At 41.0% G+C, this 533815-nt stretch overlaps 4 protein-coding genes and 1 long non-coding RNA gene across 6 annotated transcripts; 3 read left to right on the forward strand and 2 right to left on the reverse strand.

The window, feature by feature from the left end:
• Positions 1-7631: 7631 nt before the first annotated feature.
• On the reverse strand, positions 7632-221753 carry LOC127571113 (guanine nucleotide-binding protein G(i) subunit alpha-2). Its single transcript, XM_052017178.1, has 9 exons — positions 221253-221753; positions 110472-110514; positions 108460-108601; positions 101528-101688; positions 55376-55504; positions 28774-28903; positions 27407-27560; positions 14957-15167; positions 7632-10868 (listed from the first exon to the last, which is right to left on the reverse strand). Exons 1-8 carry the CDS (start codon positions 221368-221370, stop codon positions 14977-14979), a joined length of 1068 nt encoding a protein of 355 aa, XP_051873138.1. The 5' UTR covers positions 221371-221753; the 3' UTR covers positions 7632-10868; positions 14957-14976.
• On the forward strand, positions 221729-306178 carry spdl1 (spindle apparatus coiled-coil protein 1). The gene is given in 16 exon segments (XM_052017579.1): positions 221729-221929; positions 287553-287735; positions 288265-288441; positions 291392-291442; positions 291444-291470; positions 291472-291504; positions 291506-291538; positions 291540-291620; positions 293973-294110; positions 296168-296239; positions 296241-296267; positions 296702-296817; positions 299946-300026; positions 305827-305894; positions 305897-305976; positions 305978-306178. Coding segments are annotated over 16 exon segments (1569 nt in total).
• A 2251-nt stretch (positions 306179-308429) lies between these two features.
• On the forward strand, positions 308430-317875 carry LOC127572106 (uncharacterized). The gene is made up of 2 exons (XR_007956573.1): positions 308430-308546; positions 316250-317875. It is a non-coding gene; the product is annotated as an uncharacterized LOC127572106 (long non-coding RNA).
• Positions 317876-369302: 51427 nt separating this feature from the next.
• On the forward strand, positions 369303-477352 carry slc38a3b (solute carrier family 38 member 3b). Of its 2 annotated transcripts, none has more exons than XM_052018948.1 (16): positions 369303-369549; positions 392482-392628; positions 398330-398417; positions 398603-398718; positions 420186-420259; positions 422933-423025; positions 425284-425365; positions 439451-439533; positions 442566-442624; positions 444215-444382; positions 445049-445128; positions 454869-454969; positions 459351-459475; positions 462320-462464; positions 469568-469671; positions 472390-477352. In XM_052018948.1, exons 2-16 carry the CDS (start codon positions 392519-392521, stop codon positions 472492-472494), a joined length of 1533 nt encoding a protein of 510 aa, XP_051874908.1. In that variant the 5' UTR covers positions 369303-369549; positions 392482-392518; the 3' UTR covers positions 472495-477352. The 2 variants fall into 2 exon arrangements, with proteins under 2 accessions (XP_051874908.1, XP_051874909.1); XM_052018949.1 differs by having other exon boundaries at positions 392502-392628.
• Positions 477353-487795: 10443 nt separating this feature from the next.
• Positions 487796-533583, reverse strand: LOC127571309 (monocarboxylate transporter 5-like). The gene is made up of 8 exons (XM_052017581.1): positions 533453-533583; positions 503574-503706; positions 499126-499269; positions 497718-497879; positions 496140-496823; positions 491650-491861; positions 490088-490181; positions 487796-488025 (listed from the first exon to the last, which is right to left on the reverse strand). The coding sequence occupies exons 1-8, from the start codon at positions 533540-533542 to the stop codon at positions 487796-487798; spliced, it is 1749 nt and encodes a 582-aa protein (XP_051873541.1). The 5' UTR covers positions 533543-533583.
• Positions 533584-533815: the final 232 nt, after the last annotated feature.

Here is a 533815-nt window from a genome sequence, read left to right on the forward strand (position 1 = left end):
CTAACCTTAAAAAAAATGTAATTCTCTCAATTATTCCAAAATTTCACGACATTTAAAGTAAGTTTTTTTGAAACATTTCTACATCCAATATAACCTCATGTAGGTCTTAACTTTTATACTGCTTTCTGTAAACTGTTAGTTAAAAATAGTTACTTCCTAGCATGCTGTTCGAGAGAATTCTTCAATGTAATTGGCTGCTCAGCTTCCTGGATGACATCACCATCAATGGATGCCAGGGATTTCCTGTCTCTGATACTAGAACAGTATTAACAAGAGGAAAAAAGTGAAATCCCCGAAGATCTTCATATGTGCAACAAACTCTAATGTTTTGTCACTGACCACAAAACCTAGGCCAATATTTTGGCCAAAATGTCTTAGCTTTCCAATAAACAGATAAATAATGAATTACAATCAGCATTCTCACTGCATCACAGCATCCCCAACGTTTCGATGCCAATGAAGTCTTCTTGAAGTGGAGTCACCATTGTAGACGAAAGCACACAGTAAGCTCCAACAATGAAATAAAGGATTAGTTCATCATTTGAGGGATTAATATTGGCCAGAATTCCAGAGGAATTCCTTGGTTTTGTTCATATATTCTGGTAACAGGGCAGTGCTTGTTCAGGGCTGCACTGTAGACTGCAAAGTGTGGCCGATGGATGCTGTTCCTTCATTATGAAACAATGACATTGCAGGTTGATAAGAAATGCAAATAAATGAGAGCAGGGGCAGGATAATGTCCAAACTACTTGCACAAAGGGTGGGGAAAGGCTGGAGCACAGCAACCCCAAATAATAATGCATAATGTGAGATTATGGTCAGCATACACATTTGTCCCATGATATTAAAGTTCGACATGTAGACCAAGGTCCTGCACACTCCCCTGGTTGGGGCAACCCAAACCATTCTAAGACAACGCAAGTGCACATCATGAAATTGCTCACATTTCCATTCGATAAGTCATCAATCTCTGGTGGTCCTTTGAGTTGGGAGTACAGCAAGTTGGGATTCTTTTCCCTGTAATAATGAGTTTAATACTAATCTGGATCTTAATCTTGTGGAATGGAACATAAATTCATTGAAAGCAGTCTCCAATTTATGAACTCTGATCTGGTTTATCATGGTAATATCCCAATCAATTGGTTCCAACAAATAGTCTGGTTAATTTTTTTTGGATTAAAAAATTATGCAGAAACTCATTTCTATACCCATTTCATGATCTCAGATTGTTTCAAGTAAGGACTTCTAATCACTGATGCAATTAGAATACTGCAGGATTCCACCAATAGGAACAGATAAATTATTTTATTGGTTTATCTGCCTGGTATGGAAGTTCCAATGCGCAGAATCAAAAGGGGCTGCAGAGGGTTGTAGACTCAGCCAACTCCTTCACGGGCACAACCCTCCCCACCATTGAGGACATCTTCGAGAGGCAGTGTCTCAAGTAGACGGCATCCATCATTAAGGACCCTCACCATCCGGGATATGCCCTTTTCGCGTTACTACCATCAGAGAGGAGGTACAGAAGCCTGAAGATCCACACTAAAAGTTTCAGGAACAGCTTCTTGCCCTCCGCCATCAGATTTCTGAATGGTCCATGAACATTAACTCATTATTCCTCTTTTGCACTATTTATTTTTGTAACTTATAGTAATTTTTATGTCTTGCACTGTACTACTGCCTCAAAACAATGAATTTCAGGACATATGTCAGTTATAATAAATCTGATTCTGATTTTAGAGATATTGACCGAGAGATAAACATTGGGCAGAAAGTAGGGAGAGCTATCCCCAAGTATCATCATGGATGCTTTCCATCCATCTGCAGAGGAAGATGTCTCAATCGATAAGTCAGTGATGGGATGGGAGCTAGAACCCATGACCTAAGGGATGTAGGGTACACTTAAGAAGGAATTCAGGATGGCAAAAAGGGGACATGAGATATCCTTGGCAGATGAGGTAAAGAAGAATCCCAAGAGGTTCCATGAGTACATTAAAAGCAAAAGCATAAGGGCCCCTTAAGGATCAGTGTTGTTGTCTATGTGTGGAGCCACAGGAGATGGGAGAGGTGTTGAATGAATAGTTCTTGTCTGTATTTATCATGGATAAGTCATTAACATTAGAGAATTCAAGGAAGAGAGCAGTTATGTCCAGAAACATATCAATATTATGAGGTGGTGCTGGCAGTGCTGAGGCACATGGAGGTGGATAAATCCCCAGGCCCTGACCAAGTATATCCTAGGAGATTATGGGAATCAAGGGAAGACATTGCAGGGTCCCTGGCAGAGATATTTGTATTTTGGTTGCCACAGGTGAGGTACCAGAAGACAGGAGGGTAGCTAATGTTGTGCCTTTATTTAAGGAAAGATGCAAGAACAGGCCAAGGAACTACAGGTTAGTGAGCCTAACATTAGTGGGGGACAAGTTACTGGAGGGGATTCTGAGAGAGAGGATCTATCTGCATTTGGAAAGGCAGGGTCTGATTAGAGATTGTCAGCATGGTTTTGTGCACCGGACATTGCCTCTCACAAATTTGAATGAATTTTTTTTTTTGACCAAAAGGATTAATGAGGGCAGGTCCACAAATGTTGTCTGCATGGATTTTAGGAAGGCCTTTGACAAGTCCTACATGGTAGGCTGGTTCAGAAGGTTAGATCACATGCGACCCAGACTGAGCTGGCCAATCGGATACAGAGTTGGCTTGGTAGAAGGAGACAAAGGAGGTAGTTAAGGGTTGTTTTTCCAGATTGGAGACCCGGGACCAGTGGTGCGCCACAAGGATTGGTGCTGGCTCCTTTATTGTCTGTCATCCATATTAATGATTTGGATAAAAATACAGATGACACCAAAATTAGTGGTGTGGAGGACAGTGAAGATGGCTGTCTAAGGTTACAACAGCATCAAGATCAACTGGGAAAGTAGGCCAAGGAATGGCAGATAGAATTTAATGCTGAGGTGCAAAGTGATCTATTTTGGGAAGTTAAACCAGGGTAAGATATACAGAGTGAATGACAGTACCCAGGGGAGCATTGTACCTCCAGGTCTCCCTGTTCTACAAGTACGTAGTTCGCTGGAAGTGGCAACACCAGTGTACAAGATGTTGGTGAGACCACACCTGGAATATTATGTGCAGTTCTGGTCGCCATACCATCGGGAGGATGTGATTAAGCTGGAGAGGGTGCAGAAGAGATTCACAAGGATGTTGCTGGGACTGGAGGGCTTGAGTTATGAGAGACTGGATAGGCTGGGGCCTTTTCCTCTGTAGCAAAGGAGGCTGAGGGGGGACCTCATAGAGGTTTTTAAAATCCTGAAGGGCATAGATAAGGTGGATGCTCACATATTTTCTCCCAGGGTAGGAGAGTCTAAAACTAGAGGGCATAAGCTTAAGGTAAGAGGGAAATGAGAGGCAGGTTTTCCCCCACAGAGGGTGGTGGGCATATGGAACAAGCTGCCCAAGGAAGTGGTAGAGGCGGGTACAATTACAATGTTTAAAGGACATTTGGACAGGTACATGGATAGGACAGGTTTGGAGGGGTATGGGGCAGGTGCAGGCAAATGGGACTAGGTCAGGAAGACCCCTTGGTTGGCATGGACAAGTTGGACTGAATTGCAGTACAACTGTGACTAAAAAAAAGTTTTTATGTGGAGGACCTTTTGCAGCAGGTTAGCTATAAGAGTTTGGATGTATCATTACAGCTGTAGAAGATGTTGGCGAGACAACACATGGAATATTGTGTGCAGTTCTGGTTGCCATACCATGAGGAGGATGTGATTAAAGACAATCTGTGGTCCTCTCTCCTTGATATTATTTTTTCATATTTACTCATTACATTGCTCCAGATATGAAATTCAGTCAGGCACAACACACATTTGATTACCTGCTAACACCCTTTATGTCAGGCACGGTAGTGTAGTGGTTAGCGTAACGCTATTACAGCACCAGTGACCTGGGTTCAATTCTGGCCACTATCTGTAGGAATTTGTACTGGTGTCTGCGTGGGTTTCCTCTGGGTGCTCCGGTTTCCTCCCACATTTCAAAGATGTATGGGTTAGGAAGTTGTGGGCATGCTATGTTGGCGCTGGAAGCGTGGTGACACTTGAGGGCTGCCCTCAGAACACTCTACGCAAAAGATGCATTTCACTGTGTGTTTCCATGTACATGTGACTAATGAAGATATCTTACTTCTTTTGCATTGTGTGAAATCTGCTGACAGGATTTTGACTGATTGATGTCATGTGCTCCTCTGTAACATTTTCACCTTTTACCTTTCAATCTCAGAATCAAATCTTTAAAACACAAGCTAGAATGAAGAGCACTAATAAATGAGTTCCTTTTTTCTAAAAAGTTACATCCCGACACACACTGCTTGACGATGTAGAGGACGTGCAATATTACCATCTACACATTTTTAGTTGCCAAAAATCTAGAAATCTTGGGGGGAAAGCCTGCATTATACCACTGCAGTATTTTTAAAATGTGACTACTGTTGCAAAATAAAATTCAGTAGCAAGAATAAGATTGATGAGATTTTTAGGACTGTAGAAAGGCAGGATGATCAAGGGAGTTCAAAAATTGCACAGGAACAAGGGGTCATGGGAAAAATGAGCTCGGAGTAGGAAACAACGGGAGGAGCCCTGATTTCAACAGTACGGATGCAGCAATTATGGAGTTATGTGGTCACAAATCTCGGGGGAAACTGTTCATTGAATTACTTTCAGCAAATTAAGCAACTATTCTAAAAAAATAAATCCAAAGTGAAGTAGGTTTGACTTTTTGTGCAAATAAATCAATTTTTTTTAAAGTGAAGCCAGTATTACTTTTAAGCAAAATGAACACCAATTGATTTTAAGGCTCCGAATCTAAAGTAACAGAAACACCAAGAATTCAACTGGCTTCTCCACACCAGTGGGATGACAATCTGGTATTCAAACAAACGACCAAAAAAAATTTCAAAATACTGCAGATGCTGGAAATCTAAATAACAGAAAATGGTGGAAATATTCAGGTCAGGCCACATTTGTTGGAAGAGAAACTAGGTCAGTTGCGTTAACTTGGTTAACTTTGACCTGAAAGGTTAACTCCATTTCTCCTCCTACAGAGGCTGCCTGACCTGCTGAGTATTTCCAGTATTTTGTGTTATTACTTTGGTATTCAAGTATAGTGATATTAATCTGCCACACACACACACACACACACACACACACACACACACACAGCTAATGGTTCTGTAAAACAGGGCTTCAGAACTCAGTGGAAGTCAATGGAAAGGATTATTAGAGGTTTAAAATGGGCTGCAATTCAGTGACACTCACTACTAAACAAAATCTGTTTCACTGTGTGCTTTCAGTATAGACTGGATGCAAACAGGCCAGATGCGGGGCGGGGGGGGGGGGGGGGGGGGGGGGGCGGGGGTTGGTGGTGGTGTTGTTGGGGGTTAGGATTTAGCCACCATAGGTATACTCCAAAGAGGATGGTCATTTTTTTTTTGTTTAAGAACTTTGTTAAACTAAACCATTGGCGAAAATCCCATTTGAGTGTTTCTTAGTGGTTACCATCTTGGAGGGATAAAAGAATGTTCTCTTAAACACTTCCCAGTCCATGAACTTGCTTGCTTTGGGCATTTGCCGCAGCTCCCTTTCACACATTCCCCACTGATGCACTGTGAAGCTACCAGTTAATCTGTTTCAATGACTTTGGACAAGAGACAGATGTTAACATTTGAAACCATTTCATTGGGCATTCTTAAAAGATCCACTGGCACTCTTTGATGCCCACCTCGACAGACAGAATTAGTTTAAGTAATAGTTTGTTGCACTGACAAAAACATGAAGCTTTGTCTCACTTCATGCTCAGAATATTTTCTTAATGGAGAGCTGTCGAGAGAGTCACAGGAAACAACCAATTTAGATGGTCACATACACAGACCACCAAAGGTTGGTGGACCAAGGGCTGACAGAAGGCTTTTATCTCAAGGGAGTTTGAATAAAAAGAGTAATTCCTTGCTCAGCTACCATCTGTGATCACTTGAATGCAGCAAAGCTTAAAGATAAATGGTTCTTGGAGAGATGACAAGATAGATTCAATGAAGATTCAACTAAATGTTTAATGAACTTGGCTTTCATTCCACTGAATTAAGAACACGGAGATAGACCTTACCAAGTTCTTCAAAATGATAAATCTTTTCCTTCAGCGAGGGTGGAGAGGTGGTGTTGACAGATTCAGGTGGGTGGAGAAAGGACTAAGGATTGGGTATCGGGAAATGCTAAGGCTGCTGGGTCAGTTGAAAGTTTCCAGACTGAGATATTTCTGTTGGTCAAGCAATACGTAACAAAGAAAAATAAAGAATCTCTCAGTCACGCATTGCAGAGCCCTGCAAGAGGCAAACACACTGCTGAACCACTTAGGCTGTGGAATTTAGCTGAAGAGCAGATTATAATGGCTTATACAGTAACACATTTTTGCATATTAGAACTATTTATGCAGTTTCAAATCCTGACTTCTAGAGGGAATCTCACACTAAACTAGTAGGACAAGGCTGCAGAGAGTAGTGAACACAGCCCGGTTCATTACAGGCACAGCCCTCCCCCCCCATTGAAAGCATCTACAGGAGGCACTGCTTCAAGGTGGCAGCATATATCATCAAGGATCCCTGCCATCCGGGTCATGCCTTCTTCTTGCTGCTACTGTTACACACCACCAGGTCAAGAACATCTGCTTATCTACAACCATCAGGTTCTTGAATCAACCTGCACAATCCTAACGCTACCTCAACAATAGAACACTAAGGACTACCCCTTGTACTACCATGGATTTGTCTCCGATTGTGTCTTTCTATTGCACATCATTTTTTCTTCAGTCTTCTATAATGTACAACTTATGTATAATTCATGTCCTGTGTTGTCTGAACCCATGTACCTGTGATACTGCTGCAAGCAAGTTTGTCATTGTACCTGTACCTCTCCATACTTGTGTACATGACAATAAACTCCACTACATTTGATCTCAACCTAAAGAAGATCTAAGAGGGTGTGCAAAGCTTCCTGCGCATGGGTTTTAATGAAGTGCATTTATCAGCATCGGTGAAGCAGAGGACAAGTTTGAGAGGACCGAATTAATAGAAAATACTTACAACCCAGTGAAGCATTTTAAGTGCTGTCACTCTTGTAATGATCGTAGCCAATTTGTGGGAGCAAAGCAAGCTCCAATAACCAGGTAATATTTTTTACAAAGATAAATATTGCTGAGGACATCTGGGATAACTCCTCTATAAAATCTTTTAGACATACCCAAGGACAGAAAGGACCTTGGTTTAACATCTTATAGGCAAGCCAGCACCTCACACAGTACGGCTTTCCCTCAGCACTGCTCTGAAGTGCTAGCCTGGGTACGTGCTCAAGTCTCGAACGTGGGACTTTAACCGGCAATATTCTAACTCCAAAGGAAGTGTATTACCAGTGTGTCAAAGCTATACAGTCAGAATGATACCAGTGGATTTGTGGAATATATGCTGCCAGATTAGGAAAGGGTACATTGCATGGGGTGGCAATCCAAAGATCATTTTTACAGAAGGAAATAGTTCAGTGGAACCACAACAGTAAACAAGACACAGTCACTGAAATCCTACTAAAAAGTACTTTATTAATTTGGTCTTTATTTGTTTTTACACCAGATAACATACTGTAAGAAACGTACATGGTTGCAATACACTTGGCCTCTTTACAAACTAAAATGTGGGTGTGTATGTGTGTAAGTAACATTAAATGATGACAAGTAATAGTCAAATATTGTCAAATTGCAACCATTGGCCCACCCTGCCTGACCCCAACCTGCCCTGTACCCAAACTTAACCTTACCATTAGGAAACTTGGTTGCATGCCATCCGAGTTAACACAACTTGAGATCACAAAAAGCTTGGCCAAAAAAAAACAAAACATGAAATGTGTTTAAACCTTCCTTCATAAACTTGAGCTTAAGTCTCAGAATACAAAGTCTCTATTATTATTTTTATTCTATTATTGAACAATTTCTACTGGATCTACTTTATAACGCAAGCTAAGAATTACTTCATTTTAAAAAAAATGCAAAAATGAAATGAAGGCCACAGATAGCTTTAAAAGATTTTTTTGCACAGTCAAGAATTACATGTTGGAATAAAAATCAATTCATTCAATTCATTTTTAAAACTGCATCACTTATTAAAATTATATTATTCAAAACCACCTAACATCCCAGACACAAATGCAGCAATTCCTCCATCCAATCAAGATACTGATACCAAGATTCAATCAAACAGACTCCTTGTATTAGCTGCTCAAACTGCACCATCTAACCGCACGTTTAATAACAAAAGGTAGGAAACAATTTTGCCGATTAGACTGAAACGGTGGTATACAGAGTTAAACTGAAATTTTCAGTTTTTAACAGAAAGGAAAGATTTAGTTAGTATCTGGAATGTTAAAAGTGCTGCCATGTTAGGCCTATCATCTGGGCTTCTGAGAATCTATCAACCAGTCCCAACTTTGTGCTTAAATGGGTGAATGTACATAAAACTTAATTTTATTAGTTACACAAGACACAGAATAAAATGGAATCTTAAAATCTAGAAACCCTAATTACATCCAAGTGAAACCAAGACAAACCCCTCTTCTAAATTTACAAAAGTCAAACACTTAACGCTTATTTGTAATGAATAAGGAATAAATAGTCAGAACTCTTTGCAGAGGAGGACTTGCCTGAGAAACCATGCTGAAACTTTACAAAGCCCAGTATTAGTACTTACAACTTGAAAGACACATTTGCATTGTGTACGAAATGGAATGGAAGTTAACTGCTATGAAGAAAGCTTTAAAAAAGTTTACAGAAGACTGTTAAAGCATTTATCTATCTGCAGAATCCATGTCACAAGAATTTTTTTGTAATTAAGTAAAGAGAACACAACAAGCTGCAAAATGAGCAGGCAACTGTCAAGTAAAAGGCTATTGTGAGCTTCAATGTTTCAGGCACTGGGCATCACCACAGTAGATGCAGTATATCCCTAATTGACTATTATTTCAGAGTACTGGCAATTACGTGAACTGACAATGGTTCTGACGAACTCGGCTGCTGCAAGCAATAAAAAAGTGCTCAACTGAACAAGAGAGGTTAATGAATAGAGGTTGAAATATCTGCAAGGACTGTTGGACATCTGGTTAAAGGGCGCACTTCATACACACAGAGGCGCCCTTTGTGTCACAAACATAAGTTGCAGCAAATAACAAAAATTGATCTATCACCATCATCAATATGGAGGCAAAAATCAGCAATGGGGTTGAAAGCAGTTATTAGTTTAAGGATAGTCTACATGTGATAAGGAATTTCTTCTACAGGAAACATGTAGACCTTGCATATCACATGTATGTGTGTATCCTGACCTTCCTGAGAGAGGTAGTGGGATAAAGGAAAAGGAGACTATTACCAAGCATTCTGCTTTAGTAATTTGATCTCAAAAGGTTCAGATGTTGGTTGAGTGTTGGTCAGAAGGCAGGAACGCAGGGCTCTTAATTGACATCCATAGTGTTATGTGCCCTCAAACCCTATCCATTTTCAGTTGCTTACTCTATTAATTCAGATAGGCTGCAAGATGAAACTTAAAACTGAATCTACCCATCCCAACAACAGAAGGTGGAGAGAAGACAGACGAGAACGGTTAAGATTGATCGAGAGAACAGAGCCTTTTATTTGAAAAGTCCATTCAAACATGTCTGAATTGGGGATGAAGATCTGGTAGTTCTTAAAGACAATGGAAAACTAACCAGATCAATGGATATGAATGGAAGTAGGATAGCACAGATGGTGGCTTAGCAATGACTGACTATCCATTTGGGAGATGATGGAAAGTGGAGGGAGATTTTCTTTTGAGGAAAAGGGATTTGGAGAAGAGAGTTCACCATTAAAAAGTACAGAAGAAATTTTACTGCATTTAAAATCTAGACCAAGGACAAATCCTGGTTAGTACTTGGTATTAATGGTGCAAACAGTAACTTAATTTGGGACTGAATTTCTCCATGTGTAAAGTGAAGAGACAACCATCTAACTGGTTCTCTCCTCATGATATCTTTCATTTGGACAAGCCAAAATAAAAAATCATTCCCATCATAATTTTCATGGGGCAGGGGATGAAATAAAAAATATTAAAATTAAGCAGAACTCAGTTACAACTGTAAACAAAGTTATATTCAAGGCACAAAACTTACTGCAGCAAAATTCATATCAGTACATTGTAGGTTACTTACATTTTAAATATATGTTAAATGAATTTGCAGCTTTGTAGCTAATAAAGCCTTTTTCAAGCCACTTCTTAAACACATAATGAATGCTGGTTGTGCAAATGTGAAGAACTAGGAAACATCTATGATTTACATGCAACTTAGTTGACAAACTAACTCTCACACACAAAGGAATTTTTTTTGCTGACAGGGACACAAGTGGTTTGATGTAATGGCCATCTCTTTTTGTTAAGCCACTGTGTTTTATGCTTGGAAGGGAATCATACTTAATTTCTCACATGCTCTAAACAATTAAAAATGCACACCTAAAAATATGGCATTCATGCTCAACATAACTGAATTATGGAGAGTTTCGCTGGCACTTGCAAAACGTTGCTAATTCTACTCAAGGACATTGGTGATAACTCCAAAACAAGGCATTTTTGAAAAAATAAAATTAATTAAATAGTACAAATTTTGCATTATCAGGGGATAGAAAGACTGGAGAAGTTTGTGATGCATTTATGGTCTTAAGTCTCTGGTAAAAAGCTGTTAAAAGCAGAAAGCTGATTTTATTGATGCAGTCCTTCCTCTGGGATCCTCCACACTGAGCAGTTCAAGTAACTGTGAAAGAAAACAAAAACATTAATTGCAAAGAGATGCAAAGAGGTCTAGTTTCATGCAGAATACGCCATGTTTGCCTGCTACTTTTGCGCAACTATTTTCACACAATAAATCAATGGAAATTCCCAGATTCATACTCTATGGCCCCACAGGGTGCAAAGTGCGTGCGTACATGTAGTCCTGAACAATCTGACAACTAGGAAGAGGCCACAGATGTTTTATAGTGCAGGCAAGTTAAAATGGGAAACATAATATCGTAGTAACAGCACAAACGTCTTCCAGCGTTGTATATCAAGTTGTTATTCCCATTCAGTAAATGCAAAACTAATAGGACTGCCAAGTTATCTGCTTGTGCATCACTGCTCCTGAAGTCACAGGATTTCTTTTGCAGGGCCAAGTATATAATTAGATAACAGTAGGCAACATGAACTTTTCACTGCAGGGGATGCTTTATTTTCAAGCCACTAATGCTGGTCATATAAGACCACTGGCAAGATTACTCACCAGTGAATTGAAAGATTTTCTAGGGATTCTGGCTTCAAGCCCCTTGTTGTAGGATTAAAATTTAATTTTGGTCTCTGATATTTATAATTTCCAGCACCCATTAACAAATAACATGATAAATATCAAAGTAGTTTCAATTAAATCTACTGGGCTATAAATATTACAATTCTGGATGGTTATTCATAGTGGGGCTGTTGATTAACCTCCACCATTTTGCTAATTAGTTGCTGCTCTACTGGTGTCAGAGAAATCATCAGACCACAAGTTTAAACCTGGGAACCTTCCTGCCATTGGAAAGCAAATGAACACTGGATTGTCCCAAAAATTATTTTGATTGGCACCACCAGCTCACTAAACCAATGAAGGGATTTCTCCTTTCACAAAATTTATCAGGATGAATGATGGATACTCGATGGTAGGCATGGACATGGTGGGTCGAAGGGCCTGTTTATGTGCTGTATGACTGGATATTTTCTCCAAGGAAAAAAAATACTGTTCAGTATGATTTTCCAGTCCTTATGGTTGCAATTTATTTGGACGATATTAGCTTGTACTTCAGCATATATAAACCTACATTGCAGGTTAAAAATATTAGAGCCTAATTTTCTAAATGCCAAGAATCAGAGATTGGAATTAAAATGTTACAGCTCAGAAACAGGTCACTTAGTTCGGACTCTTGCGTGCATTCATCATCTAATGACACAGCATCCTGCTCATTTTTCTTTCCTTCCTCCCATTCTTTGATATTTTATTTAAAGCAACTATTAAAGTTTATAAAATTTATAGTTAAAGTTGGGCAGGCACAGTAGTGCGGCGGTTAGCGTAACGCTATTACAGCGCCACTGACTCAGGTTCAATTCTGGACACTGTCTGTAAGGAGTTTGTACATTCTCCCCGTGTCTGTGTGGATTTCCTCTGGGTGCTCCGGTTTCCACCCACATTCCAAAGTGTTAGAAGTTGTGGGAATGCTATGCTGGCGCCAGAAGCGTGGCAACACTTGTGGGCTGCCCCCAGAACTCTCTATGCAAAAGATGTATTTCACTGTGTGTTTCGATGTACATGTGACTAATAAAGATATTTTATCTGGTCTTAAACTCCACCTCAATAACTGTGATACAGAATTGCAAATTACACCTACCTTCTGTCGAATGTAAATTTCATTACAAGATTATATTGTTCCCATCCTGCCAACCATTACTAACAACCTGTTAAGTACTTTGCTGTATTTTTTCATTATCTTAAAGACATCATGTTATGTTTTCTCTTTTAAATCTTTTTCACCACTGGTACCACTGCACAGCTTCTATGCTGAGCATCTCCAATACATTTTTATACTCCTGATAAAAACTATCCAGAACTATCCAATATTTCCACTGATACCTACCTAATAATTATAACATTAGTTTCTTGCTTCTCAGAATCTGCTTTAAGTTCTCATTGAAATTCTCCTTCACCACCACCCACCCTTCTCAGCACCACAACCTTGGTCAAAACATAACACCCACCACAGAGCATTACAAGAATGAATCATTACAAACCATGATTAGACAGGCACACCCCAAAATAACATACAATTTTCCAATTACTTAAGTTTTAAGTACACTAAAGCAATTATGCCTTCCTGTTCACCAGCTTCAAGTACCTCAATTTATATTTATTCTCTAACTGCACATTATGTCTTTTTTTTATTCATTCAAGGGATGTGGTCTTTGCAGCCTGAACCAACATCAAATTGTCTGTCCCTAGTTGCCCTTGAGAAGGTGGTGGTGAGCTGCCTTCTTGAACCACTGCAGTCCTTGAGGTGTGGGTATACCTACAATCCAGTTAGTGAGTGCTCCAGGATTTTGACCCAGTGACGGTGAAGGAACGGTGATGTATTTCCAAGTCAGGATGGTGTGTGGCTTGGAGGGCAACTTCCAGGTATTGTACCCATGGTTTTGCTGCCTTTGTCCTTCTACCTGGTGGAAGTCATTGGTTTGCTGTTTAAGGAGTCTTGGTGCGTTGCTGCAATGCATCCTGTAGATGGTACAAACTGCTGCTATTGTGCATTGGTGGTGGAATAAGTGAATGGTTGCCTATCTAAGGGGCTGCTACGTTCTGTATTGTGTCGAGCTTCGTAAGTGTGGATCGAAGTGCACTCATCCAGGCAAATGGAGAGTATTCCATCACACTCATTACTTGAGCCTTGTAGACGGTGGACAGGCTTTGGGGAGTTAGGAGGCGAGTTACTCACCTCAGGATTCCCAGCCTTTGACCTGCCCTTGTAGGCACACTGTGTATATGGCTACTCCAGTTCAGTTTCTGATCTATGGTAACTACCAAGATATGGATAGTGGGGGGGGTTCAGTTGTTGGGATGAGGGGTGGACATAGCTGGATTTTATCTCGTTGGGTATCGTCATTGCCTGGCACTTGTGTGGTGCGAATGTTACTTGCCGCCTATCAGCCCAGGCCTGGATACCGTCAGGGTCTTGCTGCATTTGGAAGTGGACTGCTTCACTATCTGAAGAGTTGTGAATGGTACTGAACATTGTGCAGTCATCAGTGAACATCTCTACATCTGACCTTACAGTGAAGGTCGGTCATTGATGAAGCAGCTGAAGATGGTTGGGCCTCGAACCCTAGTCTAACGAACTCCTGCAGAGATGTCCTGTGCTGAGGTGATTGACCTCCAACCACCAGAACCATCTAACTTTGTGCTAGGTACAACTCCAACCAGCAGAGAGCCCTCCCCCCCAATTCCATTGACCCCAGTTTAGGCAGGGCTCCTTGATGCCATAATCAGATGCTGCCTTGATATCAATCCACTTCACCTCTGGAGTTCAGCTCTTTTATCCATGTTTGGAAAAAGGCCCAAGGATCTAAGGTCAGGAGCTGAGTGACTCTGGTGGAACCCAAACTGATCTTCTGTGAGCAGGCTGTTGCTAAGCAAGTGCTGCTTGATAACACCGTCGATTATCCCTTTCATAACTTTGCTGATGTTAGAGAGTAGACTCATGGGGCAGTAATTTTCTGATTGCTCAGGCGTTTTACAAGCAGTTTAAAGGTTATTTTTCCCATGAAAGCGGGAGATTATTTTGCTCAAGGTTCCTCTCATCCACCTCACTCTCCCTCCCCGCCACCTCCTCCCCACAGTACTACAGTATGTCAGAGCTGTTGAAAGGTCACTGTGAAACTTTCTCCATGGATGATACCTGATCGGCTGAGCATTTTTTTTTATTTTGCATTTCCATCATTTTCAGTATTTTGCTTTCAATTTCTTTTTGTCATTTAACATGAGAATTAACTACACCAGAGAATCTATCTGGAACTGGTTGTCGAGGCCAATATTGGAGGGAAGCTGAGTTGTCAGTTTCAATTAATAACACATCCATCTTCACAGACTGATTTCAACATGCTCATTAATTCAGTACCATAACAGCGATGGACATAAATCAGATCAGTGAGCTCCCTGATTGTCACGAGCAGATATTCAAGTGGCTGAAGAGGATGTTGAAACTAACTAGAAACTATGGTATTTCTTTTTTGAAACCTTACGTGAAGGTAGCCAAGCTGAGCAGACAGGCACAAGATCAAGCAGCTCACCTTCATCCTCACGTAACTTCTTAGAAGAGGCCACAATCCTTCAGGTTATTCTTGATGATGACATCAGTGACTGCATCAAATACAAACTGCACGTTCTTCGTGTCGGTGGCACATGTGAAGTGTGTGTAGATTTCCTTGGTGTCCTTCCGCTTATTTAGGTCTTCAAATTTGGTCTGGATGTAGCCAGCAGCTGCATCGTACTCATTTGCCCCTGCATTCAAAGGAAGGAATTAGTGAGTCACATGAAAATCTGTGAGGGTCAAGGCAGACTCTTAGCATTTACTCCTGATCCTTGGGTACCACTCAAACACAATCTGGACAACCATTACTTGCTCTTCATTCAATGCCTGATTTACCAGCTAATGGGGCACATGTCTGAAACTATTTCAGAACAGAGCAAATAATTCATAAAGCTGCTTAATATGGAATGGCCCCTAACCTGGTCTCAAGGAGGAAATATTTCCATCTATATATTTCAATAGTTTAAAAACATCTCTTTCCACATTCTTCTTTCATGTGGTCTGGACCCTGTAGGGGAACACTGGAACATTCTCTCAAAATGCTCTCACCCCAAGACCTGGCAAGCGATGTGAGCAAGTCCATGACTTGGGTACTGTAACTGGTATGATCCATAAGATGCAAAAGAAAAATACAGTATTGACAACATAGAAAGCTGATTCCTATAATCAGAGTGATGTGGAAAGCTGGAGAAAATTAAACTGGATCTTGTTGGTTACAACAGCTATTAATCAAATATATATATATATATATATATATATATATATATATAAAAATATATATACACACACATGTAATACTTCAACAAAGTTCAACAATGAAGGCTGGACAGGAAGCTGACAAAACTGATCAAGCATCACCACCGCACTGATGTCAGGAGCAATGCTTTGTGCAATAATCATTTGAAATGGTTTTCCAGGTGGGAACACATAACCAAAGACCTTTGCTTCGTCAACAATCCAGTGGGGCAAGGAGAGTTCGAAGGGGAATAGCAGCTTTAATTCCTTGGACAGAGTGCCTCCACAAACTGGAGTCAGTATCACAGTACTCAACATGGGCTGTAATTATTTAGAGTCATAGAGTTATAAAGTATGGAAACAGGCCCTTTGTCCATGCCGATCAAGGTGCCTTCCTGAGCTTAGTCCCATTTACCTGCGTTTGGCCCATATCCCTCTATACCTTTCCTATCCATATACCTGTCCAAATTTCTTGTAAACACTCCCTACCATGTCCCCTGGCAGCTCATTCCATATACCCACCACCCTGTGTGTGGAAAAACTTGCCCCTCACATCCTATTTAAATCTTTCCCCTCTCACCTTAAAGGTCAGCACGGACATGTTGGGTCGAAGGGCCCGTTTCTTTGTTGTACAACAGTATCATAAAAGCTCCTTCAAGTGTGATAAATAACCTCCTTTAGCTACTTCTATCCTGTGGTCCAATTTTCAGGAGAATGAAGACACAAAAAGGCAAGTCCATTAAGCAAAAATGAGACTTCAGATTGAACATACTGTAGCACCTCAGCAGAATTTCAAGCAATTACAGTAAATTAGCCAACACAGAACTACATCTCAACACACTGACATTGGCCCCATTAGAAGAAAGCAGTGAGATGGTACCAGACCTGGCAACTGACAGCTTTTTTGCTCTCTCTCATGTTTTAGCTTGTGCCAGTATTATGTAAAGCAACACAAAGCAAGTGGTGAAGCAGTATCAAGCAGTCTGCACTCAACAGGATACACTGCAGCTATTCTTCAGGTTGAGAGAAAGTCACTCCTCATCTTCACAATAATGTGAGCTCAGCACTTAATAATGAATAAGCATCCCTGTCTGTCATCCTTCCAGCTGAATTTTCTTGTAACGTGCTTGCACAGTTTGACCCTCTAATGCCTGAAGCCAAGTACACACATGGGATTAATCACAGACTGAACTTTCAAACTACTTCAGAGCAATGTCACAAGCCATTTCTCAACTTCAGTTAATTCTTGTCACCAAAGGAAAGCTTCAGGTCACCAGTTAAACCACTTACTGGATATTTACCCAAAGGCTGGGTTTATTTCTATTTTGACAGATGTTTTAATTTAAAAATCAAGCATTGCACCAGGATTATATAGAACCTACAAGATAGAAACAGGAATAGTGCTTGCAACCTCCAGTGCCTGCTCTGCCATTCAATAAGACCGTGGCTGATTCTCTACCTCAGCACCACCTTTCTGCACTAACTTCAATTCCTTTAACAACAAAAAGTCTATCGATCTCTATCTAGTGTATTCAGCAACTAAGAACTAAGCCTCCACAGCCCTCTTGGGGAGAGAATTCCAAAGACTCACCAACCTCTAGGTGAAGACATTTCTGTTCACATCTGTCCTGAATGGCCCAATCCTTATTTAGAAAAAGTGACCCCTGATTCTAGACACCACAAGCACAGGGGTAATGTCAGTTCCACATTAGCCCCATCAAGCCTGGGACAATTCCGTACATTTCAGTGAGGTTCCTTCTCATTTTCTAAACTCTGGAAACTAAAGGCTGACAAATCTCTCACGATACAAACCTCCCATCCCAGGAATCAACTTGGTAAACCTTTTATTCCACACTCTATCACAAATATATCCTTCCTTAAAGTGGAGATACCAGACCTGTACATCATTTTCCAGGTGTGGCTTTACCAGAGCCCTATACAATTACAGATATCCTTTCTCTTGCACCCAAACTCTACCAATAAAGGCAAACATATTACTTCTCTTCCTCAACGCTTGATGAACCTGCATGATTATTTTTGACTTGGGTACAAGGACACCTAGGCCCCTCTAAACAACATTTTACAATCCCTCACTATGTGAAGTATTTCAACTAAAATGGATGATTTCACATTTTTCCATGTTATATTCCAAATTCTCAGACTGTTCATATCCCCCTGAAGCCGCACTGCAGCCTCGTCAATGCTCTCAACCACCCAGGTTTGTATTATCAAACTCGCATTTGTATATTTGTCCCATTATCACAAGTTAAACCAGGAGAATGAAATTTGCTTCAGTGTGGCACAGTGATGAACAAGAGCCAACATTCCAATTCACAAACAGCACACTGTTCTGGATAGAATCCCTCAGAGGAGGTGGCAAGAGAAAGGGAAAGGTGCTTCAAGCAACCAATGAAAGTGATAATGGAAGAAAATATGATTCTGATCCTGAAGGATTGTGCACCTTTGTTTCTTCCATAATATTAATGTTCTACATCTGTCTTTTTCCTTATGATTTTATGAATTTAAAACATACTCAAGAAAGATAAGATCATAACAAAACACAAGAAAATGCACTGCTTACCTAATGAGTAAGTAACTCTATAACACCAGCGCACAACATTTTTTAAAATGGGGACGGCCAAATTAACAATGCAGATCATTTGGGGGGGGTGGGTGGGAGGGGGCTGAACTTGCTGAGAAGATCTTGATGTTATCATTGAGACTGTGTTCAGACACAGGGCTCCTTGAGCTGAAAAGCCAAACTCTCCCAGTTATGATGACTCCAAGTAGAGAAGCACAGAGTACAAATTGAGTGGCTTTATTCATTTCAATGCAGAAACAGCTCCGAGGGAAATGAAATGAATTAATTTAAATGTATTTAATTAACTAAATAAATTTCAGTTAGTTTTAATTGGGTACCATCCACAAAATGCACTGCAGATTCTCACCAAAGCTTCCTAAACATCACTTCCTCAGCCAAGGACAAGGAGGGCAGCCACTCTGGAACACCAACACTATGAGGTCCACTTGTGATGGAAATCTGTCATTGGTCCTTTGCTGATGCCTCCAAATCCTGGAACTGCTCCTCAAAGTATCAAAGCTCATATATGGATTGGCTACTTATGCAAGATGCCCGTTCAATAAAAGCTCAACACAGGACTACCTCAAGGTTAACCAAAAAGAAATCTGGGAGAAATAAGTATTTCTTCTAAAGAACAGAAATTGAAGAACATAAATCAAGTTTCAAAGACTGGATGGATGAAAATGAGACAGTTGTTCAGGCAGCCACTGTCCTATTAAGCTTTCTCTACTTGGAGTCACAAGAGACTGCAGCTGCTGGAATGTGCAGCAACACACAAAACACTGGAGGAACTCAGCAGGTCAGGCAGCATCTGTGCAGGGAAATAGACAGTCAACGTTTCTGGTCGAGACCCTTCATCAGGACTGGAAGATAGCCAGTATAAAAAGGTGAAGGGAAGGGGTGGAGCAAGAGGGGGCAGGGGGAGAAAACTTCTTCAAAATCAGCATACCTAGAAGAGACTTTGCAGTGGAATGGCAAACTGGAGACACAAGAGACTGCAGCTGCTGGAATCTGAAGCAACAGTTGTCTGTACAATTGCTGGAGCAACCTGCCAGCTCCTGCTCCACCCTTTCTATAGTGACCATCTCCCCTCTATCTTTCAGTCCAAATGAAGGGTCTTGACCCAAAATGTCAACTGTCCATTTCTCTTCATAGATGCTGCCTGACCTGCTGAGTTCCTCCAGCTTTTTGCATGTTTCTCTACTTGGATTTCAGCCAGCATTTTACAGGTCACACAGATTACTGCCAATTTATTGCCCTAAATGGTGAATTTGACTATTTATTTCATACAGGATTTGATGATATAAATAGTAAGGGGCTATTTCGCCCATGAGGCCTGCACTGGCTCTTTGAAAGTTATCCATTTGGTCCCTCAATGCTCCCTCCCCATAGACCTGATTATGTTTCCATTTTGTATTCATTCAATTTAATTCTGCAAGTTATAATTGAATTGACTCTCACCAACCTTTCAAGCAATGAATTCCACAGCAAAGGGCTGTTCCTAAGCATACAAAAAAATACAAACACCGCCAGTTTGCAAGGGACCTCAGATAGTGCCTTCCAGTGCTGCTTTTCATTCTGAATGTCTTGAGTGAGCACCAATATTACAGGCAACTGTTGCTTAGCAAAAAGAGCATGGTGTCTATGCAGGAACTGTCAAAAGTCATCCTATGCAGTTGAGCAAAGGGTTGGTTTCTGGATCTGACCAACTAATTCAAGTCACAGTGTCAGATAGAAGAAAGCAGGCAATTAGGAAGGCAAATTCTATGTTAGCCTTTACTGCAAGAGGATTTGAGTACAAGAGAAAGCATTCTTGCTACAATTATATAGGGCCGTGGTGAGACCACACTTGAAGTATTATGTATAATTTGTCCTCTCTCCCAAGGACATCCTTGTCATTGAGATAGTGCAATAAAAAAAAATCACTAGACAGGCTCCTGGGAAGGCAGGTTTGCCACTTAAGGGGTGGTTGAGTAGGCCAGGCCTCCATTCTTTACAGCTTAGAAGAATGAATGTTGACATCATTGAAACATTCAAAAATCTGAGGAGTCTAGAGATTGGGGATCACAGTCTCAAAGCAAGGAGTAGATCACTTAGGAAAGAAATGAGAAATTTCTTTAGAGGGTGATAAATTTCTAGGGTGATAAATACCCTAGAAGCCCATTGAGGCCATATGAAAAACACGATGATGCTGGAGGAACTCAGCAGGCCAGGCAGCATCCGTGGAGAAAAGCAGGTGGGTCAGCGTTTCTGGTCAGGATCCTTCTTCAGGACTGAAGATAGGAAAAGGGGAAGCCCAATATATAGGAGGGAAAAGCAGAGCAGTGATAGGTGGACAAAAGAGGGGAGGCGGGGTGGGCACAAGGTGGTGATAGGTAGATGCAGGTAAAGGATAGTGATAGGCAGGTGGGGGGTAGGAGAGGAGAGCAGATCCACCAGGGGATGGGTCAGAGACAAGGAGAAAAAAAAAGAGGGGTAGAAGAAAGAGGGAGAGGCTAGGAAAGGTAAAAGGAAAGGCATGGTTGGTGGGGGGTGTGGGGATTACATAAAGTGGGAGAATTCAATGTTCATGCCATTAGTCTGCAAGGTTCCAAAGATAGAAAATGAGGTGCTGTTCCTCTAGTTTGTGCTTAGAATTCTCCTGGCAGTGGAGTAGGCAGAGGACTGACATATTTGTGAGAGTGTGGGAGGGGGAGTTGAAGTGACTGGCAACAGGGAGATGCAGATCACTTTCCTAGCCTCCCTCTTTTTTTTCTATCCCCCTTTTTCCCTTTCCTTACCTTTAACCCATTCCCCAGCGGATCTGCTCTCCTCTCCTCCCCCCACACCTGCCTATCTCTTACCTGCGTCTACCTATCACCACCTTGTGCCCACCCCACCTCCCCTCTTTTGTCCACCTATCACTGCTCTGCTTTTCCCTCCTATATATTGGGCTTCCCCTTTTCCTATCTTCAGTCCTGAAGAAGGGTCTTGACCCGAAATGTTGACTGCCTGTTTTTCTCCACGGATGCTGCCTGGCCTGCTGAGTTCCTCCAGCATCATAGTGTTTTTCATCTAGACTCCAGTATCTGCAGTCCTTTGTTTCTCATGGAGGCCATATCATTGATTGTATTTTAAATAGAGATCAATACATTTCTGTTTAATAAAGGAAACGAGAGCTACAGGGATAGGGCAGGAAAATGGAATTAAGGTAGAAAATAAACCACAGTCTTGCAGAATGGCGGACTGGCTTGAGTTGAATGGTCTACTCCTGTACTAAAGCCACTTCCTTTTCACCACACAGCAGTAAACATGACAGCAAGTCACATAACCAGAGAGCAGCAGACAACACGAAAGCATTAACCTTTATCCATTGTGCATCCCTGCACAGAAGCTTACAGCCATCCACAGATCAACTGCACAATGTGAACATTAAACAACTATTATCACTGTGCATTGTATATTGTATTAATACTAGAGGCTATATGCCAGGTGACTATGATACTGCTTGCAACAACTTGCGTTTTTTACATAATGCAAACTATTTATATTATACACAACAACAACTATTAAGCAATTCTATTGTGCATGAGGGAAACAAACCACCCTATTGATCCCGGTAATTTTTTAATAATGTGCATCTTATAGTGGCTGAGTAATGTTGCCTATTATTTATGATTGCAGAGAAACAATTTGATAACCGCAGCTGCTGAAACATACAGTGTCTTAAATGTGATTCATTCAGATTAAGAACATTTTTATGGTACAATTCATACAACTGCATTTATTTAGCAGCTTTTATAACAATTATGCAAATAAAAGTAATCAAAAGAGCAGTGTTCAAGAGAAAGATCGAGAAATTAGAGTCATAGAGTTATACAGCATGGAAACAGGCCCTTTGGCCCAACTCATCTATGCTGACCAAGATGTTTATCTCATCTGGTCACACTTGCTTGCATTTGGCCCATAAACCTCTTCTATCCAAGTAAGATGCCAAGTAACAAAAAGAGAAAAAAAATGCAGATTTGGAAATCTGAAATAATACCAGAAAGTGATGCAAATACTTAGCAGGTCAGGCAGAATCTAGGGAGGGAGAAACAAAGTTAATGTTCCAGGCTGATGATCTTTATCAACAGTGGAAGCCTCTGCAACCACTGGGTTGCGGCAGGAGGGAATCAGAATCAGGTTTATTATCACTGACATGTGTCCTGATGAAGGGTCTTGGCCCAAAACGTTGACTGTTTATTTCCCTCCATGGATGCTACCTGACCTGCTGAGTTCCTCCAGCACTTTATGTGTATTGCTCCAGATTCCAGCATCTGGAGAATTTTTTGTGTCTGACGTGAAATTTGTCATTCTGCGGCAGTAGTACAGTGCAAAGACATAAAATCTATAAACCACAAAAATAAATAGTGCAAGAAAAAGGAATAATGTGTGTTCATGGATTCACAGACTGTTCAGAAATTTGATGGTGGAGGGGAAGGAGCTGTTCTTGAATCGTTGAGTGTGGGTCTTCAGGCTCCTGTACCTCCTCCCCGATGGTAGTAACAAGAAGAGGACATGTCCCAGATGGTGAGGGTACTTAATGACAGATGCCGCCTTCTTGAGGATGTCCTCAGTGATGGGGAGGGTTGTATCCATGATGGAGATGAGAGCAATAGACTGTAGCATGTAAAGCATAGATCGAGTTCTGGAACTTGTTAGGTGAGAAAGATTCTAGAGGTGGGTTGCAGGGAGACCAGGGAAAAATCCGGAAACAAAGAGTTGAAGTCAATTGCTGAACAGAGAGAAACCTCTGAAGTCAGTAAGGAAAAGGAACCAAGAGATAAAGCAAGCAGAGTGGTTTTTGCCCCAGGAATAGATTGTGTGTCACAGAACTCTGGATGGAGGAACTTGGGAAGGATGGAGCTTTGCAGTTCAGGAAGAAGTGTTAAAGAAGAACCTCAAGTGTTCAAAGTAGGGATGAGATCTGTGGGGATGGGGATCAGTTGAGATATTCTGACCTCAAATTGTGTTTGTGCACTGAACTAATTTGGGTCATCAGTCTGAGCAAGACATCATGTGGTGACTTAAAATTGGCCTGAGATTTGAACAACAATGCTGATCACAACTCACAAGTCACAAGTTTCCTGGCCATTAGCAGACTGATGAACTTGAGAGCTTGCTGCATTTCCTGCACTACAACATCAAGTACTTAACTGCTTATAAAACACTCTGGATGCTAAGCGGTTGTGAAAAGTGCTTTATAAATATAGCATGTTTTAAAACAAAACACAACGTTATTGAGCATACAGTGCATGTACAAGGGGGAAAGTGATCCCGTCATTATTAGCAACACCACTGAGTGCACACACAGACGGGAAAGCAGGAACAAATCTATCTCCACATAACACTTGCATGTGGATTATGCCATTCATATCTCCAGGACTGACAACACATTGATGTTTACACCCAGTTGCAACTGTGGAAACTGATTAAAGCATAGGGCACATGGTAACTTTATGCCCAAGTAGTAGTTTCAGGACATGTTGGAGTTCCATTTGCTTTCTTACAGGTCAATGGTCTTGTTAGAAGACTTGGAATTTGTATTGCGATACTAGTTTCTGCTCCTAAAAATGACAAGAAATCGGACACCCACACCCAATACAGATTAGGTAACAGATCAACATGGGGTGCTTCAAATCCACATTGCTTAGGGCAACATAGGGTGGTACATTTACCCACAAAGAAGCTCCTATTTATTGAAAATTCAATAAAAGACCTATTAACTGCTGGAATTTTAAGGTTGGCTATGAGTAAGTCAGGTCAGGGATTCACTTCAATAGAAGCTTGGTTTCAATAGCTCTTGGCATTAGGCGCATGATCTGGGTAATAAAACAGCTCACTGCAATTTAACCAACTCTACAAATTCTGAAATTAGAAACTGCACAATCATGAATTTAATTAAATTGCCAGCACTGAAAACAATCTCAAGTTAAAAGTGGTATTGATTGCAAATTGCAGGCAATGATTATCCAGAACTAAAAGTACAGTGCAAGATCTGTGGGAAAGTGACACAGCCAATGTGAGCATCACACAGCAGCTATGCGCTGTGTAATAGGGGGTGCTCTCTGTTTGATGGACCTTTGTGACCTCTATGTTTCCATGAAAGAGGACTGATGACTGGACAAAGCACAGACCATTGGTGCAAGTATCTTTAACCAAGTTCAACACTACATCCACAATCAAAACAATCAGAAGCATTATGAATTCTTCCACCTCCATGAAAACTGAAATTACCAGATTTTTGTTAAGCAAGGGTAGTGAAGATTACTAAACCAAAGTGCACTATGTAACTACAATGCAAATTAGCCAGGACCTAACTGAATGATGGAACAGATTGAACAAACTAATAGTTACTCCTGCTCCAGAGTTTCAAGCTATGATTCTGGAGCATGGTAAACTCTTTCGGCCTGGATTAAACAGTAGTGTGTTAACCATATCTTTGACAACTGGGTGATATATACTGCTCCTACCATGTCAAGTGCTATGCTATTGCCTGACCTATAGTGTCAATCAGTGTCTGGAATACCCAGCAGTAGTCTGGTTCTTGTCTTTCTGAAGACACTGCCTTCAGTGATTTATTCCACACACACCACGAGATTTGCTGCAGTCTACCAGTGACAACCACAAGACATACTACAGCAGCAGCTGGGTTGCTTCTCCCATTTACAACTCAGCTTCTGCACTGCACTTCCCCTTAACTCAAGACCCACATGAAACCAAAGTTATGGAAGTCAGTCTTCCAGTACAGATGATTTGCATACTTGAACCAAAGCCACCATATAGAAAACTGAATGTGGATGACTGATTTTAAAATGTTAACGGAGCTGTATGTTTTAGATAGAGCAAACATAGCTAGGAATGTTACCACATGTAAACCAAATCAAATGGTTCATTTATGCTTCTGTAGTTTATAAGCATCTGAAGCATGCTGGCAAGGTCAGAATTTATTATTCACTCTCCCAACTGACCCTTATTCTACTGTACTCAAGCCAATGCCATTTATATCAGGGCAGTTAAGAGTTAAACACTGACTAATTATGGAGTTACACATAGGGCACACAGAATAAGGACAGCAGTGTCTTGTAGGACTTCTGTGAAGCAGATGGATCTTTATGACAACCTGGCAGTTTCAATGTCACCATTTATCCTGGCTTTTAATTCACCAAATTTGAAATCCCGCATTCCCACAGTGGCATCTGAACTCACGTCACTGATTCGGACTGACCTCTGGATTATAAGCCCAATAAAATAACTACAGGGCCACCATACTCTCTCACCAAGATAATATATGGAGCTATTTCAAACCACAACCTGAAACATCAATTATAATTGAAAAAAGGGGGAGAAGAACATCATGGGAATACAGGCATAGGAGTTGGCTAATACTGTTGATTAACATCATCTATCCCCTTGGTTCACTATCTCTGAAGAAATCAAGGATATTATCAACCTCAGTTCTGAAATTTTCAGAAAACAGAATAACAACAGTGAAGTAGTGTGCTCCACATTTCCACAATCCTTCCTGCAAAGTGTTCACTGACATCATCCATGAACAGCATAGCTGTAAACTTAATATTTAGCTCACTGTTTGGAACTCTCTCAGCAGGCAAAGTAGTAGCTCCACCTAACTGTTCAAACCCTTTATGGACTTGTACACTTCAATAAGATCACTCCTTATTTAATTATATTGAAGTGAACACAAGCCAATGCTCATTGTACAGCTTAATCCAGTAACCTTCTGGGAAACAAAAATCAGAATGCTGGAAGCACTGTGGGTCATGAAGCATCAGTGGGGAGAAAAACTGAATATCAATGCTGTTTGCTTGGTCCAAACCGTCAACTGCATCTCTCCCCATTGAGGCCATTGACCTGCTGAGTGCTTCTAGCATTCTCGTTTTTTTTGCTTCAGATTTCCAGTATCTGGAGTTTCCTGGTGCAGCCTTCTGGGGAACCCGTGCAACACTCACTCTAAGGGCGTAGACCTTTCTGGAGGTATGGGGTGCAGAACAGAATGCAGCATTCCAGAATTCCAAAGACTAAATTCATTATGTATGAAGTATGATCTGAACATTTAAAATTAACTTATGACATGTCTTATGAGGATAGGTTGAGTGAGCTAGGGCTTTTCTCTTTGGAGAGGAGGAGAATGAGAGATGACGTGATAGAGGTCTGCAAGATGATAAGAGGCAATAGATCGAGTAGACATTCAGAGACTTTTTTGCAGGGTGACAATGGCTAACACGAGGGGGCATAATTTTAAGGTGATTGGATGAAGGTATAAGGGGGATGTCAGAGGAATTTTTTTTTTTACACAGAGTGATGGGTGCATGGAACGCACTGCCGGCCAAGGTTTTGGGGGCCGATACATTAGGGACATTTAAGAGACTCTTAGATATGCACATGAATGATAGAAAAATAGAGGGTATGTGGGAGGGAAGGGTTAGATATTAGAGCAGGATAAAATGTCGGCACAACATCATGGGACGAAGGGCCTGTACTGTGCTGTAATGTTCTATGTTCTATCCCCAAAATCAAGAGGATAATTTGTAAGGGGCTCTATTGTGATTGTGGAGTGCTTTTATTTCTATTTGATACTTTGTTTGGAGTTCAAGTTACATGCTTGAAAATTGTGTGGCCATGTAAAAAGCCAACCAAAATGTATTCAGATCATCATTTGGTAGTGGGAGGTGCAGGTAAGTGTGCACCAAGTGGAACAAAACCCAACGTGTGTGAAAGACCATTTGCAACTTCACTGCACCTGCTACAATGAAGCACAATATACATACTTTTGGAAGGAAGGCAAAATCAAGATCCCTTCCACTGTGTCTCAACAGCTTGCAACTTGAAACATTCCAGCTCAGGACAAAGGCACACTTGGATTTGAAAACATTAGTAACATGAAGCAAGAGCTGGAAATGCTACCATCAATCAGTATCTGAAATACAACAAGAGTAAAATGTCATGCCTCCTGTCTGCGAGGAGATAATTAATTTGATGGGTAGTGACAAATGTGACTGTTCTTTCTAAAGCTGATCAACTCTGCATTACAGAGCCAATATTCTCTTTCACTAAATACACACGACTACACACCTGAATATTCAGGGAAGCAGATATTCAAAGGACTCTTGGTGATCTTCTCTTCAAAGAGGTCCTTCTTGTTGAGGAAGAGAATAATTGAAGTTTCCGTGAACCATTTGTTGTTACAGATACTGTCAAACAGTTTCATGCTCTCATGCATGCGGTTCTGGAAGAGGAAATGGGTATTGTTTCATTCTGACAACCATCTTTATGCAGAGCATGACACCCAATAAGCAATGACAAGCTGAGAATGCAATCGCATAGTTTGAGCCTCTACTCAACCAGATTATGCTTAATGTTTGCATATGTGACTCCTTGAGGTAATCTCAGATCCAGTGCAAAAGATATTTAACGTCACAAAATGGTTCATTCTCCATCTCTGTTTCTTGAGGGTCAACATCAAGCACTTGGACAAAGTTATCTCTACTCCATTCCACTCAAGATGCACCAGCCTCCAACTCACTCTCAAATGCAATGAGACAGTTTTCATTTGCCACAATACTTAAGAGTGGCAAAGTCAAAACAAGTGCTATAGGCTTATATCCACTAGAAATTAGACCAAAACTTCCCAAATTTACTGCAACTGATAACCTTCCAGAGAAGACTTGGATCTCATCACTCTGGAATGGATTGGAATAGAGATACATCTTCCAAAGCACTATAGCATCTGGGACATTGAAAATGTGATAATTATAACATTTATTTTAGAAATTACGTCCCAGAAATGCAATAAATTGAATCCCCTTGTTGCAATACGTTTGGTATAGCCATACATGGAGGTGGAGTGGGAATGACTGAGAGCTTATGAACTTGGAGCAGCAGTAGAGCATTTGGCCACTGAAGCCTGCTCTGCCATTTTATAAAATCATTGTTGCAACCTCTTGAGAACACTTACACTCTCTACTCTATTTCCCGTGATTCACCATCTCAGAAATTTACAAGAACACTTCTAACTTCCAATTTTGGAAGAACATTGAATGCAAGGCTCAAGAGAACAACCATGTCCTGGCTGGTGCTTGGGATTGGCGTTGAACCAGCACCAAGTTGCTTTTGGGCAAATTTGCTAAAATCCATTGGCCACAAACTACTCCACAATGAATGCTAATTTTGATGATATTGCAAGTAAAATTACAGCATCATCCTTGGAAGCTGGCTTGCCTTTCTTCCCCTCACAAAGCTATTTACCTACAAATGCTAATTTTATACAAACTACATTAGATTGAAATCAGGCCAGTTAAAATGCTCAGATTTTACTGGAGATTTGTCTATACCATCCAATTAAATATTGGCATTGGATAGTCTTCCGAAGTTATCAATTTTAATATTTATTGGAAAGAGGCTGATGTGAGCTTTTAAAACTGCCCATGCATATTACTTACCATCTCTTCATCTTCAGCAAGGACCAAGTCATAAGCACTGAGAGCGACACAGAAAATAATAGCAGTGACACCTTCGAAGCAATGGATCCACTTCTTTCTCTCAGATCTTTGTCCACCAACATCAAACATCCTGAAAAGCAAAATTTAAAAAATGACACCAGCCCTGCATTTACCTCTGCAACAACTCTTAGCTAGTAGTAATTTAGGTTTTTTTTTGCAATCTGTTTGTGTGATAGGGACTCACTTCTACAGACTATATATCTTTGATTTATTGTCTGATTCAGGCACTACTCCTGACTAAAGTTTTGGACATCCATCAGGACCAGCACTATACAAATTCAAAACTTTTTCACGATTTATTTCCAGGTACTTGTCATACAGCGATCAAAACCTGAGGCTCAGGGAAGTAATTATCATCTCCATTTCCTTGGGCATCCAAAACAACTTTTCTTGATCTAATAAAAAGGCCAGTGGACTCCAGGTAGGCAAGAACAATCCCTGTGTAATGCTCTTGGCAAGCATCAATACTCAATAGCAAAGAATACAAGCATCAACCTTCAGAATCTTTAATCTAGCTTGTTTGATACCTCTCCACACAAGGGCCTGTCAAGCTAGGATAAATACTTCAGTCTTTCATCGCATCATCAGTTCATTTGTCTCAATTTAGTTTTGCAACACAGCTGCAAGTCAGAATCCCACAAAGCAGAAGTACCTAGGTTGCATTTGTTAAACAACAATATGCATTAATATAGCATCTTTAACACTGAAAAGGAGCCCAATGATACTAAAAAAAAACACACTGAAAATGACTACAGCTGTGAGTTTAGAAGGAGTTGAGTAATGCACTGCTTTGTATTTCAAGTTCATTTGTGTGCAAACTTGCAGGCTGCCCCCAGAACACTCTGCGCAAAAGATGTATTTCACTGTGTTTCAATGTACAACTTAGTCTACGTTGTGGACCTAGCCCAAACTATATACTGCTCGTTTAGTCTTCAATCTGTCAGCTTGATGAATAGAATATGGAAAGCATTACACTTATCTTTCTGGTGACTCTGGGTAATTAATTCTGTGATACACTAAAGCATGCACTTGATTTATTTGCTTAAAGATGTAGATCTTTCTGTGAAATCTACCCTAATGAATAAAATTAAGTTGGAAATCCAATGATTATAGCAGTCTGCATACAAGAGAGGTAGAGGCTATATTGTGGTAACACATGATACAATATCTCCAAAAGCAAGGGTGACTGTAAAATCTATGAGTCATTAAGTCACAAGTAGATTAAGGCCGAACTTGCTGAGAGAAGCACTGAGCAGAACCCAAGCATAGCTTTGATTTCTTATTACTCTCAGTTCAACAGCATATGATTTCAATGCTCTCCCTTTCAGAGTTCACACAGTCAGAAATCTCCAAAAGGTCACTAATTTCAACTTTCTGCTGCGCCACCAAATGCCCATTCCTTACGCAGGAAGCACGGCAGAATGTGTCAATTACTCATGCGATTTCAGCTTCCGTCACTGCAAGCTAGACTTGGTCCTCCTGCAGGTTTTCACTTTGCAGCCAGCAGCACTGCTAAGTGATCAAAAGCTTGAAACCAAAAGTATTTCTCTCTCCCTCTCAGCAGAGGGAGTGGTATAAAATGACACCCAAATGTCAGCTTGGCGCTGCATATCATAAAATCTTTACTTCTCATAAGGTTTACATTTGGTCCATCATGTCTGTGTCCCAGCTAGGAGTACAATGCATCCACACCTTCAATACTGCAGAAGAGCAACCTGCATAGCACCATTATTTCTCCCATTATGAGACTGTGAATGCAAAAATGCTAAGGTCCCAGGACCATTGTAACTTAAGGTATGGGAGGCCACCACTTTGTTTCAAGGGTATCGAATCAAAATTAGCAGTATTTCCTTGTAAACCGAATCCTCTACGCCTGGCAACATCTTCATAAACTTCTGTTGCACCCTCCGATGGTTATAACTGTATGGAACACTCTAGCAGCAGCTTAACGTTTTATACCATGGACACTCAGCAGCAAACAAGACTCAAGAGTCAAAATGGATTTCTTCAACTGCTGTCATCTGAATCTGATACAGCAGTGGTAGTGAATTAAATTGACATCTGATAGTAGTTGAAAGTGAAAGAAAAGTTCCACCATACCCTCCTTTCAGTGCAGCTTACACAAATCTCTGCTGAAGAGCCAAGTGCATTCAGGAACAGATCAGCTAATACTGCTCAGCATCATTTAATAGAAAAGTCTGCTACAAACTGATAACCTCCAAGGTACACAAGCCCATATTTAATGCTAGTAACTTATTTTTTTGAATGGAGTGTTGAAACTTGTCAAATAAATTGTCCCTTTTCATTTGCGTTAGCTGACAAAAAAAGGAACAAGACCTTGCAACTTGTAAAAAAAAACTGACCTTTCAATTGCATGAAAATGCTGGAATCCATCATTAAGGAGGTAAAAGCAGGATATTTAGAAAGTTATCGGACAATCAAGTAGAGTCAACATGGTTGTATGCAGAGGAAACAGTGTTTGACAAATTTGCTGGAGCTTTGAGAATGTAACAAACAGGGCAGTCACGGGGATCAATGTCAGAGTGCCCATTATTTAGCATCTATATAAAAATAGGTGAGGTGACCAAACGTACTGCAGCTAAATTTGATGATTACAAAGATCGGTGGGTTAGCGTGCTGTCAGGACACAATGCACTTGCAAAAGGGATGCAGACAGGTTCAGGGAGTGGCAAGAAATTGGTAAGTGGAATACAAAGTGGGAAACTGTTGTCCACTTTGTAAGGAAACATAAAAAGAGCAAAATTATTATGGAGTGAGACCTCGATGTTTGCAATGTGAACAAATCTAGGGTCCAAGTTCATGAAACACAAAGGGTTAGCATGCAGTTACAGCAAGTAATTAGGAAGGCTAATAGAATGTTGGGTTTTATCAAAGGTTTTGGAGATGTTTTGAAACAGATCACATTAAACTAAAATGCATGGGAAGAGAAGGGAACAGAGGGTGTTAGTGGTGATTAAGAGTGCACTGTGTGTAATTTTGGCCTCCATATTTAAGGAAGGATTTATTTTCATTGAAGGCAGTGGAGAGGTGTGTGATGTTGATTCCTGGAATTAAGGGGTTATGTATAAAGGGTGGTTGAGCCTATACTTACTGGCATTTGAAAAATGAGAGGTGATCTTATTGAAACACAAGATTCTCAGGGGTATTGACAGGACAGATGCAGAGAGGATGGGGATAACTAGAACTAGGAGGCACAGTTTCAGAATTGATTGGTCTCCCATTTATGACAAACAAGAGAAATTTCTTCTGAGGATTGTGACTCCTTGGAACTAGCCATCCCAGAGAACTGGAAGCAGAGTCATTGAACATATTCGCAGTGGAAACTGACAGACGTTTGTACTACAAGGGAGTTAAAGGGCATGGGGAGCACACAGGAAAATGCTACCGAGGCCAAGATTGGATTAGGCTTGACCTTATTGAATTGGAAGAGCAGGCTCAGGGGCTGGTTGGCTCCTGTTTCTCATGTTCTTGCGATGGAAACTCCCAGGGTAAATCTTCCATGATTGCAATGGTGATCAATAGAGGCAGCAACTAATGAGCTCAAAATCGAGCTTCAAATGGTTTTAGAAAAAGGAAACATGCATCTTAGAAAAACAAGATTCAGATGATCAGCTAGTCATACATTAAGCAAGACTGGCAACCAATCTAGTTGAGCCCATGCAGTTTAAAACCATCACTTCTATTGTTGCCATTGGTTTAATAACCATGCTTTCTGCACAATAATGCCTTTTCTACATTTAATTCACTTTGCGCTGAAACTGTGTATTGAACTGATGCTATTTTATGCAAACATAAGCCATTCTGTGTTCATTACAAATGAGCAACATCTGGCAGTGAAAGTCATCAGCAATTCAACATGTGGAACCTGCTGACATTCACAAACCTTTGAAGTTTCTGCTTCCAAGTCTGCAATAGCATCAGTTGAATTAAATTACAGGCGCTGTGTACTGTCAGCTATCTATTGATCGAATAAGGCCGTCTTTGAAAGCTGTACGGAAATGACAGCCTGAGCTGTCAATTACTTCCACAAGTACCCATCTAAAGCAGCAACTGCAGGAACAGCCAGTAATTCAGGTTGCCCCCCAATTTACGCCTGGGTGTTTTGCATTAGTGATGTTTTGCATCATCAGAATACATGTCAATCAAAAGCTTTTGTACCAAATACTTGCAAAGCTTCCCACACTGTGCATTTGTTCCAGACTATGCTGCACCTATGGAACATTAACCCAGATAATATCATAACCTGCTACCGCCTCCCTTCGATCACTGACTGAATCAGCTGCTTGAAACATTCTTTAAGATACAAGCCTTTCTTTGTTCACTTGCATTCTACTCCAAACATAACTTGATTTTCATTTTAAAATACTTGTAAATGATTGAAAGTTTAATACAATTACATGCAAATTATCAACAGAACTTTGACTACCAAGGAAAACCATCAGGGTTCTTATGTATTCATGTCACAATGTGCATTTAAAGTGGCATTTGGTGAGCATCATTACTTTTGTTGTGCTCTGAAATTTGATTGAGTTGGTGGAGGAATAAGAGGCACCTTCTTATTTATCTGGTCAAATACGCTGGCCTTACCTGGCCTCAAGCAGATCACCACCACCAGAATCAACTTGGGGGCATAATTGTGCATAATGCACTTTCAAAAGATAAGCTGGACTACCTACAGCACACCATGAGCTGTCATTGCATTTTAGGATCATCAATTTCAGGCATCAATTCTATTAACAAAGGGCAATTAAATATTAAACTGTCAATATAGTGCCAAAGCACAAGGAGAAAAACAAAATGTCCAACAGCATTCCCTTTATAGCTGAGTATGATAGCACGGTGGTTAAGTTATTGTTCTGGTAACCAAAGGTGCACACCATTGAACCCTACCATGGCCACAAAGACATTAATTAAATAAATCCAGAATAAAAAGTTAGTTATCAGTAATGGTAACCATAAAACGACACAATTGTATAAAAACATATCTGGTTCTCATTTCTTTAAAGGGAAGAAATATGACAGATTGGCTAAAGACAATCTATGAGAATCCAGATCTAGCAAAGTCATCAACTTATAACTGTACAGCAAAATGGCTTGGATATCCACCATCTTAGGCTGTCATTAGGCATGGATAAACAAACACAATAACTACATTGAAGTATTGATAGATTTTAGCCGAGGTACTGGCAAATTGCCTACACCCAGAAGTCATGTTGCTTCTAAGAACAACCATTTGGTAAGGAAAATGGAGAATATGATGGGCAAAGGCAAGGGGTGGATGCAGAGAATGCCGCTTGTTCTTATCTACATGGGATACCAGTGATTATAAGTAATACAGTGTTTAGCAGTGCAGTTTGTAACAGGCTAGGGGAAGCCATGGTCCTATTTTTGGAATAAGTGCATTAGCTGTAGTCACATGGTAAACTTGCACCATTGTAATAACAATCATTCAAGACGGAAGCGTTAATGTCTCTAAATCACAGCATACACTTGCAGAGGCACTTCCATTTTTAATGTGGGTGGAGAAATTTGAAATGAAGCAACAATGATGTACATGAACCTCCAGAAACGACTTTTACCACACTCTTACAAAATGACGGTGCCTCTTCCTACACAAGGACTCCTCCATTTAAAATGGAGGTTGTTCAGAAGTCATAGGAGTATGACAGTAAGGAGAATGGCCACTTAACTTGTCCATCATACCCAAAAGTGGACTTCAGATTAATACGATGTTTAAAAGGCATCAGGACAGTTTCATGGATAGGAAAGTTTGAGAGGGATATGGATCAAACATGGGCAAATAGGACTAGCTCAATTAGGCGACTTGACTGGTACAGATGAGTTGGCCGAAGGAACCGTTTCTGTGCTGTACAGCTTAATACCCCTCTAATATCACTTCCCAGATCTTGGTCCACAACTTTGCAGGTTATGGCTCTCCTAAGTGATCAGCGGATTATTTTCTAAATGAAGGGAGGGTTTCTGCTTTCATAGTTCTTTCAAGTTGCAAGTTCCAGTTCCCCAACTCTTCACATTTGTTCTGAATTCCACACAATCCTCTACGATCATACACTGAATGCAGGCCGAGAAAATTTTTGATTTTCAAATGATCATACGCAGTGCAGGCTGAGAAAACTTTTTTAAAAACTTAGGGCTGTCAACAGCACATCAACTTGTTTGAGGATGTATGGAGAGGGAGGAAGATAAACAATTCTTGAGTAAGATCGTGGGAATTTATCACAGTTGAAGAACACAAAAGGCAGCTGCAATAAGATCCTACAATATAGTCGTGAGCAGCAACAAAAGGAAGGCAGCAATGACAGAAGATTAAATGTCACGAGTTTAGTTCCCCAGTCATCAGCAGCAGATTGGTGGTTCATAGAAATTATGTGCGATTGTATCATTTGACAGAAAACTTTTAAAACAAGAGTTGCGCTTTTCAGGACCTACACAATGACCCTTCCCACTGACTGTTAGTTATGTGTTAAAATAATGGCAACCTGCATTTCTTCTCTGCTTCTTTAAGAGATGATGCCTCAGAAAACTTTGCAGACCCATGGGAGAATACTGAACAGTGAGCAAGCTGAAGCCAAGAGATTGAAACTAAATTTATGGGCAAAAAGGTGGAGCTGGGGGCCTGAATTACAAGGAGAGGTTGCGTAGACGAGGACTTTATACCCTGGAATGTAGGAGATTGAGGGGTGACCTGATAAGACTTATACAAGATCATAAGGGGCAAAGACAGGGTGAAAGCACAGTATTTTTCCCCAGGAAGGGGGTGCTAAAAACAAGATAAAAGGTAAGAGATTAGGGGCAGCTCCTTCACGCAAAGGTTGGTGCATATTTGGAATGAGCTGCCAGAAATAGTGGTTGAGGCCGGCACATTATCAACATTTAAAAGCCATCTAGATAAGTACATGGACAGAAGACGTTTAGAGGGCTATGGGCCAAATGTGGGTAGATGGTACTAGCTCACTGGGCAACATGATCGGCATGGACAAGTTGGACTCTATGACGGTGCATTTTTAAAGGCAGTGAGGATATAAAGAGCCATGGTATCAATAGCCTTTCACAAATGTTTCAATTCCTCAAGTTTCAATTACATTTGTGCAGAAAGCATGTGAGAAAGTGATCGGCTATGATAAAGACTTCCAGTAGCTTTGAAGGACTGGGAGGAAAGGGAGCGCAGTTATAACAATGAGTAAAAAGATGCAAAAACCAGTAGAGAGAGAAAAGGCAAGAAACAAAAAGAGAAATATAAAAAGCTTTCAAAATTCTTTACAAAGGACATTCAAGAATTCATAAGATAAATTCAAATTAAACAAGGTGTTACATGCAATGACAGAAAGTGGAACTTCTCTGCAGCTGGACTTCTCAACAGGTCAGGCCTATAGAAGCATGAGTCAGGAGTAGGAGTATGTTACTCAGCCCCTCGAGCCGGCTCCATCAACTACCAAGATGCAACCTCAACTCTACATTGTCTGTGCCTATCAAGTGTCCACCTACCTCTGCCTTAACATTAAAACACTTTTCCTTCAAAGCCCTTTGAGGAAGAAGGCTCCAGAGATTGATAACCTTCAGGAAAAAATGTGCCTCGTATCTTAAATGGGTGATACAAACATTCTTCTTTAAATAAGATCAATACTGTGTACAGTACTCAAATTGTGGTCTTGTCAATGCCCTGCAGAATTGTGTTGTGTTCAGTTTCCCTGGCAATAACAACATCCTAATTTCCGCACGCCAGCCTTTTGTGAATCAGGCAATGGAACACCCAGATCCCTCTGTATCTCAGAGCTCTGCAGCCTCTCACCATTTCTTTTGTTTCTGCCAAATGGACAATTTCACATTTTACTACATTATGCCACATTTGCCTGACCTTCATCCATTCATTTATCCTTAGCCCTCTAAAATCTCCTTATGGCCTCTTCACAACTTACTTTCCTGTTATGTTTGGCCAATCTTTTGGAGTTCTCTGTATTTATTTGCCCCATTGATAAAAGGAAACCAGTGGATGTGTACACATGGATTTACATAAGCATTTGATGAAGAGCAGCAAAGGTTATTGCAGGAAAACAAGTTCAAGGTGTCAGGGATAAAAGATTGGTTGGCAACTTGCAACAAGTAGCGTGACATTGATGGGGCCACATTTTAAATCTATATAAAACAATGAAGGCACCAAGATATTGGTTGCAAGATTCACTGAATAAAAGGAGTTATATTTGTTATTTCCCAATCTAATGGAACCTTCCACAAATTCAGAGAATTTTGGAAAATTGAAACCAATGCATTGACCATCTCACTCACCACTTCATCTTTTAAGAGCTGATGAAGTCCATCAGGACCAGGAGGCTTATCCACACACAGCTTAAACAATTTGCTCAGTACCACTGCCCTGATGACTGTAAACACCACCCCCCCCCCCCCCACCACAAGTTCCTCCTCCTCTTTAAATCCTTGATTTATACCTATCCTTGGGATGCTACTTGCATACTTTCTGGTGAAGGTTATGCAAAGTACCTATTTAATTCATTTAATTATACTGAGCACAGATGAATGTACACAAAGTAAAGACAATGAAGTGTCCTAGTTTAGTAACAAGTGGCTACTAAATTCACATCTCTCAGACCTACCGGTAACTTTGCCTTGAATTCCTTTCTCTGACACAAACCTGGTAGAGGAGCAATTTCTCATGACAAGGCCACCTGAACACTCCAAAGTTAACACCATATATTCTGGAAATCTGAAAAGCGAATGCTGCTAATACTTGGGAAGTTGGGCAGCATGTGTGGAGGGAGAAGGGTTACTTGTAAGCAGATCAGAACACAGAGAATGTGGGAAGTACTGTGATAATGTACGAGGGGTGATTAAATGATAATGCACAATACTACAAGGCAAATATGAGCAGCAAGAGAAGAAAATGTGGGCCCAGTAAAATTGCAAATAAAAATTTCAGAATTATTCAAAACTATTAATCTCAGAGTCCAGAAGGCTGCAATGTGCCTCATTGTAAGATGTGACATACGTGTTAATTAGAACAGTTAAGAGCCTGAGGACAGAGAAATTTGAGAGCGTTTCACAGTTAATTAAACTGACTGGCTGTCATAATCTTAATGTAAGGTTTATATTCTGAATGATGTGCTCTACAATGTAATCACTCAATCTATGCTTAGTCTATCCAGCTAAGAGGGGATCGAAGTGGGTGTTAGTGACTATCAAGAGGGAGGGAATTAGGGTGCTACAGAGGAAATGGCCCTTTCAGAACACTCACTGGAGAGGACAGGGTAAGAGGCATTTTTGAGGCCTCACAGAAATATGGAAGATGATGATTCACTGATGTGGAAATAAAAGAGCAACCCAGTGGAAAAACATAAAACTGCAGATGCTGGAATCTGAAACAAAATGCTTGAAGTACCCTGCTGGTCAAGCAGCATCTGAGAAAGAGAAAGCATTTAATGTTTCAGGTTGAAGACCCTTTAGCAGAACTGATGAAAAGAGGAACCCATCCTGTTTGTGGGAGGGAGCAGAAATATTGGAAATAGATTGGGCACAGTTGAGGAAACTGTGGTGGAGGTGAATTCATGATTGAAGACAAAAGGAACATTGGAGACATTGGTGTGAAACCGGTAGAGTCATAGAGCTATACAACACAGGAACAGGCCCTTCAGCCCAACTCATCTGTGCTGACCAAGTTCCTTAACTGAGCTAGAGAAACAAAGGACTGCAGATGCTGGAATCTAGATGAAAAACACTATGATGCTGGAGGAACTCAGCAGGCCAGGCAGCATCTGCAGAGAAAAACAGGCAGTCAACATTTCGGGTCAGGACCCTTCTTCCTCTGGCAGCTCATCCATATAATCACCACCCATTGTGTGGAAAAAGTTGCCTGGTGTCCCTTTTAAATCTTTCCCCTCTCACTTTAAACTTATGCCCTCTAGTTGGACTTTGATTATTCACCTTATCTATGCTCCTCATGACTTTATAAACCTCTGTAAAGTCACCCCTCATCCTCCTATGCTCCTGGAAGAAAAGTCCTAGCCTATTCAATCTCTCCCTGTAATCCAAGCCCTCCAATCCCTGTAACACCCTCATATCTTTTTTGCACCCTCTCTAGTTTAATGACATCCTTCCTACAGCAGGGCAACCAGAACTGCATGCAATACTTCAAATGTGGCCTTACTAATGTCTTGTACATTGCAGGTCCTGTTTGACAAACTTACTGGAGTTCTTTGAGCGCAGTGGATAGAGGGGAACAGGTGGATGATAAGGTGCCGCTTAAAAGACTTATCCATAAGATAAGGATGCAAGGAGTTGGGGACAATGTATTAGCATGGATAGAGGATTGGTTAACCAATAGAAGGCATAGAGTTGGGATAAATGGGTGTTTCTCTGGTTGGCAATCAGTGGTGAGTGGGATGCCACAGCGGTCGGTGCTGGGCCCGCAACTGTTCATGATATACATTAACAATTTGGAAGAGAGGACAGAGTGTAGCGTATCTAAGTTTGCCAATGACACTAAATTGAGTGGAAAAGCAAATTGTGCAGAGGATGCGGAGAGTCTGCAGAGAGATGTAGATAGGTTAGTGAGTGGCCAATGGTCTGACAGATAGAGTACAATGTTGGTAAATGCGAGGTCATCCACTTTGGAAGGAAAAATAGAAGATCAGATTATCATTTAATGTGAAAGATAGCAGCATGCTGTTGTGCACAGGGACTTGGGAGTGCTTGTGCATGAATTGCAAAAGGCGGCAAATGGAATGTTGGTTTTCATTGCTTGAGGGACTGAATTTAAGAACAGGGACGTTATGCTGCAACTGTACAGGGTACTGGTGAGGCTGCACCTGGAGTACTGCGCGCAGTTCTGGTATCCTTACTTGAGGAAGGATCTACTGTTTGGAGGCAGTGCAGAGGTGGTTCACCAGGTTGATTCCAGAGATGAGAGAGTTAGCCTACGTAGTCTCCTACAAGGAGAGATTGAGTTGCCTGGGGCTGTACTTGCTGGAATTCAGAAGATTGAGAGGGGATCTTATAGAAACATATAAGATTATGAAAGGGATAGATAAGATAGAGGCAGGAAGGTTGTTTCCACTGGTAGGTGAGACTAGAACTAGGGGACATAGCCTCAATATTTGGGGGAATAGATTTAGGACAGAGATGAGGAGAAACTGCTTATCCCAGAAAGTAGTGAATCCGTGGAATTCTCTGCCCAGGGAAGCAGTAGAAGCTACCTCATTAAATCTATTTAAGACACAGTGAGATAGATTTTTGCAAAGTAGGGGAATTAAGGGTTTTGGGGAAAAGGCAGATAGGTGGATCTGAGTCCACAGTCTGATCAGCCATGATCTTATTGAATGGCAGAGAAGGCTCGACGGGCCAGATGGCCTACTCTTGCTCCTATGTACAGCTGTAACATGACATCACAATTCCTGGTCTCAATATTCTGACCAGGCAAGAGTGCCAAATGCCTTCTTCACCACCTTGTCTACCTGTATCGCCACTTTCAAGGAACTACGTATCTGCACCCCGAAGTCTCACTGTTCTACTGTGCTGTGCAAATCCTGCCCCGGTTTGTCTTACCAAAATGCAACACCTCTCATTTATCCAAATTAAACTCCACTTGCCATTTCTTGGTTCACTGGACCAGTTGATCTAGAACCCATTATAACTAGTGTTATCCGCAAACTTACTAACCATGCCACCTACCCTGTCAAGCAAATGATTAATATAACAATGTGACAGGGACAGAGAAACTGGGAGAATGGAATGGAGTCCTTACAAGAAGTAGGTGCAAGGTGCAGGAGGTGCCCTGTAACAATTAGTGGGCTTATAGTCATTGATGGTTCTAAGCCTTGCCCTCAGAAATGGAATTAAGTTCAAAGGGAGGGGAAGGGTCAAAATCAGATTATGAGGTGAAAGTCCACAAGCAAGGGAATTTTCCAGTTCAAGACAACAGTAGAAAAAGGTATCAATCTATTCTCCTCCTTACCCAACATCCTTGGTCCCAAACTTCCTGCTGAAAACAGAAATTTTCAAGTAATTCTTTCAATTTGGTACACTGTATTTGGTGCTCAAAATCACAGAACCTCTCCATAGTTCTTTGCTTGCTGCCCAATTTCCCTGGATCAGATTTAAAAAAAAATATTTTTCCTGGTGTTTCTCTCCATGGTTACTGCCTGACTGCAGTATTTTGCTCCTGTGTTTGAAGAAAGCTGTTTAACGAAGAGAATTCAAGCTTATCTCCTCCATTCTGGCATATTGACACAGTGTACTAGTGATCCATGGTAAAGACTGTACAGTTTCATCAAGTCAGCCCTAGAGCCCAATGAACATTAACTGTTCAAATAAACCCCTACATAATGTACACACCGCAGTTGCAAATGTCTGATTTTCCCTTCCACCCCATGCCTAAAATACTGAATCACCCAGGCAAATGAACTCAGCACACGCCAGAAACAAAATAGGCTTCATATCAATATTGTTTCGCAAACAGGACAGGATGGAACCAAAGCTTTGTGTTAGATGGAGAAATCAAAGGACGTTTGTAATTGAACACATATAGTTCCAAATAATTGGTACATTCCCACACAAAAATCATTAAGAATTTTACGTCAAACAGAGTGTGCGTATTTTAACATTCATACATATTCACGGAACTAGAGGTTCTCTATTTCTTCAGGCACAACAGTATTTTTAAGAAAGATATACTGGAAAAGCAAAGAGGGAACATTATGCTCCATATAACCTCTGTTACAACAGAGCTATGCTCATTCAACATACACCGTGATAATTAAATGGCTCACTCCCTGTTTTGCACACTTCACCTCAGCAAGGAACATATGCAGATTAAACTGGAATTATATTAACAAGGACCTTTTTAGTATTCTATGTTTTTTTTTCTATTAGACTTCCCCTCATTACATAAGAAAATGCATCTTCCTTTTCCTTCCTCTTCCCCTTGCACCCCACCCCAAACACATACACACACACAAACACACACACACTCCACATAAAACAGCATTGATTTAGAAGAATATTTTATTGATTGCAGCAGCAGCAAAGATCAAATCGAAGCCGTTCTGTTGGCACTGGCTGCTCCTTTCTTCCAGAGTTCCTGCACATCTAATACCTCATGGTGGGGAGAATGATGGAGTCCAACCAACTGACACATGCAATAACAATCAAGTTACTGAAATTGATCCTGCATAACAGGATACTGCGGCAGGGGACCACTGATGTCAGGACTCCACAGGCAGAGAACTAGCTTGCATTCACTTTGCCTGGCAGATTTTTAAAAAAAGAGATGCATCCATCTAAATGGTTCTTTAATCCCAAATTGTACAAAAGCGGTGTACACCTTTCTATCTGTTTACTAGTGTGTATCAGAGACTGCTTTTCATCATTTAAAACTGCTGATAGATACAGCCTGAGAATAATTTAGTGAAACCTCCCATCCCTTCCCCCTACTCAGCCACCTCCCACTGATATCACAAATCTGGTTAACAGATTGGGGTTCAATTTCCACGCTCTGAAACAACCTTTAATCAGCAACAGTCGTTAAAAACAATGTGACAAGGAGCAATTAAGACCTTGATAATTCAACAGATGCTTTTGTTTACAACACTTACCATGGAATAATTTAATATCCTCTGAAAACCCTTAGAGGTGTAAATTAGATCTATGCATTACTTTTTCTCCCAAAAGTAAATTCGTCCAAAGTCTGCTAAGTCTTTGAATTAACAAAACTATAGATTGTAAGTAACCAAAGCTAACTTCCACATGATATGATTTAAACTAGCCAAGAAGTGAATCCTGCTGTTTCTCTTGTGTTCCTTTTTTAAAAATTCTTTGCCCCCATGCAAACCCCAGCGTCATTTACTTGCCATTCTGGCTTTGACTGAAATTTAATCCGACGTGTGCCGCAGAAGCAGAGGCTTTTAGTCATGCTAGGAGGACCCAACTTTAATGATGTGACCTTTTACAGAGTTGAGAAGTCTCCTGCGATTAACACACACAACTCACAAACCAGTAATAACACAAACATTTTCTCTGGTCCAAGTTTAAGAGTATGGGGCACTGTGCTATAGCAACATTAATTTTTACAGTTGTTGGCTGCAGTTCAAATTTCCTTTGCTCAGTCATACTCTGGTTTATTTTTTTAAAATCCCTTCAAGTTACCAAAATTCACAGAAAGATCAGTATTTGGAAATTCATTTCTCTTTTTTTTAAACAAAACGGGAGGCTATTTGGACCATCAAGTCTGTACTCGGTCTCACAGCATTTCTATCAGTCCCATTCCTCCACTTATTTCTATGCAATCTGTTCCTTCTTATATGCTCATCATTGGATGTAGGAGGAAATTCACAGTCAACAGGAAGACCATACAAACTCCACACATACCACACCCAAGGTCAGGATCAACCAGGCTACTGGAGATGTGCAGCAGTGTGCCTTATGTGCCACCCCTTATCCAAAATGAAAATCCTGAAGCTCAAAGAATTCCTGGAAGTGAACTAAATAGAGGCTAGTACCTTGCAGTTCAGATGCACAAGTACCTGCATTGTAAATAAATAATGTAGAGTACCAATTTACCCAATGATTGTATAACCACCTAATATCAGGACTGAATCCAGAATGTAGATTTTAAATTCAGAGACAATTTTAAACAAAATGGCTCAAAGAACCTCAACAATTCATTGGACATTTTAACTAGCTTGTCCTCATTCTGCATTCTTCAACCTGGATAAGGAATTTTCTTGGACTGCTGAGAATCTGGAACTCACCACTGCACAGAATGGTTGAATCAGATCACATTTATGCAGTTAAGGGGCGGCATCTTGTATACATGACATCAATGTGGTGAAGTGAAGTTGCAGGATGAGCATATATGGAAAGTGGGAAGAGGCAATTAGAATAGGAGATGGCTCCTAGGTAGTCTCAACACTGCCAGAGAGCCACAGCCTCAATACCTTATTTCTAGACTATGAGTTCTATACAATCAGCTCAAGGCAAAACTTCAATGCTTGCAAAATTGTTGTCCTTTGCTTCACAAGAGCACCAAAAAGAATTTTAACACCAAACTACATAAACAATGTTAAGTTAGGATACGGATGGTGAAATTTAGGATGACTGGAGCTTGGGAAAGGCAAGGTGAGACACAGGTACATGCTTTGGAACTGTCAGGCGATATTCTTGTCCTTAAGGTGCAACAATCACTGCTGTAAAATGGAGGCCTACTCCATGGGGTAGTGGTTGCCCACAGCATGTTTATCTTGGGGCAATACACTCAAGATGTTGCAATCGTATTCTCATTTTACAGAGTATGGTTTATCCATTCTCCAAACCTATGGAGTGAACTCATTCAGCATGAAGCAGCTTATTGGAAATGAAGTAAATTAACTGTTTAAAATTCAACACCATTATAAAATTCAATATCAGTTGTTAATTGCAGCTGCCATCACAAACCTAATTTTTCATAAAAAGATAACAACAGCAGGATTAAAGTGTTTAAGGCTGGCTGTGTAATTATTAACGTTCATGATAAGAAAGGCAATTACTGCTGTTTATCTGCAACAGCAGTCATCACACTGTCAGTGAGAGTCACCGTAACAGTCACACATGGCTAAAAAAGTGTAATTTCTTGAGGAAAAGTGGCTGCATGCCTAAATATTGGGAGGGCAGATTCAGATGTACTCAGTTCAACACAACCACTGCCACAAGAGCAACGTCATGAGTGCAGCGTTTAGGGTTCACCGACAATATGATGGGGGAAAGGAAATCTTTAAACAGAATCAGTGAAAAGCAAGTAAGCTCAGTTTTATTACAGTATCAGCACTTTTGCTTCCTCTCAGGATAGTGGTGAAGTTCCATTGACATTAGCTATTCTTCCTTGAGATGTCATTCTACATAATGAGAATCAGCAGTGTACTTTGCACTGGGAGGCATCACAGTTTATGTAGCCATGTCTTTAGCAGCTGCAAGCACATTTTCTAGTAGGACTCAGTGAATAGGAATGGAAACTCCACCCAAGTTCTCCTTTCCTTCCTAAATCAAAGAGTTTAGGTCAACAACACACAAAGAGGCTGGAGGAACTCAGCGGGTCAGGCAGCATCTGTGGAAGGAAATGGACACTGGACGTTTCGGGTCGAGACCCTTCATTAGGACTGGAAAGAAAATGGGTAGATAGCCAATATAAAAAGGTGGGGGGGGGGGGGGAAGAAGGGGTGGAGCAAGATCTGGCAGGTGATAGGTGGATCCAGGTTTTTTGAGGGGGGGGGGAAGCAGGCGAAGGAGGGGGGAGAGTGGAAATGATGCAAGAAGCAGGGAGGTGATGGGTGGAAGTAACAAAGGGCTGAAGAAGATGGAATCTGATAGGAGAGGACAGTGGAACATGAAATAGAAGAAACGAGGGGACCCAGTGGGAGGAATGTGAGGATGATGGGCAGATCAAGAGGACAGGGGGAAACAAGTGGGGAGATGGGTCACCTGCCAGCTCTTGCTCCACCCCTTCCCTCAACCTTTTTATACTGGTTATCTTCCATCTTTCTTTCCAGTCCTGATAAAGGGTCCCGACCCGAAACGTCGACTGTCTATTTCCCTCCACAGATGCTGCCTGACCTGCTGAGTTTCTTCAGCTCTTGCGTTGCACCAGATTTCCAGCATCTGCGGTCTCGCGTGTCTCAATTTAGGCCAGTTAGTTGGTTTTAAATGTATGCAGCAATCTGAAGTTTTATCCAGAGTCTTAAGGAACTATTTCACTATTTCTGGATTGGTTTGTGGATTCTAGCAATTCCTTGTGCACAGGAGTGGACAGGGTAATTTTCCACAATGTGAGGGACTATTTAAATTTCTGCATTAGTCTTCATTTTGTGCACAGAGCATTCAGATTCACTGTGGTTTTTAAAGATTAACAACAGTACCTCTCTGGTGTTTTGTTAACGTTAGGGCTGTCTTCTGCATTTCCGTTAGGTTGTGATTATTATTCAGCAGCTCTTTAGCCATGTCCCATATGAACCAGGGAAGATTGAGGCTGGCTCTTGGTGGGCACACTATATCAGCATCAGGAACGTTGGCACCACAGTGTGATCTTTGATTCAATTCTTAAGCTCTAGGAACCAAGTCCTTCCAGACCTAAGCTGCTATCACTTCAAGCCAGGCCAATAAATTTATCAACCAATCCAGGTTTGTCACTTGCTTTTAATTCCTCTAGTGTTCTAACAGTTCTATCCTCCCCAAATCCTTCCCTAATTTTCAACTTTGAAGTCCATCACAACTCAGTACACTTCAACGCACACTTATCAACTGTTCTGTTGTCATGATGCATCTCTGTGATTATGTCAAAATATCTAGCGAGCATAAATAGCAGGAACTGGCCAGATCCCAGGCAAGGTTACTGCAGTGAATTGCTGCTTAGGGTGAGGTTCAAATTCAAGGTTTTACTGAATATCTGAAAGGTAACTGAATGCCAACAGACTGGGGATGAACATTCTACATAATCTACATCTGCTACAGGGAATAAACCTGCCAAGACACAGCACATTTAGTTGGAAAGCTCATATACAACAATAAATATTGGCAGCAAGTTAAAACAATGAAAAGCTTGTTGCTATATGTACAAATAGATCAGGATTCTAATTCAGCTTTTCAAAGTAAAATTCTGCAACTTGTTGAAATCTTAAAGTAAAAACAGAAAATGCTGAAAATAGTCAGCAGGCGTGGCAGCATCTCCTGAGAGAGAAGCAGAATTAATATTCCACGGTGATGATTCCTTTCTCAAAACTCTAACCACAAAACATCAACTTAAAATGTTAACTCTGGTTTTCCTCTCCACAGATGCTGTCTAGCTTGCTGAATATTTCCAGCATTTTGTGTTTTATTCCAAATCCATCTTTATACACACCATGTAATGGCTGAACGTCGTCTACCATGTAATCACTCATTTCATATTGCTCATTTTAGTTACTCCACTGCCTAAAACATAGAACAGCACAGGAACAGGGTCTTTGGCCCACGATGTTGTGCCTTGCATAATGCCAAATTAAGTTAAACCCTTCTGCCTGCACATGATCCATATCCCTCTATTTCACACATATTTGTGTGCTTATCAAAAAGCATCTTGAACGCCACTATCGCATTCCAGCATCTACCGCTCTCTGTATAAAAAAAATTTGCCCTACATATCTCTTAAATTTCCCCCCTCTCACCTTAAAGCTATGCCCTCTAGTAAATGATATTTCTACCTTGGGAAAAAGATTCTGGCCATCTACCTTAAATGCTATAAACTTCCATCAGGTCACTCCTCAGCCTCCGACACTCCAAAGAAAATAATCCAGGTTTGTCCAAACTCTCCTTATTGCTAATATCCTCCAATCCAGGCAGCATTCTAGTGAACCTCTTCTGAAGCCTCTCCAAATCTTCTACATCCTTCCTGTAATAGGCAACTAGGAATGCACGCAGTACTCCAAGGGCAGCCTAACCAAAGTTTTATACAGCTGCAACATGACTTCCTGACTCTTGTACTCTATGCCCCTAGCAATGAAGGCAGGCATGCCAAATACTGCAAAATGTTATCGTGCAATTTCCATGCACAAATTGAGAATTGTGTTTCAGAAGCTTATTGCATTTCAGAAAGGAAACAGTTATGGACCAAGGAGACTTTTGCAGAGTACTCACTAATTACACAGGCTGCTACCTGTCATTGAACATTGGCCCCAATTTGCAGGTGGGCTCAATTCTGGTCAAGAATTAGTTCAGATAGTGGACTGGCTGCACATTAAGTTGAAACAACTCCACCTCCTAGCACTGCTACCCTAAATCTGCCCCTCATAAGAGCATAAGAAAATGAAACAGAGTTCTATTATGGACATGTGTCAAGGAGGCTTGAGGGAAAACATTATCCAAACAGGATGAGGAAAACAACCCATGGACAATGCATTGTCATGTTTGGACCATTTTGGCACTCCCTCTAGCTGCTTGGGGAGGTCCACCAACCAACAATATCAGTACCATATTAAAGAACTCAGCTGAAGCAGTAAAGTACATGAGCAGAGGAATCATACAACATTCAGTCAATCACATCATCAGTGCCAGACTTTGAAAGAGCTATCCAAATTATTCCAAGGTCTCCCCCATTCTCTCTCCCCAAACTGAAATTTTCAACTTTCAACATGCAACTCCAATTACTGTTTGCAAGCTCTTGTATTACAATTAAGATAGCACTTGGAAATTGGCTCTAAAGTTATGTTGCAACTTTACAAAATGCTGGCTAGGTTGCACTTGGGAGTATTGTGTGCAGTTCTGGTTGCCACACTATAGGAAGGACGTGATTGCACTGGAGAGAGTGCAGAGGAGATTCACCAGGACATTGTATGGATTGGAAGACTTTAGTTATGGGGAGAGACTGGATTTGTTTTCCCTGGTGCACAGGAGGCAGAGGGTAGATAGTCAAAATCATTGTCCCATCGTAGGGGTAGGCAAATGGGATTAGTGTGGATGGGCAAAATGGTCTATAATACAGCCCCACTCTAATGGGGCTGTATTATAGACCCTCCCAGTAGTCAGCAGGAACTTGAGGAACAGGTGTGTAGAGAAATTGCTCATAGTTGTAAGAAGTTGGAGATTTTAAATACCCTGGTATTGACTGAGCCACCCAGATTGTTAAGGGCATGGATAGGATGGAATTTGTGAAATGTGTCCAGGAAAGTTTCCTGAGACAATATACAGAGGGACCTACTTGGGAGCGTGCAACACTGGACCTCCTCTTAGGAAACAAGGAAGGGCAAGTAACTGAAGTGGAAGTCAGGGAGCACTTTGGCTCCACTGACCATAATTCTATTAATTTTAAGATAGTCATGGAAAAGGATAGGACAGGTCCACGGGTTAGGGTCCTAAACTGAAGCAGGCTAATTTTGGGGGAATTAGGCAGGATCTAGCAGAGGTTGATTATGTGAGCCTGTTTGATGGGAAAGGAACGAATAGCAAGTGGGAGGCTTTTAAGAGCAAAATATCAATAGTCCAGGAGCAGCATGTTCCTGTTAGGGTGAAGGGTAAACCTGGCAGGTTTAGGGAACCTTGGGTGACGAGGGATATTGAGACTCTAGTCAAGAAAAAGAAAGAAGCACACATCAGGTTTAGGAGGTCGGGGATGAGTGAATCCCTTGATGACTATGAAAAGATTAAGAATACTCGAGGGAAATCCGGAAGGCAAAGAGAGGGTATGAGATGGATCTGGCAGGTAAGGTTAAAGGAAAATACCAAGAGGTTCTATAGCTGTATAAAGAGTAAAAGGGTGGCAAGGGAGAGAGTAGGTCCCCTTAGAGATCAGCAGGGCCGCCTATGTCTCGAGCCGCAGGAGATGGGTGGTATTTTTAACTAGTATTTCTCCTCTGTGTTTACTGAGGAGAAAATCATGGTTGCTCAGGAGATAAGGGAAACTAATGGAGATGTTTTGGAGGAAATTCATATTACCAGAGAGGATATATTTGCAGCCTTACAGCGCATTAAGATGGATAAATCCCCAGGGCCTGACCGAGTGCATCCTCAGACTTTGTGGGAGGCTAGAGAAGAAATTGTGTAGGCCCTTGCAGAGATATTTGCTTCATCATTAGCCACTAGTGAAGTTCCTGAAGACTGGAAGGTGGCTAATGTTGTTCTGTTGTTTAAGAAGAGTAGCAAGGATAAGCCAGGGGACTACAAGCCAGTCAGCCTGACATCAGTAGTGGCGAAGTTACTGGAGGGAATTCTCTGAGGGACAGGGTCTACCAGCATTTGGATGGATAATATTAGGAGAAGTCAGCATGGCTTTGTGCACGGAAAGTCCTGCTTGACGAACCTTTTGGAGTTTTTTTTTGAAGAGGTAATCAAAAAGGTTGGACTTTAAGCAAGGCCTTCGACAAGGTCCCAGATGATAGTCTGGTCTGGAAGGTTAGGTCTAACATATCCTGGCTGTTATTAAATTCAGTGCACTTCCACCTTGCTGTCTTGAACTTTCAATCTAAGCAATGCTACGTTCAACTTCCAGACAGCAATTTCAGCAACATGTTAATGCTGTTTATCAAGGTTGTGGATCCTCTCAATGGCCTTGGGTATCAAGGACAAAAATTGTGCCATCGCAAAGAATATGTGCACTGAGCCATAGTCTAATAACATCACTACAACTGCAGCATCTTCACATCTGCCAATTCTGAAACAAATGGCTCCATCTTCACAGACTTGTTTTCCAATGGTTCAAGGTGGAACAGGTTTCCCACATCGTGTACGGCAGCTGATCAAAAGTTGCATCATTAAATGTTGTGTCCGAAGAGTATTGCTCTAACAAGATCAGTGAAAGTTAACGTGTTTGAGGGGGATGTCTAAGGTCTTCTTGGTATTGGTTTCTTATTGTCACTTGTACCAAGGTACAGTAAAAAGACTTGTCTTGCATACTGTTCATACAGATCAATTCATTACACAGTGCATTAAGGTAGTCCAGGGTAAAAACAATAACAGAATACAGAGTAAAGTGTCACAGCTACAGGGAAATGCATTGCAGGTAGACAATAAGGTGCAAGGTCATAACGGGGTAGATCCTGAGGTCAAGAGTCCATCTCATCGTATAAGGGGACTGTTCAATAGTCTTATCACAGTGGGATAGAAGCTGTCCTAGAGCCTGGCAGTACGTGCCCTCAGGCTCCTGTCTCTTCTGCCTGATGGGAGAGGGGAGAAGGGAGAATGGCCCGGGTGGGTGGGTAGGTGCTCCACCAAGGCAGTGAGAGGTATAGACAAAGTCCATGGAGGGGAGGCTGGTTTCTGTGATGTGCTGAGCTGTGTCTTCAACTCTCTGCATTTTCTTGCAGTCCCGGGCAGAGCAGTTGCTGTATCAAGCAGGATAGGATAGCATCCAGATAGGATGCTTTCTATGGTGCATGTTATGAGGAGTGCCTCATTTGCTGCTAGGAATGTAGCTTCACAAATACAATGATTGTACTTGAAGCATCTGGGGAGAGTTCCCATTTCTCCCAAACAAATAAACTTCACCTTTGTGATCTTCCCTCTAAGCTATTATCTCACACTAGTGCCTTAGAGAGAAGCAGAGTCACAATGAACTGTTTGCTTCCTCCTTTAGGGGAAATAAGCTATGGTGTCACAAAGGGGGTTTAGGCTACCCTGGTGTACATTAACAAGAATGTGGATGTACAGGGCAAATTTTCATTCTCTGCAAACAATAGAACTTGGAAGTAGAAGAAACGAGGACAGTGATTGATTTCAAAACAGATGGAAAGATGACAGATGAAAGCTCATGCAGAGTGCTAAATGATATACAGTGCAACCTTGCATTTCAGCAATTCAGGTAATGGAAGTTCGCTCTAGAATTCATCAATCACGACCAAAAAATTTGAGATATGGAATAAAAATTCAGTCTTACAGAATTTATGTGAGAAAATACTAACAAAATGCAGAAGGAACAACAAATTTTGTCAATTTTTGTCGAGGGTTCATGTTACAGAAAATCACAATTCAGGTGGTTTTCTGGAAACACAGCCCATTCATAAGGCACAGCGAGGAAAAGAGGCAAAAAAAAGGTAAAATCTGAAGAGGGGATAGAAACAGGCTGTGTGTGTGCGCATAAATCTTTGAAGATGAAAGGGCAGACAGAGAACAGATTTTTTTTTAAAGAATGCAGTTAAAGAAAGCATAAAAGCACTATGGCTTCATAAGAGACAGTAGAAAACCAAAATTATCATGCACCTTTATAAACTCTGAAATAAAAACCAGATAACAATAGAAAACCTAGTAGGTCAGGCAGCATCTAGGAAAATAAACAGTTAATATTTCAGGTCGAAGACCCTTGATTAGAATTGGGAAGCTAATCTTAAATTGTGGAGAAAGTTGAGGTGAGCTGGACAGGACAAAGGGGAATACCTGTGGTAGGGCGAGGCCAGAGTTGCCCAGTTTATGGAGCCATCTGGTTAACAGATTATTTGAGGGCAGTTAGAGAAAGAGAGAAAGTTAAAGCTGTGAAATGCAAGTCAGACACCTGAAACCAATAGGAGAATGCTGGAAATGCCCAGTAGATGAGGCAGTGTCTGTGGCAAGAGAAACACTGAGTTAATGTTACAGAACTGGCCAGATCTGATCCAATAGGAAAAGTGAGTTTTCTGAAATTGGTGAATTCATTATTGAGTCCTGAAGGCTGCAAAGTGTCTAGACAGAGGACATGGTGCCAACCAAGCTTGAGGAACAGCACCTCATCTTCTGTCTAGGCTCATTTTAGCCCCCAGAACCCAGTATCAAATTTGGCATTTTCAGAGACACTCGTACCTCACTTAGTGCTCAGCATGCATTCCCAGGTACACACACTAATCAAATTAAACAAGGCATTGTAAACAGAGAGATACATTACCAATAGATCTGCTGATCCAGGAACCTGGTGTGAATCCCTGCCCTCTCCACTACTTGCCAGAGGAAGTGGTTGAGGCAGGTACAATAACGTTGAAAAGATATTTGGACAGGAACATGGACAGGAAAGGTTTAGAGGGATATGGGCTAAATGCAGGCAAGTGGGTCAAGCTTAAATGGGCATCTTAGTCGGTATGGACGAGTTGGGCCAAAGGGCCTGTTTCCCTGCTGCATGTTAACAAACACCTGCTCCCAACTGATACTTTCACAGCACTAAATCTGTCCCAAGTCTTTGTGCAAAATGGCTACCTGTGAGGGCTGGAATGAACATTGCAGCGTCAATGGTGAAGAGAGGTAATGGATTCAAGCACTATTACTGCCTCAGTCCCAACTCTAACCTTGGATCTTTAAACAAAAGGCCCCCAAATTTGTATCAATCCACGGGAAATAATTGGAACCTGCAACCATAGTGGCCTGTTTCCTGTGCTATTCTAAATTCTGCTCGAGGATTTTTTTGAAAATTAGAAAATATATTCTGCAAAAATGTACAATAATCTGAAAAACAAGGAAGAAAGACATTGGCAAGTGGTGCAAAGATTTAGTACTGGATTTAGTCAAATATATAACTCTACAGCTGAAATTAGCCAAAAGACATTGCTTTGGACTACAATGGTCCTCGCATGTTTTCCTAACTCTCGATATTAAAACTTTATTTTAAAAATTGTCGTTACTATACGCAAAGGCATGCAAGTTTTCTGATGACTTTTAACAAGATAATAACTTTTAACAGGCACTTAGAATGATTTAAGGGGGATTTAGGCAGGCACAAGAACAGACCACATGCAGACAGATGGGATTAGTTTAAGTTGGCTTCCTGGTTGGCACGGACGTCTTACGTCTTGGGCTGAAGGCCCGTTTCTGTGCTCTACTGGTCTATGTTCTACGGTGTGGCCCTGTGCTTGGATTAGCTAGGACATTCCTCCAAGCCACACAAGGTCCACAAGATCAGGGGCTGTTGGCCTTTGTGAAACATCTGTTTATTGACACAATCAGCACAGCGGTAGTTAAACGCACTGTTCACTAATTCAAACCTCCTCTCAGCAATAAATGCCACTCTCTTGCATTGATTTGATTTGAAAGACAAAACAATTGATAAATGATGATTGGGGGCAATCAAGTTTAGGAGCTACACTGGTGACTTCAAGAATGCCCCAGTAACAGTTCCCAAGTTGCCCTGTCTTCCTCTCCAGAGTCCATTAATTATTCTGCAGATCCACATGCTAATGGATGCTCAGATAACTCCCACAAATAAAGCCTATTTGCAGGATTATACTAGCTGCACAGTATCGGGAAGGACACTGGATATTTTACCTCAATTACTGGGCAAGGACAATACTTCAATAAAATGTTCCTCTTCTAAACATTTAGTCTCTTTCCTGCAGTGGTATTTGAATATACAGCCTTCGAGCTACCAGCAGCTCTATCAAACCTTGTGTTCTAGGCCTGCCATTTGTAGCTGTCGCTTCTTCTGCACGTTCCCGGAATATGATATTGTTTTTCCCTGCTTCTTCACTAATACCATGGGACATTTTTGAGAAGCCATTCCCATAATCCACAAGCAAGCACTACTGAAACAGCATTTGACACTCCAAACCATTACTACAAAAGTGTGCTTTGAAAGAGGTCTTTTGATAATTGGTTAGTAGCACTCAAATGGAATGATTCATTGAGAGTAACCATTCTCCTGATATTTAACCAAGCTGCCAACCATCATCAGCCTCATGAGATCCAGATTAACAAGACCAAACTCAAAGTATGTTACTCTGGAAAAGGATAAAGTCAATTGTTCAACAGTTTAATATTTAGATATTTAAACAAATGATGGGTGTACCCTCAGCCAATGAAGTTACATGCAAATTTCTCCTGTGAATGATCCAGTGCTCTGTTTTTATAGGAATATATAATGTAAATGAGGAGACAAACATGTCTCACGGGCAGAGGTGGGTCTTAAAACCAAGACACAACAGGGAAGACAAATATACGCAAATGTAGCGATTAGCATAACACTATTACAGCACCAGCGACCTGGGTTCAATTCCGGCCGCTGTAAATTTGTACATTCTCCCCACGACTGCGTGGGTTTCCTCAGGGTGCTCTGGTTTCCTCCCACATTCCAAAGACGTACAGGTTAGGAAGTTGTGGGCATGCTATGTTGGGGCTGGAAGCGTGCAAACATTTGCAGGCTGCCCCAGAACACACTATGCAAAGAAGATACATTTCACTGTGTTTTGATGTACATGTGACTAATAAAGATATCTTATAATCCTGGTTTAAATTAATCCTGCCAACTTTCCTCAGGTTTTTAATCTATTTCTATAAAAAGGACCAATCCAGTGCAACTAAATATTGCCCAATCAGTCTACTCTCAAATATCAAAATATTTGTGAAATATCTTGCAAAGAAGAAAGACTTTTTTAAAAATAACTTCTGGCAAATACAACCTTTATTGCCTATTTTATTTGTCCCTAGGTGGTGGGCCATCTTCTATAACCAGTATAGCAGCACTGGTTAGTGGCTCTCAACTGATTGGTCAGAGGCAGTTGATTATTAACCACATTAACAAGGGACCTGCATCAGATATTGGCCAGACCAGAATAGGATGGCAAGTTTTTTTGCCTGAAGTACATTGGGTCTTTATGTAACCTGATTGCAACTATCTACTTTTTCCAGTCCTTTGCTCAATGAGATCAAATGCTTATCCTTCTATTCTTGAAGGATCAATGCTCAACTCAAAAGCAGCATTGGCAAAGACCTACTTGTGTTTTCGCTTTCACACCCTTTGGCAGAATATTGTGCCTGACCAAGGCAGATTTAGGAAGGCATAAACAGTAAAATGTAAAATTTTCAACATAAACAGCTATACAAAATGTAGAGTCAGTAACTTAACAAGTTAGGCAATGATAAATGAACTATGACATTTTCCTAGCAACCAATGACATATTCCTTAATAACCATTCAGATCTTGCTTCAGGCTTGCAAGGGACCATGTTTTCATCTAAAAATATATTATTTTATTGATTGTGCAGTGTTCGCTTGTTTTTAATCTAATCAGAAGCAAGAGCATTGACAGTAAATTTAATTACGTAATGCTTACTTGAAATGTAAGTCCTTAAAAGTAAAGTGGGTCTCTACGATGCCTGTGGTCTTGACTCTGGTTCGCAGTACATCCTGCTGGGTGGGAATGTAATCAGATCTTGCTATCCTTTCGAGATCATTCAGATAACTGTAAAAAAGCCACAGAAGTTCTAAATTAATTATCCAGTGATCACAAGGCAGCACAAAATAAAAGGGCACTACTTATTTTTCAGAATGGACTATTGCAAATACAAGAAATTCAACAAAATGATGGGTCATATAATGAGCTCCAAATGTTGGATGTAACACTAATGAGAAATGGGTAAGTGAAGGAAACAGCAATTCTTCACAAACATCAGAAAGTCCTCTTGGCACCAAATGACCCACTCACCACCTTCCTCAACAACCCCAGTGGCTGGTTACTGTAACATTGGAGGAGAGCTGAAAAGGACCATTTGAATTCCACCCATTACTCAAGGAGGTAACAGTCAAATGAATGGAGGACCAGGCAGAGTCTGCAGACTGATTTTTTTTCTATTTGCAGCAAGTGTTCCTTTTCAAATATGGACCAAGCTTAGCTGCCTACAGCTAAGGAGGAAAGTGTACAATGTAGCAATGTCACAAAGTGGAAATGAGTCCACACTCTTAACTGTAACATCCAGCAGTGCAAGAACATTTCTGAGCAAAGGTAGGGGTGCGTGTGCGTGTGTGTGCGCACGCGCGTTATGAGTGTAATTGAGAGTGTGCACAGGAACTTTTGAGATACAAATGGTGTTAATCCAGCCAAATTTCTCTGGCTAAGTCCTCCTCTGAAAATGGACAATATATCCAGCTAATTACCAACCAATCAATCCAATCTCAGTCAGCAGTGAAGTGATGAGGGAATGTGTTGTCAACAGTGCTTACCACTGTTCACTTACCAGTAACTGCTCACCAATGACCAGTCGCAGTGTGGTTTTTGCCAGAACATAATCACATCCTTGGTCCAAACATGGTCCAAGGGACTGAGAACATAAGAAATAGGAGCAAGAGTTGGCCATTAGGCCCTTTGAGCCAACCTGGATATTCATGAAGACCAAAGTCTTAATGACACCACACCTGAATTATTGTGTACAATGTTGGTCTCCCTTCCCAAGGAAGGATGTACTTGCTGTAGATTCACCGGGCTGGTTCCTAGAATGGCAGACCTGTCATAACACGAAAGAACGACAAGAGTAGGCCTCTATTCTAGAGTTTAGAAGAAACAGAGGCAACCTCATTGAAACATATAAAATTCATGAAGGGCTCAACAAGGTTGATGCAGGGAAGATGTTTCCCCTGTCTGAGTCATCTGGAACTCTGGGCCACCATCTCAAAATAAGAGGCAAGCCATTTAGGATTGAGACAAGGAGAAATTTCTTCACAGGTAGTGAATCTTTAGAGGTCTAGAGATTCAGGCATTGAGTTGATTCAAAAGAGATTGATAGATTTCTGTATATTAAAGGAATCAAGGGATATGGGAATAAGGCAGGAGAATAGTGTTGAGATAGAAGAACAGCCACCATCTCACTAAATGACAGAGAAGGCTTAAGTGAGCTGAATGGATTACTCTTGCTTCTATTTCATTTGTTCTCTTCCAAGGTGCACCCCACACTGATTTGGAAGTGCAATGCCAGTTGTTCATCAGTGGGCCCAAATCCTGGAACTTCCTATCCATTAGCTCTATGGAAGCAACCTCCAGAAGGACTGCAGTGGTTCAAGGTAGCAGCTCATTACCAGTTTTTCAAGGGCAATTAGGGATGGGTAACAAACACTGGCCTGGCCAGCAGGGCCAAGATCCCCCCAAAATCTTAAAAAGTAATCAATTTTATCATTTGAAGAAATATTCAGAATAATTAACCAGCATCCGTTGTCTTACAAGGAAAGGTTTGAGAGCATAGGTTTGTATCCATGGGATGTTAGAACAGTGAGAGGTGACTTCTTTATTGAAAGATGCAAGAATCTGAAGGTCTTGACAGGGTGGAAGTGGAGACGATAAGGGAGCTCCAAGGACAAGGGGTCGCTGCTTAAAAGTAACCCACTTAAGGTTGGGATGAGGCAAAAATCTCTCAGAGGATCATGACTTGTAACTTTCTTCATTAAAGGGCAGTGAAAATGAACATTTAAGGCAGAGACAGATATATCCTTGATAAGCAAGGGAATGAAAAATTACTGCAGCTAGACAGGAATGCAGAGTTGAGGTTACATTCAGATCAGCCGTGATCTTACTGAATGATGGAGCAGACTCAAGGGACAGAATTAGACCTACTCCTAATTCATGCGCTCATGTGAACCTGAGCTCGCAACCTTAATTTAGTATCTTGCTTGAAACCAGCAGCTGGTGTGGCAGAATCGTTTCACAGTGCACAGCAATGTCGGGCTGGATTATAAACTGGTCTCGAGGGAGTCTCAAGCCTGCAATCTGCTGACTCAGGCAAACTTTTCCCAGTATGTAACAAATGCTTCACCATGCCTTGGGTTGCCAATCTCACTGCAGCCAATTGAAGCAGCGAAGGAGATTGAGCGAAGGCGAGGCACTTTCACTAACAGAAACGGGGAGAGTTTCTCCTGGGATTAGGCAGTGACGCTCTTGCTCTTTGTTTGTGGCTGATATGCAGTGGTCAGCGCTCTAATTACTAGGCCATCCATTGAATGGAGCATCATGAAGATAACCAAATAAGGACCATACATGCAACCACTCCCACCAGCAGAAAGAACACCTTTGCAGTTATCTTACTTCTCTGCAATCCTATCAGAAGTACATAGATTTGCAAGCACTTTAATCAAATTTGAGACAGGTTGGATACACCATAGCTTTTCTGCCAGCCTCTCATTATTTATACATTTGTAGGCGATGTGCGTTTCCACCAACGATCAACTTGAAATCTTGGATTTGACCCAGTTACAGAATGTGCACTCAGGAAACAAAAGAACTGAATGTAACTCTTAATTTTACTGGTTGGTATCTAAAAACAAGTTATTCTAAAACAAATGAGCTTTCTGGCACGCACTATGAAAGTCGGGATATACATAATGAATGGTACTGAAGAATTACCAAGGAACAGAGGGACCTTGGTGTACACGTGCCTAGATCCCTGAAGGCTACCATATAGGTTGATAAGGTTGTTTATAAGGCACATGGGATACTTTTTATTAGCTGGGGCAGAGAATAAAAGAGCAGGGAGGTTATTATTTCAGTCACAGCTGAAGTATTGTGTGTAGATCTGGTCGTCATATTATAGGAAGAATGCACAGCCTGAGAGTAAAGGGACATCCCTTTAAGACTGAGATGAGGAGGAATTTCTTCCGCCATAGGGTGGTGAATCTGTGGAATTTGTTGCCACAGAGGGTGGTGTGGGCCAAGTCATTGGGTGTACTTAAGGCAGAGATTGATAGGTTCTTGATTGGTAAAAGGAGTTAAGGGTAATGGAGAGAAGGCAGGAGAATGGGGTTGGGAAAAAAAACAGCTATGATTGAATGGCAGAGCAGATTCGAAGGGCCGAATGGCCTAATCCTGCTCCTATATCGTAAAGCCTTATGTGAAGACATTGCAAGGTGTGCAAAGGAGATTCACCAGGATGTCGCCAGAGATGGAATGGAGAGAATAGATATGCTGGGTGTGTTTTCTTTTCCCCAAACAGAAAAGTCTAGGGAGGAGGGGGTGATCTGATTGAGGTATACAAAATTATGAGGGACATAGATAGGGTAGACAATAAGAAGCTTCCCCCCTAGCAGAGGCATCTATCACCAAAGGCCGTGACTGAATTGACTGTGAAGCACTTTGGGATATGTCAGGGTCTACAAAAGGTGCAATATGAATGTAAAAATCCACCTTCATTACAGAGTATAGTTAAGCAGAAACACAGACGCTTCTATCAAGCAGTGTTTAATTGTATCACTTGTTTTACATTCTGCAGCACCACTTCTCCATACAAATTCCAATGGTACACAACTTCACTATCGTTTCCTCTTGTCATTACTCTTAATATATATTTCCCAGCACTAGTTCCAAGACCGTGAACAATTGTTCCCAGTTCACTTGCTGCCAGGAGCAAGCTCAGCACCCTGCATTAAATTGCCAACTGAATTGGCCCCACTCATTCGCCTCAGGGGAATTGCAAGCACGTACTCGTATCCAATCACAGTTTTGTACGGCCGTTTGATACACTAATGCAGTAAGCTGCAGTGACACTTCTTGAATCTGTGTGTTGCGAAGCTGAGAGGGTTTTGAAATTTCTCATTATCTAGGTAATGCAGTGTAGATTCCTTCTAAACAGCAGCAGAATTCAAGTCCTTTCGCTGTGAGTAATCAGACATTGAAGTCAGACTGCAGTTGGGTTGTTGAATATCTCCTCCCACCCCTCTTCAAAGTGTACACTGGGATGGAGTGGACTCTGGCCTCCAAGCCACAGGCTCCCTAACGAGTCAACAAACTCTTAAACAAATAATCACACTCACTTTTGCACAGGACACCCAGTCAGCTCCAAAACACCTCCTCCCAGTCTCGCTCCTCCCTCCCCCGCAAACAAGGGAAAAGATCTCAGCACAGTGCTGACTGCTGCTGGGGCCACATCGTGGTTCACTAACTGAACAGGGAATCTCACGGGACAGATGCCACTGATTGGGGAGTTTCCGGACAGCTTACATTTACTGCAAACTGTTGAGGCACTGCGCCAATAAAACAGGCTGCCCGGTTCCTGGTGCTTCGATCCTGTTTCCACACCCAACTCCAAGGATATGTGCTCAAGAAATTACTTTTGCAAAGTTGGAAGATACCGACTAAATAGAGGACAAGGTCGTGGGTGACAGCAATCTCACTATTTTCACGTCATAAGAGTCACATTTGAGATTGCCTAATAAGGCACGAGGTGTGCCTGTGCCTCTCAGAAGGAAAGCAAGAGCACTAACCGGGACTCTGGGTTCATTAAGATTAACAGACATCTCTCTCAGTGCATGCCTGACCTCATCCTGCAGCCCAGCCTACGTGCAGTTCCCCTTGCTTCAGAGAGAGCCTGTAACTTCATCACCATAGAAACATCCAGAATGGGAAGAGAGAAATAAAACAATCTACAGCAACCATCTATTAACCATACCACTGACCTTGTTGCCTTTTCCTAGTCGTTTCTTTTAGACTAAATATGTTTCCTCCATCAAAATTTTCCAGAAACTGTCTGGAGTATTTTAACAAGTTTTGGAAATGCATATTATGTCTGTAAGTAAAATTCAGACCAACAATCTTTACATATTGTTTATATTCATAAAGAAATGGGCAACTTATTTGAAAATGCAAACCATTCAAATTATGTTAAAATGGTCAAGACTGTCCAAAATCTGGTATTTTGATTTGTGTTATACTGACTTTAAAATTCATTTTTTGTCACAGTAAAAACCCATTTGTAAGTGCCCCAGAGGTGAACTGCTGCAGCCTTTCTGGTGAGGGGACTCCTAACAGTTCCCGTGAAGCATGGAGTTCTAGGATTTAGACCAGTGATATATTTACAAGTCAGAATGGGGTGCATTGGAGTAGCCTAGCTGGGTAAATGCAGTTCATTTTGCAGATGGTATACACTACAGTCACTGTGCACCAATTGGAGGGAACAAATGCTTAGGGCGATTGATGGGATGCCAGTTAAGTGGGTCACTTTGTCCAGGATGGAAGTTCGAGAGTTGGAGCTGCACTCATCTTGGCAAGCAGAGTGTATTCCATCATGCTCCTGACTTGTGCCTTATGGTGAAAAGGCCTTGGGAGTCTCAGAAGCAAAGAGTAGACACTGCACGATACACAGCCTCCAGCCTTCTCTCATAGCCATTTACTTAAATGGTTAGTATACTTGAATTTCTGGTCAATGATGAACGCCAGGATATTGAGGGTACTGGAATTGTGAAGGTAATGCTATTTAATATCAAGGGTAGGTGGTGGCAGCTTACATTGCTTCATTCTTCCCACCTGATTGCTGCATTATAGGAAGGATGTGGAGGCTATGGAGAGGGTTCAGGAAAGGTTCACCAGGATGCTGCCTGGATTAGAGGGCATGTGCTAGAAGGAAAGGCTACACAAACTAGGGTTGTTTTCTCTGGAGCAGCAAAGGCTGAGGAGAGACCTAATAGACGTTTATAAGATTGAGGGGCATAGAGTAGACAGCCGGTATCTTTTTCCCAGGGTCGAAATGTCTAATACTAGAGGGCATGTATTTAAGGTGGGGGAGGAAGAAGAGAATTCAAAAGAGAGATGACTCTATGAACTCTAAGTGCGGGGCAAGTTTTTATTTACACACAGAGAGTAACAGGTGCCTAGAATGTTCTACCAGGGGTGGTAGTGGAGGCAGATACAATAGAGGCATTTAAGTGACTCTTAGGCATATGACCAGGCAGAGAATGGACGGATATGGACCACGTGCAGACAGAAGGGATTAGGTGTCATTGGCTTAATTAGTTCGGCACAACATCATGGGCCAAAGGGCCTGTTCCTGTGCTGTACAGTTTTATGTTGAAAATAGACCACACTTCTACACATTAAATTTTAGTTGTAATTTGCCCACTTCACCAATCTGCATTCTACAGGTATTATGCTGTCATTATGTACATCCCTTAATTGTAAATTAAGCACATGTAGATTATTATACACAAAAAAGAGCAGTGGTCCAAAGCTAATCCTTGGGAACAGTATCATGCACCTTATCCAAGAGAAACAACCATTCACAACTCTCTACTTTGTTCCAAAGTTTGCATCCAGATGCCACTGTTCATTCCATTTGCATCCATTTCTCAAGCAAGTTTTTTGTTTTACAAAGTTCTTAAACTGCATTTGAAGATCCTTAAATACACGAACCACATTTTTTTTTAATGGTAAACCATCCCCATTACTTCAACTAACAATCAAGTTCATCAGACATAATATGCCTTCAACAATTCTGTGCTGCTTATATCCTCTTTTTTGGACAATTCCTCTTTCTTTGATGAATCCTCACATCCACCATTTCCATATCTGTTGTGGAGTTTGTGGCTAGAATTCCCAACTTTGTGTTCTTGACAAAATAGGATGCATTCCATCTCAACTTTTCTTCAAGTCCTGATGTGCTCTTACGCATTTTTTTTTGTGCACTGCATTTGCTAATGCATCCCAGAACTGGCATAAAAGTGTATCTCTTGGGCTTGTGTATAGAGTGAAGCCACATAAATCTCTTCATTGCACCCACACAACATAACTGTCCTGTGATGCTAACAGATAAGATTTCACTCTCCAGACTGAACCATCTTAATTGAAGAATGTCATGGCATCACTGGAAGTTGCCTCCCGTTTACTGGAGGGAATCATATGGTGAAAAATGGATCTTCCTGGCTTAAAGTCTTACCTGATCAATCATGCAGCTGCCTATCAGCTACACTGAGATCCAGCCAAGCAAGCCGGTGGCCAAAGGCTACAAAACCAACCCAATAAATAATGATTACAAACTGTTTCTCCAGAGTTAAATGCACAAACGTGTCAGAGTCTCCATTTTTTACATGGATTTTCTGATGATTGAAGTCCCTTTCGTACACACTGCGATTCCTGTCCGACATACTACTTTGATTAAAATGTTAATACTGAGGCTCAGTATAACTCTTTTGTACTGCATTTACTGCTGCTAGTGCTGGGAGGCATCAACGTGCATTCTAAGACAGACTCAGTAAGGTGCTTAAACAAAAAGAGCTGCTAGGGGAACTCAGCGAGTCAGGCAGCATCTGTGGAGGGAAATGAACGGTGGACATTTCTGCTCGAGACCCTTCATCTTGACTAAGAGTAGAAGGGAGATAGGCAGTACAAGGAGGTGAGGTGCAGGAGTGGGACAAGAGCTAGCAAGTGATAGGTGGATCCAGGTGAGGAGGGGTTCATTGGCAGATGGAGTCAGATAGGGGAAGGAAGGCAGCAGAAAGCGATAGAAACTGGGAGGTGATAGGTGGAGGCATCAAAGGGCTATAGATTATGGAATCTAATAATAAAGGAAGGTAGAGAGAGGAACCAAATAAGGGAGGTATGGTAGGCAAATGGGAACAGTAGGGGGAGGGGAGATGGGCAGATTGAGTCAGTGGGGGAAGGGAAACAAACTAGGAGGTAGGGGGCTGGCGGGGCAGGGTTTGGAAAGAAAGATGTGTGTGAAAGGACCTGGGTTGATCAGGAAGTAGAAATGGACAGAGGGGAAGCAGGTTATCTGAAATCGAAGAACTCAAATGTTCATGCTATCAAGCTGTAGACTACCCAGGTGGAATATGAAGTGCTGTTCTCCTCCTTTGTATTTGGCTTCACCCTGGCAGCGGAGGAAGCAGAGACCAGACAGGTTGGCGTGGGATGGGAAGGAGAATTAAAATGGCTGGCAACCAGAAGCTCCAGATGGGTTTTGCAGACGGAATGCAGGTGCTCGGCAAAGTAGTCGCCAAGTCTCGTCAATGTAGAGGAGGCCACATCGAGAGCACCAAATGCAATAGACATGGTTGGAGGAGGTGCATGTAAATCTGTGCCTCTCCTGGAAGGGCTGTTCAGATACCTGGATGATGGCGAGGGATGAGATGTAGGGACTCGTGTTACCTCTACAGTTGCAGGGGAAAGTACCGGGTGAGGGTATGGAAGAGCAAACCAGGGAGTCAAACAGAGAGTGGTCCCTGCATGAAGCTCTCTCTTTGCTCCACATTCCAGCATTTGCAGTCTCTTGTGTCTCCAGTCAATATGAAGCTACCTACTTTGAAGAAATAAATTTGACAAACTAGTTCTGATGGAAGATTCTTATGAAATCTTCCTTTTTTATAGGTGCTGCCTGATCTGACAAGTATTCCCAACCCAGTATCGTCCTATTTTACAAAACAACCTTCAACACAGGCAGAATATAGCTCAATACAAGTGTATAAAATGATAAAACCAAAAAAAACAAGAGAGGGAGGGATAGACCCTTGTAGTATTTGACTTGCATAGGTTGAGAGAGCATAGACACAATTTTCAGTGGAATACGATAAGCTTCTTTACATAAGGTTACAGAATTCAGGTAAATGGGATATGTACCATTTCCTTTCAAAAACCAGCACGGCAGTGAGACCAGATAACCTGGTTGCAATTTCAATGCACATTTCTGACACTAGAAGACAAGATAGTTTGGAAGGAAGTTTGATTCTATTGATGGGGAAAATACACTGCCGAAGGTCCACTTTTTGAAGAAATGATTAACTTTTGGAGGACACAGTTAATGCCAGTAATTACAGGCTAGTGAGATGAATTTCTTCCTACTATAGATGTTAAAGTTCTAAGGATGAAATCATTACATATCTTAATAAAAATAGAGTCAGTGTTGATAATATGGTGCTTGGGCATAAACTGGAAGAATCACCTCCTGAGTGAAGAAATTTCCATTACTGGAAGAGAAGCTAAGCCGCAGCTGCAGATGATCAAAAAAAAATTTAGCTGTCAGCAGAAAATGTCCAACAGAATATTTTATTGAAACTTATAACAGCAGTAATAAAATGGATATTCATTCAGATTAATTGGGGAACTGGCTTCATTATTATGCTGAGAATAAAATCACTGAAACAGATATGTCAGTGAAGGATTAAAAAATGTCAAATACTAGAGGGCATAGCTTTAAGGTGAGAGAAGGAAAGTTTAAAGATGTGTGGCGCAAGTTTTTCTTTACAACGCAGAGTGGTAGATATCTGGAATGGGCTGGTGAGGGCGGTGATGGAAGCAGACACGACAGTGGTGATCAAGAGGCATTTAGATAGGCACGTGAACAGGCAGAGAATGGAGGGATACGGATCACGTGCAGGCAGAAGGGATTAGCTTAATTTGGCATCATGGTTGCCACAGACATGGTGGGCCAAAGGGCCTCTTCCTGTGCTGTACTGTTCTGTGTTCTATGCAAGTAGAACAGCCAATTTGTAAAGGATGCAAGTGGGCCATCATACAATAAATGTGATTGAGAATTGTCTTTAGTTCACAGAAGAGTCAAGGATGATGATGAGATGGAGAAAATATCCTGCAAGGAATTTAGAATAGGCAATCCTTCTTAGTCAAACTCAATTCTTTGAAAGGATAACAGACAAAAGATTTGGGATGTATACTGGATAATTTGTGCACAGGCATTAAGAAAACCATTGATAAGGTGCCATGTTGACAATTACTATATTAAATTACTGGGTATGGAACCGGAAGACAATCGCAAATTGGACTATTAGTCAGGAGAAATCAGGTTAAGAGCTAATGGCAGAGTGGTTGGAGGCTGGTAGTGCTGTCTCACAGAGTTCAATTCAAAGCACATCACTTTTCTGGATATAGGCCCAGAGAGAGCAGTGGCCAAACTCACAGATAAATAGAAAGTAATTTCCCTAGAAGAGAAAAATTACAAAGTGATATTAATAATCACAGAATGGTTGCAGGACGGAAGGCAGCAATATGGCCTGTCAAGTTCTTACTGGCCACAAAAGCAATCCAGCTAGTTCCACTTCCCTGTCCTCTCCCCACTGCCCTGCAAATTCTTTCCATTCAGATGTTTATCCAGTTCCCCTTTGAAAGATTCAGCTGAATCTACCTTGACACCAGCCCGACAATTAATTGCACACTGAGCCACCCCCCACCTTCCCCTCACCCTGCGTAAATAAAATTATTTTACTCATGTTACTTATGGTTCTTCTGCCAGTCACCTTTTCTGTTCTGACAGAAGGTCACTGCCCCAAAACATAACTGTTTCCCTCTCAAAATATGCTGACTGATTTGCTGAGTATTTCCAGTACTCCATTTTTATTTCAGGTTTCCAGCATCTGTAGAGTTCTGCTTTGATTACTCAAAGTTACACCTCAATACTGAACAACAAGAGGCACAACCAACACACATGAATATGTCCATTTTGGGCATGAAGGAATTAGCCAGATGTACAAGGAAGATAGTTGCAGTGCTCCTTAAATACATTGGACTGATATTTGTTAATTTTGATTGCTTTCTTCTTTACTCTAAGAACTGGCAGCTGTTAAAGTGGGAGACAATATTTCCTGCTTATTTGTTTTACTGGAAAGAGGGATTGCAGCGATCTGTGAGACAGGTTCCTGAGATGGCAGGTCTGTCATAACATGGAAAGTTGAGTATGCTGAGCCTCTATTCTTTCAGAGAATGAGGAGCAAGCTCAGTGAGACATGAAATGCTTAAGAGGGCTCAACAGGTTAGAAACAGGGAGGATAATGAGTTGAGAGCTAGAGGTCACAGTTTCAAAATAAGCAGGCCATTTAGGCACAAGCAATTTCTTCACTCAGAAGGTGGTGGATCTGTGGAATTCTCTGCAAGAGAGGGCTGCAGTGGCTGTCCGTCACTGGTTACATTCAAAGTAGAGATCATCATATTTCTGGATATTAAAGAAATCAAGGAATATGGGGAATAGGGCAGCAAAATGGTATTTCAGATGGAAGATCAGCCATGATCTCAATGAGTGGCAGAGCAAACTCAAGGGAGTGAATGGCTGACTACTGCTCCCATTTCTGTTATTATGATTTGCATATTTTTCCTCTGCATAATAATTGTGTGGAATAATGAAGCTCAATTAACACTGATCTTATTAGTTAAGAAAAATGAATGCTGGTTCACTTCCTGCAAATCGAGTGGGTTTACTAACTCCCAAAGGCAGGAATAAACTAATCAGCACCTGCTGATAGAACAATTATTTAAGTTCAACATGAACAGGAACCCTACCGTCACTCATATAGGGAGAAGACAGCTCAATTTAATGTCAGGGAGAAATTATATATCTGGAAACAAGATTCACTTGATAGCACTGAACCATAAGGATTAATTATTTCCACTTATAAAGAACAATAGCATATGGATCCACACACTAGGGGCAATTTACAATGGCCAATTAACCTACCAACCCACATGTATTTAGAATGTGGGAGGAATCCAGAACATGCAAGAAACTCGTGCAATCACAGGCAGCACATGCCAACTCCACACAAACAGCACCCCAGGTCTCTAGCACTACAAGGCAGCAACTCTACGCTGCACCACTGTGTCAGCTGGCTGCCACTGTTTATTGCTTTGCAGCAGCCACTGCACTTCAAAAGCATTTTGGGTTCATTCAAAAAGGGAAGCAAGAAGGTGCTATATAAAAGCAATCTTTCCTCTCGCAGCTCTTTCAGTAAAGTGCTATAGAGTGACCATGCTGCTGCTTTCAGAGGGGTCTGGAGACACACCTTTCAGAATACTCAGATACATTTTGCCACTCGCTATTATTACTGCAAACTGGCCTTGCCATTACTCTTGCCGAGTATGGGTGGGCGGATTGACCCTTTCACACAGGCCAGCCTTGTGGCTTTCCATCAATTCCTTACACAAACCGTTCCCAGCCTTGCAGGAAGAAGTGACCTTGAAAGAAAAGCACACTGTAAATAGCAAATTAATTCCCTTGGGAGTACTTTGCCTTGAGTGCTGTGAAATTGGTCTTCAATATAACTAGGTCGGATTCCACAGCATCTTCAACCAGAACAAATGGAGAACTGCTTTTACCTGAAGCAACAAACAATCTGCTGGAAGAACTCAGTGGGTGAAGAGCATGTGCTGGAGGAAAGGACTTGTCAATGTTTCGGGTCGAAACCCTGCATCAGGACTGAGAGTGGAGAGGCAAGAGGGCCAGTATGAACAGGAGAAGGGGAGAGGCGAGAAAGGATTCCGCTGCTTTTACCTGAAGCTCTGCAGTAACAGAGGCCACATTTCTTGCAGTACACAAAAGAGGTGCTGGAGGAACTCAGCAGGTCGGGCAGCATCTATGGAGGGAAACAGAGTGTCAACGTTTTGGGTTGAGACTCTTCATGTGGGCTGGACTGGTCCAGATGAAGGGTCTCGACCTGAAATGTCGATTGTCCATTTCCCTTCATAGATGCTGTCTGACCAGAATTCCTCCAGCACATCTTTTGTGCTGCTCCAGATTCCAGCATCTGCAATCTTGTGTCTCGTCTCTTGCAGTACAGTTTGTCAGAGGTTTTTATACTCCCTGACCAGGTAAGGTGACATGCATGGATCACCTCATCAATACAGGCTACTCGTTGATTGCCGACGTTTGCGAACCTGCCGAGATGTAGCACAGGAACCCAAGGGTGGAACAGTGTAGTTTCCTTCAACAGCAACAGCTACTTGATCTCAGATGGAGAGAAACAATTTTGTGGGTTTAAAAGGAGATGACAGAGGTGAGGAAGACAACAAAAGGAAAAGGTGTTTGGTGATGTCAGCTGAAGAACTCCAGTGAGAACAAAGCTTAAAATATTAAGCCGAGAAAGAAGTGAACACAAAAATATGGGTGAAAAATATGACGGAATAGTAGATAACAAAAGATAACCCAAAGGTTTTCTATAAGCATGTAAACAGTAAACTGGTAGCAGATACATGCTTGAAGGCAGAAATGGAATAAAAAATGAGCACTTTGTATCAGTCTTTACCAAGGAAAAGGATGATGCCAAGTTAGAAGGGAAGTAGCAGAGGTCATGGGTGGGCTAAAGGAGGATGTGCCAGAAAGGCTGTTTATGCTTAAACAAGTCCTCAGGTATGGATGAGAGACATCTGAGGTGGCTGAGGGAAATGGGGAATAGAGGTTACCACGATATTCCAATCCTCCCTCAATATAGGGAAAGTACCACAGGATTGGAAAATGGCAAATATAATACCCTTGTTCAAATAGGTGCACGGATGCGCCAGGCAATTACTTGCCTGTCAATTTAACTTCAGCTACAGGGCAGCTCTAAGAAACGCCCAGGGAGAATATTAACAGAGACCGAGAGAAGTTTGAATTAATGAAGGAGAGCCAGCAAAGATTTTTTCAAAGTAATTGGAAAAAAAAAGAACTATAAATCTGAAAAAGAAAAAAAGCTGGAAATACTCAGGTCAGGCAGCACCCATGGAAAGAAAAAGTTAAGATTATTCGTCAATAATTGTTGACCTGCAAAGTTAACTCTGCTTTCCTCTCTTGATGGATCCCTAATCTGCTGAGTATCCCCAGCATTTTGTTTTTGTTAAAGGAAAATCTTGTTTGACCTACCTAAATTGATTTTTCTTGATGATGCAAGAGAAGTTTGATAAGGTAAAAGCAGATTACATTTTTGAAGGTGTTTAATAAAAGGCCCACAGAAAAGGATTCCTGACAAAATTAGGATCATGGAATTAAAGGCTTACAAGCAGCATGGATATGAAGGTGGCTTAAAGAGTTAAAGGGCATAGCTTGTCAGCTGACAGTGGTATTTTATAGGGTACAGTACTGTTACCACACTCTTGTGATATACAATTACTTGGACATGGAAAGGGGGCGGTGTATATGCACCTGTCTACATCGATGGTGCTGAGGTCGAGAGGGTTGAGAGCTTCAAGTTCCTGGGAGTGAACATCACCAACAACCTGTCCTGGACAAACCACGTGGATGCCATGGCCAAGAAAGCTCACCAGCGCCTCTACTTCCTCAGGAGGCTAAAGAAATTTGGTTTGTCCCCTTTGACTCTCACCAACTTTTACCGATGCACCATAGAAAGCATCCTATGTATCACAGCTTGGTATGGCAACTGCTCTGCCCAAGACCGCAAGAAGCTAGAGAGTTGTGGACACAGCCCAGCGCATTATGGACACCAGTCTCCCCTCCTTGGACTCTGTCTTTACCTCTCATTGTCTTGGTGTAGCAGCCAGCATAATCAAAGACCCCACCCACCCGGGACATTCTCTCTTCTCTCCTCTTCCATCGGGTAGAAGATACAGGAGCCTGAGCGCACGTACCACCAGACTTAAGGACAGCTTCTACCCCATAGTGATAAAGACTATTGAACAGTTCCCTTATACAATGAGGTGGACTATGACTTATGACCTCATGACCACACGATCTACCTTGTTGTGACCTTGCACCTTATTGCACTGCACTTTCTCTGTAGCTGTGACACTTTACTCTGTACTGTTATTGTTTTTTACCTGTACTACATCAATGCACTCTGTACTAACTTAATGTAACTGCACTGTGTAATGAATTGACCTGTAAGATCGGCTTGTTAGACAAGTTTTTCACTGTACCCCAGTACAAGTGACAATAATAAACCAATACCAATCATGGAAGTGTGGTGAACAGTGAAAAAGAATAATAATACACTTCAACATTAAACCAGCCTGTTTGAATAAGCAGAGAAGAGGCAGATGAAATTTAATAAAGAAAATTGTAAAGTGTCATGCTTTGGTAAAAATAAGGATAGAGACTTTACACTACATGGTACAATTCTTAAAGGTGTGAAGCAACACAGTGTATATGTTTTGTGTATATGTGTGCACAAAACTTTGAAAGTGGCACGGTGTAGTGAAAGAGAAATTAGCAAAGTATGTGTAATGCTGAGATTCATAACTGGAGATGGAGTACAAAAGCAGAGAAGTTATGTTGAGCCTGTATAAAGTATTAGTAAGATCACAACCAGAGTATCCCTGCAAATTTTGGTCACCGTATTTCCAGAAGGATGCAAAGGCCTTTGACAGTGCAGAAAAGATTTGCTAGATTTGGTTCCAGGGATGTGAGATTACAGGTTATAGGTTAGACTAGAGAAGCTGGCGTTACTTTCTTTAGAATGAAGGAGCTTGAGAGGAGATGGAAATGGCTTAGAGAATGCTGTTGGCCTTCATTCGTCAGGGTATTGAGTTCAAGAGCCACGAGGTAATGGTGTAGCTCTATAAAACTCTGGTTAGACCACACTTGGAGTATTGTGTTCAGTTCTGGTCACCTCATTATAGGAAGGATGTGGAAGCTTTAGAGAGGGTGCAGAGGAGATTCATCAGGATGCCACCTAAATGGGAGAGCAGGATAGGTTGAGCGAGCTGGGGCTTTTCTCTTTGGAGTGAAGAAGGATGAGAGGTGACTCGATAGAAATGTACAAGATGATAAGAGGCATAGATCAAGTGGACAGTCAGAGACTTTTTCCCAGGGTGAAAATGGATAACACAAGAGGGCATAATTTTAAGGTGATTGGAGGAAGATATAGAGAGGATGTCAGAGATAAGTGTTTTTCTTTACACAGAGAGTGGTGGATGCGTGGAACACACTGCCGGCACAGGTAGTGGAGGCAGATACATTAGGGACATTTAAGAGACTCTTAGATAGCCACATGAATGATAGAAAAACGTAAGGCTATGGGGGAGGGAAGGGTTAGATAGATCCTAGAGCAAGATAAAATGTTGGCACAATATTGTGGGCTGAAGGGCCTGTACTGTGCTGTAATATTCTATGCTCTATAAGGTAAATAGAGAAAAGCTGTTCCCATCAACACACAATTCAGGAACAAAAACGGAACAGGTTTAAGGTTTGGGACAACGGATGCAGAGGATGCAAGGAAAAACTTTTACTTAGAGTAGTCATCAGCTGGAATTCATTGCCAGTTAGGATGGTGGAAAGAGAATTAATCAGTGCGATCAAAGGGGAATAACGTGATTGCTCTATCAGCAGCCAGAATGGATTTGAAAAGCCAAATGGCCTCCTGTGGTGTGACAACTATTAAGGTTCCTTGAAGATAACATCATTCACATTTAGAAATGAGGCAAAAGTTAAACTAGGGTTAAATTCACCATCAGATGCACTCTTGCCAAAACAGATACTCCCTTGATACATCAATGAATATTGTGTAAAGGTTGCAAACGTACAGTAAAAAAAATGTCTATACTCATCGCAATACTTCTCTCTCACACAAACTCCCATTCAGAGCTGAGAAACTTCTCAGCCTGACTCATCCAAATCTGTACCCTTTAAAATTTCTAGGTTACTAAAAGTTTCCCCAGTCACATACCTTCAAGGTATTGACTTTCAAATATACTTCCTCTGATGGCCAAAGACCTGTGCTTTCACACTAAAAGTGATAGTGAATTTCATCATCAATATCTATTCTCAATAAGTGGTGGCTCATAGGACATGGAAAGTGGTCCAAATTTTCCAGAGTCTTGTCACAGGAGGTTGCACAGCAGGGACTGGTTGGTAAAGAAGCTCTGCTAAGCACAAGTGTAAGGCCTATTCTCTTGTATATTTCAGTGACTGAGTCAATAACTTGGAGGTCAATCTCTATACGTGCACATCTGATGCATCATTTCGGTCCAGTATCTTGATAACTGAGGTTGGAGAGACCTTGGTTCTGGAGTGGAGGTGATGTAGTTAGAGTAGTCTCCCATTTGTCCTGCAGATTAGCTCCACTCTAAAGTGAAGGTTGTGGGAGGGGAAGCGAAGCACTGCAGCTAAAAAGATTGAGAAAAATAAATGTCACAGCTTCCGCACTGAAGTTGGGTCCATTCTAGATGTGTTGGTTACATCAATGCTTGCATGCATTAAATGTAATATGGATTCCAATAGACCTCGGCCCGATGAAATACTTTGAGCATGGCCTTATCACAACGAACATTATTGTGCCACAGCAACAAGCACAAGATCTCATAACCACATTCTATCCCAGGGACTGGCAGATGTTACATGATATTATTGCCCAGGCAAATGATTGTAAAAATGTCTGCATTACCAATGCCATGTGATACCAATGAACCAATCACAGCCTAATCAGCTCTGTCGGCATGGAGCTGAAACAAAGACGGCAACAGGATTGGTGGCCAAAAATAAAAGCTGATGGTCTTGAGGACCACACAAAGATAGCTCATCTCGGACAGTGCCTCATAACAACCTGACAAGTCAATGGGTGGATGCTGCCATCCAGACACACAATGGACATGATGTTCACCACCCTAAGTGAGAACTCCGAGAGAAATACTGAGAGCAGCAACCACAATACATGGCACTTTTTGACCTGTCAAAAGCCTTCGACTTGTCAGTTGAGAGGGATTGTGGAGCAATCTTCCCAAATTTGAGAGCCTATTCCAAAACACTGAAACAGAAATAATTTAATAGTTTACAACTTGGAGATGGTAGATTATAATTTCAGAACAATCAAATTTCAAGAAACATGCCAGTATGAACTACGACATAGGCGGTGTATAAATATTCTATGCACCCTAAGTTCCTACCCCATACAAAAAAAAATTAGTTTTACGAACACTTCCACGTCCTCCACTCCCTCATTCAAAATACTTTTTGTATATTGAAAACATTGCAGATTTGATTTCGCTCATTGATGACACCAAGTAGCTTAACGGTGTATTGTTTGTATTTACGACGATACACAAAACACAATTTCTCAGGATCTAACAGAGTAATGGGAACATAATCAACACTGCTTTTCTCAAGTTATGTGCAGTCCATTTATTACATAACACTCAAGGCTTATTAATTAGCTCAACCACATAATTCACGTAAACTGTCAAATCTACCAAGAAAGAATCAGCATAGCATCAAAAAGCCACAGATATGATGTGGATTCTCTAGCTACATGTTTGGCTGCAATTTACATTTCAATGTCTTTAATTTATCTGAAAGCCATTAAGATAGGTTTTCAAATGAACAGCCTTTTGTGCACGTCACTCTTGGTTCAAGTAGTCCTCCCATCAGATGTGCAAATCGTCCTTAAAAGCATCATCTCACTATTATGAGCTAGTGCCTGTGTAATCAGTTAGGGTGTATTATGAAGAACCTTTCATTAAGTAAATTAGCTACAGTCATAATGAGGCAATTTCTGGTACTGTAATCTTGTAATTATAGCAGCAAGCTTCAAAATGACAAATCCCTTCAGACACTGAAATCAACAGGAGTAAAAGCACGCTTAGAGCTGCCTGCTCACACTAGATAAACTCACTAGTCAAGTTATATTACATTCATTTGCTAATTATTCTTGAACATTGTTTCTGTGGGATGTTCCTTTCCCTTTCCAAAAGGCATCATGACTGCTCACTGTCACTAAAGGTAACAACATTTACCACTTAAATACAAGAAGAAACGAAGTAAATGTGTTCCCTTTCTCCAAAATGATTTCAGGTGTCCCAGCCTATGCATTCATAATGATTTCTTCCCAATTAGTTCAATGACCACTGTAATAAGAGAACTTTCATTACGTTGTTTGACTGGAGTGTAATCTTCAGCTACCCTACATCTGAACATGTTACAGAAAGAGCAGGGCAAATGTACTTATAATCAAGAATGTGTCGAGCTTCTCTGGTAAAGTGCAAATCGAATCAGCTTAACCAAACTATTCCGAGGACACATTAGGAATTATCACAAGGAGTCCTATGCAGTACAGGCAGAGCACAAGTGGTAGATTTCCTTGAAGGCTACCAGTGAAAGTTTTCCCAGTGTCACAGTTCTTTACAGTGGGATTTTAAACCCTCATCCTCTGGGGCATTAGTGCAGTCAACTGCTCCACAATACTTGTCCCTTCCTCAAATCCTCAATGTGAGAGACACTCAGTGTGCGACTTCAATTTGTCACAACTTCTTACCCCCAATGAATCAGTGGACTGATGGACCTCACTCGCATTTCAGAATCTAAAGCACAGAAGGAAAATTAAAATATTTAAGTAGTAATCTTGAATTTAAGAAGCTGTGACAGGAAGGTTGAAGGTTTTTGGGCATTTTTTTTTAAAAAAAGGAGTTGTACAGCATGGATGGTGATGATGGAGGCAGGTATGATAGAGGCGTTTAAGAAGCTCTTAGATAGGCACATGCAGAGAATGGGGGGGATATGGACCACATGCAGAGGGAAGTGTCATTAGCTTCATTAGTTTGGCACAGCATCGTGGGCCAAAGGGCCTGTTCCTGTGCCATACTATGTTCTAAACAGGCCCTGTGGTTCATCACATCATCAAGTAACTCTGTACTAATCCCATTTACCACCACTGGGTGCATAGCCTTCAATGCCTTAGAGTGATTCAAGTACTCCTCGAGATGTTTCTTCAATGTTGCGCAAGTACCTGCCCCTACCACCTCCACAAGCAGTGCAATCCAGATCCCAACCATCGAGTGAAAAAATACCTCCTCATCCCCTCTAAACCTCTTCCCTTTCACTTTATATGTGTTCCCTCATGTTTCAGACACTCACAACATGGGGAAAAGATTCTTACATTCGACCTCATCTATCCCCTTCATTCATATATACATTTTTACAACATTCATTGCACTGTGCACATGTGATTTTGGTTTTACACCTTCTCACTGACTTTACTGAAGGATGTGGTACCTGAGCTTTGCAAGTGCACGGAAAGTTTGCATTGAGGAAAGATCTTAACCTGCAAGAACAAACATTTGGAGGTCAATACATTTCCACTGAGAGATCAGAAATAATCATTTTAAATAAAACGATGAGATAATTTCTTCCTCCACGAATGAAACAAGGAAAAACAGGCCAGTGAGAGAGTGGATCATTATAAAACCATTCTCCCCCAAAATCTGTGCTGACCTCATTCAGGTATCAATTTGATTGTCAAAAATTGGTTCACAATACTGCTTTTTCTATCCATCATCTTATCAGAGCTCTTTGATGATTCCATATAAAGGGGAGAGGCAAATAAACTTAGCATTAAAATCTGAAAGTGCAAGAAATACTCAGCAGGTCAGGCAACATCTATGGAGAGAGAAAAAAAGACAATATTTCAGGTTGATGAACTTTCATCAGAACTGGGCAAAGTCATAAATAAGTTTTACATTTCAGAAAAAGGGAGTTGTGGGTGGGTGAGAAGAAAAATCAAAAGGGAATATCCGCAAGAGGTATTTTTATTCAAGGGATGTGGGCTTCGCAGGCTGAGTCAGCATTTAATTGCCATCCCTAGCTGCAGTTGAGAAGATGGTGGTGAGCTGCCTTCTTGAACTGCTGCAGTCCTTGAGGTGTGGGTGTACCCACAATGCTGTTCGGAAGGGAGTTCCAGGATTTTGACCCAGTGACAGTGAAGGAATGGCAATACATTTCCAAGTCAGGATGGCATGCGACTTGGAGGGCAACTTGCTGGTGGAGGTATTTCCATGCTTTTGCTGCCATTGTTCTTCTAGCTGGTAGAGGTAATGGGTTTGGAAGGTGTTGTCCAAGGAGTCTTGGTGAGTTGCTGCAGTGCATCCTGTGGATGGTACAAACTGCTACTACTGTGTGTTGATGGTGGAGCAAATAAATGGTTGTGGATTGGGTGCCTATCAAGCAGGCTTCTATGTCCTGTACGATGTGGAGTGTCGTCAGTGCTGTTGAAGCTGCACTCATCCAGGCAAGTGAAGAGCACTCCTTCACACTCCTGACTTGAGCCTTGTAGATGGTGGACAGGCTTTGGAGAGTTAGGAGGCGAGTTATTTCGGCTCAGGAGTCCTACCCTCTGACCTGCTTGTAGCTGCAGTGTATATGGCTACCCCAGTTCAGGCAAGTTTCATCTTCCAAACACAATAGCAAATTCAACAATTTCAGGTAATCAGACATTCCACATCTCATATTTCCAGCAATGTGTTCCACCCCCTTCTGCTACCCAATATTTCACCTTTTACACCTCCTCCCAAACATACATTTGCTTCCACAACCCTCTTTCACCCAGCACTACTTTGTCAACCTCTCTGCTCTATCACAGAGATCTTCTTTAGTTCTCTCTGCTTCGCCCCCACTTTCACTGCAATTTAAAAACATTCAACCTACAGTTCTGATGAAAGGTCATCAACCGAAAATGTTCACTCTCCACAGAGCATTTCCAGCATTTTTGTTTTTATTTCACGTTTCCAGCACCTCAGTAGATTGCTCAATATTTTATTCCAGGAAAATGTTCCCTTGCCCTTGACCTTCCTCACTTTAGTCCACTGCACCTTTTTGTAAACCAATCAGCAACTGCATTCATGGTCCTGAAAATCAACCACTGTTGATAAAAGCTATGCTCATAGTACAGGGACTAAAGGGAATTTTTCTTTTATAGAGAAAAACAAACACTTAATTTGGATAGGGATGAGCAAAAACTATGCACTAATAATCAACTTTCAATGACATTCCTGATAAAGTCAATTTTTTTCTCCCCATTTTTCCATTTCTCAGTGACGCCGACAAGGATAACATTTATTATTCATCCCTTACTGGCCTCAAGGTGGTGGTGAACCACTTACTTGAACCTGTGCAGATAATGTGGTGAAGGTACTCCCTGATAGTGCTGTTGGGCAGGAGATTCCAGCAATCAGACCCAATGACCATAACAGAATGGAAACATATTTGCAAGTCAGGATGGTATTCAACTTGGAGAGGAGTCAGTAGTTGTTGTTCCCACACGCCTGCTGCATCTATTGCTGGTAGAGGTTGCACACCTAGGAGTTGTCATTGTAGGTTAGGTGAATAACAGCAGTGCACTTTGTCCATAACATACACTGCAACCTCGGTGCACTGGCAATGGTTGGGTGCCAACCATGTGTGCTGCTTTGTCCTTGAACTTCACGATTGTTGTCTGAGCTCCATTTACTCTGCCAAGTAGAGAATAGCCCATCCCCCAACTGACAGTAGGTGTGTGATGACTTGTTGTAGATGGTGGAAAGGATTTGTGGACTGAGGAGTGGTTCACTACAGTATAGAGCCTCTAATCTGCTCTGTAGTCACAGTTGTGTGTGGCTGGCCCTGTTGTATTTCAGATCAATGATGAAATTCACAAAGTTAAGGACCAATCAACCCAGGTCCAGGCTGATCAAGTTTCAGCAGTAAATCTCACCCCATGAAATGGGCATGATTACTGATGATTGCACAAGGTTAAATTCCATTTGCAGCTCCTCTGATAATCAAGCCGCTTTTGCCTGTATGTGCCGAGACACACAGGCATGGACTAATAGATGACAAGTAACAAACAATTCATTACTGCATGTCATATAAGTAACTAACACGGGTGTTAAACAATCAATGGCATTGAGATCCCGCTGATATTGCAACTTTAGGTGTTTGGTGTCAGCTGAAATCATTTTCTTTCTCCTGTTCTCAATGCTCTTGAAATTATGTTGTGAGATATGAACATCATTTTCTCTTAGTTATTGCCTCCACTAAAATAGAAGAGAGGAATTTCAGAGAAACATTATGTAGCTATTATCCCATCATATAATTTCTTCATGCATAATTTTGTGGGCCATGTAATTCTGTGCAGCCTTTAGACACATGCACTGCACCCAGAATTTCCAGTAATGACCAGATTATTTACTGATTAAACTTGTGGCAATTAGATCATAATCACCAGTTTTCTTGTCCAATTATTATCACCCAGCAAGGTCATACAGTGCATTGTGTGCTTGCACTACAACACACTGCATTGCATCAACTTCTCCCCCTTACCATTAAACAATCAATATCTCACTTGCTCTTCTGATTTGCCAATTGTTAAACAACATTAAAATTAAAAAGCATGTTGAAATGGAAACCATAAGCCAAAAGCTATGTGAACCAAAACAGAGCTCAACCTGATGCATACTGCATTACCCTTCATCAGCTAGGATGACAAGGTGTTACAATTGGACTCCACTTCAAGTACCTAATGTTTCAATTATCCTCAGTTGCAGGATGAGGACAGGTTAAATTCAGGTTGTGCTCCTCATCAAGCTGACTGACCAAAACTTTCTATCAAAGCTCAGGCATAGAAGGTCAGCAGCCATGGAACCAGACCCAACACTAATCAATGGCTGAAGGGCCAGGAATACGGGAACAAAGAAAAAGTGGCACGAAGGAACTAGCCACCATGCCAGCTACTAGCTTTGAACAGTAAAATGCTGGACTTTGTACCTTGCATTCAGTGGTAACTCCAGTGAGCTCAGTACTATACAGAAGAGACAAGAGACTGCAGATGCTGGAATCTGGAGTAACAAGTAAGGTGCTGGAGGATCTCAGTGGCTCAGGCAGCATCTGTGGAGGGAAAAGGACAGTCGACGTTTCGGATAGAGACCGTTCGTCTGGACTGGTCCAGATGAAGGGTCTTGATCCGAAGCGTTGATTGTCCATTTCCCTCCACAGATGCTCCTGACCTACTGAGTTCCTCCTGTACCTTGTTCAGTACAATACAGGTTGTGTGACTGGATTGTAAACTCGCATTATCGCCCCATTTGATCATTCAGTCCCTGCAGCACAAAACAAGATGGACTGCAACAACTTGCCAAGGCATCTTCAATGGCGTCTCCCAAGCTGTCAAGGACAAGAGAAGCAGATGCATGGAAACAACACCATCTCCAAAACATTTACTGTCCTAACTTGATAATATTTCACTGTTACTGCTCAAAATCCTGGAACTCCATAGGCAACAGCACTATGAGAGTATCCTCGAAGGACTGCAACATATCCAGGTGGCAGTTCTCCACCACTCCAAGGTCAACTAAGGATGCTTGCCAGCAACACCCAAATACTGTGAATAATTTAACCTTTTTTTAAGTAATGCCATGTGTATATCTGACTTCAGTGATTAATTTTTTTCTCTAAGAAGATTTAGAGACATATGATTTCTTAGGACCCATATTCTGGAATCCAGAAGAGTTCTCATATTCATGTTGTTCACTACATTGCAGCAAAAAAAGAAAAAGAATGAACTGGACTTCAAGGTGCATGCAAAAGTTGTTTCAATTAACTACATGAAACAGGAATGTAGAATTAGACTGAAATGTTTTCTTTACATTGAAAAACAATGTTTCCATTATTCATTCCTCATTTGTACCAGGGCCTAGAAACAAAGAGGATAAAGAAGAAAATAAATTTCTATTCCTAACAATATTGTATATGTTCATCACAGGCAATGTTAACACCCACTCATGCACCACTGGTAAATCACAGGTCACACCAATGTGTATTTACACTGAATATTAAAATGTGGTTTGCATTTAATCAGTGGATGTCAGTAACTCTAGTACCTTTGTTCTCCTTTATGTGGTCTGATGGACAACAGTTGTCTGCCGTCAGTCATTAGGTGATTAACAGCTACTTGCACTTCAACCTCCAGCATCATCGTGTTTTTCATCTAGATTCCAGCATCTGCATCCTTTGTTTCTCCACTTATATTTCCACAGGAATTGTCCAGTGGGGTCATTTTCCTTCCACGATGAGGTGGGAAAAGGTTGGCAATACGATCAACAAATTCTCAGCTATGTGTGGACATTGTTCAAGTTAAATTCAAAACAGAATGCAAGACTTCACCTTTGATGCACATCGAGAATAACAAAAATAGCAGCACTGCCAGAGCATGATACGTTGTTAAATCTGTCTGAATTTGTTGCCGGACTAGCAGCCAGAAAGCTGGGCCACTAATGAGACAAGCTAGAAGTCCATGACAATTAGGTTATTTATCTTCAAGTAATTTACATGGCACTAACTAAATTACATAATATTACAGGAAAATGCAGATTCTGCAATATCAGTTACCTACCATACTGTGCCAGATTGTCTGAACTATACCTTGGGTCCCCAGGTCTCTAGCCTCTCTCTCAGATGCTACCTAGGTTTGTCACCTACACACCCAATAAAGCCAATCACCTCTCTGGATGGGAACAATAAACTCCAGTTTACCAAGGGATGAGCACTGGGGGAAAAATATGATAGTCACTAAAGTAAAACCTTTGAGACATCCTGTATTTTCACCTTAGTAAATAATTACATCAGAGCTGAGCTCAAAACATTAGCAACATGAAGGGCTCAACCCGAAACCTCAACTGTCCATTTCCCTCTATAGATGCTGCCTGACTCAGAGTTCCTCCAGCGTTTTGTGTGTTGCTCCAGATTCCGACATCTGCAGTCCCATGTGTCAACATTAGCAACTTGCTTACCAAAGCATGAGTGGATGGATTCTGCACTCAACATTCACAAGATCAGGGTTATTTATATTTTATTTCAAAAATAAACTTTAATCATAAAATACAGATTCAGTAGCGTTAACACTTATTTTCTTTACATAGCACCATTGCCACTCAATGTGGCCCCCTGGGACGATGGACTCTTTTGTTGTTAGAGGGGCTTCCCCACCGGGATCAGCCTCTCAATGTCCAGTAGTGGAAGGACCCTAGACTGTGGTCGATAAAGACCAAGGTTTCTTTTTATTCACCTGTCACCCTACTCCCTGACAATAAAGGTTCACAAGATGCTAGAAAACATAGATAACTGCCCATATCTCAGGAGCCACCTCTCAAAGGCGAAATTCATCAGTACCTTCAATGCACCAGCAGAGCTGCAGACTGATCAAGGAAAAGGGTATTTTTAGAGCTAGACTTCACACCTGGCCCAAGATTCATGATCGCCCAAGCAACAGTGATCCCTATCCTCCTGTATGCTTCTGAGGCCTACAGCAGGTAGTTCAAGGCACTGGCTAGAAACCATCAATGCTGTCTGCACAATATTCTACAAATTCACTCAAAGGATAAGCAAACCAACATCAGTGATCTCTCCCAGGGCAATATCCCCAGCACTGAGACTCTGGTTACTCAGTTGGCTACACTGCACCAGTGATGTTGGCCACCTGCCCAACACTGCACCCCTGAAAGAGATGCTCTAATTCAGAAATCATTCATACCAGGCAGACTTAGAAATGGCTCCTTGAAGAAATGCAACCTCCCCATTGAGGACGCACGCCCATGCATCAGCAGCACACAGAACACTAGCATATGCATTGGAAGAAGCACATCATCTCACAAACTACCACCCACCTGCCACCTCTTACCCCATCTGTGGAGGTGTGCATTGATCCCAAATTGGCCTCCAACAACCATCTTTAAACCCACCAAACTAGAGTGCAAGCAAGTCATCCTCAATCTTGAGAGGCAGACCAAGAACTCAATCAGGAATTTAAGAGAAACAAGCAAAAGCAACTATAAATTTACCACAATGGCCTTCAAGGAAGGATAATTTACCCAATCGGACCAACATGGGGCTTCAGACCTACTGATGTGGCTGGCTGATTCTCAACAGATTCCTTGGTTCAGGGGCATTAAGGGATGGACAACAAATACTGGCATCACCAGCAACATTCACATCCCATGAATGAACAAAAAATAGTACTAGAGTATTTCCTAATAAGGGCGAGATGGAATTATTGGGCGATGGCTTGCCAACTGTCCGCATGGAAAACCATCTCCACGTTGAAGAACTTTCAATTCAAGCTGCTAGCATATCTACTATCAGGTGTTGGATACCTTGCTCCAACAAAGTGCTGGAACTGCCACCTTCCCCCTGCTGGAGACACAAGACTCCTGTGGAATCTGGAGCAACACACAATCTGAAGAATTTAGTGGGTCAAGATACAGGGTTTTGACCCGAAACATTGACAATTCCTTTCCTCCCACAGTTGCTGCTTGACCCACTGAGTTCCTCCAGCAGATTGTTTGTTACCCTAAGCCCACAATAGTGTGTCTTCTAGCCACAGTTGGGCACACAATGTACAGAAAGCAAAGTACAGAAAAGGTTAATTTTTTTTCCAAAAGTAAAAGTGATATGAATAATCTAAGTACAATCTGGCAGCTGCGTTAGTTGGCTGATCACTATTCTAGCACACAGCTTGATTGAGGCAAACACCACAGGAGCCTGACAGTTTTTTTTAAAAAAAAGCTGTAAACCTCATGTTCAGTTCCCAGTGCCCAGTTACAGAGCAGTGCTAATTACTCGCAAGGACAGATCCTAATGCCTCACGTAGGGAATACAATTAATTATTTCAAGGGCAGTGGGGAGAGGAAAGGCAAATGGTAGGAGCAAGCTGACAAAGACTGAACAGAGGACGCAAGAATGGAGATGCAAAATTTAAAAAGCATTGTTTAAAAAATTGCAATCAGAAGTTACTTGATGCATGCATCATTAAATGGAATCTATATCAAGAGGGGCGGAGAATTTTGCTAAGGTTACTGAAAGTGCACAGGAATTTGAAATGTTATTTTTCATGGACGAACAGGAAGAGTACATTTAAAGAACTTGATTTTCTGAGCTCCCTCTTGTAATGTGAGCAATAGATTTTCCATCCCTGAATCAGAAGTAACATTAACATTATCAGGTGAACTGGTCAAGCACAGACAGAAAACAATGTGAACTAGGCAAGATTTAAATCTGACGGGAAAAATCACAAGCACTTTCAAAACTAGCCAGCTCAATGAATCAGGTCTAGAGGGTGGAATTAGTCATTTGGAAATCTTGTCCTAAATCCAGAAAGCCTCTGCTTATTTCTCCAGGGTAAAAGTTCTGAAAATGGGCCTTGACATCCACAAAGTCTCCATGCATTTCATAGAAACTGGCAGAAGAAAAAGAGACTGATGAAAGGCTGCTAGTATGGGAAAAGTACATTATTGTGGTAGCCATGCTTTTCTGAAATTGGAGGATGGCTGAGCTACGTTTTGATAAAGGCAAGAATTTTATTTAGAACACAGAACAGTATAGCACAGGAACAGACCCTTTGGCTCATAATGTCCGCGCTGACCATGATGCCAATTTAAACTAATCCCAGCAGCTTGCACAGGGTCTATATCCCTCCATTCCCTGCCTGTTCTTGCAAATGTCCAAATGCCTCTTAAACATTGCTATAGTATCTGCTTCCACCACTTCCCTTGGCAGTGCGTTCCAGGCACCTACCACTCTGCGTAGGGAAAAAAAACTTGCCTTGTAAATCTCCTTTAAACTCCCCCCCCCCCCCCCATCTAAGCATATACCCTCCAGTAATTTGACAATTACACACTGGGAGAAAGACTCTGACCATTCACCCCATCTATGCCCCTTGTAATTTTATATATTTGTATTTTAATTCTTTATCTGATCTGGAAGTGTGCTACTTTAGCACTAAGAGGTTGAACAGCAGAAAAAAAATCTCATTACTCAGCAATTATTGCACAGTAATTTCAAACCACAACATATAAAATACTATCTTCAACATTTTTACATGAGGCAGACAAGCTATCCTTTTACTGTCCATGCATGATCAGTGCTCATTCAGATTCTTGCCCACACCTCTGATTTCAGCAGTACGGAGGTGTTAATCTTAACAACATTACTTCTTTTCGGCTGTTAAATCTCCAACATAGAGCTGCAGCTGCTTTCATTCACAGTACATAATCTCAGCAAGTCTGTCTCTATGGTCACATTGCTGGAAGATGAGAAGGAAAAGAAGAGCCCAAGGGAGATGGTCCTCAAGTATAAGCAATATTCAGCTTCTCACTCAAATACAGATACCAAACATGACAAGTCCTGGCACCTTTGCAGATGCTAAGATCACCAGCAATTTTTTGTAGATTCACCATTAGTCAAAGATCAATCAGATTCTTGATTGGATAAGGTCTTCCCAGTTTAACATCTTCCCTTTTCAAGCCACGTTGATGTCTTTGGTGCTGCATCTCTGTATTTGTGCCAATATCAAGTGTTTCATTTTTAACATCAGAACAGTAGTGAGGGACTTTCTGTCCTTGTACTCAGATGGGAACTATCTGCCCTCTGACACTGATCAGAGAATGCCCAACTAAATGAAGCCACATTGGTGCTCAAATTATTCATGACATTCATCTTATTTAATGGGTCAGACTATTTTAGCAGATTTTAATAGTTGGAAACCACTGATGCAAACAACTGTGAATTGATTTTAATTAGTTTTCATGTCTCACTGCATTGAAGACATCTCTATACAGCTACAAGCTGTATTTTTAAACGTACTAAGTACACATCTTTTTGTTCATTCGTGGAACATAGCCATTGCTGACAAGGACAGCATTTACTGTCCATTGTTAAATGCTCCATTATAGTACCAGAGCTATCGCCCTGAACATCCACTTCCTCCAACAATGACGCATGGCCACTGCATGCACCATCTAAGCTACCCTGATACTACCTCCCAAATCCAAGGCCACTACCAGCAAAGCCAAAGACATCAGACACTTGACGACATCAGCACCTGCTGGCACCCTCCAAGTCAACACACCCTCCTGACTGAGAAAGACAATGCCAGTCCTTCCTCATCAAGGGATCTAAACCCAACAACCTTGTTGGAGCACAGAAGAATGCAGAAGTTCAAGGTCACAGCTGACCACCACCTCCTTATGAGCAATAAATGTCGGCCTTGCAAATGGATTAAAAAACATAACCAGGTAGCTTGCTGCACCATTTCACAGGGCAGTTATTAGTCATATAACCAGACCACTTTAACAATAGCAAACTTCCTTGTCACAAATTTCTAAGCACATCATTGAACTAGATAGGTCTTTATGCAATCTGGCAGTTTCACGGTCACCATTACTAATACAAGCTTTTTATTATTTCAGATTTTATTCAATTACTTAAATCTAAATCCCTCAGTTGTCGTTCTAGACGGAAACATCTCAAGGCATTCACAAAGGCACAGACAAAATCTGACACTGAGCTTTAAAGAAGTAATATGACAGATGATTAGGAACTTTGTCAGAGGTATGTAGTAAGGAATGGTAAGAGAGAGCGGTAGGGTTGGAGCAAAAAAAAACTGCAGATGCTGGAAATCTAGAAGAACAGAACAGAAGGCTGGAAGTGCTCAACAGGCCAAGCAGTGTCAGTAGGGAGAGAAGCTGTGGGCATTTTAGGTCAAGGGCTGGGTGAAAGAGAGACACACTTCTGCTGAGTTGCAGAGGGAGAGATAAAGAGAACACAAGGAATATCTGTGATATGGTGCAGACCAAAGCTGTCAAGTAACAATTACTTTGAAAACCAACAGCTGGAACACATTGGTATGGAAATAATTTGAAACACAAATTGAAACAGGAAGTACAGCCACATTGCCAGAAGAAAAAAAAATGGGGTGGGGTAAGGGTAATAGAGGTGGGGCTATTACTCGAAATTCTTAAACTCACATTAAGTCCTGAAAGTTGTATCATGCCTAATCTGAAAATGAGATGGTGTTCCTCAAGATTACATTTAGGAACAATTGGGGCCCGTAAACAGAGAGAATAGAGTGGTAGTGGGATGGAGCATTTAAGGTGACCCATGACTGAATGCTCTAAGTCATCCTTGTAGGCTGAACGGAGGCATTGTGCAAAATGTGCATTTGATTTCTCCTGTGCATGTTGAGAGCATCAAATTGGAAGTGCAACTGAACCACTACACCTGGAAAGACTGTATCTTTGGATTGAGACAGAAGAGATAAAAAGACAAGTGGTCCATTGCCTGTGGTTGCGTGGAGTGGCTGGTGAAGATGGAAGAGTGGACCATGGAGTCAAGAGGGAAAGAGCCCCTTCAAAATGCTGAAAGAGGAAGGGAGGGGATAATGTATAATGGTGGTGGAATCTTGTTGGTGGCTGAAATTCTGGAGGAAGATCCATTGAATGTGGAGGCTGGTGAGCTGGAAGGCAAGGACAAGGGATGGATAGGAGGTTGCTGGTGGAGAAGAGGCATGGATAATGATTCCACACAGCTAATGGCACACCTAATGCTAGAACAATACAGTATAATAAATGCCAAGTATGGAGGGCTCATTGGGAAATCCAGTCAATTGGGATGAAGGTTTGATTAAGCAGAATTTCACTGTAAATGCACAATGAAGCTTGGAGAACCAGACCAGGAACTCCTTATTCACTTCCCCACAAACAGTTAATTTATTTGTTTGGGATCCAATAAAATCTGAATAAACACATTTCATACTTGACTAGCATTTCCCTCTTTAGAATTTTGAAGAACACGGAAGAGTTTGGCAAACAAGCAAAAGATAAAAGTTGTTGCCAGGTATGTGTGTTTGCCCGAGTGAGCTCCATAAGCTCAAGTAGTACTCAAAGTCCTTACCCGAGACAAAATTACAAACCACCACAGTGGCCTCTTTCCTTGCCCAATTTCTAATGTTATTCTAAAGGATGATAAGCAGAAAGGCAAGATAGATGAATGGCTGAAAGTCTTGGTTTAATGCCGTGTTACATTATTGCCTTGTAACACATCCGAGCCTCCAGGCTATCTGATAAACAAGTTTTCAAGTTGTTTTGGATATTGGTGGAAAACTAAACTATAGTGTACATACTTAATTCCCCAGTCTCCTCCCTCAGTGTTTTCTCTTCCCGTCCTTCAGAAGGAGTGCAGAGAATGGGAGGGAGAATCTGGCTCCAGCCCATTGACATGTATCTGTGAACTTCAACTTCCTGAGAGGATATCTGAAATGTGTTCTGATTTCTCGTGTCTTCCTCACTACCTGCTTCTTTGCAAAGAGGAGGAAATTTCAAATGAAACCTGGAACATTTGAAGTGCTGGGACACTGTCCAGGGTCACACTGTTCCTTTACTTTCTCTATTCTGTAAGGGGAAGGACGCAGGCAAAATGGTACTTCCATAAGTGTGTCAGGAGCCAGAAGATCTTGTGAAACCTCTAATGCCAGATGCACACTGCTCCTCAGGATATTACACATTCATATCTAACAACTTAATTACCTGCAGCCTGGTTCACAAATACAATCTCAATTTTTGGCTCAGCTTCCATCATTGACTAGCTTGCATATTTTCAGGAAGAAATGTTCACTTTTTTTAAATAGCTGTGAAATCTTGACATTTACTTTGAAAGTTAGCTGGTTTCAGCAGTTTAACTCTTGCATTTTTGCTCTGGTCCTCGACTTAAACATCTCAACCACCATACAGATGTACACAGCAAACACCAGAGTGTCAAACTGGGTGACAGCTGTTGTTGAAGAAAAATGCCGCACATGGCAAGTCATAGAAATAAGACAGTGGAAACAATGACATTTTTAAAAATAGTGCTTATTTCACAGGTAGATTTTGGTTGGTACTTATGACTATTTCTTTCTTTCAGATGCAATGTTAAATCAAAGTCCAGTAGGACCTCACAGATGGATGATATAGAACTGACAGTATTGTTTCCAAGAGCAAGGGAGTTCTTCCTGATGTCTTGGCCAATTTTTGTTTGTTGTATCACATTCAAAAACAGATTACCTGGTCATTATTATACAGTTGCTTCTGAGAGCTCAAGAGGGAGAGTTTCAAAATGAGCATTTGCCCATTTAGGGAGGCAGTACAATTTCTTCCACAAGGGGGTTAATCTTTAAAATTCTCTACATCAGAAAACTGCATAGTTGAATCAATTAATACAGAGATTAATTAGGGCAGAGATGGACAGATAATTGGTCTGTAAGGGGCTCAAAAGTTGAGGGAATGGGGGAATAGATCATATAACAGTACAGCATAGATCATATAACAGTACAGCATAGATCATAGAACAGGCCCTTCAGCCCACAACGTGCCAAACTGATTAAGATCAACTATGATCTTATTAAATGATGGAACAGCTTCAGGGCATTCGGCCTACTCCTATTTCTCGTTACTAATTTTTGTTAATTGCTCAGCTTACCACATTAAAAAAGCAACCACAATTATATTTCATCAGTTTAATCCTAACCCTGTTTTGCATTCTTCAAACAGTGGCACTAGATATTGTTCATCCTAGCTTTAACGACTTATACAGGAATTAATGAGGCAGCACATTCTGTTCGGGTCTCATCTTTGCAGTTGTGTACCATTTACTTAAAGGGATGTAGGGAAAAGTTGATTATATGGAACCTGCTCACAGAAAACCATGATCGCACAGATGGTGGAAACTGGCTAACAGTCTAAAGAATGGTTTTATCTCTGTCACCTTTTGACTCGGGCACTTGTGGCCAAACAGACACTCTGATCAAAGGGCTGGGGAGTAGAACCAAGCCTAAGCATTCTGGGTCTCGACTTCAGACAGCAACCGTCACTGTCAATGGCTAAACACACAGGAACAACCCCCATCCTGTTGTCAGCAGTATCCAAGATCAGGTCAAGAGTGACAGGGTACAAACAATAGTGTATGTGAAGAATTTGGCTTACATCTACGAGCAGTGGGTAAAAGAACATTCTCATTTAGCTAGTTAGCATTTATGTAGTCACATAAAATGAAACTCGCCTTTTTTTAAAATTTAAATTACAGTTCCTTTCCATAAGTGTATTGTGTTCCCACACATGGGTAGCCATGCAACAACTGCTACACAGTTTAATGTAAATTTATCTTCATTAATTCAGACCTCAAGTTACTTTGAGAATTGGCTTTTTGTAACTGAGTTTGAGTAATTTATAACCTTATTAAATAGTTCCAGTAACACATCCATTCAATACAAAGTAATTCTGCCCTATCAAATATTCTAGATTTAAAAACAAAACCAAAAATCAGGAATTAGTCAAAGGCTAGGAAGGGCTGCTTAAATGAAGTACATCTTATTAGGGTCACTGCTAATTGGCACTGATGTCCATATATCACAAACCAAGTTCCAAATTGCCTTCCAAAAGCGAAGGGGCAATTTCGGTGCAATAGAAAAGTTGTTAAAAAAATATCACAGAGAAAATGACATTCAGCTCATGAAATGCAATCTTTCCCAAGCCAACACATCATGGACTTGACCCAGAATATTCAATGTCCTGGAAAAGCTTTCAATAGTTACTACCCATGTCCTGAAAGGAACTTGGCAGTATTCCACTTCAGCAACCTAATTCCAGATCAGGTCAAGAGCCACAGGATCAGTTAAATCTCTTGGGCTAACATTGTCAGGATTGTTGAAGGTTAAGAACATAAAGGTTCTCTCTAATGTTTGATATTCATCTTTGGCACCAGCCTTCACAGCTCAGATGCAAATGGCCAATGAATTTTCCCTAATGGCAGAACTCATTTTAGGAAGGCAAGCACTATTACACTGCAACATCAATCAAGGTCAGAGTTGGAAAAAGGAGAAACTACAGGCAAAACACAATGAGGAAGACTATAAGGGGAAATGGAATACCACAGCAGCAATGGCATTGGGTAGCAAAGATTAATCCAACTTTGAATCAGTCAGTTCTTACAATCAGTTAATTTCGGCAGTGGAGCTAATTTCGGCAGTGGAGCTAATTTCGGCAGCAGACAGTGACACAATTCTCATTTCACTGAAGTAAGAAGTCTTTTATTTTACTTGGCTGGCATTTTATTTATTACAATCCAAGAAATGAATTATTTTGCCAGAATAATTATATTCCCCCAACCCCAACACAATTTATTGCCAAAACTTTTAAACACAGTATTATTTAACCAAGTAAATGTGCATACTGTTTAGTGCAGTCTGATTGTAAGATCTTTAAGGAGATGTATTATATTTCTGTTATTTAAAGCAATGATAATTTTCCTGAAAAGAAAACATTTAAGTTAATAATTAGAGACTGGGTGAATTAAAAGTCACAATATGTTCTCATATGCAAAATTGATTAAATATTTACCCACCACACATCTGATACAACTTATTAAAATATTAAAGTACATCCAGATTAAACAATTCTCTGAAAAAAAAGATTTCTTAGAAGACAAACAGCATAGGCACATTTAGAACCTTATGGCAAAATGTAGACCTTGAAAAAGTGTCCACAGCCAAGAGTTAACTTAAATCTAAGGTTTAATGTTACAAAATAAATCAGCAGACTATTACTGTGGGTTGAACATCACAACCACGCCGGGAGTGCTTTCCTGAGACAGGCCGAGAGAATCAAGATTTTAAGATGAAATCACCAAGTTTTACTGCAGTTAACCAAGTACAGTATTTTGGTGAAAATAACAATGGTATTTGATACAAGATAAATTACAGTTTGGATCAGTGGCACCCCAGCTGTTTGCATGTAAATACTTAGAACCTGAGCTTACAAAATTTTAAGAGTGTATTCAGAAGCGTCAATAGAATATCATTGCACAGAGATTAGAAAAGAGAAGTGATATGAATGAAGGGGTGTTAGCTGTACAGAATTAAGGACACCGGACTACTGAGAGTAATAAACCTCAAGAAAGATGCACTGGTTTAAAGAGTATGGTACTGGAGCAAAGGCCAGATTTGAGTCAGAGATATACAGCATGAAAACAGGCCCTTTGGCCCAACTCATCCATGCTGACCAAGATGTCTATCCAAGCTAGTCCCATTTGTCTGCATTTGGCCCATATCCCTCTCAACCTTTTCTATCTATGTACCTATCCAAATGAGTTTTAAACATTGTATTTGTACCCACCTCTACCACCTCTTCTAGCAGCTTGCTCCATATACCCACCCAACTTGCCCATCAGGTCCCTTTTAAACCTTTCCCCTTGCACCTGAAATTCATGTCCGTACTCTGCCAAAAGTCTGGAACCATCCACCTTATTTAGATCACTCATGATTTCATATAGCTCTGTAAGGTCACCCCTTAGTCTCCTACGCTTTAGGGAGAAAGCCCCAGCCTCTCCTTATAATCCAAGCCATCCAGTTTTGGTAAAATCCTCATGAATCTTTTCTGCACCCTTTCCAGCTTAATGACACCCTTGTAGAAACACAGATTGTAAAACTTTGTAAGACTGAAGATGGCCATCTTTATTGCTCAAAATGGTTTACGGATGCAACGTAAATGGTTTTAGGGAAACAATTTATTATGTGGGAATCTGGAAAAGGGGGCATAATCTTTGAATAAAAGTGAAATCAGGAAGCAACCGTCAGTCAGTGCGGATCGGTATCTCCTCCTCGCTTACAATCAACACAGGCGCACCTCAAGGATGTGTGCTTAGCCCACTGCTCTATTCTCTCTATACTCATGACTGTGGGGCTAGGCACAGCTCAAACTATAAATTCACCGATGGCACCACTGTCATTGGCAGAATCTCAGATGGCAATGAGGTGGCGTACAGGCTTGAGATAGATCAATTGGTTGAGTGATGTTGCAACAACAACCTTGCACTCAACATCAGCAAAACCAAGGAATTGACTGTGGACTCCAGGAAGGGGAAGACAGGAGAACACACACCAGTCCTCATTGAGAGGTCAGCGGTGGAAAGGGTGAGCAGCTTCAAGTTCCTGGGGATCTATCCCGGGCCCAACACATTGATGCAATCACAAAGAAGGCGAGGGGTTGGGGCGAGAATATCAGTTCAAACACCTGATGGCAGTGGGGAAGAAGCTGTTATTGGACTTTGAGGTGTGGGTCTTATACCTCCTGTCTCGATCCCAAACATCAAGTATCCCTTCGTCTCACAGATACTGCTTGACCTCCTGAGTTCCTCCAGCAGTTTGTTTTTTTGCTCATCTTGACCAAGATGGAATTTTTTTTCCCCGAGAGCTGTGAATGCTAAAATATTAAGTATTACCATGGCTGATATAGAAAGACTGCAGGAGAATTGAGGGTTACAGAGATTAAGTAGTAGAACAAGACCAGGATCAGAGCAGTCAAGACTTTGCTGGATAGTGCTGCAGGCTCAAGGGCCATAGGATTTACTGCCATGTACAGATTTAATGTTCTAACGGGGCACTAAGATACTGAGGCAGTCACAACAATTTACAATATATGACCAATTATGTTTGGATATTCAAGTTGAAGTGGTCAGAGGGTTAAAACAGCATTCACAATAGAAAAATGGACAGCATGTTCAACATCTGCAGGTGACTACACATGGGGCGATTAATGGTCTGTGAAGTTCTCCAAGAGTATTAATAATAAGCAAAGAGATTACAATCGAAAGGAGTGAATCACCAGGATTGATTGATCACAGGATTCTGAATCAGGAATTGTTTTGAGAAGCCAGTGACAATTAATATTCTGAATTAAACATGACTACAGTCTGGACCCAGTCTGGCACGAAATGAGGGACAAGACCCCCACCACAACATTGTCTCAGCTTCACTATGCAGCAGAAATAAATTGAGAAGTTAGCTCAACTTACTAAGACTGAAGGTCTCAGAGTCCAATAAATTGGAAAGCAACCAACTTGTTATAACAAGAAACAATGGGCCCATGTTAGATCTCAATAGCATCTAGAGCCCCAGTGGCAGACAGAAGAGCAGGCTATTGCTTATGGTAATAATATATAACTAAAGGCCAAGACAAAGACAGAACTACCAAAATGGAAGGCCTGGTCATTGGACCCACGTGATGATGAAGTCCTTGTATTCTACTTCTCAATTCTACTTTCCTCTGTACCAGACTTACTCAGTTCCAATAACTAAGCTGCCACATATTGCTAAGGTGGTAAATGGAAGGCAATGCTTTGTGCACTAATAATCCAGTTGCAACAGGGGGAAGATGGCTTGAATAGGTCAGACCTGGTCTGGACTATCCACGTGGTACTGTCTCACTGGAGAACAATAGAAATAGGGACACAATTCTTGGAAACCAGATTTAACTCCTTACCTGGAACAGCACAAGAACCTGGGATGGCAGAGAAATGCAAGGACCAACACTCAAAAAAAAACTTCCACAGTCTGCGACGCAGAACAAAAGGAAACAAGTTGAGACTCATCACTCTGGGAGTATGCTGTGTAAGGCGTGAGTGCTTGTGCAATGCCTCTGCAATTACAAGTTTAAATAAAGTAAACATAAGAACACAAGAAATAGGAGCAGGAGGAGGCCATCTGGCCCATTGAGCCTGCTCCGCCATTCATACAGATCATGGCTGATCTGGCCGTGGACTCAGATCCACTTACTTGCCTTTTCCCCAAAACCCTTAATTCTCCTACTCTGCAAAAATCTATCTGTGTCTTAAATATATTTAATGAGGTAGCCTCTACTGCTTCCCTGGGCAGAGAATTCCACAGATTCACTACTCTCTGGGAAAAGCAGTTCCTCCTCATCTCCATCTTAAATCTATTCCCCCAAATCTTGAGGCTATGTCCCCTAGTTCTAGTCTCACCTACCAATGGAAACAACCTTCCTGCCTCTATCTTATCTATCTCTTTCATAATTTTCTATGTTTCTATAAGTTCCCCTCTCATTCTTCTGAATTCCAGCGAGTATAGCCCCAGGTGACTCACTCTCCTCATAGGCTAACCCCCTCATCCGGAATCAACCTGGTGAACCTCCTCTGCACCGCCTCCAAAGCCAGTATATCTTTCCTCAAGTAAGGAGACCAAAACTGCATGCAGTACTCTAGGTGCACCCTCACCAGTACCCTGTACAGTTGCAACATAATCTCTCTGCTTTTAAATTCAATTCCTCGAGCAATGAAGGCCTACATTCCATTTGCCTTCTTGATAACCTGTTGCACCTGCAAACCAACCTTTGGCGATTCATGCACAAGCACTCCCAAGTCCCTCTGCACAACAGCATGCTGCAATCTTTCACCATTTAAATAATCTGATCTTCTATTTTTCCTTCCAAGGTGGATGACCTCGCATTTACCAACATTGTACTCCATCTGCCAGACCATTGACCACTCACTTAACCTAACTATATCTCTCTGCAGACTCTCCGCATCCTCTGCACAATTTGTTTTTCCCCACTCAATTTAGTGTCATTAGCAAACTTAGACACACTACACTCTGTCCCCACTTCCAAATTGTTAATGTATGTCGTGAACAGTTGCAGACCCAGCACCGACCCTTGCGGCACCCCGCTCACGTCTGATTGCTAACCAGAGAAACACCCATTTATCCCAACTCTCTGCCTTCTATTGGTTCACTAATCCTCCATCCATGCTAATGCATCCCCAACTCCATGCATCCTTATCTTATCGATAAGTCTTTTATGTGGCACCTTATCGAATGCCTTCTGGAAATCCAAGTTACAAAAAAATCCACCTGTTCCCCTCTATCCACTGTGCTCATTATATCCTCAAAGAACTCCAGTAAGTTTGTCAAACAGAACTTGCCCTTCCTGAATCCATGCCGTGTCTGCCTGATGGAACCATTTCTATCCAGATGTCTCGTTATTTCTTCCTTAAAGAATGCTTCAAGCATTTTCCCAACTACAGATATTAAGCTAACTGGCCTATAGTTACCTGCCTTTTGCCTACATTCTTTTTTAAACAGCGGCGTGACATTCGCTGTCTTCCAATCCGCCGGGACCTGCCCAGAGTCCAGAGAATTTTGGTAAATTATCACAAACACCTCTACTATAACTTCCACCATCTCTTTCAGTACCCTGGGATGCATTTCTTTCAGTATCCCTGGGATACCCTGATATGTACCTTTCATCAGTTGTCAGTGGTGTGTCCCAAACAGGGACGTGAATCTGGCGCGATAAAATGGCTTCAATTCTAGAAGGTAAAGGGTTGATCATTGACACAAACCACCTCATGTAGAACAGTGCAATTTGACAGTACTGTTCAATCTGCACACAGCCAACTTCTCTTTAATGCCACAGCTCAAAACTGAACTAGTGAACCACATCATCGTCACACCTCATTAACCAGTTAATCATGGGAGCAATTACACACTACAAATTGCCCACAAAATTATGACTTCCAACAATTATTACCTAAGTGGTCACCGCCCCCAAAATAGTGCAGAAACAAAGAATCAAAAATATGGAAGTGCAGAACTTTGGTGTTTCACTTTAGCATGCCACTGCGGTAGGACATCTTCCTTTTGGAATGGATCACATCACCTCTCATCAGAAATAATGGAGGAGAGCAATCACCCAGGAAGATCACACAATTACAGCAAAATACATGAAACAGGAGGCATCCATTTGGCACTTTTAGATAGGCACATGAAGGATAGAAAAATGGAGGACTATGTGGGAGGGAAGGGTTAGATAGATCTTAGAGTAGGATAAATTGTCGGCTCAACATCGTGGGCTGAAAGGCCTGTACTGTTCTATGTTCTACGTTCTACGTACATCATGTCTTTGGCAGTCCCAAAAGAACTACAAAATCTAATCCAACCTCCCAGCACTGGGTCAATAGCTCTGAAGGTCATGGCTCTCCAAGTATATATATCCAATCACTGTTTAAATGCAATGAGGATTTCTGCCCCTACCATCCTTTCAGGCAGTGAGTTGTCCGATTATATACTTTACATTAAATAGCAACACTGGAACAGCAGGTCATTAAGCCCAGCAAGCAAATGCCACCATTCAATGACACTGGCTGATCTATATCTTGATTCCATATTCCTTAATACTCCTGATGAGAAAACTAACAATCTCCAATTTAAGACCAAATGCATGTCTACTCACTTTTTGAGAGAATATTCCACACTTTTTATCCCCCCCTACAACTGATGGTGTTTACCGAGTCAAAAAAAAAATCATTGGAGTACAGAAGTCTATTAAATCAGTGCCAGTTCTTTGTAGGGCAATTCAGTCAATCCCTTCCCTGCTTTTCGCACAACCCTGCAAATTTATCTTCAAATATTCATCCAGTTCTTTTTTGACAGTAATAATTGAAACTGTATCCAACAAACTTCACATAATTCATTTTAGATCGAAAGTTATTTGCTGAGGCAAGTCTGTCGTGTGTGTTAACCATGTATCTTTCGCTACAAGCACCTTGTGTTTGGTAATTGGAATTGATGATTTACCTTGTCTAAATCCATCAAGATATTGTACACCTCTACCATACATCCTTTCAACTTTCTCTGTGCTACTCTGTCCCAGATGTCTTGCCCTCTTACCTGAGACAAGCTAATCAGCTGCAAATCTCTCTACTTGGGCAATCAATTTATTTCAAAATCAAAAGATTCCATAACCTTCTTTGCACTAGGGAATACAAATCAATTCTTGTAATCTCCTAACCACTGGCAACATTCCAGTGAATCCACGCTGTACTCCTTCATGAGCTGCGGTGCCAGAACTAAGGCAAATTTGGTGATGTTCCTAAACCTCCAATACTGCACTGTAGCTGTCCTGTCCACTGCAGAAACTCTACTGCCTGGTAGTAGACCAGGTATGTAGGATCAGCAATCATACCTACACTTGTCTAGTATACCATCATACCTTATCACTAACAGCACTCACCATCCGGGACATGCCCTCTTCGCATTACTACCATTGGAGAGGTGGTCCAGGAGCCTAGAGACCCACACTCAACGTTTTAGGAACAGCTTCCTCCCCTCCGCCATCAGATTTCTGAACAGTCCATGAACACTACCTCGTTATTCCTCTTTTGCACTATTTATTTATTTTTGTAACTTACAGTAATTTTTAAGTCTTGCACTGTATTGCTGCCACAAAACAACAAATTTCACAACACGTCAGTGATAATAAACTGGATTCTGATTCCTTGGAGGTAAAGCAATTTCTTATTTCTCAAATCAGTCAATATTTTGGAACTTACTAACCAAGAGTGCCAGTGGTATCTCACTCATCATGGACTGCAACAGTTGAAGCAAATCCACCACCATCTTCTTGGTGCAACAAGGCATGGCAGAGGCAATTACTGGACTTGCTGTAAAGATCTCTAAAAGCAGACTTGAACATCTGTCCCCAACAGCCTATTTAAATAATCATTCCCAGCAAAACTCCTGAGAAGCATATAGCAGAAGGTTTTTAAAGAAATTTACCTGCAAGTATTTCAAGACCTAAAATACAAAGACAAAACATGGTTGGTGCTGGAAATCTGAAATGAGAACAAAATGCTGGACATTCTGAAGTGAAAACAAAAGCTGACATGGTCAGCTTTTGGTGGAAAGAAAGCACAAGGACAAGTACAGGAGCTATTGTGTTTCCTTGAATATAGAAGACCAAGGGATGATGTTTGGGTGTTTAAGATAATTTGAGAAATTTGTCTTCTCGTGAAGAGCCCAGTACTTCAAACTAGTCTCTGGCTACCCATCCCAAAACTAACGGGGCACAACTACTGACTTGGATTGGGCCAGGTGTAAACGTTGATAAACGTTTAGATTTATGGCAGGTTAGAGAAGACCGTTTTAAATTGGCACACTCATCCTTTACATAATGCTACAGGCTGTATGTATCTGCAAACAAGACAGAAATGTAGAGATACAGTGTGCACCCAGTATACCACTAAATACAAGGGTGCTGAGGTATGTACAGATGCTCAGGGGATGCAGTCTCATGTGACTATTTCACTGTGCAGTAGAAGACTCAATCACATTGCCATTACAGCACATTATGTTCATTAAAATCAGGTCAACTCTATACTCTCTCACAGACTGAAGTAGCAACCAATTGGTTCATATGCAAGCATCATTCATTATATTACAGTAACATATGTCTGTAATCATGGTTGCCTCTCAATGGAAAATTGCTGCTTGTTAAGTGGAATTAGAAACCTATTCTAGCACAAACAGGATAATTTACCAAATTACTGTGTTCTACTTTAGACTCGTATAGAGCTGCTGTTACCTGGATACTCAGCGACAAGCAAAGCTATTGTTTCATTTAAACCATCAGCACTTTGTGTTCACTACACTGCCAGCATTAATCTCATTCAGAGCACCAAAAGATCGAACACAAACTGCTCGTAAAATCTATCCTCAAGAAGGTGGACAACTTAATTGAAAGAAATGGTCCCTTGACCCTGAAGGAGTTTGAGATGAAAATAGGGGGAAGCTTCAATTTAAGAGACCCCACCAAAACCCTGCCAAGTGAGGTTTCCCTCAAAAGTAACAAACCTACTTATTCGTACCACTGCAGCCAGAAAAAGGCCATTTTCAGTAGCGGGGGGGGCGGGGGGGGGGGGGTGGTGGAGGATCCAAAAAGCATATTTAAACAGCAAAGCAGGACACATGGATACACTGCTGCCTCATTAATCCTACACTCAAAACTACCAGTGGTGGTGACTGTGCATCTCCCACAGTACAGATAAAAAGACTCATCTGTACACTTCAACTCAAAACCAGAACCCATCACCAACCTGCCAATTCTAGGACTTTAAAGCAATGATCCAAGTGGTTTAATGAAGCTGGATTTCATGTTCAGACCCACACCTGTACATTCTAATACACGTTGCCAAGTCATAAGAGTATTGGATACTCTTGCCCACAATTACACACAAAGCAGGTTTACAACATTGAACAGTCTATTATGTAGAAATAGTTCAGATTATGCACATCCTGGCAATGAGGGATAGGGGAGAGAGGCAGAAAGGGAGAGTTATGCTTGTGCAAAACCCCTCTTTAAATGGCTTTAGTACAAAGCAGACAAATTATCCCTATGACAGTGAAGAGAGGGGATGAAGTCATGTCACATATTCGCCATATTATTAACCAGATCTTACTTTAAAGTCTCATAGCTGAAAGGAAATCAGAAGTATAAACTTTCTGCATGGTATATTTGTGCAACACAACATTGGAATGGCAGTCAGGTTGTCTGTATAATGTAAAGGCTCAGGGAAATGTTACTACTGAGGCTGAGCCATTAACCTCAGTACACATCCTTTTATCGGCAGCCCCCACTTTATGGCCATTTGGGTTTCGAAAATTCGCCCTTACAGAATTCACAAATCACTATTCAAAAATCTCACAATAAAATTCACTCACGGAAATAAATCAACACAATTTTTTTTGTCAACGAGCATTTCTTGATGCACACATCAATGGTTTTGGTTCTGAGTTGGTGTACAGATGAGTTCTTTTACCCAATTGTGGAAGATGCATAGTCACCACCTATGGTAGTTTTCCATGCAGGATTAACGATAGGGAAAAATCACAATACGGCCCGTATTCTAGGAATGCAACCCCCATCCTGCCATAATACGGGGTTCGCCGTATTATGGAACACTGCCACTAGTTAATAATGCAAATCATTCTTCTTGGTGCCAGAGTCAAGTAGTTCTTGGTTAAATAACCATGCTGCCATATGTTATTTATTGCACTTGATCTGAGCTTTATTTCATTTTTCAGAATTTGTTTGAATATGGATTGCTCATCTGTCACCCTATGCTCCATGCTCAACCAAGCTACTTATCTCCTCCCTTCCAGGGCATGCTGGAAAACAATATGACAACTTACTCAAATGCCTCTTTGTGCAAGCCCAGGCCGTGACAGTAAAGAGATATTCAGTTGAGAGAACTGCTACAGCCAAGCTAAATTTCTTCATTGCAATTTTCAACTGGATCGAATGGAGAGCAACCCAGGACAAGAATACCAGCTAGGTACATGCCAGCCAGAAATACACTTGCCTTCCCTAATCGATGATATTGTACTTTTTTAAATTGGTTTAGTATTGTCACATGTACTGAGGCACAGTGAAAAACTTTGTTTTGCATGCCATCCATAGAGATCATTTCATTACAACAGTGCATTGAGGTAGTGCAAGGGAAAAGCAATAACAGAATGCAGAACGAAGTGTTACAATTATAGAGAAAGTGCAGTACAGGCACAGACAGTAAGGTGCAAGGTCATAATGAGGTAGATTATGAGGTCAAGAGTCTGTCTTATCATACGAAGGAACTGTTCAATAGTCTTATAACAGCAGGCATCTGAAGGGATGACACACAGCTTAAATAAAATATTCTAGTTAGCGATCTGTTTGCCAGCTTTTGCCCATCCATTGGTCCTCCTACAAACTTAGCTAAAGCCTCCTATGTCCCAGATGCAAAGAAAGCATTGATATCTTTGCTTACGTAGATTTATGGAAATTCTAACAAGCATTAAGTACACCAGTATCAGATTCATGGAAATGTGTTGCTGGAAACCGTACACCATATGAAGAATTTAATTAATTCTGTTTTTATCAACTGCATTTAATTAATCAAATTCAGGGGACTCAGAGCTTGAACTGTATAAAGGACATGTACTCTCATCAGTAACACCAAAACTCAAAAGCATCCTCTGGACAAAAATCTTAATATGAAATAACTTCAAACATTAAACATCCACGTACTGAAAATGTAGAGTTTATAGTTATCCATTATGCTCAGTAGGTCTTTGGAAGTTTACTCTCATTTATCATAAGAGATAGAAAAGACGAGACAAAAAAAGGGCAAGGGGGAGAGAAAGAGGAGAGAGCGAGAATTCAAGATTAAAACATCTGAATTGAAAAGCAACTAAAATGTTATCCCACTCCAGTATTTAGGATCATAATGCAAAGTGATTCTTTTAGTAAATGCTGCAATGGATCGATGTGATAAAGCGTTACTTATCATTTCTTTGTTATTTGGGAACAGATATCTGCAATGAATCAGAATCAGGTTTATTATCACTGACACATGTTGTGAAATTTGTTGTTTTGCAGCAGCAGTACAGTGCAAGACGTAAAAATTACTACCAGTTACCAAAACTAAATAGCGCAAAAGAGAAATAACGAGGCAAGTTATTATTGTAATCATAGTTATTATTATTATAATAGCAATGCTATTATTAGTTACTATTTCCAGCAAAGACAAGTGCAAACATGTCCTTGTTGTTCAAATTTTTTGGGAATTTTCCTACAAGCTACACAGTTTAACCATTTTGTCTCCAATAGAAATTCATAGATACCAGAAAATTAAATAAACGGAGACAGACAAACCCTAAAATCCTTGAAGAATTTCACTGATACAACAACCTGATGAATTGAAAGGGGTCATGTCTTATCCATCATTCTGTGCAACTGACTATAAGCCTCTCTAAGAGCTGCCGAGAATGGTTACATGTGGGAACCAACAAGGAAGAACAAGATTTTAAGACTTACTACGCAGCAGAGTCATTAAGTTGGTATTCTCTGGATCGGCCAAAACAAGCCTGAACTCCAGCGTCACCCCAAAGCCTCCGGATCACATTTGCCAGGTCTTCAGGCAAGATGCCCTGTTCCTCAGCAGTCCCAGACAGTGCAAACAATTGGCGGGCATCATCCTACAGAACGAACAAGCAACAAACGTTACAAACGTTCCTATTACAGTCAACCTTATACAGGCAATCCCCACATTTTACAGCAGTTTGGGGAATGCAAATTCACCCTCGCAGAATTCACAAATCACTGCCAAAAAATCTACAATATGGAATTTTAAAAAGAATCACCTATGAAATTTGGGGGGAAAAAACCAATTCTTTTTTTGACACATTTCTTCATGCATGCAGAGATGATGCAGCTTTGCATTACAGAAAATTGCAATATGGACAATTTTCTAGGAATGCAACCACCCAGAAATGCCGGAGTTGCCTGTATGTATTTGTTTTTCCCTCTCCTCCACGAGCCCCAAGTCAAATTACGCTTAGTTTCCCCAAAAGGATCACCCTGACATGCTACAATACTAAGAAAAGCCATAACCCAGCATTCTAAATCAAGAACATTAATATTGATGCTGTAATCTCAAATAACAGTGCATCCTAACAATGCCATGATCTCAGTGTGACTGCCAATTTAACTCCATGTTGAGCCAAATTATAAACCCTGTTGCTGTACCAAGAGACAATGCTTTCCAGAAACTAAATTCAGATTGTTCAAACTGATTGCCACTGGGACTATAACAGCCAAAACAGAAACACATGCAATGTCTCACTCAAGTTTTGAACCCAATTCTGGACAAGATATTGAAGCTTCCAGCTTAAGAGGCGAGTGCAAATTTGAAGAAAGACACTCCACAACAATTAAAAGGTAAGGATTGTTATTTATTCTGGCATGATTAAACTATTATGACTACCTTCTCCCTTTCATTAAAAATTCTTTATAAAACGATTGTGAAATTAAGAGACTTTTTGTGAATTCTGGTTACTGCAGATGTTAGTAGACACCCAACAGAATTAGTGACCTAAAACCACATAAGGAAGTCAAAAATTGTTAAATTCTGATCAAGGGGACACACCCAGAACATGACCCGTTTTGCCCTTTCACAGGCTGACTGTACACATTGTGCATTTTATGACACGTTTCCAGCAGGTTACTCTTATTTCGTATGTACCATTTTAATTAAGGGTACTCAGACTTTTCAATGACTGAACTCTTTTATAAATTTGTCAAGTTTACTTTACATAATAGTTATGCAAAATGTCACCTCTGAAACTCTAAAACCCCAAGAGATTTCTCAAAATATTTGTAAAGTTCCGAAACTTGGCACCACATTTTAATTCGGGTCACCCGCCCTGCGTTCCAGAAAGGTTTGTTGTGCAAGGGATGCAGCAGATACTATTTTGCATACACGCCCAGATATGACCAGTTTTTTTTTAACTACACACTGGGAAAGAGAATTTCCAACTTCACTATATTCAGAATAGGAAAAGGGAGCCTTAATAATAGAATGAGAGAGAAATAGAACGGTATTATTCTTTCTTCAGTCTTGTTCTGCTCTCAGGGGATCTGGCTAATCAAGGGAGCATTGCTAATTTCCAACTGGACTCAGTTTCCTAGGAACTTTACCAAGAATTTTGTCCAATTGGAATGAAGGGCCAAGAACCTTTGCTGTCCAGAAGTAAAAGACAAATTAACTTTAATCTACCGCAGCACTGCATTTCTGCATGGGAAACACACAAGCAGGGTGTGGGGGGGGGGGGAGTGGGGGAGGGAAGAAAACCCCAAAAGGCCACTGAATTGCTTAAGTGGCCAGCATTGAGCATGGGTCATTACAGAGCAATTAATATGTTATCCCTCATGAACTGTATCTATCTGCAGCTTCTGAACAAGATCTAGCCAACTGCACTCTAATTTTTATTAAATCACTGTGTGATTTACATAAAGTGCTGCACATTATTGTGTTGATGCACAGGGATTTGATAGAGTTATTTAAATTCATTGAGGATTTAGACAAAGTAGATAGCGCAAAATAAACAGGAATACATGAGCCAGGTATCCAAAATGGCACACTTCATAGGGTATACGGGAACCGAGGAACCCCTGGGTAAAAAGGGCCGGATACATTTGGAGTGGTTGGAAAAGTACGAGAGATCCGGGAATTCATAAATTGAGCCATGGAGTCCAAAGCAAGGATATTAGCTAAACTTCTATATAAAAAGGTTTAAGCCGCAGATCAAATATCATGTTTAATTCTAGTTGTAACACTTAAGCATTTGAGGATCCAAGAGATGGTGCAGTAATTATTTCTCACATGGTCTTACAATATAGGAGGCCATTCAGCCCACTGTCTATATACTGGCTCTCAGAACAATCCCATTCCCCCAATTGGTTCCCTTAATCTACCTTCTCTCACGTGCACATCAACTCCTTAATTCTCCTATCACCCACCTACATTAGGAATAATTTACCTTCCTAGATATGGGAATAATGGAATTTTACACATAGACAGAACCAGAGGTCAGGACCGAACCAGGGTCGCCCAATGTAGCAACAGCACTAACTGAAGCACTGCTGTGCCGTGCTGGTGTACTAGAATGGTTCCAAGGATGAAGGTGCTCAGCAACTCAATCAGACTGGAGAAGCTGAAGTTGCAAGGGGATTTGATGGAGGTATTTAAATTCATGGAGGATGTAGACAAAGTAGATAGGGTAAGACCCTTGCCATTGGCAGGAAGGCCAAATCTATTAGACAGAGAATGAAGTTGATCACCAAAAGAACCAAAACAGACACAAAGAAAAGATTTTATACAGTGAATGGTTGAAGTCTGGAATGCACTGCCAGTAACAGTGGCAGAGGCAGATTCAGTTGCAGAACTCAGAAGGGAGCTGGATAATTATCTTAAAGAATTTACAGGACTATGGGAGGGGAACCAGTTGATTGATCTTGTATAGAGCTGGCATAGATTCAACAAACTGGCATGCACTACTTCTGTGCTGTAACCAAAGTATACCTCAATTTGAAAAAGCTAATTAATTCCTATCATTTGGCCACCGGAGAACCAATACAACTTTACTACCAAATCCTCATAGCTTCATAGCTTCCAGCACACAATCACAAGTTGTCAAGAAGTCAGGGAGCATCTGCAGAAAAAGAAACAATTAACCTTTCGGGTTGAAGACTTGATCAGAACTTGTAATCCTGAAATCTTAAATCTGTAAAGATGCTGCTCAACTTAATATTTCCTACATTTTCTGCTTTGGTATATTTCCAGCATCAGCAGAATTTTTATTTTATTGGTGAAGAGATTTCTCAGTGTCGCAAAAAATCAATTACAATCTGAATGTTTACTCATTTACATAACTGACATGGATCCTAACTCATCACAATTGATCATATCTGCTGATATCAAACTGGAACAGGCTGTGGAATTAAATAGTTACAGAAAAAGTTGGACGAAACATGTGGGTAGGGAAAAGCTCCACACTAGGTATAGGAAGAAAAGGTAATGGGGTGGGGGGGAGGAAAATAAGTCAAACAATCCATGGGTGGTGTTGAGATGGCTTAGAATAAAGTTGTCTCACTGATTGGATGCATTTTGTTTTCGATCCATAACAGAGCAAATAGTCGACAAAGTCCATACAAAAACAAAGAACTGCAGAAGCTGAAAATCCAAAAATAAAACAGAAAATTCCAGAAATACTCAGATCAGGCAGTATCTATGGAAAGAGAAACATTTAATATTTCAGTTGAAAAGTCAAACTGAACAGTTTTTCTCTCCACAACGATTCCTTGACTTATTCAGTAATTCCAGCATTTCTCTGCTTTTATTTCACAAACCAAACTGTAGATTGCAAGTGAGGTTCTGGCTTCGTATGTACTTTTGGGCTCCTTTCTAATGCACAGTATTCTGAACCTGTAGACAGTGCAGCAAGAGATTCACTAGCTTTATTCCTGGGATGGGAGGGCTGCCAGTTAAGGAGAAATTAACCAAGCAGCTGCAGTTTCTTCTAGCTGGAGAGTCTAGAACGAAGACAACATGTTCTAGACTAGGAATTAGACATTTAAGATTGATGGAGTGAAATACCGACACTGAGGTTCTGAATCCTTGGAAATTGCCACTCTAAAGGATGATAGGTTTTGAATTAACTAGCATATTCAAAACAAAGATTGACAGATTTTGGATTTCAGGGGAGTTTCGACCAGAAACCTTGTCAATTCCTTTCCTCCCACAGATGCTACTCACTCCGCTGAGTTCCTCCAGCAGATTGTTTGTTGCTTTGGATTTTAGGGGTTAGGTGCTGAATGGGAAAACAAGATTGCCGTGATCTTGACAAATGGCATTCAGGAATGAGGGGCCTCGAGGCCTATTCTTGTAGTGTTTGCACCAATAGCTGGTCTCAAAGTCAATAAGCATTTAGTAGATGCAAAAGGAAAACCTGAAAAATAATTTTAAACTAAATCCCAGTATGGGGCAAGAGGAAGGATGTTCAAAGTAACAAAAGTAACAATATTAATGATGCTTCCTTTATACAAAAGGACCTCTAGGAGTGGATTTCCGAATAAAACAATAGATGTGAAATTAGTGAATGCTGGACAGATAAGATCGAGATGAGCTGAATGACTTTTATGCCATAATTATCTTGCAAAAATGACAATGCAGGTTGGAGGGATTTTGGCACAAGAGTAAAGGTGCAATTCACTACTTTTGGAACTCAGCAGTCCAAACAACAGCTGTGCAAAAGCAGCAAATGTCTTCCACCCTTTTCATTAACAGCTTGTCACCGGAGCGAAATTGAGTAACTTCTGCATCATCAGGAACTTCAGGGCCATCTGCGGACTGTGCAAGATTCAGCCATTAGGCGCTTAATAAAGCGCAGTAAAATTGAAATGTAAAAATGCTTGCTCTATTTCCTACCAACCCCTGCTACACTCTGGTAAACTATGTCAGACAGTTAACAGTTTTGAGTATACCCAGAAGAGTAACAAAATTTGTGCAACAGTAATGGTACTTTAAAAACCTATTCCATCAAATTAATTGGTAACTTGCCTTGCCGTGAAGAAACACTTTAGATTTAAGTGACTCACAGCACAAAAGTCATTCTATAATCCCCAAGATGCTATATCAAAATATTGGCGGTCTTAAAACAGCAGCTATCCACTTAACCCTACAAATTCCATCTTGGAGAAACTGGGAACATGTTCCATTTCAATCAATGTGATTCAACAGCGTCAAGAGATGATGGTTCAAGCCATCTGACTTTGTTCCAGGGTGCTGGTACTTAAACAGAATTCCAAAATCCTTTTCTCTTTCCCTTCCCTCCACCACCCCATCATTCACCCATCCCAAATCCACCTCCCCCTTACCCTGTTGGCCACATCCCAAAGTTATTTCTCCACTACTGCCCCAAAAAGGACCAATTTCAAGCTGGCTACAAAACAGACATTGGTCATACTTTGATCATATGGCAACTATACCTCTAAATTCCTTCATCTCACTCAAAGATCGCATCTTTGAAGAAATTGTCAGAAAACAAATGTAGGTTTTAACTGCCCAATTAATGGCAACATGATTTCACCCTATCAACAGACATTGCCTTTGCCCTCTCCCCACCTTCTCTGCTGCCAAAACTTGCATTCTCTCTTTCCCACTTCTGAAGAAGTGTCTGACCTGAAATATTAGCTGTTTCTTTCTGCAGAGATGCTGCCTGACCTGTTATTTTCTCCCCCAGCATTTACCGTTTTTATTGCATGTTTTAATACTGGATCGCTCAGTAGTTAAACTGTAGTTTAAGCTGTGAAGTACAAAGATAAGATTACTTTATTAGTTACACGTACATCGAAACACACAGTGAAATACATATTTTTGCGTAGAGTGTTCTGGGGGGCAGCCCGCAAGTGTCGCCACACTTCCGGTGCAAACATAGCATGCCCACAACTTCCTAACCTGTAGGTCTTTGGAATGTGGAAGGAAACCTGAGCACCCGGACGAAACCCACGCAGTCACGGGGAGAACGTACAAACTCCTTACAGACAGTGGCCGGAATCGAACCTGGGTCGCTGGTGCTGTAATAGTGTTACGCTAACTGCTACACTACCATGTCTGGGATCACTTATAATTTCAAGGAGTTTTGTTCACTAAAAGCAGAGTAATTATCAATGCAGCACCCATGAATCAGCTCTACAAAAATAAAGTTGGCATCTCCTTTAACTCCCTCCAACTCAGTGATTGCTAAGCCAGAGACATCATCAAGCATCAGATGATGCTGGTGTGAATGGATTATGCTTATTGTTGAAAGCTTTTTATCTTAGCCTCCACTCAAAACCTTTGCAATAGCTCTGAGAAGTGTTTTTTTTTAATATAAATCCTGCATACTCAAGGGGCCAGAAAACGAAAAATGGTGAGGTGGGGTAGGGGAAAAGGAACAAACCCCAAGAGAGGTTTTTAAAAAGCTAGGAAAGGGAGATGACAGAAACAGAAAAGGAGGAAGAATAGGTGTTAGGAAATTTAATCATGCTAACATTTTATATTTTATTAGCAATTCTGTGTTCCAAGTTCATACCCATTAAGAAAAAAGCAAGAATTGTCCCATTATTGTTCTACATTTATAAAAATTTAGTTGGTATACAGGCAACAGCTGTGTTACAGCCATTCAGGTAAAAGAAATTCGCCTTTGCAGAGTTCACAAATTACTACCCAAAAATTTGAGATATGCAGTAAAATTCGCTCTCACAGCATCTGAGTGTTAAAAAAGCAAATAAACGATTATTTTTTTCCAACTCATTTCTCAACGGATGCACAGATGATGTGGCTTCACATTACAGAAAACTGTGATACGTAACACAAGGGTCACCTGCACAAGAAACTTCCACTAAGTTAGCCTTCTGATTTTACTTACAGCTCTGCTGGACTCTCCAAAGTCGATCTTCAGGTTTCCCATAGCTTTGATGATGGCCATTATAGACTGGATGGTGTTGCTGTACACCACAGCTTTGTACTGCCTGCATTCTTCTTCTGAGTATCCATCTTCATGAATAATCCTATGGAATTTATAAGAATAAGCCTTTGAATCTACGCTCTTAGTTACCTGTCTAATATCCAAGATCTGGAAAGCAATGTCACAAAATATGCACAAATTTCTCACTGCTCAACATCTAAGCACCTGTTACAACTGAGAGCTAATTGTAAAAGACTCCTGTTAGTCAGTCAATTCAAAAAAAAAGTACATATAGGTTGAATGACGAACCTGGAACAATCCAAATTACAGCTGCTCTGTACTGAAATGGTTTCATAGGTATTCCAGAATAAGAGCATGAAGCAATTATTTAGGACGTACATGATTTTGCACGTTAAATTAACAAACAGGAACTGTCACTTCAATGAGTGCTTCATTCTTCAGGAACACACTCAGCTATCATCCTAAACAATGTCAAAAATTCACTAGGATTGGAACTAGCAACATTTTTACGGCTGAGCTGAGAAATATTGATGGGCTGGATTATCTGATTTGTGGAGTAGCAGTTTTGAGAACTATGGCAGAGTCCATCAGCGATCACCAGACACCAACCTTCTGCCCACTTGTGAACTAGGTCCCTCGCAGAGTCACTGGGGCTAATCTCCTGGTTTGTGCATTGTGGGTGGTCTCCCCCTTCAGCAATCCATGCTGTGTCAATAGTTCTGGTGCACCTGGATCAGTAACTAGCAACACTCTAGCTGATCAAGACCTTGGGAAGGAACAACTAGGACTTGGAGCTTGTGGCTTTTTTTGGGGGGGTGGGGAGGAATAGGGGTAGTGGATATCAGGGAAGGAGTACTGTAATGAGCTTTGGCCTTAGTTGGGATTCAGTAGGCCAGCTGGTAAACAATTGGTGCTCACTGTGGCTGCAAGCCATCTGTAAATTGTTATTTTTTTTGTCACACGTACCGAGGTTTTGTTTTGAATGCCATCCATACAGATCATTTCATCACACTGGTACATCCAGGTAGTACAAGGGAAAAGCAATGCCCCAGAGAAGGACTGTCCCAGTGTCATCACAAATCATTTGCAGAACAAAAAAAATCAAACTCTGCAACTGTGATTGTGAATTCACATCCGAAAATAAAACTCATTACTTTGAGCCATTGCTTCGATACGTTTAACAAACATAATACAGCATCCACCTTTATATGGTGGAGTTGACGAGTCTGGAAGGCCTGAATACATGAACGCAGTGGGCGATCACTGCCTTCAGGTGCGTTGTCATCTCATGGGGACATCATAAATTATGAGACCAAATGCTAACAATTTTAGAAATTAGTTCAGTGATAGCTGGTTAAAGAGAATGATGAAATTATACCAGTACTATGGGAGATGACCTTCCAGTTGGCCTGAAGGTAATATGGAAACTCTTAACCTCCTGTCTTAAATCCTTGGACAAGACTGCACTTCTTGAACACTGGACTCGCTCCAAATGCTTGCTTCATCACTGGCAGCTATTTCTGCCACCATAGCTTTAATAACTGCACCTTGATGTCGCTTGGAAAAGTAATTTACCTTGCATGGAGCCCATTTAAAATACATGCTGCTCTCAACGAAGTGAGGTGTCTCAGTACTAGTATTCATTGTCAAAATTAAATTCTCTTATGGCAGTCACTGTTGCCTCTCAAAATTTTCCTCTTTCCAACTCAAATTCCAAGGTTACTCTGCTTATCAGTAAGTGTATTGAATTAATTTATCTACCACACCAAGGCATGCCTGTGTCTTGAAGCAATACTTAGAGCATCGAGGTTCAAGTCCATCACATGTTACTGAGGGTCACAAAGATCATGATATTGTCAATGACATAAATAAAGGCAGATCTTTGTTGACGAGTCACAAACAGTTCAAAGGTAGCAAGAGCTCATTGTCTGAAACAGCAAAAAAATACTTACTTCATCTGTTTCACAATTGTGCTTTTTCCTGATTCGCCAGCACCTGTGAAGATAAAACAATAAATTGATTTCCAAGATCTACAATTTAATCATGAAATATTACAATATAACCTGTTGGAGACTATACAGCAGTTAACATTTAGCGGTGGGCTCCGCTTTATTGATTGGAGTATACTTGGGAAATGATGAATTGCACTGAAATAATTCAACTGTCTTCCCATTCCACATACAAATGTTGAAGATGTGATTCTATTATACTGTAGATCAGATTCCAATGTTAGAGGGGATAGGAAAAAGATGCCTTTCCATAATCACAAAGGGCATCGTATTTTCTTAAATTTGATTTTAAAATGTGCAGTTTGGTGAATGGCATGTCACTGAAATCTGTTCATTGTATGGGTGAGGAAAACTTGAACCGATTCATTGGAAATTCACAAAAATCTAATTATTTGAAAGTAGAATAATGAAAATATCTTGATAAATGAAACAGTACAGCTAACATTTCCCTTCCTAAAAGTGTAATAAATCTTTGTGTTAGCTGCTGAACATTAGCCTCTAGCAGATTAATTACATTTCTTTTAAATAAAAACAAAAATGTTCATTACTCTATACTTTAACTGAATATCAATCAGAGACACCAAGAGGTCTCAGCACAATACATGCTGTAAACATTGCTTTACATACTGGAAAGAAAGTCAATGGTTAGATGTTTTCTGCTTAGACCATCCCTCGAGGTCAAGGCTGACTTGTTTCCACTCAAGTTCTGAGGAGCTAATGATGCCTGCGAATGCCATTGATGTGGAGCGATCATTGCAAACCAGCTAGCACAGACTTGACAGAGTGACGTCTTGCTCCAATGGCAAGGAGGTTCATAATGATTGGTGTCCAAGCTCTGCGCCAGCAATGTTGCACACACGCTTGGACTTGGACACACATACGATCTTGCCATCTTTTACCTTGAACCCCTTTGACTCTGATCACCTCCCTCCTTCAGACCTCCTTCTGTCAGTCACCTTCCCCAAACTGTCTCCATTCCTGCTTCCTCCCTCTTCACTCTTAATCCTTTTTCATTTCCTTTCCCCCTTGATTCCTCTGCTCCCTCCACGTGCCTCTATCCCAGAGCGAGGCCACCACTGACAGGTAGCATTCTGTTACTGCTCTGTGGGTGGGTTGGTCCCAGTATCCAACTTCCTGCCTGACAGAGGTAGATTCATCCAGTGGAACCCAGAGCATCTCCCTCTGTAGCCATAAGTACTTAGTACAAGAACATAAAAAGCAGCAGAAGTAGGCCATTACACCTTTCAAAACTGCTCTGCAATTCATCAAGATCATGGCTGATCTTCCACCTCAGCACCATCCCCATATCCCTCGATTCCCTTAGTGCCCAAAATTCCATCGCTCCGTGCTTTCTTCTTTAATGACTGAGCTTCTACATCCGTCTGGGGTAGAGAATTTCAAAGGTCACCACCCTCTGAGTTAAGAAATGTCAAATTTCAGCCTTAAATGGCCTACCCATTATTCAGAAACTCTGCTCCTTAACCCTGGACACCTCAGTCAAGGAAAACATCCTCCCTGCTTCAAGTCTGTCAAGCCCTTTAAGAATATTACATGTTTCAAATGAGATCTCCTCTCATCATTCCACACTCTAAAGAATACAATCACACTCTACTCAGAGAAACAAAGGACTGCAGATGCTGGAATCTAGATGAAAAACACGATGATGCTGCAGGAACTCAGAAGGCCAGGCAGCATCCGTGAAGAAAAACAGGCAGTCAATGTTTCAGAGGAAGAAAACTTCTTCAAAGTGGGCATCCTTGAAGAGACTTCACAGTGGAGCAGTAATACCAGAGAAGGATTCTAGAGTAGGCCTGAAGGGTCCTGACCCGAAACACTGACCGCCTGCTTTTCTCCACGGATGCTGCCTGGCCTGCTGAGTTCCTCCAGCATCAGTGTTTTTCACACTCTACTCAATCTGTCCTTGTGTGACTATCCCAGGAAGCAGTCTAGTGAATCTTTATTGCACTCCTTTTAAATACATCCTTTCTTAGTCAAGGAGAACAAAACTGTACACAATACTCCAGGAGCTATATGATAATCCCAAATTGTAACCAGCATATTAATAACAAGAAGTTGGATATCTATTACTCCTGAGTCACCCGTGTTCAATGATTCACTCAAAGTGTGGCCTAAACAGAAAACAAAATTGCAATGAGATTTTAAGCTCTATCTGAAGCAATCATGGTTCAGATTTTAAGCTCTATTTGAAGCAAACATGAAAATACAGACAAGTACAGTATAACTCAAATATCCAGCACACTCAGGACTTGTGGGATTTGCAAATTTTCTTATCTATTGGATGTTATTTTATTTTATTTTTTATTTTATTTTTTAAAAAAGATATTACACAGTATTATGATACATTTTTCAGTGAAGAAATTTAAAGGGAGCACAGCAAACATTACCCAGTGAGTCATATGCAAAACCATCAGGATTTCCAAATGGTTGGTTAATGAATTATAGGAATTTTATTGCAGTGTTTTGAAGAATTTACAGTGAATTCTACTCAAACACAATGGAGAAGTTATAGCGTGCAACTTGTTACCCGCACTCAACATCCCAGAAAATAGAGCTTTTTAAACACTATGTTAAGTGGAATGCAGCAACCCAGTCAACTGTGCCTTTTGTTTCAAATGGGGCTGGATGAAAGGAACAGTGGGCAAGGAATATTTGAGGAAGTTATTAAGTGAATTTAAAAAAGTTTGTACCAGTTTAATTCAATGCAGCTGTCAAGCCAAAGGTTACACAGTTTTTGGTACTCAAGTCAAATTGCAAGCTGATTAATTGCTCCTCTAGATCTCTTCCCACAAAAAAAAACTGCAAATCTTAACCCTCTAATTAATGGAGCTTACAATTCCTGAACAGAGTGCAACTGCCAATAAACAACATTGGAAGATCTAGCCAAAAGATTCAGGAACTTTGTCCACTGAGTTTGTAATTCTGCGCTCATTTTTTTTCTTGGTCACAAAAGTAAACGTTTGATGCAAATAGTTCTCTTTGCGGCACTGGTCTCTCATCACCAGTAACAAAAAAAAACAGCAACACCAAGAAAAAAAACAAGGAACTAAATGCCCCATCTCCTCCAATAATTGTGGTGTTAATGTTGGAATAACAATTCTCAACTTTTAAGACCATTTAGATAACAAATAGTCACTGACAAGCAGCTCAGCACAAGCTATAAATTATAGATTTTACTTTTACAAATGGCAACAGATTTTGTTCACAATCTTCTACACAAAATACCAATATTTGGAATCATGCTTGACTGCTTTTGCTAAATTATTTCCACTGCTATTACCTTTCTGGTGACTTCAACTAATAAGTTCCATGCACAACCCATTCAATAATTATCAGTATTGCCTAGATGGTTGTCTCTTGTTTATACTTATCATTACAATGCAATTGCATGTTACCACATGGGCACCCTGCAATTGCTGATGAAGATTAGATCCATGTGCCTCTGATGGCCAGAATCCACAGCAATTCAGGGAGCAGCTCTTCAGCAGGATGGAAGGTGGTTGACAACATAGATGACAACATTGCAGATCTCCTTGAATATGCCAGTACTGCTTTGGGTAGGATGAGCAAAAGGTGTTTGAAGATCAAAACTTCAAACCAGCTACAAAACTCATGGTTTACGGGACAGTGTTCTCTGCCCTATGTTTGAGACTTAAGTTACCCACTGTAAACACTTAAAGGCAGTGGAGAAATTCCAACAATGCCCTCCAATTTAACAGAGGGATAAACCAACGTGTGTGCCCTCGTCTAGGCCAACAGCCCCAGCATTGAGACACGAGGTACACTCAGTCAGCTCTGTTGAAAAAGACATATCATTTGCGTGTCCAACACTACACTCTCAAAACAGGACTCCATTCTGAATTCATCAGAAGAGATTACCCAGTGAACAGAGGACAATACTCAAAGAGTGAAACACAAAATGCAACATCCCCACTGACATGTAGGATTGCCTGGTCACGTCCACCTGAAGTGAAGAGCATTTGAGATGGCATTATGAACCTCAAATATATGCACCAAGAGCGCACGAGCTCTACCAAACTAATGGCTACCCACCCAGCCACCATCTTGACCATCTGTGAGGTAGTTTGTGGTTCACGCAGTGGCTCATGAGTCACCTCAGAACCCACAAAAAGAGATGAAGCAAGTCATTCTTGATCCCAAGGGTCTGCCTCAAGGTACTAATAATAAGACAAATGAGGCTTCAGTTATTAGTGCCCCTTTCCACTTTGTTATCTAGGAAAACCTTACTCCAATTACATGCTATTTTTAAAGAGCATAGGCAATATTGCCTCCATGCCTCATTGTCCTCCCAGCCATTTTCCTGCCGTTTCTAATAGAAACAGGTTTTAAGATATTACCCTCCCCAGTTATAATGGGAGTACTAGCAGGAGTCCAAATTGAATCTGGTTGATAATTGCACCAGAAATTTCCCACACTCCAAAAACTGGAGATTCTGGATGTCAAACCTTTTTTCAGTAATGAAATTACCTACTAATTACCCTCAAAAGTGGCCACTTCACAACAAAGGACTATTCAGTGGAAGAAAAAAAGTTTCTAAGTGTCCTTATTTTACATTTGGTCGATTTACAGCAGCATCTTATCTGCACATTATGGGTTGGAGTTTTACTTTTACTCCAAACATTTTTTTTCATGTTAATTCATGCTGACATCTTTGAAAAGGGCACACCACATTGTTGGAAAATACTGTAATATACAGTTACAGTGTCATAGCAGACAAAAAAAAGATACTAGTTCCAAGGTCAAAGCATTGAAATACAAATCTCCTCCAGCACAAAACCTCCAGTGACTGCAGAGCACTCAAAGCTCCAGGTATAAAAAAAAATCCACTCCAGGCCTGTCAGCTTCATGCATTTGAATATGAAACAGAAGTATTTTTCTTTCTCTGCTTGCACTACAAGTAGCCGAACCTTTTCTTTGTGCACGTTAAAGTAAGTTTAAAATTACCAGACTAGAGCCTTGAGCATAAAAGGTGACCATTCCGTGCTATTTCAGGGAAGCAAACCTGCCGTTTACTGATTTGCCGGTATGTGACTCCAGATGTAAAACAGTGTATTTTGTCTCTTAACTACCCTTTGAAATCGACCAAAAAGCCATTCAAAGCAAAAGGCAATTAGAGATGGGGAAGAAAAGCTAGATTTTTCAGTGACAGTAAGATCCCATGAATTAATTACTTCTATTTGAGAAAATTGTGTTTTAACTTGCACCTTATTCTTTTTAATAAAATCCCTTTCTACATCCGTACCTTAAGATTGGATACAATTACTGCCATCATTGGTGCACTGGTAAACAGGTAGACTGTCAATGGTTGATTGCAATGCATATTAAACATATGTAAAGTACATTATAATGGACCAGGGAGAAGAGCAAGAATAGCACGTAATAAAGAAAGTCATTCCTCACAAGGAGGGCAGAATAAAACGATGACGTGTCTTCAAAAGGGGAACACGTTGCTGGCCAAAATGAGATCCTTTTTGATTCCAAGGATGAGCTTCTCAATACAATAAATGCTCATTAACTATTCTGTTCACCAGTGTTTGACCAAACATTTACACATATCATTCTGAATGGAAGGAACTGCAATATTCTTTTAACTTTTCTGGATCTGGGTATTGCTGTCAATGTTCATTCCAAACTGCTCGAGAAAGTGAGCCAATTTCCTCAACTCTTGCACACAGTTCCACTGATTCCATAGGTTTTGCTGCATCCAGTGGCCTCATTTCTTGATGATGTCACATGGAGTGAATCAAACTGGCTGAAGACTAGCTTCTGAAATGGTGGGGATCTCACAAAGCAGCCAAGGAAGATCATCTGTTTGGCACTTCTGGCTAAACAGGGTTGCAAACGCTTCAGTCTCAACTTCAGCACTCACATGTTGGGTCCCACCACTGCTGAGAGCAGGGATGTTTTTGGAGCAATGTCCTCCCTTTTGTTGCTTAATTATCCACTACTGGATGTAATTGGACTGCAGAGTTTCAATTTGATCCATTGGTTATGGGACTGTTTGGCTGTCTATTGCATACTGATTTGTCGTTTAATACGGATTTCATCCCATGTTACAGCTTCACTAGTTTGGCACTTCACTTTTAGTTTTGCCTGCTGCTGCTCCTGGCATGCATTCTACACTCCTCATGGAAGCAGGGCAGACGCCTTGGGTTGATAATAATGGTATGTAAGTATATTCCAGGCCATGAGGTTAAAGATTGTAGTGGTGCACATTTCTACTGCCACATGGGGAACTTATAGTAAGATTGTTCTGATTGAGGAGTATAGTGAATCCTCTTTATAAGCGCAGCAATTGAATTATTCCACACCATTGCTACGCATGCTTCGTGGATCAGATTTTAAGTCAGTTGTGCAATCACCTGTGTGCATTTGCCTCATGGATCCATGCAGGTCAATAAACTGACCTTCAATATGGAGAACTTCAATAAGTTTAATACGCAGTGAACATTTTTCTCCCAAGCCAAATGGAAGAATATTAAAATCTTAACAAGTCATCCAAGCGGTTATATAACTTCTGTCATCACAGTTTCACATTAAATACAGCTAATCAAGGATTGATGACTAACAGTTTGATCAAATTGAAGGAAACCTAACCAGCAGATCTTGACAAATGAAAGCAATTATAAAGTCACTTTCCTGCTCAGTTTATTAACAGCTGAAATTTAACTTCAAATGAACTGAAATTTAGCACTTCAAAAAAAGGAATGCAATTACTGTAAATCTGATTTTCATGCTTAGGCACCCAATTTAGCTGCCAAATCAGCAGTGGACATGCTGAGTAAATGGAGAATATCAGCTCTTCTAAATTTTTATTAAAATTGTTTGCAAGGCAGCCATTACTCACTTTCAAGTTTAGAAGCAGGTCTGCTTTTAAATCATTAGGGTATAAATTCATCTTTTGTTTTTTGTGCAAAGTAGTATCTTTGGAGTCAACAGAATCTAATTTCTGAAGCAGAGATCAATGTGCAAACGTTAGCAGATTCAAGCAGACAAAAAGGACGGCAGATGCTGGGAAGCTGGAACAACACACAAAGGAGCTGTAAGAACTCAACCAGTCAGGCAGCATCTATGGAGGGAAATGGACCAATGTTTCGGGTCGAGGCCCTTCATCTGGACTGATGTCAGTCCAAAGGAATGAAACAACACCATTGTCCAAAGGAGCGAAACAGCTCAAGAAGCTGGTCACTACCACCCTCTCAAAGGCAACTGCAATAAGCAATAAATGCTGGCCTTGCCAACAACACCCATAAAGGAATCCATAAGAGAAAAGATTTTCTATTATGGTAAAAACATTAGTTACACAGAGACTTGGAAACTAGATCAGGTGTCCTTGGAACGAAGGTGATTATGGAACAACTTAATACCTGTGTTTAAAGTTATGAAGAGTTTTGATGAAGGGCACCAGTTTCTAGCTACAGATAGACTGATAACCAGAGAATGCAGAGAAGTTAAAGACCAGAGAGAAAAATGTCAATTTTTGTTTTTAAAACAAAAAAAAGATAGCGAGTTATGATGAGCCCAGTCGAGTACCTGAAAGGATGGTGGTTACAAAATCAAAAGTAACATTCATGAAGGATATTGCATAAATACTTGGAAGGGAAGTGATTTACATTGTTGAGACAAAGGGCTGAGGAAGGTGACTCATAGCCAGCACGGGCTGAATGGCCTGTCTGTGTTGCATCATTATTATTCAGGTTTAATTAAATGAGAGGAGTCACATTATCCTGATCAAATTCTGGATGCAGAATGATGACTGTACTTGTGGATCAGGGACTGACATTTCAACATACTGTAACAGCAGGCTGGCACATCCCTGCTTTAACGTAGGTTCAGTGCCATTTGGTCATGCAAAGTTCAATCAGCAAATTATAAATGTCCGATGACAATTCAGTCAATAAACTGAACTGTGAGATGGGACGGAATCTCAGAAACATCAAATAACTACAATCAATGAATGTTCCAACTCAAATTAGGAAAAGAGATCAAGAAAACCGTAGAGGTTCTGTACTGGTATATTGAGACAATAAAAGTAAACAGCTTCTTACCAGAGTGAAGAGGTAGGCATCAAATAGTACAAATAATACATATAATGAGATTTTCTGTTTTAACTGAAAAGGTGTACCAGAGTAATTGATGTTTCTAAAATGATCTTAAGTAACAGATCTTATGGCTGCCAGCATTTATCAAGGTTGTAGCATACACAAAAGGAATTTAGAAGTCAACAGATAAAGTGGTTTAATGCATCTCCCATTAACTCCAAGAGTAATTTACATCAAAGCACTTTTCCATTCAAGATTCCTTCTCCACTCGTGATCAATGTCACATCAGACTCAGTTTTCCCATTTTATGAGCAGCTAAAGGTAGCCATCAGTAAAAATCTAATAAATTCAGGAAATATTCCTTTTCCCTGTGTTAAGAAAGTGGAAATTGTAACCAGGGGTGTTAGTTGAGATAAGTCATACGAAGGCATTCAAGGGGAAGCTCTGGAAAAGCATGAGAGAGAAGTAGACATGACGATACGTTAAATATGATGGGTTGAAAAGAGACTTGAGTGGCAACTGATAGACCAGTTGGGGCAAATGGCCCATCTCTACCCTATTGAGGAAGTAATTTTATGCTATTCAATTCTTAATGGAGTCTGCCAGACAATGGCTAATTAAATTAAAATGTGATCTCCCAGTGTTCTACAAATCCACGACTGTTAAAGTGGCTGGAGAAGTTCTCTCCTGTTGTTTTCTCTTTCTCCAGTAACACCACCCAGCCCTACTTGCTTTTGCTTCTGAGTTGCTCCTATTAAAAATCAACCAGAGATAATTCTTGGCATTCCAAGTCTACAGTGACCATTCAATAGAAAAGAACTTCAAAACTGCTGACCAATCAGAATTACAGGATCTTTAAGATGATAGCCTTAAATAATAGTTTACAGATCACCAGGAAGTGGCCACAGAGTAAACTACCAACTAGGCATTGGATGGAAGTTGGGAATCAAAGCAGAGTGGAAAGAAAATATTACTTTATGTAACCCTTACACAGCTGCTCCTTATAAATTCTACAAGTGAGATTATGGTAGAAACCTCCAGGATATTTTACTGCATTAGCTGCATTATACAATGCAAGCACTAAGAAAAAAAATCACGGTCCTCATTTGTTAGAAAAATGTCAATTGGAGATTTTTTAACAATCCAATGTTTTCCTCCAATTTAGGCTACTTCCCTCAGCTGTAGTATTTTCTGCCAATTATCCTTTGCCACTATGCCCTCCAATTCACTTCTCGATTTCCTTAATATTCCTGCCCTTCCCACCCATGCACTGCTTGATTTTGACCTAATATCTCTTGCCCTCTAAACGGAAAACAGTGTGCAGTTTCTAAAGCTGTAGTGCACAGAGGCACAGAAGGCTGCATGGTTATTGATTGCATGGTGATATTTGCACAAGTTCTACAGGCAGCTTCCTGATGTCATGTACTAGGAACCATTTCCTTCAATTTAAATTTCACCCATGCAGTTACTAACAGATAATGCTGCAAAACATTCTGCAAGTCAGGCAGCATCTGTCAGCAAAGAAATGGAGTTTAAAAGTGCCCCCTCTACAAACTGGGAATAAGAAAATCAGAAGTTTGTGGATTTAATTCCTATTCAAGAATCATGAGAATTTAGTCTGACAGTCCAGTACGTTACTGAATCAGTGCTGCATTATTATGGAGGTACAGGCGAACCGAGCATTACGGCCATTCAGGTAGCAGAAATTTGCCCTTACAGAATTCAATTTGTTCTCAAGGTAATTTATATGGGGGACAAGTAGTAAATAAATCACATTTCTCTTCAACTTGCGTTTCTTGATGCATGTGCAGATTTCGTGGCTTCACGTTACAGAAAATCATGCTATAGGCCGTTTTCTAGGAATGCAATCTTCCCCAGAATGCAGAGTTCACTTGCACTATCTTTCATACTGGATGCTAAACAGAGGTCCCATCTACTCTCACTGAAGCAAAGGATTCCACTATTATGGCCAAGAATGGAAACTTGGATCTAATATCCTGATCCCTCAATCAACATCATCATTGTCCCATTCCTTCCTACAACAGGCTTGGCACAAATTTACACTTCAAACATACTTCATTAGTTGTAAGGAGCTTTTGTTCATCCCACATTCATAAAAGGTTCTATTCAAATGTAAACTCTTCTTTGAGAGCCTGCTTCAATCCTACTTAAGCATTGTTGTTTAATAGATGCTCAAAACTGGTACATGACATCCAAGGTCCAAAGGTGGGAGAAGTAAACAGAAAAATTAGAGCCAGTGCAACAAGACGCCAGGGTCCCTTTTCTAAAATGTTAAGTAGGTATTTTAACGAGACAGTCTGCATGGGTTAAACAACTGAATCGTTACAGCACGATAGGTGGCTATTCAGCCAGCTGAATGTATGCCCACTCTTCGTGCAATCAGCCCTCATAACACCATCACCAACATCCACCCTTGCCTTAATTATTTGGACTTCGGTTCTTGGTCATTCACTGCTCTCCACAACATCAGCATACGTCACCAATTGCAAGCAATGACAATATATCAAAAGGGTTTGAATTAGTATGAAAATCTTCATAAAAGCACTTCTCAGCATATTAAGTGAGGGATGAGAAGTAATGCACAAATGCAACACATCTAAGCAATTAAAGTTTAAGTCTGCACCTGTAACAAATATGTTGTCCATTCTCTGCAATGTAAAGCATACTTCTGGCATTTTTTGTCCATACAAGATACCAAGGAACCTCATTGCATCATTGTTACAGCCCTGCTGAACAATTGTGGGCTTAAGATGTTAACAAGAAATTGGGTTTCAAATTCAACTGATGTTTCATCAACAGTTTAGAAGCAGAAGAGCTCTGCCAGAATGTAGTATTAGAAAATAGATGCATCCATTTCTAAAGAGTAATCTTTTGGATTTAACCAAACCATTACAGGAAATAGCAATGGAGATCTGGCAGCTGGTCCAAACTGTGGGATTAATCACCTCAGAACATCTTATACTTTGGCTGCTCAGCATCTGCCATGTACAGGCGTACCCAAGTTTATGAACCCTTGACTTATGTACAGCCTGTTCACACGAACAAGCGTTTAGGAGGCCGGCGGGATGGATTTGCCGATATCTTCTGCCGGGTGGGAACTGCATTATCTTCTGCAGGGTGGGAACTCTGTTCAGGGCCGCATTTCCGACTTGCAAACAGTTACAAACAATTTGCAGGAATGGAACCCTGTTGTAATCAGGGGAGGACCTGCACAAGAATTTTTGGGGATAGTTACTATAAGCACAAGTTGATTCTGTATCATCTTTTGGCTGTTCTATTACAAGTGTGAGAAATCTTGCCTTTTCCTTTCATTTAGCTATCTTGTATAACTTGAGAATGACAGGTATAAATGAATACTTAGATGTTGAAGCAAAGTAGTTGCAACTGGGTATAAGGGTATCACTTTAATACCTCCTCCAACTTTATAGATTGCACAGTGGGTTATGCATTCAAAAGCTTGTTCCCAATTGCCACAGTAATATATTGGAAAAAGTTCTTAACTTCCACTTGTATATCACTGTCCACATGTCACAGTTTGGGTAGTTGCATAATTGGCTATAATCTACATTGGAGATCAAAGCCAGGGATTTGGACTGGGTCTTTCAGAAGATGCCTAGCAATGCCCCTTTGGCATTCCAGGCTTCAAGGTTGAAATTGCTTTGGAGATTGTGCAAATAGTTTCAGAAGGACTTGCAGAACTTCCAAAGCAGGTGTTGAAGTTTAACAAGGTCCTGCTCAATAAGGAGATATGCATTTTCCTCAATTCACTGGATTTTGCAGAGGGTTGCAAGTCACAATGCATGGAAGAACACTGCTTGCCAGGACTGGGCAAAAAGGTTTTTGAGAATTCCTGTAAACTGGAAAAAGAACACAGTAGAAGGGAAGACAAGGAAAGGCATCGAGAGCTAGAAGGCAAGCACAATGGACAATGACGGAAGAAATCTCAAAACTGTAGCAGAATTATAGAAGTGCAGTCCATACCCACAATATTGCATATTCTGCAGTACTTTTTTCCTTTGTGGTTAATTTTAAGCCAAGTACGCCACAGTCAGCAAAACACACATATCATCTGCCAATCTCTCCTACAAGGCAACAATCTTGGACATCTGCCACGGCACCCCATAGAGTCACAATGTACACTAAAATATAAATGGAGTTATAATATTAATTACATTGTATCATGCATCTGTTATTATTCAGCTTGTGTTGTAATTCCAAAATGTAGGTATGCACTCACACAAGAATCTGCTGGGTGCCTGATATAACAGATTCCCCATCAGACCATCTTAATAACTTAACTCATTGTCATACATGATACAAACTCAGTGTCCCGGCACATGTATCGTGTGGACATCAATATTACAACCACTGGCATGTTAGTGCATCACTGATTAATACAATGAGAAATTTAAAAATACATCATTAATATTAATGAAAAAGGAAGTCAGCTCACTTCGCACACCAGCTTCCCCCACCTCCCCCATCAGTTCTGGTTCCATCCGCCCTTCACCTCTCCCCTAATGGTTCTCATTATCACCTTCCTTATCAGATTCCAGCATCAGCAGCCTTCATGTTCTTGCTTATCACGCTCATAACTGCTGTCATCTTCACCTTCCCTACCTCTCTCCTGGCCCCATATGCCTCTTTATTTGTGTCTCCATCTACCTCTGACTCCCAATTCCATCCTCCCCCTCTCGTTCTGCCCATCACCCTTCACCCCTCCTTGGTCCAGCAATCACCTCTGGCCCCCGTCTCACTACTCCTCTCTCCTCTACATTGGCCATCACCATTCTCCACTCTCAGTCCTTATCCAGGGCTTCAACCCAGAAAGTCGACAATTCCTTTGCCCCCACAGATATTGATCGAGCCGAGTTCCTCCAGCAGATTGTTTGTTACTCCAGATTCCAGCAGCTGCAGTCTCTTCTGTCTCAGGTCCCTTTAATGCAGGATTATAAAATTCAATTTCTTTACTTGAAAACAGTGCTGGTTTCCTATTCTCTATCCAGTTGAATTATATTTCCAGATGTACTTGGATACATCTTGATAACCATGGCAAGGTTTCCTCAAAGCAAACACCATCCTATATGGTATCATGTTCAATGGCATGAATTTCCTGTTTGCCCAGTTTGATAAAAGAATTGCCAAATCTTCAGCACAATGTAATACCTGATGTTGTTTGCTGTCTCTCAGACTTGCATAGTGGTCTCTAAATAAAAACAATTACAGTGGTCATTCAAGAAAAATATCAATGGTCATGCAGACTACATTAAAAAAAATTGGTGCCTGGAATTGGATGTCCTTGAGCCGCTAAGCAATTGGTTCCACAAGGCTGAGGCAATCAAATTGCCGTGTCCCCTTGTGTATTCTCCATTGTAGGCAGGTAGATGGGAACAATGCAAGGAGGGTATTTCCCCAGAACTGACCTATTACTGCTCCTGGGTTTTTCCCTCTTCAGTGATTTGACAACGGCAAAAAATACGTACTGTAGATAAATGAAAGCTAATGCTACATCTTAGAAAGTAGGGGCATAAAACAAAAGGATGTACATGATGACAGTGCTTAGAGCAAGCCGGAGTTAAACTAGGTGACTGGAATTAACTTTATATAAATACACTCCTGAATTATCTTCTTAGAAAACAATTTGTATTGAGACTTTCTGTAAGGCAAACCCTTAACAAAAGTTGACAAAATGTATTGTTTTTTTTGCATTTTGTTTATTTAGTTATTTTTTCTCACAAGAGAAAGAGCATAAGAGCGAGTTTTTTTTCATCAGTTTCTCACATTTTTTTGTTAATGATGTGTTAATTCTAAGAGTGAATTTCCATTACCCAAACTGCTGTAACATGAAGGTACACTGTATAATTTATCTTAAATTTCACTATCCTCTATTCTGTGTTTTCTGAAGAAATTATTCTGCTTTTATTAGAAGATGCTGCGGTTTATATTCCCCCCCCCCCACCCACTCTTCAACAAGAAGCTGTGAATCATAAGCCCACCACCATCTCATTGTATTAACAACAACACTGCTTTAGTCAAAAAAGTTGTAGTACCTTGTGGCGGAAGGAAAATCAAAATATTGAGCATATTCAACAGGTCAGGTAGCATCAATAGGAGGAAAAACTATTTCTGGTCAGCCATCTTTTAATCAGCAACATCAGCCAAAACACATGCTCTAGTTCTTTATCCAAAGATATTACCTGACCTGCAAAACCATTTCCAATATTTTCTGGGTTTTATTGGCATTTTATGCAGGGGACCCAAGAACGAATTGCATCCAAAGATGGAACAAAATCCAATGTAGGGCAAGAAAAAATATCAAGGGCAAAACCCTTCCCCACACTGTATAATTAAAAATAAGTTCCAAAAATCACAGCATGCTGTACTCATCATGTGAAGGAGCCGAAGATTTACACTGTTAGTTTAAAACAAATGTGGGAATACCAATGAAGGGTGAAGAGGACTCATGACCCTGCCCAAATCATCTTGATTTTTATAGCCTTTGCAGCTCATTTTTGTTCAGGGTTCACCATTATAGTCTATGCAGTGTCTGGTTCAGCCTTTGGACTGAGTATTTCTCTAGGTCCATCCCCTTTCTGCCAAATACATCCAAAGAAAAATAGGAGCAAGAGTAGGCCATTCAGTGCTTGGATTCTACTGCATCACTCAATACTTTCCTGGCTAATCCTCTCTCTCTATATAATAAATTCCCACTTTCTCTCAATACCCCTTGATGACTTTGATTTCTACAATCTCCTCAAATACATTCTGAAATCAAATTCTATCCCCCTACCTCCACCCCACCACTTAGGGCAAACACAAATCCGATTGTCCTTCTGAGTTGTCTTTGCTCCTATCTGTGGAACTGTGGGTTACACATCTTTTGCATTTGTAAAGTAAAGCAATAAATCACCATCCTGGCTGCTACAGTATCTGGGTGCAAATTTGCACAGATACAGAGAATGACAATATTCAGCAAAAAATAAACACGTCCTGAAAATCAATCATGGAGCACGTTATGATTAAGCTCATTTATTATGGAGATACCAAACAGAAAGCTTGCACTTTTCGACAGAACTGTGTCACTGACATGGTCATTTCCATGTGTTTTTTCTCCCAATTTAGAGAGCTAGGTTTGAAAATTCTCCTCCCGATTTTGATTCTGCTTCAGGATTCTGGCCACCAAGAGCATCAACACAAAATCACCCATAATTTATCTCTGAAACTCGACTTGAAAGCTGGTTTATTTGTGAGTGCTTGAAGACAAGACATGCTTAGGAGTCGAGTACAGGGAATTTAAGTAACATCTTATTGTTGTGTGCTCGAGGCTAACACTGTGCTCAAAATTTTTTAAAAATCTGATTCCAGTGCTGTGTGGCATTTGCAGATTCTGCGTGACTGCACGGGTTTCCTCTGGGTGTTCCAGTTCCCCTCCACATCCCAAAGACTGTGGATTGATAAGCTAATTGGCCACTATATAATACCCCTAGTGTATGTAGGTGATAAAATCTAGGAAAGTTGAGAGGAATGTGGTGGGGGAGGGAAGAACAGGTTACAGGAAAATTAGTGCGCCATGGCATTGCTCTCGATAGGCTGTAAAGGCTTCCTAACTCACAAGGAAAAATGGAAAATTTCTACAAACAGTACAATCTATGTTACCACTTTGACTTAGGTATCCAAACCACTATACAAAAAAACTGGGGGTTAGAATCAATACCAAGGAGGATTATGCCAATTACGCCAAAGGCTGGTTCCAGTATTTAGTGTTTATTTTAACAGATCAGGGCGAGGTCTGAAATTATGGTCATAAAAAACAAAAGGATCTGAATGGACAAGAGAAGCAAAGGGAATACAGAGACAAACCACTTAAAAATGAAGGTTATAACGTCTCACAAAAGCAAACTGAACACTTGAGTTCCTTCTGCAGGGAGATACTGCAGTGGTCATCATAGAAAGGTTTCAGCCAGGAAATTGTCCACATTGGCTCTCTACCAAAGCAACTCACTAGTTCCATCTGCTAGCCCTTTCTCCATAGCCTTACAAATTTTTCTTCATCATGTACTCATCCAATTCCCATTTGGCTCCACCACATCTGCAGGCAGTGTGCTCTAGATTCCAACCACATGCTGCATAAAAGCAATTTTTTCCTCACATCACTCTCAAATCTCTTCCTCTTCATACCAATGATTTCTAGTCCTTAATCCCTCCACCAAAGGGAGCAGCCTTCCATTACCTACTCTGTCTAGACCTCTCATCATTTAATGTACTTCTATCAAATGCCAAATTTGGAGTAGAGCTCTGGTCAATATACTTTCTTGTGCATACAGAGGAGCTACCGAGAGCATTAATGATGCTTAAAGCAGACACAGCTACAAGGTTATACCCATTAGGGAGGCATCCACAGCCTGGTTCTCTTCCCCGTTCGAAATAGAAGTCTTAAAATTCTGAATAGCTCACATAGAGTAATGATGCTAATGGGAAAGGTTCACTTGAGGTGCAACTAGACAGGGGCAAAGTAGTAAAGGGTTATGCTGTAACGCGAAATGGATGACTAAGAATAGGAAGCAGGTTTTCACCAAAAGACTGAATGGGCCTATTGGCCTGGTTCAATGCCATACAATTCACATTAAGAGCCATCTTAATGAAATTACTTTAATAAATGAAGAAACATATCTGACAGTGATCAATAGCTTTGTGCTGTTTAACTGCCGACGCTGGTCTAGATTTGAATTGGTGCAGTCACATATTGTAGATTTCCTCATGTAATCTTAGTGGGTGGAACGCTAAGCAACTCTGGTGTGGCACTTCCATTGTGGGAGAAAACAAAGGTTTGCTGTAAACCGACTTGCAACTAAAAATTTAAAAAAATGCAAATGTGTGTAATCTGATATGTAAAACAGAATGCTAGAAACAGATTAGCTGGCATCTTTGGAAAGAGAAACAGTGGCATTTCAGGTGAAGACCCTTCACCCACTGAGACTTCAGGGTCAATAAATCAATTTATATTTACCACTGTGACAGAATTCTGGCAGCCAAAAAGGATTTTCTTTTTGTTAAACGAGAACTTTTAAAATCTGGGGCCCAGACATAAGTAACTTAATTTATTGAATTTTGTTGGTTACATTGTGAGTATTTCTGCAAGTTTATGTTTTGTATTAACAAAGGCTGTCTGCCACTGGTTTAATTGAGTCAAACTGCCAATGCCAAGAATAGCAGATAGCTGCTGACTCATTTCTTGAATGAAACATTTAGTTGTTGGCAACCTTTAAATTTCAGTTCTTCTGGAATCTTAACTTCCACCATTCTTTCACAAAACACATCAAGATTTTCCACTGAGCAATGGGCAGAAGGTAAGCCTTTGCACTGGTTTCAACTGATGTCCAATTGTTCTGGTAAGCACTGCCATCAATCCAACTCCCTCCACTAACACTGTGCCACAGCAAAACATCACCACAGTGGAACGAGTGGGGCATGGGTGATTTGCCCAAATATCACTGTGACAACTTGGTGGAGAAAACAAGGTCCAGACTCTTCCATGTAGGACAAATAGTGAGTACCTGTAAAATGAATCCTGGACTTTATCTGCTTAATGACACCAAAAGTGTAAACTAGATGAGATGCAGAACCGCATCGTACACAATGTGAACTTCAACTACTTTCTTACTGCCAGCACAAAAAAGGAATTATTTCTAACGACATTAACCTACTTTTCTATTTCTCCAACGCCACAATCCAACCACTGAGCAGCTTCAAAGGACTTTAATGAATCCGTTGAGACTTTTCCAGCCCAAGAGGTAATAGCCATTTACTTGCCATACAGGATTTTTCCTAAGCATTAGCTCACCACTTACATCTCCAGACCAATTCTGGCTTTCCAGGGAGCCTTAAAATCCTTCCTTCCGAAATCAGGACTTGCTTGATTCAAGGCTTCAAGAATCTTGGCTGGCCCAATAGTTGCTAACTGTACAGGGACCAAGAGCCAATGGTGTTTTACAGGAACTGAGGAACAAGAGCATTTTGTGCACCAAGTCAACGAAGAGCTGAAATGTACCTACCTTTGGCCAGCAATTCAGAATTAAACCAATGGCAGGGTACTCAATATGAATCTGGGAGATCTTGAATTCTGTACCCGTGCAATGCAATGTGGGAGTAAGGAATGCTTTGGAGGACAGATACCAGCTCAGAGATGGTACAATGAGTCTAGGTGGAGAACAGTTATCCTGAGCTTGGGGGGAGGGGCAGGAAACGCATCAGCTGCCCTATTTAGTGTGCCCTCATTCATTTCAAATGGGGTTGCTGACTAAGATAGAAAAGGCAAGTAAAATACTCTTCCTTCCCTTTATTTTAATCAACATTAATGTTTTAAATTCATTTACATCAGTTAAATGCACAGAATGAATTTTAAATTTAATTTAAAAAAATCTATTTCAACCATTCTTAAATGTTCTTGATTATCCAAGGCATTTAGAAATAATAGGTTCCATCACTCGAAGCTTGGTCACACCTCACAAACCACTCCACTTCAATGGGAGGGCAGCAAAAGGAAGACTCAGAGGTTGATTAGACCCACAGGAACACAAAGGTTTGTGCATTCTTGTGGATCATGCAGGGCCAAATGAGTGGCAGGGACTGGGTCAAGTTCAAGTTTATTGTCATGGGTATACACACCCAGGGTATAAATGCCATGAAAATTAGCTTTCTGCAGCAGCAGTACATTATAAACATAACAAATATAAATTAAATAAACTTAAATTAACATAAATTATACATAAATTAACATAAATTATACATAACTTGAAGGACACAATAAACAAAAATAACAGCAACATTAGTGCAAATTAAGGGAAATATAGTCCAAGGTAGAATTAGGGTTTTTCAGTTCATTTCCAGAACTGATGGCAGTGGGGAAGAAACTGTTGTTGAACCTTGAAGCCCAAACAGTCTGTTAACACTTCACACTTTGGAATTATTCACCCAGAGAATGCCAGCACTTGGAGCAGCAACTAGTGATCAGATGAAGTATCACGAAGGGAAGAGATTTTATGTGCACAGGCAAAACTATTTTTAACAATGGGAAATAATCATGAAATGTAATCCAGCTTCAAGTTTGATGGAGGATATTTTGTTAAATGAATAAAAATAGATTAGCTGACCACACCCCCTGTAATAATGGAAGCTTCATACAGCACTCATTTGTTTCAATCACAAGGAAATGTAAAATAATCAATCTATTGCAGGCTAAATTATTGCTTATGGATCCAACTCCTGCATACAATTATTAAACTCTACAGCTTTCTCTGCCCCCCCCACCGCATTTTTCTTATAGATGCCATTAACAAAATTGTAAAAACTTAAGCCAAAAAATATTCAAGGACTTCCTGATAAAATTAAGTAAAAAAAATTACAAAAGGCACATAAGAGCAGAATAGACACAATCCATTCAGCCCCTCTAGCCTGTCCCAATACCTGTCAAATAAAACTCTACTGTCGCGTTAGTAACTACAATTGATCCATAATCCATTAGGAGAGGAATTTAAGACTTTCGTTTGATTGAAAAGCAGGTATTATTTGGCCTTGCTCTAATTTTAGGACAACACCCCTTTGTTGTGGATTCACCCACACAGATGATACAGCTTCTCCATAACCCGCCCTTTCAAACCTCCAAGATCATCCTTCATTTTAATGGCTTTTGCAAACCATCTTCAATTTAACCCTTTGAGCCATGGTAATATTTTGGGAAATCTACAGTGCCTGCTGTCCAATGTCAACCTTTATCAAGGTGCACTGACAAAATGGTTGAAACTAGACAATGAAAATTCTGAAAATGGGCAAGTCAGTCAGCACTTTAAAAAAAAGGTGAACCCTGTGCCAAACTTTCCAATTTTTATTTAAATTTTCCTTTCTTTTCTCAGAGGAAAAAGTGTTTTTCTTTCCCTTCTTCAGTCTCCAGCCGCATGACATCCATAGCACATAGAGTGCTAATGATTCTCAGGTAACAACCACACTGAAACCAGCCACGAGTGGTGCACTACAGGGCAACCCATTCCTCAGAATTCTTCCCAGAGCAAAGCACCAGACTTCCACCAGTCACCTCTAAAAGAAACTCAACACAGGAATGCTTGGAACAAATGCTGACACTAAACCAGTTTTAACGCCATTTTGTTGCTACATCGCCTAAGAGCTTCCATTTCCTCAGCCAATCAATTGGTTGTGTGATAACAGCTTACTGGGCTGTACCTGCCTGTGCAACTTCAACTTTCCCTCCATCCCACCACTACCAGAGCTTTGCTCAACCAAATCATGGGCCATCTTGTCCTTCATCCACAGTAAAGCTCTTGGGAAGAGTGCAGTCTGCCATAAAATTATGTGCATCAGGTTTCATTGCTCCTATGGTAACTACATAAACAGTGCCTTAGCACTGAACAGACTGAACTAAAAACTAGTTAACATTAATTGTTAAACTGGAAGCTTCAGCCTAGCAAAACTTCCTGGCATAAAACTTGTGTTCCACTTCAAGTATTTCCATTCGCGTAACACTGAAAATAGAGAGGTTTCGGAGTGGGGAGTAGAGGGAGGAAAGTAATGGGAAAATGGGCACACTGATGCGAAGGTATAAATGATCAGGTGACTGATCAATCTTTCAATGATCAACACCCATCACATTGCTACATTTGCTTTTAGATTTGACAAAGACCAGGCATAGTTTAATCTACCCTTATCACATGGTCAGCACAGACATTGTGGGCTGAAGGGCCTGTAACTGTGCTGTACTGTTCTATGTTCCACATACATAACCTACGCACTATAGGGCTATAGGATAACACCTTGATAAAAATCGTACTTCCCAATTCAGATACACATGCAAGTTTGACTTCATGACATGGAATCCATAAAGTCTAATATCTGTGTAAATCTCTGGAACCTGCTGTCATGAACCAACAAAAGCAATCTTCAGCTATACCTTTTGCACAACACGTCAGTACAAGTATCTCAACATTTCCTCATATGTTTCCATATTTTGGTCTCTCTGTGTCAATTTCTTAAGAAACTGTGACCAGTAGTTATGGGATCATTGAAAATTATAGTACCAGAAGCCAACTGGCCCTTTGCATCTAACGGACCCAATCCAGCCATAGTAGGAGATCATTTTTCTTCCTCCAGCTCAGTCCAAGTCCCCACACAGGTGCAGGGAAAAGGAGAAACCGTATTATGGTATTAAAAAGCTTAGCGGTTAAGTTACTGGACAAGAAGCCAAAAAAATGGTCTTTTAATCTGGAGCAAAGGTGAAAGCAATTCGGTACAATCCAAATCATAAGAAAATGTTTGTGAAACAACTATACCAGTGGGAACTTTACATGACTGTACTGTGAATATATTTGTTACTTTCATCCCTGAGCTGGAGACAAGATCAAATATCATCACCATACCTGGAAGTTTAAATGTAATAAAATCTGGAATAACAAATTGATATCAGTTATGGCGAGTATGAAGCTACAGGAATATGATTCACCACTTGTGGTTCAAGGAGGGTGGTATGCCACCCTTACCCAAGTGGCTCCAGATCCACAAATGTAACTGACTTCTCTGCCCTCTGAAATGCCCAGCAAGCCACCCAAGTTCAAGGAGTAATTAAGGATGAACACTAAATGCTCGCCTTTCCAACAATGGTCATGTCCCGTGAACAAACGTTAAAAAGAAATTACCTACATAGTGCTTCCATTCCATCTAGCAGTTCAAAGCCGGGGAACTTGCCATGTGGGAAGTTCCTCGGTACCTCCTCCCATTCCTAAACCCACCTAAACAGGAATGCACTGGAAGTGGATTTGCACAGAGGCCAATGTTGCAGCTTGCAACTCCAACAAATATACACAGAAAACAAGCCCACTTTTATTTCCAAGCATGAATTGTTTATAGTATTTGCCCACAGCTGCCAGTTTAAACAAATCAAAGCTTTTTAAAATTACCCCCCTATTTTTTTTTAAAAAAGACAATAATCCTTTGATAGTCACAGCATGAACATGTCTTTCATGCCACATAAATCTTCCAGCAGTCAAGCAATAAACAAGGAGGTAAAGGAACGCTATTCCACTTTTGTCAACTAGTGAACAATGGTATATGTGTTACTGATTTTCTTTTGCTTAAAAAAGACCTCCTCAAAGAATGATACTCAACCACCTATTTTAGCCTAGATATAATGATCCCATGAAGACATACCAGGTAAAGATCTGTCTTTCCATTCGTAAAGATGGAAAATAAAATCAAGTTATTCTGCAAGATGTTGAAGCTCGAGTTGGGAATGGAGACAGCTTTTCAAGCCCACAGGCTCAGATCGAACTGCAATTTTAACTGATTTATATACTATACAATGCAAAAATTCTGTTTCACTTTGTTAACCCAAGTACATTTCAGTGCTGCAAAGAACTTAGCACCAGCAATGGACCAAACAGCCATAACAATTTTATGTTTTAAAAAAAGCATCCACTGCCTGTGAAGGATCTGCCAGCAATGGAGTTATCTAAGATGCAAATATTTATCAATAATTTTAGGAAAATGTGCATGTAATTGTAAACTACCCTTTTTGGGGTTTGGATGACTATAAACCATTGAAGTTCTTTTCTTCTTTGTTTACAACAGTTTACAAATCTTCAACTATATGGTCACAAAATTATCAACAATCAGGGCTCTATTTGAGATTTTCCAGGCCAGCATCTCCTCAATAGCAACATGGCCAGAATCTAAACTTGTAATTTGAAACATGGGGGTTGGATGGGAAATTGAAAATTAAGTGAAGTAAATTCCATCCATTGTACAAACCAGTAAAACTCTGCCACGAAAGGATTGTTAACCCAAAACATTGGGCATGAACGCTCCAAAGCACTGCACATCACATCTTAATGCACAGCACGGCCATCACAGGACAGAATCACAGAAGATTTGACTCGAGGCCATTCACTTCATCATGTCTATGCTGACTGAAAAGAGAGCTACCCAACTTAAACCCACCTCCCAACAATTTGTTGTAGCCCTGGAGATCAAGGCTCTTAGTATAGATCCGGACACTTTTTAAAACGTGGCGATGGTTTCTACCTCTAACACCTTTTCAGACAGCAAGTTCCAGACCTTAACCATCTTCCAGACGAAAACATTTTCCTCATCTCCTTACCACCTCCCTAATCCTTCCACTGATTATTTTAAGTGTATGCCACTAACATTTTGACCACTCAGTTAAGGAAAAATCGATCCTTCATTATTTACTGTATCTAGGCCCCTCAATTTTATACTCCATTATGTCTCTCCTCAGCCTCTTTGTTCCAAAGAAAACAACCTTGACTTATGCAATTTTTCCTCTCAGCTAATATTTTCCAGTCCTGGCAACAGTTCATGAATTTCCACTGTAGTGCAATTATGGCGCCGTTCTAAAAATATAGGTTACCCCTTAAACACTTATTTTTAAAAAGTTATCCATCAGACTGCTCCAAGTTTAGTCACGCCCTTGATATTCTTTTGAGTTTAAGAGTCAGACACTCCCATGACTGCTTCAGTGTCTTAAGTTTTAGGAATTCATTCACAACACCAATATTAGATAACATAGTAGAGTACAATTCATGAGTTTCGTAACAACTTGCACTTATGTAACACCTTCAAGATCATAAAACATCCCAAATAGATTTACAAGATAATCAGACTTAACAACAGACTCAAGGCAAAGATGACCATAGAAACCATAGAAAGACTACAGCACAGAAAACAGGCCATTCAGCCCTTCTAGTCTGTGCCAAAACATTATTCGGCTAGTCCCATTTACCTGCCCCCAGCCCATACCCCTCCAGACCTCTCTCGTCCATGTATCTATCCAATTTACTCTTAAAAGTTAAGAGCAAGCCCGCACTTACCACATCAGATGGCAGCCCATTCCACACTCCCACCACTCTGAGTGAAGAAATTCCCTCTGATGTTCCCCCTAAACCTTTCCCCTTTCACCCTAAAGCCATGTCCTCTCGTACTTATCTCTCCTAATCTAGGTGGAAAGAGCCTACTTGCATTAACCCTGTCTATGCCCCTCATCATTTTATAAACCTCTATCATATCTCCCTTCATTCTTCTCCGCTCCAAGGAATAAAGTCCTAACATGGTCAATCTTTCCTTATAACTCAAATCCTGAAGACCCGGCAACATTAGAACAGGTGACTAAAAACCAATTTAAGTGTCACAAAGCAAGAGGTCTTGTAAGGGAACAGTAAGTTTGGGCTTAAGTAGCTCCAGCCATGGGAATAATACACCCTGCGACTTGAACGAAATATTCAAGCCTCTTGTGTTGCTTCGTTCTTTCCAAAGATGTGGGAAGAATAAATTTGGTACTTCTCATTGCTTTGGCAAAGCAGCCAACATAATCAAAAACCCTACCTACCTGGACATTCTCTCTTCCCCGCCTGCCCCACTGGGCAGAAGATACAAAAACCTGAAAGCACATAACACCAGGCTCAAGGACAGCTTCTATCCTGCAGTTATAAGCCTATTGAAAGGTCTTCCAGTACGGTAAGATGGACTCTTGACCTCACAATCTACCTCATTATGGCCTTGCACCTTAGTGCAATGCAGGCAGACAATTTCTCTGTAACTGTAACAATATTCTGCATTATTGTTTTTACCTTATACTACCTCAATGCACAGTTATTATGAATTGATCTGTATGGACGGTATGCCAGTTTTTCACTGAACCTTGGTACATGTGACAATAATAAACCAATTTACCAAAAAGTCCAGTACAAGGCATTAAATTACTTTATCTCAATGTCAGTTATAATTAAATTTGTGCAATCAAAATACTGAACAGAGCACTATGACCCATCAGTAGGTCATTTTATTTAATAAAGATCAAAAACAATATTCCATTATCTGAAACGCCAGAGTTTGGCAAAAGTTTGCCTTGTAACTTTCTTTTCATAGCTGGTGGATCTGGCTGACATTGCTGGACGAAATATGCCTTTTTTACTAAAATCTTTATATTCAGACCCAGAAGGAATTCATGACTTCCCAGTTCATTGGTGCTTATCAATTATAAAGTTAATAACAGGTAAACAACATCTAGTCTACAAAGAACATCAAAACTTAGTGCTTTAAACAGCTGCACACTCAATACCTTACTTTCTAAGAAAATAAGTACAATTTGCTCCAATAAACACAGTACTTAAAAAGCAACTCTCCTTTCCAAATCCTTCCTTTGGGAAGATGGTCTTTAAAGAAAAATCTCAAAACATGCCACAGACCCAAAGATCACTAAAACAACCAATTCAATCAAGTACATGGGAAAATAATTTGGGCACATGGATTGCCTCTCGATTTCATCCGCATTTTGATAGACCTATCGACTCCTGCACACAAGACTGCAAGATCCAGCTACTGACCATGAATGCACTCCAAGAATAATGGCTGTTCAAGTGATCAGGCTCAGCTTCTGGACTGAGCAACCTCACATCGGCTGTTTGCTTTGCTCACGATACTGAGTTTACTGCAGTTAAGTGTTAACACTTAACCCCTCATTGCATATAAACTGCTAACCCATTCTTTATCATGCTCATCCATTTGAGTATGCCTTCTCTTGTGACCTTGCTACTCATCATCTCAATGACAGATCTGCCCATCTCTGATCACCTCCTGAAACCCCAAATCCATCTCTTCCAACTGCACCACCAAGAGCAAGGAATCCATGGACTTTTTTGCCACTATGGCCTGTGCTCATGCACCACTTACTGAAATGTCAACACCTTGTTACATGTTCTTTGTTTAAGGAGTTCCCTAAAACTTGCTTCTTATTAACATTTGTATCATCCGCACCTAAATGTCCTCAATAGACTCAATATTATTTTTTGCCGACATTCTTGTAAAGCTTCTTGGCACATTTTGCATTTGTAGAGAGTTGTTCCTATTGTGAAGGAAAGACCAAGTCCAGATCAATTATCCAATCAACAGATCGATGCGTTCAGGTTCTAAAGAGAAGAAACCTCAGCAGATGCTGAATTTTTCATTAGACTATCTTTCCTGTTGGTTTAAAGTTTTTTTTTGATCAACTAGTTTCCTTTTCACCCAATGGTCACAATGCTTTTCATTTCAACTCAAGTATATCAAGTCAGTTCTGGAAACGCGGGCGAGGGTGGGTGTGGGGAGGGGGGGTGGAGAAAGAGAGGGAACAGAGGTAGGGTGGGTGACACACTCTGCTGAACTTCACTTTATTTATACAGCATGGTAACAGGCCCTTCCAGCCCAACGAGCCCGCGCCACCCCATTACACCCGTGTTAACCTACTAACCTGTACGTCTTTGGAATGTGGGAGGAAACTGGAGCACCCAGAGGAAACTCACGCAGTCACGGGGAGAATGTACAAACTCCTTACAGACAGCAGCAGGTAACAAGTAAAGTTTTCAGCTGTGGTTTGATACATTGCACTAAAGCTGCCACCATTCCTATAATCCTTCCACTTGCTGTACTCAAGCTTTTATAACGACTCTCAGGTTACATTTTAAATACTCATTGAGTATAAGCCTTTCGCTTTAATCCACCATGAAATAAAACTCAACATCAATACCATTCAAATAGGATACAGTCAAACAAATCTTTTGATCTCCCCTAATCACCATCAGCTAAGGCAACAGGTTAATGCCTTCCCAGTAAGTACAGAAGCAGCTTGTGAACTCTAACTTCATACATTAGAAAAGGCCAGTACAAGCTTTGTTAAATTGAAAAGTCATTGCTTTACTGACGACTTTGCCTTCCACATCTTGATCAATGTAATGAGTTGCAGACAAAACCAAAAGCACATGATTTAGGGAATAAAGCATCTTTCCTGTCAATCACTGTTCTAACTTGAACGGGATGCACCCAAAGCTGGTCAATGTACAGGCAGTGAATCTGTGCAACGTGGACAATACCACCCAGAATCAAATGCAGGCTGTGGTGTGCACAGAAAATACACCAAGAATCTCAGCAAAGGGAATCAGGTTAATGAAGCCAACAGAGACACTCTGCCAAAACCCACGTACAAGTCTGTGTTGTGAGAAATCTTCGACCCCTCCACTTTTGCAAGTAAACAATTTCTGCAGAATTGGTATTTCCATTCGAACTTAAATTTTTACATAGTGCACTGTTAAAGCATGCATTTTCACAAATAAATATGGAATATCTTAACTCTTATTTTCCAGAAAAACTATTTAGAGATGTTCCCAGCAGTCAGATTTTTAATTGAATTAAGTTATTTTGGAGTTCCATAATTTATCATTGCAGATATGATAACCACACAAAAGCTTAAAAATATGTAAGAGGAAGTTTCAACAGATGGATCCAAATTTGACCTACACTTTACCTCCTGTAGGAGTGTAAATCTATAAATGTCTGGGCTATCTACAAACAAGGTGAATTCAGCTAAAGTTAACAACTCAGTGCAAGAGAAGTCTGTGCACAGCCTTCACATTCCACATCCATGCAGTAGTTAAAATAACAAGCATCCCAGGAACACAGGGCAACCAAGATACAATGCCATTCAAACACAAGGCCTCTTTGCTCCGTCATAATGTTGATCAATGGATATCTGTACTGTATTAAGATGTGGTGTAAGTCGGTGCTAACGACTGGAACCTGCCCCCTCCCCACCCCTTCCTGAAGATTAAAAGGAATTCCAGAAACTGAACCAAAACTTCTGGCACACAACAGATCCTTTGACTAAAGGCCAACATTTAATATGAATTTCACAGTACATCCCTCCAGTCCTGTCCAAACAACCATTTGATCATATGATCTCATTCCACTCAGCAGATACAAGTCATGGCTGGGATTCAAAATATGACATTATTTTAACAGTCTCCATGAGAGAAGGGAGTCAAGTCAATCCAACTATACACAAACTCAGGATACAGCTCAGAACATGAGTCGTTCACTCCACAATACGTAATTTTTTTTCTCCCCTACCAAGCTTTTTCAGAACTCTGGTCCCACCCTCTTTTGTCTTTTGGGCAGGACTTAGCCTCTTGCTGTTGCTCCAAGTTGAATGTGCATACAAATTCCTGGATGGGAAACTGCAGCCTGCTTATCAGACTATATTATGGTGAGGGGGGAAATAATTAAAAGGGATCTGAGGGGCAATTTTTTCCCCCAGTCAGATGGGGGGGGGGGGTATATGGAACAAACTGCCAGAGGAAGTGGTGGAGGCGGGTACAATTATAACATTTAAGACACTTGGACAGCTTCATGGACAGGAAAGGTTCAGAGGGGTATGGGCCAAATGCAGGCAAATGGGACTAGCTCTGGAAAGCACCTTCATCAGAATGGACAAATTGAGCCAGAGGGCTTATTTCCGTGCTGTACAACTCTGTGGGTCTGAAAAGTAGTGTAAGACACCCATGACTTGCTCTATTTGTTCACAATACCAGAGAGATGACATTAATATAATTGGGGAAGCATTAGGAATGAAATTAAATGTGAGGCAACAGTAGGAATGTAATCAAGTGTGCTCTCCAGGTAAAAGTACTTAATAAAATCAGGTGGTGGTGGAAACACTCAGCAGGTCAAGCAGCAGCTGTGGGGAGAGAAACACTCAACATTTCAGGTCAAGGACTCCAGAGGTGGGAAGTGAGAAAACCAGCAGGTTTTAATTGCAGAAAAAGGGAAGGGTAGAGAGATGATAGGGAACGTCTGTGACAGGGTGCAGACCAAATTTATCCAAGTATCAGTTATTTTAAAACCCAGCAATCAAAGGGAACAGAGATTTAAAAAAGAAAGAAAAAAAAGAGTGAAAGGTATAGCCACATCTGTGCAGAAGAACAAAAGGGATGGCTATTTGAAATTGGTAAATGCAATATTAAGTGTCAAGGGCAGCAACTGTATTTCCTTCAGGGGCATTCAAACTGGTGTAACATGCCCTACCTGGTAACAGTTATAGCATCAGGGCATCTTGACAGCATGTTGCGGCCAGACGGCTCCCATAACACTCCCCTTTGCCCACCTTGGGGGTGGCACAGCTCGTGCACAGGGCCACGAGCCGCAGGCCTGCTCCATCAGCAGTTACAGGAGTGATTTTAAATTCACATTTTGGTAAGGTGAATGATCTCAACAGATCATTTCTCCTCCCTCTCCAGCTCCATTTAGCACCCCAAGACTCTAGTCTTAAAGCTTGTATTTAATTTAAAGCACACTTTAATGTCCTTTTGACAAATTAATATTAACTTCTTGACCAGTTTGTGAATTATTTTGCATATGCCCATTCTCCACTTCCAAACTGCTGATCAGCAAATCCACACTAATTACAATCCAGACCACAGCAGGTATACTTTATTAGCTTTGTACAATTGCAAAGATATTTCCCCTCCACCCCAACAGCACAGACAATAATCGAGGTATTCCCAAACATACATAAATATATTGTAAACTACTCCACGAGCAATATCACTGATGCATGCAAATCCTCTAATGCAATCATATTTAACATAAACAAAACTGCCGCATGCAAATCCTCTGAGGCAATCTTATTTATTGTAAATTAAAAAAGCCAGGAATTATATTTCGCACTCAAAAATGATTGCTGCAGAATTTTAAACTCAAGTGCTATTTCAGAAGATTTTGAGCACATACAGGCTCTCCCCAGGTCATGGCAGGGATCCGTACCTGTGAACTGTTCACAACCCGGGCAGTTCACAAGTCAAAAGTGCAGCTGCAAACAGAGTTCTCACCCAGCAGAAGATGCCTGCAGCAGCTGGCAAATCCATCCTGCCTGTCTCCCAAATGCTCGTTTGTACACAAGTCAGGCGTTCACAATCTGGGGAGGATTTGTACTGGCTTAACTTAAGTTCTCATTTTGTAGCTTGTTTCGCCCCCAACTACCCCCGGCCCATATATTGTTCCACCCGCTCATCCAACTGGGGGCTTGTGTGTCAAATACTGCTAATTTCACTCTAGCTAAAGTGAATGGCAAGTGCTTTGGCTTGATTTCCCCAGGGCTTACATCTGCAGTAGTGAAACACTGGGGGGGGTGGGGATGGAAACCAGAAAGGACATTGGACTTGGAACGTGCATGTTGGGAGAGGAGACAGAAAGGAATGGAAAGAAGGGTCAGTGGTGGGCAAGGGATGGGAAAGGAGGGACGACAACTTCTGGTTGTGGTCAAGTCTCAGGTTAGGACCAAAGTCCAAAAGAGAAAAAAATAATGCTGGAAAAGTTCAGATCAGAAAGCAATTGTGGAAAGCACAACAGTTAATGTTTCAAGTCAAAGACCTTTCATCAAAACAGAGGGAAGGACAGTGGTCTTTGAGTGATAACGTTAATTTATTAATTGCTTCTCTTTCCACAGATGCTGCCTGCCCTGAGATTTTTCAGCATTTTACATCTTTATTTCAGACTTTTTGCATCTGTAGTTTTTTTTTATTTGCATAGGACCATATCTAGGCAGTTTAGAAAATGCAGATTATCTAATCATTATCATATCAATACCTATGGGAATTTACCTTGGGCAAACTAGCTGCTGCTCTTCCGACAGTAAAATGACCTTGTGTTTAATACATTAGTAAACAAATTCTACTTCAACACTAACTCTAGAAACACAGACACCAATACTGACTCCAGCAGTCCACATGAAAATTAATTTTCAAGCTCAACTCATCGACAGTTCTCACTACAGAGCAACAAAACAAATGCAAGGTAATCTAATCAGAAGATCACAAACAGTACCCAGAAACCCAAGGGGATAGTTAGCTCGTTCCTTCCAAGGCCTGTTGATTCTTCCTAAAGCTAAGTTTTGCACAAGCTACTTGATTATAGGAACTCCACCATTCCTATAATGACATTCAGTTATTTGAACCTGCATTCCAAACTTTAATTATTCTATCTGATGTTGATAGGGGCTTACTGAAGGAACCCTACGCCCTCCTTCCATTTCATTTTTCAAGTTTTGCCTGATTTTAGGCTCCTCATAAATATGTCTCTTTCCTGCTTTATTCGCTATCTGATGGCTCAGATGCTTCCTCTACTTTTTAAAATTTGGCTTCCTTGACCTGCTTGAACTTAATTAAATAATGTACACCCATCCACATAAACAGAATAAAACCATTCTGGTAAATCACAGGAGTCAAGGTTAGCAAAACTAGCTTGAAGACATAACCTTAAAATGAACCAATGCAATAGTGACCAAAGCCTTGCTGCAAGGTGCAAGTATTTCAATAAGGTCCAAAAAAAAGCGGAAGTATTTGACCACAGTAGGTTGACATCTGTTTCCCTCAAGTACTCCACCCACTAATCAAAAAGGAAAGATCTTCTGATGAAGTGTGTGTCAACAAAGGGGCTCAGAATACAAGAGAAGAAAAATAATTGATATTTTGGGTTGAAGACATTATGTGCAAGTGCTGATGTCACTCTGGTATTGAAAAGAATTCCAACATCAACCAGGAGCCATGCTGGAACGCCGAACTTTTTTTTTCCTGATCACTGTACAAACCACAATATTTCCATTTTCATCGAGCCTCCCTCTCTGTGGAAACAATTACAACCTCAGGTTCAACAGGTATACTTTCAGAAGCTTCAATAATTTTTCTCTTCCATTCTTCAGCTATCAACCTTTAAGCCTCTTCTGTGCATTTTTAACTACATTTTAAATGTTGTTTATTAAGCCAGAGTCAGATTAGTCAAAGCTCATATTCAAGGACAACTTTTTGCATCTACCTCTGCTACGTGCACCTTCAATGAACTGTACACCAAACACACAGGAGACCACGTTACGTAGTGAACAAACCCAAAAGGTCATCTGCTTCTGCTTGTCATATGATTGCTTTTGTTACATTAATGGCCAAGAGATCCATTCTATTTAAATGGAAGGACCCTATACCCACTACTACACTTCAATGGTTTTCTCAAACTATAACATGTTTAAACTTAGAAAAAATTAGGAGTGGTACTGTTGATCCTTCACTTAAATTTGAGGAAGTTTGGAATCCATTTATTCAATATTTCCATACGATTTGAGACCTTTTTCGAATCCCCTTCAATAACCTTTGAATATAGAGGAGCGGAGCCGACGACATAAGAATGGTTTTTTTAAAATCGAAGAAATATCTGTCCAGTTTTTTATCTTTGTAGTTTTTGGTTTGCTTTTGTTTAATATTACACTTTTTTTTTGATTTGGGGTTTTTCTCTTCATATAATTAAATTTCTTTTCAATTTTTTTTCCCATCATGTACACTAAGCAAGAGTACAGGAGGTCTAGATTACATATTTTACTCCTTGTGAGTATAAATATTAACTGTTATTATTGTTATCCCAATCTCTTTGTAGCATATGTATAATTATTAATGTTACGTACATCAATTTGAATTAATTTGAAATTCAATAAAAAGATTGAAAAAAACCCAAGAGGTCTCTGGCTCCATTGTTGAAGATACTGCATTTATGCACTGCCTTTCACATCCGAGTCACTAATCATTTCACAGCCAATGAGCTAGTTTTAAAATGTAACCCCAGTTGCAATGTTGGTTCATCCAGCAGTCCATCTGCTCCCAGTAAGGTCCAGCAGACATAAATGAGAGTAATCAGGTATTTGTTTAACAATATGGCACAAAAGATGAAAGTTGGCCAGGAAACTGGAAAAGTTTCCTTCTTTTTTATGCAAGTTACCTTTAACACAGAGGATGGACAGAGTGAGTTAACATAAGGAACAGAACAGTACAGTACAGGAATAGGCCCTTCAGTGACTGATGCAAATCTAAACTAATCCCCCATCTACCTGCACATGATCTGTATCCCTCTATCGTCTGCCTGTTGCTATTGTATCTGCTTCTATCACCACCTCTGGCAATGCATTGCAGGCACCTACCATTATGTAAAAAAAACTTGCCCAACAAATCTCCTTTAAACATTTCCCCTCTCATCTTAAACCTATGCCTTCCAGTATTTGACCTGTCCACCCTGGGAGAAAGACGACCCATGCCTTTCAATTTTATATACTTCAATCAGGTCGCCCCTCAATCTCCATCGCTCCAGCGAAGACAATCCAAGTTTATCCAACCTCTCCTCGTAGCTAATACACTCCAACTCAGGCAACATCTGGTAAACCTCTTCTACACCCTTTCCAAAGCCTCCACATCCTTCCTATAGTGTGGTAACCAGAAATGCACACAGTACTCCAAAATGTGCCTAACCAAAGTTTTATACAGCTGCAACATTACTTCCCAGCTTTTATACTCAACGCCCTGACCAAAGGCAAGCATACCATCTTATCCACTTGTGTAGCCACTTTCAGGAAGCTATGGACTGGCACCCCAAGATCACTCTGTACATCAGTCCTCCCAGGGGTCCTGTCATTTACTGTACTTTCCTCTTGCATCTGACCTCACTTGCCCAAATTAAACTCCATCTGTTATTTCTCCGCCCAAATTTCCCACTGATCTGTATCATGCTCTATCTTTTGACAACCTTCCTTGCCATCCACAACTCTACACATTTTCATGTTGTCTGCAAACTTACTAATCGGATCACCTACATTGTCATCTAAAGCATGTATAACAGAGGTCCCAGCTCTGATCCTTGTGGAACACCACTGGTCACAGACCTCCAGTCAGCAAAATGCTCTTCCATCACTACCCTTACTTCTGTAACCAAGCCAATTTTGTATCCAACTTACCAACACATCCTGGATCCACATGACAATCTTCCAGACCAGACTACCATGAGGGACCTTGTCAAATGCTTTACTTAAGTCCATATAGACAACATTCACCACCCTACTTGAAAAATTATCTACCAAAAGACACCAGCTTCAATATGCAGTGCTGCACTGAAGTGTAAACTTTGATTAAGTGGGCACGTTCCTACATGGAACATACTTGAGAGGTGTTGGCACTGGGCCAAGACAAAAACTTTAACTGATCACTCTAAATAGGGAAGGAACAGCATCAAGTTGACAAGACGAAAACTGTACCACAGCTCATCTTCTCCCTCCTTCCATTTACAGTGGCTGGACATTGTGGAAAGGACTGGATTTAATTACACAATTTAGTGCCTCGTTTACCCACTTTGTCAAAGTTGGCAAATGCAGATCTACTTTAAGGTACTAAATATCAATTATATAAATTAATACCAAACTGACAGTAGTTTATTGGGTAATAGGATATTGGATTGCTGCACGCTTTGACGCAAGTGGGTATTGCCCCATGATCAATTCACTTCTATTAAAGTTACTGTGAAACCATATTTTTCCAAAAAGCTACACTCTCCCCTACTGAGCGAAACCTTCCCATTCATATCTCCCCAATTTCAGGAGAGTCCAAAACTTTGAACAGATCTCCAACTGAGCTTTGTAACTTAGGAAATGTCACAATGGGCTGTATTACCCTGATGTTAAACCAGTGTTTCCACAGAGAAGCACTGTAGTGAACATAAGCATGTTCCACATTTCTTCATTAGTACCCTGCAGAACCTGTTGGAACTCAGATGATTGTACATCTGATCTCCTGCTGGACTCTGCAGCAAGTTGTGATCAGCCTTCAGAAGCTACCTGACCCAGAGGCAAACATCCAGGTCATCATGAATATAATTTCACCTCCATAGTATATAAACCCCAGCTCTCACTTCCTCTGCTGCCAAAAGCTTCGCCAAGCTGTTGATACACCAAATTTTGCAATTCCCTACCCTACTCCATAGGGTCAGAGCGACACAGCACAGAAACAGGCCATTCGGCCCAACTCACCTGTGCCAACTAAGTTGCCTAACTGAGCTTATCCCACTTACCTGCATTTGGTCCACATCCCTCTAAAGCTTTCCTACCCATGTAACCTCCAAATGCCTTTTAAATGTTGTAATTGAACCCACCTCTACCACTTCCCCTGGCAGTTCATTCCATATGCTCACCACCCTCTGCTTGAAAAACATGTCCCTCAGGTCCCTTCTAAATCTTTCCCCTCTCACCTTAAACCTATGCCCTCTAATTTTGGACTCCCCTACCCTGGGGGGAAAAATAACTTTGGCTACAAGGTCACCCCTCAGCCCAGGGGAAAAAATTCCTAGCCTATCCAGCTTCCATTTATAACCCAAACCATCCAGTCCTGGTAACATCCCCATAAATCCTGTATTTTTGCATAAAATTGAGCTCATCTGAAACTTATTTGCCCACATCCCAAGCTGCAACGAAGTCTCATTCACCCATTGCCCATCTGTTCACAGGCCCACAATGGCTGCAAGATCTCCTCCAACTAAACTTTAAAAATCTACCTTAAAGACATACTTTACATCTCTCTCTGACTCAGTGTGAATTTTTATCCAACTGCATTTCTTTAAGTGCCTTGGAACATTTTCTCCACATTTGTAGGGCAACAAAGAGCACGGGAATAGGATTGACAGGATTCCTCTTCAATGAACTGGCACCGACTCAACGGGCTGTATTACTTCTCCTTTGCCGAAACAATTCTATATTTAACAGCATCGCCCAAGCAATTTCACTTTGCAGATTTGCCCCAACTTTACAAGTGTAGGCTGTTTATAGATTTCTATTTGAATTCATGAGAGACCAAAATAATTACTGATGTCTGATATAGACCAAAACTTCCACTGCATGCTTTAAGATACAGAAACTTATCTCAGTTCTACGTCTTGCTCGTGCCTTCTCCATATAGAATGTAACCAAATTCTGCTGCCATGTTGTTGAAGCCAGTCCCATTTTTCACCAAATCCAAACCCTATCCAAACCTCATTTTACAAGCAACTTCCTGAATGAAAATGGAACAAAAAAAAGGTACTTGTGGTTACTTGGATGAGAGACACTTGTAATATATGCTGTTTCTAACCTGTTCACGTCTAAGATCATTTTGCTTCTTCCAACAGGTATTTCAGCACAGATCGAGTGTACTTGCAAAATAAAAATGAATTTGAAGAGCTGCAGTCAGGAACAGGAGCAGATGCTGAGTGAGCACTTCACAAACATTTGAGTAAATCACCAATTGTTTAAGAGCCTTGTTGATTTCTTGTTTCTGTTCAGCTATGACAAATTAACTGCCACAGTAGATCATCCCACCTGGTTAGTGTTTCTACAGCTGGAATTCACAAACAGGAATTTGAATGCACAGGAATGCAAAAGGCTGCAGAGAGTAGTGGACTCAGCCCAATACATCACAGGCACGTCCCTCCCCACCATTGGTAGCATCTATATGAGGCAACATCCAAAGATCCCCTCAATCTGGGCCATGCCATCTTCTCGCAGCTACCATCGGGCAGGAGGTACAGAAGCCTGAAGTCCCACACCACCAGGTTCAAGAACAGCTACTTCCCTTCAACCTTTCAGTTCTAGAACCAAACTGGACAACCCTAATTACTACTTCAGTATAGCAACACTATGACCATTTTGACCATTTTGCACTACAACAAACAGGTTTTTTTTCCTAATTGTGTTCTTTCTTGTAAAAATTGTGTATAATTTTTGTTAATTTGTTTTTCTTGTGAATGCTGCTTATCTGGTGCGATGTGCCTGTGATGCTGCAAGTAAGTTTTTCATTGCACTTGTGCATACAAGTATTTATGCATAGGACAATAAAACTCTGCTTTGACTATAAATGTTTCAGTGGCTTTATTTTGATCAGCAAATATGGGTAACCATGGATTAGAAATCAGAATGATGTCCTCACTGGAGCTCAAGGATAACCTTCAACTTCGAAGCATTTGGATATCTACTGGAATTACCGCATGCAGGAATCCAATTGCAATGGAAGGCATTTGGCAGCTATTTTAGGAATAACTAAGCAAAAAGGAAATCAGGTGGGCAACTCTGGACATCTGAATTAGGAAGGTTTTATGTTGGAAGCAACTGCCTGCCTTAATAGGCTTGATAACTAGAGAACAAGAATTTAAGCTAATTAGAAGAACAAGTGTTTTATGCAATAGGGCAGCCAATCGAACAGCCTACACACTTCTCCTTGCTCACTCCAAATAAAGATCATTGACTTCCTTTCTATACAGAAGGAAAGGCCTTGCTTTGAAAACACACATTGCTGCACTGAACACAACTGACACCGTGAACAAGAACAGTTTCTCCCTGGAGCTCACAAACAGGCAATTACTGTAAGACTGCCACAGTTGGACTGCAGACCAAATGCAGAGAGTTGTAATTAAAGATGGACTTATCATTGCAAAGTAACTGTTCTCACCTAAAGTTAATTCCACCTCCAGGGCTGAAGTTTCTACATGTCTAGAGTCTTTCAGTTCCTCTAATAACTCACATGGTTAGTTATCTATAAACCTGCCTTGACAAATGATGATGGATAACTCCTTGACATGTTATTGCCAGGCCTGTCCTTGTTCTGATTTAGTCAGCTTTCAACAGACAACCTGGAATACAATTTTTGGCCTACTTTCAGCACAAGGCCAGTGGTACAAAGGACAACTGATCCCATGGGAGATCAGTCAGAAGCAATGATCAAATCTGAAAATAAGTTTCCATCACTCATCAAGTTCAACAGTCATCTTGAAAATGTTTTTTTTTAGATAATTACATAGCTGAAACCTACTATCGTTTCCTATAGTTTCCAAGTAAAGCTCTATTTGGGGGCCCAAAATTAAACCAGAATCTCTGTCATTAAGTAGGTTTGTAGAATTAACAGACTGTGTACTTGACACCCAACCGAGCTGAACTTGCAGCCACTCCCAGCCATTCCATATGTTGATACCTCAAGATTTCTCATCAAAATTCACAACAGTGCTCAACACTAGGTTCGTGACTCTACTTTCTCAGAGCATGTCATCGAGGACTGACAAACTTCTACAGATGTACATTGGAAAGCATCATAGCCTGGTGTGGAAACTCCAATGCACAGGAATGCAAGAAGCTACAGAGTGGTGGACTCAGCCAGTTCCATCATGGGTACAGCTCTCCCCACCATTGAGGACATATACAAAAGGTAATATCTCAGGAAGGCAACATCCATCATCAGGGACCCCCATTATCCAGGCCACGCCCTCTTCTCAATGCTGCCATCAGGCAGGAGGTACAGAAGCCTGAAGACCCGCGCCTCAAGGTTCAACAACAGTCTCTTTCCTAGATTCTTGAAATTACCTGAAAAACTCTAACACTACCTCAGACTATATATTTCTTTATCCCTCTCAACTTGCACTAGTGTTATGTTTATTTTGTTGTGAGGGGTAAAGGGTACTATGTTGCTGCTGCAAAAAGCTAAATTTCATGACACTTATACCCTATGTATGTCACTGACAATAAACTTGAAATTAACAGTCCATTTGTACAAGTTTCCATTCTAATACTGAGGCCAAACTATTTAAGCTCTGAATTCCATGACTACACCATCTGCCCTTCTGCTACCTGAAGTGGGCGAGGCAGAAATTTTCTGATCTCACCCAAGTTGTCCCTGAAACTTTTGTTATACTCCGCACACCACAAGCACAGATCTAATCTAATGCCTAGTTAATCAGCAGCCAGTTTGTTCATTTCTATGTTGTCCCAACCCTACCACGCACAAGCTCACTCAAAAAAAAATTATAGCCCATATTACATCCACAGCGAAATACTAGGTACACACTTACAGGATGTGATAGCTGTTTGCAGGACCAGAATGTAATACCCATCCCTGAATGATCCTAACAACAGATAATGCTGGAAGAACTCAGCCAGTCAAGCAGCAACTGTGGAAAGAGAAACCAGTCAACATTTCAGATCAGGGACCCTTTCTCAGAACTGGGGGAAGAGTGAAGGGGTTGCAGTTTTCAAAACAGGGCTGGGGGCTAGAGGGGTTACAAGACAATTCCCCACATGACTCAAGATGGTGGCAGTGAATCACCATTTTGAATTGCATACAGCAGTTCTGGTACAACTGAGTGCCTTGCTGAGTCATTTCAACAGCAGTGCATCTCACCAAGACTGTGGATCTGGAGTCACATCCGAGCTGGTTTAAGAACAGATTTCCTTCCCTGAAAAGGGTTAGTGAAGCTGATGGTTTGGGACAATCCAGTGGTTTCAGTGTTGCTGACAGCAGCTTGTTTCCTTCCAGACCCACTTCACAGACTAAGATGGCATTTGGCCTGTCGCATCTCACCAGCTCTCTACCATAGCAACTCAGTTCCATGCCATGAGCCCTTTTCCACAGCCAAACAATTTTTTCCACTCCCATTTGTCCAATTCCCACAAAGGCCACAACAGAACCTTCCATCATCACATCTGCAGACAGCGCATTCTTGATTCCAGGATGCATAAAAATATTTTCCCTGCTGTCACTCTTAATTCTCTTCCTTTTTATTTTATTCTGTGGCCTCTTGTCCTCAACCCCTCCACCAAAAGGAACAGCTTCCAACTACCTGCTCTGTCCACATCCCTCATCATTTTGTACATTTCTTTCAAAGCTCCCCTCAGCCTTTTCTCCAAAGAAAACAGTCCCAGTCGCTCCAACCCATCCTTACTTCCCCGTCCCAGGAACCGTTCTCATAAATCTTTGTTGCAACCTTGTCAAATGCCTCATGCCCTTCCTATTACAAGGCAACCAGAACTGAACGCAACACCACAGCTGAGGCCAGATCAGGTGTTTTATAAAAGCTCAGCATGAGTTCCCTACTTCTACACTCTACACCTCTGCTGATATAGCCCCAAACTGCTGGGGACAAGAGACTGCAGATGGTGGAATCCAGAGCTATACACAAAATGCTGGAAGAACCAGCTTCATGAAGGGTCTCGACCCGAAACGTCGATTGTCCATTGCCAAACCACTTAGATGCCATGGCCAAGAAAGCTCACTAGCACCTGTAATTCCTCAGGAGGCTAAAGAAATTTGGCATGTCCCCTTTTACCGATACGCCATTGAAAGCATCCTATCCCGATGCTTCACGGCTTGGTACGGCAACTGCTCTGCCCAGGACCGCAAGAAACTGCAGAGAGTTGTGGACACAGCCCAGCGCGTTACGGACACCAGCCTCCCCTCCTTGGACTCTGTCTTTACCTCTCATTGCCTTGGCAAAGTAGCCAGCATAATCAAAGACCCCACCCACCAGAGTCATTCTCTCTTCTCTCCTCTTCCATCAGGTAGAAGATACAGGAGCCTGAGGCCACATACCACCAGGCTTAAGGAAAGCTTCTACCCCACTGTAATAAGACTATTGAACAGTTCCTTTATACGATGAGATGGACTCTTGACCTCATAATCTACCTTGTTGTGATCTTGCACCTTATTGCACTGCACTTTCTCTGTAGCTGTGACACTTTACTCTGTACTGTTATTGGTTTTACCTGTACTACCCCAATGCACTCTGTGCTAACTCAATGTAACTGCACTGTGTAAGGAAGTGACCTGTACGATCGGTATGCAAGACAAGGTTTTCCACTGTACCTCGGTACAAGTGACAATAATAAATCAATACCAATAAACCAATACCAATAAATACCCTTTGTAGATGCTGCCTGACCTGCTGAGTTCCTCCAGCGCTTTGTGTGTTGCCCAAACTAATTATGCTTTATTAACCACTTTCTAAACTTGACCTGAGACTTTCAATGTATCGTGCACCTATGACCCCAGGTCCCTTTGTTCTTGTAGTCCTTCTGGAATAGTATCCTTTATTTTACATTGCCTCTCCTCATTCTTCCTTCCAAAATGTATTACCTCACATTTCTCCACATTAAAACTTCATTTGCCATGCATCTGCCCATTCTACCAGTCTACTCATGTCCTGCTGCACTTCATCACATGCTGTAATGAGTTATAATTTACATCAAATATAAAAATGACTCAAGCAACTAATGCAGCTAGCCGAGATAATGAACACTTAATCCTCCCAAAATGTTTTAAGCCTTTGACAAAACCTGCACTAATGCCAAATTTCATTCAAGACTCAGTTCCCTATAGTCTTCCCCTTGAATTGGATAATGACAGTGTCAATAGTGAAATTGTTCCTGCTGATTACTTGCATTTCTGACCAATGTAACAAAAAAAATGTTAACTTTTAAAAAATGTGTGAGATTTTGCTGTCTGCCGAAAATATGGGAATTTTACACAATGATTACTGCCCTTCCAGCTATAAACCTATTTCTTCAGGAGACACAAGAAACTGCAGATACTGGATTCTGGAGCAAAAAAATAAACTGGAGGAACTCAGCGGGTCAAGCAACATCTGAAGAGAGAAATGAACAGTCAATGTTTCGAGTCAAGACTCTTCATCTGGACTGAAAGATAGAGGGGAGATAGTCAGTATAAAGAGGTGAGGGGAAGGGGTGAAGCAAGAGCTGGCAGGTGATGTGGATCCAGGTGAGAAGAGGTGATAGGCAGATGGAGGGGAGAGTGGAAATAGTGACAGAGGCTGGGAGGTGATAGGTGGAGGCGACAAAGGGCTGCATCGAATTTCTTCAATTTGTTCACTTAAAAAATTGAAAGCAGCTCCAGATTAGAAGAGGAGGAAGGGTGTCAGATTCGAAAATTCAAATAGCCAAAAATTTATCCTACAATTTGGCCCAACGTGTTAGTTGCTGAAAAGTGAAAGATCAACCCAACTCACCTAATTTTTCTGTTCTTCATCTTCAGAGTCTTGATTTTATTTTTAAGCTTGAATCTACCTTCAACAGATTTTCAGGTAGTGCATTTTGAAACACTGGCTGGCCTAATGCATAACAAAATTCTCATGTTCTCCATGGTTCTTCTGCAAATTATCTTAAATTCTTGGTCCCCTGATTATCAACCAGCCTGTCAGTGGAAGCAGTTTCTCCCAATCTGAACCCTCACAATTTTCAACAATTAACTTCCGTCAGAGCAGTAATTCAGGAGGAAAACAAGCCTAATGTCCATATGCTATACATAACATCCTTCTTCCCCTGGAATCATTCCAATAAACAAGATCCCACATGCTTTTTCTTCAAAAAAACTTTGTCAACTTGCTCTGCTTCTAATAGCAGTCTTCTATAATTTAAATGGCTTGGGGAAGGGGAGCAAGAGAACACACCCCCTCACCTCGTTCAAATTTGCAGAATTAAAATTAATCTGGCATAAACAGTAGATCCATGGAGTAAAATCTCCAAACATGATTTAAACTCCAGGGGGCAAGTTAGGTGGAGGCTCAAAATGGTTTTATTCTGTTGCATTGCACATTGGGTTACATGTGGGCAGCTAGTCAATGGCTCTACAGAGAAGTGTTTTCTTACTGTAGCACGTTGCAGAGTTCTGTGCAGAACAGCAGATCAGGCCAGGGATCAGATGGTGGTGCATCCAAGTCCCTGGACTCAATGATTTTGGGAGCAAGAGCCGAGAGGGCCGATACACTTCCAATCAAGCCACACAGATTTACGTAGCCATGGCTGACTCATCTAATATCGGCCTATCTTTTTGAATAGGGTTAAAAACCTTCAGTGAAAAAGTAAACACTTCAATATTTCTATTTATTTAGCACGGTCACAGAAGGTGAGTGTGGCTGGGGGCACCTCATGAGAAATGATTGTGGCTGGGGTGAATGCAATCATGTCCATTGTAATCATACCAAGCCCGCAAGTGAAAACTAGCAGCCTGTACAGGTGACCCCCACGTTATGTAGAGGGGTGTGGTTGCTTTCCTGGAAAACAGTATCACAATCTTCTGTAATGCAAAGGCACATCATCTATGCAAGAAACACAAGTTGAAAAAAAACAAATTGTATTGATTTACTTCCCCCACCCCATGCATACACAAATTCAGTGGAAACATAACTTTATTCCATACCTCCAAATTCTGGGCAGTAATAGCAAATTTCCACAACCCACCGCGTTATAGCTATAGAGTCATCTGTACAATCAGAGCAACTCTAAAATCCTTTGCATAAACCAAGATGCAGGGTGCACCACAATGAAGTGTGCATCTTCAGAGTTGTTTCTAAGCACCAACTGAAACTACTTGGGAATAGGTTGCTCACTTACTCAGGGCTATTTAGCTATAAAGATTCAAGTCAGGAAAAACTACCCACTAAGGGCAAAATATTCTATATTCTGAAGTGACCAAGGTGCATTTACTTTCTATTTCATTGCAATGCAAACTACAGCCTCTAGTTATCTCCTCCTCCACCCACTTGTGGCAGGGAGCCATGATTTGGTTTGATTTGTGCTTTTTAAGGTAATCTGTCCAGTGCAATTAACGTGGTACACAACATTTCCTGAAGCAATGGTATTCTGGAAGAGGAGGCAAGTAAGCACTTTTATACATTGAATTCTAATACAATAAGCAAAAATTAATGACGAGGCTCTCTGTGAAAGAGAAAACAGATCACTCTAAGCAAAAACGAGATTATCCCTAGCAAAGGCTGGGCAATATCTCAACACAACTACAGGCCAGTACACTGTGCATATATAGAACCATAGAACAATAAAGCACAATACAGGCCCTTCAGCCCACCATGTTGTCCCAACCTTTAGACCATACTATCTAACCCCTTCCTCCCACATATTCCCCTATTTTAAATTCCTCCATATGCTTATCTAACAATCTCTTGAACTTGACCAACATATCTGCCTCTACCACACATGCCTTGGGACCTGTAAATAAAAGGAGCTTGAAACTGAGGATTTGTCAAATATCAGAGCTTGGAAGAATAGAATGCCATCAATTTTGTGCAGTAAACTCATTGCTGCAAAATAATCTGCATCTTACAAACAGAAAAACTGTTAAGGTCAAGAAAATTCTACCTGCCTTTTAAGAAAATAAGAAATGGAGCATATGTGAAAGCAGCCATTTGGCCAAATATTCCTACTCTGCCATTCAATAACATCACGGCTGATCTTTTACTTTTGCATCACTTTCCTGTACTCTCCCACATCTCTTAATTACGCTAACATCCAAAAACAACTCAGCTGCTGTCTTGAATATACCCCGACACCGAACTTCCACAGACGTCTCAGGTAGAGAATTCTAAAGATTAACTACCCTCTGAAGAAATTTAACCTCGCCTCAGTCCTGAACAGCCAACCCCTTATCAAAATATCACCCTTGTCTCTGCCTTGTCAGGGCACATGAGAATTTAGTAGGTTTTGGTGAGAATCATGTTCACAGAATGATTACAGAAGAGGCAGTCATTCAGCACATTGACTCTATATCAGGTCTTATTAGAGCAACTGAACCAGCTCCAATTCCCCAGTCTAATCTCACTCGCATGGATCCACAAATTCTTTCCTTTCAGATTCTTAGCCAGTTCCCTTTCAAGTGCCAGAATTGAATCTTTCTCCACTCCAAACCACTCATTATATTTTTAAAAAATCCTCACTGGATATTACCTGCATGTTATTTGCTCTTGATACACACATCCTTACTTAATGACAGATACTCCATCCTCATTAGAGCAAGAGTGCTGGTGGCTGAGTCAAAGCACATCACTTGTAACTGTTAATTCTTATTCTTCTCAAGTGGAAGGGCACACAGTGGATGGCTTAATCTCTTCCCATGGGCCAAAGCAACCCTCTACTCCAAACCCTGTAGACCCACTTAATGCCACAAATCAATTTGATGAAGTGCTGCTGCACTTCCTCAATTGCAAGTGAAAGAGCAAGTGGTTTCGTCACTTGCCCTTTAACCTTCTGTTTCTGCCAGGCACACTGAAAGTCTCGCTGATATATTTAACAATTTTGGATAGCCCAGCAACTCCAGCCTATTTCAGGTTATCAACATCTTCAGTATTTTCTGTTGACAATTTTAGATAAGGATTCTGCTGTGCCCATTTAGACTTTCACCAAATCCAGTCACATTTCATTGTGACCCAATACCACCCTCTTTCACCTTATACATCCCTCCATGTCATTTACTCTCTCCTGCCTTATAGCCCATAGCAGATCTTTCCTTTCTTTCTCTTCCCCCACCCCTCCTCCCAATATCCCACTTCTGATTCACGGTCATTGATCTGAAACATCAATTCTGTTCCCTCTCACCACAATAGCTAACTAACCTTCTGGAATACTTCTGCATGTTCAAGTTTTATTTAAGCCAACCTCTCCAGTTGCAATGGCCTCAAGTTTTATACCAATTCCAGAAGCAGCTAATAATTGGGCCCATGCTTCCAAGTTTGAAGCTCATTTGCTTGATCCAAAGATAGAACCGTTGAACAAAGCTGCTGGTTTCCAATCTTGCTTACACCAGATGCAGAAAATTGAGGCGCTTTCACTTGGCTGCTATCTTAAAACAGAACATCCAAGGATATGTTGCCACAATGATAGACAAAATGAAACTTAAGAAATGGCTAGGCTATAGAATTGAGCATTAAGCAACCACCAAGTTATATGATCTGCAATATTTTAGTATCCTGGTACACGTCAATAATTTTTTCACAAGTGTAATTTAGTGCAGCATATCTGGCCACTGGAGAAAGGAAAGTCAGTTAGTTATCCTGGACTAATCCTCCCCTTCTCTAAGAGGCAAAGGCAAACTTGCCACTCTTTGAAATTGATAGACCTCAAGATAGAGACAGATATGAAAAATAAAAAGTTTTTAAAAAAGTCACGGATCTCTGAAAATCTTTCTTTCAATTGGAAAACCACATGTCACTCTGCTGTTTAAAGGCTAGGAAGGAAATCAAGGAATTAGAGACAAACTAGCTTAAAACTAGAATCTCTAATCAAGGACAGAACGAGTAAAGTTGAAAATCTTCAGATACTCAGACCCAGTGTAGATTTGTAGAGTACATCAGTGCTGATGATCCCCAATTGAATTTATGTGGATATGGACAAGTCAAGTCTACTATATGCACATTTAATAAAATCTTTGACAAGAGACAGTTAGCTAAAGTTGAAGTCAATGGAAGTGAATGCAAATTATTGACCTGGCTAGAAAACTAGCAGAACAGAATAATGGCCAAGTACTCAAATTGACAAGATATAAACAGTTGTGGGCTGCCGTGTGTTGGAGCCACAACCACCACATTTATCAGACTTGGATGATAGGATGAAATGTCATGCATGCCAGTTTGTTGATGACGCAAAGCCAGCATTGTAAGCAGTGTAGATAGAAGCATGAAACTACAGAGTTATTAATACTCTGAACAAACCACAAAACTGTAATAAATGGATTTCAATGTAGGCAAACATGAGGTCAGCTGCTCAGAACCAAAGGGTGTAACACAGCACTTCCTAAATGGTGAAAAGCCAGAAGCAGTTGAGGTCCAAAAGAGTCTTGGCAGCCCACGTAGATCGATCATTAAAATATCGTGCATTCGAAACAAAAGGGCTCAAAATGCTAAAGGAATACTAGCCTTCTTATCTATAGTGCACAAGGAAGAAAATATGCAACAGGTAACCAAAGCTCTGGTTAGACCACAACCAGAATACCAAAAGATGTGGGCACCATTCCTTAAGAATAAGCCATGGAGGTAATTCTCAGTAATTTATCAAAATGATACCTTGACTTAAGTGTTAAGTATGAGAGATTATAGAAACTAAGGTAGCAGTCCCTGGAAGTTAGGTTAGAGGTGATTAGTTTGAAGTTTGGTTGGGGGCTGGGGGGAACCATTGCCACAAGATGCCAAGTCTCGGACTCAGGATATGATCAATTACAGCTAAGTTTTGTAGAACTTAGGAAAAACTTATGCTTGCAAAGCATGGTAAAATTTGCAACTCTCCTACAAATGACAATGTCCGTTGTTAATTTTGAAACCTTAGGTGGAAAGATTTCTGATACTTGATCCTCAGTCTTGTACAGCAGCTGAGCACACTCTACAAGTCGTGAGCACAGGGCAAGGATAAACCTCTTACACAACAGTAAAATCGATTTCACCACAAATTTTGCACAACTTCCATAAATTGTTCCTTCGTGCAGTAAGCAGGGGTACAAAAACTTGGGTTGAACAAGTGCACAATTTTCAAACTGAACTTTATGGATCTGCAGTTCACAATGTCCAACAGGCAATTCCAAACTGGAACAGCTCTGAACAAAATAACTAGCTGGATGACCCACCAATTTCACACAAAGCAGGACTGTTTGGATTTTAGAACACTCCCCAAAGTTTTCAAGGCTAACACGGACTTTTATTGCTATGGGTAAAATCAACAAAATGGAATTAAAGGGAATGATCATTTAGCAGATTGACTGAGTCTTGTTCCTAACTGCAGCACAAGAGGCAACTATTCATCCTGTCACATCTATGCTAGCTCTCTGCAAGAGGAATCCATCTAATCACAATCAGGTTGACTGGAATTGCCAGGACCCCAACAATCCCCATAGAAAGAAAAGGCAAAGGTCAAGATGTCACAGCAGTCACCTGCGTGGCTATGATACATAGAGAGCAGTGAGCACATTTCCTGTACATTAAGGCTGAGAAGGAAAAAAAGCAACTGCCCCTCCTAGGCTAATTGAAGATTAAATTTAAGCTTTCCAGAGCAAGAATCAAAGAGCTATTTGTATACATTTCAACAAGTGCAGCATTTACTAATACAAGATGCTAGCTGGTCATTTGTGACAGAATACCTCAAACAGAAATTTGAGACAGACTCAAGATTTCTATTTACAAAGCACTCTTCATATCCACTTTATAATTTCCCAAAGTACTTTACAATCTTGAAGTATTTTTGGAGTATAATTGCAGCTGTGGTGCAAACAGCATGGCAGTCAATTCATGTCCAGCAAGCTCCTGTAAAAAAGATTCAGAAGAGGATAACTTCAAATGTTGACTGAGGGATAAATATTAGCGAGGATTCTAGGGGTAACCACTGCTACTATTCTGAAAGCTGTTCAATGGGTCTTTTACATTTACTCAAGACAGCTGTTGGGGTCTCAAAAGACAGCAGTGGTAAACTTCCTGTGTCATCGAAAACAATTTTAAGGGGTCAGCATTCCCTGCATGACACCCCCATCCCATCATTTTCCCCTTCTCAACTTGATTGCTAATAAGCAGTCTCGGACTGCAAAAATTTACAGCTTCTTAGTTTCTGGGGACTTACTGCCGCAGAAGCCACGATGGAAATAAGAGGCTTAGGCATAACCGAGGCAAAGATCACATGGGTTTCTACACAACCCATGACCAAAGCCAGAAGATTTATCGAGTTTGAGATGTATTGTGAAAGCACTAAGCAACAGAAGAGGAACCAGGAAGAGTTTCAGATCAGATTCAGTAATGTGACACATGGTAACAGCATTTTCTGTTCATTCCTCCCACCCCTTTTTCCAAAACCATTCACTCCTTGCTCAGGGACCCTTCCCCAAGGACACCTCATTCTTTGCAGCCATTCCAGTGTCAAGCCACAGATATCAGTAAGCTTCACCTTGAATGTACAATTGAATATGGTCTGAGAAGTCTGAGAAGTCAGAAAACCCAAACATTTGTAGTTACTGCTCTGTATTAAATCACTATCACACCTGTAAAATCGGTGGCAAAAAGCAAGCGAAGGACCAAGTAACAGCAGACCACAATTGATGGTGTAATTTAGTGAAAATTCTGATCCAATTCCATGAACTGATCACAGACCCATTCAGCATACAAGGCGCTCAGTCAGACACCTGTGTCATGTTGGTTCCCCAAAGCTATCCTTTTAATTTATCAAAAGGTGGACTCTTGACCTCACAATCTACCCTGTTATGACCTTGCACCTATTGTCTACCTGCACTGCACTTTCTCTGTAGCTGTTACACTTCATTCTGCATTGTTTTACCTCGTACTATCTTAATGTACTGTGTAATGAATTGATCTGTATGAACAGTATGCAAGGCAAGTTTTTCACCATACCTCAGTATATCTGTCAATAATAAACCAATTCCAATTTGAATTCATACTTCAAGATAAGAGTGTTTTATTCTTTGAACACATTTGATGCAACAACCTCAAGATAACTCCAGGCAACTGGAAAAAAATCAAATACATGAGGATAAAACTTAATTGCTTTTGGAGTTTTTTTCTCTGTGAATAGAATCAGAGAATAACTACAGCATGGGAGGCAGCTATTCAGCCTTTCGAGTGCCTACCAGCTCTATAACAGGAATCCTGACAATCCGCCTCCCCGCCCTCTTAACAATCCATTTATCTTTTTCAGAAAGTTAGCCAGTTCGCTTCCAAATGCTACAATCAAATCTGCCTTCACTGCTACTTAAGGCAGTGGAGTCCAAACAATGGTTTTCTCCTCAAAGGGTTTCTCCCCATTGTGTAATTTGCTTTCTCAACCCCATAAACCTCTCCAGAAGAGAGTTTTGACTGATCCACCAGTATATGATGAGAAATTTAACGTGGTAACATAGGGAGGAAACAGTTCTCCAAATTCCTTTCCCAGCTTGCCAAGACATTCTCAAACAATTTATAGGATCAAAAGTAAATTTCTGTAAGGGTATTGGATGGATTCTTTAAGGAAAAGAAAACAAAACTACATGGAAGTAGGGTAACAAGACTAACTGGACAGCTTCTTCAGTAACTGACACAGCTTCAATGAACTGAAAGGACACCAGCCCTGCTGATTTTACAAAGTTATTACAGGATGATCTGAACAATGTTTGCTAAATTATATCTCATCTCTCAGGAAAGAGCTGATCCCAAATCATGTGATTTCTGTCCCAGGACCAGACTCAGATTTCAGGCGGAAACCACTTCCATAACTTTATGACTTCATAAATACCAATACATCATTTACAAATAAATGAAACTAGCATTTGATGCAAATGCATAAACATGAAGAATATTTTGGTTTGGAATTTCAACTCCTTTGATGTAGAATATTCTGACAAAGCAGAAAAAATAGCATTTAATTGAATATCACAGACGGCCAGATAAATCCCACTGATATCTTGCATCAAACTCATTATTTCTCAGCAATTTTCTCCTCTACATTATACATGATTGACTAGTTATAGCATCCCAAACCATATTAGATGTCTTTCTTGTCTAGCATGCAGCATTAAATCACGTACCAGTTTTGCAATAGGATTAAAACCAGCTAAGGAGACCAGATTAAAGCCCCAATGCCAGATCGATTCGCGAAGTCCCTACGAAATATTATTGCTATGAGTACTATAATATGCACATGGTTAGTGCAAGCATTCGAAAGGCTAATTGTCTCCCACTGGTGATACAAGAGATTCTGCAGATGCTGGAATCTGGAACAACACACACACAATGCTGGAGGAACACAGCAGGTCAGACAGCATTATGGAGGGAAATAAACAGTCGACGCTTCGGGCCGAGACCCTTCATTAGGACTGGAAAGGGAGGGGAAAAGTCAGAATAAAAAGGTAGGGGCAGGGGGAGGAGCACAAGCTGACAGGTGAGTTCAGGTGAGAGGGGGAAGGTAAGTGGGTGGGGGAGGGGGGATGAAAGGGAGTGATGCAAGAAGCTGGGAGGTGATAGGTGGAAGAGGCAAAAGGCTGAAGGAGAAATCTGATAGGAGAGGACAGTAGACCATGGAATAAAGGGAAGGAGGTAGGGAACCAGGAGGTGATGGGCAGGTCATGAGGGTGAGGGAGGGGAAACAGAAGGGGTAAGGGGGCCACAGGAGTGAGGGAAAACAAAGGGGGGGGGGGGAGGAAAGGGAAAACAGAGGGGAGTGATTACCGGAAGTTAGAGACATTCATGCCATAAGGTTGGAGACTACCAAGATGGAAATATGAGGAGTTGCTCCTCCAACCTGCATTTTGAAAAAAGGATGTTGTTTCAACTGGAAACAGATGTTACATTATTTGATAAAGTATCATTGTAGAGGTATAAATAAAAGAGACTGCCTTAATAGATTTGCTTTGGCAACTAACAAGTGGCTTCCTTCTGTGAACTGGCAGCCTGCGATTATTGTTCTTGGTAAACTAGTCCAGTTATTTGTATACATTGTGTTTATTTTCTTCCCCACATAAATTCTGTGAGAGTGAATTTTTATTCTTTCTCTCAAAGATTTTGGTAGTGATATGCAAATTTTGGTTGCCCAAATGTGGGGGGTACACTGTATTTGATCTTACAATTTTATTACTTCAAGTGAAGGTGAAAGAAATATTAGCTTGAAAAGACAAGCATTGCTTTGAAAATTAAGTAAAATGCAGTTTGTACAAGTTACACCAGTGTACAGCTCACCACTGCCAGCCCCCACAAATACTCAGAATGGATACTTGTACTCTTAAAAACATTATGGAGCATTAGTTCTGTTTTACTTTTACTGTTAGCTTTTTCCAACAGTTTAAAAGTGTGGCAGTCCAGTCAACTGTGTAATTCGATTTAAAATAATGGATGGAAGGAGCAATGAGGTGAGGAATATTTGAGGAAGTTCAAGTGCAGATTTATAAAAGTTTGTACCTGTTGCACTTTGATTCAATACAGCTGTCAAGCCAAGGATTACACAGTACTTGTACTCAAGTCAAACAGCAAGCTGATTAATTGCTCCTCTGGATCTCTTCCCACAAAGACTGCAGATCTTAACCCTCCAATTAATTGGGTTTGCGATTCCAAAACAAATGTAATGGTCAATAAACAACATTGAAAGATCAAATAAACTTAGGAAGATCACCCATTGATGGCCTTTCATCTTGTGCTCAATTCTCATTGCTCACTTTTAATATAACCATGTGAAGCAAAAATTTTAATTGTACCACTGGTCTCCCACTACACTAATGTGGGCAACCTAAACCAAAAGGAGTAATTCGCCAATCATTGTAATAAAAACTGGAATGTCAATCTCCAGCTTTCAAGTATTTTTTTTTGGTTCCATTTGGATGACAAATCCTTGTTGGCAAGCAGCCCAGCATTAGTAATAAATTATGGAACATTATTATACTTTCAAAAATGACAACAGAGTCCACCTCCATGCCCCTTATATAGAATAAAATACTTAATATCCAGAATTATGCTTGGTTTTCTCTGAATTATTTCCACTTTTATTGTTCCCGTTATGGTGACTTCAGCCAATAAGTTCCAGGCAGAGCTCATTCACTGATTATCACAACTGCTTTTACAGGCATATTCTATCCAATTTATTTATACTCAACAGCATTAGTCTTACTGCAAGTTACAACACGACTGATGTCTTCTGAAGCACCAGCTTCCCTTCCCACTTTCACAACTTGAAAAAAATCTTTACCCATTTACTTGCTGCCTTGATGGAAAAAAAAATCTTTTTCAAAATACTTTAACCACAGTCTAGTTCTAGACATATGCAATATTATCTCCATGTACTGCACTCCACAAATTGGCTCCAACAGCCCATTCCTCTGAGATAAGTTTCAAGATGTTACCTTCCACAGTTTGGCATGGGAGTTCCAGGAAGTAGCTCAAATTGAATCTGGATGATGTGTCCAGGATTCCCCAGACTCCAGGGCAGAAAAATTCTGGAAGTCTGACTTCCCTGGTGATGAAAATTACCCTTTTACTTATTGACTCGATTAACTTCAAAAGTGGCTACTTAAATACTGAGATTATTCACTGGAACAGATAATTTTTCTATTCATTTATCAGGATATTGGGCATCTCTGGCAAGACCAGCATTTATTTCCCATCCTGAAATGCCCGAGAAGGCGGTGGTCTGATACCAACTTGAAACGCTGCCAGGATTTAACCCAACAACAATGAAGGTCAGGAGACATACCCGTACTGAGAAGTCAGGGCAATGTGCTACCTGGAGAGGAAGCTGCAGGGGATGGACTTCTTGTGTTCCTGGGTCCATTGTCATTCTTGGTGATACAGGTTGTGGACTTTGGAAAGTCCTGTTGAAAGAGCCTGTGCAACAAGTGCAGAACATTTTGTAGATGGTACACAGGCAGTCACTGCACCACTGGTGAATGAAGGGGAATCAATGTTTAGGATGGTAGATGGAGTACCATTACAGCAGGCTGCCTTATCCTGGATGATTTCAACCTTCTGAGAGTTGCTGGAGCTGTGCTCAAGCAGGCAAGTGGAGATTATTCATTCATGCTCATGACTTGTGCTTTGTGGGTGGAAATGCTTGTGATATCAAGAGGCGAATTACTTGCCACGAGATGTCCAGCCTCGTAGCTGTTCTTGCAGCTACAATATTGGTGTGGCTAGTCCAGCTGAGTTGCAGGTTAATGGTGATCTTCAGGATGTTGATGGTGGGATACTCAATAACATTGTATGTCAAGAGTAATGATTAGATTCTCTTTTATGGGGGACGGCAATTGCCCAGCACTTCAGTGGTGTATTACTTGCCACTTATCAGGCTATGCTTGAATGTTGCCTGGGTCTTCCCACATAGAGGCATGGATTACTTTATTTTCCAAGTTCAGAATGCAACTAAACATTGTGTAATCACCTGCCAATATCCCCACTTCAGACCTTATGGCAGAAGCTGAAAATGGCTGTGGGGAACTCCTGCCCTGATGTTCTGGGACCAGAATGACTGCCCGATAAACACAATCATCTTCCTTTCCACAAAGTACGACTGCACTCATTAGAGACTTTTCCCTTTGATGTGCATGGAAATTAATTTAACCAGGTTTTAGATATTTGAAATAAGGGTGTTTATTTTATACTCAAAAGATGTGTACTTCATTGAGGAACAAAATACTGCAGATGCTGAGAAATCAGAAAAATGGAAGTACAGGTCAACCAAGAGAGCAAATTCCTTGCAGAGAGAAGGTGGAAGACTTATCATAGCTGTTCTCTCTGGAAGAGACATGAGAAAACAAGAGGGCAGAAGGGAGAACAAATGAAAAACACTATGATGCTGGAGGAAATCAGCAGGCCAGGCAGCATCTATGGAGAAAAGCAGGCTGTCAATGTTTTGGGTCAGGACCCTTCTTCGGGTCTGAAGACAGGAAAAGGGGAAGCCTGATATATAGGAGGCAAGCCCAAAATATAGGAGGGAAACCCACCCCACCTCCCCTCTTTTGTCCACCTATCACTGCTCTACTTTTCCCTCCTATATATTGGGCTTCCCTTTTCTCCACCACCCCCGCCCCCCATCTTCAATCCTGAAGTAGGGTCCTAACCTGAAACATTGACTGCCTGCTTTTCTCTATGAATGCTGCCTGGCCTGCTGAGTTCCTCCAGCATCACAGTGCTTTTCATCTCGATTCCAGCATCCGCAGTCCTTTATTTCTCTAGTATTACTGCTCCACTATGAAGTCTCTTCTAGGATGTCCACTTTGAAGAAGTTTCCTTCCTCCCTTCAACAGGAGTTTCATGAGTCCCTCTCCCAATGCTATCACCACCTTGTGCCCACCCCACCTCCCCTCTTTTGTCCACCTATCACTGCTCTGCTTTTCCCTCCAATATATTGGACTTCCCCTTTTCCTAACTTCAGTCCTGAAGAAGGGTTCTGACCCAAAACATCTGCCACATGCTTTTCTCCACAGATGCTGCCTGGCCTGCTGAGTTCCTCCAGCATCATCGTGTTTTTCATTTAAATTCCAGCATCTGCAGTCCTTTTTCTCCAGAAGGGAGAACAACAGCATAACTGAGACAAACAGTTGATGGAGTTCTTAAAACTAAAATAAACTGCTGGAAACACTCAGCAGTCTCTGTAAAAGGAGAAAATCCAAGTTGGAGTGATGATTTTTTGGTCAAGGTGAACTGGAAAGGATGGTGAACTGAAATTGTTCATTTCAAAGTCTCAAGGGCTGTCATATGCCTAGTGGGGAAAATAAGCAGTTGCAAGCTTACATTGAACTTCTTTAGACAGTTTAAGAGGCCACAGAGGTCAGACAGGAAACAGAATAGTGAATTGAAGCGACAGGCAACAGGAAGCTCAGGGTCAGCTAAAGAGGTGTTTGGTAAAGTGGAACACCAATCTGCATTTGGCTTCTCCAACATTGAGGCAGCCATTGAGGACAGAAAGCAGTATGCTACACTGGAAATGCAAGTCAATTGTTGCGTTACCTGGGAGCAGTGTAGAGGTCCCTACATGGTAGGAATGGAAGCAATAAAACAGAAAAAGCAATGTTTACTCCAGTTGCACGGAATGGTGCCAAGATGAGAGGAGTGGGTGTTTGTTCAGATGAAAGAGTGAACTAGGTGACAGGGGAACCATCAAGTTCAAGTTACTTTATTGTCATTCATCCATATGCTATGAAAACACAGGAACAAAATGTCATTTCCCTCAGACTCAGAGGACAGACATAAAACAGAAGACATAAATGCAGACAAAAAATTGTACAAGTACAAATAGTGCAAAAAACAGTATATGCAGAATACAAATTTAGTGCAGAGTTAGTGCAAAACTTGAGTAGGACGAAGAAAATACAAAACTCAGTGTATTGCACTAAGTGTATAAACATGTTCAGCAGCAGCCAAAGTTCTTATGGAACAGCTTTATGGAATATTGATTTGGGGCAGGATGGTGGAAAGCAGGGAAGAGGCATCATGTGGCAAGATTAACAGAATAATCCATTAAATGAGGAAGGTGGTTGGTATAAGCCAAGGACAAGGGGAATCTTATCCTTGCTCTGGTTCAGAGAAGAGAGAGTAAGAATACAAGTGCAGGAAATAGAACAGATGTGGTTGAGGGGGTACATCAGCTATGGTGGCAGGGAAAACAACATTTAAGGAAGACATCATATATGGGAAGATGACCTATGCTGATGTACACTGTGGGTAGAGTTGTGTTATTCTAACTCCAAACATTTTCATGTTAAAATATGTTGACATCTCTGTAAAGGCACACCACATTGTTGGAAAATATTGTAATATATAGTTACTGTAATGTGGAAGTTGATACTAGTTCCAAGGACAAAGCATTGAAATACAAATCCACTCCAGCACAAACCCTCCAGTGTCTTCAGAGTTTTCAAATCTCCAGATATTAATAATTTCTGCTCCAGCCTGGAGCTTCATGCATTCAAATGCACAATGTTCTTCTCTCCTCCCCCTGTACTACAAATTAACAAAACCTTCACACATAAAATAGAACATAGAAAAACTACAGCACAATTCAGGCCCTTCAGCCCACAAAGCTGTGCCGAACATGTCCCTACCCTACAAATTATTAGGCTTACCCATAGCCCTCTATTTTTATAGAACATAGAAACACTACAAATAAGTTTACAAATAACTTTACAAAGTTAATTCACAGTCTACAAAGGCTCATAACGGTCTTTAAGTACAGAATACTGAGCTCAGCTGGCAGCCATTCACCAGTGTTCATCTGCCATCCACTAGAAGGTTGATACAACTCCAGATCAACTGCACTGTGGTCAACTCTTCATTCCTCTGAAATAGGTGAGAGCCATTTCAATTAGTGATTTTGTTTTTTTGGGGGGGGGGGGGGGGGGGGGTGGTGCTGGTGGGAAGGAAATTCTGGAGATACCCACATCCCATTATTTAATTTTAAACCAAAGGGAAGCCTTGTACTTTGACCTGCATCTTATTCTTTTTGATAAATTCCATTTTCATATGGCTCCCTGTAATCAGATTGGATTACATCAATGGCCCCTTGGTAAATGGGATTTGTAAAGTACATCTTCATGAACTAGGGGAAGGGACATAGTTTAACATAGCAAAGGGCAATGTAAGAAAGAATGATATTTGTTTCCAAAGGAGGTAAGTACTGTTGGGTTAAACTAGATGCTTTTTGACTCCAAGGATGAGTTTCTCAATAGATTAAATGATCTGCCACACAGTTTACAAGTATTATGCCAATCTTTCATGCATTTCACTGTGCCCAGACTTATGGTACAGGAATAGACTATCTCCTGCCACATGGAGAACTTGTAGTATTCAGGCAGTTCTGATTAAGTACAGTGAATAGCCTTTGTAACCCAAGCAATCAAATTGTTCTGGACTATTGCTGTGCATGCTTCACAGATCTGATTTTAATTTAGTCATTCAATCACCTGTGTGCTCACTGAGGGGATCCAAGCATGCCAATAAATTGACCTTCGACGTGGAGAACTTCAAAGTTAAAAATTCTTAGCAAGCATGCTAAAAATCCTGCACTCTTTCCACGTGCATGCAACTTGAAAGCGGTTATATGGCTTTGAAATTCAAGAGCAAATAAGTCATCCAACCAGTTAAATCTTTGGATAATATGGATTCACTACATCAAATGTAGTTAGTTAATGAAGGATAGATAACTAAATTTGATCAAGCTACAAGTATAATCCCAACCAATGGATCTTGATATGTGGTAGCAATTATCAAGTTGCTTTTCCATTCAGTTTATTACAGCTGAAATTTAATTTAAAATACAAACTACAATTTAGCATTTTTTAAAAACAGAACATGCATGATCTGCAAATCTGATTTTTATGGTTAAGCATCAATGCATCTACTATAGCTGCCAAATCAGCAAAGGACACATGGGTCTAAATGGAGGATATCTGGTCTTTTGAATTTTTATCAAGGTGAGTATAGTCCATTTGCAAAACTCAATTACAACAAATGTGTTTTTGAAGTGCAGTTTGCAATTAAAATAATGGGAGTAGGAATTCATTCTGTTATGGCATGTGCTAAACATGCAAAGTAACTTTGAAGTCAGTAGAATCTAATTTCTGAAGTAGAGATCAGTGTGTGAATATTGCAAGATTAGTACAAACAAGACGACAAAACTTTCTCCCATAATTTATTTAACAGCTGCTGGCTGAATGACTTCCAGGTCACCTTGTTGTTACATTAAGGTGAAATGACAATGATAGAAATTAATCTTAAGAGGACCTTGGCAATCTAAACAAACTTCATTTCAGGATGCATGTTCAAGTCCAAACACAAAAATAGAAAATGCTGTAAAAACTCAAGTCAGGTAGCATTTGTGGAAAGAAAAAAAACAATTAATATTTCAGGTAGAAGCCCCTTCATCATGAAGATCAGTCCTGAGAAGATTTCTTCACCCAGAATTCTCTACCCAGGACAGCTTAATTGTTGAGCATTTTCAAGGATGATGTATTTTGGACAATACAGGAATCAAGAGATAGCATATTGGTGCAAGAAAGTGGTTCTGGGTAAAAGATCAACCAGGACCTTACTGAATGATGGAACAGGCCGAAGAGGCCAAATAACCAACCCCTGCTTCCACTTTTTATGGCTCTTAAATCAGGCAACTTTCTCAACTTGCATCAATTTCTACAATATTGAGGATAGATTAAGATTAAAATCTCACCACATTTTCACCAGATTGGGTAAAGTCTAGTCACATTCAACCATTTGACCTCATCTCAAAATGTCCTACAGAATATTGATTAGGGACCTGGGTTAGGGCATGGGGGGAAACTTCAAGATTGCAACATAGATCACCAGCACAAATCTTGTCAATATTAAAAACTCTTGCACCTTACCTGTGAAGTTGGCCTGGAGCTTTTTGGTGGTGGTGGGGTGGGGGGTGGGGGTGGTGAAAAGAGTTGTGCAAAAATCAAAACAAGTTAGATCATGAAATTTGACTCTGGTCAAGAAGTCTTTCTGGATTTTGAATGGTTGTTTTGTCTTAAATTTGTGGAGCCAGGAGCAGTTATTGATACCTTGCACATATTTTTTTTAAAATGTGCTCTTTAAACTTCCATTACTTTCTTTTAACCAATAATAGGCTTTAGTCAAACTTATAGTCCTTCCAAGGATTAACACTAATCAACAGATCAGTATTAGATTTTGTCACACCAAAAATGGGAATCTGGTGCATGTTCAGAGATGAAATAGTGTCAGGGAAGGGAGATCTTAATCTTAAATCTCTGGTTTTTAAATTGTTACCTTGTTCAACACAAAATCCAAGAATGCCAGAAACCTCTGATATTTTAACTACATTAAATACAAGTTTATGGCCTCCACTCATTAAAACAAAAATCAATTGAAGATTTTACCTTTAATGAAGTCCAATAAGTTCTATCCCAAATTAGGCCCTTTTCCTCACCCCTACTGTAGTATTCCTGTCCCCTTTAACCCTCTTTGCAACTACCTTCTCCCATCCATGGAACTTCCTTGGTTTCGATCCAAAAAGTTTCCTGTCTTCTGACCTGGATATAGTTTGCCTATTTCTAAAGCAGTAGTATTGTGTGTGTGCGTAAGAGATGCAAAGCATTACACATGATATGCATCTTCATTAGATATTATTGTACATGTTATGAGGCAGCTTCCTGACGTCATGTACCAGGAACCATTTCCTTTTCCATGGAGAGTACCACCTGTGCAGCTACTGAGAGAAAATGCCGCAAAACATTCTGCAAGTCAGGGAGCACCTACAGAAAAAGGAATGAACTTGGCCCCTCTATAAACAGGGAATATCATGCATTTCAATTGTTAATCTGCAATCTAAATAATAATCCCAATTTTATGAATGTATACAGTATTCAGTCGGTAATGGTTCAGTACACTCCACACCAGAAGGCTGTGGGATCAATCCCACTCAAGAATTATGAGAATTTAGTCAGAGACTCATGTTGTATTAAGAGCAGCATCAGAGATCATCTTTCAGATGAGAACAAGGTCTCCTCGACTGTCAGATGCAAATCATTCCACTCTTTTAGCCAAAGAGAAAGGATTTACCTCTGACATCCTGGCCCTTTGATCATCAATATTATTACATTCCTTCCCTCAGCAACTTGTTTGGTTTAATAAAAACTGATAATCTGTTATCTGATCATTCAGAAAACCCAGTGGCTCTGTATGACTCACTAGGTAACATTTCCCATCCTCCCCCGAATCTCACTGATGACCAGGTTCCCACGTTCCCCTGGTACTCACCGAGTTTACTGGAGAATTTATAATACTGCAGAACATCCAGAATGGAAACAGGCCCTTCAGCCCAACTGGTCCATACTGACTAAACTGCCTGAGCTCAACCCATTTGTCTACATTTGGCCTATACCCCTCTAAACGTTTTCTATCCATGTACCTGTCCAAAAGTCTTTTTGAACATTGTAATTGTACCCACGTCTACCACTTCCTCTGGCAACTCATTCTATACACCCACCACCCTCTGAAAATGTGACCTTCACATCCCCTTTAAATCACCTTCAACCTATGCCCTCTAGTTTAGACTTCCCTACCCCGAGAAAGAGACTGACCATTCACTCCATGTCCCTTGTAAGACTACATTGAGGTTACCTGGTCATACAACAGCCAAAACGTGGTATTCCAACAGGATAGATGAATCAAAGAATCACAATACAACAACATAAAACAATTTCATACAATGTGAAGCAGCATGTTGCTACTTCAATGTATTATAACATAATGAGGGCAAGGGTTGCCTTTTGTCAATTCTTTCCTCACTCTGCTGGAGCCAAGACTAGCAAGCTTTGGATACAGTTAGCTATTTTTCTTCCTGTAAAGCAAGGAATCAGCCACAAATCACTATCCAAGGGTTTCAGAAGATCACAAGACAAGGGAGCAGATGTAGGCCATTCAGTCCATCGAGTCTGCTCCAAGGAAAAGGGAAAAAAGAAAAAGAAAAGAAATGAGAAATGTTGGGGGTGGAGGTGGGGGGGGGGGGGGGGGAGGAAAAAAAACTATTCTAATCCCAATTTCCAGCCTTATCCCCATATCCCTTGATACCCCAACTATTTAGATATCTATCTCTCTCTTCCTTAAACGCCTCCAATGATCTGGCCTCCACTGCTGTACCTGGCAAGGAATTCCACAAATTCACCACCCTCTGGCTAAAGAAATTTCTCCTCATCTGTTTTAAAACTGTACCCTCTAATTCTAAGATTGTGCCCTCTGGTCCTGGACTCACCCACCAAGGGAAACAGCCTAGCCACATCTACTCTGTCCAGTCCTTTCAACATTTAAAATGTCTCTACGAGGTCCCCTCTCATTCTTCTGTACCTCAGTGAGTCCAAGAGCCGACAAACGCTCATCATATGTAAGCCTTTTCATTCCGGGAATCATCCTCGTAAATCTCCTCTGAACCCTCTCCAACATCAGCGCATCCTTCCTAAGATATAGGGCCCAAAGCTGTGCACAGTATTGTAATGTGAACAGTAATGTTTAGCAAACATCTAGAGAGATTAAAAAACAGATTACATTTCAGCAACGTCTACCTGCAATACTGTCTTGCATCTGGTATGCCTGTTTGAGGAATTAGAAGCATTTCCCAGAAACACAGAACATCCCAGGAACTGAAGTCCCACTGCAGGACAATGGACCCTTGCTTACACATGCAAACTCCTGCAATGGTAAACCACAGCACACAAAAACATGAGATCATTCTGCACATGTGTAAGAGCAAAGTTTGAAGTAATGGCTACAAAACCACTATGCAGCTGTTCAAGAACAGTCAAGGCCTGCACTAAAAACTCCACTAAACTAATACCTGTACTCTCATGACTGCATCACAGCCAAACCAACAAGACGACACCGACTGTAGTCAATAATCTACAGTCCAGATGTACATAGGCAGGAACTGTATCCAAGGTCATGCTGCCCATTTCAAACCAGCTATCTTGACCCAGTGGTGAAGTCAAAAAGAAATAATTTCAGCAGTGCCAATTAAATACAGTTCCCTTGAAATTTTAGTTTTGGAATGGTGAAATATTTTTGTTCTTCACACAAGCTGAACATGCAAAAGACAGTTGCATAGAACCTGAATGTATTGTCAGTAATGATTATTGACAATGTTTCCAACAGAAGAATGGTTGGTACCAGATGCTACATGCACCAAATTATAAATTCTATGCAGACTGTAACATGCAAAGGATGCACTACATAAACAAACCACGCTCTCCAAATAGAAAAATCAATAAATGGAAACTATTACAAAGCAATAAACTTGGAGATTAAGACTGTCAATCCACCAGAAAAGGCAGCATTTTATAGCCTTTTGGAATCAATTCACAGTTCTAATTTTGCTTATGTGACTAACTGTTCATTAAAAGAGTTTACAATATGTAATAATGCATTACAATTTCAACACATTATAAAACTGATCAATCTTCTCTGCCAAATCATTAAAATGAGCAATACCAGATGTGAAAACTACAATCTCAGACCAGAATTAGCCATTTCTCACTACCCAGTGGTCAATGAAAATGATTGCTCCCCGAAAAAGGCTTAGTGCTGAGCAGCAAGATATTCAAGCTGCAAATAAGTGTTGTAAATAATTAAGGCAGTCCTCTGCTTCCTCAGGAGCTCAGTATTTTACAACCCTGCCCTTCCTGTTGATCTATCATGCAAAGTTAATCATAAGATTAATCTTAACATTTCGTAGCATTCAGACTGCAGCTGAAAACGATCACAGCACGAGCTACTATTGGCATGGGCTGTGACATTATTGACAAACCTTAAGACTGATGTCTCATATGACAAGGTTGAACATCGTCTATATTGTCTGGAGTTTAGAATAATGATCTGAGAGATAAAATTGAGGGAATTTGACAGGAAAGATACAGGAGGAAGCTTCCCTTGGTGGCAGAGCCTAGAACTTGGGGTTGGAGGCAGGATAAGAGATCAGCCATAGATTGAGACTAGGATTTCTCCTCAAGAAGACTGACACTTCAGAGTTCCCACCGCAGAAAAATTAGGGACAAAGAATTGAAGTGTCATATTACACTGACAACAAGTCGACAGCTCTGAAAATCATCAGCTCGCTGCAATATGTACATCACTGCCTTCCTGGCATCCACATGTGTACTGTAGCTGCATTGTCTGACCTCTCAGTCTGCCTTGGGAGCCTGGGGTACCCCATAACTTAGAGCAGAAAAGCTGAATACACTTCATATCTGGCCCTTCAGCTTTATTCCAGCTGCAGTTTATAAATCTGGTAGAACCACAGTTCATTTGAATGGGGTCACCAATCTTCATAAACAAAACGAAGTTACATTTAAAGTTTTGCTTACTCTATTTCACCAAATATTTTAATTAACTATGCACATTTTGAATTTCTATTTAAAAGTAACTTTTAATCAAATTAATGTTGACAGACATCGTAAGAACTTGACACCGGCCTCTAACAGCATGAGAAACAAATAAGATTGCAGATTTTGGAATGTGAAACAAAAACCAGAGAGGAAGAGTTACTGACCCGAAATGCTGACCGGTTTCTCTTTCCACAGACGTTCAACTGGCAGAATTCTTCCAGCATTTTAGTTCCAGCACGAGCTGTGGAACCAAGGCTTAAGGTGGGTTTTGAACCTCATGGCTGCAAAGGACTAGCATGGGATCTGCTTGGATCAATATCTGGCTTATTAATTATATTCACACGAGAGAGGGAAACATTTCTTATGCTGGAGGGGGAAAACAGATGGTTCAGAGAATCAGGCAGGTGAAGTAGCAACCAACATCAGATTAGCGAGCATCTAATTAAGTGGTAGACAACTTGGAGGGGTCACATAACCCACTCCTGCTTCAATGCCTCATGCTCTTGATCTGTGTAATGAGACAAGTTAAAATTAACTATCAGCAAACATTTCAAGCTTGCTCCCAACAATTTGCTGGTGATTAATCCATTTTAACATCTAGGAATATTTGTGTAACAATCCTCTGCTGCTCACTGCTGCCACATATCACCCCCACATCCACCCCATCCCCATTTAAACATTGAGGAATCCTGCAAGTCATAAACTCAAATTTAATTGCCTGGCACTGCACCTGCAACCAAAGGATCAGGAAAGTGACTGGCAACAAAAATATCCTAATTTGTTTTTAAACAAAATGGTCTCATTCACACATCTGCATGACTCAATGACGGTAATTTCTGGATGGTGAGAAGTGTGCCTGTTCATGTATTTTCCTTTGCTATCCTGTTGAATTTCAGTACAACAGTGGCTGGGAATACAATCACCAAGATTTCATATCACTTCCACAAGAATGCAATGATCTCTGGTGTCAAACTGCTGAACGACAAAAAAAAATCAGCCTCGGCTTTCCAGGGAAATATGTTGGCAAAATTGCTGACATTTCCCCAGCTATCAACAATTATGGGATTTCCATGCACATGCATAAATGCACGTCCCAAATTTGCTGGTGATTTCCCTGCCTTACCCATCCCTACCCACCCCACCCCCGCCAAAACTTGGCTCAGATGTTGGACTTCTGAGTTCAGCCTGGGAGTGGGAAGTTGTGGATATTGCCCATGACTTCCAAGAGGAATGTGCACCATGACCCTGCTCCGGCTGGAGCTGATATGGGGAATGCTTCCTATTCATTTTAATGGAGGGGCTGGCTGTGAAGGACTAAGGTCAAATATTAGTTGGCTTGAGTTTTTTTTAATTTCTGATGTTTGTGTTTTGACTGATGTATTTTAATTTTGTACAATTTTATGATTTAAGCAGTTTTTCGACTAGATACCAAATTTAACAGTTCAGCTACAGGGGTAGGGCTTTGACATCTGCCAATTCATATTCTTTGTGGCTAGATCGTGTGAAAGAGCTGGAACAATCATACAACATGGGAAAGGGCCTTTCAAAACACAAGGACTTGGTGGGAAGGACTGATTCCTTTGCAGGTTGCCACAGTCAGAGACAGAAGAGTTACGGTATTTCTGAATTCAGCAGCCAGCGTGGCGAGCTCGTCACTGACTGCCTGAAGTGTATTCAAACCCCATTGAGTACCACAATCCAGAGATATGACTGCAAAATTTCAGTAGCACTTGGTTATTTCTAAAACCATTACAACTCTATATAGTTTATAGTATCAAGGGTACCAGACCTACTTTTAATTCCATATTACAAAGTACAACCAAGGCAGATTTGTTAAAATGAAGCACTGTATTGGCTAAATGGACACACTTGTGATGTAATTAAGCTTTTACATTAAATCTCAATCCCTCTGCCTGAAGTTTGTTGTTCCCACCATTTTGGCCAAGGGCAAAATTAAGATCCTGATCCCTAACATTTTCCAAGTCTAACATTTCAAAATCAACAGCAGTTAATATTAGGAGGAGCCACGAGTGAACATATTTCTTTTAAATATTCATTTACAAGATGTTGACTTCTCTGGCATGGCTAACATTTATTGGACTGCAGACCACCTTGGGAAGTGTTAGATAGAGTACTTCATGATTTAGACCCAGTGACAGAGGGGGGAAAAAAGTCACCAGCCTGCCTTCAAGTCAGCATAGTGTGCAACTTGAAGCATTTGCAAGTGCCCATCTACCTGATCAGAATCAGGTTTATTATCACTGAGATATGTCGTGAAATTTGTTGTTTTGTGCCAGCAATACAGTGCAAGACATAAATTACTACAAGTTACCCAAAAAATAAATAAGTGCAAAAGAGGAAGACAAGATCTCTATTAGTCACATGTACATCGAAACAGTGAAATGCATCTTTGCACAGAATGTTTGGGGGCAGCCCGCAAGTGTTGCCACACTTCCGGCACCAACATAACATGCCCACACCTCCTAACCCAGACGTCTTTGGAATGTGGGAGGAAACCAGAGCACCTGGAAGAAACGCGGAGTCACAGGGAGAACATACAAGCTCCTTACAGTGGCTGGAATTGAACCCGGGTCACTGGCGCTGTAATAGCATTCTGCTAACCGCTACACTACAAGATAGGTGTTCGTGGACCATTCAGCAATCTTGATTTAGCAGCATTCCCCATCAACTCTGGGGGTTCTCTATGCAAGTATGGAGTAACCCATTTGGCAGGGATCATGGGTTTGGGTGCTGTTGTAGTAGCCTTTCTTGAACATGAGTAAAACCTGACATCTACATAACTAACTGGACCATGACCACACAATGACAAAACGAAAAAAGTTACAGGAACCTAAAAGGAATCTTAAAAAAAGGTAAAGTACACTGAATTCCAAGATAGTTGCAATGGAATTACCCTTTGGTCCTAATTTCACTTGGTCAACACTTAGCCATTTACCATTATAAAGTTACATGATTTAAAAAAATTGTTCCTCAGGGTACAAAGGGTGGTCGCATTACGAAACTGATCACCACTTCAATACAGGAATAGACAGTTTCCTTTCCCCAGCAGTCAATGCTAAATGCACTCTGAATTAATCTGGCAAATACAGAAGATCAATTGGTGACTTGTTATTGCTGACATGAGAAATGCTTCTAGACCCAAAAGGTAGATGACAGAGGGCTAGGACCAATGCACTTTCATCAACAACTGCATTCAGACTGCTTTTGAAATAGTGTTGGCGGCAATGGAAAATGTCAAAGACAAGTAGATCATGGAGATGGGCCCACAGCAATGTTACTTTTAAGAAAAATATTCAAATGCCTTAAAAGGTGAAGTTACTTTTGATCAGGGACCAGAACTGTAAACAAGCGTGGGAAACAAATGAGTTAGAGATAAATAGAACCAACGCGTAGAACACAAATGTGACAGAAATAGCAATTCTTTGGCTTTAAGAACTTTGAGATTTGCTGATGAGTTAGTTGAATGTACAATTCAAATGCAATTCCTTCTTTCCATCCACGTGTATGCGTTCTAATTGTAGCATCCCACATTGTTCGTATTATTTGTCTTTTTTTTGAGGAGAGAAAGGTGGAATGGGAGGGAAAAAGAAAAAGTCATCATAGAGTGTTCACAGCCAGCACCTCCTCCCCCCCACCCCCCACCCACAGGGCAGCAATGGCCAATACCAGAGGACATCCGTTTAAGGTGAGTGGAGGAAAGTTTAGGGGAGATGTCCGAAGTAGGGGATTTGTTTTATAAAAAAAACATTGCCGGGGGTGGTGGTGGAGGCTGATACAATAGGAACACTTAAAAGACTCTCAGATAGGAACATGGATGTAAGAAAAGTAGAAGGCTATGGGCTGTGTAGGAGGGAAGGGCTAGATTGATTGTGGAGTAGGTTTATATAGGTCAGCACATCGTGGGCTGAATGACAGTACTGTGTTGCACTGTTCTATGTTCTATATCATAGAAACTATAGAGTTTCGATTCCAGGCCCAAAAAACTTGTTTAATGTATGTGACATGTACATCTCTGGCATTTACTAATCACCTCTAATTGCCCCCAAAACGAGGCAGTTCAGAGTCAACCACATTGGTAAGTCTGAAGACATATCTAGGCCTGACCCGGTCAGGAAAGAAGATATCCTTCCCTGAAGAATAGTTAACCAAATGGATTTTTATGAAAATCCAGTGGTTTCATGGTGATCATAACCTAGACTGCCTCAAGTTCCAGATTTCTTAATTCATTACTTAAAGTTAAATTCCCTAGCCACCATGGTGGGATTTGAAATTGTGTATCTGGATCCATGGTCAAGAACTCTGGCTGGTAGCCCAGGAACTTAACCATAAAGATATCTCCCATGTATCCATTACCATGGGCCAGTTCCTCATGCCCAGTTCCTAAAGGGTCAGCTATCCATCTCATTGCACCAATTAAGAACTGGTCTCACAAAGAAATGTTAATTTTTGAGAAATTATATACTGGGGATGGCATGATTGGTGGAAGTTTGCAACACCGGTTTAAAAAAAGGCCACTGAATGATTAAAAATACTGATTGATTATTTTTTGTTGAAGCCTCTAATCAGCTTGTATTGTCTGCAGGATACACAAAAAACTTTGAAAACAGCGATTTCTAAACACACAAATAAGCCCTCCTGTGCACAAGTTGACAAATAGTGCAGAATAGGAAACCTTTATGTTTCCAGCAGGCCACACCAGTCAACACCCATTCCACCAGACTGCATGTTATAGAGATGGATAAACTGTCCAAGTTACTGTCCAAATTGAAATTTAGCTCAAAAAGACAAGTAAAACAGGTTTATCATTTAAAAATGGGCCTGTTAAACTGAAATAGGCAAACAGAAAAGCTTTGAAATATGGCAAGCTTCTCCTTTGGATCAATGCCATTTACTTCAGCTTGTTGTCTCAGACCAAAATACAAAATTCCAAATAAAGTGGACATAAGAATACTATTGAATTTCGTGCCCCCCCCCCTCCCCAGTGAGGTGAAGGGCAAAAGCAAGCACAGGACTGAAATGCAGACATACTCAAAGAGTCAGGAAATGAAAGATAAAAGGAGAAATCTTGGCAATGTTAACCATGGTGCAACATTGTGGTTAGTTGTACAAGACTTTACTGCAACACAAGCAGAATTCTTATTCTGTCTTATTTTGATTCTTCTCCCATTTCTTAGGCAGCCATTATTAAGCAAATGGTTTGGAAGAGTAACTAAAGGCTCAGACTTTGCCCAAGTTACAGCTGTGGCCATGAAAAAAGCACTGGGCCCATCAGCATGCATCTCAATTGAACTATGTGCATGTTAACTATGATTCAGCTTGCCAATGTTTGGAAGAGATTTTGATTGTAGAACTGTTAAACTCAGGAGACCATTGGGCCCATTGTGTCCATGCCAGTCAAAAAGTATTAGGCTAATCCCAATGTCAAGTTCAGTCTTATAGAGTCAGAGTACAACAGCACAGAAACAGGCCCTTCAGCCCATCTAGTCCATGCTGACCAAAAGCTCTCTTTACAACCCTATCTACCTGTGATGCCACTTTCAAGGAACTGTGGATCTGCACTTCCAAGTCTTTTTATTCTACCGCACACCTCAGTGCCCTACCATTCACTTTGCAAGTCTTACCCTGGTTTGCCCTCCCAAAGTGCAATACCTCACACGTCTGCATTAAATTCCATCTGCCATCTTAAACACTAATTTTTGATCCTTCCTCTGCTCATTGAGGGACCTGTCCGATGTGATGCAGTTTCTGTATCTCTACCCTTCTTCAAAATAATTTCCCCTTCCCTCCCTGCCAGTTCCCCCCCTCCCACCGGGCGGGGATCACTCTCTCCACGACTCCCTTGTCCACTCATCCCTCCCCACTGATAACTCTCCCAGCACTTATCCCTGCAACTGAACAAAGTATTACACGTGTCCCTACACCTCTTCCCTCACCACCATTCAGGGTGCCAGACAGTCCTTCCAGGTGAGCCACCACTTCACCTGTGAATCAGAGAGAGCCATTTATTACATCCAGTGCAGCCTCCTCTACATCAGTGAGAGGAGATGCAGACTGGGTGACTGCTTCGTCAAGCACCTTTGCTCTGTCTGCCATAACAGCCAGGATCTCCCAGTGGCCAGCTACTTCAATTCCACTTCCTATTCCCATGCTGACATATCCATCCATGGCCTCCTCTACTGCAACATTCAAGCCAGATGCAGGTTGGAGGAGCTAAACCTCATATTCTGCCTTGGTAGTCTCCTACCTGAGGGCATCAAAATAGATTTCTCTACTTTCCAATGACCCCTCCCATTTTCCCCTCCCCCCTCTTCATTCCCTTGGTCCCCTCACCCCTTCTTTCCACTCCCCCACCCTCATGGCCTCCTTCCTATTCCCCACCTTCCCTTTATTCCTTGATCTGCTATCCACTCCTACCAGATTCCTCCTCCTCCAGCCCTTTTCCTCTTCTAACCATCACCTCTCAGCTTCTTGCATCACTCCCTTTCATTCCACCCCACCCCCCCACCTACCTTCCCCTCTCACCAAGACTCACTTATCACTTATTAGCTTGAGCTCCTCCCCATCAGCCAAAGGTTTGGATGGGACGGAATTTGTTAAGTGTGTCCAGGAGGGATGCCTGATGCAGTATGTTGACAGGCCGACTAGAGGGAATGCTATGTTAGATCTAGTTTTAGGAAACGAACCGGGACAGGTGAAGTATCTATTGGTGGGTGAGCATTTGGGGGATAGTGACCACTGCTCCATAACCTTTAAAATTGTCATGGACAGGGACAGGTGCAGAGAGGACAAGAGGTTTTTCAACTGGGGAAGGGCTAACTACGAGGCTATAAGGAGAGAACTTGGGAGTGTAAATTGGGATGTCCTTTTTGAAGGAAAATGTACCATGGGGATGTGGTCGATATTCAGGGATCTTATGCAGGATGTTAGGGATAAATATGTCCCGGTGAGGCAGAGAAGGAATGGCAGGGTGAAGGAACCGTGGGTGACGAGAGAGGTGGAACGACTTGTTAGGGAGAAGGTGGCATACGTGAGGTATAAGCAGCAAGGTTCAGACAGGGCCCGTGAGGAATATAGGGTAGCGAGGAAGGAACTTAAGAAAGGGCTGAGGAGATCTAGAAGGGGACATGAAAAGGCTTTGGCTAGTAGGGTTAAGGAAAATCCCAAGGCCTTTTTCAAGTACGTGAAGGGTAGGAGGATGGCTAGGGTGAAGGTAGATCCGATTAAGGACAAAGATGGGAGAATTTGCCTGGAGGCGGTGGAAGTGGGAGAAGTTCTCAATGAGTACTTCTGTATTCACCAGGGAGAGGGGTCTTGATGATGTGGAAGGGAGTGCTGGTAGGGGTAATGTTCTCGAGGTTGTTGATATCAAGAGAGAGGATGTGTTGAAGTTGTTAAATAATATCAAGACAGATAAATCTCCGGGGCCTGACGGGATTTTCCCCAGGCTGCTTCGAGAGGCTAGGGAGGAGATTGCTGAACCGCTGGTAAGGATCTTTGAGTCCTCGTTGTCTACGGGGGTGGTGCCGGAGGATTAGAAGGTTGCGAATGTGGTCCCCTTGTTCAAAAAAGGTAATAGGGACAGGCCAGGGAATTACAGACCAGTGAGTCTCACGTCTGTGGTGGGTAAGCTGTTAGAAAGGATTCTAAGGGATAGGATTTATGAACACCTTGAGAATCATGGACTGATTAGGGACAGCCAGCATGGCTTTGTGAAGGGAAGATCTTGCCTCACAAGCCTGACAGAGTTCTTTGAGGAGGTGACCAGGAAGATTGATGAGGGCAGTGCGGTGGATGTGGTTTACATGGATTTTAGTAAGGCATTTGATTAGGTTCCTCACGGTAGGCTTCTTCAGAAGGTCAGAGGCCAAGGGATCCAAGGAAGCTTGGCTGTGTGGATTAGGAATTGGCTTGCATGTAGAAAGCAGAGGGTTGTGGTGGAAGGAGTGCCCTCGGATTGGAAGGCAGTGACTAGTGGTGTCCCGCAGGGATCGGTTCTGGGACCTCTACTTTTTGTGATATTTATAGATGACTTAGATGAGGGGGTGGAGGGCTGGGTTAGTAAGTTTGCGGACAACGCTAAGGTAGGCGGTGTTGTGGATAGTGTGGAGGGCTGTCGGAGCTTACAGAGGGATATTGATAGGATGCAGAGCTGGGCTGACAAGTGGCAGATGGAGTTCAATCCAGAGAAGTGTGAGGTGGTACACTTTGGAAAGACAAACTCCAGGGCAGAGTACTGGGTGAATGGCAAGGTACTTGGCAGTGTGGAGGAGCAGAGGGATCTGGGGGTTCATATTCACAGTTCATTGAAAGTTGCCTCACAGGTGGAAAGAGCAGTTAAGAAGGCCAATGGGATGTTGGCTTTCATAAGTCGCGGGATTGAGTTTAAGAGCCGTGAGGTGATGATGCAGCTTTACAAAACTCTAGTTAGGCCACACTTAGAGTACTGTGTTCAGTTCTGGTCGCCTCATTATAGGAAGGATGTGGAGGCATTGGAGAGGGTGCAGAGGAGATTTACCAGGATGCTGCCTGGATTGGAGAGTATTGAATATGAGGAGAGGCTTAAGGTGCTAGGGCTTTATTCACTGGAAAGGAGGAGGATGAGAGGAGACATGATAGAGGTATATAAAATATTGAGAGGAATAGATAGAGTAGACAGTCAGCACCTCCTTCCCAGGGCACCAATGCTCAAGACGAGAGGGCATGGCTTTAAAGTTATGGGTGGGAGGTTCAGGGGAGATGTCAGAGGGAGGTTTTTCACCCAAAGAGTGGTTGGTGCATGGAATGCACTGCCTGGGGTGGTGGTGGAGGCAGATACATTGAACAGGTTCAAGAGCTTGTTGGATAGGCATATGGAGGAACATGAGATAGAGGGATATGCGGGAGGAAGGGGTTAGGTAGTGTGAGGGTGGTCTGATGGATGGCACAACATGGTGGGCCGAAGGGCCTGTTTTGTGCTGTATGGTTCTATGGTTCTATCCCCTTTTTATTCTGGCTTCTGCCCTCTTCCTTCCAGTCCTGAAGGGTCTTGACCCAAAGCATGGACTATTTCCCTCCATAGATGCTGCCTGACCTGCTGAGTTCCTCCAGCAGTGTGTGTATTGCTTTGAATCAATCCTATTCACAAATCCCAATGTCACCCACAGTACAACTTCAACTTAATCTCTTATAAGATTCAAGCCCCAACAGCATCCTCACAAATCTCCTGAAACCTCTACTGGTTTCACATATTCATGCTTGAGATGCACAATTGTTCAGGGTTTCATAAACACATCTTTTGACCTTAAATGCACCATGTTTATCTTCCTCAATAAATACAGTTTGCTGAACAATTCACACTATTTCATTCATACAGCTGTGAAGAAACTGAATGAATGGTAACTGCAAGATTGAGCTCATGAAGTTCTTTAAAAAAGATCAAATATTTAACTCTTCATAGATAATTTAAACATGGCACTATTAGAAGAAATCTTGCCTGAGAATGATTCTAATAAGCAAATATTGTACATTCCCCCTACATTTGGATTTTTGGTTTGTAATATCTGTTTTGATAGCCATTATGTAACAAAGCTAAATATTAATTCTAATTAAGTTTCAGCATACAGGACTTCATGCAGGGTTTTCAATCACCTGGTCACAGCTGACTTTACACACCCAAGGGTTTACAAATTAAAGAAAGGATGGTTAACTAGGTATAGTACAACAATACAACTCACAATGCAAGCTTGAAGTCCAAATGGCCAGTTTACTTTCAAGAGAATTCATATCCCCTGTCTGGTACCAAGTTTTGCTGAACTAAACTTCCTGTGGATTTCTGACATCTTGAAACTGGTAAATTGGTTTATTATTGTCACATGTACTGAGGTACAGAGGAAAAAAAACTCATCTTGCATAACGCTCATGTAGATCATTTCATCGAGGTAGTACAAGGTAAAATAACAGAATGCAGAATGAAGTGTAACAGCTACAGAGAAAATGCAGTGCAGGTAGACAATAAGGTGCAAGGTCATAACAAGGTAGATTATGTGGTCAAGAGTCCATTTTATCATACTAGGGAACCATTCAATAGTCTTATAACAGCAGGATAGAAGCCATCCTTGAGCCTTGTAGTACTTGCTTTCAGGCTTTTGCATCTTCTGTCTGATTGGGTGGGTGGGTGTTGGGGGAGGGGGAAGAGAGAGAATGTCCAGCATGGGTGGGGTCTTTGATTATGCTCCCTTCCTTGGTAAAGCAGCCAGAGGTGTAGACAGAGTCCATGGAGGGGAGGCTGGTTTCTGTGATGTGCTGAGCTGTGTCCACAACCCTCTGCAGTTTCTTGCTTCACTTCAGGTCTCTTCTTATGGACAAATTCAACTTCAGTGTCTGCAGTTATTAGAAACTAAATGAGTTCAAATGAAGGGTCTTCAGCTTTAAATGCTAAGTCTTTTTCACAGATGCTAACAAACATACTGAGTGCTTTATGCTTGTACAACAAAGTAATATGTGTATCAGAAGGTCTAACAAAGATAATTTGACATTATCCTAGCTAAATTTAATGATGGGAATTAATAGAGCAGGCTCAGTTTACCGACTCCAATGCCCTATCCCAGCATTTCCCCATTGTTACATATTAATCAAGTAACAATAAATTCTTTGGGATAGTAAATGCATAATTTAACACTCATCAATATTAAAAACAGTACCACAAATCCAAGTGTGCTACCTTCCTAGATTTAAAAAGATCTTGTATTACTTGTTATTACAAAAAAAAAGTCAAATTTAAGCCAGTGAACATTATTGATGTACTTTTCTGCTGATAAGGCTCAAATCAAATATATTCTGGCACAGTACTATAACCTCCACTAATCTCAAAGTGATCATAGTTGAATACACCATATACATTTTACAACAGAGGAATGTGAATTATGGGCAGAATTTAACTTCTAATTTAGTCATACAATACTACCATTTCATCTCATGTCCATCAGTGGCTCTCTTGCACCAATTTAAAGACCTGTGATCAATGAACAAAGTGGGAAAAGGAAGACAATGGGTTTCAGCAGTTGGAAAAGCATAGGAATATGGTCCAAATGAACATAGTGTGATATCAGCAGTACCCGATTTCCGAACTGCTTCAAATAGATTGTCTTCTTCATAAAGGACAACAGCTGTTCTTGTTCATAATTCAATTTTTTTTTTCCACTTATTCCCAAATATTTTCCACTATTTTTTTAAAAATGATCACACATTTCCTTGTTTTCTTCCACCCTCCCCCCACATACGTTTGTTTGAAGAAATTAAAATGTACTGTACACACAACTCCTGCAAATAGCTCTGAACCATGGAGTGGGATTATCATAAACTTCACAGGAGCTGGAACAAAACAGACGACACAGGTTGCAATTGCAAGTAAAAACACAATGTGCTCCAGCACCCTGGATGGCAGAGATCTAGCCTGCCCAATCCAAAGCAGAATGTTTCTTTCCTGCCAATGATGCCACTGACCATCTGGAGGTCAGCATGAGGGGGGGGGGGGGGGGGGGGGGGGGGGGGGGGGGGGAAAAACAGCCTTGACACACACCCTTACAAAGGGAAACTAGATTTTAAACTGGATAGATTCAAGTTTATAGAGTTAGTCATATAGCAAATTATCAGGCCCTTCGGCCCACATGCCCCTGCCAACCTTGTTGCCCATTTGCCACGTTCAAATCCTTTTAAGCCTTGCTTAAGTGCCTATTAAATGTAGTGACAGGATCCGACAACCACCTCCTCAGGCAGTGCATTCCAGATATCAATCACTGTAAAAATCTTTCCTTGCACCTTGAAACCATGCCCTCTTATTTTTGATGCCCCTACCGTGAAAAAAGATTGACTGTCTACCCCATGTCTCTGATAATATTACACATCTCTAGCAGGTCATCTTTCAGCCTAGTTCACACAAGGGAAAATAAACCCAGCCTATCCCCATAACCAAAGTCCTCCAATCCAGGCAACATCTTTGTTAATCTCTTCTGCAATCTTTCCAGCACAATCACATCTTTCCTGTAGTATGGCCATCAGAGTTGCACAGAATACTCGAGTGCACTAATCAATGCCTTGTAGAGTTGCGACATTCTATGCCCTGACCCATGAAAGCAACCACCCTTTCCACGTGTTGCCACTTGCAGAGAATTATAAACTCGAACCCCCAAAGAGTCTCTTAAACAAAAAACCCTGGAGAAACTCAGCAGCCCAGGACAGTGTAAAGGGAAGACAGCCAGAATAAATAAAGGGAGAGGGAGGGAGGGAAGAGAAGGGGGCAAGGAGCTAGCAGACAAGAGGTGAAACCAAGTGAGGAGGGAGATGATAGGCAGATGGTGCCAGGTAGGAGGTTGGGGGGGAGGCGCGGTTGTGGGTAGAGACAGGCTGGAAGGAGATAAGTGGAGACTAAGAACTGCAGATCCTGGGTACTGGTAAGGTGACAAAGGAACCAGAAAAGGGAAGTGGGCAGATGAAACCAGTGAGGGAGGGGATAGGAGACCCAGTGGGTGGGTGACAGGTAGATGGAACCAGGTGACGAAGGGGTTTGGAAAGAAGGGGATTGGCGGGGGGGGGAAAGCGGGGCTCAGAGAACCTGGGTGGATCAGATAGAGGGGGTGTGTGTGTTACCTGAACTTGGAAAATTCAAATGTTCATACCACTGGGTTGTAGACTACCACCTCAGTGGAATATGAAGTACTGTTCTTCTAGTTCACATTTGGCCTCATGCTGGCAATGGAGAAGGCAGAGGACGGACAGGTCAATGTGGGATTGGGAAGGGGAGCTCAAATGGGAACTCAGCTTGGCCAGTGCAGAGCGCAGGTGCTCAGCAAAGCAGTCGCTTTGTCTATGCTTGGTCTCACCAACATGGAGGAGGCCACATTGTGAACTCCAGATGCAACTGACAAGGCTGGAAGACTTTAATGTGAATCTCTTGCCTCACCTAGAAGGGCTGTTAGGTCCCTCAATAGTTGGGAGGGAGGTGGTGTAGGGGCAGGTGCTCCAGCTCCTACAGCCAAGCACCTGTGCTCTAATGTGATATTGGGATCAGAAGGGGTTAAAGTACAGCAACAGGTTATTGATGCACTTGCATTCTCAAGTCTCAGCATTCTGAAATTCCCTCTCCCAAAAATCACTCTGGCCAACTTCTTGATCAATGTTTCTAATATTGCCTGTGTCTTAACTTTCACTTTAAGCCAGTTGTAACTCAAGCATCTTGGCTCATTTTCACATGTTAAAAAGGTGCTTACCAAATAGAAATCATTATGGCTTTAATTTCTGTTCCAGGATCAATTGAAAGTGAAAATTATACTGGATACAAATCACCAAAAATTATACTTAGCAAATGCCAAAGCATTATCAAAAGTTATTTTTAATTCAAGCTCTATTTTCATTTCAAAGGCTTCATGTAACACCAACACTTTAAGTGCCACATACGCCTCAGTTTTTAAATTCATTTTCAAGATCTTGTTACTGTAAAAGTTGGCATGCTATGGACTGGGTAAATGCCAAGCTTAATATGGCTATGCTTGAAAAGAAAGTCCATTCAGAATTAAAATCAAGCTTTGTATTTATCATCAACTGAAACAGGAAGTCTGACATTTTCCACTCCACCCCACTTTGTCAAGTGTACATCATTGCACTTATCTCTTACCTCAGATGTGCAAGGAAACCACACTGGAGCAGCAACTGGAGTCTTGGGCCAGGAAATCATTCAATTACTAACTTGTATGACCATAAAAACACTGCTACCTGCCACTTATTTTCACATGCTCCAACCTTAAATCCAATGTGGGCAACTTGCACAATATCTTAGAGCAAAGGATAGTTAACCCAAAACACTGAAACCCATTAATTGCTGCTGAAGTTGTGAACCAGGGCACAGGAATCCAATAGTTGAAGACGCTGACTCAAAGACAACTGGAGGGTTAAAGAAAACAAACACTTCTGTGCATGGAAAAAAAGGGGAACAAATCAAGGTCATCCTTGTGCACATAAAGCAGTTATTCAGTCAGAATGCTGGGGCTAAAACTTCACCAATACCACTATCCAATTCCCCCCTTCCACTCCATCTTCCCACAGTGCATCATATCTATGGGGTACATTGCAACAACTTTCCATAACATCTCTGGTAGTGTTTCTGAAATCTTCATTACTATAACTGGAACAGTGGCTTTAATGAAAGTATCACATTAGCTGCAGTTCTTGATAAGTCCAGAGATTGTCAAAAAAAGTACTATTTAAATAGAAGTCTATTTAAATAGAAGACTCTTGCAAATTTCTGCAGATGTACTGTGCGGAGCATTCTGACTGGTTGCATCACTGCCTGGTAGGGAGGCTCTAATGCATAGGATCAAAAGAGGCTGCAGGAAGATTTACATTCAGCCAGCTCCATTACAGGTACAACCCTCCCAGCCATCGAGGACATCTTCCAGAGGTGGTGCCTCAAGAAGGCAGCATCCATCATTAAGGACCCTTGCCATCCAGGACATGCTCTCTTCACATTACTACCATCAGGGAGGTGGTACAGGAGCCTGAAGACCCACACTCAATGCTTCAGGAACAGCTGCTTCCCCTCCACGATCAGATTTCTGAACAGTCCATGAACATCACCTTGTTATTCCTCTTTTACATTTATTTTTGTAATTTAGTAATTGTCTTTGAACTGCAGCCAGAAAACAATTTCACGTAATATGTCAGTGATAATAAACCTGATTCTGAGGGACAAGGGCAGGAAATGCACCAAAGGGTTGCATCCTACAGTGCTTCCCATACCCAAAAGGAACATTGTTTGTCCCAAATGACATTGATACAGAATGCCAATTTTACTGGGGGGGGAAAGGAGACCATGAGGTTGAGACTGGGAATCTCTTCAAAAGGAGTTAACAGAGATAACATCCAGTTTGCCCTAAGCCCTGTACCACATGGTGACCAGGGGAGGGACACTAACAGATGATTCAAATCAAGAACACTACTCTCCTCTCTATCAATTCCAGTACTAGGAACCAGACTGGCCAGGTCTCCTTCTCAGAACAACTACAATTTCAAAGAGCTCTTTGCCAGCAGAGGCAGATACATTAGGGAGATTTAAAGAGACTCTTAGATAGACATGAATGATAGAAAAATGCAGGGCTATGTGGGAGGGAAGGGTTAGATAGATATTAGAGCAGGATAAAATATTGGCACAACATCATGGGCCAAAGGACCTATACTGTGCTGTACTGTTCTATGTTCTAAAAGCTCAAAGACACAACAGATTAGATGATTCTTTGAATTGCCATCCCTGCTCCTGCCTTCCTCCCACATTTTACCCTCATCAGAGACAGCAGCACACATGTGAACTTAAAGGATTCCCAGATAAAGATGCTGTAATTTCCAAAGATGGATGGAGGGGGGAATATGTCCAGTTTCCTGATTTACAGGAGCTTGGTCTCAGAGTGAAGTGTGTGCGACTCCAGCTGTTGAAAAACCTCAACAATTACGCATTTTTTAAATCAGCTTTAGGGTTTAAAAGAGTAGATTTCAGAATTCTACCAGTTTTTACATTAAATTTTAATTATCTTTTCATACAACATTCATGGTTACAAGAGACAATTTTGTGTATGGAGCTTGTGCTACTCCAGTACTTCAATTGTAGAACTCTCCACAATCAGATGAATCCACAATCAGATGAACCCACAACCTGCTTCTTATTGTTGAAACACACATACTGACCACCTTGAACTAGAAACATCTCCATTTGTTCATTGCCGCTATGGCAATATCCTGGAACTTCTTACTTAGCACAGGAATACTCACACACAGTACTGCAATTCGAAGAACAGCATCTTTCTCCTCCCCCCTCAAGAACCACTGGGTAAGCAATAAAAGTCAACCTTCCCAGCAGCTCCTTTGGCCTGCAAAGAAAGTGCTTTGAGATTAATTCATCCTTGGTAAAAACACAGCTCAGGAAAACCTGAGGTGGAAATGGAAGAAAGTTCCACAAATCCAAGTTGAGGGATATTAATATAACTTGACTCTCTGTACATAATTTATTCTGTAGTTTTCTTTTGGCAAAGAAAAACAAACAGAATCTGTAAAATATCCTGGACAAGCTCAGAGTTATAAATGACAGACTAAGTACAAGTGCACTCTTCTCATTAGAAACGATAGATTTCCCTCAACTTACAATTATGGACAAATGTTTTTAAATGTCATGTCCAATGTTCTTTCATTTCCCTAAATGCAAGTAGTTAGTCTCTCCCAATGCTAATCTAGTTTATTACAATAAACTTACATTTACTTATAGATTCCAACTCAATGTGTTGGTATGCAAACTGCACAATAACTCCTTTTTTGTAGGAAAAACTATTCCATTTGCGTTGCTATTAGTCCAACAAGAACTGAGATCATGTTGAGAATCAGTGTTTAAAGCTATAAACTAAGCCCAGAACCATTTAAGCTACAAATTACAGTACAGTTTTTGCTTCATGTTTCTGCAACTTAAGCTAGTACAAATCAATTTCATGGAGACCTTGATTATCTTGCTCAGTGAAGACTGGTAATCTACAATTCTGCATTTAAACTTTTAATGTCAATTTGGCATCAGAAGGACATGGGCAGTTATTGCCAAGGGTTTCTTTCCCTCTGCAGTCATGAATATTCATTGGGAATCTTCATAAAAGAATTCATGAGAAATGTAAAATTGAGATTTCTCAGATGCAGCTACCAAGTTACAAAGATATCTTCTAAGAGGTCTCTTCTACCAAAGAACATCCTAAAAACAACAGCTTTTAATCTAATTGTTGTGGCACACACCACTTTCCCTCATACCCGTTTCTCCTTTACAGAAGGTTGAACAGAATCTCTTCCATGGCTACCAATTGAGCAGGTTGCTTGCTAAGTTAACATGATCACACACGTTTGTTACTGCCCTGAGCATATTTACCTATTTGATTTAAACCAACTACCCACAATTAGAATAATTCTGCTCCAACAGCTGCTCAGTTTCTTAATTGGCATAATTTGAAAACACAATCTGACCACTGTTTGGCATACATTCAGCAATAAAATAAATGCAGCACTGATTCATTGTGACTCCAAGGATAGCTGGTGTGGGAAACGGCAAAATTCACTTTGATGTGGCTTATTTCCATTCTTTTCAAATCAAGATGAATCAATGTGGTTTTATCAGTGCCAAGGAACTTTACTAGGTCAAGTACAGCATGGAGTTTATTACCACCCACCCCCCAATCCCCCCTTTACCATTCCATTCCCCTATTGGTATCATTCTTGCTCAAAAGCACAAATGATTTGGTTTGAATTTCTGCATACTCCCAACCTGAAATGGTTCAGCTCTACAAACAATATGACCATTGGAAATAACAGTCAAATTAGCTACTGACAATGCATGTGTTGAGTCAAATTCTGAAGGAGATGCACAGCCCAAGACAATTCTCTTGGATTAATTTCTATATCTGCCTTAAGCATCCTGTCCATTGGTTGGGAGGTTCAACCACAATTACTTTTGATAATAAGCCAAAATTATCTTTTCACAAAATAGTACAGTACATACAGCTCTTTGCAAATGTGCTAGATCCTTCCTCTCAAGAGATGATACACACTGTGGTACTGAACAGTGTTACTGTGTTACAATGAGCAAATGTCAATTCTACAAAAACCTACATGGTGAACAAGCACTAGTTGTACAACTGTATCCAACCAGAGCCAGTTACCACAGGTTGTATTCTGATTTGTCCTGAACTGCAAAGCTCAGACAACTTTCAGTTTTAAAACATCTTTCACAGCAGTGCAGACACTGAAGTATCTGCCCAAGATAAACTCACTCAACACTCCAGTGAACAAAAGAAGTCACTGAATGGTCAAAACCTTCAATAACAAAATGCTAGAAACAGTTCATAGAACAGTACAGCACAATATAGGCCCTTCGGCCCACAATGTTGTGCCGACCTTTAAACCTCACCTAAGACTATCTAACCCCTTCCTCCCACATATCCCTCTATTTTAAATTCCTCCATATGCTTATCTAGTAACCTCTTGAATTTGACCAATGTACCTGCCTCCACCACCGCCCCAGGCAGCACATTCCATGCCCCAACCACTGTCTGGATAAAAACCTCCCTCTGATATCTGCCTTGAACTTCCCACCCATTACTTTAAAGCCATGCCCTCTCGTATTGAGCATTGGTGCCCTGGGAAAGAGGCACTGGCTGTCCACTCTATTCCTCTTAAACACCTCCAAGCAGCAAGACTAGCTGGTGCCTTTCCACTCCTTTGATCAATTTCTATACTTGCAGCATATTCTTTTTTTTGAAACATTAGATGACATATGGAATTGGCAGAGAAAGAAAGTTGAGGGCTGTGGCAGATCACTTGTGATCATTCTGACTGACAGGCAGGTTTGAGGCACCAGGTGGCCTATTCATGTTGATACACCTTTAGCTTGTCATGTACAAAATGAGCATTTTTAAAGTAAATTGCATGATAAACTACTTCCACCTTGCCGGGTTTTAAAAAAATCACTTAGCATAACTAATATTTTTGGTTTCTTGAGCAGTCCTAAAAGTAACTGAGCTTCCATAAGGTAAACGCATGACTCCCAAAGTACATATGTAATACAGCTGTTCCAAATAGGCTCAAGTGAAAATGACTGAAAACACAATGAAAGATCCACTCCACAAGGGTAGAAATCTGATATAAACATCATGGGAGATGCCAAGTTGTTAGAATGTAGTCAAGCTGTAATGTTAAGGGGAATAATTTTGACTGATTACCAGAAATGAAGTAACTTTTATTTTACTCGTAGAGAAATAGATGGTCCTGGAAACAAACTGAAAAGAAACTTACTCAAGTACACCACTGGGGAATACCAACCCCATCAAATACAACAGCAGTTTTCAACAACTCTCCCCACTTCTCAAACCCATCGAGTCCAGAACCAAAGCATTCTGCAGAAGCAGCAAATTCATCTCCAAATTTATCCCAACTCATCTAATGTGGTAACTCATTCCTTCTATATGCAGATGGCATCCAGGATTTCAACCAACTCAAGTGTTGGAAAGTTGTGGGATTCTTAGAGAGCATACTCCACCACAGCCATTAATGACCATAAATGTATTATACATTTAATAATGGAACAAAAAGCACAACTATGAGCAGTCCTGTACTAAGAACAGCCCAGGTTTGTGTCCTGGATAAGAAGTAATAGAAACCATTATGAATTTTGTAATACAACTAGTCAAATAAAATGTATTCCTTTAAGTGCAACCCATTTCACCTACCACCAAAACGGGAGTATGGGAAACACCATCTCCCTGGCCCTACACATCTCTGGAGCATCTGGACAGTAAAGACATCCAAGTTAGACTATTGTTTACTCACTACAGCTCCACTTTCAATACTATAATTCCAGCAAACTCATCACCAAACTCTGGAAACTGGGACTCAACACCTCCCTCTGCAACTGAATCCTTGACTTCCTGACCAACAGACTGCAATCAGTAAGGACAGGCAGCAACATCTCTAGCACGATTATTCTCAATACTGGTGCCCCACAAGGCTGCGTCCTCAGCCCCCTACTCTATTTTCCATACACTCACGACTGCGTGGCCAGATTCTGCTCTAATTCCATCTACAGGTCTGCAAAATTTTAAGGTGATTGGAGGAAGGTATTGCGGGGGGGGGGGGGGGGGGGGGAGTGCAGGAAATGTCAGGGGTATTTTTTTTATATAAACAGTGGTCGATGAGTGGAACACACTGCCGGCAGAGGTGGTGGAGGCAGATACATTAGGGACATTTGAGAGTCTTAAATAGACACCTGAATGATAGAAAAATGGAGGGCTATGTGGGAGGAAAGGGTTAGATAGATCTTAGAGCAGGATAGAATGTCGGCTCAACATCATGGGCCAAAGGGCCTGTACTTAATATTCTATGATACCACAGAAGTGGGCCGCATCTCAAATGATGATGAGTTGGAATACAGGAAGGAGATAGAGCGCTTAGTGACATGGTGTCATGACCATGGTTGCCCAAAGTCTTCACCCACTCTGGACATTCTTCTCCCTTCAGACAGAAGATACAAAAGCCTGAAAGCACATACCACCAGGCTCAAGGACAGTTTCTATCCTGCTGTTAAAAGTCTATTGAATGGTTCTGTAGTACGATAAGATGGACTCTTGACCAGCTCTATCTTGCTGAAGAGGTCAATGACTTCAGGAAGAGGGGCAGTACACATGCTCCTGTCTGCATCAATAGTGCTGAGGTCAAGAAGGTAGAAAGCTTCAAATTCTTAGGTGTACATCACCAATAGCCCCTCCTGGTCCAATCACACAGAGACCATGGCCAGGAAAGCTCACCAGCACCCCTACTTCCTTAGGAGGCTAAGATATTTGGCATGTCCCTGTCGACGCTCACCAATTTTTTTTTAATTGATGCACCACAGAAAGCATCCTATTTGGATGCATCATAGCTTGGTATGGCAACTGCTCTGCCCATGACTGCAAGAAACTGCAGAGAGTTGTGGACACGGCTCAGCACATCACAGAAACCAGCCTCCCTTCCATGGACTGCCTCCACTTCACTGCTTTGATAAAGCAGCCAGCATAACCAAAGTCCGCACCCACTCTGGACACTCTTCTCCCCTTGGACAGAAGATACAAAAGCCTGAAAGCACATACCACCAGGCTCAAGGAGAGCTTCTATACTGCTGTTAAAAGACTATTGAACCTTTCTGTAGCATGATAAGATGGACTCTTGACCTCACAATCTACCTTATGACCTTGCACCTTATTGTCTACCTGCACTTTCTGTAGCTGAGACACTTTATTCTGCATTGTTATTGTTTTACCTTATACTACCTCAATGCACTGCTGTAATGAATTGATCTGTATGAATGGTATGCAAGACAAGGTTTTCACTGTAGCTCAGTAATAAACCAATTCCAATCCCATACCCTTCACTCAAACTATGTCATAACCCTTTAGCTTGGCTCACCAGCAATAATACAAGTTTGATCTATACTATGGTTTCAACCTCCATTCAAGAGCAAGCTCATCTTTCAGACAGACATTCAGGTGCAGTATAGAGATGCCAAGTTGACAGAAGCATTATCCGAGTACTAATACAGGTAGAACTAAAACCCAAGATGGTTTTCTCACCCCCCACCAGCTGGAACTCTCCCAGTACTCCAGTTTGGATCTATGCCTCAATCAATAACACTGGAATAAATCTCAGCCTTTAAGAGGTTTTCTGGACCTTGTTCTACATAAAATTGTCTGCCTCATAAATGGTGACTAAGCAAAAAAAAGTTAAATGGCTGCAAAGCCATGGATGGAAAATAAGTTGTATAATTATAAACTGTTTTTGCATTGCCCTCTCCCTAGTTTTGAGTACCCTTTGTTGCCTCATCTCAAATTCAATTCTGACATTAAATAAGTACACTGTACTATAACAGGACATTGTTTGAGAAATTACATTTTTAATAATTTAATTACAAATAATTTCACTTCTCTACATTAACCCACACACAATATGAACAGCCATACTCGCTCATTTAACTCAGTATTACATTTGTAAATTGATGTTAATGGAGTCCTTTAAAAGCTTCTGTTTCTTCCCCGGCAGCAGCATGAACACATCAGTGCTTGTACTCATTCCTACTTCAAAGACAAGTCTACGGCACATTAAATACCTTGACAATTAGTGACCCTAGCTCAGTGACTGTTGCAATTTTCTCCCATGCGTACACAAACACTGCAGTGTTCATTTTAAAACTATAATGTCATCCAATTTTCAAAGTTACAAAAGACTAATTTTTTTTTAAAAACTGCATTCTGACTAATCACTGGTGCTCAAATGCACTGTTAGAGCTGGCATAATGCATATTCATCCATATTTTTATTAAAATTTACATTTCAAAAAGCTCAAGATAAAAGATATGAAATAAGTCAATTATAAAGTGAAAGGAGAAATCACAAAAGCTGATGCCACACTCAACCTTGAGCCTTATGGAAAGTTGAATTTGATTGCTTGCTGGAGAGGACAAGTTCTAAACACTTGGTTTAATCAGTTCTGTTCGCAATGATTACCAGAATACTCATCAGCATCCAGCTCATGATACTGGCATTGAATAGTGAATTTTGTTGACCTGTTAACAAGTTAGTTACGCTGAAGTCTTGGAGTTAGCACTGTGGGCACCAGATGACACTGGCAACATTCCAGGTTTTCCACTACCCAATATAATAGTGGCCATAACATTAGACACCCCTGTATCCTTTTGCTTGTTAACCACCAATTTCTGACCTGGAACACCAAATGAGAGTTTGCCAACCATTCACAGATTTCAAAAGAACAAACTTATTTTTAAAAAAACAGAAATAAAGTTCATATTTAATAATTTCCAAGTTTTAATGCACAAAACAAACCCTTTGGAACTCAAAATGTGTCTCAGGGAATTAGTTTTTTTTTACTTGAAGCCAAACTAGATGCCAAAATGAAGAAATGGACAACAGCCAATTCAGTGGAGGCCCAGCAATTCACACTTGTGCTCCATTCAGTGGAGAAATCAGATGGAAGCAGACAAGTTATGCTAGTTTTCCATCAAGAATGGAATCATTGCCCATAAACAATATTTGGTATGTTTCTCACGTGTCAGCAAATCCATGGGCAATGTTCGTCGCAGGTACCAAAGTCTGTGAGCTGCTCCCAATACTATTTGGTCAACATGAAAATAACCTGAGGTCCTGGAACCTTCAAGATCTTTGGAAGATATTTCTCAAAGCCTCTTGGTACAAGGGAGCATACACCTGCATACTTCAAATTCTAAATGAACACTACGCCCACTGCCGAAAATAAATATGTTTAAAACCCACTCATGCAGTTTTTCCACCACCCTCAATTGCTCAAATATAACATACAAAATATATTAGAACTGCAAACAAATTTTTGCTACATTAATTTCAAAGAACTGGTGGTTGAGTGTTACAAGAAAGTATAATTTTACCAATTTATCAACAAATCTTAAACTGTGAAATGTTGCTGAGTTGATGCAGTCCTTCCCAGGAGCATTAACATGTTCTTCTCTGGTTTTTCAACAACGCCAATGATTGAGAAGTTTCAATGTTAAATATTTGCAAAAGCAGAAAACAAAAGGAAAATTCATGGACAGCGAGTGTATGCCATACTCAAGATTGTTAGTGTGCAGTCAAACCCTCCAAATTGATTTATTCAACTGCAAAGACCCAAAACGTATTGGTGATGGAGAAATGCCATGAGCAGTTAAAAAACATGGATAACAGCAGCTTATTAGGAATTAAAAATTGATTTTACTGCAGCAACTTCAATCAGTGCCTTTCATTTGGCTGAACACAGAGCTGAAGCACCAAAGTAATTGCCTTCAATTAGACCACTGCATCTCTGCCCAATGCTTTATTTCATACAAAAGTAAACAGGCTTAATATTTTAAAAAATATTAGCAAAGCCCAAATGCAAAATACTGCAACTGTGGAAATCCAAAACAAAATCTGCATGTTGGAAATATAGCATCTAGAGAGGGATCAAGTGTTAGTGTTTTAGGTTAATGATCTTTCATCAAACCTCATGTTAACTATTTTGCTTTCCACAGTTGCCACCCAACCTGCTGAATATCCACAGCACTTTGCTTTTGTTGTTTATATCCAAACAAGCACACAGTATCCGAGCACACATTAATTCCTATGATTAACAATAGAAGTATTTTTTCAGAACTGAGGCAAAAATCTAAATTTAATCAAGAAATCAACCAAGGCTACTTTTAATTTTGGGGTCCCAACCTCAACTTCACATATACTGTATGGCCTTGAAGTTCTTTTCCAAGTCACAATGGTTCCAGCATGGGAAGCCTTCAGTCCATCACATCCACACCTGCTTTCTTCCCAAGCTACTCTCGAATTCCAAAGGCCCTTGGAAATATTTTTCAACCATATTATTTATCCAATTTGTCTTGAAGGCCACGGTATAACCTGCCTTCACCACATCTTCTGGCAGTGCATTCCAGATTCTGTGTGAAAGTTTTTCTTTTTGTCACTCTTCAGTGTCTTCCCCTTATACTTGTGACCTTTATTCATCAACCCCTCCAAGAACAGCTTCATACTCTCCACTCTATCCAGATCCCTCAATGTTTTATACACTTCTACTAAATCTCCCCTCAGCTATTTCTTTACTGCTGAAGAAAACTTTCCAACGTTCTGAGCTTTTCTTGTAACTTCAGCTCCTCAACCCAGGAACTGTTCCTGTAAAGCTTTTCTAAACACTCTCTCATGTCCTTCCTATAATCTGTCAAACAGAACTGAACATATTTCAATTGAGGCCAGTCTAATATTTATGATGGTTCAGCATAACACTCCTGTTTTTATTCTGTGCCTCTATCAATAAAACACATAATATGCTTTATTAATCCGTTCTGTCACTTTTCATGTCTGGGTCACATCCACCTCTTGGACCCTTTAGTGCGTGCGTGTGCTTTCCTCATTCTTCCTACCAAACTACCTCTCACATCTTCGTTAAGCTTCATCTGCCCCATGTTTGCCCATTCCACAAGACTGCTTATATTCCACTGCAATCACTGCCCTCTTCACAGTTCACAATACTGCCATGGTAGTGTCATTCAAGAATGAAGTAACACATTTAGTGGCACAGTTCCTCTCTTAAACAAACTCCCTTTCAACCCCTAGCTCAGCCTCTTAAGTCACTTTACCTTCAGGACATTGATGATTCTCAAAAGCATCTTGGTGCAAGGAAAATTGACTACAATAATCAACTTCACTAAGAATCTGCCAAATGAGTTTATCAGTACATACAATATCTTGCACACATTAATTCTGTTTGGGCCAACCACAACCTCACATTTTCGGAAAACCTGCAACAAACAGTTGCTTTTCACTATTCTGAACTCCTTTGTGATCAAATCTAGAAGTTTATCTTTCCCACATTGGCTTTTCACTGTAACATTATGCATCTTGAGTGATGGGGCCCTCCCAGCTTTCTAAAATGTAATGCTTTCCTTACAGATTCAATCAACACAAGAACTGGCCTTTTGTTGCTTTTTGTTAATAAAACACACCCACTTGTGGTCTCAGACCTGGGACAAATGCTCAGCTGGACCGGGCCACCTTTTCTAACAGTTTGCCAACTTCTGTTACCTCTATAAAAACTACTCATTTACACATAATAACCAGAATATTAATCTGACAAACTTGGACAGAAGATAACCAAAATATAGAGGCCAAGACATCTTTATACACACAATAAAAAGTTAACCATTTGTGGTCATAGTTTATTTCTACATATGGTCTCAAAAACTGTCTTCTGGTCCATTAATAAATATAGAATGAAAGGACTGGGCAAAGTAAAAAGTACATCACTACGCTGCCAGTACATATCAATGCTTGAGGTTTATTTCAAGTAGCATTATTTAAGGATTACCAAAGGAAAGTCGGATATGATTTTATGGGATCTCTAATACCCTATGTATCAGTCAGGAAATGGCAATTGAAACATGATGGAAGCCTGGTTTGATAAAGCATTTACAACGTTGATCTGATGCATGCTTTTTGGCTGCCTCTAGTTGTTTCAGAAACATATCCAGTGGAAACTAATTCTACTTACTGAACACTACACAACTGCTTTAGAACATCCTGTCGTACCTGCCAAAAAAAATTCCTTCCCAAACTTTCCTACAAGGATTAACATTTCAAATTTGTTAGCAATCCAAATTCTTATCCACTTCATCCGACAACCACAACCATATTCGCACTGTTCCACCTCTTGCCAAAATATCCCAAGCTGTCATCCAGCTTTTCTGGACCTATATCCTGGCTCCCAATGTCAATTTTAAATGGGTTTTTCCCTCCTGCCTATTCAGTTAGAGTTCTTCAAATGTAGATTACTATCAGGCAAGTATATTTAGAGCATGGGACCTTGGCAGCTGGGTGGCTCTTGACTTTTACAAGTCCCTCCCTATAGCCCTCTACCTCTTTCCACAATGCTCATGGTAAACTTTTTTGATCAAGCTTAGAGACACTTAACCTAATAATTCTTTGTGGATTGGTAGCAATTTGTTTTGTTTGATAACTCTCCTATAAGAGTCCAAAGACGCATTTACTTCTTCAAAAGCATTATACATATTAAACTATTGTTGGGACTTCAACTGTTGGCATTAAGCATACACTTAGATAGTTAATGTACAATAAATATAAACAAATCCTTGGACACAATTGGTCACAACTCCATCTAAAAGTTGCACAAGCCCCTCTATAATTGGATGCAATTTCAGTTGACATTGCATTAGAAAGTCACTCAGTAAAGTCATTCATTTAATGTTGATCACAGTAAAAGGAACTGTTTGAATGGGGACCGAAAATTTGCCCATGATTAATTATATGGCTGAGATTTGCACAAAGTGTATTTGTGCTAGAGAAACTATGATTGTTACAATTCACAAGCTGAAATTTACAACACAAATTATGAGTAAATTCCACAGTGAAACAAGAGCCAAGTTACCTTTGCCAATCTGTAGCTGGAATGCCATTGGGAGCCCTGTGATTGGCCGCTGCCTTGGGACAAGATGACCTTGTTCAGCTCCTGCTATTAATGTATGCATGTCTGCTGAAGACATACCTGGCTAGCCTGATTGTGCTGGTACATGCAATCACAGCCATAGCTCACCTGATATGGAACCAGATCCCAACACACTGTTGCTGGCTTGGCCAACATTTATTGCTCATCCCTACTTGCCCCAAAATGGGTAGCAGTGGCAGTTAAGAGGCAATCAAGAGGCAATCACACTGCTGAGAGGCAAGAACACACATAACCAGATCAGGTAATGCTTAGAGATCTCCTTCCCTGAAAGGCTTGCAAACAAGATAAGCCTTTTCAACAAATAGACCAGTGCTATGGTCATCATACTTGCCTTCATTCCAGTTATTTACTTAATGGTTTAAAAGACTTTCCCAGAAGCCATGGAGGGATTTGAATTCATCAACAATCCAAGTTTATGCATAGTTATCCAGTAACCTACACTGCATTGACCAAGGGTCATTCTTTGCCACTCTCTCCTATTCGTATTTGAGGAGAAGGATTTAAAAGCAAGGTCTTTGTTAGTTCAATGAGCAAATACCCAAGCTTTGTTCATATTCCACAGGCCAAATTCTGGGAATGCAGAAAATGTACAAGGCTACATCCAATTTGCAGAGTAATTGCTCCAAGCCTCTTTTGTCACAAACACTAAAAGCTAGCAAGTAAAATACATTACATTCAGATCCCACTCAGCTATTTGATAGATTAGACCTATAAATCGAAACTAGACTGGAGAGAACCCACAATAAACTACCCATCTCCATCTGAAGAAGTGCTGGTGTAGGTTTTGTAGCATGACAGACTTTTGTGGAATATCAATTCAACCACAAAAAACTAAAGTGCAGATAGTCTCATGCACGGTAAAAAGGAGTACATCAAGGATGACAGATTTCATATCTATGCAGTGGACATCGTGATACAAACATGATCTGATCCAAGACTCAGCGTGGATTTGTAATGGGTAGGTCACGTCTAGCCAATCCAGCTAATAAAAGGGCAATGGATAATATTTACACAAATTTCCAGAAGGTGCCTGATAAGGTTCCATGCAGGAGACTGCAAAAATGAAGTTTCATCAAATTGGAGACATTATCATGCATCGTGATTGATTTGGGAAAGAGTTAGTGGGTACTTATTCCAGTGACTAGCAGTAGGATCTGGAAGAATTGTTATTGGTATTCCTATATTGATCAATGACTTAGAATAAGGAGCAGCATGCTGTGAACCCTTGAGATATACAATAAGTCATGCACATGGAAGCATAGCCGCAAAGTAATAACAATAAAGTGGGCAAAATTCGAGCATTTGGAGTCTGGCAGAGGGAAAAAGATTTTAAAACAGCTGTGAACTAGGCCACTTAAGAATGACGTCACACAAAATGGAATCCAACTCTCCCTAACTGAATGCTTCTGAAGCCAGGCATATTGCCGACTATACAATCAAGATGGGTAAACAAACTTAGAGCACTAAACAAGCATGTTATAACTGAACAGCAGAACAAGTTCCTGTTCCTTTCAAAAATCATTTAATATCAACCATTTTCTCTGCTCTTAATCATTGTCAAAATAAATTTGCAGTGAGTGATGGGAGATACCAGAGTTTGTGTGGGGATAAGGGGATAAACTTGGTACTACACTTCACAGGTAGAAACAGGCAAACAGAGTGGCCCTATATCTCGACTTTAAATTTCCAAAAATTAACCACTCTCCATGATCCCAACTGACATGCAATCTGGCCTTGTTCTGGTTTGGCCAAAATCCTAGCTTGAAGTCCTTCACTATCAAGAGCTGTTTAAAGTCAGAATAATTTTGGTAGTTGCCATTATATCATAAAACATTAAATTAACAGTTTCTTTCAGGAAGGCTACAGGATGATTGCGATGTCCTGAAATTAGTAGTAATTGTCATTAACACAAAATGTCTTTCTCTCCACAGATGCTGCTTGGCATCTCCAGCATTTTCTGTTTTAATTTCAGATTTCCAGAATCTGTAGCATTTTGCTTTTGGACTAAAGTCATCTGGTTGATGCTCTACGTGCCTGCATCAAGGAGGCAAAGCAGTTGAAGAAACATCCCAGACGTCTAAAAAAGAACTTGAGCAAACTTGACCCTAACATCTCTCAATAATAAATGCATTTACTGCAGAATCATTTCTGGCTCAACAATTCATTCAACCACCTTCCTGCAGATCTCTATATCCATGTGTTATTCAAGATGCACAAGGAGTTAACTGCTCTAAACTCACACATCCAAGCTTCTCATGCAAAGATCAGCAAGTTAAACTAAAAACAAATGTACTCAATCCCCAGTGAAATATTACAAGATACACAAAAGACTGAATGATGAACTGTCCAGAACAATATCAGCACATTCAAACTGAAGGAACCGAGATCTTCCTCTTTTTAAGCCCCACACACCCTTTCCATTGAAAATACAGTCCAGCTGGAAGTCACATGGACACCCACTTCCTTGTTCCAAAAAAAATCAACTGAATTCAAAGGAGAGAACAGCTTCTGTTTCTTCTCAAACTATTTAGCCAAGGGCTCCTGCTGAAAGCTGGACCGACATCCTGACTCTGAAATAATCACACATCACATCTTCAAATGTAATCTGAGGGAAACTCATTGTGAAGGGCAAGCATTTGATTTCTGGAAACCTCTCCCTCATTACAAAAAAAGAAGAGGAAGTGAGTCAGTGCTACACAGGAAGGCGAAATAATTGCTCCCTCATCTTAAAGCAGTTTCAGCCTCTAAGATGCAGCCTGTCTGCTCTGTTACCAAAAGTAATCAATTATAGTTGCAAGTCATTCACACCTTCATCAATAATTAATTTGTTTAAAAGCATTACACTGAAAATGCAAAAGGTCAGACACAGCTTTGGTTATCAGCATTTTTATAGCTAAGTACACATTTTTCATTATGGCCAAACCATTTGTTAATCACATTGGCACAAAAAATAATTTCATTCCAACATCAAAAGTACCTTATTCACATCTTGCGCAATATTCTGTTTAAAATATCAGTTAGTGAAACTGTTTCTTTATAATTCTCTTGGTTAATGGTGCATGAAGATAGAAAATGAGCCATGCAATGCCTCTGGCTAGAGGCTACATTTCTTAAGAGTTCACATTTAAAATGCTTAAATAGTTAAAGGGATGTCAGGTACTCTCGAGACTCTGATGATGAAATAAATGGGTGGAATGTCAGATCAGCTATGATCTAGTGGAACAGCAGCACTAGCATTAGAGACTAAATGGTGTAATCCTGCACCGTTTATCCCTGAAACCAGTGCACCTACAGCTGCATTGACTTTATACCAGTTACTTACAAGTGCAAAAATTACAAGTGTCAGTCCTGACCTCTGACTCCAGTTGGCACCATTTAGATCTTGGTCAGATTATGTGGATTTTATATGGATGTTCATAGACTTGTGAAATAAACCAAAAGCTTGATTAAAATTGGATGGTTAAGATGAAGTTTTTAATTTAAATCCCTCCACCACTCAAATCCTCCCCTCCCAATCTTTCTCTAACCTTCTTCAGTCCCCCAACCTTCCAAGATCTCCCACACACTTCCAGTTCTGGGGACTGTCATGTCTATCATCTTATTCACCTCTTCCTCAGTAGGTGCACCTTACTGCCTCAGCACTACAGCCTGGCATTCCCTCAAACTTCAAAGCTCCTCCAACTTTAAGATGCTCCTTAAAAATCTCTCCTTTTATAAGCTTCAAGCAATCTGCCCCAATTTCTCCATCTAGCTCGATATCAAGTTTGTACGATGTTCCTGGGAAACTCAGAATTTTTACTGCATTGAAGATATGAAAAGCAAGCTGATATTTCTGGGTTGTGTGATTTGTAGCATTAACTACAGGGACTGAGGCTTTAACAACACAAGTGCAGCAAATCATGTGTCAGTTTTGATCCTGATGAAACAGCTCCTTCTGATGAATCAGGGGGAGCACCATCACCACAGTTTTACAAATGATCTGTGGAAACATACCATCAGCTCTGAAGCAATCAGGATAGTGTTCAAGAAATCCTAGCTAGTACTGCCCATTTCCCTAAAACAGAATGAGGAAAACAGAGTCCCACGTTGTACCTGATCTGCTCAGATCTTTAGAGATTATTAACTAGGATAGCGGTGGCAATAGTGTCCTTTACTTTTCCTCAGTTATTTAGTTCTATACTTCTCAGAATAACAGACATCTTTTTGGAAACCAGGGCTAAATTTCTGTCACCGAAGATAACCAAACAGCAGCACGGCAGCATAGCAGTTAGCACGATGCTATTACAGCGCCAGCGATCGGGGTTCGATTCCCAGTCTGTAAGGAGCTTGTACGTTCTCCCGTGTCTGCGTGGGTTTCCTCCCACATTCCAAAGACGTACGGGTAGGTTAATTTGGGTTTAAAGTGGGCAGCACGGACTCGTTGGGCCAGAAGGGCCTGTTTCCACGCTGTAAACAAAATTTTAAAGAAATTAACTTGAACCGGAGGGTTCAACCTTTAAATTATTCATACAATTCAATATGGATATCACTTACAAGGCCAGAATACATTGCCCATTCCTAATTGCCCCTTGAACAGAATGGTTTATTCCACCAAGTCAAAACAATTAAGTCAACCATATTAGCAGGTTGAGTCATGTATAGAGCTAGTCTGGGTAGGGATAGCATACTTTCTTCCCCGAAGGACAGAAGTGAACCAGATACATTTCTACCATAGGTTAGTAATTTCATGGTCATAGTTAATGGAATAAAAAAAATTCTGATATCAAGTGCCTAAGTGGAGCCTTGGAAAATCCAAAAGGGACAACAGGAGAATAAGGGCTTCAAAAGGAAAAGAGCTATAGTAGGGATAGCTATAGGGAATGATATCGAGTTGGTCATCAGTTAACCATGTTATAATGGATAGGTAGATGCATAATCTACAGTAGCAGGACAATCAATATACAACACCATTTGACAGTCCTAAATAAAACTAAATTGTGCTAACAGTCTAAACTATATAAATTATACAGTAAAGGGATTTGTAGAAATACCTTGGCTTATTTTCATATTTTCTCAACTGCTAGGGATTCAAAACTGTAACATAAACAAGGAAAAGGATGGGTGAAGCTATGGAGTTAAATAGTGCAAGGAATGCATGTACTATTACCCGAGCTATTAGTATTTAAGTCTGGTAGTTCCATTGACTTACTTTCTCCACTGTATTCCACAAGAAGTCAATTTCAGAAAATTTTAAGATTTAAAGCATGAAACAAAGTTTGCTCATGAAAGTTAATTCTATTCAAAACGGATAGAAAACATGTTTACTGACAATTACCACTCAGAAGTGAGTGCCTCATATTGGAATGCTTTACATATACTGTGTGATGACAAGACCAATGGTTTTACTTTTATCCTCTATTCAAAAACTTCTCTGCAATCCAGGAACCCAACTTGGCAACCCAAGTCCAATGCAAGTCAAGTCCAAGTGCTCATGGAGATCAGACCTCCCCACCCACTTGGCCATCCATCACCAAGTTTATTCTTAACTGTTCTATTGTCCGAAATGCTCACAATTTCATCGCAGCCACATTGAATCTAAATCCTCTTTTCTTCCCCCCACCCCCTCAAAGAGCCAGTATATGTTCTTCCAGGCCAGGAATTTAAATGAATCTAAAGTACCTCAGGTTTCAGCAGTACTACTGAAACAATGACAATGAGACATGCAGAAGCAAACATTTTTTGGAGCACAGATCTGAATTTTTCTTTAGAGATTGCTTCCATTGGTGGAAGAATCTCTGGGCAGGTGGAATTAAGTTCACCTTCAATGACTTACAACTTCAGAATTTCTCCTACAGTATCCACACACTTCTTCCAATATCAATCACCTTTGAGAGTCATTGAACGATATGATCATAATTACCAACTTGTATTACTTGTAGTAAATCTTCTGCTGAAGAGAGTCTCATTTCACTTTGTACAGTTAAGAGTTGGAAAGGACCAATTTCTTCCCACTTCCTTCAGCTGGAAGCTTGCCACAGTGCTATCAGTGAAAGGACAGTATTCAAAATACAATGCAGTGGAAACCTGGCCTAATGAGCCAAGCTGCACTAAACTGAGACTTTGCTCAAAAAGAGGGTCAGCCAACATGAACAAATTTAAAAACAAAATACTGCACATGCTGGAAACACAAGAAAAACAAAGTGCTGGAAATACTTTGAAAGACCAATGGGAGAAATGGAAACAGTGAATACTGCAGTTTAAATGACAATAGTATAGGAACTGTAGATGCAGCTGATGTTTCAGCACCTCCAGATATGAAGCAATTGCTGGTGCTGACAAAGGAATTTGATATTATAATAAATGCCTTTAAGTACCTTTAGCTTGACCCAGAGACCATTCACCCCATAAAGTCCATACCAGCTCCTTGTACAACTATTTTCCCTGAAGTGCCTATTCAATTCTCCTTTGACAATTCTACTGATTATTTCCATCACCCTGACTTACCTGACATTTGCATGTATACATCCTCAAAGTGTGCCACTATATTCATTGTTTTACACAGTTCCAAGTATCGTCATTTAAAAATTCTGAAGTTACAATACAACCAAATCCAAGTGATTCTAGTAGGACCTTGAGAAATACCATGGCAGACCTTCCTCCAGGCTGAAAAAACATCACAACTGCCATCTGCTGTACCTTGTCAATGCCCCTTTTTGCAAGGACTTCCAATTTTTCCCTGGTCAGCTTATTACATGGCATTTACTTACACATGCCTATTGAAATTCCCTATGCAAACAATCCCACCTTCCAACCCACTGACCTTAAAATCTGAAAAGTTAATTTTACAAGATTTGCTTTTAATGTCTCTTCTGGAGTTTTTATTAAAGCATGCTGATCAAAATTACTAATTCCATCTTCTCAGGCTACCATTTTACTACTCATACTTATAGAAGAATGACTCCATTTTATCAACTGGAAGTCTGCTCTTATACTTGGCTCCTTTTGTTTTAAAATAAAACAAAGAATCCCCCTATGACCTTTCTATATTTGGACTGACTCTAACGTGCCATCAACCTGACATTAGTCTTAAATCCCCTTCTGTTTCTCTTTCGCATCACCACAGGACCTCTGGATTTAATTGCCCCAACTTCCCACTTAGGTGAGGGTACACAACCCACATTTTAATGGCTGCCTCATGTTCATTTAGTTTTGCCTGCCAATCTGTGATTCTAATTTACCCACCGATTGATTTTCGGCTCACTGAAACTGGCATCCTTCCAATCAAGTACTTTTACACCAGATTACTTTGTCCTTTTTCATGGTAAATCTAAACCTTATGGTACAGTAATTATTTCCCAGTAGCAGCTTCCAGAAATCTTTCTTTGGATTGGAAACAGTTCTATCAGAAATCCTTCCTCACCTCTGCTACCCCATTCCATACAATAATACATATTCCATGGTTCTTGCACTTCAGTATCATTCCCACTAGTTTGGTAGTCTATTACATCTTTTGTCAGAACCACAAAAGGTAAAAATGACCCTTGAAACATGCAGTTTAAAAGAATCTCAGAAGCATTACGGTATAGTTCAGCTTTTGGCCATCATGCCCATACCAATTCTTTGCAAGTACGACATCCTATTCTCTGGCTCCAGCCCTGAGACTTGTCCTGCCCCAAATACCCTTCAAATTCCCTTGTAAAAAGTAGCCCACAAATCTGCTTCCACCATCCTTTCGGTCAGATCACTGCTGCTTGCTTGCGAAAATGGTGGCTCCCACCCAACCAGTGATGTTTTGACTTTAAGAATACTTGTGACATGTTGCAGCTGTATAAAAATCTTTGGCTAGGCCTAATTTGGAGTATTGTACACAATTCTGGTCGTCACATTACAGGAAGGCTGTGGAGACTTTGGAAAGGGCGCAGAAGAGGTTCAGCAGGCTGTTGCCTGGATTAGAGTGTATTAACTATAAAGGAGAGGCTGGACAAACTTGGATTGTTTTCTCTGCAGCAGTGGAGGCTGAGGGGTGACCTGATAGAAGTATATAAAATTATGAGAGGTATAAATAGGATAGATAGTAAGAGTCTCTCCCCTCCCCCCACCCCCAGGGTGGATATGTTAAGTATTAGAGGGCGTAACTAAGCTGAGAGGGGGAAAGTTCAAAGGCAATTTATAAAGGCAGGATTTTTTTTGTTACAGAGGGTGGTAGATGCCTGGTACACACTGCCAGAGAGGTGGTAGAAGCAGATACAATAGCAACATTTAAGAGGCATTTAGAAGGCATGAACAGGCAGGGAATGAAGGGATACAGACCATGTGCAAGCATAGCTGGCACAGACACTGTGGGCTGAAAGGCCTGTTCCCGTGTTTATTGTTCCATGTTCTATTATGCATCCATCGTAGAAGTTTCACCATGCAGTTTTTAATGGTACTATTTTCACCTCCTCTTCTTCACCACCACTACCCCAACTCCCCCCCCCCCCCAAAAAGAGGAAGAAAGCTCCCCACTAACTAGAATTAAAGCCAAAGGATGGTTTTGCTTGCTAAGTGAATCTCAGTCCTAGAACATTGCTGCAGGAGTTCGTCTGGGCAGAGTCCCAGGCCCAACCATACACCACTGGCCCTCATTAGGTCAAAGAGGGAGCTGGACACGACTGTAGTACCCAGCTTGATTTGCAATTCATCAAATGAAACAGTCCATGCCTGCATGCAGCACAACTGAATCTACAGCAGTAACCAGGTAAATGATAAGTAACATTACCACCACAGACATGACAGGCTACGATCACCTAGGGAAAAAAAAAGAATTTAACCAACTACGCTTGAAATTCAATACTAGAGATAACAAACTGGATAAATTCTATGAATTCCACGCTGCCAGAAGAGATCAGAGAAAAGGCAATCCATGGTGAGTGCTTGCATTCAAAGTCTTCAAAAACTCTGCCTAAAAGGCAGGGTACAAACCTCATGCAAAACACCCCACTTGCCTGGACAAGCGCAGCTGCAACAAAATTCAAAAAAGTTCAACCCTTTCCAGAACTTTGATCAGCCCCTTATCCATCGAGCTGAACATTCACCAGGACTGCCGGCGTACTGTGCTGCCTAATGAGCAGCACTAACTCTACAAAGCTTCATCAACCACACCTGGGAAACACTTAAAGGGCAGCAGGTAGATCTGTTCCCCTCTCAGATACACACTTTTCTACCATTGTCACTGGGTCAAAATCCTGCAGCTCCTGTCTGTCTAATGGATTGTAGCGATTCCAGCAGGCCATCCAGAATATAGGAAATAGCAGGAGTGGGATATTCAGTCCAGTGTTAACTCCATCATTCAAAAATAGTCACAGCTGAACTTTTACCTCAAAACTGTTCTCCTATATTAATCCCAAGCCCAACAACCCCCTGATCTACAAACATCAATGGGCAAAAAGCATCACTCTGCCAAGGGTTCCCACATCTCAGTTAATTATGTTAGGATTCGATATCCACATCTGGGTGCTGCTTTTGCAAACAATTAAATTCAGGTACAGCACTGCAACAGGAAAACAAGAAATAGATTGCATCAAAGTGCTTCAAGCAGCTTTACCACAGTTTATTGTTCTTGAACAAACAGAAGCAACTGAGAAGTCAAACTGTACAAAATGGAATAACAAGTGATGTTGAATTAGACTTTGTAAAATTACTGCTTCTATGAAGCCAAAGAACGTAACATGAGGGAGGAAGACAGGATAAAGAGACAGATTTATAAACTGGATCTGCACTATCCCCAGGTTGTTAGAATGTTTGTCCAATCTCCTGGACAGGTAGAAATATACCCTAAACTAAGGGAGGATCAAAGCCACTGTCTTCATTCCTCTGAAAGTCCTTTTCCTAGCTACCAAACTCATCCTCTTCCTTTGGAAGTAACTGAAACAGTTTACCCACATTCCATCTCCACTTCCTCAACACCACAGCATTCCATGCATTCAGCTATTGCTGAAACCCACATCCAAGCTCCTTACCTCCAGATTTGGCTATTCCAACATCACCCTGGCCAATCTTCCATGTTCTACTCTCTGAAAATTCAGTCACTGCTGTTCCCCATCCCCCAGGCCCTTCCTGCCCTGAACCCATCATTTTAAAATACTTACTCTTCCTTTCAGGTCTTTCCATGGGCCCAACCTCCTCCTCCCCATCACACACCTTAAGTTCCTCTATCCTATAACCCTGCACACTCTTATTGACCTCTTGGACATCAACAGGTTTAACTGGTCCATCACTGGCCTAAGCTTAGCAATTCTCTGCCCAAACATTTGGCACCCATTCCTTCTTTAAGGCACTTCTCAAAACCCTCTTATCAAGCTTTTGGACATCAATTTGACAGCTTTCTTGTGGTGCTTTGAGATACTTGATACCATACAATAGATTTTTTTTTAAATTGCATGTGATGATTTTATAGCATGTAGCAATTACTGATCGGAAATCATGACAAGATGCTCTTACACTTGATTCAAATACATTGAAACAATGAGTCACAGGGACTCTCCACCAATCCAATATAACACAAGCCAACCTCCTATCAGATTGTTTGAAATGTTCACACTATGGAGCACCAATGCAATTCAGTTTTCTGGGGCAGGAAGAGGTGGGGGGTGGGGGCAGAAAAAAAAGAAAAAAAACAAAGGCCAAGAAAATATTAAGACCTTCCACATCATTTTCCAGCAGCAGAGCCTTTTGCAGTTCAATGACTGATCTAAGTACTTTTACTTCTGGGTTCTATTTATAAAGCACCACTACATCGAAGTTGTAATTCCAATTGTCAGCACACCGAACAGGTATCAACACAAAGAAAACACCAAGCCATAGAAAGAAACAGATCATGAGAGAATCAAGGACTAGGTCAGAGACAAGTTTAAAGAATTTCCCAAAGGAGGAGAGGGAAGGAGAGAGGCAGGGAGTCTGATAATTTCAGAGCTTGGAGCTAAGGCAAAGGTGATGATTGACACATCAGGAGACTTTAAGATACCAGAATTCGAACAGAAAAGATTTAGAATTCTTGTACAGGGTGAGTGGGTCCCATCACACTGCAGTGTTTCAGATGAGTACAAGTTTAGATAGGGTAAAAATGAGTGACCAAAGAGGAAAGCATCAGAACAGTTAAATCCAGGGATCCAAACCTGGTTTCCAGTAGAATAGTTCCAAAATAATTCTGATAACTGTTTCCTGCATTTGCTAAAGAAAATATTTCCTGTGGGCAAGGTGTTTATAATTTAGAGGATTAAGACAATAAGTGAAGCTGCTGAAGCTTTAAACTTTGGCTCAACTCTCACCAGTACCACCTCTGTGGAAGTAGCCCAAATATAAAAAGTGATCCTGAAAAAAAAGATTTAATTGCCAAGAACCATTATTCCAGCAGCTTTTCACTGGAACTTTTAAGAAATGCAGCCGAAAACATCAATATATAAATCTGCAGTGCAGCCAGTTTTCTGATTCGCTCATTCAGTAATCAACAAGAGAATTTCAAATCCTACCCAATTCTAAAGCAACGTAGATGAAAGTTACTATAATCAATTAAAACAAAAAGCACAATAATTCAGTGCTTTGACCAGGATCTCTATACAAGGAAAGCAATACATATCAAATTGTATCTTTGAAAATAACTGTTCATTGGTTGAACATTTTCTATGGATCAAATAAGGAGTGGGGGCGGCGTGATAGTCATGCAGAAGATAAAGCACAAGCCAGAAGCAAAACTGTCAATGATATTATTTGTTGGCTCCCATTAACTGACTGCCATATGCACACCAATGTTAATTATTGACTTTAATAATCAGTTATGTTTTTAATGGCACGATCCACAGTCTGTGTAAGCAAGCCTCCCTCAGAGGCACAAGACAATGCTACAGCTGCAGGATCCAAGGATGGACAGTATGAAGACACCAAACTCTGTCAGTGTGGCTCGAGTTTGGGATTCAATTGTTTACCCTCAGGCTACAAAAAGCAAATCTATTATTTCGCAATTAACATATGTCTCAATGTAGCTTCTACCCAACTGTATTCTAAATAATCTTACAATTTGTTAACAAAAATCCATTAAAATTTTATTCTCACCTACCAGCTTTTCATCCTTAGTCACAACATCCTTGCAAGCATGGCAAAGATGGCACAGTTGTACGATAATCACGTTCATTCAACATTCTTCATTTGAGACTAGTCATCAAGCATTTCAGCCGTGGAAATAACAACGAACCTAAATTTGTCCACGCCCGATTCTCATGCACAGATTTTCCAGGCTAGGTCTCTATAATTAGGAGCCAATTTACTAACTCAGCATGATTTATGGACATTGTTTTGCTCCTACGACCACTCTAATAGTGTGCCACCAATTCAACAGCAAACTCAAGGTCTTTCCTGCTCAGTAATTCACTATAAACTGAACTAACTTTTGTTTACATTTCAGCAAAAGCATTTTGCTCTCGTCTGTAAATACAAATGACATTAAGCATGCAAGCTTGCACTTTGAATATAGAAAGTGAAAAAATTAAAACATCTTGTAAATGCATTTGATGTCATTTGTTAAATGATCATTAAGAGAATATTATCTAAAGCAGCAATATTAAGGGGTTGTATTATATTCTGAACTCAATAGTTTACATAGAGAAAATGCTGCATTTTTAATGGGCACTTTTCTGACCAAAGAAAAACTTGAACAGCAGCATTCATATCCACTTCAGAATATCACAAAGCTTGCTGAAGGACTAAAGAACTAAGTGCAGTCACTCTGTAAGAAGTGTGGAAATCAGCTCCCACGAATAAAAAGTGCAAAAAAACAGAAACTGAACAAGGGATAAATATTGAAAAACAGTATGATGCTGGAGGAACTCAGCAGGCCAGGCAGCATCCGCGGAGAAAAGCAGGCAGTTAACATTTCGGGTCAGGACCCTTCTTCAGGACTGAAGATAGGAAAAGGGGAAGTCTGATATATAGGAGGGAAAAGCAGAGCAGTGATAGGTGGACAAAAGAAGGGAGGCAGGGTGGGCAGAGGTAGGTGCAGGTAACATCTACTAATCACCACCCTGTGCCCACCCCACCTCCCGTTTTGTCCACCTATCACTGCTCAGCTTTTCCCTCATCTCCCAGACTTCCCCTTTTCCTATCTTCAGTCCTGCAGAAGGGTCCTCACCCGAAACACCGACTGCCTGCTTTTCTCCACGGATGCTGCCTGGACTGCTGAGTTCCTCCAGCATTGTGTTTTTCATCTAGATTCCAGCATCTGCAGTCCTTTGTTTCTCAAGGGATAATATTGGTCAGGATACAGAGGAAATCTCTGCTTCAAGAGATCTGTTACTTAAGAGAGGACATCTTAAGAGGCAGCACCTCTCAAAATGCTCATCTAGACAGAGCTTGATCCAGAACCTTGCGCTTCAGACCCAGAGTTACTAAAAGAGCCAAAAGTGGCAGCCCAAAACTCATAACATGTTCACAGGATTTAATTATCAGGCAACAGCAAGCTACAAACCCTTTACTGGAAGTGAAATAAATCTTTATCCATTTGTATCCAATGTATATCATCACAGCAGCTGAAATAAGCATAGACATAGAATGGTACAGCATAGAACAGGCCCTTTGGCCCATGATGTCCGTGCCAAGCATGATGCCAAATTAAACTAATCCCTTCTGCCTGCACGATCCAAATCCCTGCATATTCATGTGCCTATCTAAAAGCCTCTTGACCACCACTATTGTATCTGCTTCCACTACCAGCCCTGGCAGCACGTTCCAGCACTAACCACCCTCTTCTGGATTCCTACCCAACAAATACCTACAAATTATAGAAATCTCTATTTATTTTGAGTGCTTGTCGGACTGCAGGTGCTGATGAAGTAACAAAAAAAGATTAACCCAAAAGGTGTTTCTGACAAGTAGGGGAAATGAATTTCTATAGAGACTGTCATTAATCCACATACGCTTCAATAATCTGGTCATTTCAACTACATGTTAGTTCAATTCTTTCACACTCAATCCCAGAATTATTTTTCATTGTTCACACCAAAGTGTTCAAACATTAACAGAAGGAAGTGAAGGGGAATTTCCAAGTATAGGCAGTCCCCAGGTTACGCAAGAGTTTTGTTGCTGAGAACCCTCAGATGATTTCTCCGTTAAATCAGAAATGTCGGTTTTCTATAGTACTCCTTATCATAATTGCTCTGTATACACTTACTATAAGTTTCATTGAATAATCATCCTAATAGAATATACACTGTATTCAGTCATTAATGGAATACCATGAACATTTTATTACTACTAGCTTGAAAAGTGCTTTAAAAATGTATGGGAGAATCTGCTTAAAGTCAGATTTCCACAAGTCAGGTCATTTACAATCCAGGGAGCCCCTGTAGATCTTAATTCCTTTCATTAAAGTTTAGACTTTAATTAAAAGACATTCTGCTGATGACACTTCTTAACACAACCATGTCCAATTTTATAATTTTTTTAGTTCAGCATCTACCTCCTCCTAACGGCTTGCATCACATAATTAATCACACTTCAAGATGAATAATGGCACTGCTCAGCAATCCGATATCTACTCATCATTCCAGGAAGTCAAGCAGCTTAGTGCATGCAATCCGTCTCTTAAAATAGGTAGTACACTCCACTCACCACTCCAATTGGTTGCTTAAGGGATTAATTCTGTTTCTTTCCAAGGAGTCCCAACCTTCCAAATCTCCTCTTTAAATGGATGAAAATCCTCTTTAAAGATGAGAAGCATGGGCTGATTAGGGACAGCAGGCCTGGCTTTGAGGGGCAGATCGTGCCTCACAAGCCTGATTGAATTCTTTGAGGATGTGACAAAGCACATTGATGAAGGTAGAGCAGTGGTTGTGGTGTACATGGATTTTAGTAAGCCATTTGATAAGATTCCTCATGGAAGGCTCATTCAGAAAGTCAGGAGGCATGGGATCCAGGGAAACTTGGCTGTGTGGATTCAAAATTGGCTCAGCCGTAGAAGACAGAGGGTGGTGGTAGATGAAGTGTATTCTGCCTGGAGGTCGGTGACCAGTGATGTTTCGCAAGGATTTGTTCTGGGACCCCTGCTCTTTGTGATTTTTTTTTTAAAAATGACTTGGATGAGGATGTGGAAGGGTGGGTTAGTAAGTTTGCAGATGATACACAGGTTGGTGGCATTGTGGATAGTGTAGAAGGTTGCTGTAGATTACAACAAGACATTGATAGGATGCAGACCTGGGCTGAGAAGCGACAGATGGAGTTCAACTCGGATAAGTGAAAAGTGATACACTTTGGAAGATCGAACTTGAAGGCAGAATACATGGTTAATGGCAGGAGTCTTATCAGTGTGGAGGAACAGAGGGATCTTGGATCCAAGTCCATAGATCCCTCAAGGTTGCCATGCAGATCGATAGGGTTAAGGCATATGTGTGTCAGCCTTCATTAGGCCAGGGTATGGAGTTCAAGAGCCACGAGGTAATGTTGCTGCTCTATAGAACTCTGGTTAGACCACACTTGCAGTATTGTGTTCAGTTCTGGTCAACCTCATTATAGGAAGGATGTGGAAGCATTAGAGAGGGTGCAGAGGATATTTACCAGGATGTGCCTGGATTGGAGAGCATGTCTTATGAGGATAGGTTGAGTGAGCTAAGGCTTTTCTCTTTGGAGAGGAGGAGGATGAGAGGTGACAATAGAGGTGTGCAAGATGATAAGAGGCATAGATTCAGTGGACAGTCAGAGACTTTATTAGTGCGACAATGGCTAACACAAGGGGGCATAATTTTAAGGTGACTGGAGTAAGGTATAAGGGGGATGTCAGGGGTAAGTTTTTTTCCCCCCACAGTGGTGGGTGCATGGGGGCAGATACATTAGGGACACTTAAGAGACTCTTAGACAGACACATGAATGATAGAAAAGTGGAATGCTATGTGGGAGGGAAGGGTTAGATAGACCTTGGAGCGGGATAAAACATCGGCAAAACATCGTGGGCCAAAGGGTCTGCACTGTGCTGTAAATGCTTCATGTTCTATTAAAAGCTGTGCATATTCCTCTTTTGATAATCTGTAACTTTGCTTTCATGAAGCCAGCAATCAAGATCACCGAGACAAGAGCCATGTCTCAGAGAGCGGTTACTCTCATGGATTTCTCCTCACATGCTTAAGACAACAGAACAACTCACTTCCGTGCTCTTGCAATGGGGACAAAGCTTCAAACCAAGAACCATGCAGTCTATCAAAAGCAGTATCCATCTTACAAACTAGTTGGATTGAAATTGACCTTTATGCAGTAACCACTATTAAATTGTTTACCAAGCCAGAGACAGGTGCAGGAATTTAAATTTAACTGCTTTTGCATGGGCACATTAAATATAAATTTTATACTCAAAGCTCACAAATAGGTTAATGATTTAGAGTCATTTCCTTACCCTGCCTTTGCACACCCTCCAGAGCCATTCTCTTTTCAATATAACATTGACCATTTCAAATAGTGTTGGTATCATTAGAATTATAAAATTCCACATTAATATTTAATCTTTGCCTTTTCCTAAAGGATAGCACCTAGACAGACTACATTTCACTTGAAGTATTCAGGTTCCATCCTTGCTGTGGGGAGGAAAAGATTTAAATACATCAAGAAATATCAAACAAACCACCCAGATGGCTCAAGTACCTTGATGTACTATCCTTAAACCATCAAATTTCACTTTAGCAAAGGTGCGCATGGAAATGACGAAAATGAAGATGAAACCAAACAACTGTTTCGCACTCCACAGATGCTGCCTGACTTGCTGGGTACTTCCAGTGTTTTGTTCCATTATAGATTTTCAGCATCTATAGTACTACACTTTCATATTGGGCAGTGCAATTTCCCTCAATTTGCCACTCTCAGTTGGTCTTCTAAATCGGAATTTAGATCTCCAGGTAGATTCACAGTATAATAACACAAATGCTAGTGATTTCCATTAAGCACCCCTCTAATTTTGTTTACAGCTTAATTACTGTATCAATTTTACTTTGAAAATTCATCTGAGAACTTACAATGTGAACATTTTAAACTCAAACCACACAGGAGAATAATTAGCTGCCTCTAGCTGCACTGGAAACAAACCACAAAGGAATATACAGCATCATTAAACCCAAACCTTCCATCTCTTTAGTTAATTAAGTTTATCCATTTATCACATTAACATGTTGTAAATAGAAATTGTAAAGAACTGTGAATGGGATTTGCAAGTTACTCACTGACACCAATTAAAATTAGGACAAATTTGAATCTATAATATACTGAGATTTAAAATATGCATTATTTATTCACGAGATGTGAGAGTTACTGACAAAGCCAATTATTGCGCAAGCCTAATTACCCCCGAGAAGATGATGCAAGTAGCCAATTTGAACAACTGTCAAAATTAAAAATCAAAAGAACTACAGAAACTAGATATCTGAAATAAAACTTGAACTACCTCCATGTGTGACGAAGGTTGCTATGAATCTAAACATTAAGATTTTTGATCAAGTGGATGAGGACAGGTACCTATTATGCAAGATCATTTGCTTTTCCAGACGATAGGTCACCTGAACGTTGTTGGAACAGCACACATCCAGGTAGGTGGAGAGTTTTCCACTAGATTCCTGACTTGTGCCTTGTAATTGGTGGAAAGGCCTTGTGGAATCAGGAAGCCTGCTCAGAGGCAGTATTTTGATGGCTATTCCACTTATGCTGGGGAGGACCTGCAGTCAGAATCTTACAAATGCCTGACTTATGCACATCCCATACAATATGAACGAGCATTTGAGAGACCAGCGAACGGATTCGACAGCTGCTGCAGGCACCTTCTGCCATGTAGGAACTCTGTTCGCAGCCACATTTCTGACTTGCAAACTAGAGTCTGGAAACAGGCCCTACACCTCAACTGGTCCATCCCAACCAAGATTTCCCATCCAAGCTAGTCCCATTTACCCACATTTGGCACATAACCCTCTAAACCTTTCCTGTCCATGTACCTTTTAAATCAGGTTATGAACAGTTCTCAGAAACAGAACCCTGTCATGACCTGCATTGGTGATCCCTAAAGTGATAATTCTGAGAGGTTCAACAATTAATGCCACTGAATGTCAAGAGATGGCAGCTGGACTGTCTTGGGGATGGTCAGCGTCTGGCAGTTGAATGGCACAAAGATGAAGTGACCCTTCCAGGGTCCAAAGTGAACAGGATCCCCTCTCTTCAGATCCTGGCCCCACTAATGTTAAGCCTTCCGTCATCACCCTGGCCACAAAAACAAAAAAAAAATCACCCTTGTCCCCTCTGTCCTCACAAACTACCATCACTTAGAACTTCTCATTCCACTCCAAAGTCCTTGAAATATGATCTCACCTCCCATAATCAGTGCCAGTATTACTTGCAATTCTATCTTTAAATCCTTCCAATGTGCTGAAACTGGTCTCATTAAATCCATTCTTTGAAACCCTAACTGCTAACACCTTCTTCTCAACCTATCCACCTTGTATAATGCCTCTCTCATTGCTGGGTCGAATGACTTTTGCTTCATCAGATTCTTATTTCATCAAACTGCAACCAACCACCTGCAATGGATCCTTTTCCAACTATCTCCAGAATCCCCCAAAAAGCTACACATGGCCTCCAATTTCACCTCTACAAGCAACCACTCTGATATTGTTCCAAGAGAAAACATCAGGCTCTAGATGCATGTTTGATGGTGCTCAGCTCTCTCACCACTATCTCAGGCTTGTTATATTGGATGAGAAATTTCCAAAAGCCAGTTTATGGGAAGAGTGGAAATGCACATTTGAACCACATCATAAATACAATGCCTGGCCAGAATTCCTGTTTGCAGTAAAACTGAGTTTTCCCAATCACCAAGATTACTTATTTCCAGGCCTGCTCCTCCCCTGTCTCAGCATATCTACTAGTGACTTAGTTACTTTTATACAAAGCTATTCTGAAAACACTCCTGGCCAGCCTCCCATCTCTACCCTACATAAATTTGTGCTCATCAAAAATTGCTACCCTTCACTCATCCAAAGTCTCACTTACACGCCATACCTGTGCCTTCACACCTATTCAAACTCCAATTCTGACAATACATTTGAAATCCTCATCTTTGTTTTCTAATTACTAATGCCCTTGGTCAGGCACACTTTTCCAGCCCTGAAAGCCTTCTAGATTTCTCCACTCTGCCAAATCGCCCACAGCACGTTCTTGGTTTTAATCCCTCCATCACTGGCTGCCATCCTTTAGCGACAAGGCTTCAGCTCAAGAATACCCTCCAAGTCTCTTAACCTCCATCTCTTCAAGTTGCTCTTTAAAATCCACCTCCAGGCACTACATAAAGATACCAGGAAAATCCTGGACCGATACAATTGGCCTCCAGCATCTACAGCCTGTCCAGTGGGTCATAATCAGACATGATATTCTACAACTGGATCAAAGATCTTAGAAGTTCAGCACAGCTTCCCTGCTTTTTGAATTTTAATTCTTCAGAAAAGAAATCCCAGTTCTTTGTTCACAACATTTTATGGCTTTGTTATCCTGTATTACTACTGTGATTAAAATGCAATTCTGTAAACCAGCAGCCCTTGCGCTGACACTTCTGATCTTGTGAAGGATGCTGTACACAATTGACATATTACAGGAAGGATGTGGAATGGAGAGGCTGTAACTGCTGCAGGCCAATCATCTTGGCCCAGGATTTCCTGGAACTTTCTCAATGTAACCTCCTGAGTTGGATTTTAATCAGTATCTTGAAGACCAAGATAAACCAACCACCTTGTTCCTCTTAATGGAAGACAGTTCACAGTGATATATTCATTACTTAATATGTGTTCAAAGCTGAAGACATTTTACCCAAAAGTTACATTATTCCCAACATACCATTATTTCTCTTTTTGGTTTTGTTATAAATGAATGCAAACAATCAGAAAGAAACATTCTCAACAGGAAATTATACAACGTACTCCAACACCACAGATGTTACCTCATCCTCTGGTCCCACACCCAAAGGGTGTTTTTCTTTTATTTTAATTCAACTGTTTTAAAATTGAAAGATCCATTCCTGATATCAACACAGGACTCTAAAGCACTGGGGAGGTTGTGGTTAATGTACATTAGACCTATAATGCTTTCAATGTTGCCTAGGCTTACAGAAATAACCTCCATTTATAAAAATTGCCCTCAATGGAAAACCTAGCATATACACTCACTGCATTCGAGAAATGCTTTCATATTGCGGGGGAGGGGGAGGGGGTGAAAAGAGGGAGAGGGAGAAGAGTTTAAGTAAATCGGGCGAATTATCTAATTAGCTATTTGAAAGCAGTTTAGTTAAATATTCCAGCTTTGACAGTTGCCAAGTCTTCACTTTGTGTTAATACAAGAGACTTTGTGTTAATACAAAGCATTTTCCTTTGAACTAAGTTGCCCTTTTAAAGTGATTTTACTCTGACGTAATTACGTGTTTTAATGGAAATTGAAAATTTCTAATTTTGCCAAGTCTGCAATTAAATAGGCTAAAGTAACAGGCAAAGCGAGAAACTTGCTGTAATAAACAAGGTGAATCAGTCAACAATTCATTTCAGCCCCGTGAAATCTCTATGCTTCTTCTTGTTGCAAGCTCTGCAATTTCTGACTAGAACTTGGATCATGCCCACAAGATATGATACAGGCTCTAGACTGTCGCTGGTAGGCTTAAAGCTTTGCGCTGCTTTTCCTTAAAGAACTCTCCCGTTCCTTCTTTCCGCTTCTTGGATGAATGCTAGATCAACAATAGGAAGCATTGAGATGGGCATCTGTACTCTTAAATTATCTTACGCCACAATAAACCAACGGAACAGTTAGTGAACTGTGAAACCTACCATTACCACGCTGGTGGGAAATCCAGCTTCCAAATTTAGAAGATAAATTGGTTTCTTGGATCTTGAAACAAGCGATTGTTTCTGTTTTTTTTCGGTCAAAGTAGAAATCAAATGGTTAACAGCCCTTATCACAAGGTGAGCGTTCACAAGCCTGGTTGAAATACCCACACACCTTTAAAACGTCCTGGACAGAAGTGGTTAAATAGAATACTCAGAGTGTCAAATTACCTCCTCGCTGGAAAAGGGGAGTTTGTGAATAATACGAGATGTTTAACTATATAAAAGAGGCCTGCTGCTGACAACATCCCTCTTCACACAACTTCCCTTATTCCGTTATAACAGTATTTCTTAAAAACAAAAAAATCACACCCGTGAAGGAACTTGAGCTTGTATTTGTGCTTGATGAAGGACTTGCAGAGTGAAGTTGAGAGGGGGCAACTCTTCTCTTGTTAAGATGTGGCGTTTCTCTATCGCCCCCCCCCCCCCCCCACCCCCCCTGTATAAAGGAGCCCTGGCTGAACACCAACTTACCCAGCAGCAGTAACTTCACCTCCCGGGCCGCCTTCTCGCCGTCCTCCCGCAGATTTTTATCAATCATTTTCGAGCGCTCCGCGGCCGCCTTGTCCTCGGCGCTGATGGTGCAACCCATGGGCCAGTTAGGAGAGGATTAATCTGTTTTGTGTTTGAGAAGAAGTTCTCTTTAATTCAGATTCCAACCTCCCAAAAAAGGGGGGGAAAGAAAAGAACCAGCCGACGCCTCAGTAGAAACTTCTCATTTGATTGAAATGAAGGAAATAAAAAGATTTTTCTTTCTTTTCGCTAATCTCTTTCTTCGATGAGATGCAACAGGCTCCCGAGGTATTTTTGAGTTGTTTTCTTTCTTCTCGAGGTTGTTGGTGCTTCCAATCACTGTGCGGGTTGCACAACTCGCTCTGCAAGGCTGCTCCGCCACACCCCGCCTCAGCCGCCAGCTCCGGGCTCTCGCCGCTCAGCGCACGGGCTCCCGGATGGGACTGGCACTGCACTCGCCGCGCAGCCTACTGGGAGCTGTAGTCCACGCCGCCCCCCCACGCCTGTCGCGCACGCACGGCGGGAACGACAACTCCCAGCATGCCGCGAGCCTCAGCGCGATGATTGACTACGCGGCTTTTTCTGCTGCACATCTCCGACTGGTTGGTGTCGCTAGACGTTGCATTTATCTACTAAACGTAATGCAATTTATTATCTCCTGTTCATGTTTACATTGCACTTTATTGACTTAAATAATATATAATTGTTCCAAATTATATGCACATATCTGAATCTAGTTTTACTTTTCTTGGTTCTCCATGTTTAGTATTCACCACACTTTCATTTTGCAGTGTTATTTCATTTGTTCTGCTCCATTTCAAGTGACTTGTTGCTAAACAACGGCATCCTGTCACCGTGCTGACAACAGGAGTGGTATAAAAATCCCCCAAAATCAACCAAAATCCAAGTTCAAAAGCGTTTTAGCCCCGAAATGAGGAAGAATCGTATTAACCTTTACAGATGAGAACTGTATGTAACAATCACAATACTTGTATGAATGTATGTATTATACTATAAGGAGTTACTGTCCTTTAAAAAAGCTCATTAGATTCGGTTGCTGAGGTCTCTGTTATGAATTTCGCCGCACAGATGCCATTGGACCGTTAAAAGAAACGTTAAAACGTTGCCACAAAAAGGGAAATTGTTGCAGTGTAGGGAGAACGTAAGATGATTGAAACTAATACATATTCTGCTGACTACAATGATTTATATTTTTAAAAATACTTGCATCTTTTCCAAGTTCCAGAAGGATATTGTTCCAGACGGAGAATGGAGCCAATTTGCACTCAAAGTTCAGAGAAATTTGATTACCTAGCACTCTTGTTTTCAATCTTAGGTGATCCAGTATTGATTCTCTCTGGAGTAGATCACCTCAAGTAATGTGATTAATGTAGTTTTCGTGTAAATGAGTGGTTGAAGGCCTGTTCAGATTTGGTGGGCCAAAGGGCCAGGTTCCGTGCTAAATTTCTCTACGATTCTATGAAATTATGGAATTAGACCAGCCACTTACAATTGCAGTGTATATTTGCATACCTGATTTTTTTTTCCTGTCATCTGGCATGCACCTAATTATATTATTATGCACACAATACCCATTTCCACCCAAGCCAATATCGATTGGAGCTCAAAGTTCCACACAACAGTCTTCACGTACAGGTTATATCAGTGTAATGTACCTTTAAGAACTAAGTGCACTGTGAAATATGATCTTACTACACTTTTGTACCAGACACTTCTGCTGAGGTCAAAATAGCTGCCTTCGATAAAAGATATTCATGTTCTGTCAGCTCAGTGTAGTCTGAGTGATGGTACTTGCAGCAACACTAAAGAATCCCACAGACACACATTGGTGTTGAGTTTGGGAATGCTATGAGAGGAAGAGATCCAATGAGATGAAACTAGGGTTCTCTTAGTAGCAGCACACACAGAAAGGACAGTAGGAAATGTTGACGCTGTAGAGTTGATCTGCAACATGAACAACGTCTTTGAGGTTCCGGGGAGGACGTAAAACAAAGAAATACTGTGCTAAGACAAAAGGAAGGTGATAATCATCAGAGATCATCAGCATCAGAGATGTATGAAATTTTGATGAATTAATTGAAAAGACAAACTATCATGGATGTATGTGTTGACACAGCTCAGACTTTGAACATTAACAAGGGTTGTTGAGCAAAATCGATATAGTGGACGTAATATTGAAGGGAGGGTGTAGGATTGCGACAGCAGAGGGATGATGTGTCAGAAGTTTTGCTCGGGATGTGTTCTGAGAGGCGAACAAGGAACAGGCCTACAAATCCAGTAATGAAAGCATAGCCGTCTTTAACAAGGCCAAGTCACGAGGTGGCTATAGAGTTATCCTATCCCTCGCAGATAACGAGGCAAGTGGATTTGGCGGGACATCAAAAGGCTATAGGTCACAAGGGTATAGGAGGCCTTGCCCTGAATGCCATGTGGGATACCTAGAATGTCCATTCTAGATGGTCTGGTGTTACAGGCACGGTAGGATGGTGCAGGTTGCACAAGACAAAGGAGAAAAAACTGCTCACGAAAAAGTTTCAAGCTGCACTAATACTCAGAGAGAAATAGCTAAAGGCATATAGCACAAAGATAGCCCAGGGAATAGTTGCAGAACATTGTTTGTTCAGAATCTTCCACACAAAATGATGTTGGCTGGCCCCAAGGAAATCTTCAAGGGTGCCTTAAATATTCAAATGGGCCTAGCATCTTAGAATGTTGCATTTATTAAATTTGGGAATGAAATGACTGCATCATTAGCATCAGAATAGAAACAGGTTGTAAGAACGGAGAGCCAGTCCATTGTTATCTTTCAAGAAGCGAACAGCTGATAAAGAAGGTTGTCCTTACATGCCTTGGAAGCAGGAAGGTAAGTCTGTGCATCAGACCCACCTGTTGGAGTAAGAGAGTAGAAGTAACAGCCACATTGATACTTTTAATATTGCAGTTAAGGTCAGGGCTCAGAATGTGGGCCAGGTGTGTGTCTGGAGCCAGGGTTGCAAATGTGGATAGTTGTGCCAACAACTCTGCTCTTTGCTGCTTCTGTGGTATTTGCTCGCTACCAGCCACTGTGGATACTGAGATAAGTCCAAAGCTGGTCGATCTCCTCCCTGTAAGACTGCAGTAAATCAAAAGTAAACTGTGCTTGTTTCGACAAGCTGAAATGTACGTAGAAGTTGTTATATCCATGGAGAGCAGTCCCCTAGTACGATAAGAAGGACTCTTGACCTCACAATCTACCTCGTCATGGCCTTGCACCTTATTGTCTGCCTGCACTGCACTTTCTCTATAACTGTAACAGTTTATTCTGCATTATGTTATTGTTTTCCCTTGTACTACCTGAATGCACTGATGTGATGAAATGATCTGTATGGATGACACATAAAACAAACTTTGTTACTGTACCTCTGTACATGTGACAATATTAAACAAATTTACAGGTAGCTGATTGTTGAAAATGGCTGGAGCAGTCATCAGTTGAACAGAATAAAAAGTAGCAGGTTTCAGATAAGATTTTCCTTCTATGTGGAGTAGTGCAGGAGGGAGGCAATGCTTCAGGGTGGGAAGTCCCCACAATAGGGAGAGGCAGTGAGTAAGAAAAAACTACTCAAGTTTCAAGCTGCACTACTAACCAGAAACAAATTGATGAAGTCACACAGCAGAATAAACAACAGAGAGATAGCAGAACGTTATTGGTTAAGAATCTTCCACATGATGCTGACTGACCTCAAAGACAACTTCAAGGATGCCATAGCAATTGGAATGCCTGGTTCTTGAGTTGGCTGGAATTGTAGGGTGTTTTGAATATTAAATTTGGGAATGAATTGACTGCAGCATCAAGATAGCCCAGGTGTAGAAGTGGAGGGTCAGTTGAGGGATCTCCACGTTGTGATTAGTAACATCAATATAAATGACATGAACACACCATAAGATTCAAAGATATTTATTACCCCTAAGATGGGAAGTTCTGGTACACTGAGTGGCATACTTAACACACATAGAAGGAAAGGAAGCTGAGATGCTGGTGATTGTCGGGCCTTCAAGTTCAAGTTTATTGTTGTCACAGGTATAAATACATGGGGTATAAATGCCATGAAAATTAGCTTTTTGCAGCAGCAGCACAGTACATTACAAGATGACAACAAATATAAGTTAATGTAAACTGAATTAACATAAATTATACATAACTTGCATGTGTGCAAAGTTAAACAACACTAGTGCAAGATTGAGAGAGAGAAAAAAATATAGTCTGAGGTAGTGCTAAGATTTTTCAGGTCAGTTCAAGAACTTGATGGCAGTGTAGAAGAAGCTGTTGGCCACCCACGACTCCAGAAATGGAAGCAGCACATTAGATAAGATAAGACAAGATATCTTTATCGGTCACAATGTACATCAAAACACAGTGAAATGCACCCAAGATCTGTACCTCGAGCAGGAAAGAAGTGGGTGGATTCATAACAAAGGCTAAAACAATAAAGGAAAGGGGAGAAAAACAGTTTAGGAGTTCAGAGAAGTTGGAATGTAAGATGACACACAAAACAGAGGCAAAGATTGCTAAAAGCCAATCAAATAGAGAGTGTTGACATTGAGCTCGTGATTTTCAGTAGTGTGCAAATAAATAATTGTATTTTTTACACTTACTAATTTGTTACCAGATGCTGATGTTAAAGTTGATACAAAATATATACAGATAACATTAAGAAAACAGTAATCAGTTAATGCTGCTACTGCAGAGCTCCAGGTACTTGAGTTCAATCTTACCTCAGGTGCTGTCTGTGCAAAGTGCGTATTATCTCTCTGTGACCACATGGATTTCCTCCAGGTGCTCTGGTTTCCTCCCATGTCCCAAAGACACGCTGGTAGATTAACTTGCTGCCGTGTATTACGTCTTAGTGTACATTAATGACAATAAAGAATCAGAAGGGGAGTTGATGGGTATGCGCTAGAGAGAATGCAGGGAGAGAGGTAATAGAACTAATGGGATTGCTTGCCTTGAAGACAACATGGACTTTATGGGCCAAATATCCTCCCTCTGCGTCATTATAAAGATGAGAAAAGATGAGATGAGGAGGTAACGTGTTAATGCTGCAATTTCAGAACCGGATGTGTGGCTAGACATAAACTAAATGGAGAAGTGAAACTGTGGAAGTATCATGGAAAGGATACATTAAAACTCTTAAGCTGAAGAGTCACACAGCACGAAAACAGGCCCCTTGGAACACCACGTCCATGCTGACCTTCAAGTACACATCTACACCAATCCCATTTACAGCACTTGGTCTGTAGCCTTCTGTGTCTCGGCAATTCAAGTGCACATCCAGAAACTTCTTAAACGGTGTCAGTCTCTGCCTCCACTCAGGTGGACAAACACCCTCTAGGTGAAAAAGTTGTTCCTCATATCCCCTCTAAACTTCTCACTCCTCACCCCAAACCTATGCCCTCTGGTTATAGACACCTCTACTGTAGAGAAAAGCTGCCTCATATGTACCCTATCTATGCCCCTCATAAGTTTTCACTCCTTTGTCAGGTCCACTCTCAACTTCCTCCATTACAATGAAATCAAACCCAGTTTATCCAGTCTCTCCTCGTACTTGAAACATTTCATTTCAGGGGACAACCCGTTGAATCTCTGTCTCAAGTGCAATCACATCCTTCCTTTATTATTGCAAGTAGAACTGCTCATAATACTGCAGCTGTGGTCTAACCAAAGTTTTATTTAGTTGTACCATGACCTCCATTATATTTTATGCCCCGGCTAATGAAGGACAGCAACCTCTATCCCTTCTTCACCACTTTATCTGCCTCTGTTGCTGTCTTTAGGGATCTATCAACTTGCACACTAAGGTCCCTCTGTTCTTCACTATTCCTTAGGGCCCGATCATTCATGGTGCATGTCCTATCATTGTTGAACTTCCCTAAATGCATCACCTCACACTTACTAGGATTAAATTCCATCTATCATTGCTCTGCTCAATTTATCCCCTAATCCTTATTGCTGTGAAGCTGGATACTACAGTCTTCACTATCCACGCCACCATGGATTTTAACTAATATATTAATACGGGTGTGGTTAGATAGGATAAGATGTTTGGTTAAATTTATAAATGTGACTATTTGTCTCTGTAAATAATTAGATTCATGTATAATTTCATACATGTTTATATAGAATTAATAAAATGGTAACTTTAATATATGTTGATTTTGATAGCTTATAATGATCTATCATTTTTTTTACATGCAAGGAATGCAATGTATTTTGTGAGAGTACACCTTTAAGAACTGAGTGTACTATGTGGTATGACCTTGATACATTGTTGTATCAAACACTGCTATTCAGATCGAAAAAAATGTTCTGTTGTTAACTGCTCAGTCTGAGTAATAGTACAGGCGGTTTCCCCAGGTTACAACAGGGTTCCATTCCTCAGAACTGTTCATAATCCAAACTGTTTTTAAGTCGGAAATGAACAAAAACAGTGTGTGGGAGAGGACCACAGAAACAGGGGAGAGCGAGCGGGCATGGGAAGAGAGGCTGCCAGCCAGACACTGACTCAGGGAGTGACTCAGTGAGCCTGCTCAGCGCTCCCAGTTCTACTCGGCTCGACCCAGCCCCTGACTGTTGAGGCTTGAGGGGTGAGGGGGAGAGAAGGCACATGGAAATGCCCCATTCCCACCCAACAGAAGAGCAGCCAGCAAATCCATCCCAATCCATTCCCACCAGTGTCCCAAATGCTCATTTGTATGATCAGAGTGTCCATAAATTGGGTGTTCATAATCTGGGGAGGACCTGTACATGCAGCAACACCAGAGAATCACACAGACGCTACATCAAGGAACACATTGCACACCACACTAGCTTGTTGCTTTTCTTGCTATTTCAAGGGACACTCTACTAACCTCAGGAAAGCTGACCAAGCAGTTTAACAACTGATTGCAGATTGCTCAAACACCTACCAAAGTCAACTGAATGTGCTAAAATTAGTAGGGTGTGCTTTCAGTATTTAGCTGCTGAAACCCTCACTTAATGGGTACTCAGTCGTGACACCACTGGCAGCATTTCTTTACTGGAGGTGTCTTTATGGGTATGGTTGACCATTCAGGGTGGGCTGGGAACATACAGGCTCGCTCAGATTCCACCCCCCCCCCCCCCCCCCCCCCCCATCAGCAGAGTCTACTCCCATATTCGATCTGAACCTCTCCAGTCACAGTGTATTTGCAGGCTCAGGCTTTCTGAAGCTATTATCACTGAGACTTGCTTCTATAGGTTACTGCCTGTACTCTGTACTACTCTCTCTCTCTCTCTCTCTCTCTCTCTCTCTCTCTCTGGAAGTTAATGTTGACTTTGAACTTCCTTGTCACAGAATCACAGTGGCTACAGCTGATCTATCATGTCTCCTACTTTGCTGCTCACTGCTGCATCAGTGATTACCCAGGCACTGTATCTGTAAAGAAATGACTTCAGCTACTTTAAACAGAGCGAGGATGTGGATTGGATAACGGGATTTGCTAGATGAGAAACTACAGGCCAGTGAGCCTTACATCAATGGTAGGGAAGTTGCTGGAGAAGATTCTGAGGGACAGGATTTATGTTCACTTGAAAAGGTGGGGACTGATTAGGAGTCAGCATGGTTTTGTGCAAGGGAGATTATGCCTCACAAACCTGACTGAGTTTTTTCAGGAGGTGACCAGGAAAACTGATGAGGGCAGAGCAATAGACAGTTAAAATGGACTTTTATAAGGCTTTTGACAGGATCTCATATAGTAAACAGGTCCAGAAGGTTACAGCACAAGGGATCCAAGGTGTGTTGGCAAACTGGATCCAAAATTGGCTGGATGATAGGAGGTGGCGGGGTGTTTTTCTGACTGGTCATACATATCAAGTTGTGATCCACAGAGATCAGTGCTGGGGCCTTGTATATATATGACCTGGATGAGGATGTAGAGGGTATAATTAGTAAGTTTGTGGATGACATAAAAATTGTTAGGGTTGTAAATAGCAAATAAGTTTGCCTAAGGATATATTGGGACATGAAGCAGTTGGAATGTTGGGCAGAGCAGTGGCAGATGGAATTCAGTCCAGACAAGTGTGAGGTAATGCATTTTGGGAGGTCAAATTCTGGTAGGACATATACATTTTGGAGACCTTAGGAACATTGTTGTACAGAGAGACCCTGGGGTGCAAATCCATAGCTCCCTGAAAGCAGCAACACAGGTGGCGGGTGTAGTGAAAAGGGCATTTGGTATGTTTGGCTTCATTGCTGAGGTATTGGTATAAGAGTTGGGATGTCATGTTGCAATTGTGAAAAACATCGGTTAGATTGCACTTAGAGTATTGTATACAGTTCTGGTCACCATACTACAGAACGGATGTGGTAGCAATAGAGAGAGTGCAGAAGAGATTCACCAGGGTGTTGCTTGGAATGGAGGACTGTAGTTTCAGGGAGAAATTGAATAGACTGGGTTTATTCTCAATGGAATGCATGAGCAGAGGGTTGACCTTATGGAGGTTTATAAAATTATGAGGGGCATAGATAGGGTAGATACTCAGAGTCTTTTTCTGATTTTTATCAGCAGTATTTTCACTTTAAGATTTAATGATTGTTTCATGGTAAACAATACTGAAACTAGCTTTTAATTACAGATTTATCAGATTAAATGGATTTAAATCCAGTTTCTAAGCACATATGTTTTGGTGGTGGTTAATGAAAGGATGAAGTTGACTAAAACATTAGAAGACAGTCATGCTCCTTAAAGGAAATTGCCATAAGGTGTTTAGTTTCTCATCAGAATAAAAATAGTTCTGACAATGTTACAGGGTGTTAGCCTGGAGTTAATGCTTAAATCTTGAATTAAATCAGGAATGTCACCATTAAGTCAGCTAGAAAACATAATCAAGTAATATCCATGAATCTGAATAATTAAAAGATGTTTGCTTCCTTTGGGAATAGGAAAACAATACATCTATGTGTTCACGGGAACAAAATATTTATTCAATCCTGAGATGTTTGAACCTAGCACAACATGAACATCACTTTTTTTTAGTCACTTCTCATTTAATCATTTATTTTCAATTAGGAGGAAAATAGGGAAGGCATTGCTTTTTTTTAATCCACATACCACATTTATCTGTTTATATATTTTTGTATTGTTGCTTTTCTTAGATAATAGTATGGTGTGTCAACGTGCCAACCCTTCATTACTCTGGAGTTTATCGAGCATTTATCTTGATTAATAGTAGGCTGTTTGAGATTGTTGATATCACCAGGACTGAATTAAGTTTCTGTCAGATTACTTAATGGAATTGAGGAGGTCACTTTAGAAATATATTGAAGTGGTTTTGAAACTCAGTTTGAATCTACCATTCTCAGTTCGAGCATTTAGTTCTTAATTTTGTTCTTTTTTTGTCCATTCTTCTAGTAGTCATAATGTACAAGTTGGAGGAGTTATTGATCTAGCATTGTGTACCTATTTGCAGCGACACTAATGTTGCTTCTTTTACATCTCCGCAATGTTGCCCCAGTCTGCCCCAGCCCAGCTTACCTAGTTCTGAAACCCTCATCAATGCTTGTGATATCTCAAACTTTGATTCTTCCAGCACACTCCCGGACAACCTCTCACATTCCAATCTCCATTAACTTGATATCATTAACTCTGTGCCTATGTACTAACTCAGAACAAATTCCTTTCATCCATCACCCCCCATGCTTGCTGATCTTAATGAACTCCTAATCAAGCAAAGTCTTACAATTATTTTTGTGATTTTCAAATCTTTCCTCACCCCTCCCGCTCCCTGCAATCTTCTCCAAGCTTCTGAGGTATTTGCACGCTGCTAATCAAAGCCTCCCCTGGTTTTAGTTCCTCCACCATTGGCAGTTCTGGGTTCAGCTGCAGTTAGTGAAAATGATTTTCCTTCATCATCGAAGTCAATCACAAAAACTCATTACATTACATGTTGGCTATATCATATAGTTCAGTAAGTTCCGCACTTTGTTTAAAGTGCAATGACTTTTAATTATAGAGTCGTAGACCCCTATCGCACAACGGGCCCTTTTGCCTACCACACCCATGACGATCTTTTTTCCCATCTTTGCTAACCTCATTTGCCCATATGAGGACCGTATTCTTCTATGCCTTGCCTAGTGTCTACCTAAATGCCTTTCAAATGTAGTAATTGTATCAGATTCAACCTCCTTCTTTGGCAGTGCACCGTGTACAGATTTTACCCCTCAGATACCCATTTTGATACCCCTACCATGGGAAAAAGATCTTCACTATCTATGCCTTTCATAATCTTATGTACCTCTATCAAGTCCGTCCCTCAGCCTCCTTCTCCCCATGGAAAACAAGCCCAATCTATCCAATCTCTTACCGTAGCTAAAGTCCTCCAATCTAAGCAACACCCTAGCGAATCTCCTATGCACTTCCTCCAGTGCAATCTTTGCCATAGTGTGGCACCCAAAACGGCACACAATACTCCAAGTTCAGCCTAACCAGTGCCACATAATGTCAGCTCTTAAATTCTATGCCTGACCTACGAAGGCAGGCATGCCATATGCCTTCTTCACAATGCCCTATCCACCTGTGTTGCCACTTACAAGGGGAACTATGGACTTGGACACCTCGGTCTCTCTGTTCATCAACACTCCTTAGTGCCCTATCATTTACTGTATTTGACTTCCCAAAATGCATCACCTCACACTTGTCAGGATTAAATTCTATCTGCCAATGCGCTGCCCAACTCTCCATCTGATCTCTCTCCTTCTGTAGCCTTAGACAACCTTCCTCACTATCCACAACACCACCGATTTTCATGCCATCTGCAAACTTACTTAATCTTCAGCAACTTTTGTTTAATTACTCTAATCATTGAAGTTATAAGTTAAAAAGAACAAACTAAAGTATAAACATACAGGCAATTTGCTTGTCATTTCTGTGGTGGGAGAATGGATTGGAAAATGAGGTGGAATTAATTAAATCTAAATAAGCTATACTTACTAATTTTGTATAAAGAGTAATGAGAAGCATTTAGTTTAAAACAGCTGCCTGCACTCTCATTTACAATGTTAAGAATTCTGACATGAATCAGTTAATTACATGCTTTTCGTGGTCACAGATTTCGTAATTGCTCAATAAAAAATATTGTTTAGTACATATTGCTATCTAAGTTGCAATGTCAATCAGTTAATAGTTCAATTTGCAAGAAGTGGTATCACAGATCTGAAATTAGACATTTAGCTGCGTCAGTGTGTTTACTTGGTTTTATTTTATTTGCATCCTGCTGATTTAGATAAATTGGGAAATTAATTGGTAAACTCAATCCAGGTTTATTATCCACCATCACAGCTATAAGTCCAATATTCAATGGACTAATTATCAAATGCTGTTAACATATCAGATACCTTAAGATGCAAATCCAAATCCTAAATTAATTGCACCACTGTATTATCAATTTCAGACATTAATCTCCATCTGTAAGTTTAAGATCAACAGAAGTGCAGGACCTCCCATATTAATGAACCTGTCAGGTGGCTCCTGCTCCACTTGCAGTAGAGTCTGTAGATCCTACATTGGCATCGTAAACCATCTCAGAATTTACAGAACTGGTGCAGATGAAAGTCATCCTGGATTTCAAGGGGCTGATTAAGAAGAAGAAAAAAAAAGCAGCAACAGTGGCTCAAGATTCTAAAGTTTGTTAGAATTGTGGTTTGACTTTTTCAGTAGTTGGGAAGAAAGGACTTATTTGTTCACTGTGTAGTCTGCAAAGTGTTTCTCTCTTCATAGATAGCCAGATATTTCACAAGTGGTGTAATATTTTCATTGTCTTTTGTAAGTGTGAGAAAACTCCATGAAACAACATCATCAATTTGCTAATTCCAAGTTGAGCCTCTTGGTAAAGGCTGCAACAGAATTCTCTGTGGAGAAATGGAGAAAACCCTGAAATTTGTAAATCAGGATTTACTCATTTAAGTGTGTGTGTATGTGTCAACCTGTGTTTGGCAGAAATTAAACTTCTTATAGTGTGCTCATTATTGCCATTGGAATTGTTGCTTGGTGAAATTCCTTCAGCCCAGTTCCTTAGGTTTGTAAATTGTCAGTATTGCACTTTGTGGTTTAATGACACAATGTCTTTAATCACAGTGACATTTTGGGTTTTGTTAGTTTGTATCCCTGATAATATTGTTCAGTATTTATTTTAATATATGAAGTCAGTAGACCAGTGAAGTATATTGCTTCTGTATTAAGAGGGTACATTAATTACTAAACAATTAAGCACTTCTTGCCTTTATCCTCCCATTAAATGTTAGTTCAGAGAGTTTAAAAGTTATTTGGATATCTTGCCTTCTACATCAAAGTGTGGGCAGTTCAAACAGCTTTTCCTTTTCTCATAGATTAGCAAATTGGCAAAGTGATCCCTTGCTGCATATTACCCAAGTCTATTGCTAGTGTGTTCAAGATTAGCTGGCTGGAGAGTAGAATGTTGCCTGGGGTGTCAGCAGGGTTTGCATTTTTTTTACATGGAAAATGGCAGAAGGAAATTGGTATATCTAATTTTGATAACCATGTTATCTTCTTTCATCTACATAGAATAAATCAGTTTTCAGTGTGTAATCACCAGACTGCACTGTAATGACAGGCATAATTTTTTTTGTTTGTTCACGAAATGTAGATGTCACTAGAGGGCCAAAATTTATCAACAAAGCCTTATTATCCTTTGAACTGAGAGGCTTGCTGTTCCATTTCAGGAGGTAGTTAAGAGTCAAACATACTGGTGAGTCTGGGTCAAGACAACAAAGTTCCTTCCCTGAAGGACATTGGTGAAACCATATGAATTATTATGATATTCATTAGGTTGGTTATTTGGTATTGGTTTATTATTGTCACTCATACCGAGGTACAGTGAAAAACTTGTCTTACAAACCAATCTTACAGGTTAATTCATTACACAGTGCTGTTACATCAAGTTAGTACAGAGTGCATTGATGTAGTAAGGTAAAAAAAACAATAACAGTACAGAGTAAAGTGTCACAGCTACAGAGAAAGTGCAGTGCAATAAGGTGCAAGGTCACAACAAGGTAGATCGTGACGTCATAGGTCATAGTCCATCTCATTATATAAGGGAACTGTTCAATAGTCTTATCACTGTGGGGTAGAAGCTGTCCTTAAGTCTGGTGGTACGTGCCCTCAAGCTCCTGTATCTTCTACCCGATGGAGGAGGAGAGAAGAGAGAATGTCCCAGGTGGGTGGGGTCTTTGATTGTGCTGGCTGCTACACCAAGACAACGAGAGGTAAAGACAGAGTCCAAGGAGGGGAGACTGGTGTCCGTAATGCACTGGGCTGTGTCCACAACTCTCTGCAGCTTCTTGCGGTCTTGGGCAGAGCAGTTGCCATACCAAGCCGTGACACATCCTGATAGGATGCTTTCTATGGTGCATCGGTAAAAGTTGGTGAAAGTCAAAGGGGACAAACCAAATTTCTTTAGCCTCCTGAGGAAGTAGAGGCGCTGGTGAGCTTTCTTGGCCGTGGCATCCACGTGGTTTGCCCAGGACAGGTTGTTGGTGATGTTCACTCCCAGGAACTTGAAGCTCTCAACCCTCTCGACCTCAGCACCATTGATGTATACAGGTATAAGTACACCACCCCCTTTCCTGAAGTCAATGACCAGCTCTTTAGTTTTGTTGACATTGAGGGAAAAGTTGTTGTCATGACACCATTCCACTAAGCTCTCTATCTCCTTCCTGTACTCCGATTCATCACTGTTTGAGATACAGCCTACAATGGTAAGCATCTGTGGAGCGAGAAACAGAGTTAACATTTCAGGACAGGCCTGTCCTGTTGTGCAGTTCTGACATTTTGTTTTCTATTGCAGATTTCCATGCAATATTTTAGTTTCTTGGTGGCTGTTAGCATTTTTTGGCTATATTGGCGTTTTATTATACATTTAGTAAATTAGTGTCATACAGTTGTGCAATACAGAAACAGGCCCTTCGGCCCACCATGTCCCTGCCGACCTTTTTGCCCATCTACACTAATCCCATTTGCCTGCACTAGATTCCTATCCTTCTACACCTTGCCTATTTAAGTGCATGTCTAAATGTCTCTTAAAAGTAGAGATTCTATCTGACTCCACCACCTCCTCTAACAGTGAGTTCCACATTCTGTGACAAAACCTTTCCCCTCAAATCACCTTTAAAATTCTTCATCAAACCTTAAGCCTATGCCCTTTTGTTTTTGATATCCCCTACCATGGGAAAAAGATTCTATCTACCCTATCTATGCCTCTTATAATTTTATATACCTCTATCAGGTCACCCCTCAGTCTCCTTCGCTCCAGGGAAAACAAAGCAAACCTAGCCAATCTCTTCTCATGACTAAAGTCCTCTAGTCCCGGCAAACATCCCGGTGAGTCTCCTCTGCAATCTTTCCAGTGCAATCTTGTCTTTTAAGTAAATTTAAAGCCCCCAGTCACCGTGGTCTCTGGTTTAATAGTTCAGATTTCTGGATAATGATTGAAGTAATTAACCACTCTGCTACCATGCTGTGCATTGTGATTGCTTGGTTTAGATTACAGTAGCCTGCACACTTAAATTAGGATTAATATGTAGAGCAGGTGCACCATGAGGGGGGTGGGGGAGGCACATAAAATCCAGTCTTAAGAGTAAATGGTGAGGTTGAAGCTGATAGAACATATCAGCAAAAAATGTACCAACATTTGAAGCAAGTTTCCAGGACATGTTTTAACCATTGAATTTAGCAGTTCAGGAAACATTGCTGCAAATGTAGCTACACAGATTTAACATGAAGTCCAGCCCTCTGGCTTTTGAACTAAGTTCTCGAAACAATGTAATCCAATCTGTTCTGAAACTGTGAGTGTCCCACAAGTAAGGCAAATTCTCAGTGCTGTGATAATACCCTTCAAGTTTGTTAAAGCATAATATGACATTTCAAATGAATTATGTAGTGTTTAAACTATGAATGATATATGGTATCCAACCATTTAGCACAAATTTTAATGAAAGGCATAGTCACCATGAATGATGAGTAAGGCAAGATTAATTCTACAGCATCAATAATCAAATCAACAATTTCACTTGTAGTATCCTTTCCACAGTATATATGTTTTAATTAAGATTTTTTAAAAATTAGACTGATATTGATTTTTTTCAAATCAGTGAGCAATTTTAGCCAATAGCAATTAACTGAATTTTCGCAAGATTTTCTTTCTGCAATTGAGGATCAGTGCATGTTATCATATGTCATGTACATTACACAAAAACGTGATCCAATGCAGTGAGAAATTCTTGGTGAGTTAAGGCGATGTGATTGTGCCTTGTACTCCAAAATGTTTCAAAAATCAAATAATATTCCAGTAAAATTTTAATCATGCCCAGGGCTGAATGAAATAGAAGAATAAAACTGGAGATATCAGAGCAATCGAAAAAAATTGCATTAACAAATGTAAAACGCCTCAGGCTTCCTGACAAGAGGTCTGGGGGTTAATCCACCTTCTTCATGCTGTCACGCTTAGTGACTCTGTCAAACTAGCATCCCCGTGATGTTGTCGGTACTCACTACGAATAAAAGGTCGATTATAAACAAGAATCCTGGTCAAGGCTTTATGATGCAGCTTAAAGGAGGAAAGAGAAGGAAAGAAGCAAAAAAAAAGTGTTGGGATAGAATTCCAGAGTTTAGGACTACAGTGGCTGAAGGTATGACTTCCAGTAATGGAGTAATTAAATTCAAGGAGCATGGAGAGGCCAGAAGTAAAGGAGCACAGTTATCTTGTTGGGCTGGAGATGATTACAATGATATACAGGAACAAGGCCATAGAGGGATTTGAAAACAAGTATGCAAATTGGGGCAATAATTAGATAGGAACCACTGTAGATTAATAAGCACAGGCATGATGGGTGAACTGGACTTGGAGTGGAGCGCATTGGAATAATTGAGTGCAAGGGTAAGGTTGAGGATATCTTGATTAGCAACATCACTACCTTTAGTTTATAAAAGGAGAGTAGTTCCAAAATTAGATACATGTTAAATTCATTTATAACAAGCGTAGCTTATAGCACAGGTGTTGTGGTTATCCACTGACACCTGCGCTATTATCAAAGTTGTACTGTATGCTGTACCATAGAGGAGCAACTTTGATGTCCTAGTGGTTTCTCGACTGGTTGTATCGTTAAAATAGGGGAAGAGAGTAGAATTATTAACACCAGTGGCTTTGCGTGTGGGAAATTGTGGCTCACAAATTTAATTGAGTTTTTTTGAAGAGGTGACCTAGAGGATTGACGAGGGCAGGCAGGTGAATGTTGTCTACGTGGACTTTGACAAGGTAATAGGCTGGTCTGGAAGGTTAGATCACATGGGATCAAGGGCAAGCTAGCTTACTGGATATAAAATTGGCTTTGTGAAGGGAGTCAGACGGTGGTGTTGAAGGGTTGTTTTTCATCTTGGAGGCCTGTGACCCAGAGGTGTGCCATAGAGATCAGTACTGGGTCCACTGTTGCTTGTCATGTGTATTAACGATTAGGATGAGAATGCATGTGGCATGATTAGTAAGTCTGCGGTTGACACTAAAATTGATGGTGCAGTGGACAGTGAATAAGGTTGTCTAAGGTTACAGTAGGATACAGATGAACTGAGAGTGTGGGCAAGGGAATGGCGGATGGAAATTAACTCAGACAAATGCAACGTAATCCATTTTGGGGAGTTAAATCAGTAAACATTCACAGTGAATGGTGGGGCCCCGGCAGTGTTGTAGAACAAAGAGACCTAGGGGTGCATGTACATAGTTCCCTGAAAGTGGCAACACAGGTAGACAAGGTGGTGAAGGAGGTGTGTGGAACGCTTGCCATCATTGGTTAGGGCAGTGAATACAAGAGTTGGAGCATCTGTTACAGCTGTACAAGATGTTGGTGAGACCACACCTGGAATATTGTGTGTGGTTCTTGTCGCCACACTATAGGAAGGATGTGACTAAGCTAGAGAGGGTGCAGAAAAGATTCACGAGGATGTTACCGGCATTGGACAGTTTGAGTGATAAGAAGAGACTGGATAGGCTGGGACTGTTTTCTCTAGACGGAAGGAGGCTGAGGGGTGACCTAACAGAAGTTTATAAAATCATGGTGTATGGTCATAGTCTTTTTCCCAGGGGAGTCTAAAACTAGAGGGCTTAAGTTTGTGAAAGGAGAAAGGTTTAAAGGGGACCTGAGGGGCAAGTCTTTCACAGAGGTTGGTGGGAATAGGAACGGGCTGCCAGAGGAAGTGGTAGAGGCAGGTACAATTAACAATTAAATTTGGACAGGTACATAGATAGGAAAGGTTTAGAGGGATATGGGCCAAATGCAGTTTGGCAACTTGGTCAGTATGGATGAGTTGGGCTGAAGGGCCTGTGTCCGTGCTGTATAATTCTATGACCCTACCGTTTCCCAGCAAGAGTTATCAGGATTAATTTTTTAACTTTTCCACCTGAGTGATATCTGGTAATAGATCAATTGTGCATTACAGTATGTGGTTGGCTGAAATCAAAGCAATGAAAATTGGACACATTCTATGTCCAATTTTCAGGATGTGAAGGTGTAGCTGCTAAAATTGAATATCACCCACACCTTCAGGAAACACAATTTAAAATGTGCTTTTGAAAGCCAGTGTTTGTTATAGACTCTGAAGAAATGCTGGTTCCTGATCACTGCCCCTGTCCTTTTGTAAGGAAATATTATTTTCTCCTTGTAAATGTTACCTTGGAGGATGTAGCCATTATAAAGCTAAAAACATTTATGTTCTCCAATAAGAGCATGAAAAAACCTAACCCTGTTAATATGGATCTAGAAGCCTCACTAAAGGTCGATCTTGAAAATTGATCCTCAATTGATCTCATGGTGTTTAGTTTTAATAAAAAGTATTTTGCGTGATGAAGAGAAGCAATGGAATACTTTCAATTTTTGCAAGAATCAGTAGTGAGCATTTGCATTTAAATTCAGATGCATTTTAACTCTCTTTATACTCTTCTTAAACCTATCTAGACTATATGTTGGAGGGAGAATTAAACATTTTTTTCATTCTCTGACAAAATGCTTCAACACTTAACTCAAAAGGGATATCTTAACAACTCCCCACTCAATTCCCCCATCTCAAAATGCCCCAGCCCACATCCTCACCCTCCCTACCCTGAAAATAGTTGAGTAAATCCTAATAGTGAGCCATAAATTTATTAATCTGATTCTCTTCTATTAATAAAGGTTTTCTTTACAAACATTGCCAGACTGCACTTGGAAAACCATAATATATTTAATCTATGCCAAGGCATTCCATGTTGAAGGTTGTTTCGATTCCATCTCTGTGAAGTCATTGTTTGCCAGATAAATATATTTATATTTCCACAGAACTAAGTAAAATCTCTTTGAATAACTGATGGTAACTGCCATGCATGGTTCTTGCTGTTGCACGTGCACCTGATGAATAACTTATAGAAAGAAATGTTATCATTTCACCTTCTGTGGTACTGTGTTCCTTTGATAACAGTTGGTGAAACTGCCGCACAGACATCAAGTTGTGTTTAACAAACCCAGGCTTTATCCCCTAATCTGGTTTTAATTAGATGTTCTCAGTTTCTTATTACTGGTAAGCAGCACTAGCTGAAGCTTTTTAGCTGTTGCTATTAGCACAGAAGAAGGAAATCATGTAATTCTATCAGTGAAGGATATGCAACTATAGTACTAAAAAATTATTGCAAATGTAACATGACTTAATTATCAGCTTGGCTCTGTGATAAGGTTCATACCCCTAAGTCAGAAGATTTCAAGTTCAAATCCCACTTCAGGAAGTTATATAATTTTGGTTTAATCAGTACTGCATTGTTGGAGGAGACATACTTTGCAGCTATTAACATGAGGTCCTATTTACCTGCTCAGGTCAGTGTTGAAGATCCCACTGGGCAACTGAAGGAAAGGTAAAGGAGTCCTCCCAATATCCTGATTAATTTTCATCCCTCTATCAACATCACCAAAACAGACTAGTCATCTCATTTAGTATCAGTGAGATTCTCTTGTGTACAATTTCACTGCTGTATTTACCTACATAAGATCAAGATTACACTCCAAGATAGTTAATTAGCCTGGGGCTTTGGTGAACACACGAATTAGGAGCAGGTGTAGGCCACTCGGCCCCTTGAGCTGGTCATTTAAAAGGATGGCTGATCTGATTGTAATCTCAGCTCCACATTCCCATCCACAGACAATAATCTTTCATCCTCTTGCTAATCAATCAATCCACATCTGTCTTAAAAATATTCCAAGTCTCTGTTTTCACCACCCTTTGTCCCAAAATTTGTCATAGTGAGGCAGAGAAGGAATGGCAGGGTGAAGGAACCATGGGTGACGAGAGGTGGAACAACTAGTTAGGAAGAAGGCAGCATACTTAAGAGGTAAGCAGCAAGGATCAGGTAGGGCTCGTGAGGAATATAGAGTAGCAAGGAAGGAACAAGAAGGGGCTGAGGAAAGCAAGAAGGGGACATGAAAAGGCTTTGGTGAGTAGGGTTAAGGAGAATCCCAAGGCTTTTTTCTCGTATGTGAAGAGCAGAAGGATGGCTAGAGTAAAGGTAGGTCCTATTAAAGACAAAGGTGGGAAGCTGTGCCTGGAAGCTGTGGAAGTGGGTGAGGTTCTCAATGAATACTTCTCTTCAGTATTCACCAAGGAGAGGGGTCTTGATGACGCTGAGGAGAGTGTTGGTAAGGGTAATGTTCTAGAGTACGTAGATTTCAAGAGAGAGCATGTGCTGGAGCTGCAAGAAAATATTAGGACAGATAAGTCCCCGGGTCCTGACGGAATATTCCCCAGGCTGCTTCGTGAGGCAAGGGAGGAGATTGCTGAACCATTGGCTAGGACCTTTGAGTCCTCGTTGTCTGCGGAGATGGTACCGGAGGATTGGAGGGTGGCGAATGTTGTCCCCTTATTCAAAAAAGGTAGTAAGGATAGTCCAGGGAATTACAGACCAGTGAGCCCTACGTCTGTGGTGGGTAAGCTGTTAGAAAGGTTTCTAAGAGACAGGATCTATGAGCATTTAGAAAATCATGGACTGATTAGGGACAGCCAGCATGGCTTTGTGAAGGGAAGATCTTGCCTCGCAAGCTTGATAGGGTTCTTTGAGGAGGTGACCAGGAAGATTGATGAGGGTAGTGCAGTAGATGTGGTCTACATGGATTTTAGTAAGGCATTTGACAAGGTTCAGCATGGTAGGCTTCTTCAGAAGGTCAGAGGCAAAGGGCCCCAGGGAGGCTTGGCCGTGTGGATTCAGAATTGGCTTGCCTGTAGAAAGCAGAGGGTTGTGGTGGAGGGAGTGCATTCGGATTGGAGGGTTGTGACTAGTGGTGTCCCACAGGGATCGGTTCTGGGACCTCTACTTTTCGTGATATTTATTAATGACTTAGATGAGGGGGTGGAAGGGTGGATTAGCAAGTTTGCAGATGACACAAGGATCGGTGGTATTGTGGATAGTGTGGGGGCTGTCGAAACTTACAGAAGGATATTGATAGGATGAAGAGCTGGGCTGACAAGTGGCAGATGGAGTTCAATCCAGAGAAGTGTGAAGTGGTACACTTTGGAAGGACAAATTCCAAGGCGGAGTACAAGGTAAGTGGCAGGATCCTGGGCAGTGTGGAGGAGCAGAGGGATCTGGGGGTTCATATCCACAGATCACTGAAAGTTTCCTCACAGGTGGATAGGGTAGTTAAGAAAGCTTATGGGATGTTAGCTTTCATAAATTGTGGGATTGAGTTTAAGAGCCGTGAAGTAATGATGCAGCTTTACAAAACTCTGGTTAGACCACACTTAGAGTACTGTGTCCAGTTCTGGTCGCCTCATTATAGGAAGGATGTGGAGGCGTTGGAAAGGGTGCAGAGGAGATTTACCAGGATGCTGCCTGGATTAGAGAGTATGGATTATGAGGAGAGACTAAAGGATCTAGGGCTTTACTCATTGGAGAGAAGGAGGATGAGGGGAAACATGATAGAGGTATACAAAATATTAAGGGGAATAGAGTGGACAGCCAGCGCCTCTTTTCCAGGGCACCAATGCTCAATACAAGAGGGCATGGCTTTAAGGTAATGGGTGGGGAGTTCAAGGGAGATGTCAGAGGGAGGTTTTTCATCCAGAGAGTGGTTGGTGCATGGAATGCGGTGCCTGGGGTGGTGATGGAGGCTGATACATTGGTCAAGTTCAAGAGATTGTTAGATAAGCATATGGAGGAATTTAAGATCAAGGGATACGTGGGAGGAAGGGGTTAGATAGTCGGGCGTGGTTTGAAGGTCGGCGCAACGTGGTGGGCCGAATGGCCTGTATTGTGCTGTATTTTTCTATGGAGATACAAATCTAACTTGCCCAGCCTTTCCTCATAAGACAATCTGCTTATTTCAGGTATTAGTCTAGCTTCCAAAGCATTATATCTGTTCTTGCATAAGAAGGCCAATACTTGATGAGTGCCAAGTGATCTTTTACATTCAACTGAGAGGGCAGGCAGGGCGTGCGTTTAACATCTCATTGAAAAGGCAGGATATTTGGCAATGCATTAGTGCTGTACTGGACTGTCAGTCTGCATTATGCACATAATACACACATTGAGGCTTGATAACCCTAACCTTCTGACTCAGGGTTGTTACTGTGAACCACTGACCCAGGGCTGATGAATAAAAACAAGTTTGGAGATGTGAGAGGGCATGTGATTTAAGTTTCTACAGATGTTTAAAGGAAAGGTTTCTGACTACAGATTAAGAAAAATAGTGATTTACTGGGATGGTGAATTAGCTGAATAAAAATTGGTTCACAGAAGCATAACAAAGAACAGAATGGTGCCCTGCGGCCGAGTGTCTATTTCTGCGGCACCTATTTTAATTTGTGCTTTTTCAGGTTTCTCTCCACTCTGCCTGAAGGCCATGGCTGTTGCTGGGTTACAGCTCCACAAGAGCTGGCAGCTGTCCAATATCTCATCCAAATAACTACTCTCCAGTTTTGAGCGAATAAATAATGGTAGTGGTTTCATTGCGGAGTGAATCATAATTGATCCTTTTCGCACTGATTACTTGAACTGGGAGGACTGAGAGGGAATGCTGAGGATTTTACCTTTGGTTGAAGATCTGTGTTTGTTGCATAGAACAAAGTATTAGCTTTTCAGCTGTGCAGGACTGAGATGTGAGGAGATTTATTTATTTAGAGTTTTCTAAGCTTTTGGAATTTTCTACCCCAGAGGTTTGTGCGTGCTCAACTATTGAGTAAATTCAAATCTGAGAATGCTAGGCATATGGACATGAAGAGGATTAAGAGAAATGAGGATCAAATGGGAAATGGTTCGTGATAGCTGGAATCTTATCGAATAGATGAGCATGTTTGATGGGGCATATTATTCTCTACTGCTTATTTTTCTTCTTATGCAGTCCATTGGAATCAATGATGACTTGGTACCATTCTGGTCTGACAGATTCTGAGCTGACTGATGAGGCCAATGTGGAAACCGCAGATACTTCCACAAGATGGGGCACAAGATTCCTGACAGGGCAGGTGGATGGGTAGTTTGTAAGGTGGTGCATTCTTTACACAGTTTACTTTGGACTTCTGCACTCCCAAGAAAGTGTCTTTAACTTCTCAGTGCCATCCTGAATGTTTCTTCTATGCTTCCATTAACACTTCCATTAATTCCTATGCATCAGTGGGAATGTTGTATTTTTTCAAGGAAACCTTGTAAACATCCTTGAATCTTTTTTCCATATCTGCCTGGGAATCTCTTCCCATGACAGAACTTAGAATGAAATGTCTTTTTCTGGAGTTTACTGCTGGGGTTGCCAACAACAAGGCCTGTCTAGAAGGAGCTGACTGAGTGTAACCAGGACCTCAATGTTGGCCTGGGAGAAGATGCTGACATTGATTCACTTGTTCTTCTGGTGGATTTGGAACATTTTGCAGAGTTAACATTGATGGTGTCTTTCCAATATCTTAAGGTGCCTACCATAGGTAATCCAGGTGTCTGGGAGGGCAAGGATCACTGCTGTCCAATAGACCATGAGTTTTGTGCCAGGTTTGAGATTTTGATCTTTAAGTACATTCTTCTTCAGTTGGCCAAAGACTGACGGTGATGATGAATTTCATCATCATTGTCTACCTTTGCTAAGAAGTGTCTACCTTTGCTAAGAGAAGGGGGTTATATTTTCCAGGGTCTCACATAAACCTTTATTGTCAGGAAGCAATGATGTAGACCATGACTAGGTGGTAGACCTCAGTTGAGGGTAAGGTCTTTTCTCTTGTATGCTTCAGTAAATAAGTCAACTTGGAGTGACTGATTACTTGGAGCTTGGCTTGCAGATGTGCATGAACACAAGTGTCTTCTTAATACTGTGACTCAACCATTGATGTTGAGAGGTTCTGAGATCTGGGTGCCATAGACTAGACAGTTTCCCATTAGTCCTCTGCAGAGGGGAGCTTTTTGGAGGTGAGGTGGAGCACTGCAATGAGGAAGAATGAAAAATTGCTGGGACATTGACACAGCTTTGTTGGAACCAATCTTTACTGTGACGTGACAGGTAGCAATGACTGCTGGTCTGGTCATCAAATTTATTCTGTTATTTCCATCGACCTGTTTCCCCCCCACCCCCCAAAAAAAAATTACCATCAACAGAAACATTGCCACAAAAAAATCAAAGTCTAAACTGTCAAGGGCCCCACAAAGATAAATCTGCTAAGATAATGTCTCACAGACAACCTGTCCACTCAAAGCCAACAAAAGCCGCAGAATGTCTATCGCATGTGGACTAGCCTGAAGTTCTCCATAATTGGGACCTGAGACCTGGGGCTTCTGAACCAGGACTGGCATGATGGGTTTGATCAGCAGATCACAGAGCTAATTAACCACAAAGGCAGGGCATTCTTGCATTGAATGCTCCAACATACCTCCAGGAAGGAGAAACAGCTCTACAAGCACCTGAAGATTGAGCTCCAGCAGAAAATATGAGACCTGAAGAAGAGAGAGTTTAATGGTGCAGGAGGCCCAGCAACATGATGATGGACGCAATATGCAGGTTCTTCAGCACTGTCAAGGCCATCTTAGTCCTAAATGCCAAGGACCCACCCAAGGGAGAACCAAGAATTGAGGTGAATTTATAAAGAACAGGGCAATTGATGCACTGGAAGGAACACGTTGAAGACCTCCTCAACTGCTACTCTGTCCTTGATGTAAGAGGGTTGAGAGAGATATGAGCCAAACACAGGCAAATGAGACTAGCTCAGGAAGGCACCTTGGTCAGCATGGACAAGTTGGGCCGAAGGGCCTGTTTCCATGCTGTAGAACTCTATGGCTCTGTTTGGTCCAGTTTGCCACCAAACCTGACTGACAAGAAGTTGAAAAGGCTGTATACCAACTTAAAAACAAACAGCCTTGAGAGCAGAATATATCCTTGCTGAGGTTGTAAAGCTCGGAGGTGAGCAACTTTACTCTTGTTTATTATGCCCAAATCTTAAAACCAAGGTTGAAGGCACATTTATAGGGTATATCATTGGTGAATCTATATTATTGCTAAATAAAGTCAATTTGTAGTATTCTGTGCACGTTTGGTCTTCACTCTGCAGGAAGGATGTTAAGGTGCTGGAGAGACTATGGTTCTGATTCGCTGAGATAATGTCTGGAATGAAGTAATACAAATGTACATAAAGACCTGAAAAATCAGGGCTATTTTACTGGAACAAAGAACATTGTGGAATGATTTATTGTTAATGTTGAAAATTGTTAACGAATGGTGCAGAGAAGATAGAAGCAGATTGTTTCCAGTGGTTGACAGGTCTGGAATGAAGATTCATAAATGTCAGATTAACCGTAAGAGATTTAAAACAGAGCAGAATATACTTTTCTGAGGTTGTGGCATGCTGAGTTGACGATCACAAGTGTACTTCGTAGCCAGATAATCACATTTTTAAACAATAACATCCTTCTAAACAAGGTATGTTGGATTTTATTCTTAATTCCTTTAAATAATGAACTGTCAGAACAAATGTAAGTTAAGAAAGAAACAAAGGCCTACACTTAGTGGAGACACAAGAGACTGCAGATGCCAGAGTCTGGAGCAACAAACAATCTGCTGAAGGAACTCAGTGGGTTGAGCACTCTCTACGGGTGGAAACGAATTGTCAATGTTTCAGGTTGGAACCCTGCTTCAGGAGTAAGAGTGCAGAGGGAGAGATAACGAGTATAAAAAGGAGAGGGGTAGTGGTGAGACAGGGGCCAGAGGTGATTGGTAGACTGAGGGGAGGGAAGGAGGAGGGGTAGAAGTAGGAGACAGAGGCAGGTGAGTAATAGATAGAAGCAGACAAAAAAAAGAGGTAGATGGAACCAGGTGAGGGGACGGGAGGGTGAAGATGGAGACAGCTAGGAGGGTGATGAGTAGGAACACAAAGGCTACCAGTGCTGGAATCTGCTTACACTTAGTGTCATAGAGTCATTTAAGGCCTTTATAGCACTTTATGATCAATGAAGTATTCTAGAGGTGTGGTCACTTTTGTGATGGAGGAAACATGGCAGCCAATTTGGACACAACAAGTTCCCTCAAGCAGAAATATGACAATGACTGTTTTTGGAAATGTTTATAGAAGGATAAGTATTAGCCAGGACATAAAGGACACCTCGCCTGCTCTTCAAGAAAATAATGCCATGGATTTTTTTCGGTCATTTTTGAGTTTTCAGGTTTGATCCAAAAGATGCTTCCTCTGACACCATGGCACTCCCTCAGTACTGCACTGGAGTTTTAGTCTAGATTTTCCACACATTCTTTGGATTACGTCTGTACATGCTAAATAAGAAATAATAGTGCTATTAATTAAGCCATAGCTCTGTTTGGAAATTATGAACTACTATCCATTTTTTTGAATTTAGATGGATGAATTTTGTGTCCAATATGTCTTCAACTCTACTGAGACACATTTTTCTGAGTGTGATTTGGTGGGGGGGGGGGGGGCGTGTATGGGGTGGAATGAGACAAATGACATGTGTTTCAACAAGAAGTATGAAAAATTAACCACCATATGGCCAGTTCCAAAATTCCAATAAATCTCAAAACAGAAGCACTTGATGAGTTAAACAGAGAGTAGCCTTCAATCTGTCAGAATTTTTTAAAATGTAGCAATCGATGATGCTGCCTCCAACTAGAATTGTTTTACTATAATGCAATTGTGAAGCTCATTAACATCTTTTCCCAACACTAAAAGGAACTTTATAAATGCAGTAGACTGTTGTTATGTCACCTTTTGGGCAAGATGTCAATACATTCAACAAGTTACATGATTTACAGTTTTCTTGAATTTGACTGCTGAAGACAATCTTCAAAGAAATTGCTTTTCTATCAGAGAAAATTAATGTATGAATTTTATGTCTAGTGGAAAATCATTTGCTCTGCTAATTGTACTATTACATGTTAAGAGATGTTTCAAATCTGGAATCAACCACTTAAATATCAGTGTGCCAGTTTGTGAGGCTGATTTTTAGCTTCAGTTCTCAATTACTGCTAGGTGGTTAAGAAGTTGTCCAATAATCCTTAATTGGCCAGATGGAGTTGATATTCAGTTCTAGTTCACTTAAGGTGTGGATATGTATTGTTGTTTGCTCCTTGATGTAATGTGGATCTCTGGTACTCTCACCGTAGGTCCGCATTACTTCAAGGAGCAAACGACAATCTTCTGGCTAAGCTTCAAGCTTTCATAATAAACAACAGTGATGAGACTTGAAAATTTTCTTCTATTGCAGGAAGTACTTTAGGATATGGCCTTCTCTACATTGGTGAGACCAGGCGCAGACTAGGCATCCACATTGCCGAGCACTTGTGCTCCATCCATCTGGAGCTCCCAGTTGCTAGACATTTTAATTCTCCTCCCCATTCCCACACCAACATGTCTGTCCTCCGCCTCCTCCACCGCCATGGTGAGGCCAAATGCAGACTGGAGGAACAGCACCTCATACTTCGCCTGGGCAGTCAAAAACCCAATGGCATGAACATTGAATTCTCCAATTTCAGGTAAACTGCTCCTCTTCTGTCCCTTTTCTCTCTCCTCTTAATCTACCCAGTTCCTCCTACGCAGTTCCCCATCACCCTATTTCTTTCCCCTCCTCCACCCGTTCAGTATGCCCATAACCAATACATTCCTCCCCCTCCCCCCACAGTTCCCATCTGCCCACCTCACCCCCTTATTTGATTCCATGCTCCATCTTCCTCTCCTATCAGATTCCATCATCTACAGCCCTTAGTCACCTCCACCTATCACCTCCCAGCCTCTGTCGCTATTTCCACTCTTCCCTCCTCTATCTGCCTATCACCCCTCCTCACCTGGATCCACCTCTCGCTTGCCAGCTCTTGCTCCACCCCTTTCACCTCTTTATACTTCCTACCCCCCCCCTCTGCTATTTCTGTCCGGGTGAAGGGTCTTGACCTGAAACGTCAACTGTCCATTTCCCTCCAGATGCTGCCTGACCCGCTGAGTTCCTCCAGCATCTTGTTTTTCGCTCTGGAGTCCAACATCTGTGCCTTCACTTTGTATGAGTGGCCTGTACTGTTCCAGAGGCACACATGCTCAATTGAATTTTTCGTAAGCAGTATCCAAAGATCTTTTAGACACCACTGTATATGTCCAGGTCCCTTTCTGCAAAAATTTAGCAACCCCTGTGAAACAGGAAGTATGCATCCGATAGTCATAGGGCGTACAGCACTGAAACAGGCCCTTTGGCCCAACTAGTCCATGCTGACTGTGTTGCCCAGCGAGCTAGTACCATCTGCCTGCATTTGGCCCATAGCCCTCTAAACCTCTCCGATCAATGTACTTATCTAAATGACTTTTATATATTGATAATGTGCCTGCCTCAACCACTATTTCTGGCTGCTTGTTCCAAATGCGCACCACCCTTTGCGTGAAGCAGCTGCCCCAGATGTCCCTTTTAAATCTCTTGCCTCTGATCTTAAACCTATGCCCTCTTGTTTTTAGCAGCCCTCCCTGAGAAAAAAGACTATGTGCTTTCACCCTGTCTATGCCCCTCATGATCTTATATACCTCTATCAGGTCACCCCTCAATCTCCTACATTCCAGGGAATAAAGTCCTAGTCTACGCAACCTCTCCTTGTAACTCAGGCCCCCAAGTCCAGGCACCATTCTGGTAAATCATTTCTGCACTCCTTCTAGTTTAATAACATCTTTTCTGTAACAGGGCGACCAAAGCTGTATGCAGTACTCCAAGTGCGGCCTCACCAATGTCTTGTATAACTGCAACATAACTCCCCAACTTCTATGCTCAGTGCCCTGACTGATGAAGACCAGCATGCCAAATGCTGCCTTCCCCACCCTGTCTACCTGCACCACCACTTTCTGCAACCTGTGCACATTTACTCCTTGGTCCCTCTGTTCCACAACGCTCCCCAGCACACTACGATTCACTGTATAAATCCTACCCTGGTTTGATCTTCCAAAATGCAATACCTCACATTTATCTGGATTGTGCTTAGCACTCAGGTTTTTAATAAAGCTCTTCCATATAATGCACAAAATCATTGTACAATACAAAAGAATTTCTAGGCCAGGTAACTTCTTTCCAATCTATTATTCACGGTCATTGAATGCCTTATTCTGCCTGGTATCCTTGCAACAAATTACATGACTCAGCATCTGCCTCTTTACTGATTCAGTCTCTGAGAAAGTAGGCACCTGGCAAGTTTCAGGCTTGCCCTGGAGAATTCTTTTAAGAAGAGCTATGCCAGCACTCACTCTTATAAATCACCTGAGCATGAGCATATGTTCGGGAGTGTGCCAGTAATACATCATTGCATTATACGGGAACTTAACTAAATTGTGCCTTTCACATATGTCCTTAATGTGCTATAATCTCTTCAAATGCACACTTGGTGAGACCATGAAATCATTAAGGTTTGTTATTTTGTAAGCACTCAGTCAATTTATATAATAATTCAATCAGAATCCATTCACCCCACTTAGTCACCATTGCACTGTAAAGGACCAACTGGACTAAAGATCCAGCGACGTGAGTTTGAATCCCACCATGCTGCTGGGGAACTTAAATTAAGTTGAGTAAGTAATTCTGTAGTAGACAGGTACTGTCAGTCATAGTGACCTTCAGACTACGGGCCTGTCACAAAACCTATGAGGTTCATGAATGTCTTTCTGTGAAGAAAATCTGCCACCTCAAACAACCTGGGCAACATGCTAGCACGGACCACAGTAACATGAATGATTCTCAACTTCCCTCTGAAAAGACCAATAAAGCTATTCAGTTGTGCTGAATCACATGTACCTCCACATAGACTTCAGCCTTTCAGGAAGGAGCTCACCACCAACATTACAGATTTGGAAATAGGCAGTAAATACTCTCCTTACCAGCAACATCCATGTACCATGAAAGAATAATATTAAGAAATTGCAACAGTTCTTTTTTATGAAAACAGGTGGTCATCCTGGTTCACAACTCCTGACCAACAAAACATTTTAGATTTGATGAGAAAGTCACTACTTCCCTCTCACAAAACTCAACCTGTTTACCCAGGAGCTATGGTCTTCTAGTTGCCAAGGTAGTGTTGGGTGGTTCAACACATATCCCATTGGATGTCAACCCAATGGTCAGAAACCAGTCTTCCTGCTTCGATTGTCTGGCTCAAAATATAACCTGCAAGCTTGTTGGGGGGAATGGTATCATTGGACCAAGGCTCATGTCCTTCATTAGTCCAAGTTAATTGTACTGTATTGTATTTTGTCTATGCCTCTCCTGTAGATGATTTTAATTAATAACTAACTTGATCAGCAGTTTAGCCTCTACAAAGAGGTCTAATGTTGTGATTATTTTCAATTCCCTGGACTGAGAGATCTTTAGCCTTCCTACAGTAAGTGGTTTATCATGATAGGAGTTAATTGTTAGATTCAGGCAACCCTAACTCAAGGCACTAGAGAATAAAGGTTTCAGTTCATAAAATAACCAGCCTGCTTACGAAAGCTGACGTTGTAAAAGGGCCAAACCAAAAACACTTCCCTTAACCCCTCTTTGGAGACATATTTATTCAAAACAAATTTCAAGGATACGGTTCATAGCACACTTTTTATAAGGGCGTGATTAACATGTGAAGTAAAGTAGTCACATGAAATCTTTAGTTCTTCAAAATAAAATCACAGTGGACAGATTCTCGATATTCAAGCGATCATTTTCAATAACAGCGCCTCTACTTCCTCAAGAGGCTAAAGAAATTTGGTTTGTCCCCTTTGACTCTCACCAACTTTTACCGATGCACCGTAGAAAGCATCCTATCTGGATGTATCATGGCTTGGTATGGCAACTGCTCTGCCCAGGACCGCAAGAAGCTGCAGAGAGTTGTGGACGCAGCCTCCGCTCCTTGGACTCTGTCTTTACCTCTTGTTGTCTTGGTGAAGCAGCCAGCATAATCAAAGACCCCACCCACTTGGGACATTCTCTCTTCTCTCCTCTTCCATCAGGTAGAAGATACAGGAGCCTGAGGGCACGTACCACCAGACTTAAGGACAGCTTCTACCCCTCTGTGATAAGACTATTGAACAGTTCCCTTATATAATGAGATGGACTATGACCTCACGATCTACTTTGTTGTGACCTTGCACCTTATTGCACTGCACTTTCTCTGTAGCTGTGACACTTTACTCTGTACTGTTATTATTTTTACCTGTGCTACATCAATGCACTCTGTACTAACTCAATGTAACTGCACTGTGTAATGAATTGACCTGTACGATCGGTTTGTAAGACAAGCTTTTCACTGTACCTCGGTACAAGTGACAATAATAAACCAATACCAATTTAAATTTATATAGCAATTTAATAAAGTAAATTTCTCAAAGTTAAACAAACAGTGGGCAGGAAAACTAAGAATGTTAAACTAAGGTATTGGCCAAAAAGTCCTCTCGACACATGGTGAAAGAAGGTACGAGGAGGATAACTTCAGGGAATGAAGCTGACACAGCTGGAGGCATGCTGCCAGCTGTGGAATGAAGGGGCAATGCAATGACAATTGGGGGCAAGGCTGATATCCAAAGCCATGGGACATTTTAAGGTGCAAGAGGCTACCGAAGGATTTGCAAATGAGGATTTTGAATTATATGTGGTAGGGGACGACAACAACAAGTTACGTTTATGTAACACCCTTAATATAATAATGCTTCACACAAGGATTATCAAACAGTGAGCAATAAAAAAACTGAATTAGGGCAGTAGAGTTTTGGATAAATTGGCTGTGTGGAAGCACTGTAGACAGCACCCAGGATCAGGATTGAACCCAAGTCTCAGGTGCTGTGAGACAGGATCTGTGAGGATGCACAGACACCTGGGTTTAATCCTGATCTCAGGTGCTGTCTGCATGAGTTTCCTCTGGGTGCTCTGGTTTCCTCCCACTTCCCAAAGATGTGTAAGTCGGTAGGCTAATTGGCCGCTGTAAATTGCCACTAGTGTGTAGGTGAGTGGTAAACTCTGGGGAGAGTTGGAGAAAAGAAAAAATGGGATTAATATCGGATTAGTGTAAAATGGATAGTTGATGGTCAGTGTGGATTCCATGGGCCAAAAGGCTAGTTCCCGTGTTGTATTTCTCTGTGACTCAAAAAAAGTCAGACCAGTTAAGAATATTAATAAACCAGATAGGTTTCGTAGTCACCATTAATAATACTAGCTCTTTCAGTTCCAGATTTGAATTCACATGCCGCTATGATGAGATTCGAACTCTTACATTTAAATCAATAATCCAGCTTAATCTAACACATAAAAAGATTCAATAGTACTGGAAGTAAGGCAAGCATGGAAGCAGGAGGAATTTGAAAGATGGTAATATCTAGTCTTTATAGAGGGGGTTGGCTTCAGTCTCTACATTCTATTGCCAAAAACAAACTATTGGAGGAATGAGCAGGTCAGGCAGCATCTGTAGAGGGAAATGGACAATCAATGTTTCAATCGAGACACTTCATCTGGACTCAAAGAGTAGAGGGAGATAGCCTGTAATAAAGAGGCTGTCTATACTTTTCACTGCCTTGGTGAAGCAGCCAGCATAATCAAAGACCCTACCCATCTAGATCATTCTCTCTTCTCACTTCTCCCCTCTCCCAATCAGGCAGAAGATACTGAAGCCACATACTACCAGGCTCAAGGACAGTTTCTATCTCACTGCTATTGAATGGTTCCCTTATACGGTGCAGTGGACTCTTGACCTCACAATCTACCTTGTTATGACCTTGCACCTTATTGTCTACCTGCACTGCACTTCATCTGTAGCTGTGACACTTTACTCTGTATTCTGTTATTGTTTTTACCCTATACTACCTCAATGCACATTGATCTGTATGAACGGTATGCAAGACAAGTTTTTTACTGTATCTTGGTACAAGTGACAATAATAAACCAGTATCAATACCAATGCCAATTCTCTCTTTGGGGTACTTCTCTGATCGAGAGATGGGGGCAAGAGGAAGAAACCCAGATGCATTAGAAATGGAAGGGGGGAGGGATAGTGTTCATCTTCTGTGCATTACAAGACTATAAAGTACTAGTTCATGTAATTCAGTACAAAGAACTTGGCCTAGTAATTCCTCCATCTCAGAGAGGCACGTTAAACACCCCATGTGCAGTGGGCCAACATATGCTTTGCTACAAAATTCTACTGTGCATGAAGCCCAAGGTGCGGTGCACAGTAGGATAGACCTTGTAAGTTTAACATGCACAAAGACATTCCTCTGCTCACTGTGCCATTCCCCAGTGTTGGATGCCATTGTTCATGCCAGGGCGTTGCTATGTGTTAGTGGACTGAATGATTGGAGAGACTGGAAGTAGTTTTGCCAACTTCGTAAAGAATACAGTAAGTACACATCCAGCTACTGGTTTTTTGATAAAATTCTAAAATATGGCAACCGTAAGTGCAATACTAAACAATAGAATTTCTAGGCCTTTAGTTTTATTTCCCCCTCCTCAATTTTTTCTCTGCTTTAATCAAAGATTTTTACTGAAATTATGGTGCAGCTCTGCATGTATCTCATTCCTTTGGAGCTGCCTCCCAGCTTACTGCACCTGTTCGCTGAATACACATTTTTAAATTAATTCACAGGATGTGCACATCACTTGGAAGACCACTGTTTAAGGCACATCCCAAATTTTGTGCCATAGAAAGCATCCGATCCAGATACATCACTGCTTGGAATGGAAACTGCTCTACCGCGAAGACCACAAGAAACTGCAGAGAGTTGTGGACACAACTCAGCACATCATGAAAACCTGCCTCCCCTCCAGTGACTCTGTCTACACTTCTCACTGCCTCGGAAAAGCAGCCAACATAGTCAAAGACCCCTCCCACCTCAGACATTCCCTCTTCTCCCCTTCCCATCAGGCAGAAGATACAAAAGCCCAAAAGCAAGTACCACCAGGCTCAAGGACAGTTTCTATCCCACTATTATTAGACTATTGAACAGTCCCCTAGTACGATAAGAAAGACTCTTGACCTCACAATCTACCTCGTCATGGCCTTGCACCTTATTGTCTGCCTGCACTGCACTTTCTCTGTAACTATAACCCTATATTCTGCATTCTGTTATTGCTTTTCGCTTGTACTACCTCGATGTACTGATGTGGTGTAATGATCTGTATGGTTGGCAATGCAAAACAGTTTTTCACGCTATCTTGGTATATGTGACAATAATAAACTAATTACCATTTCCTTTGAAGTGAGTGAATTTCTGGGTCCTTTCACAGACCCACAATGCTGTGTGTCCAGAGTCACAGGCAGGCCATATTGTGTAAGAATAGTACAATTCCTTCTGTGACATGATTAAAACAGTTGAGTTCTTATGATAATCCATTAGTTTTCCTTAAAAATTCCAGATTGCATTTGATTAACTGAATTTAAATGCCTCTGTCATGATGGAATGGATGAATGACATGAACTCATGCCTCTGAATCATCAGTCGAGGCATTCTAGATTTCTAATCGAGTAACATAGCTGCTATGCCACTGTACGCTGTGTCTGAGAGACAGCTGGAGGCAGAGGCACTTGGTGGAAGCAGATGGCAGCTCTAAAACTGGACTCAAAACGGATTTTTGCTTTGTACAATCACTGGAGCTTGCTCTCTGACCTTTCACTATTCTTAAGTAAGCAACAACCTGTGTTGCAAATCATATAAGCAAATTTTTAAAAAATCAAAATATGCCTGTCTAAGGGAGGTAACTAAACAGTGGTTGGGCTTTACAAAAGATCATAGCTAAATGAAGATATAGCAGAGAGAGAGGAAAAAAGCATGCTTTCCTATGATCTATTGTGAACAGACAACAAGTTGGCAATTCAGTATCGCAGGTTCAGCTATGGTACCAACACCCACAACCTCAACAACAGGACACAATAGATCAGTGGCATCTTTTGTCCTATATTATGCAGCAATATCTTGAATTTCAATTGATATCAAGAAATTTCTACATCAACTAGAATGGTTCATTATTAGTAGGCAGGAATGGCTGGATTTTATTTGCAGACTTCATTATCCCTATCAGAGCCTTTTCAGAGTCCAAAATAAGCCCCATTTTATTCAGCAGCACAAAGAACAGATTTGCATGGTTAAAAGAATACTTAAATGCTTGGTTAAATATTTTTATAATGCAGCTTTGTATATAATGATAGTGTGTTGTGAAAGAATGATCACCACTGGAGCTGGGTGTTAATGTAGCCATGTTCCACCTTTGCAATCCTGACCACAGATAAATGGACTTAAAACCGTTGCTGGTGTTGGGGCTTCAAAATCCCCCATCCCTTTGTGTCAGTGAATCTGTTTTCTCTCTGTCACAAATATTTTGGAATATTGTAGTTGTGGGGTCCTTAATATGACAGATCGATTTAGTCATACAATATTACTAATCATGGTGCAGCTGCAGTCAACAAGCAAGTGGGTTACTGATAAAGAATGCTAATAGAATCAGCAGTCATGCTCAAATTCTACAGGAGTCTGCTTAGGCTACACCTTGGGTATCATGCCTTGTTCATAGAACTACAAGGATGATATTAAAGCCAGGGAGGCAGTTCAAAGAGGCGAAGATCTGGTCCCCAGCATCAAAAATGAGGATGAAGAAAGACTGAAGAAATTTGTGTATTTCAGACTTGGAAGGAGTTTTTTGAGAGGTGACATTTAAGATAATATTAAATCTCACAATGTTGCCATTAGGACAGGAAATGAGGGGCCTCATGTAGATTGGAATTCTATTGAGAAATTAAAAGAGACAAATCTAAGGAAAATATATAAATGACTTTTAAAAAAAAGGCAACAAATGTTTAAAGTTTAGTTCCAAAAACTGGGAACTTAAAAATAAATTTTAAATTAAGACAACAGAATAAAGAAGACCCATCGATGGTGATATCATGATCTACACTGTTTGGAGACAGGTTGAGAAACTGCCATAACATCAGTAATCAATAATACAATTGTGGCTGAACCAGCCTTTTGTGGACTTGCCCATAACTTACTGTATTTTTGAGAGTGGTGTGTGCCTGAAATGCTCTGCCCGGGGTGGTGGTGGAGGCAGATACGATAGAGGCATTTAAGAGGCACTTAGATAGGCACGTGAATGTGCAGAGAATGAGGGGACGTGGACCATATGCAGGCAGAATGGATTAGTTTAATTAGGCATCATTAACTTAATTAGTTCAGCACAACTTTATGGGCCGAAGGGCTTGTTCCTGTGCTGTACTGTTCCATGTTCTATATTCTGTGTTTAATTATAAAGCTCATGATTCTGTATATCTTTATAACATTCTCAATCTGTTCTGCCGCCTGCAGAGCTTTTGTGCACACATTCCCCAAAATTTCTGTGCTCCTCCTCCTCTCTAAAATTTCATCTACCTCACATCTATCCATTCCAGTAAATAATTTATATCCTCTTCAAGTCCATCACTATCCTTCTCATTGTTAACATTTCCAAGTTTTGTGTCATCTACAAACTTGAAACGGTGCCACGTACACCCAAGTCCAAGCCTTTTCATTTTGGTACGAACTGTGGTCCCAGTACTGATCCTCAGGGAACACAACTATCTACTTATTCCAATCAAACACCAACCATTCAAGAGCACAACAAAATAGGAGCAGGAGTAGGCCACCAAGCCCTTCAAGCCTGCCTTGCCATTTAATATGATCATGTCTGATCCAATGCTGGCCTGAACTCGTCTTGTGCGCCAGTTCCCCATAACCCTCAATTCCTTGGTCCTTCATATATTTATCTATCTCCACCCTCTCCACTGGTGAAAACATCTCAACATCTACCCTGCCAAGCCCCCTTAGGATCTTATATGTCTGAGTAAGATCACTACTCATTCTTCTAACCTCCAAAGAGAACAGACCCAAACTGTCTAGCCTCTCTTGATAGGACAAGCCGATCATCCCAGGAATTAGCCTGGTAAATCTCCATTGGAGTGCCTCCAATGTTACTATATCCCTTTTTAGGTAAGGGAACCAAAACTGTGCACAGTATTCCAGGTGTGGCCTCACCAACACCCTGTACAACTGCTACAAAACTCCATCCACTTTGCAATAAAGTCCAACATACCATTTGCCCTCTTAACTATTTATTGGACCCGCCTGCTAACTTTTGGTGATTCATGCACTCAAACACCTAGATCCCTCTGAACTTCACTCATCTGCAATCTCTCTCCATTTAGATAATAATTCATCTTTTGATTCCACTTACTGAAGTGCATGACCTCACACTCCCCCACATTAATCTCCATTTGCCAGGTTTTCACCCAGTCTCTCAATCTATCTATATCCTGTTGCAGGATCACAATGTTCTCATTTCAACATGCCCTGCCATCTATTTTTGTATCATCAGCAAACCTGAAAACCTTACATTTAGTTCCCTTCTCCAGGGTATTAATGTAAATAGGAAACAACTGAGGGCCAAGAACCGATCCCTGGAGTACTGCTCTACCTTACATCCCCCAGCCTGAAAAGGTTCCATTTATTCCAACTCGAGTATTAGTGAACAGAATGTTGACATAAACCCACTAATTGTAGGAGGCTATATGTTTGGGATGGGAAATGTATACATACAGAACATATGCAGGTTAATTGATTGGTGCCTGGGATGAGGGAGCTGTCTTATAAGGAGTAATTGAGTAAAATGAGTCCATATGCTCTCGTATTTGGCAAAACAAGAGGTGATCTCACTGAAACATAAGATTCTGAGGTGGCTTGTTCGAGTAGATGTAGAGATTTCTTTTCCTTCATGGGTGAATCTAGAAGTAGGGGACAATGTTTCAGTATAAGGAGCAGAATGGCTTTTCTCGCTTCAGCATTTTTCTTCTAATCAAAATTACCAAGGCAGTTGTCCACCCATTGAGTTTGGATTATATCAAGGTCAATCAGTTATGCAGAAAAGTGATCTGCATAGACACATTCAGTCACAGAGCCACAGGGCTAAGCTAACACTATCAGTCAGTTAAAGAGTTTTCAAAATCTATACAATCACACAGTGACAAAAGCCAGAGAGTCTGCACACTACCGCAGTCAGTCACTCAGTCAGACAGCAATGGGATCAGTAGCACAGACAAAGAGTTTGCACTCATAAGGTTCACTGGTCTGTTGCTTAGCAACCAGCAGTTACTATCTAAGTGGCTGATGATGCCAAATGGACCCTTTTCCTAATTTCTAGTTTTGCTAAGCACAAAGGGAGAACATTCATCATATAACAAATTGCTTTGCTCAGGAACAGAGCCATTTCATACACAAAATAATTTTTGTATGTGGCAAATATTGAAGAACTCCTGTATTTTTTCTCCAATTTCATGGGTATAAAAGACATTTTTTAAAATGTATTTATTTATAGGATGTAGACATTTTTGGCAAATAGGATATTTATCCCTAATTGCCCATGAACTGAGAAGGCAGTTAATAGTCAACTAGATTCGAGTCACATAAAGGCCAGACTGGGTGAGGCTGAGGGATTTTCTTTCCTGAGGGACATTAGTGATCCAAATGTTTTGTTTTGGACAGGCCTGTAGTTTTGTCCTTACTGTTACCGAGACTTTAATTATAAATTCAAAATTTATTCAATTTCTTGTATTTAAATTCTCCAGCCGCCATTTTGGGATTTGGACTAGTATCTCTCGATTACCGTTTCAGAAATTTTGCTGCTTATCTTGTAACTTAATGAATTGATACGATACCATAAATGAAGATTGAAATGAGGAAAGGAACTTCCCATCTCATGATAGTGCAATAGAGTTAAATGGTAGACTGTGGTAGAGATTAAAAACAAACCTCGTTCTCATACAACCATGCTGACTTCATGTGTCAGGCACTCTTAATTTTACAGTGAATTTAGCTTATACATATGCCAAATGCTGTTATGATGATAACCGCACATTAAGTCCTCAGTTGAACAGTTACTGTATATTTTGGTCTCATCTTCACAACTGTCCCTTATGCCACCAAGAACTTGGCTTATTCTAAATCCACACAATCACGAAATCCACTTTACTTTCACTGGCTTAATTTTGATTTAACTTTGTGTCTTCCTGTTGTGCCTATCACTACTGACTCCCTTCATTACCTTCCACTGAATGAGTTTTGCACAACTGCCTAACTTAGTTGACAGGCAAAATAGAATTCCTCCAAAATTGTTCACTGGCTATCATGAAATGAAGAAGCACTTCTAACTCCCTCTAAGTGCCTGTGTGAATGTAAGTCTCTAACATACGTACCTGTTTTCTTCATGTCTGATTCTTTTATCTTATAGCTATTTGCCTCTGAATGCAAAGCCTTCCTTGAAATCCATATATTTGCATTTCAATTATAGGCTGAAAACACAGGACAGAAAAATATTTCTATTTTATTTAAACAAATATCCACATAAAATGGGCAGAGCTGGTGGTGTCTCTAAAAATGTCTAGATAGTACAGATGGCAAACTGAGATCTGAAGAAGGATATGTTCCGTATATGCATCCATGTAATGGATCTTTCTGACACCTTGGGAATATGCCCTTTGGTATACATTGTGTTTGAAGTGAATATGAATATAAGAAGCATTATACACATCATGACGAATATTATTAAAGACTCCTCAGCCAGGGAAAGCATCCACCGTACATCTCCACTGTCAAGCCTTTAAGAATTTTGCAAGTTTCAATAAGATATCCTCTCGTTCTTCCAAACTCAAGAGAACACATTCCTGGAACCGGTCTTGTGAATCCTCACTTCTATGGCAAATAAGGAGAACAAAACCGTACCCAATACTCCAGGTGTGGTGTCATCAAGGCCATAAAACATTGCAGTTGGACATCTTTACTCCTGTACTCAAATCTTATTGTAATAAAGACCAAAAAACCATTTGCCTTCCTGATTGCTAGCTGCACCTTCATGTCAGCTTTCAGTGACTTGTGTACAAGGACATCTAGGTGTCTTTGAACAATACTCTGCCCTTCTGTTTCATGCACCAAAGTGGTTAACTTCTCATTTTTTCACATTATATTGCATTTGCCCACTCACTCAGTTTGTCTATAATCTTCTTCCCTACTCACAATCCCATTTAGTTTTTGTATCATCATTGAACTTGAAAATATGTCATTTAGTCTCCTCAGCCAAATCATTGATGTAGATTCTGAATAGCTTCGGCTATAACTTGGTACCCCTCAAGTCACAGCCTGCCAACATGAGAAAGATCTGTTTCTTCCCACTCTTTGTTTTCTGTTCAACAATCCATGTCAGTATTTGACCCCAAGCTCCATGTGCTCGAGTTGACCAACCTCCCATGTGAGACTTAATTGAGAGCCTTCCAAAACAATAAATACTGTACATCGACTTGTTCCCCTTGCCTATTCCACTAGGCATATTCTCAAAGAATTCCGGTAGTCAAGCATGATTTTCCTTTCATACATCCAAACTGACTCTGCTTGTTTCTTTTTTCCAAGGTGTTCTGTTATTACAGCAGACGGATTCCAGTATTTTCCCTCCTGCGCTGTCAGGTTGTAGTTCACTGTTTCCTCTCTCCCTCCTTTCTTAAATAGTGAGGTCATACTTGCTACCCTACAATCCACAGAAACAATCCCAGAACCTATGGACAATGGTAGCCAGAATATTCACCATCTCTATAGCCACCTCTTTCAAAATAATGAGATTAGATCTCTGGGTCCTTTGGAATTTACCAGATTTTACCCTCACCTATGTGTCTTGCACTATTTTTTTTCAAATGCTTTTCCTTCAGTTCTTAATCCTCACTTATTCTTGATACAAACAATTTGATTTTTAATTTTTCAGATATTATGTTAAGCACCATTGGCTGCCTGTATAATTAATGAAGATTTTACAAATAACATTTTTTTTTCAGACACAGGTACTTGCATGTCAGGGACCAGAAATACAATTGTATATATTTCGAGGAAGGCAGGTAACTTATTGATATGCACCGTAATCACTTCTGGAAAGTCTCAACACTTTCAAGAGTGAAAGGGAGGAAACTGAGACACAGAAATGAAAGAATGTGGCATATAACCATCCTAAGGTAAAGAGAGAATCAAAATATCCTCTTGCAAAATTCTTTTGTTCATTCCTGTCACAGGCTTTCTAAACAGTTTGTTGCTGCCATCTGCTGGCTGAAACTAGACCAATCAGTTCCTCTTGCTGAAAGATGTAGCAATTTGGAAGGTTTCCTTACCTAAGTAAGATGTTATAGTGCCACTAATTCAAAAGGTGAGGACCCATGGGATCTAGGGAAAGTTGGAAAACTGGATCCAAAATTGGCATGGCAATAGGAGGCAGAGGGTGATGGTAGAAAGATGTTTTCGGATGACATGCCTGTGACAAGTGGTGTCCCACAAGGATTGGTGCTGGGGCCCTTGTTGTTTGCAATATACACGAATGACTTGGATGTGAACATGGTAGGCATGATCAGTAAGTTTGCAGATTAAACAAAGATTGGCAGAGTTGTTGATAGTGTGGAAATTTGTCTTAAACTGCAGAGAGATATCGATGTGTTGATGAAATGGGCTGAAAAATGACGGATGGAGTTTAATCCAGACAAACATGAGGTGATGCATTTTGGGAGTACTAATGAGGGTAGAACATTCACTAGGAATGATAGGGTCTTTGGAAGTATTGAGGAAAAGGGGGACCTTGGAGTACAAGTCCATTGATTCTTGAAACTTGCAACACAGCTGGATAAGGCATATAGGATACTGGCCTTAATTAGTCATTTCAAACCTTGGTCAGCAGGAGCACTGTGTGCAGTTCTGGTCACCATGCTATAGGAAGGATGTGACAGTGCTGGAGAGGGTGCAGAGGAGATTCACCGGGATGTTGTCTGGGATGGAGCAGTTCAGTTAGGAGAGACTGGAGAAGCTAGGTCTGTTCTCCCTGGAGCAGAGATGGTGAACGGGACATGATTGAGGTACATAAAATTATGAGGGGTATAAAATAGGGTAGACTGCAGGAAATATTTTATAAATCAAATGTAGATAAAACTAGAGGACAGAGATTTAGGGTAAGGGGGGAGAGATTTAGAGGGAATATAAGGGGGGCCTTCTTCACCCAGAGAGTGGTAAGTACCTGGAAAGCATTGCCTGGGAGAGTGGTTGAAGCTGAAGCGTCTAGATGACCACTTGAATCGCTTAGGATTAGAAGACTATGGACCAAGTGCTGGGAGATGGGATTAATACGGAAGGGTGCCCACTGGTCAGTGTGGACGAGTTGGCCCAAATGGCCTGTTTCCATTTTGTACGATTCTATGACAGAGTAAAGTGCCGGTCTGCAAGATGTTGGAATGAAGTTTCATATAATAACAACCATAAATCTCAACCAAGCCATTCCAGTGAAGCTGGACTAGAAGACAGTTGCTTCTCTGGAAAGAAAGAAATCCAATCAAAACATCAACATATTGTTCCTCCCAGTAAATTGCCAGCAAAATGTACCATATAGCAATAAAACAGTCAATCAACTGTAGATGTATACAAGGTACATAGGACTAAAAGACCAAGAGCAGAATGACTGGTCCATTATCAATCACTTATTATCTAGTTTGACAAAGTTGAAGATGAATCATGGTCAGCTGATCTTTCTGGATAGTGAATGTGCAGACTGAGGGAACAGGAAATCATGGACAATACAATACACTATAGGGCAAATTAATCAGTGTATAAATACCCATTCCTGCTAGCTCATCTCTTGTCTTATCAAACTGTGGCAGAGATTCACATTTTTATGCCAACTCAATAGCAAAAATTTAGATTTATTTTTCATTCTAGTCAATGTAGTATTTTGTTCTTTCTTTCCAGACTAGTTTTTATTTAATTTGTCTCGCCAAACTGTTTCTATTTGGCCTCTAATTTATTGCTACTGGAATTGGATCTCTGAGCAATGAAAGCCTTTAAGTATCTCCCTCATACGTTGAATCTTCTGTGTAGGATGAGTTCAACATTTATTGCCCATGGAGAGCATCCCAATCAATCCTCAGTATGTACTCATTTGATAGTGTGCAGGTGTTACTGGACAACTATCAGTCATGGGAACAATGGCTGATTGTTATCTATGTAGTCTAACAGTGCTCAGGCAAACACCTTCACAAGTCAAAGCAACTAAATCAGTAGGAAATAACAGTTAAACCTGAAACCATGTGGTTTTAGTATCAAACTATCATGTAGGCATAGGTTGTCAGAAGTACTCAAGAATTTTTGAGTAAATGATTTAGATGTCCACTGTAATTATATGCGCACATTCAAATCTATTTAACAACAAAGAAAGATAGGAGCAGGAGTAGGCCATTTGATTTTTGAGCCTGCTGCACTATTCAATATGATCAACGCTGATGCTCTGTCAGCACATAATTTTGCTCTCTCCCCTTACCACTTGATGCCTTATGTGTCTAGAAATGAGTGTTTTCTTCAGTGACACGATCTCTGCAGCCTTTTATGGTGGGGAATTCTACAAGTTTACCACCCACTGAGTGAAATCACCTTACTCCTAAATAACTTATCCCATATCCTGAGACTGTGGCCCCTGGTTTTAGACCACTCCAGTCATGGAAACATCCTCCCTGCATCCAGCCAGTTGAGGTTATTAATAAAACATTTTCTGTAAGTTATAAACAAAGCATTGATTATACTAGTTAAGTAAACCCTGCAAGTTATGTGACTAACATTATAAAGTGAAATTTGTCACACTTCCACTTATTTCATTTTTCCTATAAATTCCTTAATTTTTTGTTGTTGAAATTCTAAAGTTTCCTAGGGCCTCATAAAGTCTGCAACTGAGAAATATATGTATTGTTAACTTATATGTTTAAATTAAAATAGGTGAGATCCCCTCTTATCAGCATTCATTAACATTGTTAATGTATACCATATGGTTAAAAATACAATGGTAAAAATTAATCCACAGCTGCTAAGCACATAATACAGTTATGGCTAAATGCTGTGCTTCACTTCCAAGAATGAATTCTGTTCAATGAGACTCTGTTTCAGATGCAGTATAAAGTGTGTGGTCGTACATGTAGTATACATATATCACGTATTAAGCAGATATTGCTGAGGACAAACTGTGCATTACAAATCGTGCAATACAGATTCTGTAGTTGGAAATTTTAATATAATTGCAGGAGAAAACATGCTGTTTCCTTAACCCATCTGGTTCACTGGTATCTGGTTCACTAGATTAGGAAAAATGCTGTCTTTACTTGCTTTGGCCAATGTATGGCTTCAGGCTCATATATGTGGTTGGCTCTTAACTGCCTCTCAATTCAAGAAACAATTCGAGATAGGCATTAAATGCCAGTATTTCTGGTGATATCTTTGTGCTGTAAATGAATAACAAAAATAGCCACTTCTGAGGTCTCAAAAGTAATCTGGGCTTCTGCCACTTAAGGACCTGCTATCCTCTACTGGATTTACCATGCTGTTGGGCAGTTTTGGCCCAGTTTCCAGTCTTCCCTTCAGTGAGCTGTCTGAAGGTGCCTCTTTAATGCCCTATAGCTCACCTGGCAAATTCAAATAAGGATGCACTTTGCTCCTCTGCCTGAACAGTCAAAAGTTTACACCACTGTGTACAACCCCTCAGTTATTTTCTGTAGATTCTTGGAAAACCATGTACAGCCCATTACTGATCATTCAAAGCTCGGTAGGCACAGTAGTGTAGCGGTTAGTGTAACACTATTGCAGCACCAGTGACCTGGGTTTGATTCCGGCCACTGTCTGTAAGGAGTTTGTACGTTCTCCCTGCGTCTGCGTGGGTTTCCTCTGGGTGCTCTGGTTTCCTCCCACATTCCAAAGATGTGTGGGTTAGGAAGTTGTGGTCATGCTGTGTTGGTGCTGGAAGCATGGCGACACTTGTGGGCTGCCCCCAGAACACTCTACACAAAAAGGTGTGCACAAAAAGTGTGTTTCGATTTACATGTGACCAATAAAGATATCTTATCATATATTTTTTGCATTAAAAAATCAAATTATGCAATTTGAACTGCACAATGCAACTAACACAACAAATTGGGAATTAAGTTCTTGCATAATTAAATCATCAAATAATTTAAATTCATCAATTTTGAACTAAGGAGTAGATTGCATTCTACAAACATACAGGACTGTGCAGCACACAATACCCCTTTATTTCTAGAATCTGGGTTCTGATGCAGCCCAGGCTAATTGTATAACAAAATCTGACGGAAACGTGTCCATAATATAAAATTTCCTGCAACTCTAGACACATTGTCACTTTCAGTTTGAAGCAGTCACGATGACAGGTGCAACACACATACTTTGTGAGATGAAGATTAGAACATATTGTCGGTGCTATCCTTAAGGCTAATAGATGAGTATTATTTAGTTGGCCATTGCTTAACACTGTGAACATCCATTATAAAAAGGATAATCTAAAACACCTTACAGAAAAAAAAATCTTACTGACAGGATTGTCTGATGGGATGCGTGTGTTTCTGGCAAGGCCAGAATTTATTGGCCATCTGTAATTACCTAAAAAGATGTTAACAACCTGCCTTCAGTCTGTGCATGGAAGGTACTCCAACAGAGCTGTTAAATAGAGAGTTCCAGGATTTTGGCCTAGTGACAATGAAGAAATAGTGATAAATTTCCAATTCACAATGGTGTATGACATGGAGGGGAGTTTGCAGATCTTCTCATGTGCCTGTTATCCTTGTCTTTCTAGAAGATTAACGTCACAGATTTGAGAGATATGGTCAGAAAAACAAGTTGCTGTGGTGCATTTATAAACGTTTTGTAGTGCAGCCATGGTACATACATAGTTGATGGGGTATTAAATATAACAAACAGCACAGTTGACTGAACACAATTTAGTTTTAATTGTGCTATTCAAAATCATGATGAGTTTTGTTGGTATAAGTGAGTTGTAATTATTTCCACTACCAGGATTATAACTAGGGTACATAAATTAAAAATAGTATGGAAGCAGATTCAGTATTTGGTTTCAAAATGGAATTTGATAAATTCTTTAAGTGTAAAGAGAGCTGCAATGAAAGAGCAAGGGGATGGGGTTAATTGGATAACCCCATCAAAGCCCCATCATTTCAAAGGAGACACAAGAGACTCTGCAGATGCTGGAAAATGGAGCAACACACACAAAGTGCTGCAGGAACTCAGCAGATCAGGCAGCATCTATAGAGGGAAATAAACAGTCGATGTTTCGGGTCGAGACCCTTCATCAGGACTCCTCATAGTACAAAATACATTGAATTCCAGCAATTCATTGAAGACGGCAATATTTCCACGCAGAACAATACATAGAGATCTTTTTAGATAATTAACCATGAGAATGTCAGGACTAGTGAAATCCATAACAACTTGAATTGCCAAGTTGTTTCAGTTTTTCTCATATTTGCTTTGGTTCACAGTTTATGTTGATATACCAGAGTATCAAAAATATAATGCTGTATTGCAGGAAGTACCTGCTTCCCCATGAGATGTAAAGCCTCATGTGCCTGTTTAAATGGACTTCAAAGGTAGTTGGAAAAAGTGTGGTTTTCTTAGTGTACAAGCTGACAGTATTCCACTAACACCAATAAGAACAGGTTAACTGAGTATTTATTTCATTTGCTGCTCACAAGAGTGAATACCAGCAGTTGTTGAATGGCTATTTCCCTTGGATGAAAAGTAGAACCATGGGATTACAGTTTTAGGATTAGGCAGACATTTATACTGAAATGCGGTGATGTTTCTTTACTCAGAAGTCAGTGAATCTTTGTAATTCTTTGCCTCAGAGGCATACTTAATACTAAGATTGATGAATTTTTGGACACCAGGAGAATCTAGGGATATGTGGATTAGGTAGGAAGTTAGAGATAGAAACTAAGTGTAATCTTACTGAATAACAGAGTACGCTTGCGTAGACGTTTCCTTATCATATCTTATGATCTTGATATTCATTTCATTTCAAAAGTAATTATTTTGATGGAAAGTGCTTTGGGGATGTTCTGAGGATGTGATGAGGCACATACACAATGCAAATTAGTTTTTCTCACTTATAACCTTCCTTAATTTATAGTGTCATAGAGTTTTACAGCATAAAAACAGGCCCTTCTGCCCTGTGCATCTATGCTGACTATCATGCCTATCCATATTGATCCCACTTGCCCGCATTAATTCCATATCCCACTATGCCTTTCTCATTTAAGTACCTGTCCAAATCCCTCCTCGATGTCTTACTGTTCCTGCCTCCACCATCTTCTCTGGCAGCTCACGGCAGATACCAAAAACTCATTGTGTGAAAAATTTACCCCTCAGATCCCCTTTAAACCTCCTCCCTCTCACCTTAAATCTTTGCCCTCTGGCTTTAGCCACCCAAAAATGCATTACTTCACGCTTGTCTAACTTCAGTTTCACCTGCCATTCCCTTGCCCATTTTCCCAGTTGAGTTATATCCTGTTGTAACTTTCTTCACTGTCCACTGTACCATCAATTTTGGTGTCATGTACAAACTTACTAATCATGCCACCCACATTCCCATCCAAATTATTTATATGATAAACAACAAAGGAACCCTACGACACACCACTGGTCAAATTGGTAAATTGGTTTATTATTGTCACGTGCCGAGGTACAGTGAAAAGTCATTGTTATGCATGCCATCCGTACAGATAATTTCACTACAACAGTGCATTGAGGTAGTACAAGGGAAAACAGTAACAGAATGCAGAATAAAGTGTTACAGTTACAGGCAAAGTGCACTACAAGCAGACAATAAGGTGCCAGGCCATCTTAGAATAATAGGATTTAGATTTAAAAGAATAGAATGATTATAATAGAAGTAATGAATAGATCTGCAGAGAGCAGCTTGCAATGAGTCGCCACGCTCTGGTGCCATTGATCTCCTGTTAAAGTTAATTAAAGTTATAGGAAACAAACTGCTTGCCACCATTTTGAATGAGGGTTCCTGCTTTAGACGCAGCAACCGTGATTGACGCAAAGCCGAGGTGTCAGATGAGAAGTGCATCCAACTCTCAGCTCAGATCATTACTGTAAGCCTCTTGAGTCAAGACACCACCAGCTAGCTATCAGCATGATATGTCCATTAGCTGTAGCATCTAACAATCATGGACCGAAGTGCATTGTTCCTTCTAATTCTCGCAGCTAGATCGTCCTTTTAAAAAAAGTGATCAGACATATTACAGTACCAGTTGATAAGTATAAATTTTCCAGTATATCTTGTCTTCCCATTTAAATTCACTTTTTGAATTTTGAAGCAATAAGCTGCAAACAATATCATAACCAACATCATGCAAACAGTTTTGCATGTGTTAACACTACTCTCGTATGACTGGTCTTTATGTACTCTTGCATACATTTCATCTAACCCACTATCAACCACACACACAGGCACTTCATGGCATGTCTCCTTCAACGATTTATTCTGACTAATTCACTAGTCTGAAGATTGGGCCTTAATGGTCATGGGGCTACAATGTAAAAAAAGAACCCTCCACCACTACTGACACAGGGTTTTGACCTGAAATGTTGACAACTCCTTTCCTCCCACAGATGCTGCTCAACCCGCTGAGTTTCTCCAGCAGATTGTTTGTTCCTCCACTACTGCCCTCTGCCTCCTACCAACAAGCCAGCGTTGTATCCAATTTGCTATCTTACCCTGGATCCCATGTGTTCTAACCTTCCACACCAACCTACCACATGGGATTTTGTCAAAGGCCTTGTCTAAAGTCCATGTAGACAACTTCTACAGCCCTGTCCTCGTCATTCCTCTTGGTCATCTCTTTAAAAAACAGTAAGATACTTATTTATTATTTATTAGTCAAATGTACATTGAAACCCAGTGAAATGCGTCTTATTGCAGTACTGAGAATACGCTGGGGGCAGCCCGCAAGTGTCGCCACTCTTCCGGCGCCAACATAGCATGCCCACAGCTCCTAACCTGTACGTCTTTGGAATGTGGAAGGAAACCGGAGCACCCACAGGAAACCCACGCAGTCACAGGGAGAACACATAAACTCCTTACAGACAGTGGCAGGAATTTAATCCGGGTTGCTGGCGCTGTAATAGCATTATGCTAACCGCTGCACTATATATCATTTATATTGTGCTTTAACCTATGACAAAGGAAAAACAATATGACAGTAAATACAATAGAAACAAGTCTTCATTTTTGTGCAAATTTGAATTAAAGAGGAAGTCCATAGTGTACTGGTAACTCTTGGCTAATGTGTAAGTTCTTCTGTGATTGAATGAAAGATTCCCAAATCATATTTCTTTCTACATATTTCTGGCTAATGCTGTATTTGTACATTCCAATTTTTCTCTTTGTACTTTAAGTAAGATGATCCATATTTCACTGATTCCCACCAACCCTGCTTCCTATGGCTTATCTTGGAAAGATGTAGTTTTTCTTATCATTAATTAAGAGAAATCACTAAGAGAAATGTTTTTGCCTACAAGGCCATTTTGTGCCAGCAGGTGGCACTGAGGTACTGTAGTAATCATTTTTGGAACTTAATGAAGCATCTTCATTAATTTCATATGGTTAAGAAATTAAGTACTGAGCTGAGAGGAGACACAACCAGATCTAATTCACTAACCCAAGGTCAGGTGAGTATCAGGTTACCAGCTTGGGGAAATTGCAGCAATAGTAGTTGCCCTCAGTATCCTTCTGTAAAAAAGGGTGAACAATGTCACTAAAATTCACATTCCTAATTACTCTTGGGACCCATGCTGGGAAATATGAAGTAGTGTCTGTTAGGCGAGGACAAAGTTAGGTTTTACTGATGCCCCTCTATGAGGGATTACATTGCCAAAATTCTCCAATTCTGCTCACACATGAAGAATAGTTGCTTGTGAAGGGTGCTGGATGGCATCCCTGTGACTCTTCATGTGATGGATGATAGACAAGAGAAACTTGTTGCTTTCACTTACCACACCCTCAACAGGAACGAGAGCAATTATGCACAAGTTAAGTCTTTGGAATCAAGGTACTCCTTTAGCTTTAATTTAGCAATTTTTATTTGATTCTTTACCGAGGAATATTAGGTCCTAAATCAGCAATACTTAACATGGCAGCGCCAACGATGCAAAGATGGGCAATCTTTCCATCACAGTAAGACTATAGAATCAAGAAAAACCAAGCAGAACACTCTAATGCTCTGTCGTGGTTACCACATGAGAATTCTGAAGTTGGAAGTGAAATTGTGATCAACAAGTGAAGTGCAGTTGATGAGGATTTACCAGTAACTGCATTGGAAATTACAGACAAGACCGGTAAAGACTTAATGTTGGAGAGGGTGTATGAGCAAACATTGAAAAATGGACAGAATCTGACCAGCATGTAGATGAAAAACTGAAACCATTCCACATTTGTCACACTGAGTTGCTACGTGAGCAGAAATATCAAGTGGGGTCATAGAGTGGTAATACCTACCACATGGAAAGAAAAGATGTTGGTTGAACATCATATTGAACACTAAGAGATAGTTAGTATGCAAGCAATTGCAAAAAGCTTTGTTTACTGGTCCTATTTGAACAGTTATCTCCAATCATTGATATTTGCCAAAGTTGTAAGAACAAGTCTCCAAAAACTTCTTTGTAATCATGGTGATGACCCACTAGACCTTTTCAGAGAATGTACTTAGAAGGGTAGAATATGTAGAGTATATGCATGAACCTTCTTTAATAGTGTTATATCTGCAAGCCAGCTCAAGCTGTTCTTTTAAGAAAGTTAATTTTTGTTAGGAACTTGGCTTCCTTGTCAAATTTGATGATTTTTTTTAAGTAGAGCCAGGGATTAAAGACAGAGAATTGCCAGGACAACAGAAGGCAGATCCAGCTTGCAGTGGTAAAAATCAGCCAAAGGAGACTGGTTAAAGCAATGTTTGTCACCTTCCCAAGGAGTGTCTGAACTACTAAGGAGCTAGTGGAATATATTATATTTCTACACATCTTTCATGTCCCTTTCATAAAGTTCCACAGCGCTTTACAATGAAATGTCTTTGAAGTGCAGTCACTATTGTTGGAAATGTGGCAGTCATTTTGCACGGCGCAAGCTCCCATGCACAGAAATGTGAGGAGTAAATACTGGGGAGAACACTGGGGAGAACTCATCCTGCTCTTCTTCAAAATAGCAGGCAGTGGATCTTTTATAGTCTCCAGAGAGTGCAAGTGGAGTCTTGTGTCTATTGTTATATAATTAATCCCAAGTATAATCCTGGAGGGTACAGTTCTATCCCTGTATAACACTGAGGTGAAGTACTGGTAGGGATTGGTCTGTTGCAATGTAGCAATGAAGTACCATACTGGTGGGTACATATCACACAAAGGAGTACTGACCTGCTGATGCCTGTGAATGGTTACCTCAAAAGCTGTGTTATGAGGGGAGCAGTAAGTGTAGAAAGAAAGGCTCTATTTCCGTCACTGGTGAACGGTGGGGGATGGGGGGAGGGTCAATAACCAGGGTCCAAAGATAGAATGCTGTAGGAAGAAGAATTAACTGGGGAAAGTGGGAGGGGTAAGGAAAGAGTTAAGGGGAGAAAGCTGAGTAGAATTTTTATCACCCAGCGACACTGGAGGTATGGAATTTAGTGGCTGAAAGAGAAGTGGAGACAGAAACTTGCCACACATGACATTTCTTATTGGCTGGCACATCAGACCAAGTGACCGCCTTCTGTACCATAACCATGTGATTCCTGCTACTGAGCGATAGTCACTGGAATTGGATTGAAGTGAAATACATGGGGTGCAGAAAAGATTCACAAGGATATTCTCAGCAGGTCAGGCAGCTTCAATGGAGGGAAATGGACAGTTGACGTATCAAGGCAAGACCCTTCATTAAGATTAAAATGTTGACTGTCCATTTCCCCTCATAGATGCTGCCTGACCTGTTGAGTTCCTCCAGCTGCTCTTTATTTTTGCTCCAGATTCCAGCATCTGCAAAACAATAAATAGGGTAGATAGCCAGAGGCTGTTTCCCATGGTAGGGGTGTTTAAAACTAGAGGCCAAAGGTTTAAGGTGAGAGGGAGGAGGTTTAAAGGGGATCTGAGGGGTAAATTTTTCACACAAAGAGTAGCTGTTGTCTGGAATGAGCTGCCAGAGGAGATGGTGGAAGCAAGAACAGTAACAACATTTAAGAGGCATTTAGACAGGTACTTGAATGAGCAAGGCAAGTGGGATTAGTAATAAATAGGCATGATGGTCAGTACAGACACAGAGGACCGAAGGGCCTGCTTCTATGCTGTACCATTCTATGAATATACATGGATTTCTGTAGCACATTATATTATAAATTAGTCTAAATCTTGAGAAGTTCTCAAGAAGCAAATGTTAGTTATTTAAAATTCAGCAGGAAACATCACTTGTCCAATTTCTGAATGAAGTACAGATCAGCTCCTCACACTATCACCTGCAGAACACTTGAAGCCTTGTTCAAGCATCTTTGGCGTTTTGAATTGAACAGAAATAATTGCGACAAAAACATCACCATGACACTCATTAGAATGAAGGCAGTTTCAAGCAAAGCAAGTATGCTAATTTTTTTAGCCTTCCTAGACAGTCAAACTCACATAAGTGGGAGGCAGGATTATGGCAGAGGTTTGCAGAACCAGGGGATATTTGGTTAAAATTGGTGGCAGTATCGGAAGTGTTGATAAAGATCAAATGATCTCTGCTTGAAAATCAAACAACTACAGACATTAGAAATGTGAACAGAAAATGCCAGAAACACTGCAGGTCAGTCGGCATTTGTGGAAAGAGAAACAGAGATAATTATTTGAAAAAAATCCTTCTTCCTTCGTCTCTGCCTCCATGCCTATTGCTTTGGTAAGGAGCCTTAACCCTCCAACTGATGACCCTTCTTCAACACTCCTCTTCCTCTTGGACACCTCCTACTGACCTTTTACCCTCTCTCAACCTTTCCATTTTCAATTGGCAAACATGACATCAACCCACCATACTGCCCTTATTTGGTCTCTCTTCACCTTCTTATCTTCCTTCCATAATCTGCAACCCTTTGTTGATTCCACATATCATCTCCGAGCCTCTCAGAATCAGTATCAGGTTATTTATCACTGATTTATATGCTGTGAAATTTGTTGTTTTGTGGCAGCAGGACAGTGCAAGGACATAAAAGCTCCCACACAGCGTAGTTAGAGTCTGGAACGTGTTACTTTAAAAGGTGGTGGAGGCATATGCTGTCACAACATCTAAGAATTATCTAGACAAGTACATGAGTGATTCTTGAAAGATTCTTGAAGTACTTGAGGTAGAGAAGGCTATGGACCTAATGCAAGGGGAAAATTTATTTTTGTTTTTTGAAAGGCGGGAAACAATCTAGTGCATCTGTATGCATGCATTTTGCTTGTACTTGTATGGTCATACTGTAATCCTGTGCCTGTTTTCTAACTACATAACAATGATGTGAACATTCAGTCCTGCAACATGACTTCCAAACTCAACAAACGAGAAAAAAGAACGTAAATTTTAAGATCTGTCTGGAATGTCCAATGAGATGTAACAGTGAAGTTCGTCTTTAATATCAGCCTTTGTTGAGAAGTGGTTCCTGACCTCTTCTTGACGTGAGCTAAGCCTGAGCAGTTGTGTCAGAGTTGGATCCTGTTCAGACTTCTTCAAAGCCAAGTCTGACAAAGAAATAAAATCTCATTTGAATCCCCACATGTGAAACAGCCTAGGCTGCGTGTTCCGCCTTTAAAATAAGCCAGTGTGATGCCTTGGTGCAACTGTGAGGAGATGGCAGTGATCTCGAAGAAGAGGAGACACTTTCAGCGCCAGCACGGAGAGGATCGAACCCTCCCTCCAGCCCGCCTCCCTCGCCTTCGTCCGGCCGCCGGGGCCTCGCGAGACGAGCGGGCGGCGGGCGGCGGGCGGCGGGGGCGGCGGTTGGGAGGAGGAGCGCCGTGATTGGCTGGCTGCGCGGAACGTGCTCAGTTCAAACTGGACGCGAGGGGTTGGCGGGCGGGTGAGTTGCGCCTCACCGTTAGGTAAATATCGTGCCGTTTGCCTTCTGGAGCACCGGCTTTGCGTGTGTTTAAACCTGCCACCTCATCTCAGGCCGCTGCAGCGCCCTGCATTCTCCTCCCAACCTTTACCTTGGGTGTTATTTGTCGGTTGCTTTTAAATAGCGTTAGCCGGGTCTTTTGCGCGTGGGGGTGGGGTGGGAAAGGCGACCTTCGGGCCCGATGAACAGACCGCCGAGTTTGCAGGCAGAGATCCCGCTTGTATCCTGGCCCGGAGCAGCGTTGGCTCTCCTCCTCCATCGTTTGAGCCCGGCTTGGTTAGCGAGCGCCAAGGGATCGGGCCAATTCCCCGCCTGTTGGCAGCTGTAAAAACACATTATCGGTGGAGGTGGAGTCGGATGCATAGTCTGCAAGCATACAGCAAAACGTCTTCATTCGTTTTATTTGCACGCAGTAAAATTTAATGTCAGGAAATTATCTCGCCCGGCTTCGTTGTAGATCGGATAGACTGGCAGGTCACCGGGCAATTCTCATTAATTCCCAAACTGCAGTTGCAGTGGTGTCAAAATAAACTGCATTGCGGATTAAAGGAGAAACGGAGCCGGGAGGGAGATTAACACCTACTCAAATGATACATCAAACGGGTATACTTCTGCAAGTTATCATCGATACTGAGCAGGCAGCTACGCATTTAAACAGTTAAAATGAATTCAGATCTTTGTTGTTAGCATGCATTTTTTTCTGGAACTGCATACGTTATTTGTTTACTGTGTTACCCAGATCAGCGTATGTAAAAGCTAGGTGAACGTTTGTGTGATTTTTGTTAAGATTGAATATGTGTATTTCTCCCTTTTCTGCAGGGATGTTTACACCAACATCTCCTTAAACTGCCTTTCCCCGCCCCTTCGGTCTTCACTGGTGTCAGGACGATTTGGTATTGGTTTATTATTGTCACTTGTACCGAGGTACAGTGAAAAACTTGTCTTACAAACCGATCGTACAGGTCAATTCATTACACAGTGCATTTACATTGAGTTAGTACAGAATACATTGAGGTAGTACAGGTAAAAACAGCAACAGTACAGAGTAAAGTGTCACAGCTACCGAGAAAGTGCAGTGCAATAAGGTGCAAGGTCACAACAAGGTAGATGGTGAGGTCATAGGTCATAGTCCATCTCATTGTATAAGGGAACTGTTCAATAGTCTTATCAATGTGGGGTAGAAGCTGTCCTTAAGCCTGGTGACACGTGCCCTCAGGCTCCTGTACCTTCTACCCGATAGAAGAGTAGAGAAGAGAGAATGTCCCGGGTGGGTGGGGTCTTTGATTATGCTGGCTGCTACACCAAGACAACGAGAGGTAAAGACAGAGTCCAAGGAGAGGAGACTGTTGTCTGTAATGCACTGGGCTGTGACCACAACTCTCTGCAGCTTCTTGCAATCTTGGGCAGAGCAGTTGCCATACCAAGCCATGATACATCCTGATAGGATGCTTTCTATGGTGCATTGGTAAAAGTTGGTGAGAGTCAAAGGGGACAAACCAAATTTCTTTAGCCTCCTGAGGAAGTAGAGGCATCCACGTGGTTTGTCCAGGACAGGTTGTTGGTGATGTTCACTCCCAGGAACTTGACGCTCTCAACCCTCTCGACCTCAGCACCATTGATGTAGACAGGTGTAAGTACACCGTCCCCTTTCCTGAAGTCAATGACCAGCTCTTTAGTTTTGTTGACATTGAGGGAAAGGTTGTTGTCATGACACCATTTCCACTAAGCTCTCTATCTCCTTCCTGTACTCCGATTCATCACTGTTTGAGATACATCCTACAATGGTGGTATCATCTGCAAACTTGTAGATGGAGTTAGAGCAGAATCTGGCCACACAGTCATGAGTGTGTAGGGAGTAGAGTAGAGGGCTGAGGACGCAGCCTTGAGGTGCATCAGTGTTGAGATTAATCGTGCCGGCGGAAATGCTGCCCATTCTCACTGATTGCGGTCTGTTAGAAAGTCAAGGATCCAGTTACAGACGGAGGTGTTGAGTCCTAGGTCTTGGAGTTTGGTGATAAGCTTGCTTGATATTATTGTATTGAAGGCAGAGCTGTAATCAGTAAACAATAGTCTAACATAAGTTACTGTCCAAATGCTCCAGAGCTGAGTGAAGGGCCAGGGAGATGGCGTCCGCTGTCGACCTGTTTCGGCGATAGGCGAATTGCAATGGGTCCAGGTTGTCTGGTAGGCTGGTGTTGATGCGTGCCATGACCAACCTCTCAAAGCACTTCATGATGGTGGATGTCAGAGCCACTGGTTGGTAGTCATTGAGGCATGTTACCTTGCTTTTCTTTGGTACCGGGATGATAGTGGCCTTCTTAAAACAGGAGGGAACCTGAGATTGAAACAGGGAGAGGTTGAATATGTCTGCAAATACTTCTGCCAGCTGATCAGCACAAGATCTGAGCACGCGTCCCGGGACACCATCTGCTTTCCTCGTGTTCACTCTTTGGAAGACTGATCTTACGTCCTCCACTGTGATCACAGGTTCAGCTGCGTTGGTGGCTGTCAGAGTGGATGGTGACAATCCACTTCCTTTTTGTTCAAAATGTGCATAGAATGAGTAAGTCCATCAGGAAGGGATGCGCTGTTGTTAGCTATGCAGCCCAACTTCGTCTTGTAGCCTGTTATGGCATGTAAGATTTGGCATTATCAGTTAAACTCTGCACATTATTTCTTCTCTCTTGAAGAAAAACCTGCTCCATTCTGAAATGTTTGCTTTCAGCTCAATTATCTTGCATCTCTTCCCTCATCAAAACTTGTATTGTTCAAAGAATTCCCTTTTGTCTCAATTTCCACTAAACCACTGACCACCTGCACTAAATGGTTGCCTCTAGCACAGTTTTCATTTCTTTCAAAGCTGCTATTTGTCAACTTTTTTTTATTTAAAAAGATATTAGTATCATATCTAACCTTGTAAACTGTCAGCCTATCTCAAATCTTTTTCTTTGCAACCAAAGGCACAATATTAACAGGTCATTAAAAATGAGTGATGCTGGTAATATCTGGTATTGAGAAATCAGAAAGGGATAATAACTTACTTACATTCAGTGAGTTACTTGCTCCATTTTAAACCTGATAGAGATAGATCTAAAATCTGTAAACTAAGAAATGGTGCGTTGGCTTTACTCGAATCTGAAATATGTGGTTTTTTAAAAAAGTGCAGCTCCTTAATCTTTTTTTGCATGGGTGTTTGTCCAAAGCAAATCCAAAGCGCATCTAATCCAGAGATGGCCTAGAATTGTCAATTATAATTTTCATGAAAAGTTTCAGCTCGCCTATTAAGACACTGAGGAGATTCACATTTAATTCTGGCATTGACCTTAACTGCAGAGGTTCAGATTCTTTGCATTTAAGTACAAGAATTAGTTCTACAATAACCGATAAACCTAGCTATTTATCTAAGACCTACAATTTTTTAAAGAGAATTTAGGGCTCCTTCTTCCACCCCAACAACTATGTTGGCATTGGATTGAATATAGGCACAGATTAGCTCTGTTGCATATTGTTGTGGTTTCATGTTGATTTATGGTATAATTGGCAGGTGAAAAGATGGCCTTTTAAAATTAAAATTCCTGGTTGCTTTCACTTTTTAGCATGTGGACCATTAAGTGCAATTCTTAGCAGTGAAGATTTCCTGTGTTGGGATGCTGTTTAATTGTTTTATGTGTGCTTAAGATTCTTTACCCATGCAATATTCAGATTTTTGGCTGTGTAAATTCTTACTGGCGTAAACTTTGAATTGGGCTTTATTATTCGTATAACTGCAATTAACTTTTCCCTTTTATGAAGCAGCTGACAAGTACACCTTTTAAAGTGGAGTCATTGATATCAGACCCTTAATGGTGAAATTTTAAATTAATTGCAGAGTTACTAAGCTCCACTTAAATTAATAAATTTTTCCTGTATTATAGTGGCTGCTGTTGAGTCTGATATGTAATACAATATAAATAAACCAGTACTTAGCATTTCATCAATAGCTTATACAGAGGGGGGAAAAGCGTTGTTTCCAGATGTATATTTTTGTTGTAATTTAAAACACCAATACAAAGACCTGTGATTTTTTTTAACATTTAGTTTTCTCCTTTTATTACTTTTTAATATTTTGTTCAGTACAGGTACTAACATTTCAGATTTTTTTTGATAGGATCTGTTGAGTGTAATTGTGAGTGAATTGAATGAATGTTGGCAGTTATTAACCTGCTAAAGAGCTTCAAAATGGATAGCTTATTTGTGAGGTGAAAGAGAAAATGTGTGATTATAGACTACGCGGCATACATAAAGAGAAGCAGTAGATCATAGAACATCACGATACAGGCCCTTCAGCCCACAATGTTGTGCCAACATTTTATCCTGCTCTAATATCTATCTAACCCTTCTCTCCCACACAGCCCTCCATTTCTCTATCATTCAATCTGCTGACATCCCCTTTATTATCTTCCTCCAGTCACCTTAAAATTATGCCCCTCGTCTTAGCCATTTTCGTCCTGGGAAAATGTCTCTGACTGTCCACTTGATCTATGCCTCTTATCATCTTGTACACCTCTATCAAGTCACCTCTCATCCTCCTCCTCTCCAAAGAGGAAAACCCCTAGCTCACTCAACCTATCTTCATAAGACATGCTCTTTAATCCAGGCAGCATCCTGGTAAATCTCCTCTGCACCCTCTCCAAAGCTTCCACATCCTTCCTATAATGAGGCAACCAGAACTGAACACAATACTCCAAATGTGGTCTAACCAGGGTTCTCTAGAGCTGCAATATTACCTTGTGGCTCTTGAACTCAGTATCCCAACTAATGAAAGCCAACACACCATATGCTTTCTTAACAACCCTATTGACTTGCACGGCAACCTTGAGGGATCTATGGATGTGAACCCCAAGATTCCACTGTTCATCCACACTGCTAAGATTCCTGCCATTAACCTTGTATTCTGTCTTCAAATTTGATCTCCCCAAGTGTATCACTTCACACTTTTCTGGGTTGAACTCCATCTGCCACTTCTCAGGCCAGGTCTGCATTCTATCAGTATACTGTTGTAATCTACAGCAACCTTGTACACTATCCACACCACCACCAACCTGTGTATCATCAGCAAACTTACTAACCCACCCTTCCACATCCTCATCCAAGTCATTTTTTAAAAAAAATCACAAAGAGCAGGGGTCCCAGAACATAGAGTTAAAAGTGAAAAACCAGTAATTACCAGTTCCAGAGAGCAGTTTTATTCATTGATGTGCAAATAATTCAGTACTGTACCTTTTAAATGATATGAACGACCAACTGTGAGATCAGATTTATTGAGAGACATTGTAGTTGAAGAATTCAGGGAATGGGACAAGTGAGATTCTAGAGTATGCTATCATTAAAATGGAGGAATTGTTAGAGATTTTAGTGGGCAAGGTGAATAAATCCCCAGGGCCTGATTAGATGTATCTCAGGCTGTTAAGGAAGGAGATTGCTGGCTCTTTGACAGATTTTTAAATCTTTGGCGAACAGGGAGCTTTTGGTACAACGTTATAAAACATTTGTAGGTCACAGCTAGGGTACAGTGTGCATTTCTGGTCCACACTAAAGGAAGGATGTGATTGCATTGGAAAGGGTGTAAAGGTGATTCACTGGGATGTTGTCTGGGATGGAACATTGCAATTATGAGGAGAGACTGGATATACTGAGTTTGTTTTCTTTGTGTAGAGGAGACTGACAGGGAAACTTGACAGAAGTTTACAAAATTATGAGGGCATAAATAGCAGGAAACTCTTTCCTGTAGCAGAGGTGTCTAAACTAGAGGAAATAGCTTTAGGAAGAGGGCAGGAGGTTTAGAGAGGATCTGAGGGGGAAACTCAACCAGAATGTAGTTGAAATATGAAGATTTAAAAAAAGCTGCAGACCAGGTGTTGGTAAATGTCATCAGTATAGATGGATACTTGATGGTTGGCCGTGTAAAAAAAAAATGCTCTCCTCAACTTGCCTTTCAAACCCCTTCCTCTCACCTTAAACTTAAAGGCTCGTTACTGTGCTGTAAGACTCTTTGAAAATGGGGGAAAGTAAAATCAAAGAGGAGAGAATCTTTGAAACATGAGCACAAGAAAATAGGAGCAGGAGTAGGCTACTTGGCCCCTCAAGCCTGTCCCACCATTGGATATGATTGTGGCTATGATCTGGCCTCTCCTACACTTGGGGGCAGAGTATTCCAGCAATTCACTACTCCCTGAGAAGAAATCTCTATGCACCTCAGTTTTAAATGTCCAGCCCCTTATTTTGCAGACATGTCCCCTCTGTAGCTAAAAATCTACCTATTTTTTTCTCTTACCAAAGTGTTTCACACTTCCCTACATTAAACTCCATTTGCCAGGTTTTTGCACAATCACTCAAGCTATCTATAACCCATTGCAGAATGCATGTATCAAATAGATTAAAAACAGTAAAGATGAGCAAAACTTGCTTGTGATACATATGGGCAAGCACAGTAGAGTAGCAGTTAGCGTAACGCTATTACAGTGCCAGCAACCCGGGTTCAATTCCGACAGCTGTCTGCAAGGAGTTTGTACATGTGTGGGTTTCCTCCGGGTGCTCCAGTTTCCTCCCACATTCCAAAGACGTATGGGTTAGGAAGTTGTGGGCATGCTATGTTGGTGCCGGAAGCATGGCGACACTTGCGGGCTGCTGCCAGAACACTACCCAAACGATGCATCTCATTGTGTGTTTAGATGTACATGTGACTGATAAAGATATCTTATTAATGGCTTGGGTGAAAATCTAAAAGGTATAATTATTAAATTTGCAGATGACATGAAAGTTGTGGTGGTATGGATAGTGAGTAAGGTTGTCAAAGGCAACAGCATGGTATAGATCAGCTGGAAAGTTGGGTGGAGCATTGGCTGATGGAATTTAATCCCAACAAGTGCAAGATGATGCATTGTACAGCAATGCATTGTGGACATGCTTTGAGGACATGTACAGCAAATGGTAGGGCGCTAAGGAATATTGATGAACAGAGGGACCTTGGGGTTCAAGTCCATAGTTCCCTGAAAGTGGCAACATGGGTGTTGATGAAGGCATATGGCAGACTTGACTTCATAGGTCAGGACAAAGAATATAAATTTGGGACGTCTACTGGAGAGGGTGCAGAGGAAATTCACCATGATGTTTTGCTGGATTGGAGGACTTTAGTCATAGTGAAAGATTGGATAGAATGGCTTTGTGTTCCCTGGAGTGACAGAGGTTGAGGGGTGACCTGATAGAAGTATATAAAATTATAAGGTGCATTGATAGTAGTAAAAAAATCTTCCCGTAATAGGGGCATCAAAGTCAAGAGAGGGCATAAGTTTAAGGTGAGGGGAAGGGGTTTGAAAGGTGAGTTGAGGAGAACATTTTTTACACGGCAATTTTTTTTTACACAGTAATCATGAATTTGCTGTAATCACTACATTTGAGATAGTTAGACAGGCTCTTAAATAGGCAAGGCAAAGAAGAATACAGACATTGTGTGTGTGTGTGTGGGGGCGGGGGGGGGAGGGTCAGCATGGATGTGGTGGACCAAAGGGCCCGTTCCTCTGCTGTACAACTTGATGGCTGTAAATCTGCCAACTGTACCTAGAGAAAAAGGATTTGCTCATGCCTTGGGTTCACACCCCAGCTAACACAACCCAAGTGTCATTTCTTCTTCACACAAAGGATGACAAATGCTTCATGTTTTGGTTATGGATCCTTCATGAGAATACAGTGCAAGAAGCATTTTCTTTTCCTGTTTTAGCTGTTGAGTGATTCTGCACAGAATGCAAGGGGACAAGTCATGTGAAATAAACTACAGGTGATCCCCACGTTACCGCCGTTCAGGTTATGTAAATTCACCCTTACAGAATTCACAAATAACTATTCAAAAATTTAGGATATGGAATAAAATTTGGTCTCACAGAATTTATGTGCGAGGGAGCTAAATAAATAATTTCTCTTTCAATTCGCATTTCTTGATGCATATGCAGATGACACAGCTTTGCGTTACGGAAAATCACAATGTTGGCGGGGGTCACCTGTATCACAATTCCATGGCAAAACCCAGCAGGAAATTGTCCAGAACATATAAATAGTTCTCTACATTATCAGAATTCCTTATGTTTCATATAATATTATTAAACTTGGGTGCATTCATGACATATTTAATCTTTTTAGTGTGTTACTAGTAAATGATCATGTAATGTATACCTTGGTATTTCACAAATGGTTGTACAGTGCAGTATTTATGCTCAGCATAATCTTAATGTTAACTTAAAATTTTTTGCAATAAATCTATTTTCACCAAATTCTGCAAATTCTGATCCTGGGTCAGAAGATGAATTTTAGGAGATTAAAGGAAGTTAGAACTTGAGGAATGAAGTTTCCATAGGTGCAGAAGGCTGGCATTGCAGTATTGGTTTATAGTCAAAAGAATATGCCTGTTTAATAATGCTTGAATAATTTTTTTCAATAGTTTTGGTACCTGCTTGTTTCAAACTGCTCAGTTGTCCCATAAAAATGTAATAATTTGAAATTAAATATAGGGAGTAAGTTAGATATCTGATAACTCAGGATGGCCATTAAGATGTTATTTTATAAATAAGTCCAATTCTTGGAAATGTTCAGAAGCTTATTGATAAAGGAGTTTATTTACAAGAGAAGTTCTAAGCATTGATGAGCTTAAAATTAAAATGCTGAAGCTAGTGGGGAGAGACTGTTATCTCTCAATTTATCAAGAAATACACTCTCTCCCTCAAAATGTGACTTGCATATTTTGTGAACTAATATGCATTGATTCTTATTTGCAATGTGTTTTTTTTATCATAAAAGTAAATAATTCAGCATTTGGAACAGCTGAAAATTATTACAAAACTTCTCAAAATTTATTTTCTGAAAATGTCTACAGAGCAGACTTGCCTCAAACTTTGAGAGTCGTTCATCTACCAACAATGTAATTGATGCCTTGCATTTTATGTAAACACAAGCACTAAATTGCGCTGAGTTTTTTAATAAATGCACAAAAGGCTCTGTGTTAAGAACACAAAGTAGAACATTCAAATGCATTCATTGATATGTTGGGTGGGTTTTTCTCCCATGATCTAGGATATTAACATTTGTTTGGACTTTATCGTGGGCATGGTACTGAAAATATAAATTGGTGATAATGAAGTTAATTTGAAATTAGGAATATATCTGCTTTAAATGTTTGTTGGAAACAGTCATTATGAGAGAACAGTATACCCAGTTTGGACAATTCAGAAAGAATACTAGAAGCTTGAAGTTCAATATCACCATGCTAATTGTGTATAATTAGAAGTTGAGCTGCACTAATCTTGACAAGCCAAAATGTTTTTGAGGGTCATAAATATTAATTATATTGCTGAAATTGTTAATGATTATAAACAATATATGCAAACTGAAGCTTTTTATCTGGTCAATGTGGCAGAGGTAGAATTATTTAAGACTTAGGCTTGAAGATGCTCAGTTGTAGTCTATGCACGTCTAACTACTGTGCAATTCATTTGAGTCAGGCGCCGACAGCATCTTGAAGACTTCGGACCAAGCAGTTTCAAAGCTGATCAAAGGATCGTTCAACCATGTATTAAACGGGATTTGTTCTTTCAGCTGTAGACTTGTACTGTACTGCACTGCTGCCCTTGTGGATCTGTGGAAGTTTAACACCCTAGATTCTCTCTTTCTTTCATCTTCAAAGCTTCCTTTCCTGATCTGGCAGGCAAGGCTGGTATGGCACAAAAATAGTTATAAAATATTAACTGGTTTATTGGGTGCTTCATTGCTGGTTAGAATCTACGTAAGAGAAAACTAGTGTTATCTCAAAAATGTTTAAATTATCATTATTGAATTTGTGCTGAATAACAGAGTTCATGTTTGTACTGAGAGCCATTTAATCATTCATACTGAATAAAACAACCGTTTATTTTAAAGAAAAAAACACTTTCTTAAGTGACAGTCAAGCTACATCACATTTTGTACGTGTTAGATTTTGGGTGCTCGGAACTGGATGATATGATGTGAAGGAGTATTTGACGTAGTTCTAAATTTTATATTGGTTATAATTCGGTTTGGAATTTATGAACTATTTTCAATTTTACCTGGTGGTTTCAGGATATTAAGTGATGAAAGACATTGGAAATGTTTTGTCTGATTTAAAATCTCATGGATTTGTTTTTGATCTTTTTAACTTAAATTATTTAAATTGTCTGTAGTATAAAATGTTATTTTCAATTGAGATATTATAGTGAATACTGGAATTTGATCACCATTTACTAGTGTAGAGTAAATTGAGATGTGAATACAAAAGCTTCCAGTTAAAATTCTTAATAGTGTACATCCCATAATTCTGAAAGGTGAGTTTGCAAAGCATTCTGGACTTCAAGTACATTATTTTAAAAGTCTTGGTTCTGACTTTTGCATATTTTTTTTTGTTCCCTCTCCCACCATTCTCTTTTTTTTTGAACTTTTTGCTACATCAGCTATTTCTTGATCCTGATTTATCTGTTTATGATAAATCTGGTCAATATTCCAGTTATGTTAGGCTCACAAATGAGATATAAAACTATGATCTTTGGAGAAGTGTTTGGCAGCACTTCATGAATGTGTACAAATGTGTGGTTCTGATATCGGAAATTAGTGAACTTTTCTCAGTAGCCTACTTTTGGAATAAATTTGAGAAAATTCCGTGTTTATCATCTAGAATTCACGGTTGGTTATCAGAGAATGTAATAGACAAATTGGTCCGTGTCTGTCTACCCTAAGCAATGTTTGTATGCGTCAGCACTTGCTTGAAGAGACAGCTATCCATGCTCACTATGACTTGACATTCTGTGAAGCTGAATGGCAGTGCGCAATAATTCGACCTCTGGCGAGGCTGGATCCTAAGAACCATCACTAGAATTCCCTGATTGCCTTTGGGCCACTTGCAGCTACCAAAAACATTTTTAACTCTTTTTAAATATCTCTGATATTAGACATTTAAAGACAGCTGATGGGTTTAAATATTTTTCAAAAATAAATTAGATAATCCATTTATTTCTATCTTAAAATGCCAAAAATTAATCCATTTATTTCTATCTTAAAATGCCAAAAATTAATTGAAAACTTCAAAATAAAGCAAAATGTATCACCTACACTTTTCAAATTGTGGAGTTCATTTTAAAAAAAGGCTTACATTTACAATGATCCTCTTTGACTTCAAGGCATCACTAGCCATTTTACAGCTGGTGAAATACTTCTTGAAATATTCCTGATGTGGAAATTATGGTTACTGTTTTGTTCAGTAAACCCAAGTTGGCTTTGTACCTTGCCGAAAATTGTTGTGGGTAAATAACATTGTATCTCAAAATACAGTATATTTCTTTAACATTTTATTTTAAGGAACCTGTCATTTCAAATGAAAAGTGGTCATTCATAGTGGTGGCTTAGCACACCTAACTCGTGTAATAAAATAGCTTCAGGAATCAACCTGATCTCGTTTTGCCTGGTGTGCTCTCAGTTCACCTTTGAGAAGAATAACATTTAGAAGATTTTGCAAAAAAAAAGGACATGAATATCTGGTTTGACTCGTGAGTTGTTTGGTCTCGTGTACTTGAATATTAGGCAATGTCACTAAGTGCTTTGATTTCCACATGTGATGCTCCAATAACCATGGATGTAGTAAGGGTTGAACAGTAATGCTATACCTGAGAATATGTAAGGGAAGACCAAATTTGTTACTACATTTTTGGCATATTTTGTTACCTCAACTGATTGACGTAGTGAATCTTATTATTTAAATTATGAATGTAAGTTGAGATTTGTTTTAAATAGCATTTTGATCTTTTTAAAACGTTTGAGACGCTGGTTTACATTTGTAGTTTCAAAGTGATAAAATGTTGCTACGGTATAATATCACTCAGATTTTTCTCTTCTGATTACTTTCCCTGCCTTTCTGAAAATTTAATGTTTGACGTTACTGGAATCAGTTTTGTCCCCATTAATTTCACCCATTCTGTTACGACTAAATGCACTGTAGTGTCATATAGTACTATACATATCTATAAGCTCTTCAACTTTCAATATTTTTATGGCGCACATTAACATTAGATATTCAAGAATGAGACTTGTATTTTAATATTGCTTGATCAGTGGTACTGTCCAACATATTCAATAATACTTGAGTACCTTAACTTGGTTAACGTACTCAAATATTGAGGGTCCTAAGTCCAGACCATGAGTTCCCCACAGAGACTCCAAACCTGCTCCTGAAATTGGTTTCAATATGGCTGATACTACCTTGAATAGTCAGAATTGATTTCAGTATTGGCCTAACATTCTGAAAATTGCTATTTTGCTTTTTTTTTCTTCTACCTATCCGAGGATCAATGTCTTGCCCAAGCTTTATGTTAGAATTTGAATAATAGTTGAGTACCTTGGTTCTTTGCTTCCTTCCCATCACCTTTTCTTTTCCTCCCCTCTACCAAGCTCCAGCATACAGAAGTGATTGCAAAACTTTTGGTCTCTGTGACTAAAATTAGATAATGCTTCATCAGTGGTGATTAAAACCAAGACCTACCTTGCTTATGATTAAGCATTTTGGTATCCATTAAATTCTCTCTCTGAATTACAAGTGTGTACTTATGTTTTAGATCTATCTGCATCCCTGCAGTTTAATTCTGTCTCCACGTCCATTCTAAAGTTTCAGTAGTAAAAATGAGGCTAATCTCACTTTATTATCTTGCAGCATTCCAAAATGGCAACTATTGCAGAGCTGGAAGAGGTGATCCAGCAGCTTCGGCAGCAACTGCAGGAATCGGAAAGTGAGAGGATGAAAGCAGCTCAGTATGGGCTGGAGCTGCTGAAAAATGAGGCTGAGTTAGACAACAAATTGACAGAAACAACAAATGAATTTGCTGCTGCTAGGGAGGTATGTATAGGGATTACTTAAATCACGAGCAACCAACTGAATGGGAAAGTTATTTTAGGAATGGTACATTACAACCATGTAATTTTGCCAAGCACTTTCTGCTGGATACATTTGCATAACCTGTTTTTGGGTATATGTGCTTGAATCAGGTAGATATAAAAGCAGCTTGTTCTAATTTTTTGCAACCCTTTTAACTGTCTTCTCTTGCCCTCCCATCTTCTATTATGTTTCATAATGTAGCTCTCAAATTCCGTTTTGGTTTTTATAAGAAAGAAATCAATACTTATTAATTATAGGATATACATTTATGAATCAACAAATATTCTCCAACCTTACCCTTTTTCTCACAATGCAACATCGGTAAAACTTTTAGTGCAACCAGTTTTCAGTTTTAAGCAATTCCCCCAAGACCTTGATTTAATTGTGTAGAGATTTTTAACTACATAAAATGATGAATGGTATTCTTGTATTTCAATGGCCTGGGAGGAGAAAATGTTCCTATTTTAATTTTCTTGTGACCTTTAAACAGCTTCTGGAGCAAGAGAAGTATTCATTGCAGCGGGAGGTTGAGCTGAAGAACCGTATGTTAGAAAGTCTGAGTTCAGATATTGAGAGCATCAAACAGCAACAGAAAACACAGCTAAGTCAACAACTGGAACAAGTGGAGAGAATTCATGCTCGTGAAATTAATGAGTTGAAGAGCAAGGTATGATATGATTCAAACAAATGTCTCTCCTTTTGATGTCTAACACAATTTCCTGTTGTTGTCCTTAAGGAAGTCCTAAGGAAATGAATAGAACTGTTAGCTGGCAACTTTTCATTAGGTCTTCCATGCTGGTATTCTTCATGAATCTTACTCTGTATTTGCTGAAGATCTGTGCTACGTGAACAGAGTTTCACAGGCACAGCACAAAAATGCCTTGTTTTTCAGTGGCTTAGAACAGGTGGTGAATGAGTAATTCTTGAGTGGCATGGTGTGTCTTTGTTGAAACTGACTTTTGCAACAATCCTCGCATTCATTTCTTAGGTGAGAAGCACAAGATTTGTACAAAGGATGTGATTAGTATAACGTAGGCAGGCTTTTTCCATTCTGTCTTGATTAGCAATGTTTGAATTAGTTTGAGTTACAACATAAAGTATTTAAAACATGTAATTTTATTACGTCAATCTTTGAGGGCTGTGTTTGGTAAGGGACTAGTTTGGTGCTTTTTAGCTTTGAGATGTTGCTCTTAACTAACCAAGTAATGTTCTGCTTTCTTGACATTGGCATACCCAACATTATATTAATCTAAACCATATTAAAGATCTTCTACTGTATGATAATTTGAGTTATGAGGGTTAGTCTAAATGGATCAAATTCCAATGTTGCCCTTTGTAAACTGAATTCAACAGGGTCTGTTATTTTCTTGAAGAACCTTGTTAAAGCTTTGTGTGTGACATTCCTTCACTTGTATATTGACCTCCCTGCCATTTTCTAGCACCTTCCCATTTTCTAAAAAGAATTCTGGATAAATGAAATTCAGCTGGTAACTTGCATTGTTTTTGCACACCTCGATTTAAGGCATCATTCTTTTGTCTGAGAATTATCCAAGGAGACTGGGTTAACTTGTATCAGGGGTGGGAGTGATTATAAAATGTTTTGAAATATTTCTGGATTTTCTTGTATTGAATTTTTGAATGCATTGGTAAATGAGCATTTTAGTCTTCTGTCACAGTGGTTTAATAAAGTACTCCTATAATGCATAAATACAAAAACACAAGAAAATAGGAACAGGAGTAGGCCACCAGGCCCTTCAAGCCTGCCCCACCATTCAATATGATCCCGGTTAATCTATTCTGGCTTCAACAGCAAATCAGTGCAGTCCAAATATGTTGTTAGTTTGCAAAAGCACATTTTGCTGATTCTGCATGTGTGGGAATGTGCTGCATTTTTTTAAAAGAATATTTCAGGCACATGTTCATAATAGTTTTTAATCTACCCTGGCCAAGGCACCAGTCTATTCTTTGCCTCACTAGCTTCATTTGTTCTTAATTTCTTAAGTGCTGTAAATTCATTCTGAAAATAAGAGCATGAAATAAAACTTAAATGTATGGATTTCTGTGAGGAATGTTGGTAGTTTCCTGTAGATTAATTAAAGTTAGCACATAATCTAATCAAAAATAAACTAAATATGAATAGAAACATTAACTAATTGAATATATAAAACAAAATTGATAAGTATATGAGGGCAGATGATGAGGGAGTTGAAATGTGGGAAATTGGTGCGTTCAGAAACTTACCCGGTCACCGTATATACAGTTGTTGTGTTATCTTGAGAACGTTCAGCTCAGCATTGTTAAGTTAGAATCTAGAGTTGCAGACATGTCAGTCTGGTATGGATGTGGAGAATTAATCGGACGGTTTGCAAGAGGTGGTCATATTCCTTTTGTTGGGCAATAGCCTGGATTTTGGTAGTGGCATGACAGAAGGATGTGACTGAGAGCCATGCACCAAGGATCTAGTAGTGCAGCAGGCTTATTCTTCAATATTCAAACAACCAGGTATGTGGTTTGTGCTCCCTGTAATGACGTAACAAAGATTGGGGGAGTAGGCATATTGACTGTGATACCAGAAAGTATTCCAAAGGGTGGAATGAAAAGGCACGAAGTAGTAGGACAGCACAATCGGGGAGCAGATGCTAATATCTGTGGTCATGAGCATGAAACCTGATGGGCTATTTCATGAGTACCAACTACATATTGAAATGTTCAATTGGTTATTTAAGAGGACCATTAAGATGTTCTTTATTGCTTTTGAGTATAATGCTACTTCTCTTTATTGCCATTTCTAATGATGTATATTTTTCCCTCATCCCTTATTCACAGTAACACTGAGGCTGGAAATGTAAGGTTGTTGCACAACTTATTTTAAGCTATTGGTCAATTTTGAACAGTTTGTTGGAAATGCATTATTAAACCAGTGCAAAATCAGTAAAAAGCTTAACAACTTCGTTACTCTTGAGGATTTGATATTGAAATTCAAATATAAAGTTTCTTATTGGGAGGTATGTCATTACATAGAACTAAATTTTCACACAGGCACCTCCTAGAGGGGGCACGGTTATAGAACAAATGTTTTTTTATTTATGTTTGTATGATTAGGATGGAGAATTGGGTAGGGGTTACAGAAGGAACAATCTACTCAGAGGTGGCCATAGCAGATAAGGATTGGGAACCTCTGAGCTATGACAGCATTGGTCCTCAATTTTGCTTTCATTTTAAAAAAGGGAATCCTTTGGAAGAAACTGTATGTGTCCGCAATAGGTCATTTTTAAACTCTTAAAAGTTTTTTGGTAACTGCCAATGCACGTCAAAGCAGTTAATGGAGATCTGCAAGATTTTTAGTGGCAGCACTTTGGAGAGATGTCAGAGACTTAATGATATGATAATTTGAAATGCATGTTCTCCATGGGTATTGTTGAAAGATAAATGCTTGACAATTTAAAAATTCTTTATTTTTAACCAAAATTATACAATTCATATTGCCTATGAAATCAAAAGTTGATCAAATAATTATCTTAATTCATAATTAAATTAGAGGTAAATTTTTCATGGGTTTTAGGGAAAGTAATGTAATGGACCAATTTTGACTCTCTTAATCTTTGGCCTTTTACTAGTTGGAAAAGCAGAAGTCTGAACTGGATGAAGCACAGCTCTGTGAGAAACAAACTGATGCACAAACTGGATCATCAGAAGTGAATTACTTAGTGCTAAGTCTGAAGAATTGCGGAGTTCTATCTGAGCGTGCACAAGAAACGATGTCCATCAGAAATGATGAGCCTTCAAGTGGAGAACATGGAACTCTGAAGCTGCAAAGGTAGGAATAGGATTTTTATAAAATTGCAAGTACATTTCATATAAATAGTTCACATTACAAATACACAGAACTGTTCTTGTAGTTCTATGATTACCCAAATGCATTCTCAGTGGAACAAATTCTTAGCAACACAGAAATTACATGCTTTTCTGCATGTGCAAATAGGTTTCTAACATCCTAAAATATCCACAATTGTGAACATCAGATTTTGCAATGACTATTTATCAGGTTGCATTGAAAACAACTCTTCCCACTATAATCTAAAAGACTGTTTAATTGAAATATAACATTTATTTTCTTTTCACATTTGCATCCTTAGAAATCTGAATTTGAGTTTGTATGTTGACATTTTTCATATAACTGTATTGGGTATAACTAAAATGAAAAATAATGCTAATGATCTGTAGCATCAATTCTCACAAGTTTTAACTAACAAGTGTTTTAAATAAATGAGTACATACCTTGATGCATATGATTTGTATCAATGCTTTGTTAAATGGAACCACATTGTATTGATTGAAAACCTTTTTTGTGGAAATAATGGTCCCTTTAGTGAGATGCTGGTTGCTCATTACCACATATTTAACTACCCCCAGAAAAGAATCAACACCTTTGGAAGGTGGTCTCCATTCTACCACAGACATCATGTATATTCACGGGCTCATTTTGTTTCTCATTATTCGCCCTCTCTGCAACTTAAACTGCTTTCTCATTTTTCCAGTTCTGATGACAGGCTTGTGACCTAAAACATTGACTATTTTCTCCCTACACATGCTGCTTGACCTACTGAATTTTTCTGGCTTTCAATGTTTTGTGTTTCAAATTTTCAGCATCTGCAGTTTTTTTTTGTTTCAAAGGGCAATATTTCAATTCATAGAGTTTTTACAGCACAGAAACAGGCCCTTCAGCCCAACTAATCAGTGACCAAGATTTCTATCTAAATATCCTTTTACTGTGTTTGGCTGTTATTCTTCAAACCTTTCCTATCTTGTGTACCTGTCCAAATGGGTTTTAAATGTTTTAGTTGTATCTGGCAACTCAATCCACATACCTGCACCCTCAGTGTGTAAAAAAAACCTGCCCTCCACATCCCCTTTAAATCCTTTCCCCTCTCACTTAAACCTATGCCCTCTAATTTTAGGCTCCCCTACCCTGTAAAAACGACTGTCACTATTTACCTCTCTATGCTCATGATTTCATAGACATCAGTAAGATCACCCTCAAGCCTCCTTCACTCGCAGGGAAAACAGTCCCAGCCTACCAAAGTCTCCTTGTAACTCATGCCCTCAAGTCCAGGCAACATTCCTGTGAATCTTTTCTGCACTCTCTCAACTTAATCACATCCTTCCTATAGTGTGGTGGCCAGTACAGCACACCGTACTCCAAGTGTGATTAATGATTTGTACAATAGTAACATGACATCCCAACTCCTATACTCAGTGCTTTGGCTGATAGTCAAGCATATCAAACACCTTTCTTGCCACCCTGTCTACCTGTGTTGCCACTCTCGTGGACTATGTACTTGTACCTCAAGGTGTCTCTGTTCAACAACACTCCTCTGGGCCCTGCCATTCACTGTGTATGTACCTGGTTTAATTTTCCAAAATGCATCACTTCATTTGTCTGAGTTAAATTCCAACAGCCACTCCCTTCACATTTTTTTTTGGCATTAAAGTGATTGAAACAGAAAATGAGAATGGTGCTGAATATATGACAGAGTTCTAATGTTGTCTTGTTGTCTCTGATTTATGTCAATGTTTTGTTAGACGGGAACCTTTTTGTAATGAAAAAAAATCCCTCTATAATCTAAAAGAAAGTTTAATTGAAATATAACATTTTTCACATTTTCCACTTTAGAAGTCTGAATTTAACAGTTTGTGCTTCAAAACTTTCAGTTTGCAGATTACCAAGTTGCGTGAAACTAACAAGAAAATAATAATGACTTTTAAAGTATAAGTGGAAATGCTCACAGGTAAAGTGGAGAGAGTAACTAATACTTTGTGGGTCAATTATCTTTCAATCAGAATCATGTTATTTTTGACTGGAGAATTTCAATGTTTTCTTGCTTTCATATTCGGGATTCTTTAGAATCCACATCTTTGCCCACAATGAAAGTAAATAACTACCTCCAATACATCTAAATAAATAACTGCTCTACAGCCTTCCCTGTGAGAAGAATACAATATGGACCAAACTTCTACAAATGATGGCATGTAAAAGAGACCATAATTTTCCATCCAAATTTTTCTAGGTACAAACCTGCATCATACCTCTGTGACAGTGTCTTGGTATGCTGACATATCATTGTATTGTAAAACGTAGAATTAAAGAGTCCTGATTTCAATTTTTTTGTACTATCTCTGCTTCAGGCCAAATTACAGGAAGATTTTAATGAAATGATATACCATCAAGAACAGTTGGAACTAGCTAATAATAATCTTCAGCGTCAGATTGAACGACTGCAAGAGGAGAAAGAGGAACAAGAGAAAGAAACAGTTTCATACTGCAATGCGTTGGAGGTGATCACGTTTATTTATGTTTTCAAACTAATTATTTATTCTCAATTAGGTATTTTGCTCCAGAACTGGCTACAGTCCAAATTCTGACATGCAGCTTGACCCATCTAAATTACGGGTAGATAATTTCTGCAGATGTAATCAAGCCTAAACTTGAATCCATTATAAGATGAAATGATACAAAATTCTGTATGCCCAAGACAAATCCATAAGCCGTTCATGATTTAATTACATAACTTTGTTTTTAAACATTTTATGCATACAATGTAAAAATTATTGGAATGGTAAGGAATACCTCAAGTTCCAAATTGCAGAGTGCTATTACGAATAATTATTTATTTTGTTTATTTATTATATATTATCAAGATCTGATAGGTGTAATTAATTTTGTCTTTTGCTAACTTTGTGTTGGCACCTTGCTAAAGAGGTCCAGTGTCATCCCAGCCCTGAATTGTTCCCTAGTGTGGAATGCCTGAAAATGATATTGTGGATGTTAGATGCCAATCAGATCTTTTCCCCCAGCTGTTCAGAGTTACTTAATTTCAACATGGGTCAATACAAATGATGCGGTAGCACATGTCCTAGTAGGAGACCTTGCAAAACACCACCATAGTTTGATCACCACTGAATTTTAAATCTTAAGGTTTCATTTAAGCCAATCAAACTGATAGACTATTCATAACCTAAAAAGACACTTTTTTTAATGTAGGTTTTCCCCATAGAGAAGTGAGTAACACTGGAGCTCATTGGTTTAGGGTAAGGTATAAGAGGATTAAAAGGGGATCAGGTGAAGAATTTTGTCACTTCAAGGGCAGATTGAATCTGGAATGCACTGCCTGAATGGGTGGTGGAGGCAGGTATTCTCTCAACATTTTAAGAAGCATCTAAACAAATGCTTGAATTGCCAGGCTATTGAAGGTTATAGACCAAGTGCTGGTAAAAGAACATAGAACAGTACAGCACAGGAACAGACCCACGTTGTCTGTACAGAACACAATGCCAAATTAAACTAAATTCTCTTCTTCCCTTGCACATGAATCCATATCCATCCATTCCCTGCATATTTATGTGCCTATCTAAAAAGCTCTTAAATGTCACTATTCTATCTGCCTCCAGCACTACCGTGGCAGCCTGCTCCAGGCACCCATTACTTTCTGTGTATATATAGAAACAAAACTTGCCCCACATATCTCCTTTAAACTTTCACCCTTCACCTTAAATGCATGCCCTGTAGTATTTGACATTTCTACCCTGGGGAAAAAGATTCTGACTGTCTACCCTAATTTTATAAGTCTTTTTATAAACTTCTATTAGGTCTCCCCTCAGCCTATGTTCCAGAGGAAACAACCCAAAGTTTGTCCAACCTGGCCTTCTAGCTCCATACCCTCTAATCCAGGCAGCATCCTAATAAACCTCCTCTGTACACTTTCCAAAGCCTCCACATAGTTCCTGTAATGGGCTGAGCAGAATTGAACACAATACTCCAAGTCTGGATACTCCAAATGGAATTAGTATAGATAGGAAGCTTGATGTGTTGCATGGACTGTTGGCGAGCAGCCTGTTTCTGGTGCTGTGGACTGCTGATTCTGTGACTTATAAAATTGTTTTTAACTCTGTCAGTGTGCTTGCTTTTATTTTCTGAAAATACAAAAGTGATTAAAAACATTTTTTTAATGTATCACCATGTTTAAGTAGCAAGTAATACATTTTACAGAATTTTAATTCTAAGTGGACAATGGATTATTTATCCCTAATTTGTGTATAATGAGCAAGAAGAATAATGGAATGTCATATTTATTATAAACATTTTTTCACTTTATTTATTTTAAGCAAAAATCCTACTACACAATACAATTGTTGCACCAAACATTCTTGGAGGTATAACCAAGCAAGCCCAGACTTGTTCATAATCTGATTGGTATACCGTAATGGCAATAAGCCAGAATGTTAACAAAAAGTACATGTACCAAGAATATAAATCGTTTCTGGACAGTTACATCTAAGTTTTAATATTTGTTCCTGCAGGTGATTTTCCCTTTTTAAATTCCATTGTAATGCAGAAAGCACGAGAGGCTAACCAGGATCTCCAGATCCAGTTGGACCAAGCTCTACAAGAGGCTCGTGATCCCAACAAGTAGAGGGAATTCGCTGTTTCTTGAGGTATGGCTTGCAAATATTTCCAGATAAGACGGTAGGGGAGTTGCTTTTAAACAGTGTGTTGTGTAAGTGTGCGTCATCCTGAGGATCAGATGGTTTAAACCCCAGATACATAGTAAATATTTCTGAACAATAAAATTGTGTTAGTTGGAGTGGTTTTATGATATGTGTGTTCATTCTCCAAAACCTGCAGGCAAGACAGGTTATTCTGTCACAAATGGATGCAAATAAGGGTCCTTTTGCAGCTATACTTTTGGTTTGATAGTGATCATTGCCAGCAGCAATCTCCCTCCAATACCATCTAACTCTTTATTTCTGGAACAGACTTAGAATGTTAATCTCTGGATGCATTATATAGTGACAGGGTAGTTGAAGTACAGGAATGTTATTTTAAAAAAAAATTTGCAATTGAATTTTGTTCTTTATTTTTCATTTAGGTGGAAGATCGTAGTGGCAATGATGGAGAGACAGCTTATTGTTTTGAGAGTCCAGTACCAGGTCCCTGCAGAAACAGCATGCAATTTTCTACGTCAACAGCTGCACAGAATGAAGGGTATTTTCTCTCAAACGAGTTTCTGAAACCTTCCCAGGGATATTAATCCCTATTTACGAGTTACAGTTCCGAAGTGGATGAGAGAAAAATTTTGGTAGTTGCTTTCCATGCACCGGTACCCTATACTTGTGATATTCTGTTCCAGCACCTCATCTTCTGACTAAGGCACATTTCCAGGGCTTAGAAGAATTACCTTGAACTCAGCAATTTTATAGACAATCAACCATTCCAATTCATAGCTTAAATTTCCAGCTGTTTCCCTCTCTCTCCTTGAGACTTGACACTTTTTCTTTTATCGACTTCTTCACATCTTCCAGATGTACCTTTTGTTATTCACACTCCTTTAACTGCCATCCTTCAGCTTGCATGACATCTGGAGAGAGTGTCAAATCTCTTCCTGGTTACCACACTCAATGGGAGACCTTCCTTTTTGCTCTTGCCATCTTCCTCCTTTCTCTGCAACTTTAAACTTGTTTTCATTGCTCTCTCCTCTTACGCTGCTTGACCTACTGAGTAGTTTCCAATATCTTCATGTTTTTTATTTCCAGATTCCAGCTTCTGTAGTATTTTGTTGTTATATTGTTCTGTTAATGAGTCATACAGCGCAGAAACGGCCCATTGTGTCCATGTTGCTATCGAATACCTATCTATAATCATCTTATTTTTCAGCCCTCTGTCGCTAGCCTTAGATGCTATGATGTTTCAAGCAATCATCTAAATATATTTAAATGCTATGAAAAAACCTGCCTCTACCATCCCCCTCAGGCAATGCATTCCAATTTTCAATCACCATCTGGGTGAAAAAATTTTTCCTGAAGTCCCCTCTAAATCTCCTACCGCTTACTTTAAAACTATGTCCTCTGGAATTGGTTCTCACTATCTCCCCTATTTATTACCACCTTGTGTTTGTAAAACTCAATCATCTCCTCCTTCAGCCTTCTCTGCTCCAAAGAAGACAAACCTCTCCTAGCTCAAATACTTCATCCCAGGCAACATCCTGGGGAATTTTCTCTGCAGCCTTTCCAGTGGAATCATGTCTTTCCTGTAGTGTGGTGACCAGAGCCGTGCACAGTACCTCAGCTGTGGCCTAAGCAACATTTTAAATAGTACCATAATCCTCCAATCCCCTCCCCCCCCCCCCCAAACTTGTGTACTCTATGCTCTGTCTTATGAAGTCATGTATCTCATATGCAGCCTTCTTATTTACTGTGCTTCTCCTTCTGGGATCCTTGGACATGCAATACAAAATCTATCTGATCATCAATGCTTCCTAGAGTCCTACAATTTATTGTGTATGTCCTAGCCTTATCGTTTCTCCCAAAACACATCACCTCACATTTCTATTTAGATTAAATTCCATCTGCCATTGCTCCGCCCCTCTTACCAACTGATCAATGTTGTTCTGTAGCCAATGACTACCCTCCTTGCTATCATCAGCACCACCAATCTTTGTGTCGTCTGCAGACTTGCTGATCATATCGCCTACATTCACATCCAGATCGTTAACATATCTAACAAATAGCAAGGATCCCAACAACAATTCCTGTGATAAACTACTGGTTACCAGGTTTCCAAATTCAACAGCAACCCTCGGCCATAACCTTCTTATCAAAAGCCAGTTTCAGATTCAATTTGTCGAATTGCCCCGGATCCCATGGGCCCATACCTCTTTGACCAGTTTTCTGTGCGAGACCTTGTTGTGGTTCTTGCTAAAACCACTATCCTCATAGACACACACAATTATCTCTTTGAAAAATTCAATCAAATTAGTCAGACAGATCTCTCCTTAACAAAGGCATGCTGACAAACCTTGATTAATCTCTGTCTCACCCTGTGCAAATGAATCCTGCCCCTCAGAATTTTTTGTATTATTTCCCTACCACTTCTGTCCCTGTGCCTGACACACTTGCTATGCCATCTTTAAATGTGACATTGTTTGATTTGCTTAGTTCTTTCCTGGAGGCTCTGATTCAGCTGCATAGCTGTCACTGTTCATTGATGCGTGATGCAAATCCATAATCAGAATCAAATGGGCATACCTTGCCTCCTGGGATTGAAGGATTCTGATTTAAAATGGAAACTGCTCCAAGCCAAAACTACTATTTCAGTGGCTGCCACAAGAGCAGAGATAATAAAAAAACATTTTTAGTTCAACATCATGCAGATTGGGTTTTTGGTGTGCTTTAGTTATTCTGATTTAAAATGGAAACTGCTCCAAGCCAAAACTACTATTTCAGTGGCTGCCACAAGAGCAGAGATAATAAAAAAACATTTTTAGTTCAACATCATGCAGATTGGGTTTTTGGTGTGCTTTAGTTTTGCTTCAATTCAGTTTGAACCACTTAGTTTAATTCTTAAATTTTTGTCTCTCTTGACCCTATTGTCACGTCAAACATGAGGTTACTAGGTTTTTGTTCTCGCATAGAAACAAATTTAATTGTAGAAAATGGTTCCACATAGTAAATTTTTTTTAAAAAATCATGAATTCTGTGTATGTTAGCTCCTTTCAACCAATGGATCTCAATTTCTTTTCCTGATTTGAAATTCAGCTGAGTTTTATAAGGTAGCATTTATTGAAAGCCTACCTAACCATTTCTTGTTTACTTAGATGCAGTGCTTAATAGTGAGCATTACACTAGCATTTACTGCTTTCAAGCTATTCAGGTTTCTTCTCAATTAAACTGCATGGTGTAAGTAGCTTACACTTAAATGAGCCCTTTTCTGTGGTCTTCTTTGCTTTCCATCAGCCCAGTGGTGTATATTTTACAGCCCACAGGTCACTTTCGGGTTAGCTGCTGCTTTCCAACCATCATCAGATTGCTTCACTAATACCTCTATTCCCAGAATACCCCAGCTTCTCCAAGCCATCCAAATGACCAAAGGCCCTCCATCTCTGTAAATTTCTTCTGAACTTTCTCCAAGGTCTTTGAATCTGTGCTGAAGTATGACAACTGAAACTGGGTGCAGTTGTGGCTGAACCAGTGTTTTACAAGATTTCACATTGACTTCCTTGCACTTGTACCAGATAGCTCTATTTATAAAGCCCAAGATCTCCCAACTGGAAACCTGGCGACCAATGGTGTATCATAGGAATTGGTTCTGGGACTATTAACCACCTGTTTGCTTAGCAAGTCTGCAGAAGACACAAAAATTGGTGGTACTGATGATGGCAAGGAGGGTAGTCTTCAGCTACAGAACGACATTGACAGGTTGGTTGGTAAGCTGGGCAGAGGAATGGCAGATGGGATTAACCACTTTCTGAATTTACCTAATCACTTTCAACGAACTGTGCATACAGTATATCCTCCAGATTTCTCTGTTCTTGTACGCCTTTTATAGTTATGCTCCCCAGTAATATATTGTCTCTTCTCATCATCTTACCAAAATACAACACTTTATATTTCTTGGCATTAAATTTCATGTGACATCTACCAGTTTATCTCTCCTTGAAATCTCTTGTCATTCTCATCACAGTCACTACATCTTGAAGTTTTGTGTCATCTCTAAATTTGGAAATTGTGCTCTGTGTGCGCGCGTGCGCACACACACACGCACACACACACATAATGTATGTGTGTGTGTGTGTATAGAGATACTGAGAAAGAGATTACCATTTAATGACCCCTGGGAACTACACTATACACTTTCTTCTATCCCACTGCTACCCCTTTTATTCTATAGCCTTCAAGGTAAACCACCTTTCCTGCCCCCTCCCCCCCACACACACACACTTTTCTATTGTTGCGGAGTTCTTGTTTCATTGTATATTTGCAATTGTTTCTGTATTGTTTCAGTCACTGGTTTTTAAGCTAATTGTTACCATGACAGCTTTGCTCTGCACCCTATCACAGACTTTCCTCTTGTTTCTGCCTTTCCCTCACTGCAACTTAAAACACACTTGTTTTCTCATTATTAGCTCTGATGAAAAGTCCTTGACTGAAAACACTGACTCTATGGCCTGACCCACTTGAGCACCTCATATAGGCTATGCTGGTGTATTGTGCTGCAAAATGGGATTAGTTAATTACGTTGATGTGAAAGCACCACTAGGTGGCAGTGATAATATGATGGAATTTGATATTCTGTTGAGAGGGGGAAGAATGAGAAAGACTAGTATTTTAAATTTAAATAAGGGCAATTATGAGAGCATGAAAGCAGAACTAGATAAAGTGAATGAACAAATTAGATTAAGAGACCAGTCAGTTGAAATGTATTGGCTGATATTTAAGATGATCTTTCACAAAGCACAGAGTAGCTATCTAGTGAGAAAGAAAAATTCCAAGGGCAGCACCCACCATCTGTGTTTAACAAAAGAAGTTAAATATTGCATCCATCGTTTTTTAAAAAATCATATATTTGTACAATAATGGGCTGCAGGTCAGAAGACTTGCGGAATATTTCTTTTAATCAAAGAATTTAAAAATTAATTAGGCAGGAAAAATTAGATTGTGATAAAGGTAGCTAGAAATATGAAAACAGTTATGACTTTTTACTGATATTTGAAAACTAAGGGAGTGTTAGTGTGTTGATGAATTAACACTGGAAAGTAAGGGGATAGCAGATGATTTGAGTAGATATTTGCAGCAGTTTTCAACATAGCAAATGAAAGTAACATCCCAGTAGCTGAAAATCAGGAATTAGAAGGAAATCTGGAGGGAGGTAGGGGGAAAGGTTTGGGAAAGCTTCCATTAGGTTGGAAATATCATATTTAACTCCTTTATTCACAAAGGGAAAAAGACAGAAAGCAGGAAACTACAGGTCTGTTAGCTTAACATCTGTCTTAAGAAAATAGTAGAAGCTATTATTAAAGGTGTCATAGTAGGACACTTAAAAAAAAGTTCAAGGTATCCAGGCAAATTCAATATGGTTATGTGAAAGGAAAATCATGTTTGACCAATTTCTTGCAGTTTTTTTTTGAAATAACATACTGTAAATAAAAAAGAACTACTGGAGGTACTATAATTGGGTTTTCCAGAAGGGATTTGATAAGGTGCCTCATCAAAGGGTATTGCAGAAAATGAAAACTCATGGTATAGAAGGCAACGGATAGACTGACTATCAAGAAATATGGAGTAGGCATAAATGGGTCTTTTCCAGGTTGGCAAGATGTAATGAGTGGTATGCCACAGACTGGTGCTGGGCTTGGGCCTCAACTGCTTGCAATTTATATAAATTATTTGGAAAAAGGGAACCAAAGGTATGATTTCTAATTTTGCTAATGATGCAGAGAAAAGTAAAGAACATAGAGACTGTGAAGGAATATGGGTATGTTATGTGATTGGAAAAAGATCTGGCAAATGGAATATAATTTGTAAATTGTGAGGTTGTCAATTTTGGCAGGATAAATGAAAAAAAAGCCTATTGTTTAAATGATGAGAGACGGCAGAGCTTGGTCTATGCAAAGGATATAGGTTTCCTAAAGCATAACTTGCAAAGGGCTAGAATGCAGGTAAGGCAAGTAATTGGGGAAATGTAATCACTATGGGGATTGAATACAAAAGTAGAGAAGTTATGCTTCATTTAGAGAATTGGTCAGATAATATCTGAAATACCATTTACAGTTCCGGATGTTAATGATTGGAAGAAGTTTACTAGCCAACTGCCTGGAATGGGTATGTTGTTTTATTAGGAGAGTTTGGACAGGTCAGACCTGTATTACCTGAAGTCTGGAAGAGTGAGAAAGAACATATAAGATACTGAGGAATCTTGACTGAGTGGATCTGGAGAGGATGTTTCCTCTTGAGGGAGAATATGGTACTAAGGTGTCTGTTTGAAAATAAGGGGTGTCCTGTTTAACACAGAAATGGTGCAATAAATTTTTTCTTGGAGGATCCTGAGTCCTTGGAAATCTTCCTCAAAGGGTGAGTTGAAAACAGAGCGTTTGAATATCTTTACAGCAGCAATAGGTAAATACTTGATAAGCAAGGGGGCGAAAAGTTTTAATTTTAATTTAATTTTATTTACAGCATGGTAACAGGCCCTTCCGGCCCAACGAGTCCGTGCCACCCATTTTAAACCCAAATTAACCTACCCGTACGTCTTTGCAATGTGGGAGGAAACCGGAGCACCCGGAGGAAACCCACGCAGACACCTGGAGAACGTACAAACTCCTTACAGACAGCGATGGGATCGAACCCTGATCGCTGGCACTGTAATAGCATCGCGCTAACCGCTACGCTAACCGTGCCGCTACCCAGGGTAAATAGGATTCAAAATTAGATTACAATCAGATAGCCATGACCTTATTAATAGTGGAGCAGGCTCAAGTGGGGCGAGTGGCCAATTCCTCATAATTCATACATTTGTATGTTCTTTGGTGAAAGGTCAATGTGAAGTACATATTTAATACCTCAGCCATGCTAAACTAAATTTCTCTCCATGACTAATTTCCTTTTTGGTCTCTGATGGCCCCACCTCTCATCTTACAACCCTGTTCACGTGCCTACAGAATATTTTTGGATTTGTTCTTGGGTTTGTTGGCAGTCCGTTCTCAGGCTCTCTTTCCTCCTGTTCGTTTTCCCCTTGTTAACAACCTGGCATCTATCATATTCTCTCTTTCATTTTACTGCATTGTTTGCTTGCTTCTGTGGTCAGGCATGGAGCTCTGGCTTTAATATCCATCCCCTTTTCCCTCATGGGAATGTGTCTACATGGCGGTTGAAACTCTCCACTCTAAAGAGCTCCCATTGTTTAAGTATAGTCTTACCTGCCAATACTTTGCTGGCAGTTTCCTTTGGCCAGTTCTGTTCTTATCCCATTGAGATAGACTGGCTTTTACCTTGGAGTGGTCTATATCCTTTTCCACAGTTATTCGAAACCTTAAAATCATGTTGCATTTTTCTTGTTGTCTAGCCACAAATAATTATATTGTTCTATTATATTTTTATTATCTTATATTAACTGAATTTAATTCAGCTGCAGTAGGTGGGTAGTGTAGCTTATGTCCCAGAACAAGCCACTCAGATTCTGGATTCCTGGTACCAGCGAGCAAAGCTTTTGTGCCCCAAATTTTTTTTCCATGGGAGTATGGTCTGCAGAAGGCAAAATTCAGAGAATATTTGGATATCCATTTGAATAAAAACGTGAAGGACAATTTTAACACTTGCAGTAACAAACTTAGGACTTCAAGATTTTGTTTTATTTTATTAGGTGCAGATAGCCACAATGTTACAAATAAAGGGCTTGCGTCAGACCCAGGGACAGCTGGAACGTTTGCAATCATGCTTGCGCAGAAGAATAATGAGATGTCAAGCTGCTAGTGGTAAAGCTACTACGCCTGAAAAAATGGAAGTAAATGAAACTTGTCAGTTTGCATTGTGTTTTTTTTAATTTTTAAATTTTTTTTATTTACAGCGTGGTAACAGGCCCTTCTGGCCCAACGAGTCCCACGCCGCCACATTTTTTAAACCCAAATTAACCTACCCGTACGTCTTTGCAAATGTGGGAGGAAAACCGGAGCACACCGGAGGAAACCCACCAGTAGCACGGGAAAAAACGTACACAAACTCCTTACAGACAGCGGGAACGAACCCCAAGTCGCTGGCAATGTGAAACTCCTGGTACTATCATTGTGAGAGCAATTTTCTCTCGGTTATTCATTATCTAAAATATATTTTGTATTTTAAGATGAATTATGATCCTGGGGGAAAATCACAATGAAGTTGAATGCTGCAGAATTTGGAGATGGCAATATTATGTTGAATTGCTGAAACTACAATTGACAATGCCAAGTATGTATCGAGTTGCATTATGAACAATATAAGTCTATCTCTGATAATATCTTCATCAGGAAACTAGCTTTAGGTTTAGCCTTCTGTGAGTATATTGATGCCTCTGATGGGACATGTAATTGACTATTATTAAATGTTTAGAGTCAGGTTGTTAGACAAGAACTGCAATCAGAGTGGAGAGTCCATTTGATCACTGCAATCAATTAATAAATATGTGGGCATCATCTCTGAACGCATATACAAGGGCTTTACTTGCGGTGATATGTGTTTGGTTACTCAATGTTTTGATCCAGAAAACAACCTTGGTATTAGTTGTGGCTCCACACTGGCATCAAATCTAGTTTAAGGAGTTTCTCACTTCTGGTTCTGTTGAAGGGACCCGGAGCTGAAACGTTTCTCAATCATTTTCTCTTCCACAGATTCTGCCTGATGTGCCTGAGTGTTTCTAGCATTTTAGATTTCCAGCATTTTTTTAGTTCTCACTTTTAGTTATGCTCCTTTACTGGATTTGTTCACAGGTATTTAGTTTGTGCAGTGCAGTTGCCTGCTAGAGCCAGTCAGGTGAAGGACTCAACAGTGAGTCCTGGCTAGCTATCTAACCTAATACCTAAGCATGATCTTGTTATTTGGAAATTGTGCAGGTCTAGTTTGGTTTGCACTGTTTCAATAAATCTTACTGGGAAGTGAAACCTGAACAACAAAGGAATATTATTACTCCTTTAGAGACTTTTGATGCCTTAAAAAACCTGCTGAGTTCCTCAGCATTTGTGTGTGGTGTTGCTCCAGATTCAGTATTCTGCAGAATCTCTTGTGTCAAAGGAATATTATTGATGTAGTCTTCCTTATTTTTGAAAAGTATTCAGTTAGGTTAAAAAGCTGCCTTAGAGTCTGAATTGAATAGAAATGTACTTACTTTCATTTAAGGTTTAAGTACTTTCAAAAGAACAAAGAGACCATATCTATAACAGATAATAAAATATTAAATCTTTAAAATAATTGGATACAGCATTTTAAGTATGCAGTGGGCAATCACTATGTAGTTCTTCCTACTTTCATCTGGTACCATTTCTTCCTCTGTGTCTGTTGTATAGTAATGTATCGATGCAGCCGCTAAACTGTTATTACAGTTAATTTGAATTTTGACAGGTATCTGGTAGGAATAAAAGTTTGTTTTTTAATGAGGAATATTTGCTGATAAAATATACTCTTAGCTAAGTTAAAAATTTATTGAATTTCCATATTAATGTCACTGAATTATAAGATGTAACTATTGCACTAGGAAAGAAAATAAGACAGTGAATGATGAGCTCTCTTTACAACGCATGAAGGCTCTTGCAGAGAGTCAGCGTTCTTAGAAGTTGAACGTAAATTTTATGCCAATGAGAGACAGTTGAAACAATATCAGAGCGAAAACATGAAGCTTCGGAGTCAAACTGGATGAGATGAGGCTTAAATACGAACCTGAAGGTATCTTTTGTGAACTTATAAATTTGAATTTTAAAAAACCCAGCAGTAAGAACAGGATAGTTATCCCCAGTCCACTGGACAACAATTACCTCTCAGTTAATGTCACTAAAGCAACTTATGTGATGATTAGCACATTAGTGTTTATGGCAACTTGTTGTGCATGAATCGTGTGTCTTGATCCCTACTTGCCAGCAATAACTACATTTCAAGAGGATCATTTGCTGTAAATCATTTTAAGATATCTAGGAAGATGCTTTTATAAGTGCAAATTTGTCTTTATTTATTTGTTCCTGTTATTTTTATGTTGTTGTATTGTGCAAGTTCTAACTTAAAACTTACCAATAGCTTTATTCTCCTGCATGGTAGGAAGGGGCACAAAGATTCACATTGAATTCCCATAAATTTCTTGAAGGTGTTTAACCTGTTGGCAATTGGACTCCTGAAGCACGTTATAGTTCTTTTTAAAATTACAATAAGACCTTTTGGCTTGTTTGCTTTGAGCCCTTCTGAAATAATTCGGTGCCTATTTTCTTACTGCTTCATAGTACAGCATTTTCTTTACATATGCCATTCTTCAGTATTCTGCACATAATATGTTGAGTTATTGCAGAATGTAGAATTACTTCCTTGCTTTAGCACTTTATTATTAGTCCATTTATTATGTTCAAATGATAAATTAATCCTAGTTATTATTTTACATTGAAGCTGCACATGTTGAATCCATATTTTTTTTAAATTGTGTTAAACGCAACCATTTATGTTTCCAGTCAGGTTCTGTAGCAAACATAATGAGTAGTATATACCTGGAGCCATTGTCTTAAAGATGTGAGTAACGTTTACCATTTTTCATCTTGCCTTCAGCATTACATGCTTACTATCACAGGAAATAAAAGCAGGAGTAAATCAATTGGACCCTCGTGTCAGCTTTGCCATTCACAAAGAACATGAGTGATCTTCTACCTGATCATTTTCCTGCACTAACTCCCCATACCCTTTAATATCTAAGCATCTATCTGTCTTTTTCTTGAATATTTTTGGTGTTAGAACCTCTACATTCTGCAGCTTAGAGAATACTAAAGATTCATTATCCTGCCAGATGAAGAAATTAATTTCTATCTCTGCTCTGAAAGGCCACCCGTCTCATTCTGAGGTGACTCCTGATTTTGGATTCCCCAGCCAGGAAAGCATCAACTCTACATCTGTCCTATCATATCCCAAAAGAATTTTTGTGATAAATTGTATGCAATAACTATAGCGGAGTTTTTTTCAGACTAGTAGTATATTAGAAATCTGTTTTGGAATGTTATTGTAATATAAATACAGAAGAAAATTCATACTCTGGAAAATAAAACTGCAATAAAACTAGATCAGTGGTTTATACGTACTTGATCTCAAAGTTGTAATTCAGTTGAAATTTACAATACTCACAGTGATAGATTTTTAATTACTTATCAAGATGGAAAAGCAAAGGAAGCTATGTAGGTTTAAGCTATATTCAAGTCATAATTTAATACTGCAATAGGTTTGAAGAGCTGAATAACCCAGTCCCATTCCCACAACGGTGCAATGATCCCAAAATGAGCAATGTCAGGTAACACCCTTTCTTTGGAAAAAAAAGCATTATTTGCATATTAAAAATTGAATGAAGGAGAACAGTATTTTAGAAGATATATATGTTTGGATTTATCTTTAGATGTTCCAATCTAGTTCCTCTGTCCAACCAGATTTGGATTTTCTTTTTTGCTTAAAATTGACCACATAGTTTAGTTTGATATTAGCTATTTACTGCTACCAGCTTTCAAATGAAGTGAACTTCAAAGTAATGTGTATGTGATTTCGGGAGAACGTTGGCATGAAAGCGACTTCATAACTGTCATGTCCCCTGTGGATGCTATTGCACCAACCTGGTGGAGGATCACTATGCCAGTGATATTCTTTTATATTTTTACCTATTTGGAGATTAATTACTGTATACTTTCAAAGAATCACTTGTAGGTGTCATGTTTGTGGTCCTGTATCATTCCTCTAATTCTAATAAGATAAATAGACTTCTAAAGAATTCCTTGCTCGATGCCTAAGGCCCAAAACTAAAACTGTGATTCTGTTAACTTGAGTTAATTTGTAAATTTTGAATTCTAGGAAGTTAGAACCGGCCACAAAAGCGCAAGAAGGAGAGACTTCCAGTTGAAGTACTTGATGAGCTCAAACTTGTATCCAGTAGTACTCCAGCTAATGAAACTACTCTCATCATCTGATAAAGTGACTGAAACCAGAAAAAGACAGACTGATGTACTGCATACAGAGATTTCAAATCGCACTCTCTGAAACTGAAGTTCAGTCTGCTCCACCTTCGAACCCCTGTCTTGCTAATGACATACAAATAACCGGACCAGAGGCACAGGACCCAAACCATAGAGCAGGCACCATTCTAAAGAAGGCAAGCGGGTGCGGATCATGGCAAGAAACAGGTGAAGTTCAAGTTCTTTCTGAACGGAGGAATACTGAAGTCTCCAGGCCGACTCCCTCCCCAAGGTCAGTGCCTCGATTTCAACTATTGCCTGGCATTTCTCGCTGGCCTGCTGCACACTTCAGTCTACTGCATGAACTATGGTCTGTGCTTTGTTCTTGGTTTCTTTGGTTATGTTTTTCACATTTCCACTGCCTTACCAAAGTTGGACTCTCCAAATTATGGAAGACTAGATATCTTTTAATGAAGAGGCAGACCTAGGTAGTGTGCAGTTTTTAAAAACATTTTATCTTGCTATCTTGCTTGCTGCAGTTTTGGAATGCATATTATTCGGCTAGCATATCTTGTTAATCCAGAATGTGTATTTATTTGTTGATTATGCATTGTTTTAAAAATTGCTGCAATTGCAACCTAATTTTATTTTCCTTTCCATTTCCCTCCATGTGTGCTCACCTTTTCTTTTGTAATTGCTATTGAAAATGCTTGAAATTGTGTCTGTGTAAAGAATGGACTGAAACCAGGTGTCATAAATATTGTCCAAAATTTGCTTAATTTATTACCCAAGCATTGGTTTAAAAGCACAAATTTTGTTCTGATTTACTCTCAGAGTTGGTTTGTACTTCCATTTTGGGTTTACTTTTACCTCCCCTAAGACCTAACTGCTTCAATTCCCTGCTGTTTCTGTATCCTCCAAAACAACTTGTTAATCTGTATCTCAGTCTTTATTTAGCGCTGTTCTTGATCCACCAAAAGATCTGCTTTCGCAACATCACTTGACAGACGCTGTCGCTTTAGAAACTTGCAGGAAGAAAGATTTTTTTGGAAGAATCTGCACTGCATTAAGTCCTCATTCATAGCAATTCTTATCTAATGATCTTGCAACTCCATAATTTGGGGTCGTATGTCATTAAATGCAGCATACATGATTTGTGTATTTGAAATTATCTGATAGTTTGTTGGAGCACTTTCTTTGCATAACTGAATTATTGGATAATTTTATTTCTGTGCAGAGCAACTGAATTGTCAAGGGTAGACTGGCAATGCATGCTGTTGCTTATCAGTGTGTCTGTATCAAGTACGGCCACTGATGTTCAAACAGATCATTGCGTTATATATAGTTTAATAATTTGATACTGTTCACTTTATTGGTATCACCTGAAGTGTATTCTTCTTTCCTTAACTGAACTTACTTGTCCTTTTGTCTTTTCTCCTACCTTTTAAACAACTTTAGATCCATGCTGGCCTTCCAACGGGGCTAAACTGCCACTTCAAAATATAACTCCGCTTGTCAAAGACGACTTCCCCAATAAAATTCTCGCTTAAATTGCGAGGATGCAATGAGAACTGCTAGAAAATTTTGTATGATAACCTGATATTTCTGTTCTGTCTGTGGACAGCAATTCTCAAATGAGTTCAGAGACAGGGTTCAACAACTTTTCTCTTCTGTTTGTGTATATTCTTGCCTCTCCTCCTTCCTTCAGATAGTTTGAAATTCTGGTAAAGGTTTCACTCTTTCATCTTATGAACGCATATTGTGCTAATAAATTGTACATGAGGCAGAACAGGCAGTAAATGTAAACCAGAATTGAGCAATTTCCATGGCGAACAGAACTGAGGGCATTTGTTTAACTATTTTGTATTATTTCCTTAGAGTAATTGGCTCTTTTCAAATTAAATACCATTTAAAATTGGTTAGCAACATGATCTAGTATACATACTGCTGCAATAGAAAAATTTGGCTGTAATCCAATAATAAATTCTCATTCGTGATGTGCTATTGCCTTGCTGCCTAGCTTCACTGTGGGCCACCCTAGGCATAAATGGCCCCAGCTAGGTTACGTTAGTCAAAGTAATAAGATATAGTTCTCTTTGAAAAAATCACGTTTTGATCTGCTAAATATTGTTGCACTATTATTGAAATAATCAGCATTTTGATGCATTAGTATTCCAAATTACTTACTTAGCTTGAAATCCATTCTGTAGAACAGGAGAAAAAGCTTGCAGTGCATTTCAGCAGACTGAATATATTGGAATTGGTTTATTATTGTCACATGTACCAAGGTACAGTGAAAAACTTGTCTTGCATAGCACTCATACAGATCAATTCATAGTGCATGGAGGTTGTACAAGGTAAAACAATAACAATGCAGAATAAAGTGTAACAGCTACAGAGAAAGTACAGTGCAGGTAGACAATAAGGTGCAAGATCACAACGAGGTAGATTGTGAGGTCAATTGTCCATCTTATCGTACTAGGCAACCGTTCAATAGTCATAACAGTGGGATAGAAGCGGTCCTTGAGCCTGGTGGTACATGCTTTCAGGCTTTTGTATCTTCTGCCTGATGGCAGAGGGGAGAAGAGAGAATGTCTGGTGTGGGTGGGGTCTTTGATTATGCTGGCTGCTTTACCGAGACAACAAGAAGTGTAGACAAGAGTCCATGGAGGGGAGGCAGGTTTCCGTGATGTGCTGAGCTGTGTCCACAACTCTCTGCAGTTTCTTGTGATCACAAGCAGAGCAGTTGCCATACCAAGCAGTGATGCATCCAGATAGGATGCTTTCTATGGTGCATCATTTAAAAATTGGTGAGCGTCGACAGGGACATCCCAAATTTCTTTAGCCTCCTGAGGAAGTAGAGGTGCTGGTGAGCTTTCTTGGCCATGGTATCTATGTGGTTGCACCAGGACAGGTTATTGGTGATGTTCACTCCTAGGAACTTGAAGCTCTCAACCCTCTCAACCTCAGCACTGTTGATGTAGACAGAAGTATGTGCACTGACCCCTTCCTGAAGTCAATGACCAGCTCTTTTGTTTTGCTGCAATTGAGGGAAAGGTTGTTGTCATGACACTATGTCACTAAGCTATCTCCTTCCTGCATTCTAACTCATCGTTATTTGAAATACAGCCCACTGCAGTGGTATCATCTGCAAACTTGAAGATGGCTTCAGAGCAGAATCTGGCCATGCAGTCACAAGTGTGTAGGGAGTAGAGTAGGGGACTGAGTATGCAGCCTTGTAGCCATGTGCAACAAAACGAGGTACTACATCTGCCTCAATAATTGAGGTTGTAGATTTACAACCAGAGTATCCTGTAGAAAGAAGTGAGGAGAAGTATTATTTCCAAGGCGCCTATTTTTCAATATTTAATGAATAATTGTCGTCTATTCAACAGCTCCGTGTCACTAGAACAATTAGACTTAAGTGCCATTTTGATTATTTCTGCACGAAGGTGATTTGGTATACCTCCTCTTTATACTGGCCATCTTGCCTCTCCACTCTCAGTCCTGATGCAGGGTTTCGACCCAAAACGTCAACAATTCCTTTCCTCCCACAGATGCTGCTCGAATCACTGAGTTACTCCAACAGGTTGTTTGTTGCTCCAGATTCTGGCATCTGCATTCTCTTGTGCTCCAGGAAGGCAAATGAGATGTTAGTTTTTATTGCTCAACAATTTGAGTACAAGAGTGAAAATGGCTTACTATATTTATATAGAGCCTTAGTGAGTTCGCTCCTGAAGTATTATGTACAGTTTTGGTCTCCTTGCCTAAAAAAAAATAAGGTGACCTAATAGAAATGTACAAAATTTTTGGAGAGCTTGACATGGTAGGTACCAGGAGGATATTTTCTCCAAGGGTCACAACCTCAGAATAAGTGGTAGACCATTTAAGACTAAAATGAATAGAAATTTCTTCATGTACAGGGTGATGAATCTTCAGAATTCTTTACCCTGGCTGACTGATGAGGCTCAGTCTTGATCTCATTCAAAACAGATTGATGGACTTTTAGATATTAGAGAAATTGAAGGATATGGGGTTTGGCAGGAATTTAATGTTGAGGTAGAAGATCATCCATGGTCTTGGTGCAGGTGGATCATGCTCAAAAGGCCTACACGCTTCTATTATTTTCTTATGAGAATAAAATGGCTTGGTAAAATTCTTGTGCATAGTTGGTGACTCTTCCTTTGAATAACCTGTAATATTGTATTTATAATTTCTCTCCCTGTGGGGAAACCATACATTGTCATACCAAAATATTAAGCAAAAGTGATCCCTATCTATATCTCAAAACTATAGACACTTAGTCATTTTAGCATATTATTGGCTGAGAGTAGATTTTTAGACAAGGGATAGGAAAATTGATCAGAAAGTGGACAAGACAAAGTATCAGAAATAATGTTAGTAGCTGGTAGAATAGCCTTAAGGAGCCCTCTGGGTGGTTTTCTACTTTTCCTTTGCCATATTTAATAATTTGGATCTAATCAAATTTATTGAAGAAGTAGAAATAAAATACCAAAATATTTGGTGAGTTAAAATGTCTCCCTCCACCCCCCCCCTCCCCCTTTCAGGATTTTTGTTTTTTACATTTACTGGAATAACTGTTTATGGTAAGGTATTGACATGTCTTGAAGTTAAAGATAAAATATAGACTATTTACATTTAGAGCAAATGTTGGAAGGCAAGGGAAGAAAGAGATGGACCGTAATAAGAAAAGCCAGGGAAAAGGTTTTGTTTTTGGATATGAGAGAAATGAGATGACTTCTTGAGTGAAATACATGGAGCCTGTAAAGAAGCAAGAAGTGGGAGAGTGTGAACACTGGTGACAGGAAAGTGAAATCCCCTCCAAAGCACTGGCTGGGTTGTATAGCCTGATTTTCTGCTGCAGGTCTTATTTAAGAGTGAGAAAATCAAATTAATGAATTCAGTACAGTAGGACAGGGAGAATGATGATGAGGAAGTGATGAAACTGATGATATGATCAGTGAATTAAAAAGTGGCAAATAGAAATCAAGAAGATAAATGAAGAGAAAGGCAAAGGATGGCGAATGTGTTGTTTGTTTGAGGAAGAGGAGGAACAGAGCCTAGTTTGTGAATACTTATGCTATGTATTAATGTGTGCATATGTTATATAAGTGCAAATGTTAAGTTTGGATTTTTTATCCATATGAATGGGGGTTAAGGAATAATTACAGAAGCCTTATTAATAACTGCATTGTTAGAATTTGAAATGCAGGAAAGTTTGTTTTACCTCAGATTTATGGTAGGTTGAAACTGTGAAGATTTGTATTGCAACTAACCTTTTATACTCGAGCAAGAACTTGTAATCCAACCTAGCTAAATACAAAATATATCATAAACACTAGAAATCTGTTCTTAACCATGTGACCTATGTGAATCTAGATTATATGTTTGATTGCAGAAATGCTGGCACTTGCCAGTGATATCTTGAGGGGAAAAAATGAATAAATATAATCAGTGATATGAGTCATCAATTTTGCAAGCATTGCTCCCAAGTACTAATACCAACTGGAGCTAGAATTTTCAGATTTCAATGCAATTCAGCCACAGCTGTTCAATTTGTGTACATTGATGAAATATACACTGCACTAACTTGTGACACTGGTACAGTTCAATTCTTGTTAATATTAACCCTCTGAGTATTAAGTGGCTCTTTGGCTTTTCAACAGTTAGATGCAAGACTAGTGTCCAGAACAACAGTACTGCTTTAGGTTTGTGATTCTATTATAGTGCGTGGAGGATCAGTCAACATGACATGAGTGGTTTTTATTATTGGTTTGGGAGTACTTTATTAATGCATCATCTTTAAATCTATGCTTTTGTAAAACCTATATATGTGAACTTTTAAAACTGTATTGCCTTTGTTGAACGTTCTTGAAAGAATTTGCTTTTGTAGACTGCTGTGATTTCATGAGAATAGATCCTTTGCAGTCAAAAGTCAAGATTTTATAGTTAAAGTATGCGACTAGGAAACAGGGCAACCACTACTCTAGTAGGTCTTTCAGAATTGCAGTAATGGATGCCCCGTATGTATATGTGCCTCATTGAAAGGGGTTGAAGATATCACTATTGATGCCATGCTGCAAAAATTGAGTCCTTTTGAGTTTGGGAAATACTGCTGTAAGAAAAATCACATTCTGGCAGAATCCAAAATATCCTGTAATGAGTTTTGACTTGTGCAATGAATATTAGAGCAATTTTTAAGCCTATCCCCATGCTACTTCATTGTATAAATACTGTTTTGGCTTGAGGGCATTTTCATTTATTTGTGATAAAAAGTTGATTAACTGGTGTGTTTATTCTGAGTGATTTGTTACAGTATTACACTGTAAAGTATTTTTGCATCAGTTATTTTATTTATATTTTGTTTCAAATGTTATGTGTGATATTGCTCAATGTTTTACCCAGAGAAAAGAAAGGAATTGTTGCTTTTTCAGTCAGAAAGTCCTAGCACGTTTTTCCTCTGGTTGAGCCCATAATAGTCTCAAGGAAGAATGTTGGATACAGTAGAGAGAGGGTACAATGCAGTTTCTCATAGTTTAATATGAGAAATAAAAAGACTGGAAAACTTGCGGCTGTTTTCATTAAAGCAGAGGATGTTCTGGAGTGATTTAAAAGTTTTGTTTAAAATAATAGGATATGAATCAAATAGCTAGAAATACATTGGGTGAGATTGTCCTTGATCTGGCTGACCTCTTGTGGTATTCCCACAGCTATGCTTGAATTTTGCTGTCCCTTTGGTCCATGTGCTGACCCATGAAGCAAATTGGGCTGCAAGTGGCAACTTGGCCTTGGGCATTGAATCATGAGACCTTGCCTCTCAAAAAACCTTTGTGGCCTTCTGTTTGCTTGATGATGTCATTGGACTTAAAAGGAATTTTTAAGCAACTAATAAGAAATATTACTAAATGTACTCAGACATGTTTAATTTAAAGACATTAATTTAAAAAAATAAGATTGTCAAATAACACACACGTCTACACTTAACTTTTCTTTTTCATTTGCATTTGTTGACTCCATTCAAATAAATGGACTTGCATTGGGTAGACCAGCTATGATCGACATAAAGCTGAAGGGCTGGATGCAGTGTGCCACCGTCTGACCTCCAGCTTGTTCTGGTCATTTGCATTTCAAAGTGCAAGTGTGGAAGTGAGAAATGAGCTGACCTGTGACTGTTCATCCAATAGAAAGGTTCCATAGCATTTTTTTCCTTGTAGCTTTTTAAACAAAGCACAGCCGTAACACATTATTTCTGGGTTTCCTGCCCAGTTAAGATGAAGGAGCATGGTGTAAACTCAGATGAGTCCATTTCAACTCCACTATTTAATTTATTTAAAATTAATTAACAACCCTGACATTTAATGGTTTGTGGAGTTGCAAGGAGGAACCACTTGCAAGGAGGTGTAGAGCCTCAATATTTCCAGGGCTGCTTTTCAATTTATAATGATAAGGGAGAATGAGCGTAGAGCTGCTGCATGTGTGGAGGACGAACACAAATCTAGTCTTGTTGGAGTAATTGGCCTTTTTTTTTGTTGTAACCTTTTTATTATTATAGTATTTTTCTTCTATTTGGTGGTTAGATTGAATGTCAGATATTTCAATTGAATCATGAAATTACAGCAGATCTATGAAATGAAATTGTTTTTCCAAATCATTGACATTCTCTCCTTATCAGTGGCGTGATTTAACAATTCCTGTCAAGGTTGTCTTTAAATGCTTTTTTTTGTAGATTGGTTCAGAGATTTATCCAGAGCTTTCTGACATTTTTAAACATAAATACTTTTCATTTAATCTAAAACCATTCAATTATATTTTCAATTTTTTTGGATCTTGGTTAAAATTATGATTGAGGCTGGAACTGCATTTTTAACCAGTTATTATTTATTTCTGATTGTTGCTGGATAAATTTCTAGTGTTACCATGTGTATTATGTTTGATCCGTTAAAGCGGAAGATTGTTTGAATATTCTTCCTGTAGGATATCCAAGGCTGATGTGAAAGTAGAAAAGCCAGATGAGAAGAAATTGGATAAAGAATCAGAAGAGTCAAAAGGAGAAAATAAAATTAAACGACAGAAGATGCACCCAGTCATTCATGTGTCATCTCAACCCACTGTTGAATCTCAATGTGCCCAACAGTAAATAAATTATATTTATATTTCTGGTAGTGAAGATTTAACTTTTCCTTTTGATGTTCATCATGGGACATGTAAGTAAATCTGTGTACAATATCATATGCCATTACATTGAGAAGTACAAGGTAATTATCACATCTGACATACTAATTAAATAATCACTTCTGTGGTAAATGAAAATGGGAGATACCATATACTTGTAGCGCATTAAATCTTGTATTCAATAGATGTGTTTCTAAGCATTTTAGAATATTGAAGTTTTAGATGTCCCTTCTCAGGAATGAGGGTGTAGAGTGGAGCAGAGAGGAGGCTGAAATTAAAAGAAATAATTGCACAGATAGCCACTCGCCAGGCTATCATGGTTTTAGTAGGAACTCTAGAAGACATGCAGAAAGCCACAAAATTTATTTCAGGTTTTCTTCAATCTCCCCAAAGATTAACAACTTCAAACAAGCTAATCTTAAAGCTACTGTCTTTACTGTACAGAGGACAATCGGTGGAGGAGAAGAGAGCCATTTGAAAATGTGCTGATTTATAATGGCATTTTTCCCAATGAACAGGTTGCTAAGAAAGTTGATACTGTATATATGCAGTTTCGATCTATTAAATTTTATTCATATGCAGACAATGATACAGCGAATGGGTGTGCAGACATCTCTTTATCCTATCCATTGTACAAACTTCCCTGAGACATCAGCAAGTGCAGCCCAGAATATATTAACCATAATGTATCTCCCAGAGTCACTGAAAGCACAATATGAAAAGCGTTATTTTCCTATCTTTTCAAATCTCCCAAGAATGTTAAATAAATTATTTCAAAGTGTGGTGACTTACAAGGCCAAACATTTCTTTTCCAAGATGCCCACACACACACAGATGATGAATGCCATCTTTTCATTTTTAATAAACCAGACAATTTGTACTATCTGGAAAACCTTGTGATTAAACTTGAGTGTAATCTGTGAACTGACACCTGCCTAACTACCTTTCTGTTCTCTAACAGTAGCAGGATGTTTAGATAGGGGGATTAGGGAGAAGAGTTGGTATCCTTTGAAGTATCCATTGTTGTTTAAACCTTTTATTAGACCATTTTATAGGGTGCCTAGATTTAATTAATTATAGAGTCAAAAAGTATTAATGTGATCATAGTGTTTATAAATGTAATCTTCAGATTTTGTAATCTGATGCTAGTGTTTACAAGTAACAAATGCAGGGGTGTGTCTTGTACTTAAGGCTAATCTTTATATTAAATAACAATCAAAATTTAGCTTGAGCTTTACTGCAAATAGTTTGATATCCTATGGAAAAAGTAAATTAAAATTGTGATTCCTGTAAAATGTTTGAATTTTTTTCTTTTGAAACCTTTATTATTTGTTCCCCATAATTTAACTGCCTAAATTCAGGGTTTGCAGATTGTTAACTGAACCATGTATTTTAATCAGAAATGTAGAAATAAAATTTGAATTTGTATCTGTGTTTCTGTTGCTTTTTATGAGTGGGAGGGGGAAGTCAACATTTCTTTTGCATATTTCTATTAAACATTATTGAGGACAAGGTGCAGTTCTTTTTAAAGGAAGTCTAATATTAAATACAATTACAGTCTATAATTCAGACTGCACTTTACATTTGTTCCTGTTCTTACACATACTGTATGTTGAAGATTTTGTTGGTTAAAAAACATTAACAACCCATATCTGCACAATGTTTCTCCAAAAAATATTTTTTTTTCACATTTCAACATTTAATGGATTTGTATAATTGTTATTATATTCACTTAAATTGTAAACATTACAAAACTTGGGTTATATCAGACATGTCCATATGGAACTGTACAGCATAAAGAGAAGTTGGTCCACTTTGGTAATGATGGATCAGTTTGACATTGATTACTTAAGTACTAGACCTTAAATGTAGAGAACTAAATATTTGTTGTATTAACACTAGTTCTAGTTTTGAAAACCAGGAATCCAAGCAGAAGTTAAAAAATATCTAAAGAGAATTAGGTATTTGAAAGAGCAGATTCCTGGACCTAACTTGTGAGCAACTGCAAGATTATATTAAAAAGTAATAAATGCCAAGGTAATATGTAGATACTACTAATATGATATCTTTGCCTTGGTTACTAGAAAACAAATAAAAGAATATTCTTCAGTTTTAAATCTTTGAATGGTAGCAAAGTGCAAGAATTGATTTCAGAAATTTAGCTGTAAGGGTTGAGAGGAGAGAGCAAGTATTTTCAAGCAGTCACTTATCAGAGATTTTGAAGAGTTAACCATGCATTAACAGATATCAGAGTAAAGAATGTGCAAGAATTTTACCAAACAGTGATTATACTGAGTGTACTGTCCGAGAGCTCTAAACTTGTCAAGACTTTAAGTTTTATCTAGCATAAGTATCTGAGTGCCCTCACTATAGGGAGATTATACTGTATGAACCTACACTTCAAGGACAAGTTTACTTCACTACTTTTGTCTCTATTAGAAAGGTCTAGCTGTCAATCTTGAGCGGTGAGTCCCTTCTCTCAACTGATGAGAAGATACTTCCAGCTAATGAAGCAGTTTAAACACACATTATTTTAAGTAAGACTTATTTAATTCTAATAAGTAATTCTTAATGACTTGTAACTTACAAAGGATTTCAAAACACAAGTACAATTCTTACAAGCTAAAAAGTCATACCAAGAAGTTGCAGATGAAGAAGTTGACATCATTGGCATGTGATGTGCTTGAAAAAACATTTTCAGGCCAGGTGACTGAAGTGTTTAATTAAGTAAATGTGGATCCCATTGTTCTCTTGTTTATGTTAAGAGGCTGAGCATGGAATATTGGTTAGAAGTTTAACTTAGCAAACAACAAACATCTTGAGTCTTGGACAATTTCTGCTGTTTTTGCAAAAAGGGATTTTAGTTTAATGAGCAATCACTTCTTGACCTTTTGGACAGGTCATGCTGCTGTGCCAAAAAACTGAGGTTAGCAATAAACCTTTTTGAGGGTCTGGAAAGTGAATATCCATCACACCCCCCCCCCCCCCCCCCCTTCTTAAGTGAAGGTGTCTAGTCCAGCTGGTCCTTCTGGAAACTAATTTCGAGATTAGACTCCTGTCAAGATTCTTCCTGGGAGCAGTCAGTTACTCCACCAACTGATCCAGTAGGCTACTGGTACCAGAGGAGTTTGCCTTGATTGGATGCTCAAAGGATTCATTGAATACTTCCCAATATAAGGGTTTCTCGTGTGATCTCTTTGTAAAAATATTCTCTTACTTAATCTCAGCTGCACACCACTTCTGAACTCAGAGGATTTTTTTTTTACCACCAATCATTTTATAAACCCATGACAACAACGCACCAATGTTCATATTATAAGTCCATTTTTTAGTCCATTTAAAATATTTTTCTTCTTCATAATCTGTGCTCGCCGTTGTCTTGATGCAAGTTTGGATCAGTCTTTGTTACCATTAGTTAATCTCATCAGCTGGTAATGTTTTTTTATTGAGTTGAAGATGGTTAAGTCCTATACACAGGTGTGTGTGTTTCTTTAGATGCTGTGTACAATTTTTATTCAGTTATTCTGAAAATTAATCTTATAGGCAAATTACTGATTTTTGTTTCCTTAGATTGTATATTGCTATCTTCTTTTGCCTATGGATTATAGAAATTAGACTCATCAATTACATGCTTTGACAGCATAAGTATAGAGTAAAAACATTTATAGAGGCCAGTTACCTTTACATGTGTACTGAGGTAAGGAAGGGTATAGTTACTCCTGTTAAGGATTCTGTCTGTAATTTTAATTCAGGGTGACCAGAATAAGGTGTTAGATTGTATGGGTTGGTTATGTTCCTCCCATGGGAATGAATACCCAAGGGGTGTGCTGTGGCTTGGCATTCTGATACCAACCATACCATCTGCCATTTTCCCATTTGGGTGATTCTGGACTTCTGGATATAAATGACCAGGTCTCCCTCCTTTACCTTGTTAGAATTGGGCCTGATGGAGAAAAAGTGATACATCTTCCAACTTTCGTGTCTTTCCAGAAAACTTTAATTGAGCAAGGGCAACCCAGTCTTTTCTATCAGGCCATGGAATTTTGTCAACCAAATATATTGATTGTTCTTGTAACGTTAAATATAACAAAAATGCCAGTATCAGTAGGCCTAGTCATCCTACCAGTGCATCCAAATAATTCTACTTTGTGACATATATATGCCTTGTAGGCCTCAATCACTGTTTCTGAAGAAGTCACAACAAAATAGATAAAAAAGGTTATCAGGAATATAGCATCCCCAGGGGTAGCCATTTCTTCTCCTCCTGGTAAGTCTTTTGCCATAGTAAAACATAACACACAAGATATAGTAAGACATATTGGTTTGAATATAAAAGTCAATGGGGTAAACTCATGATGGTATAACGCCATCATTAGCAGTAACAACATATTAACAAAGTACATTATAATATGGTTTTTAAGACTTTGTATATGAAAAGTTACCCATGTTAGAAAATAAACGTAATATCCAAATAGGTAAGTAGAAAATGTTTTGTCGGCTCATCTTTTTCAGGGGATTGTGTTATTAGACCGATTATTTGCGGACAGACGCATCCTGACCCCACCCGGCAGGAAACATGCATAGCCGTACACAAACGTTAGCGATCAGGAGTAGGAAAGGAGAGGAACAAGGATAATGTGCGGCTGGTCCCTGCTCTTCACTCTTCCAGGGTTGAGGACAAACCAGAGGAACAGGGTAAAATGCAAGGGACAAGGCAGTGTATACCGAAGTAGATAGATGAGAGAGAATACATGGTGCTGCAAAGTGGGGCATTGGACTCAGCGGAGTCAGAGTGGATCCGGTATACAAAAAGCGGAAGTCAGAAAAACTTCAGTCCTTCCAGGCTTCAGCGTTTCAACAGAAGGAGCACTTCAGCTTCAGTGCATCCTTCCACCTTCCCATGCAAAATCTGGATCAAGGGCTTCGCTGAACCATTAGGATATAAACCAGTGGTACAGAAAATTCCCATGTTACCATTAACATTGGACAAGGGAGTGGAATAGTGCCCATAGTTGGAGAAATGAAAACATCTAAAGTCTTTGTAATAAGTATTCATATATTTGTTTGCCATTAAGGAAAGTGCAATAAGATATCCATCTAACATGGAAGAATTGTCGTTAAAAAATGGTTTCTCGCAATGCTGTAGTGTAATAGTGTTAATGTCATACTCGTCATGACTGGGGACCCATTCAACAACATAGCAGTGTCTATATTTTTCTTCTAGTGTAAGGGCTCCGTGTCAAGGGATTCCTCTATTAGTTTACCTTCAACATCTGGGCTGGAATCTTTCAGTTTTTGTCAAGCTATCATTAATTTTTCTCGCAAGTGATTCCTTGCTTTCCCTTGTGTCTATGTTCAGTTCTTTTGCAACGCGGTCAGAATGAATATTTAAGTGGACGGGAACAATCACTGTCAGAGGCAAGGATTAAGGGTTCCAGTGTATTGGTCCACGTATGACCAAGGGTTAAGAACTATTTGGTGACGTTTAAATTGGAATCATTCATTGCTCACGAATCTCCTAGATCTAATGTTTTAAGTGTAAGGGTATCTGAGCAAGATGAGGCAATCTCTGTGGTAAATGCTACTTCATCTGCTAAAAAGTGAATGGTAAGTAAAGCAGCACTAAATAATATTGTAATAAGCATAAATATTAAAAGAAAAATACAGCAAGAGTAACATTTTCTGGGGGTTGGGCATTTCTTGCTTCTAAAAACAACCTTTTTTAGGTGTACTATTTCTGGGTAATGTATCTAAGATCTTCAAGTGAAAAGGAATTTTTACATTTCCTTTTAGATCGAAGCATGTGTCTTATCTATTGGGATGTAGGCAATAGTTGGGGTGTATTTAGATGGACATTGTACATTAGGAGAGAGTGTGTAACATTCTTATCTACTATTGTTGCCAATGGCATGTTGTTCACAAATAGCTGAATTTCAGGGACAAGTGTAGCCCATCTTTTATCTCTAGAGTAGAAAAGTTTTGCCAGGGCCCTCTTAATCTCCTGATTCCTTTTCACCACTGCCCCACTCTATTGTATTCCTGCCTATTCACACATAGCCTGAAAGCCTTTACCAATGAAGGAGGACCCTTGGTCTGCATGTAAGCAGCCAGTGCCACTGTGCGGAACTGTTGAGTTCTGAAGTATGATGATGGTAGTGTTCTGACTACAAGGAGCGGTGGGGGCTAACCACGTATGTCCTGTACAAAGATCAACTATGACAATCTATTTATTTGGTCTCTGATAAGGAGGGTTGCCTTGGGACACCGGAAATGGGCCTATATAATCAATTAATCACACCTTCATGGTGTATTTGGTTTTATTTGTCTTTCAGGAGGTGGTCTGTTAACTGCTCCTTTATTATAGGCCAAACATTCTTCACAATTTGCCACAAACGCTTGCAGTCAGTCAACTTGTAAGGCCACCAGTATAATATGGCTAATTTGCTTAAGTGGCTTATCCGCCACATGATTGTGTCCAAATCCTTGGTGGGCTTCTCGAATTAATTCTTTCCGCTTATGAGCCTGAGGTATTTGCTGCTTATCTCTCTTAGAGCAGCATACCAAACCTTACCTTCACCATCAGTTTCGTACTTGTACTGTGTTGGAAATCCATTAGGATTGGGTTGAATAGTATCGCGGAGTAATCTTAAAACTCATCTTGATTACTTTTTATTTGTTGCTTATTTACTACCATAATCCTGGCCTCCATCCCAACAACTTGCTTGGCTTGTTCATTGGCTAATTTATTACCATAGCTGTGTAGACGGTCTACAGCATGTCCTGGGATGTGTGACACCTATGCTAATGGACGAGTCAATAATAATGCATAGATATCTTTCCACGTGGACAAGTGTGGAAGTAGCTTTCCTCTATGTGTTCTCCATCTGGTAGTCGACCAAATGGGGAGATCTCTTTCTACTGCATTCCCTGATATAGAGTCGGTGCAGATCAGGACTGGTTAACTTGTATTTACTTGTCTCAAGCATATCTCTAGAGCTTTAGTCTCAGCAAATTGTGCTGTATGGTTCCCTGAAGGATGATCTTGTAACTCATAAGGTTCAAATTCTGTTTCAGATAAAAAAAATTTCCTTTAATAATCCCTGCTCCTGCTTTGTAACCTAGTAGATTTATTTCTCTGGACTCTTTGCTGACCCATCACAGTACCATATTTCAGAGTAGTGTCTTAAAGGATGTTGTGCCACATTAGGCCATAGAGGAGATGGTGCTCGTGCTGTCCTCCATGACTGGTAAGGATTGGAAGTCATAGCTCTCAGGAAGATATTCCCATTACAAAGTTTCATCTTGAAAAAGTGTTTGCCATTTCCCATACCTAACTGCAGTAGCTTTCTGTTCATTGGTTGGTAATTTGTTATTTTTTTAGAGACGCAAATCCTGTTTGTATGATAATTGGTTTGTCTCCCTGCAGTGGTCTTACTGCACCGTGTCTGGTCCCTCCCAAACAAGGAGAAGATGCTAACAAAGCAGTTTAAACGCAGTTTAGTGTTATTTTTAAGTGAGATACATTAATTCTAGTAAGTAACTCTTATAATAACTTGTAACTTACAAAGGATTTCCAAACACAAGTACAATTCTTCCAAATTAAAAAGTCATACCAACAAGTTGCAGATGAACAAGTTGGCCGTCACAAAACCAAAGGCTGAGGAATGAATTCTAGGTCGTCTTTCTGTAACCGCTTCTCTCTCATTCCCCCCTGCCCTGACTGCTTTCTAACATTTATACTTTTTTTTCACTTAGTTGACATCATTGGCATGTGATGTTTTCTCAACCACATTTTCAGACCGGGTGACTGGAGGGTCTAATTAAGTAAACGTGGATCCCATTGTTCTCTTGTTTATGTTAAGAGGCTGGGCAGGGAATATTGGTTAGAGTTAATTTAACAAACAACAAACATCTTGAGTCTTGGACAATTTCTGCTGTTTTTGCAAAAAAGGATTTTAGTTTAATGAGCAACCACTTCTTGACCTTTGGACAGATCATGCTGCTGTGCTAAAAAGCTGAGGTTAGCAATAAACCTTTTTGGGGTCTGGAAAGTGAATATCCATCACAAAACAAGGTAAAACCTTAGAAAGTCATTTGAATTTTAAATAATGACCACTAGATGGTACAAGAATTCTGCAAGGCTGAGAGGAATGCTTACAAAAAAAGTCAATTTACTTACCATGAGATTAAATTGAATGTTCTGGTTTATGATCAGAAATGTGAGTACAGAGCTGAGCACCAGGTTTGTACTTATAGAACAACACTTCAGCTATCAGATCCTGCTGCAGTAAATGAAAGGAGAAGTGAACAAGAGTACACATTTTATGAATTCAGCCACTGAACCAAACAAAAAGATAATAGCAGTTGGAGTTGTATTCTAATATTAAAAATAACTGACGGTGAATCCAAGACAGTCACAAGTGTAAACAGAAAATGGTGACTGAAAATTAGCCTAAAATGAGAGCTTAAAAATAATAGTTGAAAGAGCAGTTTATAGTGTTTTTTCTTCATACTCTCCCACTAGCTTTTGGTGACAGTAATCCAGTTCTATTCTCTAATATAAAAATTGAAGAAGCTAGGAAATACTCAGCAGATCAGGCAGCATCTGTGGAGAGACAGAGTATTTCAGGTTTAAGGAGCCCCTGCATTCAATATGCAGGAGTGAACCCAAGCTTCTGGTTGCCTGCTGCTTTTGATTCATCATCCCACTCCCATTCTGACCTTTCTGTCTGTGGCCTCCTGCACTGTTACAAGAAGCCCCAATGCAAATTTGTAGAACAACACCTCACCTGCCTGGATAAGTTGCAGCCGCCTTGATTCAATATTGAATTCTCCAACTTTAGGTAGCTCACTCTGTATCAGAACTGCTTGTTTCTGCCTTTTATCATGTTGACTCAGTTTTTCTTATTCTATTTGTATATTCTGGCCTGCTATGCACATCCTACGGTTTTACCATTTGTAATGCATTACACAGACAAAGAAGCTTGATGTGCTGGTAATTTACCACATTAAACCATTTGGGCTTGGTTTATCAGAGATATTCCCTTTCTTCCATAACTCCCCCAACCATCCCCCCCCCCCCACCACCCAACTGTCCAACTGAAAAATTAAGATGCACAAAAGACTGCAGATGCTCTAATCTGAAGCAACAAACAATCTGCTGGATTATCGGTGGGTTGAGTAGCATCTGTGAGTTGGGGGGTGGGGGGTGGGGAAGAGGAAGGAATTGACTACATTTTGGGTCAAGACCCTACAGGACTAAGAGTGAAGAGAGAGAGGGAGAGAGAGAGATGGCCAGTATAAAGAGGAGAGGGGGAGTGGTGAGACAGGCCAGAGGACCGAGTGTGGGTGGGAAAGGGTCTTGTGAAGGATGACAAGCAGGTCAAGCCAGGTAGGGGAGGGGTAGAGTTCGGAGATAGAGGTAGGTGTAGGTAGACCAAAAAAAAAGAGGCAAATGGAGCCAGGTGGTGGGTGGGGAGTGTGAAGGTGGAGGCGGCTCCTGGAGAGTGATCAGCAGGGATACAAAGTGCTGGAATCTGATAGGTAGGTGCTGATCACCTTTATTACTCCTACTTCTAGTTGTATTCTAGCTCTTTCCCTGTAGTCCTGATTTTTTTTTTCTTTTCCAGTGCCTTTGAACTGCTTCCCCAACTCCTTCAGATCATAATTGCACACTGGGTTTTATTTTAAGGGAAAGGCTTTCATCATGTTGCCTTTAACTCTTTGCCTGGTTACCTGAAGTCTGATGCTTGCTTGTTCACTTATGAGAACAGTTTCTTTTTACTTACTTTGCACGTAAATTTTAATGATTTTGAACAATTCAGTCTAATTTAATGTGAACATTCTCCACTCTAGGGAGTGGATTCTTGAGTCTGTTTTGCTGTTTGTGGCTAACCTATCAATTGCCTCAACTCCACTTTCCTGCCTTATCACCGTGAATTTTCAATTCCCACATTACTCAAGAATCTACCTCAACCTTAATGACTAATGTGCCAAACATCATCTTCATCACCCTGTCTGCCTGTGTCGCCATTTTCAGAAAACTATTACTTCTAGGTCTCTCTGCTCTACAACACTCTCCAGGGCCCTGCCATTTACTGTGCAAGTCCTGCCCTGGTTTAACTTCCCAAAGTGTAATGCTTTGTACTTGTACCAAGTTAAATTTCATCTGCCTTTCCTTGGCCTACTTTCCCAAGGAAAGGCAGATGAAATTTAACTTGGTACAAGTTGATCTGCATCCTGTTGTAATCTTAGAGAACCTTCTTCACTGTCCACTACGCCACCATTTTTGGTGTCATCCACAAACTTACTAACCATGCCATCTACATTCAAATCCAAATCGTTAATGTAGATGATAAACAACAAAGGACTCAGCATCAATCCCTGCAGCACACCACTGGTCACAGGCCTCCAACCTAAAAAACAACCCTGCACTCCCATCCTCTGATTCCTACCACTAACTCAATTTTGTATCCAAATGGCTAACTCACCCTAAAATCCTATGTGTTTGTGACCTTCTAGAGCAGCCTACCATGGCCCTGCCAAAGGCCTTGCTAAAGTCCATGTAGACAATGTCTGCCACCCTCCCCTCGTCGATCCTCTTGGTCACCTCTTCAAAAAATCTTGATCAAATTTGTGAGAGACAGTTTCCCATGCAGAAAGCCATGCTAACTATCCCTAATCATCCTTGCCTTTCCAAATGCAGGTAGATCCTGTCTCTCAGAATCCCTTCCGGTAACTTTTCCACCACAGATGTTAGGCTCGCTGGTCTATAGTTCCCTAGTTTGTCCTTGCAGCCCTTCTTAAATAAAGGCTTAACATTAGCCACCCTCTTGTCTTCTGGTACTTCACCCATGGCTAATAATGATACAAATATCTCTGCAAGGGCCCCTGCAATTTCTTTCCTGGTTTCCCATAATGTCCTAGGATACACTTGGTCGGTCTCTGGGCATGTATCCACCTTTGTTCTTTAAGACTGCCAGCACCTTCAATTTTGTAATGTGGATATGTTTAAATTTCATTTAAAAATTCATTTTTTTTCTATTCTTTTCACCACTTTACATTTCCCCTCTTTATACTCATTGTACTATTTTTTTTTGCCTACTCAAAAAGAGTTTCATTGCCAACAGTAATAGGCAAGAATAACCCCAGCTTCTTCAAGCTCTTCACATAACTGAAGTTTCTTGTCCCTGGAAACAAATTAGCAGATTTCTTCTGCACACTCATTTCTGTCAGAAATCAACAACATACAATAGTATGACAATTATATGATTTTATTTTAAAAGAAGCACTTCCCAGTAATGAGTTGCAGCTGATTTCTTGATCTCTTTGGAATAACATCTTGCCAATTGTTATTCCTCTAAACGATGCCAATTCACATCCAGGCCACACAGCAACTACCCCTTCAGCAAAATGTGGAAATAATTGGTGCCTGAATACACACTGATCCATTTGGCAATGAAAAGCTGGTTGGGGCTGGTAATGCAGTGTTTGCCAATCCAGTATTTCCTGGGCATGACACCACAGTGAACAAGTGAAGGATGGAGCAAGTGAATTCATTCATAAGTCATGAGAATTCTGTCGGTGTCCAGCACACAGAAAACACAAAGAACTCAGTTACAGAGCAACTCAGCAAGACCGTACTCTGTTTTTGACATATTTCTGCTGTTAAGGCATTTCTGTGCAATCTGGTCGCATTCAGCATTAGTCCCACTGTTTCAAGTAATACTCATTTCAAAGTTGCCCTTTTTGCTGTTGGATGTGTTTGAACACGTGTTTTTGATGGACACACAATCCGTTGCTGATTGTATTGTCCATTCTTCACTTGGTTCCCTTATAGACAGAATACATTACTCATTCTTTTTTTTCCTAAATATGCTAAATCCCACCTTAGTTTCAGAGGTGTTGCCTATGGTTTACCTTGAGAATTTTGCTTTCTATTTCCAGTGTTCATTGCTGTTTCTGATGCCATCTTAAAGTTGCTTTGCTTAATTATTGCTCTGTGGCAGAACTCGGCACAACCCGTTTCACATTGGTGAATCACTAGGCAATGAAATTCATTTCTCCAATGAATTACATTGTGCGATGCCCTGGACAGCAGCCAAGTTTTTTTTTCTCTGTGGGGTGCAAATTGGTAGTCTGCTCTATTACAACACAAGTTGGTTGGTTACAGAGCAGAACCGATGTGAGTATATTAATGTTTTAAAATGAATTCCAAGGATATGATCATTGTTGATAAGGCCAACATGTAATGCTCATCTTTAATTGCCATTGAGTAAGTGGCTATGAGCTGCCACCTTGAACCATTGCTGGCAGTATGCAGAAGATGCATTCACAGAGTTGAAAGGTAAGTAGCTCTATGGTTATATACCAAATGAAAATCAATATAATTCCAAGTAAGAGTGTTCAGTCACCTAGAAGGAGCTTGATGTTGTGAAGTTCCCATGGACCTGTCCCCTTTGTCCAAGGCAAAAAAAGATTGTGTGCATTTGGGAGGTGCAGTTGAAGAGGTCTTACCAATTAATCTTCAGTGCATCTTGTAGATGTTGTACACTGCATCTGCAATGTGCCAATTGCGCATGGGATGCCAATCAAACAGCTGAATTGTCCTGGATGGTGTTGGAACAACAAGTACAGGGTATTTTACCACACGTGATTTGTTCCTTTTTCGGTGGTGGTGGAGAGACTATCAGGAGTCTCTCCTCCACCACCAAAATGCTCAGCCTGTGCCTTCTATTGTTAGAATGAAGCAGACCATGTTGCTGTTCAGCAGGTAGTTCTGTAGAAGTCAAGAACGTCAAGTCCTTAATGAATACTAATCATCAGTAATCACTAGGGAGAAGGATGCAGAGGCTGGAGACTTGAGGGAGGGGTATGCTAATATTCTGGAGCATGTCTATATCAGGAGGAAGTGTTAGAAATATTGGCACACATTAGGGTGGATAAATCCCCAGAGCCTTACAGGATCTATCCCAGGATGTTAAGGAAGGCAAGGGAGTAGATTACTCGGGTTCTGACAGGCTTTTGCAGTTTCATTGCCACCGGTGAGGTGCCGGAAGACTGGATGAATGTTGTCTCCTTATTCAAAAAGTGCAGTGTGGATGAGCCTGGGAACTACAGGCCAATGGTAGGGAAGTTGTTGGAGAAGATTCTGAGGGATTGGATTTATGTTCATTCGGAAAGGAAGGGACCGATTTAAGAGGAATCAGTATGGTTTTGTGCAAGCAAGATTATAAGTCACAAACCCGAGTTTTTTTGAAAGTTGAAGGCAGCAGAGTAGACGTGTTTACATGGACTTCAGTGAGGCTTTTGCCAAGGTCCCACCTAATAGGTTGGTCCAGAAGTTTAAGGCACAAGGGATCAGAGGTGTGTTGGCAAACTGGATCCACACTTGGCTTGGTGATAGGAGGCAGAGGGTAGAGTTGAATGAGTATTTTTCTGATTAGAAGTCTTTAATAAGTGGAGTATCACCGTGATTGGTGCTGGGACCTTTTGTTGTTTGTAGTATATAGAAATGACTTGGATGATTAGTTCATTTGCAGACGACACAAAAATTGGTGAAGTCACAGATAACAAAGAAGGTTGTCTAAGGAAACAGCAGGACATAGATCAGCCGCAAAATTGGGTGGAGCAGTGGCAGATGGAACTTAATCCAGACAAGTGTGACGTACTGCACAAATTCTACTAAGGCATATAGGGTAAATAGCGGGGATCTTAGCAGCGTTGATGTATAGAGAGACCTTGGGATGCAAGTGACGACACAGGTAGAAAGGATCATGAAGATGGCACTTGGTAGGTTTGCCTTCAAAGGCCAAGGCACTGGTATAACAATTGAGGTGTTGTTGTAGCTGTACAAAACATTGGGGTTTAGACCACATTTGGAATATCGTGTACGATTCTGGCCGCCACGCTGTAGGAAAGATATGGTAGCAATAGATGGCAGAAGAGATTCACCAAGGATGTTGCCTGGAATGGAGAGCTGTAGGTGTAAGGAGAGATTGGATCGGCTGGGTTTATTCTCATTGGTGTAGGAGGCTGAGGGGTGACGTAATGGAGATCTATAAAAATTATGTGGGGCATGGATTGGATAGATGGTCTTTACTCAGGGGAGTCTAAAACTAGAGAGGACAGGTTAAAAATGAGAGGGGAAAAATTTAAAGGAGATCTGAAGGGTAAGTTTTTCCACACAGAGGGTGGTAGTTATCTGGAATGAGTGGCCAGAGGAGATGGTGGAGGCATATACAAGTACAGTGTTTAAAGGGCATTTGGACAGATACTTGGATAGGAAGGGTGTAGAGAGACATAGGCCTAATGCAGGCAAATGTGATTGGTATAGATAGGCATAACATCATGGATGAGGTGGACCAAAAGGGCCCATTTCTGTGCTCTACAATTCTATGATTCTAACTCACTGGAGGTTAGATACTAGAGCATCTAACCTTCCTCACTGCCACTGGACTCGGCACCAATTCCAAACGTAGAATACAAACATCTATTTTTATTTCAAAAATAGTTTGTTCATATATAATTCAAGTATAATAGAGAAGGTTCAAGTCAACATTTTCATCACAATGTTATTCCCATTACCTAATGTTAGCATGGCATGTTATCATTTGTACATAATGCTTGATCAGACAGTTCAAGGGGATTTTAATACAGATTCCAGCCACTTAATGTGTAATGGTGGGAGAGCTTTTGAGATGCTGTGTCCTTCCTCGAAGAGCTTTTGCTGTGGCTGCACCAGATTTCAGTGCATCCCTCAAATAATAGATCTAGTGTGTCAGTTTGCAACAATCAGTGTTGGAGAGCACCTTGTAGTGAAGGCAAACGAGTTTCAGGTAGATGAAAGCATGCCTTTCACCATGTTGTTGGTTCTTCAGCAGCAGTTGATGTTTGCCTCCATGTACATCCCTGGGAGCAGCTCATGCACCATAGATTCCTGGGTAATGCAGCTGTTTGGGAACAACTGACAAACACCAGTGCATCTCCCTGGACGTGTGGCAAATGCACATTCTAGGAAATGGATGAGTGTCTCCTTTCCAATGCAGCCATCTTGGTGTCACTGATACCCCAGCTGTATATGAAGTATCTGATGAGGAGGGTTCTTCTCACCAACAGCCAAGCAATGTCTTGGCACTTGTTTGAAAGGTCTGGAGATGAGGCATTTTGCTCAGGGAAATGTGAAATGGGCTACCATTTCCTTCTGCAGGGCTCTGACATCAATTTGTGCAGATCACTGCCTGATTGATGAAAAACATTCTTTAAAATATGAGAGATAGGTGGTGTGACCTGGTCCAATAAAAAGGAATGTTCTGTGGCTATAGCCAGACCCATCCTTCACAAACCTGGTGACAAATAAAACCTCAGGATGCAATGACGCTTGATGTTAGCTTACCCATGATCTATGCAACACTTGATGCAGCTACACATAAGAGGACCACACTGCATACAATTTTTACCCCTTGGAGGTTTGACTATTGAGGTTCTGCATAACCTATCTGTTGCTGAGCTTGCAGGTAAACAGGAAAAGGATTCTGGTGGTTGCTACAGTGCAATCACAGAGCAGAGGCTTCACATACAGCAAGCTGAACATCTCACATCTGATGATCTTGTCCTTCCCTGTGATCGAGAAGGAATGCATCGCCAGGACACCAGTCTTCTGTTTTCTTTATCTATATGCTCCTCCCAGTTCTTGGTACATGTCCTGGTTCCTCCGAGCCATAATTCTTAGCATCTTTGCTAATTGCACCAGAGAGTGGAAGGGACAGTGGATTAGTCAGACCATCTGCCAAAGAGCATGGTCATAGTTTACTCTCACCCCAGAAGCCAATTGGAACTGGTTGCGGGTACATGTCAATAAGTGGACCCACACTGAATCCAAATAGAAGACGGTGATGTGGTATAGGGAAGCTTTGACCTGAGTACCTTCACAGGCTGATATTGTAATCCCCTTCCTGATAATCTTAGCAAAAGATTCTCATCAATACACAAAGACTGAGAAGAGAGCGCAGCCAGATTTGATCAGGAAACTTTCTATTTCCCACCAATTAACTAGGACAGTGCTACTGATGTGAGTTGTATTCAATTAAGTAATGCCTCCCCAAACCCCATTTTGGAGAACTGGTCCATTATGCATGTGCTGCCAAAGGCCTCTGGGTCCAAGCTGACGAAGGATATGTCCACCCTTCCCATCATGCATTATTTAGGCACTCGTATCCCCAAGTAGCACAAGGCTGTTGGAGACATTTTTGCTGATTGAGGTGCAGGCTTGACGTGGGTGAATTACCATGCTCAGAACACTACTTACTCAATCAGTGATGACTTTGGGCAGAATCTTATAATCCACTTTAAATGATGGGATGTGTCATCAGCTTCTGAGTTCTTCCCTCTCTTCATTCTTGTAGATGAGTGTAATGACTCCTTTCCTTGCCAATTACGACATGCTGCCAGCAAGAAGTGTAGAATAGTACATCTTCAGCAGTTCTGGGCTGATCCAGTCCCACAGCGCCGAGTACAATTCTAACGGCAGACCATTGCTTCCAGGAGTGTATCTTGCCTTTTCGAGGTTAACAGTGGGTCCAGACTCTCCTGCTTGTTGTCATCTAAAACCTTTGGGATGAAAGACAGGAAATTCCAGGAGGCCTGCTGTCCGCGCCATTTAGATTGTAGAGCTCAGAATGGAAGGATTTTCATATCCTTAATGTTATTCACTGTCAGTGGGAGGTGTTTGAATTCCTTCTTGGAGGTGGTCGCTGCCAAGAACCTGTGTGGTATGGGTGTAACTTGCCACTTAGAAACTGCGTCCAGTCTGCTTGATTAAGTTGAGAGGTTGCAGATGGAACTGCCAAAAGGTGGCAGCTTTGGGTTAGCAGGAAATTATCTAAACAAATGCAACCATCCCCATTCCTGTCTTTAATGGTGGCAAGAAGGTAATTGATGAAGAATTTGGGCCTGGGACACTGCAACTCCTGGGGCTGACATAATTGACATCCAACAACCACAAGCATCTTCTTTTGTGCTGGGTAGACCTCCAGCCTTTCTGACAGTGCTTTCCTCTTGATTCCCACGGCCTTGAGTTTTACTATTGCCACATTTACTGCCATGATTTGAATTTCAGTCTCTCTCAATTCTGTTTTCTGTGTTTGGAGAGATCTAGAACAAAGTGGTTTTATTGAAACCTAAAAATTGTAGAGTAAGTGCAACTTGATATCATAATTGCCAACATATTGCAATCCTTTGTCGATGGTTGATTGTAGATGAGATGATAAAGGTCCACGTTAGATTTGTCCTGCTCTTTATGATCAGGATATAACTGGGTGATTTTCCCACATACAGCAACATGCTGGAGGAACTCATCAGGTCAGGCAATACCTGCAGTCTCCCCTGTCTTGATTTTCCCACATAGTTGGATAGATGCCTTTTTTATAGTGATGAAAAACACGATGATGCTGGAAGAACTCAGCAGGCCAGGCAGCATTTGTGGAGAAAAGCAGGTGTTCAACGTGTCGGGTCAGGACCCTTTTTCAGGACTGAAGATAGGAAAAGGGGAAGCCCAATATATAGGAGGGGAAAGCAGAGCAGTGATAGGTGGACAAAAGAGGGGAGGCGGGGTGGGCATAAGGTGGTGGTAGGTAGATGCAGGTAAGAGATAGTGATAGGGAGGAGGTGAGAGCAGATCCACTGGGGGATGGGTCAAAGGTAAGGAGGAGAAAAGGTGGGTAGAAGAAAGAGAGAGGCTAGGAAAGGGAAGAAAGGAAGAGGCATGGTTGGGGGGGCTGTGGGGATTACTTAAAGTGGGAAAATTCAATGTTCATGCTGTTAGGCTGCAAGGTTCCAAGACGGAAAATGAGGTGCTGTTCCTCCAGATTGCACTTGGAATTCTCCTGGCAGTGGAGGAGGCCGAGAACTGGCATATCTGTGATGGAGTGGGAGGGGGAGTTGAAGTGACTGGCAATGGGGAGATACAGAGCGCGGTTACGAATGGAACGCAGGTGTCCGCTGCACCTGCCTATCACTACAGTATCTCTTACCTGTATCTACCTATCACCACCTTGTGCCCACCCCACCTCCCCTCTTTTGTCCACCTATCACTGCTCTGCTTTTCCCTCATATATTAGGCTTCCCCTTTTCCTATTTTCAGTCCTGAAGAAGGGTCCTGACCCGAAACGTTGACCGCCTGCTTTTCTCCGCGGACGCTGCCTGGCCTGCTGAGTTCCTCCAGCATCGTCGTGTTTTTCATCCGGATTCCAGCATCTGCAGTCCTTTGTTTCTCTCGTTGTAGCGATACTACATTAGCTTGTTTGGAGGTACAGCTATTTCCGGATTACATCTTCAGTGCAACTGCCAGGATGTTGTCATAGGATCATGGAATCATGCAGCACGGGAACAGGCTCTTCATCCCAGTGAGATCACGCTGACCATCCAGCTCCCATTTACACTAATCCTACACTGATCCCAATTTCTTTCTCCCCACATTCCCATCAACTCACCCCAGGTTCTACCACTCACCCACACACGATTAACTTGTCAGCCTGCACGTCTTTGGGATGTAAAGAAGCCAGAACACCCAAAGGAAACCCACACAGTCACAGAGAGAACATGCAAACTCTGCACAGGCAGCTCCAGAGGTCAGGATTGAACCCGTGTTGCTGGAGCTGAGAGGCAGCAGCTCTGCTAGCAGAACCGCTCTGCATTTGTTGAGCCGCATTTGCCAAATCAATTTCCCTGAATGAGTACCCTCAGTGAACCTAGTCCTGTGATGTAGTGTTCCACTCCTTACAGGAGGTTGTTCTATGTCTTCAATGAAGCCAAACACAAAATATTTGTTTAATTCTTCCGCCATTTCCTTATTCCCTAATGTAACTGCTCCTATTTCAGTCTATTGAGGGGACTCATTACCTACATTAATTGTAGGTAATCTTTTCCTTTTTCCATATCTATAGAGGATCTTAAAATCTGCTTTAATGTTTTTCGCCAGCTATTCTTGTATTCTACTTTCCCGTTCCTTTTCAATGGCTTGGTCTCCTTTTCCCAGGCCTCAGACTTGCTGCTTTTGGCCACTTTCAAGACTTTTCCTTTGACCACTTTTCTAGTTTCTTTTTAACCTGGGAGAGATAAATATTGCTTCTAAACTACGTACTAAATTAAAGGTTATTCATTGTTGGTTTACTGACACACCTCTTAATGTAGTTCCCTAAACTACTGCAGCCAACACATCTTCATGATTTATTTTACTCAAACTGAAGACCTTGAACTAAATCACTCCACATCTTGAACTAGATGACCCACAGTCTTTATATAACATCCTTTCATATTATGATCACAGTACCCTCAAGACCCCTTCCCTATCACATCATCAATTAACCTTTTCTCATTTTACAATCCCAGAGTAAAATAGTCCCATGAGATGTTATATGTCCATGTGAACAGGAAGAAACGGTTTGGCTTTATTCCAGAACCCAATGGCATCCCCTTTGATAACGAAGCTCTCTCGTAAAGCTGCATTTTGAAGTTTCTGAGGGAGGATTTTAACATTGGGTTATGTGCTTAAATCCTATAGCAGTAAACTTTCCAGCATTGATGAAGGAACACTGAGCTAATCTGGCATTGACAGAAGGCAGCTCTGTACTACTGTTGGAGAGGTAGCTGAAACAAAAATTTAGTTAGCTTAGGGAAATATGAATCATTCCTCACACTAGTCTGTGTGAATATCTCACTTAGCTAAGGAAGTACATCCAACCATCTGATGATGACTCAGTGATACACAGAGTGTATGATCTGTTCCCTTCAAGATTGTTCGATGTATACCAGAGTCTCTCTAATACCTCTTTCCTGATAAGACCAGAACTATAATCTGGATTTAGAAGTTAAATCCTTGTGGATGTATTAGTAGAACTGACCCATTTACATTGTTACAAATTTGCAATTCCATTTCTAAATTAAACGATATATGCACATGCTGCGCACAGTGGATATTGCACAGATACTTATGCAAACAGTTTTTAAACAAAAAAACATTATTTGATCCTTTACAGTGGCAGCCTGAATTAACTGGAAATCATCTAAACTGACAGCGGTATTAGACCTCCCTGACTGCAGACTGGATTTAAGAAAGCTTGCCTTGTTGATCTATTAGTTTTTATTAGACTGAGCACGACAGATTTTTAGTAAGGCCTTAGGAGTAATCATGTAGAAAATACAAAGGGGCATGTTACGCAAGAACTTGAGGTCAATGACAAACAGCAGTGAACCTGTGTTTCATAAATGTTTGCTTTCTTTTGCAGTATTAGGACAGATTAAATATACATGGTATTTAGTTTTTCAAAAAAAAAAACACTATTGGAGGCTGGCTGGGAGAGGGTTCCAGCATCAGGCGCACTGCAGTAGGTAGTGGATTACTGGGGTACAAACCACAGGGTGGTGGACCTAATTACTCTCAGGAGCCAGAAGGTGGATTTTAACATTGTTAAACTTGTCTGGTAATTATCTGAGTAAACTGCTTCTCTGCTACGTTTGTTGCACCTTCATGATTTTGAGCATTTTAAGCAGAAAGTAGGTCTTGTTCCATCTGAAGCTGTCTTCAGAAAAAAAAATTGAAAAACTTATTAAAATATAATTTGTGTATACATTCAGATTAGCGATTTTGGTTTCCTGTTCCAGCTTAAAGTCACCCACCAAGCAAACCTGAGATTGAAATGCTACTTCAGATTATGGGTTTTCCAAATAAAATTCCATGTTCCTTATAGTTTCATTTATTATCTTCTGCAGTGAAGCAATATATACTTGTAAAAATATAGTATGATGCTGCCTCACGGTGATAATCAGTATTATTTAAATGCTTTCAGGTAAATTGGCAATAGTGTAGCCTTACAGACATAATCTTCCCCCTCATTCGAGGGCATCTTCGAGAGGTGGTGCCTCAAGAAGGTGGCACCATCATTAAGGACCCTCACCATCTGGGACATGCCCTCTTTGCGTTACTATCATTGGGGAGGAAGTACAGGAGCCTGAAGACCCACACTCAACATTTTAGGAACAGCTTCTTCCCCACCACCATCAGATTTCTGAACGTTCCATGAACACTACCTCATTACTACTTTTTTGCACTATTTATTTTTGTAACTAATAGTAATTTTTTATGTTTTGCACCGTACGGCTGCTGTAAAACAACAAATTTCATGACATATGTCAGTGATAATAAACCTGATTTTGATTTGTAGAATTTCAGGCCCTTTACCACTGGATTCAGTATCAAGCAGAACAATCTTAAATTTTTCGGAATTCAATCTTGCTAAACAAAATGACTGCCACTAAATGCCAAGAATTGAGGAAAATCACAGAAACTCCAAAGCTGCTTTAATGCAATACGTATTGCACAACAAAGTTATAAAGTACAGTGGCACAGTGCAGAATATTCAGCTAGAGTCATCATGGGCTGAATTAACGATTTCTGGATGTACTGTAAATTACTAGAGTCCAGACACTTCCTCAGTTAAAATAGCATTGGCTGCTTTTGTGCATCACAATCTGTCTAAATACAGGCCACATTGACATAAAGTAGGGTATAGTCAAAGTTATAATGTGCATTTCAGGAGAGGTAAACTCAAAAAGGTAAACGGCTGTCTTTATTATCTTCCAGTAAACTGACTCACTTCCATTTCCACTTTATCAGTAGCAAAGCTTGGGGTGAAGGAGAGGGCCATTACAGGTGGCTTTTCAGTATCTCCCCAACTCGACACGGAAGAGAAGCGCCAGAAGTTGTGGAAAAACACAGCAGGCTTATGGCACATGTTAGTTCTCCACGTCACCCCTTCTGTGGGTTCATGTGTAGAAGCAATTGTTGAAAGCAAAGCAGCATATTGAGCAATGGGCAATTCACATTTTCAACGGAATGCAGCACATGATATTGAAAGGAATTTTATTTGTAGTGCACCACTTTGTGATTTGACAAAGACACTGTGCACCAATGGAGGCTGGATTCAAGGGCATTGCAACAAGTTAATATATTTAAATCATTACAGGGACAATGGTATTGCTATGATGGACAAAATGTGAATGTTTCCCTTCAAATAATCTAGTACCAATAGTGCCTAACTCGTGTTTCTCTTGAACAATAACTCACAATAAACATTTATTGGAAGAACTATCTCAGATCACAGATTACATAGAAGACTGAAGCAGCCAGTGGTGATAGGTATGTGGGTAATCCTGAAAGGTTCCTAATCTTCTTGACCACCTTTGTGATTTGCACATGTTCTGAATCTGTAAGTGTAATAGATGGGTCCAATACTGCATGAATATTGACTTTTGCAACACTGTCATTCAGGATAGTATCCCAAAGTGCTTTACAAATGATGAAGTACTTTTGAAGCATAGTTACTCGTAACACAGGAAGAGTGGCAGCCAATTTTGTGTAGAGCATGCTTCCACTAATGGTAATGTGATAATGGCCAGTTGTTTTGTTTTAACTGAGTGAGGGAAATTGGAAGGAAATGCGCTTCTCTCCTTCACAATCGTACCCATATCTGTTAAAGAACAATTAAGGTACTCACATGGAATTCTTACTTGCAGAATTTTAACTGAGGTATTAATATGTTTAAAATTTTGGGCTTCATAAAAGCTTTTTCACTAACACACTTAACATATAGTTGTTTCTATGGCAGCCTGTTGCATGATAGCAGCTTTAATATTGCAGAACACTTTTAGAAAAACTATTGATGACAATGTCCTGGCTATTGGTATCTTGCATCCCACTGAAAAGACCCCTCGCTACTTAAATCATGTGCCTATTTACCCACTGATCACCCACCGTCCTTTGGAAATGAAAGAATAATTATGTAATCCTTCTGAATCAAACTCATCCCCATTTTATTGATTTTCTGTTTGCATTCATTGAAGGAATACAGAAATAATTACCGGTCTTCAGTAACAATTGCACAACTCTTGAAATTGTGTAATGTATGACTATTGAGTTTGTGAACATAAGTACAGTCCTGACTTGAGCAAACATAGAGTGGAATTTTTAACGGGGTACATTGCACAGTGAAAATACTGAGGGCAAAGCCATCTTTTCATTTCATAGCTGTAGTGTTCAAGGGAATATGATACAGATTTTGATTGACTATTTGGCATTGCTCTTTTACAAAGAGGGAATAAAATTTGATCAGATTTTCGATGATGGTATTGTGATTTATATGAACAGCCAAGAGGTACCAAAAAAAAGAAACAAAAAACAGATTGATGGAAAGTTTGCACTGACTAATGTCCGATCAAGATGGCATTGAACTCTGCACTGAGGCCCCCAGAGTTGAAGGGGTTGCTGTCATGGTGGGTTAAGTACTAGAACATGCTTTTATAAGCATTGCCCACAGCACAATTCAACATCTCCTGGAATGCAGAGAAAACTCTTCCTTTTTAAAAAAAAATCACTGTTTTGCACGTACTCACCGCCATGAGTAGTGAGGGCTTAATGTTTGACAAAAATCTACTCTGAAACAGTTTCACAGGGGATTTGAACTCTGAAGATTATCATATATGGGTTACATAATTTAAACAGCCAAGCTGGACTATGTTCATTTACTGAACCTGGGGCGGAATTAAAGATATCTCCAGAGAATTTAGTTCAACCATTCTGAGAATAAATAACAACAATATACTTTATGTATTGATTGTGTGTAGTTAACAGGTTTATGGCTCAAGAGATTAGTTTTATCTATCATACTTTGGCAAGGTCTCTTCCTTACAGTTTGATTTCTCCCATCTCTATTGCTTTTTATATATCAATAACTAAGGTAACCAAGATGACTGATGAATGCAGGGTTGTAGACAGTGTCCATAAGGAGTTTGGTAAGGCATTTGACAAGGTCCTGCGTAGTATACTGGTCCACAAGTTTAAGGTACCTGAGATCTAACTGTATAAAGTGTTCTCCATGTACTCTGGTTTGCCCTTTTCCTAAACACATGTTTGATATGAAATAGTCTGATGTTAAAATACCATCTATTTTGTTAAGCGTTCTCAGTAATAATAATCAAAAAATGATAATAGTTGTTTGTAGGTGAGGGTAGTTCAGGTAAGTACCTCAGTTACTTGGCATCACTGTATATAATGGGATTAAAATATAGACCAAGCATGTTTCATAGAAATAGTTGTTTTGAGGGGAACTCATCAACCTTAACATTAATTCTGTTTCTCGCTCCACAGGCACTGCCTGGCTTGCAACATTTTTTGATTTATTTTCAATTTCCAGAATCTGCAGTATCTTGCTTTTGTATTATTCTTTAATTTATGATTTCTCAGCTTGATGAATCTCCAAAGGGATTTTTGTTTGTCTTTTTAACTTGTGCTTTACCTTCATTGCTTTCTGTTTCTTGTCTAGGGGGCTGGGTGCAAGCAGAAATTACTCTCATGACAGGGCGTCAACCAGAAATAATAGTTCTGTTTCTCTTTCCATAGATGCTGTCTGAACTGGTGAGATTTTCCAGTATTTTCTGCTTTTACCTTTGTCATCTTGACTCCCTTTGAAGACCTGAGTCAAAAGCGTTTGCCTCTGTTCTCATAGGAAAGATAGCATTTGCACTTATGTGGCACCTTAATTATTTGACCATGTCTGAAAAGACTGGTCTGGAATTTTTGTCACTTTGTATTATAAACCAATTTTTATGCAGTGAGAGCACAATGCAGTGGAAAAATGAGCAGTTCACTTTTTTTCTGCATCGCGTGGAGCTTAGTTATTGGTTATCCCTCTGTTAGTTTTCAAATAGTTGTGTGTGGTGTTTTATGCCCACATACAAATGTTTATTGTCTTAGAAAATGGAATTATAATCTATATCGTTCCTAAGTGCCATATTCCCAGAGTTGCCATGCTCCTGATGTGCTCGTAAACACTGACCAATCAGCTATTCAGATGGAAGTTAAATTTTCACAGTTTAAACAATTCCTTCTCCCCCTCCCATCCCCAATCAAAAATAAGCTATCTGGTTGTTCAACTACAACCTGTTTAATGGGATCATGTTGAGCTGTTCTCTTTGCCTGGCAACAACAGTGGATGCATTTCGGAAAGAGTTCCTGGAAAATGAAGAATCTGAAGTGTCTGAGAGGCTTACTGTGGTGGCCTTTTCATTATAATGCACTCCTTTGTTTACACTAGAAATAAACTGAATTAAGCATTGCTTTCAATTAATAACTCCCTAAACTGAGAATTTATTTAAAATATTTGAATGATCATGTAAAAGAACCAGCAGTTTATTCCAAGTAGCATTTTGAACAACTTTGCTTTAGGTCTGGCTTTTTGTTTTGTTTGAACAAGTTTATCCAGCAGCACAGTGTGAATGAAAGAACAGTAATTAAACAAGATTTTTTTTAGCACAAGTGTAATGGGAGCTATAACATACACGTCAAGGGCTATGCATAGTGACAACACTATTCCCAATAGAAGTATAGAAGTGACTGGGTTACTCCCCTGCAAGTGAAGCCTAGTAACCTTGCTTTTGGTTATGACAAATTGATTTTACACACATAATTTGTATGTAACCATCGTCCATCTGTTATATATTTCTGAGAAAAACTACTCTGATTTTATTGGGAGAACTTGCTATCGTTGCTGTGATAAATTAGATTTCCTCAGCTCTGGCAAAAGCAAGCAGATTGGTGAGTAATACAAGGGAGTCCAAGCTCACAAGAGCTGTACAAGATTTTAGTCATGAGCTGAATTCCCCATTTAATTAATCTCTTTGTTTCCCTAATTAACAATTTTATTTCTAATAATTTCTTTCTGTTGTACATAAACATTTAGTTTGCATTAGAAATTCTGCAACTTCTACAGCATCACCTTGTAAAATGGACTGTAACAACCAGTAACTCTGCCAAAATATTAGCACGTGGCTTGTGGAAGCTGTCTATTTTTGTTAAGTAGATGCCTTGTGCGTCAGTGCATCTGCCTTCCATGTGCGTAACTTTAATGGCTTGGGAACACTGACATTTGTTGGTTAAATGCGTAACCTGCTATGTATTTTCATCCATATTTTTTAATTTATTCTTCTTTCAGCAGCTAGGCATGCCTGGCAAGGCCAGCATTTATTGCCCTTGGGAAGGTGATGGTGAACTGTCCTGTTGAACTGCTCCAGCCATTCTAGTGAAGGTACACCCACAGTGCTATTGAGCAGGGAGTTCCACAATTTAGGCCTGGTGATGAAGATGATATATATCCTAAACAACTTGGTGTGTGACTTGGAGGGAAATGTTCAGGTGGTGATGTTCCTACGCACATTCTGCCCTTGGCCTCCAGGGTTTGGGAGGTGATATCAAAGTAGCAAATAGCTGGCGCATTTTGTAGATGCTACACACTGCAGCCACTATGCAACTGCAGTAGAGGAAATGAATGTTTAGGATACTGGGCAGGCTTTGGGATGTAGGCAGATGAATCACTCACTAGATCTTGTAGCCACAAAATTTGTGTTTGGTGTAGTTGAGTTTCTGGTCAGTGGTGACCTGGCAGGTAACATTAATAAGGAACTTGGTGCTGGTAATGCAATTGAATGTCAAGGTGGTGCGCAGACCTCTTGTTGGAGATGGTCATTGCCTGGCATGAATTTTACCCACTACTTATCAGTCAATGCCTGACTAGTGTCTAGGTCTTATGCATGTAGGAATGGATTGCTTTATTTGCTGGGCAGCTGTGAATGTACTTGAATATTGTGCACTCATTATCTAACATCTAAACTTTTATCATAAGGAAGGACATTGATGAAGCTGCTGAAGATGAGCCAGGACGCTACTCTGAGGAAAGCCTGCTGTGATATTCTAGAGCTATTTATGACCTCCAACAATTTTCCTGTTGTGTGAGTTATGACTATAATCATTGGGGATCAGAGAGAAAATAACCCACTGACCAGTTTTGCCAGGGTCCCTCAATGCCACACTTGCTCAAAAGCTGCCTTGATGTCGAGGGCAGTCACTCACACCTCACCTGTGGAACTCGGTTCTTTGGTCCATGCTTGGACCAAGGTTGTGATGAGGTCTGGATCCGTTTGGTCCTAGAGAACCGGGGTAGTGGTGGAGGCAGGCACTTTGGTGGAATTTAAGACACTTTTAGATTGACACATGAATATGGAGGGATATGGATGATACACAGGAGGAGGACATTTAGTATAAAATGGCATCAAGATAAACACAACATCGTGGGCTGAATGGCCTGCCCAGTGCTGTACTATGTCTAACCCAATCCAGACACCAGTGAAAACATTATTGGAGTGTTAGTGCCACTTGACTGTCGATGGTACCTTCCTTCATTTTGTTGAGAGTAAACTGATTTGGTGGTAACCAGCAGGATTGGACTTGACTTTTTTTTAGATATCTTTATTAGTCACACGTACATCAAAACACATTGTGAAATGCATCTTTTGCATAGAGTGTTCTGGGGTCAGCCTGCAAGTGTCACCATGCTTCTGGCGCCAACATAGCATGCCAACAACTTCCCAACCCGTACGTTTTTGGAATGTAGGAGGAAACCGGAGCATCTGGAGGAAACCCACGCAGACACGGGGAGAACGTACAAACTCCTTACAGACAGTGGCCGGAATTGAACCTGAGTCGCTGGTGCTGTAAAGTGTTACGCTAAACGCTACATAACTGTACTGGAATAGCTTGATGTCTTCAGTTCTACAGCCAGGATGCTGTCTTGTCCCATGACGTTTGCTGAGTCCAGTGTTCTCAGCATTTCTTTATATCACATGGAGTGAATCAAATTGGCTATTGGCTAGTTTCTGTGGTGGTGGGGTTTTAGGAGGAAGTCAAGGTAGATCACCTATTCAGTATGCCTGGCTGAACATATTTGCAAAACCTTTATCCTTTAGCCCCATCGACATTGAGGATGGAGATATTCTAAGCGCTTCGTCCACTTGATAACTGTTTAATTATTTATCACTTCATGATCAGATGTGTTAGAGCTGCAGAGCTTCAATGTGATCTGTTGGTTGTGGGATCACTTAGCTCTTGTCGGCTCTATGCTGCTTAGCACACATGGAGTTCCACACTGCTTTTCAGTCAAGTGGCACCTCATCATTTTTTGGTTATGCCTTGTGCTGCTTCCAGCATGCCCTTCTGCACACTGCATTGGATCAAGGTTGAACCCCTGACTTGACAGTAATGGTAGAGTGAGGGATATGTCAGGCCACAAGGTTACAGATTGTGGTGGTTACGTTTCTTCTGCTGCTGCTGGTCCAGTTTGAACTGCCAGATCGGTTCTGAGTCTATCCCATTCAGCACATTTGGAGTGCCGCACAACACCATGGAAAGTGTCCTTGGTATGAAGTCAGGACTCTGTCTCCACAAGGACTGTGCAGTGGTCATTTCTACCAATGCTGTCATGGAGAGAGACATCTGTGATGGCTAGATTGACAAGGAGGAGGTCAGGTAGGTTTATCCTTTGTGTTGGTTTCCTCTCTTCCAGCTTTGGGCCCAGTCTGGCAGCTATGTCCTTCAGGACTCAGCCAGCTTGTTCATTACTGATGCCACCAAGCCAACCTTTTGATGGACCCTGAGAAAACTTTGTGCCCTTCCTACTTTCAGTGCTTCTTCCATGTTTTGTTCAACTTGGAGGAACACGGATTCATCAGTAAAAGAAGGATGGTAGGTTGTTATCAGGGGATGGTTTTCTTGCCCACGGTTTTCCTGTTGCCATGAGACTTCATGGGGTCTGGGGTCAACGCTGAGGACTCTGTGGGCTATCCCTATTCGCTGTATATCACAGTCATTTCTCCTTTGGTGGGTCTGTCTTGCTGGTGGGACAAAGGAGTTTGACTCATTATCAGGACAATGTAGTCATTCTGTGTGAATGACCATGTCAAGCTGTTGCTTGACTAGTATGTGGGACTATGTGAGATCATTTTTGGTTATGCCTTGTGCTGCTTCCAGCATGCCCTTCTGCACACTGCATTGATTCAAGGTCGAACTCCTGAATTCTCCCCATTCAGATATATGTCATCAGATGTTCGTGAGGAGGACTTTGCAAGTCGACTGAGCTGGAAGAGATTTTGCTATGTCCAAATCTGGCGCCTAGGGATGCCACTCGGTCCCTTTAGCCTTATTCCTTTTCTGTTGTGTGCTTTGCTCTAATGATCATAACACACTAAGTCTGGGACCCTCTTTTATTTCTTTGCTGCAATTATTGTCCATCCCTAGATGACCCTAAACTGAAGAGAACTTAAGAGGACATTAGTGGGTCTGGAGTCACCTTCAGGACAGACCTGATTAGAATGGCAGATTTCAACCTCTGAAAGGGTTTACAGAACCAGAAGTGGGGCAGGGGGCAGTGTTAGAACAATCTAAGAGTTTCCTGCTTACAGTTATTGTACAAGCTTTTATGTTAGACTCTACACTTTTTCATTCAATTATTCAGTGCTTGAGCTTGTGTCTACAGGTCAATGATCCAGGTCTCTAGATGCTAGTCCACTAACCCAAGCATTATGGGTGAATTATTATCTTGGACTATGTCTTTTGTGGTATATTTGATTTTCTCAGACTGTTCTCAGGGCCCAACCATATCTTGGAGGGAATTAACCAGCTGTCTTTGCTGAAAACCTGTTCCACAAATACTAGGGCAGGGTCTGCAAAATGGTCCTTATATTATAGTGGGTTATAAAGAAGTTGAGTTCATTGCAAAAGCTGTAAAATACATTTGGTAGTTACAGATTTGACTTCATCTTTGACTGAGAAATTGTTCTTGCCATTATTTAATACCTGCCAGGAGATTATGGCAATGATGTCATGTGAGAAACTGCAACTCCAAGGCTATATTACCTCATCAGTGGTAGAATTTTTACCTCCTCTTTCCGTATCATTTCCTAACATTGGCAATCAAGCATAATCTGGGCTGAACCCTTTGAGCAGTACTAAAGGGGGTGAAAAGGCGTGAAACTGAGGCTTTGACTGCCCTGTAAAAGGAACAATAACACTATTTCAAAAAAGAATAACAGAGCTCCTTCCGGTGCCCTGACCAGCATTTGTCATCTCTCAACCAACACTTAACAGATCATTTGGTCATTATCAAATTCCTATTTGTGGAGTGTTGCTGTGACCACAATGTTTCCTGAAATAGCCACTACCCTAAAGAGCACTTAAAATAAAAGTGCTTTGGGATATCCAAAGGTCATTAAATGTGATGTGTCAACGACTGCCTTTCCTTTCTAAGCTGCAGTTGGCTGCTTAAAATGAGAAGTTATAACCACTCTTGGATTTGGCATTTTAGTGCTTTGAAACCAATTGCCAAGTATCATCTTAATCTGCAATGAACTAGCATACAAATCAACTCACGCATTTTAATTTGACATTTAAAGAATGTTTAGCCCTATGTGTACATTTATGTAAGTAAAATTCAAGTGATGTTAGAAACACTTACGCAAAAATATTCATGTTTAATTCATGACTAAACAACTGCTCATTACAGTATTCTGCCATGCTTTTATTTTTACATCAGAACATTGCAAATATTTACTGTCCTTTTCTTCAGTAGGACAGGTTGTGCAATGTATTGCTATGTGGTCTTGGAGTCTGAAAGAAAGAAATCAGAATGGTGTCTTATGATTCTGAAATTGGATTGATTTTGTCCCTCATTATCAGAGATACTATGACTGTTCAGTGAGTAAATCTGCTTCAATATCCAGGCCAATGTTTATGTTTTAAAATCTTGTTCAATAGTATTAACATTGTTTGTATGAAGTGGTTTGCCTGTTAAATACCACCAACTGAATTTTGTGCAAAATGATTTCACTGATGTAGGTTCAATGAGCTGGTCTTAAAAACTCATCAGTTCACCTCTTGTTTTATCTCTTGAGGAATATTTGGAGGTGGGGGAAGGAATAGGAAGACAATTATTTATAAAATGTGAATCAAATTTTTCCCTTTTTCAAAAAAAGTATGTTATCTTTGTGAGGAACTTTAAAGTTTCTGTGTCACATAAAGCCGTGCCTTTTGTGGATATGGCAGTCACCCAGCCTGTGTCACACCCCTTTCCATCTCCTTTTACCATCTGTCAGGAGAGAACTTGAAACAGGACCGTGAAGTCTGACAGGAATGTTCATGGAAGCAAACCAAAGGGTGAAAGGAGAATCCAGCACCTGTTAATGGTTACTCAATTTAATGAAGGTTATTGCTTGGTTCCCATGGTGCTACAAGGAGAATGGAAAGTTGGAAGAGAACACTTGTAGGAATCTTGGAAAGACATTGAACAGAAATAAATAATAAAACAAGTGTCAATTCCATTCATCAACAATAAATACAGATAACAAAAATTAGTTTTCACTTTTAGGGTTCAGGAAGTGTGCCAGGACAAGTGGATGACTACAATTCCTCGAAATGTTGGCGAAGGTAGTGTGTTGTTGCTTTTTCTGCCTACTTCATGTAGCTTGAAGTGTATACAACGTTTTACTGTGTGCAATTCTGGTTGCCCCATTTCGGGAAGGATGTGGAGGCTTTGGAAATGGTGCAGGAGAAGTTTGCCTGGATGCTGCCTGGATTAGAGGGTATGAGCAATAAGGAGAGGTTGGACAAACTTGGGTTGTTTTCTCTGGCATTTCGGAGGCTGAGAGGCGACCTGATAGAAGTTCATAAAATTATGAGAGGCATAGGTAGGGCAGATGGTCAGAATCTTTTTCCCACAGTAGAAATATCAAGTACTAGAGGACACGCATTTAAGGTGAGAGGGGGAAAGTTCAAAGGAGCTGTGCGGGGCAAGTTTTTTTACATGGAGAGTGGTGGGTATGTGGAACGGGTTGCCAGGAGTAGTGAATATGATAGTGGCATTTAAGAGGCTGTTAGGTAGTGACATGAATATGCAGGGTAAGGGAATGGAGGGGTTTGGATCATGTGCAGGCAGAACAGATTTAGTTTAATTTGCATTGTGTTCAGTGCAGACATTGTGAGCTGAAGGGCCTGTTCCTATGCTGTACTGTTCCATGTTCTATGTGGAGCTGCCCTTGATCTTCTAGGTGGTAGAGGTCATGGAGCTTGGGAGGTGCCATTACGGAAGCCTTGGCAAGTAACTGCAGTACCTTTTTGTAGATGGCAAGCGCTGTAGCCAGTGGAAGAAGAGAGGACTGTGAAAAGCGTGCCAGCTAAATCGGGTACAGAAATAGTATATATGACCTTACTCCTCTGATAACATCTGCTATTATTACAGAAAGGATTCTTTGTTGTGAGAAGACAAAGTGCACGTATGCCTTCTAACTTTATTTTTAAGAGCTTGTCAGTAAGAGCAATGAGAAGACCCTGTTTTCTCTTCTCTTCCTGTCTGATCTGAGCTACTCATCCACCTTTGTGCTCAAATCCTGCCTTCTCCCTCACTTGTGTATTTATTCAGCTGCTTCTAATTGGCCACTAACGGCAGGGATACCCTCTTTTGCCCTGCCTCTGGTATTTTCTGCCATCCAGTTCACCAAAGTTGCCTTTTGCTCTGGACAATGACTGCATTTATATAGCACCGTTCACATCAAAATATGTTGCTGAATGCTTCACTGGAGCAGAACCAAGCCAAATTTGATATCAACTGCATGGGAAGAGTAAGTACAGGAGAAAGTGATAGGTTTTATGGACCATCTTAAAGGCAGGGAAGTGGCAAGTTTGATGGAGGAAATTCCAAACCTTTAGTATTTCTGTGTTGTGATGAAAATCCCTGGTTTTTAAAAGAAATAAATGGAATAATAAATAAACATGTGGGCAGCACTCACAAGGAATGAGATAGCAAAAGAAGAAATGGAAGACAGAGAATCAGAGAAAGAGAAAAAAGGGAAGAGTACAAGAGTTGGACATGAAGTGATTATGAGAGAATTTATGTGAAAATCACTTGAAAGGAGATAATTGCTAAAAGCACCAACATCAGATTAAGATGGATTAACTGCCAAGGAATTGGGGATTATGGTCCAGCATTGTGGGTACACCCACACCTCAAGGACTGTAGCAGTCTGTGTAGCCCACATCCCTTGATGAATAATAAAAAAGAATTGGTTATAACCAAGTACAACGGCTTCAGCCTTGTTGATAATGTTGAGGAGATTTCTGATCTCACTCATCCCTGATTTGAGGGGCAGGCACGGTAGTGTAGTGGTTAGCATAACGCTATTACAATGCCAGCGACCTAGGTTCAATTCCGACCGCTGTCTGTAAGGAGTTTATATGTTCTCCCCATGACTGTGTGGGTTTCCTCCGGGTGCTCCGGTTTCCTCCCACATTCAAAAGACGTACGGGTTAGGGAGTTGTGGGCATGCCATGTTGGTGCCAGAAGCGCGGCGACATTTGAGGGCTGCCCCCAGAAAACTCTACACAAAAGATGCATTTCGCTGTGTGTTTCGATGTATATTTGACTAATAAAGATGTCTTATCTTACCTTACTTTAAGTATTCACACAACACAGTGGTGATTTTAGAACATAAGGTGCCAGTCGAGAATGAGAGCTCAGTCTCGTGTACATGAATCAGAATCAGGTTTATTATCACTGACATATGTTGTGAAATTTGTTGTTTTGTGGCAGCAGTACAGTGCAAGACGTAAGGACATAAAAATTACTGTAAGTTACAAAAAATAAATAAATACTGCAAAAGAGGAATAATGAGGTCGTGTACATGGGTTCATGGACCATTCAGAAATCTGTTGACTCCAATGAGAAAAGTGTTGCTGTGCAAGGTGAGGGCTACAGTTAGTTGAAGGACAGAAGAAGAGCGGGAGGGATAACCATTTCAGGAGATGGATTGAGAATTGACATTTTGTTTTTTCCCAGCATGAGTTTGCTTGGATGCTGAATGGTCACAAAATGGGGAAATTACTCCTAAGGATGTAATGGTCTAAGCTTCTATTCTGCAGCAAAACTTTCTTGAAATAATATATACTTTTTCAAAACAACATGCTCGCTACCACTGTCAATATTGTCAGAGAGTGCATCATGTGTTGTTAGGGTCGATTTTCTGAGGAAACATTGACGAAAGCACAGATAAACACCAGCTATCTTTCTGAGCAGAAGAATAAGGTAACAAAGGTTGGAAGGTTCCAGCAAAGTATACCCATTTTGGTGCAACGTATTAGGGCTAAGGTTAAAACAAATACGGTGATTTATATAAAGTAATGCATATGGAACCAACAAAATTAAAACCAATTAATTCGATTAATTAGACACAAGAAATTCTGCAGATGCTGGAATCTGGAGCAATACACAAAAAGTGCTGGAGGAACACAGCAGGTCAGGCAGCATCTATGGAGGGAAATAAACAGTCAGTGTTTCGAGCAGCAAAACGGAGACACGAAATTCTGCAGATGCAGTCGCAACGTCGACTGTTCATTTCCCTCCACAGATGCTGCCTGTCCTGCTGAGTTCCCCCAGCACTTTTAGTGAATTCTATTAATTCATAAAGTTGAAGGGATCTGAAAATAACCATTAGGAACATGAATGGGGAGATGTTAAGAATATTTATCTTACAAAAGCTTGTCAGAATGGGGAATGCTGTGACTTGGAGTGACCAATATTAATTCATTCATAGCATTTAAAGAAAACTGAATAATTACTTAGGAGCGGTAAAAAAAACTCTATTGGAAGTGGACATAAAAAAGGGGTAAAATTCACTGAAGGTGGTAAATTCAGCATAGTTCTATGATAGAATGACATCCCACTATGCAGCAGTGTCTATGCTGTAAAGGATTAGTGTAGCATGCCTCGTAAGGATCACATTGAATGTCCAAATTGCCATGAATTTGATTCTACCATTTGGTTGCGTGGGTTGAAATCAGCAGTCAAAGTGCAAGTGTGTTTAAAATAGCATATAGATGTTTAAGTTTTTTCAATAACCATTCAATCTGTTAATATTTTTCTGCATCAATGCTGCCCTTTCCCAATAAAACTTACAAAGAAATAAAACCTCTGTTCTCCAACTATATCAACAAGTCATTTACAAATCAAATAAAAGTAAATCTTTTCTTAATATCCATACATTTCTTATTGGCTAAAATATTGTGACAGTTTTGTGGTGTGCAGAATACAAGTGTGCCTGGAAGTAAATCTACAAAAAGCAGGAAAAAGCTAACTGTTAGTAGCCACCCATTCAACTTCCTCTGAAACTTCATCATTGTAATAGAAGGAGCCTTCAGAAATACCTTGAAGCAGCAATGCCCAGAGATAACCTGCTTACCGACTAGGACATCTCACCCCCACTCTCCCACCCCCAAGATCTCACCACAAGGGCTGAATCCAGAGCAGAGGTTTGCTGGTTTCATTACTAAAGCAGCATGGAACCAAGGATCCTTGGCCAAACTGTGCTCATTGAAAAGGCAAGGGTGAAATCTTCTAGTGTCTAGAGCCATACTTTACACATTTATACACGGGAGGGAAGGCATAATCAGTGCTAAAGAAAAATGCAATTGAAAACTAAAAAGCAATAATAAGTGTAGGATTAGAAAACTAATTTTAATATTGATAAGCATGGGTGATGAATCTTGATATGATGAAACCTTACTTCCTGGATTATAATGCTTCATTTTAATATAACGAACCAAGTACTGGGCTTTATTTCTATGAGAATAGGCAGGAAGGCATGTTAAGGATATAGAATGGAGACACAAGAGACTGCAGATGCTGGAATCTGGAGCGAAAAACCAACTGCTGGAGGAACTCAGTGGGTCAGGCAGCATCTGTAGAGAGAAATGGACAGTGACATTTCGGGTTGAGACCCTTCATTGTAAAAGAATATAAAGGAACTGAAGAAAGAGTTGCAGGGACATTATCAGAACTGTGAGTTTGCACTTATCAGTAAGTAAAAAGCAAACTGAGACTCCTTCCTTTGGAAAAGAGAAGACTAAAAGTCTTTAAGACTCACTGCCTGTAAAGATTTTGGAAACATATGCAATGTGGGCTTTCGAACGAGTATTGGGTAGGTATATGAGAGAGGGATCAATTTGTAGAACTTTGGGGAGAAAGCTTGGGGGAATAAAATGATATTGCTTTACTAGAAGCCATCATAGATTCAATGGGTCAAACAGTCTCCGTCTGTGCTATAATAATTCTATTAATGTGTGAAAATAGCTTGACCAGGTTGGTCTTGATCTTGCCAATTATGGCATATCCAGAGATAGAATTCATGAATAAAAAATAATTAGTAAAAATATATATATAATAGCAAATTCAAGATTAACATCTTTTCTCAAGTTATTTCAAGTAGTGTCTGAGTTGAAAAACATAGGTGCAAATTAGGGAAGTTTGAAAACCACAGGAAATCGTAAGGTATAGAAAGACATACTGACCAGGGTTAGGTAGAGGGATAAGAGGAGGCTCAGAGGCTCAGGTAGGTCAGAAACACAACATTGACCTGGCTTTAAGAAAGGACTGAGGTCACCTTAACATCAGCAGTAGGGAAAATGCTGGAATCTATTATTATTGAAATAGTATCAGGGCACTTGGAAAATAATAATAGCATTGGACTGAGTTAACATGGACTTATGGAAGGGAAAGCATGTTTGACAGATCTGTTGGAATTTTTTGAGGTTGTAATCAGCAGAATGGCTATGGACAAACCAAGTAATGTGGTGTATGTCCACTTTCTCAAGGCCTTCAATAAAGGGCACTTAAGCTAAATGAGTGTTCATGGTATTGGCACGGATTGAGGATTGGTTAATGGACAGCAAACAGAGAGTGGAATAAATGGATCATTTTTGGGTTGAGACAATGTGATCTCCAGAGATCATTGAGGGGACCAAATGTGTTATATCCCAGTTTGCTGATGATACAAAGGTGGCAGTATGGATTGTAAGATATAAGACAAGATTTCTTTATTAGATGTACATCGAAACACACAGTGAAATACATCTTTTTGCATAGTGTTCTGGGGGCAGCCCGCAAGTGTCGCCACGTTTTCGGTGCCAACATAGCATGCCCACAACTTCCTAACCCGTACGTCTTTGGAATGTGGGTGGAGACCAGAGCACCCGGAGGAAACCCATGAAGACATGGGGAGAACGTACAATCTCCAGACAGTGGCTGGAATTGAATCCGGGTCGCTGGCACTGTAAAGCTAACTGCTACACTACCGTGCCTGCATGGATGCAGAGAAGGTTCTAGTAGAAACAGACAGGCAAAGTGAATGAACAAGAATATGGCAGACGGAATATAATGTGAGGATGCATGATGTCATTACTTTGGTAGAAAAAAGTAGAAAAGCTGTGTATGTTTTTAAATGGTGAGAGATTTCAAAGTTGTGGTGTTCAGGGTGACCTGGCTTGGTAGGCATGGACCAGTTGGGCTGAAGGGTCTGTTTCCCCGCTATTTTACTCTATGACTCTATCTCATTGAAATGTGCAAATTTCATATTCAGATGCTGGGATGATGTTTCCCCTGGCTAGGGTGTCTAAATCCAGGGGTCACAGTTTCAAAATTAAGGGTTGGCTATTCAGGTCTGAGATGAGAAGAAATTCTTCACATAGAAGTCAGTAAATAACTCTATGACTCCAGTAAGTTTCTAACAAGTCAACTACCCAAGAGGACAAAAACAGAAAATGCTGGAAATACTCAGCAGGTCAGGCTGCAAATGTGGGAAGAGAAACAGAGTTTTAAGTGGGAGACCTTTCGTTAGAACTGAAAAGTGGCCTAACTTTCTGAGTATTTCTAGCATCTTCTGCTTTTGCCCTCTTGGGTAGAAATTCACTGGAGTCATAGAATCTTTTGAAGAATTTCATCTCATTTCTGTTTCTGTTTTAGATTTCCAGCATCTGCAGTTTTCTTTTGATTTTCACAAGCTATTCAAAAGGCTCATGGAGGCACAGTCATTGAGTATATTCAAGACAGAATATTTAAATATTAAAGGAATCAAAGGATCACAAGATCACAAGACAGAAGTAGGCCATTCGGCCCATCGAATATTACTTACTACCTCACCATGAGCTGAACTATTCTCCCATCTAGCCCCAATTCCTGGCCTTTTCCCCATTTCCCTGGAAACCTTGACTAATTAGATACCTATCAATCTCCTCCTTAAACACCCCGAATGATCGGGCCTCCACAGCTGTATGTGGCAACGAATTCCATAAATCCACGAACCTCTGGCTAAAGAAATTTCTCCTCATTTCTGTTCTAAATGGGTACCCTCTAATTCTAAGACTGTGCCCTCTAGTCCTGGACTCACCCACCAAGGGAAACAACTTTGCCACATCTACTCTGTCCAGGGGTTAGTGCAGGAAAGTATTGCTTAGGTAAAAGATCAGACATAATCTTATGAAATGAGACAGGAGGGGACAATTGGCCTGTTCTTGTTCCAACTTCATGTTCTTATATTTTACTGGCAATGGTCTGCTTCTCTGTGGAACACTCTGTACAGTTCTACAGAATTACGACATTGGAGTCAAACATTGGAGTCACAGGAATTTCTGAGGAAAGTAACCATGACCCAGTTGTCTTCAGCTCATTTGTTTATCTTCTCCCTGCAATTATGTACAATTCACTTTATTTACTCTTTCAGTTATGAGGCAACCCATTCACTCTTCCAGCTTAACTTGGATAATATCCCAACAGTCATCATTCACCAGAGCCTTAAATGGAACAGCCACACCAACAATGTGGCCACAAGAACAAGACAGAAGGTTAGCACTCTGTAACATTATGCTCTCTTCTTCAACCCTCTAAGCCTTGCCACGGAGTTATGTTGGAATACTCTCTGTTTGTAAGAATGGGTGCAGCCACATCAATGCTGAGCAACACACACAAAATGCTGGAGGAACTCAGCAGGTCAGGCAGCATCTATGGAGAAGAATAAACAGTCGACCTTTTGGGTCAAGACCCTTCATCAGGACCAGTCCAAAAATGTTGACTGTTCATTTCCCTCCACAGATGCTGCCTGATCTGTTGAGTTCCTCCAGCATTTCGTGTGTTGCTCCAGATTCTCGCATCTGCAGTCTCTGGTGTCTCCACACAGAACATTAGATCACTTGATCACTAGACTCAATGGAAACAACCTCATGAAAGTGTATTGTGTGCAATATATATTAATGATACACTACAGTATCTCACCAAGCATACTTCAGTTGTTCTTTTCAACTCCACTAGTCCTAACACTAGATGAAAACTAGTGACTCAAATCTTTATGGGTGGGAAAAAATAAACCAAGCACTTATCTTCATCTCTAAGCAGACAGAATAATAGAAAAGTCTCTTTAGAATTATGTTGAACTTTAGTTGAAACACAATTGGTGAACTGCAAAGCATTCTGGACTCTGAATTATAAAATAGATCTGTAAGCACTGGAGAAGATGCAAGGCATGCTTACAAGGATAATAATAAGGCTATACCTATTGGGAATGATTGATAAGGTCAAGGATCCTTTCTCTAGAAAAGAAGAATGACCTGAAGGAGATCTTTAAAATTATGATTCAATTGGGTAGACATAAAAAGAAGTTACAAGGAGACCATAACTAGGGTAATATGCAGTAATACTAGAGTAATGTGAGCTAGTGACTCATGAAGAATTCAGGAGAAACCGCTTTACTCAGAAAGTTGGTGGAACACATTTCTTCCTACCACAGGATTGGTTGAGGTGAATAGCATGGATGGGAACAAGAAATAAAATGTATTGATGGACTTAGATGAAGAGAGGTGGGAGGAGGCTAATATGGAACATAAACATCTCCATCAACCTATTATGTCTGTTTAGGTACTGTAAATAATATTACATTACAAATCTGGATGATTAGTATTCAAGGATAATAATACCCAAAATAAAAGGTCACTCAAAGAAATAACCATTAGATTTTTACCAAAACACTATTTTCTATTTTGTTTCCATTTCTAATTGCTTGAAGAATGAACTAATCTGTGGACCTATTCAGCTACAGTCTTTGCTAGATAGGAACAGTCCTGCCTATCAATTGGTTTGTGGCGATCTGTTAGGTGTAGTCAGTGAGACTTTGATTTTCTACCTCCTTTCACCTTATTTCACCTGAAGCATGAATGCCTGTGATCAGCCTGAATATGATTACTTTTGATAAATGCATAGCATTGTTAATGATGCCTAGGAAATTACTGGATTGTCAGAAGATCCCATCTGGTTCATTAATGATAAGATAAGACATCTTTATTAGTCACATGTACATCGAAAAACACAGTGAAATACATCTTTTTGTGTAGAGTGTTCTGGGGACAGCCTGCAAGTGTCACCACGCTTCCGGCGCCAACATAGCATACTCACAACTTCCTAACCTGTAGGTCTTTGGAACGTGGGAGGAAACCAGAGCACCCGGAGGAAACCCACACAGACACGGGGAGAACGTACAAAACTCCTTACAGACAGCAGCCGGAATTGAACCCGGGTCGCTGGCACTGTAAAGCGTTATGCTAACCGCTACACTACCGTGCCTGTCCTTTAGGGATGAAACCTGCCATCCTTACCTGGTCTGGTCCCCATGTGACTCCAGACCCACAGCAACGTGATTGACTTCCAACTTCTCCCCGAGATAGCCTAGCTATGGGCAACAAACGGGTGACACTCTCAGCCCTAGAATTTAAAACACAGAACCTTGATGTTCAATCCATCTGTGCTGGGTTCTGCCCAGCAGGGCTACAACTTGGAGTGTCTCCCCTCAGCCTCCTCTGCTCCAAGAAAAACAAACCCAGCCTATCTAGACTCTCCTTACAGGGCTGACATGATCGAGATATTCAAAATTATGAGAACCATAGGTAGGGTAGATAGAGAAAGCCCTTTCCTCTTGGCAGACGTGTCTTCGACCAGAGGGCATAGGTTTAAGGTAAGGGGTAGAGATTCCAGTGGGAACTGAGCAAGTAATTTTTCACCCAGAATGCAGGTGAAATCTGGAACGCACTGCCTGAGGACGTGGTGAAGGCAGGTACTCTCACAATGATGGAAAAGTATTCAGATGAGTACTTGAAACACAAGGGCATAGAAGGCTACAGTGTGCTGAGTGCTGGAAAATAGTGTTAGTATAGATAGGTTGGCATGGACATGGAAGGCTGAAGAGCCTAATATGATGCTCTGATTCTAAAAGAATTCGCCTTATCTCCATCTGAAATGAGTGGTCCTTTATTTTAAGACATTGACTCCTCTCCCACAAGACTCCTCTCCTGTCAAAACCCCTCAAAACCCCATGGGTCTTCAGGCGGTGTGTTCCAGACTTCACCTGCAGCCTGGGTGAAAAATTGCTTCTTCAATTCCCTCTTAAATCTCTACCCCTTACCTTAAACCTATGCCCTCTGGTCTTTCACCCCGAAAGGGTACATCCTATGTGTTTTTATAATCTTAATTTAAGACATAACTATTAATAAAATGGTACTTTATTATCTCAGAAAATTGCATTGATATATTTTTGTTTCTTTTTTAACTGAGATTACTGAAGTCTAAAATGCAATTAGTGTTTTTATATTGAAACACATGGGAAACACCTTTTTGATTTACAAATTATTGCTGCAGTGTTAAAGTCATCGAGCCATGTGACACAGAAACAAGCCCTTTGGCCTACCGTGTCCACTGTAATTATCTATACTGGTTCCATTTACCCACATTTTCCCATAGCCTACCATACCTTGGATTTTCTCCTGGAACGCAGCCCATTCATAACTTGAATAATATCTGTATTTCCTTAACTACTTGTTAGCCATTAGAATCAATCTACCAGTCAAGGTGCTCTGATTGTCACTGAAAAATTGGTCATTTGTTTCACTGCAACTTCACTATGTGCTCAGGTAATTCCCTGCATGCTTCCTCCAACATCAGAAGATTTTCTTTCTCTGTACATGTGGCAATCAATAGACCAACTTGGTTGCACAAGCAACATCCACTGACTGTAAGTTTTTATCCAATGGGACCTGGAATATCTTAGACCATCTAGGATAGCCTTGTGTATGAATAGAGCCTTATGTCCAAATTTATGATCAGGTACTGCTGACTATTGTTGTTGACATTCAATTGTGCGCAGGCGTGGGGGAAGTCCAGTTTTGCGAATATCTTTGATCACATAGAAGTCTTGGGAAATGGATTCCAGATACTGTTCATCTTTTTGACCTGATTAAGTGTGACTTTGCAGTTTTCACACAGCTGCGCCGTTCTGTCTTAAATATGTCCCCTTACTCTGAATGATTTTCATAAGCACACTGTTTTGTTCTAGCCTTTCTTCTTCAGTTTCAGCGTGACTCTTTAGAGCTGACAGGGTCTGGGTTTGAAATAGCCTAACTTTGCTTCTGATCTGATGTAAAAGTGCACATTGTGCCCTGTTATGCATTAGAGCTGTCTTTAGACTCATTGTAATACCTTTTCAATAATGCGTCAAGGTGCAATTTTGAAGCATCAATGTTATTCCAATCTAGCTTGAGTTATCCAGACAGTCCTTCCCTTTTAAAGTTGGCCTGATTTTTTTTTTGGCTTGACATGATGATGGGAAGCCATACTCACTGTCTAATGCATTGCACTGTGAAATATCAGTAGAATGGATTTTCAGCTTGACAGCTTTCTGCCAATTGTTTAACTTGCAAGAATAAAAAGACTTAACTTATTACCAAATTGTCTGTTGCAGAATCTGTTCACATGCTGATGTAAGCAATACCTTTACTCTAAAGTCTATTTGCTGCTGTACATATTCTGTTTTTATTGTCAGAACAAAGTTCAAAATTATTTTGTTGATTTAAATGGCCAGTGAAATTGCTTTTGTTGCCTTGTTTTATCTTGGATCTGCAGGCTGTGGAAATGTGACTTTTCTTTTGGAAACTGAAACACTTGAATACTCTAAACTGACAAAATGTGGTAAATGATAGCCCTTGGAATGATAAAAACTGATTGAATACTTTGGAGTCAGTTTTGTAACCTTGAACTTTGCTATGGCTACTTTGACTGGGGACTGCAGCTGTGGTAGATGAAATTCTGTAGCATTTTTGGATGACATTTCTGTGACACACCATTTTACAAATTCAAACGTGAGAATTGCATGTTCAACAGCATTGACTGAATTTGTTAATCTACCAGTCAACAGACAAACCTAAAATGTAAGGCATGATTCAAAAAACTAAAGCACCAAGGTGACAATGTGAGGATAGGTTCTTTGATAGAACAATTCATTCACTAACTGTCTCGCTTGACTTTTGGCTCCTTGTCCCATACTAGAAAAAGGTTTTCATCATTTCTAATTGTTTTTGAGCAAAGTAATTTTCCAGCTTCTTCACAACGTCTTTAAGCTAGACATCATTTGCCTTGCCTGGCTCAAGAAGATTTTTCAGCAGGTCAGATGCTTCTTGCTCAATCTCTTTTAGACTATTGTTTTACTGCACTCAGATAACACATGGTTTTGGGCTCTCATGATATCACCTTCTCTTTCTAACTCCAGAATCCAGTTCACTTTGAAAAAACACATCCATTGTTTGATATGAGATCACAAGATCACAAGACAAGGGAGCAGAAGCAAGCCATTCGGCCCATCGAGTCTGCTCCAAGGAAAAGGGAAAAAAAGAAATGAGAAATGGGGAATGGGGGGGGGGAAACAAAAAAACCCTATTCTAATCCCAATTTCCGGCCTTATCCCCATATCCCTTGATACCCTGACTATTTAGATATCTATCTATCTCCTCCTTGAACGCCCCCACTGATCTGGCCTCCACTGCTGTACGTGGCAAGGAGTTCCACAAATTCACCACCCTCTGGCTAAAGAAATTTCTCCTCATCTCTGTTTTGAAACTGTACCCTCTAATTCTAAGATTGTGCCCTCTGGTCCTGGACTCACCCACCAAGGGAAACAGCCTAGCCACATCTACTCTGTCCTTTCCTATCAACATTTTAAATGTCGCTATGAGGTCCCCTCTCATTCTTCTGTACGCCAGTGAGTACAGTCCAACAGCCGACAAACGCTCATCATACGTAAGCCCTTTCATTCCTGGATTCATCCTCGTAAATCTCCTCTGAACCCTCTCCAAAGTCAGCACATCCTTCCTAAGATGTGGGGCCCAAAACTGCCCACAATATTCCAAATGAGGCCTCACTAGTGCCCCGTAGAGCCTCATCAACACTTCCTTACTTTTATACACTATACCTCTCAAAATGAATGCCAACATAGCATTCGCTTTCTTTACCACCGATCCGACCTGGTGGTTAACCTTTAAGGTATCCTGCACGAGTACCCCCAAGTCCCTTTGTACTTCCGTACTTTGAATTTTCTCTCCTTCTAGATAATAATCTGCCCACTTATTTCTGCTTCCAAAGTGTACAACTGCACATTTCTCAACATTGAATCTCATCTGCCATTTTCTTGCCCATTCTCCTAAACTATCTAGGTCTCTCTGCAACCTTCCTATCTCCTCAATACTCCCTACTCCTCCACCTATCTTGGTGTCATCCGCAAACTTAGCCACGAAACCATTTATTCCATCATCCAAATCGTTAATGTACAAGGTAAAAAGGAGCAGCCCCAACACCGACCCCTGAGGCGCACCACTAGTAACCGGTAACCAACCAGAACGAGATCCTTTTATTCCCACCCTTTGCTTCCTGCCAACCAGCCAATGCTCTACCCATTCTGTTATCCTACCCATAATTCCATTACCTCTCATCTTATTAATCAGTCTCTTGTGAGGCACCTTATCGAAGGCCTTTTGAAAGTCTAAATACACAACATCTACTGCCTCTCCCTTATCCACCCTACCTGTGATTTCTTCAGAAAGCTCCAATAGGTTGGTCAGGCAGGATCTTCCCTTCACAAAATCATGTTGGCTAGGACCTATCTTGCCTTGTGCCTCTAGGTATTCCGTAACCCCATCCTTGAGGGGGCTGAGTGGTTCTTGAGCTCTGTCATACATGCTGAGGATCCCGATTTATGCCTTTCAGAGCAGCCCTGTTGTCCCATCACATTCAACTAAAACATGACTAACGATGCTCCACTTTCCACTGCGGCTTGCCATGCTATGCATCTTGTTGGTTCATGTTGATACCTTCAACAAATGAGATAAGTGTGAGCAGTCATAGGAAAACACAACAAAAAAAAACAGCTTTGGTGCTCCAAACTTTCCCAGAACATTCCGTGCAAAAATCATCAATGTGCAACAAATCCTTCAACATCCATCCAGACCATCTGGACAACAGGAACACATACACCAGGCTGGTGTTCATTGACGACAGATCAGCCTTTATTGCAATCATCCATCCAAACTTATCATCAAGCTTCAAGACCTGGGCCTCTGCAACCGCATCTGCAACTGGATCCTCATCAGCAGACTAGTCAATAAGGATTGGTAACAACATCTCCTCCTCGCTGACCATCAACACGGGTGCACCTCAAGGCTGTGTGTTTAGACCCCTGCTGTACTCCCTATACACACATGACTGTGTGGGTAAGCACAGCCCCAAAGCCATATGGAAATTCGCTGACGACACCACTGCTGTCGGATGAATCACAGGTGGTGATGAGTCAGCGTACAGGAGTGAGATAGGACACCTGGTTGAATGGTGCAGCAACAACAACCTTTCGCTCAACATCAGTTAAACTAAAGAACAGATTGTTGACTTCAGGGAGGGGAAGGGGGACAAACATGCACCAGTCTACATTGGGGGATTGGTATTGAAGAGTCAGTGGCTTTAAATTCCTGGGTGTTAACATTATCAGATGACCTGTCCTGGGCCCAGCACATGGATGCAATCACAAGGAAGGCATGCCACCATCTCTACTTTCTTGGAAGGTTAAGGAGGTTCGGCACGTCACCGAGCTCGCTAACTTCCACAGATGTACGGTTGAAAGTATCCTGACTGGTTGCATCATTTGAATGTGTAAGAATGTAAGAAGTTGCAGAGAGTAATGGACTCAGCCCAATACATCACGGGCACATCCCTCTACACCTACAAAAGTATCTACATGAGATGCTGCCTCATGAAGGCAACATTTATGATCAAAGATCCCCGCATCCAGGCCATGCCATCTTCTCGCAGCTACCATCAGGCAGGAGGTACAGAAGCCTGAAGTCCCACACTACCAGGTTCAAGAACAGCTACTTCCCTTCAACCATTTGGTTCTTGAACCAACCTGAACAACCCTAATCACTACCTCAGTACGGTAACACGATGACCACTTTGACTACTTTGCACTCTCATTGTGTTCTTTCTCATATAATTTTGTATATTTTATGTTCAGTTTATGCTTAATTTATGTTTTTCTTGTGAATATTGTGTCTTTAATGCTATGTGCCTGTGATGCCGCTGCAAGTAATTTTTCATTGCACCTGTGCATACACCTACTTGTGAATAAGACAATAAACCTGACTTTGATCCAGATTGCCAATTTGTAATGTTTTCAGAATGCAATCAGACACTCCCATCACAGTATGATCCGCAAGTTGCCAGAGAAATACCAGAAATATTAGAGAGCAGAAAATATAACTCATAAACCTAGCAGTGGAAACAAAAATCCTAATAAATTTAAACATAAGATCACAGCCAAGCTGATCTTCTCTCACCTATTGGTCACACAACAGCACTTCCATCAGAGGTCACTATTACCTCTTAAGAAGGGTCCCTGGGTGATTTTCCCTCTCCTAGTCTAAGATATGTATATTGATTGTAGATTCACTGACACTGCTGCAGGTAATATGCCTAACTGAGTCTGCTTGTAACTCGCTGGACTAACTGTGGCTCTCCATTTCACATGGTCAGAAGCCACATAGTTGGTTTACTAAGACGCGGGTCACTAGCAATACACGTTTCTTTTAATATTAAGTAACAAATGACACTGTATGGGAACTGCATTGAAAATTGCTGCCTTACCACCTGCTTTTGCTCATAGTGCTTTTGCCCTTCTAGTGCCTCCAGACCTCTGTTAATGTTTATATTCATCTTACCATTTAGAGTGCAAAGACATCATTGAATTCTGTGAGTGATGTTAACAATTTACATTCGACTGACAGTTAAAATGAAAAAACGCAATTATTATATAGTCCAAGAATTCTGGTATTTGATGCATGGTTCTGACATTCATATTTACCAGATATTTAATTTGGCACTATAAAGGGATATCTTTGTAATATCCATAACATCTTGGCAAATCTCCTTGTCTGCTTTTCATTCTCCCAGGGCCTTCCATCAATTATAATTTGTTCAACAAATGCACATTAATACCACAGATTCAGTGAATGGTTGTCATTTGTCCTTGGATATGTCACTCATCCTGCATCCTGTGCCTTATCTGCCTGGTAATTGTGAAGAGATTTATATCAGGAATGGCACAATATGCCATAATGTGCCAATACACAGAGGAAATTAAAAGAACACGCTGAGTCACACTGCCTTAGCTCTGCCAATAAGTGAAAGCTCAGGGGGTTCATACATGGCTCTCTACCTCTGGAGAGAGGGAAGAAATGAGGGCATGTTACCTGAGGGTTGCTTTTGTGAACCTCTATGGTCTACTCAGCCATGGGATTTTAAAGCAGTCATTCTGTCACTGATTCATACAAGTTTATAGAAGAGACAATTTGGGGAGAGCAGAAAGGTTATTGCAAAAAATAATTAAGTAGAGTTCTGCAGGTAAAAAAAAATTGCAGGAAGTTGGGATGTGGGAATAAGTCTCCTAGATCTTATAGTGGGAGACATTTGGCTGAGGTTTGATGTTTCCATTCTTTAGTGGGAATCTAATGCAATCTAATCTCTGTATTAATCCTATGGAACTGTCCAGTTTCCAGGAGAGGTCAATCTATTGCATTAATCTGAGTAATGGCCAGGCCTGTATGGGCACTAGTTTGGTGGCAGGGAATGGGGTTTGGAAGGTGAGGAGTTGGCAATCTACAGGAGGAGCAAGCTAATAAGAGCTGTTCATAAGTAATCATTCAAGTACCTAATAGTCTGAAAGCTGGAGTGAAGCTAAATAGCGTACCAAGAAAGTCATACGTACTTTAGATTTTGAAAACAAAGTAATTATTAATTTGCACAACACATTGATTTGGTCACATTTAGAATACTTTGTTCTTCCTGGATGTCTTGGAAAAATGTTGAAGAGGTTGTATATAATCATCTGGGTGGTGTCTGGATGGACTTGAAGTATTGAATTTCATTCTACAGGAATAATGATGGCTAAGAGCAGATTTAATAATTCTCCATTCTGGAAAGCATGATCAAAATGTGGCCTAACTAATGGTCCTTAAAAAAAACATAAAGATGATAAGCTGAAAGTGGCATTTGTAGATGATATTGTCTGCTGAATACTGCATTGACTAAAGACCAATTCATGCAAAGTTACTGTTCCTCTTTGCATACATTGGCTTTTATTTGAAAGAAGTCAATGCAATAAAAATCAAATCATTAACAAACACTCACATGCACCACACAAAACCAATATGTCCCAATCCCCTAACACCCCAATACTTTGACCCCCTCTGCCTCAGTTCCTTGTATCTCGGTGGCTAGTGCAGCACACCAGTTTTTCTCACACTTGCAAGCACTGCCCAAGCAAACAAAAAGTCTGTGCTTTCCCGATTCCTCTTGAATCTATCTTGGTCAGAATTAACAGGTTTAACAAAGGTAAGTCATTAAAATTGAGGAGAGAGTACAAGAAAAGTGAGGGCAAGTAGCTTGACAAGCAAACGAACAGAAAAACAGTGGAATCCACCAAAAGACAGAGGGCAACTGAAGGAGATAGAGAATGGACATGACTCAAAGAAACAGTTAATGTAAGAGAGACCTGTTTACTTTTGGTCCCTGAACAACATGGTGGGAGACCATCAAGCCATATATAAAGAATTCACACTGCTTCCTGGCTCAGGTCTGCTGAAAAAGGAAGTGGCAGAACTCATAATGAAGGACAGCAGAACAAAACATCTATGCTGGATATCACCTCAGTCCTTTAACCTCCACATTAACAATCCACTCACAGAATTTCGAGATAAAATTGAATACACTCCAGAAGACCTAGAGCTTTTTTTTTCTTCCCATGCAGATAAGTTCTTCAACACACAGGCAAAGTGCTTTTCTTTTCACACATTAGGAAGCAAAGCGATAATCTTCAAATGATACTGCATGGCTACAAAGCCAGCAAGTAATTTTGATGTTAACGCACTGAAGATAATGTAAGGTAGTTTAGAAGGATTTTGATAGACTGCCACTTTTTCATTTTAAATTAGTGAAGACTTACAGATATTAGCTTCATTGTATCAAAAGTTCATATACAATTTACATTTCCAAGGTGCAAAGAATAATGTGGAAGGTAGACAGTGAGTACAGAAAATAATCTGTGTTATCAAATTGAGCACTTCAGTGTTCACAGAACTTACTCCATGTTGGCAGTTCATTAAGATACTTTCACCACAAACTTACCATCATAATATAAGACAATCTGATTATGAATATTGTAAATATATACACACAGTGTTCATATTTACCATCAAAGGCCTCCCTGTAAATGTATGTTTCTTTTGAACTTAAGAACATAGAACATAGAACAGTACAGCACAATATAGACCCATCAGCCCACAATGTTGTGCTGACCTTTAAACCTCGCCTAAGACTATCTAACCCCTTCCTCCCACATATCCCTCTATTTTAAATTCCTCCATATGCTTATCTAGTAATGTCTTGAATTTGACCAATGTACCTGCCTCCACCATCGCCCCAACTTAAAGATCCTAGATTAAAGAGTATGATTAAGGAAACTTTCTTTACATGAACAATGCAGCCAACTCCAAATGACATTTATCTATACTCTATATCTACAAGAGTTCTAACCTTCCGTGAAAAGAATTCCTCACAAATAATTATAATGTATTAACCTTCAGTTGAAAAGAATAATTCTTCTAAATTCAAAGCTGCTTAATTCAACTGAGGCAATGTTAGCACCTTAAAGTCCCACTTTTGCTGCATTATTTGCACTGCTTAAATCAAATGAAATATTAATTCATGTTACAGCACCAAATTCCCACTCTGCTGAGTTCTCGAAATACTTTCAGTCAAAGTATTAGATCATTTAAAATGGTAACACGCAGATTTTAACGAGTCAACATTTTCTCCAGTTTGCACTAGTGAGGGGGCAGAGGAGATATATAAAGATATTGGCAGGGCTGGAGATTTATCCTTATGAAGAGACTCTCTAGTCTGGATTGTTTCCTGGAACCAAGATACTGACATGAGATATAAAAGTATAAAGAGAATTCAGAAGGGTAAACAGAAAGGGCCTATTTTCCTTCGGAAGGAAGTTAGTTACTAGCGGACATAGGTTTATATTAATTGATAGATAGCTTAGAAGGGAGTTGAAACAAAAAGTTATTTTACTTATCTAGTGGTGAGGGTCTAGAACTCACTGCCTGGAAGGTAGTGGAGGCAAAACTCCTCACCACAATTAAAAAGTGCACCCTAAAGAGCTCTAATCTGCAGGACTTTGGACCAATTTCTGAAGTCCATAACATATGGTACAGTCATTTGATGGGACTGACAAGCCAAAGCAGTACGACGAGATGGTCGCCCACCTCTTTGCTGGCTGTGGGTCTGCGAGGAGGGTGCGGTGAAAGATGCAAGGGCCCTTGTCATCCCCAGCAGCAGCGTAACAGAGGATTCTCTGATCTACGGGCTGTTCCCGGGGACACACACAGAGACGGACATCAACTGCTGCTGGAAGGTCATCAACTCGGTGAAAGACACTCTTTGGTCTGCCTGAAACTTGTTGGTCTTCCAGTACTGCGAGATGTCCGTAGGGGAATGCTGCCGGCTGGCACATTCCAGGCTGCAGGAGTACGTGCTGAGGGACGCACTGAAGCTGGGCACAGCCAACGCAAAGGCTCGGTGGGGAAAGACTACAGTTTAGGGTTCTTCTGCCACTGGAGAGGGACGGGCGGGGACAGGGAGAAAGCCTCTAAATATTGTAAATACGGGACCGGGTAGCTTCCAGGGAGCCACATGTGTGGCATCGGTGCTGTTTTCTACATAAAAAGGTAACACTAATGAATGATCTGTACAAGAATGTAAAGGTTTGCACTGTTTTGTAATTGTATGTAGTTTGTCTTTTATTATGAATAAAGTTTATTTTGTAAAAAAACAAGACAAGCCAAAGCAGTGAGTGAGTCATGACTCCATGACTCCCTCTTCTGAATTACTAAATCATCACTCAGTTTCTGTAAGCACCAAACCAAGCAAAGGGAAATGCTACCAGGATAAGGGTCTGCTTCAACTGATGTTGCAGTTTCCATCACTGCTTAAATGCTTTTTTATATTCAGCAATACTGTAGAGAAATGTTGCTCAAATTCTGTAAGATCAGTTTTCTAATATCTCTTAATTAAATACAAAAGTGATTCTGTTAAATTTCTCACTATGCCTACTGTTCATCATCTGTACGGCCCCAGTCAGGTGGTTGGAGGAGAGTTATTCCTGGAAATGGGGCTCTGATTTGTAACTTTCTGACAGAAGTAGTTGGATTTACCTCGTCCAGCTCGTCTCGTTTATGAAAGCTAATGAAGCCAAAGTAAATCTGTTAAAAGAGAGAGAAATATGTATGAATATAAATGACATCCATATACACACTTGACATCAATTATTTCAAAATCAGAATCAGATTTATTATCACTGACTTAAATGACACGTAATTTGTTGTTTAGCGGCAGCAGTACAGTGCAAAGACATAAAATTACTATAAATTACAAAAATAAACAAATAGTGCAAAAGAAGGAATAATGAGGTAATGTTCATGGGTTCATAGACTGTATTTATAACATATATTAACTCAACATATCTTTATATTAAATAAACTTTATACAGATATATTTACATTCCTTTCTGAACAACATATAAGAACCTGAAGGGTCTTAACAAGGGAGGCGTGGAGAGGATGTTTGCCCTTTGAGAGACTTTAGAATGAGGGCCACTGTTTAAAAAACCTACTTAAGACAGAGATGAAGGGACTTCTTTTTCTCAGATGGTCGTGAGTGTCTGCACCCTCTTCCTCAAAAGACGGTGGATAATTTTAAGACAGAGGTAGATAAAATCTTGGTGAGTAAGGGGTGAAAGATTATCGGTGGTGGGCAGGAATGCAAAATTGCTCTAGTTTTTGAGGAGTTTGAGGAGAGTTGATATGTCACCAAAGACTCTCACAAATTTCTATAGATGTACAGTGGAGAGCATTCTGACTGCTTGCATCACAGCCTGGCATGGATTCTCCAATGCACAGGATCGCAAGAGGCTGCAGAGGGTTGTAGACTCAGCCAGCTCCATCACGGGCACAACCCTCCCCACCATCGAGGACATCTTCAAGAGGCAGTGACTCAAGAAGGCAGCATCCATCACCAAGGACCCTCACCATCCAGGACATGCTCTCTTCTCATTTCTACCATCGGGGAGGAGGTACAGGAGCCTGAAGACCCACACTCAATGATTCAGAAACAGCTTCTTCCCCTCCGCCATCAGATTTCTGAACAGTCCATGAACCCATGAACACTACCTCCTTATTCCCTTTTGTTTGCACTATTTATTTGTCTTTGTAATTAATAGTAATTTTATGTCTTTGCACTATACTGCTGCCGCAAAACAACAAATTTCACGTCATCTAAGTCAGTGATAACAAATCTGATTCTGAGATTGTGAATTAGATCAACTAGATTTTATTAAATGGCAGATTAGACTCAAAGGGCCGAGTGGCCTACTCCTGTTCCTAATTTTTAAGTGTATTTGTATGCACGGTATGTTTATATGTATAAAATAATCATAATGTGCAAACACACATATATATGGGGTATATATAAATACTATGTATGCATGCAAAGAATTGATACATAGTATAGTGTTTCAGTAAGTGTGAGATTCTTGTGTGTAGTAATCAGGTATGCGTGGTTAATAAATGGTGTTACTGTCCTGTTAGCTGGGAGTGGCTGGGCGTGTGTTAAGAGGGGCTGGAGAGGGAGTTCTGCCGGGGGGCGGATCCAGCGGCAGAACATAGTGGAGCGCAGCACGCTGACGGACACCCGCGCAAAGGTTGGCGGCTGCCGCCCCGCCGTCTGAGCGCTTCTCCCACAGTCTGCGGCTGCTTCCATACACTTCCCAGCTCCGTTTGGAGCACCAGCAGTCCAGCCATCCCTGCAGGAACAACATAGGAGACAGAGAGAGAGAGAGAGACGGGCAACCTCCCGCTGGACAGACAGACCCGGGTAAGCAGCACATGTGTGAGGATCTACAGCAACAACAGACACAAAGATCTGGCGACGTTTGTATGAGGAGGGGTGATTAAATGGGACGATTTCTCCTCTTTGAATGGAAAGTTGCGCCTTTGCACACTGCCTGCTTTTGTTAAACTTCTGTTCCTGAGGGGTGGGAAAGGCTGGTTTCCTTTCAAGTTTCCGAATGTGACGCTGTCCCGCCAGTTTGGGACCCCTCGGGCTGACAGTTTGGCTGTGAGGTTGACACTGACCGTCATGGGAAGGGGATGGTAACCGTGTGGCAGTGGTGAGGGGTTTGCCCACACCATGGTCACAGGCATGAACTCGGTGCATGAACGTCTACTTGGATGCAGTGGCTGAAATCTCGGCAAACCTGGTGTCATTTCAGCGGTCAGACATCCCGGGACGGGGGTGAAATTCAAATCTCCAACTTTGCTGAGTGCTAACTCATCCTGGATTTGTATGAGTGTGTGTTGGATGCATGTTTGTGTGTATTGTGTGTCCAAAAGCTGATATGTATGTGTTTACATGTATGTGTGTGTCCAGTATTAGTGTGTGGCATATGTTTGTGTGTATGTCCCTGTGTTTATATGTGCATGTGTTCTTGTGTGTGTCCATTATTGGTGTGCACTGTATGTTCATGTGTATGACTGTGTGTTTGCACATAAAACATAGAACAGTACAGCACTGGAACAGGCTCTTCAGTCCACGATGTGCTGAACTAATTAAACTATTAATTAAAAGCATGTGTTCATCTAAGTGTCCACATATTGGTGTGTGGTGTATATTCCTATGTTAGACCATAAGGCATAGGAGCAGATTTGGGCCATTCATGGCTGATTTATTTTTCCTTCTTAACCCCATTCTCCTGCCTTCTCCCCATAACCTTTGACACTCATACTAATCAAGAACCTATCTACCTCAAACCTTAAATAAATGATTTGGCCTCCACAGCCGTCTGTGGTGATGAATTCCACAGATTCACCACCCTCTGGTGAAAAAAATTCCTCTTCACCTCTCTTCTAAAGCAACGTCCTTCTCTTCTGAGGCTGTGCCCTCTGGTCCTAGACTCTCCCACTACTGGAAACATCCTCTCCACGTCCACTCTATCCAGGCCTTTTGGTAGGTTTCAAAGAGATCCTCCCTCATCCTTCTAAACTCCAGGGAGTGCAGGCCCAGAGCCACCAAACGCTCCTCATGCTTATGCTGGTGTAAGCATGTACACACACTGGTTTTTGTAACATGCATTCACATAGGTTGTCACATGCTTTGTGTGAGTGTGTGTGTGTGTGTGTGTGTGTGCGCACGCGCTTGTCAAATGTTGCTGTGTGTTTCTGTTTCCATGTGAGTGTGGTCCACATGTTTTGTGTGTGTGTATGTATGTATGTGTGAATCTTTCCCCTCTAGCCCTGTGCTGCTTTAACTGTCTCACTACATGACCACAACATGACACATTTCTCATCCCTGCTTTCGGTGAAGTTCAGGGACAGTTGCCGGATAGCTGCCACATGGCACCCTGGGAGAACACAAGCAGCTACATTCCCAGTTCACAGCTTTGGCACCAGTGGCAGGTTCGCTGTAATGTCTGAGCCTTGCATGCTGTATTTTTAGTGCTGCTGCCATATTAAGATTTTTTGTTGTGTGTGCCAGTGCCAAATGTGGAGTGTAAATGTGAAGGCTACCAGTGCCAGTATAATCTGGTCCACTGTGATGCTGATGAAATCTTCTCCAAGAGATCGCTTCTGGATTTTCTGATGTAACTGTGAAGTGTGCAAACCTCACACTGGGTTGACTTTCTTTAAAATCGTCAGTGCAAGATGCTGTGCTACTTTCTGTCAATTTGAAAGGGACAACGAGATACTTCTGAATAAGAAAAAATACATATATAATATAGGAAGCCGCTAAAACAGCACTTGGAGTTTTTAACTGTGAGTTAAAAACTCCAAGAGGTGTGTCACTCACTTGCAGTGCAAGTGGACATTCTAACCAAGTGTTCTGTTCTCATTGTGGGATCCTTCCCAATTAGCTACCATATAACAGCAGCTTATCAGTATATTTGCAGTATGTTTAGCAGATTTCAGGTCTCTCTGTCTGCCCCCCTTCCCTACCAAGCTTTTCTCTCTTTCTATGAGCAGACTCGGGACCAAATGGTCTACTCCTGCTCCATTTTTCTCCATATTTTACTTCTCTTGAATCTCACACAATCCATCACTCAGCCTGTTTCTGCCCCATTATCCTTTTCTCTTCCTCTCCACATGATTTTCCAAAGCATCTTGTCACAATTACCTTCTCAGCTTGCCCTCTCTGCTCCTTTGTCAAGTTCTTTCATTATCTTTGTGATTTAATTTTCTCTTGCTTACCAGAACTATCAATAACAGCCACTGCCCAACTAGCCATCTGCTACTTTCGCACTTCCCACTTCCCTGTGTGCTTTGGTCTCTCTAGAGTCCTGGACTGCTCTCGACGGTAGGTAAAGTCTGGACTATTCCTGTCTGTCTCTCACTCCGTCTCTTTATATTGAGCCAAATTCTCATTTTCAGAACATTGGAACTGGGTCTTGTGGAAGCTCCTGCCACTGACAGAGGATTGCACTCCCATTAAACAACTCGGTTCATCTTTTTGTTATTTTAGATTGGTAAAAGATCAGCCACAACAAGTAATAGATTATCATAAATCCAATATTTTGATCTGTGCTCTTAGGTGCCAGACTTGCTGAGTATTTCCAGCATTTTCTGTTTTTACACCAGACAGATTTTAACCATGTCATTGCAGAAATGATTTCTGAGCACATAACTGTATCATCGCTAAGAGCAAATATTTTAACCCCTTAACATCACTTAGTTCTGAAAGGTTTTCTTACCCACAATCCTTATTCAAATACTGTCCAGAGCAGATTCCTACCTTCCCATTCTTAACTGTATGCTCTTTTGCATCATTTGGTCAGTTTCTTGCCCACTGAACTATACTGGCTCTCAGTTAATTTTAAAATTCTTATTTTCAAATCTCTTCAAGGACCCAGCTCTTTGTACCTCTGTGATCTCCGGACTCATTGTCCTCTGAGGTATCTGCACTTTTTGAGTTCTAGACTCTTGTGTGTCCTTGATCTTTAACCTCTCCACCAATGGTGGTCATGCCCTCATCTGCCACAGCTCTAAGCTCCCTTCTTCCATTCTTCAGCTCCTCAGTCCCACTGCCCTTCATTCCTCATTTTAGATCCCCCCCCCCCCCGGTAAAAACTCTTTGGCCAAGCCCTATCCATTTGTGGCTCAATGTCAAATTTTGTGGGGCGCCTTGGGATGTTTTGCTGTGTGAGTGGTACTATATAAATACAAGTTGCTGTCATAACAAAGGAGGTTAAGGGGAATTTAATAAAGGTTTTCACAGTTATGAAGGGTTTAGTTTGAGTAGACAGACAGTAATTGTTTTTATTGGCAGGGAGATCGGTAACCAGAGAGCAGAAGTTTAATGTAATTGGCAGAAAAGCCAAAGGGGGAGATGAGAAGAATATTGTTTTACACAACAAGCAGTTGTACTGTGGAATGTACCACCTGAGTGGTGGAAACAGGCACAAAATGCCTTGCAATGAGTCTACCATTTATATGAAAAGGAAAGCCGAGTGCAGCTGCTGGGGAGTGTGTTCATTGGGCAAAGAGAGAATCTAGATGAAAAACACTCTGATGCTGGAGGAACTCAGCAGGCTGGGCAGCCTCCGTGGAGAAAAGCAGGCGGTCAATGTTTCGGGTCAGGACCCTTCGTCAGGACTGAAGATAGGAAAAGGGGAAGCCCAATATATAGGAGGGAAAAGCAGAGCAGTGATAGGTGGACAAAAGAGGGGAGGCGGGGTGGGCACCGGATGGTGATAGGTAGATGCAGGTAAGAGATAGTGATGGGCAGGTGCAAGGGAGGAGGGGAGAGCAGATCCACCAGGGGATGGGTCAAAGGTAAGGAGAGAAAGGAAAAAAAATGGGGGCAGAAAAAAGAGAGGCTAGGAAAGGGAAGAAGAGAAGAAGCACGGTGGGGGGGGGGGGAATGTGGGGAAGGGGGTGGGGATTACGCAAAGTGGGAGAATTCAATGTTCATGTCGTTAGGCTGCAAGGTTCCAAGATGGAAAATGAGGTGCTGTTCCTCCAGTTTGTGCTTGGAATTCTCTTGGCAGTGGAGGAGGCCGAGGACTGATATATTTGTGATGGAGTGGGAGGGGGAGTTGAAGTGACTGGCAATGGGGAGATGCAGATTGCGGTTTTGGACGGAGCGCAGGTGTTCTGTGAAACGGTCACCTAGTCTGTGTTTGGTCTCACCAATGTAGAGGAGGCCGCACTTGGAGCACAGAATGCAGTAGATGATGTTAAGGGAGGTGCAGGTGAATCTCTATATCACCTGAAAGGACTGTTTGGGTCCCTGGATGGAGGTGATGGAGGTGGTGTAGGGGCAGGTAAGCTTGGGTGAGTTTTTATAGTCAAACAAGTACAATTTTCATTGTACCCGTGCATGCATGTACTTGTGCATATGACAATAAACTGAGCGTTGTCTTTGTCTCTCTGTTGAGTTTCCATATCTACCTCTCATGATTTCCGTCTCCCCATGTTTGCTTGATCAGACTCTGTGCTTTGGCATTTGTTGCCATTGGGGGTTATTGGTGGTGAATGTTCACAGAGTGTTTATTGGCTTGCTTGTAACTTTAGTTAAAGTGTAACAGAGCTTACAGGCATTTGGAGATTGCTTGTTCATTTTCCTGGAGCCTCTATGAACAGATAAGAGGGATCAAGCCAAGTCAAGTCAAGTTTATTGCCATGTGCACAAGCTACAGGTACTATGAAAACAAGCAGAAAACTCCCAGCAGAAATTTGCCCCCTTGGTGCCTGTTTCTCTCTGTTTCCCTTCCACTAGTCTAGCACTGTTTTAATAATTACCACTTTGATCTTCCAATCTTGTTCCACCCCATGCTACATTCACTTCCATCTCAGAAGAAGAGCAAGCAAGTTCCCCTTGCTGTTCAGACCAGTATTTATCCCTTAACCAACATCATTGAAACTGCTCTGGTCAAAATTAAGTTGTGTTCGTGGATAATTTGGCTGCTGCATTTCGTACATTATAATGGTGGCACCTTTTCGGAAATATATCATTGGTATGAAATACTTTGTGATATCCTGCCATTATTAATAGTGTCAAGTCAAGCTAACTGTTTTCCTTTAAGTTGTATCCAGTCAAAAGGAGTTAAGCTCTCAAACTCTGGAGCTCCTTCCCTGAACCCTTTTATCTGCTTCCATTGTTCCCCATTTTCTTCAAAGAGCTTTGAACCAAAAACTCTACTTTCCTTCCACATCCTGCTTGCCTCTGACTCCTTTGGTCTGGTCCTTAATCATCATAAGGCATTTTGATACACCAAAGTATAAATGTAAGGATTGATTGAATTTTCCTGGGCTCTGGACATTCAGTTCAGTAAATCAATAAATGTAAATCCCAACCATTTACATCTTGAGACTTAGAGAATACAAAGTCCTTTTCAGCTTTAAGCACTTAATAAAAACTTTGAATAGTGAAGAACTTGGAAATCCACTGATATTTTCTTCTTAAGCATTGCTATTTGAACAGCTAGTTAAAATTGTGTGCCAACGTTTTAGATCTACTCAATGACATGAATGTGGCCACGTGGGTGATGCTATGACACTTCTGAAAAGTCGCTTTGAGGCAGAACTTCATGCTGTGGATCTGAGTCCATTGACCAAATGTCTGTAATCTACTGATGAATGCTTCTCATGTAATAAAGGTTTAATTAAACCGCTATAGTCAAAACGTAGTGATCACAATGCACTTCCTCGTCAACAAGCATGGAACGTCCTTTAACTATTGCATCTACTCTGTGCTTGTCATTATTATTCACAAAAAGTACGTAACAGTATTGTGCTAATCAACAATGATTCCATTTATTTAGGGGGCTCTCAAATTTATTGGAAAAATACAAAGAAAAGGACTGGATTGCAGAGATAGGATAGGTTAATGTGTGTGTAAAGAGTGAAATGGCCGGAGTGTTGAAGAGTAGGCTGTTATGTGGCACCAAAGTTCTTCATCTTTTTATATAACTTCACACTGAATCTTCAGAAGCCACACATGCAAGACTACTGTAATTGAGGTTTCCTGTTCCCTGTGAATTAATTATGCTCCTATTAGCTTATAAATGTCCTGCTAAATACCAAGCACAATCATACTTATTTCAGCATCATTTAAAATGCTAGCAAGTCTTCTGGGCTGTGGAACAGAGAAAACGAGGACATTTTGGAAGATTTCAGTCTCTTTTTAAATTTATTTATGGGATTGGACAGCACATACCGTCCATCCCTAATTAACACAGCTGAGCAGTTTACTAGGTCATTTTAGAATGTAGTCAAACACACTGATGGATCTTGAGTTATATAATGGTAATAAAAGGCAGATTTCCTTCACTGAAGTACATAGATTTTTAGGTCAATTCAGTAGTTTTACAGTCACCACTTTTGATTCTAGCTCTTTAATTGAATTTAAATTCTCCAGCTGCAATGGTAGGATTTAAAATCATACCTCCAGATTGGTTATCCAGACCTCAGGATACTAATCCACTAACTTCAATCACTATACTGCGGTGCTTCTCTGGGAATGATTCTCTTCATGGAGTTTTTAATCCTCCACAAATCTCCTTCATTTACTGAAGCAGCTAGGCAGTTGTCGCCTTGTTCAACAGTTTCCTTCTCAAGATCTCCTACTTGGGGAACTCCGAGAAGATCAAGAGAGCAGAAACAAACTGAACACTAATGCAGAAACTTAGGACCATGAGGGAAGCAGCTACAACCTTCCTGTAAACGCTAAAGGGGTTGTTAAGCTAAAGGTGTTATAGTTATCATTAAATGTGATGTGTAAGTCCAACATTTTAAGGAGGTGTAAGCTCTGCGAACTGAGACTGTGGTTACAAGCAGTAACGGGTTTGCAAGACAGAAGTGGAAAAGCAAAGGTGGAATCGGAGAAATCAAGGGCATGAAAACAAACAGGGCCACAGCGCAAAGTCATGCGACGGGACTAAGAATGTAAAAAAAAGTCAAGCTGGAAAGCTGTGTGTTTTATTGTGTGGAACCTGTTCAATAAAGTGGATGAATTAATTGTGCAAGTAGATGTAAACAGGTGTGCCTCATTGGGCATTATGGAAACACGGCTGCAGGGATACCAAGGAGTAGAATCGAACACCATGGTGCATTCGATATTTGGGAGGGAAAGGGAAATCAGGTGGGTAGCATTGCTATTTAACAAAGAGATTAATGCAATAGAGAGGAAGAGTATTAGGTTAGATTATATGCAATCTCTATGGGTGGAGTTGAGAAATACCATAGGGCAGAAAATGATAGTGGGAGTTGTATACCGATTCCCAAACAGTAATGGTGATGTTGGGTATGGCATTAAATAGGAAATTAGAGATGTGTGCAATAAGGCTACAACTGTAATCACAGGTGCCTTCAATCAGTGCCTGGATTGGCCTATCCAAATTAGTAACAAAACTGTGATGGAGGAATTCCTGGAGTGTATTCTGGATGGTTTTCTTGACCAGTATGTTGAGGAAGCAACTGGAGAGCAGGCTGGGTATTGTGTAATGAGAAAGGATAAATTAGCAATCTTTTGGGAAGAGCCAACATAATATGATAGAATCCTTCATTAAGATGGAGAGTGACTTAATGGATTCTGAGACTAGGCTTCTGGATCTAAATAAAAGAAACTATAATAGCACAATGCAAGAGTTAGCTAAGAAGTATTGTGCAACATTACTTAAGGTGTTGGAAGTCGATCAGCAATGACAAATATTTAAAGAACACATGGATGAACTACAACAATTGTTCATTCTTGTCTGGGACAAAATAAAACAGGAAGGGTGGCTCATCCATGGCTGACAAGGAAAACTAGGAATAGTAGTAGGTCCAAGGTGAACACTGATAAATTGGCTCAAGAAAGCAGCAAATCTGAGGACCAGGAGTACTTTAAAACTTTACAGAGGATGACCAAGGAATTAAGAGGGGGAAATGGAGGATGAGAGTGAACTTGCAGGGAACATAAAAACCTCCTGGAAAAGATTCTTCGGATATGTGAAGAGAAAAAGATTGTTGAAGGCATGGTCCTGGGCAACACTATGCACAAAGTAGTCCTTGTGAGCTTCTCTCCCTGCTGGCTCATTTCGAACCACGAGGGAAAAAGAGGTAGCTGGTGTGTTGGGTATCAGGAAAAGCCCAAACAATACTCTGTGGAACATCATATCTGGAGGTTGGCAGATCTCTGCTCCCCTAACTGCGGAAGTACTTCATGAGTGAAGAGCATTCTCCATCTTTTACTTTGGCTAAACCCTCTTGTACACAAGAACATTTTAAAATTCATGTTGCTGCTGGAGTAACTAGTATTCTAAAACCAGCCGCTAATGTTGACGGTATAGCTATGACATTAAGAGCATTAATCTTTCAAGGGATTAATTGGAGGATTTCTTCCGCTTCGGAGCTCTGGGACAGCCTTTGCATGGAGAGAACAACAAACGAGCAGATTATGGCTGCAGCGCATCTGCTTAGAGGTTGACCCAGTTTTCCAGGCACATCGACAGGAGAACTCATTTCATTGGCGTGCCTGGTACTGCGTACTTGAAGAGGAAGGTGGGTTGTTGGGGGAGGGGGGGGGGAAGCTGGCATGAGCTGCATTTCAGTCGACAGGGGCAAATGAAACACAATCAGATTAGGCATAAATTCAGTCTTCTTGACATTGGATTGTAACATATAGTGTGTTATGCTGCATTTGACTTCTTTCACATTGCTTGGTAACGTGAACTTCGATGCATAGTTTAGCATAAGATCCCTCGGGGAATAGTACGTGGGTGGCACAGTGGTACAGCTGGTAGAGCTGCTGCCTCACAGTTCCAAGAATCCAGGTTTGATCCTGGCCATGGGTATTGTCTCGGTGGAGTTTGCACATTCTCCCTGTGACCGTACGGGTTTCCTGCAGAGGTTTCTTCCTACATGTGGGTCAGTAGGTTAATTCACCACTGTAAATTTGCCCCGAGTGTGTAAGTGAGTGGTAAAATCTGGGGCGAGGGCGGAGTTGATGGGACTGTAATGAGAATGAAATGGGATTAGAGTAGGATTAGGGGAAATGGATGCTTGACGGTCAGCATGGACTCGGTGGGCAGAAGGGCCTGTTTCCATGCTGTATGACTCAAAGACTCTGTGTGTCCATCCTGATATTTGACTGTCCTGTTCAGAGACCTTATGATGAAGTTCTCTGCAAGTTGCATCCCCCTCAAAATTGAACGCTGCATGGTGAAGTAAATTGCAAATTTGACAGACGCTCCTTCTATGGGCCTGTGACCATCAGATTCCTCCCCAGCCTCCCCCGTCCCATCTCCACCTTTGATAGAGGGTCTGGAAACCAGGTAATTGTACGGCTTGATCCCGTATCTTTTTGGATGGGTTGGCACATGCATCGTTTCTCTGCCTTGTACATATTTCTGCCTGCCATCCCCCTCCCACACCCACGCACTCTCCTTGCCCTGCTTGCCAGGCTGATATGCAAGTTGAATGCCAAAGCGGAGAAAACTTGCAATGGAATTTTTAAACTCATTTTGAAAGAGTGGGAATTGCTTCAATTTTAAAGAAAGTCGAAGTCAAAAGGTCTCAAAGGCTCCACAAAAGAAGTTCTGCTCAATGTCTCACAGCCAACCTGATCACTCTGTAGAGCGTGATCCCCATAATTGGCACCTGTGAAGAAACTCTTGCCTCTCTACCAGGAAACACAGAGACTGGGTTGATAGACATATCTAGGAGGTTTAGGAGCCAATTAATCACAAACTGAAGGCATTCTTGGATTGGGAACATCAATGTGACTCAACAGGAAAAGAAGCAGACATATAGGCAACTGAAGGCCAAGGTCTATCAAAAAAACCTGTGATCTAAAGAAGAGATATAGGGAGCAGAACCAACCACTGTACGTAGTCTTTGCTAGTCTCACTAAAGCCTTCTACTCTGTCAACTGAGAGGGATTATGGAGAATCCTTTTCAAATTTTGAATGTCCTCAGAAATTCATTGTGTCTACTACACAATGACATGCAAGCTGTGATTGTAACCAACCAGTCCACCACAGACCCAATTCCAGTGCAGATTTGAGTCAAGCAAACTATGTCATTGCATCAGCCCTCCTTCCAATCTTCATTGTTGTAACATTACATCTCAGCTTGAATGAGCCCCCCACCTGGAGTGGGGCTTGGGAAACTGCTTGACTGTCATCACGTCCGTGCAAGGATCAGGGTTATCCCAACCTCAGTCATCAGTTTATATAAAGCAGATGGTGCTTACTTAACTCACATTCAGAGGCCAAGTACCAAGCCATTGCTAACTCAGTCACTGAAGCATTTGAGGGGATAGGCCTTTCACTAACTATTCCTTAGACAAAGGTCCTGCACCAAATCTGCCTCCTGCCATGCAACCATCAAGAATGCAAACATCAGTGATGAAATTCACCAGCACCTCCCCTACACCAGCACAGCATATAACCAACTGAAGACATGCGTGTTCAGAAATCTGAAACTTGGCCCCCTGCTCACCCTGATCCCTGCCTACATGTGTGCTTTGGAGGCATAAGTGTTCTACAGTAAGTACCTCAAAACACTGGAACAGGACTATCAATGCGAACCTCGGGGAAATCCCTAACAGTGACCACTAAAAATGGTGAAGGTGCATTTGGGGAAACCACTGAAGATTTGGAGTCTCTAGGAAGGGAGTGCATAGCCAAGCACCAATGGAGGAAGCAGTGTACTGCATCCCTCACAAGCCACCCATCTGCTCCATCGTAGACCATCGGCCTCCCCTGTGACACAGTCCAGGACTCTTCAGTCACCTCAGAAAGCATGAAACTGGAGGGCAAGCAAGTAGTTCTTGACCCTAAGGAGAAGCTTTTGGTTAAATGACTTGAAATAATTCTCAAAGTTGCAAAAGGGACAATCAGAATTAGTTTGGATTTCAGGTGTTACATCAGAAACATGCAGAATATCAATAACATTCAATGAGTTGATTCCTTTCACAGCTTCACTTGGTGGAAATCTAAAAGTGTTGGTGATGTCTGAGGTACTGATAAGTTAAACAGTACACTTCCTGTCCCATGACTGCCATTACCAGGTTGGCAATGTTTTGCTTGCCTCTCGCTTGCTGGTCACTTCAGAAGACATTTATAATGAACCCTGTAGGATGGTAGCTTCAGGTAAGTGTCTTTGTAAAATCAGCAGATCAGTAAAGCAGTTGTGTTTTTACAGCAGTCTGACAACCTCATGGTCACTTCAGGCTTTCAGATCTTTTAAAAGAGCAAGATTCAGTTTTGTGAAGTGTTGTGCTGGGATTTGAACTCTCACATTGACTATTATTAGTTAAGGTCTCTGGATTGCTACCCACTGCTAGCTTGTACTCTTACCATACTCAGTAAGTAGAAGTGTTCCACATTTGACCATATAAGCTACAATGATACTTGAAATTAGAGTTTCTGATCTTACTTCAGAACCTGAACTCGTGTTCTAAGGGGAGATCCTAGTGCAATACTGAGAGAGTGCTGCACTGTCTAAGCTGTCATCATTTGGAGGAAGTGTTCACAAGACCATAAGGTATAGGAGCAGAATTAGGCCATTCGGTCCATTCAGTCTGCTCCACCATTCAATCATATTTTCTTCAACCCCATTCTCCTGCCTTCTCCCCATAACCCTTAACCCCCTTACCAATCAATAACCTATCAATCTCTGCCTTAAATGCACCATTGACTTGGCCTCCCCAACCCTCTGTGGCAACAAATTCCACAGATTCACCACCCTCTGGCTGAAGAAATTTCTCCTCATCTCAGTTTTGAAGGGACATCCCTTTATTCTGAGGCTGTGCCCTCGGATCCTAGACTCCTACTAATGGAAACAACCTCTCCACCTCCACTCTATCCAGGCATTTAAGTATCCGTTAGGTTTCAATGAGATCCCCCCTCATCCTTCTGAAATATGTTAAACCAAAGCCCAGTTTGTTTGTTGAAGTGTTTTTGCAAAGTGCCATGACACTGTTTCAAGGTAGAGCAGTGGAGTTTTCCCCAGCATCTGGATTGACATTTATTCCTCATTCAGTTTATCCGAAAGAAATTATATGGCTACGACGTGCTGTTTGTAGGATGTAGCTATGTGTAAAATTGGCTGCCACAGTCCCTACCTTACAACAGTGACTATACTGAAGTTTCTAAAGTAGATGAATAAATACAAAACAGATCGTTTAGCAACCCACAAACACTGCAGCCAAGACACATCCCCTAGTTTCAATGTTATGAGCCATTTAGAGCAGTGTCTTACTAATTGGGTCTTCCACTAGAAATTAGCGAGTTACTAAGAAGAAAGCTATTTGTACAATTTTTCACGTGGGGCTGTGTGGTGGAATCTGTCCTCCTCCCAATTTGTACATTTCTGTGTCAGTTTTTCCAAGGAACTGAACCTGCCTGAAAACTCTCCAGTGCTGCAATTTTAAGCTGTGCTTACTCATTCTTTGCACATTCCAGGTTCTACTTTCCTAATGGTGATTATTATAATTATTTTTGCAGCTTTCTATATCGCTATAGAAAGGGAAAAGAACATGCATCTCGAAAGACAAACACAGATCTTTAATCCTGTGCTACAGGGCATTGAAATTTATGAATAGTGCCTACTATTCAAGGGTTACAGGACTAAATGCAGCTCTTTCATACTGTTGCCCCATTTTAAATACTTTCATTGTTTTTACCGGAGCCTTAAAATCATTAGTAATCACTCCAACCTCCCAACCTGTTCCGTTCAACCCTGTGAAGGGCATATTTGCAGAGAGACCAAGAATTTATCTTAAAGAGAAAAAAATTTCTGTGCGTGAGCCAACTGTAGCCCGTGCTGTGTAGGAAGTTTTCATCCATACAGTCAGTGCTCAGATACGTGACAATCGGTTAGCCCTTTCACTAATGCGTGGGGACTTTACGTGTCTCGTAAAGGAATTCTCACCACCCATCCCCCTCTGTGCCCCCATCAGGTCAACCTGAGGAGCCCTAGCAGATAACCTGTTCCTAGCCTCTGTCAATGGCATTCACGAGACCCTGGACAAGAGGTTGCGTTCTGAGTTAGAATTATTTTAAAACTTACCCCTTTATCTGTGTTAGTTATTCACTGTCTCTGGACCCTGGAAATATTTTCCTAAATCTCTTTGCCTTCACCCTTTCAACAGAAGCCTCCTCAAAGCCAACTCTGCGTCGCTTCACTTTCCTAAACATGTGACCTACTTTCCTCCACAGTGTCCATCATTATGCCTGTGGAGTGTTTCAAGATGCCTTGCTGTGTGTTAAAGGTGCTGTATAACTGTCAAGTTGCCTTTGTTGACCAGCTGAAACTTAATGACCAGTCTTGTGGGAAGACATTTTAGAAGTAAACAAAACTAAATATGCCATTGTGAGTGTGCATCCGCTGAGAGTTGGCACTGTAAGGCAAGTGTTATCAGCAATTAGAATCCACAACAATAAGAAACTTATATAATGGCTGTTTAAGCCACCCACAGTGTACAAGCAACAATTGCCTCTGATTCACCAGAGCGTATAAGGAGGCTTTGCTCACCACTGTGTGGGTTTAGTGAGAGCAGAGTGACAGCTACCTTTTTCTTTTCCCCTCTCAATGAAGAATGCCAGCAACTTAACAAGTTGCAAGTGAGTCCTTGGGGTGAAGACAAAGAAGGGGAGCTGAGGCCAAGCTTGCAAAATTTCCTAGCTCTTCCCATAAAATAGCAATGGACCTCACTTATTAACTTTCCTCCTTCTAACAGATCATGGACATTCTGTAGTGTTTACTGTGCTCCCCAATTAACTATAAGAGTAAATGTTCTCCCAGTGTGGAAGGAATGGGCCAGCGAATGACAAGTAGCTTTATAAGCGCCTGTGTATTCATTACTTCATGTGTTACTTATTCAGGCTTGTTTACATCGAAAATATGCCTCAGCTTCCCACAGAGTGAAGAGTAGGAAACTGTTTACTCCGATGGGAAATTTGAGAACAAAAGGAATAGCCTAATCTGTTCAGGGGTGATGGGAAAGAACTTTCCTTCACACAAAGGATAGTGGATATTGGATAAAGGATAGTGCTCTCTCTTCCTCGGACGGCTGCTAATACTGAGGGATCAATCGAAAAGCTCTAAACTGGGATTGGCAGATCTTTGATAGGTGAGGGTAATAAGAGATTTGGAGGAACAAACTTGAAGAATTGGCGCATGTCAGTCATCATCAAATTGAGTGATGAAACAGGCTCAGAGGAGCAAATGGCCATCTCCTGTTCCTGTCTTCCCACAGAGAGCACCAGATCTCTGAAAGTCCACAGTGAATGATCACAAGCCTCACCTTGTAGAGAGGAAAGTTTGTCCTTAATCCAGGTACTCAGCATCTAAAGGGATAGGTGGAAACTTTGGATAGGACATAGTAAAAATAAATTGTGAGGCTGAATTCAGAATAAATCCATGAGGAGTTTTAAAACTCACGTTTTATTAAAAGAAATTGGCAGGCATAAATCAAGTTGAACTTAGCTGTAGAAAGTTTTCTGCATGTAGGATGCACAATGCTCGAGAAATCTCGAGACTCTGTCCTGTTCCGAATCAGAAAGATAAATTGTCGGTTAAAAAAGCACTGCAACATTAACGGAAAGTAGCTACATGATGATAGGGTGCTCGAGGTTGCATTCGAGGTCAAGGCTCATGCTGGCATTGGTAGGAAAAAGCCATTTTATGTTTAAAGTATTTTGATGGGAAAAAGAAAGTAAACAAACAGTTTCAGGCAAAGGTTTGTAAGCGAGTGTCAGTTCTGCTCGAAGTTGGCAAATGTTAAAATTCCAGAGGAAAGTAAGGGGATGGTAGCATCAGCACTTTGCTGTTCAAATATTCAGTTGTACACAGCGGTCTCTGTTCCCAAAGCTTAAATCTGCAGAGAGAATAATGGACGCGCGGGTGTGTGAGTCACAGGCTGAAATTTAATTGCGGGGTTCACTTGGGAAATGGAGCAATGCAGGAATGTTGAAATCAAGGGGAACCATGGTCAGAGATGGAACTGCTGATTTGCTATCTGATGACTTGGCCACATGTATTGCCTCATTCAGAAAGCCTTATTACTGACTCAGGAAGTACAACATGGAAACAGTCTACACATCCTATCTAGTCTATGCTGATGCCCAAGTTCCACACAAGTCTCATCCTAATCTACTTCTTCGTTTCACTGTATCCTTCCATTTCTTCTCCCCAGATGTTCTTATCTAGGTTCACCATAAGACCCTCAATAGGATTTATGTGACACTTGTATACATAAAACTTTCAATTTTGGATTTCCTAGAGGTGAAAACATATCAATGTCCTCCCTGCCAAACCTCTTAATTTTAAAAGCCTCCATTAGGCCCCATCTATCCACTTGTTCTCCATAGGTTTGTAATTGTCTCACTTGCACATATTATTCCATTTCTCTCCTGAAAGCCACGGTGAATCTATGTCTGTCACACTTTCAGGGTGTGCATTCCAGATCATACACACAATTGTTCCATGTCACCTCCAGTACACATTATAGACAATTGCTTCAGACAGGTTTTAAGGCTACCATCTAGTCATGGGCTTCAGTTTTCAAACAGAAAATACCCACACACTTCTTAATCCAAGTGTGGTCCTTGTAATTTTTTCTTGCACCTTTTCCTATGTCATTATATCCTTTGTCGGGAGTTAAAGGATAGAGCTTATCTGTGGTATACTAACTGTGGTCAAACCAAACTGCTTAAATTAAAGAAAAATTACCCTTTGCAATAATGGTACCAGTGAATTACTTAATTTCATAGAGGTGTTGCATTGATGTTAAATAATTATGCATAAAATAATAATATCTGGGAACAGATTAAGAATTGTGACCTTATTTGGATGTCAGAAAACTGAAAGAAAAGCGCAATTGGGTTCTTAACATCAGTTGATGCCTTTGACTTGATGTGGTGTTGAAACTCATTCCTAGTATTTCTCTGTAATGAGCAAATATATTTGAAGGTATGATCCGGAATGGCCTGTCTGAAAGTGTTGTGGATGCAGATTCAGCTGCGGCTTACAGAGGGAATTGGATAAAAATATGACAGTTTTAAAAAAAAACTGCAAGACTATAGAGAATGAGTGGGTGGATGAGATTGACTAGATTTCTCTATAAAGACTCAAAGGGCTGAATGGTCTCTTTCAATGTTGCAATGGTACTATGATTCTCCATGTGATCCAAAATAATATGTCAGGCACTCACGGTCATGACTCTTAACAGCCCATTGTGAATACTTCTTGGACCAGGAACACATTGCCTGTGGAACTGAAGTTCTTCCTTTCCTACTCTCCCACCACATTCTCATCAGTTTCATAATTTGTATGTACAAGCACACTCCCATAAATTAAGCAAAAGAATGAAACAAAAGTTGTCTTTGAATGAAGGGAACTTCAACCTAAGCTAATTTTTCATTGTTAATTATTTTGTTCTGGAATGTCATGCTAGGTTTTTGATAACTCCATCACAAATGCTGCAACCTGTACAACTTGCTGGCAGCATGCACGTTACATTCAATACTTCACTATTGCCCATTGCCAACTCTGATCCTTTGACTAATGCATTGGATAAGATAATAATTCAAAGAAAGATTTGCATTTATATGCTGCCTTTCATGACCTGAGGACATCCTGAAACATTTTACAGCTAAAGTCACTGTCATGGCAGCTAAATACGTGCACAAGTGCTCACCCATGACTATATGATAACTGGATAATCCATGTTAGTACTGTTGGTTGAAGGATGAATATTGTGGGGTAATTTTTCTCCACTTCTGGGATCATTAATATCCTCCTGAGAGAGGGTCAAAACCTTGGTTTAAAAGTTTCTGCCAGATGATGCCTCCTCTATAAATACAGTATTCCCTCAGTAAAAGACTCAAACGTCATCCAGAATTTTCTTCCCAGGACTCTGGAGAGGGTCCTGAACCAACAACGTTCTAACCCCGATGCAGGATACTATTGTGGTGGGGCAAAACTACTTCAGAGTCAGGTGCGAGCAGGAAACATGAATCATTGATTACAAGCATGCAGGGATGAGGTAACCAAACTCTGTTATTGCAGGACTATTAATATAGTGGCTTATCAGGAATTGATCAGACTGGCATCATACTCTGCCTATGTTTGTTCCAACATATTTATGCTTTATCCATTTTATGTCTCATACACATGGATAACCACACTGAGAATTTGGAGAAGGACAAAATGATTTAAAAGAACTAACTTCAGTAACTTTATTAATGTCAACAGAATAAACTTCCATAACTTCAAAGTTTTTCACTGTACCTCAGTATATGTGACAATAACAAACCAATTTGCCAATTTTTTTTATTTTCCCACATCACGACCAAGAGAATGATGGCAAAACTCTCGAATTGAAACTTTCAAGAGTGTGTGCTATGATGTGGGTTGTATGTTGTTGAGCCATGCCCAGTGTTTTGACCACTTCAGTGATGAGCTGGAAAACTGGAACTAGAGTTAATTTTCCAACACTCCTTTTAGTTGGTCAATTAAGACGGAGGATGACTTGCTGAGGGCATGTGGGACCCGCATACTCTACCACAGATAGGGCAAGGGATGCCTAATGGGACAGGCAGATGGCTGGTTCAGGTGTCCCTTTACTGTTAATCTAGATTCACGAGTGCTGTTGCCCAATGAGTTCAAGGTTCTCAGTCCCATCCTAAGTGGTCCTTCTCCACCTTGAGTGGTAATGGGCCAGAGATTGACAGAAGTCAGTGGGGCTGTTACATTTTTTTCCCAAGAGGACTTTGAGAATTCTGTGAATCCTTACTTCAGGCAGCTGGTGATCTCTTCCTGTGACAGGGCTTAGGAATATGTCTGTTTTGGGAGTTTAATGTCAGGCATGTGAGTCATAAGGTCGTACAGCACAGAAACAGACCATTCAGCCCATCATGTCCATGGCATTCATTGTACCTATCCACACCAATCCAATTAACCCACATTAGGTCTGTGGCTTTCTATGCCTTAGCAACTCAAGTGCTTGTCTAGATGCTTCTTAAATTCCATGAGAGTATCTGCCTCTTCACGCAGTACATTCCAGATTCTAACCACCCTCTGTGTGGAAAAAATTCCCCTTCCGATCCCCTCTAAACTCCTTATTTCTCACCTGTGCCCTCTTATCTTGGATGCCCCCACCATGGAAAACAGATTTTTACTATCTGTCCTATCTATCTTGTCATAATTTTACATACCTGTATCAGGTCACGCCTCTACCTCCTCTACTGTGGGGAAACAAACCTAGTCTGGCGGTCTCTCCTTGCAATGTTATGAATATTGAACTGTCCATCGGAGATAACCAAGTGTAACCATGGTTTTAGTGTAAAAGATGTTAACTTGGGAGAAAACACTTGATTTGCTTATCCTCCCAGTCGATGTAGATGTTTTTGTGTGGATGGGGTTGGTGGCATCTTTCTGTGTCTCTTGTCTCTTCATGGTGGTAGCTTTCCAATGGCCTCAGGAGCTTCCTCTAGGTAGACTAAGTCTCAGAGGTATTTGGAATGGGAAGGGTGACTGCTGCCTGGTAGACCATGAGTTCAGGGCTGGGTTTGAGGTCTTGATCTTCAAATACCCATTTCCTCAGGTGGTCAAAGGTTGTTTGGATATATGGAAGGAAATGGTGAATTTTATTGTCAATGTTGTCGAAAGTGTTCTCCCAAGATACGCAAAGTGGTCCAAGTTTTCTCATTGTGGACCTTTATTGTTGATTCCATGTGGTATAGCAGGGACAGATTAGCAGGGGACCTTTGCAGATGTTGAGTGTAAGGCCCAGCCTCTTGTATGCTCCAAATATCAGAATCAGAATTGGAATCAGGTTTATTATCACTGACGTATGTCGGGAAATTTGTTGTTTTGTGGCAGCAGTACAGTGCAAGACATAAAAATTACTATAAGTTTCAAATATAAATAAATAGTGCAAAAGAGGAATAATGAGGTAGTGTTCATGGGTTCATGGACCGTTCAGAAATCTGATGGTAGAGGGGAAGAGGCTGTTCCTGAAATGCTGAGTGTGGGTCTTCAGGCTCCTGTACCTCCTCCCTAATGGTAGTAACGTGAAGAGGGCATGTCCTGGATGGTGAGGGTCCTTAATGATGGATGCTGCCTTCTTGAGGCACCTCCTCTTGAAGATGTCCTCAATGGTGGGGAGGGTTGTGCCCGTGATGGAGCTGGCTGAGTCTACAACCCCCTGCAGCCTCTTTCAATCCTGCTTATTGGAGCCTCCATACCAGTCAGAATGCTCTCCACTGTATATCTGTAGAAATCTGCAAGAGTCTTTGGTGACGCACCAAATCTCCTCAAGCTCGCAATGAAGTAGAGTCACTGGCATGCCTTCTTCATGATTGCATCAATGTGTTGGGCCCAAGATAGATCCTCTGACATGTTGATGCCCAGGAACTTGAAGCTGCTCACCCTTTCCACCGCTGACCCCTCAATGAAGTCTGGTGTGTGTTCTCCCGACTTCCCCTTCCTGAAGCCCACAATCAATTCTTTGGTCTTGCTGACGTTGAGTGTGAGGTTGTTGTTGTAAGACAATTCAACCAGCCTGTATCTCACTCCTGTATGCCACCTCATCGCCATCTGAGATTCTGCCAACAACAGTGGTACCATCGGTGAATTTATAGATGGCGTTTGAGCCATGCCTAGCTGCACAGTCATGAGTGCAGAGAGAGTAGAGCAGTCGGCTAATCACGCATCCTGAGGTGCGCCTGTGTTGATTGTCAACGAGGAGGAGATGTTACTACCGATCCGCACTGACTGTGGTCTCCCGATAAGGAAGTTGAGGATCAGTCGATGACCATATACAAGCTGCAGCAAGGCTACAGAGGTTGTGGTGACCTTAAATGAAGGCACCATAAATTGAACAGGTTCCTTTCATTCCTGTGAATTAGCTTCATTCCAGCGGGAAGAATGTTGTAGGTAAAGTAGAGCACTGCAGTGAGAAAGATTAAAGAAAATGCCAGTTCAATGACACAGCTTTGCTTGACTCTGGTCTGCACAGCGATAGGCTCTATCATGCCTGGTGGGAAAAGGAACAACTCTATAAGCACCTAAAGACCAAAGTCCAGCAGAAAAGGTGACCCAAGGTACAGATTCTGGGTTGAAGGGGTCAGGAGGTCCAACAGATCGCTGGCAGCCTTGACGTGGGGGTTCTCCAGGGCTGTAAAGACCATCTACAGCCCAAATACCTAAGGCCCCATTTAATTGAGGGCCAAGAATGGAGGTAAAGTTATCAAGGACAGAGGCAGTCAGCATATGCTGGTAATAAAGCTCTTCAAAGATCTCAAATAGGCCAGTTGATTAGGATGAGACCCTGGAAAACAGGGGCCACTTCCAATATCTTGGGATCCATTGAAGGCAATGTTAATAATTCCATGCCAGCATGAAGCAAGTGTAAGATGGAGATGAATTTCAGCAGGCAAATTTGAAGAGAATCTCCACAGACCTTCCCAGTTGACAAATTCAAAGGCTTTAGTGAAGTTGAGAAGGGCCATGTATAGTGATTGATGCTGCTCCGTGTATTTCATGTGAAGTTGTCACCTGGTGAAGATCATGTTCACTGTGCCTCTCGGTGGGTGGATTCTGGGAGCAGCTCTTTGGGCATTGGGAGGAAGCAGTTGGTAGGATCCTGGCAATGACTGTCCCTGCGGCAGACAGCAGGGGGCCCCCTCTGTAGTTACCTCCTTACATCTCACAGAGAATGAATGAGGAGTAGAAATGGTAGGATGTTAACAGTAAGCTTCCTCACTTAGAGGCAGTAAGTGTTTGGAATGGGAGGAAAATCAGGAAAAAGTGGAGTTAAAGCAGAAAATAGATGTACATAATAACCTCATAGATTTATGGATGCTCTTTTGTAGTCATCACTGCCTCATAATATTCATAGATGTAGTTCTATGCCTCAGGTGGCTGCACGCTTGCAACTCAAGTCTGTGAGTTGAAATCCCACTCCAAAGACTTGAGCCCAATAATTTGGGTTAATGGATTCAATACGAGATGATTGTCCTGAGACTTTTAACTCCAGTTCCTCTCTTACAGACAGTACTGGCTTGCTGGCATTCTCTAGTTTTAGTTTTCAACTAATGGGAGTCCAATTGTAAGACTGCGCTGCAAATTTCTATAACTGTTAGGTCTTAGACTATCATGGGCTGTGATGATAAGCAAGAAGCATAAACAAGAAGAAGCTGAGAATTCCTAAGGCTCAGTATGCAAACCCAACACTGAACTGACCAAGTTGGCCTCCTTCAGCACACTTCAGCAGCTGCACGCAAAATATAATTCTTATCAACCCATGGTACCAATTATTAGTTCTCCAATTCCGATGTTGTTGCACCATTGTAAGGTTGCATAATATGTTGTTTTATGGTACAAGGTGGCACATTTTTAATTTATTAATTCCTCAGGCCTTGTAGTTTCTTGCAGCTTTCTACCTCTAGCTGAGTTTGTAAGATAAGATATCTTTATTAGTCACATGTACATTGAAACACAGTGAAATACATTTTTGCATAGAGTGCTCTGGGGGCAGCCCGCAAGTGTTGCCACGCTTCCGGCACCAATGTAGCATGCCTACAACTTCCTAACCTGTATGCCCTTGTAATGTGGGAGGAAACCGGAGCACCTGGAGGAAACCCACGCAGACCCGGGGAGAATGTACAAACTCCTTACAGATAGTGGCCGGAGTGGCACTGTAATAGCGTTATGCTAACCACTACGTTACCATGCCTGCCAATGAATAGGATTTGAATGTGTAGTCTAATGATCTAATCCATTCTACTTTCATGGACATTGTGATGCTGTGGTTCTGACAACTGTATTTATATCATGAATTTTCTAAATTATACAGTTCATCAGGAGTAAGTTTCATAGTCTAAAGGCAAATATAAGAAAAGATAAACTTTGAATAAAAGGCAAAAACAGACGTAAACACCCATCTTCCTTCAGGTTATTCTGAAAGTGAAGTCTGAGTGAGACACCCATAGAGGCTATGGGATACCAAACCTAAATCCTCCTATATGCTACAATCCTATGATATGAATCTCATTGAGCTCCATTTGAATCTCCTTCAATCAGTTTAATAGCCATGAAATTATTCTGTGTTGCATGTAGTACATCTGAAGAGGTTAACAAACTAGTGGCTATACTTTTCAATAATGGTATCAGTGAGATCTACAGGACTCACCTTGACGGAAATCTAAATCGGGGATAGTAATCTACAGATACTGCACATGAGCAGTTCAACGGTAACATCAGGAAGTTGCTGTCTAGATTATACTGCCAAAGAACAGTGCATTAAAATACATGGAACGGTGTGAAATTGTTAGTTTTCCATTGAACTGTCAGAAAAGTCTTCTAAGTGATGTTTTAAAAACCTGAATTCTTAATTACCACTAAATTTCCTCTCTGATGCTTAACCTTTAGATTCTGTTCCTTTCGCTTTTAATTATTGTCGAATAATTTAAATAATTAAAACATTTAAATTATAGCACTCTTTTACTTTCACATCCATGTGTAAGGGTAGAATCAAATATTCCTAAAACTTTCCTGGTTCAGGCTCTGTGCTATGCAGAAGCAATTCATGCTGCTGCTTGGTTCAGGAGATGCACAGTTGCTTTACCTGCTCACCTGGTATCCAGATCCCTAGTGGAGGACACCAGGCTGCTCACCACTTACAATCACAGCATCTTCTCGTGCAGAACCTCACAGTGAGTACGTGTGAAATGAATGGCTGGTGATGCCCATTCATTATAGTTGAGAAACAAAGATCAATACTTTTTATGAATATGTTATTGTTTATTTTGATTTGCAGTAATCTCTACACCCTTTCAGACAAGAAGTGAGGCACCATGGAGTGCGTACAAGTAGATAAAGAGGCTGAGATGGTGGAAATTATTCCAAATGGCAATCACGTGGAAGATCTGACTGTGCCGATCAAAACGTCCACAGAAGAGGACAGGTGGGTGACTTCTGATTCTGATACTTGAGGTCCTATTCTCACTGAAGTTGATCAGGGATTCTAAGTTTCAATGACCTTTAAGTTATATAGCACCCTTATTCAACTGTAAATTTTCAATGAATCCATGATTCCTGCTCTGTGTACCCTTCTATGCCTAGCCTATATAATTGCCTGCATTTACATATATATATAAAACTTTCTGTGAATAATTATAGAGTCATAAGAGTTGTACAGCACAGAAATGGGCCATTCGGCCCACAGCATCCATGCTGACCTTTATGCCCATCTACATTAATTCCATTTGCATTATGTATTTGCATAATGCATAACGCATTAAGACCATATCTTTCTATGCCTTATTTATTTAAGTGTCTGTCTAAATGCAGGCAATCATATAGGCAAGGCGTAGAAGGGTACACAGAGCAGGAATCATGGATTCATAGAAAATTTACAATACAAAAGACCATTCAGCCCATTGCATCCATGCCAGTTGAGAAGAAAACTACCCAGCCTAATCTTCCCTTCCAGCCATTGGTCCATAGCTCTGTGGGTCACTGCCCTACATATACAAAGCCAGACACTTCCTAAAAGTGAAGAGGGTTTCTGCCTCCATCTCCTGCCAGTCAGCAAATTCCGGACTCCCCAGCACCCTCTGAGTGTAAACGTGTTTTCCACACCTCCCCTCTGATATTTTTAGCAGTTAGTTTAAATCTCTCCACCATGGTCTTTGATGTCTTAGTCAAGGAAAATACTCCTCAATTAAGTTTCCCCTCAGCTCCACAAAGCAATCCCAGCTCATCCGGTCTATCCTCATTTAAATCCTGGAAACATCCTAGTAAACACCCTTTGTGTTCTCTCGAATGCAGGTAATTCTCCTCCAAATTCGATAAGGACAGATTGTGTCATTGCTGACGTACAGTCTCCTTCTTGCTTCCTTGGGATGCAAGCAGCCATCTGGGGTGAAGCTTCAGACGGCCTGATGTTATGTTGGTTCCCAGCAGATAGGTTGCAGTGTGACCCTGGGAGCGGTGGGATGTGAAGTTCATTCAGACTTTGCTGGTAGCCTGCTGTTGAGGCCCAGCTGTTGCCTTAAAGGCAGAGCACAGCACAGCATCATTAAATTGATGGTGCAATGGCTATTGAGGAGATACTGAATGGGACCCACTGTCGTTCAAAGGAATGAGAGGTGACCTTATCAGAATATAAGATTCTGAGTGGAGTTTCTTCCAGAGAGTGTAGAATGAAGGAGCATAGCCTCTTGGCAAGGTGTTGACTGTTTTTAATACAAAGGTATTGGATTCTTGATAAGAAAGGGGTGAAAGGTTATTGGAGGTAGTTGGGAATGTAGACTCAAGGTTACAATCAGATCTACCATGTTCTTGTTGAATGGTGGAGTAGGTTTGAGGGCCGAGTGGCAATCTCCTAGTCCTAACTCGCATGTTTGTACCTGTGTTTTAGGGCCAGGGATGAGAAATTTCTTCACTCAGAGGATCAGTATTGGTATTGGTTTATTATTGTCACTTGTACTGAGGTACAGTGAAAAACTTGTCTTGCATACCGATCATACAGGTCAATTCATTACACAGTGTATTGAGGTAGTACAGGGTAAAACAATAACAGAATACAGAGTAAAGTGTCACAGCTACAGGGAAACATTGCAGGTGGACAATAAGGTGCAAGGTCAAACAAAGTAGATAGTGAGGTCAAGAGTCCATCTCACCGTATAAGGGAACCATTCAGTAATCTTATCACAGTGGGATAGAAGCTGTCCTTGAGCCTGGTGGTACGTGCCCTCAGGCTCCTGTATCTTCTGCCTGATGGGAGAGGGGAGAAGAGAGAATGACCCGGGTGGGTGGGGTCTTTGATTATGTTGGCTGCTTCACCAAGGCAGAGAGAGTTATAGACAGAGTCCATGGAGGGGATGCTGGTTTCCGTGATGCGCTGGGCTGTGTCCACAACTCTCTGTAGTTTCTTGCAGTCCTGGGCAGAGCAGTTGCCGTATCATGCTGTGAAGCATCCAGATAGGATGCTTTCTATGGTGCATCAATCTGATTGTGAACCTTTGGCATATCCCCACTGCATAGGGTTCTGGATGTGTCTGCTGTTGAATATATTCACACCTGGATTTGTAGATAGGAAGGGGATCAAAGGATAGGAAAGTCAGGTAGGAAAATTGTCACAGTGGAGGATCTGCCATGATCTGATTGAATAGCAGAGCAGGTGACCTACCCTTGCACTATATCTAAAGTTCTTTCAGTGGAATAGGTCTGTCCTGTTCAAAAGACATGCAGGATGCTTTCCTATACTATGCCAAATTATAGAGTACAAAAGCAAATAGGTTATGCTAGAACTATATACAGTGTTTATTAAGCCAAAGCTCGAGTATTGTGGATAACTCTGGTCCATTCTTACACGAAACATGTGATTGAACTGGAGACGGTACAGAAGAGATTTATGAGGATGTTTCCAGGACTGGAGAATTTTAGCATTGAGGAAGATTGGATAGGCAGGGTTTGTTTCCTTTGGAATAGAAGTTGAGGAGAAGCAAAAATTGAAGTGTATAAAATTATGAGGATCTGAGATAACAAGGCCTACTTTCCTTAGCTGACAATAAACTGGGGGTATTGGTTTAAAATAATTGGTAGAATATTGGAGAGAAGGGAGGGAAAGAGTTTTTTGACCCAGAGAGTGTAGGTTGTCTGGTACTCTGGGCAGTACAAACCCTCACCACCTATAGGAAATGCCTGCACGTGTACTTGAAGAGTAGTGACCAGCTGGGCCACAGATTAAGTGTTGAAACCTGGGATTGCATAGCTCTTTCACAACTGGCACAGACTCATTGGGCGAAATGGCCTCCTCTGTGTTTTAAATTTTCTGTGATTCCGTGGCACTTCCATTGCCTGTTCCATGCCTGGAGTAAGCATCTTCCCCCTGACATAAGACTATAAGATATGGAGCAGAATTAGCCCATCGAGTCTGCTCCGCCATTCAACCCCGGCTGACTTTTTGTCAACCCCATTCTTCTGCCTTCTCCCTGTAATCCTTAAGCCCTTTACCAACCAAGAACCTATTCTATGTCTGCCTTAATTATGCCTAAAGATGGCCTCCACAGTGCTCTGTGGCAATGAATTCCACAGATCTACCACCCTCTGGCTGAAGAAATTCCTCCTCATCTCAGTTTTAAAGGGACATCCCTTTATCCTGAGGCTGTGCCCTTGGATCGTAGACTCTCCTACTAATGGAAGCATCCTCTGCATGTCCACTCTTCCCAGGTCTTTCATTATTTGGTAGGTTTCAATGACATCCCCCCTCATCTTTTTGAACTCCGTTGAGTACAGGCCCAGAGCCATCAAATGCTCCACGGATTTATTTCTCAGATGACCACCAATTGAATCACCCCATTTTGGAAACCTTGGACTATTGCTGCACTTGTGATTAAAGTCTTTGGTGCTCAATCATCCTCTAATATATTCATCTCTTGCCACTATTCTGTTGAACCCTACATCTCTGCTGCACTGGGATACAAGACTTTCTTCACTTTTAGTCAATTGGTTTGGAAGCAATTCATTCTCCTGGATCAGTTCTGACATCATTTAGTGACAGTAGAACACACCAGTCTTTTTCATTTCTTTCATTAGAATTACACTTTTCTTGCATTTGCTCCAGAAAATCTCTTGGACTATTTATTTTGGAAAGTATTATTATAAATAGAGTAAATGAGCCAAAGTTAAAATTGACATTTTGAAGGATTTCGCTGCTCTATTTTAAAGTTCCTGACATAAATATTTATTTCTGCCCCTCAGAAAGTCACTCTTGTAGAAATGCCATATCTGAATTTAAACTTTTAAGAGCAATCAATTCTGGTTCCGTTAGCTTGTCTTGGGGTTGGGGAAGGATGGGTGTCTAAGGATTCTTTTTTTTCAGCTGCTTGTGCAATTTTCCCAATACAGAAAATATCAGTGTTTGGTTGGGAACTCTCAGTAATTTCCTACCTAGCTTAGTGCTAGTACACTTGCTTCTGAATTAAAGGTTTTGGATTTAAGGCTTCACTCCAGTGACTGGAGCACAAAATTCAGGGCTGACACTCCAGTGCAGAGCTATGGGAGTGTTTCAGTGCCAGAGATGCAGCCATTTGATAAGATAAGGTATCTTTATTAGTCACATGTACATCGTAACACACAGTGAAATGCTTCTTTTGCGTAGTGTTCTGGGGGCAGCTCGCAAGTGTCACCACGCTTCCGGCGCCAACATAGCATACCCACAACTTCCTAACCAGTACGTCTTTGGAATGTGGGAGGAAACCGGAGCACCCGGAGGAAACCCACGCCTGCCTGGGGAGAACGTACAAACTCTTTACAGACAGTGGCTGGAACTGAACCTGGGTTGCTGGCGCTGTAATAGCGTTATGCTAACCGCTACACTACCGTGCCTGCCCCTACACTACCATGCCTACCCCTTTGGATGAGATTTTTTTTTACCATGGTTGGGGAATCAGAATTAGAGGGCCTGGGTTTAAGGTGAGAGGGGAGAGATTTAATAAGAACCTGAGGGGTAACCTTTTCATTCAGAGGGTGGTCCGTATATGGAATGAGCTGCCAGAGGAAGTGGCTGAGGTAGGTACATTAGCAACATTTCAAAGACACTTGGAGAGTAAAGGTTTAGACTTATATAGGCCAAACATGAACAAAGAGGACTAGCTTAGATGGGTCTCTTAGTCAGCATGGACCAGTTGGGCCAATGGGCCTGTTTCCATGCTAAGTGACTCCATGTTAAACTTTGAAGCTCCTTTGAAGAATTGCAGGAGAATTTTCCCTAGAATCCTGGCCAATACATCCTCATCCAGTGTGCATAAGGGGGTTAGGGGCATGGCTGTATACCATTCTGGATATCTTAGAATTTTTTATAGGTAATAGTAATGAAGTGGTTAAATTACTTAACCACTGATCCAGGGCCATGCATTTGAATCCAGCATGGCAGACGGAAAATTTAAATTCAAGTAGTCAAATGAATTTGGAATAAAAAGATTGAATCAATAGTTGTAGGGAGATACAGCATGGAAACAGGTCCTTTGGCCCACCAAAGCCGCACTGACCATCCAACACCCATTTTAACACTAAGCTTCTGCTAATCCTATGGGAATCTCACTTTGCCAAGAACTCCTCCCCAGATTCTACATGTCACCTATGTGCTCGGGGCAAGTTACAGTGGCCAATTAGCGTATCAAACCGCACATTTTTGGGTTGGGTTGTGGAGGAAACAGGAGCAGCTGTAAGAAACCATGGTCACAGGGAGGGTGTGCAAACTCCATACAGACAGCCCCGCAGGTCAGGATTGAACCCAGGTAGTGGCTCAACCAGCTGCACATCTATGCTGCCCCTAGTGGTGAATAGTGGTGAATATAAAGCAACTGAATTGAACTTTAACAGTCTATGTGGTTTATTCATGTTTTTCAAGGAACAAAATTTGCCATCTCTACCCATTCTGGTCAAAACATGACTTCAGACCCATCAACATGGTTAACTCTTAATTAAAATGGTCTAAACTCTGAAATAATCCAGCACATCACTCACCTCAGGGTCAATGAGAGATGGACAATAAATGCCACCTTCTCAGCATCATCCACATCCTAGGTGAATAGATGTAGAAAGAAGAACGCATTATACACGTTTTAACATTCTTTTCTCATCACAAAACCCAACAGGTATGAAGAAAATGAAGGAAACTCAGCCGAGTGTGATGAATTCCTGCCTCACTCAGATACTGAGAAGAAGCCAACTCGATTTACCGATGTAAGTTAATTTAATGTTTGTGAAGAGAGGTATTTCCTTCTCAATCCAGAGAAAGTGCTGAATATGGTCAGTTGGATCAAAGCAGATCTTTGGTCCTTATGTAAAAGATCCCCTCTGGAATTATCAGTCAGTAGATCCGTTTTCCCTTTTGGTTTTCTATGCTTAAGACACTCCTTCCATTGCAGTTTGAAGGAAAAACCTCCTTTGGGATGTCTGTGTTCAATCTGAGCAATGCAATCATGGGCAGTGGCATCCTGGGACTGGCGTATGCGATGGCCAACACAGGTATTGTCCTGTTCCTGTAAGTACACCTTTCATCTATTTTAATCTTTTTCCATACTAAGGTCACGCACCTTCCATGCTGAGAGAACAGGCTGTTACTCTACTATTTGGCTTTTACTACTCTTAGAGTGGCTGATGTAAAGTGTGCAAGATGCCCTAGAGTAACTCTCTCTCCCTTTTTTGCTCTTCTTCCTGTGTGGAGAGACCACAGTCAACAATTCTGTCCCTTGTGAATCATAGGTTAGTACTCCATTTCATGGGTAACCCAATATTTTGGAGATTTTCTTAAAAACATAGGAAGTAATTGAGCTGGATCTTTCTAGTTGCTTCAGATCCACAAATAAGTAGGTGGTGCCATGGAACCCGGATCGAGTTTATGTTTTGCGTCTTCCAGGAAAGCCCCTCCTTGGGGATGGGCTGCATTGACATGACCTGGGCAGCTTCCCTCGGCAACAGAACTTATCATAGTTTGCTTCTTAAAGGGGAAGTGCACATAACTTTTGTCAAAGGGAAATAGCATAGAGAGAGTAAGTCAAGCATTCAGTCTGCAAAGAAATGGCACAAATGTAGAGAACCTGACTGCTGAAGGAGGTTTCTGTAAAGCGACTGTAAATTTTGCACTGAGAAAGTTATCGAGCTCAGAGAAGACTGTCGGGGAAACGTGCTTTTTACTGTCCATACCAAGTGGAACTGTTGTACACCAGATACAAGAATACAGTCTGATGACCTGTTTTCTCCCCTGCTTCAAGTATGGTTGGTTAGGATGCTGCACTAATAATCTGGACGCTTGGTCTAAACATTCCAGAGACCTGGGTTCAAATCTCATCATGTCAGCTGTGGAATTTAAATTCTGGTAATAATCTGGGATTTGGAGAAAAAAATTCAACTAGTAATTAGTAATGATGACCACAAGAACTACTGGATTATTGTAAAAACCCACCTGGGTCCATCCACATCCTTAAATAAAGGAAATCTGCCATCCTTCTCCAATCTGCCCCGTACGTGACCTCAGACCCACCGCAAGTGGTTGACTCTTAGACGCTCTCTGAAAACATGTAAGGATGGGCAGTAAATGCTGCCCTTGCCAGCAACAACCAGATGCTAAATAAAATGAGGATGCTTCCTTGTAATCTCCAAACAGCATCATTTGCATGGATTTCATAAACTTCCCCAATAAATTATCACCTGCTGTTCACTCCCAGATTTCCTTACATCTGTGCATTAATAAACAGACTGGGCAAGATTTCTTCAAATATGTTGTAGATTATTTCCTTGTTAACCTCTGGCAAAAATTTTACTCTGATTATATTAAAATTATTCAGCATTGGTTTACACATAAAGCAGTCAAATATTTTAACTCTTCCCTGCCCGTCAACACTTAATGCAACTGCAGAAACACCCAAGGAGCTCCAGGACAAAGTATTACGCTTGATCTTCCAAAGCATTACATAAACACACCATCCACTGTGGCTGGTCTGTGCCCCCAGCAATCTACCAGCACTTTCCCACCCCACAAAACGTAGGAACAATGGTATATTCTAGCTCGCCTCCAAAGCACCTGTGCTCTTGGCTTGTTTAAACACCACTGTTCCATCAGAATAGTTGCTGAACCAAAATCCTGAAGACTCAGTAGCTAACAGCGGAATGGGAGTACCTTCACATGTGGATTGCAGCAGGATAAGATCACATTTGGGACCAGTTTAAAGTTCTAGCTATCACACTCTCAAAGATCTTTTCATCCAGGTGTAACTGAGTGCATTATTTGGTCAGAATATTCTGGAGAGCTTGATTTGAAATCCTTCCACACCTGATAAGTCATGTTAAATGTAGGGGTGGACGACATCCCTGTTAAAATGCTGGGGGAGTTATCAGTGGAGATCAGGTTGAGGCAGCAAGGGTTTAGATATGATTGTTCTGGGTGGTCAGGATGCCTTCAGGGTAGGAATATTCAGGGATACAGTTGGGTTTTGGGTTGGGGATCAGGTTAGGGTGAGTTTTGCCATCAGCAGCAAGGTGGTGGTGGGGATTAGGGGTGCAGACTGTAGGGTATTTGGAGTGAGCATTGAATATGTTTCTTGAAGGGGACTTAGCTGTCAGAAGGTGCAAATGTTGGAGCAGAAAAGTCTGTTCCCTTTAAGTATCTCTTTCTCTGCTCTCTCCAAATGACCTAAAGTCTGCACCCCCAATGCAAGTCTTCAGATGTGTTTTGCACAAGTTATGCCAAACCTGCCATTTGGCTTCACTGCTTCTGTGTTTTCTGTGTGTGTCTGTGCCAAGCACTTGAAGAATGGAAGTTAATTGGAGCAAGCTACATGATTATAGATTCAGTCCTTTTGCATAAAGTCACAATACATGCGAAGATTTCTTGGGCCTTTGAGTCTGACGTTGAAAGCCTACTCCTATAGCATTACACACACTGTTAGCATTGAATTTGGTGGCAGCATTTCAGCCACTGCCATATTCTAAAAATGGCCAGCCATTGGAAGGGATGCCATATCAGATCCTGAGTTTTTCACTATCAGCAGGGATTCTCTTCCTGAACTGTAGTTCCAATCACACTGAGAGTCTCCCTTGTGCAGGGGGAGGAGCTGGCTTTGGGTTGGATCTCTTGGCAGCAGAGTGAGAGTGAGAATTTAACCAAGAACAGATGGTCTCCTTGTCCAACTGCAAGCCACCTGATTTACTTATTAGATCAGCTACTGTACAGCACAGGACAGGCCCTTTGGCCCACAAAGTTGTGCCAACATAGCTAATTCCTCCTACCTACAGAATGTCCATATCCCTCCATTTTCCTCTCATTCATGTGCCCATCCAAGCCCCTCTTGAAATCCCCCAGTGAATTTGCTTCCACCACCCTATCAGGCAATGCATTCCAGGGGATCCCAATCCAATTCCCATGCAGAGTTTCCAGTTTTAACACCACTTATATTGGTTCCTGGTGCTGAACACTATGACAGTGCAACCTATAAAGAATTAGTCCTGTATCTAAGTCATCATCAGAAAAGTCAGCAGATACTATCCATGAAGCCCCTGTAGGACAGAAAGGATACGAATTAGTTCTGCCAATGAAACTATTGGTGCCGTCCAGCATAATTACACTGATTATTTTTCATTTGCAGCTGAAATCAAGTCATTGTGACTGAGACTTCTATGATATGCGGATCAAAGGGATTACATTCCTATGAAGTCCCAAGCCTGATAATTGGATTAGAGAAAATCTACAGCCATTTTTTGTTGTGTGTAAATGTGATTTTGGGCATATTTTGCACACATTTCCAGGTGAAGTCCTGTCAAGAGATTGGACTAGACACTTTGCGTGATCTACCCAATGCCCTTTCCTTGAGGTATTTTGCACACATAATGACATCATCAGTGTGTGCAGTGCACATTATTCACGGCAAAAGTTGGATTGAAAGATCAATTTGCATTTTAACACCAAGTTCAGCAGGGAGTACGTCAGGCTTAAAGTAGTGAAACCTGTGTGATTTAAAGTGTCATCCTGGGACATTGTTTTCATGTGTCTATCCTGAGATCAACACATAATAATTTTTATTTTGATATAACTTCATTGCTGGAAGCTATCAGTATTGATCAAGGCTTCTGTGAATTGATCAGGGCTGTTCGTGGGTCCTTCAATCTGCCGCTGATTGTGGGGGTTTAGAACCACCCATAGTTCTGCTGCACGATTTGTCCATTCTGTGCTCAGTGACCAGTTTACTGTTGCGCAGCGTGCTGTATTCCCCTGTGCCTGCTTTTTTTGCAACCCTTCAATTTGACCTCATCTCCATGGCAGTCTGAGACTGCCATGAAGAGGTTAGTTTAAATGTGCCGACCCATTTCTCATGGGCCAGTGTGTGAACGATTTTGCTGCTGCTTGCTTAATATGCAGCAGTCCAGGTAAAACACGCAGGTCGGGTTTGAACGCCACAAAGCATGTAAATCACAAAAACACTTTCTTAAAGCAAGGATATCCCAATTTTGCAACTTCTTTGGAAATTTCCAATCTGGCAAAAATGCTAACCGTAGCACACATTTAGTGTATCAGAAATGGGAACAATCCAGTTTCTAGTCACCAGTTTCTTTATCTCCACTGGTCAGGGACACATGGGGTCATTGCTTCTTCCTTTGGGATCATGACTGGCCATGTGCAGTCCTGTGTTCTCTCCTCTCCAGCTCCAAGGGAAGTAGCAGACCTTCGAGTGAGTGGAAAACCAGGTCTTTGTCTGGTGGATGAAATGCTTTGTGTGAAACTGACTTTCAGGCAAATGCCTCGCGTTCCAAATGGAGTAGGGAGAGTAGTACAGTTCTGGATGGAAAAATGGGGATGGGAGGAATTTCTAGAGAAAGAACCAAGGGGATAGTTGTGATTGTGAGGAGTGATATGAGCCATTTGCAACTGTGTAACCTTTCTGGTCCTGGTTCGGTCATTGAAGCATTCCTTGCATGACATCCAGAATCAGGCCACAGTTCTTCTGTTCTTTGCCTCCTCAGCAGCTTCCAGCCACACTTACTTGGTCTTCTCTTACTGTTATATACCAATATTATTTTTTCAACTCTTCAGCTTTTCAATTCACCCAGCTATATTGTAAGCACTGGGTCATTAAACTAGGGCAAATCTCTTGACCGTTTTATCTTTAAGCTCTTTGCCTCTGCACAAATTCTTAATTCTCCCAGTGTCATCTTTGAATTGGCCCTTTTAATAGTTGAGTTGAGATTGTGACAATCATGTCTGCTGTCATTGCAGTGGAAAGAAGAAAGATGGAATTAAAAGTTAATGAAGTAGCTGTGTTGAAACACCAGAACATCTTCTTGCCTACCTTCAACCATCCCTTTCACTGGCCTCAGTACTTATTGAGCTCATAACGTTTCTGGTGTGGTAGAAGGAAACTTTGTATTTAGCGCTGTAATGATAAGCTCAACTAAAATAAAATCCCCATCCCTTTATCAAATCTTTCCGTGGCTTTGTCCCTCCACATCTTTGTAACATTCCCCAGCCCTCCAGAATCTCTGCACAGCTCAAATTCCGCTCTTCCCTGAATTAAATCATTCCCATTGGCAACCTTGCTTCAGCTGCAAAGGTCTGAAGCTCTGGTATTCCTTCCCTAAATCCTTCTGCTTCACAATCTCCCTTTCCTCCTTTAAGGTTCTTATTAAGGCCTTCCTCAGAGAATCATAGAAACATACAGCACAGAAATGGGCCCTTTCAACCCACCTCATCCATGCCGACCGTGAGGCCTATCTACGCTCTGATGCCAATATATAGGTATAAACCGAACTATCAGATAAAGTGCTGGATGTAGACACAAGAGACTGCAGCTGCTGGATTCTGGAGCAAAAAACAAACCGCTGGAGGAACTCAATGGGTCAGGCAGCATCTGTGGAGGGAAATGGACAGTCGATGTTTCACGCCGAGACCCTTCATCTGCACCGGATGAAGAGTCACGATCTGAAACGTTGACTGCCCATTTCCCTCCACAAGTGCTGGATATGTTGCTTTAGCGCAGTTCCATGTCTTTCTAGACAGAAGGCTAATAAAAATTAAGCTCTGATCAACAGTGCACACACATTTATTTGTGAATTGTTCCCCATCTATTCCAATTCCTCCTTCTCATTTCTTTCTTGTAATCTTTGAAGAAATGTTTTTTAAAATAACAGGGAGGAAGGTCCAGGTGGATCAGAGCCAGTGAAGCATCAAAAAGGGAGCTGAGTATCATTTTCCTTTTTGCAACAGTAGAAGCAACTTGAATTAGTAGAGCACATTTAACACAGTAAAGCATCTCAAGCAGTGTCAAACAAAATTTGACACCGAACCAAATAAAGAGATACAGGGATACGCCATGAGCACCTGGATCGAAGAAGTAGGTTTTGAGGATTATCTTGAATGTGAGAGAGTTAAAAAGGCAAAGAGGTTTAGGAAGCAAATTCAGGAGCTTAGAGACTGACTTCAGGCCCAGTGTGTGAGGGAAGGAAATCAAAGTTGCATAAGATGACAGAATTGGATGAGAGCTGAGGGTTGCAAAGCTGGTGGAGGTTGTAGACATACAGTTAACTGGCCTGTCACTTGGACTGAGATTTCAACCAGTTACCTCATTTTGTCGTCAACTGCAGTCATTCCGCAATCTTTTCCAATTTTGCCAACGGGTTCTGTAATTAACTCTGACAACATCTGACTTCTCCAAGAACTCGGGTTTATGTTGAACCTGAGACTGCTTTGATTTGAAACAAGTGGTTTTACATAAAGAGGTGTTGTCAACTTGTACAGTAATGCTGTCAGGGCTGAGGACGAGGTTTTATGCACGTAGCCTATAAGTGTGAACAATGTATGCCCTGTTTAAATACTTGAGGTCTGAAGAAAGGATTCTGAGGGCGTCAGAGAGTATCCTGAGAGCCAATTCAGTTTCATGACATATTCTGTTGAGATACATAAAACAGGGTGATCGCACCTATTTTCAGTGTTTTAGTTTTATATAAAGATTTATATTGTGCTATTGGGATACACATTGAAATTCTCCTTAAGAAGCCTTTGCAGTAAGTTAAGCAATAAGATCAGTGCTGCAGAAGTCTATGGTTTCTTCTGAACCCTTTAATAGTATTATATTTATTTTTATGTGCAATAATGTTAAAACAATTACTGGTGAGGGCTTTTACAGGAAACATTTTACCATAACATTGGGATTAACCGAGGGAGCAGCGTGTTAGAGGAATAGACAATGGAGGGTAGTAACAGCCTGAGCACATCAGTGTGGGAATGGTTTGTGTGCGGCTGTTAAAGTGTTAGGATGTGACATGGCTCACACTTGGACACTGGACCTTTTAGTTTTACTGCTCACTTGCTTTCTTACTCAAGGTTGCGGATAGTCATACAAGTGAGGGGAAAAGTGCACACATGTATTCTGAATTATTGGCCTGGACTTTCTGTGCATTTCCCATGATTTTCTAGCTGCATTTCTCCACAGGACTCTGCATGAAAATGTCTACTTGTTGATTTAATTTTAATAGCATTTAAATGTTTCTGAACATCATGATTACGCAAAAGCATTGACAAAGCTTGACAGTCTAAGATTTCCCAAGAAGCTTCGTCGGGGGGGGTGGGGGTTGGGGCTCGTTCTGGTCTGCCCACAGTACTTGGTGTCACTCAGGACCTCACTCTTTGGATCCAGTATGGTCTTGGCCAACAGTATCAGGCATATGGATCTAGATTCTGGAACTCCTTCCCCACCAACATTGTGGGAGTACCTTCCCTTGAAGAATGGCAGCAATTCAAGAAGGTAGCTCAGCATCACCACCACCACCTAAAGAGCAGTGAGGGATGGCTTTTGAAAGCGCATAAATTTGAAAGCCTTGAATTATCTTCCATCAGGTTTAGAGGGATATGGGCCAAACACAGGTAAATGGGACAAACTTAGGTGGGCACCTTGGTTGGCATGGATAAGTGGGGCTGAAGGGCCTGTTTCCATGCTGTATTACTCTGTCACCCTAACTATTATCCTCTATACCCTAAAACTAAACATAGCACCAAGTATTCTGAATCAGGGGTAACTTTTATCTCCTCTACATTTCATTGAATCATAAACTTGCAAACTCAATTGTATAATGGTCAATCAAACATTTTAGGGTGAGACCCTGAAAGGTCTCGACCCAAAACATCGACTGTCCATTTCCCTCCATAGATGCTGCCTGACCCACTGAGTTACTCCAGCTCTTTGTGTGTTGCTCAAGATTCTAGCATCTGCGGTCTCTTGTATCTCCATTATATAATGTTTTTTTTCAGAATTATGTCATTGAGAATCAGATTTTTCATGAATGAAACATTTCCAGCTCCGTTTGGAGCTTTGCAGGAGAACTTGACCCATGTTGTTCAGAGGGCGCCCATCAGCAAAAAAGGGATTCCATCAAACCAGGGTAGGTAAATTTCTCTGAATATCCCAGCAAATGATTAATTTTTTGGTCAATACCACTGAAGAACATAATCCGGTTGAAAATAAAATGAAAACTGCAGATGCTGGAACAATGTGAGTGTCCATAACTATGCCTTTGAATTGGATAAAGTGAGTGGAGTTGAAGGAGAAGTTGTTCAATCCACGAGGGTGACCCCGAGCTTCCAGTTACCTGCCACTTTAATTCTCCATCCCACTCCCACTCTGATCTACCTTTGTGCCCTCCTACACAGTTACAATGAGACTTGAGGAAAAATACCTGATCTTCCATTTGGGCACATTGCAGCCTCCAGACTTGATATTGAATTCTCCAGTTTTAGGGAACTCACTCTTTCTGTCTGAATCAGAACTGTGCCTTTCTGTCTCTCATTACTTTGTCTCAGGTTTTCTCTTTCTACCCACACAGTCTGGCCTGCTGGGCATGTCCCGTAGCCTTGCTATCAGCAACATATAGCACAGACAAGAGAGCAGAATGGGTTTGTAACTGCCATTCCAAGTAATTTGGTCTCGCCATATTGGAGATATTCCCTTTGTCCTAGCCATCCCTCCCCCACCTTCTCCACTGTTGAAAACTAGATTATTTTCTCTCTTGCCCAGTTCTGATGAAGGGTGTATGACCTGAAATGTTAACTTTTTCCACAGATTCTGCCTGATTTGCTAAATGACTCCAGCATTTTCTGTTTTTATTTAGCATAATTGGGTTGTTCATCTCATTGCTGCTTGTGCAAACCTGTGCACAAATTGTCCCCATTGCTTTGCCTGGGTATCGTCAATGACTAGACCGTGAAACTCATGAAGCCCTCTTAAGGGGCATTTCATGAAATATATAGGTTGAAGCATTTTATCTACGTGAAGGATGTAATATAAGAATGGAAAAAAAGAAAAAGAAACAACAGCAGGCTATTTGATACCTTCTGCCTGCTCCACCTTTCAATAACATCATGGCAAATATTTTACCTCAGGACCTCTCTCCTGCACTAACCTAATATCCCTTGTTTCCACTAATATCTAAAAATCTATTGACTAAGCCTCCACAGCTCTCTTGAGTGAGAACTCCAAATATTCATTTCCTTATGGGTGAAGAAATTATTTATTTTGCCCGCACAGGCAGAGTCTATACTTTGAGACTGTGACCCCTGGTTCTAGATACCCACCCAAGGAAAATATCAAGTCTGGATCTACCATAGCAAGCCCCATAAGAATTTTGTTTGAACGAGGTCACCTTGCATTCATCTAAACTCCGTGTAGTTTAGGCCCAGTCTGTTTGTAAGACAAACCTGCCATTGCAGGAATCAATCTGGTGAACCTTTGTTGCACTCCCTTTATCATAAGTTGATTCTTCCTTAGGTAAGAAGTCTGGACCTCTTATAAGTCAAGTCAAATTGAGTTTATTGTCATATGCACAAGTATATGTATGCACAGATGCAGCAGCATCACAGGCACATAACATTGGACACACAACATTTACAACAAAAACGTAAATTAAACATAAATTCTACAAAATTATACAAGAAAGAATACAATTTGAATTAGAAAAAACAAAGTCCATTGTAGTGCTCAAAATGGTCATGGCGTTGCTATACTGAGGTAGTGATTAGGGTTGTACAGGTTGGTTCAAGACTGAATGGTTGAAGGGAAGTAGCTGTCCTTGAAACTAGTGGTGTGAGACTCTAGGCTTCTGTACTTCCTGTCTGATGGTAGCTGCGAGATGACGTCATGGCCCGGATGGTGGGAATCTTTGATGATGGATGTTGTCTTCGTGAGGTAGTGTCTCATGTTGATACTTTTGATGGTGGAATATGAATGAATGGCTTATCTTGGATTACTACATTATGTAGAAGGTTTCAGTTGTTGCACCCATATTAGCAAAAATTGTTAGAATAGAGTTGCTTTCATTGTTGATTTCTTAAGTACTTTAATGTAATTGCATTTCAAATAAAAGTGTCTTAGTCCAAAAATAATGGCGATTTAGGTGGCTGCCTTTAGTCAGAATGTGATGTTGCCTCACACAGTTTATTGGGGGGAAGACCTCTGTTACTCTGGGTATCTGTCCATTATTAGATGAGGCTGACCTCACAAGGATGTGCTCATTTATTTTGTGTTGATGACAATGACTGGAAAATTCAGAGCATGTGTCACACGCGTTAATAAGAAATAGATATATATCTCGGTGGATGTCTGTACATCAAACTTCCAGTATGATGGGAAAGATGGCAGTGTGCTAATTTAAGACTATGATTACACAAAAGACTTCTATCCCCAGTGATGCTGTTGGATGGCACATGCACTATTCAAGCCAGCTGCTAGAACCCACATGGTGAGCAAGAAGCTCAGGCCCAGGCCTTTTTAGGCAGTGATAATGCAACCTTGGCGTAGGTCTGGTGGGGGTGGGGTGGAGGTGTGCCGGACAGATAGCTCATCTGCCTGTCCCATTGGCTGGGGCCGCAGATGGTGACTGAAGGGAGAAAATAAAGACCTTCAAAAATAAAATGCAATAGTTGATTCATGTGTCCTGCCTGGGCATCATAAAATGTGGCATGAGTATGTTCAGGAAATCCATGCCAGGAGAGAACAGTTGTCTCCCTTGGAACCAGTTTGGTGCAGTTATCATTTAGTTTGATATTTAAATAGATCTAAAGCTCCCTGCTTCCCTACTGTAGAAGCTGCCAGCTAGTTTCAAATGCAGTTTGTCTGTGCAATGCCTTGACAGGACACACATGAATCGACTAATATCTCACAAGTTAACGATTGGTGCAAGGTAGTGTCCAACACCAATTTTTGCCCATTCAAGTAGATAGGGTGGTAAAGAAGGCATATGGCATGTTTGCCTTCATTCGTCGAGGCATTGGGTGTAAGAGTAAAGAAATCATGTTGCAGCTATATAAAACTCTGGTTAGACCGCACTTCAAGTACTGTGTGCAGTTCTGGTCGCCCCATTACAGGAAGGATGTGGAGGTTAGAGAAAGCGTATGAAAGAGGTTTACTAGGATGCTGCCCGGATTAGGGAGTATTCGCTACATTGAGAGGTTGGACAAACTTTGTTGTCTCTGGAGCATCAGAGGCTGAGGGGAGACCTGATCGAAGTTTATAAGATTATGAGAGGCATAGATAGGGTGGACAATCAGAATCTTTTTCCCAGGGTAGAAATGTAAAGTATTGGAGGACGTGCATTTAAGGTGAGGGGGGGAAGGTTTAAAGGAGATGTGTGGGGCACTTTTTTTTACACAGAGTGGTTGGTGCCTGGAACGGGCTGCCAGGGGTGGTGGTGGAAGCAGATACGATAGTGGCGTTCAAGAGGCTTTTAGATAGACACGTGAGTATGCAGGGAGTAGGGGGAAATAGATCATGTGCAGGCAGAAGAGATTTAATTTAATTTGGCAAAGTGTTTGGCACAGATATTGTGGGCCGAAGGGCCTGTTCCTGTGCTGTACTGTTCTATGTTGTAACGTCCTTTAAGATCCTGCAGGTAAACCAGGGGAGGGGAAGGAAATCAGGTCTGTCTTGCAAGGCAGGTCACTGAAGAGGATAACAATATTTATCTGGGTGTGCCAATGGCACAGCTGCAGAGACAGAAATTGTTACCTGCCCCGTTCTCATTCTTTTAAGCTTACCTTTGGCTGTGTCTGCGTGCTTGGCTAATACGTGTATATGTCTGTAAGAGGAATGGGCAGAGATTCTAACCTGCACTGACGTCCTCCACCAGTCACCAGGTACAATGCAGCCCTCTTTAGATAATTGCATTAGCTAATTAGCTGAATTAGCTGGAAGAGGAAGTGATTGACATCAGTCTTATGGTTCTTCCTAGAACTGCTTAAGAAATTTTACCCTTTTGTTTGTGAATGCTCTTGCCTTCCTTTTCCTTGTCAGACTGATCTCAGGTTACCCTCGCAAATTGGCAATGTATACTAGAGTACCCGAATATTTCCTGTTATTAATGCAGCTGAGCTCCTTCTATATATAGTCAATGAAATGCTGCCAAGCCTCTGATCTATGAAAGTGTAGATATTACATTAACTGCTGTGTTAGGAACATCGCAAAACCATCACAAATGTACACCTGCTAAATGAAGCTGCAAATGAAGAGACCTTTGTGGCCGTAACTTGACAGTTTAAACCTTCTGCTCAGGAAATTGTCGTCGTGGCTATACCTCGAGGTCGAGGATAATGGTCTTCATTCCGTTGATCTACTTATGGACTCTCAAGTGGCTTATGAGTCCAATCTTGGCTCTGAAAATTAAGCCCACAGAGTGACGACGCCTGTGCATGTATTTGTTTAACATGTACTTGATGTTGCACTACAAAAAGCACACGATACTTCACAAATTAACCAACTGATTCCAATGTCATGGAAACCATGACAATTGGAGCTGATGGATTTGTTGCAGCCTTCATCTGCCTTCACAGCCGTTGAATTCAAAATAAGTTTGTCCGCCTGTTCCACTGTTGAGGTCTTGGTTGGATTGTTCTTTGTCAGGGACCTCACCGCCATGGGTGACCCTACCAGGTGCATAGCTCCAGATGGCATCGCTCTTGGGATCTCAGGACCACACAAGCTTCTCCACCACGACAAGGTGACAATCCACGGAGAAGCTCAGGAAATACTAATCGAGGATTAACTGGAGCACTCTGGCCCAGATTTTGTTGAGAGCTTCCTGCACTTGCTTCTCAGATATCCCACTGCCCCTTTCCCCTGTTTCTTTGGTTGGGTTTCTTAGGTAAAGCCTAACTTGCTGGCCAAGAGTGCCCTGAATCCAATTGACGAGACGCTGTGTGACACCAGGACCTTGTGGGTTGTAATTGAATCATGTGAATGATTCAAAACAAGCCACAACCACAAAACTGACAGACAGCAAAACCATGCCCCCACCAAATTCAGGCTATTGCATTTGGGAGTCTTGAATATGGTAACATTTAGTGGGTTTAGAGATAGGGAAGGGAAGATATTTGCCACAAAGTACCTACCCTCTGGCCTCCTCTGGGAGACTCAATAAGTTGCAGGTTATGGTCAGTGGTGACTCTCCCAAGAGGTTGACAGTGATGGACTCAGTACAGGTACTGCCATTGATTATCACTGGCTCGTGGTTAGGCTTTATCTTGTTGGAGATAGTAATTGCCTAGCACTTGTTAGATATGAATTTTACTTCGTGCCTATTTGCTCAAGACTGGATGTTGTCCAGGTTGTGCTGGAATAAGATGCTTTGTGATTTAAGTAGTTATGAGTGGAGAGAGACAATGGAATTATCAGCAAATGTTCTACTTCCGAGTTTAATCTGGAGGGAGGATTCTCCCTTCACATGCTTGGGAATTCTTTATTTAGATGACACTGAGGTCAGGCTGCAACATCAACCTATTGTGTTGAAGGCTGCTGTTGAGTCTGTTGCTAGCTCCCTATTGAGGGAGCACACTCTGAACCCTAAGCACTTTTTCTTCCTGTCACCTCTGGTTCCCTCGGTCAGTCACCTTTGGTCTGTACCTCTGCCTATTGATCCTTCAGCCAATGGAGACAGTTTCTCCATGATTTTAAACACATCTGTCTCACTTTCTTTTCGCATCTTCTGCTCTGAACAACCCCTCCTTCTCCAGCCTTTCCATGCAACTGCAATCCTTTCTTCTTGGAACCACTTTTGTATTGTCTCTAAATCTTTCACATCCTTTCTAAACATTGGTGCCCAGAATTGAATATGATACTCCAGTCACACCTGAGCTAGTGTTCTATATAGGTTTATCAGAATCTCCAGCCTTTCAAATGTATTCCTCCATTTATTAAATCCAGAATCCTATATTTGTTATGAACTTCTCTGATAACCCATCCTGCCACCTTCATAGACTTCCACACAATCAGCCCCTGTTGTTAAACTCTGTTGTGTTGGTAAGTACATGGCACTTAATGGTACAGTTGGTGACACTTCCATCAGCTTGCTGCTGAGCAGGTTTGCTACAACATACTACTAAGTTACACTTGCTGCTAGACATTGAAGTCCCAGAGTATCTTCTTTGCCCTTTCTACCTACAGTGTTTACTCATCATAGAGGAGTACAATGAGAGGCAAATAGCTTTAGTAATTGCTTTTGTAGGCTACAGTTCAATTTGTTCCTTGTACCATATGAGGGAGCAAATTCCAATTCCTAACCACTTGCACCAAAGTTCTTTTTTGTCCTATTGCATCTGGTTCTTTTGTCAGTCACCTTCAATTAGTGCCCTCTATTCATCGACCCTTCAACCAATGGAAAGAGTTTCTCCACATCAAACCCTTCATGCTAATAGAAGATAGCAGAAGTTTATTTGCTGGGAGCTGATCTGAATTCATAGAGTTCAATAATTCTATTACATTTCAGGAAATTGTCTGTGACTGTGAAGAGTCATTGACCTGAAACATTCACTCTGTTTCTCTCTTCACAGATGCTGCCTGACCTGCTGAATGTTTCTTGCAATTCCTGTTTTAGGTCAGATTTCTAACATCTTTTCAGTGATTGATTCCCTATTATCCTTCAGGGAAGGGAAGTTTGCACCATTACTGGTCATGACTCTGGTCCCATATCATGTAGTTAGCTTTCAATAGAGTTGGGAAGTGTTGTGGGCAAGAAACTACGTTTTCTGCACTCAAGCAACAAATGAAATAGCCAAAGATATTAATTAGTTTTTTTTAAATTTAATCCTTTTTTGGGATCTGGACACTGCTGGCAGGTCAGCATTTTTCGCCTGTCCTCTGACTGTCCTTGAGAAGGTGGTGGTGAGCCAGTTCCTTCAACGGCTGCAGTCCCTGAGTAAAGGTACTCCTACAATGCTGTTTGGTAAGGAGTTCAAAGATCAAAATCCAGCGATGATGAAGGACGCTTCTACCCCACTGTGATAAGACTATTGAACGGTTCCCTTATACAATGAGATGGACTATGACCTCACGATCTACCTTGTTGTGACCTTGCACCTTATTGCACTGCACCTTCTCTGTAGCTGTGACATTTTGTACTGTTACTGCTTTTACCTGTACTACATCAATGGACTCTGTACTAACTCAATGTAACTGCACTGTGTAATGAATTGACCTGTACGATCGGTATACAAGACAAGCTTTTCACTGTACCTCTGTACAAGTGACAATAATAAACCAATACCAATATTTCAAGATCAGGGTGGTGTATGACATAGAGGAAAGCCTGCAGGCAGTGGTGTTTCCATGCACCTGCTGTTCTTGTCCTCGCTGGTGATTAATGTCACTGGTTTGGGAGGTGTTGTCGGGACGAACTTATCTGTGGGACAGCTCTCTCAATTTAGACACCAGTCCCTAGATATTTCTGAGAGGTGGTTTGCAAGGTTGACTGGGATGGGAATGACTTTGAAGTGTCCAAATTTGGAGCCAAGGTCGATACCAGATGGTCTGTCCAGTTTTATTCCTTCTCTGTTTGAGAATGTAGTGGTACTGGTACAACTGAGTGACTTGCTGGGCCATTTCAGACGGTATTTATATGCCAGCCTCATGGGGTGGGTCGGGAGTCACACTTGGGCCAGGCAGGACGAGGATGGCAAATGTACTCCCAGGAAGGATATCAGCAGACCAGATGGGTTTTTACAATAGTTAGATAGTTTTTGAGATCTAAGACTGGCTGTCGATTTTTTTTCAAAGTCTACAGTATTAACCAAAATTTAAATTCGACATTTACCATGGTGGATTTGAACTCAAGTCTCTGGATTATTGGTTCAGGGTTCTGGATTATTAGTTTTGTAATTTACTTCTGCATCACCGCCAAGTGTAATTACATCATATGATTGTCTTTGTGTTTCAACAGTGGAGGGGCACCAGGAACAGAAGCAGGAATAGGCCATATGCCATTCTGAATCATAGCTGATCCTGTATCTGAAAGTGTACTTTCTCATCTAATTTCCATATCCCTTTAGTATCCAAACATCTGTCTCTCTGAGCCCTAAATATAGTCAGCAACCGAGCATCTACAGCTCTCTGAGTAGAGAAATGCAAATTATTCTGACAGCTTCTGCTGCCATTGATAGTTGCTCCAGGATTAAATAGACTGAGTTAACATTTCACGTAAACAATACATTTGTATAACCGAATGTTGCTGTGTTTTCTGAACTCCATTCTATTGATATTGAGGTGCAATTGGGTCTCAGACTCAAGTGTGATGCAGAACCCCATCTACTGATAAAAATAATTTTGAGAGCCACTGAGCTGGAACTAGGGCAACAGAAGATGCGAGTATAACATATGAAGACCATAACTACAGAGGAGGTTAGAAACTGAAAATATATAGTTGTGTCATCTACTTTAACACTTGCTTCTGTGATTTGGATTTAAGAATTCTTTGCAGTCCAGGGCTAATCAAAATATTTACCAGATCAAGGGATTTGGAGATGTGAGCTTCCAATTTTGAAACGTTCTGGATTTATTTGACAGATCAGAGAATAGAATATTTGTGTTTTACTGTATAATACCTGCTAACTTCTCCAGTGCAGAGACAGGTCAGATTACCTCTCAGACGTCACTTTTCTAACATTGCGCTAAAACCAGATTTATACAGGATCCAGGTGTCAGAAAAAATCAAATCAGCTACTGTTGCACTCTGCATGAAATGTATTGCCTTGCCTCTAGCTGTTTTAAAAGGTGAAGTGGAGGTTTAGCATCTAAAGGCTGATGAGATTTAAATCCTCATTTTAGCTCTGAGTAAAGAAGGAGGATTTAATGATTCTTTTTCTCCTTCACTAATCCATGTCACTAATTCACCCAGATGTTCCGGTCAGTCTCGTCTGACGGAACACACTGTGATACACCACACTGAAACCTTGCAGTACGTGAGTCAAACAACAGAGCAGCAATACATGCAAGATCAGGCTCGATGCGGCAGCAGGAGCTATTTCAAATAAACAGTCAGCTTTGAAACTCAATCAGCAATCAGTGCCACATCTTATTAATGGGTGATCATTAAGTCTTCTGAACATGTCACCTACAGCAAAGTTTACACATGACGTCTTAATAAAGGGTTAAAGTCATCTTGCACAGTCATAGTCACTGAATAAAATGTTGAGTCAAATTTAGGCACAAAAATATAACCTGTTTCACTAAGAGTAAGCTGGTAAAACAAGAAGAAACACAAATTTATAAAAAAACCTCTCATGCAAAGTTCTTCACAGCCATTAAAGTACATTAAAGTCACTGTTCTACTCCAGGAAATGTGCATGCCCAACTTGTGGACAACAAACATCCACACACACCAATATGATAACGACTGGATAGGTTTTCTTCAGTGACGTTCACTGAGGGATAAATATTGGACAGGATGCTGGGGATAACTCCCCAATTATTATTCAAAATAGTGCTGTGAGACTTTCTTCACATATGCCTGAGAGACCCTCATTTTTTCACCTCATTAGGAAGGCAGGGCTGTCCCACCCCCAACTTCAGCACTGCCTCAGGAATGTCACCCTGGATTTTTGTGCTTAGTTTCCTGGAATGGGAATTGAACCCACAGCCTTCCTGACCGTGGAAGACTAGAATGCTTCTCTCCCTCTCTCTCCACCTCTCTCTCTCACTCTCTCTCTCTCTCCCTCTCCATCCCTCTCTCCCTCTCTTTCTCTCCCTCTCTCTATGCCTTTCTTTCTCTATCTCTCCCTCTCATTCCTCTTTCACTCCTTCTGTTTCTCTGTCCACCCCCCCTGTCTTTCTCTCTACTTTCTCTCTCTCTATGCCTTTCTTTCTATATCTCTCCTTCTACCTCCTTCTGTTTCTATCTCCACCTCTCTGTCTCTCTCCCCCCCACCCTCTCTCTCTCCTCCACACCCCTGTTCTCTCTGTGGGATCTTGCTGTGCACAAGTTGTGTCTCTTACCTTGTCCAGAAGCATGACTGTGAATCTGAAAGTATTCCATTCCCTTGCTCTGCTATGGACAAAAGATAATCAGAATTAAAATTTCACCCAGACTGCTAAAGAGAAACTGGAATGTGCTGATGTCTGAAATCATTATGAATTATGTTCCCACAATGCTGTTTTGTCTTGCTGTGAGAACAGAGCTTTTGTCAATGGAAGTTGTTGGCAATCAGGCAGGTACCGCAGCTGCAGCAACCCAGGTTCAAGCTTGACCTCCGGTGCTGTCTGTGTGGCGTTTGTATGTTGTCTGTGTGATGGTGTGGGTTTCCTTCCAGTTCCAGTTCTCCTCTCACCTCCCATAGACACGTGGCTTAATTGTCCACTGTAAAGTGCCCTGTCTGTAGGTGAGTGGTGGAATCGGAGGGGAGTCGGGGGTGTGGAGTTGAGGGGAATGTGAAGAGAATGAAATGGGAATAATGTAAATAAGTAGTTGATGGTCAGTGTGAAATCAGTGGGCCAAAGGCCCTATTTCCATGCTGTATGATTCAATGATCTGGGGCGAAGGTCCCTCTATTCTGTTGTTCCTCAGCAATGGATGAGGCCAGTTTAATTCACCTCACCAGGTGAGCAACCAATGAGGGTACGTACCTTATTTACCTGCTTGCTCAGTATCAGCCTCCAGTTACTTCAGTAGAGAGCAGAGACCAGGAGGTTGTATATTTAGCCTTTCACCTGATCCATTTAGTATCCTATGGTGGATTAAAATTGCCCAAAATATACCTCAGCATCAGGAGAGTTCTCCCCATTAGCCTGATATTTCCCTGTTTCCCAGATGGGGCCCTTTAGAAGGAGGCTGCCATTTTAGTGCTGAATTAGAGCCTCTGCAAAATCACCACACTGAAACCTGAGCTCCAGGAATGAAGAAGAGGAACAATCTCTGAACTTCTGCCATTTCTTCTTGGACAGTATCAATGCCACAGGTTAATCAATCACTACTGCCTGCGACTAAGCATACATGTGAACAATGGTCACTTGGGATGATGTCCAAGTGATTGGGGTGACCATTGAGACCTTACCGTGACAGGTTAAAAAGCCTTCATGAGAGAGCAGGGATGCTGCATACACAGTTGCATGGAGTTTTCAGATAAGGGTAACCATTCTGCACACTCACAACTTCACGGCCAGATCCCCTGAAGGAGTAGGAAAGAAGGCAGTCAGAAGAGGAATGGGGGGAAGTCTACAATTTGCACCGGTCTTATTGTTTTCTAATTAAAGTAGAACCACCCCAGCCCTGCCCCATCCTGCCACCTACCTCCTCAGCTTGTGTCCAAAGATACTGTGAAACAAGTAGATAATGAAAGGACTTAAATGAAAGAAATTAAATGTATCTGCCTGGAATTGGATTTGGTACCAATATTCAAGGGCAAATTGGATAAGTGCTTTAAGGAGAATTTTCAAGGCTTTGAATAGAGTGCAGGAGAGTGCCACTGATTGGGCCACTCTTTCAGGTAGTCAGCCCAAGCATATTAGAACAAGTGATCTTTTATCTGGATCAATTGAATGAATAAGAAATAAGTGTGCTGCTTAAATGGCACCTCATGCTGGAGACAGTTTGAAGAGGGGCATAAAATCATCTCTACTAAATTCATCTGAATTACCACATTTTACAGCCTTCCTAATTAGTGCACTTCATGAGGAACATATATAGGGTGAACGCAGTCAGTCTTTTTCCCAGGGTTGGGGAATCAAGAACTAGAGGACATAGATTTACGGTGAGAGCGGAAGGATTTAATAGGAACTTGGGGGGCAACTTTTTTACCCAAAGGGTGGTATCTATGTGGAATGAACTGCCAGAAGAAGTGGTTGAGGCAGGGTCAATAACAACATTTAAAAGACAGTTGGACAGGTACATGGATTGGAAAAGTTCAGAAGGTTATGGGCCAAACACTGGCAAATGGGACTAGCTTGGATGGGGCATCTTGGTCGGCATGGACCAGTTGGGCCAAAGGGCTTGTTTTCCATGCTGTGTAACTCTATATTCAGTAAGGCTTAAAATAGAGCTGGTGGTTATTGATAGCCTGAGACCGACTTACAAATCACCTAACCTATTTGCAATAATTAGAAAGGATTCTTGTGTAGCAAGCACAGGTTGAACCCATGTGTAGAGCAGACTGATCATTGGTGAAGGGAGCATGGCCAAAGTAGAATGGTGAGTGATAGACAGGTTATTCGACAGGACAGAGCCCAGCTGATGCAAATTCCTTCACCCAGTGTCTGTCAGTCCCACTGGTTTTATCCACTCATCCGTCCAGCTGTGCAGCCTTTTGTCCATCTGTCCAATCTTATCCGTGGAACGCATGACAAGTGTATTCCACATGTTTCAAAGCACGAGGGGCAAGTGATTCTGATTCAGAGAACATTCCAATGTCATCAGCTCAATCCACCAGCAGAAATGACACTCGGGCAGGGGAATTTCTGTGATTAGGAGGCAAATCTTGGGCATTATCTCTGAAATAGAATTTGCTCCACTTCCAGTTCTCACAGCCATCCTCTCTACTGGAATAAACACTGCAGAAGTGCCCTGAGCACATGGAGGGGTTGAACTTATTTTCTTGGTTGAAAGATAATTTAAGTTAGATCACAAGGGATCCACGTGACTTTGACGTAATACAGGCAGGGCTGAAATGTGGTGCCTCAAAGGAAATTTCTAGGCCTGTGATATAATTGGGCTGCTTGGTGCTATAAGTGAGGTGCTTCCTACTGGATTATGGGACTGAAGGGGAGGCTGAAGGAGCAATCAGCCAATCCCAGACTCCTACACTTTCAAATGGCCAGACACAGCATGCCGCTCAGACAACTTCCAATATTGACACAAATTCTGAGGAGGGTGACCTGGTGGTCCTCTTGGGTGTGAGGGGACAATAAACAAAGGGCAAAACATTGACTAGGCACTGTACAGCAGTGACAAATAGGGTCGCAGATGGTAGGTCATGCAACTGACTAAATTCCAGGCATCTAACTGCAAAGCAGAGTGCACATTGAAATGGGAGTCTCCACTGATCTTCTGCATCTTCAATGAAACTCTCATGAACTCCTCTGGAATCCCCTCCTAATTCAGTGTGAGGGATATACTTCCAAAAATATTGGGAGATGGAACATTAAGAAATGGAACTTCCAGATGTCTTTATGGCTTTAATGTCTTTAGAGAATGCATTTAAGGTGAGAGGGGATAAGTTCAAACGAGATGTGTGGGCAACAGTTTTTTTACACATAGAGCGGTGGGTGCTGGAATGTGCCGCCAAGGGTGGTGGTGGAGGCAGATACGATAGAGGCATTTAAGAGGCTCTTAGAAAGGCACATGAATGTGCAGAGAATGGAGGGATAGGGACATTATGTAGGTAGAAGGGATTAGTTAATTCAGCACAACATTGTGGGCTGAAGGGCCTGTGCCTGTACTGTTCCTTGAGCTACCAGCCATAATTATTACGATTTCTAAAAGGTAAACTCAAAAAGGGGCACTTTTCCAAAATCACTCTCTGTTCTGGGCAAAGCTCGTGCTGCAGTCTGATTGTTGAAGGACTCTTCAGTCACTTGTCTGAATATCTTAAGTCTCAAGCATCTGGTAAATCCAAGAGTCGATAATTTAACATGAATGCATAAACTTTCTTAGTGATCAGTTTGATTGAAGAATTGATGTTGAAAGTAATCATCTGCCTTTCATCCTGTTTTGTTTTAGCTTTCTGTTGTCAGCTGTGGCCCTCCTCTCCTCCTATTCCATTCACCTGCTTCTGAAGGCTTCTGGAGTGGTTGGTAAGTGAAGTGGCTTTGATACATATCCTTTCTGTTATTTGCTGTCAATGTTTAGAGGTAATTTACTGAAGAAACTCATGAGTACCAGATAAGATGAAATTAAACACACACATAGGAGATTGATGCTTCAGTGACGTTGATGCCAGGATCAAAGGAAAATTGCAAACAAAATTGATGGACGTGGAAGATCAATTTGACCATCAAGCTTGCCCCTCACTGAAAGATAAAAGGATTTGAGAGGGATTGAGGGTGTGGGTGCTGAGGAGCCGGAGAGTCTAGAGCTAGAGGGCATAGTCTCAGGATAAAGTGTCAGGGAGTTAGGATTTGGAGGAGGAGATATTTGTTCTCATGGAGGGTTGTGAATCTTTGGCGTTCACTGCCTCAGATGGTTTTGGATGCTCAGCCATTGTTTGTTTTAGTCTGAGATAGATTTCTGCAACTGTGGGGAGAGGGCAAGAAAGTGGACAGGAGGTGGTTAGTCTTATTGAAGGTTGGGTCAGGCTCGAGAGAATGTACAGCCAGTTCTTGTTTATTGTATGATTGGACTGATCATCTTGGCTGAAAAAAATCAGCATTAGTATCCATTTTGCTTCTCTCAGGAACCAGGTCCTCTCATACCCAAAGTGGGATTTTCATTTATTAAACAAACAGGCTAATGTTGAGAATAGGCCGCAGATGCTTTGGTTAACAATCATGTGTATGGATCTGTGAGCTCTGATGGTCTTTGCAATTATTGTCCAGGCTATTTCCCGAGCTGGTTGAACAACTGGAAGCTGATACCCTGAGGCTGTGTGAATCTATAGATCTGGTAACAATATCACAAAGTATCTATGGGGCACAGTTGGAGGAGAAGAGATGAAAAGTTTGTGCTCCACTACACCCAGAGGAACATTGCAAGACAGTCTTCCACTTGACCCATGACCAGTTCTCCAGGATTTTTCTCCTGGAACACATAGAGTCACAGAGCACAGAAATAGTCCCTTCAGCCCACCATGTACATGCTGACTTTTTTGCCCATTTACATTAACATTGCAGTGGCTATGCATTGCATTCCACTCCCAAAATTTGGTTCTATTGAACTTAACAGAAGCACAGCCACCACTGTATAATCAAGTCATACAACACAAAAGCAGGCCCTTTGGCTCAACATGTACATGCTGACCTTCAAGTACTGATTGTGAGTGCTAGCTTGACAGATTGAGAGCAATTTTCTCCCTCATTTCTTTGAATACCAGGCAATGCAGTTGGAGGTGGCAGCATATGTGATGGACCCTTCAGGAATACACTCAAGCAGTGTTGGTGCCTGCGGAAACCTGTGAATTACTGTTGCCTTTGACCATCCACTAGTTAGTTCAACCTTCTACTATTTTTTAGTTTGTACATATCCTGCACCATCACTAGACCAAGAGAGAGTCAAGAAGCTTGTCCCCAAGCTCATAGCTTTGCCAGGAGTCTGTCTTAAGACCGGGTTCTGGGACCCAGCCCTGATCCTCCACATGGGAACAACAACATTGCAAGGGCCGTCCTACAAAGCCATTCTGTATATTTTCAGATCCTGGCTTAAATTCTGGTCGATATGGCACACTTCAGGAACATTTACGCTCTGGATTTTCAGCTAGGATATCTCTTCAATAAAAGCCTTATAACAGATTATCCATTCTCTTTGTACCCACCGTCTCCATGAGATCATCTGTATCTCCTTCACCTGCACAGATATTGTACCACATGACTTAGCCCTACACTACCTGAGATAACTGTGTGTCTCTAATATTGGCTGCTTGCTTATTTGCAAATTTAATGGCTCCATCTTTGGAAGCTGCTAAAGCCCTAAACTTCATCTCTGCCTCTCCATTTTCCTAGTTGTTGTTAGTGCCTTTTGGTTTTAATGTATGCTTTTTGGTTATGCAAATATTTCCATCCATAGATCCCTCAAGGTTGCCATGCAGGTCGATAGTGTTGTTAAGAAGGCTTATGGTGTGTTGGCCTTCATTAGTTGGGGTATTGAGTTCAAGAGCTGTGAGGTGATGTTGCAGCTCTATAGAACTCTGGTCAGACCACACTTGGAGTATTGTGTTCAGTTCTGGGCATCTCATTATAGAAAGGATGTGGAAGCTTTAGAGAGGGTGTAGAGGAGATTTACCAGGATGTTGCCTGGATTGGAGGGCATGTCTTATGAGGATAGGTTGAGCGAGCTAGGGCTTTTCTCTTTGGAGAGAAGGAGGATGAGAAGTGACTTGTAGAGGCGTACAAGATGATAAGAGGCATAAATCGAGTGGACAGTCAGAGACTTTTTCCCAGTGTGACAATGGCTAACATGAGGGGACATAATTTTATGGTGATTAGAGGAAGGTATAAGGAGGATGTCAGGGGTAAGTTTTTTACACAGAGAGTGGTGGGTGCGTGGAACGCACTGCCGGCAGAGGTTGTGGGGGCAGATACATTAGGGACATTTAAGAGAGTCTTAGATAGACACATGACTATATATATATGACACATGATAGACACATAAATAGGGGACTATGTGGGAGGGAAGGGTTAGATAGATCTTAGAGCAGGATAAAATGTCAGCATAACATTGTGGGCCAAAGGGCCCGTACTGTGCTGTAGTGTTCTATGTTCCAAAATCTGGGCTTTATGTCTAGTGACTGACGTCACTTTTTTTTCACCTCCCAGGAATCCGTGCTTATGAACAGCTCGGTCTTAGGGCATTTGGAACGCCTGGAAAATTAGCCGCTGCTATTGCAATCACCCTACAGAATATTGGAGGTAAGAAGTCAAACCGAAGATTTGAAAATTCTGCGGGCTTGAAATTAAGTACTTAGTGTTAGTTTTAGCACAGGTACTGCTGATGAATGTGCCTGACAAGATCTGTGGGGAACACTGTGTTTTGCAAGGATGGCACTCTATCTAATGTGCTTCAATTGTTTCATTACTCACTGAGGATCCTAACATACAGAAAGCCAGTCCAGGATAATACAATACAATGCAAGGTAACCCTGCCACTCTGGTGTGAACTGAGACCTGAAATCTATCAAATTCTGTACCTTTAAGGACAGTGGATCCTTGGTTGCTGGGTGCACTCAAGATAGCTAGAGGGAATCAAGAGGTATTGAGATTGGGCAGAGCTTGATGCTGAACTTGTTCAGCTATGAATGGGAGACTCGGCCCGGGGGCCAATATGGTCTCCACCCCCCCAGTCTTATTTATTGCTTCTAATATGGGCTCACTGTCTATTTTTCCTTGTATCATTGTGGCATCACTCAATCAGAATTATTTTTGTTGAGAATTTAATTTAAGGCAGACTTTTCCCAGAATACTAAGTACATACAAGAGAAAAAATAACTTGGTTTAGTCAAAGGGATTATATCCTCTGTTCACAGAACTACTTCCCTTCCTTATATGGAACTTCAGAATTTTAAATTTTACATGTCAACGTGTCTTCTTTTTTAACCAATAGGTTGGAAGGAAGTGGTTCCCTAGACCACTTGGCGCGAAATCCTGGATTTCATGAAAAGGTCCTTGATAATTGAAGAAATTCCACATTTATTTCATATTTATTATGGGAAGAGTGGCATTTTCTACTGGTGAATTTCTTAGGATTACCTTGCATTGTACTGTATTATCCAGGTCTGGCTTTCTGTATGTTGGGATCCTCAGTGAATAATGAGACAATTGAAGCACTTTAGGCATAGTGCTGTCTTGATTTTGTTAAAGTATCATGTATTCCAGAGAAAAAAAGAACATTTTCTCTTTTTTTTTATTTGAGGGATTTGAACCTTTTCTCCCCTTTGCAAAACTGAAATGAGCACAACCCAATCAAAATGTTTATATAACCCCTGCCAGGATATCACTTCATTGAGTCTGATTGAAGCATTAACACTGAACCACCATAACACCTGCATTCTCTGCATGGCCAATTATTCCTTTCAAGCTACCTCAAGCTGACTAACTTCTGCTCATTAGTGATCTATCGCACTTAACATTTATCCATTGGAGTGGTCCAACATCAGACTGCACCTGTGGCTTTCATACACGAGTATAATTCAATTAAGTCTGCCCACTGAATGCATAATATATCTCCCTATGGGTCCCCACTGCACATCCTCTTGTGGATCTTATAATTTGTTTTGTTTATTTTCCCCTCTATGCATCATTAGCAATTAACTTATTTGAGAATGCTAGTAAGTTATCTTTCGACTCAGACTCATAGATGGCACAGTGGCATAGCTAGTAGAATAGTTCCACCATCCCAGGTTCAGTCCTGACCTCCGCTGCTGTCTGTGTGGAGTTTGTACATCTTCCTGTGTGGGTTTCCCCTGAATGCTCTGTTTTCCTCATGTATCTCAAAGATGTGTGGGTTGGTAGATTAATTACTCACTGTGGATAGCTCCTAGTGTGTAGGTGAGAAGTGGAATCTGCAGGGAGTTAATGGGAATGTGGGGAGAATAAAATGTGATTTGGGTAGGATTAATGTAAATGAATGCTTGTTGGGTTGGCACAGACTCTGTGGACTAAATGGCCTGTTTCTGTGCTATATAACTCTGTTGCAATCATCCACAGAAAGGATGTGGCAATGACACAGAATTAACTTATCACTTGAATATTCCTAAAATAAAAGAAAAAAAGGAAAGATTTGCAATTAGAAAAAAACCCTAGAATATCTCAAAGCAAATTATTGCATTTGCTGCGAATCTGAAATAGAAAACGCTGGAAATACCCAGTAGGAAATAATCAATTCTGACCTGAAACATTGTTTATCCCTCCACAGATGCTGCCTGACATGCTAAGAATTTCCAACATTTTCGGTTTTATGTCAGGATGTTCTGAAGCATTTAAGAAATAATTAAATGTGCCTGATGTGTGTGACAGTTGTAACATGGGAACTAATTAAAACATGTGTTTTCATGTGGAGCAATCTGAAACATCTGAGGATCCATTTTCCCAGTTCTCAGGTCAAAGCTTTGTCCTCAGCCACAGTTCATTGTTGGGGTTTAAACCTTAATGATCTTTTATCTGCTTTTCAGCCATGTCTAGTTACCTTTACATTGTGAAGTATGAACTCCCACTGGTGATACAAGCCTTTCTCAACATCGAGGAGAAAACTGGGTGAGTAGGTGCTCCTGAAATGTAGAAATAGTGTAATAACTGTTTTGGGGAAGGGGTGGGTTAAATTTTACATTGCCCTTCCTCTGACGTTACTTTGGCAACAGCTTGGTGGGCACCCGTTTATCCAGGGGCGGAAGTGGTCTCAGTCAAGAATCCACCAGCAATGATGGACATCCCCTTTGAGCATATCTGGCCCGTGAATGCTTGAGTTAAGACTAAATCCTGGGTCTGCCAAGAGATATGTGTTGGTGTTATCAAAGCACTTACCACTTTGGTCACACACTGTATTAATGTGTCAATGGATGAAGTTTTAGAGTCTTGCATGGCCACTTAACTGATCTTAATCATGCTGTATTTAGAAATGCACAAATGGAAGATTGGGGGTAGAATTTCCATGCAGTGTTCTCTGATGTCCTAAATTAATTTTGGCAGAATTTAAAAAGCTTGGGCAAATGACATGGGTTGTAGCAAAATTTCTTCCAAAGGAAGCAAAGGAAATAAAAGGCAGGAAATTGCCAACTAGTTCTTTGTGCATGTTCATTTTCGAGATCCAGGTGTTGCCTGAAAGGCCAATACTTATTGTCCGTCCCTAAGTGCTCTGTAGTAGATGGTGGTGAGCTGCATTCTTGAACTATTGCAGTCCTTCTGATGAAGGTACTCCCACAAAGCTATTGCGTGGGGGAAGTTCCATGATTTAGACCCAATGAAAGGCCATCAATACTTTTCCAAGTCAGAATGGTGCTTCAAGAGGAACTTGCAGATGATGGTGTTTCCGTACACTCATTTCCCTCATCTTTCTTGGTGATAAAAGGCCAAGGATTTGGGAGGTGCTGTCAGAGGAAACTGGGCAGGTTACTGTAATGCTGTTGCTCATTGATGATGGACTTACAATGGCTCTGGGACACACATAATTCTTTCATTTGGAGATTGGAGCACAACAAGAGGACAGAAAGGAGAAGAAGACGGGAGTAGAAATTTGTCCTCTTATATGTGCTAAACATGCAACTTTGCAACATATGTGAGTTGAATTTTGCAACTGAAATTCATTTCAGAAGCAGAATTCAATGTGCATAGGTAATTATATTGTGTGCATAGTACATACAACTGATTTCTACCATTATTATCTTTAAACTTTTATCAAAATTGATATTGTGCTATTAAAATGGAAATTGTCACTTCTTGTGAAATAGTACATTTATTTTACCTTCAAAGGTTGCACAATGTCTGTGGAGTTTCTCTTTCACCTGACAGGTGAAGAATTACTAGCTGTTCCGTTGTTTCAGCCGGGGGGGGTGGGGGTAATAGACACATGAGGAGAAGCTCTTATCAGAGAAAGTGGTGGAAAAATTAAATGCTTTAAACGGCATCTGAATTGAGTGAGATTTCAACAGGGTGAGGACTGTGTTGCGTGGATTAAGAGTTACTCGTAATACAATAGCAGAGAGCTGTTGTTTATTAAGCAGGAGTAGGGTTATGTACTTTGCAACTATACTGGTTTTGTGCTTATTTAGCAGGTTAAGAGTTATGCACAGTTCATCCTTGGAGAATTTGTATTTATTCACCGGAACAGTGACTAACTCAAGTAAAGGTGCAGTTGTGATATTTTCCAAATGACAATCTCCTGTTCGTTCAGCAGTTTCACAGTTAAAGGAGAATTCTTGATGGTGGGAGTTGTTTTGGAGTTCCTGCTTATTTATCAGAGCATGGGTTAGGAACATTAAATATTAATCCAGGGTGAGGTATGGAACCTCTTTTCATGCATTTGTGAATGCAAGAAAAAACAGCTCCTAAACATTCATCAGTTGACCAGATGTACACAGAAATGGCGCAATTGGCAGCGGGTCCTTGACAGTGAGGGGAACAGGACAGCTGCAGAGATATAGAGGCTGATCTATTTGCAGACGGTTCTGGCTGGAACTGGCTCAGGTACTTGGAAGCTCTCTGTTACAGCAAGGGCCTCCATTGGTGGACAGTTGCAGATTCCTCAGAGTTAGGATACGGATTGCCATTGGTGCCTTTAGCCTAAGTCTGATTATATCAGAAGAATAAATATAGAACCCAAGAGCAGCTTTTAACAATGTTTGCACCAGGGGAAGGAGTGGAAATGCTGCTCACAGAATCTCCCTGTACAACCTCTCTGCCACAGGTCATAATGCTAACAGGACTTTGTCCATTTGAACACACTCCCTTAGGGATACTTAACTTGTATTTATTAAGGGGCTAGAGCTGAACTGCTGAACAGAGCATGGTTAGATACTCATAGTAGAGATAAAACGAAGTCACCTTAGCTACAGAATGGTACCTGCAAGGTCTGCACAATAAATAAAGACTTTTCTAGAAATGGGGGAAATCAGTTATGGAGAAAGATTGAAAAAGCTGCAATTATTCTCTTTCTAGCTTCTTAATTTTGATAGAAGCTCTTCCACACCAGAGAATCAGGTTTATTATCGCTGAAATTTGTTGTTTTGCGGCAGCAGTGAAGTGCAAGACATAAAATAACTGTAAATTACAATAGTAAATAGTGCAAAAAAAAGGAATAATGAGGTCGTATTCAGGGACCATTCAGAAATCTGATGGCGGAGGGGAAGAAGCTATTCATGAAACATTGAGTGTGGGTCTTCAGGCTCCTGCACCACCTCCCCGGGGTATGTCCCGGATGGTGAGTGTCCTTAGTGATGATGCCGCCTTCTTGAGGCACCGCCAATTGAAGATGTCCTTGATGGTGGGGAGGGTTGTGCCCGTGATGGAGCTGGCTGAGTCTACAGCCCTCGGCAGCCTCTTGCGATGCTGTGCATTGGAGCCTCCATACCAGGCTGTGATGCAACCAGTCAGAATGCTCTCCACCATACATCTACAGAAATATGCAAGAGTCTTTGGTGACATACCGAATCTCCTCAAACTCCTAACAAAGTAGAGCCGCTGGCGTGCTTTCTTCATGGTTGCATCAATGCCAAGGGAATAAATGTTATGCTGACCTTAAAGAAAGCTGACCCCATCTAGTAACTTGTGGCTTACACTTCTTTCCCAACATCAGTTGCTGTTGGATACAATTGACTGTAGGCAAGCCAAACATATAATTATATCGAAGTCTCCCAGACAACATATCAGGAAAGAAAGAAGTAAATTTTTTAAACTTATGTTTCTAAACATTTTACAAGATGCAAAATCAAAATTCCAATGCGGTCAAGAGACTAAGGTAGAAGCAGAAATATTGTTAACAAAAGCAAAAAATGAAATATATTTTTTATTTTAAAACTCTCAACATGTTGAAATTATAATTACCTAAGGGAATGACATAAAAAATTAGTTTTTTTAAGGACAGGGATTAATTTTAGTTAAAAGCTCATTTATAGCATGTGCAACAAAGTGTTGTGCTATCAGGATATATTTACCACAACAATTACTTTGCAACAAGCAGAAGTTTTTGTCGGTTCAATAATTTATGAAGATTAAACCAGAGAAAGTTTCAAATCTGTGCACCCTGTGGAGGTACAGGTCAACTTCAGAATGATGATCATTTTGACATCATCACAGCTACAAAAAATGCCAAGAAGAGAGCATATCTTTTACACAGAACTGTAATAGTCTGCAGCAAACTGCCGAAAAAGGTGTTGAGAAAGGTATTGAGAATCGATTCAATTGTAATCTTCACAAGGAACGGACGTCTTTCAGGGCTTTGAGAAAAGAGTAGGGGAGAAGAACTAATTGACTGCTGGTTTAGAAAGTATGGGCACAATGGCAATTGGCCTCCTTTTGTGATATAAAAACATTAATGGAGCGAATTACTATCAACAAAAATATTTCTTAAATACTTGCCTGTGTTTCAGCTGGAAATAATATTTAAATATGGAGTTATAGACTTATACAGCACAGAAACAGGCCTTTTGGCCCGACTTGTCCATGCTGACCAAAATGTCTATCTGAGCTAGTCCCATTTGCCTGCTTTTAGCCCATACCCATCTGGGCTTTTTCTGTCCATGTACCTGTCCAAATGTTGTTTAAATATTGTAATTGTACCGCCACTGGCAGATTTATATGGCTATGCATACGCATGTCCCTGATGTGTCCTTGATTCATGGAATCTTTGAGTGGTAATGCACAGAGGGAGGCCATGCCCCTGCTAGCTCTTTCATGAAGTTATGCAGTTAATCTCGGTCCCTTGCTTTTTTTCCCTGTAGACCAGTAATTTAGCTCCACTCAAGAATTTATGCACTCCTCTTTTGAATGTTATTATTGAATCTGCCATTCCATTCCAGATCACAACACCTCATTGTGCAGAAGAGTAGTTTCTTCAAGTTGCCCTCTTTTGCCAATCACCTTTCACTGTGCCTTCTGATTATTGACCCTTCTGCCACTGAAAAGAGTTCCACCCAATGTTTTCTTTTAAAACCATTCATGGATTTGAATGTCCCTCTCAAGTCTTTAATTAATCTTCTCCTTTTGGGGACACTGACACTATTTTCCCCAGTTTCTCCACAGAAGTTCCTCATCCCTTACAGTGAACTATAAGTCTCTTCTGCACCCTTTTTTGCACCATGAAACAACTCAAGTCATAAAGTCCCATCTTGTTCACCAATATACTTCAGGGAAGGAAATCTGTCATCCTCGTCTGGTGTAGCCTATACGTGGTTGGCTCTTGCTGTTTCCTGTGGACACCAGGAAGACACTCGGCAAGGGATTGGCGATAATTGCCAGTGACATCAATGTCCCCCAAATGAATGTGAACAAAATCGTATTTATATGTGTCAGGTGGAGTGGCATGCTTGACTAAGTCAAACAATTGTACAGGAAACAAAGTAAACTTACTCAGAAAACAGAGTTTATTTAAAAAGCAGAAGAAACTAAAATTAAAGCAACATCCCCAATAAAAGGAGGGTAATTTCTCCAGAAAAATGATGCATCTCTATAGAACTCTGGTTAGGACACATTTAGAGTATTGCATGCAGTTCTGGTCACCTCACTATAGAAAGGACATCGAGGCTTTAGAGAGGGTGCAGAGGAGTTTTACTAGGATGCTGCCTGGATTAGAGGGCACGTGTTATCAGGAGAGGCTGGACAAACTTGGACTCTTTTCTCTGGAGCGGCGGAGGCTGAGGGGTGATCTGTTGGAAGTGAATAAAATTATGAGGGGCATAGACAGGGTGGACAAGCAATATCTTTTTCCCATTATTGAGCAATCCAATACCAGAGGGCATGCATTTAAGGTGAGAGGGGGTAGGTTCAGAACAGACGTCAGGGCTACGTTTTTTACTGAGAGAGTGATGGATGCCTGGAATGAGTTGCCTGATAAGGTGGTGGAGGCAAATTCACTGGGAGCTTTTAAGAGGGGCTTGGATGGGCACATGAATGAAAGGAAAATAGAGGGATAGGGGCATTCTGTAGGTTGGAGGGAATAGCTATGTCGGCACAACATTGTGGGCCGAAGGGCCTGTTCCGTGCTGTACTGTTCTATGTTCTAAAAATACAGTGAGTGGAGGATAGTTGCATATAATGTGCTGATAAAATCAGTCTCAGCCAGTTACACTGGAGTCATCACCAACCTTAAAGGGAAACTACCAAATAAGTTCCACTCTACTTGGCTAAAGTTTTGCACTTTAGAAAAGGACAGAACCACTGTAGGTCAAATGATTGTGGACATAACCCATGCTAAAATACACAGCAGGTAGCATTCTTATTTCCCCACTCCTTCCCCTTTTCTCACTGTTTCCTGAAGTTTTGTGCTGGTGCAGCCTCAACGTTTGAGAGACCCAATTCTTTGTACTGGAGTCTGATTCTGTCACACTCGTATGGCTATGTGACTCCCTTAGGCAAGTTAAGACACTGTTACTTTTACCAGGAGCCACAGTGCAATTTGAGCTGCCTTCATATCTTTAGAAATAAGTTCTTTCCTCTCCTTCCCTGCACAACTTCTTGGGTTATGAATATACAAGTAGGAGGAGATCATGGGATTGGAACCTCCTTGGTGCATTCTATCATGAAAAGAGCAGTGAACCCGGGTGCCTTACTGAAGCTATCTTTTAAGGACTGCACTCGCTCTTAGACCTAAGACAGATAGAGAGAGTCTTAGAGAGATACAGCAGGGAAACAGGCCCTTCGGCCCACCAAATCTGTGCTGACCAACAACCACCCATTTACACTAATCCTATATTAACCCCATTTTATTCTCCCCACGTGCCCATCAACTTGCCCCAGATTCCACCACTCACCTACAGAATAGGGGCAACTTACAGCAGCCAATTAACCTACCACGTCTTTGGGATGTGGGAGGAAACCAGAGCACTTGGGTGGGGGGGAACCCACGCAGTCACAGGGGGAACGTGCAAACTCCACACAGACAGCACCGGAGGTCAGGATCGAACCCGGGTCTCCAGCGCTGTGAGGCAGCGGCTCTACCAGCTGCGCCACTGTGCTGCCCTGTTTAAAGAGGTCACAATGTAGAATACTTCCTGCGTATATAGTGAAACCATACATCTGTTGTATGTAAAATGGTCTTTAATTTTACTACCCAAAGAAATTCTTCCCCTGGTATTTCAGAAATCCAAGGAATGAGCATGCTCCTTGCTGGCAATGAAGGGGTTAAGGAGTTAGCTCAGTCTGGCTGCAGACTGCCTTTACAGTCTCCATTCTGAGGTGTTTTACAGATTGGTAACAGCAGCATCCATTCAGGCCCTGAACCATAGAACAGAGCATCTGTAACAGGATTACGAGGCCCAGGCCAAAGACTGCCGCGACTGTCAGAGCCAGAGAGAAAACACTGGGTTCTTTCAGCCACAAAGGCACTGAGAACGATTGCCCCACTGGTGTCTCGATTCTTCCTTCGGCCCAGAACAAGGGCTGCAGAAACCTGCTGGAAAAACTGAGCTTGCTCTGGTTGCCATTTGCTAACACAATTCAGATTCAGGTTAGTTGATTGTCACATACACCAGGGTGCAATGAAATTCCTTGTTCGTGTGAAGCTCACAAAGTAAACAGTATGCATGGTAATAATAAATACAGTGAAAAGTGCAAAACAATGGAATGGTGCAACGATAGTAGTGCAGTCTGCAAAAAGAAATGCTAAAGTGGCAATAACAGAATAACTGAGAGGGGTAGAATTATAAGATATCCTTATTAGTCACATGTACACTGAAACACACAGTGAAATGCATCTTTTGCGTAGAGTGTTCTGGGGGCAGCCCACAAGTGTCGCCACGCTTCCGGCGCCAACATAGCATGCCCACAACTTCCTAACCCGTACGTCTTTGGAATGTGGGAGGAAACCGGAGCACCCGGAGGAAACCCATGCAGACATGGGGACAACGTTCAAACTCCTCACAGACAGTGGCCGGAATTGAACCCAGTCTCTGGTGCTGTAGTAGCGTTATGCTAACTGCTACACTACTGTGCTTGCACAATGCACAATTAAGATGCACGATGCAGTGGAAAGCATGTAAGGAGAAGGAAATTCCTACCTTTCACCACAAAGGAAATAGAACTTGAACTTTGGAAACAAAAGCTTAAAGCAATGTCTTGATACATTTCAATGTAACCTTCTGCAATTTTCAAAGTATATAGAGAAGGAGCACAGTGACCTTCAGTGCTATGCAGAACAGAACTTCTTAAACACTCACTGTTGGGTCTGCGGGCATCAATGACAAGGTCAGTATTTATTGCCCATCCCAGCTTGTCCCAGAAGTGGTTATTAACTTTCTTCTGGAACTGCTGTAGTGTCGTGGTATGGCTGAGTAGCTCGCTAGGCCTGGGCCACTTCAGAGAGCAGGTAGGAGTCAACAGACTCGGTGTAGCAATAGAATCACATGGAAATCTGATGGGGTAAGGCCAACAAGTCGCTTCCATTTAATAGCTTGATTTAAATGACTGTCCAATACAAGTCAAAATACCACTTTACACAGGAAGAGGTACATCTTGCAGACCTATCATTGCAATGCCTTGTGTATAGCACAAGGAAGACAATGGCTTGGGGGCCTGCCTTTGTGATTTTATGCATTGCTATGTTCCAAGAGCAGTGATTCAAATTTGCTACATCAAGAATCCCATCTATGATTACACATCATTAAGTCTGGTAGTGACACAGTGAAAGGCAGATGTGCACACACACATAACACACCCACACACCCACGCCAACGCACACATGCACACACATAATTGATATTGCAAGTCGGCTCATCTGTAATTCTATTCAAACAACTCAGTCAGGTAGGTAATTAGAAATAAATCATAAACTATAAAAGTAAATATTAATTTTAGAAATCTTCTGTGCTAACAAATTGGTGTGCTTGTGTAATGTCTCCATGTTTGGTTTCTTCCACTTTCAGTCAAAAGGCACCTGCGTGAAATTAAAAAAAAATTATGTTATTGACATTTCATAGAACAACATAGAGCATAGAACAGTAGAGCACAGTACGGGCCCTTTGGCCCACGATGTTGTGCCGACCTATATAAACCTTATCCACATTCTATCTATCCCCCTCTCCACTTCACCTCTCATAACCCTCTATTTTTCTTTCGTCCATGTGCCTATCCAAGAGTCCCTTAAATGACCTATGGTATTGGCTCCTACCACCACCCCCGGCAGTGCATTCCAGGCACCCACAACTCTCTGTGTAAAAAAAAACCTACCTCTGGTATCCCCCCTGAACTTTCCTCCATGCACCCTGAATGGGTGACCCCTAGTATTGGCCATTGGGAAAAGATGCTGGCCATCCAGTCTGTCTATACCTCTCATAATATTATATACCTCTATCAAGTCTCCTCTCATCCTCCATGTCTCCAAGGAGAAAAGCCCTAACTTGCTCAGCCTCTCCTCATAAGACATGCTCTCCAATCCAGGCAGCATTCTTGTAAATCTCCTCTGCACCCTCTCGAAAGCTTCCACGTCCTTCCTATAATGTGGCGACCAGAACTGAACACAATATTCCAGATATGGTCTAACCAGGGTATTATAGAGCTGCAACATTACCTCTCTGCTCTTGAACTCAATCCCCCGGCTAATGAAGGCCAACACACCATACACCTTCTTAACCACCCTATCAACTTGTGCGGCAACTTTGAGGGATCTATGTACTAGAACCCCAAGATCTTTCTGTTCCTCCACACTGCTAAGAAGTCTGCCATTAACCATGTACTCTTCCTTCAAGTTAGATCTTCCAAAGTATATCACTTCACACTGCTCCGGATTGAACACCATCTGCCACTTCTCTGCCGAGCTCTGCATCCTGTCACTATCCCGTTGCAACCTACAACAACCTTCTGCACTATCTACTACACCACCAACCTTTGTGTCATCTGCAAACTTATCAACCCACCCTTCCACTTCTTCATCCAAGTCATTTATAAAAATCACAAAGAGCAGGGGTCCCAGAACAGATCCCTGCGGAACACCACTAGTCACCGACCTCCGGGTCAAATGCTCCCCTCCTACAACCAGCCTCTGCCTTCTGTGGGCAAGCCAAGTCTGAATCCACATAGCCAATTTTCCAGGGATCCCTTACCTCATGACCTTCTGGATGAGCCTACCATGGGGAACCTTGTCAAATGCCTTGCCGAAATCCATATATACCACATTCACTGCTCTACCTTCATCAATCTGTCTTGTCACTTCCTCGAAAAACTCTATTTAGCTCGTGAGGCACAACCTGCCCTTCACAAAGCCATGTTGACTATCCCTTATAAGACTATGCATCTCCAAATGCTCATAAGAATCTTCTCCAGTAGTTTGCCCACCACTGACGTAAGACTTTCAGTTGTAACTTATAATTTTCTTCATAGTTCTTTAGAGTCTAGTTTTCTCCCCTTTCTCTGGTTCCCCTGGTGTAGAGTGTTTAAGCTCGCATGCTGATTATAACCCAGTTACTAGGAGACAGAAAGGAATAAGTTCCAAGGGACTCTCATTGCAACTTATTTATTTTAAGGTCTGGTGAACTATGGCTGTTGCTAAGTGTATCAGTGGTTAGGGAGCTATGGATGCCATTGAAGGATGTGTTCCAGAAGTTCTTTAGTGCTGGGAAAAATGTGTTAAATATACCGTGTTTATATGACAACACATGTTTTGCAAAAATCTATCACATATAAGGCCTAGGATGTGGTAGACAACAAATCAAGCTTTGAGCATTTAATCATCCCTTCCCATCCACCCATCACCCTCCCTTGGCATTTTCCACTGCAGTTGTAAGAGGTATAACACCCATCCCTTCACCTGCTCCCTTCCCACCATACAGGGACCTAACCAGCCCTTCCAGGTGAGGTAGGTGTTCACCTGCACCTCTTCCGACTGGTCTACTGCACTTGCGTTCGCGATGTGGCTCCTTCTGTATTGGGGAAACTCAGCATTGACTAGGTGACCATTTTGCAGAGTGCCTGTGCTCCGTCTGCAATGGGCACCTCTAGCTTCTGTTTGCTCCCTTGCTGACCTGTCAGTCCTTTGCCTTCTCCATTGCTACAGAGAAGCCAAATGCAAATTAGAATATCAACATCTTATATTCCGTTTGGGTGGTTTATAGCCCAATGGTATGAACATTGGGTTTTCAAATTTCAGGTAACTCACACCCCCAGTGTTCTTCACCCACACACACTCACTTATCTACTTAGTTTTCTTCTCCCTCTTGTTCACCTCTCCCTTTCCCCCTCCCTCACCTGGTTCCATCTGTCCATCATCCTTTTCCCCACTGGGCTCTGCCTACCACCTACCAGCCTCTATCCCACCCACTTCCACTGTCTGGTTCCATCTTCCCATTATCCCCTCCCCATCTGGTTCCACCCATCACTTGCCAGACTCTGCAGGTTCTCGAACTGAAACACCTTTTGCCTCCGCAGGTACTGCTTGACCAGCTGAGTTCCTCCAGCGTTCTATTCCAGATTCTGGCATCTGCATTCTCTTCTGTCTTCCTGCCCGTTTAATGCCTAGGGTCCTTTCTTCTGCTCTGTTCACCATTGCAGGATGATCAGAGGAACACAAGTGGGGTTGTGTCTCCTAACTGCAGCTCTTGCATTAGGGTGTCACAGTGGACAGGGTCTGGTGGGGAGTTGTATACAACGGGAGGAGCATCATAGTGGGAGACCCGAACCGTGAGAGTCAGGTTCGGGCATCAGATGGGGGTTGCAATCTGATATTTTCTCATGACACAGATGGAGTCCATTTAGCCCATCGAGTCTATGCCAGCTCTCAGAACAATCCCATCCGTCCCATTCCCCCACTTGCTTCTCTGTAACCTATTCTCTCACGTGCCCATTAACTACCCCCAATCTTCTGCACGAGAAGTAACTTACTGTGTAGCGGTTAGCGTAACGCTTTACAGCGCCAGCGACCCGGGTTCAATTCCCGCCACTGTCTGTAAGGAGTTTGTACGTTCTCCCCGTGTCTGCGTGGGTTTCCTCCAGGTGCTCTGGTTTCCTCCCACATTCCAAAGACGTACGGGTTAGGTAGTTGTGGGCATGCTATGTTGGTGCCGGAAGAGTGGCGACACTTGCGGGCTACCCCCAGAACACTCTACACAAAAGACTCATTTCACTGTGTGTTTCGATGTACATGTGACTAAGAAAGAAATCTTATCTTACTAACCAGCACATCCCTTAGAGAAAAGTAGAGCATCCTAAGGAAACCTGTGCAGCCACAGGGAGAATGCGCAAGCTCTATATATTAGGTCAAGATTGAACACGGGTCACTGGAGCTGTGTGGCGGCAGCACTAATGCTGTGCCCCTGTGCTACCCACACACCGTGCCACTCAAATGCTGGGGTTGTGTCAAGGTCATATTCAGTTTGGTGGTGGGGTGAGTGGTGTGGGGTTGGAACTGATTGATGTTGAGATGAAGGCGGTGAGGTGCCGGAGAAGGGCCACATCAAAGGGGTGGGGTGTTTACTTCTCTCTCAGTGAAGTTTCAGTGCCGTTTCAACACAGAGTTCATTCACACTCTGTCCCTGGAAGAATCACTCCTCTCTTGGGCTCTTCCCAGTGCTGCTGAATTGAGTTTGCCAACATTTTGTCACTGAGTCAGGAGCTCATGGTTGGATCTCCCGTCCTGGAACTGCAGGTGTAATCTAAGCAGTGGACGAGAAGTTAAAGCAAGTGTGTGTCCGTCCCTGCAGTTCTGGTACTGGTACACGTTAAGCATCCGCAAACAACACTAGCAGGAAATAGATTAACCACTGAAATGGCCACAGTGTCTCCATTTTTCCTTACAGCGTAGAAGGAGACTATTTCAGCTCCTCGAGTCCATACTGGCTCCCCATTAATTTTCCCTCTAATCAATTCTCCCCACATTCCCATAAATTCTGCTCGGATCCTACACTCACCCACACACTGGAGGCAATCTGCAGTGGCGAATTATCCCATCTTTGGGATGTGGGAGAAAACTGGAGCAGGCAAGGAAAACCCTTGAAGTTGCAGGGAGAAAATGCAAACTCAACAATGACGGAACTCAGGGTCAGAACTGAAGCGGGGTCACTGAAACTGTGAGGAAGTAGCTCTGCCAACTGTGCCACAGTGCCAGTATTTGCAAGTAATTCATTGATAATGAAGTTCTCTGTGACGTTTCAATAAGATGTTACATAAAAGGGATGAATTCTTTCTTTTCCTGAGTAATGGCCTTGTGACAAATGAGAACGACTATTGTGTTCCACTGTTTTCAATTTACAAGTGTTAAAGAGCCAATTATAGCTTTTCACTAAGGATCAATGTACCAGGCCTCAGCAGAACAAGCTCAGCAGTCCTGATGCAGGGCCTTGACCCGAAACATCGATCTAGCCCTGATGCAGGGTTTCGATCCAAAATACCGACTATCCCTTTGCCTCCACAGATGCTATTTGACCCACTGAGTTCCTCCAGCAGTCTGTTTTAAGCCCAGACCTAAACCTTGTGTGAAAGCAGTAAACCAGCAGTTCTGTTACCAATTGCTTTTCATATCCTAGTCACTAGAGTACTTCCTGGAATACAGAACAAACAGCCATTGCAGCCAAAGGCTGACTACAGACGACTGTGTCTTCTGACAAGCACTGCATAAATGTCTTGAAAGTTACTCACCTCTTGGCAAGCAGATCTGCTTTTTAACCAGAACATGCCCAGAATAACATTTTGTTACCCCTCAAAAGAAATATTTTTGTTTGTTACTAAAGCACAAAGTTCTGCTCATAGCAATCAAATCAGTCATAAGATAGTTTTGAATAAGTGATTTTCATTTAATCCTTGTTTTTTAGTAAAAGTAACACTTGGAATGGGAAGCAAGCTTGGATTTATGGGACAGCTTTCATGACATTCCAAAGCACTTAACAACCAATGAAGTACTTTTGAAGTGTAGTCACTGTTGTAATGTAGGAAGTAATTTGTACAGAGCAACCTTCCTCAAACAGCAACCTGTTAATGGACCAGTTAATTGTTTTAGTGATATTGGTTGAAGGAGAAATATTGGCCATGACATTGCCCTTCCAACAGCACTGTGGGATCATTTAATAAGAACAGTTAAGGTTGCAGTGGTGTGCATTTTGCTAACAGAGCACGGTGAAGCCTTCAGTCAGATGATGAAACCATTTGTGAGACTCTCAAAACCTCTTTCTGATCTGAGAAACACATGAACAATAGGTTAACATCCAGGAGCAACCTTGTTTCTGCTTCAATTAACCTTCTGGCTGGACCCTGCTCAGAGCAGGAAGATATTTAAATCGGGGTCCTGTTTAGGGATCCCAATTGCAATTTCCAAGGATTAATGAGCAAAGCATACTCCCGTTTCTCTAGCCATCGAGAGATGGGCAGAGAGCAGCGTAAAAGTAAGGAATAAATCAGAAAATGGATGGTTTGATGCAGGTTAAAAACCTCATGCTGCAAATATGAAGTCTGAACTTTCTGAAATGTTTTCCAAGGCTTTCTCATCATTGGTAGCTTGAGTCCTAATGAAGTGTTACTGCACCAAGTAATGATTGATCTTGTCCATTTTTGCATTGTTTTTACAGTATCGTTGTAGGATTATGTTCAGTATTTTCAGATCCCCAGCACCTGAGTTTTAATTTAGATTGCATTTGTCTCATAATTTGTGATATTAATTTCTCTTTGGTGTATCCGTGTAAACATCCATTTTAATTCTATTCTCTGTTTCAGTGAATGGTACCTGAATGGAAACTACCTGGTGATCATGGCAACAGCCACAGTTGTGTTGCCTCTGGCCTTAATGAAACAGCTCGGTTAGTTTTGGTAACGTTGTGATATTTCTGTGAAAGAGTGCAAGAACATTGGCTTCCATTGACATTGATTAACGTATCACATTGTGATGTTAGAGGAGATAAGAAATGCTCCAATTTTTACAATATTAGAGTTTAGGAACTAGGCAATATCCCAGTGATGTTCCTGCCATTTGTAGAACTTGGAATGAAATATCTTAAAGCACGTAACTGAAGACAAAAGACACTCTAGGACAAAGATCAGAAGAGAGGTGCTGCTCTCTCTGGCAATGGTTTCTGGAGCAAGTAGACCCAATCCACTCATTAGCAAGTGAAAAGTGGCAGAAGAGCACAAAGTGGTCATGTAAACGGTGGGATCTCTTCTTCCCAGTCCTCTTCATTTAGCTGAATAACTTGCCTCAGTACAGGACAAGGTGGTCCAAGACCAAATATTCAATCACATGAGCAAAGCCTGAGTGTAAGCACTGTCTGAGGCACTTGGAATATATATACCTTTGCAGTGCAATACACCAGATGCATGTTGAAGTCCTGGGACTATGACCATTGTGCACTGCATTGATTGTACCCCTCCACCCTCCTCCATCCTGCTGTTGTTTAAATCAAGACATCTGCTAAAATAACTGAGAACATCAAGAATTCCATTGATTTGCATGGAAGGTTCGACACAGCAACCAAGCATTCATCACTGGGGCTCTGCTAACCATAGTTCATTTCACCTGATAAGCACACCCTTTTATTCTTCTCTCCAATTTGCTCTTAAATGCTTCTGTGCTATCTGCCTCAACTATTCTTTGTAGTCCCGAGGTTCTAATTCTAACTCCCTAGGTAAAGATATTTCTCTTAATTGGGATTATAAGTAAATATCATATTTTTATGGTCCTGACTTACAAACAAAAACATTTTCTTGTGTACTTGGCATATGCCTTCACAATTTTAAAGACCCCTGTTAAGCTATTGCTCTTTAATAGAGAAGAGGTTCCCAGCCTGTTGATTCTTTCCTAAAAGTTATAAACAGGACTGGTAATCCCATGTAGAACAAATTGGATCCTGCTGTCATTATACAGGTATTGCTGTAAGTCATATGGAAACCAACAGCGATTGTCCTAAATGAAATCAGAAACAACTTCACGACCACCTTCTTGTCAGGAACTTATCATAAACCTGTGAGCTACCAAGTTGTTGAGTAAGCACCAGATACAACAGAGGACCAGCTGTCCCTCCACCACCTCCCTTCCCCCAACACCCATACACAACAAATATCATTCTCAAAATGTTCGTGAAAAGTGACATTGGCTGCCTATTCCAAAGCATTCGCATCTAATTTGAAATAGAAATTTGTAGCCCCGGGAAGGGTAATTGCATCGCAGCGAACAGTCCAAGCTTTGTCTGTCAAAACGAATGCTTGTTAATTATTGACGTACAGTGGAGATTTCAAAGGTTGAATCAGGTTCAGCTTAAATTGCTAGTAATGAGGTGGACCAAAGAAATGGGTCACAGTATTTTTTCTCATGGGTTTCTGAAAACATTATGAAGTAATCTTTTACTTTGTGAGTTACGTTTAGTTGGCCAAATTGCGTGATGATTTTTCATCTGCAGCCAATGATGTCCACAGCATAGCTATTAGAAGACAAAACTAATGTGAACCAGGGTATTAGCAGTCATGTTTGTAGACATCTCTTTCACCCTCCAAATAAGGATGTATAATTAGTAACCAGGTTTGTAGAGTCATAAAGAAATACTGTACAAAAATGGGCCCTTCTGCCCAGCATCCATGCCAACCAAGATGCCCATCGAAGCTTGTCCCATTTAGCCTGAATTTGGCCCATATCCCTCTAAACTTTTCCTATCCATGTACCTGTCCAACTGTCTTCTAAATGTTGTTTTGTACCTGCCTCAACCACTTCCTCTGGCAGCTCGTTCCATATAGAAGCACCACCCCCTGGATGGAAAAAAATTGCCCCTCAAGTCCCTTTTAAATCTTTCTGCTCTCACCTTAAACCTATGCCCTCTAGTTTTTGATTTCCTTTCACTGGGAAAAAGACTGTGTGCATTCACCCTATCTGTGCTCCTCATGTTTTTATACACCTCTTTAAGTTTACCCCTCAGTGTCCTACTCCAAGGAATAAAGTCCTAGCCTGCCCAACCCTCCCTATAACTTAGGTCCTTGAGTCCTGACGACATTCTCGACTTGCTTCTTAACTTCCCCTCCAGCTACAAGAATGCAACTCGCAATGTGGTAGGCCAGTGCTACAGATGTCCAATACCAGTAACTGGTGAAGCAAATAATCTAAAGGAATTTCCTGTTCTAATTTATTCTTTTCCAAGGCTTCAGTAGTGTGGGATTCCTTCCCTCCTTCCATCATCCCTTTCTCCTCTAGTCTGTGAAGACTTGAGGCCTGAAGTTGGTGCATCTTGGCAACTTTGCAGTCACTGTTCACAAACATTTTCAAAAAGGTTGCTGAAGTGGGTTTGGGACTGGAATCATGGGCAGGGGGAAACGGGTGGAACAATTACAGGACAATTTGATGCTCGGTTGCATTGTTTACTGACCTGACAATCTGGATCTGGGATTCAAAACTGAGTCAAGTCGAGAGGGAAATTGGGAATTAGTTTCACACTGTTAAATGGGGAGGTATCTGCAGATTGATGAATGCAACTTCCATGTTCCTTGGTTTTAAGTTTTAAAGTGCCTGATAGAAACGTGACCACTGGGACTTTCCTCTTCGTGATTTGCCTCAGGGCTTGAAAGGACAATGCTGAGAAATTTGGGTGAAGTTCCACATTGGGCAGAAGTAACAGAATAAAGAGTTGGCCATTGATGACTGAGATGAGGAGAGGCAGGGGCTACTGAGAGGGGTACTTAACTGCATAAAATCTGACTGGTTCACCTGACAAGATTCCCCAATAGAATGAATGCTTCAGCCAGTATTGCAGTTCCAATCCTTCAACTTCAAGAGGTAAATATGACATAATTCTGTTAAGTACTTTTGCTGCATACAGCGGAGTAATACTTTCTCTCCATCTTTTAACTGTAGGTTACCTGGGCTACACCAGTGGTTTCTCCCTCAGCTGCATGGTTTTCTTTCTAATTGTGGTAAGTGTTCCAACGCCAGCAGTTTGGTAGATGGGAGTCTGGAGCTAATGGGCTGAAATTTATCTTTGGCCACTTAGAGCCGCCTATGTCCCCTCCTCATACTGGGCCCCACTGACTTCAGTGCAACCATGTGCATACAGGCAGTGACAACAGCTGAGTTTCTCTACCGAATTTAGTTCTACAAAGGATAATAAGCTCACAAAGTTGAACAAAACTTATCGATCTCACATCTTGAAGTTTGGCAGCCACCACAAGGCAAATAGTTAAGCTGTGTTGCATTTCTTCATATTTACAATTCCCTGTATCTTTAATTTGCACCACTTGCACAAACAGGATGTTACTGAAGTGGAAAAACTTTAACTCAGTCAAAATGTTTTGGTGATTTCTGAATTCCCAAGAACACGTTAAGCAATTTGTACAAAGATTGGATATAGAAAAGGGAGAACAGTGAAATCCTAGGATTCGCAGAGAAAATATTGGCTAGTTCAGGGTTTTGAACAGGGTAGAACCCTGTAGTCCAATTTCAACACAATTTTTCTCTTATTTCATGATAAACATTCATTGTCTTTGTATTAAATGTATTGGGTAGCATGGTGGCACAGCAGTTAGTGTTGCTGCCTTACAGCTCCGGAGACTCAGGGTACTGTATGTGGATCTTGGATGTTGTCTGTGTGGAGTTTGCATGTTCTGCCTGTGACTGTGTGGGTTTCTGCCAGGTGTTCCATTTTCCCCATATATCTCAAAGATAGGTTAGATAATATGCTACTGTAAATTACCCCTTACTGTAGGTAAGTAGCAAAAGAATTAAAGGGGAATTGGTGAGCCTGTGAGAGAGAATAAGCTGTAGAGCTCAGGAGTGAGGAAATGAGAGAGATAGGATTGCTCTTCTGGGAACCAGCATGGACTTCATGGTCCTGAAGGGTTCTTTTTGTCATAGGATTTAAGATTCCTTCCCCATATGTTTTAATAAATCTGCTAACAAGATTAATTTTAATCAGGTTATTTTAAAATGGCAGAATGTAATCTGGCATTGCTGGTCACACTTTAGGAAGGATGTGTGGGTCCTGGAGAAAGTGGAGAAGAAATTTACTGGGATGGTTCCTAAGATGGGGGAATTAGCTACAAGGTTAGACTGGGGAAGATGGGGCTGTTCTTCATAGGGCAAAGAAGGTTGAGAAGAAATTTGATTGTTGGAAGGGTGTGTACAAGATCATGACTTGTTCACACAGAACAAATGGGAGAGGAGCTGTTCCCATTAAAGGATGATTCAAGGACCAGTGGGTAAGATTTAAAGTGAAGGGGAAATGTGAGAAAAAATCCCTTTTATGCAGAGAATTGTAGGATTTGGAACACTGGCTGTAAAGCTGGTGGAAACAGAATTAGGAGAAAATTGGAAGGGCAATTGAGGGAAAATAACATATGGGACTACAGGGAAAGAACTGGGAATGCTTTTGAATAGACTGAAGCTGGTATGGATTTGATGGGCTGAATGGCTCTTGTGTCATCATAATTTCACGATTCTATGAACCTTCCAAGTGTTCACATGTTGATATGCCTAATGGTAATTTCAATCCATATGTGGGTTTTCAGGTGATCTACAAGAAGTTCCAGATTCCTTGCCCATTTACCAACATACATGCAAACAGCTCCATTGTGGACAACGTTAACTATGAGAATAATACTTACAACAGCAGCAGTGACATTTACAAGGACACTGAGGAGCAATGCACCCCGCAGTTATTTACTTTGAACTCTCAGGTAACAAATCAGCAGAAGCGTTGAGGGGCATATTCTACAGAGATAACAGACTGTTCCACACAAGGCCGATGTGTATGGCATTTCAGCATTTGGTTTTCAGCATATTTGAAATCCGGTTAAGAAAGGACTTTGTTGCATAAGATCTTTTTTTAATAAATGGTGTAAAAATCCCCTTTCTATTGTTTGCAGTAAGATGGAGAATATTTAGGGATGGGAATCAGAGGAATATACAATCCCTCAAATGAGAAAGAGTAACTAAGCTGGAATCCAGACTGAATCCTGTTGTTGCAGGTTTCCCACTCTCATTTTCTTCATTTATTAACTTTTAATTCTAGAGGACACTCAATTACTAAAGGACATAGCTTTAAGAGGGAGAAAATTTGAAGGAGATGTGTAGGGCAAGTTTTTTTACGCAGAGAGTGGTCGGTGCCTGGGATGGGCTGCCAGGGGTGGTGGTGGAGGCAGACACGGTAGTGTCGTTTAAGAGGCTTTTAGACAGGCGCGTGAATGTGCAGGGAATGGAGGGAAATGGATCACGGGCAGGCAGATAGGTTTAGTTTAATTTGGCATCATGGTCGGCACAGACATTGTGGGCTGAAGGGCCTGTTCTTGTGCTGTACTGTTCTATGTTCTAAGTTTTCAGTTTTCCGTCTCTCTCATTTACAGACTGCATACACCATCCCCATCTTGGCTTTTGCCTTTGTCTGTCATCCAGAGGTTCTTCCCATCTACACAGAGCTGAAAAAGTATGTATACGCATCATTTTTAGTTGGGGGTTCTTTGCTCGGGAGCTGAGCTACCAGGGGATGATGTGTCTTGAGTTCTGAAGTCATTGTAAAAGCAATAAGGCTGCTTTGTTTCCCTGCTTTACAACATATATACTCAGATGAGACTTTGTATTTCAATGATAGCCGTGTGTTTCTCAAGCTCAAATCTCCAGTTGACAAAGAGGTTTTGTAGACAAAGAGGCTTGGGAGTGAGGAGTTTCTTCAGTCCCTGGACAGGGATTGCTATTGGAACTCATATAGTCATTGGAATTGGTTTATAATTGTCACTTGTACCGAGGTCCAGTGGAAAAACTTGTCTTGCGTCCTGTTCATACAGATCAATTCATTACACAGTGCATTAAGGTGGTACAGGGTAAAACAATACAGAATGCAGAATAAAGTGTAACAGCTAGAGAGAAAGTGCAGTGCAGGTAGACAATAAGGTGCAAGGTCATAACGAGTTAGATTGTGAGGTCAAGAGTCCACCTTATTGTACTAGGGAACCATTCAATAGTCTTATAACAGCAGGATAGAAGCTGGTGGTATGTGCTTTCAGGCTTTTGTATCTTCTGCCTGATGGGAGAGAGGAGAAGGGAGAATGTCCAGGGTGGGTGGGGTCTTTGATTATACGGGCTGCTTTACCGAGGCAGTGAGAAATATAGACAGAGTCTATGGAAGGGAGATTGGTTTCCATGATGTGGACACAACTCAACACAACTCTCTGCAGTTTCTTGTGGTCACAGGCAGAGCAGTTGCCATAGCACGCTGTGATGCAACCGGATAGGATGCTTTCTTTGGTGCCTTAGTAAAAATTGGTGAGGGTCGACAGCGACATGCCAAATTTCTTTAGCCTCCTGAGGAAGTAGTGGTGCTGGTGAGCTTTCTTGGCCGTAGCATCTACATGGTTGGACCAGGACAGGCTATTGGTGATGTTCACTCCTAGCAACTTGAAGCTCTCAACCCTCTTAACCTCAGCATTGTTGATTTAGACAGGAGCATGTGCACAGCCCCCCTTCCTGAAGTCAATGACCAGCTGTTTTGTTTTGCTGAAAGAATGACACCATGTCACTAAGCTCTCTATCTCCTTCCTGTACTCTGACTTATCGTTATTTGAGATACGGCCCACTATGGTGGTATCATCTGCAAACTTGACATACTCGTAGACCTAACTCTGTCTGGACTCACAGAGGGCTTGCAGGATTGGGAAGCAGGAAGGAGTTGGAGCTCTGAAACGTGATGGTCAACAACCAAAAATTAGGAGACAAAAGAGGAAAGAAGGTAGAGACTGTTTTGCAGCACAGACTCTTTCAACCATTTTTCAATAACAAGGAATTGGAAAAGAATTACCTTTAATGGTCTGTTCAGAAGAATCATTAGGTATGTTATGGTGGAGATGGATAAATATTTGAAAGGTCAAGGAGTTGATGGTTATGGGGAACTGGCAGAGAAGAGAAGTTGGGACCAGCTTACATTAGCCAAGATCATATTGAATGGCAGGCAGGCTTAAGGGAGCTGGTGGCCAATTCCTGCTCCTAATTTCAGGTGTTCTTGTGAAAGGGAGTCAGAGGTGATGTACGGTTATGATGGTCGTGAGCTAAGTGTACTACTGTACCTAATAAACTTATAAATAAGCCATTCATTAATGTGACTCAGTTGTTACGGACTCAGTGAAAGTCCCTTTAAGATAGAGAGTGTGTGTGTATGTGTGTGTGGGGCGTGCTTACGTCAATAGAAGATAAAGGACGTAATGATGTTGTTGAAGAAGTAAGAAGAAGAAGAAGGAGAGAGAGAGAAGGGAGAGAGACACCAGCCTGCTTGTTTTCTCTATCGATGGATGAGAAATAATAACTGTGTTTGCCACTGAAATCCATGTATGGAAGTTGGAAGTAATCCGGTGGAGTTCACTTTGTTGCTGACCTGTAGAAGGAAACAGGTATTTGTGTGTGGACGACCACGGTTCGGATGCTTTTCGGGGTGAGGAAGTCACTACCGAGTAAACACTGAAGTGTCGTTTGGGTTCCATCGTGGAACATTTGGATTTCGTATGTACTCTCTCTATGTTTTTCTACATCTACATCTTATCTTCAGACAACGGTGGTTGTTGAAGAAGCCCTTGCTCATGTTTCACCTTATGGCTTGCGGAACTGAACTTTAAGAACCATTCCGGAACTAGGAGTTTTGGACTTTGTCACACACACACACGAAGAGTTTAGTTTTGGGGTTAACGTTCGAGGTTTAACATTTTTGAATTCTAACATACTAACATTTTTACTTTTATTTTACGTATTATCATAAGTAGTGATTAATAAAATAGTTTTTAACACTGAATCATGCACAGTGTGTTTCTTTTGTTGCTGGTTTGTGACAAAATTGGGGGCTCGTCCGGGATCGTTCCTAAGGTTAACGAGATTTGTCCGGGATCCAATCCAAATTCTTTTTAATTGGCTTGTGTGTGTGGAAACCAGCAGCAATGGATATTAAGGCATTTTTGGAGTCACCAACCCAAAAAGGATTGGAGGTGGCGAAAAAAGATGATTTGATAAAGATTGCTACAAGGTTAAACCTTACAGAAGTAAAGCAGTCTATGAGAAAGGCAGATATTCAGAGACTGATAGCTGGCCATTATGTGGAAAAGAAGGTGTTTGAGAAGGAAGTGTTAAAACAGTTTCCTGGCAGTGAAATAGCAATTTCTGAGGCACAGGTGCAGCTGGCAAAGATAGAAGCTGAACGAGAGCAAACCCAGTTAAAGATAGAGGCTGAACGAGAGCAAAATAAATTAGAAGCTGAACGAGAACAAAAGAAATTAGAGGCTGAACGAGAACAAACCCAGTTAAAGATAGAGGCTGAACGAGAACAAAAGAAATTAGAAGCTGAACGAGAGCAAAAGAGATTAGAGGCCGAGCGAGAGAAATTAGAGGCCGAACAAAAGAAATTAGAGACTGAACAAAAGCTAACTCAGATGAAGATAGAGGCTGATCTAGCAATGAAGCAGATGGAATTGAAGAGGATGGAGCTGGATAGTGAGGAAAAGGAGAAACAGAGGCAGCATGAGTTACAAATGAAGCGTAGGAGTTCGGAATCTGATTCTGATGATGGTTTTTCAGCCAGCAGGGAGGTTCAATTAGTCCCTCCGTTTGAAGAAGATCAGGTTGATCAGTATTTCCAACATTTTGAAAAGGTTGCTGTGAGTTCAAACTGGCCAAGGAAAGGATGGGCTCTTATGGTACAGAGTGTGATTAAAGGTAAAGCTCAAAAAGCTTATTCTGCTTTGTCTGTTGAGGATGCAGCTGATTATACCAAGGTAAAACAAGCTATTTTGAAGGCCTATGAATTGGTCCCTGAGGCTTATAGACAAAAATTCAGAGACTTGAGGAAATCTGCAGATCAGACTTATATGGAATTTGCCAATGGAAAGAGAATATGTTTTGAACGATGGTGCCTGGCTAAAAATGTAGATGGGGATTATGATAAATTGACAGAATTGATACTGGTGGAAGACTTTAAAAGATGTGTTCCAGCTGAATTAACAACATATTTAAATGAAAAGGCAGTGGAAACTTTACAAGAAACTGCTAGGTTGGCAGATGATTATGCTTTAACCCATAAATCCAAATGGGGACAACCTAAAACCTTTCAAAAGAGTTACAAAGACAATCCAGGTAAACCAGAGATTAAATTGGGAGGTAATCAAAAAGGAAAAGATGAAAAGAAGCCAGGGCTGGAGAAACCTGTTGAGCGTACTTGTTATTACTGTAGGAAACCTGGCCACGTGATATCTAATTGTGCCCTTTTGAAGAAAAAGAAGGAAGCTGGGCCCAATGCTTGCTTTCAGGCAATTAAAAATCAAAAAGGTTTAGGAGATGCTGTTAAAGACCAGTCCTTGCAAGAGGGAAAAGCGGAAAAGTTGGAGGAGGTGAGAAAGGAATTCCGTTCTTATGTATCAGAGGGTTTTGTTTCACTGAATGATGAGTCACCCCAGGTGCCAGTGAAAATTCTTAGAGATACTGGGGCTAGTCAATCTCTCTTGCTGGACAGTGTTTTAAATTTTGGTGAAGAAAGTGACACTGGTGAAGTAAATCTAGTACGAGGCGTTACAGGTGAGACCATGTCTGTCCCTTTTCACAGGGTGATTTTAAAGTCAAAGTTCGTAGAAGGACCAGTTGAGATAGGGATAAGACCTAGTTTGCCAGTGGAAGGAGTTTCTTTGTTATTGGGAAATGACCTTGCAGATGGAGAAAGTGATCCTGTGGTACGGTTAACAACCAAACCAAGGATTGATGAGTCTGAGGATGATCCAGATGTTTACCCATCATGTGCGGTGACTCGAGCTAGAGCTAGAGAATTAGCCAAGACAGACAGTCCGGTGCAGTCTGATGTAGTTCCTTGTGACAGTCCTAAACAGGAAGAAAATTATGATGCCTTATCTGAGACTTTTCTGTCTTCATTGGAGGATCAACATCCTTATAGTGAGCCTGAATTTAAAGATTTGTCTTTGTCGAGGAAGGATTTTATGGTGGAACAGACAAAGGACCCTGAGTTGACAGAATTGAAAGAAAAAGCACTCTCATGTGAGGAGATTGAAAAAGTGCCAACTGGATACTATGTCAAAAATGGAGTGTTAATGAGGAAATGGAGACCTCCTCATGTTCCTGTTACTGAGGAATGGGAAGTTATTCATCAGGTTGTTGTTCCAAAAGTTTATAGGGATGAGATTTTAAACCTGGCCCATAGTATGCCTTTGGGTGGTCATTTTGGGGTGAATAAAACTGTAGGGAAGATCTTGAAACAATTCTATTGGCCTGGTTTGAGAAAAGATGTGGTGATGTTTTGTCGAACCTGCCACACATGTCAGATGGTGGGTAAACCAAATCAAAAACCCCCTGTGGCTCCATTGAAACCAATTCCTGCTTTTGGGGAGCCCTTTTCGAAGGTGATTGTGGACTGTGTTGGCCCATTACCAAAGTCTAAGACTGGAAATCAGTATTTGTTAACCATCATGTGTGCCACTTCTAGATTTCCAGAGGCAATACCCCTTAGAAATATTAAGGCCAAGACAGTGTCAAAGGCTCTTGTAAAATTTTTTACCTTGTTTGGTTTGCCAAAAGAAATCCAATCTGATCAAGGTAGTAATTTTATGTCAAAAATTTTTCAACAAATAGTCTATGAGCTGGGAGCAAAGCAGATTGTATCATCTGCATATCACCCAGAATCTCAAGGAGCTCTGGAGAGATTTCATTCTACTCTCAAAAATATGCTGAAGACTTATTGCTTTGAAAACACCAAGGATTGGGACGAAGGTATCCATTTACTTTTGTTTGCCGTTAGAGAATCGATCCAGGAGTCAATAGGATTTAGTCCGTTTGAGCTTGTGTTTGGACATAGGGTGAGAGGACCTTTGGAGTTGTTAAGAGAGCAGTGGGTTAATGAGGAAGTTCACTTGAGTCTGTTGGACTATGTCCAAAAATTTAAAACTCGGTTGGAGAGAGTCTGCCAGCTAGCGAGAGAGAATTTGAAAACAAGCCAGATAAGAATGAAGACATATTTTGGTAGACGTGCTCGGCCTAGGACATTCGCAGTGGGGCAAAAGGTGTTGGTATTTTTCCCTAGCCAAAATAATCCCTTGCAATCTCGTTTTTCTGGACCCTATGTTATTGAATCTCGAGTGACTGATCTAACATATATAATCAAAACACCAGATAGACGCAAGAAAACACAACTCTGTCATGTAAACATGCTAAAACCTTATTATGAGAGGGATTCAGTTGTGGCCTTGGTGGATGGTGTAAAGGTTGTTTCTAGAATGCCTGATGTTGATGTTGAGGAAGGCCAATTTAGACCAAATATTGTTCCATCGAAACTAAAAAACCAAAATATCATGGAGAACCTTGAAACGAAGTTGGACCATTTACAAGTTTCACAAAAACAACAGATGAGAGAATTAATTTTAAAATTTAAAAATCTGTTCCCAGATGTTCCAAACAGAACATCGATAATTACCCATGATGTTGATGTTGGGGATGCAAAACCAATCAAACAACACCCATATCGAATGAATGTGGAAAAAAGTAAACTTGTTGATCAGGAAATAAAATACATGTTGGAAAATGATATTATTAGACATTCTACTTCAAATTGGAGTTCGCCCTGTATTATTGTACCTAAACCTGATGGAACTGTTAGATTTTGCACAGATTACAGGAAAGTGAATGCTGTAACAAAGTCAGATGCTTACCCTATTCCTAGGGTGGATGATTGCATAGACAGAGTGGGAAAGGCAAAATTTCTTACAAAGATTGACCTATTAAAAGGGTACTGGTGTGTTCCATTAACAGATAGAGGACGAGAGATTTCAGCCTTTATAACCCCTTCTGGATTGTATGAATACAATGTTTTGCCATTTGGAATGAAAAATGCTCCGGCAACATTTCAAAGAATGATTAATTCAGTGATTCATGGGTTAAAACATACAGATGCCTACATTGACGACTTAGTGACTGGGAATGATACATGGGAGGATCACATCTCTGCGTTAGAAAGGTTGTTTGAAAGACTTTCCAAGGCTAACCTTACAGTTAACTTGGCTAAAAGTGAATTTGGCCATGCCACTGTAACGTATCTTGGTTATGTTGTAGGTCAAGGCAAGCAATCTCCTGTTCAGGCAAAAGTTCAAGCAATATCTGAGTTCCCTATTCCCACAGGTACGAGGACTGTTAGAAGATTTTTGGGAATGGTTGGATATTATCGAAAATTTTGTAAAAACTTTGCTGATATTGCTCTTCCCCTAACTAATCTTCTGAAGAAGGGAGTAAAGTTTGTTTGGACAGATTCTTGTCAAGAAGCATTTGAGAAACTGAAAGCCATTTTATGCTACCATCCTGTGCTCAAAACACCTGACTTTGAAAAGCCATTTTCATTAGCAGTAGATGCCAGTGATGAAGCTGCAGGTGCTGTGTTGTTGCAGAAGGGTGACCTTGATGATATTGACCATCCTGTAGCTTACTTTTCAAAGAAATTTAATGAGCATCAAAAGAATTATTCCACCATAGAGAAAGAATTACTGTCGCTTGTTTTAGCCTTGCAACATTTCAGTGTATATGTTTGCACCGCTCAGAAACCATTGACTGTGTATACCGATCATAACCCATTGGTGTTTCTGAGCCGAGTCAAAAACAAGAACAGAAGGCTGTTAAACTGGAGTTTAATTTTGCAAGAGTTTGATCTCATGATAACTCACATTAAAGGCAAAGATAATGTGATTGCTGATTGTCTTTCCCGATGTTAAATGGGAAACATGTATCTGTACTAATCTGATAGTCTGTAGTTGTGTAGCATGATAATTATTAACATTACTAACTATGCGCGGTTAAAATTTTCTTGGGAAAATTTTTTTTAGGTGGGAGGTGTTACGGACTCAGTGAAAGTCCCTTTAAGATAGAGAGTGTGTGTGTATGTGTGTGTGGGGCGTGCTTACGTCAATAGAAGATAAAGGACGTAATGACGTTGTTGAAGAAGTAAGAAGAAGAAGAAGGAGAGAGAGAGAAGGGAGAGAGACACCAGCCTGCTTGTTTTCTCTATCGATGGATGAGAAATAATAACTGTGTTTGCCACTGAAATCCATGTATGGAAGTTGGAAGTAATCCGGTGGAGTTCACTTTGTTGCTGACCTGTAGAAGGAAACAGGTATTTGTGTGTGGACGACCACGGTTCGGATGCTTTTCGGGGTGAGGAAGTCACTACCGAGTAAACACTGAAGTGTCGTTTGGGTTCCATCGTGGAACATTTGGATTTCGTATGTACTCTCTCTATGTTTTTCTACATCTACATCTTATCTTCAGACAACGGTGGTTGTTGAAGAAGCCCTTACTAATGTTTCACCTTATGGCTTGCGGAACTGAACTTTAAGAACCATTCCGGAACTGGGAGTTTTGGACTTTGTCACACACACACACGAAGAGTTTAGTTTTGGGGTTAACGTTCGAGGTTTAACATTTTTGAATTCTAACATACTAACATTTTTACTTTTATTTTACGTATTATCATAAGTAGTGATTAATAAAATAGTTTTTAACACTGAATCATGCACAGTGTGTTTCTTTTGTTGCTGGTTTGTGACACAGTAATTAATTTTTTTAAAAATCCCCCAATCACTGTTTTGAAAATATTTAAATCCCTTTTTCAATGGCCTGACACCAGAAGAGGCATAATGCTATCACAAAAACAATGGCTGGCAGGGAAGGAGTTTTGAAACAAAATCCTATGCAGGCTGTAAGACTATTAAAGAGAAACTACAGTATGCTAACATTAGCAAGCTATAAGTACTAAAGGAATACTTAAAAGGCATTTTTAAGTGAAGTATTTTGTTTTAATTTCAGGGTGTATTTTGTTTTAATTTCATAGCATTACATAAAGCTATGTTGAATTAAGTGGTTTGGGCAGAAATTTCCATTTCGCACATTCAGCATCCTGTGATTTGAAGCAGCCTGTGTGCTTATCTCATTTTCCAAGCCAAGCCCAGTCCATCTCCGAAGTGGTTGGGACTCTGCGCATGAGTAAGACATGAGTTTTTCCCAGGGCAACAATGGCTAACATGAGGGGGCATAATTTTAAGGTGATTGGAGGAAGATATAAGGGGGATGTCAGGGGTAAGTTTTTTACACAGAGAGTGGTGGGTTCGTGGAACGCACTGCCGGCAGAGGTTGTGGGGGCAGATACATTAGGGACATTTAAGAGACTCTTAGATAGCCACATGAATGATAGAGAAATGGAGGGCTATGTGGGAGGGAAGGGTTGATAGATGTTAGAGCAGGATAAAATGTCGGCACAACATTGTGGGCTGAAGGGCCTGTACTGTGCTGTAATGTTCTATGTTCTATATATACCTAATTCAGATTACTTTTGTAACATCACTGTAAGTTGACATTGTCATTGAGCATTATCAGAGAGTTATGGAATCATTGCAGCACACAAGGAAGCCACTTAGCCTTTCGAGTCCATGCCAGCTCTCTGTAGTGCAGTCTAGGGGGTGCAACCCCTTCCTTTCATCTCCATAGTCTGTATGTTTAATTCCCTCATAGCCGATCCAATTTCTTTTATGAAATTATTGATGGCCTCCTCTTCCACCATCCTCGCAGAAAGTGACCTCACAGTTATTAGCACTTGTGCATAAAAAATGTGAAAGAGAATGTTTTATGCAGCATAAAAATGTTCTTCCCTGTAAGAGGGAAGAACATTTCTTTATAGGGAAAAATTTTCTCTATAATTCCAGCCCAAAACTTAAAACTGTATCCTCTGGTTCCTTATCTAATGGAAACTTTTTCTATGTCTACTTTATCTAACCTTCTTCATCTTAGTCTTAATTTTTTTAGGACTTAATTATCTTAGTCTTAATTTTGTACACCTCTATTTAATTAACCTCCTTTGCTTCAAAGAGAAAACACCAGCTTCTCCAACCTAACCAAGCAAAAGAAAATCCCTCAATGGTGTAACCTCCTCTGTGCCCTCTCGAGGACCCTCACTTCCATCTTATTGTGTGATTTAAGTATTGGGAAACAAGGTGGTTAGACCACTTACCTACAAATGTGGTATCTCTGGCAGACCTGGATTTATAATCACCATTCTTTAGCTTGTCTAGTGAGAGAATGTGTGGGGTTTTCTTTCTTGATAACAATTCTAGATGCTGTTTGGTGTCTTGTATCTGAAATGTACAACTTCCATTCCAGCCCATCCAAGAAAAAAATGCAGCACGTGTCTAACATCTCAATCTTGGTTATGTACCTCATGTATTTCCTCGCAGCTTTATTTGGATACCTGTCATTTTATGGTGAGTTCAAAGAATGTGCACATCTTCACCTTTGTTTTCATGAATGACAGTGGGAACAATGGAAGGACAGTTAGCATCCATAGAACCATAGAACCATACAGCACAAAACAGGCCCTTCCGTCCACCATGTTGTGCCGTCCATCAAACCACCCTCACACTACCTAACCCCTTCCTCCCACATATCCTCCCATCCCACACTCCTCCATATGCCTATCCAACAAGCTCTTGAACCTGTTCAATGTATCTGCCTCCACCACCACCCCAGGCAGTGCCTTCCATGCACCAACCACTCTCTGGGTGAAAAACCTCCCCCTGACATCTCCCCTGAACCTCCCACCCATAACCTTAAAGCCATGCCCTCTCGTCTTGAGCATTGGTGCCCTGGGAAGGAGGCGCTGACTGTCTACTCTATCTATTCCTCTCAGTATTTTATATACCTCTATCATGTCTCCTCTCATCCTCCTCCTTTCCAGTGAATAAAGCCCTAGCACCTTAAGCCTCTCCTCATATTCAATACTCTCTAAACCAGGCAGCATCCTGGTAATTCTCCTCTGCACCCTCTCCAACGCCTCCACATCCTTCCTATAATGAGGCGACCAGAACTGAACACAGTACTCTAAGTGTGGCCTAACTAGAGTTTTGTAAAGCTGCATCATCACCTCGCGGCTCTTAAGCTCAATCCCGTGATTTATGAAAGCCAACATCCCATTGGCCTTCTTAACTGCTCTTTCCACCTGTGAGGCAACTTTCAATGAACTGTGAATGTGAACCCCCAGATTTCTCTGCTCCTCCACACTGCCAAGTACCTTGCCATTCACCCAGTACTCTGCCTTGGAGTTTGTCCTTCCAAAGTGTACCACCTCACACTTCTTCGGATTGAACTCCATCTGCCACTTGTCAGCCCAGCTCTGCATCCTATCAATATGCCTCTGTAAGCTCCGACAGCCCTCCACACTATCCACAACACCGCCTATCTTAGTGTCGTCCGCAAACTCACTAACCCAGCCCTCCACCCCCTCATCTAAGTCATCTATAAATATCACAAAAAGTAGAGGTCCCAGAACCGATCCCTGCGGGACACCACTAGTCACTGCCTTCCAATCCGAGGGCACTCCTTCCACCACAACCCTCTGCTTTCTACATGCAAGCAAATTCCTAATCCACACAGCCAAGCTTCCTTGGATCCCTTGGCCTCTGACCTTCTGAAGAAGCCTACCATGAGGAACCTTATCAAACGCCTTACTAAAATCCATGTAAACCACATCCACCGCACTGCCCTCATCGATCTTCCTGGTCACCTCCTCAAAGAACTCTGTCAGGCTTGTGAGGCAAGATCTTCCCTTCACAAAGCCATGCTGGCTGTCCCTAATCAGTCCATGATTCTCAAGGTGTTCATAAATCCTATCCCTTAGAATCCTTTCTAACAGCTTACCTACCACAGACGTGAGACTCACCAGTCTATAATTCCCTGGCCTATCCCTATTACCTTTTTTGAACAAGGGGACAACATTCGCAACCCTCCAATCTCTGGCACCATCCCCATGGACAACGAGGACTCAAAGATCCTTACCAGCGGTTCAACAATCTCCTCCCTAGCCTCTCGAAGCAGCCTGGGGAAAATCCCGTCAGGCCCCAGAGATTTATCTGTCTTAATATTATTTAACAACTTCAACACATCCTCTCTCTTGATATCTACAACCTTGAGAACATTACCCCTACCAGCACTCCCTTCCGCATCATCAAGACCCCTCTCCCTGGTGAATACCGAAGAGAAATACTCATTCAGAACTTCCGCCGCCTCCAGGCAAATTCTCCCACCTTTGTCCTTAATCGGACCTACCTATACCCTAGCCATCCTTCTACCCTTCACGTACTTGAAAAAGGCCTTGGGATTTTCCTTAACCCTACTAGCCAAAGCCTTTTCATGTCCCCTTCTAGCTCTCCTCAGCCCTTTCTTAAGTTCCTTCCTTGCTACCCTATATTCCTCATGGGCCCTGTCTGAACCTTGCTGCTTATACCTCACGTATGCTACCTTCTTCTCCCTAACAAGTCATTCCACCTCTCTCATCACCCACGGTTCCTTCACCCTGCCATTCCTTCTCTGCCTCACCGGGACATATTTATCCCTAACATCCTGCATAAGATCCCTGAACATCGACCACATCTCCATGGTACATTTTCCTTCACAAAAGAACATCCCAATTTACACTCCCAAGTTCTCTCCTTATAGCCTCGTGAACTTTGGGAAGTTGAAGTCTCCCATTATAACAACCCTGTTATTTTTGCTTCTCTCCAAACACTGCCTGCCAATCTACTCCTCTATATCTCTACTGCTACCGGGGGGCCTATAGAATACTCCTAGTAGAGTAACTGCTCCTTTCTTGTTCCTTAATTCCACCCATACGGACTCTAGAGATGATCCTTCTACAACATCCATCTTTTCCACAGCCGTACCAGTGTCCCTGACCAGTATCGCCACCCCTCCTCCTCTTCTCCCCCCTTCCCTATCCCTCTTAAAACACCGAAAACCAGGAATATTCAATATCCACTCCTCTCCTGACATCAGCCACGTCTCAGTAATAGCCACGATATCATAGTCCCCCATACTTATCCAAGCCCTCAGTTCATCCCCCTTATTCCTGACACTTCTTGCATTTAGGTAAACACACTTCAGTCCATCTACCTTACTACTTTTATAGCCTGTATTCTGCTTCACCTTCCCCAAAGCCTCTCTACCTGTTTCATCTAACTTTTCCCCATTCCCTTCTTCCTCTGACCTACTCCTCCGGTTCCCTTCCCCCTCACAAACTAGTTTCAACCCTCCCAAACCACCCTAGCAAATCTCGCTGCAAGGATATTGGCCCCCTTCTGGTTCGGGTGTAACCCGTTCTCTCTGTACAGGTCCCACCTTCCCGAGAAGAGATCCCAATGATCCAGAAATCTAAAACCCTCCCTCCTGCACCAGCTTCTCAGCCATGCATTTATCTGCCACCTCCTCCTATTCCTGCCTTCACTATCACGTGGCACTGGCAGCAATCCCGAGATTACTACCCTTGAGGTCCTGTTCCTCAATTTTCTGCCTAGCTCCCTGAACTCACTCTTCAGGATCTCATCCCCCTTCCTACCTATGTCGTTGGTGCCAATATGGACCACAACTTCTGGCTGCTCTCTCTCCCGCTCAAGAATCCTGTGGACCCGATCAGTGTCATCCCGGACCCTGGCACCTGGGAGGCAACATACCATCCGGGATCCCACTCATCTTTTTACTTTGAGCTAGTTATAGGACCCATAGGTACTCTCTCACACTGTGGTATTAACCTCATACCTTACTGAGGCAAGAATCATTTCATTAGAGACCACCAATTTTGTTTAACTCAGTTGACATAAATGGTCACTGCAACATCCCCCATCCTCTCTCCCAACTTTCTTTAGCCTCTCTCAATAACTTATTGACTTGCTGTACTTGCTCTTTTGGAACCATTTCTGAACTCTGTGTATCTTCTCATAAATATCCCTGACCAAGACAAAACAGTGCCCTTGCCAATATCTTACAAAGATTCACCACAGCCTAGTTAGTCTTCTATTCTTATGCTCCTCATGCTCCTTAACATTTAATATTAAAAATCAGTCTAGATGTTCGATACTGGAGTTTATTTGGCTATGTATCCCTTGTATATTCATATTTGTGATTGCTAATGTTGCATACAAACATGATGTTAACATAAACCTTGCAATATTAAACATTTCATCAGCCCAATCTAAGATTCTGTGGACTTTAGGTTATATTTCCTTCCCCAGCATTTTCCACAAGTTTCCTGTTTTGTGTATTTTCCTCACAACCACTTTAGCTCAGTATTGACTCCCTACAATACACCCACTGTCTTACCGAGGGAGTGCTGCACTGTGGGGATGGCATCCTTCATGTGGGACCTTGAACAAAAACTCCGTTTCCCTTTTCAGGTGAAGCAAACTGATGCTAAAGCATTACTTCAGAGAAGAACAGGGGAGTTCTCCTTGGTATCCTCCCCAGCAGCTAGTCTTTGGCTCATCTTGCCATAATTATCTGGCCTTTCTCACACTGCTATTTGTGCTATTTTCCTCTCCATAAATTAGCTGCATGCTTACATGCATTTCAAAAGTACATCATAGAGTGTAAAGTACACTGGGATGTCCAGAGGTTGTTAAAGACATTACATAAATGGAATTCTTTTTTCCTATAATTAAGAGCAGGAATTTTAATGAGCCTGGTAAGCTCATTCAAAAATCAGGGCCAGATGTCCATTGTCTGCTTCTATCGACATGGTGTTCATTGTTAGTTTGGGCATGCATTTATATTCCTGTCACAGATCAGAAGGCATGACATTCTGTTTATCCTTTGCAGGAAGAGTTGAACCGGAGATGCTACACACGTACAGTAAAATTGACCCTTTCGACACTGTGATTCTGTGTGTCCGTGTAGCCGTGCTGATTGCAGTCACCCTCACTGTGCCTATTGTACTTTTCCCAGTAAGTGCATGGGTCTCTGCATACTCCAGAATCAATCCTGACAGCTTATTCTACTCTGGCGGAATAAAGTGTTAGAAAAGTTTACTCAAAGCTCATGATTTATGTGATAACTTCTCTGAATGCAATAAATTTTTCTCTCCCCCTTTTTATTATTTCATATTTCATTAGACTGCTGATGGAGGCAATTCGCTCCTTTAAGTCCATGCAAGCATATATGTGTACACACTGAGCACGTTTTCTCATTTACCTAAGCGTAACAACACCCCTTCTCAAATGTTATGCAGTACTGAATCCAAATAGTAGGAATCCTGTGTCACAGAAAAGTAATTTGTTGTCTGTCTCTGGATAGTATCAGGAAGTAGGAAGCCGGCAGAGAAATATAAACCTAACTAATGGATCTTTGCTATTTTACTTTCAGGTTAAAATAGTTTAACCAAAATATCTCTGACAATTTTTTTTTACAAAAGTTAATGATAATCCCACCTCACTGCAAGTCTTTTCTTGCTATAGTTTTCTATATTGCTCTGGAACATATTGCACCGAGGTCCACTTTAGTGAATTGCAAAGTCATCTAATGCTATTTATCATTGCTGGTGAGGTTATCAGAACAAATGAAAATCAAAAACTGCAGATAATGAAAATCTGAAATAAAACAGAAGATACTGGAAAGACTGATGAAAGGTCTTTGACCTCAAACTCTTTCTCTATCCACAGATACTGCCTGACCAGCTGAGTGTTTCCAGCATTTTGTTTTTATAGGAGAATAAATGTTTAATGCATCTAATTATGATCAGAGTAAGCAATAAGCTGTAGCTAAAGATGCAAATGTTTGATTCACTCAGACCAAATCTCTTAGTCTGATTCTTTTTTAATGGAGCAGAAATATTTGACCATTGAAGTAGTGAGCTCAAGTTCGAGCAATGACCAGAGTTTTCTTTATTGTTCATTCTAACACAAGAAATAGAAGCAGGTTATTCATTACCTTGCGCCTGTTCCACATTCAATGTCATACCTGATCTTTTACCTCAGTACCACCTTCCTGCACTAACCCTGTCTCCCTTGATTTCTTTAATATCCCAAAGGTCTCTGCCTTGAATATCCTCCACAGCCCACTTGGGAAGAGAATTCTAATGATTCATTATCCTCTGGGTGAAGTAATTTCTTCTATCTCAGCCTGAATAACCAATCATTATTTTGAGACTATGATCCTATGTGCTGTAATTTTGTTTAATAATTTCTTGTGTGGCACCTTATCGAAAACCTTCTGAGACTCCAAATTTATCATATCCACAATTTTCTGTTAGTTGCAACCTCAAAAACTCATCTCAAAAATGATTTCCTTTTCATCAATTGACATTGCCTCTGGCCGAAACCGTTTTTATTTTCTAAATGCCATGTGATGACTTCTTTAATAATAGATTCCAGTATTTTCCTGACTACTGATGTCAGGCCAACTGGTCTATTGTTCCCTATTTTCTCTCTCCATCCTTAAATAGTGGAGTTAAACTTGCTACCCACCAAACTGTGCAAACCATTATAGAATCTGGAATATTGGAAGATGACAACGAAAGCCTCCACATCTCATAGTCATCTTTTTCAAGACCTTGGGATGCTGGTCATCAGATCGTGGGGATGTATTGGGTTCCTTTCCCTTTAATTTCTCTGCTTTTATTTTATCTAACACTAACTTCATTCAGCTGGTCATTTACTCTCAATCTGTTGCTCTCTGCCATTTGCAGGAGGTCTTGTGTGTCTTCTTCAGTGAAAACAGACCCAAAATATTTGTTTAATTTCTCTGCCATTTCTTATTCCCTAGTGTCTCAATCTATAAGGGATGCACATCGACTTTTGCTAATCTTTGACTTTTCAATCTTGCCAATCTTGACAGACAAACTATAAAATATTTAGGCGAGGAAATTAAGTTTAAGTCACTGGCACTGAACTCATGAGAAAATATCGATCACGGGCTTTACTTACTTCTGCACAGTCTATTCCATGGGCATTGAGGAGACTGAGTGGGTGGGCATGAGTTCAACAGCTAATTGGGTAATTGGTTTATTATTGACACAAATACCGAGATACAGTGAAAAGCTTTTGTTTATGTGCGATCCTGACAGATCATTCCATACATAAGTACACTGAGGTAGAACAAAAGGAAAAAAAACAGAATGCAGAATATAGAGTAACAGTTACAGAGAAAGTGCAGTGCAGGAGGACAAATAAAGTTCAGGGGCCATGACGAGGCAGATTGAAAGATCAATAGTTCATCTTCGTCATATAAGAGTCTAGCCGATACTCTGGCATAGGATAATTGCTGGCAAGCATAGACAAAGTCCTCCCTCTTACTGTTTAGTAGTTATGGGCATCAGAATTCCAGTCAGCATAGCTTTTAGGAACTTAATATCTCTGTGTAATTACAATTGTCCAAACACTTTATGGTATAGAGTGTTGGAATTCCCAATTTAACATCTCACCCCAGGTGGATTTTATTAATAAACTCTGGCACTTGTACGCTGAGATGTGCTTTTGCAAAAACATTAGAGCAAATCTTTAGGATATTTTTATATTTCTGTTACCATAATAATACACTGGTACTGAAAATTTTTGATATGGTAACAGAAATAATCCCAGCCAGCATAAATTTAGTTGATATTATTTGGCTTGAACTTCATGATGATCAGAATACTACAATGGCTTTTAATGTTGCACTGCCACAATTGGTTGGAAAGAATGAATAAAGAGGGAGCAATGGGTGGGGAGGAGGTCAACGTTGCGGGGAAAGAGGCAATGTTGGTATTGCTTGTTAAGTTTTAAAATCATTCCCATATTTTTGTTTGTGTATAGGTGCGTCGTGCCATCCAGCAGATGCTGTTCCAGAACAAACCCTTTAGTTGGCTCAGACACACCATCATTGCTGTCGTTCTTCTGAGTGGCATCAACTTACTGGTTATCTTTGCACCAAACATACTTGACATCTTTGGAATTATCGGTAAGTAGGATGGAGCTCGTTAGCATGATATTTACTTATAATCCCAATTATAAGCAGCAAAATCCAGCAGTTTGAAGGATAACCCATCAATAGACAGCTCAAGATCCTGGGGATTTTGTTTTAAAATAATGAGCAGGGAGATGTGAGGAATATCTTTTTATATGCAGAGAGTAACTATGATCTGGAATGCATTATCTGCAAGGATAGTGGAGACAGAATCAATCAGGACTTTCAAAAGGAATTGGTTGGACACTTGAGGGGAAAGTAATTTGCAAGATTACTGGGATAGAGCAGGTTTATGGGATTGACTAGACTCAATGGACTGAATGGCCTCCTGAGAAATTGCAGTTCCATGAATTTATCGTTCCATTGGTGTACTCCAACAGCTTGACATATTCCCTTCAGAGCTGTTGATGTCCCAACGCTTGCTTTTCACTGAGCTTTCTAACATTCTGACATAAGAATTGTACAAATATAATGTGTCATGACCCGATTGCAACCCAATTTATGAAGCAGTTTTTAATACTTTGACCTGACGATATGCCCCCACACTCTTCTGTGAAAGGCATGAGGCTTTCTGTGGGGAGAGGACATTTTAGTCCGCACTCACGAGTTAGATTAGGCCTTTAAGACTCCTCCAATATACGACTGCCAAGTTTCTCTGAACCTGTGGCCGTGCTGTGACCTTGACCGGAGTAACATGTGATTGATGTCACAGCCTGTGAGTGATCCAAGTGTCAGCATATTTATTATTAGGAAAAGTCAATGGAGCCAGTCTGTGGCCTGAACCTTAGGGCAGTGATCGCAGTGAAGATCAATTTACATACTGTCACTGTGTGACCTGTTATATTTATTTACTCAAGCGTCCCTTCTCCCACACCTCCATGTGACTCATTTTAAAGTAAAACTAAATGTTTGGAACACTCTCTGATTAAGGCACCAAGCGCAGTCATGATACCCCAGCAGTGTTGCCAGATTTACAAAGAAACCCCTTAGCCAAAAACTGGCAGTTTTAATCCAGACTTTATGACTCAGTAGCCTAACAGACAACTCCATGTTCACTTCAATAAGCACGTCACTGACACTGTCCTCCAGCAGTGACCAGGGTGACAGGCAGTGTCTGAACAGTCAAGGCCTGATATATCTGCATAATATTGGCTTAAAAAGAAACTCACTCAAGAGTGAGGGACTTGGACCAAAACTACCCCAATAGTGAACAACCTGGTGCATGTTTATTGCTCTTTCCCACCTGTGTCAGAGGGCAGAGGAGGAGGGGCAAATGACTGAGAATCCTGCTGGTTTTCTCTCCCATGCAAGAAAATCTCACCTTTCTATCGCAACCTTCACACCCCTTCAGAATGTTCAAAGTGCTTTATGTCCAGCGAGGTGTACTTTTGAAGAGAAGCCGCTGTTGTAGTGGTGCAGCAGCCAATGAATGTACAGCAAACATGGTAATTAAAAAAAAACAAACTGCTAGAGGAGCTCAAAAGGTTGAGCAGCACTTGTGGAGGCAGAGGGATGGTCAACGTTTTGGGTCGAGACCTTGCATTAAAATCTTGAATGATAATAATCTGTGGTAGTGGTGCTGAACATTGGCCAGGACACCAGAAATAATTCTTCAATGAAATGGAGACAATGGATTTTTAATGAAGCTCAGATGACGCCTTGGTTTACTGACTCCTCTCAAAGTCAGCAGCCCTATCAGTGCTATCTTGAAAGCAAAGCTAACATCCTGGTGAAAGGGTGACTCACAATTCCAGCTTCATTAGGGCAAACAAGGTGTATTTTGCCATCATTAGGAAAGTAGCTGCTGAGAATGGATCCATTCTTTGATAACTTGTATGTTGTCAGGTCAGAGCTGACCTCCTTTTCTTACAGTGCAGCTGAATGCCAACATGGAGTTCCTGCTCACCATGAAGTAGCTGCCATTGTGTATTGTTAACGATGCAGATGTTATTTTTGTAGCCATGCTCATCCTTGGGATTTGGGACACAGTCAGTGGTGACAGGATATCCTCTGCATCCACCTGACAGAACAGACAGGTCCACAGATTAAGTTGGAAGGATGCCACCTCCAACAGTGCAGCACCCCTTCACTACTGCACTGGAGTATCAGCTAGACTTTTGTGCAATAGACACCACAGCCATTACAACGTGCACTAGCGGAGAGAGCCATCCCCGGATACAAAATCGCCCTTTCTTCTGCTGCTTCCTGCTCAGCACTGACAGTTGGATGTGGTCCGCAATTGCATCTGGAGCTGGAACAAGCTGCCAGAGGAAGTGGTTAAGGCAGGTACAATGACAGCATTTAAAAGACTCTTGGACAAGTACATGGATAGGAGAGGTTTAGAAGGATATGAGCTAAATGCCAGCAAGTGAGATTAACTTAGATGGGCATCTTGGTTGGCATGGACGAGTTGGGCCAAAGGATCTGTTTCCGTGCTGTATTACTCTATGACTCTGACTGATGGAAGACAATTTAATGCTGCGATGTGCTCTTTTATTGGGGAAGTGACACTAACCAGATTGCCCTTCCGAGTCTGTGTGGACTCTTCTGTAGGTGGATTGACCTGCTTCAATGACTTTGCAATGAGATGCATTGATGGAGGAAAAATATGCTTCAATTGAAAGAATATCATCTGATCGACAAAACTATGTGCACAGTCAAATATGGAAACTCTTGTGGGTAGCAACACTTCTGTAGATGTTATTTCCTATAATATTTTCATCATCACAGTTGTTTCATAGTTGTTAAACATTTCCCCCTATTTCAGTGCAAGTGATACCAAAAAAGGTCTGCTGCTGTGTACCACTCCATGTGTAGAATTGGTAGTAGTGTATATATTCCTCTGAACACAGTAGAAAGGTGCCAAGATCATTTCTGCTTTCAGTGAATGCTACATTTGGAACAGAGCTAGGAAGTGTTTCACATCACATCAGTCGGAAGCCACATCTGCATTATATTAGTGTACAGTTGTTTAACGGTCTAGTGAGAACAATTGGGTTAGGTCATACACTGGCTCAACCATGTAACATCAAGGAATTTTTTTCAGTTTCGAGAAAGGAGATCTTAGTAAATTGGTGATACACGCAAACTAACCCTCTGAAGACGTTACCTCAGATTTTCCACAATGTGGCCTGCTTTATTTATAAAAAAAATTGACCAAACTGCGTTGTGATGCTGTCATCAATGAGCTGGACCCCACTCAGTAGGCAGTGGAGTCGGTCAGAGATCCATTAAAGCTGCTGTGCTGGTGATGCAGACATCAGCCTAGGGGATGGAGGTACTGACATTTCGGCTAGCTTTCCATTAGTGCAGCTCTGCTTCCTGTTGTGTTAAGAAATGGTTCCAGGCCAGTTTCTCTGACTGTTATTTAATCAAGCTCTGACAAAGGAACCTGAGCCTCAAAGGGAAGTTTAACAGTTGCTGTACAATCCAAATGAAAAGGGAATGACAGCACCTAAAAGATGGATTAATATTCTTTGGTGGTATCTTGGTTAGATAAAAGGCACACATTATGGTGACTTATAACCTTGTAAGCTGAGCAAACTGCTATATGTTTACAGTTAAACAGACACAAAACCTCAGGGAGGTGTTGCTATGCTCCTGGATTTGTCAGCTTAGAAGTCAATACTGTGCACAGAGAGAATAGGAAGTTTTAAGAAGTTCTTTAGTCTGAAGTACTTTGAATTATTCAGTCTCTCAAAGTTAAAGTAGGGGCAGCACGGTAGCGTAGCGGTTAGCGTAACGCTATTACAGCACTAGCGATAGGGGTTCAATTCCCGCCGCTGTCTGTAAGGAGTTTGTACGTTCTCCCCGTGTCTGTGTGGGTTTCCTCCGGGTGCTCCGGTTTCCTCCCACGTTCCAGAGACATACGGGTAGGTTAACGTGGGTGTAATTGGGCGGCGCAGGCTTGTTGGGCCGGAAGGGTCTGTTGCCGTGCTGTATAAATGAAGTTTTAAAACCTATTATCTTGACCTGCTGCTTGTTAGTTTCTGTGCTTTACACTACTCACTCGGATGCTCTTATGATTCATAGGAAACTATACCACAGCACTTGCAAAGTGGATAGCATCACACACATGCTACATTTATAACCTAATTGAAGTTTGAATTTGGAGTCAGGGCCTAACATGACATGGGAACAGGGAGAAAGCAGATGCAGTGATGTGGATGTAGTGTGGCGGTATATGGTTTAGTGGGAGGTTGTCTGCTCTGGTTGGGGAGGGGTTATATGGTCTAGTGTAGTAATGTATGGTCCAGTATTTGGGTGTATGGTTTAATGCAGTGATGTATGGTCTGGTGTGGTAATGTAGAATCAGATTTATTATCACCGACTTATATGACTTGAAATTTGTTGTTTTGTGGCAGCAGTACAATACAAAAACATAAAAATTACTATAAATTACAAAAATAAATAAATATTGCAGGAATAAAGGAATAATGAGGTCGTGTTCATGGGTTCATGGACCGTTCAGAAATCTGATGGAAGGGAAGAAGCTGTTTCTGAACCTTTGAGTGTGGGTCTTCAGGCTCCTGTACCTCCTCCCTAATGGTAGTAACGAGAAGAGGGCATGTCCCGGGTGGTGAGGATCCTTTGTGATGGATGCCTCCTTCTTGAGACACCGCCTCTTGAAGATGTCCTTGATGGTGCGGAAGGTTGTGCCCATGATGGAGCTGGCTGAGTCTACAACCCTCTGCAGCCTCTTGCGATCCTGTGCATTGGACCCTCCCTACCAGGCTGTGATACAACCAGTCAGAACACTCTCCACCACCATACATCTAGAGAAACTTGTAAGAATCTTTGGTGACATACCGAATGTCCTCAAACTAATGAAATAGTGCCTTCTTCATGATTGCATCAATGTGTTGGGCTCAGGATAGATCCTCCGAGATATTGATGCCCAGGAACTTGAAGCTGCTCACACTTTCCATCGCTGACCCCTCAATGAGGACTGATGTGTGTTCTCCCGACTTCCCCTTCTCCACAATCAATTGCTTGGTCTTGCTGATGTTGAGTGGGAGGTTGTTGTTGCGACACCACTCAACCAGCCGATCTATCTCACTCCTGTCTGCCTTCTCATCGCCATCTGAGATTCTGCCAACAACAGTGGTGTCATCGGCGAATTTATAGATGGTGTTTGAGCTGTGCCTAAGCACACAGTCATGAGTGTAGGGAGAGTAGAGCAGTAGGCTAAGCACGCATCCTTGAGGTGCGCCTGTGTTGATTGTCAGCGAGGAGATATTACTACCGATCCGCACTGACTGTGGTCTCCCGATAAGGAAGTTGAGGGTCCAGTTGCAGAGGGAGGTTTGGAAGCCCAGGTTTTGAAGCTTGCTGATTAGTACTGTGAGGATGATGGTGTTGAATGCCGAGCTGCAATCGATATATGGTCTAATATGGTGAAGTATATTCTAATATGATGATGTGTAGTCTAATATGGTGAAGTATGGTCAAATATGTTGATGTATAGTCTAATGTGATGACATATAGTCTATTGTCTAATATGGTCATGTGTAGTCTAATATTGTGATGTAAGAGTCAAATATGGCAATATATAGTCTTATATGGTGATGTATGGTCTATGGTCCAGTGTGGTGATGTATAGTCTAATATGGTGATGTCTGGTCTATGGTCTAGTTTGGTGATGTATAGTCTAATATGGTGATGTCTGGTCTATGGTCTAGTTTGGTGATATACAGTATAGTCTATTGCCTGGTGTGGTGATATATGGTCTAACATGGTGACGTGTGGTCTGTGGTCTAGTTTGGTGATATATGGTCGTGCGGTGACATATGTCTGGCATTGGGAAATGTAGGCTTAAGTTGGGATCTATAGTCTAGAGTGGAAATGTACGGTGTAATATGGCTTGTTATTGATCACTGGTGAAGAATGTTGATCTTGTGCCATCATGGATTGCCTTGCATAATGTTAAACGGTTGAAGCATTGAAAGGGACTCTGTTGTATGGTAGATTGTACTTGTCACTTGGATCTGAGACCAGCAAATGCTGCAGGAAAGGGTGAGAGAGATGAATCTGTGTTTACCTGGGGCGCACTGAGCCTTGGCTCTGCCACCAATTGGGACTGGAGTGGTGAGTTAGAAGTGCGCCTACAAGGAGAAGATGTAATAGCTTGAGTAAATTGAAACCACATGTGGTTTAATTTGGAAACACTTGGGCCCATTGATAAGTCTCCTTGTAATAACTTAATAGGATTTTTTTTGATGTGTATAGTTACATTACACATCTCTTGGCTCACTCAGAAACCCTAAAACACTCTTTGTAACCCACAGCAACCTATCTTATAAGAAACAACTGTATAATTCTGGCCCCTGGGGAGAGAGAGTGTCTGTGAGGGAGGATTTGTAGCTGCAGAACTGTGATAACCAGATGTAACCAGAATGAAAAATATTGCATGGAAAATTATTTACTTGGATCGTTCTGGGTGCCTGGCATTCATTTCCTCCCTTCTCAGTCTCCCCAACACCTTGTGATAAGTCTAGACTGATGCTGGTATCAGCCAGCTCTATGACACACCAGGAAGTTTGTTCACTATCTGCCAGGCCTCCCCCAGCTGCGCAGAGATATTGGGCACACCTTAAGCCAGTAAATAAATATTGAGGAAATGGTGCTGTTTGGGATGGAATTCTGATGTGTTGCCAGAGGTGTATTAATGCTTTTGCATAGACCAGATGATGGGAAGTCAGGTCATAAAACAGCTGCTGCAGGTCTTGGACATAGCAGCTGTTATCAGTAACCCAAACAGACCAGAACCACAGGGGGTGGCAGCCTGCTCATCTCCCTTTTTCTGGAGTATTGACGGTGGGTTAGACCTCCTTGGAACTTCTACATTGAACAGCCAGGGCAGGAATTGCACCCCCTTGTGAAGTAATGGTGAAAAAACCTGAAGTTGGTAGGTTTCTCATTCCCTGGAGTTGGCACTTGTTTATTAAGTCCTTGCATTAAAACAAAATCACAACAAAATATAAACTACGGCCAAATAAATAATGTGCAAGAGAAAGGGTTGTTTATAAAGATCTGCAAATCATGTGTATCTGAAGGCCAAGTTGTGTACTGATGGTTATTGGTTTCTCTTTCATCAGGTGCTACTTCTGCCCCGTGTTTAATTTTCATCTTCCCAGCTGTATTCTACATACGCATAATGCCAAAAGAAGAGGAGCCCATGTGCACACTTCCAAAAATCCTGGTGGGTCTTGCAAAATTTAAGTGAAAAAAAAATATATGCCAAAGCTAATGTACAGAGGGATCTTGGGGTCCAAGTCCATACCTCCCTGAAAGTGGCAACGCAAATAGAGTGGTAAAGAAGGCGTATGGCATGCTTGCCTTCATTGCTTGGGTCATAGGGTATAATGGACAGGAAGTCATGTTGCAGTTATATAAAACTTTGGTTAGGCCGGTTGCCCCATTACAGGAAGGATGTGGAGACTTTGGAGAGGATTCAGAAAAGGTTTACTAGGATACTGCCTGGATTAGAGAGTATTAGTTATTAGGAAAGGTTGGACAAACTTCAAGTGTTTTCTCTGGAGCCTCGGAGGCTGAGGGGAGACCTGATGGAAGTTAGTAAAATTATGAGAGGCATAGAGAGAGTAGACAGACAGAATCTTTTTCCCAAGGTGGAAATGTTGAATACTAGAGGGCATAGCTTTAAGGTGAAAGGTGGAAAGTTTAAAGAGGATGTGCGGAGCAAGTCTTTTTTACACAGAAAATGGTAGGTGCCTGGAATGTGTTGCCAGGGGTGGTATTGGAAGCAGATACAATCGAGGTGTTCAGGAAACTTTTAGATAGGCAGGGAATGGAGAGATAGTGATCATTGTGCAGGCAGAAGGGATTAGTATAATTTGACATGCTCAGCACAGACATTGTGGGCTGAAGGGCCTGTTCCTGTGCTGTACTGTTCTATGTTCTAGGAAATAATGTGTTCTCCTCGATTGCCAGTTTAACAACACCCACTATGTAGTTATATTAAACTAATACTGAGCAGAGTGGGAGAGGTTTCAAAGACATCATTGTTATGGCAGAAATGCCATTAATATTGCAGACTTAGGGCTGAATTTTCCAGGAGTGCGGATTCAGCACTGGAGGCCAGTTGAGGTGAGGGTTACACCCACTGGCAATCCACAATCCCTCTCCTGGGTTGGGGCTCATTAACAGTGAACAGTGGGCTTGCAGGGGTATTGCCGGCACACAGAAATTGCCTAACACTGTCAGGAACGCAAATGGGCACCACTGCAATGGAACATTTGCTTCAATGGCAAGGGAAGGGGGAGCTAATGTTAAAGGGGTAGATGCGCCCTCTAGGTTTTTTGGAATTTTTAGTTAATGGGTTCCACATGTTACAGTGAAATACACAAAAAAAAATCCACATCCTGCTTCATTTAAGGGAATTGAGCCCCTTAGTCAATAGTTTTCATCTTAAATCATGATTCAAATGTGCACAAGATGAGCTACAGTGCCTCCTACCCAAGGGTGACATTGAACTGCAGCCTCTGTTACGTAGGTAAACAACATGCATGCGGTCCAGGCACTGGAATATAGAACTGCTTTATAGTCTCAGACAGGAACACACTGCTGCCTTATGCTCAGTTACCGTGTGCATACAGGATCCAACACTGAGGCACAAAGTTGCAATTCAGAAACGTAGGTTATCTCCCCATTTTTAACTGGAATATGTAACGTCTGTGAGTCAAACATGCGCTTGTGCATTATGGTTATCGATGTCGTACCCTTTAGATTGTGCGTACGTACAACAGAGTCTGTGGCAATTAGCAGCGTCAGAAAGAGATGCGTTAAGCTAGGCATGAAGGAGCCAGTTTAAAGACATTGGATTTTAATCAGAGAAACTTGGAGGGAAATGTGTTTATAATTGGACTCCACGCCAAGATGCAGTGATGGTACCACGCATGCTGCAATGACTGGGCACTTGTCAATCATCACTCTGAGGACAGAGTAAACATTTGTTGTTTTCTGTACACTGATCAAGACAGAGCGAGAACCAGTATGAACAGAGCATAGCTTATTCCTTGGCATAGCTGTCCAAATCCGATACAGACATCCATCTCAAATGAGCAGTCTACCTTTATGGTCCTTTGCTCCTTCCTCTCACTGGCTCCTTGCTGAAGTAACCAATAGAAATGTAACACAGCTTGTACGAACTGACTGGCTGCTGTTATATGGGGCTTTAGGAGAAATAAACGTTGAGTGGAGGAGAGGAGATGAGGTGACCTTTGTGCTGGTTTGGAATCCACTGCCTGGAAGGGTGCAGGAGACAGATTTGCTGGCAGCTTTCAAATAAGCCACCCATTAGAACATAGAACAGTACAGAATAGGAACAGGCCCTTCAGCCCACGATGTCTGTGCCAAACACGATGCTGAATTAAACTAAATCCCTTCTGCCTGCACATGATCCACATCCCTCCATTCCCTGTGTATTCATGTGTCTTAACAGACTCTTAAATGCCACTATCGTATCCACCTTCCACCACTTCCCCCAGCAGCCCATTCCAGGCACCTATCACTCTCCGTGTATAAAAAAAAACTTGCCCTGCACATCTTCTTTAAACTTTCCTCTTCTCACCTTAAATACATGTCCTCTACCCTGGGAAGAAGATATCTCTGCTTATAAAGGAATAATATGTGTAGGCCCACTGGGGTAGAGCAGGGGAGGGCTAATAAAGAAACAAGGGACTCAAAGACCTATATTATATAGTTGCCTATAACATAAGGCAAAACCGGGCCATTTGGCCCACATGGTTGGACTTAATCACTGTAGATGTGGCGGTGTATTCCAATGTCTTTTCCCAAGTGCCAGCTACCCAACCCCTTGCCCATTGACTGCAGGCATCTCTGTAACTTGTGAGATTTTCCCTATGTTAATCACATCGTGTTCTCCTGTTTTTTCTCGCAGGCTGCTTGTTTTGCAGGCCTGGGCTTTCTCTTCATGATCATGAGTCTGAGCTTCATCATCATCGACTGGTCCACGGGAGGCAAGAACATAAACGGAGGCCACTAGATGATGGAGTGCCTTGTCCACTGAAAGCCAAGTGCCCCCCTCACCCTCAATGAGCAAGACCATTGCTGTAGAAAATGGCTGATAAACCCAGTATGCATGCTGAACCTGCCATAATGAGATACATGTACAAACACTGCACATATATATAGTTTTGCATACCAGCAATTTTTATACTGTGTTACTGTATAGTAAGGAGTTGATGCAAACACTTCACATGAAACTTTATAAAACCACACCATTTCTAAGTTATTTTGTATAGAGCTAGGGCAGAGGTGACATTCTCAGTGTTAAAACCTGTGAATAGTGCAGGGGCACGTGTGTTCAACTGGGCTCTGAACTGAGGATCTTAGGTTTACTTGGGTGGGTGGGGAGGGCTCTTGTTTTTTTATATATGTATTTTATATTGCGCTCCTTTGACACAGTTGATTGCTATGTGGCCCCATTGTTAAAGGTGGTTCAGAAGATTACAAACAAAAAAGATTTCAAACTGCCATACACTGTTTCCATGTCCAAACTCCTAAGTGCTGTGTGCACTTTTCATAGTTCTGTTGTAGATAGCAGTGTTGTGCTGCATTTTGTTGCCTGAACAATTAATATTTCTCTGTTTGAAACAAAAACCTCTGTTTCAGAAGGTTAAATGCATTACATGGTATTGTGTAGAGCCAATCATGCTGAAGGCAGTTTCCCAGTCTAAGCTAAGGGAGCCAGTCTCAGCCAGGGAGGGAGTTGGGTTTGTAGGGTAGGAAGGAGCATAAAAGCCAGACAGGATTCCACTATCCAGAGCTCTCCTGCTTGAGGCATAAGTGTTGTAACAGTAAGCACAAGTGCTATTGTTTTGCCTCCCTGTTCCTGACTCATTTATACTCCTGAGTAAAGAAGAGCCATATAGGTGGAGGTCACCTATCAATCTGTACCCTGATATGTCACGTGTAAATATTTTTCAGTTGATTTAGAGATAGAGCAGATCAGTAGAGCACTTTTGATGAATGCGCTGTTTTGTACCGGCTGTACCTTGAGAGGAAAAACGTCCTGTTACAAACCACAGAGCTATCTCTAAGCCTTCAGCTCACAGACATTCTGAGCTCAGCGTTTGGTCACGACAATCTTACAAAGCACTAGTTCCATGGTAAAGTTTGTGAAACAAATGATTATTTTCTGCTTGCCATTTTAACAGCATCAACTCGCCATCAGAGACATGGCTTCCAGGTCGCTGCTTTATTTAATTTGTAAAACCTTCCCATAACCTGTTGAAGCTTGCCACTGTGCTGTGCTCTTGTTTGGGAGACCAGGGTTGAAATCCTGATGACTGCTTCTGCAAGGTGAGTTATTTCAGCAACATACACTGGATTGTTTGCATCGCATCTCAAGCTGAGAATGCAAGCATTTTCACCCACGGCTTTCCCACCGCCAACCCTACTTCAACACAGATTCTGGAGGGTGATGTACCTTGCACAGTACCCAACACAGAATGGATGCTGGCATGGGAAAAGCAAATGAAGCTTTCGTCAATTTATCTGATGTCACACAAGGAGAAGGAAGTACCTGGATGATTTCCCTGTAGTCATTGTGAAGGCATGGGACTGCTGGAAACTCTGCAACAGTGTTCCTTCCCCTGTGTGGGACCAATCACAGTGCCGACCCATCAGCAAAGCAGCCCAGAGCGGTGGGAAGGTGGGACAACCCATTAAGTCCATCAGACAGGTCACCCCATTCATCAGGAAAGTTCACCCCATCAGGAATGCAGAGTATCCTGGATAGCTTCCCAGAGATGGAATACCACCTGTTTGCAGGATGTATTGATTGGGGGGAGAGGATGGATTCAACAAAGAAAAAACACATTTATACGAATAAAGATTTATTTTTATTAAACTCTAAACATTTCAAATGAAAGGAGTGGGAAGAAGTCATGTACTAATGACTTTAATGATTTAATTCACTGTCTCTTTTTTAATAATTAAATATAATGTCCTTTCTCATGAACTTAACCATGTACTTATAATACTGCAAATGTGCCCCATGGACCCAACCTTGTATGTTGGTTTCTTAACATCTCAGAGCATTTATAAAATAATAATTCTGGGGACAATGAATAGAAATGGTTTATTTGGTGAAAACAATATTTACAGCTTTGTTTAAATAAAATTTGCATTTTATTTTTGGTTTGTGCTATAATATACAATATTGATTTGTTTTATTAGATTGCGCTATCATATTTAGAAATGAAGCTTCTCAGATTCCCTTACACAGTATTTATATTTTATTAAATGTATAATTTTAATTTAATAGAAAATAAAAAGAATTAAAGATTTTTAATATTTAATGTTCTGCTTGGCAGTGGAAAAGATCAGGGTGTGTGAGAAAAATGTTCTGCATGACTGCTAAATTAACACAAGCTATTTGTGTCCTGTATTAGTCCTCTGCAATACAATGTAAGCCATAACGCAAAACCTGCCTGATTGTGTAGTAATCCACGCAAGATGTGTGTCATTGGGTATATTGGAGGGGGCACTAAAATATGTCATAGCATCTAAGTTGACATGTTCCACTTACCCAGCTCATGTGAGTTTGGGTCTCATTCAACTTTTGCAAGTGAACAGCTCCAACTCAAAACCCTCAATACTCTCTTTCTGATGCACTTGTGTGTTAAGTCCTCAATCTTCAATTTTCCAATGTGTCAAGACATTTCCCACTGTTCCATTAGTGTGCCGGCCACTCCCTCCTGTTTTCCAGTCTCCAACCCATAAAGGTATCTCTCAGCTTCAACTATTCAGTATGCCCATCTTTAATTATATGGTTTTCTCCTCTTGCTTTTTGATTTGTTTCTTGGGCATTGATTCATCAATGTATTCAGCCTTGCCAATAACCTCTGAGACAAAAGCCTGAGGATCCAAGTGTCCCATTGTAGATACTGGGCTGACAGAGCATTGTTGAGGGAACGCTGCAATGTTAGAAGTACTATCTTTCAGAAGAGCCACCAGACCAAGGTCTGGGCTGACGTATAAAAGGTCTCCTGATACTATTTTCAAAGCAGTGTGCTGACTGCCGGTATTTATTCTTCAGCCAAGATCACTGAAAAACAAATTATCTGTTTGTTATCTCATTGCTGATTGTGGAATTTTGCCAAGTGCAACGTGACTGCCATGGTTCCTAGATTCAAATTCGAAAGCATTTTATCTGCTGCAAAGCTGCTGAGAATGTGTAGGGTGCTGTATAAATATATTTTGTTTATTCCTCCACTTCTAATGTGGAGCATCTCAGCTACAATCCTAAAGGGATCTTCCTCATCCATGTAGTGAGTCTTGAATCTTTCAGTGTTTGCCGCTTCTACATTTTGTTGTTGGGGGTCTGAGGTCAATTTCCAGTACTAAATTTGACCATTGGAACCTGTAAGTGTTCCCTATGTTGTCAACTAACTTCTCGCCCTATTTTCAAATTACTTCCTAAGGTTATATTTAAATGAACATTTGGTTTCTGATTGGGGATGTACTCCCTCTTGCCAATGGACACCCTCAGATTTCAAAAGTGATTACCAGCCCTGCTCTCTAATTCCCCACTGTTCCTCTGATTGGCTGTTAAAGCAGGTGGAAATGTTCCACCATAGAGACAAAAGCTTCTCCTTGCTCTTATGATCACCTGCTAACTAGTGGGACTAGCTTGGTCAGCATGGACCAGTTGGGCTGAAGGGCCTGTTTCTGTGCTGTATGACTCCATCTGCTCCTGAGACTGAAGTAAAAAACTGGATGGTTTCAATCTTGAGTCATTTGCATTCATGTGATGCCTTCTACATTACTTTAGAACTAATAAGTATCTGTGAGATGTAGTCACTGTTGAAATGTTGGAAGCACAGCAACTAGTTTGCATGGAAACAAGTTCCACAAAGAATAATGTGATAATAATCAGAAAATTTGATGTTCAGATGTAAATCAAGGGGTAAATATTAGCCAAGACTTGGATAATTCCCCTTCTCTCCAAAGGGACTGCAATGGCATCTTTTATATATACCTGGGCAAGCAGGTGGGGTTTTGCTCTAACATCTCATCCACAAGACATCACCATCAATAGTCCACTATTGCACTGGACACTCAGCTTATATTCTTATGCTCAAGCCTTGGAATCCTTTGATTCTTCTTAGGATGGCACGGTTGTATCGTAGGTGCAGAGCTCCAATGACCCAGATTTGATCCAGACCAACTTTTTCCCCTGTGACCATATGGGCTTCTTCTGGGTGCTCAAGTTTCTTCTCACATCCTAAGATGTGATGGTAGGTTAGTTAACCACTACAATGACCTTTTAGTGTAATTGAGTGGCAGGAGAATCGAAGGGAGTTGACGGGCATGTAAGAAGGAATAGATTACAGGAGAAAGGAACAGAAGGCATCGCTCCAAGAGCCAGTGTAAACATGTTGGGCTGAATGGCCTCCTTCTATGCCATAACAGAATACAAGATTCAATAGTGAGTAGCACAACTAACACTGCCTGAACTCCAATTCCTCCTAAAGGATTTGTGTACAACACACAGCTGCAAGGTGCTGGGATTGGGGAGGGATATTAATTGGAAAAAGCAGTTGTGTGTTGATTTGTGACTATATACTAAATGAAGAGGAGTTTAATTTAAAAAGTTAACTTCTGTGAACGTTTGAGGTAATATTGGTTTATGCGTTTCATCAAAAGGTGATACTTTGATGTTAAGTGGAGAAAGAAACATCTTTTAAAAGAATGTATTTTATTGCCTCCTTAGTTCCAGAGTTTTGGTTCAGTCTGCTTGTTTGAGACCTGAGCATTCTGTGACTATTGAAGTCGAGTGGATCTGTAATGTGTATGAACAGGAAACCATAAATATTAAACAATTTAAAACCTAATATACCTCCTATCTGCTTGTATCAATTGACTAAATCAATCCACTGTGTCCAGAAAACAATTTTTTTCCTGCTGTGTCTGTGTTTACATTGAAATAAAATTATAAAGAGCCAATCAGGAATATCACAGATGAAGCGTACAGTTGCGGGGCAATTTACGAGCTTTGCACTCTGGAAATTAATAGTTGAAAATTCGGATGTTTATCTCCTTGATGAGTGTACACAAAAGGAAGCTTGGTCTCTAGTATCCCACTGGTTATGGTTAAACAAAAGCAAACAGGTGAAAAATGAAAATCTCAAAGCAATCTTTATAATCATGCATAAAAGGGAGAGTTAAGATGTTTGGAATTCTCAGCCTCAGAGTATATTCACTACATCCAAGGGAGAGAAAAATAAATATTTGGGCACCAAGACAGTCAAAGACTATTGGGTGGGAAAATGGAGAAGCCATGGTCTTACTGAATGGTAGAAGAGGGCTCAAGGGGCTGAATGGCCTCCTGCTGCTATTTCTTGAGTTTCGTGTGTGACTGTACTGTCATTAGTTTGGAACCTCCTTGTGCACTTTTCTGGATCATTCACTTTTCATTGGAATGCTTTTACAGTGTATGGCACAGTGAGCGGGTAAACTTCCTGCAGAATAAAACTCCCCTGTCCTTCTACAGGGCAGGGTGGAATGAATTGTGTACGTGCTAGATCTATCCTGGAAGTTCTTCCTATTGATATGCATGATCATGGCCTCAGCCTACACCCAAGTCAGTTGAACATTAATTCAGCCAAAACTTTGGAAGTGAAGAATAGTTTCCATCTCAACACATTGGCATTTATTAAGGAAAGTCAGATTCTTCAGTTTGATATTGGTCAATGAGGAAATACAAATCATCCTCTCATTTATACCACACAATTTAGTTCATTTCTATCAGTAACATAGAACACTACAGCACAGTACAGGCCCTTCAGCCCACTTTATTGTGCCGACATTTTATCCTGCTCAAAGATCTATCTAACCCTTCCCTCCCACATAGCCCCCTATTTTTCTATCATTCATGTGTCTATCTAAGAGTCTCTTAAATGTCCCTAATGTATCTGCCCCCACAACCTCTGCAATCAGTGCATTCCACACACCCACCACTCTCTGTGTAAAAAAATTTACCCCTGACATCCCCCTTAAACCTTCCTCCAATCACCTTAAAATTATGTCCCCTCGTGTTAGCCATTGCCACACTGGGAAAAAGTCTCTGACTGTCCACTCGATCTATGCCCTTATCATCTTGTACACCTCTATCAAGTCCCCTCTCATCCTCCTTCTCCCCAAAGAGAAAAGCCCTAGCTCGCTCAACCTATCCTCATAAAACATATAACTTTCTACTTGCTTATGTATCATGTCTACACTTAATGTTCTTTTTGGCAGGACTCTTAGCAGTGTGGAGGAACAGAGGGATCTTGGGGTCCACATCCATAGATCCCTCAAGGTTGCCACGCAGGTTGATAGGGTTGTTAAGAAGGCATCTGGTGTGTTGGCCTTCATTAGTCGGCGTACTGAGTTTAAGAGCCATGAGGTAATATTGCAGCTCTATAGAACTCTGGTTAGACCACACTTGGAGTATTGTGTTCAGTTCTGGTCGCCTCATTATAGGAAGGATAGGGAAGCTTTAGAGAGGGTGCAGAGGAGATTTACCAGAATGCTGCCTGGATTGGAGAGCATGTCTTATGAGGATAGGTTGAGCGAAGTAGGGCTTTTCTCTTTGGAGAGTAGGATGAGAGGTGACTTGATAGAGGTGTACAAGATGATAAGAGGCATATATCGCGTGGACAGTCAGAGACTTTTTCCCAGGGCGAAAATGGCTAACACAAGGGGGCATAATTTTAAGATGATTGGAGGAAAGTATAAGGGGGATGTCAGAGGTAAGTTTTTTTACACAGAGAGTGGTGGGTGCTTGGAACGCACTTCCAGCAGAGGTTGTGGGGGCAGATACATTAAGGACATTTAAGAGACTCTTAGATAGCCACATGAATGATAGAGAAATGGGAGGGAAGAGTTAACATTTGGGAGGGAAGGGTTAGATAGATATTAGAGCAGGATAAAATGTCGGCACAACATCATGGGCCGAAGGGCCTATACTGTGCTGTAGTGTTGTATGTTTTGATCTCCCACTGTCATTCCTTAACCCACTATTAAGATTTCACACACATGTTACACCCTGTCGAAAACCTCAGGCAGGATAACTGGTTTCCAGTCTCACAACACTCTTTATGGCTGATCAAAAGGGGCCTCAGTGATGTACTTTAGCTGCCTAACTAGTGCAGAATAATATTTGTTCCCAAACATTTCAATTTAATCTTTGTCCACAGCACTAATTTCCGCTTATATAGAGGTAATGAATCCTCTTGCTGCTGGCCAAACATTCAACATAAACAGGAGGTGCCAGGACAACAAAATCCCAGTGATTGGACCCAAAATCTGGTCAATTCAATGTTAAAATAGGCTTTGAAATGGACCAGCATCTCTCCTGCCCAAAGCAAGTGCAGTCTTACTTAAATCACAGTGATTGTAAATCAATGACTCAGGCTTCAAATTTGAAGTACACAAAATTTGCAGAGGGAACTAAATTAATGATGAGGAAGACTGTGACAAAAATGCAAATTTTCATAAAGGTAATGTAAACGGAAAGCATGTGAGGCAGTGTTATAATACAAAAGAAGATGGCCGCCTATTACTTGGAAGTTGTTGGTGGGATAGGGATACAGTTGCACAAGTTATCAAATGTACAGGTCAACAAGGCCATCAAAAGTGCACACAAAAAACTGGAATTCTGGAGAAACAGAGTTTAAGATAAGAAAAATTATGTCAAACATGCATGCAGTACGCTTGGAGTACTGTGCAGAGGGAATAACACTCCTACCATCCTAAGCCTGACAGCATGTACAAAAGTCTTGTCATCCAGGTTTATACAATAACCACCCCCAATTAATTTAAATTAGTCCATTTAAAAAGAGCATCCCCCCGCAACCAATATAAGGGGTAATGTGGTCCGTGCTGAATACAACAGCTTGAGAAACTCGCTTTGGTGACAGAGGATAGAAGCAAAGTGAGACAGAGTTTCTACTTTGAAACACCTTGCAGTGAGCAAAATTAAGAGAACGACGTTATTTGTCTACAATTAGCAGAAGCCGAGATTTGTGTTGGGCTAAGTCTTCAATTAGAAAGATTTAGTTTAACTTCCTAGCCAAAAAATGTCACTCCAATTATATTACAGCACATAACAAGGTTTAGCAAAACAACACCTTGCATTCAATGGTGTCTGCATCATCCCAAGGTTCTCCACAAAGCATCATCAATAAAATTTGACTTTGAACTGCAGACTGTAGTTCAATGACCAATAACTTGTTTGAAAAGTTGCAATGAAAGGCCATTGACCTGAAACATTAATAGTGTTTTTCTTTTTTGTAGATGATGTCTTACCTGCTAAGTGTTTCCAGAATTTTCTGACTCATTTTGAAAGGGTAGACTTCAAGCACATTATAGGATGCGGTAGTGCAGTTAGGAATTAGGAAGATAATCCAGAAACTTCGATTTATTGTCCAAATTTCTGGATTATTTTCCTAATTCCTAACTGTGAGCTCAAATCCCACCCTGCAGTTTGAGAATAGAAGTTCAATTAATTAAATAAATTTGGTGTTAAAAAAGTCACATTTTGGTGAATGGGTATCTACTAATTTTTGTGCAGTAAGGCCCTTTAGAAAGGAGGTCTGCCAAATTTGTCCCCTTTATATCAGGTTGTCTTTAGACTCCTCTCTGAAGCGACCAGCTAAGGCACTCAGTTGTATTGAAAACCACTAATCCAGAATTTGGAACACAAGAAACTCAACACCACTTTTTTCAGAGGCAGTAATGGGTCTTGCCCCAAATGCCTCCACCCTTTGAATTATCTGTTTTAAAAAGGAGAAAGAGGTGGAGAACAGTAATAGAGAACCCCAGAGCATAAGCACGGAGACATAAATTACCTCTCTCCAACTTGGCGCAGGATCTCATAGTGAAAGCAAGAAAATATTTTAACATGTTCAAGAAGTACCAATATTATTTGAAAAAATTCACTATAATCAGAAGCTTTAAATACTTATTTTATATTTTAAACAGACGTTTTGCTATTTTCTCTCCACTTAAACCTTCTCCACTCAGGCTGAAACAATGCAGAAAGTTCTCATGGCCATGATGCTGTCAATGTCAAATACAAACAGGCAATGCTGGCAATACTCAGCAGGTCAGGCAGCATCAATGGAGAGAGAAACAACATTAATATTCACATTGATGACCTACTGTGAGAAGCATCCTGAAAGGTCAACTGTTTCCTTCTCTACAGATGCTGCCTGACCTACAGCATTTTCTGCTTTTGTTTCTGATTTCCAGCATCTGCAGTATTGGTTACATCGCCACGCTCTGTTCACCCACTGGCCATCCTGAGACTCTTGAGTAACATCACTCCACCCAGATTCCTCTATGGTTTACTGTAATAATAATAAACATTCTAAATATAAGCAATTAGAACATACTCAGGTTGCTTTCCTTCATGGTTTGAGCCTCTAGTAAAGTTTCTTTGATATGTGTTACTATATTAAGTTGTGAGCACCCTCTGCTGGCAACAGAAGGATTGTAATGTAGCTTAAAACAAGAATGAGAAAATGCAGCTAGCTGTTCCACAAACCATCATTTATTTATTAGCAATAACTGTTAACATTGTAGGTGCAATCATACGATCACGAAATCAATGGAAATAAAAATCAGGACAGCTACAATAATACTCAGTCATAATAGTTCACTCTCTATTGCTCAAATCTATTCCCAGAGACAATGAAATGCAGTGAATGCTCTAGTAAGGGTGTAGTTGCCTTGCTGGAATGTGTTGCATGAACATAGGCAACTAGCCTCTTTGCTCCACCTGTCCTTAGATTCCGTGCTGTGTGATACATTCATCTCCCTGCAGAAGTAGCAGTATACTCGTTTAATAACCACTCTCCATATCCACTGAGATCTCAGGGATCTGGAGGTTCATATCCACAGGTCACTGAAAGTTGCCTCACAGGTGGATAGGGTAGTTAAGAAAACTTATGGGATGTTAGCTTTCATAAGTCGAGGGATAGAGTTTAAGAGCCGTGAGGTAATGATGCAGCTCCACAAAACTCTGGTTAGACCACACTCGTGTCCAGTTCTGGTCACCTCATTACAGGAAGGATGTGGAAGCGTTGGAAAGGGTGCAGAGGAGATTTGCCTGGATTAGGGAGTATGAACTATGAGGAGAGACTAAAGGAGCTAGGGCTTTACTCATTGGAGAGAAGGAGGATGAGGGGAGACATGCTAGAGGTATACAAAATATTAAGAGGAATAGATAGAGTGGACAGCCAGCGCCTCTTTCCCAGGGCACCAATGCTCAATACAAGAGGGCATGGCTTTAAGGTAATGGGGGGGGAAGTTCAAGGGAGATATCAGAGGGAGGTATTTTACCCAGAGAGTGCTTGGGGCATGGAATGCACTGCCTGGGGTGGTGGAGGAGGCAGGTACATTGGTCAAATTCGAGAGATTGCTGGATAAGCATATGGAGGAATTTAAAATAGAGGGATATGTGGGAGGAAGGGATTAGATAGTCTAAGGCGAGGTTTAAAGGTCGGCACAATATTGTGGCCAAAGGGCCTGTATTGTGCTGTATTGTTCTATGATTCTGTGATAGCAGAATGTCCCACTTATTCAGCCACGAGATGCGGATGTTGCTGGGAAAGCTGGCATTTATGGCCCACCTCAAATTACCCCAGAACTGAAGAGGGAGATGTCAAATTTTATAGCATCAACCACATTGGTGTGTCTGGAGTCAGGTGTAGACCAGACCAGGTAAAGATGAGGTTTTCTCCCCTTGAAAGTATTAGTGAACCAGGTGGGTTGTTTACAACAATTGAGTAGATTTATGCTTGTAATCATCATGAATAGTTATTTTTAATTCCAGATTTATTTAATTATTTGAAGTTGCATTCCACAGCTGCCATGATGAGATTCAAACTCATCTCCCTGGATACACAAGAGACTGCAGATGCTGGAATCTGGAGCAAAAAACAAACTTCAAGACTTGACCTGCTGAATTCCTCCAGCAGTTTTGTTTCTTGCTCCTCTCCCTGAATGAATGATACATAACTCCAAATGAAGTTCAGCAAAGTACCCAGTGTGGTACTGTACCAATTTTGGGTTCCATTTCTTTAACTCAAACCTAAGTACCACTGCAATTGAAAGAGAGGCATTTGCTCAAAAATACATTTAAGTTCCAAGTTTTTCAATAAATGCCTACTTTAATATACAACTCAAAATTTACTGCAAGACATAATCTGCAAATGGAATAGATATAAGACATTTTTTTAAAAATTGCAATATTGGAAATACTAGACATATGAACTTTTTCCAGTATATTTTGAAGCTAGAATATAATACTCCAAAGGTTTAATGTGACGTAACTTCAATCTGTCAGTGAATTTCGTGCAATAACTCACCCCTAATGGGACAATAGGAGTTAGGAGGTATCAACGTCATATGTTGCCAAGACCTAAAGGTTGCAATGAACTGGTAACCTACCCCATCCCTCCCATAACTGACAGCTGCCTGCCCTAAGGCTCCTAGGTCAGGCAAACAGTGTGATAAGGCAGAAGGGTGAATGGTGGCTGTAAAGCTGTTTCTCATATCCACATACAAGGTGGAAAGATTTAAGGTTGACTGTGTAGATGCATCAACTGTGCTAATTCTAAAATGATATAAATCTGTCTGCCATTTGCCAACGGCAGAGTCTCAGTGTGGGCTGGATGGAGCTTGCTGCAGTTATATCCAACTTAAAGTACGTCAGGAGAAGGAAAGCCCTTTTGAGAGGATTAAAACCAGGATTTAATAGCCTCTGTGTGGTGTAGGATGGGAAGGTGCAGGGAGCTATCTAATGCCTTGAGGATTATTGCAAATTTAATGAGGAAGTTGCTGTTCTGTAGGAGGCCACCTAATGACGATAATGTCCTCATTATCACAGCTGTCAACCAAGGCTTTTCTTTTCACTTCCCTTAATTCTTAATTAGACTTCATTCCAGCAGGAGCAACAGATATTTTTGCTCTAAGTGATCCCTAAGAAAGAGACCAAAATAGCTGCCAGTCACAGTCAGAGTGACAGTCCAAGTAGATGTAGTATTGGCCTGATACTAACCTCAGTAACAAGAGACGTAACCTGAGTTTCACAAAAGATTTTGCATCAGGTTTTAGTGGTAATGATAGAGCTCTTTCAATCCATGTATGCTTAAATACAAATAAAAATAGGAATCATAATCCATATGTAGATTCCTTTAAGGTACATAAAGTGTACAATGTTCTCCTTAAAATAATGAGTTGTGAATAAATTTTCACTGAAGTGTGATGGTAAAACCTTCAAAACCAGTTTTGACCCAGGGAGGTCTGTTGCCTTCAACAATTAGCAATCTAGGATAGAATAGTTCCAAACAGCCCAGACACTGCACGGATCCAACCATCCAGTAATAAACTTGGATGATTCATTAATAATGAAATAAAACTAAAATAAACACAGTTTTTCTGTTTAACTCAGTGTTAGTCCCTTTCTCCAAACTTCCTTCCATTTATCTATTTATTGTCAGCTATGGCCCAGTCGTTTATGTTCTCATCTGAATCAGTTCATACCCGGTACTGAAGACTTGAATACAAAATCTGGCTTAATGATGAGGGAGTGCAACATTGCAGGAAGTGCTGTCTTTCAGACAAGGGTATTACATCAATGTCCTGTCTGCTTTCTCAGGGAAACAAAAATAATTCCACGACACAACTACAAATAAATGCAAGGGAATCTCCTCTTTTGTCCTGGCCAATAGTTATTCCTTGAGAATTAAAAAAATACTGCAGATGCTGGAAATCTGAAACAAAAGCAAAATAACCCTGGAAATCCGTGATTGGGTGAGACCAGGACAAATCTATTAATGGGACATTTAGGAGCTTATTACACTTCTATGTATGTGTTGTGTGCTGCTAATAGCAGTGCTGTGGGACATGCAGTAGGTCAGACAGTACTCATGGAGAGAGCAAAACTGAGCCACAGATGGATTCACAGCAGAGAAGGCCAATTCTGATACAGGCATAAAAAGTAATTTACCTGAGGTTGGAGAATTTGATATGGAGTCTGGAAGGCTACAACTTGGCCAGACAGAAGGTGAAGTATTCCTCAAGCTTACATTGTTGTAACAGTTCAGGAGGCCATAAACAGATAGGTCTGAGTGGGAATGGGACAGAGAGTTAAAGTGGCAAGCAACCAGAAACTCAAGGTCACTCTTAGGACTGAATGCAGGTGCTCTGCAAACCAATGACCCAAACTGTGTTTGGATTCTCCAGTGTAGAAGAGACTACATTGTGAATAATTAATGCAGTACACTAGGTTGGAAGTGGCAGTGAATCGCTGCTTCACCTGCAAGGACTGTCCCTGGATGGTGGGAAGGGAAGATGTGAATGGACGGGTGTAGCATCTTGTATGGTTGCATGCGAATGTGCCATAAGATGGGGAACTTTTGGTGGGTTTGGAAGTGCAGATGAAGCAGTCCCAAGGGGACTGATCCTTTTTAAATACTGAAAGGGAAAGATGCGTCTGGTGGTGGAATCTCGTTGGAGCTGGCAGAGATTGTGAAACATGATAGTCATGCAAAACAGAAACAGACCCTTCGGCCCAACTCATCCATACCAACCAAGGGTGTCTACCTGAGCTAGTCCCATTTGCATGCATTTGGCCCATATCCATCTAAACCTTTCCTATCCATATACATGTCCAAATATCTTTTAAACATTGTAATTGTACTCACATCTACCACTTCCTCTGGAAATTCATTCCATAAACTCACCACCCTCTGTGTGAAAAACTTGCCCCTCTGGTCCCCATTAAATCTTTCCCCTCTCACCTTAAACCTATGCCCTCTAGATTTAGACTCTCCTATCTTGGGAAAAAGACCATGACCATCCGCCTTATCTATGCCCCTCATGATTTTATAAACCTCTATAAGGTCGCCTATCCAGTCTCTAAACCCTCCAGTGTTAATGCATTGAATGTGGAGGCTGGTAGGGTGGAGTCATAGACTCATACAGCACAGAAACAGGCCCTTTGGCCCAACTGGTCCATACCGACCAAGATTCCCATCGAAGCTAGTCCCATTTGCCCATGTTTGGCCCACATGCCTCTAAACCTTTCCTATCCATGTATCTGACAAACTCTGCCCTTTCTGAGGACCAGGTAAACTTTGTCCTTCCTCTGTTTGAAGAGGGAAAAACAAGTTAATTTTAAGTTGCAGAAACAGTAGAAGAGGGATGAACAGATTAAAGTTGTGGCCTCCCAGACTCAATATCAAATTCTTTAATTTGCCCATCTCTTCAGCCAGGGAATTACCTCAGAGATTTTAAGTGAGGAAGAACATTGACCAAGACACAGGGGTCACCTTCCTGTCTACGAAACAGTCCCAGTTGGTTCCCTCCATTCACCCGAGAAAGAAGACATGGCTTCCATTTGACATCTCATCCAAAGACGGCACCTCCAACAGTACAGTATTCCCAAAGGAAATAAATATAGACTTTTGTATTCTGGTTTCTCAGGAGAAACTTGAACTAACAATTTGCCTTTTATACAGCAGCTTAAATGCAGAAAAGATGACACAAGGCACTATTCTGAGAGAGCATAAAAAGGATGCATAGGTGCATCAATACAATCAATATTTTCGCCCTAACAGAACCAAGGTGGGAGTCTAAATCAACACACATTACATGGTGTTGCTTTACTGACTCTGCTCCACACATTGTCCTTTACCTAATAAGCATTTCCCCTCAGTCTTCACATACTATTCCCAGCCAGGCAGTATGGTGATATGCTCACAAGACTCTTTCAGCCAATAATATCATAATTCTAAAATGTGCCAAAGAGCACCTGTGGAATTCATTCTGAACCCTCAAGATTCCTTTGCCGAAGTTGCCATCTGTCCATGCTTTACAACTTTCCAACAACACTCATGGTGATGTTTAGATCAGTCCCTGGGTTATGTGTTGTAAAACACAGTCATTGAAAAGCCATAAAACAAAAATATCAGAAATATTGCTTGGTAGAAATTTTTGGACTCTTCAGTAATCAGTACAAATTTTCAAATAAAGTGTTGCTCTCCTTTTTCCCCGTCTCTGATTGGTTTGAGTTGGTACAGGAAGTCCAGCCTCTAAAAATCCAACAAGCATCCAGCTCCTCCTTGGCAATGGAAACATCTGCCATCTCTTACTCCCTGATGCTCCCCTCATTTGGTTACCATCCAAAGGCGCCTGTACAACTGAAGATGTGACTGGTGGGAAAATCAAGGCACTGGTACTCCTAGAACCCAAGCCCAGTAAGGTGCTGCTGGTAGAGGCCTCCCTCAGACCATGCTTTCTAGCTGCAAGTATTCCTTCTTCATGGTGGGACATGGAGGGAGAACATCCTCTTCAGCCAAGTTGTTGGAGTCATCCTTGATTCTTTTGCCAGCCTCCCTGGACAGTTTTTGCTCAGCCAGTGGGACAAAAAACAAAATGAAGAATGAGACAAAGTAACAAGAGCCAGCCAGCTGGAATGAGGCATCGTAATTTTTGGTGAAGTCATGTAGAGCGCCTAAAACAAGAGAAATAGACTTTAGCTATCTGGCAGAAGCTTTAAAAACTCACCCACAGACCAACCCCCTTTTTTTTGGTAATTCCGCAGTTCTCAAAATGTGATTCACAAAGATCAGAAACACTGGGTACAATAACAGTGCAGGAGTCACCCCTCAAGCCTGCTCTGCTATTCAAATGGATCTTGGCTAATCTATACCTCAAATGTCCTTAACCACCATCCCTCCATATCGTTGATACACTTAACCCTACCACAAGCCTTTCAGCTTAGGTTTGAAAGCACCAATTGCACCAGTGTGCTCCAGATTCCTATCGCCCTCTGAACTAGTCAGCTCTAATTTTAAGACCAAGTCTCCGCAATGTTTGTATCTCCACGAGAGATATTCCTTTCTACATTTCTACCCCATATTGAATACCATTAACATTTTGGAGATACAGCAGATTGCAGATACTGGAATCTAGAGCAACAAACAAAATGTTGGAGGAACTAGCGGGTCAAGCAGTATCTGTGGAAGCAAATGGACAGTGGACGATTCAGGTCGAGACCCTTCATCTGGAGTGGTCTTGACACGTTGACTGTCTATTTCCCGCTACAGCTGCTGCCTGACCCACTGAGTTCCTCCAGCATTTTGTTTGTTGCTGCCATTAACATTTTACTTTTCTTGGCCAGACTGCCCTTCAGTCTTCATTATTGATGCCTCTGAGCCTATCTTAATTTAACCCTTTAAGTGGTGAGCTATTCACAAGTTTGCCCCATATTTTCCTGCAACTAATGCAAGTTTGATTCTATAATGGGGAAACATTCACCCACCCAAACCAATGAGTTGGAGAGGAAGAGAGTCTGGGATTTGGAACTATGGGACCTCAGACAAGTGAAGCAGCCCAGCTGAGTGACAAAGCACTATTAGCTCTGCAACAAGGAACCTCATCCATTGGAGGGAATCAATCCAAAGATTAAGCAGACTGAAATGGAGATGAGGAAAACTGAAGTATGTAGATTGGAACAACAGGAGTCTCAGGCACATCCAGTTACCAATGAGATAGCTTGGATGAGATCTCAGCACCTGGTTAGCAGTCAGCTGTTCAACTGCTTTACACTATTCCCATAGCTATTGCTTCATAACTGTGCCTTCTGTACCATACTGGTTTTAATACCCACTCTAATTTCCGCTGGGAAGTGATTAAAAGGCAGTTGGTTAGGCACATTCACTGGAGCAACAAACAGTCTGCTGGAGGAACTCAGCAGGTTGACCAGCATCGGTTGGAGGAAAGGAACTGTCGACACCCTGCATCAGGACTGAGAGTGGAGAGGTGAGATGGCCAGTATAAAGAGGAGAAAGGAAGTGGTGAGGAGTCCGAGGTGATTGGTGGACTGAGGAGGAGTGTGAGATGACGGGCAAGTTGTGACAGGTAGGGGAGGGGAGCAGGGGTGGAGCTGGGAGACAGAGGGAGGTGAAAGATAGATGGAGGCACCTACTCGATTTCTCTTTTTATTCAACCTCTGCTTTCTTCCCCTGAATGCTTGCTCAGCTTGCTGTGTTACACAAGTACCCAGTGGCCTCTTGTATCTCAATGAGTAATTGCCACCAGTAGTCCGATTTTATTCTCATCCAAGCTTTGTGCACTTCCAGCAGGGATAACTGGATGGCAGTCAGGAGTTGGCATCCTGGTTTAGCTTAATTAAGTAAGCGAGGTCAACTCTGGCATCTTTACCATCTGCCTGAGATTCAACAGCCAACAAATGTCTAAACAAATCTGGGACTGATGAGGTCTCTGCATCAAGTTTACTGTTGTGCCCCTAGCTAAGTCATTGATAGAACAGATCCATATTCCATTAAGCAACCACTTTAATACCTGTATAAGCATTTAGTTCTTTCTTAGTAAGGAAAGAATATCCATTAATACCTGTACCTAAGTTGGATATATCATGTTTAAATCAAGGCATTTCAAATGATTGGACCTGTCAATCTCCCCTCAGCTTCTAAACCATGGGGTTTTTATACTTAACTTCATCCAATTAGATTATCGGTGGGAGCGAAAACACACCTGGGAATTTTGCTTACCTGCAGCAGGCGGCCCTATCAAACAGCCAATCCCTACAAAGAACTGAGAGAGCCCCATTCCCTTCTGTATCCTATGGTTTCCAATAAAATCAACCTAAAAGAAAAAAAACAGAATTCAGGCACATGTGTTGAGAGTTCTGTCATTCTGAATACCGGATTATGAAGACATTTTAATCACATTCATTAATGGAGTGGGAGGCAAAACCCACCAGATCCAGCCCTGGAACATTAGCCTCGCTCAATTGTTGCTCATTGTTACATCCTTGCAAAGACACTGACTAACCACCATATTGTGATTTAAACAGCTTCATATTGCAGTCTACTGTAAAGGATCCACCCTCTGTTGTAGGCACTGAAGATGCCCTCCAACATCAGAATAGAATCCAGAATAGAATAAACACCCAGAATAGAATCGGACAACATCACCTCCAGTGCTTGTAACAGAAGATCGTTTTCTCCCCACCACCTCTTAATTTAAACACTCTGCAACTTACTGTGGCAGAGATGGAAGATGTAAATTGGATGTTGGTAATATTCTGACAAGCTTCTTTAATTATGTGGAATTGAGTATGTTACACAAAAATGGATCATTTAGCTTACCTGACCTCTGGTGGTGTACACAATACATGTGAATCTTCACCCAATCTATTTACCACCCCACCTCATCTCCATCCACCAAGTCCAGTCCCCACCATCACAATGATTTCCTCCTCATCTTTGCATCAAGTATCAATATGATATGCTTTGACCATTCTTGTGGCAGGGATCTCCAATTCCTCACCACTTTCCATTGTAAGGGAAATCCTCTGCAATCTTCATCAGTTAGTGGTTTCCTGGTATTTGTACCATGCTTGTTCTGGGGTCTGGTCCAATTGCTTCAATCTTTTCCCCTCCCTATCAATCCCCTTAACACCTTCGGAATTTTTGAAGACCTCCATCTGGTCTCTTCTTTACCTTCTGGTTTGTTTTAAGAGCAAAGAGACCCCAGCCTGCCCAATCTCTCTCAATAGTTGTATCATCTGCTTTCATGGCAGCATCCTTGTTATTCTTTTTTGTACCTCCACTAATATCCTTCTTATAGTTAGGAGGGTTAACTGTACCAAGTACTCCAATGGTGTGGCCTCACTAAATTTCTGCAGAAATTTAACATTTCCTCCCAGCTTTGCTATTTTATTTGTTCAGAAATAAATGCCAGGGACTTTTTTCTATGCTAGTCATACTACTTTTAGTCATAAGGTGGCTGGATCAAAGGTAGAAAACTTCCTTGAATAAAGGGAGGTAAAGCCACCATAAACCATTCAGACCTGCATAGAATACAGAATATATTGCATAAAATACATACAACAAGAATAGATCATTCAGCCCTACACTTCATGCTGGCATCTAGCTTTACTTAAGCCTCTTCCCATTCTCTCTCATCTAATGCAATCTATTCTCCTCCCAGCTTTCTGACAGAGAAGTTCAAATGAGAGGCTGCAAGGATGCAAGAGAACTGTGTATGCAGTGATTTGTGGGAAGAACCTACATGGGGGACAAATAATAGACATAAAATTCCCTCTCACCAGGACTGGCAGCAACAAGGTCAGATAACCCCCACAGAACATGGCAAAGAACACTATGTACACCATGAGTGTTGGGAAAGTTTTTGCTAGGGGTGCCAGAAGATTGACAGCTCCACAAAACAGAAGGTAGATTTTATGGTAATGATACTTCTTGAAGAAGTTGCGGTCAGCGACATAGCCAGAGATGAGCTGAGCCACAATCTCAACGATTCCTGAAAGAAAAACTTGTACTTTAGGAAAGCAGCCAGTGACTGTGATGTATCGTAAGTCAGCAACGTCAATAGGTCAGTTAGCATCATAACGTAACTGGCAAAATGGTACAATCATAAAATAAGAGAACACGGATTATTTGGCTTTTCATACCTGTACTGGCTGTTTCGTAGAACTATCCAAAAGGTCCCACACCCTGTTCCAATGCCCTGCAAATTTGTCCTAAGTACATGTCCTTAAAGACATCAACTTTGTCTTCAAACTTGGCATTTGAATGATTAATTAGTTTTAGCATTTATTTTGCAATGAGAACCATAGTGCAAAGGCAGCTATGGGTAAAGTCACAAATCAAACCAGTTAAATGACAGACCTGAAGAGAATAAGGCTCCTGGTAATTTTCATCCAACTGCATAATGCATCAATCAAGTTCTCTCTGAGAAAGACTTTTGCTTTATGTAGTGTCTTCCAAGCATTCAAAAACAGTACTTCTGAACTAGAGTCACCTTTGTAATGTGGGCTGTCAGAGCAGTCAATTTTTGCACAGCAAGCATTCGTAAGAACAAATGATAAATGATCAAATAATGTGTTTTCATGATCTTGGTTGAACGATAAATATGTGCCTGAGCTCCCCCTTGCAGAATGAGCTGGATCTTCCTGCCTTAACCAAAGGGGGGCAGCTCCAGCACTGCAGGGTCCCTTGATTCTGCACCAGAAGCATCATCCTCAATATGTTGTGCCTGCATTATCTGGACGAGGGCTTGAATCCATGACCAGTGACCGCTCCTTCCTGTGAGGTTCTCTGGGATGCTTTTCTTTGTGAAGGTGCTTTAAAAAGGAAGTTGTACTGAACATTGAATATTTACAGCACAGATACAGGACACTGCCCACGTTCTCTCAAGCTTGTATGCAACTTTGCACAACACTGGGCATCTAATGAGTGAAAGCAAAGGGCCACCGAAGAACTGATCTTGGCTCTCAAGCTTGGTGCTCTGACTCCTGTCACTGGAAGATCAGAATTTGATTTTCCTTTCTCTGTTTTAGTAATTGTTTAACTTCAATCTAGTGGCTACACCTTTAAGAATGAGGTCAGCCAAGCCAGAGTTTGGAGTATCACAGGAACCAGAAAGCTGTGGCTTCAAACCCTGTGCTGGTAACCTGTCTGCACAACCTAAACTGACACTTCAGCTGACTGCATCTCTGAGTGATGTGTTCAAGTAATGTTTGACTTCAGCCAGAGGTAAAACATGCCTTTGTGCCACTTGTGGGAGGGTCTGGTCAATACTTATCCCAACTAAAATCAAAACACTGCAGATGCTGCAGTTATGAAATAAGAAAATGCTGGAAATAATCAGCAGGTTAGGCAGCATCTGTGGAGAGGAGAACAGTTAACATTTCAAGCTGATGACAGTGGTTAGCGTAATGCTTTACAGCGCCAGCGACCTGGGTTCAATTCCAGCCACTGTCTGTAAGGAGTTTGTACGTGGGTTAGGAAGTTGTGGGCATGCTATGTTGGTGCCAGAAGCATGGCAACACTTGCGGGCTGCCCCCAGAACACTCTGCGCAAAAGATGCATTTCACTGCGTGTTTTGATGTACATGTGACTAATAAAGATATCTTATCAAACCAAAGTTCTGCTGAAGGATCAACCTGAAATGTTAGTTGTTTCTCTCTCCACAATTGCTGCCTGACCTGCAGAGTACTTCCAGCATTTTCTGTCCTAACTAAAACATGATCAATCCACTGGTTTGTGCAGACTTAATGTGATTTCCTATAGTACAAAAGTGACTACATTCTAAAACTACTTCAGAAACTGTAAAGTGATGTGAGGCACCCAGAGTTCCTGAAAGTGATAGGTCTCTCTGAATGGGTGCAAATCCATTTCCCACCACTGCATGGCACCAGGTGCTTAATGCTTCAACGTAACCTAATCATCAATTATAAAATGAGGCTGAATGGTGCCCGAAGTAAAACATCCCTTTGTGCCATTTGTAGGAGAGTCTACCAACCATGGTGGCATCCATCTCAACTGAGGTGGAAGAAAAGCATCCTGTTGTCCTGCTTGTAGGACCTTGTAGTTTGTAGGACTTTATTCCTTGGAACATAGGAGATTGAGGATAGTCCTTATAGAGATGTATAACATCATGAGGGGCATAAATAGGGTGAATGCACACAGTCTTTTTCCCAGGGAAAGGGAACTAAAAATTAGAGGGCATGGGTTTAAGGTGAGAGGTGTAAGATTTAATAGGGACTTGAGAGACAACTTCTTCATGCAGAGGGTGGTGGGTGTATGGAACGAGCTGCCAGAGAAAGTGGTTGAGGCAGGTACAATAACAACATATAAAAGGCATTTGGATAAGTAAATGGGTAGGAGGGGGTTTAGAGGGAGATGTGCCAAACATTGGCAAGTGGGAGTAGCTTGGTGGGCACCATGGTCGGCATGGTTGAGTTGGGCTGAAGGGCCTGTTTCAATGCTGTATTACTCTATGACACTATGACCTTGTCAACACATCCTAACTAAACCATTGTCCTGGTGTGTGAATCAGGGGTTGCTAATGGGCATGTGTGAGAGAATAGGTTACAGGGGGAGAGTTTAGGGAATGGGATTGTTCTGAGAGCTGGCATAGACTCAATTAGCTTAATGGCCTGCTTCTATATGAAATATGAAACTCCCTCTGATGACCAGCAAGGCCCTGAAGATGGAAAGCTCTGAAATAGAAGTGATTAACTACTTCTAGAGCATAATCTAGCTTTGCTCGCCAAAGGGTATTAAGAGAGGCTGAATAAGCTTGGACTGATTTCCCCGGAAAATTGGAGGCTGAAGGGGAGTATATAAAATAGGAGAGGCAGAGATAGGGTAGACAGTCAGAATCTTTGTCCCAGGGTGGAAATGTTGAATACTAGAGGGCACAGTGTTACGTGAGAGGGAGAAAGTTGGAAGATTTTTGAGGCAAGTTTTTAATCACACAGAGAGTGGTAGGTGCCAGGGACATGTTGCCAGAGGAAACGGTGGAAGCAGATACAATAGCTAGAGGCATTTAGACAGACCCATGAACAGGCAGGAAATGGAGGGATATCGACCATGTGCAGTAGATGGGATTAGTTTGGATTGGCATCATGGTCTGCACAGACAGTGTGGGCTGAAGGGCCTGTTCCTGTGCTGTATTGTTCTACGTCATTATCATCAACAGAGTTTTCCAAGGTCGCTCTCCTCAACACATACTATGCATTGTGTTATTAAGCATCTCATTGGAAATTGACAATTCATTTAAGCCACGCAATCAAAACATTTATCTTCAAATGGAGAAAATTTTTCTGTTGTCATTCTGTTTCTATTTGTTAGGGCTGTAGTGCAAATATATTGGATTTTGTCTCATTTGGATTTATTGGATTGGGTACTGGCTTGGATCCAGAAATCCAAATGCCCCTCAACCAACTTTATCAAAGAAGTGAGGAGATATCAATAGGCAGGCAAAGTGAACAGGTGCCCACCCCAGATTGGTATTATTGCGGCTTCCAGTATTAGCACCCTAGTACAATTGGAGCAAGCTACATATGTCACCTTGTATCTTCATACAGCTGAAATCTATCATGATAATCAGTCATTTTGTACAGATTTTAGAGAGGGAATGGGTGCAACATAGGGCATCAATCACCTTCCCAGTTCCAATGAGACCGGCTGGATTCTGCAAGGTGTACAATGCATAGATATGTGAGAAGAATGCCAGTGTGTCTCCAGAGAACACACTTGGGCCCAACTGTACAAATGTTCCTAGGAACAGAGTGTCTGGTCGAACAAGGGAAAATGGGATAACGAAACATGACGAATTAAGCATTCCTACAATTTCGAGTTTTTTCTATTTCTTACAGATGATTTGATCATGATCACAATGCTGCTTGTGGGAGCTTGTTGTGCATAAACTGGTTGTTCATTTTTTTATCTTACAAGTTATTTCACTTCAATATCACTTCAATAGACGTATGGAGCCTTAATACATCCTCAGGTTGTGAAAGACACTATATAAATATGACTTTTATTTTCCGAATCAAATAGTCATTGCAACCTATATTCAAACATTGTTACCTATTTATCAACGTCAACAAGTCCAATTAATGTTAGTAGGGATTTTGTGTGTGTGTGTGCGTGCGTGCGTGCGTGCGTGTGTGTGTTATGTGTGTCTGGTGCATGTGCGTCTGGTGCATGTTCATGTGTGTTGTGTGTGCTTCTTGTGTGCACACAAGACCAACGGTTTATCAACATAATTATATGACAAACTACTCACCAGCGACAGAAATGAGTAAGGTGGCTTGGAATGGCTCAATACCCAAAGCCTTGGCCTTAGCGACCAGATGAAAATAAGGTATGAAGTAGGCCAGTTGACTGAAGAAGGTGCATAAAGTGTAAATAATAAACATTGGGTTCGTGAGCAGAGTCAAATCAATAAGGTTTCTCACATTGACAGAAATGGACTTCAGTTGGCCATCTAATCCTCTGCATAAGCCCTTGTGTCTCGTATCATTTGGCATGGTGACCGTGGCCAGGAATTGATTTGAACTTCCATTTAGGACTTTGCGGCCTGGTTGGGGAGTGGAATGCAACTGGCTTAATAAAGCAGGCTCCTGAGATAAGCAGAACTCCCTGGGCTCCGAAACAGACAAGTCATTGGGAGTGCAATAGTTTTGATCACCAGTCTGTTTCCCATCACGTAATAGAGTGTTAGGTTCCTCTAGTCCATTCCATGTCGGGAGACCAGACCCTTTCACAGGCTCGTTGTGGTGACTGATTGGAAACTGTGACTCTCCTTCAGTGGTCAAGTCCTTTTTCTCTTCAAGGGGCCGTGACTTCTTCTGGTGGCCTTGCCTCCAGTCACGACCCTCGGCCACATCTTGCTTCAGGTAAATTGGACGGTTCAGCATGCCCAGTGGAATCAGGTGCAGTGTTAATCCGCACAGGATGAGAATTGTGCCTGCATGACACAAGCATTAATTTTTTTTTAAATCACTTGAAAAGACACAACGTTAAACACCTCTTTCCATTTGTAAAGGACAAAAAAAAGTTTAGAATTGTGCAAAGAAATCAAAATTACCAAAATATATTTCTGCTTCTTAGTGTAAAGTGACCACTATACTGAGAATATTGTGCACCTTCGGTGAGTTACCTGCAGTGAGCTAATTGAATAGTTGGAGATGCAATAGATACACAGGAGTGAGGTGCAACTTTATGATCTAATTGTGGGTCTTAAATACAAGCCAAACTTCATAAGGTTACATTCTAGAATGCAGCCTTAATGTACAGGAGGCAAATAGGTTACTGCAGCCCTTTCTCCATCCTGGATATCTGTCTGGTATGGCTTCATTGCCAGGAGCCTCATTTTCCAAAACTCCCCCCAATGAGTAATGTTATTTGGTTTTCTTCTGCTTTATTGTTGTCCCTCCCCACCAAGAACTGGGTTGTAAATGTGACAGAATTTTGCATTGAAGTGATGTAGTTCAATCTGAAATGAGGTTTTCAATCTAAGCAAAGGAAATTATTAAGGTATGAGGGCAGGTTAGTTGGAGTACATTCCCTTCAACCCTCACTCCAAATTTACTTTGCTTTAAACTACTCCAGTCCTGAAGAAAAGGGAGCTTGTTTAGAAGACAGTGCTACATCCCAATGGCTACTGCATTTGAGATTGGACAACAATGAAGATCTAAGTATTGTTGTCTTTAATTTGATATTACCACCTGACAAATGCCATTGATTAAAACCTTGAGCTATGTCATTACGCTACAGTAGCAAATAAATGCAAGTTGCATGTAAGTACAAGTTTTAACAGTGAAGGAATTCAGTCGCATTGAGGACTTGGTTGGCTACCCACCTTGCCAGCCATATTCATCGAGCAGGTACTGAATGAATGGAGCCAGGGCAAAGGTTAGCCCTGTCCCTGAGCGGGAAATGGCGCAGGCGGTGCTGAGCTTTCTACGGAAGTATCTGGTTGTATTAAGAGCCGCAGCCTGGGACAGGAGAGCAAAACCGCATCCTGCAAAGAGAAATTAAGGAAGACACACCCATTGGTTTTTAGTACAAGGAATCTACAGATGGTCCTTGCCTGAGGGACTGATTCCCTCACCAGCAGAAGTCTTGACATTGTGTGATACTATGTAGCAGCTGAACCCCAATCCTGATCAGGAAGGGGCAAAGACCGAGGCTGCATTTCCCCGGTGTCGATTTAGGTCTCTACCTGTCTTCCTTTTGGGCTCTCCTTAAAATCGTCTCCTTTCGCCAAGCTTGTCCTAACATCTCCTCATGTGGATTGGTGTCAAATTTGTTTGACTCTCCTGCAAAGGCGGCTTTTCATTTCAATGTAAGTGCTACATAAACAAAAGTGCAGTGAGAGGGAAAGTGGTCAACTCTCATGGGTTGGATGAAATAACAGAGAAAGGCAAGGCTTCACACAATGGGGCATGATACAGGGAGACCTCCAGGAGGAAAGGGAAGGTGGAGTGACAGAACTTCCCAAATGTAGCAAAGGATTGATAGGAAGCATTGGCATAGCTCTCCCCATCAGGAGGCCAGCACCGCTTTCCACACCATAAGCAATATCACTTAGGCACGGTAGTGTAGCGGTTAGCGTAACGCTATTACAGCGCCAGCGACCCAGGTTCAATTCCAGCTGCTGTCTGTAAGGAGTCTGTACGTTCTCCCCGTGTCTGTGTGGGTTTCCTCCGGGTGCTCCAGTTTTCTCCCACATTCCAAAGACGTACGGGTTAGGAAGTTGTGGGCATGCTATGCTGGCGCCAGAAGCGTGGCGACAATTGCGGGCTGCCCCCAGAACACTCTACGCAAAAGATGCATTTCACTGTGTGTTTCAACATACATGTGACTAATAAAGATATCTTATCTTACCTATACCCCTCCTTTAGGAGTTGTGTGGAGAGATTTCAGCTACAACCTCTGCTGCTGGGGTAGTGTGTATGAGTGATGGAGGGACTTCCTATAATGTACTGAGGACTGATTATCAGACATCCTCAGTGATCAGGCTTGAACCATGATCTGAGCTCTCACCCTTTCTCTCAGCTTTGCCTTTTAGTCCACATTCCCTCAAATGAAATAATTAAGCATCCCCCTTATTATCATAGAACCATCATACCCAGGCGACTGTTTAGCCTACTGTGACTGTGCCCATTGCACTGGGAAATAGAGGCAGAGGAGTTTATAAGCAGCTCCTGCCCCTAGCCTGGATAAAGGTCACTGTTCCTGTACATTTTGGTAAATACCACCCTCACCTGCCAATAAGCCAAGGGTGACATACAGAAAGGCAATTTGTTCAATGTAGGAGCTTAAGAACAATCCAGTTGAGACCATGGCTCCTCCCAGAATTCCGGTCTGCTTCTCGCCGATCTTTACACAGAATATAGCAGCAATGGGACCTGGAAAAGACACATGACAAATATCCAGAATAAAGGGGGAGAACAGTTATACCATGTCACCTGGTTCTTATCAGCTGTGGCTCAGTCGGTTGTACAATAAGGTAGAACACTCTGATTCAAGTCCCACCTTGAACACAAAACTCGAGGCTGACACCCCAGTGAGGGACTGAGGGAAGACTGCAGTGTTAAAAGTCCCATCTTTTGTATGAGGCTACATCTGCTTTCTCGGGCATACCTTGAAAATCCCATGACACTACATTGAAGGTAATTTGCCCTGCCTGATATTTATCCCTCAATCAACATTTGCGAGAGAGAAGATTGGTCATTATCCCACTGCTTTTGGTGGAATCTTGCTGTGGGTGAATTGGCTGCTATGTCACTAACAACACAACTATAACCACACTTCAAATATATTTCATTGGCTGGAAAGGTTTTTGGGATGCTCTAAAATAGACATAAAAGGCAGTTTATAAATGCAAGTCTTTCTTGCTCTTCTATTAATTGTGATTCAGATACTTTTCCATTTGCAGTATGCATTGTTGACCGTACAATACCTCCTCCCACACCACCATGGGTCACAATATCAGTAAGAACATGGGAAACAGAAATAGGATCTGGCCTTACAGAACATAGAACATTACAGCACATTACAGGCCCTTCGGCCCACGATGTTGTGCCAACATTTTATCCTGCTCCAATATCTATCTAACCCTTCCCTCCCACATAGCCCTCCATTTCTCTATCATTCATGTGGCTATCTAAGAGTCTCTTAAATGTCCCTAATGTATTTGCCTCCACAACCTCTGCTGGCAGTGTGTTTCACGCACCCACCACTCTCTGTGTAAAAAACTTACCCTTGACATCCCCATTATACTTTCCTCCAATTACCTTAAAATTATGTCCCCTCGTGTTAGCCATTGTCGCCCTGGGAAAAAGTCTCTGACTGTCCACTCAATCTATGCCTCTTATCATCTTGTACACCTCTATCACGTCACCTCTCATCCTCCTACTCTCCAAAGAGAAAAGCCCTAGCTCACTCAAACTATCCTCATAAGACTTGCTCTGCAATCCAGGCAGCATCCTGATAAATCTCCTCTGCACCCTCTCTAAAGCTTGCACATCCTTCCTGTAATGAGGCGACCAGAACTGAACACAATACCACAGGCTACAGGATAGAGCCATACAGTATGGAAACAGGCCTTTCAGCCCACTGAGTCCATGCCGACCATCAACCACCCATTTACCCCAATCCTACACTAATCCCATTTTATCCTCCCCACACTCCCATCAATTTGCCCCCCACTCACCTACAAGGGGCAGTTTACAGAAGCCAATTAGCCTACGAACCCATGTATTTGGGAGGTAGAAGGAAAACTAGAGCACCGAGAGGAAACTGGAAACCCACACAGACATGTGGAGAACATGCAAACTCTACACAGACAGCACCTGAGGTCAGGATTAAACTCAGGCTGCTGGAAACGTGAGGCAGCAGCTCCACTGCACTGCCCCTGAGCACCTTATCCACTGAAAACCTTGTAAATTGACTTTTCACATGGACTACTAAGAATCCACATTTTGTATGCGGTCCTATGTGGAATTAATAAACTTGGGTCTGCGTTTGAGAAGAAGCCATTGCTGGTCCTGGCACCCAGACTAGAATGGAGAATCAGTGCTGGTTTAACACTGACTGCTATCCAGTGTGTGCAGAGAGAAAGGTCAGGATTTGGCTTGAATCCCATCTCCCATGATGGAATAGCCTTCCCTATTGTATAGCTAAACCCTTGCATGTAATGGTCTTCTGGACGAAATGCCAGAGGACAATCTAACTGGCGTGATCTCCAGGAAAGAAAAGGAGGCAGGCGGACAGGAAAATTGGCAGAAAAAGGAAGAAAATTTGTATAATTGTTAAGTGTAAATTTAAACAACATCCATATCCAAAAGTGAACTGTGTGATTATCTTCAGGTTGGCTACCAGCACTGCTGACTTTGCTGTTTTACTCTTCTGTAGAATAGAATGTTCCTGGTGTGACTTCTTAACAATTAAAACAAGAAGCAAGTGATCCCCAGGAGTTTTAAAATTTAATTATACTTGTTTGAATTATTCATACTGAGGTTTGGCATCTCAGTGTTATGGGCTCTGACTGTTGCAAGTAAAAATCTTGTTATATTCTTCACAAGGTAAGTTAGTTATCGTCGATGTATTCACATTGCTCCCTCAACAATAAAGTCAACAATGAGACCGTTGGAAACCAGGACCACTTCTCCTCTGTCATCATTAACCTCTCAATGAAGGGAGATGCCAATGTTTAGGTTGCCATCCAGGAAGATTTGCAGTACCTGATCACCGAATTTACCATTCCTTTCTGCTGACACAACACTTGGTTCTGTTGGCACTGACAATGAGCCACTCCCTCCACACAAAAGGGCATTCATATCTTTCTGCAGTGAAGTTAGAGGCAGTGGGAGATCCAGAACTAAACTGCTGTATTGTCAACACTGCCACTTTCTTGAATAGGCCTTCCCATGACAAATCATAGAACTGTTATGACACAAAAGGCCTGTAGACCTATGCCGACTCCTAATAAAGTAACCCCATCAGACCCATTCTCTTACTCCTCCTCCCTAGCCCTACAGATTCTCCCTTCAGTTGTTATCAAATTCCCTTTTGAAGGCAATGGTTGATTTTCTTTCCACCACCTCCACAGGTGATGAACTTCAATTCATGAGTAAAACAGTTTTTACTCTTTTGCCCACAATTTTACACCTGTTCCCTAGTCCTCAAACCGTCCACTATTGGGAACAGCTTCTCTCTATTTTCCCTATCTAAGCTGGCTATGAACTTGTACCCCTCCATCAAATGTCCTCCCAAGCTCCAAAAAATACAACCCAAGCTCTTAGTTTAATCTTACAGTGAAAATCCATCATCCCTGGAACCATTCCAGAGACTGTGGCCACTACAGTTTACAATAGGAAGAAAAATAGACAAGCAATGGTGACTAGAACACCAATGACGTGACAGGTAGGCAGGGTGAGGAAGAAAGCACTTGGCACGCTGGCCTTCATCAGTCAGGGCATCGAGGATAGGAGTTGGGACATTACGTTGCAAGTTGTACAAGGCATTGGTGAGGCAGCACCTGGAGTACTGTGTCACCCTGTTATAGGAAAGACGGCATTAAGCTGGAAAGAGTGCAAAGAAGTTTTATGAGAATGTTGCCAGGACTCAAGGGCCTGAGTTATATGGAGAGGTTGGGTAGGCTAGGACTTTATTCACTGGAGTGCAGGAGACTGAGGGGTGACATTATAGAGATGTGTAAAATCATGAGGGGCATAGATAGGGTGAATGCACGCACTCTTTTTCCCAGGGAAAGGGAATCAAAAACTAGAGGGCATAGGTTTAAGGTGAGAGGAGAAAGATTTAAAAGGGACCTGAGGGGCAACTTCTTCACGCAGAGTGTGGTCTGTATATAGAACAAGCTGCCGGAGAAAGTGGTTGAGGCAGGTACAATAACAACACTTAAAAGACACTTGGACAGGTACATGGATAGGAAGGGTTTGGACGGATACGGGCCAAGTGTGGGCAAATGGGCCTAGCTTAGATGGGCATCTTGGTCAGAATGGACAAGTTGACAAGTTAGCCAAAGGGTCTGTTTGCATGCTGTATTGCTCTATGACTGGTTACCCCATTACTGGATGTGGAGGTTCAGATAGGGTGCAGAAGAGGTTTACCAGGATGCTGCTGGGATTAGAGGGTATAAGGAGAAGTTGGACAAATTTGGGTTGTTTTCTCTAGAGTGTTGGTGGCTGAGGGAAGACCTGATAAAGGTTTACAAAATTATGAGAGGCATTGATAGCATAGACAATCAGAATCTTTTTCCCCGGGGTAGAAATGTCAAATACTAGAGGACATGCATTTAAGATGAGAGGGGGAAGTTTAAAGGAGATGTGCGGGGCAAGTTTTTTTTTCCACACAGAGAGTGGTAGGTGCCTGGAACGGGCTGCCAGGGGTAGTGGTGGAAGCAGATAGTGGTTTTTAAGAGGATGTTAGATAGACACATGAATATGCAGGGAATGGAGGAATTAGGATCATGTGCAGGCAGAAGAGATTTAGTTTAATTCGGCATCATGTTCAGTGCAGACATTGTGGGCTGAAGGGCCTGTTCCTGTGCTGTACTGTTCTATGTTCTATGACTCTAGGAACATAACAAAATGTAGTTAGAAAGTGCATGCAAATATACCTTTGCTGTTAAAGCAACTGCGTATCGTATTTTTACAGCATACAGCAATGCCTTAAGTATTAATGGTACCTGCAGTTAATCGTACGCATGACATAATAGATCCAATCCAGCTGATCTGTTCCATAGATGCCTCGAATGTTTCCTGTAGTGCTACAGATAAGATGCCAAATGATTTCAGTATTCCCATGGTCAACACATTTATCTGCAAGAATCAATGAGAAAGAACAAACTTTAATCTGGTGCCTTCCCCATGATGACCCACTGCTAAGCAACGTACCTTAGACCGTACAACTAGCATGGCAGGATGAACATCAAAGCCCCCCACAGCACAGACCTCTGTTACGCCAATGAGGCACATCACTACCTTGCAGTAATGTGCAACAATGCTCTTAGCTGTCATTAGTATTAGTGTTGCTCCATTGGACATTGGTATTATGCTACATGCCTGCAAATTACATGGGTCATTTGCCTGGAATTATAATACCACTGCCAACAACATGTTTATGTTGCGCCTTTAATGTCCCAAGGCACCTTGCAAAGGTGCAGTCATACAAAAATGAACACAGGGCCACTGGGGAGGATAATTGACCCAAGAGGCTGGCTTAAGGAAGCAGGAGAGGAGGATGAGGAATGAAGAGCGTAGCCAGGGATAGTTGGAGACTACAGAGGTAGGGAGAGACCAGCCTATGAAACGGCTAGGGAAAATTATCTTTTGCTCTGTATCAGTAGTGTCGTTACTTCTCTCCTCCAGGGTCTAAATGCACCAGAGTGATCGGCTTCTTAAAATTGGGACAGATCTCCAGAGTAAACCTGTGGCAGCTGTGCACATGTATCATCATATGCTCCACATCTGCCATCTGTTTACATAAAGCAGCTCAGCTAGAAAAAAAAACAGAATCAATATAGTCATTTGATTTTAATAGAACGCAAGGTCCAGTGCACAGGAGAATTGAGGTTGCAGGTAAAGCAGTCGGTGAAATGTGCTCAAGGGCAGGCACGGTAGTGTAGCGGTTAGCGTAACACTTTACAGCGCCAGCGACTCGGGTTCAAATCCGGCCGCTGCCTGTAAGGAGTTTGTACGTTCTCCCCATGTCTGCATGGGTTTCCTCTGGGTGCTCCGGTTTCTTCCCACATTCCAAAGACGTAGAGGTTAGGAAGTTGTGGGCATGCTATGTTGGCGCCGGAAGCTGCCCCCAGAACACCCTACTCAAAAAGATGCATTTCACTGTGTGTTTCAATGTACATGTGACTAATAAAGATATCTTATCTCTTATGTGCAACCCACCCTCCCAGAGTACAGCAGATGGGGGCTTTACCTTGCTGCAATCAACTGTGGGAACCACTGCTCTTCGTGGCTGAGTTATAAACTGACTGAATCCAAACACAAACTCCTTTTAGCAAGAAGCTAGCCATGCTGTTGAGGATACAAAATGCTTTGTTCAACTATTTTTCTCTGCTAGCCTGGATCTTCATGAGGTTTGGAAGTCTGTGCCTGTCAGAGGACTCTGGAATCTTACCCATCTGGCTGTTTGATATCATTTGGAGATGAATAAGAGACATCTGCGGACTTTCTGTGCTCCTCACTACCTGTGGGGAAAATAACTTCCTGGTTCCTTGTGTCTCCCTGGTGTGATTTACCTGTCCCAATCTCCATCAACTAGTAACTAGCCACAACACACCACTTCCTCCGAGGCTTGTGCACATTAATTGCAAGGTGACGAGAACAGGTCAAATTCTGAAGTCTTTGATGAGCCACAGGAGAGAAGTCACCTTGGCTTTGTTTCCAGATATCGTTCCCCATATTGAGACAAAAGCCCAGCCTTAACTTCATACTTACAAGCTATTAACTACACTTCTCACAGAATGCCTCCCAGATTACCACACATTTAGATATTTAAATCCACAAGTTGAGAGCAATAATGAGCTGCTGAGAAAACAGTTTCTTGTTTAAGTAAAGGGATCTTTGTAATTTATCTTTGTAATTTGTCTTTAACCTGCTTGATACAAATACAATTCCGACTGAAGTACAAAATTATAACAGTCCAAATCACTAGCCAATTTCTACAGTTGTTTTGCATTTCGCCAGAACGTTGAATCGTGAATCAGTTGTGACATACGAGCCTACAAGGGAAAAGAATTACATTTAAAGTGGAAATAAGACAGGGATACCCAAAATACTGTACCACTATAAATAACTTCAGCTGCTGTGGAGATAGAAACCCTGCATCTTAACCTTTTATAAAATGTACATAGTACAAGTATGAAATAGCACAAAGCTCTATTATTATATGGAAATAAGGAGTTACTCATTTAAGACAGACGAGGCAAAAAAAAAAATTCTCAGAGGATCGTAAGTCTTTGGAACTTCCTTCCATAAAGGGCAATGGAATTAGTGAAGCTATTTTAAAGGCAGAAGTATATAGATACTTGATAAACAAGGGAGTGAAAGGTTGGACACACAAGAGACTACAGATGCTAGAACCTGGAGCACAAAACAAACTGCTGGAGGAACTCAGTGGGTTCCTTGTAGAGGGAAATGGACAGTCAAGTCAATGTGTTGGACTGAGACCCTTCATCTGGACTGAAAGAGTAGAGGGGAGACAGACAATATAGAGGGGTATGGGTAGAGCAAGAGCTGACAAGCAATAGGTGGATCCAGATGAGGAGGGGTGATTGGCAGGTGGAGGAGGACAGGGTGGAGATAGTGACAGAGGCTGGGAGGTGATAGGTGGAGGCAACAAAGGGCTGCAGAAGATGGAATCTGATAGGAGAGGAAGGTGAAAGGTTGCTGGGGTAAGCCAGAATGCAACGTTAAAGATACAATCAGATCGGTTATGAATTTTTTTGAATGGTGAAGCAGACCTGAGGGGCCAAATGGCTTATTCCTGCTTCTAATTACTTACAATATACTAGCTCCATTTTTGAAGAGTCATTCAAAGGATGTGGGTATATCTGGTAAGGCCAACTTGTGGGGCGGCACGGTAGCGGTGTGGTTAGCGCGACGCTATTACAGCGCCAGCGATCGGGTTTCGATTCCCGTCGCTGTCTGTAAGGAGTTTGTACGTTCTCCCATGTCTGCGTGGGTTTCCTCCGGGTGCTCCGGTTTCATCCCACATTCCAAAGACGTACGGGTAGGTTAACATGGGTTTAAAATGGGCGGCACGGACTCGTTGGGCTGGAAGGGCCTGTTACCACGCTGTAAATAAAATTTAAAATTAAAAATTAAAACTTTACCTAAATCTAAATATATTGCCTTCTTAAACTGCTGTGTTATATAAGATTTGAGATATCTTTATTAGCCACATGTACATCGAAACATACAGTGAAATGCATCTTTTGCGTAGAATGTTCTGGGGGCAGCCCACAAGTGTCGCCACGCTTCCGGCGCCAACATAGCATGCCCACAACTTCCTAACCCATATGTCTTTGGAGTGTGGGAGGAAACCGGAGCACCCGGAGGAAACCCACACAGACATGGGGAGAACGTACAAACCCCTTAAAGACAATGGCCAAATTCGAGTCACATGATAAGATCTCTGCAGTTTATCACAGGACAGCGGTTGAATCCATTGACAATCAGTCCTGCTCAACCTCGCACAGAGCTCTGTCCTTCTGGTTCATTCCTCAATAACACTTAGATCACTCTTCCCATTATTCCAGACTTAATCTGCTGATACAATAGAGACTGCAGATGCTGGAACCTGGAGCAAAAAACAAACTGCTGGAGGAACCCAGCATGTCAAGCAGCATCTGTGGAGTCCTGATACAGGATCTTGACCCAAAACATTGACTATCCCTTTGCCTCTCCAAAGCTGCCTGAGTTCTTCCAGGAGTTTGTTTTTTGCTGTTAACAATCTATTGCCCTAAGACAATGAAAAAAGTAAATGTTAGACCTTGATTTACAGATGGGGTTAGTGATTTAGATGCCATCTATAAATCACTCAAACTCCACTAAAGGCCAAAGAATATTTTCACTCACAATAGAGCTCCTATTATTGACCTCAATTTATCTGTTTAAATAAGAGAGGGAGAGAAAGATGGGGAAAGAGAAGGGGGGAGGGGAGAGAGGGAGGGAGGGGGGAGAGAGAGGGGGGAGAGAGAGGGGGAGGGGGGAGAGAGGGGGAGGGGGAGAGAGGGGGAGGGGGAGAGAGGGGGAGGGGGAGAGAGGGGGAGGGGGAGAGAGGGGGAGGGGGAGAGAGGGGGAGGGGGAGAGGGAGGAGGGGAGAGAGGGAGGAGGGGGGAGGGAGAGGGAGGAGGGGAGAGAGGGAGGAGGGGGGAGAGAGAGTGAGGAGGGGAGAGAGGGAGGGAGGAGGGGGGAGAGAGGGAGGGGGAGAGAGGGAGGGGGGAGAGAGGGAGGGGGGAGAGAGAGAGAGGGAGAGAGAGAGAGAGGGAGGGAGAGAGAGAGAGAGGGAGAGAGAGAGAGAGAGAGGGAGGGAGAGGCAACGGCAATGATTAAGTGTAAAGAAAAAGCCTTGAAAGTCATGAAGATGCAAAGAAGAATTCTGGGCAAATAGAACAGGGAGGCATGCTATAGGCTTTACTTCAGCATCTTGCTTGTGATGGACACTAAACACTGCGAAGATTTCTCTAGGTTTACTTGGACTTTCAACTATGCTTGAAGTAGGCCAAACCACTGAAAATGGTCAAGGAATTTCAAATATAAATTAGGTACCATGCAACTTGAGTGTCTGATTTTAAAATCACTGTGAGAAAAGCCAGTTCCGCCATAAAATTGGCCACAAGCCCAGATTATTTTAATCAGATGGGGAGCTTTGGCTAATTGTGCCCATCTGTGGGCCTTTGAGTCACTCCAAATTAAGCTTTCAGGCACAAGAAAACCAAGAGGCTCATTTTAAAAGTTTTTAAGTCTTTCTTAATTAATTACTCCACATCAATGTAATTATTAAATGGATCTGTTTTGGGTTTTTTTGAAGTCATATTCAATTAATTAAAACCAGGTCACTAATACATGGTAGATTAGACACTTTGATTAAATATGCTTGTTTTTTTGTAATAAACCCATCTCAACTAATTTCATTAAACTGCCCCAGCACATCCCTGTTAAATACATTTCAATGCAAAAAAAAATGTAATATAAACACTTCTTTTTCTTCGGCTGTCTCTCAGGGTGGAGGACGACTGGCTTCAGATCTGTGTGCTCAGAGGAGGTCAGCATAGCACCTGCAAACTCTGCCACAAATGGAGAAGGGGGTGCTTGTTGGGGTGGATGGTGCACTCCTTTCACTGGGCTTCCACATGTTCCCACCAACGAAGAGACTTGAGGATCGCAATCCCATTCCTGCTGCTGCTTCTCTGCTTTGAGAGTTCACGGAGCAGGAATTCTTCTTTGCATCTTTACTTCATGACTTGCTACATTTTTCCCCATTTGAGCTTTGAGAACATCCTTGATGCAGTTTCTCTGTCCCCCTGATATTCTCTTGCCTTGACGGAGCTTGGAATAGAATGGGTGTTTCAGGAGTCTAGTGTCGGGCTGAGAACTAATGCGACCTGCTCAACAGTGCCAGCTGTGTGTAATTAGAAGCTGGCAATGTCGGCCTCGGCATTTGTCGGACATTGAAAGGACAGCATTGCCTCTGCTTTGAGCTGTTGTCTGTAGGTAGTCCATGTCTATGAAGCTTCTTCATCAGCTTCTTCCTCCTCCTCCTCCCACCCCAAATCTGTAGGATTGAGGATGACTTGTTTCCACTCTGGTTTTCTGGGTTCTGAGGTGATCGATGAAGCCAGTGTGGGAACTCTTCCACAGATGAGGGCGGGAGTGGATGGTGGTTAAGGCAAGTCAAGTATATTGTCATGTGCACAAGTACAGTGAGGTACAGTACAGTGAAAAACTTGCTTGCAGCAACATCACAGGCATGCAGGTACAGACAACAGAGTATAAATTATGCATAAAATTATACCATACAGTGAAAACAATCTGTGCAAAAGCAAGATCTTAGTGCAAAAAAAAACACAGACACAATCGAAGAGAAGTCCACGGTAGTGCAAGAGGTGGTCCGTAGTGTTCCATTGCTGAGGTTGGGTTAGGGTTGTGTAGGCTGGTTCAAGAACCAAATGGCTGAAGGGAAGTACCTGTTCCTGAACCTGGTGGTGTGGGACTTCAGGCTTCTGTACCTCCTGCCTGATGGTAACAACAAGAAGAGGGCATGACCCAGATGGTGGGGATCCTTGATGATGACGCCAGTTTCTTGCTGTCAATGGTAGGGAGGGCTGTGCCCATGATGGTACAGTTATCTCCTTCCCATCGTGCCTCAAGGTGAATGTTGAAGCCCCCGAGTTCCTGAGCTAAGATGGCACAGCAGCAGTCAGATCCACCACTGCTGGGACTGTCCATGAGCATCCTGACATTCCATATCCTGAACTTCATTTGATGAAGGGGAAATTTCCTGTGTGTGATTTCTTATACCATGGGGTAGCTGTATTACAGCGCCTGCCACACTGGCTTCACACAGTAAGGTTTGAATCCCCTGACAAGGGCGCCCAAGGTGACTGGAGACCAGGCCCAACTGTATGGGATTAATAGCATAGCCTTCTGAACAGCAACCCACACCTCCTATCTCCATACTGCTCACCCTGGATATCAGATTTCTTGCAGCATCTTCTGCCAACAACGACTACATGGAAAATGAGATCTTTGATTGAAAAAGATTATTTAAACGCATAGTTGAGTTTAATCCTGCCCTTACAAAAATGCACAAAATACACTTCACTGGGTAGCAAATGGGAACAAGAACTCAGGCTTGTTTCCCAGCCCATATCTCCCAACACAAAAGATACCATCTCCCTGGCATCAACACAGCTGAAATCAGGCAGCTGTGGCTGGGTTCTCACTCCAGGGTCTGAATGCTATATGCTAAAGTCTCACTGCGAAGACGGAGCACAAAACAATCCAGGCTGACACTTCATTGCGGCACTGAGGGAGTAATGTGTACAATCAATTCACAGACGTGGAAAGATTGGTATTATCATTGAGCTCCTAACTAATAGTTATCTCTCAATCAACATCACTGTAACATCAGGTCATGATTACAATGCCATGTGTTGTGGAATTCCACTATATTCCTCTATCATAAAAGAGGACACTTCCAAATTATTCCATGAGTTCTAAAGTGGCTTTGGAATTCCTGAGTTTGTGAAAAGTTTTTTTCTCTGGTATGCTCTGACACTATTGGAACTCAATAGGTGACTTCAACATCAGCTAATTACCCAGCAAAGGAGGAACTGTAGATAATCTCAGTATTCCACTCCATCTGTAGAACAAGAATGCATAATACTTACAGCTCTTTACTTCTTACAAGGCACACTGTCGCAGTGTAATCACATGAACCCATGGAGCCACTTCTGAAACTCCCCACTAAATTTACATTGCTTGGAACAAAGGCCGTCACTACCTTTTTTATTTTATATGTAGAACTGATTAATTCGACACGGATTCTCCAAATGTCTCAACATAGATCCCATTGTAGCTTTATTGTCACAAACCAGCAACAAAAGAAACACACTGAGCATGATTCAGTGTTAAAAACTATTTTATTAATCACTACTTATGATAATACGTAAAATAAAAGTAAAAATGTTAGTATGTTAGAATTCAAAAATGTTAAACCTCGAACGTTAACCCCAAAACTAAACTCTTCGTGTGTGTGTGTGACAAAGTCCAAAACTCCCAGTTCCGGAATGGTTCTTAAAGTTCAGTTCCGCAAGCCATAAGGTGAAACATGAGCAAGGGCTTCTTCAACAACCACCGTTGTCTGAAGATAAGATGTAGATGTAGAAAAACATAGAGAGAGTACATACGAAATCCAAATGTTCCACGATGGAACCCAAACGACACTCCAGTGTTTACTCGGTAGTGACTTCCTCACCCCGAAAAGCATCCGAACCATGGTCGTCCACACACAAATACCTGTTTCCTTCTACAGGTCAGCAACAAAGTGAACTCCACCGGATTACTTCCAACTTCCATACATGGATTTCAGTGGCAAACACAGTTATTGTTTCTCATCCATCGATAGAGAAAACAAGCAGGCTGGTGTCTCTCTCCCTTCTCTCTCTCTCCCTTCTCTCTCTCTCCTTCTTCTTCTTCTGACTTCTTCAACAACGTCATTACGTCCTTTATCTTCTATTGACGTAAGCACGCCCCACACACACATACACACACACTCTCTATCTTAAAGGGACTTTCACTGAGTCCATAACATTATGAAGTGTTGCCGTCAATAAAGGTTTATGTGAGCTTCATCTATATATTCACTTTTATTTTGATTCATCCATTAAATTCAGTGCTGGTTTAATGGTAAAATGATTTTGCAGTAATGGTCATCACGCCTGTGAGAGTATTTGGAATGCACCTCCTTACAGCATTAGTCACATATTGTTCAATGGGGGCAGGCACACACCGCTCCTCAGAATCCATAGTTTACAAAATGTGCACAATTAGGAAGTAACGCTTCAAGTTATAAGGGGAAAGCGAGTTATGGTTAGAGGTTTTATAATATGGATGCAATATGTAAAAGAGATACCACTGGAAACAGGAACCTAATAAACAAGAATACATTTTAACAGAATTTAACAAAACTGGGAGCCCAATAACAAGGTATTGGTGTTGCACAGATCTGGCGTCATAATTGTGAGGAGGATCCACTACATCCTCAAATTAGGTCAAGCTCTTTCTCTAATATGATATAGTAAATCATCTTATTTCCTGGATCATTTGATCAGATATAATTCTTAACATTTACAGTATGTAATGTTCAGTCCACTTGTAACAGCTTCGCAAAAAGACACATTCAGTTTTATGTGACAGACTATCAGAAAATAACTCGGATGTTACAAGTCCAAAGTCATACACCGATAAAGTTATGAGCATGAGATCCCTCTCACCACTTTTAGCATATCCCATGCTAATGGCTACTTTCCCTGTACAGATTGAAATCTTCTTTGAAGTTTGAGGAGTTCTGAGGAAGGGTCACTGACACAAAACTGCTGCTTGACTGGCTGAGTTCTTCTGTTTTTGTATGAAGATCCTTACACGTGTCCCAATATATTAATATCCAACATTTATACCCTTAGCTAGCATTAGCTGCCCCGTCACATTCACTTTTACATTTTGAAGTGGGTAATTACCAACCCGTCAAACTGCCATGTTGGTTGAAAACATTTATCAGATTTATTTGAACATAAGGTAATTTACGCAGAAAAATAAACACAACTATACCCTACCCATAATGCGCTGTCTCATTCAAGGAGTTGGAGATTTGGCAGTCCCACCCATGCTTGTGGGGAAAGTGTTTACTTGAACCAATTAAATATCCTTCTTAAATACCTCCCGTTACTCAGAGGATGATTCCCCTGCAAGTCACTGTTTCCAGTCCACTTGTGCTAAATTATTTCTCCATTTAATAAAATTGGTTTTAGCCCAATTTAGTACTCCTATTTTGTTTTTGTCTTTTTTCACAACAGTGCTAAATTTAACTAAAGTACAATAACCTCCACAAACATGTTCTCCCACTGATACTCATTCCACCTGCCCAGTTCATTCCTTGAAATAAATCCAAAGGCAACCGGCTGCCCCTGCTCTCTTCCCTTCCCAGTTCTGGTGAAGGACCTTTGATCTGCAGCAATACATCTGCTTCCCTTTCTACATATCATGCTTGACCTGTTGAGCACCTCCAACATTTTCTGCTTCTATCTCAGACTTTCAGCATCTGCAGTTTTCTTTTTTGATTTTTATCTTCTGCTGCTCTTGACTTGGTACATCGTGGCAGAGGGTGGTGAATCCTTGGAATTCTCTACCCTGGCGGACAGTGGAGGCTCAGTCACTTGAGTTCATTCAAAACACAGATTGATACTGTAGATTTCTGGACATTTCTGGATGTTACTGTTGTTGTTTTTACCCTGGACGACCTCAATGCACTCTGTACTACCTCAATGCACTGTGTAATGAATTGATCTGTATGAATTGTTTGCAAGACAAGTTTTTCACTGCACCTCGGTACAAGTGACAATAATAAAGTGATACCAATACATTAAGGCAATCAAGGGTTGTGGAGATAGGGCAGGGAAATAGAACTGAGGTGGAAGATCATATCAAGATACCTTGATAAATGCTGGAGTAGCTTCAAAGGCTCTATGGACCACACTTACTGGTTTATTTTTGTCATGTGTACTGAGATACAGTGAAGAACTTTTGCTTGCACACCATCTGGGTGGATCAAGCCATACATTGAGATATTAAAAAGGAAACAGAATGCAGAATATGGTGTAGCAGCTACAGAAAAAGTGCAGTCCAAGTAAACAAATAAAGTGCAAGGTTCATGACAAGGTAGATTGGGAGATCAAAAATTCACCTTTAGCATATGAGAGGTCCACTCAAGAGGCTGATAACAGCAGGATAGAAGCTGTCCTTGAGTCTGGTGGTACGTGCTTTCAAGATTTTAATGATTAACATGTTCTGGATGAAGAGAAATGGGGAAGAGGTGCCGGATTGGGTTGAATTGTGCTGACTGGTCGCCTTGACCGGAACCATCGCCCTGTGTCCCACATACCTGTACACACCTGGGTCAGGTGCACAGGGCTCTGTCCTCCAAAGTTCTGAAAGCTCTCTGGTATTCAGAGGCATTTAAACCCAATTAAAGTCAAGATAAATAATTTTTAGGAAGTAATAAAAATAAAGTTAACTAAAAACACTTAGAAGTACTGTAATTAATAACATTACAGCAAAACAATTTTAAAATTATCTTAAAATTACCTTCCCTGTAGTCTCCTAATTTGTGCGCTGTAAGCCTCAATGAAATTGAGTTGGCATGGGATCGTGTGTGTGCTCTGCCCTGGGGAAGGATAGCGTGCTGATAACCCAGTGTAATGCTGTGCAATGTTCTGTTACTGAACTCCACGTACAGACCAGCAGAGTGGCAATCTAACAGCTTTGGCTCCCCAAATTTCTGCATTCTCAGCCACTAACCACAACCAGCAGATTTCAGCCCACATTGGTGGATTACAGACGAGGCACGATCTGAGGGAACAGTAGACTGGTCTCGAGGGAGTGGTTGCCACTCCTGTGTTAAAGGTCATCATATTCGACATGCAATTAAGATTAAGCAGGAACAATTAAACTACATCAATTTAAACTGCTTCTTAAAGTGCCAGGGTGTGAGCAATTTCTTTTGCACACATGTTCCTTTTTGTCTTACTTGTCAGACGGATTGGTTATCATGATACCCCACTGCCAATCTGGCTTTTATCCCATTCAAACGGAAGATCAGTTACTTTATAAAACAGCACATTTTCCAAGCTGGATATAAAGAGCCAAAGTTTCTAAAGTTTCAAAGCTATAAAGCACAATATAGAACAGCTAACCTGTTTAACATATATTATGCTGTATGGACTGCTTTATCTCAAGTAAATATTCTATGGCCTCTACACCTGGTACACGCCGGACTACATTTTAGGAAAGATTATCGTTCAATCACCTATAACAGATGTTTGATTATATGATTTCCTGATGTGTGCTCCCTGCATGTACCAGCAAGGGGAACAGTGATTCATATATCCCTTAAATGCAGTGTCTATAATGATAACAGAAACACTCAGCAGGTCAGACAGCATCTGTGGCAATAGAAACAAAGTTTCAGGTCAAAGATTCTTTGTCAGAACTGGGAAAGTGAGGAACACAAGTCAGCTTTAAGTTGCAGAGGTGGGGGAGAAATAGATAAGGCAAAGGAGAGACTATCTGTGATTGGATGAGGACAGGGTTGCAGTGGTGATAAGTTGTTGTTGATAGGTTAATGGTAGCATCTAGAAAGTGATAATAAGAACAAAGGACTGTGAAATATTGAGGAGGTGTAGGACAAGCCCTGCAGGTTAGGCTATACCAATGGAAGGAGAAAAACTGAGTGGATACCATGGATGGATGATTTATAGAAGAAATGACCAGTTCTCATACAGCCGGAGAAAGCGAGTTGCCTGACATTGTAGAATTTGATATCAAGTCTGCAAGGCTGCAACAAGCCCAGAAGGAACTTGGGGTGCTGTTCCTCTAGCTTTACGTTGAGCCTCGTTTATAACAGTATAGGTGAAGCAGTGACTTGCACTTCTTCCAATCCAGAGACTTGTTCTTGGTTAAATCACAATGCGGAACAGCTAACCTGTTTAACATACATCATGCTCTCGGCACTCACAACGTGGTCTCCTCTACACTGGAAAAACCAAATGCAGACTGAGCAACCACTTTGCTGAGCACCTGCGTTCAACCCCCAGGGGCAACTCAGACCTCCCTGTTGCCAAGCAATTTAATTCTCTATCTATCTCCCACTCTGATCCAGCTGTTTGCAGCTTCCTGCATGTTAGAACATGGCCCAAGGTAAGGTTGAGGAACAGCAGCTCACCTTCAGTCTGAGCACATGGCAGCCTTCCAGACTTGATATTGAATTCTACAACTCATTTCTCTGTCGATCAGAACTGGCATTTCTGCTGCAAGTTGTCAATATGTGATACTGCCTCTGTTTTCCTTTCTCCATTAGCACAGCCTGAACCATTGGGCATGTTCAGCAGCCTGGCATTTTGCAACATTTTACAGACCTTTGTCTGTATTATTACTCTCTAACTACTGCCATTAACTCATCGACCCCAATTTATTCCCATGGCAACCCTGGCCTGACCCTATCACAGATATTGCCCTTGTCCTATCTATCCCTCTTTCACCTCCTCTGCAACTTAAAACTAACTTGTTTCTTCTCTCTTTCTCTCTCCTGACAAAGGGTTTTTGATCTGAAACGTGAACCGTTTTTCTTTCCATAGATGCTGCCTGACCTGCTGAGTATTTTCAGCATTTTCTGTTTTTATTTCAGATTTCCAGCATCTGTATTTTTTTTATTTCCGTGCAACGTCTGTACTTCAATGTGCATTGGATATGTATGTGTGTTGGATATTTACACGTACACTGACAGACTACATGGAACTGAAAATCTGTGGAACTGAAAATCTGTGGAACTGAAAGCTGTTATCAGTAAAAATGATAATAAAGATTGCTGTGAAAAAACAAACATATTTCTTTAGAGCAGGAAACCTATCATATAGAACATATAACATTACAGCACAGTATGGGCCCTTCGGCCCACGATGTTGTGCCGACATTTTATCCTGCTCTAATATTTATTATCATCACCGAGACTTGAACAAATATCTTAGAGTCACGTGGTTGACTCTTAACTGTCCTTGAAAGTAATTGAGGAGTTATTCAAATATTACCAGACATTCAAGGAAAAGACCCATTGCCACCTTCTCAGATTAACAAGGAATGGGCAATAGAACCATCTAAACACACTGACATCCAGGGAAGTAACAACTTACTGCAAAAAACTGATCACAGTATATGACTGCAGAAACTGTTTGTGAGAGGACAACTCTGAAGATTTAGAAAAGACAGGATGATTGTCAAATATCAACACATCAGGAGAACAAAAATATTAGGAGGTTACCAACCCAACTGGAAGATTTTCCATTAGTCTGTCTAACAAAACACAGGAGGCTTTTCATAAGTCAACAAGGTACATGATTCTCATGTGCCTGACATGGTTCTCTCATCCTAAGACTTGACAGCACATTTTGGGAACTTTTTAGATACTCTGAGCAGGAGGTAACAAAAGCAGAAACTCTCCTTCCTTTAAATGATATGTGATATTAGTTATTTTTCAATGACCATCATAACATCCTCTGTTAAAGCATGTAAATTAATTCTATCTATCCTTCCAACATTACTCCAGCATGGAATCTATTAAAACATTAACTTTATGACTGTCACATTTTCATCAGCTCTCTCCTGAATACAGAATCTGCAGAGGACAGTCCTTTCCTCTCACACTTAACCCCTTATTTCATGCACAATCCTGCCACTGTCTGCTTTTCCAAACAGCATCTGTAATATAGTTTCAGATTTACTTTAACTTTATTAAAGGTTAAGACTTTAGGAATTCTGGAGAGGGAGTGTGTCTTTGACGGCTGCTTGTATGTGTGTTTCAGGTCGCACAGACAGCTTAAATCCATATGCCCACTACCTTACCTGTATCTCAAGTTGTTTCCATTAATGAACTACAATGCTTGCAATTCAGGAGTTGTTCACCAGTCAGACAAGAGCTAGAGAAGCAACTCCTTCTAAAATTCTACATCCTCAATGTGGTAAACCAGCAAGTGTAATTAAACTGACGGTATGCCACACCCATGTAAGGCTGACTCATAGGGCCTAGGCTTTCTTATTGACATTTGGATTGCTTTACAGCCTCAGTGAACATTCTTATGTGTAAGGCACTTGCATGCATTTGTCTGCCACATCTATAGTCGTTGTCCTTGATGTTCTACAAGTTATACTGTTACTTACTTTGTGCTCTTCATATCAAGATGATTGCTAGACCTCAGAATATTGGACACGACATTCCTTACATATTATTCAACGTAATCTTTCCTTTTTCAATTTGTTTCTATGGCCTTGAAGTTGATGTTCTAAGCTTATCAACCCTTAGCAAATTCCTTTGAAGTGCCTTTGCCTTCTATGTTAATGCAGCAGCTAACCTGTTTAACATAAATTATGCTCTATGATATATTAATAAAACTGTCAAATTAAATTCCTCTGCTGTATTTCCATCGAAATAACAGCCAAAGAAATTTTGGAGAATAAATGTGGAATAGTTTTGTGGTTAATTTCAAAACCTATGAATTTGTTTGACCAAAATTAGAGCCTTGGTTAATGTTACCTCTAACTACGTCTTCAAATGACCACAGTTAATGTGTAAACATGGCAACAAGCTCCCACATGCAGCAATGTGATAATCACCAGATCATCTGTTGATTGAGGCCATGGGTAATTCCTTGGTCCATTAGGCAGGATATTCTGAAAGAGCAGTTAGGGCAACATATAGATTTTATAAATTGATGCATGTAATACAAGAGCAGGGAAGTTATGTTGAATCTCATGCAAAGTTTTTGAGGTTATGTTAAAACACTGGGTAGACTACAGTAGACCACTTGGAATATTTTGTGTGGTTTTGGTCAGAATCAGAATCAGGTTTATTATCACTGACATATGTCGTGAAATTTGTTGTTTTGCGGCAGCAGTACAGTGCAAGACATAAAGGCATAAAAATTACAATAAGTTACAAAAATAAATAAATAGTGCAAAAAAGGAATAACAAGATAGCGTTCATGAGTCCATGGACTGCATGTCATTAAGCTGGAAAGGGTGCAGAAAAGATTCTTGAGGATATTACCTGGACTGGAGGACTTGTGTTATAAGAAGAGGCTGGATAGGCTGGGACTTCTTTCCCTGGAGTGTAGGAGGCTAAGGGGCAACCCTATGGGGTATATAAAATCATGAGGGGTATAGATAAGGTGGATGGTCACAGTCTTTTTCCCAGGGTAGGAGAGTCTAAAACTAGGAAGACATAGATTTAAGGTGAGAGAAGAAAGATTTAAAAGGGACCTGAGGGGAAACTTCTTCACACAAAGGGTGATGGGTATATGGAACAAGCTGCCAGAGGAAGTGGTGAGGGTGGCTACAATTACAATGTTTAAAAGACATTTACACAGGTACATGGATAGAAAAGATTTAGAGGGATATGGGGCAAACACAGACAAATCAGATACATCTTGGTTGGCATGGATGAGTTGGGCTGAAGGGCCTGTTTCCGTGCCCTATGATTCTATGACAATTGGAATGTTGCATCCAACTCTGGCCCCTATTGTTTAATAATGATGTGAAGGTCCTTGGGGGTGTGTAGAAGATATTCTAGAATGATTCCAAGGAAGAGAACTGTCAGCTACCACTGCCACACAGATCAGTAGCTCATCAAATTCACACATCTTCAGAGCCCCTCTATTCTGCCATCACAAAATTGTACACTGATGGCAAGAGATTTTAGGGAAATTGAAACAGAAACTATCCCTGATATTCACCTTGTGACGCATTTGCCACTGATCCCGATCTCTGGCAGTTTCTGTGGAACTTTTCAACACATTAGTTGAAGAACTGTAACTATGAGCAAGTATCTTAGAGACAGTTAATGATTACTGCACTGACCACAAGTTAGGCTGTCTCACTGTTAAGTTATCACGGAAAGAGAGAACTTCTCTTATTCTCATGTACAATGTCTTTCTACAGCCAGTGCTTATACTCCTTTCTCCAGTAAGTATCCAATAACAAAAGTGGAACAATAATCCCTCCTTAAAATCCTATCTTGTGTCTAGCTCCATCTAGTACGTCAACCTTTTAATGAGCTAATTATTTAAACACTGAAAACAACCAACATTTCACAGGCATTATATTGAAGAAGAGTTAGGGATAGCTGTATCCTTATCATCCCTCCATCAACATACAGGCACCGCGGTGGTGTACAGGCACCATGGTGGTGTAACGGTTAGCGTAACGCTATTACAGCGCCAGTGACCCGGGTTTGATTCCCGCTGCTGTCCGTAAGGAGTTTGTACCTTCTCCCCGTGCCTGTGTGGGTTTCCTCCGGATGCTCCGGTTTCCCCCCACATTCCAAAGATGCACAGGTTAGGAAGTTGTGGGCATGCTATGTTGGCGCCGGAAGCGTGGCGACACTTGCGGGCTGCCCCAGAACACTACGCAAAAGATGCATTTCACTGTATGTTTCGATGTACATGTGACTAATGAAGATATCTTATCTTATTACTAAAAGCAGATTATATGGTTACTATTTTTGAATGCTTGCTATGCATAAGTAGGCTACTATATTCATAAAGCATAGCTGAATATAAAGATTTTGCAATGGTTTGAGATTGTGAATGGTGTTCTCTTCTTAATCTCTATTGAATTGAACTCTAGAACCCTTTGTCATGTATGGAGGAGAAATTAAGCAATCCATTTAGTGCAGGTGTACCTGGGGGAATGTTTGTCTTCTGGGGAGTGATCAGCACCTAAATTGTCCCTTTACATAGTTCAATCATTTGTAAAGTATTGGCAATGTTTACTTCTGCTTTTCAAGCAAACATTGTGCTGGGCTGCATAATTAATCAATCTGTTCCATTGCTAATTGGATAAGATATTTTATCTAATTATTATTTGCATATTCTTACCTTTAGTCTACATTACTGCTTAGGTGGGAGTAGTGCTGGAGAGTGGGGTTAGAAGCATGTTGGTCCAAGTTATACCTACTGTATTTGTGCTGCCTTTCCCATGTTGCACCTATTTAGGAAACATCTAAGGGTAGAAATTGGGTTTCTCCTTCTGTTGTCCTCAAAGCTGCAATCAGGCCTAATGCCAAATGAAAACTCCAGGAAAACAAAAATCATAGAATTGGACAGAAGCCCATTAAAAGGGATTTTGGCAGTGGCAGTGTTTTGCACTTTAAATCATTCACCGAAACCAGACTAGGTTGTCAGTAGGAACTCATTGCTGCTTTGTCAGAGGTTGCAATGGAGGTGAGGGAAATGTTGGGAAGGGGGAGGTGATACCCTCCTTCATGCCTGGGCAGACCATGACCTGGATCAATTGACTCCGTTGTCACGAGTGTCCCCAAGCCCCTGCAAGCTGATCAAGGACCGGTAACCTCAACCTGTAGCTGAGAAGTGATCAAAGAGGCCGCAATCAGTGAAACACTGCAGAAGCATTTTCTGCAAATCGTCGATGTCTATGAGGCATGACTAGCGTGTGCTGAGCGTGTAACACGGATGTGACTGTGCAGACCTTTTAATTACATCCTGATTAGTCTGTGAGTGAACAGCGAGTGTTGGAGGTCACATACAACTTCGACCAATGGTGGAGAAACATTTGCTGCATGACTTGTGACATCATTAGCCACATGACTGATGCAACACTAAAAAAAGTTGCATGCAGAGGTGCCCAGGCAATATTTCTAAATGTCTGAAGTGATTGTTAGTACAACCTACAATGTGTAAAACTGCCTTTTGTACATAGAAAATATACTAAACTGCATCCAGTTTCTACATTTATCTCTTCTCGTTTAGTTCTAGAATTGGTAACATTTTTGAATATCTTCTAGACATATATCTCAAACGAGCTCACAGTTCTGCATACCCTTCTTCATCAAGGAATTATATCTTGATCCCAGCACTTTGATTCCGAAACAAAGACCAAGTTCACAACTACAGCTAAACTACAGATGAGGGGTCAAGTAAAGCAGTCAAAGACCTACAAATATAATTAACTACAAGCTGCAAATTGGCAGATTAAGTTCAATTTGAAGAACTCTAAGATGCCGTTATATTGCAGTGTTGAGGAAAGTTTGAAGCTCCTGGTCAAAGTTGCTGAGATAGTATCTTCAAGGAATCTACAGATTGTAGTGAATGGTCGTAAATACTACAGAGGAACAGAAACAGATTTAGTAAACAGGGTGCCAAAGTATATTGCTGGATACGCTGTGCACGTGTCCGATTGCTCTTTGGAGATAAAAACAGAATGTGCTGGAAATACTCAACAGGTCATGCAGCATCTGTGGAGAAAGAAAAGAGTTAATGTTTCAGGTCAATGAACTCCCTTCACCTAGAGTGGTAAGAAATTCAGATCATTGACCTGAAACGTTAACTCTCTCCTCGAATGCTGCTTAACTTGCTTTTAGTACTTCCAGCACCTTATTTTTGCTTCAGATTTCTAGTATCTGTAGATTTTTTCTCATTTTCAATGCCTTTTGTGTATTATATTCATTTTTATCCATCATCCTAAAAGAAACACTTGCATCGTGGTAATATTGCAGAAAAGAGGTATAAAGCTGACCTGCACAGATTGAGGTGAGGAAAGATTATAGAAACCGGGCACCTGAAACTTGAAATAAAGATGTCAGAAAGAATTTCTTCATTCCAAGAGATACAAATCTCACATTCATTCAAGATATACTTATGCAAAGAGACGATGAAGGACTTGGCTGGATAAATGAACCAAGGTAAATAACTTGCTCAACATACAAACACAAAATAAATGACCTTCATCTTCATGGGCATTGTTCACAGTTTCATAAAGACCTGGATGAAAATCTTGGTAAGAATGTCAGAACCCAATGGAAGTTGAATGAAATTTGGTTTAGTCACAACAAGTGGAGGGAGTTGTAGAATGTGAAAATCAGAGAAACTGCAGATGCTAGAAATCTAAAACAAAAAAGGAAAATGCTGAAAATACTCAGGAGGTCAAGCCACATCTGTGGGATGAGAAACATGGTAACATTTCAGGTCAGAGACCCTTCCTCAGAACTGGGGTATTAAAGAGCATACTAGAATGAGCTCTCTAAAACACAGTCAAGAACTGCAGAACCTCTTGACTGTTCAGACTCTCTAAACTAATAGTCCTGTGCACCAAAATATACTTTAATCTCAAAATGAACTCCAAGAACCTGGAGAAAACATTCATTCAGGCTCAGCACCACACTGAACCTATCCTTTGTATTCCGCTATAGTTAATTTTAGTTATCTTGTTACATACACTGTCATAAAAACTTTTTTGTCTTGAGCAGTATCTATTTATCTTTAAAAATCTGGTGGGATTCAGAATATCCTCTGCAACAGGATTTTAATGTGATATGGCACTGCATAAACAGAATTAAAGTAGAATATTGATTATTATTTAATGATCTATGTCATGGGTTATTAGACAGATATTGCTCATCTTCAATAAATTTCAATTGAGTCTATCAGGCAACTAGAAATGACCATCAAGAATTCCTAAAAATATTTTTGACGTGCATTGGAAAATATAGAAGAAGGGGTTCCTCCATGCCTGTAAACATAATAAATTATGATTTAATTGCACAAATAAATTTCCCTCTGCCATTTTTATAGTTCTTGACAGTAGCAGTTTCTATCAAAATTTGATATCTTATCACCATCTTCCAAAATCACGAAACATTTTGAAATTAAAGATAAATTATACGACAAATACTCAAACAGTTCTCCCGATCGAGCACAATGCCCACATTTCTTATTCTCTTAGCATTTTGAATCTATATACATAGTGGTGGAGACCTGAAAGTTGGGTTGTGTATTTTAAAGTGGGAGAAAAGAGACAAAATGTACAAAAATATGTGAGGTCAAGCAAAGAAAATGTTTTTCATGTTCTGTGAGTAGTAATAATTTAGTAATCCTGCCTATTATAGAACTGTTTCTTTTAATTGTGAACTGACCGTCATTCTTGAGAATCCATTGCGATCAGCTCACAGAATGGGGAGGAACAGCAGGGTCTCATGGATGGTATATTGCAACTTCCAAGAGGGCCTTACAGATTGTAGAGTTAGAGGAAGACAGTATTCTACTGAGAATAAGTATCAGTAAGTTAATCAGGGCACTGTAGCAGCAATTCCACTCACTGTATCATGATACATGCAGAATTTGTTTATGCCATATTCATTTTGCATCAGATTTCAAGCTGATGAATTACTATAAATTTTCATTACCAGCCTAGTAAAGGAGATCTATTCTTTAAACAAAAGGGCTTTCTGTTGTCAGTTCAATCTGTGGCACAAATGTTCCCTGATAGTACTGTGTCAAATTTCCCCCGACAATAACAGATTGACTATAGTAAGTCTGTACTCACCTCTTATTACGTTTAGTAATGTGTTTATACATTCTCAACTGAAGTTGTAACTTTTGATAAAATCACAAAGATTTTCATTCATTAGCTTTTTTTCCCATTCCCTAATAAAAAAAACTTCCTTTTCATATGAGATTCTTTCCACCTCCCACATTCCCGCCTCCCTCAGAGTGTTTACTGTAATTGTTATAACACAGCACGAGGCCATTTGGCCCTTTGAGTTTACAGTGGTTCCTAATAAGAGCAATCCTACCATGGTCTTTGCCGACAGCCTTGCAAACTATACTTTCTCAAATGCCTTTTCAATTCTCTTTGGAGGAGACTAATTAATTCAATCTCCACCATCCTCACAAGGAGTAATTTCAAGATCATAATTCTCTCTGCATAAAAAGGCCTTCCTCCAATCTCCCTTGAATAATTTGCCCAAAACTGGCCTTTAAACTGTCCGCTAATGAGAAAGGTGTGCCTCTTTCTACTCTTCCTAAACCAATCACAATCTGGAATGCATCCAGTGAAGTTTTTTAACGACTGCTTTCTCTCTAGCAGCGAAGAACTTCATAGTCATAACATGCAGTTTCTTGCCTTACTCTGCAACCAAAAGGTACCTTTTGGATATGGATAAAAACATTGCTTCACCTCAGCTTAACATTTCCCAAGCATCCCACCCAATAAGGCTTCCTTTCTACAATTGTTATTATTTCATCTTTGCATTCTTTCACTGCAACAATGTAAGGGAGGACGATCAGTTTGGAACGGTGCCAAGATATATATTGTTCATTCTGCTTTAACTCCAGCCACCAATGAAAGAGCTTAGCAGAAGGTTTAATTATCACACTTAATTTTTGATCTAAGATGCCCCTTCCCAGAAACTCAATTTTAGAAAATGCCAACCTTTATGTCCTTAACATTTTCATCATCTCTAAAGAACGTGACCAGAAACTTACTGACTCCCTTTTAGCTATTCAGCTTCGGAACAAAGGTCTAAGATAATGCTAAGTGAAAGGGTCACTGGCAATACCGTGAATGCATGAGTTGGAAGCAGTGCTGAATGAAAGACTGGACTTACAAAAATCTATTGTACAACCAATAAAATGAATTTACTTAGAAGACAGAACTATTCAAACTGTAGATGAAACAGAATTTAATACCAAAACTACAGCAACTTCTCCCAATAAATGCAAGGTGATTTCTCCAAAAAGCATGCAGTGAATGGAGGGTGGTTACATATAAATCAAAAACGTAAAATCAATCTCTGTCACTTGTCTCTGCACGGTCACCAAGCAGAGTTGATCTGGGAATTATTCCTGATCTCAGGAATCCCAGGGAATTCCTTATTAGGAATAGCAGTGTCACTTTATATGGTCTTTCAAATATATATTTGTTTTCAGCCTTAAATCCTGCATCATATGAATCAAACCATCAAATAACAAGACAAACATTTTGACAAATGAGACTTATTTCAAATAGGAATCAAATTCCCAGTGAGTGTTTTTGTTTAAATCGAAGCAACAGGAATGAAATTTCATGTATATCAATCCAATAATTTAATAACAGAAAATGCGTCTTAGGATTCCTTAGAGTTAAGGTAAGGGAACATGAAAAATAAGTGCATTCCAAAATTACGATGGATACTGAGCAACGTAACATATAGTCTCCAAAGCATGTTACAGTTAAGAATGGTCCATTTTAACAGGCATATAAACAACAGGCAGCTGGGAGGTGGAGGAGTGTGTGAGGAACCAACATGGTTATCTACACAAGTAAGCCGAAGACATGATTGAATAATGAACATTTATGGAGTCATAGACAGAGTCGTACAGCACGGAAACAGGTTCTTCAGCCCAGCAGGTCCATGCAGACCACTAAGTATTCACCTAGACCAATCCCAAGGTAATCCCAATTCTTTTATTCTCCCATATTCCCCTCAACTCTTCCCAGATTCTACCAATTATCTACACACTAGGGCAATTAACCTACCAACTCACATGTTGTGGGAGGAAACTGGAGCACCCAGAGGGATCCCACGGGGTTACCGGGAGAACATGCAAACTCCACACAGACAGCACCGGAGGTCAGGAATGAACCCAAATTGCCGGAACTGTGAGGCATCCCATCCAGCTGCACCACTGTTGTTCCTTATATCTGCATTTACCATGGATACTGCCATAGTCTTAATAAAAGGGAAGATAGAGAAGATAATGAATGGGGATGAAACGTGTGTAGGAGGAGGTACTATAAAAGCAGGCTGGTCTTAAGGTGGGCAAATCAGCCAATGCAGATAGGAGGCATGCGAGGTTGAACATAGGACACTACATCACAGTACAGGCCCTTTGGCCCACGATGTTGTGCCAACATTTTATCCTGCTCTAATATCTATCTAACCCTTCCCTCCCACATAGCCCTCCATTTTTCTATCATTCATGTGGCTATCTAAGAATCTCTTAAGTCCTTAACGTACCTGCCCCCACAACCTCTGCCGGTACTGTGTTCCACGCACCCACCACTCCCTGCGTAAAAAAACTTACCCCTGACATCCTCCTTATACCTTCCTCCAATCACCCTAAAATTATGCCCCCTCGTGTTAGCCATTGTTGCCCTGGGAAAAAGTCTCTGACTGTCCACTCGATCTATGCCTCTTATCATCTTGTACACCTCTATCAAGTCACCTCTCATCCTCCTTCTCTCCAAAGAGAAAAGCCCTAACTCACTCAACCTCTCCTCATAAGACATGCTCTCCAATCCAGGCAGCATCGCTTAGATTGCAGTTGCTTAGAGATGGGAATGGAAATAGTAGGTGGAGACACAAGAGATTCTGCAGATGCTGGAATCTGGAGTAACACACACTGAGGAACTCAGCAGGTCAGGCAGCATCCATGGAGGGAAACAAACAGTTGACGTTTTGGGTCGAGACCCTTCATCAAGAATAGTAGATGGACTGACCATGGTTTTCCCATTCTCCATGGGCAGAGGGCTGGGGAATGACAAAAAGAACAAACCTGGCAACAAAAGGCCAATCAGTTTTACCTCACTGATGGGGAACTTTTAGAAAGATAAACAGTGAAAAATGAATAATTGTTTTGCAATGTCTGAGTTAATAAACAACAGCCAGCATGGATTAGAGAAAGGCAATTCATTATTTGACTAACCTGACTGGTAATTTTACCTAGGTGGCAGAGAGGGTTGAAGATAGTGCAATAAATCAATACATGGATTTCCAGACGTTACACATAAAAGACTAGTTGGCTAAGTCAAGGCACGGGGAATAAAATGGTCAGTGAAGGCTTAGATAAAAAATTGACTCAAGGACAGACATATAAAAGTCATGGTAAATGATTGACTTTCAAACTGAGGGAATGTAGACAGCGATGTCATTGATGGTACCACTGCTATTTATAATATTCTGCAGAGTATAGCATTCCAGTCAGGTGGGTGTTGAGAGAATGCTGAAGTGATTTACATCATAAAGTGTTATACAGCTGCAACATGACTTCCTGACTTTTATACTCAACACCCTGACTGATGAAGGCAAGTACACCATACATCTTCTTTCCCACACTATCTAAATCTTCTCTCTGTTTACTCTGTTAAACCCAATTTGCCTGATCGAAAGGAAGAACACTTCAAGCCTATACTCGTAAACTAAATCCCCCTCAAAAGATAGAAGTGATTTATTTGCATAATGCAGAGGTGGATGACATAATCTACATGGGTTGTCACCTCAGTTTAATTATATCCTGCCACTCATCATTCGTTTGTAAGTTTTGACGTCACTTGCAGATCATCTTGATATGAAGAACATATAAAATACTGTAATATATAAAAACCTTCAATGGCCTTTTGTACTTACATTCTTGAACAACCTTTACCCGTCATCTACACACTGCTCAAACCTTAAAACAGTTTCAAGAGCACACCCCTTGTTATGATAGAGTTTAATTTAAACAGACAATTCGCAAATCTTTCTCCACTAAGGAAACAGTGTCTCACATTCTCCTGTGATGTGACCCACATTACATACAGCTTTAATTCCAATATCAAAGCTAGTAAAGACATAACACTGCCCTGTAATACATCTATTTACTGTAATACTCTGATTGTGACATGGAACATTCATAAGTAACTTAGTAAAACCACACCAGAATCATCTCTAGAGACACAAGAGACTGCAGATGCTGGAATCTGGAGCAACCAATAATCCTGATGCAGGGTTTCGACCCAAAGTGTTGACAATTCCTTTATTCCCACCGATGCTGCTCGACCTACTGAGTTCCACCAGAAGACTGTTTGTTGCTCAAGAATAATTTCTACATCAGTGGGTGAAACTGATCACATACCTCAAGTAATGTGTCTTGACTCAGACTGTGTCACTAAAGCCATTATAACTAGAGGGAAACACAATACATTATCTAGCAGAGGTTAAACATTTTTGACCCATCTTAGCTTTCTTGGTTGCCAATGGAGCCGTCTATAATCATCACAGGCTGATGTGATGCGTCTAGTGTATTGGTGAAGAATGTTACCATGTTTCTTGCTGAAAGCTTTTTATGTGCTGGTGTGCTTTTCATTTTCAATCTCCACCTATGGCCAACCACAATACAAAACGAAGAGCCAACCCTATCAGTTTCATACCTTCTCTATTGGCAAGTCCCTTATTGAGCCTCTGCATAGCTAGGAGCCTTGCGGTCCCAGCGTAAAGCTCCAAGGGAACTCAGGAGAGGTTTCACCCCCATTCATGAACGTCATGGCACTCACAAGCCAAATCCACAGCAATGGGTAGAATGCCTCTTTGTCTTATGGGTATCTCAAGAGAGAAGGTGGTTACAGGAGTAAACTCCAGACAAAATATCTGGAATGGAGTTTAAAGGTGAACTGACATCAAACCAGGTCATCTTACCAGCAACTCATGCCAAATGTAATGTTCTGCTTTTATTTGGACCCAACCAGTGGGTCTGATAAGAGGGACCCTGATATTTGGGCAGCCCAGTGTCTCCATAAATTTGGTCTAGGCTTGGACCCTGTAAAGGACACCCTAATATTGCTGTATCTACAATTATTCCAAAGCATTAAAACTGATTCACTATTATCTCACATCTTTCATTCTGAAGATATTTTTTTCCTGCTTAACTGATGTTCATAAACAAAATGTACTCTTCATACTGAAAGACAGCAGGGACTGAATACTTCCCCATTTTGTACTGACTGTCAGCAATTGGCACTCATACCTTCTAAAGTATCACAAAGCACACTACATTGCATACACCGTTACTACCAGTTCATCCAAGTTTTGGCGGTGTTCTTAAAACAGTTCCTCAAAACAAGGATAATTTGCTTCCATGCTATTCTGTAGCTGATGAGGCTAATGTGGGACACAGAGATTCTGCCAAAGGCAGGGCAAGAGGTACTTGACAGGGCAGGTGGTACACTCCTTCTCCCATTTTGCTGGGCGTTAGTGAGCTCCTGATGAATTGACCCAAGGTTCTTAATGCAATTCCAAATGCTCCTTCTCCACTTTGAGCCACCATGGGCCAATGACTCCTACAGGTGGGTGGGTGGTTGTTACAATTTTTCAAGGACACAGCGAACATCCTTGAATCCTTTCCTCATTCTCCTGGTAATCTCTTCTTGTGTCAGCTCAGAATAGAGTTTTGAATAGAGTTCAGAATAGAGTGTCGACTTTTGGAGTGTGGTGTTGGGAATGTGATTGAAGTAACATGTTCATCAGAGACCACCGAGTATAATTCGAGCCTCAAAGCTGGCAACATAGGCCAGAGAGAGACACTGATGTTGGTTCACTCATCCTGCTAGTGGATTTGGAAGACGTTATAGAGACAGCATTGGTGATGTCTTTCCAGTGCTTTGAGGTGCCTGCTGTAAGTAATCCAGATCTCATAAGTATACGGGAGGGCAGAGGTCTCTGTTGCCAGTAGACAGAGCTTTCAGCTGGGTTTGTTTTGATCTTCATATACCCTTTTCCTCAAAGGCCAATGACAGTACTGGTGCACTGAAGGCAATGTTGAATTTCATCGTTGCTGTGTGCCCGCATTGGGAAATGGCTTTGAGATAGGCTAAGAGGTCCACATTTTCCAGAATGTTGTCTTGGACCTTCATTATCAGAGGGTGGTGGTGTACAACAAGTCAAGTTGGTGCAAGACCTTTGTTTTGCATATATTGAGGGTAAGGTCCTTTCTCATTTATCTTTCACTAAATGAGATGACAAGAACTTGGATACCAACCTCAGAACAATATATGCAGTTCAATGACTGACATTGGAGTGACTTTCCTTCTGGACTGAAGGTTGCATAGGATGAACAGTTTCCCATATGCCCTGTACATTGGCTGGAAGTTTATTCAAGGTGACGTGTAGCATTGCAGTAAGAAAACCTGAGATGCTTGCTAGGCAATAATGCAGCCTTGCTTGACACTGCTGTGCATTGAGATTAGCTCAGCTGTGGACCCATTAGTCATAATTACAGCCTGCATGCCATCATGTGGCAGACACAAGATGGAGACAAATTTAAACGAGGAGCCAAATTTACAAAGGATGCTTCACAGTTCCTCTCAAATGACAAAGTCAAAGAATTTTTGAGAGATCAAACAGGAACATGTAGTTGACGTTGCACCTGCATTTCATCCAGGAGTTGTTGAGGCGTACCAAGCACCTTGATCATTGAGCTGCCCATCTTCTGCCATCATGTCTTATTCACAACAGCAACATCAAAGAGTTTGTGTTCCCAGGCAATAATAGTCATGTGGCATTCAGGTCCAACATTGCCGGAGCTGTCAATGAAGGTCCTCACATTCCTGATCCCAAATTTCATAATAAGGTGGTCTTGCTGATACAGGTTGAACACACGTTATTGGCATCTTTAACATGGACCTTGGCTTATGGTCTCATCCAAAGGAGAGCACTGAAGTATCAGCCTATGTTATGCTGTCTGTTGTCTGTGTTGCTATGGAAACATACTTGGTCTTCACTGTATTTGTGGGTTAGGGTAGTGTGGGTTAGGGTGGTAGGGGTTGTGGTGGGAAATCAGGAAGGGAATGACCATCAATGAATTTTCATGAAGCTGGTGATCTCCATCACCTGCTGGCAACCATCAGAAGGTTCCCAGCGCAGGTTTGGACGCCGTATATATGAACCTATTGGCAAAATTAAAGACATTCATTCCCTTTTAAAAGATGGATAAGAGTTCAGCAAATCTGGTAATGTGATCTGACAGCAAAACAAAACCAATGATAAAGTTGTGTGGCATCCCAAACGTACAACAGAACTGACTCCAGCCTCACGCTACACACTGATTCTTATAAGGGGTAGAAGTAGGCCATATCACCCTCTGAGCCTATTCTGTCATTAATAAGATCACTTTCCACTGTAATATAAGTTTCCTTCATTATCCACATATCCCTTGATTCCCTTACTATCGAGAAATCTATCTGAATGAACTCAATTCCAAAGATTTGCCATCCTCCACATGGAGAAATTTCTCCTTATCTTAGTCCTAAATGCCCTACCCCTTATCAACTGAAACTGTAACCCCTGGTTCTAGACTCCTGAGCTGGGAGAAACATCTGCCCAGAATCCAATTTGTCAAGGCCTGTAAGAATTTTATAAGCTTCAATTTGATCTCCTCTCATTCTGCCAAGCTCTAGAGAATACAGTCTAGTCTACTAGACTACAATCCCTCATCTAAGGTCTCCCTGGAATCAGTTTACTGAATCTTCATTGCACTTTCTCTATGGGAAGTATATTCCTTCTTAATTAAGGAAAGCAAAACTGTACACAATACTCCAGGAGTGGTCTCGCCATCATATAATGACAGTGTTATCTTTACTCCTGTACTCAAATCCTCTCATAATAGAAGTCAACAAGAAATTTGCCTTCCAAACCACTTGCTCCCCTTGCAGACACAAGAGACTGCAGATGCTGGTATCTGGAGCAACAAACAATCTGCTGGACCTGATGCAGGGTTTCGACCCAAAGTGCAAACAACTTCCTTCCTCCCACAGATGCTGCTCAACCCGCTGAGTTCTTCCAGCAGATTGTTTGTTGCTCCCCTTGCATGTTGGCTTTTCAAGACTTGTATGCGAGGACATTTAAGTTCCTTTGAACACCAACATTAGCCAGTCTCTCATTTTTTTTGTTTTGACATTAAGTGGGTAACTTCACACTTGTCCACATTATATTGCATCTGTCACTCTCCCAGCTTGTCTAATTCCCCTTGAAGCCTCTTTACAATCTACTCCCCACTCAAACCTCACTTTAATGCCCTCAGCTAAATCCTGATAGAGATCATGACTAGCTGGGGCCCATCCCTGAGGTATCCAATGAGTCGCATCCTGTCAGCCTTAGGAAGATCTGTTTATTAGCCCTCTGCTTTCCCTCTGATAACCAAGTTTCTATCCACGTCAGTACATAACCCCGAATTCCACATGCTCTCACCTTGTTGACCAATCTTATCCAAAATCTTATAAAACCCAAATTTCCCACATCATCTGGTTCCTTCATACCTATTCTACTAGATACATTAACCAAGTAGTCCAGTGGATGACTCCAATATGATTTTTCTTTGATAATTCTACATTGACTCTGCTCAATATGATTATTCTTTTCAAGGTGAGCTGATATTACATTATTTGTAAAAGATTCCAACATACCACCTTCTCATGTCCTCTAATCTCCTGGAAACCACTCAATTGTAAAGCAATCACCAGGAGGTCCATTACCTTCCAGGGTAACTAACAGGGGGTCCTTAACAGTGGCCATGCTATTTTTGTCTAGAGTATAGAACAAATTGAAAACCATCACACAAAAAGTACAATGCGAGAAGGACTAATGCAAGTTATTAGCGATTATTTGGACTATGTATCTGTTTACTTAGATTATATTTGGACACATATATGCAAGCATAGACACTCCTCCAATGGGGCTTCATTCAACCCTGTACCATCAACACCAAGCACGGCTATGCTCTCTGCACCAAACACACAACGGGAGTTTCCAGGTTTTATATCGGCCTGAACACCAAATCTAAAATTCGTCTTCTGCTATTGACTCCGAGTCCCAGCCTAATACCAGGAAGGTTACTTAACACGTAGACTTTTTTTGTCGCAGAACTAACATCCTTAAACTCCACCAAATAAGCCTCTTCCTGTTTATTTCTGGCCCACACACTTGAAATACATATACCCCCACCACCCAAGGCGACTTCACCACTGCGATACAGTTTCAGGACGCGAAACTCGACACTTGGCTTCCAGCAACAACATCAAGTGATCTAGCTGCTGGGGCTGTGTACCTCGCTGTTAGCCCGTGATATTGCAACAGGTAGTCACTGCTACAATTCCCACTTTGTTCTTTCTTGCTGTAAAAGTTTCCCCTTACCACAAAAAGATAGAAGACGATAATCCATCCCCAGTCTCCTTCCGGGGGATCTACCAGTTTCCGAGTTTGGGCTCCGTTTGGACCGGACATTGTGTTGGTTCTTGTTTTACTTCGGTCGATTATCTCCTGGGTGCCGGTTCTCTCTCTTTCTCCCTCCCTGCCGTGCACTCCGCCTCTCCCTCTCCCGTTTGTCTCCAGCATTGCTTTCTGCTTTTGCCAAGTCCCACAGGCACAGCCTACCCCTAGTGGCGGAGGTGGACAAGTTCAATTCAAGCCATCTGGGTTTCCTGAGCATCAGTGGGCTGTGGAACAAGGGTTACCTGCCCTGCAGGGTCACCTTGGAATCCAGAGCAAATAAAGATT

The sequence above is a fragment of the Pristis pectinata genome, chromosome 6 (genome assembly GCF_009764475.1).
Source record: "Pristis pectinata isolate sPriPec2 chromosome 6, sPriPec2.1.pri, whole genome shotgun sequence".
Taxonomy (NCBI): domain Eukaryota; kingdom Metazoa; phylum Chordata; class Chondrichthyes; order Rhinopristiformes; family Pristidae; genus Pristis; species Pristis pectinata.

Excerpts from the sequence above, each read along its gene's own strand:
- LOC127571113 (XM_052017178.1), bottom strand. The coding sequence starts at position 221,370 with ATGGGTTGCACCATCAGCGCCGAGGACAAGGCGGCCGCGGAGCGCTCG. Across the intron at positions 55,505-101,527 it reads CTTAATGACTCTGCTGCGTA|TTATCTGAATGATCTCGAAA; the intron begins GTAAGTCTTAAA and ends GCTTTTTTACAG. Across the intron at positions 28,904-55,375 it reads TTTAAGGACTTACATTTCAA|GATGTTTGATGTTGGTGGAC; the intron begins GTAAGCATTACG and ends TTTGCTTTTCAG.
- slc38a3b (XM_052018948.1), top strand. The coding sequence starts at position 392,519 with ATGGAGTGCGTACAAGTAGATAAAGAGGCTGAGATGGTGGAAATTATT. Across the intron at positions 398,719-420,185 it reads ACAGGTATTGTCCTGTTCCT|CTTTCTGTTGTCAGCTGTGG; the intron begins GTAAGTACACCT and ends GTTTTGTTTTAG. Across the intron at positions 459,476-462,319 it reads TGCCTATTGTACTTTTCCCA|GTGCGTCGTGCCATCCAGCA; the intron begins GTAAGTGCATGG and ends GTTTGTGTATAG.
- LOC127571309 (XM_052017581.1), bottom strand. The coding sequence starts at position 533,542 with ATGTCCGGTCCAAACGGAGCCCAAACTCGGAAACTGGTAGATCCCCCG. Across the intron at positions 496,824-497,717 it reads CGATGAATATGGCTGGCAAG|GCACAATTCTCATCCTGTGC; the intron begins GTGGGTAGCCAA and ends TGTGTCATGCAG. Across the intron at positions 491,862-496,139 it reads CTTACTCATTTCTGTCGCTG|GAATCGTTGAGATTGTGGCT; the intron begins GTGAGTAGTTTG and ends TTTTTCTTTCAG.